General features: G+C 42.8%; 10 protein-coding genes across 75 annotated transcripts in view; 5 read left to right on the top strand and 5 right to left on the bottom strand.

The window, feature by feature from the left end:
* Window positions 1-3615: 3615 nt before the first annotated feature.
* On the bottom strand, window positions 3616-221806 carry dlg2 (discs, large homolog 2 (Drosophila)). 26 transcript variants are annotated; one of them, XM_072713670.1, is made up of 29 exons: window positions 220330-221787; window positions 218863-218994; window positions 192821-193122; window positions 189342-189404; window positions 134082-134168; window positions 133105-133266; window positions 125960-126019; window positions 78314-78367; window positions 68275-68325; window positions 66322-66446; window positions 62762-62931; window positions 61565-61701; window positions 60877-61021; window positions 60566-60731; window positions 57111-57170; window positions 56141-56296; window positions 47607-47636; window positions 45993-46149; window positions 44059-44161; window positions 29428-29542; window positions 16385-16561; window positions 15703-15778; window positions 12445-12490; window positions 10117-10167; window positions 9740-9841; window positions 8364-8536; window positions 7671-7780; window positions 7421-7512; window positions 3616-7049 (listed from the first exon to the last, which is right to left on the bottom strand). In XM_072713670.1, exons 1-29 carry the CDS (start codon window positions 220346-220348, stop codon window positions 6943-6945), a joined length of 3228 nt encoding a protein of 1075 aa, XP_072569771.1. In that variant the 5' UTR covers window positions 220349-221787; the 3' UTR covers window positions 3616-6942. The 26 variants fall into 26 exon arrangements, 25 of the variants coding, with proteins under 25 accessions (XP_072569771.1, XP_072569769.1, XP_072569768.1 ...); XM_072713668.1 differs by lacking the exon at window positions 12445-12490 and adding an exon at window positions 13032-13131 and having other exon boundaries at window positions 60590-60731; window positions 220330-221785; XM_072713667.1 differs by lacking the exon at window positions 12445-12490 and adding an exon at window positions 13032-13131 and having other exon boundaries at window positions 220330-221785.
* A 359-nt stretch (window positions 221807-222165) lies between these two features.
* tmem126a (transmembrane protein 126A) lies at window positions 222166-223647 on the top strand. The gene is made up of 5 exons (XM_023835252.2): window positions 222166-222325; window positions 222646-222787; window positions 222868-223061; window positions 223148-223262; window positions 223429-223647. The coding sequence occupies exons 2-5, from the start codon at window positions 222669-222671 to the stop codon at window positions 223625-223627; spliced, it is 627 nt and encodes a 208-aa protein (XP_023691020.1). The 5' UTR covers window positions 222166-222325; window positions 222646-222668; the 3' UTR covers window positions 223628-223647.
* Window positions 223648-226113: 2466 nt separating this feature from the next.
* crebzf (CREB/ATF bZIP transcription factor) lies at window positions 226114-228948 on the bottom strand. Of its 3 annotated transcripts, none has more exons than XM_023835358.2 (6): window positions 228754-228948; window positions 228548-228587; window positions 227749-228339; window positions 227488-227648; window positions 227177-227234; window positions 226114-226626 (listed from the first exon to the last, which is right to left on the bottom strand). In XM_023835358.2, exons 1-4 carry the CDS (start codon window positions 228797-228799, stop codon window positions 227600-227602), a joined length of 726 nt encoding a protein of 241 aa, XP_023691126.1. In that variant the 5' UTR covers window positions 228800-228948; the 3' UTR covers window positions 226114-226626; window positions 227177-227234; window positions 227488-227599. The 3 variants fall into 3 exon arrangements, with proteins under 3 accessions (XP_023691126.1, XP_072569790.1, XP_072569789.1); XM_072713689.1 differs by having other exon boundaries at window positions 227177-227245; XM_072713688.1 differs by having other exon boundaries at window positions 227177-227648.
* A 190-nt stretch (window positions 228949-229138) lies between these two features.
* Window positions 229139-255742, bottom strand: sytl2a (synaptotagmin-like 2a). 3 transcript variants are annotated; one of them, XM_023835056.2, is made up of 16 exons: window positions 255651-255742; window positions 251067-251415; window positions 247282-247427; window positions 245709-245832; window positions 244217-244286; window positions 243568-243667; window positions 236775-236879; window positions 235542-235633; window positions 234604-234690; window positions 233949-234118; window positions 232515-232617; window positions 232197-232358; window positions 231720-231798; window positions 231386-231485; window positions 230373-230578; window positions 229139-229795 (listed from the first exon to the last, which is right to left on the bottom strand). In XM_023835056.2, exons 2-16 carry the CDS (start codon window positions 251165-251167, stop codon window positions 229647-229649), a joined length of 1794 nt encoding a protein of 597 aa, XP_023690824.2. In that variant the 5' UTR covers window positions 251168-251415; window positions 255651-255742; the 3' UTR covers window positions 229139-229646. The 3 variants fall into 3 exon arrangements, with proteins under 3 accessions (XP_023690824.2, XP_023690825.2, XP_072569799.1); XM_023835057.2 differs by lacking the exon at window positions 236775-236879 and having other exon boundaries at window positions 255651-255737; XM_072713698.1 differs by lacking the exons at window positions 236775-236879; window positions 243568-243667; window positions 244217-244286; ... (2 more) ...; window positions 251067-251415; window positions 255651-255742 and adding an exon at window positions 235918-236728.
* Window positions 255049-264912, top strand: ccdc83 (coiled-coil domain containing 83). 3 transcript variants are annotated; one of them, XM_023834950.2, is made up of 10 exons: window positions 255049-255058; window positions 258615-258699; window positions 259138-259306; window positions 259517-259684; window positions 260013-260104; window positions 260184-260252; window positions 260436-260557; window positions 260641-260738; window positions 263382-263551; window positions 264748-264912. In XM_023834950.2, exons 1-10 carry the CDS (start codon window positions 255054-255056, stop codon window positions 264910-264912), a joined length of 1143 nt encoding a protein of 380 aa, XP_023690718.2. In that variant the 5' UTR covers window positions 255049-255053. The 3 variants fall into 3 exon arrangements, with proteins under 3 accessions (XP_023690718.2, XP_072569800.1, XP_072569801.1); XM_072713699.1 differs by lacking the exons at window positions 255049-255058; window positions 263382-263551; window positions 264748-264912 and adding exons at window positions 257604-257762; window positions 261535-262198 and having other exon boundaries at window positions 260641-260755; XM_072713700.1 differs by lacking the exons at window positions 255049-255058; window positions 263382-263551; window positions 264748-264912 and adding exons at window positions 257604-257762; window positions 261535-262198 and having other exon boundaries at window positions 260644-260755.
* On the bottom strand, window positions 263970-301638 carry picalma (phosphatidylinositol binding clathrin assembly protein a). 29 transcript variants are annotated; one of them, XM_023835030.2, is made up of 24 exons: window positions 300953-301638; window positions 284776-284918; window positions 284138-284213; window positions 282501-282603; window positions 282129-282222; window positions 281908-282019; window positions 281158-281264; window positions 281044-281085; window positions 280460-280471; window positions 280215-280300; window positions 279550-279673; window positions 278546-278667; window positions 278097-278194; window positions 276671-276823; window positions 275128-275208; window positions 273944-274054; window positions 273076-273204; window positions 272908-272938; window positions 272728-272827; window positions 272289-272312; window positions 270106-270165; window positions 268368-268505; window positions 267664-267767; window positions 263970-266642 (listed from the first exon to the last, which is right to left on the bottom strand). In XM_023835030.2, the coding sequence occupies exons 1-23, from the start codon at window positions 301080-301082 to the stop codon at window positions 267675-267677; spliced, it is 2169 nt and encodes a 722-aa protein (XP_023690798.1). In that variant the 5' UTR covers window positions 301083-301638; the 3' UTR covers window positions 263970-266642; window positions 267664-267674. The 29 variants fall into 29 exon arrangements, with proteins under 29 accessions (XP_023690798.1, XP_023690803.1, XP_023690800.1 ...); XM_023835035.2 differs by having other exon boundaries at window positions 273076-273171; window positions 278546-278673; XM_023835032.2 differs by having other exon boundaries at window positions 273076-273192; window positions 278546-278673; window positions 300953-301637.
* Window positions 301639-315006: 13368 nt separating this feature from the next.
* zpld1a (zona pellucida-like domain containing 1a) lies at window positions 315007-320767 on the top strand. Its single transcript, XM_023835214.2, is given in 10 exon segments — window positions 315007-315112; window positions 315399-315619; window positions 316239-316420; window positions 316620-316692; window positions 316974-317071; window positions 317963-318043; window positions 318162-318333; window positions 318617-318719; window positions 319349-319393; window positions 319862-320767. Coding segments are annotated over 10 exon segments (1257 nt in total). The 3' UTR covers window positions 320038-320767.
* A 10283-nt stretch (window positions 320768-331050) lies between these two features.
* LOC111855791 (zona pellucida-like domain-containing protein 1) lies at window positions 331051-337625 on the top strand. 3 transcript variants are annotated; one of them, XM_023835179.2, is made up of 11 exons: window positions 331051-331120; window positions 332289-332406; window positions 332718-332935; window positions 333691-333875; window positions 334272-334344; window positions 334583-334680; window positions 334774-334854; window positions 334959-335127; window positions 336110-336218; window positions 336424-336444; window positions 336742-337625. In XM_023835179.2, the coding sequence occupies exons 2-11, from the start codon at window positions 332289-332291 to the stop codon at window positions 336897-336899; spliced, it is 1230 nt and encodes a 409-aa protein (XP_023690947.2). In that variant the 5' UTR covers window positions 331051-331120; the 3' UTR covers window positions 336900-337625. The 3 variants fall into 3 exon arrangements, with proteins under 3 accessions (XP_023690947.2, XP_072569320.1, XP_072569319.1); XM_072713219.1 differs by lacking the exon at window positions 331051-331120 and adding an exon at window positions 331220-332126; XM_072713218.1 differs by lacking the exon at window positions 331051-331120 and adding an exon at window positions 331220-332113.
* A 6258-nt stretch (window positions 337626-343883) lies between these two features.
* Window positions 343884-351721, bottom strand: LOC111855649 (tyrosine-protein phosphatase non-receptor type substrate 1). The gene is made up of 5 exons (XM_072713701.1): window positions 351608-351721; window positions 346129-346455; window positions 344700-344996; window positions 344406-344483; window positions 343884-344261 (listed from the first exon to the last, which is right to left on the bottom strand). Exons 1-5 carry the CDS (start codon window positions 351666-351668, stop codon window positions 344170-344172), a joined length of 855 nt encoding a protein of 284 aa, XP_072569802.1. The 5' UTR covers window positions 351669-351721; the 3' UTR covers window positions 343884-344169.
* A 91825-nt stretch (window positions 351722-443546) lies between these two features.
* Window positions 443547-464195, top strand: part of alcama (activated leukocyte cell adhesion molecule a) — a 41933-nt gene continuing 21284 nt past the window's right edge. For 2 of the 5 annotated variants that reach the window (XM_072713708.1, XM_072713709.1), the window contains exon 1: window positions 443547-443858. In XM_072713708.1, coding sequence (XP_072569809.1) covers window positions 443801-443858 — 58 coding nt within the window. In that variant the 5' untranslated portion in view covers window positions 443547-443800. Of the gene's footprint in view, window positions 443859-444495; window positions 444521-449095; window positions 449295-464195 lie in introns of those variants that run through there. The other 3 variants (XM_072713705.1, XM_072713706.1, XM_072713707.1) reach the window with 3 other exon arrangements.

Here is a 464195-nt window from a genome sequence, read left to right on the forward strand (position 1 = left end):
CTACTAGCTCTTCTGAGCAACCCTGCACTCCAAGTGTGTACAGACGCTATTCGGGTTACGATGGTCTGTGTTACGATATTTCAACTTTACGATGGGTATTCACTTTAAGTACATTATTCAATAAATTACATGAGATATTCAACACTTTATTATAAAATGGGTTTTGTGTTAAGGATTTTGCCCAACTGTAGGGTAATGTAAGTGTTCTAAGCATGTGTAAGGTAGGCTAGGCTAGGCTATGATGTTTGCTAGGCTAGGTTAACTGTATTAAAATACATTTTACCTTATAATATTTTCGCCTTACGATAGGTGTATCGAAATGTAACCCCATCGTAACTTGGGGAGTGTCTGATCAGAGTTTCATCAGTCTGTTCCAGAGGCCACTTAAAGTCATCCGTACCCAATAACATTTGCAGTAGGTAGGGTTCTGTCTACTCAACATTGACTCAACACCCATTAAGAGTTAACTTACCCAGTCACAAACATACTTATCTGCAGGATGAAAAGTAATCCCTTGGTTTGACTAGGTTTGATAAAGGGCAGTATATGGACAAGAATAATTTTTAATGCTTACCTCACTCCATTCCCACCAGCATATTCTTTTTGGGAATTACATGGTTTGTAAAAGACCAAATGCAAATGTATTATCCTGGTGTCATAATCACTTTACTTTAGAATTAATTCATTACACTACTTTATGTCATTATGGTTTCATTTTGTATAACAACAACATTTTGGGAATAATTGAAGGCCAGACTCTGAAAGACTTCTTGCAATGCATAATATAAACTTCTTTGTGAAAGTTGAATTAAGAGCTGTCACTTGCAAGGCTCTCAGAGGAGTGCGGGTTTCTTTGTTTTTGTTAGAGCTGTTTCTATTGACTGGAAATTAAAACAATACATAATCAGCCCCCTGGCAGACATAATGAGCGGCAGTGTTCTGTGTGCATCGGGGTTCCTTCAAAGGACGTCACACAAAACTGGTAGATTTTTTTTTGGTTAATCGCAGAAAGAACTTGGCATTTGTGATAAATAATGGGGAGCCGATGAAGGACAAGGTAAATTTAGAATATACAATATGAGTGTAATCAGTCAGGAAGACACCTAATCATAAATTAGTGGCAAATTTACTGCATCAGCATATCTATTAATTTCCACCCCTTAATGGTTGGACTCTCCATTCATTTCTATGGGGAAAACTCAACATGACAACCTTAACCCTTACCCAGTCCTAACCTTAACCAAACAAAATATGACATTTTTAGTTTTTTGATTGCAGTCACAGATTTTTATAAAATTAATTTCCCCTTGTGGAGACAGAGAAAATGGTTCCCAAAAGCATCAGAATAACAGGTTTTTATCACATTTTGGGGGACATTTATCTGGCCCACCCATACACACACACACACACACACATTAAGGGTAATTCAATGACATCAGTCCACTTTTGTGTTTGATGTTCCTGCCATTGTTCTGGATGAATCCAGAATGAATCCATGCAGTTATAAGAACATGTAAACAACACACTGGGATTCGATCCTAGAACTATACTCCATTTAATTTGACTTTTTGTGCCATTGCTACTAAAAGACTTTGATTAGCCAAACAATGAGGAAAATATATTTTTGCACTTACATAAACACAGGTTAAAACAATGACCTCTTGGGCTAACTGGTTTTTCATTTATGGTTTTAAAACAAATATTAGAATACTGAAAATTCAGTATTGGGTAATTTTGAGGCACCATCTGAATCATTTCAATGTTTTTGGACTCTGGGAGGAAACCACATACAGCACAGGAAGTGTGAGGCCATGGTGCTGTTCCATGTGCCACTTGCAGAAAAAAAAAAACCATGAGAAACAAATAAATTTAACATAAACAAAGCCTTATTTTTGAAAGACCATCATATTCTTGCCATGTCCTCCTCAAAAAATCAACACTTAGTTCTTATGCAAGAAACCGAGCTCCCTACATTGAGCAGCCAATTTCCGTAACTATACCTGAAGCTACTCCCCCACTCACAGTCGATTATCGCTTTTCTAGAGGTGCTACAGATTACCATTGGACAGGCTGACTGCTCCTCTCGGCTGCCATTGGTCGACCTGTCACTCCCAGTTATGTACATCACAAACATGACACATAGTTATCAGGCAGTCTATTTGAAGAACTCAGATTATTTACAACTGATTTACTTCCCAAATGAATCCATAGATGCAGATCTTGTCCAGATTAAGGTTTATGTAAAATGGATGCCCTAGAAAGCTTTCTGGCACTCAAAGAGACACCAAGTTAGTCTGACCTACTTTCGTACAAATGGGTCCTCTTGGGACAGAGCATTGCTGGATCCTGCTTGGTTTCTGGGTATACAGGTGAAGATGCCCTAAAGCAGAGCGACTGAGCTGTGCCCAGTAAGTTCACTACACTGGTCATTAATTACACGGTCCAATACGCAATTCCAGCTGCACCGAGGCTTTCAAGAGTTACAAATAATTGCATACAAAGTTCAACTAACTGGAATCAATGTTGCAAATTCAACTGGTGCAAGGTTACGAGGCAAAAACCTGAAGCCTGCATTGAATTTTACTTGATCGGTGAAAATACAATTTTTTTTGGAAGAATAATCCTCTGGGTAATTTCGGACATGGCTCTGGCTCCGCCCCCTTACTGACAAACCCAAGATTGCAAACATTTTTCAAGGAACTGACACTTATTATGCTCCCATATCATTTATTATGCATAGCCTTCTAGTTACGAGGGCAAAGTTCAGGCATTTCATATTGATCTGTAATGCTAAAACTGACATAAAAGATCCATTGATGCAACGCAATAACTACTGGCCATGTGTGCAAACCTCATGTAGCTCAATTCACCTGGCTTCTGGTGGCAACGCTGTAAGTGAGAAGAGAAAATCCAAGTATTCAGCTTGCAAACTATAAGTGCATCCTCACATCTACTTGCTTATCTTGACTGCAAGACATGTCGCTGGATAAACACCACTAATTTTCTACAGCACTCATGAAACCAAAGCTCACACAACAAAAAAGCAACACAAAATGTTACTTGCAAATCTTTGTCAAAAAAAATCACTGTATCAACAAATGCCATTGTGGGCAGATTAAATCTCTACGGACCTCAGGGCATAGGGTTGAGAATGAAATATAATTTGGTGTACAGCTGAAATTGTGTTTATGGCATTGGACTCCTAAGTTCTTTTACTGTAATTTAAAGTGTATAATTTTTAGAAAAAAAAACACCTGAAAAATATTAATGTTCATTTTTTTTTCTTCTATGCTTTATTGTAGCGCCCACTACTCCAAATTAGTAATCCATTTTTAACGGGAAATGATAGAATCGCAAAGAGATGCGAGATGTTTATCAAAGACGCCGGACCAAAAACCTCAAAGCAGGTAGCGCCCTCTACTGGAACAATGCTACATTAAATGCCACAATTGAAATCCAACTTAACTGGTCAGATGTCTGATGACCATTTCTTGAGATCAACTAAAAGGACAGAAACCACGACAGACCTGAAATCCAGTCCTGGCCCACCTGTGACTGTAATGGTTGGACCACAGACGAAAGATGGGAAAGAGAAGAGCCACATACTTTTAAAAGTCTCACCAAACCTTTAATGTACATTTTTCCATGGATGCTGAGTATAGTACCTTCATGTTTACCTAAAGCAATGTATTTAAAGTGATTCTTCAAAGCAATCAGGAGTATATACTGTAACATGATGCAAAGGACATGTTCCATATTATTTCTTTTCTTATTTTCTTTTACAAAATAAAGACGCAAAACAAAAATCAAAACAAACAAAAGAATAATACAGTTAAAGACCAGACTTCAGTGTTAATCAGTCAGTTGTTTTGTGTGGTTTTAATCCTTAGAATAATGGCAAAAGGGGATATATCTACAATAAAAAGAAAGACTAAATCCTTTGTGTCATTTCTGTGTTTATCATGAAACCTGTGATTTGAAAGGAACTGAGGGGTGTGGTTAAAGTTATGCAGCTAAGATGGAGTAAACCAACAAGGGTGGTGTCTGCCGGGGACTTTAACCTGTTTCTGGCCTAGACATACAACATCCACAGCTGGAGAAAAAACACAAGAACCAAATCCATTGGCTGCAATTTATCAGTTGAAAGAAAAACTCAGAGAGGGGGTATGGCTTTGGAGTAAAATGAAGATGCAGATGTGCCGTGGGATGTATGTACAACATCTTACACCATCAACAACAATTTTAAAAACCAGAACTAAAGAGGCAACAAAAACCCATTCAATGTAATGTTAGCTACAAAAGGTAAATCACATCAACATAACTCCATGATTAATACACTCCTAAGAACCAATTCATAAGTTTTGGCGTGATTGTACTGTGCCTAGCCACACTACGAACCTATGTTCTTGCAATTTTTGTTTTCCCCTTTTTTAACCGCAATACACAACACATGACAATAATAAAAGGATAGACCAAGAGCTCACATGCTGAAACCCAAACGTAAAGAGGAGGAATGCTTTTGCTTAACCAGTAAGTTCAAATGGCATCGTACAGACTATTTCCTTTACCAGCAGGCTGATAGCATTGTGTACAACGTGTTGAGATGTCATTGTACAAAGTGGTTCCTTAACCAGTAGTTTTTTTAAAATTGATTTTCTTCCTTTGAATAATAATTGAATAATTGCACTAGGTCTCACACCTTAAGGGCAGCATTTCCTCGTGACAAATCGGTCGGATCCACAATCTGGCAACCCCGAGAAAACACATACCCACCGCACGAGGAATTATCACCATCTCTACTGGACATCCCAAATGAAAAACAAAAAGATCGTGTCACATTTTCAAATGGCTTTTACCACACTGGCAAAGGTTATCTGGTTCATTTAATCTTCATTCCTATGCGCCATGCACGCAGAGTCAGTGTAAACACTTTGAAACATTTGTGGGGAAATGGAAGTCACAAAACTAAATTTTAATCACTTGTTTTAGGAATGATATGCTACACAATAAGTGGAGACCTGGCATTGGATACAGGGTTACCACAGCCTTGTGCCCTGTGTTGCTTGGGATAGACTTCAGACTTCACAGCTACCCTGACCTAGAAAATGGATGGATGGAAAGAATAATGAGCAATTGTCCTTGAAATATAGAAAATGACATGGTCCTTAACTCCTCAGTAATAATAATAATAATAATAATAATAGTACTGAATATGATGATGATGATGATGAAGCAGTCATTCTATTGCTTGTCTTTTGCATTTAAAAGATGGCTTTGACTTTCCTCAGGGTTACCCAGAAGGCCATACCTCTAAGCTTCAAGTTGCAGTTGGTTTCATAAACAACAGGGTGTAAACAGCTTACAAAGAGGCCAAGTGTTCAGGAATAGAAAATTGCAAAAATGTTCCCCACCGCGTTGGAAAGCCCTCATTCCTCTCTGAAGTAAGAGTGGTGACCAACACGCGGAAGGACTCTACGCATGCAGAGTAAAGGTCATTAAAAAGAAAAGAGTAAAATACACAGCGCCACAGTTTGGATACACTGGCACACGAGCATCTGCACCAGGTTTGCCTGATTACTTTATTTGAACAAACAGGCTATAGCTATCATATAGCTAGAACCTGCATTCATCATTAACACCAGTTAATCAGTCATTTTAGCCTATAATGCATATTTGTGCACAAAAACACACAAATGCCTCACATTCATAAACTTCATATACATTATAATTCTTTATAATTCATTAGAATTTAGTAACAATGAGTCAAACTTTCTATACAATTTTAATATAACATATGAAGTGCTGTTTTAGCTTTTTGTAAACACTGATGGAGAATTCAAGCATTACATGCTTATATTCCTCATCTGGACGAACTTGCAAGGGACAGAGTTTTGTGCTCATTTGAGGAGGGGGGGGGTTGCACCCCTTTGTTCATGCAAGTTTTCAGCAGGGCAATGAAAACACCCCACTGTGACTAAATCAGGGCAGACGTGTTGGTCACCACCGGGCACCAATAAGCATGTCCCCCGAGACTGCCAATTACAGATCTTCACAGAGTTTTTCACAACGTTCCCATCAAAAACTACGGCTACCATATCACTCTATGTTACAGAAGTAAAACAGGTTTTTCATTTTTTTTCCATTTCGTTTTTTACAAAGTTAAACATCTTCATTATAAATATCGTCTGTGCTGTTGTACCCTCTATCAATATAAATAGCAAAATATAGTGTCTCAAATTTCCCAAACCAAGCTGTATCCCCTTATTGTTCTCTCTAATTAAAGCATCTGTTTATATATATCTTAATACAGAATACACTAAAAACATGAACAATTTGAAACTATAAATGATCCTAGAAAGGTATCAATCGAAACTGATTGATAAAATAATCAAATAATAAAAAAAACACAAAAGGGATCAAATGAGCAATGTCCAAGAGCGGTAAGACTGCATAGATGCCGAAGTCACAACATATTTCAACCACTGATGTGAGATGAGGGTCTGAAGACGCTCTGAGTGCTAGTAGAAGCTGATACTGTTTACTGGGCGCTGGGCACTGTGGGCGATGGGCGGCACCTTCCCGGCCCTGCCCCCCCCCATTCCATGCGGAGTTCCAAGCATGATGACATGGGTCATGTCCCATGTAGGTTTCATTTCCTTTGCCTTTTCAAATTTAAATGAAATCATAATCAATAAATATATAAAGAAACAGCTCATTTTTTTGGAGGCCAAAGTAAGTTGCTAACACTTAGTGTTGTACATTCAGGAACATTCATATTGAAAATGAAAAGAACAATTAAATTAAAAAAATTAACAAATGCAACAATAACAAAAACATAATCATTGTAACTATTAATATTAACCATTGCCATAATAATTTATAATATGTTACAAATTTCCTATGTTTATAGTCCGGGATCCCAAACTGGGCTCATGTACTCCTTTATAATTTCTCTTTAGAGGGGATCCAGATGTAGGGTCCAGATTGTTCCTCTATCACAAGCTTGCAGTGGTTATAAATGTCCTCTAAGGTGTCTCCTTGAACCAGGGCTGGAACGAGAGACAATGGTATTAATAACATCAGAAATTACTTTTGCTTCTAAATACTGAAATCCCTACTTCACTACCAGCCCTACAGATGACCTTGAAGACAGAAACAGAGGCAGATCTCAACAATCCGACATGAATGCATCATTGAATGGAAAAAGATAGTCTGATATGTTGACATATCCAGTTGTCCAAACAATATACGGTAAAATATAGAGTTTGATAATATTTGAAATAACGTTTTTCTTTACCAGGGTGTTGGATCAAAACCACACCACACACCATGGAGGTAAACAAGCCCGTAAAAGGCATGTTCATGGGAATGAAATGCGTTATTTGTTATTTTAGCTTTGGCTAAACCGAGCTCGCCTCACCTGTGAAGTACTCGCCGAACTCCTGCTCCAGCTTCATGGCTCGGTCGTATGTCTTCTTCGCCTGCTCCTCTGTCAGCCTCTTATTCATCTCCCTGGGAAAAGACAGAGCAGCCCACAGTAAGACTCGGATGTATTGGGGAAAAAAAAACAAACCCATCCCCAACCAGCTACATCTCATGGGGGACTGACCACATCCAACAGGAACTCGCACCAATGTGTTACTCTCTGATGAAGCAGAAGGGCTACTTACATCAGAGATTCGATGGATTTGGGCTTAATAAAGATGGCAATAGGGTAGAGTTGTGCTACTTGTAATCGTTTAATGGCATTGCCTGACACGTCCAGTATGCAGTGTTTCCCCTGGAGGAAAGAGAACAGGAGAGTAGAGTCACCCTACCACATTCAATTTCATTTATTAACTGACGGTGCATGGTGAACTGAATACACATGAACATATTTTTGCAAATGTTCTTAATGTTAATCATCATAGTTATAAATAGCACTCTACCCACAGTCCAGACACGCTAACTGGTATCTCTAAATTACCCATAATGCATGACTGTGAGTGAGTTTATGTGTATATGTGCCCTGTGAAGGACAGCCCTCCGGTCCCTGATGTAACCCCCACGGTGTGCTCTAAGCACCCTAGGATAGGCACCCAGGATGCCCTGCAAACTATGGGTAAGCAGTTGAAATATGGATGAAAGAATCAATGGACAAACCATCAAAAATTAACCTTAAACATGATTGTGCTAATCTCCAATCGCATATATGGCTACACTGCAACAAACACGCTATGTCCTTGCGACCTATTCTTGAAGACTTATGGTATACAGAAAAATGCTTATAAAACCAACTGGTTTTCGGAAAATGCTGAAATCGAGATCCCACGGTCCCATTCGCTATGTGGTTTACGGTGTCCAAGTTCAAGCAAAACACTCACTCGTTCCGCCACGTATTTCACCGACTGCACGCTGGTGCCATACAGATTGTCATTGTACTGGCCCGCTTCGATGAACTTGTGCTCTTGAATGTCCTTCTCCATCTGCTCCCTGGAGGTCACAAAGTGGTAGTCCCGCCCATCCACCTCATACTCCCGCTTCGCCCTCGTGGTGTCTTCGGGAAGAGCAAGAGGAAAACGGACAATGCAAGATGGATCTACTACACTTGCATTACAGTGTTTCGCCAAGACAGAGAGAGTTTTGAAGTATTTCTCAAGCAAAACCCAACTCAAGAGTTTAGGAAGAAGTAGATCTAAATCTAAATGACTCTAAACATCTTTCCATTAAAAAATCCAAAGAGTGTGAAATTGATGCTTTTGAAAGCTATAAATGATCATGCCTGTTACTCTAATGGAAAATACCTGGTGTTTCTCTTAGCATAAAAGCCTTCAGACTCAAAGCGCACAGTCGTCTTTTTTGATCAATTAATGTAGAAACAATGGAAATATGGTATTAGAGTCCTATTTTGTTCAAACCGTCAGGGCAATTCCTCACACAGGGAGTAAATATTTACACAGCAACAGCTGCTAATGGCTACTAAGGCTGACCAGCTTTACAGCCACTGACATAACTTCCTTTATACCAGCAACTCGTGTGCTTACTTACCTATGTGCCCTGAACGATAAGCTGCTTTATAAGTTTTAAAAAATGAATAAAAAGACAAACATTAAAACGAAGCAGACAGCAAAACAAAAACGTTCAACAAGACATAAGCAAACATGATATTAAGAAAAAATTAAATGCTACACAACTTACTAATAAATAAACAATGATGATATTAGCGTAAAAGTCAGCCCATTCATTGAAATACTGAAGAAACAAAATGGACATTACTGTCGATACAGTTCTATCAGGCGACATATATCAGCCAAGGTGAGTGTTTTAGGTCTTACATTCAAAAAACAAAAACAGCAAAAAAAAAAAGACTTAAAATGAAGACAGTGACAATTAAAAATGGCTGGAAGGCATTAAATCCATGAGATACATCAGTTTCCACTCAGCAGGTGATTTTTTACTTTGTGCCTGTTTGAATCTTACATTAAACATACACTACATTTAAACCTCCTATCATCTCAAAACATACGCCAGTCTCAACACTACCCCCCTCCAAACCCGTTACTACTGGTTTTCTGGTTTTACATTGGCAGTGAAAACCTAAGAAATGATGAAACAAGAGTCAGCTGTAGAGTGAGCTTAAACCACAAAAAGCCAAAACTGTACCTCACCAGAACACACTGAACCTTTGAGAATGTAGCTCAGCTTTCACCTTCAGCAGTAAAGGGTGGTAAGCTTATGACACAGTTTCCAGCTCACTTACGGGGTACACATGATCCAAACTTATCCGGAAACTCTGATATCAGATCGTCATTAATTCTGTCCTTCATTGGTCCCAGGATTATAACGGGTCTGGCATAATTAACTGTGAGAGAAAAAAAAAACACAAAGCCAACACATAATGAATATGGTAATACAAGAGATAATCTCAAAGATGTAAAAAGACTTAAAGATAAAGAAATTATCCCCAGAGATTTGCTTTATTCATTGCGCTAGTATATATCAATCCCTTAATTTATAGACCAGGCAGCAATCTGTAGCGAAAAAACTGTTAAGTTAAAAAAAGGTAATTTCTTTGAATTTAAATTCTGCTAAGCAACTACAATAAGAAAAAGGGCAGTGACCAGCAGGGGAACGTACTCTCTTGTCGAATGACCGGCTCGTAGGACAGAATCAAATCCTCTTGACTCCCTGGTGATATAAATGAAAGAAAATCATTTTAATGGCAGTTCTAACCGTAAGAGTAGCGCTGCAAGCTGGCTAGTATGGAAAAGAACACTGAGGGACTCTGATTTTTGAGCTAAAACTCAAAGCCTCAGAGAAAGGCTTTCAAACAGGAATGACGTGGCGGAGAGTCAGCATGTGAGACAGGAAGTGAGGCGAGGTGGCAGGAGGAGCTGCGGATCTGCTCGCCTCTACATGAGGATCACGGTGGTTTCTCTCCGCTAAGCAGGGGGTCAAAAGTGAGGCTAGAACTAAGCAAGCTGGTGAAGAAAATTGGAAGATTGTTATGCTGGATCTCATTCTTCCTGCGATCAGGCAGGTGTTGTTAACATACTGTCTGGCTGAAAAGAGTGTATCTGGGCTCGTTGTCATTGATCTAAGTACAACCCAGCAAGTGTTTCTGCTGATCAGCTCCTCCATTCTCCCTGGTGGTTGGTGAGGGCTGGGCAGGTAGTGGCAGGAATGGGGCAGCGCAGTGCGGTGCTTCTTGAGAAGGGCAGGTTCCCGGGCTCTGTGCCGTGTGGCATGTGCTGGGTCAGCTGAACCCATCTAAACAAACAGGCTCCCTTAACCCTGTTCATCAGGATCCAATTAATCACTGCGCGATTCCCCAGAGAAAAGGAAGCTTTCTAGTGCTCAGGACCGCTGGCCGCAAGCATATTTTTGTAAGTAGAAAAAAAAAACAATTGTACAGCTTCTGCACTAACTTGCTTCTTCCACAAAACCGCATGTAAAGAAAGAAAAAAAGACGTGAGAGTGTCATGAATGAGGTCTTAAGGATTTTATTCTTCAAATCATGGTCATTTGGAGAGAAACTGGTGATGAAAAAGTTCCATAAAAGCTCAGGATCTCATAGAGAAAAAAGGAGCATTCTACCAAACCATCACATTGAGTGATTCTGATTTGTAAATAGAACAAGTGCTATTACAGTTATTTAATGTGGCACAGTAAAAATCCCCAAAATCCCCACTGTGTCTTCAGCAAAGCTGAACTGCACCAAAAATACAGTTCAGTGGTATATTTAAGGACTGAACGCTGGCACAAAGACATTCTCATTCATGGTTAAAACTGATTTTTAATTGCTTCCCAGTCTGCAGCCAAAATGATGTACTGTGACACAATATGACAATAACACCCTTCTTGTCTTATGTCTTATCATAAGGTCTGCAGCATTGTGATTCAAAAAAGAAAAAGAAGAACGTTCTGGAAACCACTGTTACCTGGCAACTTGAAGGCAAAATAGACATACTGGCTGTGTGGAGTCTTGATATAACCCTCCCCTCTCCCCCCCATCCTTTATGCCTCAAAAAAGCTCTTCCTCACTGCCTGGCGTTTGTGCTTCTGCCAGACTTGGCCGCCTGTGCGGAGACGGTCACATCGCCATGGTGACAGCCCAGGGCATCTCGGACTGCCACACTCGTTGTGTGGATCTCGCCCAGACACACTGATCAAAAATGTGGCCCCTACAGACAGACAATCGGCAACCTGTGAAAGTGCAGCTTTCAGGCAGCAAATCCTTTGCATCAGTCAACACATGCAGTCAAAACAAAAAGAATTTTTTTTTTAAAAACCAGCCGCGACGTGCTCTGTGCCGACGAAGCTCCCGCCACTTGGGTATGGGATCCGGCGAAGGAGACGGCAGAACCTGGCGTGTTTGGCATCTTATAAAAGGAAAGCGGCACCGCGATGGCACACTGTGAGACTGAGAGCCCCGTCAGCGCCCTCTGCAGGCGTTAATGAGCCGACCGCCGTCCTATTACTTCTTGCGCCAGAACTGCATGGAATCGGGTGACTATCTCTAGGCCGTCTCATGCGAGCTTTCCTTTCATTGCGATGTCGCAACACAGAACATTCCCTTTTCTGCGTGAGGGGACAAAGAATTTAGGGTAGGAGAGCATTCAGAGGGGACATTTTTTTAAAAAACGTCTGCAAAGCAGCATCCTGGTAAAGGTGCTCTTGCGGTTTTTTTTCCCGCGTCATGCATCATTTTTTTAAAGAAAGGAAAATAAAGGGAAGAAACGAAATAGGTGTAAACCAGTGAGACGAATAAGAGAAGACAGACCTGGGGACAACCAAGAGAGGGAAGCAGACAGACAGGTCATCTACCCGAGCATGCCGACAGACCCTTCGAGAACGGGTGGTTGTTAAGACGGAACGAGGGGGGGGACCGTGAATCAGACAGTGTGAGCAAATCAAATGTGGGAGGGAGGTTACAGGTGGGACCATCATTCCTGACAAACTTACTCAGTGCCTTTGTCTCATACCCGTCGTCACCTATTCCCGGGATGTCCTACGTGGCCGTCCCCAGAGAGCGGAGAGAGGGAGAGAGAGAGGGTGGGAATAACCGCGGGAGAGGAAGGAAGAGGTCAGTGAGGTTAGAGGGGAGCGCGGACCGGGCCACGGGGGGGGGGGAGGGGTGGAGGAGGTCATCCGAGGAGCCGGCGGCGGTCCGGGAGCGGCCTGCCACATGTGCCGAAACCTGAAGCCAGGCCAGCGTGAGGACCCTCTGTGAGCCCACCTGCCCTCCCGACTGTCTGTCGCATAGCTAGGAAACCAGACTGGGGCAGCCCTGCCCTCGGCTAATGTTTACCGGCTCCTGCGAGGAGGAGGAGAGGAGGACGAGAGGAGGCCACCAGGAGGCTGTGGCGTCGGCGGCCGACACGTGTGGCAAGCGAATCCCCAACCTTCATTCCTTGAACCTGGATCTGACAGAGCACAGCGGCTCCCAGAAGCACCTGCGACCGTGCTGGTGTGTGTCGGGGTCGGCCTGCGTCTCTACACTGTGTGTGTGCGTGTGCGTGTTTGTGTGTGACCTGCGGAGGTCTACTTACTTTCAGAGTCACTGGCATCCTGCTCACCCATCTCCTTGTTCTTGTAGAATGGGAATTTTCGTGAAAAGATGAAGTTCTTTTTACGCTTGTCATTGAATGACTGCGAAGGAGAAAAGGCATGGGGCAAACAGGGATGTCTAATTGTTGCCACACTCATGCTGACAAAACAGCTAGTTGCAGAGGTGGAAGGAACAGCAGTGATCATCCGTAAGAGTGACAGAATCCTCCCATTCCCAATGGATGGTGGAAAGGCATCGACTTAGAAATTGCACAAAAAGTACTATCAAATTCATTTGGGTACTGAGTCATATGCACTTTGCTGACGGACGGATGGTCACTGCTGCTCGTACCACAATCGCACAGGACGTGGTGTAGAACAGTGGTTAAAATGATAATAATGATGAGGTTGGATGTGGATTAAAATTAAGCAAAACAACACAAGTCGGCCTCATTCCACATAGAAAGGGAAACTGGAGCAGCATGCAGTGGAAACAGAAGTGAAAAACAAGCAAAGAGAATAAAAATTCAACAAATGTCAAGCATGCAGGTTACAGGGGACCATTCAATGGGATTCGATGAATGACCAGTGGGATCTGTGAAACTGGAAACTGTGGCTGCGATTTGGTCTGTTAGGTGAGTGAAGTGTGGTGACGTCTGTCAAATGTTTCAATAAATAGGTCAGTTAAAATCAAGTATGTTTAGGAATGTAACACACCAGCTTGGATCCTGCCTTTTCTGTTTGGTAACAGGAAAAATGCAGTTGTGTGAACCCTAAAAACCAGCCTCTCCAGCAGGAAGTTCTGAATGAAACACACCATGGATATGGCTATTAAACATAGGGTTTGTGTGTAATGTATGTAAACTGGAGTTTCTAACATCACTTCCTGGGCCCTTGTAATTTGTTTAGCTATACTTTCCATATCAGTCCCTTGACCTTTAGCTGCAAATTGTGAGAAGAGGTCATTTAATTCTCATAGTAACTACAATACTCTCCTAAATAAGAGGGTACTGAACTTTGGGGCACCTTACATCCAGATCAATAAGTAATAGTTATTTTCTTGTAAGCAAAACTGTAAACAAAAGTATATTCCTGCACTTAGTTTTAGATACATTTTTGCAGTTTCCTGTCAAACGGTTAATGTCAAAGTATATTAGAGGATTGCAGTTATTGTCATATACTCTCCAATATGAACTAATATAACTATATTTTAGGCAAATGCAAAAATGTACAAATACAATTACAGGAACATTAATGTGATCAGTACATGAAAAAATTCCTGGTCAATGATCACTAACTGAAAACCTTATCAGGTACTTTAATGCCTCCACTCTGGGTTGACTGCAAACACGCTGACCTTTGGGAACTTGCACTGTCAGAGATCAGTGTTACTGTGATGTTACTATGGTAGTCAAAGCTGTCTGAGCAGAAGCTTATGTACATTCATGCTCAAATACTGTCCAAGAAATATAAAATTATGTCAAAATCTGAAATAAATCATGTCACCAACATTCCCAAACAGATTGCCAATTATATATTTACATTTAAATAAAAAAAAAAACCCTGATTTTGCAGATACCTTCAAAATACCCAGAGATACACCTTAGGGTTGCAAGAGCAGAAGTGACTGGGTTTATACTATGCTTACTTTGATATTTCAGTATTTATTCTTTATGACATTTTTGCTTAATATGGGTAACTTTCATAAAAAATCCCTGGATGACAACACAGCAGAAATTGTACAGGACTACTGGAGTCAGCACCTGTGAAGGTTTTCATTAATTAAAGCATGTTCATCATTAGAGTCATTAATGCAGCCCTTTGTCTGGCGGCATAGATGCCATTCCGAAGCAAACCAGACGCCCGCTCTCAGCGGACTGGGCCATCCTTTAACGCAAAGGAATTATAACCAACTTGTGACAATAAAAAGTTGGATGCCTCTTATCTTTTGATGCTCTTTAGGTAAATTAAGTAAAAGCATTAACACTAAACTACAGAAAACTCCACCAGCTCAAACTGATGCATTTTGCTTCCCATTACATGCATGCGGGTAAAGAGCTGTTGCTCCAAAAGGCCAGCGTAGAGGTAGCCAAAGAGACACATAATTATTATTATTTTTTTTATAAAATAAAGACAAACAGTTTTTTTTTGTTTTTTTTGGGGGGGGAGGGGGAGGGGGTTAGTTAATACATAATGGCCTAGATTGATAATCTGGTCTTCTGTCAAAGTTTTAAACAGCAATTGTTGTCGCAGGAAGCTGGACTTGGATTCAAAGGCATTAGGAATAGGTCGGGTTTCGTGCCGCCTGGACAGGAAATCCGACTAGCGAGGAGGGCCGATCACAGACAGCAAACCTCCTTTGCTTGAAAGCTTGAAAGTACTGTGCTCTGTTACGTGCAAGATGTTAGCATGTTAGCATAAAGCTACCACAGTCTGGCCGCCACAGGAGTGTGTTCAGAATGCTTCTGTGAGGAAATAAAACTACATTTAATAGGCACTTTCAAGCCCAAAGCAATTATTTTACACCAGCTTTGGCTGAGTCACTCCTCTGGATCACTAAGAACCAGTTTTCAAGGTGCAATCCTTCAGTACTTGTATAGTTGGGCAAGTTAAGTAACCAGAAGCCTCCTTTATCCCACCAACGGCCTCCGAATGTCTGAGTTTGACACTTACCGGTTTGGAATCCAGCGTTCCCAGTTTGGAGTTGAACTTCACCGTCTTAAGGCGTGCTCGTTCTTTTCTTTCCACCCTGCAGAGCGGCAGCAAAGACCACCACCCCACATGAGACTCATCAGCCGGCAAGGAAACCACCGTCTATTCCTGTTCATATCCCTTACATATTTTGAGATCTTTACAACCATGCATCCCTCTTCTATATCGGCAGGCAGCCAGTCTATTCCAGGAAGCATTTACATTTATGTAGCAGGCGTTTTTATTCAGAGTGAGATACAACTGAGAAAGCAAGGTCAGGTCAGGCAGTCTCTGGAGCTGTTGGGTGTAGGTGCATCTCTCAGGGACTCAACTGTGAAATTACTCTGGCGAGTCTGGGATCTGAACTGGTGACCTTTCGATCACAGCCACAGCATTCCTAACCCCACTGAGCAATCCCCCAAAAGTGGAAGGATGGTAAATACATACTTTGTTTATATACTGCTTAATAACTTGTTTATTAAGACATTAATGCTTATTGCATTTTCTTTAAAGTGTATAAATATTCATGAATATGATCGCGACCCATCTGAAAGGTATTTAAAGGTACGGTGTGATGTTCTGCGATAAGCACCGACAGCCAGGCCGCCCTGCCCCATGTCCAAGGTGAGCAAACATCTGCCAAGAGATTCAGATGGCTGCGTACCTTCTCTTGCTGGGAATGACGCCCATCTCCTCGCTGTCCCCATCTGGTGTCACCCTCCTGGCCTGCCACCACTCGTCATCGGAGGCATTGATGACGTGGAGGATATCTCCATAGCGAAAGCTGAGGCCTTGGCTGGGCAGCCCGCTGTCCTTAGCCTTCTCATAGTCAAACAGTGCCCTGCCACATGGAACACAAGCAGAGGGAATTACCAAGACGGCTCGTTGTCATGGCAGCCGATGGACTGCTGGGCCACAGGACAGCAGCTCCCGGTCACTATAACAACACTGGGACGATGTGCACATACAAGAGGATGGGAGCAAGGTGTCACAAGTAGCCTCCTTAACCACGCACCCGTGGAAGAACAGAGCACCTTCCCCATGGCAACAGCAGCGGTGTTTCCTATAAAGCAGCGGATGTCGGGTCCCACCGACAGACTGTCAGCAGAGGGCATGATCGCCTTGTCATCTTGCATCATTTTGCATTCACTAAAGCATCCAGGGCTGCTCTCTAGGGGAACAGGCTTATGTAATTCAGTTATAAGCTAAGGCTGAAGCAGGAAAGCCCAACAGGCACTCTGCTCAAGCAGAAAAGCGACAATTAACCCCAATAATGCAGGATCACAATCAAAGAATACAAAATCTGATCACATTGAAGAGAATTACCCTTTCTGGCAATGGCACTGGTAAAAATATGAAATTTGGGAAATGTCAAACCTGTACCTGAGAACATTTTGTGGAAACACATTACTTGATGGGACACAAATACTTAGTAATTCAGTTATTACTGAAGTACAAATCATGAACAAATATAATCAGATAAAAGATACATCACGATTCATTACTGATGAACAAACATGAGATCAGTATTTCACTTGTGTTGTTCATTATTTGTTCCTTCAGTAGTTCACAAAGGTTTACAGAATTAACAGATATAGGAAGAAATATAGTAACTCCTTGAGATAAAACATGCGTCACGATTCATTAATCATGAATTAACATGAGATGACAATGCAACTAAGACTTAGTTCGTGGTTAATTAATACATAAGTAACAGCGTAATACTGTATTTGAGCCCTGCCAAGTAACTTTGTATGGTACGGTGCTAATTATTATTATATTTGGGCAAAATCTGTTATAAATATAACACTTAGTGGTGAACCACTGCATGTACAGAAAACAAACTAAAAACGAAATATCAGTGTAGCCGAAGGGGCACGGATATTACTGGTCAGGCATGCAAAGAACGCCAATTTAGAGGCTGAAGTTCAATCTCAACCAGCTCAGCTGCACGGGGTGTGCTGTAAACACAGCAGAGTAATCAGGAAACATTTTAAACCTCTGCTGTAACCTGTGAGCGGCACGCATGTAACACAAGAGCAGGAGCGAAAATCTGTAGGAGCGCAGCAGGGGGGATAGAAACCGAAATAACGCAACGCTAAGTGTCTTGAAGACGAATTCACAAGTTAGCAAACGGCAGTGTGATGTACACGTTTATTTAATCGGTAGCCCGCCTTACCACGGCGTATCTCTCAATAAACTTGTCGACGACGTGATCCCGCAGTCATCTAGACCATCCGCTGCCGCATATGTTATTTTTAAATCAGTGAAAGTGAACCGTGATGTAATGGACCCTGTGTGCACCGATATCGGGAGGCCACCCGCCCAGTCCCAGGAGATCCGGAATGCAGGATCTGTTCAAGGCGCCGCTATGAATGTACATTCCAAAAAAGAGCTATTTAACTTGCTACATATTATGTGCTTGGACAAACATGAATTAATTTTAAGTTTTGTTTTGAAAGCAGTCCAGTTGCGCAGTAATGCTTGTGGCTTATCATTTAACTTGCAGCCATTATGCACAAAGTATAACTAGGAAGGAAATTACAACTAATTATTGTTTTATTTCATACTTAAACCAAACCCTAAAAACGAGGGATGTAATAAATACAGAGAACTGTAACTGAACACACGCTGGCTTTTTTCAGTAGTAAGGCATAATGACAATCAAACGCATATTGTTAACTCATACATACGGTCAGTATAATGTCTCCAGTCTACTCTTTTGTTAACTCTGATAACATCAGAGTAGCATGCTTTAGCTTTTCAAACATTTTATGCACTTTTTAAAAATGTAGTATGTATGAATAAAAGGTTGGAATTGTCATTAATGTTACATTTTAAATGAAGATTGGTAAATCTAGGCCTATCCCACAACTGTGATAGGAAAGAAAATATTTAAAAGATACATTTAGAAATGAACAAAGGCATGGATAATGACTGACAAAATTTAATCCCGAATGTCAAGTTCAGTATTTTCTGCAGATATTTAAAGCTGAAAACCGCAACAGAGACATAAACAAAGTGGAGTCCTAATCGGTTGAGGACAAATCATTTATCTCAGCTAAATTTTGTCGATATTGAGTCTAGGAATAACATGTCTGAGTATGATCAACACCGAGACAGTAACTCACACATTTAAAGCAGCACCTTTGTAATGGTGTGCCTTAGACACCTTTTAAAGAAATGTACATTCCTATTTAATTTCTGTAGTTTTTTCCCCTCAGACAACCAGGCTTTCAGTAAAGCACAGAGGATCTTCATGGAAAAATGATAAACAAACTCCGCAAACAGCTCTGCTTTAGGGTCTCCAAGGTAATCAAATGTGTGCTGGCATCATTCTTGCAGGCAGGATGGAAAGGCACTGTAACGAACGGCAGACCCCAACAGTGAGACGCACTTAATGTATAGAATCATCACTGCACATCTCACACACTTTCCCCAAAAATGTAGTTGTGAAACAGAAAGCACAGGAAGACGTCTGCCATAACAACAAAGGCAAAAATCTGTGGAGAGTGAAAAAAAGTAGGCAAGAGGAGGAAAAGATAAAGGAACCCGTGTTGCATTTGAATAATTACAATAATTCAATTGCCAGAGGGATAATTCTGTCTAAATAGACTTTCATACTTTATTAGCAATTATTAACAGACTGAATTTTAAGGGAAAACAACATTCTGGTGCTTGGTTCAAATCAACACAGCTGGGCTGCAGTGAGAAAACTGGGTACTAAATCAGTGGCCGATTGGAGTATAAAAAAACAGCATTGCCCTAGATACACACACACACACACACCCACACACACCACCCAGGATACTGCCAAATAAAGGGAACCAGAAGCCATTTTAATCCTGAGAAGGGAGACACTGTTTTCTTGATGTTTACCTTACCAGTTAGTAGCTGATGTTAAAAATGGCTGGCATGACCTGCCTGAGGTACTGAATGACTGCTGACAGCTTTCTTGATGGGGCCAGGCCAGAGCCCCCCCATGCCTGCCTGCATCATTATGATGTGCATGTAAATGTACGTAGGATTACAAAAAAACACAAACACAAGACGTCACCCAAGGTGCGAACAGAAAGAAGGAAACGCAATATACTCTCCAAAAATAATGGCGCTTTCCTGAGTAAAAAGTAATTAAAATAATTGGTAACGCTTTACATCATAATGCTTTTATATTGCATTCGTAAAACGTTCAGTGCACCTTCATAATGTATTCATTAAGTATTCATAAAACATTCATAAACATCATGTATATAATATATAATAATAACAAACATTATAATTGCATAATCATGTAATGTTTGTTATTAATGTAGATTAAAGCTGTAAAGGGATGTTAGGATGTTAAGGTGTACTTTCATGCTGCTTATGAATGTTCTATGAATGCATTATGAAGGTGCACTGAATGTTCTATGAATGCATTATGAAGGTGCACTTAATGTAAAGCTGTAAACCAAACAATTAAACTACGCTTTTACAAGCATCTATATCAAGCTCTGTAACAAAAAAAATGTATTTAAAATGACTCAGTAAATGCGTATGCTACTTCCCCAGAGTGGGTTTAGTCCATTCTCACATCCGCCTTGACTTCATCTCCTGTTTTCCTCTCCCGTTTCTGTAATTGAAGCAAACTGGGCCGCAATTATCCCAAGACTGCTCAGATCAAGTTTAGTTTAGAAAGATGAACGGCATATAAAAGAGGTGTAGGAATGGGGGGGGGGGGGGCTCTCTCTCTCTCTGCTACTCCCTTCCCTGCCCACTGGTGCCGTTTAGCCCACAGAATCTCAGCCACAATTGCGTTAAGGGAAATTATACCTCGTCAGGCGGAGCAGGGAGCCCGAGAGATCCAGGCCTCTGGGAAGACAATAACACTGCAGCTGAGTCACACAAAGCATCCGGAAAGAAAATAAAGGCATTACGGGTTTCATTGCTTTTTGGTTTCTATCATATTCCGCTCAATGCTTTCCTATTTACTCCAAGTGAATTACAAAGAGATTCTTTTTTTGTTAGCTATTCAGAGTTAGATATGAAGACTAGCCAGGGCAAGTCAAAATTCCTAAAGGTTTTCAGCCACTTTCGAAAATGTCCCCATGCATTGGCCCTCCTACACAACAATAAACACGGCAAGAGGCTCCTAATCTGGGTCCTTACTCCACTGCTGGCATTTCCCTGATGCGCTTTAGCCAGATTTCTAGCTTTGGGGGATGGAATGCTTGCGTGATGAAGCCCTGTGCTGCATATATTGTATGGGAGCCCTTGTGAAAGGCAGAGCTGTGTAGGTGGAAGACAGTTGGTGTGGGCAGGTAAGAAGCTGACATCTCGGTAAGAAGCTCAAGGAACGACTTCTCTCCCTCACCCTCCTCCTCCTGAGGCGGCTTTAAAAACCTCCACGCTGCACATCCGGTATGCTCTCCGATTGGCTGTAGTCTAGGGCTGGCCCATTAACAGCATCCTTGCATTGACTTTTTACCGGAAATTTCTATGAGACCTCGAGGTGGTCTCTAGTAGTGATGGCAGAAAATAGAGTTTGAAACCTGCAGTGGGTTTGACTATGGTGCAATGTGAATCAGTCTGGGTTAACCAAACAGCAACTAACAAAGTAACTAAGAACATGTGGGTTGAACCATTCGGCGACTTACAGTGGGATGTTAATTCCACCCACGTGTCATCAATCATCTTTGACAGTAGACACAAAGTGGACTGGTGAGGGAACATAGGAAAGACTCGGGAATGCAGAGATATAACCTCGCAATGTACGAGATGGCCATTCTGTCTAAATTTCACATCTTCCCTTCCACCATCTGTCAAAGACACATTCACAAAATGGCAGGAGGCATAGCTCTCCTTGTGAATGACTATGAGAGAGACCGTATTAGTCAACCCGGGTGAATGATGTCCATTTCTGCACTGGTGTGTGGAATCGCCTGCCATCACCATGACAACGTAATGTTTTTGGAAAGATGCCCTTTTGATGCAGACGGTGAGGTGCGTCAGTCGGACTTACAGAGAGGCACATGGCCTCTTTCTTTCTGGGGGGTGCATGTCCAAAGAAAGGAAACTCTAAGCTAAATATACCAACGGAGAAATTCTCTACTTACCAGCAAGCAAGCAAATAACAAGCTTTCTGATTGATAAGCCAAACGTCCATCTTTTGCTCACGTGTATCTATTTCATACGTCCACTATCTCTGCTTATTATCAATTCACTGACACAGTGATAGATTCATTATTGCAGGTTTAATTATTTATAAGATCATATTGGATTTCCAAGGCAGATATGTAACTACACTAATGAGTCATTCTGTATTTTCTCCCATTCAATATTTTGTTAAAAAATAATAAAAGTCTGTTAATAGTTGCTTTACATACGTTGGTGTGTACCAAACAGACTTCAATAAGGTTTGAAAATGGCAAATCATTAAACAGTCTGAAAGGTATAAATCAATTTTCATTCCCATTACTAGCTAGATTGCCGCTGCCCGTGGAGAACGTAAACATTATTAATGTAGATCAATATTTTGGACAAAATCTTGTTTTTTCTATTACTCAGAAAGTCATGCTAATTCCTTCTTGCAACAGGATGACTCATGCATCAGGTGGTTGAAGCAATTTCTGGTTTCTTTGTGATAAGGTGGACCCAGAGATACTCAGAGGCCGATATCAGAGCAACAAGATGACAGGCACACTGGAGAAAGAGAGACATTCTGGCAGAATTAGTCCAACTATCTCCCCTTCTGTTAAAAGGACGTACAGTCACACAGCTTCTCCTACGCCTGTTAGACTGTGTGTCGCCTTTACAGTAATCCCCATTACAAGGTCTATCACGCCAATGCAATCATTACAAAAACTACTAGTTTACTCTACAAGAAACTTCTGCATGCAGAAGAGGAAAAAGGGCACAGTGTTATTATTTTGCTACCAGGATGAAAACACTACGCTCGTTTACAAGAAACAATCCAAAAAAAGCATATCTAGGCAATTTTCATGGGCAATCAGCTCAGAATTCTACAGTCAAATTTTGGGGTAAATGAGCTGTATCAAATGTCACTGGCAAACTCATTAGCTGTTATTTTCAGTGACACACTCATGTGGGAACAGTACTGTACAGTTCCTGATATCCTTTCTTCTAGGGCTCTCATCATCCATATCGCACCAACCCTTCTCCTCAAATAATTCAACCCCATTGGCCAGACAATGACTGTATCAATGTTTAGTGGGAAGCCCAGAAATAATAGAGGCAACATAAAGTAATTCGTCAGTTGTTCAAAAAGTTGAATGTGGGTCAGAATGATCCCGATTTGGAAATCCCAAGTTTTGCTATCCAGGATCAGGTAATCCATCCTACTTCTATGCCAGTTTCTCAAAGCAAAATTGGATTGAATCACCCTCATCCAGATGCAAACTTTTCAAGAGAACCAAATCCGGATTACCAGTGTTCCAAATGGGACGACATATCACAATGTAAGCTGCTAGCTATGTAAAAAACTACAGGCAGAATAGCCAATGTGGGGTCAAAGTGCTGTTATTTAAAGAGACAGACAACACCAAAACAAAATAATACAAACGTCCCCTTATGTTTTCAATTTATTTTAACCAGCCAGACCCCTCATCTGATCAACAACAAATAAATAAAAACAAATATACATTATTCACAAATACATTGGGAACATTTTGAACACATTTTAAATCATAAAAAGGCTAAATGTCCAATAGTTAACAATTAATTTATTTTTTGACCAGTTTTAAAGTTTTATTACATTTTGTTCCTGAAATCCACCTTGAATCCACCCTTATGCTGTAATCAGGGTATTCCAATCCTACAAAAAAAATTTTGAACACCACATGCTCGAGGTTTGATCCAGATCAAAATCAATTATGGGATCTAATCCAATTACAAAATCCCCTTTTTCCTTTCAAACAACCTGTTTTCAAGATTTGATCCAATCCGACAGCCAAAATCCGATCAGATTACTTCTGAACAGCTGAGCCCAGGACCTGACGTAACATCTCCGGCATGGACCCAGACAGACTCTCTGGCCATAACGCTCACATCCTCTTACCCATTGTACCCAAAGATGTCAAGTCGCCATGGCACAGAAAGCGAGTGCCCGCCGCTCACCGCCCTATCTGCCGCGGGAACCGCGAAAGACACAGTGGTTGGCATGGCAACCATTTGCAGTGTAGAACATTCACTGAGCCCAGAATGCTTGCACCATTCTGAACTCAGAACACTATGACAGGCAAATACTACAGCCATTCTGAAAATCCCAGTAATGCTTCACAACTTCACAGCTCTAATGCAGTGTATGCAGAATTTCACAAACAAGAAGTCAATGAGGGAGGGAATGAACTTGCAAAACAGTAAGGACCAATTTCCAAAAATGTTTAATTGATCACTAGTATATTGCTGACAGAACAAGCAGACACTGTGAGTTCAATTAAAAACAAAAGATTAATGATTAGCCTTCAAATACTGGATATATCTTTATATTCATAATGAAATACATTCTACAAAATGATTTTTTTCTACACATAAATGCTGATTGAATTGAGACAGGCAGTACCCTGTAATGGTTAGCATCTGCTGACATGACCAATTCATTAGCCTGCTTATTGTAAGACCAGCTTCCAACCCACATGATAGCAAAGCAAGTGGTTAGAATGGAAGGTTGTGGTGTTCTGAACAGAGATCCATGACAGGAAACACACTTGCAGTGCTTCAGTGTCGCTTGACATCTGTAACATTATTCCTGAAGATAATTTGAGTCCAGGAAGTGACTGCTAACTGCAGTGGATTTCACTGTAAACTATAACCAGCTGTGGCACTTGAGAAATACAATCACAGTGCTGATTTTTTAATGCCAGTTATTCTGAAGACTATCTGTTGCAGTACGTGTCAAACTCTGAAAAACCAGTCTATGATCTGAACAGTTAAAGATGCGTATTGTTCTTTTCATAACAATTATGGAATCAGATAATTCGATGTAAGACCTTTGTCAGCCCTCTCCAAAGAGCTTGCTTTTAGAGACTCAGGCTGACACAATATTGGTCTGGCAAAAGCATGCTCCTGCACCCTGTGTGTGTTTGGCTCTTGAGTTGAGCCATGGAGTCAGTATAAATCTCGGAGACATCTGGCAGCCTGGAAGCACATAGATCTGGGTACGATTACTGATCTGCTGTTAACACTTCTCTGGTAAATCATAATGTAAACATGGAGAGATACCCATTCATGCAAAAAAAGAGCGTTAGACGGGATCACAGGATCTGAGCAGCTGGTTCCTGATGTCGGGACTTGCTTTCTACATCAATCTGTACCTCTACACCAAAGCATTGGAGCTTATCTGGTGTGACCAACTGCATCTGGATCTTGGGTTACCAGTTAATCTCATCCCGCTGGACCAACAACCTCCGGCGGACAAACAACAGGCAGATATAATCATGATATGCATGTCCAGCTGAGGTTCCTCAAACCTGATGAGATGCTTCTAGCGGATAGATATTGTTAATGTAGGACCTGCCCTTCGATTTCAGTTTAACTTGCCTGCGAATGGAGATGACTGGTGGCTAATTCAGGCCAATCTTCGGGAAACGAACATGATAATTGGGTTTGTTCCAGGCCATCGCTGGCGCCGGCCCAAGGTGTGCAACACGGGTCCGGACTGATGTAACGAAAGACCGCGTTGGCTAATGGTGGGGGCTGACAGCTGGGGACGGACTCTCTGGCATGACTGATGCTATCCAAATGATACCTGACAGCTCGCCGGACTGAGGCGGTGATACAAGCACATTCTCCACCGCGAGGCTGCGCCTAAAAATAGCAGCGGGAACAGACAACAGGAAGATGTCCATAAGGACTGAATAATCATCCAGGCCTCATATCAGCCTTCAAACACACAAATTTACATCTGCTGTTGTTTATGTTAATGCAATTTTTAAGTAAGAATCAGCTGTGATAAATATTGCAATAATTACCATCACAATTTTCCCACAAATGATATTAATTAATTCGACTTCTGATCCTTAAAATCGACGTTTTTTTCAGCATTTTTTAGACCTGAGCATGTGCAGACTGGGAAAATAAACTTCCAAGAACTGGAACCAAACAGTGTATGATTTAAATGTCAAAAAGAACCTCATCAGATTTTCCTTATATCTTTGGCTTGACGTCTGAATGCTCCAATCAAAAGTGATTTCTTAAAACTATCCACAGTTGCTGACAGTGAAAAGGTATGCTCTCACACCCAAGGCAACCGTGGACTTGAAACACTGAAAATATGTTTCAACGGGAAGCATTTCAATAGTTTTTTAGGTGCTACTAATAATGTCTGGTGTCAGATCGCCGGCTTTCAGATGGAGAGAGCTTGGACGGCGGCTGAAATCACAGAGGAGCATGGGGAAAAAAAAGTGTCACCCGAGTTCACGAGTCAGTCTAATTGAGCTCCACCCATGGTCATACATTCGGTGAAATAACGGCAGCATCTACCACAGTACTGTCAAAAAAAAAATTTAAATGCCGAACAACGCCTGCGTTTGTCAGGGTTACCCAGTATCGGCAAAACCGGCGGAACCATTAGGACGCTTGAGAACGGAGAGGCAGGAAGTGTGCCGGCAGAGACAGGGCATCGTGGGAGAGGAGGTTCCAGGCACATCTATCTGTGCACATCTGAGGTGTTGAGTCACCTTCCTCAGGTTCAGATCCCACCTTCCTCTGCTGGCCTGCACTGTAATTCCATTCTGTGCAATACAATCATGCAATCTTAATAAAAAATTACATGTCAAACCTCATGACAAGTTATAATCTTTGGGACTGTATTTAAAAGACAACACAAAAGATCGGCGAGATATTTTTGAATCTGTGCACCTGGACTCGTCTCTAAAGACTCAAAAACTAGAATATGGTGATTCATGTTTCGAACTTGGTTTATGCTTGAGTGCTTCCCCCCCACCCATGTTCACAAAAGTAAGTGTGCTGGTTCACAGAAAAGGGTTAGCATCAGTAAGTGCAGCAAATCCTCCTCTGACCTCACTCTGCATCTGTGAAGATCGCCATGGAAAGCTGGGCGAGGCATGATGTGGTGGCTCACTTTGAAAGAATTCATGTTCTACACGCAAGAATTAAATTCATGGATTACCGGTGATGTGCTTTGTTTGAAAGGTACAAGACCGTTAATATTACTTTACAGTGCATTCAGCAAGCAAAGATGTTGTCATTTTTGGTGCCAGGATTATTGTTAATCAGGATTAGTTCAGCATAGATTTGTAGGTGTATTAGCTGCCAAAAAAATTAAGAAAATATATAGCCGTGCTACTACAATGACTGCATATTTTGCCTTTTGAGCATTTTTCTCCCTATTATATCTGAACCAAGAACCACAGCTCTCTGTGCTACTGGCACCCATGTGTCAATCTCAAGCACCGCAGCTTAGGTAAACAGAGATCTGGAACAACTAGTGCAGAGCAGAGCACTAGCTGATCTGTGAACAGTGTGCAACTATAAGCCAAATGCTGAACGAATCAGCATAATTTGTGCTTGGGAAAACATCTGCTTCTGGTTTCCATTGCAGAGATCTTAGCTTCACCACCGTGGACTCTTACTGAAAGGCATGTTTGCCAAATTGTCAGCTTCTCCTAGTGTAAAGAAGTAGAAAATATGCCACGGACCATTTGTGTTTTTCTCAAACTAATGGGCCATTAATGACGGCCCTCCAATTTCACGAGGCACCTGAACTGGAGTATATTGAAAGTCGCCGACGGGATTAATTTGCCACAAAGGCATGGGAGGCAACATTCCATGTGTCACTGCGCTTGTTGCAAGTGACCCAGAAAATATTAGCATTTGCAAAATAACTGCTGCAGATGGCCTACAATATGGCTGCTGTAGCATTCTGCTTTTATGGGGACAATTATCACAGCAGTGTTGTCGTTTAGGCTGGCTCTGTATATGAACGCATCGATGCTAGACATGGCTAGCTCCAGAGTATCACAGAAGGTATACTTAGCATAACAACTTCTGCAAATACTGTAAAAGAGGTGCTGGGAAAACCACTGTGTTCTGTTCTCAGAGATCTACACTTGCGTCAATGAGCGTTTGCTGTCCGTGGTGCTGAAACACATCCATGCCCTGCACTTCTGCGGAAATACAAGCAATAATAGATGCATCAAATGTAAACTCACTAACCTAGACCATTGATAGCTGTCAGACCCCTTGGGGCTCTTCATAATTCAAGTTGTAGAAGATGACTAAGAGATGGCTAGATTATATTATTTTTATTCAACGATGCGTGTGGACCAGTGCACTCATCTTTAGGACACCGAAAGACATTAAAAACAATTCAATATTATATACATTTCCCTCCAAAAAGCTGACGGTATTATATAAAACATTATGTAGTGTTACATAACGCAAAGGTATTAAATGCTGTTCACTACACATCTGGACGAATGTCAGTATCTCAAATAAACAACCCCAGGTTTTATGGATGCAGGATTAGCAAGATTTCCAATAAAAACTGCAAAATGAGATATTATTTATGCATGGCATGGTCAGTGGCTGACCTATAAAATATTATGGGATTTAACATCCAAACACAGTGAATAAACATACATAGGACATTCTATATAAATAGTATCATACCTTAAATAAATATGGGAACAATTAATAAACTACTTTTAATAAATTAAAATAGGGTGACGATTCACATTAAGCACTCTTTCAAAATGCATTTATCATGAATTCATAAAACATTAAGTAGCAACATGTATATTAACATATTAAACATATTAAAGCTGTCATGTCTTCATTGAAAGTGTTATAATGCAATGCTTTAAAGAATGTTAAGGAAAACACTTAAATGCTGTTTAGTAATGTCAAGGCGATGTACATACATGACGAAGGGGCACACGTAAAGCATCACCAAAAATCAACAGCTAACCATGACAAACTATTTATAGAAATGAAGTACAATATTTACTTTGCAAATGAGGCACAGTTGTTTTTCTATAAGAAAGCCTTCCTCATAACGCAATACTGCGAAGGTATTTCGTATTAATTAGCCTGTGGCTGTTCCCCATATACCACAATGGCTTATGCACTGATGAAGTTCTCCTTGTGTACAAACATATTGTCTGCTGCTGCCTCCGGAAGCAGTTTAATTGAGAAGACATTTGGAATCTTCAGGACAGCAGGTCAAAGCATGTGCTTTTGTGTCTTTTTGGAGGAAGAGGAACCAGGCACAAATATACTGGTGGCATCACACATTCGCGGGACAATTTTTGAGGGCTTTTAGCCAGGCGTTTATTATGGAGAGCTCTTGGTAGAACATGCTGTTCCGGCCCATCCGGAAAACCGAGAGGGTCGAGATTAACAAAGGCATGGAAGGACACACTGGTGACAGATGAGTGAAGAGAACCAGAGGCTCAGCTGGGGTGGGAAGTGTGTGTATGTGTGCCTGCTTGCACACCCCCCCCAAGAACTTCCACATATTGAACAGATCCTTGCTGACAACGAAGATCCTGAGCTACCCAACTCTGAGAAAAGTTAGCCTGCCTCAGCAGACACTTGAGCCCCATCAAACCCAAATGTTGACCACCAACAGCTTGAACTAAAGAGAAGCAAAGTCGTGATCATGTCAGAAACACAAGAGTCAGGCCTTGAATTGTTTCTGTGCTGGCAGCCCTGTGGAGATACTGAACATGTCGAGCAGCACCTTACCTGACATAAAGCGAGCGCTTCTGGTTGGTTCGCAGAGAACCCGACCCGGAGCTCATGCTGTGGTTCATCATCTGCTCCCGTAGGTCATGGATCTTGGCTTCAAAGCGTCCGTACTCTGCAGGAGAGATTAAAAAGAGAGACCACAGGTCAACGGCAGTCACAATGACCTTCAGAAAGACACCCCAGGGCAGGGGCGGATGCGGAACTGGGCAATAATAAGGGAAAAAAACCAGACCAGAGTGGATTGATACCATGCTGGGGGGGGGGGGGTTGTGGTCTTTCTTGATCATAGTTTTTGTGGCGAAGGTCAAACTATTCAACTATTCACTTAAAGGAAACAGGTAGCATTCTGAGCACTTGAGAAGATTCCTGAGATAAATCATGTGCCACTCAACTCCAGAATAAATCACTGCGGTGGATATTTCATGTCTGTACATGATGTTTTGGGCCGAAAAAACCCTCAGCTTGATCGCTAAATGGAAAGGGGCCGTGTTCAGTGTTACCCAGGCACCACAAGTCAGGCTCTCACCACAACTAAGGCTACTAAGGATTTTCAGGATAAGAACAACACCGTAAACAGCAGGGACAACAGCACCCAACCCAATAACAAAAGCTTGGCAAAGGCACCAGTATATTTTTAGTTGGAGAACAGAAAGTACATACTGCACGCAAGATATAATCTAAGGGATATTACAGTAGAACAAAAGACAGCTGAAGATAAAGTCTAATACCATTCAACGGTTCATCCATTCATCATCCAATCTCATATCCCGAGTAGGTTCACAGGGGACCCTAGAGACTACTGGAGCAGAATAAGGCAAAAGGGACGGGTATCAAAGGCTATGCTTCACATCAGTTTAGATGCGTACTTATAAGACAATCAGAACAAGCCACAACGTGCAAATGCATTTCAATTATTATTATTCTATTATTATTATTCATAATCTAAATTAATTCTATAAGAGAAAAATACTGAACATTCTAGAAATATCATTAATTCATATAAGATTTTCATATGAAAATATTTTACTTGATTTTAATAATAAATTTCCCCGTTCACAGTTTCTGGATGGTGTACGACTAACTAAGGCAGGGCAGTAAGTGCCTACCACTTTTTACAGTAGGAGTACTTAATATTTGTTCCTTTTCTGTTTTATCTTTTTGCTTTTGTTGTCCTATTGGGTACAGAAATATACACAAACAGAAAAATAAGAGCCCACATCTTGGTACACCCACTGGTTCCCCGAATCATTGGCACTATTTTGTACTCTGCATGGTTTGTTTAAACATAGCATTCAAAACACAACCAAGCACCAGAGGCGATAGTATATGTTGGCTGCAATGAAACGTGTGAGGTTCCCACGTGCCGGTAGATTGGCTGGGCCATCCACACAGCAAAGCGCACGGTTATGGGCCGCTCTCAAGGAAACTCCTCCCTGGGCAGCTTCCACAGCCTGAATGGGCAGCTAATGGAGTGGGAACACTCGCTCTGTCATCCCAGGAAGCCCTCCCATCCCTTCTGGTTAACCATTAAACGGACCAAGCTTCACAGCCATTCCTGGAAACATGGGCTGAATTATGGCAGGTCTTACAAACAGGTTACCAGCACTGATGCTGACAGGTTGTTAATTAAACGTCCTTTAGACCTGTCCTTAATAAAATGCAAAATGTACCAGTACAAGAAATCCATCAAGTCCCATTTCCTAAAATTAATGCACAAATATTGTCCCTAGTAGGAGGTATCTGAGGTGGGGTCAATAGGTATTCTGGAACACCCCCAACTTCTCTCCGAGGAGCACGCACACTCAGAAAACACGAAGATGGTGTTGAGGTGAAGAGGATTATGAGCAGCGAGCCATTTCTAAAAGGTGAGGATGAATCACATGGTCCCTTCGAGGTTATGCAAGAGCTTTTGATCATAGCGTCTGTCTCTGTGGCTGTTTTGATGGAGGTGCCACAGAGCTGGAAGTGACTGTCTCGCACTCACATGTGCACACGCATGCACACTTTCACGCTCCCTGGCACGTTCTGGAAAGCGTACATCACCACCGACGCTACCACTATGAAAGAGACCCTCTGAGATCCGTGCGGCTCCTGCTGTCAGTCATCGTGGGCTCTCTGGCTTGAGTCCAAGCTCAAAAAACAGCGAATGGTGGCCAACTGGAGCCCAGACCCATCCCAGGAAAACAGAAGGGGCGACATCTCCGCTGAGCGCATAGCCGGGACAACTGAAGACTAGCAGTGACTGTCGCACAGTGAACAAAGCTCACAAACCCACACACCACGGAAGCAAGTATAGCGGATTAAGGCTGCTGTGACATCCTAGATTTAAGAGAAAAGTATTTACCAGTAATGCCAATGGATCCTTACATTACAATTAAGAAAAATTACAAAGCATTTGGCAAGTGAGTTTATTGGCTAGAATGAGCAGCAAAATTTGTTTTTCTGTCATTAGACCTCATCAGTACCTTTAAATCAATAAACATCCAAATGAAAATCAGGAAGGGTAAAATAAAACCTGAATGAACTGAAATCAAAGACATACACTGCAGAAGAAATAAGCAATGAACTTAGACTACATATAAGTAATAACAGAATTATTCTTTACATTTAGCTGCAAAACACCACTTACATGAGAAGCAAAAACAAGTATGTTTAAATTGGAAGGATCATTGACAGCACATGCAGAAACGACGGAAACCCAAGCATTAATTCAAAGTCAGGCAAACGGACCACGGCACTCGTACGGCACAAAGACAAGCCGCCTCTTCTGCTCACCGGCGTGTTCAGCTGTGGAAACGCGAGCGGCGCCAAGCCCCAGTCAGCGAGTCGTTCCAGCAGCTGCTGCCGCTGCAAACCTTCCTGAGCGGCTCTGCCGTCTCCAGCCTCCAGCACGGTGCCATGTGTGTGAGTGTGCGCGTGAACGCACACACAAAAATCCCGCCCAGCAACATGAGGCACGAGAGCAAAGCTCCAGGCTGCCTGTGTGCTGAATGACAGTGGGGGACCGGCGTAGTTAAGGGGGGGGAGGGAGTGGCAGGGGCTAAAAAGAAGCACTGGGGCAATGTGAGGACAGGGACAGACCCAGCGACTGGCACAATAAAGTCCTCCGTGGCACATCATCAGTAATGTGATGTGCATAAACAAGAAAGTGGACACTGTCCTTCATCAGTAACATAATCTAAACAAGTGAGGAAGAGGACACTGTCCTTCATCAGTAACATAATCTAAACAAGTGAGGAAGAGGACACTGTCCTTTATCTGTAACATAATCTAAACAGGTGAGGAAGAGGACGCTGTCCTTTATCTGTAACATAATCTAAACAGGTGAGGAAGAGGACGCTGTCCTTTATCTGTAACATAATCTAAACAGGTGAGGAAGAGGACACTGTCCTTCATCAGTAACATAATCTAAACAAGTGAGGAAGAGGACACTGTCCTTTATCTGTAACATAATCTAAACAAGTGAGGAAGAGGACACTGTCCTTCATCAGTAACGTAATCTAAACAAGTGAGGAAGAGGACACTGTCCTTTATCTGTAACATAATCTAAACAAGTGAGGAAGAGGACACTGTCCTTTATCTGTAACATAATCTAAACAAGTGAGGAAGAGGACACTGTCCTTCAGCAGTAACATAATCTAAACAAGTGAGGAAGAGGACACTGTCCTTTATCTGTAACATAATCTAAATTAATGAGGAATAGGACACTGTCCTTCATCAGTAACGTAATCTAAACAAGTGAGGAAGAGGACACTGTCCTTTATCTGTAACATAATCTAAATTAATGAGGAATAGGACGCTGTCCTTTATCAGTAACCTAATCTAAAAAGTTTGGAAGAGGACACTGTCCTTCATCAGTAACATAATCTAAATTAACGAGGAATAGGACGCTGTCTTTTATCAGTAACCTAATCTAAACTAGTTTGGAAGAGGAAACTGTCCTTCATCAGTAACATAATCTAAATTAATGAGGAAGAGGACACTGTCCTTCATCGGTAACATAATCTAAATTACTGAGGAAGAGGACACTGTCCTTTATCAGTAATGTTATCTAAATTAATGAGGAAAATTACCCTTCTTAAGTAAAAATCATAATTAATGACGAGAGGATATGGTCCTTCATCATTGTCATTATTAATCATTGTCATTATTAAGTACAAAGAGCAATGTTACTTAAATTAACGACAAAGAGGACACAGTCCTTCATCAGTAATATAATCCAAATTAACGAGGAGGAGGACACAGTCCTTCATCGGTAACATAATCTAAATTAATGAGTAAAAATCATAATGAGGAAGAGGACACAGTCCTTCATCTGTAAGTATTCGAAATTACGCAGGGAGTGAACCTAGCCCTTCATTAGGAATGTAATAGAGAGGACATGGTCTTTCATCAGTAATATCATCTACATGAACAAAATAGCAGACAAGGTCCTCCCGCGGTAATGCAACTGGACACGCCCCATTCAAAATCCATATGGATGCTGTCCTAGTCCATCACAAGCTGAACTGAACTGATCCTGAGCTTGGGAAAGTGTCCACTTTGTAGATGTGATGAGAACAAGTTTAAACAGGGAACAGGAAAAAAGAATTGAATTTGTCCTTTCTTCATTTCTTATATCTAAATGAGATGCTTTGTAAAAGTATGAGTACTGGTACACTGGAATGCTGCTGTTCGCATATCCCGTCTTGCTCTCCTTTGAGACATACAGACACAGACAGGGGAGAGCGCAGCTTGGAGTTTGACTGCAGGCTCAGCCATTTATCCAGTGTCCCTGGAGCATTTGTTTTTTGATAGTTAAGGGACTTGCTCAAGTCACAGGTTTCTCAGCGGCAGCCTTCCAATCAGCTGCTGAGCCCAGCCACCCCCCAAAACTTCTGCCTTTGCAGCCCTTCCAATCAGCTGCTGAGCCCAGCAACCCCCCAAAACCTCTGCCTTTGCAGCCCTTCCAATCAGCTGCTGAGCCCAGCCACCCCCCAAAACCTCTGCCTTTGCAGCCCTTCCAATCAGCTGCTGAGCCCAGCCACCCCCCAAAACCTCTGCCTTTGCAGCTTAAAGCTTGCAATGTAAATGTTTCAAATTCCATCCAGGAACTTTGATCTCTCTTTTGGCTTTAACCCAGTTTTTTTTCCCAGCCTTCAAATCTCAAGTTCCAGGTAGGATCTTTGTTACACTACTTAAAGGTCCCTGAAATTCAGGTATAGGATACGAGTAAAATGTTAGAGATCCAGTGCACCCATTGGATTGAAGAACACAGGTACCACAATCTGGAGTTTTGATGAACTATTAACCAAAGAATGTACTTAGTGTTCCTCTTCCTGTCATTATACAACAGTGATTGCAGAACCAACAGAAGCAACTTGGAAACCTGCATATAAGCAGGACTGAAGAGAACAGCAAAGTAGAGCGTTAAGTGCTGGTGGACCTTCAGCTGCTCACATCTGTCACTGGACACTCAGATAGTCTCTGACAGCTGTCTTGGCACGTTGCTTCCCCAACTCCCCCCAAAAATAGCAGCAGGCATCTCCCTAAACTAAAGCAGGAACCGAAGCTTTAATAGCTGCTACTGCTACAGCTGCATGGAGTGATCCAGCGGAGAAGCAGCTTTTTTCTGGAAGCACTCGTCAAATTGCCTTGCCTGGGGATTATGGGAAAGGTGGTTTGACCCCCTACCCCCCCCCCCCCCCCCTCCGTGACTGCTTTGAAGCGAGGGTCAACTGACAGCTGTTTGTTGATTGTTGAGCACAGTGTCTGGGAAACAGTGTGGCGATTTACCAGCTGTGAGGATCAGTCCCCAAATACACGAGTCCAACACAAACAGAACCTCTCGAAACTTTACCATGATTACAGAAGGTTACCTTCACCAAACTCAGAGGCAACCCACTAGATACCAGTTATAAGAGGGATAACATACTGGTTATACACCTTATATCATGTGACTAATGAAGAGTTAAGTAAAGGGTCCCGGTAAACCAGGTGAACCCAAAGTGAAGAAGATACCACTTCTTAAGAAGATTGTAGGCAGAGGTTGATGTGAGGGCCTGTAACATCCATCTAATGCAGGGTGGATTTTGCCATCCGGTCTACAGACTAAATTCTGGCATTGCCAGTCTAATCAGCTCCTGGCGGAATATGTAATGCTCTGTACATGCCAGGAGAGACACGGCTAGGAAACACGGCTGGGAAACACGGCTGGGAAACACGGAGAGCGCATCATAAATATGGTTCCCCAACAATACAGTCAGCCGTGTTGTTGCTAACCCTAACCCCATAAAAGCATAACATGTAGAGTCCCAAAAGCTGAGAGCATTAGCCCTGGGTAAAAGGATTCAAGGCCCACACAGACACGCTGCACGCACACGCACAAGCACACAGACAAGCTGCATGCACACAGACATTCTGCACACACACACACAGACACGCTGCACACACATGCACACAGACACGCTGCACACACATGCACACAGACACGCTGCATGCACACAGACATGCTACACACACACACAGACACGCTGCACACACACAGATATGCTACACACACACATAGACACGCTGCATGCACACAGACATGCTACACACACACACAGACACGCTGCACGCACACGCACACAGACATGCTGCACACACATGCACACAGACACGCTGCACATACACACACACAGACACACTGCATGCACACGCACACTGACACGCTGCACGCACACGCACACAGACACGCTGCACGCACACAGACACGCTGTGCGCACACGCACACAGACAGCTGCACGCACACGCACACAGACACGCTGTGCGCACACGCACACACACACAGACACACTGCATGCACACGCACACTGACACGCTGCACGCACACACACACAGACACGCTGCACGCACACAGACACGCTGCGCGCACACGCACACAGACACGCTGCACGCACACGCACACAGACACGCTGCGCGCACACGCACACAGACACGCTGCACGCACACGCACACAGACACGCTGCACGCACACGCACATGCTGCATCCATTGTCTGGCAGCCCTTTTCATTGTTAACTTTTTTCAATGCCACTAAAAAGGAAAGAGAATCTAAAGAGGAAAAGACTGACACAAAAAAGACTTTGTCTTGTCATTAGAGTCCTTTCTCAGCTGAAAAATAAAGAGCTGCTACACTCTCATCTTGCACTGAAGCACGAGTGGCGAACGCAGTTAAAACGACGCCGACGTGTCGCTCTGCTGCCTGCCATGACGTCACTGGCGGGAAACAAAGGTGACAAGGATGGAAACTCTATGTAACCGGGGGGGCATTACACCGTCATGGTGGGTGGAATGAGGATCCAAGTCACTGGCCAGTCCTTGAAACAAAAGGGCAACTCATTAACAGGGAAAATGACCACAAGCAGGCCATGCATCGTACCCAACCTACAGAAATATTTACTGGAACACCTCAATGAAGAGTCACCATCCAAAAAATCCAGAAACGCCCAGCTTAAAAAGTCTGTGAAACACCAAAACTACTCACACAAGGCAGCACGTCGGCTGGAGATGGGATAGGAAGTAACCAATCAACATGAGGGTTTCAATCAAAACGAAACCTCTTCTTCATGCAACTTTCCAAGCTTTTTTTGTCTGAAGGCTTAATGAAAATCGATATGAAAATCAATCAACATGCGACTGGAGCAAGCCAAATACAGGAGAGTGATAAGGAATTAGCCTGGCTGTCTCTAGCAAGCAAAGTCTTAATTCTGTAATTATGAATTTGAAATGAACAATAAAAAATTATAGTTGCCAGTAAGTGCCAGTACTAACTGTGCCCATGAACGTTTTGCAAGGCAAAAATAGCCAAGCTGAGTACTGAATGAACACCAACTGACAAACTCTGCTTTTAGAAATCAGATCGTTACCTGGCTATAATTAAAGCCTACGTACGTGTTTCTGCGGATACAAGGATGGCCTGCGGAGAATCCCGGAAGGCGTCCGGTCGACATCGTGCGAACGTGAATCCATAAAGTGCGAGAAAGGCACGGGGATCCATCACTAAGGAGCCAGGATCCATCTGTGTCTCTCTGATTGTCTGCATCATCACCCGCTTGAGGGGGATTCTGTTAGACTCTCTTCCCTGGGGACTCACCACTCCACTGCAACACTAACGCCAGCTGGCTGCCGGACTGGGGGCCTCTCAGGGTGGGAGGGGGGTAAACTGGCACTTGACACTGTAAAGTCAACCACTACTTCTCAGGGATGGAGATGGCACTCCAAACACCAAGCGGAAAATTCCATTTGGGGGTACCGAGAGTATCATCAGCACGAGGCCGGAGTGGCGTGACGTCCTATGCAAGCCTCACATCCTGTACTCCTGCTTTTCATGGGGTCTAAGCTTCTACTGCATTTTCTTGCTTGGCCCTTTTGCTCCAAGCAAATGCTACAGTTAACCTATTTTTTACATTAAGCCAATCAGGATACAGAAGAGCACAGCTCAAATGTAAGAAAAGGCAGGAAAGGACAGTCTCCTGTAGGCCCAAGGCTGACCACCCTGTTTTCCTGGGCAATACTTGTCCTTACACTGGCAAACCTAAGAGTATAATTCACCAACACCAAACCACAGAACACAGGAACACCTTGAGACCTTGATACTTGCATGACTGTCCTTTGATCGAGTTTTTCACATTTGTTACAACCAAACAGGATTAATACTGGCGGGTCGGTACACCTGCTGATACCTGGACACGAACGATTGTGGAACGTGGTGGGAAACACATGTCAGCCTGCTGGGTTGGGGGGGTTGGGTCCTGGCCAGGCATTTGTCTTCAGGAAGACAAATGTGGTGAAAAGGTCAGAGAGAGGCCTCTGCACTGGGGGGGGGGGGGGGCTTGGTCGCCTCAGGAATCTGGTCTTGGCGTGGCGGGAGACATGGAGGCCCACCATTTCTAAGCCTGGTGGATTGTTAAAGCATCACAGTGGATCAGATCTAATGGAACCAAATGGGCTTGTCAAGCCACCAGAAGCAACCACTTATACAAAAGAAATTTAACGGCTCTTACTCTATTTGGGGCTTCTGACTAGTTATACACTATAACCTTAAGAACCCATTTCTTCATTAAAAACGGGTTATAAACACTCACACTGGGCTGTTCTGCAGCCAAAGTCTTAAAAACCCAGGATGTGCTCCTCCTTGATCCCCTGTTTTAGCACCAGACAACCCTGTTTTTCCATGGTGTCTCAGCTGAGCCAATCAGTCCATTTCAGAGATCTGCCGAAGTGAAGGTGAGACAGACCTCATGATTATTGTTCCAAATTAGAGAGGATGCTCAGACTTCGTGCATCATGTTATGTCTGAAGCTTTATATGATTTATACATGCTGCTGTTTATGGCTACGTCAGGATACTGTTTCTGGATTTCACATCAGCATTCAACGCTGTCTTCCCATCAAGACCGGTCTCCAAACTCACTGACCTTGGCATCAGCACCTCAATCTGTAACTGGACTCTGGATATTCTGACCAACAGACCCCCATCTGTTAGGTTAGACAGCTGCACCCCGTCCACCCTGTCACTGAGCGCTAGGGTCCCACAGCCCTCTCTTCTACTCCCTGTTCACCCATGACTGTTTCCCTATGTGCAAATCTATCCTCACCATCAAGTTCACAGATGATATCACAATATTTGGGTGCAAGGTGTGCTGACAACAACTTGGCCCTCAACAGCAGGAAGACTAAGGAGCTCGCTGTGGACATCAGGAAAGCTAGAGGCTGCAGACACACCCTCAATCACATCAATGAAACCGAGGTGGAGCACATCACCAACCACAACGTACTGACGGCACACATGAGGACTTCTCCTGCTCCATGACCTCCTCCACCCTGATCAGGAAGAAGAAGCATCGTCCTTTCTTACTGAGAGGAAAGCCTATCTGTCACCTCAGATCCTGACCAAATTTTCCAAGCGTGTACCAAAAAGATCATCCTTACCAGCTGTATCACGATGCGGTATAGCAGCTGCTCTGTCTCTGACGCGAAGGCTCACCAATGAGCTGTGAAAACCATTCAGCATTTCATTGGTGCCATTTTCCCCAAACTCCAGCCTAAGTGATGCTTGAAATGGACATATCCCAGACCTCCAGCGGGAAGAACACAGATGTGAATACACACACACACACACACACACATACATTTGAATTTTGGAGGAGCCTTGGTATTTGGTACAACATTCAATGTGCACAGAACTCTCATTCTACTCTATGGGAATCACATATGGTTATATACTCAATATGTGGTAAACTTTACATTAACTGCCCTTAATAATGCATTTATAAAGCATTCACAAGACATTCATAAGCAGCATATAAGAATATCTTAACATTCTAGCATACTGTAACATTTATAACAAACATTGTATAATAAAAACAATCATTATAATTGTATAACCATTTGATGTTTGTTATTAATGTATATTAAAGCTGTTAAGGTATGTTAGGATGTTATGGTAAACATGCTGCTTATGAATGTCTTATCAACGCATTATAAAGGCATCACAAAGGTGCAGTTAATGTATAGCGTTACCAAATTATGAGTATATACTGTACAGCGTCTGTGACTGCAATGTAAACCGTTATTTATACCATACCATACATTATATAGATGTATATTTTCTATTTAATTATCACACATGTATATATTGTACAGCTGTTTCAAGCACTTGCACTACCCTGCACTTCTTGATTAGATGCCAAATTTCATTTCATTGTCTGAGTCCTTGTACTTCGTGCAATGACAATGAAGTCAAATGTAATGTAATGTAATGCAATGTAATATTATGTAATCTAATCTAACAATCAGCTCTTGTGCAGTTCATGTCACGCTGATCTGCCTGTTTTAGGAAGGCACAAGCCGCAGACAGAGCGTGCCAGCGGGAGGCCAGCTCCTGGCAGGACCCTAGCGGAGGCATGTGGGCAAACAGGCCTTCTACAGATGCTAAATGTCAACAGTAAGGTCAAAAATTGGCCATTTCCTTTTTAGAGACCAGCTTTAATGCCCTTTACAGGGACTGACTGCTGCTGCGGGAACACGGCAGTGAAAAGGCCTCCGGGACTGAGGTAACAGGAGAAAGGCCGAGGCCCACACCCTCCAACCCCCCCCCCCCCCTTGGCCTTTTACGGCATTTAAGAAAGGTTTGCAAAGAACAGCAATGTGCTCTGTGCACTTTACAGTCTCCAGTCTCCACCTCCCGCCAATGCCTGACATACACGCACACGCACACACATACGCACACGCATACGCACACACATACGCACACGCATACGCACACACACACGCACACACACCAATCCAGTACCAAGGCTCCTCCAAAATCCTCGTCACTCCACGTGCTCCTGGCTGCCTCCACGGCTCGGCTGAGGTCCTTGACACAAGCCAGAATGGGAACCAGATCTCTATGCATTTCCGGCGCACCTTCACACTGGCCGTGTTTATACATTCGCAAGGTGACACAGGATCCTTTTCGCAGGCCAGCATGGCATCGAGCCATGAACGAAAACTTCCTGACAACATTCAGGGTTGTTATTAACCTGAAGCATATTATTCATCAGTAGCAACTCATAAATGAATGTATTAGATCTACCTTTATCCAAAAATGCTTTAAAAAGTTACCAAAATAACTGGTTCGAATCCAGAACCAGCAAGGTATTTATTACTCCCCATGTGCTGAATTAGCTGCCTCCTACTATGTCACATATGGGTTAAATGCAGAGGACACATTGTGTGCTGTGGTGTGTCAACACTGATCACCTATCAGATTCAATAAATGGTGAATGTTAAATGGACTGCATTTATATAGTGCTTTTCTACTCCTATGAGTACTGAAAGTGCTTTACAACTCATTGCTCAAGGACACTTTCATGGGGCCAGGAGGAACCAGGGCTCGATAGCACTACCTCCTGTGCCACCATCTTCCCCCAACAACCTAGGACTGACAAGCGTGTACGTATCTACCGCCACTTTTAACCAACCAGATTAAACTGAATGATCAGCGGTGAGTGAGCGAGTTATGTGGTATCCCTTACACATGCTCGAGCTGCTGGATGCAAAACCACTCAACATAACTGCAACTAGGGCCAGCAGGTTGTATGTTCAGATCCTGGGAGGACATTGTTGAGCAGAAAGGCATTCCTTTCAAATTACAGTCAATGAGTAAAGGGCTGCCAGTAATGATGCACGGGGAAGAAAAATTGTGTTACAAGAGAAAATTGAAAAAAAAAAGAAATTAAAAGCAATACTGATGTGATTACAGCTAGATTATGAACCAAGGACACATTCAGTAGCTGGAGGCAACAGTTACAATACACAACTTCTAATATTGTGCGAATATATAAATCTCCTGTGCTTTGGCATTGATATAATCACAGCAGAGGATGAGACGTCTTTCCAGAATATCTGGAAATATGCGAGAAGATGCACAGAGAACTAGCTGAGGAACATCATTCACTGTGATACAGTGAGAGTGCCCAGGATGGGGGGGGGTTGGGGGGGTGGCAGTGGGGAACATTGCAGGGGTGAGGAAACAGAGCCAGAGAGCTGGGGAGGCAGGCCAGCGCCGGACAAAAAGTAAATGGTAGAGATATTTCTTGTTCTTGGCAGTGGAGAGAAACGAGATACTGAGCACAGAGGGTGTGGGGGGGGGGGGGGGCTTTATATACTGCCACGAGATCTTACGTCTCAGGAAGAAGGAGGGCATTTCTGGGAAGCAGCTGTGGAGGAGGATTCACTGGAAGAGAGCGATACAGGATACAGGAGAATGTTCTAGAAGGGTGGGGATCGAGTTTGCATACAAGCGGAATATAAGAATATTTATGAGTGAACTACAGTATAGAGAAAGGTAGGGGTTCTAGAATATTCTAGAAGAGAGGGGATGGCGTTGGCGTATAGGGGAATATTCGTATGCTTAAGAAAGTGCTGCCAAGAAAGGCAGGAGTTGGGAGGATCTTCTAGACGAGTGAGGATGGCGTTTGCATACTGTGAGAATATATATACTTCAGAGGGATGTATAGTGAGAAGGCAGGGGTGAAGAGCATCTTCTAGAAGAGTGGAGACAGAACATGTGGGAGGCAGTGAGAAGTGCGCCCCCTGTGGAGATCAGTGGGAGTTTATGAGCAGCCCGCTGCTCTCTGTCCTTTAGCCCGCACACACACACCCCCACTGTATACTGCAGCACTGCCAACAGCATGCGATCACTGCAATGCAGAGGCCTTTTTCTTGTTCAAGCATGGCGGAGCAAACCTCTGAAGGAGCGGTAGCCGCGATGGGAGACCCACAGGCAAGCAGAGCGGTGCAGCGACTCGACCCACAGGCCTTTCAGTGACAAACACACTGAGCACCTGCCTGATATTTGTCTGCTCATTTCTTAGGGGCAATCAGCATGTTTCTCCGAAATACTTCTCTCTTGCTTACAAGCTTTTGGTGAGTGTGCCACCTGTCTCCCCCTTGTGGTAACAAACGGGTAGTGCTATGTATCTATGTAATATATGTATAAGGGCACATCTATTGTATGTTTGGGAGGGGGTGGCAGGGGGTAGTAGGTGGTTCAATCAACCACAACGAGAACGTGATCATACTGCAGGCTGTGGGCAAATATAAATGCAGGTACATGCTCTCTTCTGCAGTGCAGCACCCCCCCCGCCCCCCCCCCCCCCGACCACAGTACTCAGAGTGGCGTAACATACAATCCTGGGCAAACCCCCATGCCGAATGCCGAGCCAAATCGACCAGCAGCTGTGATCCCGGTGCTGATCACATGCTACAAACCTGGAGTGGAAGACAGGGCCCGTCTTGGGGAGCACAAGGCCAAGTCTGACAGGCGAGAGGAGAGAGAGACAGTCAGCACAGGGCTGGGTCTCTGCCCACCAACGACACCGAATCCAGCCTCGGTGCCGGACAGGGACCCCTGACTACTTCATGCCAGAATTAGAAGCTTCTGTGCCAGTATAACCTCAGCTGGAGGGTGAAACGGCCAAGGTGGAGGAAAAGCTAAAGGTGACGAACTCGACGATGTGTGAGGATAGGGGAGGGAGCAGATCCCGAGCTTTCGACTAACATGACCCTGGCCTGAATTACAGAGTTACAGGGTCACCGCGGTTCCCTGTGAATTTGGCTCTGATAGTCAGAACCTGCCTCCCCCTGGTGTTTTATCAGCCCCAGATAACATGCCAGACTATACAGACACATTAAAAATTCTCTGGCTGCACAGATTGACTCGGAGCTCCACATGCAGACCGCCATCTCTCTGCCGACACCGCGGAGGACGTCCGACCCGCAGGTCAGTCACTTTCTTCAGCATCACGCCGTCCAGTATCGCAAGCATTGTGCTATCTTCTTCTCTTTGTATGGATTTAACAATCAGCACTAAAATATTACCCCCTCTATTCCATTCCTTGTCCTGGATGTCACATAAAGTTTTGCTACCAAAAGGCACCAAGTCCACCAACTTCTACATTTCACTCTCTGATAAAGACCCACATTCTCACTTCTTTCACGAAGGCAAGCTCCCCTCATAGCACAACTGGGGCGTCATCTTCTGAGCACAAGCAGAGAGGTCCAGACAGTTCCCAGACAATCCCCCTGCGGCCAGCTTCAAGGGCTGAGCCGGAACTCACCTTCAGGCCGGTACTGGGCGACGATGGTGACCGTCTGGCCCGCTCCTTTGAGCGCGGCTGCCGCCTGCTCATGGGTGGCACCACGGAGATCGATGCCATTCACCTGCATGGGGCAGATGGAAAACAACACCATCACTGCACAGCACTAGAATGGGACATGTTCAAATCCCACTATGGGGTGCACTGCAGATATCCAAACTGAGTTCCCTAATAAAGCCCTACTTTGACATTAGTAAATATTTTAAAATGTAGACCATGTGCTTGAACCCTAATCTAAACAAATACTTATGTTACTTTGGAGGTCTGTCAGACAGGGTTAGCTGAAGCCTGCCTGGGGCCCTTTAAATGTGAAATTCCAGTGTTAAAGATGGTTTGGAGATCAAACAGCAAAACAAGAACAAAAACCTTTTTTTATGGTCTCAGGATAGAAGAATAAAAATTTGGCCAGACGTGTTCGCTAACAGGCACAGTCTAAAATCACCTTCTACAAAGAACAACATAATCCAACATTATTAACAAACACGGAAAGAATGTTTCACGCTAGCATAACAAAATCTATGGGAATCACGGTGAACAGGGGCGGGCAGACTGTCCTAAGGAGACCCAACAGTGCCATCCTACTCAGACTGACTACAAATCACTGCAGTGAATTCCGTCACTATTGCAGTCAAGGGGAGCTCAGTGGCTGTGAAGAACCCTGAGAAAGCATTACTACAAATCACCCACTTCACCCTGCAGTCACTGGTAAGCCACTGGCAATCTGGTGGGCTGCAAGCTCACAGCCTGAAGATAAATGACTATCTTAAAGCAGGAGGAAAAAGTGACTGCAGGCTGCGATCAGCACAGGTATCATGAGGCAATAAAGTAATTTAATGTCTCACGACATATATGCCTCTTTCCATCCAGCCGGCTTATCCTGTTGTAGCAGGGACAGTAAATGTAAGGTATTTCACATTCTCTAACCCACTTTAGGATTTTTCTTCATACCACGCTTCCATACTTTCTTGTGGCGCCATTAATTTGCACAGATTATGACCTCGTTGGAGATGAGAATACGCTCGTCAAGGAGAATCCTCCAAATTAATTATAGAACTAAGACAGTTTGTCTTTCTAAGAGCTTCCATGCTGTGGAACGGGACTGTAATGCAGAACAGTATAACAGCGCCCTCAACTGGCAACTGGAAAGAAAAACAACAGCAGCATCCAACTTAATCTTATGGCTCAATTTTATTGCTATACTGAGCAATATTTTGCTTTTCCAGTTTGATGGCGCATGTCATTACATCTTGTCGGTGAAAAGCATATTTTAAATCTAAAGTTTTTAAAATTGTCATTAGCAACAAAAACAAATTAAAGGATGATACAATCTTAATTTTTATCTATACCTTTCCTTGTGTGCTGCTTTGCTTACCAATTGATTGCTTACCAAATTTATTCATTTAAGGTTAAATAATACAAACACACACTTTAAAGACTGCTTCAAATTAGCACTCCATACCTCAGCATCGCTACCTTAATAATGCCACCATTATTTTTTTAATAAGTTTCATTGATGCATTAAATCACCTAATATTCAAACCCGTAAAATGGCAAGTATATATCCGAGCACAATATTTTGACTTCAACAAGCAGATTCAGGCTAAGAGAGGATGAACAAGAAAGACTGGCACAGTCTGAAAACTGGACACAGTGAATCCAGAAAAATGGAGCAACGTATTAATAGTTTATCAAAAATTTTGAGATTTTCCAAAGCAAATAAAATATGACTGTACTTGGCAAGCTCACCATGAAAATAATAAACACTAAATAATACTAAAAACGTAGTAATAAAGAGCAAACAGCTGGAAGTACACCAAAGGTGCCCGGACGCATGTCCCGGGCAGCAGTCCTACACGCCAGAGCTTAGGCTGTCGCAGCCGCAGGGCCGTACTCACCGACAGGATCTGGTCTCCTCGACGCAGCTCCCCGCTCAGGTCAGCCGGCCCACCCGCTAGGATGAAGGAGACAAAGATGCCTTCGCCGTCCTCGCCGCCCACGATGTTGAAGCCCAAGCCCGTGGAGCCCTTGTGCAGGACGATCTTGCGGGGCTCCCTGTACAGGCATGTCAGGTAGAACAGGTAGTCAGAGTCCGTGGGGCTCAGCATCTTCGGGAGCCAGGAGAGACGTACACGCACGGCACACACGCCCAGCTCTCGTGCCCGCCCGCCCGCCTGCGTGCCCACTCCCGTGTCTGCTCTACCGATGGTACCAGCCCTACAGGGGATTGCTCTACTTAAACACCACTTGTCCCATTTCTGAGTCGTCTCCTAGAGACGCAGAGCCAGGTCCCTGTGCTGAGAATAACGGGTGTCTGCAGACAAGGACAGCAACGCCACTCCCTGCATGGCAATCCAAACAGAAATCTTACAGCACTTGGTAGTAGTTCCCCAAGACTGAAGCAATACACAAACCTCGTCACCACGTCTGTTGACTATCAGCTGACAATAATTCAAGAATGGTATGTAACATATTTTAGGTGCTTTATTCACAAAGGTACTTAAAACAAAGCCACATTCATTGATATTTTCATCTGTTTTGGGTGTAGAAACGGAAATTAATAGCTATAGTTTTCAACTGCAATACCACAGTTCTCCACTAGTGTCCACCTGCTTGTTCCCAGGTGCCCTTGTGCTCAGTGCTTTGCATTGTGACAAACATGTCATTCAGTATCATCTGCTACTATTCAGTTAGCGCCCAGTCATCAGTGTGTGACAACTCCTATATGGATAGAATGCCTTTTAAATTTGTTTTCAGTATCTGTATGAAAAATATCTGAAATATTTTCTCAGGATACTAAAAAAAAAACTTAACAAAAAAGAGAAATAAAGTACTAGCACGTACTTCTATTTTACACCATTAAGATCATGCACTCTTCCTAGCGAAAGGATCTCTCTCCACCCTGTGGTCAGCCTCATAAGGCAAAACCATCGCAGGAGGGGGGTGCGGAAGCTAACAGCCTGTGGTGAAGATGAGACATTTTGGATTGTTCCTTTTCTATAAAGAGGCCAAAGAGGCTTTTGGTTTTGATATGCACACCTCTCTTCCTCACACCGAGTATCTCCTGTCACCTAAGCTGAGCTGCCTTTACTCGGGGCAGGCAGGCAGCCCCTGACTCTTTACCTTCCGGTACTTCTCTTAGCCCACTGTCTTTCGGGGTGTTTTTTGACAGCGGTTTCTGGCGAAAGCTCCTTCTCGCCCAGCTACAGCAGCGAGGCTTGCAGCCGGTGCTGCCACACAGTGACATTTCCCTCGACCTAGTTGTGGAAGTGTAGCTCCCCCTGCAGGGCCTCTCTAACTGGGCCACCGCTTCTTCTCGTCCTTCCGCCCCGGCCCACCGAGTACCCGATCTAGCCGGAAACCAAAGAATTCCCCTCACATGGCTCCTCTTTCTACAGGCAGGGACGCCCACGTGCATACATGTGCAGAGGAATGCGGAGAACCTTCTAGGCATTATAAGTACTGACACGCTGTCTTAAAGACAATACTGAATGTTACTAGGGTGAGTATACCTTATTAATAGCTCATCCACCATCCGCAATCTGTAGAAATATTGAAGTGAATTTGCATTAATAGAGGATACATCCAGATACTGTACAAACAGAAGTAATGAATTAGATCTTACGTTGGTAGGAAACTTGTTATTGTGTGTAGGGTACTTTAGTAATCTGGTTACACCTGTGCTCCACCACTTTAAGATGCATATTCCAAATACGGCCACCAGATGGAGGCACAGTGCAACTAATAGATTGCCTGGCAAGGCAGACCTTAACAAGAAGGATTATTTTCAATAGATACATACATACAGTAGCAAACTCAGTTGTCAGGACAATATATATATATACACTATATATATATATATATATATATATATATTTATATATATATATATATATATATACATACACAATATATATATATATACACAATATATATATACACTATATATATATATATATACACAATATATATATATATATATATATATATATACACAATATGACTGTATATACACACAAGACACAATATATATATACACACACACACAGTTTTTAGACTAGAGAACAAAAGCACATTCATCCTTAGCAATGGAAAGCCTTTCCTCACTCCAATAAGGATTCAAGCATGTATTTTCGAATAAGTTTTGACCAGTTTGTTCAGTTCATCACTTTGTTTGACCACTTTGTTTAAAGTACAGCTGACGTATTTCCAGGTTATAACACTCAACATAACAATTAGTGAACTTGCAAGAATACAAATTAATTCAACTCCACCCACAAATTTCATTGCGCAGTTTTTTGGTGTGGTCCTGTCCTGCTTTCTAATGTGAGTTTTAAGGCCAATAAATCGACCCATCTGCCATGTGAGTCCTTAGGTTCAGCTCTGAGCATAAAAAGTGAATTAGCCTCTGTTTTTACCTCTGAATTTTAATACTTCAAATATGGTCTCCGCACAGCCGGCTGTTACAGAGAATAAAGACATTAAATGCATCTCTGAAGTGAATCCTTAAGGATTTGTACATTCGCTATTCACGTTGTAAGTAAGATGTGATGATTTAATGCAAATGTACAGTTCCCATGCTGACGCATGTCCTTGTATGCACCACTGCTTATTCTGTCTGGAACTGGCCTGACCCCTTTTATGCAGTTTGATTTATTCCATTTGGAAGCCAACCAAAGTTCCACATACTGCTTCGTCCCCTTTTAATGGGTATGGCAATGAGGCACTTACCAAAGACCGTCTGGAAATGTAAGCCATCAATTGTGACTACTTAAAATATTATCTAACAACGTCACACATTCACTAAACGTTTTCAGCCCATTGCTGTGTTCATACGTTGCTGGCCAATCTTTCCGATTATTTTTTGTGGCTAATGTAGCCCTGTACTTTACTGTTGTGCTGTAAATCTTTGACACGTTTTTTTCTCTCGATAATGTCAACCAAAGGTATTTCAAAAAGTGTTTAACATCTAGAGCAATTTACTTCGTAAGAAGATTTCATTGTTCTCCAAGCTCAGAAATACAAATTTTAGAGTAGGTCCATTTATTACTGAGCTGTCAGCCAGTTTTATGAATATTGCATAGTTCATGCCTGGAGATCTTTTATTCATCTTGTCTTATTTTCAGCATGTTGGCATCTGAGGCCCTGACTCTGACTGAAATAACAGATGGCCTCTTATCCACAGTTATTCTATCGAAGAATCCATGGTGTCTGGGTCTTAAAAGTGGAGTTTGGCTTTCATACCAGTGGCAATTCTGCAAATCCCGCACACCCCCATCCAAAAAAATCTAGGAATATTCCAAAAATGTAATATATAGTCAACATTAAGAAGGAAAACGAATACTATCATTTACAAAATCCGGCAATATCAATGTCTAACCCCAACTCTAAATATTTCACCTGTATATGACAGTCTGATCGACATTTGCTTCATTTCAATGGTGATTCCATCCATGCAGTTTGCTATTAATCTAACTCTACAACCCTCTTTCTAAAATGTACCGAATGTAGAAAGAGGATTTTTTTCACTCTGTAAACATACTAATAGCAATACATTAACAACACACACAAAAATATATGACCAAACTTTAGATCCCACCGACAATGTATCATGTTCCATGCTAATCAAATCCTGTTCCTTCCCAATCTAATCTGATCAAAAAACAAATTAATATTCTCCTTTCCATCAGAAGTTACAATCTGCCATTTTATATCTGTGGTTTGACCTTTAAAAATCACTCCTGTCAAAGTCCTTCAGTTCCCATGACCTTTTTAGAGAGTAGAGAACTCCTTAACATTACCAGATGTGTAACTCGTTAATGTCCATTACAGCACCTCCCCGTGTATCACGTCTAATTCAGCAGAGATGTTACCCTCCTGCTCCTGTCTCATTACTGAATCTCAGATGGTTTCAGCACTGAATGATAAACACCTTGGTCCATTTTCAGCTTCAGTTACACTTTGCTATTCTATGCTAATATTGCTATTTTCTAAGTCTATCATCTAAGTGTATGATCAATAGGCTGTCCCCTGGACACAAGGACATAATTGTTAGAGGAAGAAGAAGAAGAAGAATGAGGGGTTTTCAGAACTTTGTCCTGAATACTTCCAGAAGACATACCTAGTTTGGCAGAAGGGGTCTACATTAACTGAGATGCCACCCCACTACAGACGAGATGGCCCAGGTTGCCAGCCGCCACCTGGAGCAGCACTTGGGCCAGAGTCAGGAACAGCTCCCGCACTGACCAGCCTATCACACACTTTCCAAGGTCATGAAAGCGTTGCAAGCCCAAGGACCGCATACAGGAGGCGTCACATGTGCTGCACATCCAAGGTCAGCCACCGCGTCACCACCGGTCTGGCCCATTCATCACACGGCCGTGTCTGTGCAGCAGCCCACTCACGTTCCCCTGGCACAGCCAGGCACTTTGACAAAGGAGCTGCTGTAGAGGATCACCATTCGATCACCAGTGATGGCTATGGCAACTGGGGCCTAACAGGACAGCGAGCAGCCAGACCACTAAGGATGCCCATCTTGAACTTGGAATCTAAAATTTGAAAAATGCCACAAGGTGTGGATAAAATACTGAAACAGCAAATATGGGTTTTTAGACTAGATAGAGCAAAACAAATGACTGCACTCTGACTTCAGCAATCACAGAAGATGGGTGAGTTTTAAAGGGTCCCCTAAGACATTAAATCCTTGCTGAGAAGGGTCTGCTATGTCCAAATACCTGCTGGCAGAGCATGGATTTGGCTATTCGAACACAGTTCACCAGGCTGTGGGGAGGTGCTACTGGAGTCTACACTGGATCTCACATTACATCCTTAAATGTGATTGGGTGACATGGCTATAACACGAGCGGAAGGTGACGGACTGCACAGTCTCATTCACTATGTGGGTTGCCTCTCAGCCAGTGCCGGATCATGGTCCTTCGAGGTCCCTGGGCACATATAAATTGGAGGCCCCCCTACCGGATGAATGAAGGGGAGGGAGTGCTCTATATACGTTAGAGGTGGGATGATAAAGCGATATTATGACATATCGTGTTTTTTTCTCACGCAGTGTGATACCGACATGCTGACGGTTTACATTCCCAATGCAGTTTCACCACCAGCATAAATCGCGAAGCCAGACAACACAGCAGGTATCCTGAGTTGCTTTCATGCACGTTGCTTTAACTTGTGTCACAAATAGCTTGTATATTGTGCTGTTATACAGAGATACAAATTGGCATAGTTGGATATAAATCTACTAATTTAGCAGATATGTCCCAAAACACATCTTCGTTTCTGACGTACCCTTCCAAATCACGTAGTATTTTGATGTTTTAGAAGACCAGAGCTTTTTCCCCCCAGAATATTTATTGATAGTTATTAAATTGGAGCTACAAGTAGTTAGGCTCCAATGTTCATTAGACTAGTTAAAAGTTACAGCAGAGTACATTTCTATGTTGTAACGTTAGCCAGCTAGCTATGATTAGATTAGTTTCAACTTTGTCATTGCACAAGAGTACTCATACAATAAAATGCAGTTTGTCATCTAATCTGAAAAGTGTGAAGTAGTGCAAGGTGCATTAAACACTATATAAATACAGTATATATATTACACTCACACACACACACACACACACACACAGAGCACACATATATATGGACAAAAGTATTGGGACACACCTCTTAATCAATGAATTCAGGTGTTTCATTCAGATCTATTGCCATAGGCATATAAAATGAAGCACCTAGCCATGCATTTAGGTTTATAAACATTTGTGATAGAATTGGTCACTCTGAAGAGCTCAGTGAATTCAACCATGATACTGTTATAGGATGCCAACTATGCAAATGCTCTTCACAAAATTCCTTCCCTGCTAGATATTACACAGTCAACTGTAAGTGGTGTTATTGCATAGTGGAAGGGTTTGGGAACAACAGAAACTCAGCCATGAAGTAGCAGTCCATGTAAAGTAGCAGAGTTGGGTCACCAAGTGCTGAGTGCATAGTGCATAAAAGTTGACAACACTCTGTTGACTCAGTAACTGCAGAGTTCCAAAGTTCCTCTGGCATTAAACCCAGTACAAAAAACTGTGCGCCGGGAGATTCATGGAATGGGCTTCCATGGCCAAGCAGCTGCATGCAAGCGTCACATCACCAAGCACAATGCTGAGCGTCAGATGGAGTGGTGTAAAGCACACTGCCACTGGACTCTGGAGCAGTGGACAGGTGTTCTGCGGAGTGATGAATCACGCTTCTCTGTCTGGCAGTCTGATGGACGAGTCTGAGTTTGAAGATTGCCAGGAGAACATTACCTGCCTGACTGCATTGTGCCAATTGTAAAGTTTAGTGGAGATGGCTTGTTTTTCGGAATTGGGCTTGGCCCCTTAGTTCCAGTGAAGGGGACTCTTAATGCTTTAGCATACCAAGACATTTTGTTCAATTCTATGTTTCCAACTTTGTGGGAACAATTTGGGGAAGGCCCTTTTCTGTTCCAGCATGACTGTGCCCCAGTGCACAAGGCAAGGTCCATAAAGACATGGCTGGGTGAGTTTGGTGTGGGAGAACTTGACTGGCCCACACAGAGCCCTGACCTCATCCATGTCAAACAACTTTGGGATGAACTAGAAGGGAGATTGAGAGCCAGGCCTTCATATCCCTCATCAATGCTTGACCTCACAGATGCTCTTCTGGATGAATGGGCAAAAATTCCCACAGACACACTCAAAAATCTTGTGGAAAGTCTTCCCAGAGTAATGGCAGCTGTTAAAGCTGCAAAGGGGGACCAACTTTGTATTGAAGCCTATGGATTTAGAATGCGATCTCATAAAAGTTCCTGTAGGTGAAATGGCCAGGTGTCTAGATACTTTTGTCCATATAGTGTACATGAAATACATAAAGTGATGTCCACAAAGAAGCCACAGCTGCCTTGCAGGCAACTGGATGGAAAGGGGATGGTTCACACATCTACAGTCCACAAAGGCTCATTCCCATTCATCGGTCTGGTACGCATCAATCAGGGATAACTGATCCAAGACTCTGCTAGAGAACCACAGGGAAGAAAGGGACCTGATTCTATTTTAAGTGATACAGACTAGATATGCTTGCCGAATGCCACTCCAGCACAGTAAAGAATAAACTTTTTTAGTATAGAAATGCTGCAAATCAACAATATGAGTTGGTAACTGATGAGGTCTACAGGGATTCTGAAGGTCTTTCATAAGGTTGCCGCAAGTCAATTGGCCAACGAGATGGATCAATAACCTGATGACTTGTAGGTTTTCATTAAGCGTATTGACTCACACGATGGCCACCATTAGAGGGTGACCCCCTCCCCCCTCCCACCATGTGCTACCCTAAAGATGGAACCCTTCAGAGACCAAGTGGTTGACCTTTTCACAGCGTCCATGTCAATACTGTCATCCGTCTGTCAAATCTTCTGGGCTGACAGGAATCTTTAATATGGGCTGACAGGTGTCTTTAATATACTTTTTATACTCTCCCCCTCAGGGAAGATTAAAGGCCAGCTCTCTCATTGGTGTAATGGCACTGTGATAAGCCCACAGATACGGCTGAGCCAACGACAGCCATCAAGACTCAGTCTTCAACTTCACACCAGTATGAGTCACTGAGAAAAGAATGCAGGTAGCATGGCTGTGAAGGACCTAGACAAGTGATCTAAAGGTTGTCAAGTTTAGGTCCCAGATGAAATGAGCAATCAATCCACATAGGACAGTCACCCACACGCATGGCACTCAGACATAGGCAAACAATGCCTTTAGTGTTCCAAATGTGCTTGGCAAGGGGGATAACAACATCTCCAATCGATGTACAAGTTATAGGCCCAAAAGATTTATGCTGCCATTAGGTATGCCATGCACACATGAATGTGCTGGACCGATTGGGAGAGGTTTAGAAACCCACATGATCATTTTAGGTCTCATCAGTAGCCTCCTGTTGAACCTACTGTATGAGTAGGTACTTAATCCAGGTATCTTGAGTGAAAACATACAATTGGTTTCATGGGTAACATTTTAACTTAGTCTCAATAAGTGTGTCGGCTATGGAGCGAAACAACAATAAAATACTACAGCTATTAGGTGTCCTGAATTGTTAACAGTACAGTTTTCCCCCCTACATGCGGTTTTGTTTGGGGTTAAGGGGGTGGGGGCAGTTTTATAATATCACAACATGTCCCAACACAACTGAACTTTCTCAATATGACGAAAGAGGCTGGAGAGGTTGTCTGATTATTTCCCGGTTCAGTGGAGCAAACTGCTCACCAAAAGTAAACTCCTCGGAGCAGTAATTGGATTATAAAAACAGGGGCAGATTCCCACTGCTTAGTCCACACCACCATGGGGTAGAATTCGCCGGCAGATATAGCTGTCATTCTACTTGAGGCGGGGTGTTTGGGAGTTTGTACAACCGTGACCGTCTTCTCAGGAGTAGTAGGCTATTTGCTAACACCTTAAACAAAAACAATAAAAAATGAATGTGCTTGGTTTGTTTGGTCGCTCTAGGGGACTTTGCTCTGTCTGGACTGATTGCAGGGACTGAGAGAGAACCAGAGCTGGAAAGTTCAAGTCCAAAAGTACACATACACTATATATATGGTCTGATATCAGCTGTGAAATATACCCCCAGTTTGATTCTCAATATGTAAACATTGGCAACAAAAGAAAAGCTCAAAAGAATGACGCTGCATTAGTTCAAAACTGAACCAGAGAAACTTGTACAGTAGGCAGATTTCAGCAGTGCAATTTGTATACAATCGATATCAAGAGGACTTGCTATACAGTCCTTCATTTTAAGTAACTGGAAACACCAATCAAATGTAGAGGCTTTGAGCCACTCAAAGGAGTGATGGAGTGATAAATATTTAACAGACAGCCGATACAGAGACTGGAGATCAAAGGGGTGTGTCGCTCTGCAGGGCTGGGCAGATTTCTGGCATGGCATCCCAGGGCCAAGGGGCCAATCATAGACGACCATGAGGCTCCATTGACGATGGCTGTCAGGAAATCAAGCACAACGCCCAGAACTCACCCACTCCAATAAACCAAACCCCCCTGAATGGACAAACCCTCATCTGTTGCCAGTGCAGGTTCTTAGTCACAAATAACAATTCCCAGGCAAACATTTTATGAATTATTCAGATTGCTTATATATAATACAATTTAAAGCAATCCTCACACAAAAAAAATCAAATAATTTCCCCAAATATTTCAAATTGCTATTAATATAAAAACAAAGAGAATAAATTCAAAGTGTAAATCCAGCATTAAAAACCCCTAATTAAAATATATAGCACAAAGTCTCTCGCCGAGTCTGAGTGCACGGGCGCTGTTCTCAAATGCTAATTATTCACTATCCCTAGGCAGGCAATTAACAAAGGCGATAAGTTACAAGAACGACTAACACCCAACACAGCCTGCAAACAGAAAACAGCAGAAGAGGCAGGCGATATCCTGGCACTTATCGAGAGAAAAATATCAGCCGTGCGGCAGAGCTGGAGAAGCGAGCATCCTTCGCTCGCCTGCTGAGCAAATCCTTCACTGCATTAAGGAAACCAGGGTCCTTCCATCAAGGCCACTCAACCCACATGCTGGGACAACGAGGACAACCAAGGAAGCGGTCTGGATGATACTGACACAGGCATTCAAAATCTAATTTGCGTGGTATGGTAACCATGATAATAAAACAAAAATGAGAGAAGAGGTGAATGCTCACACAACACAGATCTAAATGGAAAAAAGCACGGAAACAAAACTAAAATCGAATGAATAAATTCACGTGGGACTGACACCCACACATCGTACAGTCAAGCACAGGCTTGCAATCCTTGTTTGTGGTGATAGATCGCCAATCAATATGCCAATTTAGCGACAAGAGTTATAAGCCATGAATGTGTCATTGTACATGTGGACAGCTCAAGTAAGATGGAAAAGGGGGGGGGGGGAGGGGTAGATGGAGAGGGAATGTGGCAGCCAGAACAAGGCATGCTAGCATGCACTGGGTGATAGGTGGGGTAGGGGGGGGGGATCAGTACCTGGTGATCTCAGAGTCAGGGAGCAGGCCTACGTGAAAGTGGGGGAAGGGGATGGAGTGCAGGATGCTTTTGTCGCACTCCAGGGGGGAGTAGTGGCGAGGGGAAGCTGCTCGGTCACACAGTTTGTTCACAGTGCTGTAAACGGGCTCTGGAGGCCTGGCGGCAGGGACAAGCGCAGAGAGAGAGGGAGAGAGAGGGGGAGAGAGAGCAGTTAGTGTGGCAGAGGCCAGGGGGTGGGGGGCGGGCAGGTCAGGGGGAATCTGTAAGACCTGGGGCGTCTCCCATCCTGCCATGATAGCCAGGCAAGAGGTCTCACGACCGAATGAAGCAGATCGCGGCGCTCATGCGACAAGTATTTCTTTGGCACAAAAGAATCAAGTCAGAGTCTCTGTGATAATCATCCAAAAAAAAACATTATTTCATGCATCAACGTTACCACCGGCTTAAAGGTGGAGGTAATAAACATTTTCAGAACATGAAAGAGGAAACACATGACCCCGAGCGAGAGTGACTCTTATTCTGTCGCTTAAAATCCTGCTTTCCCTTTATACTGCAGTACCTGAGACATTCCAACGATGTTTCAAAATAAGAGTCCCAAAATGCTCCTGAGCAAGCAGGCCACAGACATGCTGGCACTGTCAGCATGCATCACGCCTCCCTAACCCCCCCACACCCTTATTCCATGCTAGGGCTTTCTGCCGTTCCGTCTCTAAAGAGGCTCTGAAAACCACGGCATCATTCTCATGCACTACCCTGCAAAATGAAAACAAAGTGATGGCTTTGTTCCAGAAAGCCGTAGGCGTGAAGCGGACACAGGGAAAAATGACATGCGCAATAACATGCGAGACTCAGAGATGGTTCTGTTTTAATAGTCCCACAAATCCATCCTCCCCCTCATAGACAAGGGGGCCTCCGGTTGGTCAAAGGAAATCAACATAACCATTCACCATACAGTCGCCCAATGTCTCACCTCAACTGGAAGTGCTGAGAATCAAACCTGTGACTTTCCCCTTCATCTAATGAGGAATTTCTGATCAGAAGGGAGGGGAAAATAATCAGTTACTGCCATTATATTTAGTCATTAGACAGATGTGATCATCCAGAGTGGCTTATCAGGCTTTTAAATAAATTACTTCATTCGTTAATGTAGACTGGACTGAAGATGACTTACCTCACAAGCTTCATGCATAGACCAACTTAAAACACCAACGCAATTCATACCACTCAACAAGAAGCAGGCACAGAGATGCATGCAGGTTTCCCTGAGGGTCTAACCTCAGACAAGGGACACAGACCAGGACGATCCACAGGAGACGCTACTGAATGACCGTCAAACAGAACAGACACGAGACACACCTTGGAGACACATACTCACAGAGAGAGCAACACTGCCCTGAACATGAGAGAAACTATGACGAAAGCTCTTTGTTCCCTAAACCACATACTACACTATATATATCAGGACCAGTTTGCATCAGTCAGCCCTAGCACAAATACCCCGTGGAGTTTACTTAGCTCCATTCAATGAGCACTAGGTTAAAATTCCATCCACCTTCCGGTCAGGGTCATTGTGAGGCCAGTAGCCTATTCCAGGCTGCACAGGGCACAGGGCTGGGGTACACGCTGGATGGGCACCAGTCAAGGGGTGCTTCCCAATACCAAGAACGCAAAGGTCATACTTGGGGTCTTGACAAGACCGGTCTTGCTAACCTGCCTCCCAAGAACGAACATGTGGCGCATTGATTGGGATTGGACTCGTTCGGCAGGGATGCAACCGATGTATCCTTGATATTTTGGAGTGAAGCAAGACCAACATCCAGGGATTTTTACCGTCCTCTGTTCTTCTGTTCCTGAATATTGGAACTGGTCGGCAATGGAAGATGACATAAAATGGGTACATGAGAACCCAAGTACGGTCAAGGGCGCAGATTAAGAAACCCCCTACATTCTCAGAAAAATAGGGGAAAAATTTGTACCTTTGCTTGTCACTGGGGCTGTACCCTCAAGGGTCTGCCAACTGGAGGTAATTGTACCTTTTAAGGTAGAGAAATGGACTCTGAGTAACATCTCATAGGTACAAACAGCATTAACATATTATCAATGGTACAGAAATGTTCCTTAGAATCCATTTCTGTACTTTAAAAGGTACAATTACTCAGCCTTGAAGGTACAGCCCCAGTGACAAGCAAAGGTACAAATTTTTACGCTTTTTTCTGAGAGTGTAGGTAAAAAACTTAGAACGTTGCCATGATTCATTTCGAAATATGTCCTCGTCTTCTCAGCTCCTCCTTTGCACGCATCACAGAATGCTGCCATGATTTTGGAGGAGGAGCCACGCCCACCGTCATTCATGCCACTGCTGATTGGACACTTGGGCGGGCTGAGGGATAATGGGAGCAGAGGTGAACAACACGACTGGCTAATTCAGTGCACATCTGCTCAAGTCGCTCTGGTGGCACAACATCATCCCACCTCAAGTCATGTTCATGCATCTGACCAGGTCATTATTTCACATGAGCTTAGTTATGCAACTGAACACAAATTCACATTATACGCTCATTATTAACTCTCCAGGTCCACAGCTGAAGTCAAGCCAACCTGACATTGTTTTCTGATTACACAGTGGATTTGTAATTAACTTTCTGGCAGAGTGGGTGCTCTCTAAGATTCATTCAAGTCAGCTAAAATTTTGTCAATACACCAGAGTCGCAGAGCTGGAAATCAATACTGAGAGGATAACGAATCATCGACTGACCTTGAATTTAACTAAACAGAAAATTTTGAGAGCAAAAGCGAAGGTATCAATGTAATACTTTCATATTCTTCACAAAGAACAACAGCAATTCAAGAAGAGCAGTGCTCAGAATATCAAGCTGTTTCTTTGGACACGTATTTTACTTTAAAAACCTGATCAAAGATTCCATATTAATTATGGACAGAGCTGACCAGGACACTTGGAAGTGAGATTTCCCAAGTTTTGCCAGTTCAGTTGGTTAAAGACTGGCTCTGTAAATGCCCGATAGTGCCACAACCTCTTCACAATGCCTCCATTAGTTGCTTTTTGTTTCACCAGGAGATAACAGAACAGAAAATGAGCCCTCACTGTTTCTAAGATAGTTCGAACATCAAATTGCGTTTTGACACTTAAAATGACCAAGCTGCATGTCACTCTTTTTATTATAAAATGACACGATAAAAAAATAACAGAAGTCACCAAGTGAGTATTTTGGAAGAGTTTGTCTCCCCCCCCCCCCCCCAAGCTTTAACCTTGGAACATTAAAAGGCACAGGAGCCCGCCCTCTTGCAAATGTTTGCTGTTTATCATTTTTACATCTCCATTTTTATGGGAATGCAAAAAAGGTCGCCCCAAGCGAATTTCGGTCCCTCTGCTGGGATCGATCCAAAGCTGGCATACTGAGGGGTGCTTTAAAATAGAGGCCTATTTCTACAGGCAAGTCGATCTCAGACACAGTTTTAGGTATAAAAAAATCCCCCCGCTGCAGAGGTAATATCCTGGTTGTCCTCGGTCCATCTTATCCCGCTGAACCCTTCGGTCATGTCGCTGCGAGGGAAGGGACTGTGTTTTGACAGCGTTGTGTACACAGCTGGGACCAAAACCAATCTGCTCGCCTACTTTTCATGCAGATCACGTATAAAATAAACAAATGTGTTCATTTTGCCGCTGGAACACACAGGCGAACACATTACGCCTGTGCCGCTAGGGTGATCCCCTCAGAAACGGAACAAGGGCCAAAACAACACAAAGCTCTTGTCAAATCCGGCATGATTGTTTACTTCGCAGTCTTTTATTTAATTTCCTATTTAGTTGTTACCTATTTGTGGACAAGGTTAGGAAACAACAGGCTTGGTGTTTTTCATTTCTAATTTTTGGCTAAATGAAGCTTGGAGGTAAAAAAAACGTCAGTAATGGATGGCTGGCCCCAGTGGGAACAGCTGGTGACCACATTTCAAAATTTCGCTCCACACAACTAAACTGCCTGGTGGACAATGCCTGTCGTAGGCAACATTTTACATGGCATGCTTCTAGAAGGACCGGGCTCTAAGTAAAACAGGGAGGAAATCAAATGCAATGCATTTCAGCTGTCTTGTTTAATCTAAATGAGCTTTGATCTATCATCCTGAGTCAAAGGTACCAAGGTGATCTTGCTTCAGGTCCCACAGTCCTAATGATGTCACTGTCCTCACAGGCAGCTGGGAATTCAAATGAATATCGTAACAGATGGAAACAAAACACAAAGAACAAATTGCCGGGGCGGGGGGGGGGGGGGGGGTGTCTATTCCAAATCACTCTTGTGAAAGAGTTTGGAATGCCCCTGGATTTTCACAGACAGAAACGTGGGGGGGGGACGCGGGGGACTCAGAAGCTACCTGGGTCTGTCGTTTAGTAGAAGGGGAGGTAATTACCGTAAGAAGGAAAAACCATCCAACCTGTTAATATCCTCTTCCCCAAGTAAGTGCTTGGGAATTGGGGAATACCTTCCTGGTGAGATTGGGGGAAGACTGGACTTGTATTCCAGCGTGCCATTGTTGCCGGGGGAAGAAATATGATTTTCCATGGCTGGAGAAAAAGCTGTGAGAACAGAACAAGGGAACAAAGCGTGAAGCTGATACACAGAGAGCGGCCACTCACATACTGTACGGTCCAGTAAACCACAGCTGACGTAGCTCCGTGCACAATACAGAAAGACCTTCCAGAATGGCTAGAATGAACTTACGGTGGGTGATGTCTGGAGGTCCATAGGGGTCAGTCAGGTACACACTGGTGGGCTTGCCCACCTTCAGGTAAACCACATCAGACGTGTTCTTCAATATGGCCACAGCTTCCTCGTGAGTCACCTCTTCCAAGGTGTAGTTGTTGACCTATGAGGGTTCGTGTTACAGCTCAGCCCCGAGTTCTCCCAGCCAATCAGAAACCAGGCCCCCTCACCCTGTCCACTGAGGCAGGGAAACCCGCTTGTACCATAATGCATGACGGAAACCGGTGTGACCTGGCTGGGTCTAATCAGGAACATTACACATGGTCAGGGCCTGACTTACAGGCTGGGATGAAGAAGCTAAAACCGACCTCCTGTGGGAACGTCATCGACTATCTGTGACTGCAGACTGACTTTGTACCAAATAAATAAAAAAAACATAAAAACACCCACAAACATTATTAATATGTTAAAATAAGTTTTATATGTAAATATATTCAGAATACACTAAAGTCAAAACACTGTTTGCTCCAGGTATAAAATACAACTGTATGAGAAAGTCTTAAAAATAAATTCCTCCAGGGAAATGGCTCAGTGATACAGATTTAATTAAAAGGAAGAAACATACACACAGAGCACCTTAACTCCCACTTATAGGGTCGTACCATTACAGGCAGGAGGTGTGGGGGGGGTATGGGCGCACACTCACCATGAGCAGCCGGTCCCCAACCTGCAAACGGCCATCTTTTTGTGCTGCCCCTCCGTCAATGATCTTGGTGACGTAGATGCTGTTGTCTCCGGGGATGTGCTGGTTCCCCACCCCTCCAGCAATGCTGAACCCCAGCCCTGAAGACAAGCATTGGGTGGAGGGGGTTACTTACACATTGTCCTCAAGTCATGGAAAGCATCTAAATTAAATTATTCTGAGCAGGTAAAGGATTGTACGTATAAAAGGCTATAGAAAGATTTCATAAAACCTAAGGATAATAAGTCAAAATTTGGAACAATCATTAAAGAACTAAAGCCAGATAATTGCTTGATAGATGGTGGAAACAGGGCATTTCGGTCTCTACAGATTCGGCAAATTGCTATAAAGCAGGGACTCCTTGCAAACAAGAAAGACAGAAGCACTTCTTTCATTTTAAAAACACTTCCTTAAACACAAGGCAAAAAGGCAGGCAGCAAGTGAGACCCTCCTAACTGAGTGTGAAAATTAAGGGCTGCTCACATTATATTCTGCTTTAAATGGATCCAGGAGCACTTTTGGAGTCTTTATATAACGCAGTTTCATGTGGGGGGAGGGGGAAGAAGCACATTGCTGATGCCATAGTACCCTGGCTAGAAATAAATAGGTGAGATGCTTTTTATTCCACCCAGGGCCAGGACGTCAGACACACTCCTGATGATCTCCAAGGCCCTGTTCTTCTATTCTCTGTTAGTTAACTGTCCGTCTTAGAGTGCTACCTCTATGGATGCAACATTTAAACTGGGATTATATTACTTAGTATCATTTGTTACACACAAAATACAAAACACAAAGAGGTTGTAAAGGGCCCCCACCTTCCCAAAAGCATTATCAACATCTCTGTTCACCTGCATTTGTGAATTAAACTTTGCCTAAAGATGACAAAAGGAACATGATCATGTGACCATTACTACCCAACCTAATGGAATATTTTTTTTTAGATTTCTAACTTAGCATCCCAGCTAAAAATAAGCTCATCCTGCAAAGTGGGCCGCAGGTGGGGGGGCAGGTAAGGTGGCCTACCCTGAATCCGCTTTAAAAATATCCCGTGCCAACAGGGGCACATGCAACATGACGGCGCACTGACGCTCCTGCTTAGCTGTGCGACACAATCGAATGCAGACGAAGAGGGAAGTGAGAGGGAAGTGAGAGGGAAGTGACCTTTTGGTCCTTTGATGAGTTTGATCTCGATGACGGTCTCCAGCATCGGTCTCCGCCGGCGCACATACAGTCGCACGATGGAGCCAGCCACCTTAAGGGCCTCCACAGCCTTGCTGTGCGACACCTCGGACACGTCGGCGTCGTTCACCCTCAGGATGCAGTCGTTCACTCTGGGGGGGGGGGGGCAGGAGGAGGGAGGGGTGACTGGGTGGAGCAGTCAGGAGGGTGGGTAGGCCATTTGGCAGAAAATCCCCAGCATGATGGCATGAGCCTGGGCCCCAGCTGCGATCCCCCCCCCCCCCCCCCGCCAGTCCCCCTCAGCCACCAGTAGAGACAGACCCCTCCGGAGGTGAGTGTTAGGGACTCAGCTGGGAACGGAGCCCACACACAGTCAACCTCGCATTGCTCGCATCCGGAGGGGGGAGGCAGCAGGCTGACATGCCACTGGCCTCCAGCTGCATACGATCAGAAGGGCGGCGTTACGGCTGCAGGATGTTTCTCAGAAGGTCACCATGGCGATATTAAAGTGGGTCGCGCTCTATAGCACATCAACCTCCTGTACTTGGTCACAGAGCATCATCACCCTGGCGTTCCAGGGAGTGGCAGCTGTTTCTAACCCCAGGATGTCACTGCCTCTCAGGGCGGCTACGACAACAACAGCACTGGTCCTGCGGTACCAGAGCTGAGCGCTTCCTTTAAGTGTGTTAACTAAACAGATTACTAAACCATGCGAGAAGCTGCTGCTTTAAAACAAATGCTGCACATTAAACAACATATGATCACAAATAACAGTAAAAAAATAACGTAAAATTTTAGCATAATTAAAAAATTTGTGTCGCTACTTTTGCACTTACATTAACAGAATTTTAAGCATAGATCTTCATGGCACAAATAACACTTTTAATATTTTGGCAGAATCCATTCAATGTCATTTAAAAACAGGTCCTTTTCCCTTGATGCAGTAGTTTCTTCTCGCGCATGAGACAACAAACTGTTAATTGCGAGGATGCTTTATTTTCAGTCCATCGCATGCAAACCTCTGCAATGTCAGGCAAAGGTAAACAGAGAAAACATATAATGTAATGGGTGTGATGTGTTTTCTAAATTATGTCCACTCTTGAGGAATGATAAGTTTAAGGCAGCTAGCATTTTATTGGATTAGTGTCTTGGTCAGACCATTTTGCAGGTCCTTGCATTAACAATAAGCCGAAAGTATGTGTGTTGCACAAAACAGGACATAAAGTGGCGCAGTGGCTCTCACTGCCATTCTCTTACGATGGTGACCGGTGCCGCTGGGGATCAATGTGAGCAGAGGACGGAAAAAGTTTACTGAAAAGTCCCCTTGAGATACCACACCGCCAGGTCAACATACTATGCGATGACCCACAACTGCACAGGACTACACGTCACTGAGCCAAGGGAGCCATCTGTGCTGTCTCCGTGGCAGAATCCAAGCTAGGCTAGAAATTCTCTCATATGCGAGAGCAGATGGGTGAGGTAGCTGTGGCATAGAGGAGAGCGTCAGGGTCCACTACTCTACAACTGGAGTTTCTATGACTTGCTGTTTCCAGACTAAGGCCCTTTCACTTGGCAAATCTCACCACAAACGAACACACCTGCAATACACAGTTTAGTATATGAATCCTTTTTACGTGCCCTTTTTCCAACAAGTCATCAGATAAGGAATAAAACAAGAGCACAGTCTCCAGTAAATTGCGATTCTACGTCTTTGTGTGGCATCCAGAATATAAACTTAGCAGAAGAATGCTGCCCCACCCTCCAGGTCATCCAATGGGCTTTGACCGGATGGGGGGGCGGAGGGGCTCTTGGATAGCTGCTGTGCTAGGAGCCACATGAGTGTGGTTTCAAGGCTTAGGACTCACTGGCTGTAGGGCACTGGTTCAAATTCCAAGGCTGGAAGACTGATCATATCACTGTTGGTTACATAAGAACATAAGAAATTTATAAATGAGAGGAGGCCATTCGGCCCATCAAGCTCGTTTGGGGAGAACTTAACTAATAGCTCAGAGTTGTTAAAATCTTATCTAGCTCTGATTTAAAGGAACCCAGAGTTTTAGCTTGCGCTATACTAATAGGAAGACTATTCCATACTCTTACAGAAGAGTGTAAAGAGTGTAAAGTGTAAAGAAGTGCTTTCTCAAACTCATTTAAAAATGTTCTCCTGCTAATTTCCACTTATGGCCTCAAGTTCTAGTATTTAAACTAATATTGAAATAGCCATTTGGCTGAACAGCATCCAGACCTGTTAGAATCTTATATACCTGGATCATGTCCCCCCATAATCTCCTTTGCTAAAGGCTGAACATATTCAGCTCAGCTAACCTCTCCTCATAAGACATTCCTCTAAGACCAGGAATCATTCTTGTAGCCCTACGTCGCAACCTTTCCAAGGCAGCAATGTCCTTTTTAAGGTATGGTGACCAAACCTGCACACAATATTCTAGGTGGGGTCTTACCAAGTAATTATATAATCGTAGCATCATCTCCCTTGACTCCATAGAGATGTAACCCAACATCCTATTGGTTCTTTGAATTAGATTGTTAACCCCAAACTGCACTAGCGGTGCTGTTGACTGCAAGCTTTGTGCTCACCTGTATCTCTGCATTTCATAGGTACTGTAGATGATATGGGAAAATGAAAGAACTCTTATATAGCTGTATCAAATAGAGTATCATCATGTTGACAGGACTGGGGCTGTGTTTTAGGGAGTGTACTGAGACTGACAAACATCCCCACAGGCTTAGAGCCCCCGAATCCCTGTGTTTTATAAGAACTGACAGAAATGGTGGAGATTTCACATGGAGTATTGATGTTGCTTGGATGCTGTCGTAATATAATGATTCACTTATAATGAGAACTAAATTCACAAAAAACAAACAAACAAGCAAAAAGAAAATCCGAGCAAACGACTACAGTTGCAATTAACTGCAAGAAGGCTAGAACAGAACTGAAAGAGCCAGTCAAAAACTATGACACATTAAAAATTGTCTGTGCAGAAGATATGTGTAGATATGTTAAGCATTGATTGTCAATTGACTTTTATTATTAAACCAATAATTTTTGCAGAATTAAGCAAGTGTCTCAAGTGTCAGCATGAAGGTCACAGTCTGACTGTCGCAATCAACTAGGAATGTCTAGAAAATAGGTCTATTAGCAAAACAATCCTTACTGATGCCGCTTTCAAAATAATCATGTGCAGAGAAATAAATTGGGGACATATTAAAGGACAGAACATGAAAAGGCCTCTCAGGGGCAGGAAACTACAATTAATATCTTTAAAAGCAAGCAAAAAAACTGAATCATAAAGGAGTGCATTAACAGTGATCATCAAAAGGCATTAAAAAGGCAATGTGATGTACTGGTCCTAAAAAAGTGTCTAAGAAAATGGGGAGGTAACTGAAGCGAGCATTAAGTCAGACCTTCGAGACTCGGATAGAGGGAAATTATTTCTTTCAATACAAAGCTACCTGGAGGAGCAGCTAAAACCACAATGTACCTGGCAGATAGGCGACAGGATGAAGACCAAGGAGTTACAGACCTGAGCCGACCATCCTCAGCAGCTGCACCACCTGGGATGATCTTGGTGATGAAGATCCCTGGATCATCCCCAATGTGGGGGTTGTCTGTCCCTCCGGCAATACTGAACCCCAGACCTGAGTTACCCTGAAACAATCAAGCCAGATATTGCAAATATCACCTTTAAAAAAAACATTATTTTGTAAACCTGAAATGCACACAAACATCATCGCAATTATCAGAATTATAAGCAAAGCAGAATATCACAAAATAATGATGTTTTCCTCCACATAAGCACAGAAAAATTAATTTCAATACAGTCATTACTGACGGCAGTAAATCCAAGCCCTTTCAGTGAATTATAGAGTCTGTTTAGGATTTGGTTTGTCTGCCCGTGTTTGTTTTCAGGATCAGTGATGACTCAGGACTGTTTCCTGACAATAACCAGCCAGCACTAAGCTAAGTAAATCATCAATGTTTTATTTACACAAAACGTAGCCCTGCCACAAGCCCAGCAAGTGTCCTCTTCAGACTGACAGAACTGGTATGACAAAATGAAAGCTTTGGAAATATAAACACATCCAACATTTGCACAGATGATGTGATTATGACTCCAACTACATTATTCATGCAATATGCTTTGTTTGCGATTTTAAGCTATGCACACAAACAAAATGTTACTGCAGTTGTAGCACTTAGAAACAACACAATCTGTTTGAGATCTGGCAGCAGGATTTTTTGCCATGAAATGTCACCAATTCAATGGGTGAAGAAACATACTTTCAGTCACAGCCTTATGGCCTAGAGGTCAATTCTATCACTGGCATCTCACAGATGTCTTCTCAGACAGTCAACCTTTACAATGAGACTCCATATCATACCTCATAGATCAGAGTTGTGTATGCAGGTACTGACCTTTCCCAGTGCTGTGGCTTTGTTTTCAACCATATGTGTCTCATTAGGGGTATGAAAAGGTCAGGTGAAAGCTGTTTATCAGGAGAAAGGGTGAGCTGTGTGAAGTGCTACACCAAACCCCTCTCTATCACCCCTGAGAAAGCAGTAGCACCCTCCTGTGCTGGAAGTCATCTGAAAGTCTCCAAGATGCCCGATGAAACATGACTTACATCTGCTATATGGCCAAGGTCAATAGGAGTTTGACCAATGAAAAACAGCACAGGTATACCAGCAAATAAAAGTGCCCATTTGGCGGTTTGTAACAGGGTCTCAGACATACTGGAAATCAGAGGTGGAAAGTTCAGGTCCAGAAAGTAGAAATCCAGGACAAGGTTTTGTTTCAGCCAGCCAGTTGAGTACCCTGCGACTGTGCCTCTTTATACTCAACTGGTTGGTTGAAACAAAACCTTGGTTTAAATTTGTATTTTCTGCATCTGGACATTCCACCTCTGCTGGGAATGGGCCAGGTTGACCGGACACGTTTGATGTTGCTGTCATCATGGTACTCCAGACTCACAGGACTCTGCAAGCTGCCTGCCAAGCCGAGAATAAAAGCATGGAACTCCCAAGAGGCCCAAGAGTGGTACCATAACACACAGCCGTGGTGACACCCATTGATCTTCTCCCCTCATGTTTTGTCCCCATATTTAACAGGGGGTCCTTTAAATCCTACACTCACCCCATGACAAATCCAGATGCCACTTGGCAACAAAGAGACAAATAAAATAAGTAACAGGCAAAGTGGAGGTTCCCAAGATGACCTTCTGGATTTTACCATGATTGTTTTTTAACAATGTTCAAGAAAACAAAAGTATTAGCACTGATTCGGTGCTGCCTTGACAACCCATCAGTTATCAGTCAGGTAATTATGATAATGGGATTGGTTTGTCTTAATAAACATCTGCCTGCATGACTGAAAACATACACTGATGAAGACATCATACCAAAATGTGTGTGTTATACCATTGGTGAGTACTGTATATGATAAAAAGAACCCTTTTTTAAAAAAAGAAATACTCACCCGTTCTAGTGTGATTTCTTCAAATTCATATTCAATTTCGGTTCCGTTGACCTAAAAGAAATAGGAAAAAAGTTGAAGATTGACATGAGAGTTTTGTTTCTTGGATGAAATCCTGTGTAACAAAGCAATAAAACCAGAAAAGAACTGAATGAGCCCGTAGGAGCCGTGTTGGACAGGTACAGCTGCCTTTTTGACAGCTGCTACCAACACACCCAAATCAAGTCGGCAATTTCTCTGTAAACATTAGAAAATTTATAAAAAATAAACATGCAGCACATACTGCAGAGAGACCTGGAAGAAGACCAGAATGTTAAGCCATCTCTGGTTTCTAAAGCTTAAAAGTACATAATAAAATTTCCCAGATTGTAAGAGCATCTGTAGTTGGTGTTTTATTAAATAATACAATGGAAATTATATATTCTGCGGTGGTGAGTCAGCTTGGATATAGGCATGTAAACTTTGCTTGATCTATGCAACCAGTTTATTTTCAGAAAAATACCGTACTCTGTGTACCTGTGTACATGTTAGTAACCTACGTTGTACTCCATAGACTTTCTGAGACAAGCCTTACGCTCAGTTTAATTAAGATCTTAATAAGGACAGATTTTTCCCTGACAGGGTTCGCATACAACGACCTTGAGCAGCAGCTGCTGAATTACAATGAGGAGGCTGCAATCTCAGTTGGAAGACAAACAGCAAGCTAAGAAGCAGCCGGAGAGGCCCTTTGCACTCTGTTACACTCTCAATCGGTGTCCGGTGCACTGTGAGGTGTGAAAATCCATATCAGACTGCCTGAAATTGCTAAAAGCCCCAACGGTTGCAAAAGTTGTCCTTTCCATCTCTACTCAGCGCAAACTATTCAGAAGCACAGATACAGCAAAAGGCATCTCTGAAGTAAAATTTTGGCTTGATACCCAAGAGAAGTCCTTGGGGGGGGGGGGGAAGAAAATTAGAATAAGTAAGATAATGGGACGTGAAACTGTGAATGAGTGTGAGTTATTTAATTAAAATTCTCATTCCACAGCATTGTTAAATAACTGCAGCTAAAGTAAAGGCTGCTCAGTTCTCTAATTAACAGACAGGATATCTCCCCTTTGTTCTGCCACAAGTTTGACAGTGCAATTAATGCATCTTAGCCCCCATTAGTGACAAATGTCAGTTACGTTAATACAAGCCTGCCACTAACTCCTGGGCACATAAACATTGGTAGTCATCTGACATGTAATTGTGTTCAGCTGGAATAAGGGGTATTTATTTAACTGCAAAAAAATAAGCTCAATCAATTTACAGGCATTATAAAATATGGGTATAATTACACCAGTGGTTTAAATAAAACAGCCTCAATGTGGAACTGAAAGAGCAAGTAGGTCTCTATTTGGATAAGAATCGGACAGAAATTAGGGTCAAGGTTAGTCTAAAAATCATTCCAGATGTGATGGAAAGTTGTTTCGGTTAGCTAGAAGAGCATGCACGCTTCTGTTTTAATACAATCGCCATCAAACACACGGGGGGAGTTTTTAGAGTTATTTTTGTGCACAGTGGCTCTTTCATGTTAAAGGTGGGAGGGCAGCCAAAATATAATTCCAACTAGGGCAGAACGGAACCGTAAAATTGACACCAAGCTCATCATAACGCAACAGAGAACGATGGCAGTTAAGCTGCACCCTGCGCAGCCCATTACTACGGCTGGACATGGTAACATAGCTTGGCACCAAAAATGTTGCAGCCTGCTAATGGGTTCCTGCATTTCTGGCTGTATAACCAGGCGATCCCTACTGTGCTCTGAGGAGATCCTGTGCCAATCTGACCTTAAGAGTAGCACTACGGAGAGGACTACACACAGACTACACCAACACACAACGTGATGTTTTGCCGGTTATTGACGGTAAAGCATCTAAAAATAATGCAGCAGGAAAATAAATGCATTTAAGATTTGAAGCTGTGCTCATTATCCATGTCAGCCATCATTAACCGAGAGGGGATCTGTTCAAGAGGGCCGCCTAAACCCACAGGGGAGATTGCTGCACTGGCGTTCATTAGGCTGAAAAGAATCCTGGTGTCATGAATTATTTTTGTTAGCGGTCCATAGAAATATATCCTTCCGCATGTCTAACCCCGAAGGTGTGACCCAATTATCTGGAGCTGACTGGCGCTTACGTTCCCGGATGATTCGGCACTTTAAACCTAAAGCAATGGGATTTATCCTGTCACTGCACCATAACTGGTAATTCGTCGGATCACCTGGAGCTCACGGACACCACACTAAGACGCAAGGAATTGCATCAACCTGGAGAGGCATCGATTTGAGGTGTACACAGGTAAAACACACATACGCATACACACAGATCAACAAAGGATTACCTTCTGGGACTTGAGGCAATAAATGAGCTTACAGGATAAAAGGAGACAGTACTAAAGAGTGAGAGAGAGCTCTCATGGATTAAATGAATGTCTCATGGATGTCTTCTGTGAGTTGTGAATCGAGGAAGAGTGCTACATAATTGCAGTGATAGAAATCCCAGGTCCAGAAAGTAAAAATCCAGACTAGGATTTTGTTTAAACCAACCAGTTGAATATACAGAGTCACAGAGTACTTAACTGGTTGGTTGAAACAAAGTCCTGGTCTGGATTTTTACTTTCTGGACCTCTTGGCTATAACCCTGACTAGTACATAACAGCTATACACCTGATGTGCACATTCAAAAAACAGTTTGGAGAATGCACCAGACATATGAAATGACAATCTTTAGGGAGTAAAAAGCATGAGATGATACAGAAGGTGATGAGAAATGAGATGATAAGCCCATTAGTTAAAATATTTACGATTTTATGGGCATCAAAATATACATCATGTGCTGAAGAAATAGTTTATATTCCTACAACCGGTTCAAAATTTTAGTTAATATCAAACCAAATTAGTTTTATTCCATGAATGGGTTCATCATGTGATGCAAATAAGCAGTGCCCACACTTTGTAACACTCTGACAGCTGGGGCACCAGAAAAATATTGTGACATAACAGTACAATACTGTACTGTGAATGAACCATATTTTCCATGATTAAATTAGAATTTGTATCCATAATTTAACTTTTTTTTCATTAAACTAAAGGAATAATTATATATATATGCAGATACATTACTTTATAATTATTACAATCTACTGTAAGTTCTAAAAAAATAATTTTACAAATGATCTCCGCTATTTTGCACATAATTACGTTTCATCTACCCATAAAACCTCAGATTCTGTGTAGAAAAACAACAAAATTACTAAAACATCTGCTAATCAGACAGAAAATGTTCACTTGGGTATCAGCATAGGGGACACCCTAGGTAGGGGACACCCTAGGCAGGGGACACCCCAGGCATGGGACACCCTAGGCAGGGGACACCCCAGAAAAGGGACACCCTAGGAAAGGGACACCCCAGGCAGGGGACACCCTAGGCAGGGGACACCCTAGGAAAGGGACACCCCAGGCAGGGGACACCCTAGGCAGGGGACACCCTAGGAAAGGGACACCCCAGGCAGGGGACACCCTAGGCAGGGGACACCCTAGGAAAGGGACACCCCAGGCAGGGGACACCCTAGGCAGGGGACACCCTAGGAAAGGGACACCCCAGGCAGGGGACACCCTAGGAAAGGGACACCCCAGGCAGGGGACACCCCAGGCAGGATACCAGTCCATCGCAGGGCATACACAGTATGGGCAATTTTGACATCGATTCACTTAAGTGCATATCTTTGGACTGCGGACGGTGAGAATGAAAACTTCAGACAAACAGTTGGTGTGAGGCCACTATGTAACCACTGCGGCATCATAAATCACAATATACAGGACAAATCACCATAATATGTACGTGTTAAGTAAATTATAGGTTGCATCTGTGGCAATACTGTCAAGCAGAAACCACTCGTCACTGCTGGAAAGTGCATTTCTCCAGGCACATGGCACTCCTGTGTCATTAGACTCTTGTTGTGTCATGACATGTCCTTTGATTATGTTTACAGTGAACAGACCAAACATTGCTTCCATTAATGGAAACTTTTCAAAATAAACCCGAGACTTATTTTAAAAACACAAGAGTGGGTGCGATGGAATGAACAGACCCTGGCTTTTCTCAGTCTTTTCTCAGTTTTCACATTCCTGTCTTTCAAATATTATGTGATCTAAGAAGAGGTGTAGCTACTGTACTGTTTATGAATCTCAGAAATAAACAAATAAACAAAACTGTACAGAACATAAGACTTCCCATCCAGGACGTTTCAAATCTCCCAAAATTAATGTGGGATGGGTTTTAGTCCCTAGGTGAAGGCTTGATGTATACAGCTCTGGAAAAAACTGAGCAGCAGGTTGCTTCCAGACTCAAAATTTCTAAGACAGCATCCACAAGAACGATATGAAGCAGGAGACACTGGTAATAACTGAAAACCAGCCAGGTAGAGGGCAGAAGCAACTTTCTAATGCAAGAGGTGACCATCAATTTATCCAACAGTGCCTCATGAACTGGAGGATGACATCAAATGACCTTCAAGATGAATGGGAAACATTAAGTGGTGTGAAGTGCACTGTTAGGACAAGGGCGTAACAGGCTCTTAGAGGCAGGACTGATGTTCCTTAAAGCAAGGAAGAAGCACTTCATCATAGAGAAACAGAGAAGAAAATGATAGTTTACACAGAAGCAAACCCATAAATTGAGAAATGTGTCAAAATAAAAATTGTGCTGTGGTCTCACATTTTTTTCCAGAGCTGTATAACTTGTAAGGAAAAACTGACCCCATCGGCACAGAACATAAAGCACGTCATGAGCAGTAAACTGGGAACAGCTCAAAACATCCCTGAAAACACTGGAGGGGCTTATTATTACATTTTGAAGCAGAACATTATGGGGCAGCATGGTGGCCCCCAGGCTTCCCGGCCCCCTCTGTGTGGAGGCTGCTCCTGCCACGTCTGTGTGCCTTTCCTCCAGCCCAAAAACATAAGATTCGGTAAACTGACATCTCTTTATTGCGTACGGTAAGTGAGTGTGTGCCCTGCAATGGACTGGCTTCCCATGCATGGTGCTCATGGTTATGCACACACCGCTACCATGCTTATTTGTTAATTGTAGCTCATATTTAGCAGCTTAAGCCGTGACCACATGACCAACGTAAACGCACCTTCCCACCATCATGTACAATGTCCTTTCTACATCAGGGCCAGGCTGCTAATAGCTCCACCAAACGGCATTCATCCAAGTTACACTACACTGGGCAACTCGGCCTGCTCCTTAATCTACTGTTAAAGCCAGCTGGCACTTCAGCAGCAGAACGGCCTTGAAAGATCGGACAGGAGGAGTACAAGAACTCACGGGAACCTCTTTAGTGTCCTTCAACGATGTTGAGCCACATGCTTCAGGCGGGCTTAATGCACTGAAATGGCCTCAAACCGAAATTCACTACATTTAAACTGGTCAATACATGTGTATCTTTTTCTACTCTTCACTGCGGTATGAAGCAACCACTAACATCACTTGTTTTCTTTTGAAAGTAGACTTGCAGCCCCTTTCTCGACGGTGAATAGCTAATAAGTGCATTTTCATGAGTGCTAAGGAATAGCTTGGTGCTTCACCACTGAATCATCCAGATTTTGAGCTATGGACCTGGTCTGATTAACTCGTCATAGTTATATTGTTCTCAATGTAAACAACTAGAACGTTCCAGATTTGCGTCCAAGTGTTTTATACCTAAGAAGCAGCTGAGAGAGTATAACGGTCTGAGATGCTGTTACGAGAGGAGCTGCAGAAATTACAACACGAGAGATGCAAATGACAACTGAGTGTTTTGGTATGAAGGCTCCCTTCATTCAAATTAACGTTATTTTGATATTTTGACATTTCTCAGAAATGTCAGACGACATGCATTACTCAGTGTTTCAGGCAGTAAAATATTACAGAATTGTTATGGAAACGAAAGCAACTGTTCTAACTGAAATATTGAAAATGTCAGTTATGCTTTAAAGAGCTTGTGTTACTTTCTTTACACTGCTTTGACTGAGAATTTCAATGCAACAGAACACGGTTATTTTCAAGTCAAAAAACCAATGACACAGTTTATCAGCTTGAATCGATAAAATGTCACCTGTCATTAGACAAAAGTACATTTTCTGTCAGTAAAGAACTGTGGCTTGGAGATATCTCCAAGCACAATAACACAGATGTAATGTTACATGACATATTACGATGAGATGTCATTCAGCCTATCTTTCTTGTTGATTAAAATATAAAATGCAAATATAATATTTATAAATATTATATAGATGCACATTTATGAGCGCATTCATAAAATACTAACAAATGTTTATTTCCAAACTAGATTTTGCAATCTAAACATGAACTTTGACAAGGTGTTCAGCTTGCACTTTTTATGATTTGTTCCACATTCCTTGGCTTAGTAGGGCGGGAACACACATATAAATAAGGACAGTTAGCCCACTGTGTGATTAGCACTAACATCCATGGAAAAAAATCTATTTAAAACTGGTTTATAGAGCAGCAATTCTATCATTGAGCTTTCTATCATGAGGTTCCAAGCATCAAATATCTATGAAATACTAGAGTGGGCTATCCCGAATTACAACCGGCACTTACAACCAGAGGACCAATGGCATTCTTTGATAATAAAACTACAAGATAATATCAGACAAATCTATAAAGTTTATTTTTCTATATCAGAAAATTCATTTACAGAACCAAGCATGGTATTCAGAAAATTCACAAAGTATTTCCAATAACGATGTTTGTTCTTCCTTACACAAACCCAAGCATCACATATTGCTTGCTTACCACCCATAAGTCGTCGCACCTGTGATCATAGAAAGGGCCGAGACCCGTCACACATTCTGTCCCGTACCTGAGTGAGCGCAAAACCCACTTCTAAAGGGAGCCTCCAAATGGCACTTACAGAGAGCAGGTCCCAGGGCACCCGGACCTGTTCCATCTCCAGGAAGCTGATCATTTTCCATGCTCAATTACACACCGCAGGTGCCACTCTGCTCCGTTACCTTGCCAGTGGCAGGTGGGTCCTTGGTGCACAGTGACACGTAAATTTTTACACCTTTTTGCACAATTCACCTCCATGCACCAATTGCGGCCCAGACATGGCCGCAGTCTCTCCCCCCCAGATTTATGGCAGCTTCCAGACTCTGTTCTCGATTGAGGTTAGTACAGCACGTCCCCTTCCAGACTCTGTTCTCGATTGAGGTTAGTACAGCACGTCCCCTTCCTGACTCTGTTCTCGATTGAGGTTAGTACAGCACGTCCCCTTCCAGACTCTGTTCTCCATTGAGGTTAGTACAGCACGTGCCCTTCCAAACTCTGTTCTCGATTGAGGTTAGTACAGCACGTCCCCTTCCAGACTCTGTTCTCGATTGAGGTTAGTACAGCACGTTCCCTTCCTGACTCTGTTCTCGATTGAGGTTAGTACAGCAGGTTCCCTTCCAAACTCTGTTCTCGATTGAGGTTAGTACAGCACGTCCCCTTCCTGACTCTGTTCTCGATTGAGGTTAGTACAGCACGTCCCCTTCCAGACTCTGTTCTCCATTGAGATTAGTACAGCACGTTCCCTTCCAGACTCTGTTCTCGATTGAGGTTAGTACAGCACGTCCCCTTCCAGACTCTGTTCTCGATTGAGGTTAGTACAGCACGTTCCCTTCCAGATTCTGTTCTTGATTGAGGTTAGTACAGCACATCCCCTTCCAAACTCTGTTCTCGATTGGGGTTAGTACAGCACGTTCCCTTCCAGACTCTGTTCTTGATTGAGGTTAGTACAGCACGTCCCCTTCCAAACTCTGTTCTCGATTGGGGTTAGTACAGCACGTTCCCTTCCAGACTCTGTTCTTGATTGAGGTTAGTACAGCAGGTTCCCTTCCAAACTCTGTTCTCGATTGGGGTTAGTACAGCACGTTCCCTTCCAGACTCTGTTCTTGATTGAGGTTAGTACAGCACGTCCCCTTCCAAACTCTGTTCTCGATTGGGGTTAGTACAGCACGTTCCCTTCCAGACTCTGTTCTCGATTGAGGTTAGTACAGCACGTCCCCTTCCAGACTCTGTTCTCGATTGAGGTTAGTACAGCACGTTCCCTTCCAGACTCTGTTCTTGATTGAGGTTAGTACAGCACGTCCCCTTCCAAACTCTGTTCTCGATTGGGGTTAGTACAGCACGTTCCCTTCCAGACTCTGTTCTCGATTGAGGTTAGTACAGCAGGTTCCCTTCCAAACTCTGTTCTCGATTGAGGTTAGTACTGCACGTCCCCTTCCAGACTCTGTTCTCGATTAAGATTAGTACAGCACGTCCCAAGCTCTGCTCATCCTTAGCCCTCAGCCCGTTAAAGTGTTTTTACCCTGAAAGTATTAATAAAAATTACTGTGATGCATATATTTTTGTTAATGCTTACATTTGCAGCACGAAACAAAAGGCCATTCCAAATCTGAGTCACCATACTTGAGGTAACCCCTTAACCAGAAACACAACCTTTGCTGCAATCACAAGGAACTAGTTAGTCATGTGAAAACATCACAACCAATGTTAAATAAAATGACCATGTCATTTTTCTAAAGCAGTGCCAGGTTGTCCATGACTTTGTGTTATCCACTGACTGCAGTTACGGGAGGACTTGATGGCATGTTTAAGTTGCTGGATGGTATCATCCTGGAAGATGTGACAGTCATCCAGAAAACAGCGTCTGGCCCCAAGATGATTAATGCATAGCGGGTATAAGTCGAATATGTAGTCTGTATCAAATTGTGTTTCGTACAAAGATTAACATTCACAAGAGATGGCCACCATATTTGTTATATTCACAATCCTGAGGAGTGAAGTTAAAAATCTGCTCTGAAGCTGAACTCTACACAGACTGATAACTCTGTTGTTTACTGAAATAACTCATACAGAAGTCACAGAGTCTTTCAAGCTTGCTGGTAAATTAACATTTTATAAATCACTGAAAAAAAAAAGAAATATGCAGTTTTGCTCTAGATGGGTTTTTCAGACACATAAGGAGGTAATTCAAGCAAAGCTTTTGAAAATCTTTAGTGTAAGAAATTTTTATAAAATTATAAAAATTATTTTATTTCTTAATTTATAGATGTTACATTTGGAGGTGGCCATAGCCAGCAAAGTGATTTTACCTCTTTTTATCTTGTTACAGTGATTAACTGAATTCAGAAAAAGCAAACAGGACCTTTGGCAGATCTCACAAATAGAAAATGACATTTACGATTGTTGACATTTTTTAGAAAGAAATTTTGAATTTGAACTAAAAATCAAGGAGGAAAAAACACTCTGAACTTCCTTGGACAGCCTTGTACGTTTTGTGTAACATTTACATAAGTGTTGTTTCTTTTGAAAACACGGCTCCGATAATTTAACAGTTCTTTCCAAATACAAATGACCTAAATTTAATGTCAAAGTAATAAAAAGTATCACTTGTTTGAAGTATTAACCAGTATTGTCTTCCTCATCTGTACCTGTGCTTCTCTTACATCCTCTGCAGGGGGGGGGGGGGGGTGATATTTAACAGCTGATTTATGAACTCGGTCTGTTATCATGTTTCCCGTTCACTAACATCTTGCTATTCTCCTTTTCAGTCTGTGTTTAGCAGATAATAATCATGTAGAAAAGACAAGAATAATCAAAAAACTAAAAGAATGCAGACTCAAACCACAAACCCAAGGAATAAACCCAAGTTATTTATTCCTCCCTGTCAGTGGAAATCAATATTTTATTACTGATTCACCAGAGCTCCGGTCCTTCTAAATAATGTTATGCAGTGAGGCCCCATGTTCCTTTTGACCTGTGATCCTGCTCCAGCACCGTTTCCTTCCCCGCCAACAGCACCTCAGTCCCCCCACCTTTCATCCTCTGTTGCAGATTTGTGACAAAGGTACTCTGCCCTGAAGTCAAGGATACTTCACCAGGAAACAAAATGGCCTTTACAATAATTACAAGAGTATATAATTTTTTAGTGTAATGACTGTGTTAAAGGAACCCCTTGTACTTACATAAGGTACCGTCTCCAACGTCTCAGTGTTGACTATAATCGGGGCAGGACTCGCCTGAAAAAGAGAAGAAATGAGGATTAAACGAAAAGAAAAGGTACCATTATCTACTCATTCCTTAAAACAATCCAAACTGACTGTCTTGCCCCTCAGAACTGGGAGTTCAAATCCTGCCTCGGCTCTGTCTCTTGCCTATAGTGATTTTACTTGTGGACTGGCATCCCATGGACTGGCATCTCGTCCAGCGGGTACTCTTACCCTCGTGCCCTTGTAGCCCCCCCCCCCCTCACGAGGACATGTGCTAAGAAAATGGATGACTTGAGATTGAACATAGACAACATCCGTCGACTTACCCAAAGATGATCAGACTGTACCATGGATAAATGTGTTTGCAGCACAGTTTGAACAGAAAATGGATATAGTATCAAGTAAAAACAAAAGAATCAAAAAACATATCAACAGTGACATCTACAATAGGCAGCAATCGTTGTCCTGTTAGGAAATACACTGTATAACTGTGGAGTAGAGGGGTGAGATTCACTGTGGAGAGCCCATTCAGTAAGATTCATGGCCAGAGATACGGTAGGCTCATTAAACTGAAACAAGCGTCTTCTAACGATCATGCAGCCAAAGCCATTTTAAACTCACTCTTGTTAATTGGAATTGAGCAACATTTCAAGCAAATCAATGACTGTTCCAGCATTTGATAAGGGGCAGTGCGTGGCTCAGCAGGCTAAGCCTGTGATTGGGAGGTTGCTGGCTCAAGCCTAGGCAGAACCATCACATGTCTGTTGGCCCTCGAGCAAGGCCCTTAACCCCCTTGTTCATTGAGTATGAAACAGGGTAGATGAAAAGAGAATTTCCCTACAGGGATTAATAAAGTATCACTATCCCATTTTATTAACCCTCTGGAAAGTGACCCTCGAGAAGCACCTACAGTAGGTCAATGCTGGAATGCTCATCGGGGCTCAGTTGTTCAGGAGTAATCTGAGCGGATTTCAGATATCGGATTGGATGAAATCTTGAAAATGGGCTGTTCAAAAGAAAAAAAGAATCCTGAATTCTGATAAAATCATATAATCCAGTCTTGGTTTTGATCAGGAACAAACCTTGAGTATGTGTTGTTCAATTTTTTTTTATTTAAAACGTGTGTTCAAAATATTCTGAAATTATTTGTGTATTTGCTTTTACTTATTTTTTGTTAGTCAGATGAGGTGAGTGACTGTTTAGAATAAACTGGAAATAGAAGGGGATGTTTGTATTATTCAATGGTACTGTTTACTATCTCTTCAAATAACAGCACTTAAAGTGACCCCACACTGGCTATTCGGCCTGTAGTTCTTTACACAGCTCGTAACCTACATTGTGATATGTCGTCCCATTTAGAACACTGGTAATCCAGATTTGGTTATCTTTAAAAGTTTGCATCTGAATCAGGGTGTAATTCTGCTTTGAGAAACCGGCGTAAAGGTAGGATGGATTACCTGGTCCTGGATAATAAAACATGGGATTTCTGAATCGGGATGATTATGAACCACATTCAACTTTTTGAACAACTGGGCCCTAAAGATCACTAAAGTCAGTTAAGGGTCAGTGACTCCATGGAACGTGAAACCTGGTGGGGGGGTCTAAGGCAGATTGCTATTGAGCTGATCAGTGCTAAACACCGGGACACTTTCTGCTAACTCTGCACCCCTGATAATTGCATTAATGAATTCTGAGCCTTAGGAGCTATGGCTTAAATAAAGAAAAAAAAAATATGGTCAGAAGGGAGAGGAGGGAAACTTTCAAAGTGAGGAAATTGATCAACAGTCCCATTATATTGTAATTCACAAAACATCCAGCAGAGCACACATGAATAATTTCTGTCAGGCAACCTAAGCAATGAAAAGCTGTCAGTTACGAAGCACCCTTAGGTCCTGAACACCCTTAGGTCCTGAGGAGCCAACTAGAAGTCAAGCCTGGGCAGGCAACTAATGTAAGTCAGCTAATAATGTTCCCTGTATCAGGGTATCCAACTCTGGTCTTCAAGTACTTGCAGGTTTCACATTAAATATTAACTAGAGCAGAATTTACACCCAAAAGCACTAGCTGACAAGGCCTGTAGTCCAGATAACTGCTCTGACAAAGTGCTTAAGTTGCCATTGACTGCAAACCAAAACACTACTACGGTGTCTCCTGCCAGGTGATTCACACTTGGCAATACCTGAATCCAAACCAGCATGATTGGTCTGCCAGGTGTTTGCTTTAAACATGCAGTATAAATCAGGTGACACTCTACACTCTACAAAAACAGACATGTTAAATACACCATTTATGTTCTAAACGGGCAGAGGCAAGGATGCAAATAATCATAATCATCCAGGTTACAAGGATTCTGAACAGTGTTCATTTTGAAGGATATACACAAATAGCTAAAATAATCTCCAGAACTGGCATGTCAACGGGGCACAGCATTAAATATGCTTTAAACACTAATAACCTGCCCTTTACTTTGATTTGATGATAGCTCATTTGAATCAGATAAGAACTTTAACCTCCATGGCTTTGCCCTGAAATGGAAATTTGTGTTGACCAAGTCAACTCTTCTCGGCACACATGTAAGAGCTGGCGGCAGATGCCTGGGTCATGTGACCTGCACAGCGCTTAGCCATAATAAGATAAGCTGAAGCAAAGGCCCTTTGGAACCTTAGAACAGGACCCCTGCACTGCTATGCCACTGAAATATTGGGAAGTCATTACAATGAAAATCAAGGGGCTTTTAAATTTTATATTTCTATGGGACTAGAATAACTATCAATACCAAAACAGCATTTATTCCATTAACCTGTGCAATGCATATTATTTGCAAACACACACATACACACACAAACACACACAAACACAAACTATTTACTTATATATAAATTTGTAAATTTCAGTTGCATTTTGTGACTGAAATTAAGTGGAATTTGGCTATGAAATCTAGCCTATCTTTGACATCACATTCAGTACCATTAGCATAAAATCACAAACTTCAAAGTGACCAAAAAAACAAATCAGAACAAGCATAGGCAAAAACTTGATCACCAGTAATCAGAAGTAAGCACACTGCTAATTAAATAATAAAATAAAATAAATTACCTCCATGTTTCAGCAAAACCACGCTTAGCTGATGAAATAGTCTGGATTAGTGATGGAGCTTTTTATCCATGGGGTTAATTATATCCTGTAGTAATCAGTATACAGTGTTCTAATCATTAATCATACTGGAGGTTAGTAACGGGTCATTTTTTTGCTGTGTGAATTACCATCAGGATCTGAGACGATTCTAGCAAACATATTTAAACTACAGCCCTTAATCTTCAGCTAACTGAACATATTGCCCCATTGCTTCAGAAAAAAAACCCACTACCCAGAGTTTACTTCTGCACTTAAAGATTCAAATAAGAGGCAGGGAGTTTGCCCTCTGTGTGCTCTGAAGCCGGATCGTTCCCACTGAAGCTGGTCATGGACCGTGCGCCCATCTGGCTGAAAAATCAGCAGCGTCAAGGGGGCACCGACTTGGCTGCACTGTCTGTGGCCCCCTGTCTCGATCTCTGGTCTCTGAGCATGAGCTGCAAGTGTCCGCTTTGCTTTGGAGAACAGAGAAGTGGGTCAGTCCAGTCCAGATAAAGCATAAGGAGCCTAGAGATAGCTAGTATATCATAGTATGGCATATTGCCTTGATGTGATCGACTGTGGTCATTTGTCCATAATCTCCAATGGGTGGCCAAAATCAGAGTGGGAGAAATAAACAGGACAGCCCAGGACATCTGGGGGGGACAATCCTCCCCGAGCATACCAGCACCCCAACTCCCCAGGAGACAAAATGGGAGCTATACCACTCTCTACCACCGGACAAGGACAGACATTTACAGACAGCACACGAGTCAGTCCAAAGAGTCAATTGTCCAGTCCATATTTAAAAAATAAAAAATAAAAAGTTAAGTCAAACTGGACAAGAGAGGAAGAAGCAGAAACAATGCAGTCTTCTCCCCGTATTGTGTCACTTCAGTCACCCTCAGCAGAAGGAACAGAATAGCAGACCATTCTTCCAAGGGTTTATTATTCTGGTGGTGAAAAGGCCCTCGTTCACTTTGCTGTATCTTGCAGGTCTGGTCTATGGCAGGAGGCAGTGAACATGTCATATGAAACCTTCAATGTAAGCCTACAGACATCTCGTCCCAGAATACGAGCTTAAAAAAACTGCAATTCCAAAAAACACAACCAAAAACTGCAGGATTAATAGAAAGATATATAAATAAATTGAAACCATGAACATTATCAGCAATGGCTACATGAACAACTTTAATTCAGCTATGTAATATGAAAAATGTCATAAAACCTAATTTCAGGGAGAGGAAAAATAGCAGCGTTTGCCAAATACGCATAAGTATAGAGAAGTACCTGTAAATTAAATCTCTCTCTTAGTTCCAGCGAAACACAAAAAAAGGGGGTGTTCAGTCAGAAGCCATTTCAAACGGGGCCATTTCGTTTGGTGGGCAGCCGTCTCAAAGGTGCGGTAATCAGTCATTAGGCTGAGAAGCACTTTAACTGCAGCACGTGTCTTTCAGGCTGATGGGGGTGTATTTGTGCCTTTATGACCATACAACGTCAGCTTCACTTAAAAACGTGTGGTTGTTGAAAATGGGTGAATTATGCATCATGATTAAATGAGCAAAAGAACCCATCTATCCACTCAGTAATTACATGGCGTATTAATCACTATACTGCATTTTACTGTACTAGTTATGACATTTGAAATATGACAATAAACTCTGAATTAGGAGAAGATGTCCACTAAACTGATGAAAAATGAAATGCAACCTTGAGCTCTGATTTATGTATTTATGTATACCCTTGGTATGAATTACAAATGCAGCAATACACAACAGGAAAATTCATTGAAAGCATAGATAATCAGACAGAAATGTGGTTGTTTTGTTTCTGAGAAAATCCCTCCCAGACCTTTGGTGGTTTAATGATGGATTAACAGCAAGGTGACCACATTGAGCTGCCTCTGAAATTTCCTACATTTTTCACAATGACACAAATGCGTAGTGATCAGTTTTTAAACAGCAAAATGTGTTTCCAAAAGCGTTAAATCGGTTCACTTCTTTCATCAGCTTCATGATTTGTGTGGGTTACCTGAAAGTCTCCATATATTTAGCGCATGGTTTTCAACATTTAAATGAGTCAGATTGCAACATTGTTACACATCACTCATTTTGATCCTCACCACGGATTTAATGCCGGATTTGTGATCATTTCAGATGAAAATCCCCATGGTTTGCGTCGTCTCTGATGCCTTCAGCGAAAAGTAGCTTTTCAGGAGTGCCTTTAGCGCTCCAGTTTATTCCGATTAATAATTCAGGCCAGAATCTATGTATAGCACATCAAGTCCTTATCAATATTTTACAGGTGGTCATGACTGGTCGGAAAAAAGTCAACAGCTAGGGAAGAGACACTGGCATGCTCATTGGGGGAGAAATACAGTGGTCTTCTTCTAGAGGGGACTTTGGGGATCAGTGCAAGACTAAAAGTACGATGTATCATTTATGTGAAAGAGAAATCCAGGAAACTGTGGCAGAACGATCTCTGCTGGACCCAGACATTCCAGAGCATCCAGTCTCTTCCTCCACCGTGTCCCCCATTTGTCACACATGCCCCAGGAAGCATGGGATGTAGCTGGGCTATACTGGTCTCCGTCGTTAACGCAGTGATGGATGCTGCTGGACATCGCAAGCAGGGCCCCTTCATTCCTCTGCAGTACATTTTGACTTTGTACTATATCACAGTCACTTCTCACACTGATTGCTTTGTATAATGGACTCACATGTCAGCAGTGACTAGATTTCAAAACAAAAAAATTGACGAACTGTAACATTATGAAAACTTATCTGAAGTGACTGATATGTACTACATTAGCTTGTACTACATTAGCTTGTACTACATTAGCTGGCCATTAAATGGGGCAGATAACAGGAGCGCAGATTCTTAGTACATTTCTCATTAAATGTAGCCATGGAGTTTCTTTGTGTGTATTTGTTATTATGGTTCAGAAAGCCAGAAGGGCAGAACAGTGTGAGGCTCAGCTGGGGAGAAGCTCTGCTTGCCTTCAACCAGACTCAACTTCTGACCCCATCCGAAAAAATGCCAGTTGCTCCCGCAATCAGCTGAGCCCCAATCTCCGGTCATAAAAGTGTCACAGCGGGACTACGAGTGTTATGGGGCACTTTGGGCTCTCTCTGTTAAGGTCGATGAGAGAGGGGTACTGTTCTTTACTGCTTCTCAGCCAAGGGGTTTTTCAATAAGATGACCGTGAAGGCTACATCGATGACAGGACAGAGTCCACTCTGCCTTGGCTCTAGGACACTGGGACACAGCAGTGCTATTTTAGCGACATAAGGCGACCTGCTTTCCTGTTACCCGAGCAAAGTCCCGAAGCCTCTCCCATCAACATCCAAACTCACTTTCAAAGCACAACCTAGTTGCGAACCCAGTTCAGTGGGAGCCAGGGTTTTCCCTGCAGTTTTGGTTGTGTCTCCCAGCTTAAACATTCTTCCCAGCATCCCGTCCCTGCAGCCACACAGCTCACATCTCCGAATGGCGTATCACGGAGTCATGCCGGTATCGCACCTCAGTCAAACACTGGTGAACTCTGGCTGCACGAATCCCGTCAGGATATGAACACTTGCATTTAAAATTCAGAGGGTACGCTGTTTGTTCACCGAGAAAGGCTGTCTGAGAGATGGAACCCCCTCCCAGTAATCCTACCGCTTCTCTTGTCAGAAGCCATAAATGCACACTGCACTCCCTACTCACCGAAGTCCGGAGTTCACACACATCAAGATTCAGCACCTCTGCACTAAGTCGGCAGCAGCCGTCTGCTGTAGAGGGGAGTGCAGATAGCGGAGTACACTCATATTTCTCTTTCATTTTCTATTTTAATACCAACACACTCTTTTCCACCTTTCCATATGTGTCCTCATTAATTCCACACTCCTACTTCACGGCCATACAAGCAAACCCCCCCCCATCCACCCCTGTGGGACGGGCTGCCCCGGTTGCCACGGTGATGCATTTACCTGGTAGGGGTCGCGCCAGTCATGCTGGCAGTCGCAGTCAGCCCAGAGGTCGCAGTCGACACCCCTCCCCCCGGTGCCGCTTCGGCCCGGGCTCCTCCACAGGCTGTCCGAGTGGACGGCGCTCAGCTTGCCGCGCTGCCGGGGCAGAGTGCTGCTGGCCGACGACAGCGCGGGCGAGCCGTAGCACTGGCCCTGGGGATCGTTCCAGGAGCAGGGACAGGGACCCTCAAGCGCCTCCGCATCCCGGGAGGAGCAGCTCTGTTGCTTGTTCAGGTAAGCAGTCATCCTGCCTGGACAGCGGGACCGGCTAGGTAGTCCCCTTCGATCCGTGTGGGCCCCCCAAACCAAGACTCCCCACACCGGTCAGAGCTACGGGGCGAATGCGAGGAAGGTCCCGTCTACAGGCACTCAGTAGGAGTGACTTGCCCCGACCCCCAGCAAGTCCCTGGGGCTGCGTTCACAGTCTCAGCATGGTGGTACAGAGCAGGCAGTGGCGAGAGCGAGAGCGGCAGTGAGAGTGAGAGCAGAGCAGCAGCGTGGCGCTGTTTGCTCGCCGCTCGCTCTTTGTCAATAGATGATTCAACTTGCAGCGCGACTTGACAGCATCCCCGGCTCCAGGCAGAAGCAATCTATGCTCCGCACAGCTGGGGGTTGGACACTGAAGCCTGCATTACAAGTCTGTCTATATGAAAACGGCAGGATGAGCACAGCAGGCAACAGCAGCCTTGGTATTCCACGATCAGCTATGTTTCCTACTCCTAGAAGCTGCAGCAGGATCTGTACAGTGTAGCCCTTACAATAGTCTGCACATACTGTAGCAGTATCTAGTTTTTAAAATTTTAGGGTCACATCCTTACCTTTATGACCTACTGAAAAATGTAGTCTATATTCAAAATGTCACATTCAGCACAGATATTTGTAATGAAATTATATATTTAGCATGGATGGATACAAAACCAGTAAATTATCCTGTCAGAATTAACTATCCAGGACTATCTTTTCTACTCAGTTTTAAACTCAACAGACAATCTTCCCTGAACATAATGTCTCAACCCAAGATATTATGGGTATTTAGAATTTATTAACTGAGTAGAGAAAGAATAATTACTGTTTGATCTCTGATTCCCCAATACTCCTGTTCTGTACCAAATAAAGTACACTAACTTACAGTCATTTGATCTCTAGTCTTTAAAGACAAAACTCAAGCCACACTCAAGAGATAGAGGGTGAATCAGGAAGGGTTAAGACCGGCTCACCACACTGTCTTTAGCAGTGGAGTGGAGAAAGGCAGGCTGAGAACCTACGACTAAGCTCTAGGCTTTGGTGAACAACGGTGTATTAGATGCTGGGACTGTGCCAGATCCTCAACTGACCCCCAGGATAATCCAGTCCTACCCAGCTCTCAAGATTTACATGTCATTCAAGGCTATCCAGAGGGCACCACCAGCAACAAATCTGGAAAAAGACATAGTCTGCCCCTGTATTGGGTGATAATTACCATCACAAGCAAGACAAAGAAAAGAGAATTGGAACTGGTCAAACCTGGGATCATATAAATGCAGAGTGTTTCTGATGTTTCTGCGTGTTAGTCTGCAACTACTAGTGTTGTAGTACTCGAGACGGCCTTGTTCTGATCTTGGTCTAATCTCGGAGTCAACTTTATTTTGACTTGGTCTTGTCTCGGTCTCGGGCATAGAGGATTCGAGATTTTATTCCAAGAATGATCAAGATCACTCATCAAAATGCCTCAATATTTATCACAACAGCTTAATATTCATCTGTTTAACTCTGAGAACCGGACAACTGATTGATTTTGATTTTTGCATCCATTAATCTCGTAACTTTGGATAGGCATAACGCACAGATGTGAATCGCATATCTTTGTAATCGAGAGAACTTGCTCGACCCGTTATTGTGAGCTAAAATATTTCAGAATATTCTTGTGCATAATGAGGCATATATTTTAAACATTTTTAACAAATGTAACAATTTAATACATTTTTAATACCAATTTTAACCCTTAATAATCCATAAAAGACCAATATTATTCACATTAGACGGAAAATAAAGCACATATTCACTTCCGCAATAATCTACGCACCCTTCTGGGAAAAATATTGGTAACACTTTACTTAAAGCAGTCATTATACTGCATTATACATAGCTTCATAATGCAATATAATACATTCATAAAGTATCATAAACACAGCTATAACTATTCGTAAAAAGGCATAACACATTATAGTGTATGTGTATTAAACATTAGGAATACTCTATGAAGCTCTTGTCTATAATGCACTATAAATACCTTCATAATGTAGCACAAAGCATCCTTGATTGTTATACTACCATTATTATGTATTATTAAGGTATTTATAATGCATTATAGATGAGACCTTCATAGAGCTTCATAGCCATGGATGAGAATCACGGCTATAATGTGTTATCCCTTTTTATATAAATATTTATACCCATGTCTATAATACTTTATGAAGGTTACAATGAATTACAAGAACGGTTATTAAGCTTTATGAATATGGGCTTCATGGGAAGTGCTAACAAAATATTTATTTTATAATTCAATTATCGTAAGATTATAAATAGAAAGATAGAAAACACTCAAAAATGGGCTGGAGTTCTACTAGAAATAACAACAAAACGCAGTATTCTACATATTACGAAGACAATTTCTTGCTATTTATTCACAAAAGTTTGTATATGTATGTTTGTTATCGCGCTCCGTCAAAACAGTTGGGGAAAACGCTCCCATCGTGTAATTGGAACACCTACGTTTAAACACAGTGATGTGGTACAGCGTTGGTTTGTTGTTTGAGGCTAAAATGCCAACTAAAAGTTTCATTCTCAAATTTCACTTTGCCAATCATAGCATATATACAGTAGGTGTAAAAGTAATAACGATAAAAAAAATATAAAATCAGCATAAAACCGTCTGTTATGTCTGTTTATTCAGTTGATCATAAACTAAACAATGCTTTTCTATGTCAATTTCTTTCATGTTATAAAGTAATAAATAACAAATATATCTAAAATTATAAAACCATGAATTGCGGTCTATCAGATTATTCATTTCCACCTGGTACTAACCATGTCTTCCTTCAAGCTTCTAAGCCATAGAAAGGTCCCCAATGAAACCCCTGCATTCCCATATCATGGAGACTCTAATCTCCACATTTATAAGATTATATTTGTAAGACCTGCAAATTTTTATATTAGATGAGACTAAAATTGAGAAATTTCAATACGTGCAAGTAGTTTTTCCTCATGAGGAGGATGATATCAAGACTGTGTCAGCGTTTATATATATCAAATTATGACATATCTGAGTAGCCCAGAATGTCCTGAAAACAAAACCACAAAGCATATGTGGCTTAACTTGTACATACAATGTAATAAGCCTTAAAATCAAAGGGATAGAAAAACACTCAAAAATGGATAGGGCTCAAAGGGTTAACATTGTACTGTAATCGGGTGTAAGACATTCTGCTTCAAAGTTCAAATGCAACCAATAAGGTGTATCTTATTTGAAAAAAATGTTACATTTCTACAGAAGCATTTATATTGAAATTTTAAGAGAAGATAGCCATGGTTCAAATTATACTGTGACTCAAATTTTAGGTCATACTGCCTACCCCCAAGATGGTGCCTCTGCTCCACATTTTATAGTGTGTTGTGTTATGTGGTCTACTTCTAATCTTGACTTGTTCTCACCCTGAATTGGTCTTGGTCTTGTCTCAGTGTCATCCTGCCTTGGTCTTGGTCTTGTCTTGATATCGCCCTGCCTTGGTCTTGGTCTTATCTCAGTGTCGCCCTGTCTTGAACTTGTCTGGGTCTCGATACACTCTGGTCTAGGTAATGACTTGGTCATGGTTTAGGTGGCTGACTACTGGAGCCCAGTTGTTCATTAAAGACTGGTTACCTGCGTCACTGTGCAGATCTCAAACACTTTTATGTATGACTGATTTATGCAACAGTATATAACTCAACTGAATACTGGGTCAACGCTCACAGAAATACGAATAATGGCACTTGAATAGCGGCTGCAAGAGGAGTATCCATGGCAACATTTGAGATTAAACTGAATATGATCCTAATGAGAGGTAAAGTGTTGCTTTTTTCCTCCATCACTAAATATTGAGGGTCATTGCTTGACCAAATCAAACAGTATTTTCAGGATCAGCCTGCTATGGAAATCCGAACGGATCTGAATTTCTATGGATTCACACATGGTGATTAGCAACAGTAGCATGCAAAATGGCTGGTGAAATATGGGCTATTACAAATATGGCAATTCCAATAAAACAAACTATAAAGCACCCCTAGAAATTTACAATCTCTGCCTTCCATATAATCTGGTTTATAAATGTAGCAAAATGATAATGTAACACTGGTGCAAACCATAACAAAGCATGAAGACGAAAGAATAAAATTCTGCTTGTGTTAGATGATTGTCACACCATCAGTCATGTCCAGATGCGACAGGGAAAGGTTAAACAAAGTCTGAATATCCATGTGACCACATGTGGCGATCAGCCGGTGCTGCCAAGACCCACCTAACACCACACTTCAAGACTGACTTTTTTGGTCACACAGCCGAAAAGTGGGTCCACAGGGCAAAAAGTGTCCCCAGCATGTCACCCAGTATGATGTCGCTGAAAAACCAGCAAAACAGGAAGCGAGGCTGCACCCGCTGGATATGAGATCAGGCCCAGGGGCGGCAGAGGAGCAAAGCAGCCTGGGAAAAATCCATCTCTTTGTGATAAAACAACACACTGTCACTCACATTTTCTGAGAGCAGCATTTAATGCTTTGTGAATAGCCAAAAATAACAAACACAAAGATCGCTTTGCCCTCCTAAACCCTAAGTCTCACCTCAAAATATAATAATTCAGTTTCTAAAACAGGCAAAATCAGTATTCTTTTCTTTGTCTCCCACACAGATTAAAGGGCTTATACGCATATCTCTTTATCGGTAAATGCTGAGTCTGCTGTCAGAATTAAAATCAGACTCATAAAAGCCACTCAGAGCAGAAAAAAAAACTTTAAAGGAAGCTGTATAATTCATTGCGCCTAAGTGGATCTGTCGAGAGAGGAACATTCCTCTGGGCTATTTAAACGGAACTAGGCAGAATCTCCATTCTCTTTGGATCCAGATCTCAGAGCACAGGTATTATGACCATGGTTTTCAGGCCCAGGCCCACATTCTGGGTCTTAAATGTTAATCATGGCCTAATATCATTCAAAGGAGTAATTAGCACCTTTCCTTCCTCTCTTGGTCTCGATGTTTATAACCTCCAGGGTACATCCTCATTTAGATGTGCCTGTACCGCGAGGTCGACTCTGAAGTTTCCGTTCTCTGAACCTACCTGTCCATCGTGTGTCAAAGAGCTGAAGCGCGTGTGAGTGCTCCAGACTAGGCTGGCACAAGACCATAACAAACTGCACAGTCTCCCCATTGTTTTCGTACCCTAGTCTGTGTTTGCTCTGCTGACAGGGAATAGAGCAAAGCCCCGTGATTGGTGCACGGCTGCCACCGCGTGGGCGTAAAGGGGGGGGAAAAAAAGAACAGGGGAAAAGAACTCATCCTGACTGCTAATCCTGTTTTCTCCTGTAAAATGCGGACAGGAGCCCGTTTTCCCACTAGACCAGCTAAGAGTAACTGAGGGCTTATAAGGTGACCTTTATGGAGAATTTCCTGAAATCGGAATGAACTGGGACGGGTACACATAAAAGGGATGGGGGGTGCATGGAAAGCTGTCATGCCAAAGATGGCCCTTGGTATAAATCCAGAAGGGGGCAGGATATTATATATCACAGTTATGAAATTGAACATAGATTTGACCAGCTTTACCATCTTCTCAGTGGTTCTACTCAGTGGTTCTGACCAAGTCAACATAGACACCACTAGCAGAAAAGCCCCGTCAACAAGGGATGTCTCACTTAATCCCGCAATGGAGGCTCACTGGGCAGAGCTGGATCCCTTGAAGGCGATGTCAGTTCCTGCAAGGAGTTTGAAGGAGACAACCAAGTTTGTCTCAAGCAAAACTGACAAACAGAAGCACAGAATTCACCACAGGCCATTACACTGGGGAAAGCTATAAATAACATCCATTTTTTATGGCTGCTTAACCAGTACAAGCTTACTGTGAACCTGAAGCCTATCCCCAGAAAGCTCTCGGCATGAGCAAGGAGATACCCTGGATGGTATGCCAATCCATGACAGAGCACAAAAACTCATATAAGCCAGCAAACCACCAAAACCAATTATATCCATCCATGCTCCCTAACCACTTACCCAGTGCAGAGTCGCAGTAAGCCTACAGTCTATCCTAGGAGGCACACACACAATACAGAGAATCACATGCTAAAGGTAATTCGGAGATATGAACCAGCCTAATTGCTGCTACATTTTTGGGGGATATACGTTTGCAATTCATTCATCAGCCACAAGATGGCATCTTCACCTTACAGCAGGGGTGGCCAATCTTACCCGCAAAGGGCCGGTGTGTATGCAGGTATTTGGGGCAACCTGTAGGTCAGCTGTTCAAACCCAGGTGGGAGGACTCTTCAGCCAATCAGCCCTTTAATTAGTAATCTAATTAGGGAGTTGCAGTGAAAACCCGCATACACACCGGATAAGATTGGCCACCCCTGCCTTACAGGTTTGACTTCAAGTTTTGATTGACACTGTTCTAGGGATAGAAGCATTGTCACTTGACTTACAATCAAAGAGAAGCCAGGAATTCATGTCTGCAGTAAGAAGTGTCACATGGTCAGAGGAGCAGAAATGCATTTAAGGCGGAAAATCCAACTGATAAACAATATGCTGGATGGAAACATTTTAGCGATCGCAGTCCTTTGGCCGTAATAAAAAGGCTTACTGGGAAGGCTTTCATTTTTCATTTCTCAGAAGATGACATGAATATGATCCTAATGAGCGCCAAAGGTCAGGAGAACCACTCAGACTGCCCAGTCATGAGGCTGTGTGAGCCAGAGCTGGTTAGGCAGATGGCAGAAATGCATGAAATTTCTAACAACGTAAACGGAAAGGAGACAGAAAGAATGAGATTAAAAAAAAAACTCAAACAATCCCAGAAGCGTCTAAATAACAAAATTACCGTTTTTAGGGACAATTCTAACAAAGAGCTGGTCAGATGATGGAAATATGGCAAAAACGTCTATGGAGACGATGGGTTCAAGACTCCACAACCCAAAGGACCTACAGAGTGGGGAGTCCTACAAATTAATTATCGCAGTGTACAACCGTGCCTAACAAAATGAGCATGAGTGGATTAGCAGCTGACCTGGGGTGTTTCCTGTCGGGGACAGTGTCACTAATTCATCTGCAGTTTAAATAACACAGCTAGAGCTTGCTCTGCCGCCTTCTTTTATAAAAAATGTCATGATGCAGTAATGGTCCAGAAACCGCAGGATCAGAAAGATGAAGCTGATATTTCAGATTGATTACTATTTCATGAGAGAATAAGGCCAAGGTGAGGCTTTGATATCACGGCAATTTTAGAAATGCGGAGTAGGAGGGGTGGAGGAGGCAGCAAGTCACTGACCCAATCTTGGGTACACAAGACCATGAGGTCATCAGTACTGCTTCCCAGACCTCATCTCAGCAACTCAAAGCCAGCAGATGGAAGTGAAGGGGGAAGCGGTGACTCTCTCCAGCCGACCCCTTGCCCCTGGCACACGCCAAACTGGCAAAATTCATCTCCTGCACTTTCTTTCGTAACTCAGCTGCATTTTCTCCCCCACAAGAACAGTAGTGTGCATCGCACTAATCAAAACCAACATACCAGGGATATCAGGGTCATATGTATACACTTACATGAGATCGCTGCAACTAAGTGATTTGTTATGCACTGTGTATCTACCAAATCATGGTAATCTACCACCCTGTGTGGTACTTGAGACTAGAGCTGTTCTAATTCAGTAAGAAAAACACATCAAGAAATTCAAGTCAAAGATATTACTATAAAAGTTACACAAAATGTATGGCTTTAGTTTGTATTATTGTCGTAATCACAAAACAATTTCTGTCTTGCGCGTATATTCTGTCAAATTCTTCTGGTAAAAACTTCTAACTTGAAAAACTTCTAAGAAACACAGTTCAACAGTTAAAAACAGCCGGGGGGGGGGGGGGGGGGGGGGAAGATGAAAAATACAACTTATCATGCCAGCTGGTGAAGTTACCTTAGAATGGTACTTAGAACGAGCTGAGCTTGGAAAGGTTTGTTTACTTCAGGCCTAAGAAAAGGCAAATAATGGCTTTTTTTTAAACGTTTTTGAAAATGCTGTGAGCTGCACCGAGCTCCAGCCTTGAAAGGTGCCATTTCTTTGAAATGCAAAGAAAGGCAGCGAGGATCGCAGCAACGATGTGTTTCGGAGCAAAAAGAGAGCTGGGCTCCCCCCCCCCCCCACTCCGACCTCCTGCAAACCTGGATGCAGTCAAGGCAGCCTCGCCACTTCTTCAGTATGTGCTCCGTCAAGTTCTGTTTCAACCTTCAGACGTGAGAAGCGAGGCCCAGCGAACCGGCCGGGTGTCCCTCCAGTGCACAGTGCACCCTGGCCAGGTCCCTTTGCACAGGTGAAGTGATCGGTGTGAAGTGGGGATACCGGGTCAGGCTCATCAGCAATCTGCCGCTGGTGTGCCGCTTCCCATTATGTAACTCATTGTGATGTGATGCCCCCTCCACCACTGTCAGCCAAGGCTGATCTGAGGGCCACATGGGCAGTTTCAGAAAGTTCTCCTTGAGAAGATCCCAGTGTGCATACAGGGTGGGAAATTAGTAGATGAATTAACAACCTTAGTAGATGGGAAATTCCACTCACTCACCGCCCTCTCACTTCTCGCTGAGCACCCTGGGTAAGTGACTGCTTCTTCTGCTCAGAAAATATCATTTTTGCCAAGGCTTTGAGGGTCCATCGTCTTCTCATGCTGTGTGTTTCTGGCACCGATCTAACCAGGAGCTTGCAGGAGAGAAAAAAAAATCCCCCACCGACATAACCGTCGATAATATATGACGGGATGAGGCGGCTGCACTCGTATGCAGCCAAATCACATTTGATTAAGTGGGGATGCGAGTGGCTGAAAACCTCAGCAAGCCATAATTAATGCCAGAGGGATGAAAACCAGGATGGACTGAACAGGAAGAGCGGTCAATCAATTCTGTGATGAAGCAGTAATGACAGGAACCAGCACCAGGGGTGTTGGGAGCAATGACTCAAAAATGCCAGCCATCCACAAGGTAAACATACAAGAGTGAAAAGAAGAGTTTATATTCAGGAGCACCAGGTATATTAAGTTTGGTTTTTTAAGATGGATTAGCTGACCACTCCTTCATTACATGAGAAAGAACTGTAATACCATGTTGTGGTAGCAGAGATAATGGTCTACCTGCTCAAAACAGGACACCACACGGCGCATAGATCACGGGCGCGGTAGTCAGCCATACGCCAGGGAACACTCATTATGGAGGGATGGCTGCAGAAGCTGAGGAGCCTTTCAGAGAAGAGGCCTCAGCCAAAGACATCCGATATGCCTTCAGCTCCCACAAAGTTAGCCAGGGCGCTCCGGCCATGTGTGACATCCTCTCTTTATTATTCAAGCTCCTCACCTACTCAGAGTGAACAGGCCATTCATTATGAATGGAGTTTGTTCCCATTTGGCTGACAGGACGCCTCGCAGGTCATGCATGCTGCAATGATAGTGGAGCACACAACGAATAAAATCGCCCTCCGGTCTAGCAGAGACATCGGATTGCTGAGCGGGTCTTAGAGCATACAGTATGGGGACAAATTCATGGACCATATGGACATTTCGACAGAGACACAGGATTTTCTAAACGATAAAGTATTGGCTTTGATGTAATTAATATGTAATGAGCAGGTGGCAGCAACAGCAGCTGCAAAATTTAACGACAGTCACAATCGATTTCCCATCAGCCAAAGATGGCACCCCTTTTCAAGAAGAATTAAAGAATCTCACTTCTGAGCTAAGGACCTGGCTTGAGAGTAACAGAAAAAGCAGTACGGTCATGTCCAAGGATGTTTACGCTGACATGAAGCAAAGTCTCTTTCTGTGTGCTCCCCTGTTTTCTGAACACAAATTGCAACAAGTCACCCTATCTGAGTGCCTGATGTATCGAACGTGCACCAGTATGACGTACCATAATGTCCATGCCATGTTTTATTGAATTTTGCGAGCTGATAAGGGGAAACACAAGCCTTTTGATGTGAGATTTATAGAATTTATGTTCCTGGACTCAAGAATGGCGAGTTGGTGTGGAAGAGGAGGCGCTGAGCCCAGAGCAACAGCAGCAGCAGGAGGAGGAGACAAACCATGTGACAGAACACAATCCCAGACACAACCGTAAAAAACACAAATGGTAGATTTATTGGACCAATAAGAAAATGCAATAAGGCTGGCAGACAGGCAGATAAAAGACAACCCAGTGAAAACAGGGCAACTCAGCTGGAAAACAGGTAAGTCCAAAGCAACTTATCTTATTAGGGCAATCCAGCAAAGACCAAAACAAAGGTCAACAGTAAAATTCAGTCCAACCTTGGGGTGAACGATTTATCGATTTCAATTCGAAATCGCGATTTGAGGCAACGTGATTATCGAACTGCAAAGACTGCAATTTGGGGTATGCATTATAGTGAGAATAGTTTTACAAATTCCTTGTGTCACAGTCATTCTCACCAAACAGAAATGGCCCAAGGCGACTGCGTATACGCTCACAAAGAACAACAAACACATGAAACCCAAGAAAAACCTTACATTCCTGGTGCGAAAAAATATTGATTCCGCTGCTCAAGCTATGAATGAATTACCATTCATATGGTAATGGATTATTTCATGGTCAGAGATTTGTTTATAGAAAGGTTCTTTTATTAAGGGTCCAAGCAGCGTTAGCTGCATATCCTTATTTTTTCTTAGTGGAACTGTTCTTTTTGTATTAGTTTATTTAATATAACACAGCTTTTTTGATATTTGTGATATTTTGTGGTATATGCTCAGGGATGCACATAACTGATACACAAGTACGCATTCACATTTAAAAGCATTACGTACGACAGTCACATGTTGTAACAGTGCAAATGCTGACTTCTTTCATGTGCATTTGCGCTGATATGACACGAAATTATCATGAATTTTAACCTTTATATGCTGATTCGTGCTTCTTTGCAATATAAAGGTTAAAATGCACGGTAATTTCTTGTCATAGCAGAGCAAATGCGCATAAAATACAAATGCATTTGTGCTGTTACAACGAAGGTGAATGCATACTTGCGTACCAGTTATGTGCATCTCCGTTTATGTTCAATTGTTCTCTGCTAATTTAAAAAAAGTATTAAATACATGTTGGAAGCAATTCATGTCTTTAAGTTCTCCTCCTAGCATTACAGTATAGACCAGTTAATATTTTGATGGTATCTCATGTGGTAATGTGGCGTGATGTTTTAAATCTGTTACAGACTATATATTGAACTGAATCTTGACTTGAAAATGATATAGCAAATCAAATCGCGATATCTGCCAGAAGAATCGTAATTAGATATTTTTCCCCCAAATTGTTCAGCCCTAGTCCAAACAGTAATAATCCACAGAGAATTCAGAAACACTAGGACGAATGAGAGCAGCAGCATTATGTTGGCGCTGACTAAAACAACCTGTTCAGCTTCTAGATCTACCTCAGATTTGTGACATGCTGTTTGGCAAATGGTTGTCATATTCTGGTGATAAAATATAGTTAAACCACAATTAACTATGTGGTTTCTTCAACATTCAACTGGAGCAAAAATCAGCCTTTAAAATGAAAAAAAAATATATTAAAAACTACATTTATCGCACTAATTATCTATATCGACTAATATAAACATTTATTGTGATAACATTTTTTGGCATATCACCCAGCCCAAATTCTAATCTATTGTTCTTACAAAAACAATGTATTTCTTTTTATTACTCAAGACAGGTTTCACTGTAGCATTGATAGTTACAGTACAGCACAAGAAGGAAACCTGAAGCGCATACATATTTTTTTCTCATTCATTAAAATCAGTGAAACTTGCCAAGTGCATATTAGCAAATTGACATTTTTTTAATCACCAAGCCAATGATAGATAGTCATGCGCCGTATAATGTTTCGGTCAATGACTGACTGAATATACAACACTCGTCACATAAGTTTAAGATGGAGCTCAAAAATTCCTATCGCCTAGTGATTTCTTAACACATTACTCACATGTTTGTGGTGATGCTGGTGTAAACAAACCATTGCGCTGTCAGTTGTATAAATGTATAGCACATAGCCTACAATTACATACAGTACGCCTACATAATGCTTGATAATGACAATAAGCAACCATGTTATTGGTGTATGAATTTACTATACTGTACTTTGTATCGTTATTTAGGCTATACCATATAGCCTAGGCATGTAGTAGGCCATAGGTTTGAGTATGTATACTCCATTTCACAATGGTGAAATCGCCTAATAATGCATTTCTCAGAATGTATCCCTGTCCTTAAACGATGCGTGACTGTATTGATTCTGGTAAGTGAAACTACACTGTACATAGATTATTTCTACTTTATACAGAATGTGTATTTCTCATATCAATCCTGCTTTTTGGTATGATGTGGTAGCATGGGTGCTGTTCGGTTATAAGCTTTATAACTGAATATATTAAGCCGAGCCGTGAGTATTTTAGCCCCGATGCCAATCTTCCTTCAAAAACAAAAAAAGTCGAGTCTCAGGTTAACTTGACGTAGCCCCCGATCTTTTCAACAGCTAGAATCACCCCTGTGTAGTAGATTATTTTTTCTGTCTGGGAACAAGTGTTGAAGTCAAGACCGCCTAAACCGAGACCAAGACATTGCCGAAATTGGAGGGCATCAAGACCAAGACACTGCCGAGACTTGAGGGTACCAAGACCAAGACACACTAAAGCGAGACCAAGACCAAGGCTGGTCGAGACCAAGATCAAGACCGACACCGAAAACAGAGTAGGGCTAGAATCGACATCACATTACTCAGATCAACTGTAGAGAAAAAAAGGCATTGCTGTAAAGTGTCATTACTTGTTAAATCAAATTCATGTTATCTTTTCAATTATATTGTCCATATGTCTCTCATTTTAAATCTCCCAGATTTGTCATAGTTACGAGGCCTGATGGAAAATAATATTCTGAGCAATCCTCTCCTATAACCATTTTATCAGACCTCGTCAAGGGAAAGAGAAGGGATGTACCAGAAAGATGTTCATATTAAGTCTCTTATACCAGGGAGAGAGGCCTCGGGTAAGCTTTGAATACGGCTATGTAATGATCCTTTGCTTTGGATTGAAGAGAATGAGCCTCCAGATTGACTTGCACCTCCAAGACCGTGCTTTCTAATGAATGTAAAATAACTGTAAAAGTTAATTACATTTTCGGACATTTCTTTGCCGACTTCGCTATGATGTGATGTGTATGATGTGTGTGGACTGTGAAGCGCTGGCAGTGTCTGTTGAGAAAATGTATACAATGTAATGTTTTTAAAATAGATGCATCTGACTGGTTGCATTTGAATTGAGGCGCGTAATAAATAATGATACTGTTCTGTGAGGATGCGCTGTTTTCTCTTTTTTTCCTCATCCCATCGAGACCGCTATGTCCGAGACCAAGACAAGACCAAGACCAGTGTCGAGAACTACAACACTACTGGGAACGCGCAATTTTTTTCCCATAAAAATTAATGGTATGTGCTATTTTGCTTTATGCCGTTTCAGCTTACAAAAGATTTCATATGAAGGCTCTAGTTTCATAAAGTGGGGGATACCTGTATCATTATTTCTGTAGTAGCAATAGTGCTGCTAACTTTGGATATCGATAAAGTTTAAACATCAAACAGCAAATCCGGTATGTTAAATGATATATTATGTTTCTTTACATATTGTTTGTTCCATCTTCATGAAGACAATATGTAATGGAAAATATTAAGAATATGTGGCAATCAACCTCTGCTGTCCTATCATTGTTAAAGGCAACTAGATGTGCAATATTAATTTATGGCTGCCAGTTCATTTCAGAATTACAGGTGCAGTAAAGATTGTGCTAATGTAAAATGTGCTTTTATTGGATGTGCTTGATTTCAAGTGTAATACAAACCTGAAACCCTTTGTGTGAGGGGGGGGTCGTTTCTAAAATGTCTTGCATGCATGCATGTATCCAAACTAAAGAGATAAGAAAACACTTGTTACAAAGCGTACAATCTTTCTGTTTACAGGGCCTGAAATAAGGCTGTAGGGTTTGTTCTGAAGCCAAAGGGGATGTTTTAATTTTCCACTGTCATAGTCAAATGGCCCCAAGCTGCGCCCTGCTGAAATATTGACCGGCACCTTGTAAAACGGCATACCTCTTAACTCTCTTAATTGTAAAACTGGATCCCTACCTTGCTGGAATATTTCCAGGCAGCTAAAAACCTATTGGTTTTCCCCACTTGTCTCACTATGCCATTACCTGTCAAGTCGTAATACTGCAGGGTCGAGATAATCGAATTTCTACCAAAGCCACAGATTCTGGCATGCTGACAAGGACACGTCCTAAACAGACGACACAGAAATTGAAGGCTGCTAACCTGTGGGAATTCTTTTTTTTCCCCTCCCAGCATGTTAGTAAAAAGCGCAGCAGCATTAACAACCTCATTTTAAGGCTGGAGGTGGTGGGATTTTGCCGTTGAGATGTGTCAACTATGGAGCCACAATTCCATTATTCTGTTCATACGCATCTCAGAATTCAATTTTCAAAGCCCTTCTGTATTTAAACGAGACAGCAGTAACTTCAGAGAGCGGCACAGCACATAAACGTATTGACAAGAAGTTAAATGGTGGATAATATAGCAAACACTGGCATACTGGTGTCTGGCCAGTAAGCACACACATGTAGATAAGCAGGATGAAAATGGAGTCTTGTGAGATCACTGCACCCAGCTGATGGAACAGGCAACTGTAATTCCAGTCGTTTTTGTGGCACTGTAACACTGAAAAACATGGACAAATAAGCTGGTAATGTGCTACACAGAAGGTGTGAAAAAAGACATATATATACATACATACATACACACACACATACACACACACACACACACAGAGTTCTGAGAAACTCCCCCCCCCTCCTCCTTGACTTTAATTTCCGCAAAATCCATGTCCAGTACCACATGAAACATCAAAGCATCACCATTCAGATGTCATGATGAAGAACCAGAACGTGTGTGTGTGTGTGTGTGTGCTCATGTGTATATTACGTCATGGGGACCAAATGTCCCCACAATCTAATAAAAAAGCTGTTACTTTGACATTGTGGGGACCATTTTTCGGAAGGGGAAAATCAATTTTAGAAAAATTAGTGACGGCAAACAATAAAATTAAAAATGCCAAAAGTTTAGTATCTTGTTTGGTTACTTACGGTTAAGGGTCGGGCTGGGTAGGGGTTCTCACTGCTGGGATAAGGGTTTCGCACATAGAAATTTATGGATGGTCCCCACCAACACATGAATACAAACATCTGTTTGTGCGTGTGTGCAGGGACGCTGCTAAGGATTTTGGGCCCCATGAAAAGAATCTTGACAGGGCCCCCAACACAGCTGAGACTTTTTTTATTGGGGGCTTCTCTGGGCCCCCTCTCAGTCATGGGCCCCGAGAATCGTCATCGTTTACCCCCCCTTTACAGCGCCCCTGCGTGTGTGTGTGTGTGTGTGTGTGTGTGTGTGTGTATGCGTGCGTGTGAATGAGCGGTCCCCATAAGGATATGTTTACCCTACATGCGCGTGCTCGTGTGTGTGTGTGTGTGTGTGTGTGTGTACAGGGGCTCATTTATCATTTGAAACTAAAGACAAAAAAAAAGGTAACGACAGGGAACCCAGCAATTTACAGTACAGTCTGGGCTGCATGCAAACAAAATCAAAAAAACATTACAGGCTTGCATCTCCAGGGCTTCAACCACGCAATTTCCCCTCTCGGAAACCTCCTTAGTATTTGATTCAATTTCAGTTCTGTTCAATCACATTTTATTTACATAGCACGTTTAACAAGATGCTTAATCACAAAGCACTTTGCAGACTCCTGGGCCCCAGGTCCCAAAAGAGTAAAGCCCAAGGCGACAATGACAGAGAAACTGCCTCAAAAAGAAGACGAAGAAACCTCAGAGGGCACTAGACTCAAACGAGAAGCCCACCCTCCTCTGGCCACATGCCTATTATTCAGTTAGATACTTAAATATTTATTTAGCGTTACGACTCCGAGGTCTCGGCCTGCTGGAGTTTGGTGTTAAATTCACTAAAGTAAGTTGTACCGCTGTATCACACCAGTGTAGATTGCAGTACGGCCCACTACTGTCTCAAGTTGTCAGTCAAAAAGTTGGTCTGAGATGGAAGAAGATCTTTCACAAGGGAAAGGGAATCCAGGGGATGAACATTACAATTCACGTTTCATTGGAAGAAACAGGTGAACTGCTGCCGTCCCCAATGTTAAAAAGACAGACAGCGAATGCAAGGTAGTCATCACCAGCTGCTACATCTTTTTAAATTATACCTGTACTGGACAAAAACTCTATTATTTAAGAATAAAAAACAAAAAGTGTCATCCATGTGGAATTTACAGTGTGAGATAAAATTTAATTTAGCATAAACCAGGTAATGACAAGGTTTCCTTCCATGGCGCATGTCCGTTACAAACTTCTCTCATCTGGACGTCAGAATGGACCAAAGCTTTACTCACGGATCCCATTTTCAGGATTAGCATGGAAGTGGAACCACAGATAGTCTTTGGAGGACACAAATTAAAATGTACCATTCTAGCACCTTACAGGAAAAAAAAATTATAATTTGCAATATTCATTTTATTTTGTTAAAGAGTAAGGTAACACTCTACTAAAGGCCATGATTTTAGTCATTTATAAACACAATCATAGCAAATAATAATACAGTCACGAAGCATTATAAACATGGCTATAAATATTTGTCAAAAGGCATAACACATTATAGGCATGTCTATTACACTCTAAAAAAACCCTTGAGGGGATAGAACAGGGATATCCAGTCTTATCCGCAAAGGGCCGGTGTGTGTGCAGGTTTTTGGGATAACCTGTAGGTCAGCTGTTCAAACCCAGGTGTGAGGACCCTTCAGCCAATCAGTCCTCTAATTAGTGACCTAATTAGGGAGTTGCAGCGAAAACCTGCATACACACCGGCCCTTTCCGGATAAGATTGGCCACCCCTGGGATAGAAAATAACACTTAAAATAAAGATGTTTCTCATCATAAAACTTTTAACTTAGTTAACATATTATTTTTAAAAGCTGGTCGAAATAAAAAAAACACTCTCTCAACTTAGTTATATATGTATTTTGAACAAATATTTCCCCATAACATCTGAAAAATGCTACGTTACTGGAACTTCTGGAAGTCAGTTTCATCTGCACATAAGGTTTGGCCGCTTTTCTATCGCAACATGTACATTTGATACGGTACTTTCAGTTCTTTCCTTTTTCCATTGACTTATAATTTCCATAGAGAATTTAAAGTAAGAAAACGCCTGATCTTAATCTAACTGACTGGCGTGCAGCCTGATAATACTATAGCGCCGGCGAGATGCGCTGAGCATGCTGGGACATTGTATACTGTATAGCCCCTTGTTTGATAATGTTAATATTTTTTGTATTTCCCAATTGCCGTGTGTGTATGTGTGTGTTTGCCCATGTCTTACGTGAACCCTGTCCGATCCTTTCATGTCTTTAGCGTTGTATAAATTTCCCACCGTGTGTATTTTACTGTCCAGCATCCCCCGTGTTTCTATGTTGTATGTAGTTTGGGGTTTATTGAGTTCCTATGTTAGTCCTCTTAGTAATTCAATAGAAAGATTTTGCTCTTTTCTGCAAGCTTCGTTTCTAATTATTCAGCTCCAGTGTCCTTTTTATGATCATGAAAAACCAACACTTAGCAGTACCTGAAGTACGGTACCTGATTTGGTGAAAAACGGCTGAAAGATGGAAGTAAAATAAAGATGGAAAAACAGCTAAATTAGAGGAAGGAAGACATAATATCGTGATATAAGTTGTTTTAACTTAATTAAAGCGGAATAACTTTTAAAAAGCATGGAAATTAACATTTTTTTTAGGTTGAGTCTGCAATTTTTTATTTTTTTTTTTAGAGTGTTTGCATTATGAATGCTTTATGAAGCTCTCATCTACAATGCACTACAGATACCTTTATAATGCTATATAACGGTGAGTATAAGCACGATGCTTTGTACTGCATTATAAAGGTATCTATAGTGCTTTGTAGATATTTGTATCTATAATGCGGGAGATCGACATGCAGATCGGTGCAGCATCAGCAGCAATGTGGATGTTGTACTGTTCTGTCGGGTGATGAGAGAGCTGAGCTGGAAGGCAAAGCTTTCGATTTACTAGTCGATCTAGGTCCCTACCCCCACCTATGGTCACGAGCTTTGGGCAGTGACCGAAAGAATGCAATCACAGATACAAGCAGCAGAAATGAGTCTCCTCCGCAGGGTGGATGGACTCAGCCTTAGAGATCGGGTGAGCTGGGACATTCGGGAGGGACTCAAAGGAGAGCCGCTGCTCCTCCACATCGAAAGGATCCAGTTGAGGTGGTTTGGGCATCTACTGAGGATGCCTTCTGGGCGCCTCTCTGGGCAGGTGTTTCGCAAAAGTTGAACTGGGAGGAGGCCCCGGGGGCCACACCCAAGACACGACACAGTGGAGATATTACATCTCCCGGCTGGCCTGGGAACTCCTTGGTACCCCCCCGGAGGAACTGGAGGAGGTGGCTGGTGAGAGGGAGGTCTGGGCATCCCTGCTTAGACTGCAGCCCCCGAGACCCAACCCCAGAAAAACAGAAGAAGAAGGATGATGGACAGAGGGATGGATGGATGAAGTACTATGTACTTAAGCTTATACTGAATAGCACTGATGTAACCCTTTCATGGAGAGAAGATGGTACAGTCTGTATAGTTGCTTAAAAAAATACAAAAATAATAAAAACAACATCTTACAAAGAGACAACGGCCTGTACATTCATTTCAGTGTCAAGATACAACAACAGGTATTTTCAGATATACCCAAATATATCTGACTTTAACCATTACAACATTCCAGCCCCAAGCATCTGACACACAGATAATAAAAACTTCTGCTGTCAGTAAAAATTACAAGAAATAAAACAAAAAAATAAAAAATACATATGTGAAAACCACCCGCTGAATTATTTGTATAATCATTCAGGTTGAATTACTACTGTACAACGAATGGTGGAACTATGAAAGAATTCATTTTTGATGCATCTCTACAATTCCAGTGATGTAGAGTAAATGCAACACACCTTGATACGTGGATCAAACTGAATATATTTTACAAGTCATCACAGTCTGCACGCTCCTTTGAACCCACAGTGTACCGGACAAGTTGGCAGACACGTGGATAGATGGATACCTCTGGCAAAATAAATTCAGAGCCATGAGACTTCCGATGCCTGTGGCTACATTTACAGGCCAGTTTTTTACTGGGCTTTGGGTGTAGAAATGTATTTGCTGTTAACATTCCTAAGGGAAACATGCTGTGTGCACCCTCTGAGAAGCGCATTCAGGTACAACAATAAATTAGCCAGTTAGCCTTGAAACATTTATTTTATTTATTTATTTTTTTTAAATGCCATTATTTTCCTTGCGCTACATTTTACAGCTTCATTTCTGACACCCACCTATGACCCTCGGCTGAATCTCGTCGTCTCCTGTGTGTCTCCCCCCCACTTGGAGCTGAACAGGAACCAGGTCTATTCTAAGGCAGTAATGTTACAGTATTCCGTGTTTCACCTAATGATGGTTTAAATTCAGACTGCTAACAAGTAATAATGGGAAACAAGCTAAGCTAGATCACCTACTATCAGAGCTCACATTCTAGGTATCCAACACATTTATAAAGCAGGAGAATAACTCTGCCCCCTGAATTTCACTCAATAGCTAGGTATTCTTGAAGCGCTTGATAACTGATTTAATTCAAAAGCAGCTTCCGCTCGAATTTAAGCCAAGAGATTAGCATCATGCTGGTAAACAGCTGAATATCAGTAGGCATAGTAAATCCAATTCATTGACTGCGCCACCATCCCTTCCAAAAACACACCCTCCGCTACGCTTAGACCACGCAGCCAACCTGTCCCACTACACCTAGTGACTAATCCAAACATGTTATTACTGACTACAGACAGGCATGCAGTGGCCTAGATGTTCAAAACATCTATGAAATGAGGCCATAATTTTTGAAACGGGGTAAGTGGACAAAAAATTGCTTTAGAGATCTTACAAATACCATAAACAAAATGATTTTTCAAATGGCCCGGTAGTTTCTACACTTTTCCAGATGAATTACTGTGTGTGTGTCTTTGTGTGTGTGTGTGTGATGGGGGGGTAGTTGGTCGGTCTGTTGCTGCATGTGAATATTGCAGCATCAGCCTTCCCCCGATTCTGATTAATGGGGAGAGGCTGGGCTGTATTTTTGCAGTGAAAACGACACTTAGCCTTCGGGTAGAAAGAGCCCTGGAGGTGGCTTTAGATTTCTTGGCCTGGCGACATCACAGCGATACATTTAGGGGACTTTGTCTGTAAATGTGAATCCCCCACTGACTGTATTTGGACTGTGTTGTCCTGTCCAGTGTCTTACCGCCATCCCACAGCTTGTCCTCATAAGGAATGCAGGAAAGGGCGCACGATTCCATGTGACACATATTGAGGAAGCTGATTAAGCTGGAGGAGTGTGATGCTTAATTAGAATAAGGTTTAAAGAGCACCCAGCTGTGCAGAACTGCAAGCAATGACAGTTTTTTTCAGCTCTACAGTATCCCATTTTAACCATTTACTACATAGTTTTACCACATCAGACAACTGGCAGCCATGTTGCTCTTAATATAAACAGTGCAATATAACATCATATGTTAATATGTTAAATATTCAGGGACAAGGCCTGCAGTGGTTGGTGCAAATCTTTACATTAGGTAGACAGAGTAGGCTGTCAGTCACTCACACATTAAACCACAACCTGAAACTGAAGTTTGAGCTTATTATGCAAAGGCCAGCTAACACCGTTGGACATGAGAGGGTCCCAGGCAAGATGACTCAACGTGATTGGGCCATGCAGCTGCTGCTCTTCAAGCAGGACTGATGAGGTCTCCACCTTTGGCTTGGCCCGCCCAGACAACCAGCTGGACTTCTGGACACCTTATTCCATCCGGTGGATCCCTTTGTCAGGCCGCTGACTTGGAGAAACTTTGAGGTCTTGTAAGTGTATGACAGGGTTGAGGGGGGTGATAAATTATAAATCACTGAATCCTCCAGCAATAAAATTGCTCTGGACCATGTGAAGTAGGGGCAAGAGTCCTTGATGAGGTAGGGACTAGAGTCCCCTATGAGGTAGGGACTAGAGTCCAATATGAGGTAGTGGCTAGAGTCCCTGGCATGGTAGGAGCTAGGTAGAGTCCCCAGCTAGGTAATGACTAGAGTCCCTGGTAAGGTAGGGATTAGAGTCACCAGTACAGTAGGGGTTAGAGTCACCAGTGCGGTAGGGGTTAGAGTCACCAGTACGGTAGGGGCTGGAGTCCCCAGCTAGGTAATGACTAGAGTGCCCGGTATGGTAGGGGTTAGAGTTCCTGGAGATGTAGGGATTAAAATCCCCTACTGAGAATGTGGGTGGTTAAAGTTCCGTGCTTTTGGTGGTATTTTATTATTATTATTATTGTTATTATTTATTTTTTAAAACTGATTCTATTTTTAATGTTTACTGTGCTTATTGTTATTTCTTGTACGCATGTTTTGATTCCTTTCTTTTAAATGTCTGTAAAGTACTTTGTAAACCCTGTGGTTAAAGCAGTGCCATATAAATAAAGACGGAAGTGAACTGAAGTTCCCCCTCCAGAGAAAACAAAATGAACACTCTGTTGCTGGCTATCTAGGCTCATGGCATCATTGATTCCTTCAAAGCAAGACGGCAAACTTTGGAGTATCTGCTTCAGGAGGTCTACACGACATGCCCCCCCAACCCACTCCGCTGCTCCCGTGTCCTGAGCTGCTCCAGTGCTGTTGCACCACGGCAGCTCCTGGGGGCACATGATATATGTCTTGCTTGGCGACAGTCCCGCCCCCAGCCCTCCTAGACTCCCACATCCAAGCGCAGGGCGTGACTCCTCTCCACTCATGCAACTGGGCCTCCAGCGTTGCTAGGCAGCCGGCAGGAGCAGGGCTGTGAAAGGTGTGTGTGGAGGTGCTGCGGCGGCGACATGACCAGGTGCTGGATGAGCGGAGAACACGGCGGCAGCAAGTGGGAGCTCCGACAAAGCGAAGCACTCGCGCATTTCTAACTTCCCGCGCTATAGCACCTGTTGCTGCTGCATGCCTGAACCAGTTGAACACAGCAACAAAGATCAAAAAACTAAATTAAATAAATGTAGCAACATATCAATAGCAGCACTGTCACGTAATTTCTGTATGAGCAGAACTTTGATAGACATAAATGAAAAGGATGACAGGACAGGAAACTAAAGCGCCTCGAAAGCTTAAATGTCCACATCAAGTGTACCAGCTCCACCACAATCAGAAGACCAAGGTCACTGTGGATCTGCGTCACATCAACATGGCAACCTGGGGAGTCCATGATACTCAAAGTCTTAACCTTACCAACACAAAGACACCAGCTGAGACTCACCTCTGAGCCCCATACACTTGTGGAATGGCAGCCACATGAATGAGTAATGTTACAGAAGAATTCGCTCATAAGGCAATACAGAGAAATACTGGGAGACAAAGGACACTTTAAAGACTAGTATAAAGTACCAGGATATTCCACAACACCAAAAATTACTCTCTCGAATGTAGCACACTATGGTAACTTGACAAGGATTCTTAAGATTTTTAAGTTAAACAAATATTATCGAAGTGTTTAAAACAGATCAGTAATCACAAATATCAAAAAGGGCTCCTACAATAAATACTCTGTAAACACCATCTATTAAATACACCCCCCCCCCCCCCCCCCACCCAACAATGCCAACACAGCTGAGTTTCATGTCCACCACAGTCCCCTAAGATGATACAGAGCAAAAAGCTATTCATCCTGTGAAGTGTCTTAGGAGCACTTCTGAGACCTACCTGCATTTTAGCCTTCCTGACATTGTGCACCAGCCTTCTTCCAAGCTTTCTAGCATAGCAGATAGAGGCCAGCATACTGCCAGTGAAGCGTATCCCTCGGTCGACCTGCCAAGTCTCAAAAAACTCTTAAGATCACATCAGCATCGTCTCAGAAAGCATTCCCCTGGATGCGCCAGAAATGCCGGGAAAATTACACAAGACTGCACTGGGACTTGAGAAAGGAGTCTCCCTGTGTCTCAGCAGCCTGGAGTCAGGTCTCTCTCTCTCTCTCGCTCTCTCTCTCTCCCTTTCCTTCCCTCTCGCTCCCTCTCTCAGCGACGCTCTGTGATCCTGGCTGCAGCTCTATTTACATAATGCCAGCAGGAGGATCCGGGAGCGTGTCTTTGCATCCAGCCCGCATCCAGCCCGCTAAGTGTCCACGGCTACTGTCGCCCCTGATGACAAGGGAGTTTTGCCCACCCAGCAAACCTGTGTCCCACTCTGTAGTATTTCTGGGCCACGCCTGACTGTTTAAAATCAGGGAAAAACACACCGGGAAAAAGTCCAAACCCATTCTCCAAGACCAGGTTTCCACATTTATGAAAGACATATTTTCCCTTCTTCACATGGGATACTGTGCCCTCAATTTCTGAGTAAACCTTGGGACCAAGGTGAAAAACAAATGCCACTCTCATACTTCGTGCCTTCTCCATTCCTTCAGGAGATTAACAAAGGCTCGGTATCTGTTTTCCTTGAGACGCGGAGACCTGTGATATTAGCAGATGAAATCAAAACCACAAGCACTCCAGCATCTATCCGCACAATCAGAAAAATGGCCCCAAAATACACGGTGGTAAACGCCCCACCAGGCCATTCATCTTCTAGTCTGTGTGACTGTTTTATAGCCACTGCATTGTAAGTCAGAATAATAGTCTCCATTAAATCAGCGCGTCTCTCATTTTCTAAGAACGACCAGGAACAACAGTCAGACAGACCAACATATTGACACTAAATGGTAAAAACAACAATAACAATAATAATAAATGAGCATCAATACAGCCAAAGATACACACTGTCATCTGACAGGTTAAAAAACTACATTCTTCCAGTGATCACATTGGTTTGCTTAGGGATCCCCCACAATAATAAGCTCTTAGGCCAGGGCTCTTCAAATCTGGACCTCGATTCCAAATCCAGGCCCTGTTTTCAGTTCTCCCAGGTAGTTAGTTTGATGATTACTGATTCTGATTGGTCAGAGGCTTCACACCTGGCTCACAGGTAAAGGAAGCCTAGAAAACCAGCAGGGCTCGGACCTCGAGGACTGTGATTTAAATAACCCTGTCTTAGGCCATAAAAGTGTCCACAACTCTTCACCGTGCACTGGACTGCCTTTCCAACAGGTCTCAGTGACCGGCTTGGATAATAATCTATTGCCAAATTGATATACAGCAATATTTCGAAGGGGTAATATACAGTAATTTGTACATTAAGAAATGTTCATGAACATCGTGATTGACATACTTTCAAAATGAGGAGCTCCTGGTTGTACTGCCACATCAGCAGGCACAAATAATAATATCTGAGCGATGATGTTAATTAGGCCAGTGTCGACTCTGGTGGCACCTCCGTGAGCTTCATTATCACCCCAATCGATAGGTTAGCACGTGTCATTAGCAGGAACAATCCCAACAGCAACATAAATAGCACAGGCTTCTCTGTACCTGAGAAAGAAGAGAGGAGCTGCATGGAGTGTGCTGGAGCACATTCAGGGCTGCAGGCACAGCTTAAGGCCAGAATCAAAACTTCAGCACTTAATAGAAAATTAGAAGACTTCTTTTCCCACAGAAGATGAAAACATAAAACAAGACCCCAAACGATTTTCTTCTCAGATGAATGTGAAGTTAGAGAAGTTGTAGTGTGAAATTTGTACCTCTGACACATCACAGCAGGAAGGTCAAACTGAGCCAGATCAGAGACAGGCCACAGAGCCCAGAGCAGACCTCTGCTTTCTGTAGGAGTCTGCTGTCGTCCAAGTCTCTGAGGGGAATTACCCTTGCTTTGTCAATGAAGGGGCACTCAGTCCCTCGGTCTATTAATGTTGCAAAGCCTGACTAATACCTAGCCGCTACTCCGGAGGACAGTAAGAAACTGTTAGACAGGCCGATGACCAGGCTTTTTTCAAAGTATAGAAGGAACAAAAAACACCAGAGACCCGACAGGGCTTACAGTCTGACAGACAGCTCATGCTAAGTACCAGCTTCTTCATTCCTGGAATGAGAATGCAACACAAATCTCCATTTGTTAAAAAAAAACTAGGCTATCCATCTATCGATGCCAGAAAAAGACGACGCACCACGTACACTGGACACAACGTGCCTGTGTCAGCTCCATAATACAGATTTTTGCAGCATAATAATTTTGTTTTACATAATTAGTAATCATTCGTCATCCTCCATGACTGAAGAACCAATGTGTAGAATCCAAACAGAAAATCTAAACTTATTTTGTTTATTAAACTTTATTAAACTATATTTTATGTTTAATATTTATTTACAGAACAATATTTTATTTATTTTGCTAAACATTGCTATGTAGAAACAATGCTGCTAATTGCAACAAATGTATTCAAGTAATCAGACAGAAATTAAACCGCAGACCTGGGGATACCTGGCTGTCATCACTACAGACAATCCGTATGTAGACCAGTCAGCTCAGCCATTGGTCCGAACCTATAAGTGAGTATGATATTGGTCTGGAAGACAACACACCAACCCCAGTTTCCTGTGGTGTTTCACGTGAAAGGCCTGCAACCCACAAGTTCCCCGTCTGTTCCACGCAGATAAGAGTGCATCTTTGACAATGCGTATTTGTAGACTCAGCAAATAGAGATTAAGCTTCTCAGCTCATAAATATTCAAAGCATTTCAAATTACAACATTCATAAATATTCGTAGGCATATAAACAATGTGTGTGGTACTTGAGCTGCTGACAGAAACACAAACCCTATTTTCTCGCAATAATATAATTCTCCATTGACTCTCAGGGTCCATCTATTTCTATGGCAAACCTGCACCTGAATATCATTTTAGGAACATTAATGCTTAGTCAGTCCTGCTACGACAGAGCGACGTGTTCCAGAAGAACCTCGCCTGCGCTAAAATCACATACTACATGGGAAAAAAATGGTTAGGGGAATGAGATCTCAAGCTTAGTAACTTATGCCAGACAAACTGAATTTAACAATAAAACAATGATAGCGGTGCCCAATAATGTAATTATATGCTTTTAAAATAAAAATAATAATATTACATTAATAAATTATATGGTAAACATCTCCTATGGATCTTACGAGTCCCACAAGAATTTATTGTGGGTGCCTTCAGTTCCTGACCTGCCACCCCTCCATATCGGCTGCTTGGTGGCAGTCCAAACGTTTCACTAATCTGCAAAAGAACTTGTATACTTTCACGTACACTATAAAATCAAATAATGTTCCATACCTACTTATCCAGCACAAGGTCACACTGAGTGCAATACATACTGTGGACAGTTTACAGACAGCAGCCCACCTAACTGTGCGCTTTTGGTTATGAAGAAGCCCACATGGATAAGGTATTATAACAAAGTCTCGTTTCCCTCCCCCGGACTAGGGTCACCGAGGCCCCACCCTGGAGCCAGGCCTGGGGGAGGGGCCCATTGGCGAGCGCCTGGTGGCCGGGTCTTGGCCCGATGGGCCCGGCCGGGCTTAGCTCGAAAGAGGCATGCGGGACTGTCCCCAGGTGGGCCCACCACCCGCAAGGGGAATGTCAGGGGTTCGGTGCTTTGTGGATCGGGTGGCGGCCAAGGGAGGCCCTGGCGGTCCGATCCCCGGCTGACAAAACTGGCTTTCGGGACATGGAATGTCACCTCTCTGGTGGGGAAGGAGCCTGAGCTTGTGCGTGAGGTTGAGAGATATCGACTAGATATAGTCGGGCTCACCTCAATACATAGCGTGGGTTCTGGAACCAATCTCCTGGAGAGGGGCTGGACGCTCTTTTCTTCTGGTGTTGTGGCGGGTGAGCGACGCTGGGCTGGGGTGGGAATACTGGTGGCCCCACAGCTCGGTGCATTAACAGCAGAGTTTACCCCGGTGAACGAGAGGGCTGTTTCCCTGTGCCTTCGGGTCGGGGATAGGTGTCTGACTGTCATCCGCGCTTATGCGCCAAATGATGATTCAGAGTACCCGGCCTTCTTGGATTCCCTTAGTGGTATGCTGGTTAGCGCGCCACGAGGGGATTCCATCGTTTTGCTGGGGGACTTCAACGCTCACGTGGGCAATGACAGTGTGACCTGGAGGGGTGTGATTGGGAGGAACGGCCTCCCTAATCTGAACCCGAGTGGTGTTCTGTTATTGGACTTCTGTGCAATGCATGGTTTGTCCATAACAAACACCATGTTCGAGCATAAGGGTGTCCATAAGTGGACATGGTACGAACACGCCCAGGGTTACAGGTCGATGATCGATTTTATAATTGTATCATCTGATCTGCGGCCTTCTGTCTTGGACACTCGGGTAAAGAGAGGGGCAGAGCTGTCAACTGATCACCACCTGGTGGTGAGTTGGCTCAGGTGGAAGGGGAGGAAGCCGGTAAGACCTGGTAGGTCCAAGCGTATAGTGAGGGTCTGCTGGGAATGTCTGGCAGAGGCTCCTGTTCGCCAGAGCTTTAACTCGCACCTCCGGCAGAATTCCAACTGCATACCGAGGGAGGTTGGGGACATTGAGTCTGAATGGACACTGTTCCGGACCTCCATTGTGGAAGCGGCCGTACGGAGCTGTGGCTGCAGGGTGGTCGGTGCCAGTCGTGGCGGTAACCCCCGTACCCGATGGTGGACACCAGAGGCGAGGGGGGCTGTCAAGCTGAAGAAGGAGGCTTATATTATTAGCCCGGGGGTCTCCAGAGGCAGCTGACGGGTACCGGCAGGCCAGGCGAAATGCGGCTCGGGCGGTCGCAGAAGCAAAAACCCGGGCGTGGGAGGAGTTCGGTGAGGCCATGGAAAGTGACTTTCGGTTGGCCTCAAAAAGGTTCTGACAAACCATCCGGAATATCAGGAGGGGGAAGTAGCTCCTGGTTCCTACTATTTATAGTGGGGAGGGGGTGCTGTTGACCTCATCTGGGGACATCACCCGGAGGTGGAAGGAATACTTTGAGGACCTCCTCAACCCTGCCTCAGATACATCTACGCACACTGCATTTGAGACATCTGAGGGCACAGAGCCCGAGGGTGCTGGGGGGGGCTTGCACATCACTGGGGCTGAGGTGGCCCGGGAGGTTAAAGAGCTATGTGGTGGCTGGGCACCGGGGGTGGACGAGATCCACCCAGAGTACCTGAAGGCTCTGGATGTTGTGGGGCTGTCATGGCTGACACGCCTTCTCAACAACACGTGGAGGTCAGGGAAGGTGCCGTTGGTTTGGCAGACTGGGGTGGTGGTCCCCTTATTTAAGAAAGGGGACCAGAGGGTGTGTTCCAATTACAGGGGGATCACACTTCTCAGCCTGGGAAAGTCTATTCCGGGGTACTGGAGAGGAGGGTGAGATCGATAGTTGAATCTCGGATTCAGGAGGAACAACGCGGTTTTCGTCCTGGCCGTGGAACACTGGACCTGCTTTATACCCTTGCAAGGGTACTGGAGGGGGCCTGGGAGTTTGCTTATCCAGTCTACATGTGTTTTGTGGATTTGGAGAAGGCTTACGACCGGGTTCCCCGAGGTGCTCTGTGGGGGGGGTCCTTTGGGAGTATGGGGTCCGGGATCCACTGTTGTGGGCGATTCTGTCCCTGTATGAACGGAGCAGAAGCTTGGTCCGCATTGGACGTGTTCCCAGTGCGGGTTGGGCTCTGCCAGGGCTGCCCTTTGTCATCGGTCTTGTTTATAATATTTATCGACAGGATTTCTAGGCGCAGCCAGGGTGTTCAGGGTGTCCAGTTTGGTGGCCTCAGGATTGCCTCACTGCTTTTTGCGGACGATGTCGTCCTGTTGGCTTCATCTGCTGGGGATCGCCAATGTGCTCTGGGGCGGTTCGCGGCTGAGTGCGAAGCAGCGAGGATGAGGATTAGCACCTCCAAGTCCGAGACCATGGTTCTCAGCCAGAAATGGGTGGATTTCCCTCTTCAGGTCAGGGAAGAGGTACTGCCTCAAGTGGAGGAGTTCAAGTATCTCAGGGTCTTGTTCACTAGTGAGGGTAGGCGAGATCGGGAGCTGGACAGACGAATCAGAGCGGCGTCTACAGTTTTGCAAGCACTTAACCGGTTCATCGTGGCTAAGAAAGAACTGAGCCAGAAAGCAAAGCTTTCGATCTATTGGTCCATCTTTGTCCCTACCCTCACCTATGGTCATGAGCTATGGGTAATGACCAAAAGAATGAGATCGCGAATACAGGCGGCTGAAATGAAGTTTCTCCGCAGGGTGTCTGGGCTCTCCCTTAGAGATAGGGTGAGAAGTTTGGATATCCGGGAGGGTCTCAGAGTAGAACCGCTGCTTCTTCACGTCGAAAGGAGCCAGTTGAGGTGGTTTGGACATCTGGTGCGGATGCCTCCTGGGCGGCTACCCGGAGAGGTTTTCCGTGCCTGTCCTACAGGGAGGAGGCCCCGGGGCAGACCCAGGACTCGCTGGAGGGATTAAATCTCTCAGCTGGCCTGGGAACGCCTCTGCGTCCTCCCCGAGGAACTGGTAGAGGTAGCTGGGGAGAGGGAGCTCTGGGTATCTCTCCTGAAGCTGGGGGTAGCAGCTCCTGAAGCTGCTATTATTCTTCAAATAGGGGGTGCAGGCTAAGTGGTGTGGACACTTCTTCTACTACATAAACAGCAAACATTGAAACACCACTGGTTTTTAAATTATATATGTAAAAACAGGAATTACAGTGTGAATCAATTGAGAAAAACTGATTTTTAATCATTTAGACCAAATTTTTATCAACTTTAATTCAATTTAAAAACGTAATTTTAAGATCAATGAAGTTGAATCTACAGGATTGCTGCTCGATGCCTTGAGTAAATGAATGAATCGTTACACCACTAAGGCATACATTTTAAAAATTATAAATTATGCAGACATAAACAATTACATTTATTTTAACTACTAATTAACTACTACACATTCAGATACACCCATAAAAGGTCATGCAATATGTCTTCTCACACACAGAAACTGAAATACATCTGACAGCCATAGCAATTGGGCAAGCATCCATTAAGAGGAAAAAAAATAACAGTATTTAACAAGCTTTCTATTTTTCTGATTGTCACCTAGCAAAATGGCCTACATTATGGCTAATGGAAAACAACAAACCCATTCTCCCAACTGTGGCAAATGAGATAAAGAGTCAAGATTCTCGAGTAGAAATTAGAAATCACTCATCAATCAATATTAGTACCTGTGTCCTATCTCTCATTACTGCCACATGGACATGCGGCATGTCAGTGGGTACTACAGAGAGATACACCGACACGAACCTGTAATGAACTCAGAGGGCCTGGTAATGATGTGGGGAAGCTGGCACAAATGATCAGTCACAAGAATCACCACACCCAAGTGCACTCCGAATGGAGCCTTCTCCATTCTTCTCCATTCAACAGAAGCAGCTAAGAAGTAGTCAAGGAATCCCAGCGGCCCAGGAGGATCCAGTTATTTCAGCCTGATACAGGTGGCTCCCGTGTACTAACCGTGCTGTCATGGAAGACATGAATACAGAAAGTAAATCCAACAGAGCACCGTATCGACTACCCAATTAACAGAATTACACTGATGAACCTTTTCAAACCTTTCCGGACAACACTTAAGAACAAAACAATAAAAAGCACAATTTCGGACAGCACTAAATAGCAGACCATACCAAACAGCGGGTTGTGCAGGAACAGGAGGGAGCAATATTACTGTCTAAAATTATTTTCGCAACCTGAAACAGAGCATTTCTCTTATTAGACAACACAGCTGGTGCACTAATACTGTTATCGAGCAAGCAAAAAATGGAATAAAGACTGTAACTGTAAGTGTATGGAGTAGGGCTGGGTGATATCTTAAAAAAAAAATACAATCTTCTAATTTTAAAATATTGAGATAATATTGTCGTACAACCCACCCAAATATTTGCTGTATATCAACAGTCATACCTCATTTATTAGTTTCTATTCTCTATTTATTTATAATTTTTTTTAGATTCCACCAGAACATGCAAACATGATTGGATCCCTGACATTAAAACTCGTGAAGCGAGGGGTGGTGGTTCCCCCATAATAAAATATGAAGCAATGCAAATTCAACCTGATTGAGACTTAGGGCAAGAAACCAAAATTACTATGCTTAGACTAATAAAAAGTAGATGGTTGCACAGCACAATGGATAGGCTTTTAAAACTAATTAATAGCCTAGCCTAATTCATCTAAAACTGTCGATGCTCCTTGATTTTTTTATCTAAGGTTTTGGCTGTAGCCTGTGAAGACGGCTCCCTCCCATAAATGTAAGGAGCTGCTCATAACTAGCCTCTCAGCAATTTCTTCATCTTGAAAGGGAATTAACAATAAACACTTGTCTTTTTCCATCTACATAAGTTGGGAAGCTTGACATTCCCAACAAGAAGCTGCTCTTGAACGTATGACATTCTATTTGCTTACTAGGGCTGGGCGATATGGCCAAAAGTGTCATTGCAATAAAATTGTTCATATCTTTAATGATAATAATGATAATTATCACGATAAATGTCAAATCATTATTTCTTTCCAGTTAAATGGCTTTTTGCTCCTGAGTGAAAGTTGAAGATACCAGATGGTTAATTGTGGTTTTAAACTATTCTACATCATCAGAATGCGACAGACACTTGCCAAACAGCATTTCACAGGTAGAAGTTGAACAGGGTATTTCAGTCAGTGCTGAAAAAATGCCATTGCTCGATTTCTTCCTAGTGTTTCTTTATATCTCTGTGGATTACTACTGTGTGGATTTCTCATGCACTGAATTTTATGGTGGACTTTCATTTTGGATTTTGCTGGATTATCCCTTATTTGACAGGTTGCTTTGGACTTAGCTGCTCTCCCAGTGAGTTGCCCTATTGTTTTGACTGTGTTATCTTTCCTCTGCCTGCCCCTTTGCATTCTTATTTGTTCAATAAATCCCCGTTTTGTGTTTCTGCGGCTGTGTCGGTGCTCGAGCTTCATTGCCGGTCATGGCAAGCAGTCACAGAGAAAGTGATGTCATTTGACTTTGATGCAAAACGTGTCGCTGGCAACATGCTGGGTGTAATTATATCGAACTTTTATTGACCATTTGTCATATCGACAGACGAAAATTATATTGAGATAATTATTATCGTTTTATCACCCAGCCCTATTGCTGAGTGGAAGTTGTGACAATATTGAACTGCCCAACTTACAAGAATGATGAACACACTATTACTGCACTATGATAAGTGATGCACTATAGTTTGTTCACCTGGGCAACACTGCACTATAATGGCCATGTTTAAAACGTAGGAAATGAAGACATGAAGGTTGCACTGAAAGCCAAAAAAGTCCTTGTTATTTTGCTTTCTGTACAGTCTAAGCCTACTTCCCCAACAAAGCTAATAATTGCCCATTAGTTACTGTCAATAACTGTCTGATATTGTCAATTACCAATAATATTGTCATATCGCTCAGTTCTAGTATGGAAATAACACAATTATTTCGCCTTAAAACTGTCAGTTCCTTCTCATTCTACATGGAAAGTAGAACTTTTAGAGATTCGGGAAAATCTATTTCTTGAAAGTATGGTTTATTGTATGTACTGTACAATCTTTTGTCTGCAGCTTTCAAGACGTGTCCTAAATTCTACCTCCCCCATTGGTGAGATGTGCCTCCTTGCAACAGTTCTCAAAAGTGATGTTACATGCTGCGTAGCTGCTTGCTAAGCTAGCCCCATCTAACAAGCTAAAGTATTTATAGATCTGTGTATGACCGCGGCTTAACGACAGAATGCATTTGCCTCAGCCTTATAACAAGGTCACAGGGTGTACCTCCAATTCGATTATTAAAATCATTCGGCCCGGGTATGACAGTTACTAGGCAACTGCTGTCTGCTTCCAAGAGTGCCCTTTATTTCTTTGGTCCATCTTCGCCTTTTCAGGTGAAGTCACTTTGCATTTCAAAACAGTGGCAGCCCTAGACAGTCAGATGACAGCTTCAGATTTAATAGAATATTGCTCCAGAATGACCAGTGACAGCAAATGACAGTAGTTTTAACAATATATAAACAGTTATGTTTTTCTTCACAGTGACTAAATATTTAAGGCCAATTACAGTATAAAAAGTCCACTTGACGTTGCATAGAATTCAAAGAAATAATAAATGGTGATATGAACATAGTACAGAATAATGATAATTATATATGTAATCTGATTTTGGGTATGTGGTCACTGAGACCAACTCAATAATATAGGTATTTATCACATTTTTTTGCTACATCTAATAAACTAGTTTTTTTGTTAAAAGACTTGGTGGTGAGACACAGCCTCATTATCAGAGATGACAAAGAACATCCAAAGCCTTGGGTTGTATTGCTAAAACTGGCATGACTTTAATAATATGTATAAACCTCAGAGAACACAAGACGAGAAAAACAAACATTTAAAGTTTGACAGGTGACTGAGAAATTCAGACATTTTCTTTCACAACTAAATGCAAAAACAAATAAAAACAAACAACAAAAAAAGAATAGCACTCCAAAACATCCGGAGATATTTTTCTTTCATAATACATGCAAAAAACTATGGTCTGTTTTAGTATTCATACCCCCCCCCCTACTAGTAGTGGAGGTGACCTTGCATGCATCTGTTGTTTTGAATAAAGCAAATGTTCCGGCGGAATAAAAATGTACAAAAGCTCACTTTAATCTCCAATTCTTAGTTAAACCAAAAAGTAAGAAGCAGCTCCTCGAAACTGGTTGGATTAACCATGGCCAAAAATGTTATTGCTATCAATTCATAAGGCCTGACTGTCACACCCTTAAGGCGACCTGATATCAATATGCACCATTCTGTTCTGCTAAATACAATATTAAAAAATAAAATGCATTTCTATGATTGGCTGGCATGAAAGGAAAAAGGGGTTTAACCGAAGTATATTTTCAGCTATAACTAACAAGGATGCAGCTTTCTAACACTCAGTAAGTGCATATTGCATAAAAATAAGCAAACTAAATAAATTAGCATTTTCTCAATGAGTAATTATGATCCCATAAAGTCACTATCGTCTGTACACCATAATTTGTATTGCAAATTCAGAAGGAAAGTTTCAAACAGGAAATGGCACATGTTCACTGTCAAAAAAAGTCCTTCCAATTGTAATATAAGAGTTTGTCATTTTTAGAATAAGTAATGAGATGGTTGCGCTATTCATTTGAGCTTTAAGTGCTCTGCTCTAATTATATTTTTATGATTATTATTTCCAAGACTTGCAGTCTAGCATTTCATACCTCACTAAAACAATTTCAGTTCAAGAGAAGCATAAAACTATCCCAGCACACAGTCTATTGTCTGTAGCCTTTGGGCAGGTAAGGTCATGTTGGGGAGCATACACTGGTACAGGGCGTTGCTGCACCCACCACAAAACGAAACACCTTGGGATCCCAGTTGGCGACCCCCCCAGACCGACATGCGGTCCAGTCCCACCCTCCGGAAATGGCCGTCTACTGCAGCCACGTGTTACGTGGGCGTCCCCTAAGCCCGCTCCAGCTGCCTGGGTCCTCAGCAATGAGGATCCTGTGAGCCGGATCACCCTCAGGGAATTACGCTACATGGCTGTCGTGCCAGGTTTTTAGCAGGTTTTTATTAAATCCATACAAGAATAAAAGCTTACTAAATATGCCCACTTTTTAAATGATACATATGCATGTTGCAAAAGTGTACTACAATTACAATCCACTATTTTTGGAGGGGTGAAAAGTAATGGAAGACAAACATGGAGAAGAGTAATGGGGCCTACATTCCTATTAGTCAAAGATTCCTTAATGAGATCCGAAGATGTCTACAGTATGACTACTTTCAATACCATAAACACTGATTTAAACACCTACTAACAAACATAAGAATCTGACGAAGCAGGGAGTGCTTCTGCCACATTACGCAATTAGGCAGCAGCATGCGGTGTCTTACATTTGACTTGACACATTATACCGCATGTGTTGATAAGAATTAAATTCATCCCAGGCAGGGGAACACAGTGGAAAAATTTGGTCAAACTGTCAGGAAAATAAGCAACCGGACCGAGGTGCAAATTTATAAATGTGCTGCTTGAATGATTCTGTATATAATAAACTCAATATGAGATTACTAGTTTACAGACAGATTTCTCATACAAATGGCAGCATACGAATGTCTGTCCAATGTAGGCGCGCAGTTAGCACCAGGGACGGATGGGACGGGCCCCCTTCAGAATCAGAGTGACCTCGATCCGTCCCCCCCACTTACAGGACAAAAAAACAGCATCTGCTGTCTTCGCATAAGGAAAAAATATCCTTGGTCCCCCCCAATTCAAAAATCCTATCTGTACCACTGGTCCAATGGTGAAGCAAGTACAAAGGACACACTATAAGGTCTGAATTGAAATTTATGCAATGATGCATTGCTGGATCACGCCAGAACAGTTCCAGTCCACAATCCATAGAGTATTCAGGACCTTTGATGTACACGCGACTAATGCGTTCCTGAAAAACCTCACTTTCACTAAAATCGTATGTTAAAATACACATATTCAATGGGAATAATAGGATTAGGGGAATGCGACTCCATAACTTAGTTACTTACACCAAATGAAATGAATTAAATGATAAAAACAGTGATACCATTTGGTTATATCATAAACTATTCCTCTCATGAATTGCCAGCTTCAATTGAACAAGCCGAACTTGTTAACTTTTCAATTGCCAAGAGTTGGGAGGAGTGATGGCCAAAGCAACGCTTCATGAACCATTGGCTGCATTTTCTGACCCCACTAGATGGCGCTCTTGGTTTACTTTCAGCATGCTTTGAGCCCTTTGTTGAACAGAGAGCACCATCAAGTGGGGTCAGAAAATACATGAAGCGTCATTTTAGCTATCATTAGTGGGGAGTATTGAGCCCCAGCCGCCACGTAACTCGGCATGTAACCAGCACATATACAACGGATTGCGGTATGCAGAGGGGCACTGAAGGTAACAGGGCTACAGACAGTCTGTGAAAAGCAAATGTACAGTAGCTGAATTAAAAAACGTTGTTGTGTTTTTATATGATAATGCCAAATATTTAAAGATTTTTAGAACCTAAGACTTTGACTTGTGCAATGCATGAATGTATAAGTTTGATTCTTTTAAATTTGAAAACCAGTTTGATTGATTAACTGAAAAGAACCAGTTCAAAAGAACATCAATATCCTTCGCTTGGATATTTGTTTTTGTGTGCAAGTAATGTTTCCCACTAACACCATGTCGCGTTGCGTAGTGCTTTTCTCCTCAACTGAAAATTGTGCAAATAAAAATGTGATCCCGCGCTGTACATCACTCGTTGTAGCAGGACTGAGTATACTGTCAAACTAGCATCCCATGGAATCCCATCCATCCATCTATCAACTTATCTTGAACAGAGGCACAGTGGAGCTTGGAGGCTATCCCAAGTAGAACAGAGCACAAGAAAAGCAATAATCCTTTCCACTCCTCTGACAATATTTGTCATCGTTCACAAATTTACCACATACACTTTATGTCTTTATTGATTCCTTCTGAATCAGGCCAAGGTAGCAAGTGATGTCTGATTACTGTCCCCTGTTCTTAAGGATAGTCCCTGAAAGCATATGACCAAACGAAACTGAACAGCAGCATGCAGTGAGATGGCCCTAAGCAGCCTATCATTAACAGGGAAATTTCTCAAATTCATCAGCCAGTGCAGCAAAAAGGCCACACAGCTCCATAATTTGTTACTAATGTGTGGGTACCGCAGTATGGCATTTTCAAATTACTGCCAAAAACCTAAATTACCAGCTTATTGATGGTCTACATTAAACAGACACTTATGTTTACAGTTATTTCCTGAGCATCTCAAAATAATTAAAATGTGCCCAATTTATAAAAGATGACAAAAAAAGAAATCAGTGCTGTCTCTTCCTGAAGATGAGTTCAGCATTCTCCAACAGATCTATTTGGTCAGAAAGTTGCCCAAACTTGGGTACATGGAGACACACAGTCTCCCAACTTAGACTCGAGTCAGAACACTTGTGAAGAACAGCCAAGTGTGATAAAGTGTGTTTGGCATGAGATCTGAAACCTTTCAAAAATCCAAAGCATTTTTAATACAGTAATGACTTCATTTCTTTGAAAGCCCTTTGAGCTAATTTCATTAAGCATTTACAGAAGAAAACAATTAGTATGGTAATTACGAAAACTGACATTCTTGCAGATTACTAATGTTATTATTACCATTATGATTCTCTTGTATTTTACTTTTCTTTTATAATTTTGATTCTAACACATCACAATGCAAAGTGCTACATGCCCAACAAATTCCACTGAGCTTCTTAAACCTGTGACATCGACATCACGCTCAAGCCAGGGGTTTGATTCGATTCCTGACCTGGGATCCATTTTCTCGTGAATGCAGAATGCAGCTCTCACAAATGCTTGTTCTGACCCACCTTGCAATCTTAGCCATTTCCTGTTATATTCTTTAACAGTCCCCAGCAGCCAAGATAATGTGGAACTCCCCCTTTGTTTACCTGGGCTTCCTCCAGCTTTCACAGTCTGTTCAGGTGACTTCAAATGCCCTTGCTGTGGGACTGTGTGAGTGTCCTACAATGGTCTGTTGCTCCATTCCCTGCCTCACTCCCTGTTTTCTGCAGATTATGGATTCCTGGTACCCTAATTGGCTAAGAACAGCTAGCTATATGTATGCATGCATGAATGAATTATACTGTATATTCTTTGGAATTCACACAACTGCATGTGTGGTTCCTAAGCATTCTGAAACAGCCAAGTGGGAGCAGCCGGGCTAAGAACCAATACCTGAGCCCACAACTTGTACACCATCACCCCCACTGCACCCCCACAAATACAGACACCTTCATTATGGCAACACCGAAAGTGTATTCAGGGAGCTGCTGCCCCAACAACTCCTGGTTTCTGTTTCTGGGGGCTGCCAACTAGGAGTGAAAACTACTTTTAAGTAACAGTATTGAGCTCGAGAGGGTGGATACAAAAAGGGTCTACAGCTGAGAAACAATCAAGGTAAAGTGCAGTGGCTTCCACAACTTCGACCCCCCCCCAGAAGACTACCTTAATAAGAATAACCCCATACACCCATTCCTAGAATAAACAATATATCCTCTGTTCACATCCCAAGCTCTGCCAGGGTTCATAATGCAAGACATAGTGTGTTACGGCAATAGTTAAAAGCACTGGACTGATCAAGGGATAACCGTCTACAAGAAATGACACGCTCTTCTGTGGGCTCAATACCGAGCGCAGGAAGTGGATCGATATTGCAGCACATTAGGCCCATAATGCACCATCTGAGCCTCGCGCTCCTATTCTGTAAAACACAAAACAAGTCCTGCTGCCTGACACAGTTGTCTCACGGGGAGGGGGGGGGGGGGGGGGGGGGAGGGTTGGGGGGCGTGACTGTGGCATCGGAGCTGAGTAATTTGGAGTCTGTATTAAAGCAATCCTTCAAAGAGTATGCCAAGGCTAAGGGATGTATGGGAAATGCCAATTTGCAGGCATTGACCAACATATGATTCATGTGTGAGAGAATCAAACCCCCCCCCCCCCCACACACACACACACACACACACACACACACACACTTGTAATTCGCTCCATTCAGCCTCTGCATAAAACACTTTTGACTCATTTTACATAACGTGTAGTGATGGCACAGTGAAAGCTGGAAATTGCATTAGAAGAAAGTCGATAGTTATTTAATTAAATGACACTGAGAGAACAACACAGGAAGGGGGGAAAATTGCCGTGTGCTGAAAGGAAGGGTGGAGGGAGATCTGCACAGGTGGGACGCTGGTGCTGGGATGTTGCTTTTCTGAAAGATGTGAGGTATGAACCCAGCTAGCAAATCACAGCTTCTGTGCATCCAGACCACGCCTCCATCTAGAAGCTGAGCATTATGTGCCAAACACAGTTCTCTGACTTGTATTGCAGAGACAGCACCCTGTGAAAAAAGCTCTCCTTTTTACAGTTTTTCGTCTGATGAAGAAGTGTTCAAATAAACTCACAGATCATTTAAAGAAGCACACAGTCTGAAAGTTAAAATCCTATATATAGGGGAATAGAGGTGTTCAGACTTGGCTACAAAAGAACCACAATCCAGGTTAGTTCATACATCACCCTGAATTAACCCTGTTTCCAGAGTGATGGACACCTGTGTGAACGTGAATGCTAGAGATATACATTAATTAATTGATTAGCCCAGTTTTGATTTTAATTCCCTTTTTCACAACAATACCACTATCTGGACCATATCACAAAGATGTGACACATTCTAGACACATGACGCCAGAATAGCCCCAGAACATTTGATTCATATAAATATTGTATGTTACAACCTGTTTTAATTATCACAAATGATCAATGTATTCCAGGCTCCTAGAAAGGCAAGTCTGACTGATTTGTAAGACAACCTGCTTTGGGGTCCTCCAGGAGTTCTGCCCATAAATTATACACAGACTTACCCGATTCTGCCTCATTGATCTATTGCACTGTAGCCAACCACCTGCCTACTTTAACATATTGCCAAAACACCATAGTAATCACAATTTTTATTCAAATAAAAAAATATCTCGTCAATATTTTGAAATCATATATGCCACCTACCAGGAATATTAAAAGGTTTACTTGGCAGTAATATATGAATAAGGCTTTTAATTTGCTACCAAAAAAGATCAGATTTAGGAGGCAGACTATGAAGCTACTGTATTTGAGTTTCTCAGAAAGGTTACACTAAATACTCCTCTTGGGGAGCCGGGAATCCAATCTATCCAGATCATACTTCAGTTATTTACTATCAAAACAATGCAATAACATATTATAATATGACATAATATAGGTGTCATTAAGACACCATCTAAGGATGCATCAGAAGTAGTTCAGCATTCTTCAGGGCCAACTCCTACCATTGTCCTCAATGGTGCTAAGACATTAAATCATCTTTTATCAATCGTTAGCAAGCTAGCATTAAGGAACCTGGTAACGTCACACATTACGACTACATCGCTGCTTCATCCACACTGGGCAAGCACGAACCGCTCCCAAAACAAAATAGCTGAAAACATTTTCAAAGAAAAATCCAACTTGCCAGGTAGTTTGCCGCAGTCAGACCCGGGTATGTAAGATCAAAACGGGTGACCAGTGAGGGCTGCGGGTAAGAAACAAGAAACACCGTCACCAGCAAGTACTGTATACTTGGATATGAAGGAGAGATGGTATAAGGGAGAATGATGAAATTCCAGTCATACTGCATGCGCCACAGTGGCGGGTTTAGAGGAAGAGAGGGGGGGTTGAGGGCAGGGCTGGATGGGGATGTAAAGGAAAAGTCTTACTTCCTGCATTGCACAGATGAGGAAGAGCCTCTGTGAACAGCCTTAAGGACAAAAGCAATTCTGAGATCACCACAGGGACAGAACTAACATTGCTGTGGAGTCTAGTTCTCCTGCACAACTACCGATGCTGGAAACGGTGTGAGCCCTTTACCCCAAGTGTAGTGAGGAAATGAATGCTGTGGCCATCGTGCTTTTTTTCTGCTAACGGCTTCACTGGGTTCCAGACTGTTGACAGTGTTAGTAAATTCACACACAGCGCAGTTTCTTTTTTTTTGTTTTTAATTTTTTATTTTTAAATGAGCAGGTGGCATAGCTGGTGCAGTCAAAAATTGTAGATGCCAAAAATTCATGAGGAATAAAGTAACAGGGGTCCGTTGCACAAAACACCTTAACTTTAAGATTTTCCTTAAAGTCGAAGTTAAGGTTCCCTTAAAATATAGTTGGTTGCACAAAACACCCAAGGTTAAGTCTTCTCCTTAAAGGTTTGCTTAAAATGTTCACTTAAGTATTTAGGTTTTTCCTTGGTGTTAAACTTAAGGAATCCCTTAAAGTTGCCCTAATGATTGCACAAAAGACCATAACAACCAAAGTAAGGGGGAAAAAACACAAGGTACTTCTTACTGTATCTTAACCGCAACACGGCCGAGTTCATGGCAATAAATGAAAATGAACGCATCCCGAGAACTGTGCTCTGCGGCTGAGAACACCCAGTGAATACGATTAATGATGAGCAATTGATTTTACCTGAATGACAGTCAATTTATGATTTTATTTATATGGCCCGCAACATATGTTCATAATTCATCATTAAATCTAGCCAGCAGATCAATATTTCAGTTTCACAGAATAAAAAACGTCACGTTATCCTGCTAAATAACACTGGCAAATTTCACCGCCAGCACCAGCAGCATTAGATAGTATATCCGTTAGAGATAAATTTTTTTTCATTGTGGTAATATGGAAACATGCAAAAATGCATTTAATGTGACTGAGACACAACAATAATCCTATCAGTTCAATTTTATCTGCAGTACTTCTCGTTTCTCAGTACTTCCGCATGTCTTCCAATTGAGCACCGGTACTTGTTGTCAACCATTCAGCAAAGTTCATTGTCATATGCCCCACTCAGTAGATCTTAGTTGAGCAAAAAGTACCTACTCATTGTGAACACCCATAAATAAATCCCTCACGTAAGGAGAAATTAAACCTTAAGACATACTTAAGAGGACAACATAAGCTGTTTTGTGCAACCGGCCCCAGGCTCCACACCACACAGACCAAACACATGGTTAAAAAGTTTTCTTGAGCAAAGACACTTGTGAAATTACACATCTTGGGTTTAATGGTGCCATAATTTTATATTCATCTCTAAGATAAAGTCTACATGGTATCACCTTACTTGACGAGGCACAAATACTTAGTAATAACTCAGTTACTACTGAAGTACACATCATGAACAGATCATGAACAAATGTAGTTGCCACTTGACGTAAAAGATTCGTCAGTTCATTAATGGAGAACAAACAAGAGATTAGTATTTCATTTGTGTTATTCCTTCAGTAGTTCATAGAAGTTTACAGAATTAATTAGATGTGGTAACAAATATAGTAATTGCTTGAGATAAAACATGTGTCACGGTTCATTAATGATGAATAAACCTGAGATTAGTATGTAACTAAGACTTAGTTTGTGGTGAATTAATACATAAGTAATAACATACTATATTATTTGTGCCCCGTCCAGTTTAGTCTTACCGAAGACATTACAGACGAAATGATTCAGCAACTGCTATAATGCTCATTTTGCGTGCATTTTCAGTTGCGTTTTTTCATGTGCTGCTACCTAGAGAGACACAAATGAAGCTACCATTAGCATTAATTTTAGCCAAATCATCGTATTTTCGCGTAGCGTGTAGCTGAGTGCGTGAGGCAGATGGCTGTTCTGCTGGCGAGAGCATACGCGCGCGTGCTTTTTATGTGCGCAAGTTTTGATACTAACTAAACGCCGTGCACTATAATTCGGCTTCTTTCGGTTTCATTTGGCGGCTAAAAATTGGCTTTGGTGGGTAGTGAAAGTTTGGGCTACTTTCGGGTATATCGAGCGGGTTTTAATTTTTATAGAAATCAATGGGGGTGAGTTTTTCACTGGAATTCGCAGATATTCTCATTAATCTCGTGGACCTCGTAAAAGGAAATTGTTAAAACAGTGAGAAATAGACTATTATAAATCATGTCAATATGGGGGAAAGTACAAGAAGCAGCACCGAAAGGAATGGGAAACAGACCCAGAACTAAAAATATGGATCGTCCCTGTCGCCAATTATGTGTGTGTGAATATTGTAGTAGGTATATCGAAGTTCAGCTCAATGACTTAAAAGCGCGTGCCACAAATAACACGTGTCTCGCTACATCAGGGTAGCCAACTATCACACATCTGGCGTGACACTTTAAAACACTCACGCTCACGCAAGAAATCTTACACACATCTATTTTGTTGCATTATAGACCTAACATCAGCTACGTCAAAAGCGTTGGATAGTTTTCAAACCAGCAGAGGGTTTACAAAGTATTATATACATGTATAAATCGGTGTGCAGACTGGTTTCGAATTTAAAATCTCACGCCGGCCAGCTAACTAAAGCTGGAAACCCCGCTACATGCCTAGTGTAAAGTCGTTTACAGCACCGCCATCTAGACGGAGATCATACATCAATTAATGTAGTACGCATCCCCCATTTTTATAAACTGCGCTCATCTGATATACAGTGGTACCTCTGAACTAGAACTTAATCCGTTCAGAACGGATCGAATCCTAAAAAGTTCGAGTTCTGATCGAATTTTCCCCATAAGAAATAATGGAAAACCAATTAATTGGTTTCCGCCCGCAAAAAATTACACCGAAATATGTTTTTTTTTTTTTTTTAACATTTAAACACAAAATGAACCGGACAAAACACGGAAAGCATATACTGTACTAAACACATCTAAGCACATTTATCAAAACAGTAATTTTTAAAGTAAGAAAATAGATGTATCCAAACAATGTGTCCTGCCCCGATCGTCCGCGGCTTCCGTGTGCCACGCCCCCTCGTTAAGCCCGTGTGGAATCCCAGTGTGATCAGATGTTTCTGGTTGTTGTCATTAGTCCTCTGTATTTCTTCCGCGTTTCAGTTTGTTTTCCCAGTCCGGTCATTGTATTGTCCGTCTGCATTTTGCCTGTCTTACCTGTAATTAAACCGGGTACCCTGACGTCTGCGCCTTTGTCTCTGCTCTGTCCTGCTGGGCATGACAATATTATTATAATTAAATGTATTAATGGTTTATTATTAATACTAAAATAATTAATAAGAAATCTTCATTTTTAAATGTATTTTATTATATAATAATTATTACTGTTACGGTCTATCATTGTCTAAATGTATTTTTACTGTCTAAATACATGTATTCAGCTAGTGTAAACATGCACGATGCTATCACAGCGAATGCCAGGCTGAGACTGAAGCGTTACCCTTTGTTTCCGCTGACAGATGTGCTGCGTGACTCATTTCCCCGCGCGTACAAGTTATCTTAGGTCGGCGTTCACGGTTTGACTTCTGAGATTCAGATCGAGTTCTAGGTAAAAAAAAAATATAATTCCGAACTGGTTGGTTCGACTTTTAAGAAATTCGAGTTCTAATGAGTTCGAGAACTGAGGTACCACTGTATTACAAAATGGGGTAGGTGAACAGGACGCACAGCTGTGATCAAATCTGTTTTAGTTGGTTGGGCAGATTTTTGTCGGAGTGCGCGGGTTTTAGACGTCATTGGGCTGTAAATTCTCATCTCAGTCTGGCAACACTGGTTGCGTACTGACAGGTTCACAATGCAGACAGCAGCTGTAGCTCTGGCCGGAGCGCAGACGTCACCGCCATGACCCGGTGCAGAAAAGTAGTTGGCTTAATACATAGAGAAATCATTTGTGGGCCATATAGTTCTTAGAAAGGATGTATGTGGAATTATGCATCTTATGTGCAGTATATCAAATACAATACATGACGAGACCTTCAAGGGCGTAGATTTAGGTATGGACGATAGGGAGATGTCCCCGTCTGTATTGTGGGAGTACCGTGTGTTTTTATCGGGGCGGGGGGTTCAGAGATGATTTGTTCCCTACCATTGCGGAAGCCAAACCCTAACTCTTGTATTAATATATTTGTATGCACCATTGAGTTTATAATCTTAAGATTAGTCTACCACAGAAATTAGTCAATGAAAATACAACTTTTAGGGTTTTAAGGTTTTTTTAGCCCATCTCACTAAAATTACATAAATTCTAATATAGCCAGCAATTACTCTTATTATTAAATACCTCCAGTTAACTAAATGGAAATAAGGAAGTGCCTGTCTTTATGTGTAGGTGCAGGTATGCATATGCATAGCAGAACATAAAAAGCAATCTTAATGAAACAGTTTATTATCATTAAAGAGCAAACAGATGGACTGGGTTTTGAACTTATAGAAATATGCAGAGAAACAGAATCTGAACTGACTGATCAACCCGAAACGTTACATTAAACATTAAAGTAGCAAAAAAATCTAATCATAATGAATATATAAACACCAGACCAGCTGTTTCAATGATATAAAATATCACTGGTTGATGGATATGAAAAACAAGTGTACAATTTTAAAGCCAAAAACGTAATATTATAATTCCAGAAAACGCTTTCCCTTTTGGTAAAGGGCAGAGAAATATTAATGCCACTTTAGCAAAGCAATAAAATCTTGGCTGTCTGTCAAAGCATTCTACTGAATGAATTTGTCCTGAATAAATTACAGGCATTATACTGGCTTATAAATTCATATATATTTATATATTTTTAATATAAAAATTCAGTATATAGAAAAACATCTTAATTTTTTCCAAAATACAGTAAACATTGTTGTTGCTCTTTTTCAGATATGGAATAATTAATGTTTAATTTATGTGAAAATCTGACTTTTTTTACTGAATAAACTATTTTTCACTTTAAACCTATAATCCCACTTCCAGCTTTTTCAATGCTTCATCTCTGGCGTCCATCTTTGACCACTAGTCTTTGCCAACAGGTGTCTCCCAAGCAGCAGTACTTGGTTTGTAGCTGATCATTATCTCTTGTCACCCTGGAATAGTTTAGGTATGGAATACCCCCACCCTCAATGGAAAAACCTAAATATAATAATGATCCATATAACTGGCATTTGTCAGAAGGGGACATCATACCTTTTTCTCAGCAGCTGCTCTCGAGATATATTTTCCCATGAGCCCTTGCCTGGCAGCTCGCTAACAGCAGTGACCCATCCGAACCACCCCATGCCCTGTGGCTCAGTGGGCCTTCCTGCTAACTCTTCCTGCTAACTCTTCCTGCTAACTCTTCCTCTCCATTCGTTGGCTACCAGCCTACCAAGGTTCTCACCTTACCCGGCAGCATATCGATATCGCTGGCCACCTGTCTGCCGGCGCCCCCTGCAACCCCTTGGCAAAGTCGCAATCCTTGTCATCTGTGATCTCTTAGTAGGTTGACTGAGTCATAGCCAAGCAGGGCAAACATTTACCAGAAAATGTGTATCTGTATCCAAATGTATACATGTAATGTAATTGCAATGTATAAATATGATTTAAAATGATAGAAGACTGCTTTGTAACTCATCTTTTAAAACATTGTTGCTTCTTATAATAATGACCCACAAATCTTATACTGATGACCAGAAAATGCCTACACTTATTTAGGATTTTAACCTTAATAAAATGTCTTAATATAATTTCCTTTGAACTCTTCAATGCAAAAGCAAAACATGTAACAATACAGATCATTGTTTCATTTTCATTATAATTCATTATGTTATGTGGAGGTTTTGTGCGGGCAATTTAGTCAATGTGTGAAAAGACCGCCACCTAGTGCTGGTTTGTTTCATTACAACTGGGAATATCAAGTCATGAGCTGATGGAAACCTTTAGTTATTTCATTACATGAATTTACTAAAATTCTTTCTTGTGTCTGGTGGTTTCAATAAAAGAATAAGGAGAGAACTGTTTAAACAACAAAAAGAGAAAACATGCATATTTGTATGGAAAGAAACTTTTTAATAGCCATGTACCGGCGTGTCTCAATCAGTTTTAATCCTAAATTATGCTTAATAAATATTTATTCAAATATTAAATACCACAGACAAAAAAAATCATGTTGTTTCAAGCTTTCAGACTATCGACACACGGCCCCCTTGAAACTCAGACAAAACACCCTTGTGATCTTGGCTTTGACTAGACGGTCAAATCACAATCACCACAGGGCTGTGTTTCATCATGTGTGTTCAGCTCCAACTAACTAGTTCCAAACATTTTTTCCGCTTTTCCTGCAGTTCTTAAGTTTGTCTTGGGTATAAATTGACCAAACTACCTGTCTCAAGTCAACAGTGGAAGGAAAACAAGCTGAACATAAGGGCACACAACCAAAAACTGTGAACACTTAGGAGTTATTTTCTGTGTGGGGGTGTATATATATATATATATACTGTATATATGTAGAATATCTCAAATGCTGGCTTAGAGGATGTCTGAGAGATACCAACCTCTCTCAAGGACGTACGTCCTGAACACCGTGTACATTTTTATATTTTACTGCCTGGTGCTATTTTCATCTGATATGTTTCTTTAACGAATCTGGTATTTATTTTTTGTTCTTTAAATTTTACTTAGGCTGCTGTGTCTACCTGCAAACTAGTTAAGAGAGGCTTGCTGGAGACTCAAGAGTGGAAGTACAATGGCATTGTGAGAATGAAAGAGATACGAATGGGCAATCCAGTAACATCCTGCACGAGTAGAGGGAGGGGCGCCATGCGACAGTCACACCCCAGGCCACATGCCGCAGGATGACCCCACTGACCTTGAGGGGGGAGATGTGCGAGTGGGACACGTAGCCGTGAACGTTCTCGATCTCCGACAAGTTCTTCTCCGACACATGCACGAGCTCTGGGGCTCGCGCCTCATTGGTCAGCCGGGGGAAGCCATGGTCTTGGGGGGGTGAGTCTTCATCCTGATACCGGTACTGCCCAGGGGATAAAGGGATGTGGGGGGGGGGGGGGGTGGAAGTGGATGGAGGAATACAAAGACAAAGATAGGACTGTGTAAAGGGTCTGCCCCTATAATACAGACAATGTGACAAGTAATGCAGATGGACAATACATACAAAATATAGAAAGTGGTACATTCCATTACATCAGACATGTTTTTTAGTTCGCTGGCACACCATGTGACACCCTGAGTAGGGGACTTGGAGAGGCTTGGATACCCTGGGAGATTCAAGGGGTACAACCCTTTATAGGGGCCTCAAATTCAACCATGGCCCCCCTCTCCACTTGGCACAATACAGAGATTTTTTAGATCAAAAGTATCTAGAGTAGAGGGGGCCCCAAGGTGACATTTTGTCAGGGGGCCCAGAATTTTGAGCTGTGCCCAAGGCCCAGAGGCGGCATCATCAGTAACATCACCCTTAGAACTCTCAACTGCAGCTGCAGCCTCTCCTTCCAGACTCGCCACAATGGAGATCCAAAGAGCGGAGAGAGAGTGAATCCACACACTCCGGATGGAAATGAAGCCAGAAGATGAGCCTTGAAAGCCTGATGGGTGGCACCCCCCTCCCCCCCCCCACCCCATTCAAACCCCTCTTTACACTTCAGCTCTCAGGATGAATGTACATCGCCGCCTGTGACGTGTCCCGGGTTGGAAAAACAGCAGCAAGGGGAAGAAGTGGCAGGAACAAGCTTCTGGCTGTGGGATTTATGGAAGATGAGCGGTGTGGGAGTGGCATGGATGAGGCGGGGATGGCATGGTGGGGGGAAAGCCCCCCCCAGGCTGTCTCACCCAGGGAGCGCTCATCAGGGCCGGATTCATACATGCTGGCGGGGGCTGGGCAGTGTGCGGAGACGCCTGAACCGCAGCCGGCCTGTTCTGTGGACAAGAGAGAGCATCCAGCACAGTGACTATGCGGCGTGGCACCGACACTCCGGTCAGAACCTACACCCCCCTCCCCGAGAGTGAGCCATGACACCCAGTGCAACACAAAGACAGACAGACTAAAACAGGTGCTGCTGCAGAGAAACGGGCACAGACATCCAAAAAAACAAGCATTTAGATGCCACAAGATAGATACAAAAATGACAGACTCAGGATGACAACACAAAAATCACTCACTGTACAATAACAGCAGATTACAGATCAGCAGAACAGTCACACATGACATGGGTCTCCAGGGTCACTGCAGTAAACTGGACCAAACTCTGTTAAAATTAGCAACAACTTACATATATCGATCCATCCGTCCATCCATCCATCCATTCATCCATCCATCCGTCCAATTGCTTATGTATTACACGGACTAGGCAGGGCCTCGACTGCATAAGGCACAAGACAGGGGACACCTTGCATGGGATACTAATCCACTACTGAGCACACAAACCCATGCACGCACACACACACACACACACACACACACACACACCTTTCATAACAGATTATCCAACTCAGGGTGCCTCTAAGCCTGGAGCCTATCCCAGGAAACCCTGGGCACAAGGCAGAGGATCACCCTGGAAGGGATGCCACCGCACCATAGGGCACATACTCACGAACACAATTACACCCTATGGGCCATTTCAGAGACACCAATCTGCGCATTTTTGGACTGCAGGAGGAAACCGGTGTGAACCTGGGGAGAACATGCAAACTCCACAGCAGAGAGTCGCCCACTGTCGTGTGTTAAATCTGAACTGCGGGAGAGGCTTACGGAGCTACATCACTGAACTGCACTAAGGAGTGTTTCATAATCATTGCTGAAGACGGCAATTACCTAAAATGTACATTTAAAAGAATAAATGTAGGGGAATTAACAAACGTGTGAATCACAAAGAACAACTTCAGGCTCAAAATGGCCTTTTGTCACCAAGTAAGACTTGTACTGACTCAAACACTTGATTTAAAAAAGAAATAAATAAAAAAATCAAAAGACCATCGGCTGCCTACTTTATTGGCTGGTTAAGTCCAAGGTGCCACCTCCCACACAGAAAACGCTGTCCCCCTTCTAAATGTCACACCAGCTCTGGAGCTCTAAGCACAATTCCGTTGCCGTATGTCTGTTCTGGTACCTCCAAAGAGGCGTCCGTGCTTCGAGAAACAGGCAGAAATCGCACCTCCTCATCGCAGACATCCGGCCCCATATGTACCGTTTAATTATATGCACGAAAGGTCTGTTCCAATGCACCCGTGACGATGCTCCCTGATTACTCACTGTGTTAATTACAGATGCACAAAAAGGACGCCGCGCTATTTTGGATAATCCCTCACGACGCTCTGCAAAGGCACGAAGGGCTTTGTGGGGGGGGGGGGGTCTATAACATTTTTGATTAGCCCTCCGATGGAAACGTGAAGGTGCAGGGTCACGAGAATCAATATCTTTCTTCCGCCCCCAATGCAAAGTCCAAGAAAAGTACAGAGTTCAGGCTACTTCCAATATTGGAAAGGAAGTTCCCCCAGTGTACCTTGATTTGATGTCATGGGGGATCCCTAAAGGCGCAGGAAATGGCTGATAAATAGCAGCCAACAGAGTCCCACAGCTGAGAACCGATTTCGGCGGTCATGTGACCGCCGGTGTAGTTTACGGAGAATCTGGAGGTTTGAGAAACACTCCAGGTAGAGAGTGAGGAAGCTGCATACCCCACCACAGCCCGAAACAGCCCTGGCAGGTTCCAGAACCTCAATTACATTTACAGTATAATATATTCCAGTAATACATATCCATCTCCTTTCAGATGGCAGCTGTGCAGTATCTGCACATGCTTCCTCACAGAGCAGCCTCTTTCTATATTACATGCTCCAGCAGAATTTTATCCTAGCTGTAGGAATGAAACATCAGCATGTCTTGCGGCTGACAGTTAAGCAGTGTCTAGGCCGGCGGTGAAATGGAGACCTCTTCTTCCCCAGAGCCCTTTGGAACTCGTCAGCAAGCGTTTGCAAACCCACGGCACAAAGCCGAACCCGGGACCTTGACCTGCTGCATCGGTCAGCGAGCACATATATGCAGATGCCAGTCAACCCTAAAAGGGCATCGACTTAGAAACCATGCGAGGAGCAAGATCGAGACAAAGTGAAACTGGGCTTCGACCAGCTTCGGCAGCTATACAGCAGCCCTGTGAATACTGAATGGTCACCTCTGAGGACAAGCAGGGACAATGGGATGAAGCCAATGACCCCCCTCTGGTGACCCCATAAAGTAAAATTCCCTTGATGGCCAATAACCTACAGTAGGTCAGTGTGTGTCTTATGGGATTCAGGATACATTCTCCTATTACCAAGTTTGAACTGATCTTGCAAAATAATTTGTCAAAAACTAAACTGAAACAGGAGTGTGGCTTCTTTTCAGAGTGGAGCAAGCAGTAGGCATGGGATCTGCGGCCCTCCATGCCAGCCCCCCCTACCCTGCACAGGAGGGGCAGCGCACTCCACACCCAGGCTTCAATTGCAAATGGGGGTTATTTAAAGGCCCCCATTATCTGCCGCATTTGCACAAGCTCACGGGGGGGGTGGGGGGGGCGGGATGGGTCCCCGTGATTTTATATAATTACCATGCCGAGGCAATCAGCAGGCACTTAGATTGGGTGGCAGAAAACCAATGATGCTGCCTGGCACATCGCTGCAGGCCAAGCAGCCACAGGGGGGCGCTGCAATGCGCCACGCACCCAGGCTTGCCAGCCCACCTCCACGGCACAGGTAATCTCGCTATGTCAGGCAAATCCAGCGATGACGATATCTACAGCATAATCAAGGCTTAATTAGCAGAAATTGCGCTGAGGCTCCAATTCTACAGTGCCGGGGAAAGCTCGCTTTCATCCGACGTTATCCAAGTCATTCTGGGAATGACCGTATTTTGAACTCTAAAGAATTTGAAAGCACTAGAATTTACATTAGCTCTGTTTTCCATTCTTTATGCATACTGTAATACATAGCTTCAATTATTCTGTTCAGCAACATGTTCCTGGCAGAATAGGACATTAAACCATGTGACATCGTGGTGAGAGAACGGAATAGGGCCTTAATTTGCATACAGGGGTGTCAAATGTATGCAAATTAAGTGAAAAGGCAGGAAAATTAAACGGGCCTAAGATCAGGCTGGAGGAGGGAGCGTGTAGCTCGGCCATCAGCCTGACGTCTTGCTTCTTTTGGACCTCAGAAACTCATTCTTGTTAAAATGCTTTATTCAAAGAGTCCTCAGGGAGTACTTGTTATCTCCATGGTGGTAAGCAGTTGGTAACTTGTCAAGCTTTTATGTAATCTGTGCTCTAATCCAACAAAAGGTCATGAGCATACATCTCCATTCCGTCATGCTGCCATTTTTTTTCCCCCCTGTCATGACTTGACGATCCACCGGGAATCCACTGCCACAAGGCACACTGCCGCTGGGGAGGAACACAAATGAGATGCGGCTGCCAGGCGTTAATTGCCTTGTCCGGAGGACAGGATCACCACACAGACCATGCTGAGGACAGCAAGAATGTCCACCGTAAGCAAATTACAACCCAGAGAACATCATCCCAGGGGGACACCTCCCTATCAACGCACCGATGCTGGCCCACTCGGTCTCATCCACCCTCCCTATCAACGCACCGATGCCGGGTGACCCAGTCCCATCCACTCTTCCTAATAACGCCCCAATGCAGGGCGACCCGGTCCTATCCGCCCTCCCTATCAACGTGCCGATTCCAGGTGACCCAGTCAGATCCACTCTTCCTAATAACGCCCCAATGCAGGGCGACCCAGTTCCATCCACTCTTCCTAATAACGCCCCAATGCCAGGCGACCCGGTTCCATCCACTCTTCCTAATAACGCACCAATGCAGGGCGACCCGGTTCCATCCACTCTTCCTAATAACGCACCAATGCAGGGCGACCCGGTTCCATCCACTCTTCCTAATAACGCACCAATGCAGGGCGACCCGGTTCCATCCTCCCTCCCTATCAACGTGCCGATTCCAGGTGACCCAGTCCGATCCACTCTTCCTAATAACGCCCCAATGCAGAGCGACCCGGTTCCATCCTCCCTATCAACGTGCCGATTCCAGGCGACCCAGTCCGATCCACTATTCCTAATAACGCACCAATGCAGGGCGACCCGGTTCCATCCTCCCTCCCTATCAACGTGCCGATTCCAGGCGACCCAGTCCGATCCACTCTTCCTAATAATGCCCCAATGCAGGGCGACCCGGTTCCATCCTCCCTCCCTATCAACGTGCCGATTCCAGGCGACCCAGTCCGATCCACTATTCCTAATAACGCACCAATGCAGGGCGACCCGGTTCCATCCTCCCTCCCTATCGACGTGCCGATTCCAGGTGACCCAGTCCGATCCACTATTCCTAATAACGCACCAATGCAGGGCGACCCGGTCCCATCCGCCCTCCCTATCAACGTGCCGATTCCAGGTGACCCAGTCCGATCCACTATTCCTAATAACGCACCAATGCAGGGCGACCCGGTCCCATCCGCCCTCCCTATCAACGTGCCGATTCCAGGCGACCCAGTCCGATACACTCTTCCTAATAACGCACCAATGCAGGGCGACCCGGTTCCATCCGCCCTCCCTATCAACACGCCAATGCCAAGCGACCCAGTCCCATCTACTCTGAACATATATGCAAAGGTGTCTGGGATGGCATCGTTAACCGGAGAGGAGATTCCTCTCTTACTGTGTTCCCTCTCATTCCACATGACCCTTTATTATGAACAGGTGTCGACAAGTCAGTGCTGCCTCCTGGCCATATAAACAGTACTCTTCCAGAATGTTCTGTCCTCTGTCTGGGTCTTTCGTCTTCACAATGGCATGTTTATTGTTGCAATAATTAAGTCCATCCATCTTGTTGCTGGTTGTCCTCTTCCTTTTTGACCTTCAACTTTTCCCACACATTACTGCTCTTTACCAAAGCACAGGGTCTTCTCAAAAAATGCCCAGAATAAGATACGTGTTTCAAGTGTCAGTTATGGCTTCATTTATGAACTTCATCAACAGTCCACTTGTTTGTTTCCCAAAGAATTTCCAGGTTTTCTCCAACACCAACGTTCGAAAGCATCAACATCATTCATATCTCGTCTCTTCATTGGCCAGCTTTCACATCCACATAGACAACGGAATCACCATCTGCTTGAAATTTGTTTTACGGTGATCCCCTCATGATCCCGGTGCATTCATCCCTAGCTGTACTATTACAGAACACTTTGAATGCTCTTTTATTTTGTTTTAGGACAAGCAGAGCTCATAAAACATTCACTCCTATGCGTGAATCATTCCGAAACATCACATTTGATGGTTCAGTAGTATGAGGCCCTCGATGTGAGACACTTTCATCTCCACCAGAAAAATTTATTCATGGCAGGTCTCAAACAGACTTCTTCTAATTTGAACTGAGGCGTTTAATTGCATCCATAGTTTAAGCGATCCCTACTTCCTGCCTCCCACTGTTTGCACTGCGGAAATGAGTGTGATCCTTCTACAACAACTCCAATCAGCGGCAAAGAGAGATGTTGCCATCAGAGCGCGGACAGTGGAGAATGGCAAAGTGATACTAATTCGACATGATATCCCGAGTAATGTCCACATTGTGTCTGGGGAGGGAAGGAATTACACCTGGGGGTGGCTCTAAATCCCAAACCACTGGTCATGAAATGACTGACTAAACGAAATATGAGTGATATACATTTCATCACCAGCAAGACACACTACTTGTGGGTTTGTGCCTGGCTCAGTGGGTTAGGACATTGTGTCTACGATCAGGTCACTGGTTCAAATCCCCTGATCACCAGCATGATTTCACCATCGGGTCCCTTAACCAAAGTTGCTCCCAGGATTGGCTGACCCTGCTATCTGGAATAAAAAAAAATGTACATCACAGTGGATGGAAGCATCTACCAAATAAATAACAATGTAATGCCTTTTGCAATACAGGTGCTGCAGGTTCAGATCCTTGGAGGGTAACTCTAGCTCCTTTATCTTCAGTAATCACTCAGTTTCACAGTCCTGTCTGTAAACCTTAAGTACACTGTGCCTGAAACATGTCAGGCATTAACACCAATGATAGCCACATATATTTATATATATAAAGTCTAAATTCTTTGTAATAGCTTCACCGCCCATTTGATCATAAGAAGCCCCAAGAACTGATGCTCTGACAAATATTAGCTACCTCCTGTCAGAATAGTTTTACTAGTTATTAGTTTCTAGTTAATGTCAGACAAACAGACCTAGAACTTAATTCCACTGATGGATGGAAGGAGGATTCACTGCTATTTATAAATCCACATTCATACTCCCCTCTTCCAACAGATGGCATTCAAAAACAGAGGCGATGTCACCGATTACCAAACTGCGTTGAGTATTTAAAGGCTAGAGATGTTAACATCTGTGATGAGGTGAGGCTGACATTTTTGAGAAAGTGAGTCTCTCCTCTTATTGAATGATTCATCACTAAGCTCTCTAATTCCATCTCCATTCAATTACAATGGGGAAAAAGAAGCACTATCTCCCGGAATGTCTGTTCAAACAACCTCGCTGTACATGCTGCACTGGGCGAAAGGGTCCGGTTCCCAGGCACCTACCACAAGTATTGAGTCTGATAGAGATAGAAACTTTGGACCCCGGATGGGTTAGACTAACTGCCTGAGGAGCAGGTGAGCCAAAACACAGAGCTGTCACACAGCTGAAGGAGAAAACAAAGATGACTGCATAAATCCAGATTGCCAAGGGTGCCAGTATTATTCGGTGGACTAGGAACTTCTCCCCAGGACGAGTCTCCTAAGCCAAGGAAAGGCCAAGTTCCATACAATCGCCACCATGGATAACAGGAAACGTATTGCAGCTGGAGCCTCAACGGTGTAGTTAAACAATGCCATACTGATGTCTACTTGAGGACACAAAACATAAATGAATTTTGAACATCAGTCTCGCATGAACGATTCACATTCAATGAAGACTAGAGGGTAAATAAAGCTAATATACGTGCAGAATTGAAGTCACAGCACACGTCAATTTCGCACAATTGCCACAGGACAGAAATATCGATTCTTATTTTATGCAATATAAGAAGACAGTACCCTAGAGATTATTATCCGGGGCCTGCAATTATTTTCAAGAAAAGTCAGACACAAAAGGAACAATCAGGGTAATCTTAAGGCACTAACAGGAGATACCTTCAGCTAAGATTTTCTGTTCCTCCGCAGCCCATCTATCAGTAAATCAGATAATGTTCTCACGGGTGGAAAATTGCAGAGAAAGGATAAAAAGACTCTCTTCTTGATGATGTCTCGCCATAGAAACGCTTAGCACATCTGCCAGGAACATTAGTTGTGGTTCCTCCGAGCGCCGCATGCCAGCAGAGAGAGTGGTGCTGGCTTCTTGGGAGCCAACTATGAAACAATGGCGGACTGACACTGGCCATCGTGCTGCAGAAGTGGGCAGGAGGGAGACACTTTCGGGCTTCCCTGGAGACTCTCTCCAGAACAGGATGTGCTCACGCAGCTTCCTGAACCGCAACTACAGTGCCAGTGGCAACAGTACCTGAAGGGCGCTGATTGGCCAAATGGCCACAGATGGCCAATCAGAAGGGTTCTGAACAGTGAGAACATTTCAGTATATCTCAGTTTGGGAAAGTGTTATTTCGTGCCAGAAAACAAACTGTTCATTTGTCGTACAGTTAAATATGAAGGTACGAGTTCAGCTCCCACACGATTAATTCCTTTGCAATTATGACTTGACAGTAGTTGTGCCGTTGGGCTATTGAGCATCGCCCTGAACCTCCCTGACAGCCAACCCTGTGTTCAGACCACAAACTCCACTCTCACTTATACTGTATGTGTGTGTGTGCGTGTCTCAGAGAAGACTAAGATGGGATATATGAAAAGAAGCATTCCAATGCACCTGAACTCACACTTAATATTATTAAGTCAGGCACCAAACAAACTATGAGCATATCTGCAGTATGCAGTAGCGAGGTAGACTGCCAAATTTTTGCACTGTGCTGGAGTGGACAGGGGACGATGCTACCCTTGTCAGTGGGCTGCAACTTGACCTTCGCTTGGCCAAGCTCCGCTTGGGAAGATGGGACGAGCGGGAGCTGGACGCAAAGCAGCACACGCCACAGGCCCACCCAGAACCCTCTGCACAGGCCACAGGCTCACCCAGAACCCTCTGCACAGGCCACAGGCTCACCCAGAACCCTCTGCACAGGCCACAGGCTCACCCAGAACGCCATAGGCTCACCCAGAACCCTCTGCACAGGCCACAGGCTCACCCAGAACCCTCTGCACACGCCACAGGCTCACCCAGAACCATCTGCACAGGCCACAGGCTCACCCAGAACCCTCTGCACAGGCCACAGGCCCACCCAGAACCCTCTGCACATGCCACAGGCCCACCCAGAACCCTCTGCGCAGGCCACAGGCTCACCCAGAACCCTCTGCGCACGCCACAGGCTCACCCAGAACCCTCTGCACAGGCCACAGGCTCACCCAGAACCCTCTGCGTACGCCATAGGCTCACCCAGAACCCTCTGCGCACGCCACAGGCTCACCCAGAACCCTCTGCGCACGCCACAGGCTCACCCAGAACCCTCTGCGCATGCCACAGGCTCACCCAGAACCCTCTGCGTACGTCACAGGCTCACCCAGAACCCTCTGCACAGGCCACAGGCTCACCCAGAACCCTCTGCGCAAGCCACAGGCTCACCCAGAACCCTCTGCGCACGCCACAGGCTCACCCAGAACCCTCTGCGTACGTCACAGGCTCACCCAGAACCCTCTGCACACGCCGCGCACCAAACCCTTTCCGGAACCTCTGCTGACTGTGCTTTCTTGCCCCACCCCTTGACACAGCCTGTATGTGATGCCCCGAACGTTTGCCTGCCCCATCTTACATGCACAGGACAGGTGACAGTGCAACATAATCACCAGATCACCAGTTGGAAGGCTGTGGCCAGGCAAATGAATGCCTGTCCTTTAATGCCGAAGTCTTCCAACTGGGGGCGCCCCAAACTTGGCCCCTATGGTCACCATGGGAGCAGCAGAAGGAAGGGCAGGGGTCGGGGTCTCTGCTGGGCTGGTAAAGGCAGAGAGATGAGCAGATTCTGAGTGCAGACATCCAGTATGTGGCCGATACAAGCGGACTTCCTTGTAATCCTTGGCGATTGTGTTATTTCATTCACTGCATCACTGCCCCTTCCTCCTCCCTGGTCCAGACACCATAAGACAACTGAAGCAGGACCTCACTGTAGCTTCTTAGTAGAGCATCTCACAATCTGATGAATTAGCTTTAATGTGAGTTTATCCCAAGTCGCCTAAAGGAAATTGTACAGTGAGCGGGAAATGAAAGCGTCACTACAGCAGTATCCATCTTTTAATACATAATACAGCCTTTAATACACTTAACTGAAAAGGCTACATAGGTCAATCACAACATGCTTAGAAAGAATTTGACTGGAGCATTAAAGTCAATGCAGTTATACAGTATGCAGGTTTCCTCTGTGAAGTAAATGCCTTGGCAATATCTCTGACAGTAACAAGACTTTTTCGATTAGCAACATAAGCACTGCATGACAGAGACAATATGAAGCAGAAGAGAAAATCTGTGTTTCCTTCTTTGATTCATCGACTGTAACGTTTGAAGTCTCCTGCAGTTATCTATGTCACAGCATGTTCTCCGATACATACTCCTTCTGAGTGCCTCAAAATGAGAGAAATGACCGAATTAAAGTATCAAATAAGCAATAAGAGGGACAGTAGAGCTAAGTGCCCTTTAAAAGTCGAGCCACAAAAACCAGTTAAAATCTCATTTAGGACGGACCAATCCCCCAAGGAGGCAGCTTAAGGATTCTTTCAGAGTAAAAATCAGAAGTTAAGACACGAAGTGCTACTGTACCTCTCGTCTGAGATGCCCCAGAGCCACACAGCCGTCCTGATTCCACCTCCCTGAAAAGGCATCCACAGGCCCGGCGACGGAAACCACACATCATGCAGCCAACGCAGGACACGGATGCAAGCGCTCGCCTACCTTGCATCCGAACATCAGTGACAGTGCGCTGCCGGCGCATGCGACTCTGCAGTGGCAGAGCACTGGAGGGAAGCAGTGGGGCTTTCTGATAACCGGAGACATGTCTTCTCTGGCGGAGTGAGTAGGATGGAGCAGGGCGGGGTGTGGGGGGAACGAGGGATGGAGTCTGGCTGCCTGTTAGAGGGACATGGATGCACTCGGGGTTTGGGGGGGTGGTAGAGGAGGGGGGGCTCAGGGTGGCTGTGGAACTGCTTGCCCCTCCTGGATGTGCGGAGACTGGCGGGTGCTCACTGCCGCAGCCATGATGCTGCTCTCTCTCCCGCTTTTTCTTTCTCTATCTATCCCACCGCCTACCTCCCTCGCTTCTCTCCTTCCTCTCTCTCCCTCAGTTTCCCACTTCTCCGTTTGAACTCCTCTCAACTGAAATCAAAGCCACTCCCCACCCCTTCTGTAATTCATACATGATCCAATGACATGTTTTAAATCAGTGAGTGACAGGGGAGGGGGCCAATCAGCTTTCAGGTGGGGACAATGTCTCAGTATACACCCCTGCCCCCCACCAAAACACACACACACACACACACTTCGCTATTCCGGGACCATGCCCAAACAGATGGGTGAGGGGGATTGCCAGAGAGAACTCAGAAAGATGGCTGGTGACCGATCATCAAAATGTAAAATAGAACAAAGCCAATGAAGTGATGACTTCCAGTTAGAGGCTTGACAGGATCCAAAACGCCCACCAAACTTCACTTCCTGAATCCCGCAATCCCGTAGGCTGTGGCTTCCTAGCCAGCACCGGCCCTCTAGGCGACTTAATGAACTGAACAGGAAAAGGTGTTTCTGTGTCAAAGATAAAGAGCTGCTTCATCCACAAGTTAAATGTCCAAGTGTAATGCATGTTTACAACATGTCTGAAACGATGGGGGAAAATCAACACCCATAAAAAGAAATTTTTCATAGTGTCTGGAGTCTGTGCTATGAAAGTCAATGACTCACATCAGTGAAAAATGTCACGTACAAATGAGCTTTGAGGTAGTATATGCTGTTTTTAATGAGGATGGTTCCAGATATTCATCATTATGGTGTAAAAAAAAAAAAAAAAAAGCTGAATTGCAAAATATGCATAGGGGTCTGATAATCAAGATTGTCATTCTGGAGGGAATATTATGTGCCCAGCTGAAGGGACAACGTTTGCCTTGCTAGCCACATTTACCAGCAGAAGTTTAAGAAAAGGCAGAACCTCTAGCAGAGAATGACAAATTGCAAGGCTCCCTGAGCTCTATGGCTGATCAGGCAGAGCCACCAACGGAGTGACAAACCCAGGGGCCTGAACACGGTCCAAACTCCCACGGTAAAGTATCCAGGAGAGTCGTGCAACCAAACAGAAGCAAAGCCAGCGGCCAGAAGGGGAGGTCCTGGGAGGCGAGAATTACAGATACCATTTGCACAGGAGGTGGGTTTTAGCAGTAAACAAGGAGGAATCTCCGTTAACCCTAGCAATGCAGTTCCAGAGGAGATCTCTTGCTTCCCCAAGAAGCCTAAAGACACCAAAGACAAACCCTTCTGCTCAATTAGCCAGCACGCTATCAAACCCACAACAAGGGCAGGGTGTTTAATCTACGCCAAGTCCAAATATGGACATGCATCAGAACCCTGTGCCGCACAAGAGCACAACACGAGACCACAGATCACCAAAGACTGATTCTTAGTTATACAGGTCAGACATAATGATCCAACCCATGCATCACAACACAAAAAACTGAATGCAATAAAATTATTTATTTCCCTTTGCAGGTAAACAAATATAGACTCACCAAAACAAGGCTCTCGCCACAAGATGCTTTTACTACCTCAATATTAATACAATATTCATGAAAATTGTATTGAAATTTTCTTTCCAGTGGTCACAGTAATGAGATTTGCTTTTATACCATTTTAAGTTTTCCCCCAAATGAATACAGAGCTTTCAAAAACTGCTAGAAGTCTTGAACTCCTACTTTGGGGTAATGCGTGACTAAGTTTGTAGGGCACATGAAAGCAACAAAAATACATTATTAGACTTATGGTATTTCGTTTTTTGCCATCTTTCAGCCATAACCCTCAAAGTGAAAGAACAAACATACAGACATATATACATGCATGCGCAGAGCACAACAGGCAGGGACACGGGACACGGCCACACTGAACAGGGGCTTGACAGATTTGTACTGTAAATTGTTCATAGCTGGGATCGGGGTAGACATCAAGCAATCACAGTATGCCAACATTGGAGAGGTACACCCGACTGATGTTGCCAGGTCAACAGAGGAAGAACAGACCAAATCAAGTATTTTGTTCCAACTGTAACTCCGGGGGTGAACTAAATTAAATGAGACAACCATTTTGGGGTCCATCTTCTGAGGATCCCTCTGGCTTCATGCACACACACGTGGGCACATGGACACACGCACGTCCAGGAAAGAAAATAAATGCACCAGTGGTTCTCATCCTCGTAAAAATATGCACATTGTCATGAACTAGAACAAAATGGCAGAGATAGTTGGAGATTTTCAGATGTGTATATTATACATAAATAAATACATTTATTTAAAAATATATAATACTTATTCTGGGCTCCCGATTTATTCCTGGGTGACATCATATTTATAGTTACGATTACGTAACACCAGTAGATGGCGCAATAGCACTGATGTCACTACTCTGCTTGAAAAGTTGAGTATACGTTCGAGAATACACAGTTTTGTACTGCTAATATTGGCCAACAGCATATTACTTGGTCATTGTCAGTATATATCTAACTGTGTATCTATAAGATAGAAGAGAGAGAACAAGAGAGAACAAAAACTGTTTTTTTAAAAAAAAAACAAGGAAACAATGGCAGTATTATATTTTTAGACATTTTTCAACATCAGCTCTCAGTCAAATGCGATACTCATCTTCAACCTGCCTGTCTAACCTGTAGCAATATTATGTGATAAAAATACTTTAAACCAAGTAAATCCTGAGTAAATCCTAACTATTACCAACCAAAGTTACAGAACACAAAACTCAAGCAAAAGTTTGGAAACATATTTTTTCCCTCTCTTACACATTACATATGTAAAAAAATAACAGCTGACAATTTAAAAAAAATGTATACACGTACACACACACATATATTTTTGGATCCATGCATATAAATGCATAGTGGTGAGTGGCTCAGTAGGTTGGGCCTATAGTTTCTGTGATTAGAAGGTTGCTGGTTTGAATCCCATGCTTGGCAGAGTAATCACATCCCTGGTGGGCCCTTGAGCAAGGTCTATAAGCCCCCCTCCCCCCGAAAAATGCCCCAGGAGTATTGGATGGACAGCTGACCTCTACCTTCAAGTGTGTGTCTCCCAATTCCAGTGTATCTGTATTCACAAATATGACAAATAAAGCTTCCTTTCATTATCATGTGTATATAATTTAGCGGAGAAGGTGGTCAGCTCACGTCACACACTACATGCTGGGGATCAGCGCAAATGACGGCCCCTTTGCCTTTCCGTACTCTTACCCAGAAATAACAATCATCCAAGAAAATGAATTAAATTAATAAATGTAGAACAGCAACAGCCCACAAATGCATTACATCGCCATTATGCATTTCATACCATAGATTCCATTCCCCCAAAATGGAACGTTAATCTGTGATTTCATGTAATTAAGGTACAGTGTGCGGGTCACTTCCCATTTACCCTCACCAGGGGAGTTTCTAGCTATTGAAAAGATTAAGAGCTAAGTCAGGTATATTTGGGGCTTGACCTCTTTGTTTTTCAAGGAAAATTAGCATTAGGGCTAAAATACTGAGGGCTAGACTTAAAATATTCACCCCTCCAATGAGGATGAATGAGAACCATATAATATTCAGGCCAGTCAAGCCTCCAATGAATAACTGCTTCTCCATCCACCGTTAATTGTTCTTTATATAAAACAGCACATACTGTAGTTCTGCCTAAGAAATGGTAGTGAAGAAAGAAAGAAAGAAAGAAAGAAAGAAAGAAAGAAAGAAAAAGAAAGAAAAAAAGAAAAATTCATAGAACAATGTCAGCGGTCTTCGTTTGAGGGCTTTGCGAAACAGCTTGCAGACAGACAGTCATGCAGCAATCGCACCCGAGCTGTAGTACCGCACGACCGGGGAAAGCCAGGCGAGGAGGCCGTGTTGCCAGCCGGAATACAGCAGTTTACCCAAAAATCTTCCCGGGCTTCGCGTAAATCGACCGCAATCCCAGTCCGACGGGGCTCCGACTCCCTTCACGTGCTGGTAAATGACACCCAGACTTAAAGGCTTTAAAGGACTCCAGTTCTATTCCCAGGAGAGAGCCTGCCGCTGTACCGCGGAGCAGGCCACAACCTGGGAGCCGCTTCAGTAATTACCCATTATAGATGCCTTTTATGGGCAGGTAAAAGCCATATAGGTCACTTACACGAATGTGCCTGCTGAGATAACAAATAAAGCATATCATTGGGCACCTGCTAGGTAACGCAAACCTTTATTGTAACCTAGCAGTGCGGAAAACGTTATGACAGGAAACCCTTCATTTTTGACATCATATGGAATTGCTTTTCTCTGCGATGTCACAAAATAAATATGATGTCAAGCTGCTCTTTATTTTGAATTCACTTTGCTATGATTGACTTTTAATAAGTCCTGCTTATCTGCGGTTGACTTTGTGGCGACAGACTTATCAACTGTAAAACTTTAGCCATGTCCGTTTTTTTGTTTCGGAAGAAAATCCACGCGTTTTTCCGTGCAAATTTTAACTACACGAGCCGAAAGACAGCCGGTACCATAGGTAAGTAACACGCCTGAATTTGTATTTTAATATGTTTGAAATGCGACTATAAATAGCAATTATATGTTGAAAAGAAACTTCTTAAATGTTATAATGTTAACACAACCGGAAAAACCAGCTTCAGCTACTGTATCAACTCAATCAATATCAGTCCACTCTGCAGCAGAGAATTTAAGCAATGTTTCATTTCAGCTTTCAGTGGGATTTGTTACGCTACACATTATATGAAGTATAATAATGTATGGTAAGCAACTTTGGCATTCTTTTCCAGACAGTGGGCACACTCATTGAAAAGCCTACTCCTTGTGAGCTCAAACTGTTGACTCAGAGTTCTTGCTGGGTTGACACGTTTCTCTCAATGATGCTCATTTACACACGAGGCGACGCGGGTTCTGCGCCCTGCTCGTGAATATGACAGCTGGTCCCTCATGGGCCCAGCAGCCTTCAGATCCTGATGCCCGCATTCTTAACCACCATGCTACCAGTAAGTGAATCCCTGAAGCATGTTAGATAAATCACCTTGCCTTTACAAGTAAACAGCCTTTTGTTCTAGGTTATTAGCCCTGCTCTCCCCGTCGGAAGAGCACATATGATAGGCACACCCAAGTGGGTAATTCTTCTGGTTAATCTTCATCATGATACTGCCTTTAAAACCATCATACACCTGCTGGATTAGACTCAAGGGTGTTCTATTCTTAAATTTAAAAGACGATTAACTTTAAAAGTTCTTCATTATTTGCAAAATAATCCTTACAATTTGATACTTAGTGTGAGTGCCTAAATGAAAGTCTTCTAATACTGCCTTAAATTAAAGGAATGGAAAAAAATCACATTTCATAAAAAAAATATTGTGGTACACACCCCCTGTTTATGAAAAGGTTATTACTGTCCCCAGGAGGAGCTCCTAAAACCCCCGACCCAACCTTGGCCCATGCAGTGAGGAAAATCCTGCCAAAATGCCAGGGACAAACTTGTAGTAGCAGCACAGCTACAGCTAAGACTGTGTGAGAGCACAGCCAACGGTCGCCGTCCAAATCCACAACAAGAACAAGAGGGCAGGAGTCAAACAGCAGGGAAAGGATGGTGAGAGATAGTCAGGAGAATCAGAATCTCTCACTTCTGTCAGACTTACTGGGGGTAAAAACATACACACACGCAGACCCTGAGTGTTGGAGTAGAATCTCTTTTTTTAATGAGCTGATGAATAAATTAAGTAATGAGGAAGTCTGTAGATAAACTGGCACTCAACATACCTCCATGCTGACAGAAGTGGCTCTAGGCTGCAAACAATGGGGGGGGCGGGGGGGGGGGGCATTTTCACATAAATTTAAGGTGGCCATGATTAGCTGCTGTTGGCCACTAGAGATGAGTAATGACATATGCAAGGTAGAGAACTCCTCATCTTCTTGAAAAACAAACCATTGCTGTTTCCCGTACCTAGAGTTTGTCTCCTTGAATAAAGGCTTTGTCAGTCTTTTGCCCCTCTGCTTCAACCCAGCTGGCTCTCCCCCCCCCCCCTTTAAACAATCTGATAAGGGCAACCTGGGCATCACAAAATGGAGCGCTCTCATTGGGTCCCCATTGGCTGTAAATCCAGCCTCACACTGAGGTTTCTCTCCAGTGCTTGGAGCACTTAAGCTCTAAAATTTGGCAAAGAAGCAGCAATTGTCTTCTCAATCCGATAGGACCATCTATCACCCACCCTACTACTTAACAACTGTGATGGTTATTTCAGCACGTGTTAAATATTGGTACTTTAACAGTGGAACTCAGAGAACAAGAGATCTGCTTGAAATCCAGAGTATAACATATCATTTTGCATCAAGTTGTTCACAAATATTAATATGTAGAATAATATTTAAGTAGAAACATGATTAATGAAGAATGTTACACATTTGAAGTATGTTCATAATACTATTTGACACTGACATTTAAGGTGGATTTTTATTTGGCATTGGGACTGTTTGCAGTAAGTGGCGACATGGATAGTCAGATTTAGGGGGCCGAGGACATCAGAGAGTTTTTTTTTTTGAAAGGGACAGGGCCATTTTCTTAAAAAAAAAAAAAAAAAACTATGTTCTATCAATTTCATGCAATTAATTTGTTGTGTATTTCTAATTCATATTCCATATCCTACAGTTTTCTCCTCATTCAGATTCCAGCACTGCTCACCTTGCCTTCCGTAGCTCATTCCCAGAGCTCTTTTCCTCAGACCGATTTTGAGAATGCCAGAGCCAATTAGGTGTCCCTGAGTGCAATGCTACATTACAAACAAAACTGTGCTGACAGGATGCCTCCGGTATTTAAAAAAAAAATAAAAATGAAAAAGATGAACAGCAGCATCCAGCACTCTGCTGGATCTTTATCAGCCACCGCTCCCACGCTTCCCTATGCACTGGGTCACCGGTGCATTTTGCGGACATACGGACAGGAACAAGGCGGAAATTAATTTGGGCCTTGATTACTTTAAGCAGTATTTAATTACAGCCGAGAGGCAATTAATTTGCGCCTCACCGTTGGGGTTTAATGGCACCTCAGAGGTTTGGGGTTGAACGTGGTGAAGCACGTCCGCTCCACTTCAATCCCCCTGCAAGCGTGCATTTGGCATTCCAGCAAGCTTATCATCTGCCACATAACAGCGGGGGACTAATCGTCTCCAGCCACTTCTATATACTTTTGCAAACAGGCCTGTAGCACAGCCTCTTCTGTCAGCGGCTAACTAAAGATGTTAATCCACAAAAATCCAACCGGGAAGGACCTGCAAACAAATGCTCTGCTATCACTGTGTGGAACTGGTGTGTTAGTGGTGTCCTCTGTTGCTTTAAAGGTCTGCCAAAGAATTTGAAATTAATCTGTTCCGTAACAGAGTGATATCCATATACAGGAATATAATGCTGAAAGAGTCTCAATAATATAACCTTAAGTTAAAATCTCATACTTGAGGCAAATATGATATTCTGTATACTCCCATAAAAGGTCCACAAAGAAAATATTTTACTATTCAGAATTACAGAAGAAAACATACCTCTATTGATAAAGTCCAATATTTCCATTTCCCAATACACAATATTAATGTTGTGTCAGTTTAGTTATTTCCAGAAGAAAAATTTGCCAAAACTATTTGGTAATGCAACTGAAAATTCTAAGTATTTAATGAAGGATCGCGCGACCTCCACATATAAGCCGGGGTGCAGTGTAGATAGAATTCCACAGCGATCCCTGCTAATAGCTTTTAGCCCCTGTAAGATCTGGACATGGTTGAACCAGCTCAAACGCAGAGAGAGGTGAGCATGACGCCATTCCACTCAGCACCATGAGATGTAAGCACGTGTTATTGCTGACTGTATCCTCACCTACAGGGCACGCCAGGTAAGGCTCTAAAAGAGTAACTAGGCCAGGCCGGCTTCAGAACACACTGGCTGTGAGCAGAAGGGCACGCAGTGTGTACTGAGCAAGGTTAAACAACGACAAAAAAAGTGTGATATTAACTTTCTAAATACAAACATGCCTCTGTGCAAAAATTCATTAGGAAACCGCGGATCGTTGTCTTTGGCTGATCATCAAGAAACGCACTCAGAGGACACCAGACACTGCTTTTGTATTTGTGTGGAAGAGCACTTTTATTTCTTTGGGGAGGGGGGGGGGTCTTCACATAGTCCACAGGAACTGAAAGTGGTTCAGGCCCACCTTGACAAGCAAGAGAATTAGTTTGTCCATGGAGACATTTCAGTTTTGCTTTGATGTTGTACAAGATAGATGTCGGTAGATGTTGTGTAGCTCTTACTCCAATACCGCTTACACTTGTAACTGGACATTCACTGCAAGCTCAGCCTAGCTGCACTTACGCCTAGTTAATTCCTGACAGCATGCATGTTTATAATGTGCAATTTGCCGCACTTTGAAAAAAAGTGTCTGCTGAAGAAATGTAAAATAAGATGCAAATTACGAAGACCTACCTGTACCATGTATTATTGGCCTAACTACAAACTGAAATTATGTTATTGAGATAAGAGGTGTTGATGTGTGGGTCTGCGGGTTAGGATGTTGTCACCGGCAGAATGATTTCGCTGTTCGGACCATGAGCCCTTAACCTCCAAGGACAGTCTGATCCTGCTTTAAAAAATGTATTTCACTTTGGATAAAAGTGTTTGCTAAATAAGAATAAAATAAAAAAATGTTATTGACTATACTGATAAGTTACCTATTTCATTAAACACTTAGGGTATCTTATTGATAGAAGTTCTCCTTATCATTTATGGAACAGCAGTACAGTCGTGGCCAAAAGTTTTGAGAATGACAAGTATTGGTTTTCAGAGTGTTTGCTGCCTCAGTGTTTGCAGATCTTTTCAGATGTTTCTATGGTATACTGAAGTATAGCTGCAAGCATTTCATAAGTGTCAAAGGCTTTTATGGACAATAACATTAAATTTATGCAAAGAGTCAATATCTGCATTGTTGGCCTTTCTTTTTCAAGACCTCTGCAATTCGCCCTGGCATGCTGTAAATCGACTTCTGGGCCAAATCCTGACTGATGGCAGCCCATTTTTTCATAATCAACCTTGGAATTTGTCAGAATTTGTGGGTTTTTGTATGTCCACCCACCTCTTGAGGATTGACAAGAAGTTCTCATTGGGATTAAGGTCTGGAGAGTTTCCTGGCCATGGACCCAAAATGTTGATGTTTTGTTCCCCGAGCTACTTAGTTATCACTTTTGCCGTATGCCACAGTGCTCCATCAAGCTGGAAAAGGCATTGTTTGTCACCAGACTGTTCTTGGATGGTTGGGAGAAGTTGTTCTCAGAGGATGTTTTGGTATCATTCTTTATTCATGGTTGTGTTCTTAGGAAAAATTGTGAGTGAGCCCAGTCCCTTGGGTGAGAAGCAACCCCACACATGAATGGTCTCAGGATGCTTTATTGTCGGCATGATACTGATGGTAGTGCTCACCTTTTCTTCTCCAGACAAACTTTTTTTCCGGATGCCCCAAACAATCGGAAAGGGGATTCATCAGAGAAAATGACTTTACCCCAGTCCTCAGAAGTCCAATCCCTGTACCTTTCGCAGAATATTAGTCTGTCCATGATGTTTTTCTTAGAGAGAAGTGGCTACTGTGCTGCCCTTCTTGACACCAGGTCATCCTCCAAAAGTCTTCACCTCACTGTGCATGCAGATGCACTCACACCTGCCTGCTGCCATTCCTGAGCAAGCTCTGCACTGGTCCCCGATCCCACAGCTGAATCAACTTTAAGAGATGGTCCTGGCGCTTGCTGGACTTTATTGGTTCGCCCTGAAGCCTTCTTCACAACAATTCAACCTACCTCCTTGAAGTTCTTGATGAACCGATAAATGGTTCATTTAGGTGCAATCTTACAAGCAGCAATATCCTTGCCTGTGAAGCCCTTCTTGTGCAGCACAATGATGACTGCATGCGTTTCCTTGCAGGTAACCATGGTTAACAGAGGAAGAACAATGATTTCAAGCACTACCCTACTTTTAAAGCATCCAGTCTATTCTAACTCAATCAGCATGACAGAATGATCTCCAGCCTTCTCCTCATCAACACTGTCACCTGTGTTAATGAAAGAATTACTGAAATGATGTCAGCACGTCCTTTTGTGGCTGGGCTGAAATGCAGTGGAAATTGATTTTTTTAGGATTAAGTTCATTTTCATGGCAAAGAGGGACAATTACAATTCATCTGATCACTCTTCGTAGCATTCTGGAGGAATATGGAAATTGGCATCAGAAATATCGAGGCAGTAGACTTTGTGAAAATAATATTTGTGTCATTCTTAAAACTTTTGACCACGACTGTACTTTGCCATGTAATTGCATCTGAAACACGTGTCTATCATTAAAGCAATCTGTTGGGAGCAAAAGGTATTCAAAGCAACCTGTTAAGTGAAAAATTCACGAAGAACGAGAAGGTGTTTTTTGAACTTTGGGGAGTTTGAAAAGGTTGTCTAAGTTGAACATCTCCAGCAAGTGCCATTGTACATTTACCCCCCCCCCCCACGTTGTCAAGTAAACAGAGTTAATGCTGCCACGGTAAAAGCAGAGCATTGTGTAAATCTTCCAGACAGCCAATTACAATGGAGTCCACACTCCCACACAATGGCGAATGAATTACTGCACAGGCTTCAGCTGCCTGTGCCTTAAACACTGGATATTGCAACGCTATGTGGATTTATAACACAAGAGATTCCCAGCACAGAATGTTTCCTCCATTATGGTAATGGTATATACAAGTTCTCAGGGAAGTGACCATACGTCATGTTTTTTCTTCCCCCCTCTTCTCATCATTAGAACAATCAACTGCTTGTTGTTGAGGTGTACTTGACTTACGATCTGCATAGATATGCATACCGAACAACACAGATGTTTCGGTATTCAGTAAAGTCATTCATTCATTATGCACTTTTGCCCTCAAGGGGCTGAAAACCTTTTTCGCTTTCAGTATCCATCCAAATTAGCCTTTGTGAAGAAATATCGATAATCAAGAGCGGGCCAGAGGAATTGAATCACCCTTGTTCATGAGTGACACACAGATAGTTACAGAGCTGCAGAGGCAGTGGTGTGGTCTGTGCCGCCCACTTTTCGCTAGGAAAACCCTCTCCTTTGCCTTGAGTGTGCACTCAGTATTCATTAATATGTTATGCTGTACCTGTCCGCTCTGCAGGCTAACATTAACATTACCTCTAATCCCTGTAGAGTCCATACAGAAACTGACTTAGGAGTTTTCTGAACATTAGACATAATGTGCTGAAGGTACTATACATACATGCTTATACATGGGACATGCTTTTATGTATCAGAAATGCCTTAGGTAAACCCCACCGCCACACACACACACACACACAGCCTCCAAAAGATACTGCACACCTTCTTATAGATGAATAGTGTCCCTTGCAAGTTCAAAAAGACAACATTTACTGAACTGGTCTCCTGCCAACACTACTAAAGTGAAGGCTTAGCAGCAGCATGCCGTGTCACAGTGAGGGTAAATAAAAGGACATAAAGAAGGAATGCCCTGTCCAGAGAGAGCACTGTGGACCTCACCATCAGATAGGGGTTTTCAACCTGGGAGTCCATACAGCTACTGGCGGGAGGTCTACAGAAATGTTTCATAAAATGACGAAACACCGGCATTAGCATCCTATACAAAAAGTATCACGGGCACCCCCCATAAAAGTATTAACTAAATACCTTTGTAGTGTTGCATAATACAGTCGGCATGGTGGAAGTCAGGGCCAGATTTAAAGAACAAAAATTTCATATTGGCCTCATAGTTCCAGGCTGTGCATTAGATTTTACTCCACCTCTCTGCATATGTGGGTGATGTCAGATTTGCTGAGGCTGTCTCACTGCATGCAGAGATGGGTTCTTGGCCAGGATTACACTGAACTCGTCCCCCAGTGCAGATGTCCCCATCAACTGAGCTCTCTGACTCATTTGGAAGGGGGGGGGGGGGGGGGTGAGAAAAGCGAGAAGTAAGTCACAGGGAGGAACAAGACCTGTGTCTGTTAGAAAGTCATGTTTGCTTATCTCCTCGGCCAAAGAGGATGTAAGACGAGCCTTCGCTCCCTGCGTCTTACCACGAAGACCATCAGGAAAGGCGGATATATGAGAGGGCCCCGCTTGACAATGGCTGTATTCTGTAATCTGCCAGGACAGGGAGCCCGATTTCTGCGGACAATAGGGCAGACCAGGCAGCGCATGATGTGTGAACATCTAAGCCACTCCTATCCACCGCACCACCACTTTTCTCTGAAACTTGGCACTGGTAAATGTAGATTGAAGAGGTGGTCAAACTGGGCCTAACAGGTTTCTGTATGTAACCCCCCTCCCACCCCCCGCCGACATTTGAATAAAAGAGACGACCGTAACCAGGAGAAGACTCCTTCAAGAAGTTTTGACCCCAGCTCAAACCCGACCCGGCACTGCCCTGCTCCACATGAATCGGCCCCAGGCATACAGCTCCCTCACTGGCGCGTCTGTGCAGTGCTCTACTGCCCCCGTGAACAGTCTGTGCTCCACTGCAGGAGACTTTCTTCTGAAACATATGAGGGTGTATACGACAGTGGAGTGGCAGAAAGCAGAGGAAAGACATAGAGAGAAAGTGCCTGAGAGGCTGAGAGAGAGAAAGAGATAGAGAGAGAAACTGGGTGAAGCACTTTCCTGCAGTTTTTTTTTCTTAAGAGTTTAGCGGGATGTTATGGAAGAAGGTCCCTCAGAGAAAGGGACAGACCTGACGTCTTAAACAGCGGGTGGTGCGCACCGAACAGAACACTGTAAATCAAGGTTTAATCACTGCCTTTCCAAAGAACTTTCCAGAACTCCGCTTCACCCTGAAGTCAGAGGAGCTCCTGTAATGTACTGAGTGCTTCCTTACCTCCACGTTCTTCCCCTCCTCGCACTGCATTTCCATGCCACCGTCTCCCTTTATTTTTATCTCATACGGCCTAAAGAGACGTCAGCGTGGCCAAGTTACTCCTGTCCTCCTGCCGGTCCTCAGAGCTCGTGCTCATCATTCCCGGGTCCGACGTGTGCCAGAGTGCAGCCTGGATGTGGGACAGCTACGAATGGCTTCCCCATCGCTGCACCCTCCACTCTGCGGCAGAGAGATTCTCCCCTCCTCACACTCTTCCCCCCCCCCCCCCACCCCCACTGCAGGGAGTGCAGCCAAGCTGGAACTAAGATGCGTAAGATGCTGCGGCAACCCGGTCGGCTTTTGCCGCTGCAACTGACTCCCTTTTTTGCGGGGGAGGGGCGACGAGGAACACTGTGGCTTGGACGACGGAGCACTGATCCTTTCCACCCGAAAGACCCCGCCACCCCGAACAGGCTCCAGAGCGGTAAGCAGGCCAACCCTGACGGCACCACGACGAGGAGGGATGAGAACAGAGAGCTGACAGGAACTGCTGCAATGGCACCTAGGGGCTGCAGTTCATCAGCAGGGAGCTTCCCACTTGGCGGTAGCACAGACCAGCCCCGTGGGTGTGGGCGGGGCCTGGGAGACAGACATCTGATCATAAAACAACAAGCGGGGAGAAGGGGATAGGGCGCAGAAACAACTCAGTCCGATATTCAGTATTGATCCATTTAATTCAGTCGCTGGTAAGAGGAGGAAAGCAGCTTGAGATCTGGTCTATGGGGAGTGGGGCTCCACTTTCTCCATTGCTTACCAGCAGAATTAATCTTATGACCCTGTAAAGTGACTGAGGGGCACCCTCCCATTCCTCCCATCCCTCCCATCCCTCCCATTCCTCCCATTCCTCCCATCCCTCCCATCCCTCCCATCCCTCCTGCTCTGCTGTAGGTTTTTATTATGATGAAGTCAGCAAGTGGCCCCAAAGTACCAGCCCCTTGCACTGGATGGTAGACAGGGAGGGGGGTGACAGATTAACAGCTTGCGGATGAATGCAGTGGCTCAAAGCGGACACCCCCCATACTCCATGAGGCTGGGGTTGTCTACTACATTACAGGACTTCCACCCCATGCAGATGCCCGGAAACGATTTGACAGCTCCATTAGAAAGCCCCAAAGCTGAATCATTAAAAACCGGCTTGCGTTTGGAGTCAGACACCGACGCTCAAGGCAGCCCCTGCTATTATCGTTGCGGTACAGCCAGCCAAAGAACATTTTCTCCCTGCTGCACTCGCTGGAACACTTACGCGGCCGTCTCATACTGGGCTGGAACAGCGAGCACGATGACATTGGTGGCGGCGTATCATTAGTGTTTTGCTTCCCCCCACTTCGAGGCTCAGCTCTACCCACAGTCGATCGGGAGATCATGGTACGATTTTAAAAGCTGCATGGCTCGGCTAGTTCTCGTTTGAAAATCCACATACTGTGATTTCTAAAGGGGAAGAGGGACAACTGAGAAAGGCCATTAAAGATCAACGCTACACACACACACACACACACACACACACAGCTCTGGAAAGAATAAAGAAACCACTCCATATGTTTGAATGCTGGTTTAATCCTGGCTCTGCTGGCAGAAGGCTACACTGAGCTGCAGGTTGCTTCTAAGACAGCAGTACAAAAGAACAAGATGAAGCAGGAGACACTGGGAACAACCAAAAACCAGTCAGGTAGAGGATGGAAGTGACCTTCTAATGCCAGAGATGACCATAAATTTATCCGACAATGTCTCATGAATCAGAGGATGACATCAAGTGACCTTCAAAAGGAATGGCGAACATTAAGTGGTGCAAAGTGCACTGCTAGGACAGTTTGTAACAGGCTCCAAAGCAAGTCAATGACAACCTTAACCCCTAACTTTAACCATAAGTAACCAAACCAAATACAAAACAGTCACAGATTTGTAGAAAAAATGTATCATATTGAGGGGACAATTGATCCCCACAATGGAATATTTGCATAACACACATTGTGCAGTAACCAGATAGAGGGATCAGTTATACTGCAGTATCATATTACTAGCCTAAGTATAAAATTACATGTTAGATACCCTGACACCAGTCTGCTTATAATCAAAGCAAAGAGTCAAGGTAAGTAAAAGGACATTAGAGACTAGGGGTCATTTAAAAAGCATATGGCCGTGTCCCATTAAATTAGCCTCCACTTTCAAATATTTAAGAACAATTATGAAGAGCTGATTATGTGAATGCATGTACAGATAGAACTATTCCACAAGAACCACATGACCTCTTATTACAAACACTCCTGACCTAGAACCTCCATAACTCTGTACAGCACACGAGCTGGTCTCTGAGCTGTTCTCTTCCCTACCATGGGTGGATGCTATTCACCTGGTATGCAATCGCCCACAGCTGCATGACTCTGCTCACTACAACAGAGCTCCTCCAGGCTAATACAAACCATCAAGTCAAGCTTATGTAAATAAAAGCATGCAAAATAAACATATGTATCGTATGTTAAAATACATACAAGATGGCCATAAAATTATGTCTTGCACATAAAATGTGAATTGACAATAAAATATCTTTGATCTTGAAATTATGATGGACGATTTCAACTGTAGCAAAACTGGAAACTCAGGCTTTCACCTGTAAATCTGGACACGTAACTGGAGTATAATGCAGTTTTGCTGTCTAGAAGGAGTAAATATGAGAGACATTCTGTATGCTATCTAAAGAAGTCTGAGACATGGCTTTTCATGCCGTATGGACAGGCAGTGATGCTGAATTCCAGTCTGCCAGATGGAATTCCTTGTGGAGCTGTGGAAGGCAGAATGCAAAATGTGCTAAATCTTGCCTGCTCCACTCTCATTACCATGTAGTGCCTTCCGCCACTGCCTCCAGTGTCCTCACTGTAACAGGAAGGAGGAATTTCAGTCTGATCCTGTTAGTCTATAAATGCACCACAATGCCAAACCTAACATTTAGTACCAGACACTTTAGGTTGCCTGATGGTTAGGGGTGTCATTGGTGCATGGAGGTTCGTTCACTAACACCAACTCTTTTTTTCCCCATCACTGTCACTCCCACTGGGTGTGAGGGCGATGTGTGACTCTGCGGGTTAGGAGTCTGTGGTGGTGTCTAGAAGGTTGTTGTTTTGAATCCAGGGGACAGCAAAGTAACCACTACTGGACCATCAGAGCAAGGCTCTTTACCTCAAAACTGCTCCTGGGACACTGGAAAATGGACACTGACCTTGCACTCTAACCCCACACTTTGCAAGAATGGGTATGGGAAAACTAAAGAATTCCAGTATAGTTGTGCAAATAGAAAATATAAGTAACATTTTCACCCATTAACCACAAGAAAGGCTATGGCCTGTCAAGTGTGACACAGTTCAGAGCCAAGGGGCCACTTCCAGACATAACTCTTAGTCAGACCCAAACTCAACTGTCTAACTTGTCCAACTGAGGTAGGTAGTGTCTCTGCAGGAGGATCAAGTGCACGATTACAAGACTCAAGCTAACATGAACTGAGGGTTCATTGGCAATCACGAGCCAAGCCCCTTGACACAATGGACTAATCAGTTCATACCCCCATCTCTGCCTGAAGCTTCCCTTACCCCAAAACTTGCAGCCCGGTCACCACCTCCCTGCCACCCCCCCGAATCCTCTTACCCTGCATGAGCTTCCTTCCGAGGCAGGCCCACGGCACCACAGGCTGCTTAGCCTTGATCACCACCCACACCAAAGCTTCACCCACCCTCGGGGGTGGGTGGGTGTGTGTGTGTGTGTGTGTGTGTGTGTGTGTGTGGAGAGAAACGCAGCTCCCTATGATTCTTCACACAGACATGATCAGAGTCATCATTCACAGCCTACATTATTTGAGTTTTTTTATCAATTTATAGAGAAACATAAGGATCCTGCAACACTACCAGTAATAAATCTTTATTGTCCTTCACACTTGCAAACATCAGTGGAAACATCAAAAAGTATTACACAGCAGGTCACATATCAATATCTCCAGACAAACTGTGCTCTGGGCAGATTTTCCTGAACACCGCAGAAACGTGCAGGACAGGGCAAAGCCACATGCCCGTGGGAGAAGGAACCGCTCTATCAGTTTACATCCATGCCGGTGTGTATTTGGGTTGATGGAAATGTCTACCGCGAGTTTTCGCTCTTCACATTGCAGCATACAGAAGCACCAATACTGAGCAGAATTTTCTCATAGTTTGTCTTGTACAGTAGAATCCGACCCATCATTAACATCCGGTGATGCCAGAAATTATTAAACCTTGTAGCCCACATTGAGCCCGTCTCTGGCACAGCACCCCCCACCCAACTCCTTGGGGTTACACAGGGGGAAGATTCACAGTGGCAGGGAAATCTCCAGGACCTTCTCAAGATGCTCCAAAGCACCCTGAATGCCCACACTTTGGACAGAAAGACGTGCCAGACACACACACCCAAGCCCAGAGCTGATGCTACGCTTGGAGGGTTCACTGCAGGACATGAACTGCGTTGTGCAAGCTGCATGCACATTTGTTTCCCAACTTCAAAGCACAGGTATGCGGCTGTGCATGCTGACACCCTCCAGTGAGTTTCAGTGCCGTCCTCTGGCTGGAAACGGCCAGCAAAGCCTCAGCACAAAATGACCAGGCACTGAAATTGAGTTTATTCACAACATTGCTGACACAAAGAGCTATGAACAAGGTTAACAGGAATGGAATGCTTCGAGCTTGTTAGGAGTATGTAAATGTACAAGCTAACAAAGTTTACTTTGACTTGCCTATTAGTAGATATTGTATCTTGAAACATATCATTCTTAAAAAATATGTTCTAACTTGCTTGATCTTTTTGCAAAACCTCCACTCCAAAAAACTGTCTATCACTCTCCTGGGTCATCCTGGTCAGGGTCGTAGGGTGGCCTGGAGCCTTTCCCAGGCAGCACAAGTTTAGGGGACACCCTAGGTGGGATGCCAGTCCATCGCTGGGCACACACACGCACTCTCATACACTATGAGAAGACAATTAGCCAGACTGCATGTCTTTGGACTGCAGGAGGAATCCAAAGTACCCAGAGGAAAGCCCACACAACACAGGGATAACATGTAAACTCTACAGACTCAGAGCGGAGGCAGAATTAGAAGCCCCCCCCCCCGAGGGTTTGAGGCAACAGTGCTACCAATTGAGCCACTATGGCAACCCCTTATAAACTGTGCTATAATTAAATGCTTATCAAATGCTTTGTCCTGTATCCCATCGCAAAGAAAGTAAATCAACAAAGGCAGTATTAACTGTGGCCAAATGAGTGACCCCTGCTGGACGAGGCAGTGAGCAGTGGAATTGAAATTCGTACGGCAGCTGTCCCTCACCGCCCCCCCCCCCTCCTCATTTCGCATACACATACTACACATCACACCCCATAACCACAAAATTACCAATCAAGCAGCATGTTCTGCTCCCTTTGCTTTGGACAAGCAGCATGTTCTGCTCCCTTTGCTTTGGACAAGCAGCATGTTCTGCTCCCTTTGCTTTGGACAAGCAGCATGTTCTGCTCCCTTTGCTTTGGACAAGCAGCATGTTCTGCTCCCTTTGCTTTGGACAAGCAGCATGTTCTGCTCCCTTTGCTTTGGACACACCTACACCTTCCCGCCCCCCACACCCCATTGGCCCCAGACGACCAGGCAAGCTCTCATGTACTGTTGTCTATGAGCCCCTCTGGGACAAAACAGAGGGTCAACTGGCAATGTAAGCAGCCGAGGGGGCCGGGCACCAGGGCGAGCAAGTCACCACTAGCACGCTGCTTCATTTGTGCAGCACGACGGCATGGGTCTCGGTGATTTCCCATCACCAGGGGAAAAGGGGCCGGAATTCACACACACACCATGCAAAAGCCTTTTGTTACCGAGGCTGGATGGACCGGTACTCTGTTGCATACATTATCTTGGTCGCCCTGTCAAAGGTAAAAACACATTTATCACTAATCTTTTTTTAACGGCTACAAACAAAAAATTCAAAGCTTTAAGATGCCATTTATGTGAAACATCATTGTTGGTTATGATCATTTTAAGGATTATTCTCCAGCAGCCGGCAGCAGCTCTAAGCAAACAGACGGGGGGAGTCATGAGATTCCCCGTCACGGGGCGCCGGGCACCGGGCACCGTCGCCAAGATGCAAACCACCTGTGCACCCTGCACACCCTGCAAGTCAGGAATTACGGCACACAAAAGCCCGACTTCCTCCCTGTCCTCGCTCACTCCCAAAAAAAAAAAAAAACCACGCACAGACAGACACGCACGCGTGCTCACCGCTATCGATGCTGCTGTCCTCTTACCTTAACGTTTGTCCTCAGTGCACAGTAACATGCAAAAAACATCGCAAGGGATAAGAAAGCATAAGGAGCACCGTAACGGCAGATCTTCTGGGAGGGGGGTAGGGGGTGGGGGGTGGAGATAAAAAAAAAAAGGATCACAATCACATTACATCCCTGGGCATGTCCTTCCAGCAGCGAGGCTGAGGTTCACCGTGCTATTGATGCCTGGCTCTGTGACTTTCAGAGAGCAGCATGGTGAGAAGGCATCGGCAGAGTGCTACGCTGGGCTTTATTGCTATGAGGAGCATTTCCACAAACAGTCAGAGAGTTCAGCTGCGGAGAGGGAAGAAATCCACGCCTGGGTCCTTATACTCGTGCGGGAGGAAGGAGGGGAAGGCTGAGCATGTGTGAGAGAGTGTGTGCGCGCATGTGTGTGTGTGTGGGGGGGGGACTGGAATTAAAATGTAACTTGGTTCTCAGCATGATTGCAAAGAATGGAGCTTCTAAAATTCAGTTAGACGGCACGTGGGGGGGGGGGGGCGGGCAACTTGCAGTTCGTTAACCGTGATCTCATGTGCGGCATGCTGTTGAAAATGGAACAGCCTCTTTTCAGAAAGCTCAGAAGGCTGAAAGGTTATGTAATATTGCTGTCCATTGCTTTAATTGGGGTTGCAAGTGTGTTTCTACTGTGCTGGATTATCTAGTGTGTGAATAATCTACCTCATGGGTCTTATTTTTAAATACTGATGACCAATTACCAGCCTAAATTGGCATTACTAATGCAATTCGAAGCACTGGCGACTCGTATTTGTAACTGCATATAACAAGTGTTGATGAAATTACAAGGCTCCTGTCTATCAGAGGATGTTTCAGAGGTTCCAGTGTGTCGTGCTTATACACCAAAAGGTAAAAATTGCCAGGCTTGCATGTTGCAGCATCGACTCACAGTCAGAAAACGAAAAATGACTGGCGGGTCACAGAGACAGAGACTTCTCCAGGAGACCAAATCAGCCTTGACAGGCCACCTTACACATGCCACTTTTTAGCGTTAGCTACTGCAGCACAGAAGAAAATATACATTTCTACCGTCATCAACAAATACAATGAAGCACATTTGTCACGACTCAAACAGCAGCGGGGTGTGGGATCTGCCACACGACGAGTCAGCGAGGAATTCAGTACAGAGATCAAAAAGACTCAAGAAGAAGATGCAGTGGGAGTTTGGGATTGCTAGTTTCTAGGGAGTGGAGACTCATAAAAAATTACCACCAGGGGGCATCGTGTGTGCGTGTCAATCCAAACACTCCTCCCACCAATAAAAAAAAGATATAATTGAGCTGCAAATTAAGTCCCAATTCAACTGATTTTAACCTTTAATACTAGCTGATATAACTAGACAGTTGAAGCAAAAAACAACTTACTAATGAGCTTCCCCTCTCATATGAACATTATCAATGGTCAGTGAGACTTTGACCATCTCAATGAGATCGTTACATGGATAAAATTCTGAAGAAAAGTTTGTCTCATGCAATGGAAGGGTTGCATAAGTAAGGTGTATTAATAGTGCTTACATTACTTATTTGGATGTCTATCCATCCATCAATCCATCCATCTTCCATACCTGCTTGTCCTGTTTAGGATAGTGGGGGTCCTGAGCCTATCCTGGAAGCTACAGTACATGCAGAAGCCAGGGAGTAACCCAGGACGGGCCACCAATCCATCACAGGGCACACACATCAATCTCACGTAAGAGCAATTTGGTAACTCCAATGCACCTTAGCATGTTTTTGAACTGTGGGGGGAAACCAAAGTACCCAGAGGAAACTCTTAGATGACACGGGGAGAGCTACACCTAGAGACTCGAACCCCCGCCGCCCCGCTGTGCTGCCCCAGCTATTTGGATGTATGTAATATATTTGTTTTGAGTTACATAGAAATACAAAGTGTAAAACCATCAAGAGAATCCTTCTGAGAAGCATAATGAGTCCTTCGAAATGTATATGAATTTAACGGTTTCATAATTAGTCAGGATCCTGACCTTAAAACACGTACAGAATGTATGCATTCTCCCTTTTTTAATTTTCACAAATCAGTGGGAGACAAAAATAAGAGAAGGTTCTGCATGGGTAGAAATTGCTGCAACCTAACAGTCTACAGTAACATGAAGGAAATGTAAATTCACCAAAGTAAGAAAAAAAACCAACATGATCCTTTGGATCATAAAGGGTGTGTATTATCTGCCTGCACCACCCGCCATTCCTGGGAAAGATGTGCACATCAGCCCCCTTACACGTTTTTACAAATTCAGATGCGTGCAGTTTAAGGCAGAATGCGGTGGGAGGTATAAAAAGATGCTTTACAGAATATATTTTTGGTGAGAGCCTCCCTGTTACCGTGGTAACGAGTGGTTCGGCTGCTCTGCTGTACAGATGAGAAAGATCCTCTTTGGTTTCGCAGCGAAGGAGAGCAAACTGAAACGAGTGGGAAGGGACAGTGTGGGAAGAAAACGATGGGAGGGAGAATGGCAGAAGTGAGAAAGCACTGCGAGGAGGAAGAGGTGGAGGAGGTGGAGGAGGTGGTGGAGGAGTATGAGCCAAGCCAGGGGAAGAAAAAAAACAACTAAACAAAAAAGTCAAGCACGGAAAATGGAGCATGATGAGCTCAACGCTGAGTGCAGCTGGAAAATGCAAGAGTATCCTGGAAGCAACACCCTGTTCTCATATTTCAACACTGGACTCTTCTCTGCAAGATCAATTCCCCCCCGAATTACCAGTCAGGTACAGCAATCCCATTGGCAAGGTGGATTCTCATCCCAACATTAAAGTCCTTACGAAATCTACTGCAGCAGGCACCACACAAGGCAAGCAAAGCTCCATATTTAGTAAGGCAGCACTGGCTGGGGGTGGGGGGGAGGGTGTTAGGAAGTGGAGATCAGTCTTTGGCAAGTCGAACGACCACTCTGCTTGGCTGTTTAATTCCAGATACAACGAATAAGTAAATATAAGGATCGTAGGACAGTAAGCTGATCCTAAATCAGTTATTAAGGGCGTAATATGGCCAGATCTACATAAAGCTTAGCCCGGGAGGGAGGCCAAGTCCACACGCTCAGCAGCAATCTGGTCGAGGTGACCTACATGCTCCAGTCATAGCAGCAAAGGGATCAGGGACAGATGTCGGGATGCTGCCTCGTCCTCCTGAGATTCACACAAAGGCGTCACTGGATGGCCCAATACTGATTGGGGGAAATCACTGGATGTGGCATCAGCCACGGAGATCTAACGTTCAGCACCATCGCCATCTTCCAGTAAAACCAAAATACAATTGAACCCAGCACCGCATAATGTACCCCAACCAACATTAATGGTACATGGATTGTAAGAAAATGAAATGCAGACTCAGAATGATGTCAAAACAGCAACCTGACATTGATGTACTTTCTGCAGACCCTGCTGTAACCAGTATATAACAGGTACAAATATAATCTTCTCCCTGCAGCATCTCATGCCGTGTGGATGTGTCACACTCACAGACAGACACACAAATGCAGGAATATAGATCCACAGAAGAGAACACATGGGTCAGAAAATGGTTCCAGCAAACACCAGACACGAGAGCTCAATTTGGCCATCATGACCATCAAGCTTTGCAGCTAGCCACCTATCTCCCCATTATCTACAGAGCTCCAGCCTCTGCATCCTTACCAGCTTGCTCTGCACAGCTACAGTTGGGAGTTAAAATCCTCGCCATCCATAACCTGTCCTCCAGAGCTCACTCATTCTGTCACCACAAACAGGAGGAACAAGCTCCAAACATCTGCTAGAACAGATGAGCAACCTCACCATTCCAGTGCAAATGAAACATTTAACTTCAGTCTCTATTTCAACCCCTAAAATTAGGATGCATTACTCGACTAACATACAGTAATACACCTGCTTAATGCTAATTGTTCATACGCTGATTATGCAGCAGTTTTTCTACTTTAGCTACGATTGATGCTAAACACATTAATTGTACAGGCTTTACCAGGTATGGAGTCTTACCTATGTAATCAAATTTTAGGCATGTGGCTGTTTACCAACAGTCCTTTAAAGTACACAGAGTTGGAAAGCTGTGCATTACATGCCTCATGACAGGTATGTGGAGGAGCAATGTAGAATGTTCCAGTAAGGTTTTGATTGGTTTGCACTCAGGGTAGTGCAAGTGTCCCAACGCATAAGTTAATAAGTTCATAAGTTAATGTCAGCTCAGGTAATTACAAGCTCTTCACCCCAGAAGTAGGAGATATTTTGGCCACTTAATAATAAAAAAAAAAAATAACTGTAAGATCATGTAGTATTTTACAGTGACCGCAATTACAAACTGGCAACAACAATATAAATGTGTTCAAAAAGCCATGCAATTTTAAGAAAAGGTAGTTTTCAGGATGTTCATGTACTGTTTTCTGGTTTAATTGTTTAAATTGTTCCTCACATGATACATTCCTTACATGTTTACAGACTAACAGTTCCTTCACGATTGACAATAGTACATTAATCAACATTCATTCTCTTTGACCGAAATTTACCAATGTACTTGAAGGAAAATTATGGACCAGGTTCTATATATTCCAAAAATACTGAGTGCATTCCACATTTAAGCCAGTGGTTGGCAGCAACACACTGGGCTGATGTTCAGCATTGCACTCTAAGAATCAGTATTAGCTTGCAATAGAAGAAAACATCTTTTTTTATGAGAAATAAATGAGGAAAATCCATCCTTGATACAAATGATCACTCCAGAATTACCCAATAAAGCAGCATGCAATAGCAACACTGCATCACACCTATCTGAGCTCATTCATTTATAAAACATCAAACATTTTTATGAAGAGCCTTTTACAGGACCATTTAATGGGCGTTTTAAGTCATTACCTATCCAGCAGATTATTACAAGAGCTTGTCTGAACTTCTTCAAAGAAAGCTTGTTTCGGAACCAAGGCGAGATGAAAAATTATGTTCAATTAGTTTCAGCATCTGAAAGGAGGATGTGGGTATGTTGTCTGACCTCTGAGCAAACAGCTGAATCCTGGGGCCATATCAAATTAAACTTATTAACTTATTAAATTAAAATACAAAACTCCACATATTTTACCAGTCAAAGCTCAGTTTTTTTTCCCCCTTTCACCAAACTCCCTTGATGACTCCATATTAAATAAGGCTCATTAAATAGACACAAATCTTTCTGCAGGTTTAGAAGTATTAATGGGTCAAGAGAAATGGGCAGATGTGGTCATCATTCACAGGGGCAACGGCTAAGTAAATGCAGAGTTAGTGATGGAAGGTTGTTATCAGTCAGGTGAAACCTTTAATAGGCAGAGAACTTGACATTGCCCAATGACCCTTAAAGTGTTATTCTGAGTCAGAATGCTTCCAGGCAATGTGCCCAGGTTACCTGGCCTAACAGACTTACAAACTCTCACCCGGAATAGGACATCAAACAGGGATGGGTGATAATCCTTTGGCAAGGAGCCATTACAGGAGGACACTGAGTTTCTGTATAGTACAAAAACAGAGGTGCTCTTGCCAAAAAAAAAAAACAAAAAAACGATGCTCTCCTATTAACCAGACAGCAGCTGATCCACATCAATCAGTCTAACAAAGCAAATCTGTGTCTACAACTGCAGCCCTAAGAAAGTGCCCTGAAGAAGTGAAATAAAATTACACCAACACCGGAAATTTGAAAGAGGGAAGGAATTCCCCTTACAGCGAAATTCTCACCTCCCCATTTTTCTAACATTTTATTTATTTAGCAGGCACTTTTGTCCAAAGCGACACACACGTGAGGCAGACAGTACATCAAAGGCATGCAGCTGTCAAAGATCCAGCTCATATAAGTGCAGCTAGGTTGAGCTTCTGATGAATGACCAGTAACAAGAGCAAGTTGGCATTGCAGCAGGAGCTACACAACACATTGCAGAACACTGCAAGAACCTAAAAGGAGAGCTGTTCAGATCAAAGACACCATGAGGACTAGGCTCTTTCAAGACAAGTGCAAAATACAATAGCATCGAGGACAGGCAAGAGATCGTATCCATGCAGGAGAGTAAAAATGAGAGTGGTCATCAGGCATGGTTATGAAAGAAGCTAGAGCTGGCTGACGGTGAGCTTTGGTAAGGCAGCTCTGGGGAGGGGGCTGACATTCTGTTACAGGTTGCACATAGCATCCTTAAGGATTCCTTCTCTCACCAACCACAGTATGACAGCATTAATCCTCTTACTTTAATTTAGACAGAATTCCTGGGAGCACCAAAACCGTTCTGAAGGCTAATTTCAGAAAGTGCTGATGGCTTGTCAGGAGGTAGGGCAGAGGAGTAACAAAGGGATTCTGCTAAACTGGTGTGCTGATGCGCTACTGTCAGGCCTGCTTCCTAAAGTATATTCTTCAAAAATGAAAGAAATGGCTTCCAAGAAATAGAACATATTTTTTTTTAAATTAAAGTAGTACATTTCTAGATATTACAATAAGGCCCAATCCCAATTCTATTTTCTACCCCTTTGCCTACCCCTCACCCCTTCCCCTTGCCCCTTGAAATGAAGTGGAAAGGGGTAGGGTTAAAAAATTTCCCCTAAGAAATGGGACACCACTACTACACTGTTATACGTCATCATCCATTGTCACTACCTCCTAACGTTACGTCAGAGGACATGCTCCGATGTTTATCACAAATTCCAAGATGTCGCCGTCAGCATCGTAGCATGTAAAGATTACTCACTCCCAAAGTTTTTTTGCGCCGTATTTGGACTTTAAAAACAGATGTTCATTTTCACCTTGAAAATGTATGAGCCTTCGGGTTTCCTCAGCTGTCCCTATACAGAATATAATTTACAAAAATGTTGTCATGTTGCAATAAGTACGAATAGTGTAAGCACCGTTCATTTACATGTACACATATGGCCGTAAGCAAAACAAAACAACGCGTTACAACATGCAGTCAGTTACCGGGTAACGTTATATGACATAAAAATATATTTCCTAATATTGTGCAATCAGTGCTATCCGCAAGCAAACTTTAGCGATTTTTTTCAAACGTTTCTTTACAGAACATCACCGTAAACACAAACACAAGATTGATGGTAATATACATGTAATGAAAAAATGTCATAAAAATCCTTATTAATGGCAAAAATTACTTAACATTTATGGGTCTGCTTGCTCGAGTGGGCAGCCATGTTGTAAATTTCTCTTAGCCCTTCGTTTGAAGTGAGGTCCCGAAAAATCTTCGTTTCGAGGGCTATCTAGCCCTTCCCCTTACCCCTACCCCTCCAATCAAAAGAGAATTGAGACACCCCTACCCCTACACGTGAACGCGCCAAACGGAGGGGTAGGGGTAAGTGTAGGGGTAAGGGGTAGAATTGGGATTGGGCCTAAGACTGTTACTTTTGTTATTATGCTTTTCATGCATATGAATAAAATTTGGGAAATATGGAGAAACGGCCAGCGAAGACTAACATGAGAGGATCTTCAAGTCAAGAGAGAGATGAAAACATGTGTAACAGGAACCGTGACCTTAAGAATGGGGTTAATTACACCAGTCCTCCCAGTCATAGCCAATGAACCACTGAGCTTCCACACCATTCACAGTTTATATTTACATTCTCTGGTGTGAAGTCCAGAGAAACAGGCAGGAAATGGGATATTTGCAGAGGCAAACACAATGTCACTTGCAGATGGCTCTCTCTGTACTCTGCTTCATACGAGTATGGAATTGGCAATCAAAGTCAAATCAAAGTGCCAAGTCCCCACGTGGCTGTGAAAACAGGCTACTAAACTTCATGTGCCTTCATCTTGATATGGCAACCCACCTGCCTCACACTAGCTGAACAGGGTCTGAAAGAGGTGTTCTGTAGTGGCGTCATCAACTTCAAGATATCCTACAAATGACTAAAAAGCAGTACGCAGTACAAAAATCACAAATTACATTCAGTCTCTCCATAACTGATTCCAACTGCATATTCAGAATGTCTTTGTGTTAAATGTTTGACTACTGACAATAGCTGACTTGCTAAGATCCAAATGTTTACTAAAATTATACAGCCATGGTATTGTATTTCAGTCTTTATCGCAAAAAACCACATGTGTAATGTTTTAATTTTACTCTTGATTCTGCCAATAAATAACTATCATTGTTAACTATTAGCCTAGTGTTACAGTTTACCATGCATTTTGTCCCCAAATACCTCAAAATGCTCAATTATCTGCTAACTAGATTTAGTAGTACTGTCACAGTATCTTTAAATATAACCTAAAAGCACCAATACAAGCCTTCAGTAATCTTTAACGCAAATTTGTGCAAAATATCTCAACCTCCCGCTTTGTTCCGATCAAGCAAGCAGGAAAAAAAACAACCAAAGATGTTACTTGAGCTGAATTACTGCCAAATGAGTCTTTCCACAGGCTGTGGGAACATTACAGCCATAGCATTTAAGAAAACACACTAAGTGGCTTTTCTTTCCCACCAACTGGAACCAGTTATGCTCCAAAACAAGGCCCAGAGCAATTCCCAAACAGTACTTTTACACACCTTCAACGTTATTAGCAGTAAACTGCTCATGCCATGGGCTCCACACAGCTCTGATTACACCCTCTCATCGCACTTGGAGAATCAGAGAGAGAGGCCGAGTTCCATGACACATCGGTGCTGGAGGCAAAGGAAAATGACACATGTGCATTACAGCGTGGCAGAAGCATCTTCATGCAGAGATCTGAGCCACTTTTGGCCAACGAACCACAAGAAGGTACTTTGGGGTTTGTAACTTTGGAGTGAGTCCCAAGGATCCTGCAGCCCTGGGGAGTTTTTCTGAAGGCAGATCATAACACTGCCTAGCAATTCTTCCTCTTGTAATCAAGAACACCATTGTGATATGCCTCGTGGAAGTGGCAGAGCCTCAGAAATCAGATTACATTCTATGTGCAAATACTACCATTTTTTTTCTCCCAGACACAATTGGTCACAAATTCTGTTTTCTAACCATTTCAACTCAAACAATAATCTAAGATGAATAAAAACAGATTTGCATTAATCTGTAACCGTAATAAATCTGTTTAGTTTGGTTGCTTGAAGTGTAAAAATCCCTGATAGCAATTATTTGCAGCAATAAAAATATCAGTGAGCCTTGGAGCTTCAGTGGTCATCAGCCAGGTTTATTTGTACCCTGGAAGATGCATTCTGATCCCCTGCTGCTTCTGCAAAAGACGGGTGTATTGTAGCACGAACAGAAAGCCTTCAGAGCTACCTCACCTGACCAGACAGCCAGCTGCTTGGAGAACAACTATAATACAGACGCTCCTCTACTTACGAACGAGATACGTTCCAAACAGCCGTTCGTAACTTGAAATGTTTGTAAGTCGTTATTCAACATCATTTTAAGGGTATACGTAAGTACAAAGAACTAGGGTGCTGGGAGTACGCACGCTAAGCTGCTGCGTGGCGGGAGTAGCGGCCAGAAGTCGTGCTAGGCGAAACGGGAGCCTAACGAACACAATTTGGACTTACAGTCCTCTTCGTTTGTATGTCTGAAAGTTCGTAAGTTGAAAGTTCGTCTAAGTTGAAAGTTTGTCTGTATATTTCCACAGAGGATCACAACTCTCAGACTATTACTGTCTGTTACTCCAGGCCTCTGGTGCTCTTTATTTCTCAGGACAGAGGAAAGAAACTCACAAAGAACTCTGCTGTTCCCAGGTACAAGATAGAGAGAACACAAGGATCTTCTGCTGTTCAGTGGACCTACCATCTCCCTAAAAGACGGCAAAAGTTTTAATGAAATCGTTTCCACCTGCTTAAAATTCAAATTTATGGAAGGTCCTTTAATGACTGGAGTACTTGGTGTAAAGGTTCTATGGCAGATTTCTGCAGGTGGACCCCTAATATGTGATGGGTACATTACGTTCAGCAGTGTTTGAGAAGTTACTCACAAAAGTAATCCATTACAGACAGAGGTGGAATGTTCAGGTTCAAAAAGTACAAAGACAGACCGAGGTTTTATTTGAACCAACCGGCTGAGTACTCTGTGACTGTGACTCTTCATACTCTGGTTGGTTAAAACAAAACTTTGGTCTGGATCTGTACTTTCTGGACTTTCCACCTCTGTTTGTAATATTACTTTTGTGATTAACTTTCCCGACACTGACATTCAATACATCCGCTGGCCCACATGGGTGTAACCAAAGGTAACAAGCAAGGTATACCATTGGATATCAGTGTATCACTCAGCATCTTATCAAAGAACGCAATTCAGCAAGCCAGCATCTTATAATTTTGTTTTCATGCAGTAGGTGACACTGTGGTCCCGACTCAAATTTATTGTTGTAGTAATGCTGCTAATTTGTTTTTTCTCCAAACACACACTACTAACAATTGTGCAGGGCTGTCAAAGACAAGGCCACAATCATCGAAGCAAACACTCATTCCAGACAACAATGAAAACTGAGACTGCATCTCACAACTCTACACACAAAAAGGTAGTTGATATAAAATCCTCATTTCAGGGGGAAAGAAAAATAGATAATATACAGGCAAAAGGCAATATTCAGAAACCTTTTGCCGCTTACCTACCACATGAGAGATCACAGGGGATCATTGTTGATTTATATGGCTCATCCCTGATGAGGATTGTGACTTTAGCCTCCATGTCTATATAGTGCTGTTACAACAGGCGTTTATGCAATTATGTCACAGCAGCTCAGTGGGCAGCATTATTGCCTCATGCCTTTATAGTTGAGGGTTCAAATCTCTGTTCTTCATCTGTAGAGCCTGCATGTTCTTCCTATGTCACACTGGTTTCCTCCCACAGTCCAAAGACATACAGTTAGGCTAACTAGTGTATATAGTGTGTACTTATAGTGATCCGTGGAAGACTGAGTTCACTGTTGATTCCTTGAGTAAAGCCACTAACTCCCAAATACTCCAGGGAGTATTACTGTCTTAATTTAATTAATTTAACCTTTATTGTCCCTCATGGGGAAATTCTTTTTACACCTCCAGCAACTTTGAAAAACAAGCTGTCTGCGAAGGAGCTGGGGGTTAAGGGCCTTGCTCAAGGACACGCAGACATGCTGAGGCTGGGTTTGAACCAACAACCTTGTGATTACACACACACAGGCTTAGCCCACTGAGCCACACGCTGTCTTACGGTGCTTTCTGCTTTGGATAAAAGTGACTGCAAAAAAAGCAAAATGTAAATATGTATGCTCTGCCATGGAGTGGCCTCCCATCCAGGGTAAATATATTAATGCTACCAAATCTGCATCCTGCCTGAAATAAACAAGTTTTCAAGGATGCGTATACATAATGGTGAACACTTATGTTAGTGTGTATTACAAGTGAAGCAAACGTGTATGAAGATTTATCTTTCTGAAGCACTCGGAAAATGTAATGGAGAGAATAAATATGTGGTCAAAATAAGTTCTTGGAAGGGCTTTTGGGTGGGAGTTGAAGTATCTGGTCTCCTTTCTTTCTGGGGCACCAGCCACCATGGAATGACAGAGTTGCTCGGGGGGAAAAGCAACATCCCTTCTCATTCCCAACCGGTTCCCAGAACCGGCGTTGATTTCATTGCGAGTCTGAGAAGGCAGCTGTGTTTCACCACAGATATTAGTACGTTAATACTACAGAGCAAATGATCTTTCCATATGCAGAGCAGCCTTTAATATCATTACGGTATTGCTATTGACAAAACATAGTTCACAGAGTTTAGAAAGAAAGAAAAACCATTGATGAGGTTAAACGAAAGAAATACTGTCATGGCCGCAGGAAAACTGATATTACACTGCAAACACCTTTAACTTCAATAAAGCACTCCTGTGCTCAGGCTCTTAAAGGCTACTTCAAGCATTAGTGTGTGTGTGGTTGTGTGTGCGTGTATGAATCAAGTATATATTACATTGTGGGGATCAAATGTCCCCACAATGTGATTAAAACTTATTTTGACGTCGTGGGGACCATCTTTTCGGTCCCCACAAGGGAAAACTCAGTTTCATAAAAAATAAAAAATAAAAAAAAAATCTATGACTACAATCAAAAAACTAAACTAAAAATGCATAAAGTCTTGTATTTTGTTTGGTTACTTATGGTTAACGTTAGGGCTGGGTAGGGGTTACGGTTATCAGTGTTTGGAGGGAATTTTCCCATAGAAATGAATGGAGAGTCCCCACAAAGTTATGAATACTAACAGATGTGTGTGTGCGTGTATGTATCTATATTATACACACACACGCATTTTTTATGTATAACTTGTCTGTCACTTTCCCATCTACTCTGAGGGTTCTCAGCATTGCATAACCAACTGTCTGGCCAGAACAGCCATGGTCATCAGTGACAAAAACAGGTTATACAATATTGATATGTTCAGATTTATTGTTAGAAATGTTCTCAAATCTGATACTAAAAAAATCACCTACAGTCCAATGTACCTGAAATCCAGATACAAGCTAGATTCACCTACAGTCTGGTCACAAGTTAAAATCTACAAACAGGAAACAAGAATTTACTTGCAATCCAGAAACAGGCCAATTTAACCTAAATCCTGATGAAAGTGTAAAGAACAATCAAAATAAGCAACTGTTACAGCCCTGTCTGTGGTTTCACAAAGGGCTAGTGTCCTTTTTTTTGGCAGGATTGGAGCCAAACCCTTCATCACCGTGACAAAAAGACACGTTTGGTGGTGTCGCCTCCGCCCCCATCCGAAACGGGGAACGGAAAATCAACGGACCCCCTCCACACACTGGAGCCCAGGAGCCCACGGCAGGAGCTGCCAGCGAGGTGACTCTGGTAACCCAGGCAGGGAGTGCATTTCTGCATTGCATCACCAGCGAGAGCCTATCTAAAAACAGCAACAGCGCAGAGATACTGGCATGGTGCACCGCGACGTGCGGTGAATTCCTTCCATGTGTAGGAGGTCGGCCTCTTGGCCTCGTGGGCTTCGCTAACGTTATGTAACCAGCCCGTGGCTTCATTAATGTTACATCTATTACATTCAAAACATTCAAAGACTCGTATGGGCAGACAGTCCTGAGTATCTCAGCATATATATAGCTCTGGGAAAAATTAAGAGACCACAGCGCAATTTTTTGTTTAACTCATATCTCAATTTAGGGGTAAGAGTCTGTGAATTATACACACACACACACACACACATTAGCAAACTGCAGCCTGGCTCTTCCCCATTTCTCATTAATGAAGGGCTGCTTCCTTGCTTTCTGGCACCTCAGTCCTGCTTCTAGGAGCCTGATACACACTGTCCTAGCCGTGCACTTCACACCTGCACTTAATGTCTCCCATTCCTTTCGAAGGTCACTTGATGTCATCCTCCGATTCATGAGCAACTCTTGGATAAGTTTATGGTCATCTCTGGCATTAGAAAGTCACTTCCATCCTCTACCCGACTGGTTTTTGGTTGTTCCCAGTGTCTCCTGCCTCATCTTGTTCTTTTGTACTGCTGTCTTAGAAGCAACCTGCTGCTCAGTGTAGCCTTCTGCCAGCAGAGCCAGGATTAGAAATGCAGATTTAAAAGAAATATATATAGAGTGGTCTCTGAATTTATTCCAGATTTATTTTAATTTATCTACAGTTCAGGGCTAATTTGTTCTGTTTTTCAGCCCTTCACACTGACAGCATTGTGTGACACTCTAACGACGACAACCATCTCCCTCCTGCATGGAGATCAGCGCTGTGCTGTCCGCCAGACCGCTCCTACTTCCTGTCACGTGATGGCGTAATACCGACTTATGGGAACCAAAGACACAGTGCTTCTTTAAAATGTTCTCTATGTGCATGGACCCAAAGCTGCATCAATTATACCTTAAAGGTTTTTCTTAACGAACTTCATGTGAAGAACCAACGTCTGCCGCACCTTATAATTCCAGTCCGCAACAAAAAAAGGCAGGACAGGAAAGACACAAGGCCTAATTATTTCCATTAATCCACAGTAGATACTATCAAGATGAGGCAACTGTTCTGTAAAGTCCATTCCTAAGCAGTCATAATGTACAAAAATGAGAGTGGAGTGCACTGCAGAGCCAAAAGCAACAGGCCACGGGGCTGTAGAAACATGAAACTCCTCTGGCCCAGACAGGATGGACGAGGAGATCGCAGTGGAGCGCCTGCTCTTTCGATTTCAGTCTTAGCACTCCCTCTGACTCCTGTCCCAACCCCCCCCCAACCCCCCAACCCCCCCAAGACAAATACCCAGCTATTCCACACAGGATTTTAGACACAGGGGCACCACCGCTGACCACGTGGTGCATGCAGCGCAAATCACAAATCATGGCCGATGCTGTCATCGCGGCCATTAAGCTAATGCCCTGGGAACGGGAAATCGCGTTTTCCACTCTGAGCCGGGGCTGTGCCACAAACCCTTTTCTGCATTTAACCATTTATGGCATCTGGCACTTGCTGTTTGCCATAAAACCAAAGGGAAACTAAATCAAAGTTGGAAAGCATATAGAAAACAACAGTTTCGGCACTGATTACATTTATCAACAAATCAAGAACCATAAATGAAATACAGAGCAACACTAAAACAAATATTTGCATAAACATATTATTGAACATGCCATTAAAAATGTGCTAAAATGATAATAGGAATATTAATGACACTAATAATAATGTTTCTCTTCCAGGTATACTGTGATCTGGCAATTAGCCAAAAACAGTGTAAGGAAATCCTAATTCTTATCACATATTGCAGCATATTTGAGATATGTATTTAAGCAAAGTGATCCCATGGAAAGAAAAAAAAACATGGTTCTCTTATCCAGAAAATGGACTCATCAACCTGTCATCTCCATAAAGCAGTTTTCTTTCAGGCAAAGACACAAAAATAAAATCTGCTGTTTCATCCACACCAAAAACATTTTTATTTTTTCCAGGAAGAGTGAATAATTTCAATTGCATGAACTGAAATAGAATCATACCATCAGCCTGCAAAACTGAAGAGAATACTGAAAGAACTTCAAAAACGGGTGAGGACAATGACTTGATCCACATTCTAGAATAAACCCCAGACAGGCCTTATAAGAATGCTGTCAGATTCTGGAACACAAAGTAATTATTAGCTTTTATTTTACATGTCAATCAAAAGTCATCAAAATTTTTAAAAGCATATTCCGGGGTAAAGAAAGAATCTACCCTACATTTTACAGAGGCGCAGGCTTTGTGAGAAACACCTTCTCTGATGATGTCGGACACTCCAAGCAAAAATATATGTCAAAAGGCAGCAGGTTGTCGATGAGCTGCATTCTCTACAAGCTTTTACAGTTAAGCCTTTCGACATTGTTAGACGCTAAGACGCTGAACCCCAAAGCTACCAAAAGATCAAAGTAAAATGCATTCACACTAAATGAGTTCAATGCAATGCACTGGGTTACAACTGGACATCGTTTGGGCTTAACAACAGAGCAGCTTGCTGAAAAATCAAGTCCAACACAGCCATTACTGAGGCTTAAGCTACAGCACAAATTAGCCATGGATGAAAATGTCAAGGCATATCGATGAAAGTACATTTCGCTAAAAGAGAACGGGAGACAAAAAAGTAGTGAGAGAAAAGTACATAAAATTTCTTTAAAGTGTGTTTGATGACAGCAGTGATGTGTCATATTAAGTCATAAATTGTCTTTTACAATGCAGACCGAGTTTTGCTCCGACTGCTGTTATTAGCTGACATTGAATTCATTTGTGACAGCCCCAAAAAAACACTATAATTAGAGACAGATATAATAATGAACACAAAAAGAGTATAATCATCAAAACACCTAGCCAGAGTATGATGCTGGAAATGGAATTCTTGCTTATTAATCGAAAGGTCGACTAGAAATGTGGAGACATTCAAAAACATAAAGCAGGAGACCGCAAAGATTTTGGATATGTGTGTAAATTAACAGCATACAGAATGGATGGCAAAATGCCACGATCTTAACACAACAGCACTCCAAGACCTATAAACAAGAAATTTGCCACTTACTAATTTTGTGCTGGCTTTGCTCAGAGAAATTTTGAAGCTAGTTAAGGCTAACCATTATGTAGTAAATATTTGGTGGGGGAACTAGAAAATCTATACATCTCAAAATTTAAAAGACCCATAAAGCTGCAAGCTGGTTTGAAATGATGCAACTCTCATCATTGCTATAGCAACCATCAAGAGGTTCTAAGGAAAGAAGCTACTATATCTACAGCAATGTATGCAATGATCCTTACCCAGGTGTGAGGTTCGAGGCACAGGAGCTGACCTAATGTTGAACAAAGAACACGTAAAAACAGATACTTCAATAATCCAGCAGTGTTCTCAGGAGATGGACGAAGGAACTACAGACACCATGACCTACAATAAACACTCACCTAACAGAGCAAGATACCAGAGATATGATCTTTTATAGTCTGTATCGAGGAAAATCACAGATGCCACCAACAGTCCAGTTTTCTAATATCAGTGCTCAAAGAGGAGGCAGCAAAGAACACTGAATGTGGAAGGTCACACTGATCTAAGGAGCATGTACAGTTACATATATATTTTTAAATTATATTTAAACATGAAGAATAAGATTTTATTTGGTATTTGTACATTGGAAGTCTTTGGTTTTTGCATACCCAGTCTTACTCTGCATGAGAGACACAGTTTTGGTGTCAGAGTGCAGGTTCAGCCAGAATCCAGCACCTCTGGTGCAGCCGGGGTTTAGGGCCCCAACAGTGATGCGATTACTCTGCCGACCAAAGGGATTCAAGCCCACAAACCTCCAGACGTGGGAAAGAAATCCATCACCCGCTGAGCTATACACCTGCCTATAAATATGGTCTTAATTAATTCTTTCAGTAGGAAGAAAGGAAAATCACAGATATGATGAATTTAGAGCCAGGACCCTCAGGATACAAGGCAGGGAATCACACATGCAGTCTTGTGAAGTTAGTAGAGTCAGCAGAATGAACAGACGTCCCACGGTCTTTGATAGCCAGGACTTCCAGCTAAAGCAGGAGGCCACTGATGTGGTCCTTCACAGTCAGTGCTTTACAGAAACCTTATTCGGTGTTTCTTCACATCCGAGTCTGCCCAGAATTCTTCAATGTTCACATCCCTCCACTCTCCATTGTTGTTTTATCCAGTGCAGTATCTTCATGGCAAACCTCCAAAGCTTACACTCTTCCAATGGTCTAGTGCTGGAGATGACCTCTTAGTATGTGTTTAAAAAAAAAAAAAAACTATTGGAGATTTGCAACTTTAGCTTGCAAACTTTACTTGAACCGAGACCCTCGCAAAACTGACAGCGAAACCAAGAAAATCTCAAGTGACTTTGGCAGAACAGACACACCACTTGCACCATGAGTCAATACATTTGCACCTATGGTGATGCAAGTGATTGACTTTGGCAAATTTATCATACCCTGGATGACATCTCTAGTGTTGCACCATCGAAACTGGAGCCCTACAGACTACACAAGAAAAGCTCTGCAGAAACATACATGGCAGAATAAAACTACGTGCAGACCAAGTTTGCCAGACAAAAGCTGACACATTTCTGCTAGCTAATTAAAAAATGGCAAGGGGGTGTTCAAGAGTGAGTGAACAGGTTCCTGGTAGATGGTACCTCTTTATAGACTGCACCTCTATCTCCCCAATGTGGTATTTCAGAAATGCTACCACAACTACTCCATTAGAATCCCAGCGCTGATGTCACAGGGACCAGGCCCACCCCTCTCCTTCTAGAAGCAGGATAGGAGCCCTAAGAGAATATTTTGTTGGGGGCTTTCCTACTATTGTAGGCGTGCTTCACGCATCTGTTCATCAGGCTCATCAAACGAAGGCCAAAACAAATTCATGCGCAAGGTAGACTCATCACAACAGTGCAAAACTGGGTTTAATGACATTTCCAGAATTAAAGGTAGCATTTTTCTCCTTACATAGCAGATTTAAAGCAAATTAAAAAAAATGTTCAACCTCAGACGTTGCAATCGGTGATTTAATTCAGCAATACAGTAGAATGGTTTCAGAAAGACAACTGCCCATCAAATCAACAGCACAAAAAAAAATAACAAAATACGACACTATCCTGTTTAAACAAAGCCTTAGCAGTAAATCCAATTCAGCAGCAGTATTAATACACATGAATCACGGTAATGCAGTTACCAAAAACGGTGACTTCTCATTTCCTGGTGAGTGTAGTAACAATCTTTCCACTGGAGACTACATAGGGTACAATGTGAATTTGTGTAGGAAGTATGGTGGCTGAAGTGAATCTTGCATCTAATTTAATTGTCGTACAAGACACAAGACATACATCAAACCTAGGCAAAAAATAAAGCAGCAGCATTCAGAATAGCTATAGAGTAACAACAATTGTAACACTGTAATAGCAAAAAAGCTGTTGGGTATTGTGAAGCACCTTCACGCAAAAATCCACATGCTGAGATCGGTTCCACTGACAATTGTTTCGCTACGGCATAATTAGCGCAGTCCAGAGCGACCGGTTCTCAAAGACAGGCATTGTTTTTCCACCCCGGCAACAGGGGCTGCCTGAAGTTTCCGACAAGTTGCGACATGACACTTCAACGGAGGTGGTCCCAGCGGGGCTAATCCTTTTCGCAATTCAAAAGATCACCAGCGAAGCTAACTGGTGTCAAAAGGGGGAAGCACGGAACTTGGAGGAGGAGGGGAAGAAAAAACAGACAAGTAGGATAAATAAGATAGCATGGAGATGATGCAGGAGATGACCACTCCGGATGAAGCGGCATCCCTGCTCAGCGTGCTAAAACGGGAAGCCAAATACGAGCGCTAAATGAGAACAGCCGGCGACTGACCGGCACATGCCGCTAGCCAAGGGAGCACATTACGCGGGGGTAACGCGGTGGCTTCGTTCTCCTCCTCCTCCCCCCCCTCATCTCACACCCGCAACACACTCTCATTCTCGTGCAGCAAACTGCACACTCTCGACCGCTCGGGGTTACTTACCTTTGTCGTGACGATACAGAGACAGTCCATCCTGGAGAGCGAGGGCTTTAACCTCTGCCCGCATTCATTCCCACCAAATTACCACGATAAAAAGGGGGGTCGGGGTAGGGGGTGGCGGCCGTGGGGTTGGAGGGTGTGTGAGAGAGGGGAAGGGGGGGTGGGTGGTGAGAATGAGCCACCACCGCAGAAAAAGGCACAGACAGCTACTGGGAACGAGCCCCCTCAGAACAGGAGTCCCCCTCCACGACGATCATGCTCCAGGCGCGATCTCAAAGCCCACCAGACATCCTCCGGCTTCAGACTCTCTCTGGTTTCTCTGGGCTGAGAGCCACTGACTTGGACGCGTCCAGCCCCCTCGCAGGCATTCCTCCCCGTCAGGCTGACGGCCGCTCGGAGCAGCTGCCGGCACCAGCGGCGCAATGCTTGGCTGAACGGGGGAGACTCCGCTTTCCACCACACCAGCCTCACTACCGACAGCCTGGTTCGCAGCCTCGGAAATATCCTCCGTCTCTCTTTGCCAACTTTCTTTCTCTCTCTCCCCGCGACCTCCCCCCCCCCTCCTCCTCCCCGTTTCCCACCGTTGCCGGGCGTGCAAGCGTGTCCGTCTGCGCTCGGTCAGAAACGGTCAGAGCGGCGGTGGCGAGTCAGTGCCATCTCAGCTGGGCAGGAATCACTTCTGAGGAGCCGCTTATCATATGAATGAGTCCTGCGGATTTCACGGCGGGGGGGAGGAGGTGCAAGACGGACGAACGAGATACGGAAACCCGCCGCACATCTGTGCTGAGTTGTCAGCGTTATAAATGCACTGTCTCCTTAAATAAAAAAAATGCTACGTAAAGCGCCCGTCTTCTGTCAGCTGGCAGAAATGCGAGGGAGCCCACATTACCATAATAACAGCAAAGGGTATTCAGAGCCGTAGCTTATCGCCAATTAGGAGTCGTACTCAGGTGGCGTATCCGTGAGCAAGATCAGAAATTACTATGCATTCAATAACCATCCAAGCTATAGATGACTAAGTTTGTGACCGAATGCAAATGCAATGGTCATTGTACCAACACCTCCTGCCTGACTAAATTAGTAAAAAGGCAACAAAAATGCTTTTCTTGAATAGGAGCCTACAATTTTACCAAGTTAAATTCCACAAATTATATTGCATATATACACTTAAGTAATAAACGCTCATTGTAGCTCTGACAGAAAGACAGCACGACTCGTTGATATTGAAAATGTGGCGTTATCGTCCTCACCTTAAATTATTACTAGCATATGCTCAGTTTTCGCATTGAGATGGAGAGCTGATAGTACCTACAGGGATTAAAGTATGAAAATCATTTCCGATAGGGGCCAGTGGTCCCCCGCACCGGCCGGTTATATGTGCGGTGAGTAAGGATGGACACTGTCGGTCTAAATCATGAATCACACAAAGGTGAGAAAACCAGCTCCTTACTCCCACCCGCAGCAAACACTCACCCCAAGCAGCGGAACACGGGTACATACAGAGAAAGGGGGCTGGGTCGCTAGCGGCAACGAGCACAAAAAAAAGTGTTAAAATAAATGGAGAGGGACGAAGAGAATGTGGTTTGTGGGGAACAGGGAAAAAAAATCAATGGCGGCTATTCACCGTAGCACAGCAGCCAGGCAGCTGTAGCTCTGACAGGAGCACTGGGAATCGCAGTCAAACAACGGCCATACATATCCTCTTCGCAATATGCCAGGCAACTGGGACCGGTACAAACCGGGCTGGGCCAGAGCCGAAGCCCCCCGCCTTCTCGCTCAGGCCCCCAATCCCCTTTTCAGAGCCACCAGAAAGGCGCTTTCTTCGAAGCTACAAAAGGGATTGATGGGGGTTAAAAAAAAAAAGTCAAGTCATGTGACTCTGCTCATGAATAATTAATCAATTCTTTCCTCCCACTGCCACCCCCCCCACCCATCCACCGTGATCCAACGATTGGAAGAGAGATCCGGCTTGTTAACTGGCTTCCTGACGAGGATGAATAATTGCATTTCCGAAAAGCCACTACAGCACAAACATGAGAAGGTCACCAACTTCCATTAGAAACGGAATCAAGTCAAAAGCTTGACTGATCAACGACATTTTGCAAAGAATACACGGCGGGGCCTTCACCCGTGCGGCCGTCTGCGTTAACGGACATCTCCCCCTCACATCAAACGCACATCCGAGGCAGCCGGTGACAGACGGCTTTCTGCTTATATAACGCTCCATCTAATACATATGTACCCTCATGATCAAATATGCGAATCCAGGAAACCTGAAAGCTGTACATCACTTACATGATATCCTTTTATTTTTCTAGCCATCAATACAGCTGTGGAAGGATAATAAACGGGTCTTGCACAACACATCATGCTTAAAAATGCAGTAAATCTGGTAAAGGGGAAAAAAAAAAAAGGAAAAATTTTTTTGTGAGATATTTCAGTATGAACCACACCGCAGACAATTTTAACAACAGATGCAAATTACCACAAACTCATAAAAGGGAAAAAACAATCTTTTAAATGGTACATCTAAGGAGTAGGAAAATTAAAGGGACAGCACACACTATCCAAAAGTCACTATAATATGTAAATGTGTAATGTACTGGTGCTGTTTTCTTTGTGAAATACTAAACTGTGGACCGTGAGGTCACTGACACCATCCCATCCCAACAGATGCCTCTAGTAGGCAGTGAAGGTTTACCTGCCCCGTCTAGATCGGTTGGCCTATAACTGAACCCCCCTACTCCACAACAGCACTCTCGCGACATGTTACGATTTCATCCGGGAGACACGTCACCGCCCCCCCTCCCCCGGTCCGAGGTTTTTCTCGTCAGCAATACAAACAGAGTTTCTGTAGCGGCATCGACTGCTCTCAATATCATAGATGTCCGAGGATGATTAAGGATTCTGGTGAGCGGACAGAGAGTGCAGACGTAGCCATGAAGAGAGGCACGGAGAACCCGGACAGCCCAATCAGCACAGGCGCTTCGCCCTTCATGTAACCTTCGGCACTGAGACGGCTTCCCCTCAATCAGATGTCACAGGAAGACATTAAAGTGTCATTTAAAATGTTATAGAGTCCCCAGCCAATCCCAGGAAGCACGGGGCACAACCAAGCACAGGAGAGGCAATCAAATGGCAGAGATCCATATAACCGTAAGTTTCAGGACTGCACAAAGGAATTAGAATACAAAGGAAAGCTGTACACATACGGAGAGCACACAAGGTTCAAACACAGATTTAAGGGTGGGATTAGAACCCACAACCACGGACAAATGAAGACACATGTTACCCATCAAGCCTCTGTGCCAAAGGTGGGTTAGGATTCTCTGCGACCCTTAGGCCTGCTGCCCAGACTGCCTGACCCTGCTCTTTGCTCCCCACTTGTATGTCGCTTTGGACAAAAGCATCTGTTAGATTAATATGTGTAAACGTGAACCAATCTGACAAAATGCCAGTCCAATTTCCAAATTCTCTCCAGCTTAATTTTTTGGTTAATTTCCAAAAAATAACATGCATACATCTTATTTATTTGCAGTCAAAATCAGTACAGAAAAAGCTTCGACCTGTTAAAACACCTACGCGCCTGTCCACCGTATAGCTGTGATATCAACAGGGCTGGTTTAATTAAAAGAGTAAGGCGAGACACATGCAAGAATGTGCTATGGGAACAATAAGCAGCGTGTATTAATAGGGATCATCTGGTTCATTTAATTCTGAAAATTACTCCTGCAATCAAATTCTCCAGCAGGGTTATACCCCAGCAAGGTTGCTAAGGGAAAGATGATACATTAGTCTTACTGTGCGTCCTCTGGAAGAGCCTAAATCTCGATTTGTGCTCTCCACTGACCATCATCTATGGTAACCCCCTCCACACACACACACATAGAATATCAGCTACCAAACACCAAAGACATCAGGTTAATGATAAAAAAAAAAACAGCTCTGCCCGCCGCTGGTATTGCTTAAACGCCCACTTCTTCTGATAAGCCCCGGGATCCCTGCCAGGGCTCCGCAGCGGCTGGGATACAGCTAAGTCACGGCAGCCAGCTACCAGCGTAGCTATCGGAAAGGATGTGACATCCGGGCATCGCGGAGGCGTTTCATATAAAGCGGCTTCCCAGAGGGTAGGGGTCCACGGGGACCGTTCACCCATCGAGGCCCTTAAAAAGACCTTTAGCGATAGCACTGCATTCTGTTCAAAACATTACGTAATAAAATGCAGGGGGGGGGGGGGGGGGTTTGTTTATTAAATATACTGTCCCCCAAACTCGTTGGCAAAATGGGTCTTTAGAAGGTGGATGTTTTTCTAAATAATTAAATAAATAAACAAATAAAAACATTGAATAAAAACTGTGATGTACTGTGAGGGGTGCAAAAATTAAAAAGGAATAAAAAAAATTTATAAAACAATGAGTGACCTGTTGAGAGAGAGTAACTGGCAAGGGAGAGTGAGAGAGAAGGGCTGCGTGGGCTTGATGCGGCGGTAAGCGTGTGCATGTGTATCTGCTTTCTAAGACTCTGCCTTGCATACAGGTAGATTCCTGGCCAAAGATACAGAGACGCGCATCCTCAGCCTACGCCATCAGTCTGGCATATTGACGTCCTTGTGACCGATTCGCTGCTTCAACTGCGTCAGTCGTGACACACCTGCCCCCCCCCCCTACCCACCAACCCCCACCGGGTCTTCTGGCCTTATGTTATATCCTCTCCTGGTTTTCAGTTCTCTTTTTTTCCTTTTGGTCCAATTACCTTAAAATTTGTTCTTGAGGAATAATGTGTAATTCTGTGGGTTTGGACGTTTGGACAAAGGTTGTTGGTTCAAATCTTGTGGTTGGTGGAAAAAATTCTATCGTTGGGCCCTGGAGCAAAACCCCAAATTGCTCGAGTGACTGGCTGACCTGCTTCTGCATGTTGCTTCGGAATAAAAAGCATCTGCTAAATAAATGCAAACACACCCTCACCAGACTGGACTATTACATCATTGACCTCCATCAACCTACTCATGATCATCCATCAACCTACTCATGATCATCGAAATGACACTTTGCATTTGCCACAAACAGCAACAGGGTCCCCATGACCACATCAGCCATTCCTGGAGTCCCTGATGTACGTTAGCATTTAGCATCATTGGGGATTGGCTGACGCCAAGACCTTTAGCACTGCTTCAGAACATCTAATGCTATTAGATCTTGCTTGCAGGCTCAGATCCACACTGACAGCAAGAGCCCTAATAAAACTTTAACTGTCAACTGCCCCCAGTTTTATTTTTTTATTAAGCAGGAAAAAAAAACAAGCTCCATGGACAACAAAATGATTAAGAAGGAAATTACACTCTAATCAGCAGCATCTATTACATAGTAAACAGCACAGCTTGGTAAAGAGGTACAACACAACAACACAACAGAAGACTCAATTACGCAAATGCAGGACAACTGTTCAATTCAGCATGATGACATCTCCAGTAGGTCCCATTTCTCTCTGAGCCCCAAAGGTCTGGTGCAGGCTCAAATAACGTCATTCTGATGATGAGGTCATGGTTCACAAGTACATGCTAGTAACGCGCAGATGGTTTCCATCCCACTGAGCATTTTGTGACACCTTTGCTCTGAGCATGCAGCACTTCTAACTTCATGAAACATGAAAATGCCGCACACTCAATGAGTCACGTCTATACAAGAAGCATCCGCACATGCTTAATATGTCGTAAATACAAAGTAAAGGCAGAAATTACATAATACATTGAGATTACAAAGGGAGTGATGCAAAAAAGATGACATAAGTAAATTTAGACTTTTCATTCGTCTAATATGTGTTCTTTGGTACATAGTACTTTATATTTTTGGCTTGTGTGTTTTTTAAGGTGGTACGGGAAGGTAAATCTAATTTAAGTCAAATCTGACTTGCGTATGGGTTTGTGGAGCAGATTACTAACTGCCTGTACATACTTTTAATAACATAATTAATGCAAAAAAAATAACACCAAATAAACTAAACAAAATTTCCAAAAGCCACCATCTGCAAATACATTGTTCTGGGAAACTTGGGCAGGCCTTTGCTGATTTAAATATTAGTTGTTAATAATTAACACCCAACTGGAAGTCAGCTGACACTGCAGATGCAGTTCCGGGCTTGTTTAGGAAGCAGTAGAGTGTCCAACCCACTAAGCTACCGCAGCACCTCCTCCTCGCCGCCCCCCGAGTGGGCCTGTAACAGCGGGATTCTTTCCAGAGCCAGCTCGGCCTGACGTGTCCGTGACACAAACCGCTCCTTTGACGAAAACCCAAGGGCTGCCAGACGACGACGGGACCACCTGTAGCCTGTTATTAAATCATTAAACGACCGGCAGATTACATCATACGCTATCAAAGAAATCTAAACAAAAGGTCTCAAAAAGGCAACAGCTGCAAATTTCACGGGTCAAACATTTGGGGCGTGGCCGACCGCTCTGCTCCATTCTCAACAAGGCAGATAAAAGAAGTCCCGCCCACATAGCTCAAGCTCCACCCCCAAGCCCCTTAAATTAGTAGGGCGTCAGGGGCCACTCACCTCAGGGACGGTGCTCCCCCCTGGCACTTTCCCATTCTGCTCACTGCTGCTGGGCTCCTTGGGCTATGGAGGCAGGAAAGATCAGTCAGGGGTCACCAAAAACATCAGACATGTACTCTCCACCCCCTGTGCCGTTTTTCAGGAATCAAATGATCTATTCCACCCTTCCCCCAACAAATGATTTTCCTGAGATGAAAATAAGACAAGACAGACCCTTACTGATCCCCCCCAAGAGGGGAAATTTTTTGTAGCACGGGCTTAAAAACATAAATAAATCCCAGCACGATATTCTCGCTGCCGCAAAGAAATACATTCTTTTGTTATTTATAGTACAGTGCAAGTGGTACAAGTGCCATGGAAACATTAACAGATATTCCTGAAAAACAAAAGCATGGACCTTTAGGTCAAACAGATAACACAAATGGATTTTAGCAGGTTTCATTTAATTCTGTTTCAGATATAACCATGAATTCGTCCAGGACCTGAAATTCAGATCCTCGAACTGACAACATATCATCCTTCCCTAAAACGACTTGAGCGTTTCTCATATCATTCGCTCCAGTTAATTTTTCAAAGCAATTTATATGCTGCTGAGTCAAACAAGTAATTATTCATGCACAATGTATAACACAAGGGCACAAACAAGCTGTCAGGGTGCAGGGGGAATGGGAGAAGCAGAAAAGCTTCCACAGATATGGAAACAGAGACTGTGCCAAATTAAAAAAAGAATCTGGAGCGGGCAGCCACACACAAAAAAAAAAACACAGTCACCTAACAGGTAACTCGATCATTACACAACATGACAAGACGACCAGGCACAGAGGACAGACACTGAGCTTGGATTAACAGGTCCTTATGGAACGTTTTCATCTGGGGTGTAGATTAGCCAAAAGTCTGCGGAGCTAAATGGGAGAACACTTTTACCCTGTTTCAGGCCTTGCATCCCAATGAACTCACCTGATCTCTACTGATCCCCTGTGAGTCCTACACTTTTGTCACATAGCTGGCTCCCCCTACTATTTTTAGTGCTCTGAATGAGCACCGGCACCCCAAAGGTATAGAGTGAAACTCCTCATATTCGAGTAGTCATTTAATACTTGTTTTTGTTTTTTTTTTTACTTCTCTTCTTGCTTTTTAACCTTGAAACTGAAATGAGAGCTGAGTGTAGCCGCTGGAGCCCTGACTGACAAACACACGCCCAGACTACAGATCACCAGCTTCTGGTGGCACTTGGAATTCTGCCCGAAATAATCGTACATTATGACGTCATGATAGGGGGCTATTCATGATGTTACAACAGACAGATTCAGGGAGAACGAGTTTGACTACAAGATGCAAATCCAAAAATACAGCTGCCTATAAACTGATGTGCCCAACCAGTCCCTTCACTGGGCTTGGTCAGTGTAAGCCAAAGCCAAAGCCAAACACCCCCCCACAAACCTCTGCAAAGAATAGGTTTTCTAAAAGAACTCGTTTCCCCCTAGTGGAAGAAACATTTCGGGAACAGCAACATTTTGATATGTCGTCTGTCGCTCATTTTCCTTTCAGGAATCATTTTCTTCGAAGTCTTGAAAAATTATTTACCAGTACAGCCCTCAAGCCAGATACACCAACAGATAATTTTCTGGCACCAGCCTGAAAACAAGAATTCATCCAGACAACGGAGTTGAACAAATATTACAAAGAGTTTTATCAAAGTTTCCAAATTTCAAACACTGTCAGTAGAACACATGGCATTGCTTTGCTGAAGGCATTTTTCATCAGGCTCCTAGGATGACGACACAGGCAGCTTTGGAGCACAAACGACAGACAGCTCTAAGAAACACTTTATGTCTTGTCTCAGAATCCAGACCTTTGAATTCATGTCCACGCCTCAGCCGCAGCATCCAGTGTTACTAAACAGTATATCCCCTTTGCTCTGCTTTACCTGTAGCCCTGTCACAACTGAGGTATTACTGTTGGTCCCGTGAAGACCAATCAATCAGTGGATATTCCCTGGTAGAATGAGCCTATTGCAAATTTACCAGAAGCTAGATACTCAATCGGCCAGTAAAAACCTATCTATGGTATCATTATTGTGTTGCTTTGCTGTTTTTACCCCTGCTTGCTGAAATTTTTGATGGAAAAGCTGATAACTGGACTCATGTCATCCTAGGCCCCTGTCGAGCTACTGAATTTCAATGCTCAACAGCCGTTCTGGAACACAGATCTTACACGTCAATAACCACCATGGGTGCTGTGCGGCTCAGTGAGGTAGAAGGCCATGCCTGTCATCAGAAGGTCGCCAGCTCAAATCTGAGAGTTGACAGAGTGATGTCATTGCTAAATACTTGAGCAAAAGCCGGAAGCCTCTCGTTTTGGATAAAACAGTCTGCTAGATAAACATGATGTAATTATTTCCTTAGTGCCTCTTAACACAATCCATGCACTATACAATTAGCATGCTTCTGGTTTGTCAAAGCATTATCTTAGTACATCACAGTATTTCACACATTTAAAATACTATGTGATTAAACAAAAAAATTACTAAAACTTTAGTAGAAGAAAAACTAACAAACAAGATGCCAAACAAGTCCAAAAATCATGACTAAGTAGTGTGATGTAAAGCTTGAGGCCCCGTAGGCCTGAAAGTTGTAGGATCACATCCCAGTTTGCGGCTGTGCCTTCTGGCAGGCCTCCTCCACATACTCCAGCTGCACAAGCTGCTTACCAGCCACCATTAATTATTCAATGGGCACAAGCTTCATTTTGCTGGTCGCAACACAAAAAAAGAAAGAAAAAACACACAAAAACTTGAAGCTAAATTCACTTGCCAGACACTTTGATCTATAACACAAAGCTTTACATTTCAGGGATTTGCGATTACTATACAGCTAAAATTTGCTCCCAAAGTGATTCCTGCACAAATACCTATGGAGACCAGCAGGTAAAAATAGAAAATTGGCCCAGGTTAAATTTGATAGGCCAGAATGTTATATGCTGATACCAAATAAAGACAAAAAAAAATTAAAGTCACAGTCAATTTTCAGATGTGGTTATAGCACCCCCCACCCCCCCCACGCGAATAACCTCACTCATTTCCAATGCAGGTTTCTGTCTTTCACTGAGGGATTTCACCACAAATCTCCTGAAAAACGTTTTTCCTCAAGTTTTGTTTTGGTTCTGAAAAATCATTGCATTCCAAGGGATATTTTCAGCGTGGATATTGAAAGAAATTAAATTACAACAAGGCATAGATTGGCAAAAAGAGTAAGAAATATCCTTTATTTTTGTGAAAAAAATATTTAAATGTGACATTTCTGGACAGAGCCGTGATAATGTGAATCTGGGCCGGTGTTTACACTTTCCCTGCAGTCGGTGCGCATACCTGCCAATGCCTAATAACAGAAAACCCCACCTGCGAATTAAAGCACCAACCCCCCAAACTGATCCTTATGTACTACTGAGCCACTGCCCACCTCCCAGCCCGGGACACTCACCTCCTCTTCGGCGCGAGCGTCCTGTTGGACCGTGGTAGGGGACGCGGCCCGTTCCCACTTATCCGCCATGTAGTTCACCTCCTCTTCGGCGCGAGCGTCCTGTTGGACCGTGGTAGGGGACGCGGCCCGTTCCCACTTATCCGCCATGTAGTTCACCTCCTCTTCGGCGCGAGCGTCCTGTTGGACCGTGGTAGGGGACGCGGCCCGCTCCCACTTATCCGCCATGTAGTTGACCTCCTCCAGCTTCTCTTCACAGGTTTTGTGCGTGTTAAGCAGGGTTACCTCATAGAACTCCTGGATATCTGCATGACAGAAACAGAGAAGCATGGGCCTGAACATTAGTCTGCGACAGTGAAAACAAACTCATTGTCTCACACGACAGACGTGATTTGGACATTGACGCGTTTCACCTTCTCGGGAATTAAAATGACGTAACCTTTTACGATGGCCATATACGAGAATATTCACATTTACATTTTTTACATGCACAAGCAACATACAATTGATAAGGCTGGGTCAGACCGTCTCTGGAGCAATTGGGGGTTAAGGGCCTTGCTCAGGGGCACAACAGTGAAATCTGCCAACCACAGGATTCAATCCAACAACCTTCCAATCACAGGCACAGCAATTCTAACCTCCCGAACCACACATAGGATCAAAACATGCTTACACCAGGCATCCCTGAGAGTGACAATATTTACAGTTATCAGGCTTAATTAATACATTAGGCGCATCGGTGAGCTAATAAGGTGGGAGGGAGTGGAAAACACAGGAATGATGTGCACAGGTGCAGCACTGATACCTCCAGCCGTTATATCTGTACAAAACACACACACAAAGTGCCGAGCTGCACCTAGGCTCTGGGAGGATAAAGGGGGAGCTCTAAGTACACGTGCTGGAACACTAGCCTTGGCACCATATTTGTATATTGTTCGGCTCTAGACCACATTGTGTGGAGAGATTAAGGGCCGTGATGTCTTACCTGGAATGGACTTCTATGCTTTCACTCATGCCACAACCTGATAAAATGCAGCCTCAGCTTGGCACAGAGGGCACTGAAGGAGAGAGTCCTTCAGTCAGGCAGCACATGCCCCGACAGAGTGGCTTGTGGGGGGGGGCAAACATGCATTGTTTTTCCTCAATTAAATCATGCCCTTAGGAAAAAGGCCTCCCTCTGTCACTTTTGCTCACCGCTTCATGTTGATCAAAGTATCGTAAAACCAGCGGCGATGGAGTAAAGTTCATATTTACAGCGGCGTTCCTGACCCATTGTTATCGACAATGTGCCATTGCTCAGTTCTCAGCCTCACGAGAGCCAGCAGAAGAAACACAGGCTGCTAAGACAGATACCCTGGGGTGGTGCCTATTCAAGTCGTTCTTGTCCAGTATTAAAAGCTACTTCTACCATGATTTTCAAAGAGGTGCATCAAAGGGCTTATAGGAGGGGTAAATTTCTGGGCTCCTCTCCAACAAAAGAACCGCTTTAAAAGATTAATGAAAACATTTTAGTTACCATCTAAAGACCAATTTTAGCTAAATAACGAGTACAGTTAGTATTTTTCATATTTTTTTAAAGCAGAGTTTTATATTCTTATCTCTTAATGCACTGCGCCTAGCAATGAATGGAGCATGACAGCAGTGATGCAGTATGCCAGGCCCATTGCACCAGGGAGACTCTTTAGCACAGTATCCTAAGAGCACTCTGGAGCCCCAAACTCCCCTCCCGAGACAGCAGAATAGCATTCTGCAAAACTGCTGGAACCAGCGTTCAAAGGAACCTGCAAAATAACTCAGCACCATCTCATAATGAAAGAGAACCTTGCATTATCCCCCAGAAGTAATACTCCCATAGTGATGGATAGCCAGTTTCATAATCATACAGCTGAGCACTGCATCTCTAAGGACCTATATTTGTACTTAACGATAGTTCCTTGATGATGCAATAATGGGATAATGCCTTTTTAAAATTGACATTTGGATTCCACTGCCGGTAATGCAGTGCTGGTACTCACTATGTCTTTATACCTGAGAGATGTAAGCAACCACAGATAAGAAAAGAAATTAAACCATATTTATGATAATCTATTTTTTTTTAAATATACAATTTTAGGCACTCCTTTATATAACTATCCTGCACCAAGTAGCACATCTCCTAATAGAACAACCTTTTTTCTCAGTTAGATTGCCTGGAATTTTATATTGAATTTTAAAAAGAAATGCTGAAGCAATATTTTTAAACACTGATTAAAAAAAAAAGTATTTTTCCTCACTTTCCCCAAGAACTGGAACATGGTTAACAATATGTAAAGGACTTTTATAAAACAAGCCATAACACAGATATCTGTTTCTATTTTATTTCTATTATATTGCAGCTGCTGGAATTTACAGAATGCTCAAATACAACCAGGCCTGGATAAACAAATTCTCCCAGTAAAAGCATGAGCGAAGGGCATAACTTTGGGGTGAACTTTGGGGTGAGCTTTGGGGGGGGGGGCTTTTGGGGTCTCCACACATTTAAGGGGATCCAGGGGATTGTATCGGCTAGTTTTGATTATTGGGAGGGGGGGTTACAAGCTCCCCAATCCCCCATAATTTACACCTATGGCATGAGTCCTACTTGAGTTTAACCGGTACCTATCCATGCATTTCTCAGTACCAGAGCAGTGAGTGAGTAATGTGTGGTATTTAATGGAACATTAATGTTCCTCACAAGGCAATATATTAGGCGGATTAGGAAAGTACAAAGCAGCCTTAATATGTATGACTGTCGCGTAGCGGTTTGAAGCAAAATTGGTGTTGGATCAGGTCACAGATAAGTGACGACTTCATGAACAAATTGGGTTCACTTCCTGGAAAGGCTGTGCAGGTGTCTACAAAATTATTAGAATTTCAATTGCTAGGGGGCAATGCCCATCATCGAGAATTAAATACAGAATCAAAAAAAAAAAAAAAAAAAAGACGACGAAAATGAATTGCACTCTAAATGGCACAAACTGATCCAGAGGCATTTTTATAATTATACACGTAAAAAGAGGATAATAAAACAAGAACATTTGTTGCTACATAGCAAAAGTGACAGTTTGCACTGTGCATGAGCTTCCCGGATTCCCAGCGTCCCTGTGATTCAGACTGATAGCCGCCCAAGAAACTTGAGATCCGGGCTGTCACTCCAGTGTACCGTCAATGGACGTGAAACACCCTGCAAAGTAATAAGCATTGACAAATATATACCTGATACATAGAACATCTTACCGGCTTATCGCCCTTTAGACAAACGGGTGTAATGTAACAGTTTAATGGGAGACTCAGTGGTCCGAGGGGAGAGGGGGCCAGACGCGGCGCTTTACTGAAACGGTCGAAATGCCAGGAGTGGCGTAATCATCACGTATCTCACAAAACGAGGTGAAACTTTATTCATCTTCCATGGTGGAGATTTTTGTGATTCATCAACATTGCAGAAAGTACAACACCCCCTTCCCCCTTTAAAGAAATTATTATTTAATAGGAAAAGATTTACCGCTTAATGGAACATCATGACATTTTAAAAAGGCATTAGTTGGACCGAGCACTCATGAAGATTACGGCGATGTCAACAGGTGACATTGATAACAACACAGCAATACTGTAAAACTGAATCAAAAGCAAGTTTTCCGTACATGAAATATACATAAATAGTAGTATAAGAACAAAAATAATTCAACAGATATATGAGGCAACACTACATTGTCTTCTGAGCTAAGGTGTTTTTATAAAAATTATTTTCACTTAGCTTTGTGCTGTTAATCAATAGTATGATGCAATGTACGTGACTGAATGTACATTTGATGCTGTGCAACGATTGTGCATCCAGTTCATTTTGCGTGCAGATACAAATGCCAAATATGAGTTGTGTACTGGACTTCATATGATCATGTTGAAGCAACAAAACATAAAATATCATTATGCTGAAAGTTCAAATGATAGCTAGCAAGCCATTTTTTTTTCTCTCATTCCAACACATAACGTTAGAATAGCCAAAGTGTATCAAATGAGCTATTCAATGTCCAACAATAGGGACAAACCGAACACACGATCTTGAACAACAAAAAAAAAAAAAAACGCTTTTACTGCAATCCAAAGGCCTATTTTTCCAGAGGAGAGCGATATTTCCATCTAAATGAGGTATAATGCAGCCCTGTCCATAACCATAATAAGCTTAGACTGTGTATATCAGATTTAATTTACACCTTTCTACCACCACTGGCATGAAAAAGAAGAAGAAAAAACACACAGGAAATTCCACACTGAACAGGGGATTTCCCACTTGAAAAGAAATGTCAAAAATCAACTCCAAAACTCATAAATGCAATCAACTCCATTTTAATTAACTTCCAAGGAAAGAAAAGAGCTTGCAGACCTTGAAATATGCAAATCCAGCAAAATGCACAATCAGGGGAGAGTAACAAAACTTTGGAAACAGCGGGCAAACCTGCATTGGTCAGAATGCGCTTGGCACCCACATGTCCCCCTACACCTCTCCACCAGCCCCTACAGCAGCCGGGGGCATCATCCTGCGAGAAACTTTCCTGCACTTAGCTCGCACTTCAAAAGGCGAGGGCTCTGGCAGACTTACGATGGAGCAGAACTTCCTCGGTCTCCATGGAAATGCGTGGAACAGCCGGCCTCTTGAAAGCAGCGTGAAATGGAAAAGCCAGATGCCTGTTCATCCCAGCATCTGAGCAGTTAGCCTAATACGCAGGGAGGCCTCCTGTTCAGACAATGACCCTACACCCTAAAACCCCACCACACACACACACACACACACACACACACACACACACACACACAACAGCTGATTTCTAATTCAGTGACATACATAATACTGCTAGCCCAACCCTGAGCCATTAGAAAGGATTTGAGGATGACTATGAGGACGTAAACTATTGTCTCCAATACGTAAACCGTTCAAACTACAACAAATTTATTTTTGTATAGTGTGTTAACACAACATTACATTGTCTCAAAGCGCTTTACAGCATCCCCACCCAAAGCCCCCAGTGAATAAGCCATAGGCGACACTGGCAAGGAAAAACTCCCTAGAAGGAAGAAACCTTGGGAGGGACCAGACTCAAAGGGGGAGCCCATCCTCCAGGGGCCGGCAGGGAGAGTCTAATAGGAGTGATGGCTAAGTGCCAAGTCATACTGTCTAAGTCATAAGATCTGAGTCACAACCGGGGAGCAGGGAGGTGATGACAAGCCGGTGCCGACGCTCCTTCAAATCGCCAGGCAACCAGTAATAAGGCAGCCAGGCATACATGGAGGACGACAACTACAAGAAGAACTAGGGCCACTGTGTGAGCGCTTGCCAGGATGGTACTGCAGGACTTCCCAAGTTATTGCAAATAAACACCCCCCCCCAACCACATTTTAGATGCCTGAGGGTGGGGCTAAAAATGAGTGGGTGTACTATAAAGATCTCCCACGTGTGAAAAGCTTTTCAGGACAGAGTCATCGTTGACACTAGAGGCAGTGTCACTGCGCTGTCCCCTCTGATCACTTTATCAATTGCGCTTCAAAGACTCCACCACGATGCCAGTTGTCATCATCACTCCCCATTTTTCTCCCCCTGAGCAAAAATCAGGTGCTGCCTGAAGAGTCTCACAAAGATCTGAACTATGAATCCTACTTCACACAAATATTCAATTAAAATTATTCAAAGGGAAGCTACAATCTAAACGCGAAGTCACCAGGCTTGACTATTACTTCATTTGATGATGGTTATTTAATAGCGGCATCCAGGTCCAAGTCAATATATTGGGAAAACAAAACGAAAAATGAACAGCACAGTATCCTCGCTTCTTGCTTTCTCTATGCACGTTAGGTCAGGTGCGCCTCCTTCAGGACTGGCACTGCTCTCTCCACTCGGCTGTCGAAAGATCTGAGGAGCATTTTAATCTGAAGAGGTACTTCACTCACAATGGGGGGGAGAGGGGGAACTAAAGTGTCCCTGGACAAGTGATAGTGGCTTTTCCCATTGTGCTTAGCAGCACACCCACCTGGCACGGTGTCCTCTGCCCCTGGTAATGCTTGCAAGCAGTTCCCACCACACCCTGCTGTAACACATGCCATTGTCCTGTGGACACACGAGATCGATGAGCAGGAACCAGGCGCTGAATTTCACCACTGGAGAGATAAGTGTTAAGCATCCTTGTTTTAATGGATTAACGTACGTTTCATGCCAATTTGAATCATCTGCGTGAATAAGAACTCATGGGCAATTACCGGCAAGTTATTTAAAGATCTTAAGCCATAATTTCACCCTTTCAAATTCATATCAGTGGTACAATGATTTGCTTTTTATAGCTTTAACCACACTTCCTTTAGTTCCCCAACAAACGTAAAAAAAAAAAAAAAAACATATTAATGGTGTTGGCAGTTGAGGCAGTAAGACCAAGAGCAATTTGGGGGTGCAGGGTTTGGATGGAGAGCCAGGTGTAGCTGAGGTGAAATGGGGATCGATTGCACCACGCTAGGGGTGGCGCCGGGCCTTTGGAACTCTGCCAAACACTGCCTCAAGGGAGTGAGGGGATAGGAACAGGATACACATTGAAGAGTGTACAGTACAGACAATCGGTCCCTGATGGGGAGTCATTCACTCAGACGAGTCTCATCAAGCTGGCCGCAGTCGCAATAGTGCAAAGGGATATATCCACTCGGTTAATTGGACCGCACTGACTTCCTGTGAGTGACAGGCTGGGAGGTGTCGTGAAGCCGAGATTACCTTGATGTTACAGGCTCTGTTATTTAATGCAGACACACGTTTCCATGTACAGCAGGCAACCGGAGTGTCCGGAGCCCCGTAGAAACAGGCAGCCCTCGTGTCCATTTACACACATTCAGGAAGGCTTTTCTGGGACTTACCTGGCCTTCCCTACAACAATCGAGGTAGCAATGTGGCACCGGGATTTGTAAAGTAGTCAAGTGGGTAGCAGGCAGGTGTCAGGGATGGGTGGCACACATACTGAAAATATGCCATAATACAGGTCAACTGCTTGCATGTAAATCACTGGGGCCATTATGCATATATGGTCACGTATCACCAATTAGGCAAACTGTCAAAGTATCATTTTGTACCTTTGATGGTACAATGACTTGTCACTGTGGCTGTACCCTCAAGGGTCTGCCAACTGTATCCTAGCTGTTGGTAAACGTACCTTTTAAGGTACAGAAATGGACGAACATTTTTGTACTATTGTGGGTACATTAATGTTTATACCTCAGGGTACTAAACTATACCAGGGTTGTACCCTTTTTTCCCCCCTGACAGTGTAGAGTATCAACAAAAATACTTTTTTGGGGTGGTGACCCTCACAAAGCCAGTGCTGATTAGCTTTGAGTTACCTTCCGCTCATTACAATCGACTTTATACTGTGCTAAACTTTGCACTCAAACAAAAGAAAAGTTTCAGAGCAAAAAAGCCTGTAAAGACCCCCGACAGAAGCCGAAGCCTTTTGAAGCCTATGTTCTTTCGAGTCACACCGACAAATCTATTTTGTTCATCACCCGGCAGTACACGTCCATTAGAAAGCATGTAGTACATGAATCATGATTAGAGAAACTGTTTTTTTCTTCTTTTTTTTTAAATTTAAATTTCAAATTTCACCATCTTACATCACTGAGAACAGGAGATATTTGTATACATTTGTATGTACATGAGTGTTGATGAAATATTACAGAATTCATAAATCATCAATATATTTAATACTGGCACTTGCTCAGTGCAATCCTGATTTTCTCATGCATCCAAATGCATACCATTTTTTCTAAAAACTTCCCTTCATCATAGTACTGAAAAGACAGCTTCCCTGCACTCATCTGCCAAAACCCTCAGTTTCCCATAAATCCCAGGTGCTAAGAAATGGCAGGAAGAAATGCTTGGGAATTGTGCAGCAGAATATACACAACATCATGTATTATAAGGATTTACTTCCTGTCGGGAACAGAATCCCATAAGAGTAAACAAAGTTTTCAAGCTCAGCTGCGCCTACATTGCACAAATTATTAAAAGGTGCCTTTAGCCTTACGAATACTCTGGTAAAAATCAAGGGTTGGCTTAGTCCTGAGAGTTGACCGTATTCACAAAATTTATAGAAGTGGGATGCCTGCAGAACCCATGGGATACTGAATGTGAAACAAAAACTGCCTGATTAATTAAACAAAACATAAAAAAGCTTCAAAACAGCCTGTGGCCTACTATCCCTTCATAAAACAGTAAAAATGGGTTTTGACAAAGCATACTATACTATACTGGGCTACTGACCTATTATACCTGAGAAGAGGCCAAATTAAATTGTGACAAACTGATCCTTTGGGAAACGGGGAATAAAAAAAATACACTTAATATTTTCCCACAACAATAGTAAAAAGATAAAATTATAGGTATCCTTCTTTCTGCACAGCACCAAATGAAAAATCTAACTATTTTTCTTTGCCAACACCAATCAAAGCCCTTGTGGCGCCCTAGGCCTCACCCTAAGTGACCCCACACCCCCCCATCTGAGATAAAGTGAAACTGGCCTGCTGACAACCCGATTGGTCGATGCCTTCAAAAGATGGCGCCATAGGTGGCTGCCTTCGTCACCTAATGTAATTCAGTGTTCTTGATTGAGCAAAAATGTGGACTATCTGGGGGGCCCCAAGTACTGGAGTGAGAAACACTGGCCTAATGGATTAACTGGCAAAACCCGATGTCATTAACAAATCATTATGTCAGAATTAACAGAACTGATACAAATGATGTCATGAGCAGATCCTGGTAATCCTCTGGCCACAGACACAACATGTGCTAACTCGCTAAGTCTCAAGCCGAATGCTTATGTCCCAGTACGACTTGCACCTGCCATCTGTTTGGCCAAATGCTTTACTTTTCAACAATCTGCACCATGGACTTCCAAATGAAACAGCCCACCCGTGTTACAAAGGATTTGCCTTTGTTTCCCAAACCTGTCGGAATGACTTAATCCACTATCAACTTAATCCACTTGAAAATTTTGTTTATCCGTGCACCCAGGTCAAACGGAATGATGGAAAATTCCTCTCCAAGATGGACGGAACCTCCGAACTGTCCACCATCTGCTTTTTCCGACAGCTCTTAAATCGGTCATGGCCAGCTTCTAGCTCTCACTCAGTCGCATCTCGCAAGACGGGAACTCGTCATTTCATTAAGCAAAAATGAGACAGTTATATAAGTAACCCCTAGCACTGGAGGAAGCACAAAATTAGAAATTTTCATTTTCTTTTGAGACAAGCAGACATATACTCTCTCATCACAATTCCATCAGATGCACAAAACGGACACATTAAGCACCACATCTTGTAAACGTCACTCAAAGAAAATCCCCCTAGTAGACGAACAGATTGTTGACTATTTGTGTCTAGTTCTTTCCTTGAAACCCACCCTTTACCGTCAAACTCGGCTCTGCCCCTCTGTACTGAGCCTTCATTAGTGAAGCAAAATGGCTTTCTGTGACAGTCACTTCCATAGCCACCATCCGTCAGCTACTACAGTAGGTAGGGGACAGCACTCTGCCGCCCCGCTGTGGCCGGACGATTAACGTCTGACAATGCACCATAACACAAGAGCACTGCAAAACCTCCAGGCCTGCGAGGTTCACTAGCTGTGGAACCATGGCCATGGTGAGTAAGCCTCGTCACGGATTTAGTACCCTGGAATAAAACGGGAAGTCTACACATCTAAGAGATGCAAAAAGCGCATGGTTGGACAACATCGAAGCTGGAGGAGGCTGACAGGTTAACAGATTGCTGCAGAATGCCGGCAGAAGTCAACGTTTGTTTGGCACATCCAGAACCCAAATGGGAATTCAGATAATTCGGGGGCTGTGAATGAGGATATCAGAGAGACTCAGCTGAGGGTTCATGGATTTGATTGCTAGCGCTCGTAAAGACTGGTATTACAGCAGGAGGCGAGACGCAACCCAGCTAACAGATGCTTCTTCCTCCTTCTCTAGAACATTCTTCTCGTGTTTCAAATAATTGACACATTCCCCCCCACACCCCAACTCCCAATATTTCCATTTGCTTCCAGGTATACAACAGCAGATGTTTGTGCGAGGATTCGCCAAGTGTGTTTCCAAGGCAACCGAGCAGTGGATCCGGGAAGATTTGTATCCAGGCGGACACACAAACCCGCCGGCACATATGCGCACACACTCTAGCGTGCATATAAATGTAGATGAAGATTCGCCCTGGTTTATGTAACCGGTGGGTGGGACAGGCCCCGTCCCTGCAATCTCTCTGCTCCTCTGGCAGATGATTCCCTCAGTTTCCTCTCCCTCTTGCTCCCACCCTCTGTCCCATGGCCACGCCCCCCTACTCCACATGCCAGCTAATTGGTAGATTTCCAAATCCACTATGATGCCGTCGTCCTGGCGACGCTTATTTCGGTCGAGGTGTTACAACCGCACGCCGTGCCGCTCCCTTGCATCGCTCCGGATCCACAGGAGGCATGCGGCAAGCGCGGAAAGGAGGTGCAATGTGCACAGAATTCCTGAACTTTATGTGGTCAGTCTGGGTGTGACTGTATAGCACACTGCTGTAGTTAAGGATATTAATCATGAGGATGAGATGTTCACGATGCATCACTTTGAAGATTCTTCCCAACGTGGACTTTGGTAATTAAATTTTAGCTTCAAAGAGGGCTACTGCAGTCTATAATCATATAAGAGTGTGGTGCTTAATAATTAATGCCAACCTTAAGAGAGGGGCTACCAGCAAGGCAAAGGGTGCCACCCCAAATCAATCCAAGCATCTTCCTCTCATGACCCAAAAAGCTCAAATCAGGAGTGGGGGGGGGAAGGTTTTTTTGAAGGATCTTCCATCCACCTGAAGTGCTGCGAATCTGCTCTGAAAAGATGGAAAGCTAGATGCCGAGGGATCGATTTTTCAAGTATAGACAAAGCGGCTCCCTGCCCTTTATTACCTGTTCCTCAGCCTGCTACTGGCTAAGCCGCAGAGCATTCTGGGATGTGGTGCAAAAATGTCGAGGAAGAGCAAGTGTGAAAACAATGCAGACCGAAATAATCAACCTCTCACTCACGCAACTCAAAGTGATGAACGTTAAGATCTAACAGGATCTTCTTAAGGACGTTGCAGTCCACTCGCAGTGTAAAGGCAAAAGCGCTCAGCAGTTGGAAGCCTTCGCCACATTAAACAAACTTCACAAAAGCCATTTCAGTTTCTTTGTATGTCTACAAGCTTCGTAAGAGCAGCTTCAGGTGTTTGGTTGGTGTTTTTGACCTTCAGCTAAGGTCAAGTGGAAGGGAAGCTGAACTGGCTCACGGAAGAAAAAGGAAATTCAGAGCTACATGCAAAGTGGCACAAGTTCCTGCATCCTTAAAGCAACTGACCCGCTCATTAGTATCACTGATCCATGGTGCATTTTGATCAAGGTCTCTTGACAGTGCTGCAGCTGACATATCGTGGGCTTTCTTTCCCAGCTTGGTTTTTCTGCTCTTTTTTCAGAAGACAGAGGCAGTTGAATCTGAAGGCATACAATCCAGAATTAAACAAACACCAAGTGGGAGAAGGGGCTCAGATCGATCTGTGGACCAGATTTGATAAGTCTGACTCTGCGATTTTTCCTGAGGCAGGGCAGGTGGACTTAAGACCAGGTGAGCCAAGCTTATGACTGGAACCAGGCCTGGTCCTCAGAGAGGAAGCTGGAAGGTGATGTGAAAGCAGTATGTTCCTGAGATACCCCTCAGGTGCCCCAAGGCTTTTCCTAAGTGACAGGGCGCCTCTTTGCACCTCATGTCCCCGTTCCCATGGAAACTAGTTAGGCTGCACTTCTTCCATCCGTTTCCAAGGACCGGGCTGGATCTTTTCTCTCCTGCTCAAGACTGCATACTACTAAAAACTGATCACAAAAATGTCTTTCTTGTAGACATACACAGAATTACACATTAATACATTTACTATAGAATCTCAGCACTGCTCTAAGGTTAAGCTACTAAATTTTCAGTAAATTATGAAAATAATGTACTTAAAAAAAATTACTCTTCCTTTTATCCATCTTCCAACAGTATTCCTTCAGGTTAATGTAGAATTTTTCAAGGTTAACCTTAAGTAACATCCTGAGCATCAGTCATGGATTTTTTTTAATTATTAAGGTCAGGTAATGATGACTCTGGGGATGGGGAAGCTTGCACCAGCTATCAAGGGTACCCAGGACACTATTATTGGACCAGCGTGACAAGCCCTGAGGTTATACCTGTGGCAAGGCACTGGGGAAAAGCCCCATACGCTCTGGGTAAAACGGGTGCATGATGTCCTTAAATAACAAGGATGTGTCTGGGAAAAAACGACAGGGCTATCAGAGCAATGCTTTAATTCCTGTTGTCTCCTGAAAGGCCAAATACACTTTCTGTAATCATCCAAATGTTATGAGGTCAACCGTGTGGCGTCTTCAAATTAATTCCGCGGGTTTTATTTAGGTTCTTTGGTAACGGCATTTATAGCCACATTATAATCTGCACTCAACGCTACTTTGGCAAATGAAAGCAGGCATTAGAGAGACCGCACTTTCCCGTCAAAACAACAAATGCGAGCCCTTCGCGCTAAATCGGTTTTTAGGACTATCAAGTTAGAGGGGGGAAATGCATCATTTTAATCAAGTTCTGTGCTATTAAATGTCAAAAAGGTAAGGCTAAATTCTAAATACAGGCCCATAACATCAGAGTGTGCATAAGCAATGTGATATAAATACAACAAGATTGTCAGAATTAACGCCATAGCGAACAAGAAAATGTTTACTATTGCGTACATATCATCCCGGAAAACATACGTTATGAAGACTGCCATAATCTTATATTGCCCGGCCAGCACTACGACATAACACGAAAAACAATAGCCACAAGATGGCGCCGTTACCCTTAGAAATTTAAATTATTGCCGCATTAAAGCTCAACACGGGAACAAGTGATAGGATTCCTCTTATTCCATCATCACAGAGCAGCTTCGATGCAATCACAGAGAAGTGAATGGTATCGGTTGTTTTTTACCATTATTCAGTTGGTGATCATTTTCTTATTTTGCTGCTGGACTTGCTTTTTTATGTATCATGTTTTATAAGACAACTGTGCAACAAATACAGAATGCAAAATAAGACTTTAGATGCGCTAGGCCCATTAAGTAGAAGTCGTTTTATTACACTCTCTGTATATTACACTGCTGTCTGTCACATTCTTCAAAATGTACATAAAAACTCTCTGCAGACAAAGAGTTTACTGAAGGATCACTGGAGAAACAGACTTTAGTTCAGAGCCTCAGAAGCTGAGATCCACCAAACTCCGGCCGGCTCATTTCTTGCTACAGTCCGGGTAAGTCAGCTCCCCAGACATCACGTCCATACCGCCGCTGCATCGAGAGCCAAAAAAAAACATGGAGGGAAAGTGCAAACAAAGAAACTAGCGCCCGGCTGCCAGGGTCGGCTTCAGAAAGCAAGCGCAGACCTGGCAATTCAGTGGGATTTATGAAATAAATAAATGCAATGAAGGACATAAGGGATGCAAAAGGCTGAGTCATGCCCAGCCGGAGATCGCGATGTCTGCTGAGTTAGACCATGCCAGGTGTGCGGCGCAAACAAACCTGCAGGAAAACCGACCAAGCTGACCGCTGCACACCTTCTGCACTGCAAACACCTCAGAATACAACAAATTCTCTTAATACAGTGACTCCTAATGATCCACTGGCCGCCACCCCCTGCCCAGTGCACCACCCAAAAGCCCCGCGAGAGCGTTAATTACTGTAGAAATAACACGTAGGATGGGATCTCCATGAAGCAGGAGAGCATCAAAACACCTTCCATATCGTGGCAGAGATACGGCTGTCATTGCCAAGTCAACTCTACATCAAGAGGAGGATTCACACCCACAGGTTAATTCTGTAGGAAACATCCATACATCACATCTATCCATGACATGTTCAGTCAAGTTCCAACAATAAAAAAAAAAAAAAAAAAACTATTAACCTCATGTAAACCTATAGGATAAAATCGTACAAATGACCAATATTTTTTTGTTCTATCTAATATTTAGTAGTGTTTACCTCCTTTTAAACATACTCCAACATACAACAAATTAATTGCATTGTAATTGGGTCAACCATATTAATTGAATGAGTTAAACTGATTTTGCATCCATTAGATTTGTACTGAAACTGTGCAAAGTTTGTCACTCATATTGCACTGTAGTCAAACAAATCACTGACGCCAACCTGTTTCTTAATTCTTTATTACTTCTATAAATTAATCACATTTGTTTTTTTTCCTTTGTCAAGGTTGGGGGGAACTAACCATTATATGTCTTGCTAAAATCCAAAGCCAAATTTTGTCAAAGAAAAAGCAGAAAAGAAAAGGAGAAAAAAAAACATCCACCTAATCCAGCCATGCCCCCCCCCATCCATTAACCACCTATCCTGTTCTGCAACAAGGTCGCCCCCCCTATCCCAGGCAGCACATGGCACAAGCTGAGGTATACCCTGGATGGGATGCCAGCAACCAATAAAACCCTAGAGACCAATAAAATCCTTGTACCTGCTCCTTGCTTTTGTTCTTGAATATTTTAGCTGCAAATTCGGCACAGGAATTTCCCTAATTTACTACACAGTAATAATATTAGATTTTCAGCATTCATGCATGGCTAGACTCCATGTAGCCTTAGCATTCCTTCCATCAGCCTTAATAATGGATATGAAAACAGCGAGCCACTCGCTCCACACAGGGCTTTGTGCCACAGGCTACGAGATCACTAGTGCCAAGACCTGCATAGTTTCCAAGCTGCTTCACAAGCCACTGCATCAACCCGTGCACTTGGACTCATATCTGCCCCATGCTCTCAGAAAACCCGGCCTCTACTGCTGAAAGGGTTAAGTAGCAGAAATATGGGTCTATCCCCATACATGGATTTTATCAGTGAGCACTGATCTCGCCAGATTAGATTGCTCCTAATGCTTGATAAGATGATTACATCTATTTCTGGAGGCATTAGTTCCACGGTACAGTTAAAAATGGCGTTTTATTTACAATTCTTAAACAAACACATTAGGAGTGGGAAAAATGGGCAGACAATGCAATTCATCAAATTCTAAAGAAGCCTAGCACTTCCTTTGATGAACTCACAGCCGAAGAGCGAAGCAACCTCATCAGTGTACCGCGCACCTGCGGACAAGCACAGCGGCACAGAACACATTAATAAAAATCAGGCAGCCATGTGTGATAATACAGCTGACACTGAGTATTGCATTCTAGGTTCCCGTGAGTAACATTACCTTAGTTTGAAGCTGAATCTCTGGGAAGAGTCCAGTGAATTTTAAAGCAAGGTTATTATAATATCAGCACAACTCATAAAAGTCATCATTACCCAAAAGAGTAGGTTACACTGCTTGGCCAGTTCAATTACTGCTACTGCTGAGTATAGTTCAGAACAATGTTTCTCAACCCAGTCCTCAGGGACCCCCAGAGAGTCCAGGTTTTACTGGGACTTGGGAGGGAGCAAAAACGTGGACTGTCTGGGGGTCCCTACGGACTGAGTGGAGAAACACTGGTCAAGAACATATGAGGGAAGTGCTACGAATGTATGTGGCTCAAGTCTGAGCACTGTGTTTACATAATATGTCGAAGTGGCTTCCAGATGACTAATGCTATGATTTCGTCCAGGTAAATCATCAAGGCTGCCTAGCTGCATTTCAGCAGCTGTGCCCTAAGGCCTATCTGTAGACACCCCGCACCTAGCAACCATTTGTACCAGTATGACAGACTAACTGAAGCATATGCTTACATCGCTCGCCTGTTATACACAGCAGAGGATGTGGCCAAGCTATAATATAACAGGAACACATAAGTATTCTCTGCCCAAATCCCACAAACATCAATAGGGAAACGTGATAGCTGCACACATGGTGGCTTGTGAATCCACAGATCAAAATATACTAAACCCCAGCAACTCATGTACTGTATGAATATCAAGCACTGGCAAGGCATCTACACTGACAAAACAGAAAATCTTTGAAAAGAAACAGTATTTGTAGACAGAAGAGTCTAGCTCACCACTTATTTGAATCCTGAAATGTACAAAGTGAATTGGACACAAGCCTTTAAAAGTCTTTACGATTATTCACCGCAACCAAATCTGCAGTCTTGATACAGACTTTCGAGTCTGTTCCAAGTTTTGATGACTACTGTCAGCTCAAACAGTACACCAAGAAAATCACCATAATTCCTTCGGATCAGTCATGGGACACACTGATAAATACATTTCCATGTTTAGAACGAAAGGGCTAACACTACTTGTCACTTGTTACAAATCCTGTGAATGCTAAGAAAGCGTGTGCATCTTCACAGCTCACAATCCATGAATGAAGAGACCGTCAGTTCACGTACATATAATTTATATTTAATGACAAAACTGAGAGGCCTATCTAATGATGTTTCTACATTCAGTTTTTCCATCCGTCATCCCCTTCCTCACATCACAGAATCCCGTGCTGATGAAACCCACATGACCACAGAGAGAGCAGGCAAACTCCACGCTGCAAGGAGAAGTGGGATAGGAATGGATCACATGACCCTGGAGGTGTGAGCACACTGAACCTCTAGCCCTGGAGCTGTGATACAACAGTGCTACCCAAGAATCAATGAAACCAGAAACTGAACTTCACATTATTGGAGGTGTGCCTCACTATTCCATATCACTAGTGGCAGTTACTGCCACTCATACAGCGCAGTTGTGTGGGGCTCTTGAGGTTTGTTGGTCACAAACACTACACTACTCCAAACATGTTCCTTATTTAGGAGATGGTGGAGCAGCATGTTGTGCTAACCAGCTTCTGATTCTACTCGCAACCTTTTTTTTTAGTTTTGGAAACATTGTTAGTTTGGGCGGGTGCAAGTTGTATTTTACAGTGAAAAATCAATCAAAAAAGCTTGCAAAAAATATCTAAATATTGCTTCAGCCTGTGTTAAGCTTTTAATGTCAAATTGTCCCAGAAACAACAAACATACCCCTGCAAATTACCTATTATTGACAGAAATTTTTTTACAGTGTACACTTACATGCACAATGAACTGCCATATCGGATGACGACTGGCCAGAAAAATAGAAAATGCAGTGTCACAGTTTTTCTAGCGTTACTAAAATTAATAGCTGATGCATCCCCCTTCGTCGACAGCTTTGCCAGGCTATAAATTTAACATTTGAACGTAACCGTCTCTACAGAGTTTTTAACTGTTATTGGATAGAGAAATTATGAAAGAAATTGCAATAGGTATGGAACCAATTTTAACATTTCTGTTGATGTCAAGGAAGGAATGCATATTATTTTATGTCAAAGGGTAATGGGTCAAAGTGATTTCAGTCACGTTGGTCTGTCGTTCCTTCATCAACATGCACAAAACCACAGAAGAACTTTTGGTTTGTTATTTGGAGTTTCTCATGTTTCTCTTAATAAAACTGATGCTGCTTGTGAGGGTGGAAAAGGGTGAAGTTCTGGCTGACATGGAGACTATGCGTGTGAGCAAAGGCTGCAGCCTCCGGAAGACAATTTTAATGCAATGTGACGTTAGTTTAATTTTAGGTGGGAATTCATTCACAAACTCTACATGGCCACCACCCCTAATGTTATGGACATGGACACCAGTTATAGATGCAGTTCATTTTAAGGTTTAACGGCTCTAATTAGACGACCTTTAGTTATACATTCGTACCCTCCCACCACGAGGTGATTAAAAGGAACAGGCCAGGCTATCAGATGAGCCCAAATCGCCCCCCCCCCTCCCCCTCTGTCATATATACACTTGGGCTATTCTTAGACGCCGCGTACTCACACAACCCCCGCCATATGCAGTTACTCACATAATTCTGACATTTGCACCTGCGAGGGAGACAAATTCAGGTGCAGCGGACGGTGACGTAGCCGCTTACAGGCTAGCAAATGGGGCTGTTTTTTGGTTTTTTGTTTCTTTGCCAAACTCCTTACTCCTCAGGAGGCCGGGTGTGCCGCCACAGACAGAGTGTAAGGTACCATGGCATCCTGCATCACCTTAACAACGGGCATAAAAACAAGCTGGGTGACCGACTCAAGCCGCGCGACTACAAAATTCAAAGTAGGATTAATTTTTCCAAGTGAAACGAGGCCCTGATACATGCTACCCGGCATTCCCTAACTGGCCCGAGCGCCGTCTTCGCCCAATCATCGGAAACATGTAGTAAAATGAAATAAAGCTTTTATTTGCCATTTCTACAAGTAGAGACACATCTGGAAGGTGTTTCTTTCTGCATATCCCATCTTGCTCTTCTTTTTAAAGCATACACACACATCTAAAGTGCAGAATGTAGTTTCGGGTCTAAACTCAGCCTTACATTTGGCACCCCAGGAGCATTTGCTGAAGGGCCCAACGGAGGTGTGGCCAAGAGACTGAGCTTTCCGCTACCCTGGAAGCAGGGGCCAGCCTTCTGTAAGTGTCCTACAGCTCTGTTACATGATATTCTATAAACTCCAAGCCAAAGTCAGATGTTGGGGAGGAAAAGGGGGCAATACAGTTTGTTTCAGACCCCTTACCTGTCTTCAGAAGACACAAATTTGGAGTGATGTGTGGCTCATGAAGTTACGAGTGTCTATGATCAAATGGTCATTGGTTCAAATCCCAGACTCACAGCAGGGTGTCTACAGATACCAGAGGGCGCAACTGCTGAAATGCGGCTAGGCAGCCTTAATGATGTCACCGTCGGGCCCTTGAGCAAGGCCCTTAACCCCCAATTACTCCAGGCAGGGTCTGACCCTGATTTCTCTCAAAAATTTTGGAAGGAAGAAGTGTGATATATTTCGGAAAGCCTTTACACATTGAGGTGTCAGATCTTACTACGGCTGATGACATCCAGGCAGTGGAATGAGATAGGAGCATGAGCCAGATCTTGGCAACTGAAGTCTCAATGAGCCTCCGGGCGTGGCAAGCAAAAAAACTGGGGCAGACATTTCTAAACCACAGGCATAAGACTTTCATATTGCCAGTATACAAGGCCTGAAGAGCACCAGTTAAAAGTGAGTTCCTATACACAAATTCCAAGATCTTTGACTTTTCAAATGCTCCTCGTACTTGATCATGGACCACAATTCATAAATATGGCTTTGTACTCAAAGTCATCCAGCCATTTGACTGCTGGGTGCCATGTTCAGATTGCCTGTGCTGAACCACGTTGTCTTCTGATGCCGCCCCCCCCCCCCATCAGGAAAAACTCAATCCTCCATCATACTTTTTTTCCCCAGATTATTCGACATAAGCAAATCAAAACAACTGCACTTCCTCCAACAGCTGAAACCAATAAAGCAGGAATATCAAGAGCTTATTGTGAGGTCAGCAACCCAGAAGATACCTGAACAAGAAATGGACCTTTGGGCATCCTTATCACCTCATGTGAGGACATTTCAACACGCACGGCGGAGGCTGATGACCACGTCACGAGCTGAAGCGTAATCGGCAGCTACCTTCTCAATAGGGCTTCAGCTGTTGGTTGGCCATTGGGAAACTATGACCTTCAAATCTCCCCCCCCTTAATTGACAGGAACATCTCATATGGCCAGCAGCTCATTTATTACTAATACTGTTCCACTCAGGAGAACATATCCTGTAAAAACTATTGAGGTAGACAATTCCACATTAAAGGTTTTACACAGATAGAAGCAATGTTGAGGTATTCTTTGCAAGCACAGAAACAAACATTTTCATTGATTGTTTACTGTGAACATCTCATTTTAATGAAATTAGACATGAGTTTGAGATCATACTTATTTCATAAGAGGGGAGAATAGGAAACAACCCCCCCCCAGACATATTGTTTCTAACAGGCTGGAGACTGTCGCTCTACGTGGGTTTATTTTGGTGTGTCAGTGTGGGGATCAGTGGATCAGACAGCTGTCAGAAGGTCATGGTTTTATTTCTATGTCCGGCAGAGTTTATAACCAGGGACTGGTTGACCCGGATCTCTGATTTGCCCTTGTATATCGCTTTGGACAAAATGTCCACTAAATGAATGTAAAATGTAAATTTTTAAGTTGTGCTTCTATTTTGCGATATACCCTCAGGATGATTTCAGCTATCAGGTCCTGATAATCCTTTATGGTCAAGATAAATATGAAGACAATGTAATAACAAAAAAAAACGCCAACAGGCCCAGGGACACCACGCAGCTGCGACAGACAGACACGCCAACAGGCCCAGGGACACCACGCAGCTGCGACAGACAGAGACACGCCAACAGGCCCAGGGACACCACGCAGCTGCGACAGACAGACACGCCAACAGGCCCAGGGACACCACGCAGCTGCGACAGACAGACACGCCAACAGGCCCAGGGACACCACGCAGCTGCGACAGACAGACACGCCAACAGGCCCAGGGACACCACGCAGCTGCGACAGACAGAGACACGCCAACAGGCCCAGGGACACCACGCAGCTGCGACAGACAGAGACACGCCAACAGGCCCAGGGACACCACGCAGCTGCGACAGACAGAGACACGCCAACAGGCCCAGGGACACCACGCAGCTGCGACAGACAGAGACACGCCAACAGGCCCAGGGACACCACGCAGCTGCGACAGACAGAGACACGCCAACAGGCCCAGGGACACCACGCAGCTGCGACAGACAGAGACACGCCAACAGGCCCAGGGACACCACGCAGCTGCGACAGACAGAGACACGCCAACAGGCCCAGGGACACCACGCAGCTGCGACAGACAGAGACACGCCAACAGGCCCAGGGACACCACGCAGCTGCGACAGACAGAGACACGCCAACAGGCCCAGGGACACCACGCAGCTGCGACAGACAGACACGCCAACAGGCCCAGGGACACCACGCAGCTGCGACAGACAGACACGCCAACAGGCCCAGGGACACCACGCAGCTGCGACAGACAGAGACACGCCAACAGGCCCAGGGACACCACGCAGCTGCGACAGACAGACACGCCAACAGGCCCAGGGACACCACGCAGCTGCGACAGACAGACACGCCAACAGGCCCAGGGACACCACGCAGCTGCGACAGACAGAGACGCCAACAGAGCACAAAGTGAAACACCTCCCATGACAGCAGATAAATAATCCATGCCACGGGCCTTCAGCATTAAAAGGAATATTAAAAATTAGAAGAACAAACCACGTTAGCAGAGGAAGGACTTTCCACGGTCACCTGCTCCAACGGAGATCCTGTCCTATCAGTGACATCAGTGCTGTTCAAGTTCATCTGACCTAAATCTGTTCAGGAAAGCCTCAAATGAATCTGGCAAGCACTGAAATAATGGTCAAGTCTGAGAATGGTAATAATCTCATTACAGGAAGTCATTCATCACTTCAACAACATAATTTATGGACTTAATATGAGGAAGAAAAAAATGGATTTAAAAAGTATGTCTTTATGGCTGTACATTATTCAATGTTGAGGGTACTATTGGGTAATATTCCATCCGTGTCCTTAATTTTTAAAAATCTATTCACATACACCATTATATAACTGCAGACTTAGTCACAACGGTCTAATTTTGCAAAGACTTCATCAAACAAATCCATACATGCAAATTGTAAACAACTGTGATAGGGTTACCAATATTTATATGGTAGATGAAAGCGGAAAGGAGACTCAGCTAAAGCACTAATGCCGCTGTTTTACTCTTCCTGTCCATCCAAAAAGAGCATTTTTCATGTGAGATTTCCAGATGCCACATGGGAATGAACAGAGTTCACGGGTTAACTCATCCAAATTCACCCAAGCATTAATCTAAGTAACATTTTACATTTATTTAGCAGATTCTATCATCAAAAGCTACGTACACCTGAGAAAGTGGGGTTAGCCAGTGTCTCTGGGGCCGTTGGGGAGAGTTTAAGGGCCTCGCTCAAGGGGCCAATAGTAACATCACCCCCGACCCTGATTGCGCGCACAGAGGCCCAACCTGCAGAGCCACCCAAAGTAAAGCACTAATTTCAGGGATGTTCTTTGACAAAAAATACATTGCGTATGAATATATAGGATTTATAAAGGTTTGCATAAGAAAAAAATTAAAGTGTAGCATGCAAGATAAGCAGTATTTTCCATATGTACTATGAGGGCATGTTTCCACAAAGAGCTTCACTGTACTGTTTCCTCAGCACACACAGAAAATCAGCAATACCCTGATTTATTATATGTCTTAGTAACGCTGCATTTGGACTAAGCAGGAAAAACTTAATTAACTAAATCTCTTACAATACAGCACAAAAAAGTAGTTCAAATCCAATTAAACAAGCCATCTGCCACTTAACTCAAAGACGGTCTGCTGTCTGTTGATGTTGTGCATAGATTATACTTATTTTACTGCTACGCTATATGCTATAGCTTTTACATGTGTGGGTTCGTGACTCAATAGCATGTTGAGAAGTCTCTGCTGAAAACATGCCGAAAATCTGTTGCATTACGAAACTGACCCTACTTGCTTCCCGACCTGAACTTGGCACTGTTCTCTGTAATCTACATATCAGTTACATTTTGCATTATGAGTATAATTACATGCCCTTAAAAAAACGGAACCTCAGTTACTCAAATTATTAAATGGTCAAGCTGAGTAATTGCTGAGCAACAACTTAACCTACCATCCCTATATACTAGATGACTACAGCCGATAACTGGCTCAATTTTAAAAGATGAATCCCATCCCTTAAACACTCAGTTCCAGCTTCTTCCCTCAGGACAAAGGTTCATAGTTCCAAAGTGCAGAACTAAGAGGTACAAAAATTGCTTTCTTCCAGCACCAGTCATTCAGTTGAACAAGACATTATAACTGGGCATGGGATAGTGTTAACTTCCTCTTATATGTTTTATTTTATCAAATATTATTTGATACATGTGATCAAAGAGTTATACTTCTTATGTTTTGTGCGGTTATATTTATTTATTCGTTTGTGTGTATGTGCATGTTTGTTTGTGTGTATGTGCATGTTTGTTTGTGTGTATGTGCATGTTTGTTTGTGTGTATGTGCATGTTTGTGTGTATGTGCATGTTTGTTTGCTGGCTATGTGGACGCTGACTCTTCTTGTAAAGAAAATTATTTGAAAAAGTGTACAAATAAAGTAACCTGAACCTGAACCTTACTGGTACATTGAATATGAATCTACTTCTTTATACTTGTCTTTGCATCTGGAAGAAGAACATAACATTAAAACAAATATAACATATCTGGCTTCTGTCACGATAAACTATTTACCTAACATTGTTTCCAATATTACAGAGTGGTGTTTAAGCCTCTCACACAGGAAGCCAGCACAAGACTTCCAGGACAAGCTGATTATGCTTCTGTTTTCATGCTCTTTGTTTGCTTAATGCACTAATTATTTGCATCAACTTGTAAATGGCTTGAGACAGCAGCAGCCACCAAATTAACGGCAGATATAAAGTGAACCATGTGCCAAAAGGAGGCATCCAGAAACAAAACACTCAGAGGTTATTGTTCAGAGAGACATGCACTGAGGTTTAGAGAGCAGGGTTGGCAGGCCATGGCTAAAGGCCCGACACTGACGTCACTCTGTCAGCCACAGGATTTGAACCAGCGACCTTCTGTTGATGAGCACAGAGCCATACCCATACAGTCCACATACGTAGATGCGGGTGGTGCAGCATGCTCATTGCTATGGTTGTTAAGGGGGAGTTCAATGAGGGCCTTCAGAGAGGCTTGGGAGCAAGATGATGCAACTGCAGGGCTAAATCTGAGGAAGAATGGGACTGTCTCCCTGCAGAATTGCAATGAAGAATTAAATTCCCAGTGATGTTTTTATCCATGGGCAGACATGCTGCATCAGAGGATACATGCTTAATTCCTTTTAACCTTATTAATACAATGTATAATGAGATTCCATCCATCCACCCAACCATCCATCTTCCAACCACTTATCCATCTTATTCTGTACAAGGTCAGAGAATCATGAGACTGCAATAAGTTAAAATGGTTTTAAAAGCATTTTCATATTTCTAATGGGAGACTATACCTTATCGCTATTGTGTTACTTATTCTAAAGCTTCCTCTTTCGTTCTACAGTAGAAAAAAATGAAAAGTAACCAACATGGCATTACCAGACTCTCTCACGGTCAGTAGAAAAACAGTGAAATATGCTAGTAAGACCAGAACAAGGAGGTTAAGAACAAGAAGAACATTTTCTATAAATGAAATGAGGGATCCTTCCTCGACTCATGACCCAATTTTCCATTTGAAATTCCTAAATAGGAGGAATATGGTCTGTTTCCACTTTTAAAACTGCTTATTATGGCCTACTTTTATGCTGGTTGTGTATTTATTGTAAAATAAATACAGATTCCTTAAAATGAATGGCCACACCTTAGAGGGGTCTGTGTCCAAGATAGAATGTGTCCAAAAGACACTACTTGCTAACTTAGTAGATTAAACCTCAATTCTTAAAATCTAAAAAACATAAACTGACAATGTTTGTCACATTTCCATTTTTAAAATTACCCAAAAGACACAATCCTGCAAAGCACATTCACAGACATCATTAACAAAAGAAAGCTTTTTACGCCTATCAGAACTGGTTTCTTTTCCTCCAAAGGTTGTTATAAGTCAATGTTTTAAGTTATATACTAATTATACAGCCATCACAAAATATACCCAAAATTTCAAACCACATCCATAGCAAATCAGGACCTGGGGTGCGATTCCCAAAAGCACAGCTACTAACTGCTAACTACTAACTACATTAGCAACATACAGTTGAACACATTCAGTTGCATGGTTCCAACTACATAATTTGCTAATGAGAGCTTTTGGGAAATGCACCCCTGAGTGTTTTTATACTCAACATAACTGCTGGTCCCAAAGCACCTTTTGCTAGAACATCAAGGTCTACAGTACATAAATGTCAGAGAATAAGGATTTAAAGGAAGATAATGGACTATACTATCGTACATAAAAATGCAAATACAGGTGTGACTATAGCCATACTGTCCATACTCTAAAATAATTATCAGTAAATATTAGGTTAGAAGCATGCACACAGGTACCCAAAACATTCTATTTGTTACTATTTATAACAACTCTGTGTTGTTCCTTTGCATAACAAATAAACTGATAATACAAGCTACCTAGATAAAGGATTGATACAAATACAAACCTTAAACAGAAACAGAGACACTTTCATGTAACTCATTATAAAAATGACTCCACAGAAAGACCTGACAGACAACACACATTATGACAGTAGAACCACACAGGGAACAACCCTCACTGGCAAGTTGAAAGTAGCTCAATCAGATAGTTATCCACATATAGATGCCACACAAAGAGAGCAATTCACAGGTAGAGTCACCATCAGAACAAATGATGCTACAAGCATCCATGTTGACATAAGTCCGCTAAAGGCAGCTCAGTGGTTCAAATCTTGAGATGAACCTGAACATCTCTGGCCTTCAGGCATGTGTCACATGACCTGCTTTGTCATGTCCACAGCAATTGTGATTATGAGTTCATGAAACCAATGTCTCTCAAACCAGCCCCTGGGGACCCCCAGACAATTGCGTGTTTTTGGGAGAGAGCAAAAACGTGGACCGGCTGAGGGTCCCTGAGCACTAGTTTGAGAAACACTGCATTAAACTAGACTTCGACGTCCTCCTCTCCCCACCACTCACCCACCCCCCAAATTGGTCTTACTTACAAAAATAGGTACAACAGAGATGACCCCGTAAACTGAAGACTTATCATGTGAACTCACCTTGAATTTTTTCCACCCAACCTTCTACCTATATGCATCAAGGTCAGAATAGCATCTCACAAAAAAAAGCCAGCTGTGGTCATTAATATCTCATGCCTGGGTTATGGGGACTGGACGCCTATACTGACACACTTTGGCCATTTCTACACTCCTGGGTGCAAGAGAGTAAATATTTTTCTCAGAAAGGCCCAGGCACTTCATCTTTGGTGTGACATCAGCCTCCCACTGTGACCTACCTAGCAGTGCTTGAAAAAGGCTGCTTCTGAAGATCCCCATAACTCTTAGAATGGCAGTTTTTAGCTGTTGTTCCTCTGGTGTCTTCAGTTTGGAGCAGTAGTCTTCCAACAGCCCTAAGGCCAGAGCTGTATCTACATAAAGGTCAGGGAAACGCACACATTAATGGACCATCACACATCACGACCACAAGCACTAACAGGACATACTGACCACAGAACACTGGGGAAATTAAGTGGAAAGTACCTCTAAATAAAATAACTTCAAAAAGGTGTTTGATATTTAATGTACATTTTTATTTAATATTTGGTATTTTAGCATCATCAGCGATAAATAAATGCATGTCATTCTCCTGGCATCGATTGGAAGAGCATTTATCGTGAAGGGCCACAGACACAGAGACGTTTATGTTCAGTGGAGGAATAAAATCAGCAGTTATTCCCACTGATTGTCAGAGAGACACTGTGCCACTGCTGTGAAGCAAAGATTTATGCCTGGATCAAGTATCTGCTCTGCGCAGAAGCCAGGCAGGGGATGTCACTCTGTCACACGAGCCAGTAAATGGGAGACAGGGCTGCGCTTGGCCAGTCACCAGTGAAGTGTCAAGACACTGGGCAGCCTTGTTCTAAAGGGCCAGTGCAATTAAAACAAACGGAGGAACAAACAAGAGGCACTTGTTGAAATCCCCTTCAATAACCCCATATAAATGAACATTACTTTTCAAATCTGTCAAAATTAATACAAAACACTATTTAAAAAAGATTTTACATAATAAAGGATTTCATCTAGTGAAGTTCTGGACTATCCTCAAAACAGATCTGATTTACTTAAAGTTAAAGATGATATATTTGATTCAGAATTCTTTTTAAACATATATTTATTGTAGTTTAAAAAAATTATTCACCTAACTACCAAACAATCAGCCTAATATAAGCTTATAAGAAACTTTTTATATATTTATAAATAGGCCTACAAATCACAGCGTTTCAAAGCACAAGCCAGTTGTCAATCGTCACAATGACACCAGTTTTAAATCTGTGCGGTTTAACACAGACACAAAACATTTCAATAACACTACTTAAACCCAAACAGTTAAAACACAGATTAGACACATTACGCGACACATACGAACACCAACCTAAACGCCGGAGAAACAACAAAACTATTTCCCTTTTATCGCAGGGGTTATGAAATTCTAATTGTTTGTGTTATGGGTCCTAAGCTGCACCTGTCAGTAAATGAACCAGCAGGGAAAAGTTAAGCCTGTGATCACGAATTAATACTCGTCCCTTCATTGCTTTATAAAAAACACATTTCTTACGTACTTTCCCTTGCATCTCTCCTGGAACTCTACCTAACACCTACGGAAACTGCCACACTAAAACACAGATAACGGTGCTATGCCTATTTGTATAAGGTGTATACAGATAAAACCAGAGGATCGACTGGCGCCTGACTCATCCACTCACCTTTTTTTCTTACAGGCATCCTTGCTTCTTGGCAATCCTCAGTTTATTCTAGTGCTAAACAACATAAAAGTTCCCTCTCGTCCTCTGCTGCAAACTAGGAAACTTAGAGATGTATAAAATTCTCAGGCAATTATGTAAACCGTTCTTAAAACGTTATTTTTACTGGCGAGTTTGTCGTATTAAAAACGTGCAGGCACAAAGAGAGGCAACCGGAACTTCATATATCTTCTCGACATGTACATGTATAGCTAGCTATATTCTCAAGACTTCAGTCAGACAGGATGAATGACAGGTTCCAGGTCCTCGGTTGTTGGCAATGAGACACAAAATGCGACATTTACAAAAACAAAGATTGCCGGAATACAACGTTTGGCTTTGCATGTTTATTTTGTTTGAAGTACACGGACATACGGAGGATCCCCTCGACACAAAGTCTCATATGACTCCGCTCTGTTGTCTTTCATATTTTTTTTCATTCCCGAGTGAAGCCACGTGGAGGAAAAAAACAGTTAGGTGTTGAAACGGTCACACAGGTAATACGATGTTCCCATCTGGTCCAGCTGAAAAGTAAAGTATTACTGCAGAGGAGCAGCTGTGCTGCATGTATTTCCCAAATCAGACTGGCAGACACAGGTGGCACCGGGCAGACGCGAAAAAGCGAAATTCCTCCGTTGGCAAAAAGTGAAGGGGACGCAGTTTCAGGAAAACTTCCCCATCTTTATCGGACTTCCCGGCCTCAGCGATATATTCCCCCCTGGGGATTCTTAGGCGTTGCTTCTTCACGGTCTCAAGCTGCTTGCTGGCAAAGTGTCCGTGACCCTCCCCGTGTGATGAGCCAGGGATTTAAAAAAGGAAAACCCGATCCGCAATCCCAACCAACATTAAAGGCACAGTGATGCACAGTAACAATTCTGGCAACGTGAACGATACATGCCAGGAAACACTGAATTATTGTAATAATTCAGGCTGCTGTTCATTGGCGGTAGAGAACCTTACTTCTCTGTCATTAAGGTGTTAACCTGCTACGCTTTTACATTTATAGAACCGGCTGACAAATATTCACTTTTAATATCGGTATATATGTGCGGAAAGCCTATCCATTTCAGAATATGCAAGACACGGAAACTACAGATGTAGCTACCCTGCGATACAACATAAACACATTTTAAAATGTGAAATTACCTGAAAAGAAATAATCTTCAGCACGCAATGAAGCTACAGACCTGCATGTTTCCGATTAATAGTGTTTTGCTGCTAGTTCGCTGATCCTGGCAGCATATTCATTTTTCTTTGCTAGATAACGGACTACTGAATAATCTGCTCCTGACACTGTCAGTTATCAAAATAGAGACTGACTACTAAATACAGTTAATTAGCCGGTGTAGGCAGAGTCAAGTAGGACGCTACCTGATTAAACATTGCTTAAAATTATCAGCTCGCTAAGTAGCTATTCTATTTCCCAGCATGAGCATTTAATCCGGTCGGTGCGCCACCTACCGGTCAAGCCGCGCAAGTTTCTTCCGAAAAGCGTGGCTCTACATTTACCCACAGCATTTTAAACAATTCAAGTAATTTCCTTGTAGGATATTTTCTGCGAGGCTTCCGTTGGAAAAAAGGCGTTTACTTTGTTCTCGTCCCATCGTCACAGCACTTCATGTTATTTCTTGCGCCTTGCCAACGAAACGGGAGGAGCAGCAACAGCAGCAGCCCATTCACCTTAGCAACGAAGAGGCGGCGCTTACCACCCGTTGAGATTGACGTAACAACGCCCAATCGCATTGCGCGATTTTACTCCGCCGCTGCTTTGCATGTATCGACCAATAGCAAGCCTCAAAACACTTCCTTGGTTTTGGGTTGAGAGTTGAAACGCGTGTCCCACATGACACTTGTAAGATGGCTCTGATCGTCAGCTTTTGAGTTATAGCAGCAGAAAAGGCTGCATAATCCTTTCCTTTTCAGGGATGGACATTATGCAGCGGATATAACATAAGTAAAGGTAAATTACAGTGGAGCTTCGGTTTGTTTGTTGGCTGCCTCGATTGTTTTTCCCACAAGGTCATTGCATGTTTTTGTCGTCAGCCTAGCAGAGATTCCTCAAGTTTGTGTCTTTCTTCTTCGCGTTTTCATTATTTGAAATATTAGCACATCGTGACATATAACAGGTGTATGTCGAACAAATCACCGGTTTATTTCTTATCGTTAAATTGTAGTTCCGTTACTAAGGTTTATACGTTGAAGTATTTCGAGTTTGTCTCAGTGTATTACAAATTTTAATTCAAATTAGAATATTTATTTTTTCTTTCTGTCGTTCGTCAGATGCGGTCAATTTGAATATTTCTATGCATAACAAGATGTCACACGATGCCATATCCGTAAGAGAGTCGGGAGAGAAACTCCCCAGATCTTTGATCATCGAATTACTATTGAAAAAGTACGAACGGCTTCCAGACACAGACAAGTACGTAACTATACCCTGCGCCGTTCATTAATCACGTACATAAATTTACGATTAGTCTAATGTGTTTAATCTTTATACAGGAAGCTGTTTGCCTTTGGCCCCGTCTACCTTGGAGCGAACGGAGCGTTTGCTGGACTGATTGCCAATAGTTTATTTCGGCGGGTCCTGAATGTCACTCAGGGCCGAATCACGTCATGCTTGCCCATGGCCGTGCTGCCCTTCCTCACAACGGTGGCGTTGTACAACGGTGTTGTGTCTAATTCATTGATGTCCGGTAAGTATTTCCAGTTCGATTTTTGAAACATAAGTCCGTAATAATGAGTTTGCCCAGCTAACTGTTGGTTACTATGTGGTACCCAGGGGAGCTGAATTGTCCAACCTGCGCACTGATCAGAGGCGGTGTCGTAGGAGCCGTGAGCGGTGGCCTGTATCCAATCTTGTTGGCCTTACCTGTCAACGCAGGTCTTGCAACCAGGTAGGTAGAGAACACGCCCAAATTCTCCAGTAACATTTATATACCCATCATACTACAGGTACTGGAATAAATTTAAGCAAAATGCAACCCAGACCTAAACTGTCAACTTAATTGTAGAATTTCAGCAAAAGTTAAGGTACCATCTAACATGCACGTAATTTAACAGGTATAATACAGCACCTATGCCTGAAAAAGGAAACATACTCCGCTTTTGGATGGCCGTAACCCAGCCCATTGTGAGGAAGATGTCCTTCGTGGTGATCCTGCAGGCTCTTTTTGGGGTTTTCTTGAGTTCTAAGCACTACGACATCTATGTTAAAATGCTGAAGCTACCTGAAACAGACAGTGAAGAGCTGAAGGAATAAATGCAAAGCTTTACTCATCGGATTGTCTCATGTCTGTACTGAGGTTAATTCTACCCTTCCATAGAATTGAGGTAAGAAAAAAAAGAAGATTGTTGATCCCAGACGGAAAAATGCAACTTACTCTAGTTTCATTGTAAAACTAGAAATTGACAGAATACATAATGGCTGGCAGTTCTGCATAGAAATTTTAAAAAGGGATACTATACCTAAGGGAGAGACCAAGAAATTTAACCTCATTCTGTTCATTATTATTGTTATAAACTGCATATACAGCAATGCTTTTACCAAATGATTCCATACATTTTCTGTGAACCGCTGGCCCTTTATACTTAATCTTGTTAAACCCACACAAAGCATAAAAATTAGCCATGTACAAGACTTGCAGTACATTAAATGGGAAGTTCAGCATCCTCCTTCACATTTAACAGTACATTAAATATTTGGAGTTGATATTTAAATATTGCCGTTTCTTGGTCAAAATAACTGGTTCAGCAATGTTGACTTGATAAAGATACAGCAGCACTAGCTGCTATGCTTTCTTTGTTTGTTCAGGTCTTCAAGGAATAAACATTTTGGGCCAAGGGAATGATTAATCTCCATTGTCAAACTATGAAATTTGAGTTTCATACAAAAAAAGTCAATCAAGATTTACATTTTAATGCAGAAAAGTGATTTTCTCAATAGGGTTGGGCGATGTCGACCAATTTGGCATCGTACGATGTCTAATGTGAAACATCGCGATGGACGATGGCATCGTCGTCGTAGGCGGCGGGTTGGGGAGGGGGGAGGGATGGTTGTTGTTAATTCATAGCGAATTAATTAATTGTAGCCTACCGTTTCCACTACCTGACCCGCATGGTCTTTGTTTTACCCATAACTAAACCATAAATAAATCTAAGTTACACACAAATTACCACCCGTCAATCACTTTTTCCGCGGGACTCTGGCATGAATAGGCACAGTGATCTGCCGTTGACAAACTTGGTCGGTAATAAAGGTGCAAATTTACCTATCTGGCAATACTTTGGCTTTAGACAGAATGAAAGAGGACAGCCACGAGATACGTCTGAAGTGGAGTGTAGGATTTGCGGTCAAGTTATCCGCGCAAAAGATGCGCAGGCGACAAATTTGCGTGTTCACCATCCCGTGGAATACAGCTCATTGCCAGTGTCATCACGCACAACTGAACCTCGCAGGATCCAACAAACAGTATCTGAGGTTTTCGCTAAAATTACTAAGTACAAGCGTGAAAGCGAAAGATGGAAGCTGTGACCCGCTACCTAGCAAAAGAAATGGTTTGTTTTAATACGGTAGAGAAGAGTGCATTTAAGGCTATATAGTGTGATTAAGTGTGTGTTTTTCACGAGTTGGTTGCTGCTGCGGCGGGGGCGGAGGATCGCGATGCCGGCTGAGCATCGTGATGTCTATCGGCCATCGGCGATGGCATCGTCTATCAACCCAACCCTAGTTCTCAAACACTTTGCATAGAAGAGCTAGCAAATTCCATGTTAAAAGGAGCAAGATGGATTTGGCTCTTTGTATCTAGCTAAATGCACCCTATCGCTCATCATATCAGAATTTTATTACTGTTCCAAATTGCAGTATAGACATGTTTTAATCTACCTGTGTACACTCGTCTATAGAAATGACACAAACCATCACATTTAAAGGCTCAGAACCTGCATGCCAGCAGAACCACGGTTCATAATCACTGTCCTGGAACAGAGTTTCCCAGTCCAGGGAGCCCACTCTGAATATTCTGATTAAAATTCTGCCTCATAATTAAACTTGACTGAGCTGATGTTTAAAATTTTCCATCTCATTAAAACAATCAAGCCTTCAGTTATATATTAAATAAAAATACTTTCCCTTACTACTTTCCTATATTGGCAAAAAAAATCCACCTGCCAGCCACCTCCAGAGCAATACACAGCTGTAAACTATGTTTCTAGGATGTCAGGAGTCAAATAGTCCTAAGTGCAGCTTAGTTGAACGTCTCATCAATGGCTAATTAAAAATTGTATTGGAGCAAAGCTATACAACCATCCAAGAAGCAAAAGGAACCAGTTAAGGGATCACAGTGTAGGGCTAGCAGATACGTGATAGCATTCACTTCCACTTTTTGCCATAAGTTATCACAGACCAGCAAATTTCATACAGGAAAAAGATCTTTGCATATATTCAGTTTAGCTTGATCTGAATTCATGGATCCATCCAACCAACAGCTCAGTCAAGGTTAATTATCAAAGTTTAAGAGCCACAGAGATGCAGTGGAGCATCAGGACTGCAAAAATCTGTCCCACAGAAAGCAATACCATTACCATTATCCATTTTGATGAAGAAAAAGATTAGAGGATGCTTTGCAGATATCAAATTTGCTGTTTAAAGAGAGAGAGAGACAAACATTAATTCCAATTTCTCTGAACAAACCGTCCAAATCTGGTGTGAGCAAAATCTAAATAAAATCACTAAAACTCACAAATGAGTGTATGTTAAAATGGGATTTATTGTGAAATCATTCTGTGTTAACTCAAGTAATTGAAACATGGCTTACATTTTAAACATTTGAACAGAAACAAAAGAAACTCAGGACAAAGGCTTTGGCTGCCACAAAATATTGCTCTGTGACAATCTTAGGAACCCCACCTATATATGCAAACCAGCGACATCTTAATGAAGCCTGTATAACATCACCTAAATATTTCCAGAAAATCATGCATTTATGCTTTAAAATGATTTTCTCTGCTTTGTACCATTTCAAAATTACCTGGCCATTTCTGTACAACTGCAAGTGTACATTGAAAAGAAAACTGCCTCAGTATATACCAATGAATCCAAGGCATGATGGGTTAACTCTGATATTTTAAAAGTTGTGGTGCTGTGAGATGCCAGTAAAACCCACAAACTTACACCATCTCTTATACTACCTTTTAACAAATATCAGGCCAAGATGCCAGCAGGTGGTCCCGTTTCTTCAGCATTCCCCAGAGCAGAATCCACTTTAGCATAAAGAAAGATAAGGATGCTAAATGAACACATTCTTCAGAGAAAAAGTGACGTTTCACAAAGAGAGCTCAATCAATTCTGGTTATGTAGGTGAATTTGGGAGAATTGTGAAGTCTCACTTATGTAAATCTAGTAGCCGGGTCATTATTGTGGATAATGCAGGATAAACTCTTTGTGAAACCTCACCATATTTACAATATTTTACAACAGAAGATTCATCATGAGCTCTGTCTGTTTACAGTTTTTTTTTTTTGAGTGCACTTTTCACAATTGCCTTTTATAGGAGGGACTGAAATTAACAATAGTCCAAGATTATGAGAATGAATGGAAAAAATGAAGCCCAAAGCTTCTCATCTCCTCCACCAAACTTTTACCGTTGCAAATTTACATTTCACAATTACATGGAACCTGATAATTTCTGTCCCTGCTTAACATCGTTCATTTTACATAGTCTTAACATGGCTCCAACGTGGGCCTCCAGAAATAAAAATCTATGCAGCACGAGGTGTTTCAAAGCTTTATCTTTCAGTATATGATCCTTACCATGGTGTCATGAAGTCGTGGATGTGCAGTCACCCACCAATCCGCCATGGCAGATCACCTAGAAGAAAACTATCGACAGGTTTAGCAGTAACTTGTACGGAAAGCTGGTGAGCAATATTGTCTCAAAACATGCGCCACCTTGGATACCATCTGTTATCGTTACAACGAACTAAAACAAAAACATTTTGCTCATTCTCGTTTAAAAGTTCATACATCTGTCCCCTGAATGTTCATTTTAAACTTTTTTTGTCCAAGTTCAGTCTCGCGACGGGGGGGGGATAAAGAGAAGAATTAAAGTTACTTGACCCTACATTTTAAGTGAGGAGCTTGCGCTCTCCGCACATTTACTGCAGAATTCCACTGAGACGTGGTTCGTATCGACGTGCAGGCAGATGCCACCCGCCGTCTCCTTCTCGTCCACCTTTACCCTCTTTCTAGGTAGGGCATAGTCGTGGTCATTCTTGTTGGACTCCTGGAAAAGCGAGGTAGACAATTTCATGCCATTCACACCGCTCAGTCTGGATAACAGCTGGGCTAACATGCTTTCGTTGGCCAGCACGGCCCTCAGATACCTTGTCTCGTCTTCCAGTTCCTCCACTCTTTTGTTCAGTTTTGAGTTTTCCTGCCTAAGGCTACAGTTTTCAGTTACCAAAGTGCCAACTTTTTTCTCCAATCCATTCACGTATTCTTTCTTCTTAAGGCGGTTCATTCTCGCAGCAATCGCGTTCTTGTTGATCCGCCCAGGGAAGCTCTCTTCTAGCTTCTGGGTCTTCTGAGCAGGACCTCTGATCTTCAGGGGGGCGGAGAGCTCCTCTATCCGCGAGGGCGAAGCTCCGATTTCCGCATGATCGTCTTCGTCGGCATTCGTGGTGGCGGCCCCTGTAATGTCGAGAAGCGGCGACAGCGCGTCATCGTCCAAGGTCCAGTTCAGGCCGTCCAAGCCCAGGAAATCCTCCAGGTCCAAGCCGGATGCGTCTTCGCTTTCTGACGAAAACTGTTGACAGACAGATGCCTGCTGGCTGTCAGTCGTCTCTGCGGGCTCCCGTAATGCTGCAGTCGCAGGACTCCTTGCTCCATTTCTCCCATTTTCGCCGATGCGTCCCCGTTTCCTGGTGATCATACTTATCTTCGGGGTACTTCCGCCAAACGGTCCCCGACGTCTCCTTTAACCACAATAAAAATACAAATTTAACGTCGTTATATAGTTATACACAGCTGATAATACGTAACTGAATATACACTTACCTAAAATATATAAAATAACCACGGTTCGAGTAAATATTTGTACTACAATATAGTTAAAGTTGAACCAAATGTATTATCAAACTGGGCCCAAAGCAAAATGGCTAACAAGCTAACTCGGCTACGTACCTGGAAAGACTGCCTCGATTCTCACCGTTAGTCGCCACAGCTAAGTGCATAATAAGCAAAATATACAAAAAGAGCAAACGTTAGATACATAGATTTAATACTGGGACTGAAGAAGCGTTTTACTTCGGTACGTAAAATAAGCAACTAGTTTGTTACCGAAGATGACACAGCATTTTTAAAAGCTAGCTAACAGCGCACGAACTTACCAATATATTCTTCACCACGTAACAAGAATTTGCGATCTTTTACCATCTGATTTAATGCAGCTCACATGAGCTTAATGTCTTTCGGTTGAAGAAAAATGGGAAAAAAAAATGAAATATTCTTCACAGTGTCTGGTAACCAACCACACTGGAACAAAGCTGAAACTCATACGAAGAGCTGACGTTGGGAACATGGCGCCAGCCCGAGATGATGATAATCTCGCGATATCTTGAATACATTATCTCGAAGGGCTTAACCGAGGACCGATGTCAATTACAGTTGGCATGTGCGTGCTCGTCGCTTAAATAACTTTAACTATAGACGTTAATCTAAAGCCAGCTCTCTGGTTTTAAATACTTAACATCGGTTGAGGGATTACGCAACACGTTTTTAAAAGTGTGCCTCTTTATTGTACAGTAAAATATTATATAACAACAGTTAAATTCCTCCAAGATGAACATTTGCTGTCTATAAATGAACTCAATAATTAGCATACATTTAGAAAATTCCCAGGACTCTGTACTGGATAAATGGTTTAATGATGATTGGATCATTAAAACTGATGATAAAATTCAAGTGACAACGTCAACACTAAGACAAGAACCACACTTTTTTATATAAAGAAGGAACATGAAAAACATATATTTGACTTGAATAACAACGTGTCAAGGCTTTTAGAAAGCAGTTGAACACATATTTTAGATGTACAATATTCATATTTAAAAACAAAGATAATGTAATACATGACACAATGTTAAAAATATTAAAAATGTCATCATCAAAAATAACAGCTATACCAGTATACCACACTTAATTGAGGTATAAATTAAAATAAAGAAATCTAAAGACTGTCAGTTTTATCTAAGCCACCACATAGAAATTCCTCCTAGTCCTCTTATTTCGACATACTTTTGGCCATCAGGAGCATTCGTAAATGAAGCACATCTTCCACCCATTCATTATGATGATTCATCATCCTTTCCCACAGATTTGCTTCATCTGATTTGGAATCCATCCATTCTACAGCTGTTCCATAACTTGTACCTGCAAGCAAGAGTGACATATGTTTCATTAATAATGTACAAATCTAGATGTACTTTTGTGAACTAAAATAGTTATTTTGCATAAAGTAATACATTACCAGTTGAAATGAATTGTCTACCCTAATTCTTGGTTATGAGCACAGAGATTTCTCATACATAAAAATCGCTTGTGGGAGTTTTACTTACACAAAAAATGTTCTGAGGGCAGAATGAAAAATTATTGGTTCAACCAATCAGATTGGAGAGGAGGTGGGTCCAAGCAACTAGATGAGGTTGGTCCCATCTCCTCTACAGTTTGATTGGTTATCCTTCTGAACCAATCATATTTCATTCTGCCCTCAACATTTCTGAGTAAGTAGAACTTCCATGAGCATAAAAACCACACAAGCTTTGCATTACAAACTTGAATATGCAAGTCTTATGGGGGCATAGGGGGAGGTTCAAGAGGACTAGCTACCAGTCCAAGCCGATGTGGGGCCCTAAGTGACGCCCCCTGAGAAGCTGGTGCCCTAGACGGCCTCCTATGGCGCCTACAGGATTGACCGGCCCTGCTTTCACAGATTAAACATGGCTCTCACCTTTACCAAGGCCAAGCCTCAGCCCTCCTAGGAAGCTGTTTGAGAGGCGTTCATGGTCCCACACTGTAATCTCCACGCACACCTCCCCTAAGTCTTCAGGCCGGAGACTATTGTACACCATGGTGTGGTTAAACTCTGGGTTGGACGTCCCCTTTAAAACCCGCGTCTTCTGACAACTCTTCTTGCTAGTGTCAGGCAGCATCGTGCTGCAGGAGTACAAATGCAGACAGAGTGAAATTTGGGGCACTGGTAATTTTTCACCCCACATTGGTATTAATTATTCATTTCTTTCCCATTATAGTAAAAGAAAAAAGGTGACATGAAAGAGAAAAACGAACAGTGGCCCCTAGTGGACATATCTATATTTCATGTAAGAGAAAAGGTCTGGAGCAGCAGTTTTTAGCCAGAGCCACTTAATAATTTAGTTGTGTGAGCTGTTGAAAAATACTTTTCTGTCACACTTATATTAATGAGGCTGTGTGCCCTTCAAGAAGTGCTGCCTGCATGTCTGTAATGACTGTAAATTTTATGTCGTAAATGGTGAATATGTTCAACTGTTTTGCTTATTAGTTTCTGGGCAAGCAAATAAGTACAATTTCAGGTACTCCCCCCCTCCCCTTGTGCCCTGTGATGGACTGGTATCCTGTCCAGGGTCTTCCCTGCATTGTGCCCTGTGATGGACTGGTATCCTGTCCAGGGTCTTCCCTGCATCATGCCCTATGCTACCTGGGATAGACTCCGGGACCCCTTGTAATCTTGCACATTATAAGTGATTGGAAGATAGATAGTTTTTTATGAATATACAGTACATTTAATAATGTTCATAATTCTTTTCATAAGTTAATTTTAGTTTGGTACACACAGTGGTCTCATAGGATACAGTGCCGCATATTGAAAATCAACTGGTTAAACTTTTCCAGAAAGTGCATATTTCAGTTATTCAGGTACTGGATTAGTGGATCGTGTTGCCTTTCAAAACACAAAACAGAAAGAAAAATAGTTTGTTTACATACCACTTAACAAAAGGGTCAATAGCAGCACCCCTGATCATAGGCAAATCCTTGCAATCCTTCACCCAGATCTGAACGTCGCCCATTTCGGTCGGCTGCTTATCTAAAGGAGGTCATAATTAAATGTTAATAGCAGATCTGTAAGAACCACCAGGAAACACCAAGGCTATGCTGTTTAAAATACCTATATTACCCTACAGCCCTCCATGCTTCCTAAATGTTAATGCTGCACTTCCTGCTGATTTGAACAGTTGCCTTATTAGGTTCTTGCTTTGTTTCAAAGATGTTGTGTTGTGTTGTCTCATGTCAATGTAAATGGACCCAAGCATTAGCTTACTGTGAGAGACATGTGGCAGATAACGAAGGGCCAATCGTATATCTCCTCTGTAGTCTAGGGGCTGCTGGCTTGAGGTACTCTGTGGAGAGACATCAGCAAGTACAATTAACTACCATACTCAGGGTGTCAGATCTTTCACTGCAGGGATGGCCCAAAGCACAAGTGAACTAAGCAGCTGCTTTACGCCCAGCAGCCACCAGGGGGCCCCCTCCATCTGATCAGCCTGTCCGAATGTGAAGGAAGATGACATATGACAACGAAATTAATCACATTTTGTTTAGGGCCCCGAAAAGGGTTGGCATGGCCCATGGGTGAGTCATTCTTCAAAGTAGGACTATTCATAAATATTAATGAAGTACATAAATGTGAAGTGCCCAGTTTAAGTCTTTAACAGACTGTTTGATCATTTGGTACAGAAGGCTAGAAATAGTCAAAGGTTGTTAGTTCAATGGCACTGATGCTTTGTTAAGATATTACCCTCGGTTTCAGGAGAAAGTCGTTCATCTTCATGTTGCTGAAGTCCCACTTGGATAAATCCACATCCACCTCGCCCAGGAAACTATTCCGCCCAAAGGTGTCATTGTGCCACACAGAAACGTTCAGTGTCTGCGTCCTGAGGGTCTCCATATCCACTTTGTACTGTGAAAGACAGTAATTCTACTTTGTTCTCTGGCTGGTCTCACGGGAAATTAAGGGGGTGGGGGGGCTCTGGTCTAATCCGAAACCCAGATCCACGCCCAGCTGTAAATTTACTTAAATGCTTAATTGTTTTTAAGTGCTAAACACATCTCTTACCCTAAGTATTTCATTGTATGTTGGATTAATAGTCTTCTTCTTCACAGATGTTTTCCTTTTTCCCATCCTGGACTTGTCTGGTAACAGGTAACTCTTGACATAACTGGAATTACAAATGTATCATAAGCAATAAAACACTGACATAACTGCCGCCGTTGCTGTAGGTCATTTACAGACATAAAGTGAAAGTTTGCAGCCTACATATTAAGTGATTTGTGTTCCTAATACTGTAATCACTGTGGGAGGAAATGGAATATCCGTGTTTTAGTATGTTTGCATAATCAGCTACTCATCTAATGCTTTAAAAAGAAAAGGTGGTTAGCCTGCTAATATAAATATATACTTTTTTTAAACAACTGTACAGGAAGCATTAGTTCATCATTTAACTCTGCAGGTTAGACCTTTGTGCTTCTGATTGGAAGGTTACTGGATCAAATTGTGTGCAGTGTGATCTCACCATTTGACACTTCAGCACTTGTAAGTGTTTATGTTAAAATATTGCAGACGTGTAAAGTGATAAAGTACAAATACTTTGTTGAGGATTTTAGTCAGCTCATTCACCACTTATAAGAGGTCTACAAGTACCTGCTCATGAAATGTTTATGATTCATTATTAAATCTGCCCAGTATATTGATTTTTCATTTCCCATGGAATAAAAATATCATTTTGTTAATCTGCACCAGCAAACTCAGTGTCACAACAGACAAGACGAAGGACTCGAGGGCAGGCATTGTGTCAAAACAAAAAAGGGGGTTTACTGAAATGAATGAACAAACACTGGAAAAAAACAGGATCATGAGGGTTCAAAACAGGAGGACTGGAACAAGAGAGAGCATAGGCAACAAGAAGGTTCAATATCCATGACTGGATTGAGAATGACAAAACTTAAGGTACTTAAGTACAAAAGACTAGCAAGGGGCTAACAAGAGGCAACTGGGAATGAGTTCAACATGAGGGTTACAAACGAGATGCAAGAGGGGTAAACAAGTAACAGATACGGCCATGACTGGGAGGAGACGGGCAGGGATATGGCATTCGGCAAGTTTCACTGCTTTTTCTGAATAACAAGAAAATATGCAACTTAGTTTTTCTTCTTGTGTTGCACTGTAACTTACAATGCTACGTTCAAACCTGTCCTGAGTGAATTCAAAAGGATAGGTTGGCTTTTGTTTCAATAGATTTGAATATATAGTACTTTTTATCCAAGTACTCTAAAATTATTTACTTTTACTTGAGTAGTACTTTACCAGATTACTTTTATTTTTACCTGAGTAACATTTTGGTGTGGTATTTGTACTTGTACTTAAGTATAAAAACTGAGTACTCTTTCCACCACTGAAAGAATGTACTGTAATTAAAAAAATGAAAAATGCGACATCAGATATTGGCACTGTATGTCTTTATGTTAAATCCTGATACATGTGAACACTTACGGGTCGGACCGGTTCTTCTTGGTGTCACCAACAGCCAGGTCCTGGCACTGGACCACAAAGATGTGGAACTCGCCCAGCTTCGGCACATAGCTGATAGCAAACTTGATGGTCCCCTTCACGTCCACACTGCCAAAGTCCCCACTGTAGATGCTCATCACACTGCCAGTGACCTGCCATTCACAGGGGTCATGCAGAGGTTTTAAAGAGGTCACACTGGGTCACATGAGGCTTGTCTGTGCACAACAGCCCTGATTAAAGTTTTTAATAGTCCACATTACGAATGTATCATCAAATGCTTTATGTCAGCTATCATTGCTCTTTACACATGTCTACTGTTGTTTCCAGAAATACTTTCAGAAAGACATTATGACTGATTTACTTTGTACTAATCTCACATATTTCCCTGATGATTTCGGTTATGATCTCCCAGTACTCCCAGTTTCGCAGAACTAATTCTAGTCTCCCAGTATTAGCTTGCATTTGAACTCGGGAACAGGCAATATCCTTTCCTTACAATTAAGAAGATTATTTTTGAAACATTGTGACATAACATGTTAATTAAAACAGAACTGTCATGATAACCCAACACAAACAAAGCCTCAATACACATTTCTGCATGGTTAGACATGGGCGCCTGTCATCCTTGTCGACATACAGAGGAGACTGATGTCACACCAGAGGTGCCGCTGCGCATAGTGAAGTTGCTGTCCCTCCTGTATGGGCTAGGACTCTGGGCGCCATTCTAGAAGAGAGTGCAGGAACGAACATGGATGAGTGGTAAGATGTGGGTCCCCGTGACAGGCCCGCATGGCCAGGGAACACGCGGCTGCGTTAGCGTCAGAAACACAAACCGTTTCCAAGGTTACCAATCATCAAGAGGCTGACAAGACACCAGCAAAATGCAATGAAAACCACAAGTTCATCATACATTCATAAAAACATACACTGAAGGTAATTAGGAGGAATTAGGAACATAGTCTAACCATAATAATAATAATTATAATAATAATAATACATTTCAGATATTTCTAGATCAAAGTGAATCATTTAATTTATACTGATAATTCACACTGACTGACAAGAGTAATGGCTTCACACTCATTCAGATTCCTATGGTCACAGCTCCTATATAAAATATTTATCTTTACAGTCCATTTACAAAAATGATTCATCTAAATTAATATACTTCAATATTCATTCATTCACACTGAAAGCTGCTCATAGAATAAAGCACACTGTGATTCTACCAAAGTCTCATTATACTGTCAGTCTGACCTACATCTAAGACCGAGTTTCTAATTATCTTCTAATACGGAGTTTATGCTGCACTATTTAAAGAAGATATTATCCGATATCACACATGTACTTTTCATGTGAATATCTTTGTTCCTTGTTACTTATGAGTGCTGTAGTCTTGCACTTTAAAACCCACAAATGTGACTGTAGGTTCATAAAATTACAGCCTGCTGAATTAGACTACTTGACACCCCCTGTAGTCATTTATGGGAGAATACAAGCAAAAACCAGGTTAAATAAAGCAAAGTCCTTGTATGTGACCTTGGGGATAGTTATCGCCTCTTTAGCTCCTCTTACCTCCTCGAGCACAAAAGCAGGCACAGACCTGCACATGTTCTTCAGCTGTTCGGGGTCTGAGAAGGAGGCAGGGAGTGGGGGCACGTTGGAGGCTGAGAAACAGAAGGGAGACCTGAACACAGCCGTTTTACAGGCCCCTGACTCACCCCCTCAATCACCACCCCAACCAGGTTGTGTCATCATTTGCAATGTCAGATAAATGACTTTCATGCTACAGGGAAATAGCCTACATTACTCACTCTAACCAGGTAGCATTTTCCCATCGAAACTCTTGTGTTGACTTTCAAATATTTTAAGTGAATGTAAACCATGGATCCTGCTATGTTTCCATAACTTTCCTTGTGTATTATTTTCCATAAGAAGAAGTAATACTAACCAAATATTGTGGACGATGTTCAATGCGTTGCACAATGCCCATCTGATTTTCACACATATGCAAATATAGCATTTCAAAAGGAAAAAAAAAAACACCTGCCTTCCTCTTCCTTAAATTTAAATGAATGATCGAATTTGTCCTATAATAAGCAGTTATAACCAACCTTTGAGTCAACATGCCAGCCCGATCGATAGATTAGATAAGACAAAATGTTTAACACAATCCAATATATATAGAATTTTTCAGAAAAGATTCATTTAATTCTACAACAATGTTAAAATAAAATACTTCTCTTTTATTACTACAGTTACAGTAAAACATAAAGACCCAGAGCACGTATTTAACATTACAATCGGCCTCATTTTTTAAATGACATGACAAGGTACAAGCAATCCAGTCCTTTCCAGGAGTAAAACCCTGAGATCTGATTGTCAATGAGATCTTCATAAAAGTTGTTTCCATGTTATTTTTCCACTTGCTGAAACCTGTTAGAATACATGTTAATATCTCTATTGGGAGGCAAAAGACATCGACCAAATGTCATCAGGAAGAGAGCCATCAGGCTCTTCCATTCTGTGAATATTGGAAAGCTGGCTTTAAAGTGATATGTTGAATCCAGGAGAAGAGTAACACACAGAACCAAGTCTAACACAAGGTCATGTCTGTATTAATGGCACAAATAGATGTAATGATAATTATTGAGTGCTACATAAGCATCAAACCAATCAATGGATGGTATTCTCCGTTGTTCTTATATTTGCTACTTTAAGAAAGAGAAACGAATTTGGGTCTGTGTTTCCACTCTTAGATTCAATCATCTGGACTCTCCACAAAGGAGGAGGAGGTGTCATGCTCACGTGTCGGCAAAGACGTAATGTCCATAAGACTTTTGGAGATGGACATCGGTCTGGAAGCTGCTTGTCTCACAGCCATGTTTCCTCGTTTAGGGTATTCACCATTTCCTGCGACAAATTGGGAGCAGAAGCCCAGAAGTGGAAACCATCTTCACTAATAACACCAAAACAACCAGGAACATCAGAAGGACCACCTCCCACACAGAACCTCTCCTACCAGTCACACCCTTATGAAAAAATCATTGTCTCTCTTTTTAGAGCTGTAACACGTATTTTATACATAAGAAACTAAATATGCTATATACAATGATGTGTTTTTCATACAGGGTTTTAAAGCCCAATTTAAGCATGCTAGTAATAATCAAAATCAGGAGAATTGATGTTTTTTTCAGTAGGATTAAAATGTAGAAGCAGGGTCAATTTCCTTGCAATACAAATAAACAACATTAATATAAAAATGACTGTATTTAGTAAATATGATTAACCTAGAAATATGAGGATTGCACCATTGTATTTATATTATACCCTATTACTCTGCTTCCATCAAAAATCAGACCCAGCATTATCATCAGAGCAGGTCATTTGAAATGAGGCCTAAGTCAGCGGAGCTCAAACTCACAGCTCCCAGGCTGGACTTGGCATAGAATGCGATCAGGTGTCGGGTACAACACACCACTACTGCAGGGATCCATATTATCTGCAGCACAATAAATATCTTCAAAGCTCTTTTCCTCACTCTTCTAATTTTATTGGCGCTCTCCTGAGATAACTGGTATGCCTGACTAGAACAGATCCAGGCACTAAACTCAAATATCACTCCTTTCTTTTCTTCTTGTCGGAAGCCATTATGTCATTGGGAATCCCTATGTATTGTTGATGTGCAGCTGGGAGGAAACGTCTTGCCCTGGGACCTTCCCTCATCTGAAGACCTTGATGATTTTTTTCCCAGTCACATTTCTATGGGCCATAATTTCTTCACTTTGGCTCCAGTCCTACTGTTTCCTGAAAGCCTCTTGAGGAGTTTTCATCATTCAAGCTGTCTGGATTTGTACAGGTGCTCTGTCTATGTCTGTTTAAGCCCTGTAGGCTTACTTGTCTCTTGGTGAGAATGATATTTTTGTATCCCATTGATATTGTGGGAAACAGATGAACTACCCTGTCCATGGTGGAACTACCCTGAGTCAACTACCAGATCGTCCATACATATTCCCCATAGGGTCAGTAGTTTCTAAGGTGTTTATGCATTATATGCAGGCACTTCTCAAAGTTGGTTCGCTTTTTGCTGTTCTTTCAGCATGGAGATGTCTTTATATCACTGTATCTGTATGGTTAGCGACTTGGGTGAACATACTGAACACTTTCATGCTACCATGAAAGTCTGCCGTATCATTAACAGCAAAAGAAACAGCAAACTTTTCCAAGGAGGTTGAGACCAACTTGATGGGTTTCTGGGCAGCTACCTGTATGTCTCTCTGTCCTTCATTACTTGGGAAAGAGTGGCAGTTGTGTCGTCAACATTTAACATCTGTTTTGAAATCAGCTTTGCTTCAGTTAGTCCCTCTTGTGCTCCAGCAGCATGAATAAACATCTTAAGCTCATAGATCTTCTCTGTGTAGTGACACACTAAGGGGTGAACAAGAGTCATAAAGGTTGCATTCAAGAGAAAAAAGAAGTTCTTGGTAACACTTTGTAAGCATATCCTGCTTCCGTACATTTGTCTTTGAAAACTTTTCTTCAGCTGTAGTTTGTTCCTGACTGATCACTCGACTCCTTAAGTGATGTCATTAGGTGGTGATGTCATTTTTTTCTGAAGGCTTAAAATGTGTGTCATCAACATTCTTGATAGTTTCTTAGCTTGCAGTGTGTCTTGATTTTGTCTGTAGCAATTATTAGAGCTAATGTTTGAAGGCAATGGAATGTATGACTTGGCTTACCTGAAGCAACCAGACAGGAGTAGACATAATAACCAGGATTACCTGCAAGAGAAACAACAAAAAAAAAACATATTTTGTTTGTTGCATTCCAGAGGGCATTAAAATTATACTTAATCAAACCAGTTTTAACCCAATGCTTCCTTAACATTCAAAACCCCTGTTACAAGAGTAGCATACTCCTTGCAGTTCAATTCACTGACCACTATCAGTGAATGATGTATATGCATATATGTAAAATATTCATATACTGTACAGTCTGTATGGGGCATGGACAGAATAATGGAAACACTTCATGCAGTACAAAGCATCCTTAATTCTTATACTGACAATTATAATGCATTACGAAGGTACCTATACTGCATTACATAAAGCATAATAAACATGGCTATAATGTGTTGTGAGATTTTTATAAACATTTGGAGTCATATTTATAATACTTTATGAATCCATTGTAATGTGTTAAGAATGAGTACATAGATTCTTATGGACATGGCATTCACAATAAGTGTTACCAAAAATGACCATTTTGTGCATTTTTAAATTTCAAAAATTCAATAATTTCAAATAGTTTCAAATAATCCAAGTACTTTTTAACCACATGATATGTACAATACCCATATCAGATAAAAACTTTTGATCACTTTTTTGTTTATTTTGTAACACAACATGCCAACAAATGAACATATATCTTTAAGACTGTGATCATAAAGACATGATAACTAATAAACGAATGTGCAGAGTGGCTTATTCAGCCCCCCACCCCCCAATTAGGTCACATGGTTGTCCTGGATGTTCACATAATGGGTAAGGAATTCGAGGCCATTTCTCTACCAGGTGTACCCTATGGTGCGAACATTGTTCCCTCATGATGTTCCCATAGTCCAAGATGGTATTACCCCCAGCACAAGGAACCTAAGTCAAACTCTCTCTGTGGCCTCCTCAGTCATCAGATCTAACCATCCCTGAACCTTTATGGTAGCTTTTGGTGCACAAAGCGAAAAGTAAATTTCCACCTCCTTAAAGACCTTTAGGATTTACTTCTTGCAGAATTTTACAACACAGAGGGCCGGATTTCCATGACATTATTCCTAGAAGGACTGAAGCTGTTCTGAAGACAAAGTATGGCCCTACTCCTCATTAGAGTCTTGACATAAATACACTGTTATACATTCCATTATTTTGCCCAGCCCCAATATATATCATGCACAACAAACATTAATTAGTAATAGCAAAACAGAGAAAAATTAGAATACTGACTCAGGTGTTCTTTTCAGGATGTAATGAGTTGCAGCATTTTTTGCTAAATAAAATCAGTAGTTGGACCCTGGTCTTCAAATTCACTGTTTTCCGTAGTTTACAGATTAACAAAGTTGCACTCAACTGATATTTTGATTTGAACTGATTCATCGGTTGACATTTTTTTAACTCATTTTAAAGAGGCAATTATTTCACAATGTTCTTATGGAACCTCAAATACTGTACATGATCAGGTGTGGTGCTTCCTCTGGGGGCTCCCGCTGGTGCCCAGATTGATAGGGATGGAGGATGCCTGCTAAGAGCTGAAGCAGCACTGGTACGTTCACCCTCTGTCAGTCCCGAAAGCAGCATTCTGCTGAGGATTACGTTATTGCTTCCATTGGTCTGTGAGCTATTTTTGTTGAATGTGCTCAATCCTTCATGGTCACATGGCGCTAAAACTTTCAAGAACCTGTAATTGGTGCTCCCAGGGGTTACAACTGTCATTTGTCTCTAACTCTCCGGCGCTGTCGCCCACGGCCAAACATGTCTAGTGAATCAGTGGACCTTCTCTCTGCGGTGGGCAGAGTCCCTGTACCTGGACTGCATGCTGCGAGGCTCAGCAGTCAGAGAGCTTAGCCACAGGCCAGACGACCTGGAGCTGCAGCTGGAACTCTGCCAGATGTTACCCCTGAGAATTCCAGAGTTGCTAGGCAACCTTATCCCTTCCTTGTTTTGTGGGAGAGGGCCCGTGATCTGTGTAAAATGACGGTTCGCTATCTGGAAACAGCCAGCGGAGCATCATAACCTTGTGAATTTAAAGCAGGCTATGTCACTTTCAGGTGTTCCTAACAATTCTGTGCAAAAAATAATAGGCAACAATATGGAACTGATAACGGATTTATAAAATGCTTTCCCCAAGTTATACATACAAATGTAAAAATGAGAAGGGCAGTCGAACCCCCCCCCTTAAATGCATTACGTAATCTAGCATAATAAAAACATACTTTAATAATGTTTTTCAAATTTAACTGAACACTCATTATCTTTCATTAAATTAAGAGCCCAAAGCCATTGTTTGTTAAGTAACTGCAGGAATGTCAGACTTTTTATGTAAGATCTTCATTGAAGTATGTTGTGTGCAAACCAGTCATATCTGACAATTTACAGCTTTAGCAGGCGGCTACATACAGAAAATCCGGCAACTATTTGATCCAAATAACTGAAGATACACAATAGATATGCTATCGTTGGAAGTGAATACTGAACAATTACATTTCTGCATGACTCCAGTTAGTGGCCATTGCAATACAAACTGAAGACAAACATCAACACACGAAACGTACAAAGGGGATTCAAGAAGAGACATGTGTTCAGTGAGCACGCCTTTCCAGCCTAATCCAATTCAGCCTGTTAAACAGGCTGACAGGGTCATGTTGCAGTGACAAAACATGCAAAAACACATAGTCGTGCATGTAAAGAATACTCATGCAAGATGAAGTGAGCCACAGCAAAACCAAAAGGCCAGATGCACAGCTTTCAAATGGGACCAGTTCACCAGACTTACTTGTGCTCCCAAGGAAAGGTTTTGATAGCATCTCGTCAGGGCTGGCCATTCATTTACAAAGACTATACATTCTGCTACCTAAATGGGACCCTGAAGACTGAATCATTAGTGACATTAATCACTTTCATGCATTGCTTTCACACATCAACAAATAAAAATCATACTACATGCATAATACAATAGGAAAAAATAAAGCCAGCTTCCAAATATTTCACTTTACCCTTGACTTTACTTAACTGTTGCATTAATGAATACGATTCAACCCCAATTTCAGAAGTAATCTGCACTAATTCAGGCACATCAAATTATGACAGGTGATCTCTTTAATGCTTTGCATTAGTACCAAGTCATGTGAGACAGAGCACTGTATAGATGCAACGAATACAGCACTGAACATAATGATCACCCCCACATGATTATTCTCGTGTTACTCACATGGTTACTCTCTTGTAAAAACGGCATACAGAGATGTCAAGGTCTGGGATATATTAGACAGTAAGGTAAGATTCGGTACTCATAGTCAATCAGATGAAGATGAAATGGGCAGGGATAAAGATCTCAGTGACTCTGACAAGGGGTAAATCATTATGATCATGACTGGGTCAGGGCATCTCCAAAATAAGTAAAAGTGTAAGCACACACACATACATACACATATATTGGGTGGCTAAGACTTGTGGATCTGAGATGTGAATGAAGGGTAACCATCTTAATGATGCTTACAGGATTAATATGTCATGGGTCCCTGCTGCGTATGGGGCTACATAGCTGCGGATCGAACTTGTCGATCCAACCCATCATACAGATACTTGACACGTACCCAGCCGTCCACAAGATGAGACCGAAAACAGGACTCTTCGGCCCAGGGGACCTTCTTCTATTGCACCGAGGTGCAGGATGGCAGACGGGGGTCAGCATGGACACTCTGACTGGCCTATGACTAAGCAGCCCCATATGCAGTAGGGCTTGAAGCTCTGTGTCGTGACATGCTACTCCCATGACCATCATCAAAATGACCTGCCATTGGTGTCCTTCAGTTGGTTCCAGAGTTGGGTAATTCAGGTCCAGAGAGTAAAAGTCCAGACCTACGGTAGGTTTTTTTCCCAACCAACCAGTTGAGCATAAAGAGTCACAGTCACAGAGTATTCAAATGGTTGGTGGAAGCAAAATCCCGGTCTGGACTTTCACTCTGTGGATCTGAATTACCCAGCTCTGGTTGGTTCATACCACATGGGATAGCCCTAATTCACATCCCTCATTTGTGAGTCCTGGTCACCTAACACCCTGGTGGCAGATCATGGTTTTTCCCTCTTCTGACCACGTTCAGTGTGTCCTCACCCCGTAAGCCTTGCCGTGTCAGAGATGCCCTCACCCAATCGTCTGGCCTCTATCAAAGTCATTCACATCTCTATCCCCGCCCATATATTCTGCATTCAATTATCACATTCAGATTGACTCTGGCTACCAAATGCTGACTTACCATCTAATATATCCCACAACTTGACATGTGCTGTTTTTACAAGATAGTCAACGTTATTCACATGCGGGTTATCATAATGTTTTGGCACATCGGTGTATAATGCCATACATTGTATTCCTGAAATGCAACTTTATCCTTTGTTTTCAGCCATAAAGGAGCAAACAATGGCATGTCACTGGAACACTGATACACACACCGAGGACAAGATGACTACAGATGACTAATATGGATTGTTTTTTTGCCTTGATGAAAGATGAATCATTGTGGCATGCATGTTCTTGACATAATACACACAGAGTGGTTTTAGCAAATTCAGTGGCAATAAATAAAAGTCATTTAACGGAATTAAGATCAGATTACATGAATACTGAGTATGGCCAGTAAGTAAGGTTGCTGGTTATCTAACAGCAATGTTTGGACCAGAAACCCAGTTATAACCAAGTTTCGTTGTTCTGGAAGAATACTGTCTGCTGTATAGGACTGGACAAGACTAAACATGGAAATTGATAGATAGGTTATTTTCCGTTAAAGTTCTACACCTTTGTGCCTTAAAGCTGGCTGGCAGGCTGCCGTACTGACCCTCGTCAGCTTTATCCACGGCTCCGCTGGTCAGCTGGCCGTCTCTCTCCACCAAAGCCGCTGCTCCCAGCTGCGTCGTGTTCATCGGGTTCTGTTTTTGCTTTAGAAGCAGAAGAATGGAAATTAGTGTCTGTGCCACTGTTTCACTCTGTGGGCCACCATCCTTGATGATAAAAAGCAAGAGATTCATGAAGAATTACATATAAAAACAAGAATAACCACAAAATATATGTTAGCATTAGGGGAAATATGATCCCCACATTGTACTAATTAAACCACCCCCCCCCCCCCCCCCCGAAACACACACACACACATGCATACACACTCTCACAAACACACACACACACACACACTCACAAACACACAGACCTATACCCATATCTTTGCGGGGACCATCCATTCATTTGTGTGGGTAAAACCCTAATCCCAACAATGACAACCGTAACCCCTCCCCAGCCCTAACCTTAACCATAAGCAACCAAACAAAGTTTTTTGGCATTTTTGGTTTTTTGATTGCAGCCACAGATTTTTATAAAATTGAATTTCCGAAAAATGGGCCCCACAATATCAAAATAGCAAGTTTTTAATCACACTGGGGGGACATTTAGTTCCCACAATGTAATATAAACATAATCACACACACACACACCTCTGCAGAAAGAGGAGCCGTGAGCTTCTTTTTGTCAGCTGTCTCTTCTAAAACGAAATGCTTCTTTCCTCTGAAAAAATAAAACCACATGACATATGTAATGATATATTCTCCGTTGAGTTTTTGGTACATTTTTAATAAAGGTTGGAAAAAAAGATTTTTAAATCAGACAAACAAATGTGACAAATAGAACTTTGACTGATTGACTGCACATAGGACCATGTGAGAATAGGTCTCTCAATTGGTGAGCTTGGAAATCTCCACCCCTGATGCCCCCTGCAAAGTGCCCTGCCCCTGTTCAGACCCAAACTGCACTGAGCCAGGATCAGGTTACAGAAAAAGCCCCAAAAGTATTAAATCGCAGACGCCTCAGCTGAATAAAGGCTTTAAACTCAACAAGGATGATGCAACTGTCTTTTATGTTGAGAAATGTGAAATCGGTCGTATGTGTGAAGGGAAATCGCTGACAATCCGAAAGCCCCCATCAATGCAGTCAGGTGACTCATCCACATCAAAAGTAAATTTGGACAAGGTACTTAGATAATGCGACAGAGTCACTCTGTGCATTAGCCATCCTGCCTTGCTGGTTACGAATAAACATGCAATTATGCTCCCAGACTAAAGCAAGTATAAATATGTTGAACTTTCAGAATATATATGTGAGCTAGCTTACATCATCTTAACAGTGCTGGTCTTTGGTTAGTTGCTTTAATGAGCAGATATGGCATTTGTTTGCCTGCAAGAGTGAATCTGCAGAGAAGGTTTGAGAATTTCAGCTCAAACCAGAAACCTTTTTCATGCTGAAGATTATACAGAAATAGTTTTTTTCCAGCCTGAAAACAACAAAGTTCTAACAATGAAAATGTTAAGAGAACAGTGTATCTGAGTAACAAGACTAGACACAAACTACAGTACATAACTTGTAAAACCAAGTAAAACCAGTAAAACCGATACAGAGTGGAAAATGGGAAAAAATGAATTTACATTGAGAGTAGGCACAGCGTAAATAGATACACTGGAAAATACCTTGCTCAAACGCACACGCAGTTTTCGGTGTGCTGGCTGATAGGTGATGCTATGCAAATAAAACCTGTTTGATCCACATGTCAGTGACTTACACTGCCTTTCAATCGCATTTTCTTCTGAATGATGAAACGCACATGTTTACACAGCCTGTGATTCAGAAGAAATAGTCTAAATCATTTATAGTTTTAGTGCCAGGCATAACTAATCATTGGCAATTAAGGGTGCTAATGATTCAATTAAACCATCACTTTTGTAGGGCATCACTGTTTTTTATTACTTAGATCTTGCTTAAGGGGGTAACAATAGCCCACCCCAACAATTCAAGACTCAAAAACCATGAAGTCTCGTCTACATTGGGGCCTCCTGCCTGTAGCGTGTACTGTTTCATCCTTCTGAGATCACAGGCTGGAGCAGAACTTGTAAAATATCCACCATCAAAATCAGCTCGAAGGTATAAAACAGTCACCTCTCCTCGTTGGTCGGAGATGGCAGCTCCTCTATCAGTCCAGACAGCTCTGCTGGAATGAAGACCTCCTTGTTTTTGCTGTTCACAAAGCTGGGGTTTACATCCCACCTCTGGGTGAGCTCCACTGTGACGGAGGAGCACCGGGAAAGAGTTACGTGAGAAGATCAGCGTTAATCTTGGTGGATTACGCATCAGTATTTCATGAGATTAGCATTGTGATTCTGCGGTCCTCAAGTTGTCCTGGTTATGGCAATGCAGGAATCTTCTTCTGCAGACATTAAGTATGCTGAGTATAGAGCACTGCTGTCTCAGCCAATAATCTCATCCTTTAATAAGACAGCCTTGTCAAAGCTATAAGACAGGTGAATCTTTTACCTTTGTCCCAAGTGTCTACTTTGAGAAATACTTCAGTAATCCTGTGCCCAGAGGTATTAAATCTCTAGTCTAATTCATTGCCCTCTTTTCACTTACAGGTTTGCTTTGTACCGGAATATTGAAAGAATGCTGCCGTATTCCACCTTTAATATCACCTCTGGAATGCTCACTTTACCATATGCACAAAGTAAATACCCTTCATTTCAAAATAAGTTTTCAAAGGGTAGTTCACGCTGAGTTCACCCACAAGACGACATAGGTTCAGACGGTATTTTCTCTAATCTTTGACGATACTGCCACTCAAAAACTCTGAAAGTGACTCGATGAACATTGGGAAAAAAATGCAGATCATCTGGGCAGATTTAACTACGCAAGATGAAAGCTTTGGTAGAAGTTCACTACTTCAGAGTACCATGATCCATGTAGGAGATCCAGAAGAAAATGCATGGAAATTGTAAGTTTCTTTTCACCTGATAAGCTCCTTTTTCTCCATCAGACAGTTAGATTTAGATGGTCTAAACATATATTTCTGTTACATATGCAGAAATTGGGTGTCAACATTCTGCTTGAGAAAAAAATGAAAGTATTTTAAACTTCAAAAGAAAAGCTCATGCAATCTCCTGTGCTTGTTGATATACCAATTAATGAATGTTAATGTTTTGCTCATACGGATGCAATGTATAGATAATAAAGGTATATAATATCATTCTAGGGCACTTTTATATATACCCCAAGCACTGTAGGTTTCCCTGGTTACTTGGCTTTGGGTTGAAAGTTGCACCATTCGCTGTTCTGATACTGCATCACATGCTAGTTGAAAGGTAGCAGTTACACAGGGTGATGAGGTAATCCATGTCAGGGAGGACACTGAGCTAGGACAGAATTTGTAAGCTACCATCACTCAGAAGGACCTGCCTTTTAATTAAGCACTGAGGTCTTGCTGTGTGTTGATTGGTCAGTCTCCTATAATGAAGCGTATGTCACTAATGTGAAACAGCTGCATGAGTCTTTCAATCAAGGAAACAAACCAGTATTAATATTCTGAATCAAGGCCCTTTTCAGGGTTATAAAATACGCCACATAGACAAAACCCTGTAAGCTTTACAAATTGGCCTTAGAGTGTATAAGAATACGAAATGTGACAATGAGTCATTTTACCCCAGTGACATTTTGGAAGACAGAGCTCCCAAACACTCACATAACGTTGCAGGTTTCTTCTGCATAATGGACCTCGAGATGATGTCAGATCCGTGGACCTTGCCCTGCTGCCTCCGTGACTCATAAAACCACTCTCCCGTCATGTGCTTCAGCTTGCTCTGGTCTTTCAGTGTCTTTTTCAGCTTCCTGAAGGAAGATGTTATTTAATATACAGCCGTAAAACTCCAAAAGTTAGGATACATGGCCAAGCTGCTAGAGTTTTGGTACCAAAGCTATTTTCTCTTATCCAGCCAAACAGGAAAAATCTCTTGTCATCTTGGCCTTGAACTTAGAAGTTGAACTACTTAAACTGTGGACTCTTTGAACTTCTGTGAGAGACATTCCTGACATTCACTGAGGTACAAGCTGATTTCTACAATTAGCCTAGAAAGACTGAAAATGACTGCAAAGAATATACTTAAGTAGGAAATGATTGTAATGGGCCTGGTGCTTTTTGTAAGAGGCATTTGTAATTGTTTGGACAACAAATAAATGGACGGATGGATGGACACACTATGTTTTTCATGCTTAGCAAGTAACACATATCCCATTTCAAACCTGGGCCAGCTTTTAACTCATATGATATCAAATATCTTCTTTTGCAACACCACTGGCAATCAAACAATGCCAACAAGTAAAACAAGAAACAGACAAATAGAAAATATGTACCATGTAAATAACATTTGACTACACAATAGTCAGTAGTTACATAAATAACATCCGCAAGTTTATTAAAACTGCAGTGCTGGGGCCAGTGGGGTGAGCTGCAGTGGTGTCGGATGTTACAGTATAAATAGGTCGGCGTTGTGTTTGGTGTTTGTGTCTGATCCTTTTAAGGGCTGCAAATAAAGAGTGCTCACATTCGCATGACGCTACTTCGTCTGCTTGGCGATGCCTGGGTCTGCCAGTTATTACACTGGTGTCAGAAATGGGGATCCAAATGGGGGCGCACTGGAGAGCCAACCAAGGTGACACGGAAAGCTTGATGAGACCCCCAAGAGCTCAGCACTATGATGCTAGTGCCCCCCTGCCCGCTGTAGTGGGAGCGGTACCACCCGGGGACACCGAGAAGACCCGTTACGACAGAAAAGGGCCCCTGGAACCCTAACTGGCCCAGTTCTGGTTAGTGGCGCGGTACAACAACTGGTCTGCCAATGAAGCAGTGGACCGCCGGGCCATGCCCCTGAAAGGGGAGGTGCTGAAGGCCCCCCTAAGCCTCTCTCCTGGGGAGCAGGATGATCGTGTGACCCTGACTACCGCGCTGGAGGGTTGGTCTGGCCAGTCTGCCAGTCCACTGGGAAGATGAGGGAGAAACTGGTGAACCATTGGCAGCACACCAGTGAAAGTCTGGGGCCGTTTATGGATGTACTGGAAGATGGCGCCCGGTGAGGCTACCTCACTTCCCCGGGCAGCGCAGGACGACCCGGCCCTCCATGCTCTACTGCAGCCACTTTCCCTAGATCAAGTGCACTAACACGTGTGCCTGATGAAGCCAGATACTCTGGAGACGATCGTAAAGCAGGCAGAAGAGGCTGAGGAAGTCTTCTGCACAGCGCTGCGTCCACCTCGGAGCCGATCCAGCGCTACAGAGGACACTGAGTAAGAGGAGGTGTGGAGAGCAGGAACACATCGCTCACAATTACCCTGCCCCAGCGCCTCGCCCTTGCCCCGCCCCAAACCACAACTGGGACACACTCAGCAGGTGGCACCACCCACAACGCATGTCAGTCCAACCCCTGCAGGTGCCCACAGAGTTGGCCAGTTCAGCAAAGCTAGTGGTCTATACATCAACGCCCTGCCAAGCCCTGGTGGACACAGGGTTCACCGTCACCCCAGTCCGTCTGGGCATGCTGCCAGGCACCGACAGGGCTATGCCAGCCGGCTGGGAGCCCACAGGCATCCAGCTGGCATCGGTGACTGGTGTGCGCAAGGCCATGAGGGTGAAGAGGCAGCTGTGAATCACATTGGCAGGACACACGATGGCACAGGAGGTCTGGTTTCAACCACTGCATCATTGGGTTGGACCTGTTAGTTCACCTGGGGGCCACCATTGATGTACCATGGGTAGCAACAAGCGGAAGAACAACAGATTAGAGAGATGGGGGGTCATCGAGCCGTCCGAGAGCCGGTGGGCGGCTCCAGCGGTCCTCATCACCAAGGAGGAGGGTTGTAGGGCTTCTGCATTGTTTACGATGGCTGAATGCGGTGATGAGGAAGGACTCTGCTTACACGCATCGACCGATTACATCACTTGGTCGACGCGGTTCAGCTCCCTGGACTAGCAGGTCGAACTGGCCCAGAAGCCCATCCCAGGGCTGCTTTCACCATCGGTAATGAGATCTGGAACTTCTGGTTGATACCATTTAGCCTGTGCAACGTCCTGGTCACTTTCAAGAAGCTCATACAGTGTATCCTGGCCCTTGTCCCCCCCCAACCCAGCGCGTTGTCTACCTCGACGATCTGCTGCTACATGACTCTGACCTAGACCTTAGAAACTGTGCTCTCCGAGATCTGGTGAGCAGGTTTGGGGCTGAACCCCAGGAAGTGTTCTCCTCCAGTGCAAGACCCACTTCCTGGTCCACATTGTCAGTGGGTAAGGCGAGGCCACCGACTCAGAGCAGATGGAGGCAGATGGAGGCAGATGGAGGCGGTCAGCATGCCTCAAGTATCAGTCAGGCCTTAGGAAATCTGTAAAGCTGCTCCTGTCCCAAATACTATCTGATGAATCACCAGTCAAGCCTAAAGATGCATGAAGGGGTTACCTCACCCTTTTCGGGTGCTGACATGCGCAGATGCATTTCTGGTAAGCATTCCTATTTTTACCCCTTTACTGTTACTTTATATGACATCTCTAAGTGTAATTAGTTGAGTGAGGTTGGGTTTGCCACTAAAACAAGCAGACCTCTCTCTGCCCACGACTGGACACACCAGCAGAATCCCTTCTGGTTAAACAGAAATATAATTAAATGAAACATGCCTGTACATCCATTTGTCCAGACACAGCATTGAAGAGTCAATACTTCAGGTGAAAAGCCCATGTAGACAAAGAACACAGAACTGGAACCAGATTCAGGTCAAAAACCTACATGAAAAAATTGCTTTTAAATGCTATTTAAAATAAGCACCAGACTGTGCAGAGTTTATATCATGCATATGTTGATGTGGCATTTTTTGGGTCCTCCACCTGATTTCCAAAGTCCAAGTGAATAGATGGATGGATGGATGGATGGAACATTTACAGATATAATATTTTACATACTATCACTACCTTATTGCCCAGTATTTGATGTAGTTGCTTCATCACTGGCCCTGAACTTTACCTGCAAGTTTCATGTGGGTGTTTTAATTAAATTAAACACAGGTGATGTCAGTAGCTTACTAGCTCACTAAGCGTCCTTACTACTGCATTTTACTACCAAACAATGCCAGCTTGTGTTCTACTTCCTGCTTGCGTTCTGCATAGCCTCCTTCCAACAGTCATTTGTTTATTGTCCCCTCAGCTTTGAGTGGATGAAGGAGAGCTAACAGAGGACACACCACATGCACATAACCGGCAGTGCATCTGTGAGGGCCACAGAGGTTTGCGGGTCCCCAGTCAACAACAAACAATCTCCACACTAAATATAACATGTTGCTCTAACCAGCTAGCTGGCTACGATCTTCAAACTCTACCCACTAGCTATTTATTTAGCTTTCGAAACATGTGAGGTTGAGTGGTGCCCCAGTAACAACAATCCTGCCCTGACCATAACACAAGCTCAGCCCGCATGCAGGAGCCGAGCCCACCTGACGCGTTGATCCTCTGCCTGTTTCAGGTCTGTGTCCCTCTTGAGCACAGTCATGATCATCTCCTGCTCCTCCGCTGTCAGATAGCTCAGGTCTAGCATGGCGAATGTGTGCCGTTCCAGCCGGGTCCAGGCGTATTGGGTCGGGCGGTATCAGGTCCTATTGTCTTCTGCTGACGTTGATGTGGCTTGAACTCCGAAGTTCTACCCCCGGAAAGGTTGCATCTCTGAGATCTCTCTGATGGCTACTCATCCGGGTCCCAGGTGTTGACCATTACATCACCTCCATCTCAACTGGACGCCCAGACTTGAAGAGAGACAGGGCAGGTCCACAGCAGACGACGGATAATCTGCAAAAGGTGATAAAATACTGCACCATGAGCAGGTGTGTCTTCCAGTAGAAGTAACATAGTGAATTGTATTCCATAAGGACTAAACAATCATAAGGAATTAAATTAACAACTGTTTTTTTTTATTAATATATCATTCATATAAATACCACAAACAAGTAAATATTACTATTATAAAAAATATATGTGGTTAGCTGGCATGGTGAAATAAAACTAGATCAGATGCTGAAAATAAGAAATAAAGTGAATGAAATTACACTAAACTAACAATTAGAAAAGTACATTCACTGTGAAATATGACGAATAATTTCTGGCTTGGACTGTAAAGGAATTGTGGAATTTTTTACAAATTAAATTGTGTTTAATTTGAATTAAGCAGCATCCACATTCCAGAATCAAGAACAATGGACCAGTTTGACTTAATGCCATAGTAGCAATTTGAACAAAAATAAACAACTAGGAAGAACTGACTCTACTTGTACAGCGTCTTGTTTAATTCATAATATGTGCCGATAGCTGAAGTCTGTATCTGCTGTAAGCAGGAGCGCCATAAATGGGGGGAACGTCAGGATGATTCCAAGGCCCCCGGAGTGATAGGGGCCTTAAAATATTTGGAACATAATTGGAGTGGTCTGGGTTGGGGGGGGGGGGGTGCAATATGATGGGGCCCAAAATCTCTAGTAGTGTCCCTGGTTGTAAGTGAACCTATATGCTTATACTGACAATACTTGTCAGAATGTAAATGGCCATAAACCAGCTTCCTCAAGCATAATAAGACATATTTTTGATTTAAAGTGTATTTAACAAAAAACAATTTGCAAATTTATTGGTTGTTCTGGAGGAAAAATATTAGGTCTTTTTTATAATATTTTTTTTAAACTTGTGCTATAACAAATGGACCATCTCTATAAAGACGAATGTCCCAGGTAAGTCATTTATAAAGATTACGGTGTCTGTCAGATAGGCTACACTATGGTCAGGTACTCATTACTCTAGCCAGTTCAAGAGTCACAGGACTAATCATGAACGCTATAGTTCCCAGATTCTTAAATGTGCACAAACATGCAAACGCTCTCATGCAGAATAATCATTCGGTTCAAAAGGCAAACGGCAAAGCAAGCAGGACTCAGCAGCAGTCATGTGATTTATAAGCGTATGAACTGTCATGCACACGGGGCTGTAAGGCGTGCCTTGGTGAACACTTCAAAGGCACCCACACGATTAGCCCCCCCTCCCACCCCACCAAAAGCAGACCAATAAGGGACATTGCTACAGAGAATTCATTGCACATAGCAAAAATATATATAGACAAGCAAATTTAACATACAGACTAAACACAGAAAATAATCAACGCTACAAACCGCCAGAAAAAGCAAATCTTTCTCAAACAACTCTTAACAAGAATTAACTGCACTCCATGCTATTGCCCTGGCAAATGTTTTTCATAATATATTCTTTTTTATCCAATATTTGTTTTCAGTTTTTATTTATGCTCATCTGCATAGTGCTTGTTATCACTGTGGCGACAGAAATGCTACAAAGACGCCACTCAGTACACAGGCTAAGAATGTCCATTATGGACAAATCTCCAGCCCAGGTTCACTGCAATAACAGCAACAACAAAATAATAATATAACAAGCACAACCCTGCAATACTGAAAAGGATAAGCGGTTAGAACATGGATTTATGGATGGATAGATGGATGATAGAAAAAAAGCACCTATTTGGCATTCAAAAGTAAACTGAATAATATAATAATGCACTACTGTAAGTTTCACTGAGTCACCAAAAGGCACTGTTTTTCTACTAAAAATACACTCGTTAGTAGTGCAGTAGACATGCAGTAAACATACTAAATATTCCAATACAAGATTAGTCATGTTGCGTGGATCATTGTATCTGCCAATCAAAAGAGACTGTGTAATGTAATCAGCACAGGATATCAGCTGTACAATCCTGCGAATCTGAACAATCATTTGCTCATTATCTCTCCAGTCTGCATGACATAAACACAGCAACAGCTCTCTGGTTCCTTTAATGACTTCCCAGCAAGGTTCCAAATAGAGTTACTTTTCAGTGGAAAACACACTCCCACAGAAACTTTGTTGTGAAATGAGGTTTAGTTCCTATAGGCTACCAATCACTGGAAAAATTACAGTCCTTCCTAACAATCCTTCAGAAAGCATGGAAATCCTTCCCTTACCTGATAGGTGCACATCTAACCTAATTTACTTTATCAATACAGCTTTTCTAGGTTAGTGAGTCTCTTCTATACTTCAACACCATTTTTTTGTGGTTTTACAATCTGACTTTTCTGTTCAGTAAAGTTAAGGTAATGCAGGTTAAAAAACCTGAGTAATATCATTCTCTTTCAAAAGGACAGCAGTTTCTTTCTCTTGTGGGTTACAGCTTGTGCACAAATCTGCACGGAAATAAGTCATTTTTGCAGGTCACATGGTCTTATGATACCAAAGAGATTGTGGGGAACTCGGCTAAACAAATGCATTAAAAGACATGCATCTCATTATCAAAAACCAAAACAAAAAATACAAGTCAATTTAACAGGGAATGTTTCTGTATTTATTTACTTTTAAAGGGGCCACATGTCTTTAACATTGCCAATTATCCTAAATGCTAATACTATGATATGATATGTCAGATTTTTACAAGCAATTTTTAGCCTTAACCTGAGCCACCGAAACTGCTACTTTTGCTAAGCATCACATGCCTCTCAAAAAGCTCTGAATGTCTTATCTTTCCTGGGTAGACTGTGCATGTTTCCGCAGGCCTGCATTCCTATGCGTAAGCACCACCACACCTACCAAAGCAGGAAAAGAACGGGGCTTTCATTTTAAAATCTTGAAATATCATATTTGCTCTGCCACTATGGATTTGCTGGTAAGAGATGTTTTCCACCTGTTCTGAAATCACAGTGAATTACAAGCAGACCCTTTGCATTTCTGTTAAAAACAGAACTTATTTGTAAGAAAGAGACATAAATTCTATAACCACAAATATATGAACTGCTTGGTTTAAGTCTGTTTAAGAGTGTTTAAGTGTAGTAATTATACTTCATAAGTTCCTGGCTTGGTTAAGGGAAGACCCAGTAGAGAATACTTTTGAAAACATCTGAGCAAATGACGTCTCAAATTTGCATTCACATTTGCAACTCTGGATCCCCATTGCCTGTATGTCACAAGCATGAAATACTCTGGCTGCTGGCTTTAAGTTATAAGTCGTATATGTTCAGCACAAATAGTTTCAAAAAAACATATCCGGCCCTGACTACCCAGCTCCGCAGCGGCGTCAGCTAGCCCTACAAGGGAAGCAAAACTTCACACAGGGGTACAGTCTTCATTTCTAAAACGACAAGAATAGCTGAAAAGTTTCAATCGATCGCTGAAATCGTTTCCTGAACAAGACATTAAAATCAAACAGAACTGATTGTGGATATCAAACTGCGGCTAACTTGCGCAGATCTAGCAACACAACAATTCTGAATAGGTAACATGTGAGTTTGTTTAGATTATAACGTATCCATCCAAACATGTCACATATATTGAATTACATGTACCAAATCCCTTCCAATAAATGCTTCCTACAGAATTTGCATAAGGCAGAAAAACAGATCACATGCATGAGGTAAGCACTACAATTAAGACTGCACATAATTTTCAAAAGAACAGATATATTCTCTTTACCATGGACAGAAAGAAATACGCAATAACGATCACGCGTTATATCATTCTGAAACAAAATATTACATTTAACTTCGAAGGACCAAGGATCAAAAACAGGAATATCATCATCACGGGAATTCATTTTAAAATGTTTACCCAGCACATCCGATTTCTAGGCAAGACGTAATATTTGGTAACAGTCCGGTTATTCGATAATATTCGAATTGCACAATATTCCTTCTCTAACGCAATGTTAGACTTTCGAAACAAAAACAACAACAACAATAATATAGGGAATATTTTATAACAATGTACAACTGTTACGGTTACGGTTAATTTGTATAGTAACACTGAAATTAAGTCCAGCCAGGGTGTTTGTAGACTGCTAACCAACAATAAATCCTTACTTAATTTGTTCGCGTACTTCAATAGCGGTAAAATACAATAAACTTGTAAAAGTAAAGATTATATTCGTGATTTCATCTGCGCTAGTCGCGCTGGTTCTGCATTATTATACATATGTTATTTTGACATGCAGTCGGTACCGGACCTACCTGTTGCACACCAAGGTACCTTCTGCGCGTTTGCATTTCACGTTTTAGCGTCATATGCCGGACTGCGTGTTAGGGCAAGATGCACGTACAACGTTACCATAACTTCAAACGGAAATAACTCTGTGACATTATAAGCTTATACATAACCTTGTTCAAAAAAATATAGCCTAGTTCTACAGACCAGAAAACAAATTACTACATGCAGGGAATTAAACTGGTTGAAAATTGCAGCAGCAGCAAATCCTTCAACTGGAGAACAGGCTCTCACACACGCAGAAGGTCTTTTTCGACAAATGTAGTAATTGCCGAATCGGAGTGGAACTGCAATGTATGTATGACATGTTCAATCTCAAATGAAGATATTTTATTGTAATCTAATACTTAATGTAAAACATAATATTTCAAGATGTTGTCTCTTGATTTTAGTGAATGGATCACCAAGTGACTGTGGTGACATTTTCTTTGAAACTTTGACGGAGCTCTGAACTTGGCATGGTCAGAAATGCGCAGTTGAAGCCAATATGACTTCATAAGCCCCAGTCTGCGTCTTTCTCTCGTTTTAAACGAACCGTAAATATACTGCCGCAACAGACACTATTACAGTTTCCAAATGGCTCTTTGCAAGCATTATTAGCTAGAAGGGTGGTGGGAGGGAGGAACAGGGGTGGGCCTTTTGGAGAGCAGGGCACAGGGGGAGTCTTCTCTCAGAACATCCCAGATGGAGTGTGTAGTCACCAGAGAGTGTGTGCTTATCACTGGGGTTATGCGGACCTGTTTGCAAGTTCACTTTTCATAATTTTGTCTGAGAAAAACATGTCACAATCAATTCACAAGTCAAGTCACAATCAAAATATCTGTAGGTTCTTGTGTTCCTATTGAAGCTTAGCTTGACGCTCGAAAGATTCTCCCGTCCCAATCCACTCCATAAAACTCCAAGAAACTGCTTCGCAAACTTAACTGTTTACTTAGAGCCTTTAACCAATATTACAAACATAAAAATTTATCCACAAAATAAAATAAATACATTTATATCAAAATTCGAGAGCAATCTTACCAGGAGGTCAAAAAACTATTTCGCTCCAATCTAACCTCTCTCTCTCCAACCACGTGTCCCCCGCCCTCCTTATCATAATAAAAGCACCCCAATAATGTCCATCGGAACTATATTAAAAGTCCTGTTTTTAAACATTACAAGGTAGATCCAATAAATCTTAACATTCTTGAGTCATATTTGTCAAACTAATAAACTTGTACATTGAATCAATATTATTTACTGTTAATTACTCAAATCATATGAAAAGCATTTAGGCTTATTTTATTACAATCGACGTGCTATAATGAATACAAGACTTGGAAATGTCTGAGCGATTACATTTAAGTAACAAAAACAAGAACAAAACGTAGACCGATTTTGAATTAAAAGGGAAGGTAAAGTCTGTAATTTAGGCATATGAACATAATTTTGAATGACCACTGATTCTGTTTTTCTGGTTTACAATTAAAAAATACCAGCTTAAAGGCCTAATTTTGTATATCATGAGACATACATTTTGTCTTAAGAGCAGAAACATTAAAGTACGTATTTAAGTTGTATTTGTAAATTCTGCGGCTATAAATAATTCAAGAAGTCACCAAAAAATTCAGACAAATGAACTGGATATTTTTACCTTTCACTTAAAAGGTGAGCTTAACTGAGACTTTAACAAAAGACATTGAAAATAATTTAGGAATATTACATGATGATTTTGGTAAACGTTCATATTTGCATTTGCCCCTTGCGCCGTTTCAATGCTCACCGCAATACCACAAATAACCTGATAGGTGGCGACCTAGAGTAAGCCGCGGTGGTTGGTTTCCATGGGAGCAAGTAAACGCGAGCCTGATGAAGCTTGCCAGTCGTTAACTTAGCTAGGGTTGAGTTTTTTTTAAAGTTTACCTTTTATTGATGAAACTAAATAGCAATAAAATAACACTGATACAAACCAATGTTTAATGATTTGAAAACTTTCCCTTTTAACTATCTTGTTAGCTGGACTGCTAAATACAAACCATGAGTAATAAATCGACGACAGAAGGTAAAATTACACTAGCGGAGGCCTTCATTAATTTCCAGTAAGCAAACTTTTTAATTACTCTCTTGGAATTATTTCAAACTAAGTGTTCTTGAGGAGCTAGATATGAAAATTAATCGGGGAGATCCGATTAGCGGTAGAAAATGACTGGGCATTTTGCAGTAACACTAATTGACGGGGCACAAATAATATATCATTATGCTATTACTTATGTGTTAATTAACCACAAACTAAGTCTTATTTACATAATGATCTCGTGTTTATTCATCATTAATGAATCGTGACTCATGTTTTATCCCAAGCAGTTACTATATTTGTTACTCCATCTGTTCATTCTGTAAACCTTTGTGAACTACTAAAAGAACTACGGAAGGAAGAAGTTACGAATAACATAAGTGAAATAATGATCTCATGTTTGTTCATCATTAATGAATCGTGACGCATCTTTTATTTTGTTCATGATCTGTTCATAATTTGTACTTCAGTAGTAACTGAGTTATTACTAAGTGTTTGTGCCCCGTCAAGTAACATTTCTCCCATTTCGCCGTATGTAGACCGTTAACCTGCAGCTACGTGTTTCACTGAAGTGAAAATAAACTGCAGACAGTCAGAAATACAACAAGCAAAATCTGGCAAATTTCAATTTTATAATTAAATCCTCATTATTACTAAGCAAACTGACCACACTTGTATCTAGGATGTCATTGTTTTTTAACCTTATCTTTATTATTATTTAAATATACTGTGTTCAATGGTTTGCTCAGACATTCTCAGACCCTGACTCCTGTTTCCAGAAATTGTTCTTTTTCAGAGGGGAAAAAGGTCATTTCCAACACACTGACCACTGCAATTACAGGTGCATTTTTGTGAGTCATGTTTCTAATGGTTTTAGAATGCAAGTGAAAAGGAAGGAAATACAGGACTGCCAGGTGGAAGTGAAACAACTTGAGGAAAAAAAACAAAGATACATTCAAGTGGTAAGATGACTTTTCAAGGTTAAGATACTATGAGATACTAATTTCCCAAAATGCAATTTTCTCTCGCTACATAATATCTAAGACATACAAATATGTGGGACATCCATCCAAAATACAGACAGGGTGAGTATTGTGAAAATGGGACACCTGGAAAAATGGGACAGTTAAACTTTGCTGTTAATATGTGTCTTTAGTAATACTTTATTTTCTCTTCTATATAGTGTTCAAGGGGCATTAATGTATTTAGAATGGTATTAAGTTGGGATTCAAGACACAGAGATGATTTTTCCAGAAAGAATATTTTCCCATTTTAACAATACTCACCTTACTTCAGCAATATTATGCAGTACCTCACTGTAGGAGTATTACCACCTATGCTGCGTGTTTTAAAATGCATTTCATGTTTTTTCACAATGTGACATCAACCTCAACCCCCAGGGAGAACAGCTGAAAGTAGAGCAGATCGGCCAAATCAAAGCGCTGCTGAAACAGGAGCGAGAGCTACTGCTTAAGCTGGAGAACAGTGAGCTGCAGAACAAGGAGCAGGTGGAGGGAACCCTCCGCTGTGACCGGGAGCTGGCCAGCAGCCGGGAGGAGGAGTTAGCAGGTATACAAAGTGCCTCTCAAGGTTCAGAGAGGACCACTACTTTACTCAGTACCTATGAGAAATTAACCGCATGCTGGCACCTGCAGATGTTGTGTGGCACTTACCACAGACAGTAGCTTGTCTTTTGTAGGCTTTAAACTATACTGTACATAGAGGGGAGTTCCAGGAGGTAGCGCCAGGTGGTAACTGTGATGTGTGTGTTGGTGAGAGAGCTCTGCAGCAAGCTCCTCGGTTTGGAAGAGGAGCTGCTGCATTTGCAGGCGGAGAAGGAGGTCTACATCGAGTTCAAGACCGCAAGATTCCAGGAGCAGCAGCAGCAAATCCTTCAACTGGAGAACAGGCTCTCACACACGCAGAAGGTCTTTGCTAAGATGTCAGGTAGGTGTCATTCCCATCGCAGAGCCACAGACTGCCCTCATGTGGGTGCACAAGCTCAGGAGATGTCACACCACTCTTAAAATCTGTGTTGCACGTTCATGCACTCTTTAAGAAACAAAAAGAATGTTTAAAACATCTGATAGGTATGATCTGATATGATCCATATGCTTTATTTAACTATTAGCAGAGAACGACACTAAAAATACAATGCAATGATTTTATTTTTGGGTGTAAAATCACTTGTGCAAATATATATCATGAAAAAAGCATTAGATGGTTCATTTCTGCTGACAGATAATTGGATGAACATGTGCCCTGCTTCCTGTAGATCACATTCAGAATTCCTTGGATGATGCTCACAGTGATGTTGACAAAAGAACAGCTTTGCTTATAGAGGAGGAGAAGCGACTGGCCGTAGAGGTACGAGGTGTCAAAATCAGCTGATCCATGAGAGAGTTATATAGACATTTAAATGAACAATCCCATTGTCATTCCTCAGAGGGCGATGAAAGAGCTTGATGAGCACACCAGACAGGAATTCAGAGCGAATGAATGGCTGAAAAAGGAGGTATTCTACTGTAATTGATTTTTTTCCCACTATTTCGCAGCTTACGCAAGACAATTTGGTTGTTGTAATAAATGAGGGAAGTCTTAAGATTCCCTTGGTCTGACTAGAGCGTTTTATCAGTATGTCAGTTATGTTCAGAATTTGCTGACTAGAAAGATCCCAGGGACAGTTGTTGTGTTCCAGCTTTCCGTGTACAGGAAAGAAGCATCTACTCTGGAGATGGACATTGACAGTCTGGAAAAGGAGAACCTGGAGCACATAAATGAGGTGTTGGAGAATCAGCTCAGTGAGCTGCACATTTCCAGGTATACTATGGTCAGCTTCCAAACTCTTCATGGTTCCTTTGTTTTTTCCACCTGTCATACCATATTTGTCTGGCTGTCTCCAGCAGAAATGTCTTCCTCACCCAGACTTCCTGTCCGCTGGCTTCTGATGTAGGGAATGGGGTTGAGACGATGGAGAGGGTAGACTGTAGATACCAGCCAGGTAACTCCCGTGAAGAGGTAAAACACAGAACAATTTAACAGCACTCTACCAGCTTAAACCAGTACAACTCCACAGCTGTTCTAACAATGGCCACTAGGGGGCACCTGGTGTGCTTTGTTAAGAGACGGTGCAATTAAAACATTCAGGGGTTGGACAATGAAACTGAAACACTGGCTCCTATTGTGTTTGACAATTCATGCCTATATATGTGCGGCCTGGTGGCCAATCTTCACTGATTGCACATACAATCAGTAAGGACAGAGTGAGAAGGTTGAATTAACAGAGCAATAGCAGAGCTGTACGTAAAATATTGCAATCCACACAAAATAATCGGAGACATATCAGAGATCAAAAGACGACACATTGTTGGTGAGTGTCTCGCTGGCACATCTGAGACCAGGACATTAAGTCTTTGTGGTGCATTAAGAGCCATGGTATCCTGGGTAATGTTGGCATAACACCACGAAGGACAGACCACATCTAATAGGAGTAACTGTGAACGCAAGAGGAAGCCGTCTGAAAGGGATGTCTGGGCACTAACCTGGACTGTATCCAAAAAACATAAAACCATAGCTGCCCGACTCACTGCAGAATTAAATGCGCACCTCAGATCTCCTATTTCCACCAAAAGCGTTCATTGGGAGTTCCATAAGGGCCGCTATAGCCAAACCTTTGGTCACTTGTGCCATTGCCAAATGTTGATTTCCATGGTGTCGCACAAATATTGGACTGTGGACAATGAGAAATATGTATTGTTCTCTGATGAGTCCACCTTCACGGTCTTTCCCACATCCAGGAGAGTTACAGTGTGGAGAAGCCCCAAAGAGGCTTATCACCCACACTATTGGGAGAGTGCAGCACAGGGATGGATCAGTGATGGTGTGAGCTGCAATATCATGGAATATCATGGCATTCCCTAGGCCCGCTACTTCTTCTAGATGAGTGGGTCACTGCCAAGGATTACTGAACCATTCTGGAGGACCAATGTTCACCCAGTGGTTCAAACATTGTACCCTGAAGGTGGTGCCATGTATCAGGATGATAATGCACCAATACACACAGCAAGACTTGTGACAGAGTGATCTGATGAACATGAAAGTGAAGCTGAACATCTCCCATTGCCTGCAGTCACCCGATCGGAATGTTATTGAACCACTTTGGGGCGTTTTGGAGGAGCGAGTCAGGAAACATTTTCCTGCATCAGCTTCATGTAGTGACCAGGCCACTGTTCTGCAAGAGGAACATGCAAGGCTTGTATCTGTCATTTCCAAGATGAATTAATACTGTATTGGCTGCAAAAGGAGGCTCGACATCATATTAATAAATGATTGTGGTCTAAGCCCAGGTGTTTGTTTCACTGTCCGACTCCTGAAGTACGAGTACAGCTACATTTACACTTAATTCACGTGAGAGACTGAATAAGCCAGAGCAATATACAAGACCAGAACAGTAAAAGTGTAATAAATTCAGTGCATTAAATATTGACAACATTGATAATATTCATACATTGTTAATAATATTAAAAGTTGATATAGCTCTTATTAAATGTTTGAAAAGTAGAAAATGTTTGAAATTATAAATGATTGCCACTGTACTAAAAGAACAAAAAAGGTAATTTGGTTGTTTGTAAAATTGACTGTTTCTGAGGCTAGCATAACACTTTTTTCCATCTTCAAAATTAGTTATTGAATTTAGTGTTAGCTACTGTACAAGGAAAAGACTTTCTTAATCACCGCGAGAACCTATAGACTGAGGAGAATTACAGCAGTTTTCCCCCCCCATTTTCTACACTGAGCTTCTTCCCTCAACCTATATACTGCAGTGTGGTCTAAAATATATAGATTTCTAGCTTATATTTAGTAACTGCCTATGTGTTTCACATTCCCAGAAGCAGGTTGCTGGTGTTGTTTAGATCGCGATCAGTCTCTAGCATATTTGTATTTATGTTTGTTTTATTCTGGGCGTAACTCGATTAGATGTCAATGTCCTTAAAGGGTGACACGATGCTTCTAGAACAGTGTTTCCTGATCAGGTGCTCGGGGACCCACAGTCTGTCCATGTTTTTGCTCCCTTCGAGCTCCATGCCAGACAGACCACGTTTGGACGTGGACTGTCTGTGGGTCCCCGAGGACTAGATTTGGAAACTCTTCTAGAATGTTCTGTTGCCCAATTACAGCCCTGAACAGATTACTTCAAGCAGAGCAACCTAAGGCCAACACAGCCCCAGTGCAAAGGCACAGTATTCAGGTTCAGAATCTTGCAGCTTCACAACTAGCTTGTATTGCCCCTGCATAAATAGTTGGCCTCTGCTGGCTCACATGCTCACTTGGGGAGGGGTCCCATTCAGCTGGCATCGCGGCAAGCTCTTGCGAGAAATGCAGCCGTGTTCTGTGATCGGTATCAGGTAATGGAGGCCTGAGCAGAGGAAGGCAATGAGTCACATCCTCTAGAGAGCACAGCAGGCTCACCCATTTCCGTGCGAGACGGAGTGGCATCTCTGTGCTAGTGAGCTGAACAGAGATTAAAAAACGCAAATGCTGTGCATTCCGTGCTGGGAATCTGAAGGGACCTCTGATGATAGTCCGCCAATTTTGTCACGTCTGTGGCATTGCCTCGCTCTTTGTTCAAACATTGCCCTTGTAGACAACACAGGCGGACCCTCAACTCCCATGAGCCCAACGGCGGAAGCGGAGATGGTTCTGGGCTGCCTCATGGAGCTGGAGACAGATGAGACGCCCAGTAGCTGCAGCCAGTCAGCCCAGCAGCCCCCTAGCCCAAACCAGATAATGCATGGAAGCCAGACCAACATTCAGGTAAGGAGCAGCTTACCAGTGCATTGTGGATGAGAGGTCAGGACAAAGGAGCTCCGCACTCTGAAAGCCAATACTGTCACTCAATGTCCATTTCAATAATCTGATGCAATGTTTCGCAAACCAGTCCTTGCTCTGGCGGCTCCCAGCCAATCAAGAACACCGAATACCTGGTACAAGGTGTGCTGGGAGCTGGAAGGGAACAAAACATGGACTGCCTGTGGTTTCCTGAGGACTGGGTTGAGAAACACTGATCAAATGAAATACGCAAGTGATGCCTTAGTACAAATGTTGAAATATGTGAGCCATGAGCCTCAGTGCAAAGGCACAGGATTCAGGTCCAGAATTTCTGCATGTTCGAAATCAAGCCATAAGGAAGAAACTGGCATGAATATTCTGCACTAAAAGAACTTCAGTTAGATTCAGAAACTTGAAGGTACATTTATTGTGACATTTACATCTCATCCAAGGAAAACATATACACACTGGTGATATACAGGATTTCCTCTTGAACTCCATTTAAGAAAATTCTCCAAATTCCCCCTCACAAAAACCTTGTCAAACACAAGCCCAAAAGAACCATCACATCCAAAAATTGGACCAGTTGATGTGGACTCAGCAGTGTGCAAATACTTTATGTATCCAGAAACCAATATTTCTGTGCCAAAAAACTAAAATTTTAGACTTTTGCTTGGCACAAATGGATCACCAAGAAACAGAAACCTACACCCATAAATGTTACTGTACCGCCCAGCCAAATATCAGTAGCAGGTGAGTTTACCCTGTTTATCAAAATTGTCAGTTGGGGGGGGGGGGCTAAGACCAACATAAAAATAGCACCCGAGCTGGGTAACAGTGGTCAGCCGAACCAAACATAACTTTGTATTTGGCAAAATGGTCAAAAACGCTTGAGTCAGATTACATGGACATTTAACTGAGCCATTTCCTAAACCACAACATATAAGCTTCAAATCAAGTCTTGCCTAATCTCTCCATTATAGTCATCAAGATAATCACTGTACAAACTTCAGCGTGAGCTCCCCCCCTCTGCCAATCACACTTGGCGATGCTTGGAATACTAGTGGCTGGGTGATATCTTAAAGAAACAATCCCGGTCCTTGTGGTGAATGGGCTGGCTGAACCCCAGCCAAAAAAAAGCACCCGTCCCCAGTGTGAGACTCCCTGCTCCCTCTTCACAGCAGCATCCCACGCACCGGGGACCCCTGGAACTAAAATTGTTGACCGTGGTGGGTCAGGCGGCCCCTCTGCACCCCCTCCCACTCATGCAAGGCAGCCCGGGGATGCAGCAGGACCCTGAGGACTGGCCACTGACCACCCGCACGATCCAAGGCAGGTTTAAGTAGCCTGCTTCAGATGCCCCATTCACACCGACTCCAAAACACTCAGTGCAAATCAAAGGGTGGTGCCCTTTTGAAAACCTTAGCATTTTAAGATCCATTCATTATAATAAATGCAATAAAGATACATATTGTGGTTGGAACTGAAATTTAATCACTGGATTCTTCCCCCCCCCGCGCGCAGAACACATTTCAAAAAGGTCCAGGAACGTCCCATAAAGCTCTCGATTCATCACTCGGCAAATAACTTCAAAGACTCCACACCAAATCGCTCGCTGTAGAACTTGAGGCGACCCGGAGGGAGAACTGATGACTTTGTGGAAGCTGCACTTTATTTGAAAATCAACCAATTTCTGCTTACATACATTTTAATATATAAACAAAAATAGAATCTGCATGAACAATGCAGCAAATATGCTAAATTAATGAACAGAATTGCCTTCATAATTCCGACCATCCTTCACACGCCCTGAATGTTCAGGGTCCATCATATATACACAAAGCACCGATCAACAGTGCTCCCCTTTTCTGTGTTACATGCACCTCTTAACTATTAATTTACAAAGATGCTACCGGTCCCTCCTCCGTGCCCATCTCTCAGCCACACCCACCAAAGGAAGGCCCGCCTCTCGTCTCACCCCTCAGTTCAGGATCCCCCACGTGATGGTCTTTGGAAAAAGACAGTTGGAACATGAAGGCAACTTCACATTCAGTTTGGAAAGGCAGCCATACAGTTGTCAATGTAAAATAATGACATGCCAAGCAAAAAGCAATACAGATCCTTCCCAATGCAATGCTGCAGAATCACAAATGTAGTGCTTTGCTAGTCCGATAAATGTTCCCTTGCAAAAACCCTAGGCACAGAGTTAACTATGTGGATTAATAAAGTGTATACCCCCCATAACCCTTACAAATGTAGGGCTGTGAACCTCTGAGCTACAAAGAATTGGACTTGACAAAACTGCTTCAGAGAATATTTAGTGCTCTCTCAGTCAAATGTGTCCATTTTTATCATTTATTTTTTTTTACTCAGTCACTCATATTCCAATTATACAATCAACCATACCAATGTATAATCCAGAATCACTCTCACAAGCAAGGGCTCAATGTAATTAGTCTTTTTTTTCCTCTCAATGTATTCAACAGATAATCATAAATAAATACAAACAATACACAAGGAATGTCTACTGCAAACGCAAGTTTAAAAAAATGAAAATAAATCATTGTATAAACTGTAGTTAGCATCTCTAATTGGTGACAGTTAAATTAGGTAATGCATAATTGATGATCAAATCTAGAGCTGATGATTCCTCCTCCTCCTACCCACCCCCATCTCCCCCTCCCCCCTCCCAGGAAAAACATCAAGGTGTTTGTATTACAACAAACTATTTTCTGATACATAACAGCAAAAGTCTAAATTGCCCCATTTCGGCACCCATATGCATCATTAACAGACGTCAAACATGATGAGTGATCCCACAGGAGGGTAATAACAGCAGCACAAGCCGTTACCTTGTTAGACAAATTACAAAAGCGCTGTGTCCTCTTTGATGCCATTTCAGCCTGGATCCCCCAATTCATTACCCCTCTGATTCCTTCACAAGTCCTTATTGGGCTGATATTCTCAATGAAGAGTAAAACAGCAAAGTGGATTTTGCTTAAAAGGAGAAGGTCTTGCTGCTTAGTGCTTCATCTTCAGAAAGCGACGACTCCCCTTCAGATTACATGAATTGCATCTGGCAACAAGAAGAGAGATAGGCGTCACCATCAGCTTCTGTCCCAGGACCCTGCACAGCACACCGTGCTTTTAAATTGGGGGGGGGGGGGGGGGGGGGGCACAATGAGAAGAAAATAGAGGCTGTCTCCCCCCATGGCATAGCAACAATCCTATTCCACAACAGAAATTAAAGTGGCGTAATTTCTTTCCATGGCTGTGTGAGTCACAGAGTCAGAGAGACAACGCTTCAAAAGCAGGAAGGGGAGGATAAAATGTGTCTGTGTCTGTGTCTGTGTGTGTGTGTGTGTGTGTGTGTGTGTGTGTGTGTGTGTGTGTGTGTGTGTGTGGGGGGGGGGGAGGGTGTTAAAAATAATGCCATTGAGGCCAAGAGGTAGTGTCAAGGCCTGGGTTTGCATTGCGATGCCTGAAGTACACCCTCTACTGTGCTTCATACTGGTTTTCCCTGAGATCCAGTTTTTAAGACCCCTGCAAACCTTTATGATGCATTAAATGCGACAAAATAATAATGTTCGTATCACCTGCCTCCATGGTTTAGAATGGATGGGTAAGTTAGGTGTTATGTATGTGACTGTGGCAAGTCCATCATGGGTACATCATGAGTCCCTAATCTTCAGAGGTGCCTGAAAGTTACTACTAAATGCAGCACATGAGACAGTAAGAGTACCATAAAACGCTTATAACTACACAGTAAATGGGAGATTAGTGACTGATTAAATCTGCACAAGCCTCCTGCATGTAGTTGGCTGACACACAAAAGGTTAAATCGAAGCATGGAAGCTGGAGAATGTTGCTTAGGCAAGGGGGAAAAGCTGTCCAACGTTTCCCAAGTGCCAAGCTTCAGCCAAAGGTACTGCAGCGTAAAGTGGAGAGCGGGAGGTCCTTCAGGCGTGACTCGATGACTCTACAGGCGGAGGTTAAATGTTCAGGAAGCCGTACGGGGTGCGATTTGCATGCAGAACGGGTCACGCAGGCCATGCATCACGCCCACAATGCACACGGACACACAGGACATGCTGTACCTAAAGATGTTCTACAAGAAATCCTTGAGAGAGAGTTGAGCAAAGGGGTCCTTTCCAGGAGCTCTGAGAGGACTTTGACTGGAGGGACTAGAAGCTGTGGAGGGCTGGTTAAGAGAACGAGAGAGGGAGAGGGTCCAGGAAGAGCGAAGGGGAAAAAATTACAGGGGGGGGGGGGTTCACAGGGAGAGTGATGGCAGACAGTCAGGAGGAAGTTGTGTCGGTCTGGTTTCAGGAAGAGAGATGACACGGAGCACAGTATGTTCAGAGGAAAGCCTTCAGAAAAGAAGCCCTGCTTCGCAATGCAACGCTCACTCACAATCTCACCAGGTCTGTCCACAGGTACCATTATGGAAGCGGCTAGGATACATATTCCATCAGGAGTGAGAGACAGAAGCAGAATGTGTATCCTTTCCCAAGACCCATGTTATCATGCCAGACATACTAATGCCGCTGAAATGGTACATGAGTATGGTTGTGGTCTTATTCAGTGCGCTCTGAAGCCCTACGTCAGAATTCATATTGTGCTCAACAGAATTCAAAGAAACGGATGAAACTTTGCAGACAGAAGTCAGATCTGAGTGTCTTCAAATTCTAAATCTAATGAAAGTCAACGCAGAGCTCACGATGGTCGACTATGTGCGCCAATGAGAGGACGAGTCAGCTGCCAAACATCAGTGTGGGTGTAGCCGTGTCGCGGGTCTCACCGGGTCACCAGTACCGTGGGTGGGGACACACACCTGCGCACCGGGGACCGGGCCAAAGGGGTTGGGCGGCCTCAGGACCGGCTGCGTGTACATCATAGTGGGCTGGGTCATCATGGCCATGGAGCCCATCTGTGGCGGCTACAGAGGGACACAATGTTACCATGAAGTAGACATATAAACAGGAGAGGATAAAGAACCACAATGTTGTTGTCTTCATATGTTCTACAAAAGAACATTCCTAAGGGCTCTCAGATGCCTCTTAAATACGGCACAGTGTCAGAAAATGTCAGAGATTCTGTGGGACTGAAAATATAAATTCAGTCTCTTCCTCCACCCCCCATTGTCTCTGTGTGGAAAAAGGTTAATAAATAACCAGTCATTGGTTACTCAACATTAGTCATTTATGGCATCAGTAAAATGTTCCAGGTCGAGTCAAAGGGACTGAATCCCTCAGCTCAGCCCACCAGGAGCTCAGGCAGATAAGATGACTGCGTATTTTTTTTATTATTTATCTTTAAACCTGGTGGTTGCCTTTCATGGCTACATTTTTGCCTGATAATTTAACAGCGCAGGCCCCTGAATGTCACTTAGCCTCTTACGCTCCATCTGCTACTCTCACCAGCCAATGACCAAAAAACATCCCCATAACATTTGCATATGGCATCAAAGAGAAAGTCAGCTCTTCCTTCACAAAGTCTGTATCCAATATTCCCTTTCCTCGGGAAACAGAACTGCACAAAAGGACGGTAGCGTATTTCAGCCCTACGATATCCCTGCCAAAACCATAAAATCATGACCAAAGTATGGACACAGTCGAGGACATCTTTAGTTTATCCTCAGTATGAAATTCATCCTGCCACTGGGAGTTGCTCTGCTGTGCGCGGTGTGGTGGGGCTGGGACTTGAGACGTGATCTGCAGAGCCAAAGGGCCTCTTTTGGAGGGAGCCTACATGTTTCCATCATGACTCAATAGTTGTGGCAGCAAAGCATGGAAGAGTGAAGAGTAAGATATTCAGGAAGTGTTTCTGGAATGGGTCCATGCACCTCAAAGCCAAGCAAAAAGTGGACAGACATTACGCAAGATACTATGTGGCTGTCGTGGCTGCCGACTCACTGTATCACCAACCAACACCCCCCATATCAGTCAGGATAAGCTCACCCCAGGACAAAATGGGCTTGTAGACCAGCGAGCTGTGTAATCCTTAGGAACTCAACGAGCCCCAAGCCTGTGCCTTAGCTCCCAAGATGAAATGTATTACAGACGCTTAGCAGTACTGGTAGCTTTCAAATTTGTTTTAATTAAGATACAAAAAACAGCTATTAGAGGCAATGCACTGGGGCAGAAAAAATAAAAAGCTCAGGCCGCCCGTGGTTTCAGACCTCTGGATAGCCATCATATCTCCATGAACGTTCCACGGTCCACTTGTCATGGAGGGGATGGAGCGGAGGCTCACACACTATCAGATCATAAACACTCCCCCAATGTTTTGTCTAACAAAGCATTTCTCAGCCCGGTTCTCAGGGCCCCCAGTCAGTCCACATTTCTGCTTCCTCCCAGCTCCTAGCGCACCTAAACCAAACCAGCAATCAAGAACACCGCATACCTGGTATAGGTGTGTTGGGAGTTGGGAGGAAGCATCTTTGGACTGACTGGGGTCCCCGAGGACCGGGCTGAGGAAACACTGGTCTAGCATAGCGAGCGGCACATTTCCATGGACGACGCCTGCTTTGCACTTACCACGCCATATGCCATCATTCCAGTCGGCGTTGTGGCAGGGAAGGCCATGACCGAGGGGGCCTGACAGAAGAGGAGGAGAGGGGTGAGTCCATTGCCTCCTTGCCCGTTTCCCCTACTGACCAAACACCGCCTTGACTCCACCTTTGCTAAAACACAGTCGGCATGATGGCGATGGCACCCAGCACAGCTGCTCCCTTGTTTCACCGCTTTCCAAATGTATTTTACCTGTACAGACCCCTCTTTGTCCATGCCTCTGGCGGGGTACCGCGTTTCCTCAGGCGTCCTACTTTTTACAGTAGGGGCCAGCCAGAAGTCCCCATGTGTTTTTTGCATGCGTGGGTGGGGGCCACCCTCACAGTCAGGGCCATAGTCGGCAGCTGCAGAAAGTCAGTGAAAGGCAGAGCTGAGCTGAGCTGAGCACGCCTCTCCTGTCTGTGACAGACAGAGGTCTGTTTCTCTGTCATTTCGGCCATTCAGTTACGTGAAAGGCCCCCGGGAAGGAAATCTTTGATTACCAATTCAGCTGCTCGAGTGTCACAGTGGAAAAAAAAACTGGATATATACAGAGCAAATGTTTGTTTCTGTACATAGTGCTCATTTGTTTCCAAGCTGAATGAGGGATCCGTTTGAACCCCTCTGCCCCAACACTGAAGGCCTACTTAAAATCCAAGTGTGAAATTCAAAAGAACCTTCCCATTTCTAATGAAGATCTATTACACGCTATCAATTCAGCGACTATTACATGACCAGGCAGGAAAATCCTTCACCAAGATTTGCATATCTGCTGATTAATGGAGCACTTCCTGTACAACTTATGGAAACCAGGTGCAGTCAAATCAACGAGGATCTCAGAGAGAACCCCAAGCCAGCCTACTGCCATTAGCATTTTTACCAAATGTGTCAGATCTTAATAAAATGAAAGTTTTTTCAACGCCCAACCTTCACTACCAAGAACGATAACTTTGCCCTAAGATTCATCCTAAGAAACTCTGAGTATTTCACAGTATTTGACATTTCCTTGGAAACAGAGGCTGTTTGCATTCCTCTCCAGCTCACTACTTCAGGTCTAAATTTGACATCTGTAAGCTAATGGGAGTAACCAGACAGAGCCAAATGCATAAAACTGTGTCACGACTGGTGACCACTGGGAAAGCAACAAACTCTTTGATACAACAGGGTGCCATGCCAGACAGACAGAATAGCTGCTATTTTTAACCAGTGAGCATAACGACAAAAACTACTTATCAAATACGTAAATTCAATATTAAAATTGAGCTTTCAGAGAACCACTAAATTCTTAAAGTCGCATACATTGTTCAAATGTTCCACAACCTCTAGCCTATTCTAGTACGAGTTCAATTCAAGACAACGAAACTCAGAGACATATGTAGGAATTCCAAAGTTTCCAGAGCAGTAAGAACATTATGACCTTCGGTAAGTGATGGATTATGTCAGCTCATGAAATGCCAGTAGGAATAAAAGCAGAACATGTCAAAACACTGAGAAACCATGCAGATACATGAATTACCTGCATTTCTTGCTTCCTTCCTCTCAGAATGTGAGTACAAACAAAAACACAAGGCTAGATGTTTCCATTAAAGTGAAAGTATTCAAATTGAACCGGTACTTAAATACCATGGAAACAGGAAGTATGTGCAAAGTTAATGACCTGGCATTAGCTGGCCTTTTCATCGCCATAAATTCTTCCATGGCATAGGAATCTCCGTACCTCCACCGACCCCTACTCCCCCCCCTCCCAATAAAAAGCCCAAGGCCATACCACCAAAGCAGTTATCAAGCAACACCTGCAGAAAACGAGTTTGGTCAAATGGCTGTGGTTCATGGCACCCAAGGCATAAAGCTATAAACATTCAAATGGAAACCATCAGTTTAAAAAAGAAACAGAGAACCATCCCCAAACATACTCATGGCCATTTGGGGAGCAAGGTGTAATATATATAGTCACAAAGAAAGACAAAAAGGACACTTGTTTGTCATGCCATTGTGCTGCCATCCATAAGATCAGCAGGTGACAGTTAGGCCCGCAGAATGGCCGGAAATCGGATTTTGAGGCAGGCCGTTCAGCAAACAGATTAGAGACAGTGACGAAGATGAAAGGTTGTGGTTAATACAAGGCATGCCAGCTTCTCAAAAGCAGCAAATGGTCCAACCGGTTGACTTACGTATTGTGGGAAATGCATGCCATTCTGTTTTCCCCCCAGGAGAACAATCATACAATGCAATAAACACCAGGTTAGATGTTGTAACAAACAGTCGAAACAAGTTTAGTTCACATGTATTACAAAGCATTTGAAGGACTTACAAAAAGATAAACCATACATAGTTCCGAAAGTGAGTGAGCCCAGACAGCTAATAGAAAACAAATACCTTAAAGTTATGTTAAACAATGTTTAATTTATTCATATGAGTTATTAAAACCTCCCAAAGATTACGTGCAATATCAGATGTTTTGTATAAACATCAACCCTGAGTCCATGTTGCCCATCTTTTCATCATTAATCTGTGACTCGTTATCATAATGGGGGGATGACCAACAGTGGCTGACACTTCACAGACCAACAAGAAGTGTAATATTACTCAACACAGCAGAGTGACACTCACCATGGTAGCGGGGTTCCATGTGGTGGTGGGGGCAGTCTTTGGTTGCCAGTTGGTTCCACCAGTTAACTTTTTCTCCCCAGGCTGACTCCAATGAATGTCACTGGGAATTTGGTTTAAGTTAAAATCACATGCGCACACACAACACTTTGATCATTCATTAAGATAGAGGCACCAACTTACTTTTTTGTTGTGCCATTCCCGATTCCCAGGTCTGCAAACAAACAAAAACAAAAACATTTTTTATAACCAAGTTTACAAAACAGGCCAGAATGATCTAGCGCATGGCCAATGCCGTCCAAACATCTCTCACAAGCTATCAAGAACAACGACCACAACAGCGGCACGTACTGCCCACGAGGTTGGCCAGGGAGGAGTCCAGGTCGTCTGACACCAGCTTCCCCGACTGCTGACTGTTGGGGGGAAGACCCTGATTGGGGGAGGCCACTGTGGGTTTCAGGATGCCACCTAGAACATCATCTTAAAGTAAGAGAAGCAAGGAGGATAGTGGGAGGGGTGGGCAGGGAAGAGGGGACACAGAACATAAAAAGGACATTTAACGGGGCAGAGTGGGTGGGTGGAGGTGAGGTTTATCAAACTGCCACTAGGCAGGAAGGGGAATGCACAAAAAAAGTCAACTCACCCATTCATGCAAGCCATGCAAAGCCAAGGCCCAGAGAGCATTTACCGAAGGATAAAAAGAGGGAACGACACAAAAACAGAACAAGGCAGATCGTGAGCAAAGTATCCAAAATGTCATAGGGGAGAGAAAACTGCCTGTTCATTTAGGAGCATTGAAACTAAGCTGTCATAGTTACTTCTAAACAGTAAGAGGTTAAGCACAGTAAAAATGATAAGGATTGGCATTGGGCAAATGTCGCTCAAGATGACGGGGACTGGATCATCAAAACACAAGCATCGTCCCAAAGTCATTGGCACAAACTCCCAGTGCAGCGGGCCAATCAGCATTGAGGAGTGAGGTCAGGAAGCAAGCGCCAGGAGAGGTGAGGTGGACAGGGCGCGACAACAGCGGGTCCTGATTTGGGATGATACATGCCATAGGCCAGCTGCGGCACGCCATTAATGAGGCAGGCTGCCACACTTCAGAGGAGATCCCATAGCTTTACACCCCCAGCCTCGCACAGGAAGGCAATCACCCCCCCCCCCCCCAGGCAGTTCATAGCACAATCAAGGCCTCAAGCTGCACAACCATTCTTACCAGCAGAGTCCGGGTTGTTAGAAGAGGCCGACTTATTGCCAAACACAGAGTCAAAGTCGACGTTAAGGCCTCTTGAGGTCTGCGACTGGGGTGCTGGAGACGCCGTGAACCCTGGGGAGGAGATGATATGGAGGGGGGTGATATAGCAAAAGCTTAAAGCTTGGTTGCTGAACCCGAACCTGTTCACCTTGCACACCCAGCACACCTGCAGCAAGCACAGGAAAAACATGGAGGAACCAAAAGCAGAAGCTGAGAAACAAACCAGCCCTGCTCCATATCCCCAAATTATAACCAGCACACCAGCACCTGGCAGGTAACTCAAACATGCACAAAGAATTTTCCCTTAAATACCTAAAATTCTGAAGCAATGGAGAAGAAACGCATGACATTAAACCATAGTGTGCCAAAACCTACGTTTCCAAATAGCATTTCCTAACACACTCTTCCAGATCCCCTGTTCTGAAGTTAAGTTAGTTAAGGTACCCTACATGTTAAAGTATTTACCTGGCACAGCTGCGGAGTACGTATTTGGGGAACCATTACCGTTTCCAAAAAGGCCACTGTGAGCTCACTGATGAAAATGACCAGCGTCTGAGGTCACATCATAGCAGTGGATCAATACCCAGGGCATCTGACTGTAGCAGACTGAGCTGGTGCTGGGGCTGCGAGCCCCCCCGATTCGACGTGTTCCTCCAAATGGAACACTGTTACTGTAAAAGCTCTATGATGGACAGTAACTTCACTTACATTCTTGCACTTAGATTCCTCTGTCCTTTTTAAATGGATTTCCGGGTCATGTGATCTGGGTGTTGAACCACAAGGCAAGGAGGACCATTAACAGGGCACTCGTGCAACAGATTCATGGCAAAGTCAGAGGACGCCGTTCCTGCGTCTTACTGACCAGTGCTGTCCTTACTTTTGCTCTTGTGTTTCAGAAAGGGAGAGCGAGGACCAGTGCCCCCTTCTGGCCTTCTAAGTGTATTTGTGTTGCATCCTATAACACTGATATGCGCTGAGCACAAATGCGACACCAAGCCCTTCCATGGCTTTCCTGGCTTCCACCTTCCCCAGATTTACCAGAAATTAGCGACAGACTATAAAGGACAGACACTAAACACAAAGGACGAGAGCAGAGAGGGAGGAAAAAAAACACACACACATGCACACCAGCGTGGAATACCTACCTCCAAATAGGCCAGCTACAGCAGAGGGCTCAGGGTGGAAGAGAGAGGCATTAGGGTAGGGTGCTGGACCACAGAAGGAATCTGAAAGCCAGTGAGGAAGGCACAGAGACGGGGAGCAAGAGAGGGGGGTTTAGAGCACGACGCAGAAGAGACAGCACAACGGCACAAAGTCTACAACAGTGTAATAAATCTAGGGGTTTTCTGTTTAAGAAATTAAGTCAAAACCAAAACAGGTGACATGTTAGTATCAAAAAAAAAAAAAAAAGCAGGGATGGTCAATTCAAGTCTTGAAGCAACTACGGCTGGTGGGTTTTAAAGCAAGACTCTGCAGCCTTCATCCTGGGAAGCTCAAATAGACTCGATCAGATACGATCAATATGAGATGAGCCAGACTGAGGCCAAGCAGAAGCAGAGCTGGAGGCTATTATAAGATTTAACCCTTAACTGTCTGGCAATTCGCCTTCCTTTGCCAATGACCGATTTCCTGAGATGGAAGGAAAGCCAACAGACCCAGTAGCTTTAAGACTAGGACAGTCCATCCCCTTAGAGAAACACCACCTGGGGGGGGAGGGGGGCAACTGGAGAGTGAAGAGGAAACCGACAAGATGATTATGGTTTCCTAGGACCCAGGAAACAGGCATGATGGTTCATCAGCTGTACCTGAGATAAACTGCTCTATCCAAGTTGTGTGTGTTCATAATTAGTTGTTTAATAAGTTAGTTTATTCAGAAACGCTTGAATAAACAATGGGATTGTAATTGTAATGATCTAGAAAGTTAAAATAGATTAACATTCAGAAATAAAATAAAACTATATAAAGGCAAAATAAAGTCTCTCTTTAAACGAGACACAAACACTTAACTACTGCATAACTACCTCAAAAGCATAATGTTTTTCAGCGGATAAGAACTTCCTGGAGTTGGGTGTACACTGGAAATGGTTGTGAATATATTCACAAAAACAAAACCACTGCACCTTGCCTGCCTGCTTGCCATTTCTACCTACTGGTGTGTGGACATGACCTCAAATCCTGAACCAGACAGAATCGGCACCACCCCTTCTGCCAAGAGCTACAGCGGCCACAGATAAGGCAATGGGAGCCAAGGGGGTGGGGGTCATTCTCACAGGTTACTCATCACCCTCAAACCAACGTGCAGAGCCCTAAATCACCCATTCCTTACTCAAAGAGTAACAGAGTACAAGAGCAACTGGTCTCCACATTCTTCTGTGTGTTTACAGCCCCTCCTTACCCCATTTCCCTCAGGGAACACAAATCAACTCATTCCTCTGGCCAAGAATCAAATAATTCATATCGTTCAAAGCATTGTTTAAATGGGAAGGGGGACTATTTGAAAAAGAAAAAAACCTTATAAAACACATACGGACAAAAGAAAAAAAAAAAAAAAAAAAAAAGACAAACATGTCTAATGAATCGGTTAAGTACAACAGAGCATGCAGGGCATGGAAGGTCACTGACTTCCAAACCCAACAAGAAAGAGCAGGAAACTAAACACAGTAAGAGTGAGAAAATAAAGTCGTTTACCACCAAACATTTCATGACTGGGTGTCCTAGAAGAAAAACTAACACCGTCTGAGGACACAACAGGAAGATGGACAGCATCGACAACAGGTTTTGTAAGGAAAGGGTTTAAGTTTGGAATGGAGTCATCGACAGCTTCAGTAGAAGTGAAAGGATCTATATGCAGGCAAAAGGAAAGAAAACAAGAGAACAGGGAGATGTTAGAGGAAGATGTGACAAATACAACAGATCATGCAACAAAAAAATTTGCACATAAAACCACCCTCATTTTCACTTAAAGTTTACAGTCCCTCTTTAAATTTTATGTGTGTCACCTTCAGGCATTTCTACAACATCCACCTTAAAGATCCACCATAACTGCAGAGTTATGAGGACTTGCAGAACAAAAGGGGACACCTGGATGCAGACAGGAACCAAAACAACACACACAGAAGGCTGATATCTCCCAAAGAATGCGGCTACCTCCAAATAACGTGTTTTCCTACATAAACGGATGAAATCAAAGCCGAAAGCATCACCTATCTGTGCGATTTACCGGAGGTGCACATTTAAATTACTGATGGAACGTCCAAACTCAAAAACAAAAACGTACAAACCAGTCTTTCTATGACCACTTCTAGTCACAATCATATGCCAGTAGAGATAAAAACTCAAGATGAGTGAACATCAATAAAACGTTCGATTTTTTAAATTGAAGAGATGCACTGGATTGCAATGCTGTTGTCTGAACACACTAAATTGTTTCCTTCAGACCATGCAGAGATGGCATCATGAGAAAGATCACCAATCACTAGTGTCCTGCTAGATCATAAACTACACCCTGCAGAAACCCATTTTTTAGTACTGAAGTAAAAACCCAATACGACACAACAGTACCTCAAAGTGTCACCTGACCACACTGAAGAACAATGCTTGCAGAAACTATGCAAGGGAAATGAGGGATATGCATTTCTAAATGCATCATTAGAGAATGAGTTTACCCATCACGGTTAAGTAAGCATTTAAGCTAAGGTAATCAGTTTCAGCTTATCATTGTGTAACTTTTTCACAGCTATTGACCTCCACATCAAGCACAGTGATAGGACCTGCATATGATTATACTTGAATATACTGGAACTCAGTCCTGTACAAGAGCATGTCTTTGGAAGTCTGCGACTCCTCCTTAGCATTCAAGCAACCTAATCTCAGAGTATTCCTTCGAAAGACTGTACCATGCCATATCATGATTAAAAATTAGAGTTCCCATAAGATTACAATTAATGAAGTGGCATTTCTACTCGATCATATTTAATGTTTAAATCATAATGTTCTGCCAATCATTATATAAATATTAAAACTACTTATCACCTTTAACTCAACGCCTGATAGAGCAGCACTTGACTTACAGTCAAGTGTAAATAACGTATAGCTAAGCATCGGGGCTGCCTACCTGCCCATGTGTTTGCTACAGGCAGGCCTGTGGAGACTGGCATCTGTGGCTGAAATGTTGGCTGCAGGTCAAGCAAGTCACTCTGCACCTTGGAAGTGCTGGGCGAGAAGGAAAAAGCCAAGAAGCTGCTTCAGTCAACATCAGGAACCATCCACAACCAACTCAGATGGCTGCACAGAGTTACAGAGCATTGCACATGGAGAGTGACTGGGCATGACCTAAAGGACTTGAACCCATGCGTAACCAGTAAGTTCCTGCGGAGTTCGCGTCTGCCCAACACTGTCCATATATTTCATTTGAACAAAACAGAAAAAATGATCACTTCAGCCTGATGTGGAAGATGACAATACAACCATCTGTGATTTAAGTTATACAAAAAGCCTTATAGTAGACATACAAGGTCTAAGGCCTAGGGAACCTAATCACAAGCCAATCAAGAGAATCAATACCTGTTTGTGGAGCTGGGAGTGGAGAAGAGGTCAATCGCCGGGGCAGTACTGATTGTGCCCCCGGTGGTAGAGACTGGTGACGCAGCAGTCGTGGAGGGCTTCTTTGACAGCTCCTTCAGACGCTGCTCCTAGGAAAATGGGCAGTGCTGGCTTAACGGTTAGGGAAGCGCACTTGTAACTGAAAGATTGCTGGTTCGAATCCCCGACCAGCAAGGGACCACTGAGGTATACGAAGTCACATATGGGTTAAATGCAGAGGACACATTTCGTGGTTGTGTGCTGTGGTGTGTCAATAATGACCACTGATCACCAAAATTCAAAGTAGCCAAAGAAACTTAAAACATTTTTATGCCAAGGCCCTATCACACCATACCTAGAACACACACACACATGTTGGCATACTTATCTAAGGGGGGACATTACACTGATTTTTATGGGAAAATCCCAATCATGACACCCTTAACCCAGCCCTAACCTTAACCAACAGTAACCAAACAAGATACAAGACTTGGCATTTTAACCTTTTTGACTGCATTTGCAGATTTTTATGAAACTGAGGCTAAATGAGGACCCTGGAAAATGTCCCGAAAAGTAAGGAAGTTTCAGGTTTTACCGCAAACCGTACTTTGGGAACATGTTGGTTGCCAAATGTGACACACACACACACACACCTACACACGCACACCTACACACACACCTTAGACAAATTCAGAGGTAAAAAAAGGAACGACACTGTATAAAAGTTGCTGCCAAGAAATTCCCAGACACACAGACACACCTCGAACAGAAATCGGAAACCTTCTGGAAACCAACACATCTTGCCGGTTTCCAGCTTAAACTTTACAGTTAAACCCCCAGCAGCCTGCATCACTACCCACTTCAGGTGAAACAAAATCTGCAAAAAAAAAATCAATACCCAGCTGGCATTCGCAGCTTAGAGATTACTGCCTGGCTAAAAAGAATATAGACAGCGAGCCTTTTTCCTTTACTGGGGGGGGGTGTACCTTGAGTGCTTTTAAGCGAGCCTGTTCCTCCTCCAGTGCCGCCTGCTTTTCCCTTTCGTCCACTTTGGTGAAGGAGATACCCGTGTTCGCCAGCGACGACACTGCATTTGAGAGGGTGCTGGCCCTGGACATGTGAGACCGGGGGGGGGGGGGGTTACAGGTCCAGACAGCACTGTAACACTGGCGCCATCGGAAATGCTCCTCTGGCACCGGGCGACATTTGTGGGATGTACGCGTCCTTTCGATGTGCCCTGACACGCGCATTGGTGCGAATTCGTGAGAGTGAGTGGCAAATTAATAATCGCTACTTTGGATGTTCAACTTCTGGAAAATCAAGAGGAGAGAATGTTTATCACTGAAGGCCAAAAAAAAACCATCAGGAAAGTAACAGGAAGCTTAACATCATAATATCCAGTCATATGTTATTTCCAGAAGATCTGATAAGAGTAGCTGAAAGGGGCCAGTATGCATTTCAGAGGGTCCTAACAAAATTTCTCAGTTGGACAGCTTTGAGAAAGAGCAGACAGAGACAAATAACATAGCTACAAGCCACGCTGAGAGCCATGGGGACCTGCCTGAACAAGTGCTCACAGAGATCACACTCTGAAGTCACTTTTCAGGTGAAAGTGGCAAAGAGTGGAAAGGAGCCACAATACAAACAATACCTGCTTGCAGCAGTGGAATCTTTGACCTTCTTTCCTTCAAGGGAAGCCAAGTGCTGCTCCAAAGCATCCAGCAGGCTACTGGGGGCCTATCACAAGACAAACACTCATTCAGGATGGGAGGGGTCGAGCAGAACCCAGAGACGACCAGATACGGCGGGCATGCAGAGAATTTTAACATGTACACCAAGCTGAAATTTCCAACTGAACACACACAGAAAAGGAGAGAGTGAGATGCAGATACTTACACAAACCGTAAACTGAAAACGGAAAGATAAGGAAAGATACAGAATATAAAGGTGGTAATTGTCAGAGACAGGAATAGAAAAAGTACAACTGCCTAATTCACTAGCAGTTAAAACACCACCATGAAAACACCGATTGAAAAACATAAGGTTAACTGCACCGATTCTGATCCCTCTCCCTTCCAAACAGTAATATTCTATCCTTCCTGACAAAAAAAACCACCACTACCAAAAATCCTTGTGCCACTTATTCTTGGAAAATCTGAAACCTGCTCACATACAAATACACACACCCCCCCCCCCCCCCCAAATTCTAATAGCGACAACCAAACAACCAACCAACATCTTAACACCTTTATTTGCTGTATTTAGTGAGAAGTCAGGAAAATTAAGGTTTGCCACATGGGCGACATGCACAGAGGGCCCTCATGCGCTCGTCAGTGCCTCGGAAGTCTGTGCCGGGCGGAGTTACAGGCAGCAAAAGGTCGCAAGTGAGTTCGGCCAGGGAGACGTGGAAGAGGTACTAGCAAGGGGGCAAGCCAGAGGGAGAGTGAGTTCATCGGCCAGGACCAGGGCAGGCGTCTTACCTGAGACAGGTCTGGAATGTCCCCCCGATCGATGCCCACTTGCTGTGGAGAGAGAGCATAGGTCAGGAATATGTCGCCCTCAGGACCCCTTAAAAGCATCCCGGGAAAGCTCACCTCCGCGACTTTGAGGAACTCCGAGATCCTTGTCATCCGGGTGAGGAATTTCTTATAGATGTCAAGGCCTTCTTTACACTGGGTCTTCTTCATGTCGAAGTATTTCTCTGTTTTGAAGGGTCAGGGTTCAAAATTAATTTGAAAAGGAAACAAAGGCTTTCTTCTTCACGGCGTGCCAGCCAGCTTACAGGGAAATTTATATACAGGACTTACTGAAAAATAGCCATACGGAGACACAGCTGCTTTAAGTTAACCCAGAGCCATAAGGGCAAAGCACTTTAAGAGGGAACTAAAAGTGTCATCCCTCAGCTAGGCTGGCGACACGATGTGACCACACACTTAATGAAACTGGACACTATGTGGGGTGGGGGGGGGGGGGGGTCAGGGCACGTCGACAGCATGGACGGATGCCTCTGTGAACCATGACCTCAGCAAGATGACAGCTGTGCATTTATCCCACTGTCTTAATGAGCAGCTGACTGACCTTTGACACAGCAGTGATAAACACATACAAGCTCCTATAATTTAACTCATGATGGCGTGCCCAAAAGAAACGTGCCAAGAAATACCGACACAGCCGTAAATTCAAAGAAAAAAAATGCAGCATGACCGGTAGTTCAACAAGTACAGTGATAACGTTACAAATTCAACAATCTGAGGCCAACCAAAAACTCAAAGGTTTCCCCGTGTTGGCGAAACACCATGAGGGCCAAAGGGTCTATAAAAGCAGGTCCTTGCGGAGCCGCTCACCTAACAGGTTGATGATTCCTTCATTATAGGCCGCAAACAGCCTGATTGCGTCTTTGAACAGGAGCATGAAAGCTGCATTGATTACCCCGTTTGTAAGCTCATTGGCATTGACCTAAGGGAAAAAAAAAACTATTACAAAAGAACTGGCCAGCATAACAATTATCAATAGCGGCAAATAGTTTATTCTCTTGTCTATTCAGGATCACAAAAGAACTACTCACGTTGAAATCAAGAAGAGCATCCATCTGATTCTGAATTATAGGGATGGTCTTTAGGAGCTTTTCTGTGTTCATGGTCCTCATCACTCCATCAGCACTTTGGTATAAAAACATCATTAAGGTGAATTAAGAAAACAGTTTATTTTGTCTGAGGGGCGAGTGTTGTGATCACTCAGAAGACGCAGAGGGGCTCGGAGGTGGAAGATCGGGAGAGCAGCACACATCTTTCACATTGAGATCACTGGCCTTCTACCACAAAAAGTTGCCTGGACAGCTTAACAGAAATCAAACGAGTTCATTTCTAAATACTGAACAGCTGGGGGAAGGAAGGAAGAAAGAAGAAAAAAAAAAAAAAAAAAAGGAAAGCGAACTTACCCTCGTTTTACTTTTGTGAAGTCAAAAGCGACTTGTCTGTAAGAAACTGCTTTCTCATTCAGGTAACGGCTATACCTTCTGATGAAAGTCGACATGTCATAACCTGGGAAGATAAAGTATACATGGATTTTGGCCTGTGACAAAGTGCTGCACATCTGCTAACAGGCTCTGCTCAGCTCCTGTGGCCTGGGCACCGCAATTTCGGTCGGTCTGCACAGGTAGAAATCACTTTACCAACATGGAATGAAACCACACAGACACGCAGTGAGAAACTGTGCCATCCCTGTACGAGAGCCTGATCAAGGGCACTTCATTTAACTAGGTGGCCTTTTATATTTAAAGCCCTCTTTGCCTAAGCACAGACATGCGTGCCCCTCAGAGGCCTAAACACAGAGAAACACTTGCTGTTTTTGGAAAAACGTCTGCCAGATGAATAAATGTAAATGCGATGTTGGAGAGTAACATTCTGTAAAACCAGAAGGGGGACTTAACACAAATACTGTTACAGGTTAAGAGAGAAATCGACTGCAAATGCAAGGCAAAGCATGAGGAGTCAGAGTGGGAGTTATTCATTTTAAACAGTGAGCTGTCTGGTAACAGAGTCTCCAGTAAGTGGACTCAGTGTCTGCCAGCAGTTTGGGAGTCAGAGCTGGCGAGCAGTTACCATCGGGGCTGCCCGGTAGCTCCAGCACTCTGACGGCACTGACGTGGCTGCTGCGTCACGTCATACTGAGCTGTAGGGCTCTAGAGACCCTGCCTTCCCCATGGGCTGCCATGACGGTGCACCCGGGAATTAACATACCGTATTTTCCGCACTATAAGGCGCACTAAAAAGCCTTTGATTTTTTAAAAAAAATAACAGTGCGCCTTATAATCCAGTGCGCTTTAAAACGTGGATTAATTTCTGTTGTGCATACTGAACTCAAAGCGATTTGAATGTTTTAGTATTGAAAAGTGAGTGTATTGTGTAGTGCTTCACGTGTTATAAATTAACAATTTCAAGAGTTATTATGAATACGCTGACTTTTGATTTAGCGGTATAGGACCGTATTATAAGTGTTCAATTGTGAGTTATTGTTAATAGGCTGACTTTTGATTTAGCGGTATAAGACTCTTGTTTTTTTACGTGTTAAAGAGTAGTGAAGACGCTCATAAACGTTTGAACAATGTTGACTGTCATTGTGAACACGTGATGCAAAATAAATTTTGGTTGACTGGCTTATCTGACTGTTTTGTTTTGCTTAAAGCGCCTTAAAGTCCGGTGCGCCTTGTATGTGGAAAAACATGTCTTGCTAACTCTGCCCCAGAAGGCCACATGTAAACAATAAAGCAGATAATCATGTACACCCTGGAAGGAGGGAGGCACTAATATCATCCACAATCCTATGCTGGGCACTGATTAGGCTTTAAAGACCTTCAGCTATCACACTCCACGCGTCACCTACCAGAAGGCTCCGCCCACCCAGACATGACACGCCAGCTGGAGGAGCAGTGAACCAGTCATGTCTGACAGAACCAGAATACGGGCTTCTAAATGTTTGTGATTTGCATATTCATTTCATGTGGTCTAGCACATCTTCTGCTAGCATGTGGGAAATGTCAAATGCGAAACCGACTGTCAAACCAGTATCACTCACCCTGTAACCCACTTTTGTCCAAAAAATTGCTCAGGTTGAATAAAGTGTTCCTTGAAGCCAAGTACTGTATAAATCGCTGCAATTTAAAAAAAAAAGAAAAAAGAAAAATGATTAGAACTGCACAGAACATAGAGCAAAGTTCAACATAATGGGGTTTTATCCCCACAATAAATCTGATTGAGCAGATCGGAACAAGTCAGCCTTCAAGAGTCCTTTACAATGGCCATTACACTGAAAATCTCAGCTGTCACACACTTTGCATAAAAACAGGTAAATCCACCACTATAAACAAGCAAACATTGAGATTATCTAGGCAACTACAGTAGCGTGCAGTGTAAAGCGAGAACATGGTTAGCATTGGTCTTCTATAAAGCATAACCCTGGCTATTCACAAACTAATAATCACTCCCACTCAATACAAGGCAGAAGTTAATGCAAGTGTAAAAAACAAGATCAGCATACATAAAACTCTAAGAAACGCAAGTAACATCTCATTAAGGGCAAAGACAAGTACACAAAGGGAAGTGACGGGGAAACTCATGCTGTTCTATCCCAGAGCCCCTCCAAGACGGGATGTACCCATTAAAGACCATCCCTGAATTCAGACTGGAGCGCGACGGCAGCTGCATGTCGCTCACCTCATTGCCATAGACCATGAGGTGGTGGGTAGTGATGAGGGACTTGAAGACCACGACCCAGCTGGTGTTGGTGGTCCTCTCAAACAAGGTGTCGGCCAGCTGGGGGATGTTCACATTCATCTCATTGGTGCACTGGATCAGGTCTGGGGAGAGACATTGGGGAAAGATTACTGCCAGAACACAGGGGAAAAAAAACACAAGCTAAACACCAGAAAAACTGAAGACCCTGAAAGGTACGGTACATCTGAGCAGTGTGATTCCAAACCAGAGGATGCAGAGTTCGTCGTGTGTATGGTTTCACAAGTTTGTATGCAGGCCATAACTACAGCCGCTATCTGGAGGGTAAAGAACTTCTGAGCCTCGTTTCCCCTTGGCAGGTCTCCACCACCATCTGGACTCCCCCCCACCGTGAGGATGGCCTTGGTCTATGCCACATCCTAAGCCTGATGTCTGCAAACCCCAATATAGGAACTCTATATCTACCCTTGGATAAATCTACTTTTTATTACAACAACTGTGTAGACAGGACTTGAAAAATGTACATCAAAACAAGAACTTTGAACTAATACAGCAGAAGGCTGCATTATAGAAACACTCCACAGGGCCAAGCAGGTAATTATATTGGCAGAGTAACAAAAGGGCTATACTTCACGAACTGCTCCCATCACAAAATCCAACCCACTTATCACCCTCGTCTGCATCAGCATGCATGACACCACACCTTCTGCAAATGACAAGTATAGGGTGATCCCAAAGTCTGACAAATATCAATAGGATGCTCACACAAAGATCATACAGTTAAAATGAACAAAACCTCCCTTTCATAACCAACAATTTCTTTGTGCCCTTTTGTTAACATATTGTAACACGAAAGCTCTAAGCACAATGCTGACTAACAAGCTGTTCCCTGGCTCTTAGAGCACATATACCCAATTCATTTTTAAATTTTAATGCCTCCATGGTCATTACTGGTTTATTTATGCTATCCATTAATGCACTGGGCAGCATCATTTCATCCACAGTTTAACTAAGCATTACACATACACGTGATAGTAAGTGCTAATTCCTAATAAATGCGAGAGTCCTTCGAGAATGGACTGAATATATAGTCTGTGCTTTTTAGCCCTGAAGCTGTAACACAAAGCTTTGCATGTTCTTTCACTTGCTAAATGGCAACAGAACACATCCAAACAATACTACTCTCATGTGTTTTTTTTGCAGCTGCATGGAATTTGTATTTTGTATAAATTGGGGAAACACCCAAAGGAACTTGTGACATTTCTGACAGGTTTGTTTATTTACAGAGCACGGTCTTGTGAACATTATGATGATGAACTGCAGTTAACACACATCTGCCAATAAAAAAAAAACCTTTAAGATAGACAGACTGGGGACTTGTACACTGCTGATGAATGTTGCTCCACCTTTTTTTTTTTTGCTTTAAAAAAAAGTTTGTAAATGAACAAACCATTTGGCAGTGCATAATGGTAGAAGTGAAAATATGAAGTAACCAGAGCATTAAACAAATAGCAAGTTTGACGTGACCATTTCCTGTCACGTAGCACTAAAATGTTTATAAACCAGTGACACGAGCACTGAGAAATATGGATTACCAACCAAATTGAAGGTAATGTTCTTAAACAAAATACAACTACACAGGGAGCATTTAAGGCAAAGCTGAACTAAACACGGTTTAGTACTTATAGAAGTGCACATGTAATTGTTACTAAGGTTCCTTCAGGCTCAACAAAGTGCCAATGAGCACGGTGAATTTCTGTTCCAATCCCTCTCACGTAGTCAGGAGGAACACAAGAAGAAAAGCAGACGTGTAACTGGTGAGTGAGTAACCAAGTCAGAAAGCAGCATTGCATGTATATAGAAGGTGGTCCTCACTCTTTAGAAGATAAAGTTCTATGAGAAGTATTCTAACAGGCCTGAAAGCACGAGCCAGAACCAGTGGTCTGGATCCCCCATACGGGGCATTACATCTGACGTTTCAACAACACGACTGTGGTGCATTCAGAAGTTAAAGTGCCATTTACCAAGCACAAACATACCCCACATGTCTGCTTGCCTCAAGAGTAAAAAGCAAAAGGAAAAGCAACACAAAACAAAATCTGAACAATTCTGAAAACTAGCACAACCTGCAGCCTCGGGCTGATCTGCCAGGAAAAAAAAAAAGGGACACCAAACCTGAAGATCTTGGAAGTCAGACATTCCTCAGCAGCGTGATACGCATGGCTCAGCTGTAGGACAGACATGCAATTTGATATAACTGCAGGCTAATGCTGCCCTGATAGAATATTTAAATCCATTACATGCCAAGCTGGCACTTGGCAGATGCACGACAGAAATATTTCATTAGTTTCATGCACCCCAAAAACAATCATTCACTGATAACAAAATATATTTTATACTGTGTGATAACCCTTACACACAAAACAAAAATACAAATCTGGTGGGAAAAAAAATTCATTTTCATGATTTAGTTGTATTCAGGGATGGCAAGTCCTGACTGCTGATATTTTTAAGCCTGACCTGCCTATACCGTTCCAGGCCGAAATCTGTTTTTTTTTTTTTTTATTATTTAATAATTAGCAGACTAGAACTTTTTAAAGCCCTTCTATAATTCACTAAGCTTTCTCCAAGCAAAATATTTTAAAATAACCTTTTCATGTCAAACAATAAGTGTTTTACCTCACCTATCACACAACATTAGTGGAAGGAGGGAAGGTGAGGCATGGGGGACACATCTATGAATGGAAACCGATTTAGGACAAAAAGTAACGTTACCTGGTAAAACTACTTGATCTGCTCACAAAATTGGCCGTATTTAGACTCATTGGCCTATTGCCAGTCAGCGTGATTAGGGTGAAAATCTGGCTTTTCCAAATCACTAGTCAAATTGATTGGTGCATCCTTAGTTGTGTTTACTCCATTTAACATCAGGATACTTCAAATGGCACAGTACCGTACAAGGCCTTCTCAACGCCACCAGCTACACTGATCGACCCGTCACAGGGGCAGACTTGGCACCATAATGAGAGCATTACATTCTTGTAAGACCCGTTCGGATATATACTTATAAATGAAAGTAGGTTATCAGTGAGGAAACAGAAAAAGTTACAGCAAGGAGCCTCGTGCGAAACAAGCTCCCTAACATACAGGGCGCAGAGAACCTGACAGTTGTTTAAAAATTGCAAAAGATTTTAATCTTCTTGCTGAAGGTTTTGTTTCGTCCAAAGAACACACATGCATTATGATTACAGCTGTCACGATTACTCGATTTTTAAAAGTCATAGATTAAAATTGGAGAAAAAGACGGAAAGCCTCGGTTGTGCGGGAGCACATTAAATGTGAATAACAATGCACTCATCTCAATACTGAAAGGCATGACTGCAATGCAACCACACCTTAAAAGACGACATCCACAAACTCACCCAATAATGTTGTTACTCACAGACAACTATAAGCTATGTGCCCTCTTGGAGTTAATAAATTACTAGGGTTAATTTCCCTACTATAATTCCTGTATCTAGAGATAATCTCTGCTAAAACAAATGCAACCCCCACTGCTTAGCTGCACCATCTTAGCTTATATGGTGCATAATAACCACAGAATGCTAATAACTAGGGATGATATTATATCGCGATTGATCTTGAAGACGTCCACGATCTACTTTTCACATGAATCATAGATATCATGATCTTTTATGTCCTCCTACCGATGTTTCCAAACTTCACGTAAACTTCGATGGGTGGTTATAACATGTCACTACCTGATCTGTAGCACACGTCCTCACCCGCCATGTTGATAGCTCACATTGAGCAGTTTTTCAAAAACAAACATGAATGACTTATTTCATCACGTTTTTGTGATATTGTGATTACAAAATATATTTTTTAAAATTGTACCTAATATAAACTGGAGCTAAATAGAACGAATTATCAGTGTGTCAAATAAGCTGGTGGGGCTGTCACCAACTGACACAAAGCAATGGGACAGTGATGGTGTATGTTACACCACACTATTCTCCTGGGGAGGTGGAGCATCTTACAGCGACAAATCACTTGCTTTTCATCAATATGTTCTCGATAGAATACAAAACATTTGCAGTGAACAGAAGACAAATGTCTTCTGGTGACCACTTTTTCCCTCCGTACTCATTTTAACCCAGCTATTACGATTCTTCTGATGTGACAACAGCATGTGTGCATATCATGCATATAGATACATCCAAGGTCGGTTTGTATATATTATATATAAAAAAATCAGAAGGTTACTCGATTATTAATATAATCGATAGTGACAGCTCTAGTTATGACTCTACCACGGCATCCCTGAGGGTCATCAAAACACAACCATCAGAGATTACCATGTTCCCAGACAGAGCAAAAATAACAATCACACTTTGGCAGAGTGCACACCAATCAACGGCATAGGAAACGATAGCAGACTTCTTTAGAAAATATTCATTAAAAAGTAACAACTGTACTCAGTCTTGCATTTTAGTCATGCCCATTGTTAAGGGAAAATCCAGATGTATGCAATAGCTAGTGACTACAAACGTACACATTCTTACAGGCGAAATGAACTCGACTCTGAAGCAAAGGGAGAGAATTTTTCTGCTCTCTTTGAACTGTGTGTGATTAAGTATAATTGCTTAAGCTGTACAACTTCCATTAAACACTAGCAAACATAAATGTTGTGATAAATGCTGAAACATCAAAGAAACTGTCAAAGCAGCATATCCCACATTGAAAAAAAAATAAACTATTAGACGGGTCACTTGACTATCTGGCAACATTAACTCAACACATTAAAGCTGTGTGTGCAAAGGGTAAAACTGGAACCTTCCCCCCCCCCCCCCACTTGATACCAAGCAGCTAGGAAAAGTTCAACTGTGTATTAAAAAGGAAAAAAAAAGCCCTAAGTATTCTGCCAATTTTTTATGTCCATTGAGCAAAAATCACGAGTTTTAAGAAATGAATGGTTTGTACTTCAGCGATTAAGAGGCAGTGCAACAAGTCTTACCACACAAACCCAGGAAGGAGATATTTCTGCCTATGCAGATGCCATTTTTAACCCACCTCCATCCAAATATTTAAGGCCCAAAAAGGCTGGGGAAATCAACAATTTATTTAAAGAAACCCCCAAATAAGAGAGTGCCCCTCCTCCCTGCGTGGACTCAGCTGGCTGCATGAAATGGCAGGAATACAGTGGTCACATTCTGCTTTTCACATCAGTGGTGAAAACTACACATCGTCTGGCAAGGGCTGCAGCTGCAAATGTAAAGAATTTGGATCCCGCTCCAGAAACCTTAGCGCAAAGGAAGTTAAAGCAAGAGCCGACTGGCTGGATTCCGGTATAGTACAGAGACTTCTGTGGCCTCTGATGATGCAATTGGTTGCCAAGAGGGTGACAATGAGGCAGCTGGGAATTCACGCAGGCTACGGGTTCAGACAAGTTCATATAAAAGGCACAGAAAATGAAATCCATGCTCTTCACTAGTGTCAACCTTCACAAGACGGAGCTCCCTATTGACCACAGTGCCAGTCTTTCAGGCTGAGACGCATTTACACGATTTTAACAACCTAAAAGAACCTTCTGTAAAATGAAGCTCAGATCAAAATAAAAATGGACCTCAAAACACAAAGAACCTTTCCACTTGATTCAGGCCTCTAATTTAAACATACTAAATCCTTGAGAAGTAAAGTTTAAACTAAAGATCACTGACTGTCTGAAATACAATGGGTACAGCCTTGACTGATAGTGTAATGCTTTGTTCATGACCATATATTTTATCAAAGGTAAGCTATACTGTATAATCCAAATTTACATCAACTTAAAAAGTATAAAAGAACCCATGAACACTATTAAACACAATCCAAAAAAGAGCACCACAGCTTAAAAATTCAAACAGGTTAGAAAACATGCATCTACTTTTATAGTGTAAAATATCACCAGCCAAAACCAGCTACAAATCACACTTTCAAAGACAAGCCTGACCAAGCATATCCAAGAGCAATATCACAATACCAAATATGGTAAATTTGTATTCGGTCCAATCATCACTTGCCAAAATACAAGTAAACTGCATCAACCACATTGTTGCAATACAGGTGTTATTCGTTTAACTTTATACATTCATCCCAAAAAGCAGGCACTTAGTACATGTGGAAACATGTCCTGCAATCCAAACATTTTAGTCTCCAAGTGTAAGCACAATTTGGGTTTTCTGACAAAAAACAGGAAATTTAGACCCCAAATAGCACTGTACAGTCTCATTTGATCATCTACATCACCATTGTCAATCTGCACAACATCCTGTTCACTGTTTACATTCAAAACAATCTGAGGACTACAAGAATGTCAGAAATGCTTTTCTTCAAGCCCGCTATTTCACCCTGAACCGAAAACGTAGAGTTCTGAGCCAGGCCTCCCCACTTCTCCAGTTCAGACAGGCAACAAAATCTGAACCATGCTGGCTTTCTTGTCAAGGAAGGTCTTGCTTTATGGCCTATATATTACAGTCATCATGAGGAGGGGGGGGAAAGAAAAACTAGGACAGCATAACCTTACTGAGCTGCAGCATTCAGTCTCATTGGCTGTGTTGTCTAGGGACGGCTCTAAGTCCTCAGAGAAACAGTAGAACCAAGGGTGAAGGCATTGCATTACATATTGCATTATACCACAGGAAGCACAAATCAAAGCTCAATCCCATAATGCACAGCAATGTTAAACACACAATCATTTGGAGACATATTGCTTTGAAAATGCCTGTATTGAGACATTTCAGGTGTATATTGCAAAGTATGTTTATGATAGCAGGCTTTGGGGATGACTGCAGCACAGATGAGGAAGCTAGTGTCTATAAATAGGTCAACGAATTAAAAATACACAGAAAGGGCACTAATATGCCAACTCCAAAACTAGCTTGTTTGTTTTATCACATTGCATAGAGAAGACTTCATCTTAAAAATATGGATTAACAGTGCAACAAGTTAATAGGGAAATGGGGGAACTGGGCTTAATGGGGGGAAAAAAAACCTTTTTAAAATAAAATAAAAAAAGATGAAACTGCAACAAGCTACATCCAAAAAAAATATATAAAAAATATACACTGCTCTTTGGTTTATAATAAACTTTTTTGCTGAATTAAATTACATCTGTACTTTGGCTGTAATACAGACAGTGGACAATACCATGAATAAACAATATTTCACTGAATTTTGACAAAGTGAACCCAAGGAGGTCTTAAAAGGATAACAGTGAAGGAACATACAAACCTTTGTGCTCCAACTTCAGGGTTAAAACGAGAATTAGGGTTTAATGAAGCCCAAGAACACAACATGATGCTTTAAGCCTAACAGGCGCATGCAATTCTGGTTAAATTAAGTCAGTGAGGCTCATTTGCTGATTGTATGGACTAAGATTGTTCCTCAGAAATAGTGGGAGATTATTTGCCCCCGCAAATAGAAGCATTTCAGCAGAATTGCCAATGAGCCGACTTCTGCCTCACCCACAAACCTACAAAAGTTAGCCATGGCAATGAAGAATTGTTCATCCGTGTTGCAGTGCTGGCATACAGCATTTTTCGTGCTATTCTTGCTAATGTTACGATAGCTGGATGTTGTATTTTTTTATCCAGTCAAATTTAACAAATTGTTGCAAGTTCAACATCATAGAGGTTTAATATACCTTCAGCTCGGTTTTCAAATTACACCGACTTTTGCCAGAATCACAAGCGAAACTAAATCTAAATAAGTATTCTAAACATAGCTCTTCAGCGCCATTTGTAGCTATGAGGGATATCATACATATAACTACCATAGAGGTATTTTAATGTTCGTTAAAAGCCAGGGCCAATGCATCAAGCACTGCTAAAACTGACGACAACTAACAATGCCTGAGCATGATGACAAAGAGTGACACTTTCTGGTAGCTACTGTTCAGGGAGTAGAATGTTGTCTGAAAACCTTAACCCTTCTCTCAGCTTCTTAAAGACATTCCCACTGTTCACAAGGATGTTACTTAAAATGTTCATTGACATTTTATATAAAAGGTTTAGATTCCCTCCAAAGGAGACCAGGAGAAAAGTAAACCCTGATCAAGATAAAGATAACTACAGCTCAACACCTTAAATTTACAACCTGAATAGAGCCCATGAGGATGATGACCCTGGGTTCACAGTTGCCGGTTCAATTCAGTTTGTCTAAGGAGCTTAAAAAATACACTGTGCCCTGTCAGCCAGTAACGAGCTGGGACCTTGGCTGAATGACGGTCATCTGATGCCACTGTGGTCACGTTTCTAGTCTGATGCCAGGCCTACGTGGGCCCAAAGTGAAGTGACAGACACACCTCAGAGGACAGAGACATCACAGCACACTTAGGCTACAACCGGCTACACACCACAGCAAGTGATCACATTCCACAGATCAAAACAGCATCCTTGTTTAAAGACTGATAATTTGACCATTTACTAATGGCAAGGCAACAATAAAACTTAAATCTCCACAAAAATCTTCCAAAGCACATTTTACATTAACTAAAATAAAAAATATTTATGGATTTACATAAAGTTTTAGCGATTTCTCAAAAGCATGTCTAAACAGTATATAGCCATACTTAACTGTTGGCAGAAGACTTTGAATTATGAACTATTACATAGTACAGAAAATAAAGTACACTAACAGTAAAAACTACAAAACATTCCTTAAAGTGATAATGACAGCAGGCTTTTAGACTTTGAATGAACTTGTTTTCAAAAGTACTTCACTTCATAAGAATCATCTTAAAAATCACATTGTAGTGTTTTAACTGTTTCTTAACAGGAACAAAAACTATTAACTACTTTAACCCACCAAGTACTGATTTTTGATACAGCTGATGAGCATTTTCTGTTTGGTCATTATTATACAATTAACAATGCTATGTGTAGAAAGGTTGCGATGGGCTGGCCTCCTGTCCTGGGTTGTAACCTGCCTTGTGCCCATAGCTTCCGGGATAGGCTCCGGACCCCCCGCGACCCAAAAGGATAAGCGGGGTTTGGACAATGGATGGATGGATCTTATGGAAAGGTGGAAACTTGAAGGACAAGAGACACCTTGTTCTTACGTAAGGCCATTTTACCAACCCAAGTGAAATGAGCCATAGGCTTTTAACCTTGTATATTTAATACGCCACTGCCTGTTTAAAGCAACCTAGACAAAAATGCATTTAAAACCCAGAGATGTTTATCAAGTTCAATAAAATGAGCCACACCTGCTGCTGAAGACTGATGCAAATCAGCCCCCTTTAGCAAACAAGGAAATCTTATTCTAAAATAAGGTTAGTAATTACAAGTCACTAATGAACTATACAGTGGCATATCAAAGAATGACTTGGAACAAAAAAAACCTACTCGAAGAAAACTATAGCAAGAAAGTGGGTGATACCTCCCCAGCATATGGGTTCGTTAAAATTCAGAGCACTCAGCTGCATTTTCTAGGGAAGAGAGAGCCTTTATGCAACAGTAAATTATTTATACAAAATCTACAAACTGCTACATCTCCACTACACCCTAAAGCAGGTACAGGGGTAATCATATTTGGCACCCTTGATTACATTACGCACCTGGATGTTTCAGCAGCAATTTTATGAACAGCTTCAAAATGAAATGCCATGTCACTCTTTACAGCTAAAAGGTGCTCAACAAAACCAACTGTCAGATAAGAAGAGCAGGTAGCACTGTGCTTTATGAATAGTACTTGTGATTAAAGAATTAAAAGGAACAAGTCTAGACACTAGGGGTGTACGCTATTGGCGCCAAGGCGGGTCAATTTGATTATGAATACTGAGGGAACAACTCGATGCACCAGAAATCTGTCATTTCTATCATGATTCAATTAATCAATTATTTTGATGACCAAAATTCAAACCTTTTTAACTCCAAATATTATCATGGGAACTTAAGTACACGCTATCCATGGAACACAGAGGGAGCAGAATCTCAGAACATAAATTTTTATTATCGTTAAATAGGGATAACAAGCCAGTGTAATCGAAAGGCCAACAACAACTGAACTGTACAGAAAAAAAGCCATTAAAAGAAGCACTACCTGACTGGGGTTGCTGGCAGTAGAGCTTGCCGGCGCAGATTAGTGGGATTAAATATATTTTTTTAAATTCTGTGGAAAACAAAAGATCGATCTGCGAGCCAAATTTAATAATAAATTGTTGCAGGCTGGTACTTTAAGACCACAACTAAGTGGTGAATGAGCTGATGAAATTCCTCATCCTCTGCTCCTGAAAATAGCCCTTCGTCCAATGCAATCATCTACAGTATTTTAGTAGTTGTGTCTTTAACTCTGGTGCTACTAACTTTGATACTGATAAAGCTCAAACATCAGCCAAGACTGACGCATCAGACCATTAATCTTAATTTTTAAATGATTAACAGCCGATATTGACATATTAACAATATACCATGTATCTAACCCTAACATTACTTTTTACTCAGAGTCATAACAATTGCTACCATACCTGGCAAATAAAATGCGTTTTTTGCACTACAAAAAGAGGGGCGGTTCCAAAATATCTTAACCATTGTGCTGCAGAAAAAGGCGAGTTTCTCTAAAGTAATGACCAGAGCGCTTGCTTTATTAACATTACTGAAATTTGCCCCAGCCATCCTATGTTTCAGAAATGTGCATGCCGGCACTGCCACCTTGTGCATTTACCTGAAGCATGTGAGAGTTGTGTGAGAGCCCACAACCCAGAAGTAGGAGTGTCTTTCAGGAGGATTCTGCACCCTAAAAGTAAATTCCGACAAACAGATACATACATTGCATCACCACCTTGATCGATTCATCACGGTGCCTCAATGCATCTTTACACCCCTACTAGGCAATGTTAAGAAAAGGCAATAAAATCATTTTATATACAGCTGAAGCAGTTCCAAGTTAGTATGAAACTAAGCTATGCAAGTAGCTGAAGACTCTTACCTAAATAACCAAAAAAGTAAAATAAGTAACCCTGCAAACAGTAGAAATCTCCCTGGTCTGTGACAGTTACACCAATCTGCAAGTGCAAGAGGCTCCTTCTCAGCGGACGCCTGCAAGTGTGTGACCATGTCGGAGAACTGACTCATGAATTTGGTGCCAGGAATAAGCTTTGATCCCATTCAACATGAGTACACTGCCATGCTAGGAAAGGGAAGCCCGGCCAACGCTCAACATTAACGCCCCCACAGGCACGGCAATGTCGTCCAAGACCACCAGGCTAGCTAATCATACTCTCTAATGGCCTGCTTGAGCCAGGGGTTTCAAAAGGACTCCCCTGTCCACCCTTCCCCACACTCATTTTGGCATAATTGTCATCAATGAGCCAGACGGCTATGGGGATGCTCTATTGTGCGGTTCAGTGTTGTTTCCAGCATCTGTTACCCATGTGGGTAGGGAGCCATTCAATACACTGGAATGGTAAAGTGGGAAAATTGGTAGCAAGTCTCAAATCCCCGTGCCACTCACACATGGACCTACAGCAACCTACTTTTACAAGGTAAGGTGATACTGAGGCCTACCACTCACACACCAACCCAAGCTCTGGAAGGAAATTTAAAAAAAAAAAAAAAAAGAGGGACACTCCGTTGCTACCTCCTCCTGAAAGGATGGCATCGCAAACATTGCAGGTAGCTGTTGGGCTACTTTCAGTATGCAATTTAAAGAATTTCCACATGGCTGACATCTTGAGTTTGTAGTTTCAAGCAACATGCCTCAGGCTTACTGCAGCCTGTGACAGAACCTTACAATCTGTACAACTGACGTAAATTAGGTGGATGCAGGAAACTAAATGGATCAGGGTTTGGATCGAGCTGTGGTAGCCAATACCAATCAATTAAAAAATACCTGAATCAGACCCAACACCAATCAATTAAAAAATACCTGAATCAGACCCAACACCAATCAATTAAAAAATACCTGAATCAGACCCAACACCAATCAATTAAAAAATACCTGAATCAGACCCAATACCAATCTTTGATATCGCCTTGGGACATCACTGGTAATAGTTTTGAGATATCAAAAAAAACACTTATACCTACATAAAACTGATCACAGCATGTTAAATGCATGCCAGGTGAAATCGCAATCGAACAGAATGTACACAGAATTCCCCACCTGTGAACAGCTGTGTAGCTAAAACAGCATTAACACCCTAAGGCAGGATTTTGCACATCTGAATTTATAGCTACAGGCAATAAACACCCATAAGTAAGCTATGCATATGATGCAGAAGCACAAATCCCCCCTCTTCTTAATGTGTTAGTAATTTTACAAAATGTCAAGTTTAAAGTGTGCTAGATCAGAATTTAAAATCCATACAGACTTAATTAATATATGTGGGCTCAACATCCTAAAACTGAACAAAACTTCATTACATTTCAAGAACTATACAATAGTATGCTCAGCTTTCCATTCTTAGTCAGTACACGTAAACAGCATTGTTTCACATGGCTTAATTAAAGCATGTTGTTGTTGTTCATTTAATCAAGTAACCTTTCCTACTGTTGAACTAAGAAAAAAAGAAAAACTTCCACATAGTTGAGGCAACCCCACCCAGGAGAGTTCAAAGGGAATTTCTGTCTCACATTGTATTGCAGAGACCAAAGAAAAGCCAACAGAATCAACTAATTGTACACCTATACAGAAAGGCTGGCTTTGGGGAGCAGCTTACTGTTGCTTTACATCAGGACTGAATCCCTCTCTCTTTCTCTCATAGACAGACAGGGAGGGACTTGACTAACACTTCACAAATATACAAGGCAACATCATATTCTAACGCAAGATGTACCATATGCTGCTTAGTTGTTGCTTGTTGTTGTTGTTGCTCAGTTGTTAGATGTTTTATCCTAAAAAGAACCACGCCAATAAGGAGGGTTAAGATCAGAAGGTTAAGCACGGTTGGGACACACAAGTATGAGCAGAAATCTTTAAACTGCAAGCATTCTCCATTACGTGTTGTATGACGTGATTAAGTTTCAGTTCGAATTGACAAGTTCTGTATTTTCATATCTGGTAATTACAAGTCTTTACCAAATATAATTTGGAAGGCTGGGTGTGCCATAAAACCTACATTTAAAGCAATGGGTAGAGAAAGACTATCAATTTCAAAATCACAGTGGGGGTGGGGTTGACTTGACTATTTCGGACACAAAGGAAACTCCAATACAACACTCCGTAACACCTAGGACACCTTCCTTGTTCCTAGCTAAAAAAGCAGCTGTCAGTAAGCTAGTGCAAAAACTATGTTGGGATAAGAGCGTGGGGGGGGGGGGGGGTTTGGGGGGGCTACTGATGCACACCAACTAACAGCACTGTTACATTTGAATTTCAGGCTTGCCCTTAAACTAGACAGTCTATGGTTTCCTTATAGAGCAAAACCTAAAAATAGCTTTTCACAGGAAATTAGCTGTATGGGTCTCTCACCACAAAACCAAGAGTCTGTATGCTAATAAGCACTGGGGGCTGAACAGCTCTTGATGTGGCAAGGTCTAGTCTCCCTCCTCCAACATTGATACTAGAGCAGAGAAGATGGCCCAGAAAAAAAAATAGACTGCACGAGAGTAACCTCGTGTTAGTGTGCACACACCACCACTGGTCTAAATACCAGGAAAAAATCCCAAGATAAAAACTATCCAAGACAACAAAATGGGACTCATTTACACCCACTATATCCCACTATATAACTACCAGGGTTTGGCCTTAATAGGCAAAGGGCAAGGTTCATATTTGCACAGCCTACACAAACCTGTCTGCTAAAACGGTTTTCCATTGTAGCTGTTAAATCCCTTCATCATGCACTGCTTTTGTGAAAAATCCAGTGGTACACAATTACGAAAAGGACCCCACTACCTAAATTATAGTTCAGCTGGGTACACTGCAACTTGGGAATACCCACCATAGTCAAGATGAAAATAGATGTCAAAATGAAAAAGAAACACCCGCTTTCACGACAAATTACAGGTTGATATATTCAGTAATTAAATATTCTCTTCCTGTACAGCTAGAATATGAAGGAAAAGAAATGTAATGATTAACCTGGAAGAGGAATAAAGTAAACATGAAAAAAAAATTAAGAAAACATAAGGATAGAAAGCAGAATATTCTGATTACTTCAACGAAAGCCATTTCAATGTGGGGAGGTCTTATACAAGAAACATATAGCAAAAAAGACCATCTGAAATCCAGAGACATTCATTTCATATTGCGTATCCACAGGTTACCCACATCGAGTAGCCTCAACCTTCTGGGCAAGCAGAAGCAAATTCGCAGTACAAGTACCGTTCATATGATACTAGAGGGCAAGTCATTTCACAGTATTTGCAGTTTACTACCCAACCTGAACATCTCAGGAAGCAGCCCATGATCACAACTGCTAGCCAAGTCAGGAAGAATTAGCACAGAAAAACTCTGGCACTGGCTTTTTATACTGCAGTTAAGTCACGATGTCATCGCTAAAGTATGTCATAGACAAACAAAAACAGCTGCTTAATTTAAAACAACAAAAAGTTCAGTTCCCAGGTGTTAAAGGAGGAGCCTTTGCTATGACACGCAACATCTTCACAGGGCTCATAACCACGAAAGAGCTAGCCCAAGTACTAGAATAACTTGTTTCAGAAGAGGTCAGCATGATCCAGTTAGTAATTCAATTTGGTTTTAAGAAATCATCATTCAAATTTCAGCAACTTGGGAGGGGGTGCCAAGACCTTACAGTGACTGGTATGACAGGACAAGATAAGTTTATCAGTAGTCTAAACATCCGTCCTTCCCTTTTAACACACTGAAATTTCTTTGAGATAGTATGGGGCAATTAAACATTTGAGATGTCACACATTCTGAAAAGGGCCAACAAAAATCATACCGATTCCAGAAGATGCGTAGAAGGTACATAATAGATGGAAGAAAACCATTAGACATTTTACAAATTTCTGTAAAATCATGTGAACAGTTCTGTCACACTTAAGTGATACTACCACTGGTTCATTCAAACTTGCATAGCACAGCACCATGTCACAGAGTCATGAACCTTTACAATGACAGTACTGTTATAAGCAGCCTAAACCCCTTTGTGGAAGAACTATTTTAAGATGAATGAAGCCCATGGCTATAGTGGGAGGAAAAGGTCCTTTTTTTGTCTGTGTGAATGTTTAATGACTGACAAGTTAGTGTGTAACAGGTACAGCAATGGTGCGAAAGTACAATTAACCTTTGGTACTTCCAGCTCGATCAGTACTTCGTATTGTTAGGGCAACAAGGTTCCTCAGTATAAAATGTCCGAAGGTCAATACATTTCAGCTATTTGGCCTTATTCAGGTGTGATGGAGGCAAACTCAAGAGCTTCATAAATAGATGCGAGTAAAGGGGACATGCCCTTTGGATATTTCTGTGCGGTGACGTGTTAAATCGCATCACAAACTCGCCCATCTTTGCCAAAAACAGGAACTTTAATTAGCCCACCACGTTAGGTGGGCTATCGAAACAAATATGCTCCGCTAGCCCCACCGAGTTATAAATACCACGTCAAGTACCCGAAGAGGCCCTCGATGCACTTCACAATAAATAGCTCAGAAATGTAGCAAGTCGTTATAAAAAAAATTATCTGGAAACATTTATCTATCTATGCCTCACGAAAAACCTCCAATACAGCTCCTTCCAATACAGCTTACACAATTCAATTCAACCCAATAGTACACATCGTCCAATAAGCCCAATGCAACCTTTCACTGGTGTCTCATAGGTCGCTTCAATGCTAAAATGAGATATGTGATATTATATTACAGAAGCCAGGAGGACAAAACGTCAAGGCACTACAGCACAGGCATTTCACTTTGGCCACGGTAATACTTAAATCATTTAAATGGCCGGTACTTCTGCCATAATCTGGTTAATAGAGTTGTTTACGTGTCTGTAAATTACGGACGGGCAACGGGTCACCGTTAATTTCCAAGCTACCCATCTGACGCACAAAAACAACACTGCGGAGTTTCTTCCTTTCTTTTGTATTTTCATTTTATTTTTATTGTAACAGAGCACGATTTCATATCGCGGCCGTCTTAGGCCGCAGCCCTCGTCCCATCATCGCCCAGGCTAACGGGAAAACATTACCGACGACGGCCCCCCTCCCGTTACTTACAGTCCAAGTGTTTCTTTTTCGGACCCATGATTTCGTGCGTGGTCGCCTTGCACACGGTCTTGGACACGGCCGAGCCGGTGACGCTGTGCTGGGCCGCCGTTATCCTGTCCGTTATGCTCTGTCCGGACATCTTCTCGCCGTTTTCGTGGAGGGGGGGGGGGGGCAACAAAAGAGGCAAGAGCGGCTCTCCCCAGACGGAGCGGCGGTCGTTAGGGGCGTCCAACACCTGGCAGCAAACAAGACGGAGGACGGGGAAGTGGACGGGAAAATAAAACCCCACACGCACACCACACCGGCCGCCAGCAGGATAAGGGGGGAAAAACACACAATTTAGCTAGTTTGTATCCACGGCTTGGTCCATAGAGCACCAATGTGGATAACGTGCTTGAGCGTCGGGCTGAGAAACAAGATAGAAATCCACCGCCTTTTTTGTTTTATTTTGTGACAATAGAGATCCTCTCTTTCTCACTCCCTCACCCTATACCACACACTCTCTCACTCTTTCCCCCCTCACTCGCTCTTTCCTTCTGTCGCTCCGCTCTTTTTCTCTCTCTCTCTTTCGCCTCCCCCTACTGGGTTTAAATGGACTGGAGGCTTGCAGGAAAATGGCGGGTCTGCTTCCTTTCCCGACCGGAGCCTCCCAAGGTTCGTGGGGATGTGGTGGCGTTCACTACGCGCCCCGCACAGTCGGCGCTTCGGGAAAGTGACGCCATTGTGGCTCTAGCATAATTTCGGATCGACGTCCTTTCGGCTCAGCTGTTGGAGCCAAGATGGCGGCCACAGCACCACAGTGACCTAGCTGCCACCGCGCTATCGTTTCGTCTCACGTGACTTTTTGTATCTGAGGAAATAAAGCGAATGCATTCCCAATTACAGAGAAAACGACATTAATCCCGCTGCCGTCAGTTGTACAATATCCACTGTGTGCTCGTTACAGGCAAAGCCAACAGTGTAAAAAAATAAAGGACCTAACAGTGTGTTAGATTATGGTGAGAAACTGTTATTCTACGGAATACCATACATAAACTATTTTAAAGTGCTCAGGCACAACCTCAGAGATGTGTGAATATTTTAAACGTAATAAATGAGTTTTAATGCATTTTCCAATTTTTAGTGGGTATTTATTTCTGAGCGTCATTGGTATCCAGTACGTATTATATATAATAACAGATTCGTTTTCATGTACCGAATTAATTATAACAATATAACAAAGAAGCAACGTACAAAAAATAATAAAACAAATAAATAAGCAGCGTGCGAAATGCATTTTCGCAGGACACCTTTAACATACAAACTAAATCCCAGGTGGTTTCTTCACACACAGTGTGAGCATAAATAAATTAAATACAGCTGTCAGTCTGCATCATATAATCCACGTTGTAATTTGGGGGAAGAATGGAAATCCCCTTCTTTAAATACCCTTCCATTGAACAGACATGGCAGTTTGGAAGTTAAGCAGCAAACTCAATTCACAAGATGGTGTTTCGTTTCAGTTCCTAAATACTGTTTTTATAATAGAACTCTGTTACATTTGTAGGTTCTAGTCAACATTTTTTTCCCAGTCTGGCTGCATTTGAAGTATTGTGGGGCTGTTTGCTAGCTGAATGCACACTTTGGTGCCTCTTGGTAACACAAAGGCGACACCATCCTTCCTTTACTGTAAGTTCTGTGAACTGGTGGCCTCTGAATGGTTTGTACGCCACCAAGGGAAATACAGATTATATGCAAAAAATGAGTAGGATTTTATCTAGATCTGCAACCTTTAGTATGCTAAAATGCTCACTGACATATAATTGATTGGGTTCCTTTTTAAACATCATGTCCTTTTAACAAGGGTATCCAGGGGGTGGGCTGATTGCGAGAGCCGTCTGGTTTGGCTGCCAGACTTTATGTGTATTATTTCACACAACCAAACATGCAATAATAGGTGGAAACTGATGTAATACTAGATTCTAAATAAATCCATAAATGTAAGCTTTATAGTGATCATGGTATGTGCAGGTTGTCGTTACACTTTGCTTGCATGTGTAGCCAGGACTGCTGGAACTACAGTGGTACCTCAGTTCTCGAACTTATTATAACTCGAATTTCTTAAAAGTCGAACCAACCTAGAACTCGATCTGAATCTCGATCAGAAGACAAACCGTGAACGCCGACCTAAGATAACTTGTACACGCAGGGAAATGAGTCACGCGGCACGTCTCTCGGCGGAAACAAAGGGTAAGGCTTCAGTCTCAGCCTGGCATTTGCTGTGATAGCACCATGCATCTTTACACTAACTGAATACATATATGTAGACAGTAAAAATACATTTAGACAATGATAGACAGTAAGAGTAATTATTATATAATAAAATACATTTAAAAATAAAGATTTCTTATTAATTATTTTAATATTAATAATAAACCATTAATACATTTAATTATAATAATAGTGTGGTACCCAGCGGGGACAGAAAGGAGACAAAGGCGCAGACGTCAGGGTATCGGGGAATACGGGGCTTAATTACAGGTAAAGGCAGGCAAAACACAGACGGACAATACAATGACTGGACTGGGGAAACAAACTGAAACGCGGACTAAATACAGAGGACTAATGACAACAACCAGAAACAGCTGATCACACGGGGATTCCACACGGGGTTAATGAGGGGGCGTGGCACACGGAAGGAGCGGATGATCGGGGCAGGACACATTGTTTGGATACATTTATTTTCTTACTTTAAAAAGTACTGTTTTGATAAATGTGCTTAGATGTGTTTAGTACAGTATATGCTCTTCTTGTTTTATCCGGTTCATTTTGTGTTTAAATGCTAAAAAATTTAAAAAAAAAAACATATTTCGGTGTAATTTCTTGGGGCCAGGAACCAATTAATTGGTTTTCCATTATTTCTTATGGGGAAAATTCGATCAGAACTCGAACTTTTTAGGATTCGATCCGGAGTTCTGAACAGATTAAGTTCGAGTTCTGAGGTACCACTGTATATGATTTTATAACATAATTTGTAATGTTACTCAGTTTAGTTGTCACCTGTCCACAAGACCGATCTGTTCTGTGCTATGTTCATAGTTTTCTCATATGCTGCAAAAATCCACATTATTAGGTACTGAAAACTGTGGTGTCCGTTTGTGGAATTGTAGTTTCAATTATTTTTTTAACTATATTATCACACTGTAATAGGTAGATTATGTACCAGTCTTCATACATTAATTGGAGGAAATTTTAAAATATTTAAACTATTTAACATGATAAATTACTCCTTTTATTTGTGTCGCATTTGTCTTGATTTACTATAGAAATTGCAGCTGCTACAGAGTTTAGGAATAAATTGGTCAATAAAGAATCTTAAATAGTCTCACTTTTCAAATGTCTTAAGGTAAATTCACAGGTCAAATTTTTGTGCAATGTTTATTCTTTTGCATAAGGAATGCACCACAGGTAATCTAAATGTCACTTTGATACTAACGTCAGCATTATAACCATTATATTTTTACCTTGACAGTTAATTGGTGATGAAAAATGAAAGCACGGCTTATTTTAGCTACATTAAGCTCTACATTATGCTATAGAAAGTTATGCAGTAATTGATAGTATTCTGAAAAAGAAATGTTGTATTACACAACCCAATATTTCCTCTTAAATTCTTGTTCAAAGTCCCACCGTTATATTTTGAAACACCACGCTGTTTACTAGGAGGCCATCTAGTGACAAATAGCTGTAATTACAGCATGATTTATGCAACAGTCCAGATGATTACAAGCAGGCGGGTCTATCGCTCATATGTATTTCTAACATAACTGAAATATTTTCACAGAATCATATATTTACAGAGAACATTCTTTGTATAATCAAGCTTTTCTGTTATATTTATTTGTCAAACGTATTAGCCTGTAAAAGACCTTGCTGAAACACTGCAGTGTACTTCATGCTGTGAAATATGGGCTAGGCAATATGACCCAGTTGGGATAAAAAAAATATAAAGAGGCGATGTAATTTCAATATCCTTAATTGCATTTACCTTCATCTCTACCTTAACGCATACTGTGTGATCAATCACAAAAACAAAGCATTGTTATTTTACTTGGGTGGTTAAGTGATTACTTGGGAAATTCACAGACTGACCTTTCAGGGAAATCTTAACTCGTGTATTTCTTTGAATGGAGTGAACACTTTAAGTCATATAATGCAATGCTGCAGAACTGGAACCCATAATCACAAGATGTTGATTCAAGTGGCCAGGCGGCTATACTATTTGAGAGTGAAACTTAAATATCAAAGATTTCAGAATGACTCAAGCATAAAATATTGAAGGTGCTTTTTGATTAAGGGCATGTGCTAAGCAGCGATGCAGACTGACCTATTATTTCATTATGCAGTTGTAAGCATGGTCACCGTAAAGGAGGAGAATTTCAAATTTAGTATTTAATGTATCGCAATGTTGCACTGCCCTCTTAATTGTCTGTGGTCTGTGGACAAGGCATTCAAGCAAGAATTTCATTGCACTTTGTACAGACACTGTCAGAAAAAAAGGGTAAAAATTTGTACCTTTGCTTGTCACTGGGGCTGTACCCTCAATGGTCTGCCAGTTGTACCCTTATATGTAGGTAATTGTACATTTTAAGGCACAGAAATGGACTCTGAGGAACCATTGATGGTACATTAATACTGTTTGTACCTTTGAGATGTTCCTCAGAGTCCATTTCTGTGCCTTAAAACGTGCAATTACAAGGGTATAGCTCCAGGAACAAGCAAAAGTACACATTTTTACCCATTTTTTCTGAGAATGTATAACAATGAAAGTTTTCATTGTTTTCAAGGGCTCCTGTCTGACGTAATTGTGTTGGTCTGAGTGGGGGACCCAAAATCTCAGGCAGTGCACCTGGTTGCAAGCATATAACCTGATTGCTACATGAGAATAATAAGCATCTTTTTTTTATCTTTTATACAAAAAGTGTAGACATTCCAACGTGGGGTTATACGTGTGACAAGCATGACAATTCCATCCATCCTGCTTATCTTCATTTGGGATACGGGGGGTGGGGGGTGGTCTATCCCAGGCTGATTGAAGGTGTCAGTAGAGGTCTTACTGTTGACTAAGTCATAATTTTGACCATGTGTTAGTCTTGTCTCTGAGCACTTAGCTAAACATCCGGAGTGCAAAACAAAAAAGTTAATTATCCTGTATGTCTCCAGAGATCTGTCACTGACTGAGGGACCATCCTCTACAGTTCATACAAAGATCTAATGTGAGACTCTGTATGTTATTGGCAAAAACAAGAGTTTAGAGATTATTCTTTACAAGTTATACCCCTATCTCTTAAAAATGCATTTAAATGTTTGAAGCTGTGATGGATGAATTGCTATTGCATACAGGTTTCTATTCCTGAGTCCTTGTACTTCCCAGGTAGGTTAGATGAGATCCACAGCCATGTTCTGGATAAGTAGCTGAAATAAGCATGGGTAGATTTCCTGAATCATACAACATACCATTCTGACTCAGATGGAAATGATATGTTGTATTGTTTAAGTTTTTTTCTTAAATAGACGTACTGGCAAATTATTCATATTAATAAATTTTTTTTTTCCAGTTTCAATTTTTTAAATATATTCCAAATGGGCTTCATTTTAGCTTGCTTCAGAACAAACAAAATTCTTCTCATTTCCATTAGAGGGCAATATAGTCCCTTCGTCGATTTTGTTAACTTCTTAATAAGACTTAAAAAAAATTCCACTGAAGACGAAAGGCGTGAACGAAAAGGTTATGTTGACTTCTACTGGAATTTCAGAAATATTTTGGCTTATTTGTTCCATTGTGATGGATACGTGACAACCTTTGGCGAAATGTATTACCAACAGAATTCCGGTGTTTTATTGTGACATTTAGGTTAACACATTTTGTTCAAGGGGGTACCTCTGCCTCGCGTACTCTGGTGCCTAGGATAGACTGTAGACCCCCTGCGACCCAGATCCGGAAAGGGGGTTTGAAAATGAATGGATGGGTGGACATTTATTTTAACATTTGATGTCTAGAACTCTAGATCTGGATGGCAGGATCTAAGAAAGGTTATCTAATGGTGCACTTGGAATGACGCCGCGTGGCCTCCCAAGCTGGACACGGCGCAGTGGTGAATGCAGAAGATTCATGGCAATTTACGGGGCAAGTCGGAAACAACAGACTCCAGCAGACAAAGATTATAACAGACAGGAGGCAGAGGGGGACATTTCTCCGTGTTTGTGTTTATGCTCAGTGTTAGCTTAAGCGATACATATTTAAGTATTTATTACAGGGCTCCGGCTCCTCTTCCATAGTCAGCCACAGTGAAAATTTTTGACATACCATTCAGTTTACGACTGATTTTCATCAAGAAGTACAATTCTAATAAGGCAATTAAACAGAACTATTATTAATGCAACTAAGAGCTGCACACGTAGATGAACCATAATTTATGACGTACCTACATCAGATCTAGTTCGCCGTATCTGGCATTAAAGAACCCCCCTCCGCGCACATTTCACTCCCCGCCCTTAACGCATTTCCATCGATCACGAACAACTAGCAAGCCTTCCTGAGATCAGAGGAGCGTCTGCATGCAGTATTGGATTCACAGCCAAAAAATGCTTAGGGTGAATTTTGATTTATATAAATGAATGCAACCCGTTTTTGATGCCTTGATTTTTTGGTTCATGGCAACGAGACTCTGGCTTTATTGTCAGCGTTAAGCAAGTCTCTCTAATCATCCAGGAAGAGCACCGACTATCACGGGCATACATAATGCATCAAAGATTCCGGAGAAACAGTGATGGTAAATGTTGCATACCGCAGTGTAAACTTCGTATTCACTATATAAAACTAACATCCTTTATATGGGAAAAAACCTTTCACAAGTTGTGTTAGTTAGACTTAAGAATTTGGCATACACATACTGCATGACCTACACTTGAATGTATGAGAAATTACATGAAGTTTTACACCTCATTACAGGTACAATAATTCGTCCTCCCTGATAGGTTAAAATAAGACAGGGTTGCCAATTCTCACGCATCTGGCGTAACATTTACAATGTCAGACTCTCACGCTCCCGCAAGAAATATTAAGGCAAATATGTATTATTCCGTTATAAACCTAAAATTAGCTACATCAAAATCGTTGGGGGTAGTTTGCAAACCCCACAAACTATTTACAAGGTAATAAAACTGGTGAATACATGTAAATGCATGTGCATGTGTGTGCAGACTTGTCCGGAATTGAAACTCACTCCAGCCAGCTGACTAAAGTTTGCAACCCTGATAAGGTATCGAATGCTTCATCTTTAGTCGGTAGGATATTTGTCGTCTAAATAATTCACCGCAACTTGAAATGTTATTATTTATAAATGGCATGACTTGTTTATTTGCTTGTTTATTATTTATTATGAAGCGTAGTCTTTTGTACACCGATGTTTATGAAAACATCAGCGAACTTGTTTCGGGAAGGATACACCGGTAGTTACAGTTTGGCTTGGTCGCTGCCGTTCGTTCGCTCAAAGGCGTGTTTCTCGGCTCTGAATGCCTCATTTTCTATGTAGGAGGCTTGTGTTTCGAACGTAAACAATGAGGCATCCTGTTAATTTCTGCCACCTGGGACTTCTACCATGGTGTTCCTGTCTGAGCTGCTGAAAAAGGCCCCTCTCTCTCATGCACAAAAGGCTCGGCGCTGATAATGCGCCTCCATTCGCATACGAGGCTGCAGAAACGGGTCCCACCCCGCGCTTAGAAAACCACCGACTGCATCTCAAAAGTGGCACAAAAGAGCCCATAGTTATATTGGTCACGTCATACCGCACTGTGGGAGTAAAATCAGACTGTTTGCATTGCTGGATTTTTTGTTACATACTGTCAGATACATAGTGAACACATTACTGATTACGTTAGAGGTTAAATGTTTATTTACTCAATGTTTACCTGCTCTCAAGGGATGGGAGACAATATTGCTCTGAAGACAAATTTTAGGCACTAGCAGCACAGTAAATATGGTTTTAGTACTAAAATCTTGAGGAGGACGCCTCACGTGAAGTTCAGATGATAGTTAGTTGTAACTGATTTTGTAAAATTATCTAAATGGTACTGAGTTTTGTGTGTGTGTAATATTATATATCCTCCTGAGACCCCACCCATTCATTTATGTCCATTGTAGTGGACATTTTGTTTTTGCATCTATCTTTTCACTAATGTAAGGAAACGTATTTATTCCTGTTGTATACTAATGAGGACATGCTGTGAAATTAAAAATAAAAATTAATTTGAAAAAATCTAAATTGTAAGATGTCTTATTTCCCCCAAAGACAAAAAAACCTAAAATTGAAGGACACGTTTGTATTTATATCTTTGTGAGAACCATCCATTCATTTGTATGGGAAAAACCCTACTCCACACAATGACAACCTTAACCATAAGTAACCAAACAAAATAAGGCTTTTGACATTTTTAGTTTTTTTGATTGCAGTCTTTTTTTTTTTAATATATATTAAGTTTCACTAAAACGTCAAAATAACTGGTTTTTGTTATTTATAGCCTGGTGCCGGTGGGGAAAAGAAGACGACTCCACTGGCTGCTCCAAGGCATAATGGGCAAAGGGGTTTATTAAAGAAACTGAACACACTGGGGAAGACTCCAAAACAAAAGGACCACGTGGGGCCAGAAATAAACATGAGAAAAAAAAACCAAAACCAAAACCAAAGAGCAAACATACAAGGGAAACCAGGCACCATCAGGACCAGAGCTAGGAGACCCAGAGCACCACACAGCAACAAAGCACAATGACTGACTGAATAGCAGGGCAAAGGCAGGCAGTAAAATACACTGAACGCAACGACTAACAAGGGGTAGCTATACAGGACTAGGGGCAGCGGGGAGCAGGTGAGGACAATCCAATCAGTTAAGGCACAAGACGACAAGTGACATAAATTACAAACACAGGAACTAAGGAACACTGACAAACACTGAGGGCTAGTACCAGGAAAGACCAGGGACACAAACACAAGCAAAACAATTAAACTAGACACAAGTAGGATAAAGCAAAACGGCAGCAAAGGACTAGTAAACAATAGGAAAAACAGAAATCCAATAAACAAACAAAACAGGTGAGACTGGCCTCAAACCCATGACCACAGGGTTACAGTCTCTCTGCCACACAATCAGCTCATTGCAGAGGCAACAGGTTGGTCAGCAACACCTGCTGGCCAAAGGGGGACTGAACACGTAGGACAGAGATGCAATGGCACTGACCCAGGCAATATATTCACACACACACACACACACACACGCACACACACACACACATTTAGCCTTAGCAGGGACTGATTGCTCAGTGATGTCATACAGGCCCATATCCTCTGAAACCGGTGCTGAATTCTGCACTTGAGTGTAACAGGATCCTTTTACAGTGATGAACAATCTGTTGAAAAATCTACTGGAGGGCTCTCATTCACATACATGAGTGCACTCTGCAAAGAACCAGGGCGAAAACAAATTAAGGGTGCCTTGTGAATTGTCTCTGCCCCTATATCTGTCATCCTGCTCCCTCTCCCTCAGATGCACTCCCTACCATCTGTCTTCTGAATTAAGACAGAGTATTTTAGTATCTTTGAGAGTTTTTATGATTGTATTCCCTTACCAAAGCATTGGTTATAACGTAATATTAATCATAGCACCAAAGTTTTCAGCAGTAATGGTCTATGAGTTTATTTAAGTTTTATGTGATGTTATGATGGCTTGAAATTTCTTTATCTGTTGTTGATGTGGGTTTCCTACAGGAATTCTGGTTTCTGTGTCACTGTCCAATGACATACATATGTGTGAATGTCTATTTATGTCAATGTATTCTGGTTAATTGGGACACTCAGCTTTCTTTGCTTAAACACTTATTAAAAATTGATGCACAGATGGATGAAGCGGCAGGCAATAGTGCTTCTTCACTCATAGCACCTCAGTAGGAACAGAAAGCAGCTGAGAAGTGCAAGTATCACACAAATCCCATTGCACGCTTGCATTTTGTCTCCAGGAACTGGCTGCCGGGTCACGATGAACTGGTACTGGATAAGTGGCTATGTGAAAATGTAGGGATGATTGGATGCTTAGACAAAAATCAAGAGATAAAATTTCACACAATAGTACAGAAGCAAAGTGCCATTTCACTCAGCAAGTGATTGGGTTTCGCTATTTAATTAGAGATATTTTTCTGGAAGGTTTAATAGACTTTTATTAGTCTCAGAGAAAGCATGATCATATCATATCTATTTTAATTGATGGATTATCCTATTTACTAACTGAAATGAGGTAATTGTCACTGTCCCTATCTGGGTCATTTGTTTATACGATGACATCGTAAACAGGACACCGTTCTCTCGTTTTGACCCACGTACTATTTTAGTCGCTGGTGACAAAAAAAGCATTAATGTCATGCACAAAAAAAGTGAACCAAAACTAATTGCACCATCTTTCCATTCAGACAAAAGATGTGGAGGAGGTGCAGTTTTATTTCCTGCAGTTCTACACCATGCTTGTCCAGGTTATAATACAGTTTCATGACTCACATTTAGGAGTTACGCAAGACTTCCTACAGGTATATCTTGATTCACTCTTGAGGCACTTGGTGAAGTTAAACCCTAACCTTTCCTTTTCCTTTATATGATTTACCTCCTGATGTTCGTAGATGTTATGAAGAAATGGTGTACACAGCCCAAAAAGCTAATTTCCTTCAACCCCTTCATGCATCAGTTTAAGATCTTGGATTATATGAGTGTCATCTATTGATTTTTTTTTGTCTGACATCAAACACACTTTTGTGTGATCGGCGCTGGAGATCTTTGGGTTAATCTTTTAGTCATAAGTTAAAAGTATGTGCACTGCTCTCTCTTCTTTGCAAAATTCTTCTGGCTCTCCTGAAAGCAGAACGAAGTCAAGGCAGACAGTCTTGGGTTATCGAGATGATGAAAACCACCCAGGGGCCTTTGGCTTGAATGACAGTCCTTGTTTGTTCCCGCTCCATAACTTGAGATTGTTTCCAGCTGATAAGGATTTGAACTGACTGGTATATGGAGAAATACAGTCATGAAATAGGAAAGAACCACGTGAGCTGGACCCATTCACATGGAGATAGCTATCAGGCTTGCTGAACTGCCACACAATATGTTCTCCTCAGCTTTAACCAGTAGCTTCTCAGGGCTCGTTTGTTTGAGGCCATCTAAGCTCTGGTTTACAATCGTGACACTTTTAAGCAGTCTGTACAAATGGACCCAGGAGTTCTGTAGGGGTCTGGAAAGGAACAGGGGCATTTTTCTGAGCTCTGACCTTCATAACAATCTCTCCGTACTTTACAACTTAGATAATATGGCACAATTGCCTTTGCTGAAGAGATTAACTTGAAGAACTTGAGTATACAGTAGGGCAAATATGTCAATATGGCCTTTAAAAAGTACACTACAAATTTTTAAACAACGTTCTTCTTTTTTGCTGTCCAACGTCATGGTGTCTCCATCCCAGATCGGGAGGGCAGAGGGACTCGTGTAACCCAAAGGAGACGGATACATGCCTCGGCTTGTGCTGAGCCAGCGAAGATTTGACAAATGAAGGGGCAGGAGACAGAGGAGCCAGGAGACAGAGGAGGCCATCGCTGGTCTGCTGGCACGTTGACTGCGTGAGTACGTTCTAGAGCCAAATGATGGTGGCCATTGTGGCTCACTGGCTTTGGATTTGAGAAAAAATGCCTTCTTTAAACATCATCTTCATCATGTGTCTATATAAATAATATATTTTGTTGATAATCATTCACATACAAAATTTGGAGTTAATATATGATAGCTGGGGGTAAAGTTATACGTCTTTGTTTGTAAAGAATTTAATATTAAAGGTATTAGTTATATCTTAAGATGGTGCATTTTAGGATAATAATCATCCATCCATCCTTTCATCCATCCACCCATCCATCCATCCATCCACCCACCCCCCATGCATATCCAGTAGATATATCCATTGGTGTCTTTCAGTTTCATTTTATAATATTTTTATTGATTTATGTGGTTCTATGTTGTGAATATGATTTTAGAAGGTTTTTTTGATAATAAAACAGCCCTTTATTAGTCCCATGAAAACTGATGCATCCAAACATCAATACAATGAATTGACCAGAAAGGCTAACCAGTTTTACCTCTGATCATATTATGCATAAAGATCTTAAATGTTCCTTGTATTTCCAGGAACCTCATACTTGTCCCTCTTGCTGTGACACACCGTAGGGGCTGTCAGCTGACAGGGAGGTTATGGCGGGTCCCGGCGTGTATGATACGCGCTGTGGAGTGAAGATGCTTCTCCGCAACACGTCCCAGTAAAAGGGGGGGTTGGGGAGGTTCTGATGAAGCCATCGGACACAAAGCACCAAAAGGGCGCCCAGATGGCCCCACCACCCACGAGAGGAGAAAGGGCACCTCAGTCAACGGCTTGGACCGCTCCAGACGCTGATGAAAAGATAGCCCCCCCCCCCCCGGGCCAGAATGGACCTCATGGAGAGCCCCAACGTTTGTGCTGACAGAGGAAGATCAAGCAGCCGGGATCTGAGTGGGAACCTTGAAAACACGCTCAGGTTTCGGGGCCCGTGAAAAGATTAGTACAATACATTCAGGTTTGATGGACTTTCCCATGTCTGCCCCCCCCAGCAACACAGCCCTTTTTGTTGATGCGTTCAAATAATGAATCTCTATGTGGCCCCCCCCCTCGCCAAAGTGGGGGGAGGGGGGGGCACGTTCCTAGTGCTTTCTCTGGGACGCGGTGCTGACCATTTGATGGCTTGCGACGCTCCGGAGCACATGGAGTACCGCTGACTCGTCGTCTCTCGAAGGGACCAGGGTAAGTGGAACAGCTGCCCAGTGTCTGGGGGCAACACAGCAGCCTGGCGGCAATTTAATGGTGGGCGAGGCCTGTCCTCCTCGTCCCGGCACCTTATATGCTTATCTGATGGTGAGGAGGGCATCTGCAAATAATGTGGCTATTGGGTGTCTGACCGTGGGCCATCTGATGACCAGTTTACTTTTAAATAAATACCAGCTGTTACTGGTGATGTTGGTGATTTTCATAGGGGAGGGAGAAGGATGTTGGATTTTGCTGGGAATTTCCATCTCCAGAGATGGTTGAGTTCTATGGTGATTAACTTGATCATGTAATAGGTGAAACAGGAGAAGTATGAAACAAAAGAAAATGGGAATATCTGTGAGAAGTTGATGTGTTCGTCTCAGTGTCTGAACCTCCACAAAGATAAGATCTTTGTGATAAGCCAAGGACACATCCCAATGTTTTTTTTTTCCAGAAAACTCTGTCTTTGTTTAGACCTAGCAAACCTTATGGGGTCATATGGAAAAACAATCAGTCCATGTTGAAGGTCATAAAGTGTGGAGACAACTGGACACGTGTGAGGGAGAAAAGCAGCATGCAAAATATGTAAAAGGAGTGTAACAATGTATTGGTAAGAATAAATGATGAAAACTACATGATTTCCCACAAGGATTAAAAAAACAAAAGGGCAAACAGACAAATGCCAGGCTGTCTGCAAAAAGAGGCTCGTTTTTGTGGTTATGAAGCAGGAAGTTGAGGATGGAATTAATATTTCAGCCAAACAAATCTCGTCCATGTGTTGTTCCTGTTCTCAAACAGACTTGCAGAGCAGAGACGTATGGGCACGGATCTGCAAATTAATTATACATATGTTCCCTCAGATTCCCTCAGAGGAGAATGTAGAAAAGCACTCCTAACAAATTCAGAGGGATGCCTGAATTTTTGTGCACGTTCTGGCTCTGTAGAGCAGATGTAAATATCAGTCTGAAATAAAAATGAGATCTAACTTTTCAATAGATTCCGGGTAATGTTGCTCATAATTCAGAGTAGCTGGAAGTATGTTAGTTATCTACTCACCTCATATTTACATAGACATTTTGAAGTTTGCTGTGCACAGCTTGTCCAGACAGTGAATCTGTTTTTTTTTTTGACGGGTGAGATGATTAACGATTTAATTTGTTCCAGGTGCTGAAATGGAACGAACATGTTTGGTTCTTGTGCTTATGAGTAAGGCTCTCTCAGTCACGGCACAGTTCAATGGGTACAACTGTGATGCGAACTACCACAGCAGATTTCCTGGTGAGAAAGACAACACACTGACTTTATTTGCACCTCTGTACATTTATTCGTTTATCAACATGGAGAAATGCTCAATTTGACATGTGAAATATCACCATTTTCATGCTTGGGAGGCCACACGGAAAAGTCAACAGGAAAAGTGACAGTATTAATTTAACTCTAAGAATGTTAAGTGATGCCCTGTGCGTTTTTGCTAATTTCCTGCTAATTGATGTGTAACATGTTCAAGTGGTGCCACTATATCTGTCGGTGAGAATTTAACAAGAGTGCTGTCCACACAACGCAGCGGAGCGGGACATCAGTGTGTACTGCGGGGTGCAAACCATCACCCTTAAGATCAACTTCTGCCCTGTGCTGTTCTCTGGCTACACGGACATCGACCTGGCCCTCAACGGTCGCCACGGCGATGCCCACTGCCGAGGCTTCATCAACAACAACACCTTCCCCACAGTGGTGCTCTTTAGCATCAGCCTGAGCACGCTGGAGTCCTGCGGAAACTCCCTGGTGGTGAGGTTTCATGCACACACACACACACACACACACACAAACACACACAAAGACCTGTACTCATATCTTTATGGGGCCCTTCCGTAATCATTTCTATGTCCCCACAATGTATTGTATATCTGACCCCCCTCCCTCCCACCCACACACACACACACACACACACACACCAGCCTCATGTTCAGAAGAACCCACACACCAGCACACTTCAGCTACATTTACAACAAAAGTGCGGTTCAGTGCATGCATTGCTGGAAACTCCAAAATGAACAAGCCCTATTGGTTTGAATCTAAAGTAAATGCAACAGATTGTTTAGTGTTTTGATGTTGTCTGGAACTTTCTGCAAGGGCAAAATAGAGGAAAATCTTTAGCACTATTAGCTCGGGGCTCCTTTCAAGAGTGATGAATGATGAGGCGGCTCTAAGCTGGGTTTGGGTAAATTGGGCTGCGTATAATTAGCGGATTGGGGCGAGGGATTAGCGTGACGCCGGTGCATTAGTGTAATGGCGCGTGAGATGCTATCGGGAGCAGGTCTGCGCTATGGCGGGATTTCAGGTTAATCGGGGAGTGTGTCACAGGATGGAGGAGCCACGGTTCATCCATGATGTATCCCTGCTGCAGGTAACCACAGCGCATGGGGCCAACGCCTACGGGAACCTCTCCCTGGTGCAGATCGGGAACATATCGGGCTACATCGACACCCCAGACCCACCCACCATTATTAGCTACCTGCCTGGGCTGTTGTACAAATTCAGCTGTAGCTATCCTCTCGAGTACCTGGTCAACAATACTCAGCTCGCGTCGTGAGTTTTTCACCGTATCTGGCCACAATGTCTTCACGTACTCCTCACAGAAAGGATCTGCTCTTTTTCTAAGACTCTAAAAACTGCATCATTTCATAATCAATACCCTCCCAAATGAAGATAATTTTTCAGTCCTGTTGCGGATTTCTACCCAATAAAATGTATTAAGAGGTCTGTAACTCCTGTTTTTCTTGTTAAGGTCAGCTGCAGCAATATCTGTTAAGGACAGCAACGGCACGTTTATAAGCACCTTGAGTTTATTACTTTACAACGTAAGTAAACAAATCAGTTCGTCTGCATGAAAATAAATCACACAACCACATGCTTCTAACATCTGTTGATTCATTTCTTTTTACACAAAATACATGCCAATTCAAAGCATTTTTATTGCTAATTAAAGTAAAACTTGTTTGAATTGCATAGACAGCACAATAGTCTAATGTAGACAAGTTATATGGTTAGATTTGCTTCTAAAAATGTCATTTAAATTGAGAAAATTATGTCAATAGAAAAATGAGGATGTATTTGCTGAATATGTGTCTGTTTTTTGAAGGACTCCACCTACACGCAGCATCTGGCCATCCCTATGGCCGGGCTGACGTTAAAGACACGAGTATTCGCAGCCGTGAAGGCCACCAATCTGGATAGAAGGTAAAGGACCGTTCCCATTTGGGATTCACTTATTAATGCTTCACACAGAGTGCTTTGTAAGAAGGCAAAGCCAAGTTAAATGAGCGAAGTGTTTGTAATTGCGATGCTGCGGCGTCATTAGGACATTGGCGCACCGCAGACAGGACCGTCCCCATAATATAAATCTCTGTCACCACGCTGCGGCTTTGTCACCGCTAATTAATCGCATTAGCTAATGATGCGTGATGCTCATCCGTGCCTTGGGTTGTTTTTCTTTTCTTTTTTTTTTTTTCTTTTCCTTCACTTACTGATGACTGGGCACTTCTAGTGATGTGGAGGCTGAGCAGTGGCAGCACACATACTGCAAAATAACCCACCATAAAGCAATTCATTTAAAGTAAATAGATAACTAGCCGAAGCCTGATCTGATCGATGCCTTTCAGTCGCACGAGTTAATTACCCCCGGTGCAGGGGGGTTCAAGTTTGCTCCAACAGACTTCACTATAACAGTAGGCAGTACGGCATAATGAGGCTCACAGGACATATATCACAGCACTGCGTTCTTAAAGCAGAGCGCTGTGCTGCTGTGTAAAAGAAGCAGGGCTACCAACTCCCACACATCATACTTACGCTTTCAGACTCCACCGCTCACGCCAGAAATCTCTCTGTATTATTCCATTATAAACCTAAAATTAGCTACATCAAAACCGTTGGGGTTGTTTGCAAGCCTCATAGATTATTTGTAGGGTAATTAAACTGTTACATACAGGTAACTTGAAAATTGAATTGAAAATCTCATGCCAGTCAGCTGACCAAAGTTGGCAACCCTGAGAAATGTTCCCTAATTCTCTGTATTACATACATATTCTGCTATATGCTGACAGTCCCAGGTCCGTCATTGTTTCTCCATAGGTGGAATGTACTGATGGATTACTGTTACACAACTCCGTCTGGGAACCCCAACGACGAGCTGCGCTACGACCTTTTCTTTAGGTAAACCTCTCGGAGCAACTGAAGAATCAGTCTTTATTATCAATAGAATAATTTCCCAGCAGTGTGCATGCGGGCGTGCCCCCCCGAGTCACAACCGTGTCCTTCGTCCCGGCCGCAGCTGTGACAAGGACCCCCAGACGACCGTCTTTGAGAACGGAAAGAGCCAGATGGGCCGCTTCTCCTTTGAGGTGTTCCGCTTCGTCAAGCACAAGAACCAGAAGATGTCCACAGTGTTCCTGCACTGTGTCACCAAGCTGTGCCGCGTCGATGACTGTGCGCTTCTCATGCCGGTGAGGTGACTGATCGCACAATGTGTGTGTAATACACCTCTATGCACACTCAGTCTCCTTAAATGTATGTGTATTTCATATATAATATATAATTTCCTGCTTGGAATGCATGAAATATCTATCTATAAATGGGTGTTGAGTTTTATAGCAATATTACAAGCCTATTTTCTTTGTATTATTTATATGACAGCTATATAACACAGTGCCCTTTGATAATATTCAGATCTTTCATCATTCAAAGACACATAAAAGAAATCCATAACTTTATGCCTTTCCCTCCCAGATCTGTGGAAGCAGAAAGAAAAGGGACGTGTCAGATAAAAAGGAATCGAGCTCCGCCTCTGAGAAGGCGGTCATAACGGCCGGGCCCATCATCACTCGCAGTGGTAGGGCCTCACTGCCCGCCCCTTGTCGCCACGCTGCCTCTGTTCCCATCCGTCTCATCTGCTCTTAAAGACTAGCCCTCTGAATCCCATGGGGCATTTTATTTTCTCATGGTCTTGCAGTAGTCACTCACATTGCCCTCGATGTAACAGACCATTGTAATAATCAAATGCAACTGATAAGCTTTGCAGTGGCACTAAAGGATAAGCGCAACCGATAAGCTTTGCAGTGGCACTAAAGGATAAGCGCAACCGATAAGCTTTGCAGTGGCACTAAAGGATAAGCGCAACCGATAAGCTTTGCAGTGGCACTAAAGTATAAGCGCAACCGATAAGCTTTGCAGTGGCACTAAAGGATAAGCGCAACCGATAAGCTTTGCAGTGGCACTAAAGGATAAGCGCAACCGATAAGCTTTGCAGTGGCACTAAAGGATAAGCTTAACTCTGACTTAAACACAGGTGTCACGTTTTGAAGTTTGTCTCATCCTAGAGATGAAGCTCAGCCTGGCATAAGTAGGCATGCCACTGGGTGAATTTCCTCACCGTTAAGCTGTATTGTGTTACACCAGGGACACTATGAAATCTTTGTACTAAAATATTTTCTGTAATGACCTGTTTTTTACACTTTGCAGATGAAACTCCAATGAATAATTCTCAGATGGGTAAGCCTTGACATTGTTTCAACATTTTGAAACTGCTATACCAATCTTTGGGGTACAGTAACCTCCTTATAAGTGATTTTGTTGGGGAAAAAAGTGAGATGAGGCCAGTGGTTCTTATCTGATGCTGGGTCTAATAGTCAAGGTTTAGTATAATTAAAGGAAATACAATTTCCAGTGAGAAATAATGTCTTATGCATTCCACAAACCCAATCATTATTACCTAATTACTGGCAGAACAGGCTTGAGAGCTGTAATCTGCCTCAAATGGACAAAGTACCAAACAGCTAAATGTAAAAACAAAATACAATTAAACATTAAATAGTCAACACAGTAGAATTGTCAATGAGGAATAATGCCACATGCCTCATACAGAAGCCATATTAAGTCAGAATGGTTATGATGTGGTCTGAGATGGTCCTGAGCACATGCATGTCATGGGCTGAGCCTTCACCTTTGACCTCGCCTTCTGACTGTGCATTTCAGTGCAACTGAATGGCCCGGACCTCCAGATGAACTCGCTGACCAGTGCCCTGATCTCTGGGGTCATTGTCTTGGGTGCTGTGAGCCTGTGCTTCTTCATATTCTCGCTCGTGATGTTCAGGAGCAAGAGGGCCAGCTCTGCCGGGCTGTCTGGTGTCCGGAACCCCACCTTCAACTGATGCTGCCCCGTTTTGCTCCAAGGAGAAGTGTTTTGGAGGGATTCGATAATACACACGGGAAGCTGTTACAGTAGACCTCAGATGCACAACTCTAATCATCGAAGGGAATTCTCATAAGTAATAATAATTCATCCTCATAATCATTTCAAAGTGCTTTTGTCATATTCAAAGTGATTTAAAATGTTTTTGGGGATGGTAACTAACCTCAACCATTAGTAGTACTCTACTGGACTCCCATTTTGTGCTCCAGTGCTCACTACAGTTCAGAGTATGAAATGTAACAGCCAGGAGTACATTTGGGGAGCAATTAGAACCATTTTTATAAGGCCAGATTGAGAATTTGTGAACTGGGGTTAACATTTCCACTCTTTCATTGACTGGCGCAGGATATTTAATGATGACAAGGAACCAACATCTCATCTGAAGCACACAGAAAGCTTCGAAATATAGGGTGACCTTTGCCTCCATTGCAACATCTGTTTTATCTGGTTCTTAGTGAAGAAATCCTGCTTCTGGTCCACGAGAACCAGCAGTAGTCACGTAAAAAGGAAACCAGACATGGGTACCTGGCAGATTGGAGTTCATGCCTAGCGATTAGTTCCCATTTTAAATGTAAAAATATCCAGTGAGGTTAGTTGCTGTCTCACTAAATGGAAGAATCAGGTGCCAGTCGAGGGAAAGTCAGGACGCCCTTGGGCCTTTTGGCGATAGAGTTGTGGATCCCTGAAATAGACAAGATTGTGCGCTTGTGCCACAGGCAGATCTAATGTTGAATGTTGTTAGGTGTTTACTGTATGTCTGTTTTGGTTTTGTTTATGTCCAAGGGCTATTGCTTTGTACTGGTGTTTTTTTTGTTTTTTTTTTAACGCTGATATCCTAAACTGACCCAGATCAGCACGTAGGATGTACCTTCGATTCAATACCTCAGTTTTTTCTACTTAACGTTGCAGGGAGCAGGATCACTTGCATCACCGTACCCGTTCGATGTATGTCTGGCATCATTTTCATGGTAACGTATCGGTACTTCGTAACATGATCAGAGATGAGCACTGTATTAAGGAAATACTGTGAGAGACTCAAAGAAATAATACAGTTACACATACATGCAGTTATTGGAACTAAATGAAAAACGCCAAAACAGCAGCCCACTGTCAAAATAGACAAGTGTTTTACAGTCATAGAAAGGATGGGAGACCAAAAATAGCTAAACTATTATAGGTAATATTTAATACTCATTATTATTGTTTATATGATTAGCTTTTAAACCTCTAAAATCCTAATCACTGTAACCTAAGTACATAATTTAAAAAAATTGACAATGCATTATGACACATTTATTTTGAATTACACAAATCAATGCATATCCAGTCTATTGTAATAATATTGTTGTATTTTGTAAAGCAGCTGTAATTATTTTACTAACTACTAACTGTTGGGGGATAAATGTAATTTGAATTTAATGTATTCTATGAGCCCAGTGTGTTTAAGCAATAAGTCATTCATGCTATAATAATTTGACTAGTATACTTTGTGAACATTCTGTAATTACAGACTTCTGTATATTTAGTTATTGCACATATACACAAGAATTGCACTAGAGAGTAATGTGCATCTTTTGCAGTATTTCGAAATAGAAAGTTTAATAACATTTATTTTTTCTTTGAAGAATCCTTTTCTGACACTAGCTGAATATTGCGTTTCTGCTTGATCAGGCTCAGATATTCACTTATGAATCGTTTATGATACGGCCAACAAACCTAATATTAAATAATTGGATTGCAAGCAGGGTAACATTCACTTGTGTGTTTTTGCCGTTTTTTTTTTAATTATGTGTCCTTGACTTCTCAGTTAAAGAGTGAAGATTCTTTGTTTGCCTTTTGTATATCTGTACATAGGAATTCTTATTTGCACCATCCAGTCAGTGACATATAACATTCAGCAGGATTCGACAGCACAAAACAAAACAAAGGCACTCAAACATCAGAGAAGACATATAGCTACAGTAGGTGCTGTAGATGTATGTGTTTATGGAATAAATAGACAATAGAAGGAATGACTGAAACAAGGTATAGCTTAATAATAAATAAATAAATATCAGTATAATATAGTAAACAGTATGGTAAACACTGGTTGACCCAGCAATGCTATGAGTTATTTTAATATAGGTTAAATGAAATGGTAAAGTGCAATGTGGAAAGTGTCACTCTGTCCAGTAAAGTGAATTGTGCATCTTTAGTGTATTGTTAATTACCTTGTCAAGGATTGGCATCCCATCCAGGGTGACCTCAGCCTTGTGGCCTGTGTTGCCTGGAATAGGCTCCAGGCCACTATCACTGCATGGCCACCCATACAGCAGTTAATCTATGCAATTCTGAGCCTTAATAGCAAAGTAATAGCCTGAGTCTTGGTCTGCTATGTGGGATGTTGTTTAATAGCAATACTAAATTAAATCATTAGATACGTGATGAGATCATGCCAATAGGTTCTGGAAGCTTTAGATTCTGCAAATCTTTGTTTATGTTTGAAACAAATTGAAATGAAGGCTTTTGGAGAGGTTTGTTACTGGTGGAGGAAAAAGAAAAGCTTCTTTAGAATGTGATGGGCAGGGTGGACCTCCAGAACAAAAAAGGCAGAATTCTACGTCATTTCTATTGAAGTTCTACAGTAAGGACATGACACATGATGCGACCATCGTGATACACCCAAGATAATTTCTGCTCATCCAGCTGTAACATATACTTTATCCTAGAGTCAATTCCTTTGTATCCTCTACGTCAGGCTCCCGATAGCTCTTTTAAGTCGTATCAGGCACCATAACAGGATATGATTGATGGACATGTTGAATAGCACCTCTGATAATAACGTGTTTTAGCCATCGCATGACAATTAGCTATTTCCTTTATGATCTTACACGCATGTATATTTGAGAATTGTGGCTTTGGTGAATTTCATTCAGAATGACCTTGAATTTAAGGCGGCACTAACATAACTACATGAAAATGGCAGAGAATTTTCCGGACGTAAAATATGTGAGTGTTGTTATCCTGGTACATAGCACTCTTCCTTTTTCTGTATTTTCATCTGCCCCCCCATGGAAATTTGAAAACGTTGAGTGAAAATTGCAGTAGTTCCCCCAGAAAACAAAACACATGCACTCACTGCCCACTTTATTAAAAACACCTGCACACCTCTTTGTTCATGCAATTACCTAATCAGCCAATCATGTGGCAGCAGCACGATACAAAAAAATCATGCAGATATGGGCAAGAGCTTCAATTAATGTTAGACCAAACATCAGAATGTGACCTGAGTGACTTTAACCATAGCATGGTTGTTGATGCCGGATGGGGTGGTTTAAGTACTTCAGAAACTGCTGATCTCCCGGGATTTTTACACACAACAGTCTATTTTATAAATAAAATTGTGTGAAATACATACAGTGACCAGCAATTCTGTGAATGGAAACACCTTGATGAGAGAGGAGGATGGTCAGACTGGTAAGAGCTGGCAGGAAGGCTACAGTAACTCAACTCTTTACAACAGTTATGAGCAGAAAAACAAAAATGAACATGTTGAACATTGAGATGACAACCTCAGAAGATCGAATTGGGTTCCTTTCCTGTGAGCTAAGACCAGGAATCTGATGCTGCAATAGGCACAAGCTCAACAAAACTGGACAGTTGGAAATTTGAAAAACAATCGCCTGGTCTGATGTCTCGATTTCTGCTGCAACACGCAGATGGTGGGGGTCAGAATTTGGCACAAACACCATGAATCCATGGACTTGACCTACCTTGCGTTAGCAGTTCAGACTGATGGTGTTGATGTAATTATGTGAGGAATGTTTTCTTGGTGCACACTGGGCCCCTTAGTACCAATCGTGCATCACATAAATACCACAACCTATCAGAGTATTATTCCTGATCATGTAAACCCTTTCCAGTGGGTTAATGCTCCACATCATGAAGCATAAGTCATCTCAGATGATGATTCCATGAACATGACAATGAGTTTAGTGTATTATAGGGATTCACAGCACGAATATACAACAATTACATGATGTAATCTTGTCTACGTGGACTGAAATAAACAAAAATAATACTAGATGCCTATTTAATATGGTGTCCAAGCTGACTAATAACCAGACTACTACTCAAAATGTGCCCGTGTTATTTTCCAGTGACGACTTTATGCAATTTTTTTACTAAAAATATGTTCAATTAGACATAACATTTTGAATATTCCAATAACTACATTCTCTGGCCTTGACACGGCATGTGCTAATGCTGCAACCATCCTATTTGAAGCATTTAGCATGGTTAACCAATCAGAACTGACGTCCTTAATTTTATCTTCAAATTCATCTACTTGTATGCTACACCCTGTTCCAACAAAATTATTTAAAGAGATGACTGACCGCTACTAGCAATAGTTAACTCCTCAATCAGCATTGGCCATCTACCAAAATCTCTTAAACTAGCAGTAATTAAACCTCTATTGAAGAAGCCAAACTCGGATCCCTTGGAAATAATAAACTATAGACCAATCTCCAATCTACCATTTATCTCTAAAATAATAGAGATAGTTATAGCTAGTCAACTAACATCATTTCTGCAGGAGAATCAGATTTATGAAAGATTTGTCTGGGTTTAGAGCTCATCATAGCACAGAGACTGCTCAACTGAAGGTAGTAAATGATCTTCGCCTATCTGCTGACCAAGGCTGTGCCTCGCTCCTAGTGCTGCTTGATCTTAGTGCTGCTTTTGATACTATAGACCATGCCATTCCCATATGTGAATTTAAATAGTGATTCCTCAGAACATGTCAAGGTCAGATACGGAGTGCCACAAGGTTCAGTTTTAGGTCCCCTACTATTTTCACTATACATGTTACCTTTAGGCTTAGTTATTCGTAAGCATGGCGTTAGCTTTCATTACTTTGCAGATGATACACAATTATATATATCGGCCAAACCAGAAGATAGACAGCAACTTCAGAGAATGGAAGAATGTTTAATTCACATCAAAAAGTGGATGTCAGACAACTTCCTCCAGTTAAATCTAGATAAGACTGAGGTTCTTTTTACTGGCACTAAAGGCACCAGAAGTAAACTATCTGACATCATAGTCAATCTGGATGGACTATCTATTGTACTGTTGTTAAAAACCTTGGTGTTATTCTAGATTCTGATCTTTTGTTTGATGTACATACTTCTAACATTAGCCGTACTGCCTACTTTCACCTGAGTAATATTGCCATGTTAAGAAACACGCTATCCTTTCAAGATGCTGAGAAATTGGTTCATGCATTCATTACCTCCAGGCTCGATTACTGTAATGTCTTATTCTCCAGCTGTCCAAATAGGTCATTAAATAAATTCCAGCTAATCCAGAATGCAGCAGCCAGAGTCCTCACCAAAACTGATCATATTATCCCAATTTTATCTTTGCTACACTGGCTGCCAGTTAGATTTTGTGTTGAATACAAAATACTACTCTTAACTTATAAAGCTGTAAATGGTCTTGCACCGCAGTATGTGAATGACCTCATTTGCAACTACATTTCGAATCATACACTTCGATCGCAAGATGCAGGTCTTCTATCCATACCCAGAATAAATAATGTTACTTTTGGGGGAAGAGCAATTGCTCATAAAACACCACAGTTATGGAATAAACTTTCTATTAGTGTTCGGAACTCAGACACAATCTCTGCTTTTAAGTCAAGGCTTAAGACTCACCTCTTTAGACAGTCTTTTGGATAGTAAAATCCCCTTTTCTAAGGTGAATGGGAAATCAGGAGGTTCATGGTCATTTGAGATTAAAGGTGAAAGGGGGGATTGGTGCTGTTGTCCTGCCACTTTCACTGATCACTTAAGCTGTTGACGGTAGTTTGGCTTGACGCCAAAACCCCTGGAAACCCTCATGTCTGTGCTTCCTTCCAGGTCTCTCTTTCAGCCACTTTGCCAAAATTACTTTAGTTACTTTAGTACTGCCGGAGTTTAGGTTAGATGTAGAGAAATAACTCTTCTCCATCTTCTCTTTTCCATGCTGATCCCGAGCCGACACTGGGACTTTAAAACTATATGGACTGAAATTAATGTCAACGTAAATGCAGTTTCATGCTCCCCGGTCGCCCAGAGGAGGATGGGGTCCCCTTCCCAGTCTAGGTTCTTCTCAAGGTTTCTTCCTGCTAGGGGGAGTTTTTCCTTGCCATTGTCGCCGCAGGCTTGCTTTGTGGGGGTTCTGGCCGGTTAAATGTATAGTGCTTTGTGACAATGACTGTTCTTAAAAGTGCTATATAAATAAACTGAATTGAATTGAATCTGGAAGGTAGGTTTCAAAGCACCTTGTTGAGTCCATGCCATGAAGAATTCAGGCTCTTCTGGATGCATCAGAATTGCGTTCCTTGTAGAGAGACCGGTGATTGTGGTTTCTCTTTTTATATTGATTCACAGACATACGGTTTTTTAGTAAACACTTAACCCTACAGTTCATGGCTATACAGATGGATATATCCAGCAAAGGCCGAGTTGTTACGCCGGGGCATGGCGCAAGTGGGGAAAAGACGATGATCCACAGAATGGCTCCAAGACAGAAAAGTTTTATTAAAGAAAAATGGGATACAAAGGGCCAAACCACAAAATAAAGAGACCACGAGGGGTCAAACACAACACTGATAAAACTTAACGTGAGGCAAAGAGCAAACACAGGGAATCACTGTCATGAGTACAACTAGCAACACAGGTAAACTGGCACAATGAACCAACAAGGAACATTTTGTTTAAGCCACATGGAAGGAATGGTAACAGTAGCCAACCATAGCAAGCACTGGACAGGACAAGATGGCACCAACCCTGAGACACTGACTCCCCTCACAGCCATATGGAAACTTTGTATTGGTAAAAGAAGCCCTGTGTGAGGCATAGTTTTCTTCCTCGTGTGCACCAAAGGGCTTCCACCAGGAACCTCTGAGCCCTTGTCCCTGTATTAAAAAAATATGATTTTTGAAATGTACAAGATACTTAGTGACAGTGGTTCGATTTTGCAAGCAAATCCAAAATCTGCAGTCTACTGCTTGCAGTCTCATGACCCACTCCCCCTGTCCTTCTGTGTAAAATGTTTCGTTCCTTTTTATTTGATTTTTTGAGCCAAGAAAGGGAACACCATCAGCTCATAGCCATCGGCGTGAACAGGCTGCGCTAATCGGGCAGTGTGCTTGGCATAACGTGGCAGCTCAATCCCAGAGATCGTCTCACATTCACCAAGCTGTCTGGTCGCGTCTTCGGTTACCGTGCGATCGGCTCTGTTCGCGGCAGCCTGGGCTCTTGACGGGATGGACTGCACCCAGGGCGTGGAGGGTTCTTTATTGCCTGCCGCCCTTCAAAATGCCAAGCTGTCTTAATCTGGGCTTTCTTTTTTACTAAAAAGTGATACAGGGAAAATTCCATTTCTACAGCCGACTCGCGGCAGCAGTCACCTTAGGCTCTGCATTAATCAATCCCTAGGTGAGAACACTTGACAATGTAAAGTGTTACAAAAGAGGTCAGTTTTTCTATCTTCCCCTAGAACGAAAAATTGACCTCGTCTATCCCATCGCTACACATGAGAACATATCTCTGTTACACTGGCATTTTGAAGTAGACCTCTCCGGTCATAACGCCACCCCGATTCATGGTGCCTGATATGAACAAAATAGGGCTATCTGTCATTAGTAAAGGTCACAAATGTTGTAGAGTGCTTTTCTTAAAAGCCACACTTCAAAAGAACAACAGGATAATTCCTTGTGGGATTTCGATGTCTTCTGACATCGAAGTTGCAAAACTTATGCCTACCGCATCATTAATAAATGATTAATGCTGGACAGGGGTGTTGCATGTCATTTTTTACTTAAAGTTTATTATGGCACATTAGTCTATAGAAGATATAATTTGTCTTCCACAATAAAACAACCTACAGCATGTATTAAATTGACAAAGGTAATTTTCATTTCATTTTGGTCTTTTAATTAAATTCTTTCCTGAATAACACCAGAACCCGTATAGCATAAAAAATACCGTCCTGATTGTGATGCAGAAAAAATATGACTTAACGAATGCAGGTTAATTTTTTCATCGAATGACGACAGCAGCAGTAAACAACTGGATAGACAGGGAACAAAGCAGGGAATGGGCTGTATCTCAGGGCAAGTACTCAGCACATGCTCTGGGCCATGACCTTACCTACCACTGAGGACACCGAGGTCAAATCCTCAGTGTTTTTTCTGCAACTCCAATAACCACAATCCGTTAGGGGGCACACCTAGGATGGACTAACATTGTGACTTCGGTATTTTTAAAATCCTAGCTACGGCCATGCTCTGGGCAATCGATTCCGCTGAGCTGACACGTCGGGATGGTGGCAGGAAGCAGAAGTACCCAGAGAAAACCCAGGTAAACTTGGGAAAAGCATGCAGACTCCAGATGCGCAGAGCCCGGCTTGGAAATGAACCCTAACCCTGGCGGTTATAAGTCACCTCACCACCTCATATTTACACTGGAAAATGCTACTTTAATTTTTGTAAATAATGAAATGCCCATTTTGTGCAACACTTGGCAGTGAATAGTGTAGGGTTACTGCCAGTCTGTACAAGGAATTACAGGGCCTAAGGCAGAGAAGATTGCTGGACTGGCTGCCAATTTTTATCAAAGGGCTCAGATAGAGTTTAGAGGTGCTCATTACTTACCTAAATCTCTGGACTGTGGAAGGATGCCATAGTTCCCAGTGATAACCAGTATAAACATGGGTAGAATATACATGAACCAGTGGGACCTTATGATGCAATATTTATCAATCAGTGCAGGTTGGTGGGGCTCATTCCAGACAGCACAGGGCTGAAAGCAGGGGACAACCGGCAATTTAGAACTATCCGTTCACATAACTACCAATTTACTGAACTACTTAACTGGAGTGCTTGGAGGAATCCTATGGGCTGATGTTTGTGCTACTAGAAACTGAATATGAATTTTGTATATTTGAATCTGCAGTTATCCGCATTACAAAACTGAATCTGAATTTAAATTCCAGTAATTTGAAATAGCATTTATCCTACCTCAAAAAATTAAGTTCACAAATTTAATTTCAATCTAGTGTGACACACATCCGGGTCCTTGAGGAAAAGTAATCGACCGCAGATTCACAACGCAACTCATTTCCACGTTTACGACAGTTCTGCAGGTCGGGGTAAAGAGGAGGCGTGTGCCCGGGTGTCGCAAGCGCAAATGCGGGATCATATACGTAATAAAAATTAAGCAGTACCGGCACTGCTATATTTTAATCTTTATCGTACCACCACTTCTCACAAGTTGCCAGTACTCTGCTACTCAGAGGAAATCGTCACGCGAGAGTGGCGGGGCACCGCGCGCATTACCGACAGTGCTGTTGAGGCGCTTCTGTTGTTCCCAACACCCCCGCCGCCGTTCCTCACGGTCAATTCAGTAGCGACACTCATTTCTCCACTTCGAACCCTGCTTATACAGATCAAAATATTAAACGCCAGTCCAACTGATGCTTCCGGTTATTAGCACAGTATATAGAGAGCGCTATAGACATGAAGCAGACCAGACGCACCTCAAATCCGCTTTATAACTTTACATTTAGATCGATACAGGGGGGTATGTGTGTCGATGCACTCGTGTTGTGTTTTTTTCTCCCCCGCCAATCAGGAGTCAGGAGCCGCTAATTGTGTAGATCTTCAGATTCAGCCTTTATTGCCACAGTGAGGTTACAGCCAAGGCTGGACACCCTGCAGGAGTGTGGCCAATACTGTTTTACACTAATTTTTATACATTTTCTTATCGCGTAACAATATCTCGTCACTTAAGCATCATCATTTCTTCAACCATTCACCATCGTTGTTTTCTCCCTTGATCACACCCCTAGATGATGTTTGTCAATCATCTCTTTTACTATTTGGTCCCTCGGCTGAACATAATGGTGGCATGACCATGTCTAGTTGTGTTTTTTAAATACCCAGCCGTGAAATTTTGCGAATCGCTTCCTTCAGTAGCAAACCTTGCATCGGTCTTTGTCAGTCAAGTGTCTGCACTGTCTAACACGCCCCCATTCGCCATTTTGAGTGTATCGCGAATGTAAACACATTTGCTTAATATTTCATGTTCAGTGCTTTTTTCTCCACAAAAATGTAATGTTTTATGTAATCAGTTATAGGCAATTTTCATTACCAAAGCACACTAGTAATGTAGGTGTTTAAGAAAGGAAAAGAACACCACAAATATGTCATTGCATGGACATGACTCTAGTCTATTGGTCATATTTACATTCTCTATGCATTATGAAGTGGTAAATAATATTCCATACTCACATAAAATTAATACTGATTTCCGCCTCATATCGGCGAGATGAATATTTAAAAAAATATTTAGCATAAACACAGCTAGAAAGCCACATGAGATGAACAGGCGAGCCATAACTGAAACTAAATTAGAAGTAAAATTTATATCCCTAGCTAGTTTTGCGTTAATCTACCATATTAACATAAACTCGCAGTGCCGGAAATCATTAATTTAACCACATATACTACCATATAGTATACTAACCAGACGTATGATTAATGTTTATGCTATTGCTTTTGTATATAAAGCATATTCTCAGATGTATCATAAGGTAATGATAAACCTGCGAATCCAGCATCTGTTTTTCTGACATCCCGGTGTTCAGTCATAAAATACTACCTATCGAGACGTGCTATCGAGCCTTTCTGCGCATGTGCAGTTCCACCGTTTTGGGATTAGGGTTAGGTGTTAGGGTTAAAGTAAGGGCTTTAGGGGTTTTGGGGGGTTAGGGTTAGGGTAAGAGTTAGGGTTAGGGCTATCGATTAGCACTACGGTAGCATTTTTCGACAAGGCAGTGCTCATATATCGACAGAACACCAGCACTCGCCTCCTCTTTACCCCGACCTGCAGAACTGCCGTAAACGTGGAAATGAGTTGCGTTGTGAATCTGCGGTCGATTACTTGTCCTCAAGGACCCGGATGTGTATCACATTAGATTGAAATTGGAATTTGCGAACTGAATTTTTCGAGGTAGGATAAATGCTATTTCAAGTTACTGGAATTCAGATTCAAACTATTAAATTCAGATTCAGTTTTGTAATGCGCTTAATTGCAGATTCAAATATACAAAATTCATATTCAGTTTATAGTGGCACAAATATCAGCCCATAGAATCCACGCGCCATGGGGAGAACGTACAAATTCTATGCACCATGGGGAGAACGTGTGAATTCCACGCAGACAGAGCGGGAGGCAGGATTCACAGCGGGAGGCGGAAAGCAAGAGGGCTATCTATCAAGCCTCTGTGCCTCTCACATAACAACCACTTAGAAATACTGCTGAATTATTTGCTGAGCGTGTACTTTTTTCTGCTCTTAGACGTCAAATCAGAATGGAAGCGCCTCATATTGATTGCAGCCAGTGACATGCTCGAGAATGCAATATGGCAGTTTTCTGTTCAGAGTGTTAATGTAAAATTACTCTCTTCAAATTCAGTGAAGAGGAAAAAAACGTCAATACTGTGTTTAAGTGGAATCCTCTATAATTTAAGTCTCTTTATTATTGGACTAATCATTTCGTTTCTCAGGATCAACACCGTGCGAAATAAAGGCTGCATATCTATTGTTACCAGCCATAATAAGCTCCAAAATAAGTCACAGGTGCATTGTGTGGACTCCCCAAGGACATCAAACTTACTTCATCATGTCTCTTATTAGTATGCCACTGGAATCTATATTCTGCAGTACGACGGGTAAAAAAAATTCCACATAGTCATTGTTCTTCAAGTAACTCGAAGGCAATGTGTAGAATTTCTTTTTTTTGCCTTTGGCGGTAAGCTCTGTGGTATCTTATCCACAAAAGTGAATTGTTCCCCTACTGTCTGCTCAGGCAATCTCTTCAGGCTGCATTGTCCTTGTTTCTGTCCAATCCTGGAGAACTTCCCCCTCTATAAAAACGGTATATGTCACTGACTTGATACAGCGCTGAGTTACACAGAAAAAGTGTCCGTGAGGAAGGCTTCAGGTGTGTATGCAAGGTGTGCACTGCTGCTTATGTATTATCATTCAAGACATCAATTGCTACAGCTCCGCAGCTTCCTTGCCAGCTTTCTGCTTTTGTGTTGGACCGGCAAGCTAATATTGAGAACCATATGCTGGTAAAGAACACCTGATTTTATTTATGTTTTGTTTCTGAACAGATGCATGCAGGGGAGACCAACGTGATGCATTTATTTGGCGTGGTTTTTGCTTTGATGCTTGTCGATAGTGGCCAGTCTTTGACTGTGGCGGACTGTGGCGTTTACTACAGACGCCCAGGTAATGTATTACACCTGTAACTGGTGACACCTCTTTGTTTGTTTATTTGACCATTTTATGCATTTTAAATGATATATTTTAATGTTGGATAGACTTACCAGGTGGCTTTGCAAAAAGGCCGGTAAAATGGTCAGTGTTGAGGTTTGCGTGCAGTTATTAACTGTAATTGATCATGCATTTGTTTCAGTTGGTGTGCAGTAAAATATTAGCAGTAAAACCGAGTGTTTGAAAACACTGTTGTTTTAGAAATAGAAGCTTATGATGCTGGAGAGAACCGGACCGCGTGCCAGAAGCTGTTCTTTGATTTTTAGAGTACACTGATATCTCTGTGGACTGTGGGACCACCGCGATACAGTTGGCAGTGCAGGCCTGCCCCGTCGTTTACACCGGCTACAACGAGTCCCTGCTGTTACTGAACGGCAGGACGGATCCGGGCTGCGGGGGGACTCTGGATACCAGTGTGATGCCGCCAGTGGTGCGGTTCCAGTTTCCGCTGAACCAGACAAACTCCTGTGGAAGTGAATTCACCGTGAGTGGTTAACTGGTGACAAGTTATAACGCGAAACTTATGGCTGAATTTTCCATCCTAGATGGAGAGCTCAGAAATACCTGCACATATGTGTCCGCTGTGTTTCTAACTGTCCTTAATGAGGATGTAAATAATCAAACACATTGAATGTCTTATATAGGCAGCTCTGGACTTACATCAAACTAACTTAAGTAAATCCAGACTTATATCAAGTTTACAGAAGGGTGTTTTTTTTTAAGTGGGGCATAAGAAGGACCATAATTCATACTGAAGGGTCAGACTTATCATCAGCCAATGATATGTTTATAACCGGTGAGTGACTAGGGAGGGAGCTCTCTGGGGGCCAGTCAGCTTTCAGTTGGGGCCAAGGACTTTGTGACCCCACCCCTTTACACACCCCTGGGAAGCACTAATGCAAAAAGGTGACATATATACTGCAAGCAAATTTACATTTTGTCTTTTTGATTATTTAGTATGTCGCTTACTATGTATTACCAGTGTATTTTGGGATTACATATGTTTTTTTTTTTTGGTGTAAAGTGTCCTGAATGGCATGGGAAGGTAAATACAACTGATGTAAAATTTGACTTACATAAAGGTTTGCAGAGGGGATTATTCGACAATCAATTGACCCAACTGCCTCTATTGGACTTCACGTTATATTACATTGTGTTTTCATTATATTTCTATTCCAATATGATTGTTTACCGCGTCACCTAGTAGGAAATCTGACTAAATCTGTCATGTTCTGCCAGACTACAGGTGCAGTAGGCACTGGAGTCTTTTCAGACTTCTCCAACATCCAGACAGTCAACATTAGCGGTTTGATTCGATCATTTGACCCGACAGTGGGCCAAGTGACCTACAACGCAGAGCTGAAGTATTTATACTCCTGCTCCTACGCACTGGAGTACCTGATCAACAACACAAAGATTGAGGTGTAAGTTGTCTACCAATGAACAGAAAATAGAGCTCATATTTTATCAGTCACATGACACAGGGTGCCATTCTCGTCCAATTATGCACTCTTGTCATCCTGTATACATAACACAGCCCAGATGACAGAACAGACGTCAAACTGAGTATAAAGAGCAAAAACCAGGGTCAATTGCCATGTCTTTTACCTTTATATATATATTTATCCAAATAAAATGGATAAATGTACGGCTAGGAATAAAGAGGCATACTGGCATGTATTTAATTTTAAGATTTTATTTCTCTGTTTTATTGAGTGTCAACCAGGCATTGAATCTGGTTGGATTTAATAATATTATAAATGAAAGATAGACAAAGGGATGAAATTTCATAATATTTCCTGGCCCTTTTCTCCCCACAGGTCATCAGCCTCCATTGCAGTAAAGGACAACAATGGCAGCTTCATCAGCACGTTGAGCATGCAGCTGTATGAGGTAAGGCCTCACCGGCCTGACAGGAGGCCATTCTCCTGTGTCCGTTGGAGCACTTTTCCCCGGAGAGGCTGCTGACCCGTTCAGAGGATTAGGTTAGATATCCATGAAGCTATTCAAAACGAAATTCTGGGGCGGCTTAGAGCCACTGTAATGTGCTGGGAGTTCTATGAGTCCTCAGTTATTACATTTATGTGTTACTGTAGTTACACATGATATACTTATTATGTTTTGCGCCCAGGATAGAAACTACACTACCCTCATGGTCATGTCGCCACTGGGCATCGAGCTGAAGACTAACATATATGTGCTTGTGAAGGCCACCAACTTGACATCCCAGTAAGACACCATGTCATCCACATAGGCCTCTGCATTAAGACGCTCCACACTTACACTGGCATGGTGCTGAGTGATCTTTTCCTCTCCCTACAGGTACAATGTGCTCCTGGATCGATGCTATGCCTCCATGACTCCCCATCCCCACAACTCCACCTTCTTCAATCTCTTTGTTGCGTAAGTAAGAGTAACTATGGTGAGATCTGAGGCTTGAATCCACCTTGAAGTCAGTGACCACTTGCTCTCACTTCCCGCCCCCCCCCCCTTGGCTTCAACCGCAGGTGTAACAGGGACAAGCTGACAACCATGCTGGAGAATGGTCAAAGCCAAAACGCCAGGTTCACCTTCCCAGCTTTCCGCTTTGTGGAGCAGCAGAACCAAACCGTTGCTACCTACTTTCTGCACTGCATCACCCGGCTCTGTGAGAAGACCACCTGCGCACAGTTCCAGGTACGACCCACATCTACCTTCTTCAGCATGCCACTCTGGGGACTGATGTGTGGCTCAGTGGATTAGACCTCAGTGCATGTGATCAGATAGTTGTCGATCTCAGGGCCAGCAAACTGATGCTGCCCTTGGGCCCTTGAGCAAGGCCCTTAACCCCCCTAAATGCCTCAGGGGCACCTGATAAATGCCTGACCCTGTGCTCAGTCCCTAAGCTTTGCTCTTACCTCCATGTGTGCATGTACGTGTCAAAAAGGAGAGCATGATGGGTTTGCAAGAAAAAGCATTCCAATGACCTTGTTCTTGTGCAAATGGCAAGTTAAGCATCATTTCATATTTCCATTATTTATAAAGATTACTATGTGGGAATGCTGTATACCGTTGAGTTCAGTACATATACAGCAGTAGACCACAAATAGGGTTCATCCAGGTTACTCAGCACAACTTATAGTTTTTGTGTATTATTATTTCAAATCTGTTCAAGTGAGACAGCTGGTTGAATTCCGGGACTGGACCATGACATTACAAGTCAGAAGTGCTCATTCTTAGCTCAGTATATTTAATGCCGTCCAAATCCTCATGATTTTCATAGAGACCCTGAGAGTTGCTCGGTCTATTAAAAACAGGTCAAGTAGGCTTTCATGAACTAGGGCACGAGGGTATCTTGGGACAGTGTAGGAAGTGGAGCAACTCGACACGGCCAGTTTGCAAGGGAACAACAGGTTTATTAGGGAAAAAGTTACCTTCTTCGTGGGTGAAGAGAATATGGGAGGGAGCAAGAAAACATGAAAAATCATGTGGCAAAAGGCAGAGGAATTCAACACGTACGCTTTGCCAAAACAGGGCTTTGTTGCGGTTGGTCTTAGGACTGGCTTACTTCTATATTAGAGACGGAGACAGATGAAGATGATTCATTATGATAATTGTGGCTTTGGTGTGCACGTCACCCCACCCCCCACCTTCTGGTCCTGTACCTCTCTACTCCCAGAACTGCCGGAGGAGAAAAAGGGACGTGGAGAGCACTTCCCCCCCCACGACAGGCATCTCTGACTCCACCACCATCACCTCCCCACCTATCGTCACCAGGGCAGAGAGCGGTATGTTCAGCACACCCGTCATCTCCAACAGCACCAATAGGAGAGCCTCTTTGCGAACCAATCCAAGCATCTCCACATGACAACGCTCATCTGACTGGCCTGCTTATATGCAGGAACTCATATGAATTAAATGTGGTTTAGAGTATAGTCGATGTTTGATATGAGCCAGAATAACATTTTTTTTCCAATCCCTATTGTGTTTCAGTGCTGTCATCGAAGGAACAGGGTAAGTTTGGTTTTAATCTCCATGAAATTCTCAGCAACGTAAATGTCATTCTACTACAAACTCATATGAGTCATTGATGACTCAATTGTCTGTTTTCATCAATCCTTAATTGTGGAGATTAGATCTGAGCCCGAATATGTTCTGTCAGGACCATGATTAGAACTGTTGCAGGCTATGGGAATATTATATACTGTTCAGTAGGCAGAACATGGCAGCCGACCTCAAAGAACTTAAAAATTGCAGTAGTATGAAAAAACTTGAAGTCTAACTGGCTTCTCCTTCCCCACTGATGAATAGCATCATACAGCAAGGGAGATGATTCCAAGACCTCCACGGGCCTGGGAATAGCAGTGGGTATTCTGGTTCTGGCTTGTATTGGTGTGGCTGCCACAGCCACCGTCCTCTACAAGCACTACAGGGTGCATTCCGGAGTCTCCAAGCCGTTCCACAGCTAGATGTCAACCAGGTCGTCCCCCGAGGAGCTCCTTGCACACTCTGTTGGCATGCCTGTCTTAAAATGACTGAGCTAACAACTCATACCTTCTTATCCTCAACATCAATGTCTTTACTTTTTAGAGCTACTTCATTGAGTCCTATAGTCCTGTTACGTTTAGCACCGTGTGTCTCCATATTAAAAAGTTTACCTGGAAAGCATTAATGCATCTTACTCGAAAGATGTTGTTGCATCTTACTTGAAGGACACTGCACTCGTTATCTCAGTTCTGTAACGTTTCAATGAACAAATGAATCGGGTGTAGCTAATTTTTAAAGTTTTTACTTAACAATGTCTATAGCTTATTGGGGAACATGTCATAAATGTTAAATTCATATCCTGTTTTATCTTGCGGAAAACGTTGCAAAGAATCTTTTTGACAAAAGAAAATGGGGGGGAGGGGAGGTTATGGTTAGATCTGTTTAGAAGCGCATGTTTTATTCATTAAACGGAACTATTATGTATAAAATCATTTTAAATATATCAAACTGAGCTTTAGTAGGACAATTAACCAAACATTTTATAGTAATATTAAATTATATGACTTTTCTGCACTGGCCTCTGTGTATGGCAAAGGCATTTTGATTTTATTTACATTTTAAAACTGTTTCCTTATACAAATTGTGTACATTTCCATAATATCCAAATAGGAGCACCAGCATCATTAAAGGTTACGGGAACAAAAACATTGATTGCCTTTAATTGACTTCTGAAATGAGTAGCTTGGTCCCCTCAGTTGGGCTGCGGCGAAATGCTACCCAGCGTAATTCACACGTCAGCTGAACAAACGTCGGCGGCATGCGGCACTGCTAGCTTTCTGCAGCACCTGTTCCGTGGCTCTATTTCACAGTTGTTTGTTTATACCTCATTCACCCTCCCAGGGATTGCATTTCACCGAAAGCCGATCCCCTATTATGCTTGGGGACCATTAAAAAAAAATCTGATCCTAATTTCGCGCGAGCCCACACTAATCCGTTGACACTGAATCTAATCTTTTTTGTGTCCCATAAATGAGAACGGCGTGCCATACAATAAAATGAGACTAGATAGAGTCTGTGTTACATTCGGAAACAGGATGCAGTCAATAATCAAGATAGGAAGAGCTTAAGTACAAACCACTCAGTGTTTGCAGATGGAACTAATTTTGCTTAAATAAGGCTTTTTTTGGTGAAGAGGGCCTCTTTAACGCCTTCTCTTTAAAGGCCTTTTTTGAACTTCTACTCCTGTGTATTGTAAAATACCTGCTGAAGCTTTACTCATCCTTACTGAACGATTGTGAGTTTAAATACTCCTGGCTTGATGGACACAGTGTATTTACCCTCCCTTCCTGCTTCACTTCCCACCTCAGCTCCAGGGCACGTTTCCTGTGGCTTAGCAGCAGCTTAAAGGAGCTTCCTCAAACTACAGGAATTAAAATCAAGTTTCCCACAAAAGTTTGCACATTGATCCATTTCCTGCCACAATGTTGCACTCAGTAACAAGCCTAAAACACCCTTCCCCTGGTGGCACAGATTGGGGACAGCGCTGTCACCTAATCTCCGCTGGGTCTTTCTGAAAATCCCGGGTCCTATTTCATCCGCTGCCTTGACTCATCCTGGACGGCACCCATCCGCTGTGCCGTGTCCAATCAGAGAAGGGATCAATCCAGGGGCGGTTCTAGGATTTGAAAATTAGGGGGGATCAGCCCTCGACCCAATACAAGCTAAATACAGGAGACATATCTGGCAGTGGGTTAATTTAGATAAATATTAATGGAAAATGTATATTTTTTTTCTAATGACAAAGGAATGCAGTTCAGTCAGATTCAATCTTACAATGAATAGGCACACACAAACTACAGTCCATGAGTCGCGCTTTAAAATTCAGTGAAAATGGCGAGAGGTGGTCTGAGGTAAAATTCACCGTGGAAACTGTGTGATCGGGTTTTAAAATTTCACATACATGTTTTTAAAATGTATATATTTATTAAATTGTTTGTGGGTTTAGGATAGGATTGTTGTTCCTTTTGAATGACAAAATAATTATAGCGGTATAAAACATTCTACTCAGCTGCTGAAATTAAATACATTCTTTCATAAGAACATAAGAAATTTACAAACGAGACGGGTCCATTCGGCCCATCAAGTTCGTTTGGGGAGAACTTAACTAATAGCTGTTAAAATCTTATCTAGCTTTGATTTAAAGGAACCCAGGGTTTTAGCTTCATCTACACTAGCAGGAAGACTATTCCATACTACACGCTGTGTAAAGAAGTGCTTCCTCAAATTTGTTTTAAAATGTTCTCCCACTAATTTCCACTTATGGCCACGAGTTCTAGTATTTAAACTAATATTGAAGTAGCCATTTGGCTGAACAGCATCCAGACCCGTTAGAATGTTATAGACCTGGATCATGTCCCCCCATAATCTCCTTTGCGCGAGGCTAAACAGATTCAGCTCAGCTAACCTCTCCTCATAAGACATTCCTCTAAGACCAGGAATCATTCTCGTAGATTAAGATTAAGAACTTTTGAGGTTTGTAATGTTATGGCCCGTAGATTTCTTATTTGTAGGATAAGAAACAATGCCGATTATTCTATATGGATAAGATGACCAAAACAGAAGGAAATAGATTGAAGACCTTTACAGAAACAAGAGCATAACACTCCTATAGCTTTAACCTCATATTCAACAGATGTACAGATAGCATGATTGTTATTGTGATTATAATGATTTGGGTTATTAGAGTCATTTTTTAAAAGATATTTTTAGACATCCTGAGGTAACATGAGAAGCTCATATTATTGGTCTGTTTCACCAAATTTGTTCAGTATAGCATTACTGTATTTGCTACTTAAAACTTTAGTTTTATTTTCCCCATTATCAAGTTTTGTAAATATTTCCTGCTTTGGCAAAAAAGTTGTCTCAAAAAAAAAAATACAGACAGGCCTAACGATGCCCTTGGATCAATCATGAGACAAAAGTGGAGTGTTGAGGAACGCCAGGGAAGAAGGCGAAAGCTAACAGAAGCCCAAAGTTCGTTAAACAGCTGCATCCTCCTCTGAACAACCAACAACAAGAGGTGATGCATTCAAGTCACGTCAAGTCACTTTGTTGTCATTTGACACACATGAAATTGTGAGTCTTCATAGCATCAATCAGTTATAACAAAGAATAATTAAACAATAAACACTGAAGAACAAATACTAGGTGGGGATAAAAAAAAAAACTAAAGTAAAAAGCTAGCACTTTACTTGATGGGGCACAAATAAAGTAGTAGCACACTCTTACTTAATGCATTAACCAGAAACTATGCACTGATCCCATGTTGGCTTATCATCAATAAGTCATAACAGGTCATGAATTTCATGCAGTTACTAAATTTGATCATGATTTGTACTTGAGTAGTAACTGACTTGTGCCCCTTCAAGTACAGTGTTACCAATAAAATATAATGCACCCCAGTAGACAACAATAAACAACAATGAGCCAGTGTAAATAGTACTGTCACAATACAAAGGAGGGAGGGCCCAGATACAGCCATAGGAAAAACCGTGGGAGGTTTACTGGCAGTCCGGAACAAAACAGAAACCAAGGAAATGAAAGAAAAGAACCTTGAGGGGTCAAACAGAAGGGAGACCGAGGGTAGCGAGGAGCAGGATCAGGAACATGGCAACAAAGGGGGGAGTCACTGGTCACGGTGCAGAGGATGACAGTGACTGGACTGGGGAGCACAAGACAAGCAGGTACTTTATACATGACGAGTAACAGGCGTGGCTTGAATGGAGATGGTAGGACCAGACACACACATGATGGGCAGGACATGACAAGTACAGGTAAACAGTGGTGAAATGCAGTGCATATAGACCTCACTCTGCTGCTTGGTGTCTTTTGGCAGTCTGTGGTTGCAGTTCCTTAGCTCTCTGAGGTGCTGAATATTTCAGACAAATGTTAAGCACGCCGATAAACATCCGTGCCTCGTCACCCCTGTACTGTAAGATGTAATCTTTGTCTCTATGGGTTCACGCTGACATTGCCACTGATTGATTTATTACCCAGCATTCTGTGTTAAATTCTGTCTTGTAATGTGCGGTGACATTTTGAGCTGCGAGTATTGAATCATAGTTGATGAAAAAACATTATTTCATGCACTCAGTCATTATTTCATGCGGCTGTCAGGGGTGATGACCTCACGGTCATGGCACAGACCCTATCCTCCCTGAATTTCACAGGAAATGAAGAGCCTTTTCTTGCCCTTTGACCTTTTGAATAAAACTCTGTCCCTTCATCTTGATCTAAAGCACGATGACCCTTATTTGAATCTAAGCAAATCTCATTAGAATTTTGAGTTTCTCTCATAGGCATGCTATAATTATTCAAAAAGTCAGTTTTTAAACTGATATTAAATAAATAGACATTTAATTGAATAAACTATTTTAGTACTGGAACAGTAACAATCCTTTCTAGCTACAGAATAATATGTGAAATGTAGTGCCAGACAGAAAATCCTGACATTTATCCCTGTGGAGAGATGTTGACAAAATCCTTTCTTGCCATTTTTTGTGTTGGCACCTATCTGTGATGTCTTTTGTGAATTATAACAAAAGAACAAGCAATATTTGTTGTATAACATACGATGTTACTGATACAAATGGCTTTTTGGGTGGTTCTGTAGTCTATGTAACAAATATTTATTATTGGTTACTAATAAGTAGTCACACGTAGCCTGGAAATAGTTTTTCTTCTGCTGGTGTATTTGATTTGTCAGTTATATATACTATGGGTTTAACAAAAGTAAAAGGTTTCTTACTCATTATGCATAGAAATCAGTGTCCCACTTGAGTAAACTGATCTGAACGCATGCATATAATTAAAAAAATCTCAAAAAAGAAAACATCCAAGGTAACCCTACCCAGGTGAGTATTTCACAGCTTACAATGGCCACTTACTTTCATCTCCAGCTAACAAACTTTGTTTCAAAAACACCAGGATGGAATTTCCTGTTCAGATAACTCAAAGAGTTGGGGCAGAGCCCCTGCGCCACCCAGGTGTTAATGTCAGAGCCAGGTCATGTGAGGGGCATGTGCTGGGGGGGGGATTATAGAGCGCCAGAGGAGCCCTCAAACCCTCAGCCCACAAAAATTAATTCTGCATGCAGTATTTTGGGGGCTGTACCATAAAACTGATACTGTACAGAAGAAGGCCAGAACAAACATCAATATTCTTGCAGAAAAAACAATCTGTCTGAAGGCTGGACGTGATGCTTCCAATTCTAAGCTGAAGCTGTAGCTCTAATGGAACCGGCGAGGGAATTCTATTCAAATCTAAAAGAAAAAAATATAACACATCGGAAGTTCAGCTGAAGCTGGGAAGGTCAGCTATTACGTTGATTGTTACGTTGTATTTAGGTGTTCTGGTACAGATGTCAAGAAATAAGTCATAGCAGAGATATATAATAAATAAATAAAGTTCAGGCATCATCACATACTACAAATTTAGAAGATGTTCTTGCAATCATCAGCTACTCATGGAGTCATTTGCAATAATCTCATTTGTAATCATCTGGTACTCATGTTGATGTTAGTCTTGAGATACAAGGTGCAGACATTTTTTGTAGCAGGGCAAGGATATTGCAAACTATTTTTTGGTATATTTGGTTATTTTTAAATCTTTATAGTATGGTATACACTGCCTGGCCAAAAAAAAAAAGTCATCATTTGAATTTCTCGTTGGACCTCCATTAGCTTTGATTATGGCGCACATTTGTCATGGCATTGTTTCCACAAGCTTATGCAACATCTCACCCTTTATTTTCATCCAGATTTGCATTAATTTCTCATCCTGTATTGACAAGTGAGTTGAACCACTCCATAAAGCCTTCTTTAACACATCCCAAAGACCTTCAATCGGGTTAGGGTCACAACTCTGTGGTGACCAAGTCATATGTGAAAATGATTCCTCATGCTCCCTGAACCACTCTTTGACAATTCAAACCCAATGAATCTTGGCATCCTTGTCCTGGAATATGCCCATGCCAACAGGGAAGAGAAAACTCCATTGATGATGGATGGAGGTGTAACCTGGCCATTCAGTAGATTCAGGTACTCAGCTGACTTCACTTTATTGCTGCATAACGTAGCTGAGCTGTAATAATGATAAAGTCATTGGTTCTTAAGTATTTGCTGATATAAATTCAAATGACAACTTTTTTTTGGTCAGGCAGTGTATGTCACAACACTTATCTCAATAAGCAGAATAATAGCTGGATATAACAGAGTTAACATTATGGTTAGTGTATGCTGTATGTGAATATTTTGGAACGCTTTGATGACCAATTATGTAAACAAATTTGGACACTTGCACGTTTTATATGCTACTTTGGCTTAGAGGCATCACTGAGTTAACTCAATGAATACTTGTATGAAGATTAATGAAGGCGGTTTTTAACTTATTTCTCATGTGGCTTCCCCAATGGAGGGATGACTACCCACCCATATCCGAATAAGACCCATCTGTTCTGGGAAAACCTCAATGATCCTTCCATTCACTGACCTCCTCAATCTTCATCGGTGACTCCTTGGTCTCTTGCATGTCTTGAATGCTCTTCTTTGAACTTTGATCTCCCTGACCAGTTTTCATCTAGTCTTTTTGTCCATTTTGGAGGGACGTCCAGTTCTTGGTAACATCACTGTTGTTCCATATTTTCTCCACTTCTTGATGACTGTCTTCATTGTGTTCCATGGTATATCTAATGCCATGGCATTTTTGCCCTTCTCCTGACTGATATATTTCAGCAATAAGATCCTTTTGATGTTATAGGTCAACAATGGGCTCAACAATGGCAGAATCAAAATCCAAACATTAGAGTCAAGAAAACTATCATTGCTGATAGAATCAAAAACTATAAGAAAACATTGAAAGAAGCTAAAGAATATTAGTCATAGGTAAAAAAAAAAAAAATTAACCAATTACTCAATATTGTTTAATTCTACAGAAAATAGCATTGTTTTAAATTAACATTTTTCATATGTATGCAAGCATAAACCACATTGAAAGGCATAATATGGATTTACAAGCATCATCAGCAGTACATTCAACAAAAATATATAATTATGCACTGAAAATGTTTTCTTTCCACTTTTATGTTTTTAAATGATTTCCTATACAGCCTCAACTTTTTTGTCATCATATCTTAAGTGCAAGGCAGAATAAGACATGAAGAAAATCAAATGATATGTGTTGTATTCAATGGTCTCAGACTTTGGAATAAGTTGTATGTATTGGTGAGTCCTGGGTTTCAGTGGCAGGGGTGTGGATGGATTCAAACGAGCGACAGTGGACGTTTTCTGAAAAAAAGAAAATGGAAAAAAAGTTACATCACTCAGGAAGAACAATATTGACCACTTCTTTGCTTCCTATCCTAGGAAGCACCATATTAGGCATATTATAGGTATAATTCATTATACATACAAGAAAGTATAAAAACTTACGGAATATCTTAAACAGTGCAAAAACAAGGAAAATGATCGTCACACAAAATATTCCAGAGATTGGAACTGCCACTCCAACTGCAACGAAATAACATATAAAATATTAAATAACATCATTCTGTGGAATAAAAAACTGAAATGGTAAACAAATACGTCATAATATTACATTTTGGAAACATTTTCATGAGATAGCAGATATGTACAAAAGATCAAATTTAAAACCAACCACTGCTTATGTTTATTGCATAGCTTTATATATGTGTCTTGGTGATAGGACAGTAATCCAATGAGCACCTGTTTTGTGTTCTTTACACTGAAATGTGTAGTTGAGGGGCAGGTCCAGAGAGGAGTGATTGACCCAGCAGGAACAGAGCACATCCTCAGCATGCGCTGCTGTCAGAGACAAGGAGTTGAGGGTGTAGGAGCCGTCTGGGTTGACTGAGCTGCGTCTGTCAGGGGTCACGTTCAGTGGGAGTCCGTCCCGGAGCCAGTCCTGCTCTATGCTCTCTGGGTAAAAGTCCTGAACGGAGCAGAGCAGTACTGAGTCCCCGCTGGGCCCCTCCACCCAGGACACGGACACCGTGGGACGAGCTGCACCCACAGAACAGAGGGACAGTGTGACGGCGTGAGAGGGAGTCTGTGGATTTTATAACCAATATGTCACTCACAGTATATCTCAGTATTAATATGAGAGATACCCACAGAACAGAGGGACAGTGTAACGGGCATGAGAGGGAGTCTATGGATTTTATAACCAATATGTCACTCACAGTATATCTCAGTATTAATATGAGAGATACCCACAGAACAGAGGGACAGTGTGATGGGCGTGAGAGGGAGTCTATGGATTTTATAACCAATATGTCACTCACAGTATATCTCAGTATTAATATGAGAGATACCTACAGAACAGAGGGACAGTGTGATGGGCGTGAGAGGGAGTCTGTGGATTTTATAACCAATATGTCACTCACAGTATATCTCAGTATTAATATGAGAGATACCCACAGAACAGAGGGACAGTGTGATGGGCGTGAGAGGGAGTCTATGGATTTTATAACCAATATGTCACTCACAGTATATCTCAGTATTAATATGAGAGATACCCACAGAACAGAGCGACAGTGTGATGGGCGTGAGAGGGAGTCTATGGATTTTATAACCAATATGTCACTCACAGTATATCTCAGTATTAATATGAGAGATACCCACAGAACAGAGGGACAGTGTGACAGCGTGAGAGGGAGTCTATGGATTTTATAACCAATATGTCACTCACAGTATATCTCAGTATTAATATGAGAGATACCCACAGAACAGAGGGACAGTGTGATGGGCGTGAGAGGGAGTCTATGGATTTTATAACCAATATAATTACTTTAGCAGTCAGCTGGGTGTATGAGGACAGAACAGTGACATTTTCTTGAAGAGGGTCATGCAAACACAGCTGAAGCTTTCTTCACACGTGTGTCTCTCACTTCACACGCTAATCACACATGTGCATTTCTCCATTAAGTGCCCAGTTGTAAGGTGACCTTGGGTTTTAGAAAGGCGCCCACAAATAAAATGCATTATTATTGTTATTATTATTATTATTATTATAGTTCAGCACATTTTGGTTGAATGTAACATAACAGATTATTGCTTATTATTGTGTGTGACCTTAATCATTTACTATTGTTAACAAAGACTGGTAATCCAGCGTCTGAAAAGACATAATTACCTTCAACTAGAAGATCCACCAAACAGAATTTCTCCTCGGTTGGTGGGGGAGCGAGTTTTGTCACAGAGCAGTTGTAGACACCAGAGTCACTGAAGTTGACATTCGTTAAGTAAAGTTGCAGAGGTCGTCCTTCGATCACATAACGGGATCCACAGTTGCTGTCAATCATGGTATTGTTTGACACACGGTAATAACAGATGACTGTAGAGGTTCCATTCTTCCTCCAGTTGAAAGTATATGTTTTATTAAGACTGTCCTCAGATACATAGCAGTGGAGAGGGATCTTCTGCCCTTTGTTTGCTTTGATGGTGATGATGCCCTCAGCATCTGTGTGAATAAAGAGAATCACAGCTGTTTGAAATACGATCATGTCAGGTTGAGGGACTATCCGCTGATGTAGCGCATCGCCACACCCACCACATAGCGAAACTAATCAACTAATATTTATGTCTATTGCGTAGCTTTATATATGTATCTTGGTGATAGGACAGTAATCCAATGAGCACCTGTTTTTTGTTCTTTACACTGAAATGTGTATTTGAGGGCAGGTCCAGAGAGGAGTGATTGACCCAGCAGGAACAGAGCACATCCTCAGCATGCGCTGCTGTCAGAGACAAGGAGTTGAGGGTGTAGGAGCCGTCTGGGTTTACTGAGCTGCGTCTGTCAGGGGTCACGTTCAGTGGGAGTCCATCCCGGAGCCAAACCTGCTCTATGCTCTCTGGGTAAAAGTCCTGAACGGAGCAGAGCAGCGCCGAGTCCCCGCTGGGCCCCTCCACCCAGGACACGGACACCGTGGGACGAGCTGCACCCACAGAACAGAGGGACAGTGTGACGGGCGTGAGAGGGAGTCTGTGGATTTTATAACCAATATGTCACTCACAGTATATCTCAGTATTAATATGAGAGATACCCACAGAACAGAGGGACAGTGTGACGGCGTGAGAGGGAGTCTATGGATTTTATAACCAATATGTCACTCACAGTATATCTCAGTATTAATATGAGAGATACCTACAGAACAGAGGGACAGTGTGACGGCGTGAGAGGGAGTCTATGGATTTTATAACCAATATGTCACTCACAGTATATCTCAGTATTAATATGAGAGATACCCACAGAACAGAGGGACAGTGTGACGGCGTGAGAGGGAGTCTATGGATTTTATAACCAATATGTCACTCACAGTATATCTCAGTATTAATATGAGAGATACCCACAGAACAGAGGGAGAGTGTGATGCAAACACAGCTGAAGCTTTCTTCACATGTGTGTCTCTCACTTCACACGCTAATCACAACACATATTTTGATTGTACATGACATAATACACAATCATTGACTATTGTTGACAAATACTGATCTTGCAGCACCTGAAAAGACATAATTACCTACAACTAGAAGATCCACCAAACAGAATTTCTCCTCGGCTGGTGGGGGAATGACTATTGTCACAGGGCAGTTTTAGACACCAGAGTCACTGAAGCTGACATTCGTTAAGTAAAGTCATGGAGGTCGTCCTTCGATCACATAACGGGATCCACAGTTCCTTTCACTTATGGTATTGTTTGACACACGGTGATAACAGAGGACCGGAGACGTTCCATTCTTCCTCAAGTTGACAGTATGTTTTATTAAGACTGTTGTTAAGAATAGAATAGAATAGAATAGAATAGAATAGCCACTTTTATTGTCATTCAGAAAATACACCGGTTAGTGCACAAGAGAACAAAATTTCGTTGCATTTTTTTTATGCTCACCATCGGCCTGGCAGAGTGTGTAAAAAAAAAAATATATATATATATATATAAATAGAAATGGAATATGAATGGAACTAACATAGATATATTAACTGCAGTACAGCAGTAAAAGAAAAAAACAGTGTACCTCACCATATCAGTTTAGTGCAAGACATATAGTGCATAAAGTTCTTGAAAAAGTGACATGTGCATGGATGGAGAGAGGGGGAGTGTGGGGAGGGGATTGGGGAGGGGCTGTCATGAGTTAAGAGTTCAGGAGTCTAATGGCGTTTGAGTGCAATGTCCTGGATGGATGGAAGAGAAGTCCTGATGATCCTCTCTGCAGTCCTCACCACTCTCTGCAGCGATTTTCTGTCTGAGGATTTTGAGCTGCTAAACCAGATGGAGATACAGCTGGTCAGCACGCTCTCTATGGTGCCTCGGTAGAAAGTCCTGAGGATGGTGAGAGGAAAGGTGTGCTCTCTTCATCCTGAGCAGGAAATGCAACCTCTGCTGTGCCCGTTTTACCAGTGAAGTTGTGTTTGGTGACCAGTCCAGGTTTCCAGTTATCTGCACCCCCAGGAATCTGATGCTGCTGACCACCTCTACGGCATTGTTGTCGATGACGAGTGGTGAATGACTGGGCTGTTTTCTCCTGAAGTCGATGATCATCTCCTTGGTCTTCTCCACATTCAGGATCGGGTTGTTATCCCTGCACCATCCCACCAGTCGCTTCACCTCCTCTCTACAGGGCAGGTCGTTGTCGTTCCTAATGAGACCCACCACTGTTGTGTCATCCGCATATTTTATGATGTGATTCAAGGCAGATGCAGCACAGCAGTTGTGAGTCAGCAACATGAACAGCAAAGGACTGAGGACACAGCCTGGAGGGGAACCGATGGAGAGAGAGATGGAGCTGGAGATGTTGTTACCCGCTCTCACTGACTGTGGCCTGGCAGTGAGGAAGTCCAGCAGCCAGTTACACATGGGTGTGCTGATACCCAGGGGCCCCAGTTTGCTCACCAGCTGCTGGGGGATGATCGTATTGAACGCTGAACTAAAATCAACAAACAGCATTCGTACATGTGTGTTCTTGTCCTCCAAATGTCCTAGGCTTAGGTGAAGAGCAGAGGAAATGGCACCTTCTCTGGAGCGGTTTGGCCGGTAAGCAAACTGAAATGGGTCAAATATAGGGGGCAGCGTAGAGATGATGTGTCTTTTACCAGCCTCTCGAAGCACTTCATCATTATGGGAGTAAGTGCAACAGGATGGTAGTCATTAAGACACGTGATGGTGGAATGATAGTAGCAGACTTGAAGCATGATGGAACAACAGCCTGCACCAGTGAGGTATTGAAGATGTCCGTAAGGACGTGTGCCAGCTGGTCAGCACACTCCCTGAGTACTCGTCCTGCAATATTGTCGGGGCCTGCTGCCTTCCATGTGTTCACCTTCTTCAAGGTTTTCCGGACATCAGCCATGTTGAGACTCAGTGCTTTTTCATCCGGGTGAGGATTTGCTTACATACGTTGCAGTGGAGAGGGATCTTCTGCCTTTGTTTGCTTTGATGGTGATGATGAAAGTTCAAAACAATCAAAACTAATAAAAAATAAAAGGTCAATAGCAGCAGACATGATGTATGCCCAAGTCAAAGAGGCATCCAGTTCCACTGTCCATCCACTCCTCAGAAGATCAGACCTCAACCTAGTGTACCTCCAACCACAATGCAAGTCAGTGCTGCAGAGGCAACCAATTAGTATAAAGACACTGTCTCTGCAGTGCAACTCTGCAAGATTGCTTTGAAACAACATTTCTAGGAAGCTCTCTGTGAGCCCCATGGCAAGGACATCAATGGGCTCACGGACTGTGTCACAGACTATATCAAGTTCTCCGTTAACGATATCATTCCTGTACAGCCTGTATGATACTTCCCCAACAATAAGCTCTGAGTCACCAAAGACATCAAGGCCCTCTAGAATGAGAAGAAGAAAGCAATCAGATCAGGAAGCAAGGAAGGGGCGAAGAGGGTTCAGAAAAAGTGGTGAGTCAAGATCAGTGCGGGGATGCCTACAGCAGGAAGTTGGAGAAGAAGCTCCAACAGAAGACCAGCAAGGTGTGGAGGGGCATGAAGACCATCACCAGCTACAAGTCCAGTAGCCAGGAGACAGAGGCAGAGTGCCCCATCAGTCCTCTCATCCCCCCACCCAGACCGGGAGTCCTCTTTCCCCCACCATACTACTTTACCTGGCTCCTTCCCATCCTATACCTGCTTCTGTCACTTGCTGTCCCATCAAAGACCAAGAGAGATCTGTGCAGACTCCACCCAGCAGCGTGTCCTGATGGCATCAGTCCCAGTGTGCCCAGGACCTGCGCCTTGGTTGTATAAGTGATGGAGACATGATGCAGTAGAGAATGGTGGTGGACAACTTTGTCTACTGGTGTGACTGGAACCACCCACAACTTAACACTAGTAAAACGAAGGAGCTGGTAGTGGACAGGAGAACATGTCGGTCTCCAGTTACCCCCAGTCGGGGGGGTGATGTGGTGGAGATTGTACTGCACAATAAACACTGGGTCGGTCCTTGAGGAGGAAGCGGACGCTAACGACACTGTGGCAGAGAGGAAGACGCTGTCCAGAATTTGGTTGATAGTGGAAAATATTGCTCACCTACTTCACAGTGTTGTGGTTAGACAGAAGAGCACATTTAGCAGTAGACTCAACATGCTCCACCAAGTGCCTCAGGAAGTCATTCTTTCCAACAGCCATCATAGCGTATAATCAGTAAATCAACCAGGACATGTGCAATAATACACACAATAATGCCTATTTTTAAATCAACATCTATTAATTACCTTTTGAGTGCAACATTTACTATCTCTAATTGTCACGTTATATCCACGCATGCTGTTTCTGTACCTTTTTCTTCTGTTTAGGGTCATGCGGCTCCTGAGCCTCTCCTCATAGCTGTGGGAGCAGAGCAAGGAATATGCCAGGATGGAGTGGGAACCCACTGAAGAGCACACACCTGCCAGTGGATATTCAAGTAACTCCAGTTCTTTATGTGTTTTTGGACTGTGGAGGGAAACTGGAGTACCCAGATGAAACCGTACAACAATACAGGAAGAAGATGCCAACTCCATACACAGAGGGTGGAGACTCGAAACCTAGTCCTAGACCGCTAACCACCCTCTAGTGTCAAATTTTCCTACCTATTTATTTATCATCTGTATGTGTCATGCTTATTTATTTTTATACAAAGATTGTTGTATGTGATACTGTGTTCTGTCTGTTTTCATCTGGTGTGGTTGTGGACTGGACAGTCTCACAAACAATTTTTGGATAAAAAAAAAGTTTTCTGATTCTGATTTTGACAGCACTAACTCTATTGTTATAGCTAGCTATTGCTGCAAAAACCATAAAATGAAATTAGGATCTTTTTTCTCAGTTAAGTTTCCTCTTTTAATGTCAGCATTTATATAGTTGTCTGTGATGTGCAGAAATATGAAATATGAATTTCATGCGTCCGTATTCTGTACATCAAAAATAGCGTACTATAAAATAATTATAGGAAAACAACAATAAACAAGTCCTACCTAGAATACATTCCTATGATACATTTCTAGAATTTATAGGGAAGGATGCATATGAAAAGCTACATCACTGCATGATTAAGTGGATAAATCAGCAAAGTAATTGGCAGACAATAAATCACTCCTCCTAGACAGAATAAATCAGAAAAATTACCTGTTAGCATGATGAGGAGCGAGAGGAAGATGTGGATGAAGCAGGTCTGTGTAAATCCCATTCTAAAATCACACCCTGAAGCAGGAAGAGTGAGGAGCTGTAGTGTTAAGAAGATGCAACTTCCTATGAATCAAACAAAACACCCACGGGGCAGACAGCCATTGGGCAAACATCTCTCAGATAGAGGAAGGAAATAAAATAAAACACAAGTTCATGGATTTGTTTTTCATTCGTTTTTTTTTTCAATACAGGAAGGTATGAGTGGATCTCACTCTGAGGTTCTGTAATATTTCTGCATGAGTGTATTGAGTGAACTGAGGCTTTGGGGGGTACAACTACAGAGGGCTTGAAGGGCTTCACCAGCGTGTCACTTTCAGCTGCTGTTTCTCACGGGTTTCCGCTCTTTTAAAAGCATGAAAACCACAAAAGTATCTTATTGGTCCAGACAGAAGAGCGAGCATTGTGGGTTCACTTCCTAGGACTTTGCATGTTCTCACTGTGTCCTTGTGGGTTTTCTCCTCTAGTCCAGAGACATGCAGTTTATTAGATTGGTGCCTCTAAATCACTGCTACTATGGATGCACATGAACCTTTTTGGATACAATAGATAATAGAGATGGTTGGCAAAACAGAGCTGCTGAAAAAACAAGCTTATGACCAATTCTTAACACTGCAATTTCTTTAAGTAAAAAGAGATTCGCTACAGACCTCAGACTGCTTTCAGCTGCTCTCCAAACGCACCAATCAGAAAGCAGTTATTTTGTCTCCCATCCATGTTTTAAACCCCCTCAGATTCTAACGCCCTGAAGTCCCATAACAAGTATGTCAGTAACTAGCTCTAGTTAAAAGATGGAACATAACACCATATTGGAGGACTACAGGATCTCACAAAGTAACACCAGCGTGGAGGTTTGGAGGATCTCAGTGTAACACCAGCCTGGAGGTTTGGAGGATCTCAGTGTAACACCAGCCTGGAGGTTTGGAGGATCTCAGTGTAACACCAGCCTGGAGGTTTGGAGGATCTCAGTGTAACACCAGGCTGGAGGTTTGGAGGATCTCAGTGTAACACCAGCCTGGAGGTTTGGAGGATCTCAGTGTAACACCAGGCTGGTGGTTTGGAGGATCTCAGTGTAACACCAGCCTGGAGGTTTGGAGGATCTCAGTATAACACCAGCCTGGAAGTTTGGAGGATCTCAGTGTAACACCAGGCTGGTGGTTTGGAGGATCTCAGTGTAACACCAGGCTGGTGGTTTGGAGGATCTCAGTGTAACACCAGGGTGGTGGTTTGGAGGATCTCAGTGTAACACCAGCCTGGAGGTTTGGAGGATCTCAGTGTAACACCAGCCTGGAGGTTTGGAGGATCTCAGTGTAACACCAGGCTGGTGGTTTGGAGGATCTCAGTGTAACACCAGGCTGGTGGTTTGGAGGGTCTCAGTGTAACACCAGGCTGGTGGTTTGGAGGATCTCAGTGTAACACCAGCCTGGAGGTTTGGAGGATCTCAGTGTAACACCAGGCTGGTGGTTTGGAGGATCTCAGTGTAACACCAGGCTGGAGGTTTGGAGGATCTCAGTGTAACACCAGGCTGGTGGAGCCACCTGCTCAGCTGCAGCCACTCACCCTCTGCTGGGGAGACGCGCCCATCAGCAGTGCGCACCAGGTGGGTTATCTTACTCTTCCTGGCCTTTCTCTTCTGGCTGCCCACCAGCATCTCTGCGGCCCCCATGGTATCCAGGGACGACACGCCCCCGGGGACAGACAGCTTGGCTTTCTGAGCTGTGTCGAGCGGGTGAGTGTCCTGCGTCACTATGGCTACAGAGCAAGAGGAAGTCGCTTGTTATTTTTGCATATATAGCGATACAATCCTTACAAAGTGCAAACAGATACACCAACCACAGCTTTCTGTACATTTGCCGGCTGTGTGCCAAGAGCTCTGACACTTGTAATGAAATGTTGCATCTTCACTGACCTTATTTTAACATATTAGAATGAATAACTTAAATTGCCACTGTTACCTCTCCACCTTTATTTGTGCAAGAAAACCTCATTTTAACCCAAATTCTTAGCTCTTCCTGTCACACATCAGTGGTCTGTACTGGAGCAGGCTGTTCTTCTGAAACTCTTCGTCCAGTTTCCCTAACCTGCAATGGACCTTGTCTCATACCCAGACCTGCTGTAGTGATTTCATGTGGCAAACTCACCCAGGATGAGACTTATCTTTTCATCTGTGTGAACGTCTGGCTCTTGTCCATCCAGTTGCCCTCCAGTTTGGGCTCCACCACCAGTATAGGTGATCTAACAGCAGACATTTCTCAAAGCAGTGCATCACTCAGGCTCTTTCCTCTTTCATAATATAGTGCGGCCAATATGGATTTTATGTTTGTTATCCTTAGCCTGACTAGAAACAATAACAAAATCAATTCATACATCAGTCAGATTATTCACTACAGAGCTCTATGGATCACAGGCAAGAGAGCACAAAGCATGCTGTGCCACCTAATTAAGATTCCATCCGTTTGTTAAACCGATAAGCTTAAATTGTCTAAAACTTCCAAAGTAACTGAGAAAGGAGCAGCGATAAGAAACGCATGATGTCATCTTCTTGCAGCCCCATTGGCTAGAGTTCTTAGTCTGTTTTCCATTGGAGTACCAAGTCAGAATCAGGCCAACAATTCATGAAAAACAACAGGTACTTGGTGTTTTCCCATTATGATCTTATTAATGCCAACCTGGAAAGAACCAGGGAGTTTTGGCTCTGATCTACAGTATACCTGGAGCAATATCAAGAGCAACAAAGTTGTATTAAACCTACTTTTGGCAGCTAAATCTTAAAGCTATTATGTATCTTTGTGCTATAACAAAATGTAAACACCATGCATACGCAAGATTAAAAATACTTAGCACCAAATTCATCATCTTCAGTGATAAAACTAGACATATGAGGATGCTTGAGGAATTTGGCTGGTTTACAAACCAAAGTCCAAAATTCCTGGTTGATAAATTGAGGACTTGGAACAAAACGGGCGTCGAACTGATTCAATGACTGGTGCCCACATTTAAAAAGAAACAAATAGGAAACTGTTGCATCACAAGATACGTGGCAATTGTATATCTTAGTTACAACTTGGTTACAACTGCAACAAACGTGTAGTGTACAGAAACAACTGACATACATTATCTTGCATAGCATTTATTTGAACCCTAAGTCCCCTCGAAGCCTGGTTGGTAAAGTGATGAATGATGCTTTATTTGCTATTTACATACGTACAACCACATTGGAAAGCTTGTTTTCTCATATCCCATGTGGTGCTCTTTTGAGACATACATATACGATATGATCTATTACACTATATGGACAAAAGTATTGTGACACCTGGCCATTACACTTAGAGGAATTTGTATGACATCCTATTCTAAATCCAAAGGCATCACTATAGAGCTGCCCCCCCCCCTTTGCAGCTATAACAACCGCTTCTGGGAAGGCTTTCCGCGAGACTTTGGAGCATGTCTGCGGGAATTTTTGTCCATTCATCTAGAATCCAGATGTCAGGCGCTGATGTTGGACGTGAAGGCCTGGTTCGCAATCTTCATCCTAGTTCATCCCAAAGGTGTTTGACTGGGCTGAGGTCAGGGTTCTGTGCGGGCCAGCTCTTCCAAAGCAGTCTCACTCAACCATGCCTTTATGGACCTTGCTTTGTGCACTGTGGTACATTCATGCTGGAACAGAGAAGGGCCTTCCCCAAACTATTCCCATAAAGCTGGAAGCATAGAATTGTCTAAAATGTTTTGGCATGCTGAAGTATTAAGATTTCCCTTCACTGGAGATAAGGGGCCCAGCCCAACCCTAGAAAAACAACCCCATACCATTATCCCTCCTCCACCAAACTTTACAGTTGGCACTTTGCAGTCAGGCAGGCAGGTAATGTTCTCCTGGCATCTGCCAAACCCAGACTCATCCACCAGACTGCCAGACAGAGAAGTGTTATTTATCAGTCCAGTGCCGGTGTGCTTTACAGCACTCCATCAGATGCTTGGCGATGTCAGGCTTGCATGTAGTCACTGTAGTCACTCAGCCATGGAAGCCCATTTCATGAAGCTCCCAGTGCACAATTGTTTGTGCTGCAGTAAAGGCCAGATGATGTTTGGATCTCTGCAGTTACTGAGTCAGAGCATTGATGACATACACACTATGTGCCTCAGCATTCTGTGACCCGGCTCTGTTTCTGGCTCTCTTGACCATGGAATATCTAGCAGGGAAGAAGTCTCACAAACTGACTTATCACAAAGGTGGCATCCTCTGATGGTATCACGCTATTCAGGGTCATGGGGGGTGCAGAGCCTATCCCAGAGGCTACAGGCACAAGGCAGGGAACAACTCAGGATGGGGCATTAGCATGCTTTTGGACTGTGGAGGGAAAACCAAATACAGTGGTACCTCGGTTCTCGAACTTAATCCGTTCCGGACTCCGGATCGAATCCTAAAAAGTTCGAGTTCTGATCAAATTTTTCCCATAAGAAATAATGGAAAACCAATTAATCAAAATTACACCTAAATAATTACACCTGTTTTTTAATTTATTTTTCTTAGCATTTAAACACAAAATGAACAGGATAAAACAAGAGCATTTTTTTCTTAATGGTTTCCAAAACGATAAAGATGTCATCCCAACATTACCCCAGTCCTGCCCCGATCGTCCGCTCCTTCCGTGTGCCACGCCCCCTCGTTAAACCTCGTGTGGGATCCCCATGTGATCAGCTGTCTCTGGTTGTTGACTTTAGTCCTCTATATTAAGTCCGCGTTTCAGTTTGTTTCCCCAGTCCGGTCATTGGGTGTGTTCGACTTGCTTACAGCGCTGGCTTAAAGCAACGCATTCTGATCCTGACGCAATGCATTACGGTTAGATGCATTGCCACCTCTCACCCAGCTGCACAAACTGGAACCGCCTCCGTGACGACACACCTTTGCCCTTATTTGCAGAAGAGTTACACGCATGACGTTTGTATCCCAGGCAGTTCCGATGCGTAATCTGCTATTTCTCCCGACTATCACGTAAAGCAGTGAGAACTGATTTTCAGTTAATTTACCTGGTAAAATAAAGTTTAAATAAATTACATAAATGCTCTAATAGTACACGTGAGTTAGTGGTTTATTCATTGTTAGTTACTTTAATATTGTGCTGCTTTATTTGGTTAATCATCCAGTCTGTGAAGAAGGCATTCAAGTAAGAATTGCATTGTAGTATGACTCATTTCCTGGTGCGTACAATTTATATTAGGTCAGCATTCAGTTCGACTTCTGATATTCAAAATGGTTTGTTCGACTTTCAAGAAATTCGAGTTCTAGTGAGTTCGATAACCGAGGTACCACTGTACCTGGAGGAATCCCCATGATAACACAGGAAGAACCGAGGTTCCACTGTACCTGGAGGAATCCCCATGATAACACAGGAAGAACCGAGGTTCCACTGTACCTGGAGGAATCCCCATGATAACACAGGAAGAACATGCAAACTTCACACACATGGAACCCTGACGGAGACCCTAGTCCCAAAGGCATCAGGCAACAGTGCTAACCACTGCACCACCCCCAGAACAACCCATTCTTTCATAAATGTTTGTAAAACTGACTGGTGCTTAATTTTATACACCTGTGGCAATGGGTCTGAATGACACCTGAATTCAGTGATTGAGATGTGTGTCCCAATACTTTTGCCCAAAGGGTGTATATTAACAGTGAAACCTGGGGTCTGAGTGCTGGGTCAAACATTTAGGCAGCACCCCCAGACCATTAAGGGCCTTGCTCAAGGGCCCAATAGACATGTCACTATTCTGCTGAAGATGGGACTTGAACCAGTGACCACCCCATCACAGACATGGAGGCCTAACTCACTGAGCTGGACACCATCTCCAAAATTGCGGTTCAATTTGAAGCTATGGATATGGGGGGAGCGGTCGACTTCTCAAAGCCATTTGACGTTCCAACCACAAATAAAAACGGCACTTGGACATTGTACTCTTTCTGTGGCTGAAGGGGAAAAACATAGAGACCTGTCAGAGATTCAGTACAAGCTTTTACCCTCCAAGGACCACTCTAGATTGTTACTCCTCCCCCTCTTCACTCTGAAATTTCACCAGACATCTGGGACATAAGCTATAATAAACTATCCAGTCTAGTGGTTGTTAAATCTCTTCTGGGAACTCTGCCCTATTTGGCATATTTGCTTTGTTCCATCATCAGGAAACCTGGTTGAAATACCACAGGGGTTAATATCACTGAAGTACTTAAACAAGGTGTGCCTATGGTGAAGATAACAATATGTAAAACAGCCAGCGTTCCCAAACGCTATTTTGAGGTCCAGTACGTATTATTATCTCTAGCCTCAAGCAAGGGTGTATGCAGACCTGGCGTCTGCAGAGGCCCAGGAGAGACAGTGATCCTCATGTGGGGCCCCCAATGAAATTGTTTTGTCCATATGGGAGGCAGGGAGCTTGGGGTGGGGGGGGGCAGGACAAATTGCATACTTTTAGCATTTTGTGATACAGGGCGATTGCGTACTACACGAATCTCCCACCCTCTCAATTTTACGTATACGTTTGCATATACAAGAGCCCCTGAGAAGTGTTGGCTGCCCTTAATTTACCAGGCTGGACATGCCCTGACTGTGCCTCCGCACTCAAGCACTATGACGACAATGTGGAGAATGACGGCACTGTAGGGAGATTTAGGTCTGTTAAAGGTGCACCTATGGGATTTGCCAAGTGTCGAGCACCAGAGCGTATACAAATCACTGCCTCATCGGCTCTGATACAGAAATACAGGTTTAGGGGCCATGGAGATTATGTCTGGATCCTCATTACCGTGTTACTGGAGGCTGAAATTTTTCGGTGAGGCAGTATAATGGCGTGCCATTTTTGCACACCGCACAATATGCTCATTTATTTTTATTTAATTCAAGCATGATTTATGAATATCACTCCATCTATCTTCCATAACCACTTATCCAATACAGGACTGTGGTGACAATTTTCCATAAATATAAATAGCATATCCGGAAGGTTGACTCCAGTTCAGAAAGAGCTACAGTAGCTTATTCATAGATATTTGGTGAATATACTAAGCTGCCGGTGTTAGTGAGCTCCACTGCACATGGGAGTTTGTTACCTACTGATAATTAAGAAATGTCGGCATTATGGGGGCAGTTCGACTTTTATAAAGAATAGGAAATGCTGCAGTTTTCCCTGTTCGAGTGGGCCTAAAAATCACTTTACAGTATTTCATAAATGTATGGTCATGTATTACACTACATGAAAACCAAAACAAATGAGACCATACCCTTAAAGTTTTCGGAAACACCGTAACCATTTAATAATTATGATAAATCGCCTTGACCGCGATATATCGTGAATGTAATCACAGCTAAACCTTGAGATTAGCAGTATCCTAACGCTGCGTTTTGTTTCACCCTGGGTGTCTCTGTCTTTAATGTTCACCGCAGCTGTATACCCAGTCGTTAACATCATTCCGTGCGTCTGTACGCACAGCTGTTAGCATTACAATTTTAATGTGCCTTTGACACCTGTGACAGTTTTTGGGGCAGTGTTTCTGAAGTCACCAGCCGTGCGTCACTGCAAATGTGCATCTCATGGGGAGTTCACGACCCTGTCACTCAGCGCCTCTTATCTGTCTGTTTGTAAGTGCTAACTCCATAACAAATCATGGCCCTGCCACCGCGGCACTTCGCTGACCTTAGCGAGACACTCGCCTGTTATAGCTGCCTCTCCCTATGGTGAAAAGCTGCCTGTCTTCACATAATAACAATGACTAACCTGTCATTGAATTGAATTGGGGCAACAGACATTCCCATCCATTTTCAGTAAATGACCGCACTGTTTTTTTTTTTCCGAGGCTGCCTGAAAGCCTTCTTCACATGCGCTAATGGTAAGTAGATAAAACAAATGCCATGGTTTATGCATTACTAATTGATTGTTACCTTATGTGTCACACAGAGACTTGCCGTTTTCCCCCCTAATTTTATGACACATTAATCTGCACAATATTTTGGCAAAAGCAATCTGCCAGCACCAAAGCAAAAGAGCACATAGGTCTATACTGAACCACTTATTCCAGCTTACTGTTCACTACCCTCAAGCATCCCTTAGACAACGGAAGGTACAAGGCAATTAACCTGTGGTTATTTAGGAAATTTCCAGGCTCAATCACAGGCTCTTTAAATGTATTAAAATACTAGACACCAGATACATTAAAATTCAGACATTAAAATGCACTGCAACAGGAAAATATTGGGAGGGGGTGTTTTTTTGTTGCTTGTTATAAAAGCCAACTCACCGTACAGGACAGAGAGACAGGCATCTTGGATGAATAACTGCACTGAAATGCATAGCAAGGAATACTAATTTAAAATGTGATGAAGTAGGCGTTTACGTGAGTATAATGAATTATTTATTCAATAAATCTGATGCCATCTTAAAGAAAATCTAATAAAAACAACCGCTAAACACGGGAAAACCTGAAACAAGTAAAATGGGTTTAAATATGTATTTTTGCATTTTAGATGAGGTATGGAGTGATTTATTTTGCTATCAAAAACAAACAGTTACGTTCCTATTTTAATGCACCAAATAACAACAAATAGTAAATCGATGTTACATTATGTCAATAGCTTAACATTTAGTGTAATTTGTAGTAGCCACCACCAGAGGGTACACGTGTTATTTTCCAGTCTCACGCAGCTTCCAGTTGCTTATCCTGACCAGGGTCACAAGGGGCCTGGAACCTTTCCCAGGCAGCATAGGTCACAAGGCAGCAGTATACCTTAGACATGCTGCCGGTGCACAGAGCAGCACAAAATACAGGCAATTTAGAGACGCCATTTAGCCTAACTGCAGGCTTTGAACTGTGGGGGGAAATCCGCATGACACTGGGAGAACATGTGAACTCCACACACACAGTGCAGAAGCAAGATTTAAACCTAGACCCACTGAAGCATTATCACCCTATTGCTCACCTAATATTTCAATGGTAAAATAATTAATGATGTTGGTGACATAGTTACACATGATTGTGCACAAATAATAGGATACCCCGCCTCCATTTTCTGCTTGAATTAACATGATACGGCACAATCAAAAAGGACTGTAGAAAAGAGACAACCAAGAGAACTGGTAAACCTACACACACACTAGCGTTTCACATTATGATGCATCTATTGATTTAATTCTAGGTGAACAGCTAGAAGTAAAGTTTATAAATATGTACATACTGAAACAGGTAAACTTTCTCAGATGAACTGTCACAGTGTTGCAGATGTACTGTTAGGCATAATTTAAATGGACTCAAACTTTCACCAGTAAAATGTCATTCATTTGACAGGTGACTGGAAATACATTCCGATATATTGCCGTAATAAACATTCCCCCAAAACTATCAGGTCATTTAGCGTATCAATATTCGGCATATTCTATTGCAGGCTTACTGTTTACCTTTTGTTTTTCACCTTCATCGTTATAATGACATTCCAAACGATTGAAAATGTCACTGACAGATTTCTCACTCATCAAATCTAATAATATCCTAATTTAAAAACTCTCGGAATTCAATTTTGGAATAAATAACTGCTTGCACAATTACTCGTACTTAAAATGCTCCTGTGTTTTTTCCTTAACATTTCCTGCTCAGGTGATGACAATCACCCATCTCTGACATTGATGCTTAGGTAATGGAGTGTAAATAAGCCGGTAAGTTGGGCTTCACAAACACGCGAGCTGGAAGCTGAGGCTGTTTCTGGAGAGCACTCGACCCCTTCATTTAGGTGTGATTCAAAGAAAAGGGCAGCCGCTTCTCTCACTCCAATAATCAGCATTAATCAGCATATGAAATCATTCCCCGCCCCCCCATCCCAACAAGCGGTGTTGTTTATCTGGATGTGCATCATCGCTTTCTGTTGGTAACACTGCCACTTGCCAGGTAACTGGGCCAGTCAGGCATGCTAAGCTTAAAGACACTTTCTGCTGGGGATTGGCTGATTGACTTCCTTCTAGACATAACTATGATTAGTCTCAACAACGTCCGGCAATAATGCACCACTTTTGTAGTAACATTCCAGCACTGCAGCTCAGGAATTGTAGGGTGCAATGTGGCTCTGTAGCTTAGGATCAAGGTTGCCAACTGTTTGCAAATTTACGGACAGTAAATATTAAATTCACCCTGTCTGTAAATTGGTAAATAAATTCCACTGTCCGTCACACCTAAGAAAAGGTAAAAATGGCACGTGGGTAAAAAGAGTCTTAAAATCACAAATTTGAGGTTGGCAGCCCTGGTTAGGCTGCAATACCTGAACTCAGAAGGTCTTTGGTTCAAATCTCAGTATGGGCAGAGTGCTGTCAGTGTTAGGCCCTTGAAGACGGCCCCTAACCCTCAAATGCTGCACAGTGGCAGTCTAACTGGCATACTGTGAATCTTCTAAACGGTGTGGTCTGGCAGCATCTCTCCTGATGTGCTTCATGGAGTAGGTTCACCGTGAGCTGGTATTGGATATGCAACTGGGTGGATGATACAGCTTCATGCGTAGTTAGCAGCTTAGTGTTATTCTCCTTACATCTACCTATTCTGCTTATCCATTATAATGCAATTCTGTGCCAGTTTGATATGAATTTCAATATAGTCATTCTACATTTTTTTACAGATAGCAATCTAATCTTAACTGTCTTACAAATAAATTTGCGCGTTTAGTACGGTAATTACCAGCTCAAAAAATTAGCTGTCGGCCGTTGGTCACAAGTCACATGATATTTTTAAATCGATCGACAAGTCGTCATACTTAAATGCTATAAAGCAACATACACAGCGATAAATCTAGCATAGGAAAAATCAATCTGTTGCTGCAGATCACATGTATTTACACGCATTCTTCGTGTTGTTGGGAAGTATAGGCTGTGGCGGCGAAGTTCGCGCGACTTGTACTCCGCGTGTGTGAGCGCAGACAACCCGGTGTCACATGCAACCCTGTCTTCCGCAGGCGCTCCCCTGCACCGCCTCGCCCCCGCGGCACTGCAGGCGGCTACGTGCAGATGCTTGCGCCTGTTGAAACTGGATCGCCACACGATTCACATTGCTGCATTTCCCACTGCGGTGATGAAGTGTATTGCACACATTTCACAACAGTTGATATGGGACCACGGTGTCATATCCAATTTGAAATGTCTTTAAAGTTGGTTGGACTGTCTTATTAACGTACACAGGGGGAGCTCTTAATTTGCCAGATACTTATAATTGTGCTACTGATTCTTCACCGCCAACACGCTTCTTCTGTGACCCACACAAAGCGACCTCATCCTCAGACGAGCCGCCCCTACAGTAGATAGAGCCTTCAGCACATCCATGGAGCCATGTTATTTTGAGCGCTCCTGTCCGAATCAGAGAACTTTCGCCACATCGCGTGACGTCGCGCGCTCTTAATAGATCTCTCATCTTGCCTCGTGCACTGTGGGTTGTAAGACAATTAACCTGTGATTATTGGAACATTTCTGCGCTCAGCCTAAGGTCTTTGGAGTCATTGGAATACTAGACTTGAGATGCATTAAAATTCAGACATTAAAAACGCATTACAGCGGAACTAGTTAGCCGGGTTTTTTTTTAAGCATGCCATATCACCACACTGGAAAGTGATGCCAGCATCCTGAATGAAACAGTGTCACAATAATACATAGAACAGAGGAAACGGGTAATGCATTAACATTATCTGATGGATAAGAGGTTAATTATTCACCCTTGTCTCAGTAAATAAAGCACAGTATTCCTTCAGAAGCATAACAGCTAGCACATAAGGAGCTGTGGCACGCGTTACCTGCTTTCTCATTTTTTGTCAATCGGATATTGATGTTTCAGAATACAGAGAAATTTCCGTGTCGCTGCGTTTTAGACAAATGAATGACAGTAGGTAGGTCTTCGAATATCACGTAATTTAAAGGTAGATGTAATTGAAAATTACCCCACTAGAGGGCAGACATGCAATTTTTCAGTTAAAAAAAAAAACATTACACAAAAGGCCAGGCGCAAATATTGGCTCTCCGTGAAGGTTTTAAAGATGTCGTTAAACAAAAATTCACATGAACTAATAATATTAGATAAAAAACCAGCCATACGTAATACCGCAGCACAACATTTTCACTGTGCTTTATGCACACTGCTGCATAGTGGCCTCTGGACCGACCCTAATTCACCAGGGGGCAGATCTGGGCGATGGAACTATGTCCTGCTCAGCAGACGAAGCTACCATTCCATAAAAAATAACAATGGACTGCTTCTGGAAACACTTTTGGCTCATCTGCTCAGGGTCACGTGAAAAGGACGAGCTCTCGCCTGTCAACCACACTTACAGGTGCGCAGCCCACGTCAGAATGAATTTGAAATGCAAAACAGAAGATGGGCAGAATACATAAACTATTAGGCTGTCTGCAGTGGCCTCCCAGTAGTACAATCAGATATCCTGTGGAAAACAACAAAGAAAGCTCCCCTTGATTATCTCATAGCCAAGTATTGTCAGAGAGGGCCTTGGAATAAATCAGCCAAGACCACAAACTTGTCAGCCTCCATAAGAAAATTACCCACCATAAATCAGCTTTTTATATGTGACCTTAATTCTATTAATGAAATTAAAAACGGAATAGGGGGCACACTCCCCCTCCAACCCCCCCCACCCTCACACCTACACCACATTCGCAAGCTTTCTCAGTGTGGCACAGATGTCTGTCTCCACCAGACGCCTGACTCTGAAGTGGGGGGGGGGGGGGGGGGGGGAATTAGTTTGCTGCCAAAGACTGTGTATGAGAATTCTGCTTTGATTGTCCAGCACCAGGTAGGATCACATGTTGCGTTCCAAAGGCTGGTTGCAGCAGTTCACCAGACTGCCCCACCCCAACGGCTACGAATCCCTGCACAGCACAAAAGGCACCATTTTTCATTCCCGCTCGGGAATTCACACTGCTCCTATCTTACGACTGATCTTAAGAAAAAAAAATCAATCACGTGAATTGGTAGTTACAAGTTAATCTATTACACAGCGCTACATTTACATTTTTAGCAGATGCTTTTATCTAAAGTGACATGCAGTTGAGAAAGCAGAGTAAGACAGAAGCAATTGGGAATTATGGGCCTTGCTCAAGAGCCCAATGGGGGGGGGAAATTACTCTACTGTCCCAGGGATTTGAACCAGCAGCCTTCCAATCACAGGCAGTGTCCTAACCCACTTAGCCACACACCACCCCTACATGATACAATCCCTAGCAAAATTAAAATCATACCAAAATAAAGGCAAACATGGCAAAAGGGTGAATGTGTGTCTCCACTACCACTTCTGAAGGTAAATGCTGTATTTACTTGATGGCATTGTCTGGCAAGGTGCCATGCTGTGTGACCACCTTCTGTGATTCTGAGGATTCCTGCTGACTCTGAATCCTTATCTTGGGCCTGGGCACAAGCCGCGGCTGAGCGCTTTTGGAAATGCACATGGTGCTGCAGAACAAGAAATCAGTCGCTCGTTCAGTTTTTTCTAAAAACACATTGAGACAATCCCGAGGGGGGTTTGGTTTCTGTAGCGTAAATTCTTGCAAAAACCTCACAGTTTTACAGTTACGTTCCAGTTGCTTTATCTGAGGTCAAAATACATGTGGACCCATGCCAAAGAGAGGTTTCTTCATGGGTTGAGCTCACATTTACTCGTATAATTGGTGTATGGAGATGCTTTTCTCAGTTCCAGCTCAGTCCCCTAAGAAATTTGAACCTCTAGCTTTGGGTTGCTGGGCTGTATCCTTAAATGCTGGGCTGTATCCTTAAATGCTGGGCTGTATCCTTAAATGCTATACTATTTATGCCCCATTGTATCCCTTCTAGTTCCGGCATGCTGTCCAGACATTGATCATTTTGACAGCTTACCACCACTAGATACCATGTTCTGCAGTATGTCGCCATCAAACCATAATCTTGGGAACATCAACCCTGACTTCTTGTAGCACTGGCCACTGGGGGGCGCACCTTCAGCTACTGTCATTCACAGGGAGCCTCTGAAATGTCTCCCATAAGTTCCTTGTTGCCCTTTTCATCAAAAGCAGCTTAGATTCTTGCCCATTTATGTGGCATTACTGGAGATTTCATGGTTGGGAATCTTGCTCAAGGGTATAAATCCCTCTTTGGATTTGAATCGGCAACTGGCAGGTCACAATTTCATGGTCTGAATGTATTACACACTGCACTGACATACGTAAAATATTACATTATAACCATGCTTTTTTCTCCCACAAGATAACAAAATATGTACGGTACTCATTGAGGCAGATGTGTTTTAATTATGATTTATTTGGTTGCTTTAGTTCACCACTGTGGGATCCTGAAACTAATAGACATGATTAATATGTCTTCTTCATTTTAGTGGAAAAGCGTTATATGGCAAAAATGAAAGTGAGATGAACAGAAATGAGATCTGTGTTAATTGGAGTCTGTCTAATTAAGTTCATAGGGTATATAAAATCTTTTTTCCTCTTCTGACAACATGCTATCCCTTTTGAAAAATGTTCTAATGCATATTCAAAACATAATTGAAGAAACTGATTGATGCATTGCACCGTGTCCCCCTGTGGAAAATTCCCATGCATAGTCCCTGCACTCAAAAAGGGATGCTCCAGTGTAATGACTACAGACCAGTGACAGTGACATCCCATATAATAATACCAAAAAGGCTGGTATTTCCAGCATATCAGGACACGACAGTTTGCATACCTAAACACACATAGATGTAAATAAAATCCTATACCTGCTTCCCAGAGCCTGCTGACAACTGGATAAGCAGCATCATGGGGATTCTCTTCTTTGACTTTGCCACTGTGTTTAACACCATCCAGTCTTCCCTGCTGGGATAGTACCTCAGGATAGCAGGCTGAGGATGCCATAGTCGCATAGATCACAGATTACCTCACCAGCTGGTCAACGTTCCTGTTTATTCTTTACACCACAGACCTCAGCTACCATTCTGGTTCATGCTATCTTCTCTGATGATTCTGCACTTGTGGGATGTATCAGTGACGGAAGAGGAGTACAGAAGTCTTGTTGAGTGTTGAGTTTTGTTGAGGGGTATAAGAAGAACTACCTGCAGCTCAGTGTCAGAAAGACAAAGGACTTGGTGGTGGACTTCAGGCAGAATGAAGGAGCTGCAAATCTCTGTCACCATCCAAGAGGGCAGTGAGTAAATGGTAGAGTGCTATAGGTGCATTGAAGTATATGTACTTCAGCGATAAGCTGGACTGGCATGACAACATGGTGGGATTTTGACAAGAATGTGCAGAGTAGGCTGTTTTTCTTGAGGAGACTAAAGTCCTTTATCAGTCTGTCATGTTCTTCATTGCTATTTGCTGGGGGGGGGGGGGGGGGGCGGTAATGTGAAGGTGAGGAAAGCTGGGAGGCTGATATTTTTTTTGAAGAAAACGAACTCTGTCACAAGACTGAGTCTGGACTCTCAATGGTGAAAGGATCATAGGACGGAGTCAGGACTCTTTGGAAACAATGGTGAAAGGATCATAGGACGGAGTCAGGACTCTTTGGAAACAATGGTGAAAGGATCATAGGACGGAGTCAGGACTCTCAATGGTGAAAGGATCATAGGACGGAGTCAGGACTCTCAATGGTGAAAGGATCATAGGACGGAGTCAGGACTCTCAATGGTGAAAGGATCATAGGACGGAGTCAGGACTCTCAATGGTGAAAGGAAGAATGGTCTCCAAACTGTACTCCACTCTGACTGATGACGCCCATCATCTCACCAGAAAGCCTGAATAGTTGAGAAGGACCTTCATATACAGGCTTATCTCCCTGAGGTGCAGAAACCTTTCAACCAAAAAAACATTCATTTGTGGTATAATATTCAAGTCAAATCAAGTCAAGTGGGACTTTACTGTCGTGCCAGCAATGCAGAAGTATACAGTGGTACAAGATGCAAATATAAGACACGGGTGGGGGCTGTATTGGACTCCATGTCCCTAAACCAACCTAGCACTGATGACACCAACCCAACTCTCTCTAACTCATCACAGTACTGTGTCACCTGCAATGAATTACATCCCTTCCAAGTTTACATGCACTTTTCTTCTTCTTGTAATACTAGCACTGCACTATACACGTGATGTGTGTGTATGTTTTATTTATTTGAGGTGGAACTTTTGTGCTGAGAGTTATTTTTGTAATGTTGCTGGGTGACAACATTATCCCCAGTGGTGAATAATAAAGTTCGTATCAAACCATTGATTGGCTGGTTTGAAATGCAACAGGTGACAGAAATTAATTTTTTTTGTCCTGGTGTATTTCCACGAGGGGAACAAAGAAAGCACAATGAAGATGAATCCATTTACATTTTAATAAAGGCCTGATATGAAACGCCTGGTTGTTTGATGAAGTCAGTGTCTTTGTGAGTCTCTGGTATTGTCTCAACTCCTGGCTTAATGTATAAAGAATACTGATAATGAGGGAGTAGAGATGCCCTGCCTTTCATTCCTTGCCATGGAGTGGCAGGGAGTGTAATACCAAACCCAGTATCGCACGCTAAATCAGAGCGCAAATACAGAGAAAATTCCAACTTAAGAACACCTGTGTCTAGATAGCGCCGGGAAAGCCGACACGCAAGGGAGTGGCCCCGTGGGGCCACGTAGATACGCCAGTAATCGGAATATTTACGGGAAACGCTGAATCAAGTCTCATCCGTCGGCTGAACCCTGTAACACAATTTATGTAAAGGAGAAATGCAGGAGCCCTCAGGGAAGATCTGGAAGGCTGACATAATGGAGGCAAAGCGCTAACTCATCATGGGAGAAGGCTGTTAAAAAGTTTCTGTTACACAACCCCGGATTTTTTTCAATAAGTTGAATGTACAGACCTGCAATGATACGTCCCGCCTCTCTTGTACATCACCCCTAAGCTGCCCGTTACCCGAAGGTCTCTTGCCAATCCTTTCCCTGGGAAACTAATTTTGCGCCAACTTTAATGTGGCTGTAATAAATTGCCTCTCCTGCAACGTTTATTCAGTAATTTATATTTAAAGAGCATGTTCTCCTTTGGGGAGCACTGGTGCACTTTGGTGGTCGGGGGTCGCAGGGTTCGAAAAAGCAGAGCTAAAATTAGTGGAGCCAGGCACGGCTCGATTGAAAAGTCAGCGAAGCAAGGCGAGCCCACACATCCTTGAGATCTAGACCTCTGATGTCATCACCCTGCACCAGGCCAGACAGGTTAATCACTCTCCCCAGGGTTCCTGGGGACACATACATCTTATTCTGGCTTTCACTGGATCCCTTATTAGAACTGTGCCCGTTGCAAGTCATGATTATTATTCATTAGCTGAGCAAAATGGCAAGGCCTTTCACTGTGACAGAATACCGCCTGATTGCCATGTCGATCTAAAAAGAGATACTTGGGACGTAATAAGAAACAGCATGAGGCGTTAATTTAATTAATCAATGGCATTCCCTTGTTGCCGTTTTTTTTTTGTAACGCTATGTGAATAAGAAGAAGGTGCTGTGGCACGTTTATTGATGATATGTTTATTCCAACACCCACTGAAAAGGACTCTCTTGTTCCTCTCAATCAAATCCCCATCAGATCAAGTCGTCATCTACTTAGGGGTGAGCGATCTACACGTCAGAAATAAGTGGCTCAGCAGATGGATGACTTTTGCCGTGTCAAACGGAAGCAGGGAATTAAAGGTGCAAATGCATCTCTTTTCAATAATTTTGCTGGCACCTGTCGGACTGTTTAACGAGCCGGTTCAAATCCATTATTGGTGACCTGTGATCAGCAGAAACATGGCGAGTCAGACAACAACAAGTACGAAGCACATCTACACGTTCGTTTGCCAGCAACACTCCTTGGCGAAAAGTATGTTCACCTAAAACTGTGAAGGAAACGTTTAAATTCAGGTCTGAAAATTTCATGGCTGTTTGTTACGGGAATTGACTACAGGGTCTCTGAGTGATGCAAACAATAGATTTAGTGGCCATATGGACCCTCTTAAGGGACCAAGGGAACGGCACAGTATCCATATCGGGTTAATAGATGCTGAGATCTGCAGAGACAGACAGTGGGACCATTTGTGGCGATCATTACAACAATTGTAGCTCCCACCAATCTCTTCCCCCCCACCTCACTCACTCACTCACAGACTGCCCAAGCTGTCATAGTATCAAATAGCACTTAACCGAGGCATTTTCTCCCCTCTGTGAAATGACTGTCCATTCCACACTCGTCACTGGATAGCAAGGGCCAGCCAGGAATATGGATATATATATATATATATATAGTCAATGGATGGATATCACATTAAGTCTCCGCCCACACTTGCCTCAAGAATGATATTGATTCTTTGAATGAGCAAAAAATCATATTCTTCTAACTTCACAAGAGGCAAATAAGTATAAATATAATATATAATAATATCTTGGCATTTTCTTCTTAACCCGTCTCGGAACTGACGTTATTTGATTATTGGAGAAAAAAGTTACTAGTGTTATGTTTGCTGCCATAACTGAAGCTCGGTCATTTGTAGGCAGCAATTATAAATCTAGACTATCATGTGTCCACTGCTCCCTGCAGAGCAGATTAGGCCGACGTGCTGGTGACAGACCGGACCACAGCCTTGCACTCCCGGGGTCAAGTAGAATCAATACTTGCAATCATTTAAACTAAGCAAAACGTCATCATCAGCATCGCCTGGTCCACTGCATGCAGCAATTAAAGCATCAGAGGAAATTTATATGGAACACTGACTACCAGTATATTTCTGGGCCATACTCATTAGCCTAGAACGTAGGGTTTAATTAACTGGCAAGTTGACGGAGGAAAAATGTCATCATTTGGTGTTAATGGCATGCAGGACATGACTTATGCGGAACTTCGCTGCACAAGAAGTCAAGGCAGTTCAGGGCAGCGTTAGAGCATTAAAGGGGCACCAGAAAAACTCACAGCAGTAAGACTTTTAATGAGATTCTAAAGCATATTTAGTCAGTAGTATCCTGGAACTTCTAAAAAATCTAAAAGCTGAAATCCATTACCTTCTTGGCATTTCAAACGAAGGCACAAATATGGTACCGGATCTCTAAAATCCAGTATCAGAAGCATAAGATGGAACTAAACACTTTGTTGTGTGCATTTTACTCAATTCAGGAGACTCTTCTACACAGTCCTTATTGTAATGGAAAACGAGAGTGCTGATAAAGGGCCTCTGCTCTAAAGAGCTCACTGCCTGATCAAAGTTGTGCCCAGTGTAACATACAGCTGTGGTTTACTTTTAAGTGCTCTTATAGAGCCTCGTAGAGTTCTTAAACATAGCAAATCTGTTTTGAAAAAAATAAAGTGCAGGAGCCAGTTAAACAGGCATGTAAACTCAGTCTGTTACCAGTGCCACCACTCGAATGAGTTTGCACACGCATTGGAGGGGTGTGGATTCACACTGATCAGCGCACGGCAGGTATCATTCTCAGGCTCACAGAACTTGTACAACGGTGGGGAACCATTTAGAAAAAACAGGGATGTGTTTTGCTTGTGCCTAAAACGGCAGAACCTTATGTTGCTACCCAGTGTGAGTGACGGTTAACTTGTAGATGTCACGCCTGGCTCGTCCGATCCTCGTGTGTGCCACGCCCCCTCATTACCCACGTGTACTATCCTGATTGTTCCCAGCTGTTTGATGTTAGTTTTGGCCTGTTTAGTGTATATCAGTCCACGTCTACCTCTGTTTCCCAGATCGGTCATTAACATTCGTCCTGTGCTGCTCTCCGTGCGTCCAAATAAAACCCCATTTACCCATATTCACGGCTCCCTTCGTCTGCTTTCCCGCTTCCTGCTCATTCGCTCGCGCATCGGACGCGACAGTAGGGCTAGGTGAAAGTCCCTTGAGGAGGTTCTGAGATTAATTTAGAGGAAAGAAACTCTCCAAATTAGAAAGAAAAGAGCTGAATAATAGACAAATGGGGGGGAGAAGCCTTCACATTCAACAAATTGCATGAAAAAATTACCCCAGGCTAATTTGCACCAGACCTTACTTGTATTGACTATTTATTATTTGTCTTACTCTGCTATCATGAACAGACCTTTCCAGCAACACTAATGTATAGGTTACTGTAGACAACTGCACTGTGATTTAGATTTCTGCATTTAATTACCCCTCCACAGACTCGGGGACCTGGGAGGAGGTCTAACCTTCGGCATAGCGATGAGCAGCGTGACAAGACTTCAGGTTTAAAAACAAGGATGTGCAGCTGGATTGCAAATTTTAATACTGCATCTACATAAGTATAATATATGGACATTTAGGATGTGTGTTTAAACATTTAAAGGTGCAGTGATGGGGCTGCCAGATAAGCTCATGATTAATGATACTGAATAAAATGATGACAGTTCTAATGATGGTCACGTATCAGACTAGGCAGGGACCCATCTGATCACTGTGCAGGCAGGAATCAGACGACGGCTTGCCTTCATTTGCCGCAGAGCACCGGAGAGGCAAAGGTCATGCTGCATGTTACTCTCTGAGTCTGACACCCAAGTGCCAGGTAATTCCCACCCTTCAGCCTCCACAGCAGGTCCCTTCCACCAATCCCCACCCCCCGCACAACCCACAAGGTGGCCATGGGTAATGAGGCTGGTGTCCCCCTCTGCTGAGGTATGGTTGAGGAAGAGTGCCCCACACAGGCGCCTGCCTCCATTATGAAAGGCTTCTTCTGCTAAATAAATCATCGGCCGCAAGGCCGCTCATGGAGGCACTGGTTCCAGAATGAGAGGCGCGTTATTGCATTCCAAAGATCCTCGAAGTCCCAGCCCTCCCATTCTTGCCTGACGTAATCCGAGACTGGCTGCAGCCCGCCCCCCACCGAAATGAGCACCCGAACGAAAAGGGAATTCAGTCAAAATCTCTTTTACTGATAATGCTGTGGCTGTGCAGATCAAAAGAGGGTGGAAAAAGGAATGAGTCCCTCTGATTCACAGCCTGGGTCTCTTTCCAGCATTCCTTGTTATTCTAGCCGCTTTAGAGCGGCTTCGAAACTGGGCTGGCATGGTGGTGCAGTGGTGCAGTGATCAGCGCTACTGCCTCACACCTCTGGGGCCAGCGATCATGGCTCCATGTGTGTGGAGTTTGCATGTTCTCCCTATGTTGTTGGGGGGTTCCCTCTGGATACTCGTTTCCCCCCACAGTCCAAAAAAATTCTGAGGTTAATCCAAATTACCTGTAGGTGTGTGAGTGGACCCTGTGATGGGTTGACCCCATCCTGCCTTGCTGCTGTAGCCTCTGGGATAGGCTTTGGATCCTTATGACCCTTAACAGCACAAATGGGTACAGAAAATGGATGGATGGAGAGTTTGTGCACGCACAGGAGTAAATTATACATCTATTGTAGTGCCTTTTGAAACACACTGCAAGTTTCTGCTCCATCCACTGCCTTGGCTGCAACGTGATGCCTTGACTGAGCAAATCGATGTTCGCATGGCTGTGACCTCTTCCAGTGCTGGAGGGGCCACACGCAGCTCACAGCGTGGCCACTCTCTGTGGACATCACACTTGCCTGTGGTTGCGATTTCAGTGTGACCCGTTCCATTAATATTCAGACTGACGGGAGTATGAGTACAGTTGCTGTAGCAACAACTGGACAAGCCATCAAAGCGCATTCTTGACTGTATCCATAAAACTCCCGCGGTGGCATTATCCACTTTTGATCAATTCACCTTTAAATGTCACTTTTAATGTGAGAAGGCGGAGCTGTTATTAACGTACATTTTCATTGCCAGCATGAAAATTTCCAACGCAAGATTTCAAATTGGTTGCAGTTTTCGTCACAGGGAAGCGGTGGCGGAAACTAGCAAAACGGCAGCGATTCCAGACTCTTCGGATTTACGTCTTTTCTATTCCCTAAAGCGAAAAGGTGCCTTGTGAAGACGTTGAGGCAGCTAAATTTAGAATCGTTTTAATTCTGGTACCGCCGTACCTAATTTAAGTCTTATTGCAAATTAATTACCCTGTGCAGTTATCTGACTCTCTGGTCCAAGTACAACATCCCGTTGCCATTTTTACACGGTTGTAAACGTTAAAAAGCTTGACATTTTGGTGTAGAGGGGGGAACCTACCCCAGCAGAAGATTTCACAGCCTGCCCGCCTGCCACGAGAGAGCAAGACCGCTCAGCTCGAGACACTGCGCGTGCGGCTGGCTCACGTGCCGCATTAAACGGTACTCGTAATTACACACGCGAATAACATTACATTAGTATTGAACAAGTTTTAAAAATGCGCTGTAAAAGTTTTCATTATCGGATTCAAGTCCGTTATTACAGTGTCATTGTGGGGTTATCTGTCCTTATACAAATACGTTTGTAAAAGGCCGAAATCGGTCTCTTGTAGTTTTTTTTCTACTTTTTATTGCCGGGAATTAGAAACGCAGTGCTTTTCAGTAACAGAAACTGCACATCTAATTAATTAGTTGGAAATGGAACTTCCCTTTGTCCGCACTGGGGGAAACAGACCTATTTCACGACTGTGTGTATAACAGCTGAATCAAAGAGTTTACATCAACCACTGAATAAGAGATCAATAGGGAATGTGAACGAGAAGACCCCATCTATTCCAGCAATAAGAATAATGATACCAAGGGACAAAAATTACATTTCAGAATAGGCCAGCTTTTACAGTAATAAACCATTTTTTCCCAGCTGTGTGAAATCACCTTTTTTATGTATGAGTCACTGTGCGGAATCACTCTGGCATACCACTTCTAATATATGGACTGGATTATTTCTGTGCTTTTTTCTGATTAATTCGTGGACTCATGTTGAGGCACACTATTACTATAGCAGTGGGTTCTGATTTCTCTACGATTTCCCACTCAGCCACTCAGGACCCAGTCAGCTCATCCCAGTCTTAACATGTGACAGCCAACAAAAAAATAAAAACCGCTTTCCCAAAGTTTTTTTCTTTTCTAAAAAAAACAAAAAAAACCAGAAAAGGTCCTGGTAACACACCTCCTGGTGTAAGCCATCGGTTCCTGTTTACAGGGTTACGCCTTCAGTCTCGTTTACCCTGTTGCCTTCTGTCGCTGATTACCATGTGATTTGCCAGCTATGTCCTTATGAAAAAGTACATTATGCTTTGAAATGTAATTTTCTTAATCTGCTCAGCTCAAATAGTCATTTAGGAGGTGGTGCTTTGCGCAGCCCTTTATCGGGAGCGAGGTCTGGGTGATTGGGTGTCACCTATGGGCCTGTGGTCACTAACGGGGCCCTCTTATGGTGTCCCAGTGCATCAGATAGCATCAGGAAGTCAGCTGGCTTCATCACAGCTGCTGCAGAGGGTACAGTGTCAGGGACAATCCTGTAAATAACATAGAGAAGAGACCAGAATACTTGTGTTGGAGGGGGGTGCTGGTTGGGGGGGCTGGGCTTTCAGGAATGTGAAAAATATACAGGTGGTTCAGGTCTGTCATGTTTTGACATGACAACAAAAAAAAAAAAACTCAGAAACAACGTTTTTTTTTAAATTCCTTGATGCAATGAGGGAGACGGTTCACAGGTTCACGCAAGACCGACCAGTAAGGTAGCCTGCTAATTTTTTTTTTTTTTTTAGACATTTTAAAACCGGATCCTGCCTTTCTGAATTCTGCTCATGAATAGTCGTAGCCTTCAATGCAGATATCTATGATCAGATGCTGTTCACAAATATGTTCCATGTATTTCTTTCTCTCCACACAACTCTTTAATATATTTATAGCCATATGTATGTGCATGCATGTGTATTATGTAGGTGCATAATAAACGCACATTAAAAATTGATAACCTTCAACAATGTCATCATTAAAAAAATCCATCTCTAAGCTACACCCGTCTCTAAACAGCAGAAAACTATGACTTCCTGTCTGCTCTCACAAAGGAAAAAAAAAATTGCTAAACGCTAATGGACATGTTTAAGAGCCTGACCAAACCCATTTGCCTTTTTGCCCCGACCCATGGTGTCAAATATTGGATGTCCAGATGGCCACGTCTTCACAGCAGGATAGAGGAGTCTGCTGCAAGTGGTTGTCTTTGGCCTCATGCCATGTGTTAATTGCACGGTCTGGTTTGTATCGCAGAACAAAGGCCTCAGGCCAGGCCTGCTTAACCCCTCCCCTCCTCCTGGGGGCGGCCATGAGCATCCATTCTCCTATAGTGAGTTGTGATCTGCTGCAGGCATTGAGGGGGGGGGCGGGGCTTTCCTCCTCCTGCAGTGAGCTGCTTGTTAATGATTAATGTATTGGCCCTAATATGATGGATTAATGTGCGGGCTTGCCGCAAAGCCAAACCTGATTCTGCAGGACCCACGCTGGCCCAACCCACCATATAGAAGCAGACCGGTGGGATGAGTCCCCTTCAATTTACTATCTATAAATAATGCATGGTCTGTCTCTCCAATATTCGTGATGTCATTTGTTATACACTCACTCCAAATATGGGTGTCAGAGCGTCAGACTCGGTTTGGCGACCGTTTCATCGTGACCGAAAGCGCAGCGTGGGGAAGTGGAGATGAAGTCATACAATGCAGGCATTGTGGCTTTCTCGGAGAGCACATGTGTAAGGGCCAAGTGTCACCTCAAGGGTCACAGGATCACTTGGTCCAGTGCAGAATTTTTTTTGAATGCTTCTCAGGCAGTGAGTCAACAAGTATGATCGCAAGTGCATAGATTAATCATGAGTGTGGCGCCTGTCGCAGGTTTGGAAAGGCAGGGAGAACCCAACAGTAAAGCATTTACTGATACCTCGAGCTTAAAAAATGGAACTTGAAACTGTTTAACCAGTGCCGGATGGTGTCGCAATATTTCATGATTAGGGAAGGAAAAAATATTAACAGTCACCGAGGTAGCGAATTGCTGTAGAATTTTAATTCCTGCGCTATTTTATTCAGGCTTGTTCAAATTATTTTCTGGAGGACGATATTGCTAATGGCTATCCAGAGCTGTATTATGAGTGTAAATGTGTACTTTTACATGGAGGAATACCATGCGTGAATTAATTTGCTCAATAGGGTACTCTGCTTTCTGGGGGGTGAAGGGAGCAGGAATTGGGGAAGGGGTGAAATGGGTGGGGGGGGGGGGTATTGAGAAGAAACGAGAAAGAGAAAGAGAGCGGGACAGGAGTGCATTAGCGGCTAGCACGCTAATGGGAGTGGTGAGCGGGCCCTCGTTCACACCGGTGCTTTCAATGGCTCTCAGTATTACTCAGAAGCCCTTTGTGGGGCTTCAGCTCTGTGTGGAAGCACCTTATTTGAGGCCGTTTTCCTCCCTCCCTTTCTGGGACAGGACACCATTTTGTAATATCCCACCTCTCCGGGGGCTTTTTACAGCCCATTATCGGCAGGAAGGCTGGCCTTCACTGTCCAGCTAAGCTGCATGACCCAGGAACTGCCAAGAAATGTTAAATGCTTCCCTGCTGTGTTCTTCTTTTTGACAGTTGTACTCATGTATCACTCAGCATTGTGCAGGAAAAGGTAACGGAGGGCGATTATCTCCCTGCACTGTCACTGCAAATCCGCAAAGCTTCCGAAACTATGTTAATGCAATTTAACTTAAATTAGCAGAGGACCGAGAGCGAGAGTATATGTAAAGCTGGAATCGCTGAATGCTTTAATGCGTGTCCTCCACACATTAGTGCGGCAATTTTTTCCTGAGGCCAGGAAGAGATGCGCGGAAAATGCTGCTGGCCGCTTAGCCGCCGCCTCAGTCTGCAAATAACCTGGCAGCCCTCTGTCAGCGTTTATATAAGCAGTGGACTTTACAGGGAGAGGAGATATTTAAAAAAAAAAACAGGAATGAAACCTGGATGCGCGTGTGCGCATGCACGAGTGAGTATATGCGCGGTGGCTGCCTAGCTAGCAGGGAGGCAGCCTGTGGTGCGGATGGGGAGATGTAGCTAGCATGCGGCGTGCTAGCAAGGAAAGCCTTCTGACTTGTGGTTAATTAACACCGGCGCGCTGCCACCCCTTCCCACTGTGCGCCTGGTACTCCCAGCTGGCCTGGCAGCTGTGCCGGGCGGCCTTTAATGCTGATCATAAAGCGAAGACCTCAGCCAATACTGCTGCAGAAACAGCTCAGAAACCAGCCCCCTCCCCCATCCAGCCTGACAGCTGCCGTGAGCCAAATCCCTCAACAACGGAACCTGCCCAGGGACCAGTCCTGCCTCTGCTAACTCCGCGGGGGACGCCGCCGCTGAGACATGGCCCACGGAGAAGCACGGCATATTATGCATGCCCTGGGCAAAGTTCTCCAGGGCGAAAGCTTGTCCTCTTACTGACCGCTTCCGATACAGACGAACCCTCGGAATAACACGTCTTAATTCACCACAGGACTAAACTACATCTCGTCCTTCAGAGAGAATCTGGCTAAACAGGACAGAGGGAACTAAAGTTCTGTTTCCACGGTGATATTAAAGTATTTTGTTAAAAAAAAAAAAAGAAGTAATTGAAAAATCCTACACATACTGCTTGTCCCATACCCTTTTGGGCAAGTTATAGCTTCCCAGGAAACTTGCTCATTTTTTTCCGCACGTTGAGAGACCTCTCAGGGCCCGTGTTAATTTCACCAGCTCATTAGCAGAGGCGCAAGGCCACTCACAGCTACCGGATTCTTCCAAACATTCCCTTAGATTGATTTATGTCACCGTTAACAGTCCATTAAAATACAATTAAAAGTGTTTTGGGGGCAACAGAATATGTGCATCTGGTTGTAAATCCCCTTGCGGGCAGAAGGGACAGTGAGAGAGAGCTGGCATGGCACTGAGCAGTGTTTATGCAATTCCTCAGGAGGCGGCTACTTGTCACCCTACAGCCCAGCCAGACAGTATAGAGCCCAGCCTTCAGAATGTGACAGTCAGACAACTCCAAGCCTGTCCCAACCGTGCCCTAAGATCCAAAAACTCCCCAGCAGCAAAAGCAGCAACCAAAGAAAAGGGCAAATTAAATAAATCTTTGCTTTGTGAACCATTGTTTCTCAGTAAAACGGTATTGATCCCTGGGTCTAGGGCCACATACATAGCAAATCTGGGGTTTAAAGACGCAAAAAATGTTTTTATTTCCGGCCTTTGCTGAGGTTTGAGCCGCAGGCAGGTGCCCGAAAGGCAGCTCGGGCGGGAAACCGCCGATATTTACGATCTGTAACGAGAGACGGAGAGATGTGAATAAGCTTGACTCTGTTGGCTCTAATTATGAACCGAGCTGAGTTCAAGAGATAATACAATCTCATCTTTACCGCACGCTGCCGCTCTCAGGAGCCCCTGTTTGCTCGACGGGCTCCATTGCCGCCTCTTCACTCGATATAATATGCAGTACTCCTTGATTAGTGCACTGTCTGCCTGATAAATATTTAAAGACATCTGCCAAATGTCAGGAAGGGAGATTCCATCTGTGGGGGGAAAAAAAGAAGTAATAAAAATTAACTTCAAAAATGGAATTTATTGATCACCACTTTTCTTTATTACTTTAATCTACTGCTGGAGATTAGCCGCCGCAATCAACGTAAATCACAGCGTGACGTACAGCTTGCGTCCATGAGGCTAGCACATTCTCTCCGGCTCGCGAACATCTGCCCAGGGAAGGACGGGCCGGAGGTGGCGATAGGCCTGCCTCATCAGTCCGAGTCCTTCGATAGACCAATATATATATATGTACTAAGAGGATTTGTGGAGTAACGAAGGCTGCACGGTCAATTAAGGATTGCTGTGAAGCCTCGAGCGTTGTGTGCAGGAAGCACATCAGTGCAGTACCTGATGTGATTAAAAAACAAGATGCTGATAACTGAGCTTTAGTCGGGATGCTGGACATTGGCTCTTTATCTCATACACTAACGCCCTCCACCTTAGAGTCAGAGGAGCAAGATCAGCACACCGGTAGGAAATTCAAATGACTCTGCTCCAGGCTGTTGGAGATTTAGCTGATATGTTCCCATTGAGATGCAGTTTTTTGTATCTGTGATCCTTGGGTAACCCTGGGCAATGTTCAGGGCCCCCAGGCAGTCCATAACAGTGCCAGTCAGCCAAGCGACGCCGAGTCAACTGGATACGGTCGCCGAGGAGCGGAGGCCAAGTTTGGGAAGGAAGGGCGCCACCAACGCCATACTTGCAGCAGTCGGCGGGTTTGGAGGGAGGGACCCCTCTTGGCCGTGTGCCTCTTCCTTGAGAGCCGCGATGTCAAATTGGAGTCGGGAGAAGTGGCTGTTGTTACCAGGGATCTTACCGGAACAGAGCACATTATTTCACCTGAGCGCAGTGCAAGGTGGCACTTTGCCTCACTGCGTTTTTTTTTTTTTTTTTTTTTAAGGTCGTCATTTATAACAATGTTTTTTTGCGAAGAACGTAGCAGGTTTGCAACTTGTCTTTGGCTAAAGGTCATGTCAAGAACAACGTGAAGCCATTAACTTAAAAAGCAGCAATGGTTTGCAAGCTTTAGGTTTAGTGCAAATAAACCCCCCCACAGACTCCAAAGGCACATACTGTCTGTGGATCCCAGCTTAAATGCCAACTGGACCTGAAATTAAAGCAACTGAAACAAACCATGACAGTGATTATACAGCTGCAATTATTACTGTACATACTGTAGAAACTGTATCCTATACTAACCTGGATTAAGAACTCGTTATTTGGGAGTGTCTTACTGAGCTTTTATGACTAAAATTCATAAAAAGCTTCTTTGGTCCTTCAGAATTTTCCTGATAATGCAAATTTTCTGTACTCCAAGATGTTTCTCTGAGTGGTTTGTTTTAAACTTAAAAAAAATAAAAAATCAGAAGAATTTCACTCCAAATAATACCACACAAGCTACATTTGAGATTAACTGGATTTAAATACTTTAAATATTCCAAGGCAATCAAGCTCACCAAAAATCCAAAAGCAATTCACAAAATGACACCTTGAAGGACAGAAATAGGATTTTGAGCATTAATTGAGAATTACTCCCTAAATAGTTTCATGCAAATTTAAACATATGAACGACAAATTTTGAATAAAATAATTCATGTATCTTCTGAGTAAAATTTAGAATATAATACCTATTCTGAATCACATGAATGAAGGACCTGGTTTTATTGCTGTCATATCATCATAAGTCCAATAAAAAGCTTAGCAATTCAATATGTTCATTTTTCATGGCAGATGTTGGTTGGATTTCTTATGAAGGAGAAGGTGAAGCTAGCTGATGTATTCTGGAAGAAGTGTGTGTGTGTGTGTGTGTAGATATATATATATATATATATGGAATTGGCTTTTGGGTGATCACAAAAGGTATGATTTTATACAGTGGTGACAGAGGATGTACAAGCCCGCCTCAGCGGTTTGGCATGACTGATATTATTCCTGGATGCTGCTTCAGGAGCCCAATACACAGACACTCAGAGTCTCCAAAATGAAAAAAAAAAAAAAAAACGGAAGAATCGGAGTGAATGAGAGATACTGAACGGCTGGTCGCAGATTAGCATTAAAGTCAATATAATTAAAACATGGCCATGTGAAATTAGCATAATGGCACAGTTGGTTACAGCTTCTAAAGTAAGCAGTAAAAGCCATGTAATTAGGACAGTCAAGTCTTCAAAAGTAAGAAAATCTTTAGATGTTTCAGATTTAGTCACAAGACGGCAATTTGACGTAGGCCATTCATCGGACAAAATCAGATTTATTTAACAATTTGCGGCGAATTATCGTGGCGAATTTCCGACCACTTAAATTTGGTCACTGTCGAAAAAGATGTGTAATTGAATCATTTACTTAGAGCCGAATTGGCACAGCGGAGGGGTCTACTTCCTGGCTGAAACACTTGGCAGATTTCTTTGGGGTTATGGATGAGAATAGCTGCTGAGCTCGAGTTCTCCAGATTTCAGAAGTTTGCATTTTTAAAATCTCGTTCTGGGTTTGAAACTTGCCGTGAGATGCTGCAATGTGAATGCCAGCACCTTTTCATATAGTTCATTAATACCTGTTCCAGCAAAGGGAGGGGCTACCGAACAAAATTTGAATGTAATATATTAATTGTAAGAACCTCTTAAAGGGCAGAGTATCAAAGAGGCAAAGTGTGAAGAAAGATGTAGCCAATCAGGAATCAGGAGTGTGGGTGTAAATGCAAGAGTGAGAAATGATAAGGGCAGGTGATCAGAGGGAGTCAAAAATTATATTTCTAAAGAACGTTATCATCAAAAAAATCCATACTGAAGTCAGTATACATGGCATGGATGATCAAGGATTCATTTTAAAATTAAATGTGGGATTTATTTCCTTTAATTAAGTTGGAGAATTACAATTATTGTGGGAGTGAAAAAGGCACATTTTTAATTTTCTCGGCTTACCATCTACGGCCCAAAGAACACCTGTAGGTTATGAGTTTCCATTATAATTTAAGAGAGATTTGTTTGGGAGCGATCGAGCGCGGTGTGCCAGGGTTCACATTTTATCTTTTAATAGCTGTGGTAATATCAGCTGCATGGCACAATGAGATAAACACACCTTGCAAGTGATGGACTGTGGAGGAATAGTTTGTAGTTGTGTTTCATTTCCAAGCCTCACATGCATTTTTTTCAGCCTGGGAAGTATTTACAATAATTCTGTGTCACAGGCTTGGTTTTTAAGAAAACAACAAATTGCTGCACACAACCACTGTTTAATCACATGCTTTGTTTCTTTCTAACAAAATAAGAATGAAGCGCGACTTTACCATTCATATTACAAACAGACATCGTGTTTATGGTGGACGTACAAAGCATGACAGGAGTCTCAATGTGATCGTGCTTTTCACATAATACCAGTATGATTTTTTTTTTCCTGCACCTTTTATTTTTTTATGTAGCAGCTGAGACTGGGAGTGTCAAATAAGCGAAGGACACTGATGCCACAGAGCGCTTGCGCTATGAATTATACAGAAAGCACAGTCTGTTCTGAACCGTATGAGTAATGTCTGAGTGTAAACTGCACCTTCTGCAAAGGTGAAAAGATACAATTTTATCACTTTTCCGTGAATGCCCTGGAAGGCATACAAAAAGACACCTTCTGGCCATCTGAATAGTCACCCTGTGTTTGATATTGTTAAAAGAACAATTGCAGCCTTTTTAAGCTGAAAAGCAGTTGATGGAAAAACAACACAGATCATTCAGAAGAATTCAGATACAGAAAACACGGGTCCTTCAGAGATACTGGTGTTAAAAGGTCTGTCTAAGCGGAGCAGAGGCCAGTCAGAAGCCAGGAAAAGGTTTTTGTTGTACTGACAAAAGTTCCATTATTGCTAATTTCCTCTTCTGATTAATCTTCAAACAGTCAAGCAAAAAGCATGAATCTATTGAGTGAGGGATTATAAGAGGGGTGACACACTTCCTTCCGCCCTGATCCTGTGATAGAAATGCAAAGGTCCAACATATGCTGTTTACACTTACTGTAGGACAGGACTGACTCCGCTCACAGCATTTGGGAATTCTGCAGTAAACACTTTCGGCTGGCTTGCAGCAGTAGTACGTAACTGTAGTACGTGATTATTAGCAATTGATTTATTTATAAACTTACTTAAAGCTTCATTGTGTGGAAAAGTGGTAATGCACAGTTTCAAACTGCTGCAGAACCATGAATAATTTACTTATACTTTATTTATTTTTCCTTGACACTAATTAGCGGTTAGTTGTAGAAACTCCAGCACCTTTCTGGAAAGACTCTGGAATGGATATCCGCCTCTGTCAAGATTTGTGACTGTCCAGACAAACTTGCTGTTTACAGAACATCTTGACAGGTTCAGGGGGAGAAAGTCATGCATCTGCATTTTTAGATAATTGTCTGGGTTTAGCCCATGGTTGTCTGAGGGCAGGAGGATCAGGATGTGCACAGAGTGTTGATGTCAGTATAACCGTTTCTGGGATGCACAAATTGTGGGCACCACGCCTCACCGTAGACCAGGGCAACAGGACCTCGGTTTGTTCGGTTGCTAATGCAGCACCTGGAGTCGTCCCTCTCCTCTCCTTTCAGTGCCAGTACTATTAATGAGTCCTGGAGAAAACTATTGACGGTGCATGAAATAACTTTAGCATGAAGAGGCAACTGACAGACTAGTGAGTAATTTTTTTTCATGGAATTGGTGAAGTGAGGTTGCAAGGGAATGAGTGAAAAGCATAATTGCTTCTAAAGTGTCTCCTTAAGTGTGTTCAGTGGAGACGTAAAACCTTCGTGGACAGCTAAGCGGCTAACATCTAGTGGGTCACCCCGACCGGCCACAAGGCGGTCTGCAAAGGCGGTCTGCAAAGGTGGTCTGCAAAGGCGGTCTGCAAAGGCGGTAGCATCGCAGGCACTGGGGGTGTTTACCACCACTCAAACCACGCATTTGCGTGGGACCCCCAAAGCTTCAAGGCACCCAGTTGGCTACAGTCACTACACTGGGTGGGTGAGGGGACTCAAGGTGACTTTTGGACTGGGGCAATGTTCCTTCAGATGAATGGGGCAGTTGGGAATGCTGGTGACAACTCACGGTGTTCTGCTAAGATCTATCTTCTATCACGATAGGGTCAGCCCAGAGGTAAAGGGCACTACTGGGAACCAGTCTCAGTGCGACGACACAGTGGACGGTGGTAGAAGTGTATGTTCAGACTGCGGGGGGGGGACTCTTCCAGTGTTACCAAACTACTGAAAATGCAGGGAGTAGGAGATCAGATGTTTACCGCCCATATGCTCTGGCATGGGGTATACAATGCCTGTTGCATTATGGGTAATTGGGATACTGTCCATAATTCCGCCAGAACATCCCTGGCACCAGCACTCAGGCAAATGTGTTTCATAAACACCCGGCTAAGTGGTGTACCTTACATTTAATTAAAGCAAAGCTGTTCATTTCATAGCTGGATGTATATGAATCAAGTTTATTATTTCACTGTGAGGTAATGACATGAATGCATACTTATTATGCCATCTCTAGCCTTAAAATTTAAGTTAGAAATGGAGAATAATGATTTTCACTGTGCTCTGGCATCCCCTCACTGGAGCCATGTGCTTTCTGGGATGGATTCCAAGTTCATGATGTCCCGCATCGGATAAATCACTGTGAAAGATGGAGTGATGTTATTTGCACTCTGCCCAGACTGGAGATCGACTTTCATTTGTAGGTGCATTAAAAACCCTTTTCTTGTGGTGTAGCTGTTGCATATAGTTGCAGCCTTTTCTTAAAGTTGCACGTAAACATGCACATTTTTTTGACCGGGGTTGTATGAGTGATATATAAACTGTGTGTATTTTTTGAAGTGTTTCCTTGGTCTGAGTTCAAAATGAGGCATCAAGGGCCCTAATTTGTTGGGTCTCATTTTTCACTTTTAATTTGAAGTGAAAATAAGAAATGAAGGTGCTAAAATCGTTTCTTTCTGCAATCATTCAAGCGCCTTTAGCAGGTAGGAAAGTGCGCCACTGTGGGAGCCTAAACCAAGTTTAATGATTTCACCTGCAAAGGCAGCACAATATATTCAAAGCTCTGTATCTGTTAAGGCTACACTCTTTTAGTTTTGACAAAGCCGTTTCATAACAAACAACTCTGAAACAAGGAAGGGACTGGAAAATAGAGGCAACATCACTGCAGCATCTTATGATCTTTAAAATACCTTACAGAGAATTTTCCAGCGAACGTTTTATATTAAGAAACAGTGTTTGACAAATGAGCGTAATTACATTTTGCTGCACGTGCACCGCGTTGAAAAAGAAGTCTCCAAGGCTGCTCTTTCCTGTTTGACTGCCCCCAAGTGTTATTTGAAAGGCCTTTAAAACATAAAACGTAGCATCTACATTTGCCTTCTACTTTGAATTAAGTGTTAAATTTCCTCCTGATTTATTATCCACAGATTTATGGGACATCTATACTTAAAACTGTACAACAAGCCATCTTGAATGTCAAATGCATAACTATTACTATTCAATGCTTCTAACCCGGTTATTGATGAAATGTCCCAGAAAACTTCAATGTCTTCAATTCCCAATGTTTGGACTCTGCGGGGAACCGTTATTAGTTTGCTGCATTTGTGGGACTAAAATTCATTTCCTGGAATGTAGAACAGACAGAGCTCCCTGGTAGAAGAAGCCTGTGGCCGGTCTCCACTCTCCAATACATCGTGTTGTCCTCTGTAGTGATTCCAAAATTACTAGGAAACAGCAGGTCCCTTGACAGGAACAGAATATACAGACACATATAGCAGAGTCATTCTGGTTATTGAATGCAGAAGTGCGAAGTGTAGATGTCTCTGCCGTCGTCCGCGTGATATTGGCGCTTGAGCCTCGTCGGTGCCTCTCCACAGTGGAATTGCTACTTTTTGGTGTCAGAGCAGAAAAGAACATCTGTTTGGCAACTCTACAACTCAGATATAAGGCCAGTAGGCGTTGTTATGACAACTGTAGAAGGTCCAATATAAGGCTAATGTAGCGGTAAATATTAAACTTTGTACAGAAGGGGGCAGTGTAGGGATCCCAGCAGCATTAGCTTGTGGGTTTGTGGTAGATGCCTTTAGGGTGGGAGACTGAGGTATATGCTACGCTATTGTTGAATCTAAAGGGCAAGTCTGAAATATTTCATCCGGATGAAATACAGACTAGATTATATTTCCGATAACAATCTAACGTAAAGACCTTAATAGAAGCTCACTTATTTTATCAATGAGTTGGTCATCGACGGCCTACATTTATAGTGCAGCACCGGTATCTGCCAAACTCTTTTGCATTAAAATTACCTTGCAAGTAAGTTTCTGTGTACAAGCTTCCTGGCATCAGGCCTGCGATAGATTTCTTAATGATTAGAAACTGAATTGGTATCTATAGCTATATCTGTCTCCACAGACAGAAATGCCTCATGAAAGCCAAGTTCCACAACTCTACTGTTTGCGTTAATCCTTTTATCGAAAATATATCTTCAGAAGGGCTGCAGGGTGGCTCCGGGGGGAGCAGTACTGCCTCACACCTCCAGCATTCAGGGTTTGGACCCCCTTCCACTCTGCGTTGAATTCGTATGTCTTCTCTATGGCATGTGGGTTACTTCCAGCTTCCCTGTGCAGTTCAAAGACATGTCATTAGGCTAATTGGCATTTCTAAATTACCACCAGTCTATGTGCCCCAGCCCCACTCTTCCTTGGACTGGCTCCTGACCTCTATGTGACTCCATGGCCATTGAGAGATGGATGTACTTTATGAGTGAGGTGTAAGAGCCAATAAAATGCATTTACAGGAAAATAAAAACCAACCAAAGCAGCTTCTTTGAAATAGCTTGCCTCTGAGGCCTGGGTTGTGGTGCTAGAAAAGACCCGTTTAATAACAATATATATTCTTTCAAAAAGCGTATGGCAATTGTTCATTTTTGGGTGATAATGGGAACAGTCTCTGGCCTTTCTGGGGCATAAGGATCTGTCACCAACATTAATAGTTTCCACAGCCTTTACTTTGCCTTCTTGTGCTTTTGGGGGATGCAAATTCCATGCATAAATCGCTGCTGATTTGCTGCATGTTCTGCCTGTGATGCACAGGTTTCCTTCATGTCCTCTGGTTCCCTCCCACGGTCTAAGGATGTGCAGACAGGCTAATTGGTGTCGGCAACTTGCCCATAGAGTATGAATGTGTGTGTGCGTGTGTGTGCCCGGCGATGAACTGACATCCCATCCAGGGTGTACCTCATGTGGCCCCATCCTGCACAACCCTGACAGGATAAGCGTTTAGAAGATGGATGGATGGATGGATGGATGCTGCTGATTCAGAGTTATGATTTGTCTCATAACTAGCCATGTCTTTTTGTCCATGCAGGTTATATAACATGGAAAATATCAAAAGAATCAGTTCAATCATTTCACTGTGCCCTTTTTCTGCTTCATTCCCTGCAGCCAGAACTTACGGAACCTTCCATTCACACCAGCTCTTACCCCAAGGCTAGAAATTATATGCCTCGTCATTCTTTTTGTCAGTTTTGCTCGGAAGCCGCCGCACAATCCGTACATTTATAAGCCCCAGAAAACAACAGGAGAACTCGCCGCTGGCACTGCAGCCAGAGCAACAAAAGCGCTCGTGGCTGCAATCCTTTTCACTGAAAGATGTAACTAATTCAGAGAGACCAGCTGATCACTGACCACTAAGTAATAGCTTCTTGAAGGCACCTTTCAATGTTAAAAAATTATGTTATAATAAATTATTATATTTGTAAATTTTATATATACAGGGCTGAAAATTAAGCTTGCCCAATGTCTGGGATGAGTAATTTAGGTGAAAGGTGAGGACAAAAAAGTGAACACTAGCCCTCTGGCTCATAATAAAATTCTTAAGTCCCGCCCTACATATATAAATTACAGAAGGGTGAGTATTCCTTGATAATCAGTCCTATCAGTGATTTGTACTCATCGTCTTTTGAAGAGAAATGTGATATGTTAAGCCATTCGGCTGATGATATGCGATACGAGTAACTCTGCAGCCCCAACGGACATCAGTAATGGAGTGTACTGACTCGGGCATTCAATGCCGAGCTTGCGGGGATGGGGGGGGGGGGACACCCGTTTTGAATTAAGGTGAGTAGAGCTCTGCAGAGGAGCAGCACCCCCATAAAAGCCTCGCTTTTGATCCACGGGGTAGACGCAGCTGCAGCCTTCCTTGTGAATCGAGATGATCCGGAGCCTAGGGGGGTGGGGGGGGAGATTCCCTCCGAGCTGGGATTCTGACCTCTGGAAAGGAATGCGACCACGGCTGATGCAGTTAGAGTCCTGTTTTGTTTGAATAATAGCCAGAGGGCCCAGTAGCACCATAAAATGGACAAGACAGGGTCTCAATCAGACCCCCCTAGAACACAATGTGGCCCCTGTTGCCCCAGAGCCTCTGTGACCTGGGGGCCAGTGGTCAGGGTGAAATGTACCCCGAATGGTGGCCAGGAACATATGTGTGTATGTGAGCTTTATTTCTGGCTTTCCCCCTCAGGAGAGCGGGGATAACATAAAGGCCTTTTTGAAAAGGCGACAGCAAATCAGCATTCCTCATTAACCATAATATTTCGGCTGCCTTGCAATGAAATGCTTAATAATTCTCAGTAACATTTTTGAGAAGTTATGTCTTCTGGAGGGTGTCACCGGCAGTCTGAACATAATATAAATAATGGATATTAAATTGAAATATAGATCGCTCAGATCCATTGCTGAGATTTTGATTGACTTTGCCATTTTAAGAAGAGAACACTGAGTCCTATTAAAAAGATATTACAAACTGGCCATTTTATAGATGAAAAAACTATCTTACTGTTAATCTGAGGGACATTGTAACCATGGCTTCTTTAGTTGTCTGTATCAGGATATTGTGCACTAAAAAGTCACTGATTGCCAGTTTGAATAGATTTCTTTATCGGTCTTCATCTGTATGTAAAATAAATATTGCTGTTCCCCCACGATAAAAATGTGAAACTGTTAGCATCTTCTTGCCGCACCCCATACTCCAAGGGGTGAACTGGATTATGGGTAAAATGTCATTCTGCATTTCTTGCATCCTTCTGTAGAAGGACGGAAATAGACAAAGTTTATCTGGAATTAAAGGGGGGTATTGTTGAGGATTTTGTGATGATCCTCACATTGGCTATGTCGTAATTTAAAGCACGTGAGACAGGGGGAGGGATTGCATTTTGAAATCCCATAAAAGAGGATGATCCGTACCACACAGACAGATGGGGGGGCGGGGGAGCCTTCATTTGTGTGGGAGGTGGAGGGCGTACTCATTTTCAGTCTCACTCAGCAAACAACCAGAGGAAGGGAGGTGAATTGACTTCACACTTGTTCCGTAACGCTAAGCTTCTCCGCCAGGCAGGCTGCATTCAGTGTACGCAGCCCCCCCCCCCTGAATCACCTGTCTCTGATCGCTCCTGGCCTCGGGGTGTGCTGCTAAGTCCCAGGTGGCTGGGTGGGTGCGCGCTGGAGGAATGTGCTGTATGGCAGAGCCTGACACTCCACGCCCGAGCCTCCCCCAGCCGTTATGGGATGGGAGGGGGGGGCACCGCGCTCCGCTGGTGCCTCCCGACGCCAGGCACATGGCACTCCCGGACATAGCCCCGTCAGGCAGCCCAGTCCTCGCCCCGAAGCCTGTCAATACTGGATAAATGAACAAGTCGGCCAAACGGAAGATTTTGTGACTCTCTGGGGGGATTAATTTTGTTGCCGGCCTTAGGCTGACATGGGTACCCCCCCCCAACATTTTTTGGAACCAAAAGAGAGGTGGGGTGAGCCCCCTGTTTTTTCACAGGGATTTTACTTTACTTCCGATATATGCTAATGTACTCCAGGAATGCCCAAAACCTAATTCACCATGCAGAAAACAACAGTTAAGATTTCATTGAGATTATGAGAGGTTATGAAAAAGTCTTCCTGCGGATTTTACTCAAGTTAAGCAAGCATAAAAGGACTCGCTATTATTACATGAAGTTCATCATGGTAGCAGCTTTCGTATTTAATTAACACAAACCAGCTCAGCAGAGGCCGTCGCCAGACAACAGGCGCTTGTTTCACTTCATGACGAATGTTGCAAGATAAACTAGTCACCAAAAATGTATGCAGCCAACAGAACGGGAACGGAAAGCATGAAAAGGGAACAGGGCGTCACTCTGAATCACACAAGGCCTACTCTGACCTTCCTGCTGCCATCCGTTGATAAGGGTCACTTATTGCGAAAGATTAGACCAGGGGTGGCCAATCTAATCCGCAAAGGGCCGGTGTGTATGCAGGTTTTCGCTGCAACTCCCTAATTAGGTCACGAATTACAGGACTGATTGGCTGAAGGGTCCTCACACCTGGGTTTGAACAGCTGACCTACAGGTTATCCCAAAAACCTGCATACACACCGGCCCTTTGCGGATAAGACCACAGAAATGAAAAAAAAAAACCCGCTGGTACTTCCAAGCGTCGCTATCATACAGTCTGAACACATAGCTTGCCCTCTATTAGACCTGTCTGTTGGCGTGTTCGTCAGCTACCAGCTGACCCACAGGTAAAATCATAGGCCGACTATCTCCCTGGCAGAGCCTTTGAATGTCCCCGTAGCCTGATGGAGCCATATTTTACGGTGGGATATCAGGACCTAGTACACTTCAATATTGCACAGTGGGGCATATATTTTTATTGAGTTGTGTTCTGTTAGCCATTCACCCTTGGCTGTGTGATTCTAGAGCAGAGAACATTCCAGCAGGCACAAACAGAAACGTCTGTACCTTCAACCATGTGTAAAGCTGAGATTTTTTTTTGTAAGAGAAAGAGGTTGCAATTAGGGTGGTGTTCAAGGAAATTCTTCGAGTTACTCCCACTTAGTCAATAGTGATGAGAAACCTCTGCCTTGGTTATTAATTACTAATCTTATACATATGGAAAGCAGAGGTGATTAATTTACTGAGGGCTGATATTTCAAGGGAATTAATACCACAGCATGCATTACACGATTAAATGACACAATGTAAATGCAGGCAAACCACACAGCAAGATTAGGGTCCCATATTTAATATGCACAAAATAAATTGGCCGCTGCTCCCGGACGCATCGAATAATGTTCTTGTAATTGATTGGGAAATGTTTTAATTGCCACAGTTTTCAACGAGGCACGATCAGCTGGATCCACCGAAGTCGATCTCGTCTTTGTGTCTCTAAGCAGCGTCTGGGACGTCGCCCTCCTCCTGTCAATCAGTGTAATGAAATGGCTCTTTCCGCCTATGAGAAGTGTGGGCCTCAAAATACTACGAAAGGGGATTTTATTTTTGCTTCTTCGAAAATATCCAGTCAAAAAAACATAACGGAAATAACACAAAAAAATTCTATTAATGGGAAATATAAGGTATATTTTAAAGTCTAATTACAGGATAAATATTTATATAGGTCTACATATTACATGCTGTATAGTAGTAGTGACCGTAATTTGGTCACTAATGACTCACAAGAACGAGTCATCAGTTAAATATTTCAGAGTACAGAGGGGGAGAAAAAGGTTAAAAATCAATTTTTGTCACTTTGGCGTCCAGCATAACCTACCTGATATGCCACAGGACATGATGCAGATATTGACTTCAAACTGGCTCCTAAAATGAGTTTACTTCTTTAAAACTAATTACATAAAGGTCCTACTGTTTAAATAATTAAAAACACGACTTTATTTCCCATAGCGTGTTTGTGAGTTTATATAAACTAAATTTACTTAACGCCTGCCGCATTAAAGTAATTAAGCAGGGACTCGGATGGATTTAAGGAAATATTCAGCACCAACCGGCACGGGTTACCCGCCCCCCCCAATACACAAAATGCATAAGATTGCTAATGTAATTATTTGTGAAGCAGGGCATATCGCACCCCCCCAGAAGCATCCTTGGGAAGAAGAGGAGGAAATAATGTTTAAAAAGGGGTCCTGTTGCAGTTCGCTTCTTGTGATAAGGAGAGCACATATTGAATTGGGGGGGGGGGGTTTCAAGCCATCGCTGTCACCACGTCGCTGAATGATGAGACCAATGTATTTGCATAAATGAAAACGGGGACAATGCCTCTGCCAGGGCAGGGTCTGCATCAATCAGCAGACGAGCTTTTCTGCCGTCTTATTGTCACTGCGCTGTCAGGATGGCGTGAGCGGACCCCAGTGTGATGGGCCAGCCCTCCTCGCTCATTTGCATACCGGCTATTACCATTCTGTCTCCGAAAGCAGATTATAAATAATTCCGCCCAGGCAGAGGGCACGGGGATCATGAGATGTGTCGGCAGGAAGGGGTCTCGCGGCCTTATTCATTATGGAAATTAAAGGCTGAGGTTGCTTCCGAAAGGGCTAATGAAGGAACTCTGACACCCCCAGACTGGCCATAACCTGCATCGTAGGGAGGCAGCAAAAAAAAGGTAAAACACAGAGAGTGAGGAAATTCAGACGCTGTCAGATGCACAAACACAAACACGCAGCTGCTGACACTCTGACGGCTTATCGCCTATGGGCAGTCGCACTGTGGAGGATGCAGGGCTAAGGCTCAGTTAGCAGGAGACTGCAGGAGTTTTTTCGTGAACCCGAACCCAGCCTCCCCCGCATCCCCCGAAACAAACACGGAGTGGAAACTCGGGTCGGCACACTCGGCTAAATCGGAGCTGCTTCATTTGCCCGGCCCGGCTAGCGAAGCACGGGGAGGCTTTGTGCTGAATGAAATTCGACAGGGAAATGATCACGGTGCACTGTCACCATTAGCGATGGGCAGATAATAACCGCAGCGGGAAGCGGGCGCCCAACTCGCTTTCGGGGGAGGAAACGGATTTGCCAATCACGGCCACGGTGCTGCCCGGCTATCTTGACACAGAGGTTGCCAGCAGGAAGAAGCGAATGAAGTCCTTGCGGTGAGATAACGGCCATCAGCTACGCCGCACTGCATCCATCCATCTGAACTGGGTCTTTGAGGAACTTCCCCGACGCCGGGACACCTCCGGCACGGCCGATCCATTCCTGACGTTCTGCATGGCAGCTGGCTGGCGGCGGATTCACCCTGGCGTGACCCGGGGCCTGGATGGAAGGGGCCTGTTTACGTGACGATCCGTCTCAAGCGAAGCTTGAGTCTTTCATCGCCATAAGGATGCGTCTTCTAGAAAGATCTCTGTGGAAGCCTCCACGCCATTTTGGCCCTCTCTGCCAGACCCCTGACAGAATCTTGTTTTCTGTTTATTTTAGGAATCTGTCTGATCCCACATCTTCTGTTGTCTTCGGCTGGCAGTGTTTTGCTACGCATTGATTAAATACATGTAGCTCCTTCTATGAGCTCCCTGTACGTGTCTCTGACGCAATCTGTCCGATTTCCGCAATTTTTGTGAACTAGTATATGCCATCAATAGGGACAAGCTCACAAAATGTTTACAAACTGTAAACTGCATTCACATTATATTTAAATATGTATTATTGCATACTGCTACATAATGCATGCACCCATCCATCCATCTTACAGCTGTTAATCCTGATCAGGGTCACTGTGGGGTCTGGAGCCCCCCTGGGCTGCATGGGATCAGTGCTGGGGTACACTCTGGATGGAATTCTAGTTCATAACATGATATATAATACATTTTGTTATAAATACATAATTATCCGTTCAATATGATAGAATCATGCATGGTAAATATATACCTCTGTACTGTTCTGCCTGTCAGAAGTAACCATACTTAATAAAACAAGGGGAAAAAAAATACAGTGCAGGCTTACAGGGCCTTAAGAGCCTTTTTTGGGTCCTAGATATGCATTACATCATTTATTCCCCGGGCACCGTCTACATGGGGTGGAGACACCGAAAACTCACATTTATGAATACCTTCTTGGTTTGACCTCTGAAAGATGAGCTCGTTGCATCTTCTGGAGTCTTAATTAAAGCCCCCGGGAGTTGGGCATTGGCAATCCAATCTAATTTGGGGATTGGTCCATATTCCCCTGACAGGCCACACCGAAATGCCCGTTGGGGTGGGGGTGGCAGGAGGGGGGCATGGGCAGAAGAGGAAGTTTAAATTGAGCATGGGGGGGCCTGGATTTCTGAGCCTGCCACTTCTAGCCACACAGGGCCCCAGCAGGCAGATGAGAAGGGGCTGCAGGGCAGCGTGGGGGGACAGGGGTCTGGTGTCTCTGCCGACTGGCCTCCCATGGGGCAGGTGACGTGTGTTGATGTGCTTTGGTGGGCCGGAGTGGCAGGATGGAGCACTTGGGGAGGGGGGTTTAGGGGTGGGGGGGCATGCATGTGACAGATGTACAGGACGGCCTCGGGAGGGTGATGTTTTCAGTTGTCTGCCTGCCGTCAAACCACATAAAGGCCTGCCTTTAAACAGAAGTGGGACGCCAGGCCTGTCAGCGCTGCGTAACGGCCTGCTTTTAACCAGAAGCGGAACGCCAGGCCTGTCAGCGCTGCAGCCTAAACCAGGGATTCGCTTTCAGCAACAAAAAGAAACCAAAACAAGCAGATGATCGACACAGATACACACGTTAATATCTTCAGTGCTTGGTCCAAAGCATGTATCACGGTGCTTCATGAAGGTTCGGTACAGAAAAATGTATATTGAGATATACAGAAATACATACAAGGGATGATTTTAAACCAGGCAGAGAATCAGGAGATACAGGAACGATCCTGTGCAATATTGTATCCAAATATACAGGTATCACAGATACACAATATTATAAGTAATGTTCATTGTTAAAATAACACGGACAGATATAACTGAGATAAACTGCCACACACATATATGTGCACATATACGTCCTGTCCTCAGAAGAGCAAATTTTGGAAAGATCTGACAGGCTTGTAGGAGGCCGGTATACAGCAGCTGGCCTTCCTGACACATATCTTTGCCCACACAGTGGAAGGGTGCCAATTACCATATACGTGTGTGTGTGTGTGTGTGTGTGTGTGTCCACAGGTTATGGAAGCTCTGATTACAACTAGTGCAAACAGAGTCTAAGCCTTGAGACTCAGGAAGGGCTGTTTTTTGTTTTAATGGCGGAGATGGGGAGTATGGCTTGGCCTGGTTTGATATCTCCATTAAACATATATCTGAAGGCAGAGACAGAGAAGAGTCTGGCCTTTTTCAGATAATGTTCCACAGCAATGAAGGCTGTCAGCATTTATCTTACAGCAGAGAAAGTGCAGCAGAATTATACAACAAGATAGATTTACAATATAAAACAACTGCTCCCTTTCTTGTGAATACAGTATTACCATGAAATATTGCTTCCAAGGAAATTGCTTGCAAAAATGTGTAATATTGTCTCAATACCGTAAAATGTGTAACATTTCACAAAATAACACTGTAGCAGAAGATTTACATTAGCAATATCTGGAAAACAAGTCTTATTTACATTTGCCACTTTCTGTTCATTCAGACTGAGAATAGGCTTCCTATCGTATGCTGATACAAGGTACTGTAAATAGAATTTTAGAAAAACAGTTAAATGCCAAAATTTCATGGTCTGGTAAAAGTTTGTCCACTGGTAGTAGGGGGCGTCTGGTGGATTTATCGGAGGAACAAATTTAATTTTAGCTATTAAATTTTTTTTTCAGAAGTATTTTTAAGAATGGTTTAGTAGCAGACATGGCTACAACGCGTCCATCCATTTTTCATAACCACTAATCCAGTATAGGGTTGCAGTGAGCAGTGAAGTGCATCTATATTTATCGCATTCTTGTAAATATCAGTTTTCCCCGAAAACTTGCAGTGTCATCTGTTGTATTTGGTTCTCCTTACTTATGAGCCGATGTGTAGTTGACAGTTTTATAATCTTTATGTTTTTTCCCCACTTATATCTATTTTTTTGGAAGAATTTTAATTTAATAAAATACTCAAGGGAGCAAGAGTAGAGACCCTTGTGGGACTCAAACCAGCAACCCTGAGGCTGTCTACAGAGTCTTAGGTCTTACCATGACAGAATGCTGTCAGCCCATTGGCTGCTGTTGCACCATTGTCACACGTAAGTTTTATATATGATACAGTTTACCACGCATGCAATTAACCTAAAAACCTAAACCATTTAAAATTTCACAAGATTGCTATTAAACAGAACAATTAAGCGTGGCAGGTTGATCCATCTATTTTCTATACTTTTCCTATGCAGGCTTGCAGGGGTCTGGAAGCAAGTCAGGGAATAACCTAGGATGGGTCACCAACTCTCAGTAGACACACACTTTCACACCTATGGGCAATTCTTGTCTGCATATTTTTGGGCTGTAGGGAGAAGCCCTATGACAACATGGGGAGAACATGCAAACTCCAGACACGGGGAGCCAGGGCAGAAATTCAAACCCTGGCTCCAGAGGTGTGAGGCAACAGTGCTAATCACCCCACCCCACCTCACGTGCAATACAGTCTTTCGCTAAACATGAGGAGAAATAAATAAACTATTGCTGGTAGTCTGAGACCAATTTCAGCAATGTTTGAGTTACTAATCTAAAAATAGACCATACAGAGCAGAACAGGAACACCTTATCTAAGTTATCCCAAATAAAAGTCAGTGAGTTATGATAAATGTCCAGTAACATATTACATTCTGAGCATCTGGCATTTTACCATGTTATCAATTGTATCAGGAAGTATCAAACACCAGTGTGTACCAGCTTATAAATTCTGGGACTGGATAAGATAAGTATTGTTCTATTATAATAGGAATACAAAATTTCTTAAGAAAAACTTTAGAAGAAGAAAAAGCGTGTTTTATTCTTACCAGCGGGAATTTACCACAGTTTCGTTTTTTTATGCAAAATTTTGTTGGCTAGGAGCATTGGACCTCTCTGCCTACTACCAGGATCTCGATGTGCTGGGTAGATGAAGTATTTCTTTCAAGCAGAGAAAGGAAAAAAGGATTTATTCATGCCATGCATTCTCCTTTTGCATGTGCAAATTGGATATTCTACAGGGAGGGCAAAAAATTGAGGAGGGGGGGGGGTGGTTGCAGAACCCTTTCCTTTTATTGCCAATAGTGAAGTACGAGTTTTACATTGTATGCTGAGCCAGTGACTATAACTCAATGAAAAGGAAGTCATGCTGTCATCCCCTTCGCCCAAGTCCCACAGTAAGGCACGGTAAGACTATAAAAGCAATTAACGTCTGCAATTGCCAGTATAATAAATTTTGTTCGCTGAGTACGTCGCAACCCAAGTCCAGCGCCCTCATGAGACATAATGCATGTTAGAAATGCACGGAATCCAACACATAAAAATAAACGATAAACAGTCGCATTCCACCTACCTCCCTTTCTGGCCATTTACTTATTACATAATCATTATAATAAAAATGTATTCATTTTCTATACTGCTTATCCTGTACAGGGTCCAGGGGTCTGGAGCCAACCCATAACAGGACACACTCTCCATTCACACTTAGGGACAATTTGCCAACTCCAATTCACCTCAGCATGTTTTTGGATTGTGAGCAGAAACCAGAGGACCCAGAGGAAACCCCGTGACGACACGGGGAGAACATGCAAACTCCATATACTTAGATATTCAAACCCTGGTCTCCAGAGGTGTGACTGTACCACCGTGTCACTCTTATAATAATTGTTATAATGATACTTATTATTTCTTGCCTGACGATATGCACCATGTTTTGTTACATATTTTCTCTAGATGTTCTCTCTGAAGCCTGTTTGTCTCTATAAATAAGAACAGCCTATTCCAACGTTAAACCTTTGTCTCACGCCACATACACCAGTTTGTGAAAACAGTCCCTGATGGCATGGCTTTGCCGTTGTTGTTATCCCTTCTAAAAAGCATCCCCCTTTTCATGAGGTAGGCGTCATTCATGCTGTCTGCTCCAGATGCTAATGCATTATTTACATCCCGGACAAGCTGACCTCAAGGGTATTTTAAAAGCTGCACATCCAGTTAGATGCGTCACGATGGAGAGTGACTGAACCACAGAAAATAATGTGACTTCTTTTCAAAAATACCGAATAGAAATAAGTCACGATAACCTGTTTCTGAGCCCAGACATGCAGTCGTCTGTCTTACATATTTAATGGCGTTTTTTTTTTATTTTTGCAAGAAGGCCTCCCTGGTTATTTCAGAATGAAAATGAATTACATCTTTAAACAATTAAAGAGGACCCAAGTGGCCCAATTGCTGTGCTTTAGCTAAACCACTTTGCTAATTAAATTTAATCTCCAACCCAGTGCAACACGTATCAATAAAAAAAAAAAAAAACACTGCATGCTAACTTAAGTGTTGCCCTTGGTGAGGACAGTGCCCCTACCCCCCCCCCCCCCCCCCCCCCCATTTTCCCACCTCCACTGACTGTCTCTCCTTCCTAAGCGAGGCACCGGGAACATCTGCCTTCGCTTCTCTGAGGGTTCTGCTAAAAACGTCGATGTCTGGTCGGCGTAGCCCATGAAAATCAAGCAGGCTTCGGCGTGTTTTTCTGAAGAGGCTTTTCCTGGACAAAAGGCCTTGATACCGTCTGCCATTAACAGACCACGCAGAAAGTCCTTTATTCCCATACAAATAGAGTCTGAGCTCGAGATTACTGCAAAATTAGTGGCAAAATCGCTTTGCCTCTTTCAGTCCCGTTGTTCTGAAATTATAGCTCAGTTATTAAGCAAAACAAGGCCCTGCTTTTAGGCATCAATGAGGCAGTTGCCCAGATGAAAAGAACTTCCAAGCACGCTGTACCAGAAGGCCTACTTTGAATTGAACTTGCTATAAATTCTGTTTTTAGCCGCATGTCTTACTACTAGTTGTTTATTTGCTTCATTGTACCCTGATTCATCTCTTTATATTTGCCTCACAACAGGAATAACTGATCTTCACAGCTGCAAAAATATGGATTTTTTCCCCCTGTAAGGCCTCTCTCACAGTGGCTTGGTGGATGTCGGTCCGTATCTCTGTGTTTCTGGAGTCTCCATGTTCTTTCCATGCCCACATGACTTTCCTTCAACTGCTCGGGTTTGAACTTTGAGCTAAGAAGCCTGCTGTTTGGCTGAGCTGGTGCCCCATAATTGCTGTTAGAACACGAGTGTGACGGACTGACATTTATTCCAGGATCCTTCTGCCTGGCAACCAGTGCCAAACTGCAGGTTCACTGGCCAAACTGCAGGTTCACTGGTTAAATCATTCTGCGAAATCTGTGGCCTGGGGCATTGCTAGAGATTTTGGGCCCCATGAAAGCATATCATATTAGGCCCCCCAGTCCAAACCAATCCAGTTATTTTCCTAATTTTTTAGGGCCCCTGTCACTCAGGGGCCCTTTGAATCGTCCTAGCTTTCCTCCCCCTTACGGCGCCCCTGTCTGTGGCTGATATTTCATTACTGCTTTACACTTTTATAGCCCATAAAATTTGATCATTGCTTACTCCTAAGCCAATATGTTATTGTACTTATTTTCAGTATGTGTCCAAAGTCAAAAATCAAAGTATCTTTGTTGTCATCTTCAGCTATATAATGCATGGATCATACATGGAGACAGAATTTCAATCTTGTTGGTTGTACTGCAATGAAACATAAACGGATGGAACAGACTTTAACAACATAAGGCATTTAAAAATGGCTAAGCAGGTCACCATGCCATGCTTGTGATCAGAAGGCTGATGTCACCGTTGGGTCCCTGAGCGAGGCCCTTCACCCCCAGTTGCTCCAGGGACTGGCTGACTCGGCTTTCAATCAAACAAAAAAAATTACTTGGGATTAAACTGTCTGCAAAATAAATAAAATGTATAATGAGATATTGAGATACAATGATAAATACAGGTTAAAAAATTCAGTGGTACCAATGGGCAATACTAATGTCATATTTTTGGATTTAAAAGTTGGGGTTTCCTCCGGGTACTCCGGTTTCCCCCCACAGTCCAAAGACATGCTGAGGCTAATTGGTGTTACTAAATTGCCCTTAGGTGTGCATGTGTGAGTGAATGGTGTGTGAGTGTGCCCTGCGATGGGCTGGCCCCCTGTCCAGGGTTGTTCCCTGCCTCGTGCCCATTGCTTCCGGGATAGGCTCCGGACCCCCCGCGACCCAGTAGGATAAAGCGGGTTGGAAAATGAACGAATGAATGAATGAATGTACAAAGTACAGTGTACAGAGTACAATTAAATTCTTACTTGCTTCTGCAGAGACTTTACATTACAATAACTAGCATTAAATAAACAACAGACAATAAACAGATAACAAATAACAGACACTACTGGCAGAGTGCCCAGGAGTGACCTTAAGAGTGCAGGTGTGATGTGTTTTTAAACAGTCTGCATGTTGTGTGTTAGCAATATCACACATAAGTTTGTTGAACATAATATTTGATGCACATAGTGTACATTATTACTATTGCAGATGATAAAAACCTTTATATATCGCAGCAGTTTATGTTGAACAGTCTGACAGCACTATCCCCGAATCCTGTGGTGTGTGTGCGGATTGTCCATTTTTAAATGTCTTACATAGTTATATATGTTCTGTTCTACATCGTACTGTTTCATTGCACTACAACCAAGATCTTTACATGTAGTAGATAGGTCCGACCATTGAATCATATGGTGATTAATCTCCCCCACACTCTTCTAAGCTCTTATAATGTAATCGGATGTACTGCTGTATTTCTGAACTGTGGAGGAAGGCAAAAATTGCATTAAATATCAAAGGTTTTTCTTACGCAACAGGTGGGTAAAAACATGCAAAAAAAAATCCCAGAATGAATTCATTTTGAATTCTAATGCACCTAAATCTTTAACAATAACTTTAATATTATACTCTATGATAAATTTTAGCTATAAAGTCCATGTGTAGATTTTAGATAATTAATTTTCTGGTATTTCATTATTAAAGACGTTTACAAAAGACCAGTAAAATGACTTTGCCTTAGATACAGGATACATATAATATTTATTTAAAGAGTACATTTTTTCTGTCACATATACAGTAGCAACTATTTTCCTTATCATATTGTTCTGGATTAAACTGTTCTCTCCAAAAAATGTTTTTTGTTTTTTTTTTTTTTAATCAAAATGCTGTCTTGACCAGCACAGACCAGCAAGTTGCCTTTGGCAGAATATTGAGAGATTCTTTTTTTTGCCAAAATGAGTTACTCCCAAGTGCCTTGAGTGTTTCTGTTTTGGCTGCTAAGTTGTCTTCGGGTGGACTTCTGATCATTAAAACGCACCTGTTTCACTCTAGTGGCACAATTTTCTGCTTGGTGTACGCAGCATGTGGCAAAATCTCGGCCTTTTCATAATCCTGGGACATATAGCTTTTATTGTCCGACACTTGCTGTACTACAGATTTATACCTCAAACTATGGCAGGAAGTTAGAATAATCAAACTCTGTAAGACACTGGATTTTACACATTTCTGACGATGTTCTGCTTGGAATAAAAACTCCAACGCAAATGTCATGCTCATTTATTACATCACAGTAATTATAGAGTACTGCAAGTCAAGGGTGCTCGATATGTCAATCTCGAGACATTTTCGTTGTATATTTGTGTACTTTTCATTTCTTTCTTTCCGTCACGTAGCTTAGATCAAATAATCTTTATTAAAAATTCTATTTTGGATCTTCTAGCGGAGCAAGTGGGATAAAATCTTTACATTTAGTAGATAGGGTTAACCAGTCCCAGGAGCTGAAAAGTAATCATTTCGGTCTTCCGTCAAAAGAAATGAGGATAAATCCCTGTGGGTTGGCGCCTGTGGAGCTTGCATGCCATACAGAAGCAATTAGCTAAGAAAACGTCTACTAGTGCTGCCTGAGAGCATTAGAGCTTGTCGAGAATACAAGGGATCGCTTTGCAACTTTTGGGCTTCTTTTCGTATTGCAGCGTTATCGGGTTACTTGGATAAGGGAATTCTGGGCGCCCATTAGTCAATGGCACCCAGTGAGGGAAAGTGAACACCCTTGAAAGCTTCTTCCATCTTATTTTTGTGAGATCTTCCTTCGATCTTCCTTCGATACTCTTTCGCGTTGGCAGCCCCAGAAAACAATGATTAATGGCGGTAAACCAAACGCTGCCATTCGCTTAAGGTGTATTGATATGCAGCTCTGGCGTTGGTGCGGCTTTGCATCCTGAAATAAGTTTTGGTTGGAGGCCCGTCAAAAGTCTTTGGTTTTTTTGCCGGAGCTTTGCCGAATTCTGAGGGCCTTCAGACATTTCTACTTCCGGACATGCGTTAAGATATTAACAGTGTGATTGTGGATCAGTAAAGCCGGCTCCCCCCAGGAGACACAGCCTTCAGGCAGGCTGACACCCTCCACCCAAAAATTTGAAAAGACACTAAACATTAAAGCATGAAAAGGCCTGTAACCTAGCCGGGATTATGCATTCCTCAACACATTTCAAACTGCTAATTTAAGATGCCGTCTACTTGCGAGGAAGAAGGAGAAGGAATCGTTTCCTTGTTTCCATTCTGTTACCACTGAAACAGCCACCAATATAAAACAAGCCCAAAACTGACTAAGTTTTAACAACAAAATGACATTTTCATGAACCGTCAGAAAGCTGCAAACCTTGTTAAACAAATACTGCATTGTTTATGTTTCTTCTTTAAGCCAGATATTTACAAGCAGTCAGAGTTTGGATTTCTTTGTGGGCAATGGTACATACAATAAATTTTGTTTTGGTTATCTAAAAAATAAAAAATAAAAAGGAGCTACGCTAATGTCATATTATTGATCTGATGCCCCCTAGGAAGTTGATCTTATCCAGGCTGAAATATCAGTAGATTTTTTGGTAACACTTTACTTGAGGAGCACATATACTTAGTAATGACTCAGTTACCACTGAAGTACGAATCATGAACAGATCCTGAACAAATATAGTTATAGCTAACCGAGATAAAAGATGTGTCATGATTCATTAATGATGAACAAACATGAGATCAGTATTTCACGTGTTATTCCTTCAGTAGTTCACAAAGGTTTACAGAATTGATAAATAGTAACAAATATAGTAACTGCTTGGGATGAAAGATGCATCATGATTTATTATTGATGAATAAATATGAGATCAGTATTTAATTTGTGTTGTTCATGATTTGTTCTTTCAGTAGTTTCTTCATTAGTTGAGAAAGCTTTACAGAATTAACAGATATAATAGAAAATATATAGTAAATGCTTGATAAAACGTCATAATTCATTAATTATGAATTAACATGAGATCAGTATGTAACTAAGACTGAGTTTGTGGTTAATTAACAGATAAGTAATAGCATAGAACTGTATTATTTGTGCCCTGTCAAGTAATGTGTTACCGAATTTTTTACTTGTTTTGTTTTGTGGTTATCAGGCCCATCATTCGAATGAAACATCATGTGACGTTTCACCCAAAGGCTTTGGTCACCGATGCTTTGGGAAAGTAAAGAGATATATCTATGTTCTGGGATAAATGAGCCCCAGATTTTTGGGTTGTTCCCCGCAGAGTCCTGGGTGGGCCTGGCCTCTGCCAGCAGTGTCCCTGCTGAGTGTGAACACGCCTCGTACCTTTAATTGCCCCACATATCAAAGCCTTTCCTGTCAAACACAATTACACAGTCTGGTGCAAGTCATTAACAAAGATCTTTCTCACGTTAAACCTTTTAGGCCTCCACTTTAATGAATGAAAATAAGACAACGATTTAAGATGTTGAATCACACTTAATACCCTGCTAATTCGTAAGATAGTATTCAAACAAATGAATAATGTTGTTATTTGTCCTAATTGGAGGCAAAATCCCAGCACCGTCTTGTTTGACAAATGATGAAGGCCTTTCTGTTAAAGGTTACGGTCTTGACATGCTTCTATTTGTACCCATTGTGTTATGATCTCATGCACTTGTTAAAGGTAGAAGTTATAGAGTCTCATCATCACGTGACTGGCATTTATATTATAGATGAGTAGCTATAAAATCATAACTGATAATTGTTGGGGACTGAGAGGGTGGCAGAGGGGCGGAGAACAGAAGCATGTGGCACAGGGTCTGGGCCGTGATCCCAAGGTTTTCCGCGGATTTTTCCCTTTTCGAGGACAGATGGGTTGGGATCATAACAAGGATGGGATAATCGCACTACGAAAGGCAGGGGGCTGATATTATTAGTTTACTAATATTGGTTCAGCTCACAAGATATCAAGAATAGGTATGGAGGGGCCAAAGCAAACACTCAACAGTCCAATTCTGCTTCTAGTTGCAGAAAAACATACCAACTTATGCACAAAACTTATGCACGAGGAACATATTAACTGTGGTTAACCATTAACCAATGAGGTCACCTGATACTCCCATGTGAGATAGATGGTCACTTCATCCAGATGATTCTTCATTGAATTCTTACAATGGCAATGTTTATATAACTATTGTAAATTCCCATGAGTCATATAGGATGCAGAAAGCATAAAATATTAACATGTGAATTCAAAAGTTAACTGGGTTGCATTGTTCTGTTCATTGTTATTTTATCTGTGCTGTTATGAAGCACCAATTGAGTGTATTATGGAGATTCAAGGCTCTCTTGCTGATATCATCCACACTTGATTTGTCAGCTCAGGATGAGGTCACCTCTGTTTCCTAACTTGGACCATTTCAAGATCCAAACTATTCTCATCTGAGAGCTACTGCCAGATGCTCCTTCATTTTGTCCCTGTGAACTTCGGGCCCTAGTCTTTTGGGGCATGCAAACCGTTCAGGCTCCTGTGCAGAAACGGCTCCTTCCGGCTCCTTCCGAGCCACATGTGGAGATGAAAAGCCAGACTCAGTCCACCCACCTGGCACCCCTACTCTCATCACATCTTTGTTCGTTGGAAAAACCTCCACACCTTTCCCAAGAATGTAGGTGTCCTGAGGTATATCAGCAGAATAGGTTTAGAGGGAAAAAAACAGTTCATTCGACAACTGGGTTTATTAACAGATTTTTCTTTCGATCAGTGTTTATGAAAGTAAAGGTTTCCCGGCCAACATTTGAGAAGTTGCTGGAAGATTTTCTCATTTCAAGCAATAACAAAAAAAAAGCTTGATATAACTAAAATATTTCTGAGTTGTTTTACTGCTTGTGTCTTTCCGGTAGTCTGTAATTGTGTTAGCCTGAGCTGGAAAGGCAATAACAGATTATAATGAGGCTCTGAAGAACACATGCGTCTGAGAAGTTCAGAGATGGTTGAGATGATTGCATTGTTTTCCTGTGGAGAAAGCTGACTACGATAGCTCATTAAAGTAGTACTACATACTAAATCACCATCATTCAGAGAGTATGCATATTGCTTTAATTGTGGAATCTAATAATACTGCCTACAATAAAACAGTAATATTTTAATTAGAAGTATATATACAAACCATTCATCTGCAACTGGAGCAGCGCCAAGTGCGAGCAATCAAAAAATTATTATTAAGCAATACTTTAGCTATATATAGCTTTTTTGTTGCTGTTCAAATGAGAATCTCCTACAATGTTTTTGTGATGTTGCCAGGAGACCTCTCATAAAAAACGGATCAAGAGGAAGATCTCATTTAATAAAAAGACGTGTCGAATGAACTGCTTTGCCTAGCATGTATAACTCGGTCCTGTTAAAATCCCAGAGCAAGTTATTCTCTAATGCTGTATTTTTACTTTACTGAAAATACAGAAATTTCAAAAGTATCCCCTTCCACGCTGAGGCTTGTGATTTGGCAGCTCGTGAGTTGCGTACCCCCGGCAAATGGGGCTATCAAGCTTTAGAAAATGAATTTAAGGCAATTTCACTTGTCTTTGATCACGGTTACTTGGACAAGGGAAGATTACTTTTATCAATTCACGCATTTCCTGTTTGCCTGTTTTTCTTGAGGGCTTATTCCTACTAAGTCTCACGGCTAAATCTCCGACACGCGTCAAATATGCAACGTGAAGCTCTCCCGCAAGCCGTGTGGAATCAGCATGCACCTTTGGGGGGGGATGTGGGACCTATAGTCAGGCCTAGGTAAGGAATGGAGACTCCACAACATAATAAATAAGACCTGAGGGAATGAAATGTTTGATTATGAGATAATGACTCTCTAATTACTACCCATTCAGACTGAGGCCTGTTGTTGTTTTTGTTCACTTAGTAGTCTTAGGCAGGCTAGTTTTTCTGTCCACACTGATAAAAGAAAAAAAGAAAAAAAACACTGTTGAAACCCAAAGAATCCGAGCCCTTTGAAAATGTCCAAAAATCTGACCCCCAGCACATTCCGGATTCTCTGCTACTGCTGTCGTTGCTCCCTTTTTAAAAGATGCGGCATTCCAGCTTTAAGCAATTCATTATTTTTTTTTATTTTTTTTGCCCGTGAGGGCTGTAAAAACGTGCAAATGAAGCACAGGCCACATTCCAAGCCTCTGGCCACGAGCGGGATGGAATGTGTTAAATGCATCCGAAACTGGAGACTCCCCAGGACGTGCAGGTCCCTAGGAAAAGGTGGGGCGGCTTTTTCGGGGCGAGAGCGAGGACGCGACGCGAGGCGACAGGGCGCGTGGGCAGAGTGAGCCGGGCATCTCCACACGTGGCATGCTGCGAGCGAATTTCAGGGAAATTATAATGCTGCAATATTCATAGGGCTCTGACAAAGATGAACCTGGTACTACGAGGAAGAAGAGGTCTCCAGATCGAGGAAGGGTCCCAGAAACAGAGCCGACCTGATCTCGGGGTTGAAGGCAGCCGGAGGAAGTTTAAAGTCTTTCTCCTGAATACAATGCAGATGCATAAACAGCAAACAAATCATTCACTTCCGAATAAAGGTGTCCAGATAAATGTTTCTTGGTGGTGCAGCTTTTCTGCTTGTAGAGTTCAGACCAAAGGGCCCCCCGCCTTTCCCTGGCTGAGTCACTGGCTTTTCCCCTTTGTCAGGAAGTCCCCGGAACTGCCACCCACGCCCCTCACGCTTGAATCCTATTCGACTCCCAGCGTCGCATTTCTCGCAGCATCACTGCGGGCGGAATGCTCCGGCGGCCGCTCACACAAGGACGCCCGTGTGGATGATGCGTCAGGAGCTTGCACCGTCTCACATTCCTTTTGAGCTCCCTCATTCTAGAACCTTCTATGGATTCTCCGGAGCTCCCCTCCCCCCCCCCCCACTCACAAAACGAAGTTTCAAATATAAAAGACGTCACCGAGATATTTTCAAATCAGACATTAGGAGAGTTGAATAAAGGAACCAACATGACACAGAGATGCTCAGATGTTGAAGTTTGAGCAGCTCATCTGCGTGTCTCCACTTCTCTCTCATTCCCGTTTGATGCTGTTGCAGCTCAGCTTCTGCCCTGTTTCACATAAGAAGCCCTGCAGTAAAAGGTGCTTTTTGCATCTGATTTCTGATAAACAATCATGTAGAGATGTGATGAATGCTGACTGCATTTTTTTGTATTTGATTTGCATGTTACCCTGTGTCTCCAGACTCCTGCGGGTCACGCCCTGCATACACAATCTACCATGTTTTACACACGCACACACATATACAAGTTTGCAATTATATCTTTGTGGGCACTCTCCACTCATTTCTATGGGGAAAACTTTAATCCCAACTTGACCCTATCCAGCTCTAACTTTGAGCATAAGTAACTAAACAAAATATGAGACTTTTGGCATTTTTAGTTTTTTTAGTTCTTTGTGGGGACCAGAAAAATGGTCCCCACATTGTCAAAATAACAGGTTTTTATTACATTGTGTGGGACATTTGCTCCCCACAATGTAATGTAATCATTATCCACACACACACACACACACATATTGCATTTTTAATTTTCCATGTCACATTTTCTATTTCTATCTTGTTCAGGCTTATGACAAAGGCATCCTCGCTGGGATGGGTCTACAGCCACCCCCTCACAACTACGGCCAGAACAAACAGATGGAAAATGGATAGATGGATGGATATTCGGTCAGCCTGGCATCCTATCCTGGGTGTACCTCTGCCTTTTGCCCTTTGCTGCCCAGGATGGGCTCCAGGCCCAGTTGTGGCCTTCACGAGGGTAAGCTTTTGGAAGAGTGGATGGATGGATCCTATAGTGTATTTAACCCAGATTTGAGAAAGAGGCATCTGAGCAGAAATTCAGGACACGTGTTGCGATGGTGTGCTAATCCACTCGTTCCGGCAGCAGCACTCCAGATCGAAGAAGAAGCAGGATACTACAGCATAAATCAGTCATTCATGGGAGCCATTAGTGCAACACAGAGGCCCCAAGGATGGGGAATGGGAATGACAAAATAGCTTCTGCCGGCTCGTCTTGGGCAGCGTTGGTGCGAAGCTGAACGGATTTTCTGTCACTCTTCCGTGTTTGAGCGCTCTCGCTCTCGCGGTCTGCCCGGTCAACTCAAGCAGCCGTATTTGAAGTCTACTTAGACACAAAACTGTTTTCTGTGTCAACGCTGGCCGTCATCGCGGTGGCAGGAGCATGCTAACGAGGGGGGGTTGGGGGGAGGGCATTTTCTCACTCTCTAGCCTACAAGCGGCTCTCAAGATTCGAAGCTGCAGTGATGCATTTGTGAAAAATGAGCCGCCGTCCCCACAACCCGTAAGGTTTGATGCGGTGATGTACAAGGCATTTGGACATGGACCTCGTACTTCCTGCAGCCAGGTGTAGAGGGGCTACAGCTTTAATGGACGTGCTCTGAGACTGAACACTGGGCACCGAGACAGCTGTTGGCATCGATAAGTTAGCGACGACTCGAGGCTGTCCTTCATCCCTCGCCCCAGGCAGGTTATTATCTGACACGCATTCATGTTTATACAAATTCCACAAGCAGTACCGGTCAACCGGCTTGGCAGACATGGGCAGTCGACGAGGGCGCCATCTATTGAGGGGGCACCGACATTGCAAGTCAGATTCACTTTGTCTCTAATGGTGCAGCCCTAGGTATGCTTCACCATCAGGGGTGCCAGCGGTGAGGGTTGTGAGGTGGGTAGGGGGTAGCGGTGGCAAAGATTGCCGTGGCGGGGGGGAGGGTGTCATCGGTGAAGCTTGTTGAGGCTTCCACAGGCACTTCCACCGACACTGACTGCAAGGAGCCACACTTCAAATGATCAAACACCAAGACTACCTTGTATCAAATGACACTACTGACGGTGACAAATAATGAGGCAAGCGCCCACCTCTCAGCATCACCAGGCAACTTATTATATTCGGTGTCCATGATGGCATCCAAAACAGACCTGCGTTTTCATCTAATGCAACGTGTTGCATTTAAATGTAAAGTGAATGAAAAATTCAGGATCTGAGTATAACGAGGCGGCATGAAAAGCCTGAACGCCTTTATATCTTCAGAGGTTCCTTCTGTATATAATGTTTCTTTAAAGCCAATGGAGATGTTCATTCCTGCCGATGAACATTGCAAGCTGTCTTCTTTGGATGTTGTTTTAGCAACAGGCATCATTTGCAATTGGGATGAGGGCGACCCTTTTAATGATGTGGCCACGCTTGATAAAATCAGAAGCGTGAAAAAGCCACTAACAGTAAAGTAAGGCTCCCTTGGTGGGTGGGTGGGGGGGGGGGTGGAATCTGCCCCCGAGGTGACCAGCTACATGCAGGGAGAAAAATTGACCTGGGCTGTCCATGAAGAAACTGTTGAAGACCAGCCGGGCTAATGAAGGCCATGGGAGAGTGACTCAGAGAGGTGAGAAGATGAGTTTCGCTAATGGACAGGCTAAGCTGTCCCACTAGCTCAACCTGACCCCGACTGACATCCCAGTGTCACTGAGGCAACGGGTGGCACATGCCGGGAACGATAAAATGGGAGATAAGATAGCTGAAGTGAAATAAGTACTCCTCTGAAAGCTGGGGCTCCTGATGCATGAAATTCAGAGGGGGAGAGAGCGAGTTTCACAGATGAGCTTCTGTGCTTTAGTCTTTGAGTTTGTTTAGCGTCCTTTGGCAGAGACACAGGCCCCTTATCTGCTGGGATTTGGTCCAGGTGATGAGTCACAGAGGCGTCAGCACCTGGTTTCCGAATGCACCACGGGACACTCAATCGCTTTCCACGTGTGTCACATGTGCGCTTGCTAGGTCACCTTGCGAAGTATCAAAAGGGCTGCAGAGGCGTCACATTCATTTCCCCTGACTGACTTTATAGCACATCCCCGGCAAAATCTCAGCTTCAGAATCGCACTTACAAGAAAGATGTGAGAAGTAGCAGGTAACCAATCAATGGATCTTCAGCCTTTGACATTTCTTAGTGGTTATGCTACATTTTAGCTTGTTTAATATGTTGTTCAATATGAGGGCAGTGGTGGCTTGATGGTTAGGGAAGCGTACTTGTAAGGTTCGAATCCCCAACCAGTAAGGCACCACTGTGGTACCCTGAGCAAGGTACTGTCCCCAAGCACTGCTCCCCGGGTGCTGAATTAGCTGTCCCCTGCTATGTCACGAAAGTCACATATGAGTTAAATGCAGAGGACACATTTCATTGTTGCGCACTGTGTGTTGACAATGACCACTGATCACCTCATTCTACTTTCTATATTTCAACACCACAAAAACAAGTTTCTGATCCAATCCACTTAAAGCCTCCTTTTAGATATGCAATAAAAGAAATTGTGCTGAAATATAATTGGGCTATAAAACTGAGTCATGAATATATTCAAAGCAAAAGTTAATGCTTGGTTCCAGGGAATCTACTATTCGCTGGCTTTCCATCTTGATAGCAAGACGGTGTTGCTAAGTTTGTGCATTCCGAATCACTTGGAAACCTCAACAGACCTTGAAGAAATCTTGATAACAATGCTGTTCGACACAATTTGTCTTATGCCTACTGTGATGCTGACACCAAGGCCTGACATACAATTCACCCGGCTGACGGTTCTGTCTTTCAGCGGAAATAGGACACGGCGCACCCACGTGGAATGGAAGGCAAGCCTCGGATGTCAGTTTAGCTGTAGCTATATAACTCGTCTCTGACAAACAAACCTGTTAAGTCATGTATCCGGCGAATTAAGCAGATCTCAGAAGACGGAGCTCTGAGAATAATTGAATCCTCAAGATTGCTTTTATCTCAACTCACCTCTCCGCACTGCTGCTTAAAGAGCTGCGTGCCTCAATCTGATTGTCTCCAAAAAAAAAAAAAACAAAATAAAACTGTGTGAGGACAGGATGTCATGCTAGCAGACACATCCTGAAATAAGCATAAGATAATGCAGTATGGGGGGGGGGAAAAAGAAAAGAAACAGTCCCACGTGAATATTGACCTTGTCGCTGCCGAATGACTAAGCGCTTCTGTCTTCATGTGATACGATGTAACCGGATATCAGGTTTCCAAATAAAGAAAGGCAGTCAACACCGAATCAGCCTTTGCACTTGGTACCTACAGCAGCCACGAAGGGAGAAAAGAAGCCTGGGAGAGATGAATGTGCACTGCGTCAAAAGGGGAAGGTGTTACAGTGATGTCAGTAGAATCGCACGACGATCAAACGGACGCAGATGAAAGCGCTTCGGCTGCGTGTCACGAAGCCGCACTGGGGATCACATCTTCTATGCCGCATTTTCAGATTCTAAATATTAAGGTTTGCAGGGAAAAGCTTTTCGGCCTTGGAATACCAAAACTCCGGGGCTCCTTGGTCACCCTACACCAGTGTTTCTCAATCCAATTCCCTCAGATAGTCCATGGTACTGGGAGCTGGGAGGGAGCAAAAATGTGGACCGTCTGGCATGGAGCTCGGAGGGAGCAAAAACATGGACTGACTGTGGGTCCCCGAGGACCACATTGGGAAACTACACCAAACCCTGAAGTCTACCATTCGCACGAACAAGCACTACTGACCCAACCGGTCTTCAATAAGGAGCTACTTTAATGTCATGTCATTTGATGTCAATTTTGAACTCTGTCGTGTTTTATTTAGCGTGAAATCCCTGATATTTGCTTTGTAAAAGAATTAAAGGACAAATTAGTATCCTTTGCCTAAACATAAATGACATAAACGTCTGCATATATTGAATGAGCTCAAACCTGCGTGACATCACCCTCTTGGATGCATCATTTGCTTGTAACCTTGGTAGCTCTTCAGTGTCTGAATCAATAACGTTCTTGTAAGTAAAGCTGACACCCTCCTATCAGCAGGAGCCTGAACACTGATATTTCAGAGGACATATTTGCTGAGCAGCATCCCGGTTGCCCTTAGCCTCTCTCTCTTTCCCTCCCTTTTGGTGAACAGTGAACCCTATTGGCTGCTGGACTGACGAGGTATCAGAGGAGCCAATCGTTTCCATGGCTGACCACGCTTGAGCTCCCAGTCTTGAGTGATAAGATGTGTTTACAGATTTCTCCAGGGCCATGGCGCTGCGCCAACACATTCAGGTCCCTGGGTGGCCATTTTTTTCCTTGCTTTTCACTAGGGCCCCAGCTCAGAGTGCGATTGAATACAACAGTCCTCTGTTGGTGTCGAGTACATGGTTTGTATTCAGCACATCATGCTTAGTTGAGCGACTGAGCCTTGTTCGGAGAAAAAGAGGGGACTATAATCCAAAACATTGCATTATTGGATGATTATGGATGCTACGCAGGTATACTTGGCTGAGGGACTAAGTTAATAATGTGCTTTCTCTCCACATAAAATTATAGCATATTATTGTCTTTTCCAAAGGATTCCATCTGCTTTGAATCACCAGGGGAAAAACAAAACAAAGGTACAAAGAATAAACAATAATTGCATCATGCTGCAAAAAAAGACATAAAATAAACAATCACGAGAATCGCTATAGGAAAAAGCATAGCAGTGAAAAGTAAAAACCTTTTCCTGGCAAATTCTGCATGTTAGGTTGATGGACCGTACAGCAAATAATAACTACTTCTAAAACGGTGGAGTATATAACCCATTTCTCAGATAGTGCCCACCAGAGACGCTCGTTTTTTTCACAACTATAAAGCGCATGTTAAAGTAGTGAATTTGTAAGTAATCACTGGTAAGACAAAGAAGATTATTAGAGGCGATAGGAGTTACGACACGTAGTGCAACGAAATCGCAGAAATGGAGGATGGGTGTATTAACACTAATCTCATTTGCCTCATCGCAGCAGTGTTTCGATCAGCCTACGTGCGGTCTCCGGCGCTTCATGTGAACCCCATACTAATTTCTGTCGGTAATATCGGCCCTTCATCAATAACACGGTTCTCCATAAATCTGCACCAAAAAGCGATCGGAGACTGCAGCGCTGAAACGAATAGATTGATCACCTTGATGGTTTAGAGTAGACTAAACGGGTTTTATCGTACGTTTGAAACAAGAAAAAGAGAAACGGATGAAGCGCCGATTGAAATCAGCGTGCTTTGGTCGGGGGAAAAGAAGTAGCGTGAATTAATATATCCAAGAGTGAGGCTTTAGCAGTATTAATTGGTGCGCAATTAGTGAGTCACGGTTGCCAGATTGGCAGCGAAACGCTACATAATTTTGTCCTTGATAAAAATGTACAAAATTGTCCTCTGATATATAAGTACAAATATTGCTTTGTAGTGAGTTTAATGCATTGCACAAAAACCTATGTAATATGATACACCATATAATGTCCCGAAACAGTTTAAACTGCAAATGTCCTGTAGAATTACCTGCCTCACTTGTGCCTGGCTTTGGACTTACATATCTGCTAAATAAATATATGTAAATGTAGTAGAAATGTACTTAATTAGTGAAGCTAGCTTAATAATTAATTACAAAAATCTTAATTAATGGTTTAATGGAGCGTCTTGGGGCGTCTTGTTATAGCCTATAAGCACCGATGCGTTGTGCGGCATTAGTGTAAAGTAGTAGTGCTAAAAAGTCAGCTTTAAGTTGGCTTTGATGTTACTCTATTAGTATGTAATTATTATGAGTTGCACTCCAATTATGGAAAGTGGTAACCTTTATTTCAGGTATGAATAAACATCGGCAGTCGGCTGGGCGATAAGAAGGCTGCGGTTTGAATAAAAACAAATCACTTTCTTAACAGATAAGAAAAAAATGCCAAACTTTTCAGCCATTTCTATGAAACTTCGCCGGCATATACTAAAATCATTTTACCTGTCATCGACCACGACCATTGTGTACCCAATCAGATTATATAATGAAACAATTATTGATCTGCGTTTTTTTATATATTGATTGACACGAAGAAGGCCATTAAGGGGATTCACACCTCCCAGACTGCAATCCAACTTTCTAGAGATTTTTCAGATATGGAGGGCCGATCGTATAGGGCGAAAAATAATAATCGCCGGGATGTTTTTCAGAGGACGCGGATAAGTCACCTATCCATTAATGTGATTGCTATGTAACAAGACTGGGAGAGGACGGTATGCCAATTGCCACATGGGTTTCTTATGCGTATTAAGTTTCCAAGCAGGATTAGTGTAATGGGAAGCCTTAAGGACAACCCTCATAGCTTTCCAGGGATGAAACTTGGATTTAATTGCTTTTTCTTCCACAGCAAGTTGAAACCCCAGTGCGTGCGGGGAAAAAAGTATCCTGCTCATTGAAATGTTTTACAATTTAAACGCTGCATTATCCATTGATAGTTTTCCTACAATACCACTGAGGTCATATTTTTCATATTTTAATGTATTTTTTCGTAGGCCAGTCTGACGTACATGGGAAATAAAGGTGTACTTACGAAATTGCATAAACCGGATTTTTTTTAAAAAACTGTCCCATAAGTATAGGAGCATTTTAAAATACGTGTATGGGGACAGATATGTCTATTAAATAATGCAAATCGATAACACTAAGGCGTAGAAAGAGGCCGATTTATGGTTTATCTAAAGGCGTCGCCTAAGGCGTTTGTTCAAATACAACAAATGATGAGGCTGGGCCGCTGTTCTGTTGTAACCATACAAGCATTAGTCTAATTAAAATTATGTAAGCATACGAAAACAATGCGCTGACTTTCGTTTCCACCTGTGTGTAATCTAAAGAAATTATTCCCGATTTAGCACGCAGTCTTTCAGCTTCTGCTCCTGGTTAAGCGCAATATTGTCGTTGCCTGTATTTATGCTATTTATATCGTACCTGAGATCAGTTAGTGTGCGGTACTCTCAGCCACCTTTCAACGGGATGCCTGGATAGATATTGGTCATAAAGCCTCTGAAAGCCGTCATCCAGAATGGAGCAGATACAGATAACAGAACGTGATAGAAATCCTGCAAAACCAGCATTCCATTATCATCTACTATGTGAAAAAACAAATGGAAAATGCTGGAACACTGCTGATTATTACTTTGAAAAAAAGCTTCACCTGCTTTTTTCCTGCATGAATCAACTGTGTAATTTATGCTAATCGTATTCAAATGTATGTTTCTGAGAAGGCTACTTGTCAGGGGGGAGTTTATTAGCAGAATGTTTCAGAAGACAAGACTATATATTATATCCATATAATACATGTAGATATTGCAGACTTAGTTACATGGAACCACCAAAACTATCTGGCACTCTTTAGAGGTAAAACGAATGAAGGTGATCTGATCTGCACATTAAATGTCAGGCGAATGAGTTGAGCTGCTATACTGCTGGCCGAGTTGTGTCTGTTTCTGTGTGTGTGGCGGGCGATGAAAGATGATACAGCTTCCAGATGATTATTTTCGGGGTGCCATGACGACTTTTACCTCCCCGCCTCATCTCATTATGTTCGGTCCACAAGCACTGCGTCGTGCTACAGGTTTGCCAGTTCAGAATCAGGAGGACCGCCGCCAGTGTCTCTCACGTAATCGCCGTGGAAGACTATGCAAATAACAACAAAGAAAACATAATTGCGCCACTCTGCACTGTGCGTATGTATCTGCAGGCTACCGAAACAACCAACACAAAATTAAAGGCTTAGTGAGGCCAATGGTAATAACGCGGTTAAAGACGCGTAGCATTTCCCCATCGGAAAAAAAGTGGCTGACTTTATTATTGCAAATTTATTGATTACCATCATAGTCTTATAGATTTAATTCGAGGCCGGTTTCTTGGGGGAAACGCGAGATAACATATGTGAGCTATGCCTTCTTTGAGGGATTGTGGTCCTACTCCTATACAGGGGTGGAGACTTCAGGTCCAGAGAGTACAAATCCAGACCGGTATTTTGTTTCAACCAACCAGTTGAGTATGCTGTGACTGTGATTCTTTATACTCAACTGGTTGGTTGAAACAAAATCTTGGTCTGGATTTGTACTCTCTGGACCTGAAATCTCCAGCTCTGCTCCTATATACTCCCCCCAGAAAGGCCAGGGATATTGATGGCTTCAGAGGAATAAAAAAAAAAAATGTGCCTGCAGCTCTTTTTGGCTGCCAGTACACTACGGAAAAAGGAGTTCCTCCAACTTTTATTTTCACTACCTTTCCATGGACCCCACCACTTTAATTAAGTATTGATTCAACAGTTTAAGGAGTTTCCAGAAAGTGTGTGTGTGTGTGTGTGTGTGTAAATATTGCAGTTTCCAGGAAGTGTGTGTGTGTGTGTGTGTGTGTGTGTGCGTGTGTGTAAATATTGCAGTTTCCAGGAAGTGTGTGTGTGTATATATGTAAACAGGTGGGGAAGGGGGGTTGTTTGGGTGTTCCTACAGCTGGCTGGTGGGGGTGTTGCAGGGTTAATCAACTGTGGCAGAGCTAAAGAGATGTAAGTTGCTAACATCTTTGTCCCAGTGACTTTTCTTTTTAAAAAAAACCAGTTTATTCCCTTTAATGAGGTCATTAAAAGATTGAGGACCATTTGACTAGTTAAAGAGTCCCGCATTGTCAGTGGGAAATGAATTTACCTTGGACTGTGAAGGATGTGATTTGAAAACTGTTTTAGCTTCAAGCGCATGAGTTTTCTGGTTCAAGGTGAATTCACTACACGTATAAGACACAAAAAATGAGTTAGCAGTTATTCAGTTTTAGATCGTGTGTATCCCTTGGAGGGAGAAGGGTGTCACACTAATTTCCGAAGTTTTTTTTCCTGATGTAATTTGATGCCTGACGCCTCTTTACATTCCCCAAATGTTCTAACGTTGCACTTCTGGTCCTTGAATGGATTTCTCAGGGTCTTGCGTTCTTAGAAGTAGTTCCTGCTCCAATTCTACTTGCCCTTGCACTTGAGCGTTCTTCAGAAGCTCAGCCTAACTGTACTTATGCCTAAATGACCCCTTGACAGCATGTATGATTGCAATTCGCTATTTACCTGCCTTGTACGTCACATTGGACAAAAGCTAGATATGCAAAAAATTGCAAAATGTAATTTAAAAGATGGCAAAATCTATTATGATCTTCATCAGTTACCATTTCATCATTCTGTAGATATTCATGCCTTATGTCTTTTGTCTCCTATGTCTTTTGATTATTTCTGAGGGTTTGCCAATTTGGATTTTTATTCGGAAGTGGTTAATCGAAATTCTTCGAGAATTTCATAAATATCCACCAGGTCCCCCGAAAAGCAGCTATAGCTTTGTAAAATAATAACTATGTAAAGAAAGTGACGTTTGGGAAGTCGTGTGCGTTGCAGTTGTGAATTTTCGTAATAGTTGTCTGCTGACTGATTTCGATAAAATTCGTGGTAATCGTGCATGAAACATGTTGTCACCATACTGGCTGCCATCTCCATTTCCGTAAACAGAACATGACTATTCCAGCAACTTGTTCTCAAGAACAATGCCTGGATCTGCAAACATGGTTTCCCCTTTAACAAATACCTGAAATCTCATGAATTGTTCTTGGAATGTTGCCTTTGTGATAAATTACTGTGATTCCCTATTAATTGGTGTAATTCTAGAATGAAAACAGAATAGGATGGAACATTGATTCCTTTAATCATTCTTTGGATTCTCTAAACTGTTTTGCAAGACTGAGCAAGCAGAGAAGCAGGAAAAAACAAAATCAGAAATCTTTATGGAATAACTAGAATTAATTGTATCCTTACCTATAACACGTTGGAAGAGGAAAATCATATGTAATTCAAATACATGTATATAAGCCAAATTAGTCTTCTTGTTTTTGATACACACTACCAGTGAAAAGATTTTGCACACCACAGGTTTTTACCACATTTCCATTTATTTCATAAACTACAGATATTTTGTTCTTGTTAAGCACTGGAAGGTTGAGTGAACAACTATAAATGAAAATATAAGTAAAATAAAAGAAGTTTCCATTATAACATGGAAAGGTTATGTAACAGTGCATGTATGAGATTAGATCAACTGGTTGTGTGGTGATGACGTAGTCAAGTTCTAGGCTGTCCTTTAAATTGAAACACACTAGTTTACTGTTTCATCCTATGAAACAACTGTTACGCCCGGCTCGTACGATCCTCGTGTGTGCCACGCCCCCCCTCGTTACCTCGTGTCAATTCCCGATTGTCATCACCTGTTTCCTGTTTCTCTTGGCTTGTCCTGTGTATTTAGTCCGCGTCTGAGTTAGTCTTCCGGGATCTGTCATTGTAATGTTAGTGGATGTTTGTTCGGTGTCTGCCCGATCTGTCCCAATAAACCCCGTTTGTCTGCACTTACGACTGGACTTGCCTGCTTACCCGCTCGCCGGATCACCAAGCATAACAACAACAGTATTTAATATCGATTGTAGAAAAAAAAATCTCTGCTGTTATAACTGCTAGAGGAAGTTAGAGGCAAACATACTGTAAATTTATTTGTTTAGCAAAGAATATAGAGTGTATTTTGAGTAACATGCAAATGTTGAAAATCTTAGTGTGCAAAAACTTTTGACTGGTAGTGTATCTTATGAGATCATATAGTATATGGTGCAGACAATGAGATCTGTTATACCTAGAAAGCTTCGTTACCATACAGAAGGGCATCATAATCCTGAAATAATGTTCTGGGCTCGGATTCCTGATAATAGTGACTCTTAGTGTCTTGCGAAGACTCTAAAGATATATCCTACGAAAGGTATTTGGTTTCCTACATGTTTTCCAAACAATCTCTTAAGAGACTGCTTTTGAGAGAGGTTCTTAAGCGTGACCTTAACTTACGAACGCCGTAGCGTTAAGAAGATTTTGGTAAATCAGCCCCTGATGGGTCAGATTTACCCTATTTGTGAAACTGTTCCTTTTCTTGTTTTTTTGCGGCTCTCATCTGTAGAGCATGTTTATGGAATCAGATTTGTGCCAATATTAATCAAGCAAAACCTTTCTAACATCAACCAAAAAAAAAAAAGAATTTAAGAGAAAATAAATCTCGACTGATTTTTTTGCTTGCAGTTCTAGCACAAAACTCTTGTGTGGGCAGTTTTTCAGGAGTGTTATTCCCATTGGCTAATGAGTTTTTGAAAGACAGCTCAGTCCCTTGGACATGGCTTAGTGCAGCAAGCGAATCAGTGGAGGTGGAGTGAGGGGTTGCAATATATTGTACAATCACCTCGCTCCACTTCTATTGCCATCTTGGTGCATTTGTTAGTCATAGAATTCTGCATATATGAATCAGCTAGATGCAAGCAATACATATAAAGAGAAAACTGATATTATTGGATGAGACTCATACACATTGAAAATGAAAGACTTAAGTTATGAGGATATCGTGAATTATCTGGTTCTTCAAATGCCGTGGGTGACTGAAGCAAATGATGGTGAATTCTGGCTGGGCAGTTCTATCAATGGTCTTTGCACTTTGCATGACCTGCACAAACGTATGCGTGCTGAATATATTTATTACATATTTATTGTTCCACTCCCCAAATTGCATTGTCTTTGTCTTGCACCGTCTCATCGTCCCCTTGTGTGTGCACCCGTCCCCTCCCCTGCAACTGTGGCACAAGAATTTTACCATTTCACCAGGTTCTGTGATGCATGTGAATAATCTTTTTATTCACCTATTTATTTCCCATTTTTAAAGACGCAGCCTAAAACAAACCTCCAAATGGCGCCAAAAACGAAACAGTCATTATTTGCTTTGTCAGCATTTGCGGCTTTATTTTTCAAATTCAAGAACATTCTCACTCAAACAGAACAATAGACTCTGACAGATTTGTCAAGGCACAGCATATTCTTGCTGTTTTGTCCACCTGATCCTCTGTGTCACTTCTGACAGGCTGTGCTGCATGAGCCTACCCTTGAGACTGCCTAATTCACACGTCATAGACCCGAGGCAGGATTCCATGACTAACACATCATACAGAGTCATTTCAGACTGGTATCCAACCACTATTTCAGGATTATCAGGAGTGGAGATGACATCCTAAGATACTGAAATATCAAAGACATTTAAGCAGTTATATGCAAGTCGGGGAGTACATCACATGACTGATATTTTGCCGCAAAAGAGCATCAACCCTTGATCCAGTACAGCACCAGTCTGAGGACCATGATGCCACTCAGCTGCAATTGCCCTGGATTCAACACGCAGGGACGATGTTGGATGGGGAGATGCTAGAGTGGGAAAATAGAAAATGAAATCAATGCAGTGTAAGACAAAATGAAACCCTACCACTTAGACTAACAACTTCAGGGTGGGACATTTGACACACTTGTTATCGGACCCGTTTCATTTGTCAGTGGGATCTCCATGGTGACAGTACAAGCATCCTTGGATGTGTGGCTTTCATTTGCCTGAAGGCACCACCTGAGTACCTGTTGCTGACATTCACCAGCTAACGAAGAAAAGTATTGTCATTTACAAAAACAGACACATTGATCTCTTCACACTCTGGGAGTGTTTGATTCTTCTTAGTGAGATCCGTTCTTGAGATGTTCTGCGACCACTGTTGTTCAGCGCTCACTAGATAAAACTTCATCTCTCATCTCTGGATTGCAGCTTTTTTTTTTCTTACCGTTTTTGGAATCCTTTTTCAAACACTGTTATTGTCGCAGCCGAGAACCGCACACCCAACCTTGAGGAATACAGTAAAAGGACAGTGATAGAACTATCTTGACCAGAAATGCACCAACATGGCGCATGGTGGTCTTTGCTTACTGTGGGCAGAACGGTGTGACATAAATTGCAACACTACTAACTTAACAAAACATCTAGTTCAGCACTTAATCTTATAGGAATCCAATGAATGCCAAGTCCCACTGTTTAGGATGCCCATGTCCGCCAAAACTACACTAAACAACAACTGGGGCACTGAGCTGTCACTCAAAAACTCATTACCCAATGCAGAGGCACCGCTGAAAAAAACAGCTTAGGCAAGAGATTTGTTTTAGAACTGCAAGCGAAAAATCAGTCTGCACAAACGAGAGAGCTGGAATTGTAAACGAAAGAACATATTATCAAAAAAGTAAAAGACCAATAATTTGTTTGCAAGTTTTTGTTTGATGTTAAAAAAAATGGCTTGATAATACTGGCACAAGTCTGATCGTCATGAGATTACATCAGATTCAAACCTGTCCGAGCAATCATAGGATATGAGAGAGTGATGTCAGATTTACAAATGCACCTTTGCTGAACTAGCTAATTCACGTTCTCGTTAAGGGCGATGCTATGCTAATTTAAGATACAGTACCTATAGGCTGTGTCAGCTGCATGTCATGGTTCAAAACCCTATTAAGCTAATTTACACTGGAGATTTTGCTGTTATCTATACCGGTGTTTCCCAGCCCAGTCCTTGGGGATCCCCAACTGGTCCATGTTTTTACTCCCTTCCAGCTCCTGGTTTTGGTTTTTCCAAAAACATGGACTGTCTGGAGGACCGGATTGGGAAACACTGAAACAGTATAATTCACACATATAATTCCTATCATGGTTTTAAAAGGTCTTTGTAAAATGATCCTACCATTGAGAAGGACTGGGGGTCTCCGAAGCACTATTACTGCATTTCGGATCCTCTGCTAAAACTGAACATACCCTCAACACTTATGCTTGTGTGCTGTTCTTGTCTATATTTAAACGGGAAAAAAAAATCTGAATTCATTGCCATTTATGTTCAAGCTTTATTTTGTTTTTTGAAACAGTGGGTGGTGTGTGGCTGGCAGGTTAGGACCCTTTTTCCATAAGCTGAATGTCATAGGTTCAAATCCTTGAACTGGGCTCTTAACCCTGGAAACACTATATATATATATATATATATATATATAGTTTGTTTTCCTTCTATATACATATATATATATGTGTGAGTGTGTGCATGTGTGTGTCATAGGAGGGGTTATGTGAAAACTAATGAATAATCTATATACTTGTGCAAATGTGATATTAGGGGTACTCCATTCTTTGTAAAGCTGAGCTCAAAGATTCACAAAAGCTTTGCATTAATTGAACTACTTTCTTTCATAATAACAGTCCCGTTGATTGGAAGTCAGTCACAACTATAATTAGCTAGAGCAAAGCCCATCAAAACAGAATTTAATCAAGTCCAGACCCACTTCTTCCACATCACTATCCAAACAACGCACTGCCAAATTTTCAGAAATGAGGACAGCTATTCAGACAGGTTGGTATTTGGGTTTAAATTGAAGTCAGTTATACACATGCTTACGCATAAATATCCGTGGAGACAATCTTTGAAAATATAGAAAACGTGATTCATAATTAATGTGTTTGACCTGGAGGTGCGATTATAGGTACCACTCATAGGACCACCAAGACTCCAATAACGTCAATGAAAGCTGCATGAAAATGGCTATAAGTCATCAAGCACTCCTCACAAAGAGGTCTTGCATGCAAATACACATGTACCTCTACAAATCATTTCCTGCAAATGACTGCACTCTATGATGGAGAGGCAGATTCTACCTAATTAGTGCATGTGCTTCCTGAAACCTTCTGCTTTTTCCCTCCATATAATGAATGTGACACTTAGAAGAGCACATGCGGTTTGTACAGTGCAACCTGCTTCAGTAGTTTTAAAATAAGAAATACGCCACAAAGGCAGGTATGCTGAGCAAAGATGTCTGTCCCCTTCTGATGAGCTTATGAAGTCAAAAAAAATCAAGGCATTGCAGGGAGGTTTCAGTACATTGTTCAGTACATTGTGCTTGACCCCTTGCACTTGCAGGATAACATTGTGTATTACACAGTATCAGGGGGCAAGGAGATTTAGAAGACACTGTATGCAGCCAAAGACTCTAGATGGGGCATGGTTTATTATGAAACATGAGAGAACACAAATGGACGGTCATCCTCCAGTACCCCAACAAAAATCGTTTTCCAGCCATGTCCCCTTAACCAAGGTCTGCACTGGCCCATGTGTTGCCGTGTGGACCACATGTGGACCCTTTGCTGGTGAGTGGCGGCCTTGTAACGCAGCTGTCACATCACAGTAGGAAAGAGTCTTTAAAACCCTCAGCAAGCAGACTCGCCATGCCGTGGGTAGTACTACCTTGTTTGCCCAGGTTTAACCAGTGAGCTTCCCACCCAGCAAAAAGAGCTGTTGGGCCTAGAGGTAGATGTTCAGACTGCTTAGCTGAGAGTACAGTGAGGAACACTGACAATATTTATAAATGAAGGCCAATGACATTTGATCAATATAACCTTGCTACTACATCTAATTCAGACACATGCTTCTTTGTTGGCCAGATGTCTGCTGTTTTTTTGTCAGATCCTAATTTTGCTGAGACCATATCCGTTCCTCAAATATCTACTTGACTTCTTGTATTTGTTCTGCAAATCTAAAGCAGCTCACATGTGCTGCAATTTCTATGTCTTGCCAAAGCTGGCAGACTTTATTTGAACCTGACAGTGGTTTTCCTGTGGGGATAAAAAAAAAATCTGCAACAGTTTTGTTACAGGTCAGATTTCCTTTAAAACCACCCTATTGGCTAGTCAGGGTGACATATATTATCCAAAGGTTAACCGCGTGTGTCAAGTCGACTTCTATTTTTTGGCTGTTGTGCAAGAGACCCTGTTTACATCCGGAAAAATGTCTCAGCTTTGCTTGATTTAGGGCTGAAATCTCCGGAAAAGGATGTTTCACCATGTCAGTCAAGGTTGGATCCCAAGTGATTCTTTATATGAATCAAGCAACTATAGTATAGCAGGAACTAAATGTCATGCCCCGCTCGTCCGATCCTCCCGTGTGCCACTCCCCCTCATCTACCCCGTGTGGATTCCCCATGTTTACCAGCTGTTTTTTGTTGCTGTCAATAGTTCAATGTATTTAAGTGTGCGTTATGTTTGTTTTCCCCAGTCCGGTCATTGAAGTCTTATGTCTGTCTTGTGCTTTGTCTCGCATGTTCCTATAATAAATCCCTCGTTACCCACTTCCTCATCTCCCTGCTCCTGCTTCCCCAGTCGGCGTTTGTGACACTAAGACAGAGCTTATAACACTTATAACACTGCTAAAAGAACTTATAAATATGCTAAAAATATAACACAGAGAAATACATTCTTGACATAATATACACCATAATTATAATGTTAATTTTCTGGGAAATTAGGAACTTAAGCAGAGAGCTGGCTCAATGAATTAAATGCAGTCGACGACCAACTAGTGCGGTAGCTGACACCCTGTAATTTCTGTTGAAGTGGAAATGCCTGCAGAGTCTCTGATGTAATCAAGCAATACTCCTCATTTCCTCTTGCAGAGTCTCCGATATAAACAGGGAATTCTCCTCCTTATGTTCTCTGGCAGACTCTGATATAAACAAGCAGTTCTCCTCCTGATTTCCTTTGGCAGACTCTGATTTAACCTCCTGAGACCCAAGGAAAAAAGTGTCCTTCAATTTTAGATTATTTGTCTTTGGAGGAAATAAGACATCTTACAATTTAGATTTTTTCAAATTTATTTTTATTTTTAATTTCACAGCATGTCCTCTTTAGTACACAACAGGAATAAATACGTTTCCCAACATCAGTGAAAGGATAGATGCAAAAATAAAATGTCCACTACAATGGACATAAATGAATGGGTGGGGCCTCAGGAGGATAAACATGGCAGTTCTCCTCCTGATTTCCTCTTGCAGAGTCTCTGATATAAGCAGGCAGTTCTCCTCCTGATTTCCTCTTGCAGAGTCCCTGATATAAACAAGCAGTTCTCCTTCTCATTTCCCCTTAGATCTTACCAGTTTGTCCAGGGACTTCCTTGCAGAAGCTACATGGCATTGGGAAATGACCTAACACTGGGCAGGTACCATTTACTAGCCATCATCTCAAGCATCAGATTGCTACAAATCCATCATGCTGATTGAATAATAGCCCCATTGCCAGATACTGCGAATGATCAATATTTGCTCAGTGTTGCCGTTATCAAATAATTCGCTAAAGTGAATTGCATTTTCAACAAATCATGAACAGGTAATAGAGCAGTATGAGTCTTCCTCTGGGAAGATAAATCGAATACATTAATCTGGTAGTCTTGTCATTGTATTTTGCTACCAGAAATGTGTTTTTTAAATACACTTTACTCTCAGTTTTCAAATTTAAATGGGAGTTCCCTTGCCTTGTGCCTTATACTGCCTGGGATAGTCACCAGGCCCTCAGGCAACCCTAAACAGGTAAGTGGTTGGACATTGGATGGATGGATGGAAATACATTTCTTAAGTTAATTTTCATAACCTTCAGACCTTTGAAAAGACCAGGACGTTGCTTGCATAGAATGTCAAGAATGGTTTCCAGACAATGAATCCTAAACATAAATTTTCTAATAATCTTTTCAATTACATCAGTCCCCCTCCCCCAAAATGTTTATCTGTGACACCAGAACAAGTAACACAACATTAAAACGCTTAAGCAACAATCCATTCTAATTCATATGTAATCAAATGATCAGCAAAAGAGGAAATATATCAGATTAGTCAATGATGAAAAATTGTTGCCTAGTGATACTGAAAAATTGGAGGCTTACCACAGAGGCAACATTTTTGAGTTAACTGTGTAATGTCCCATCCTTGTGCCGTATATTGCCTAGGATAGGCTCTGGGCCTCACAGCAACCCTGGCCAGAATATGCAGATGGAAGGTGGGTGGATGGTTGAATGGATGGATGGATGGATGGATGGATATGTGTTTCTTCCTTGTCCTTTTACCCATGGCATGCTTAGGTTGCCTTATCGGTTTTGTTGCTAATAAACCTAGATAAGCTTTAAGTCATGTTCCAGTAAAGCATTTTGTGTTTTCTTAGCACAACGTTTTTTTTCTTGGGTACAAAGTTTTGTTTTGGATTTTGTACTTTTTTAGATGAAACATTCAAGCACAACAAACTTCTGAGGTTTGGAAATCCTTTGAAAATGCTTGAGCAATGTGTTTAAGCTATTAAGATCCTGCATGTGCATTTATCTGACATTGCTGCTGACTGATTGTTAACAGACACTTGCTGCGACTAGATATCAGGCAGATGCCTTATTATTCTTAATCCAGTTCATTAATAAAATGAAAACGAGCCATTGAGTTTTCTTTGTGATGTTTTCCCTCGTGTCTTGCATCTACCCTGTACACCCTGAAAGCATAATAATAAATGCAGGATTCTTACACTTGCACAAACAACTTGCATCTACCCAACTAGAATTCTGAAATTCCATTTTCGCAAATAACGTGGCTGAAATGCACACAAATTACAGCGGCAGCATTTTATCTGTGAGGTGCGAGAGCGCCAAAGACGCGCGAAGACCTTTGCGAACAGAATTGAGAGTAAATGTTATTTAGTTCCGCTTGGTTATTTTTCACCCTGTTTGTTGCCTGTTGCCAAGGAAGAGTTGCAGCCCCTAGAGGTGAGAAATAACCCTCATTATTGACAGTTTTTCACCTCTCTGTGCTTCAAAAGGTGTCAGGACGTGTCCTGTCTGTCTCTCTTCACGTACAAAGGTAGCCATCGAAGAAGAAAAAACAAAGAAAGCGGAACGTTAAAGATGTTCATTATACTACGCGTTGTGCTAGAAACGAAAAAGGTGTCACCACAATATCAACAGATGCACCGGCTGATTAAAGTTACATTGACAAAGGTGGCCGAGCTAATTACGGCTACAGCTGTTGAATGATGTTTTCATTTCATATGACATCACCCTGGGTTGTCCACAGCTAATATATTTTTAATCTTGCACAGTCGAGTGCACGCCTGGATGATTAATTCGCCGCCAGCATAACTGCCTGATGCCTAATCGGTAAGGATGCATCGGAACATTTCGAGCCCCCAGGTAACATCAGGACTTATGCCTTCTAGCTTGTGTACCATATGTGAGGAGTTCCCGCTTAATCCGTAATGTCTTATTACTTCTCGTGGTGAGACTCAAACTCTGCCGCCACAGGCGCAACACTGTCTCACAATTAGACCTTTGACTTTACTTCTAAAAAGCAGAATTTTTATCACCTATTGTAGTTACTGGAAAGTAAAATCTGACGGGTTACGACGTCTGTGTGCTATCTTGTGAGGAATTGCCTTAGCGGCTATATTCTTTACAAAATAATCAAGGAGTTGTTAATTGTCAGGATTTCTAAGGTGAATTTGGATTTTGCTCAGCGGCAGAGTACTGTTAAAAATAACCTGAAATACGTGTAGTTGGTAGAAAATCAGGCGGTTTTTAAAGTAGCCTTATAAACACTATAGACTAAGTCCGTGATTTGCATTTCTGTCTCATAAATTCATTTAAAATCAAATAGCCACTTGTGATGTGAAGTTCTGAACATGGAATTATTACATTTTAAGAAGAATGAACAGAGGGAAGTTGTTATTAGTAAAGATTCTGATTAAACTTATCAGAAATTAAGGTTGTATTTAATATGACTGGAGCCGCTGCTAGTTAGTCAGATTAGTCTGCGTTACTCTGACAAACTGAGCTTGTACGGCAGTCAAAGAGTCGATTCAGCCTTGTGCAAGAAATATGAATTTACACACCAGTTTGAGGATGGAAGACACTGAACCAGTGTACGAGTAGGCTTATATATTCCCTTAACATCCGCCTAAACTCGGTGACAACATTGATTCTCCTTGCTTGGTAGCCTACATTTTGTATTAAAACAATAATTTTATGGAACAATACTATGCAAAATCTACTGAAGCATGAGATAAACGATTCAACAGCAGTAATGCATCTAAAGTAACTTCTCTGAGAAAAAAACTTTCAAATGAATGCTGATTCCCGATTATTAATTCATAGTCAGCACAGCAAGGCCTCCCAATTTCCTGAACTGAAATGCAGTGCAGGCATTTGTTTATTTGCTTGTTGTTTGTTTGTTTCTTTTGTTTTTCAGCCAGTTCCACTGGTGTGGTTATGCTTTAATCTGGAATTTGAAGTACCGCCATCTCTCTCCTGGCTTCTTACCTTTGTTTTTCCTGCAAAAGTGGCATTTACTAAATGGCAGCATTTTTAAAGCTTAATATCTGTAATTGTTGTTATCTATTAATTAAATTAGTTGCTTAAACTCGGGAGCATGGCTACAGCTTGTCGGGCCTGTCGAAAGGTTAGTGTGCGTGTCAAATGGTTAGTGGGAGGGACGAAAGCTTAACGGGCATGTCAATAGCTTAGTGGGTGTGTCACAAGGTTCGTGGGCATGTTGAAAGGTTAGTGTGCGTGTCGAATGGTGGGCATGTTGAGTGTGCAAAGTAGCTGGAACCACATTCGTAATTTCCTTTGCACTTTCTAGAAATATATGTCTGGTAAATATGTTTCTGGTCTGTTTGTGAAATAACGTTTATTGACAGCATTTTCAGCCAATTGAAATAACCTTTTGTCACGCCTGCTCTATTGCACCGGTCGCCTTTCGATACACCTGCTGCTCCGTCTTGCAGAGACTCATATCTCATCCAGGATGGCATCCTGGAACCATCCCACTGTTAAATGGAAACAAATACGCAATTAACCTTGCTTAAATACTGTATATCCCAGAATATTTCATAAATGGAAACAGCAAATGGTAGGGTTAGATAATGGAATATCGCAGAATATACTGTCTCTCATCCTTTTGTATTACAGGAAGTTATAGTACCTCTGTTTATATGGTCATTTATTGACCATAACCACATGCAGAGTGACTTCTCTCAGTCTAGTCTCAGCCCTGTGCTCTGTTATTTTTTCATGTCCATTATGTCATTAATGAGACATGGTCAATTTGCCCTCTAATGCATTTTCAGTGTGGGTGTTGAGCCTGGCCTTCCCTTTTAGAGCTAGTGGGAGCTGTTATTCCACATAACGGATGCTCTGTCAAATTCATGGATCCTTTAAAATCACTCACGGGGTCATTACCGATTTATTGCCTGGTGTTCATCCACTAGTTGATTGTTTTTTCTTTCACACAAAACATTATCGGCAACATCAATTTTGTGCACTTTCGCAGCTGATCAATAAGTTTTTGTGTTATAGTCTGAAATTCAAGCACGGGTGCAGATTTTGGACTTGAATGGTCAGGAATAAATGATCTCAGATCCAGTGCTAGTCAAAGCCAATGTGGCACCCGGAACAGGATTCAACTCCAGCGCCCCCTGTCTGTGACAGTAAAATTGTGAAATTGGCTCTCCAAGTTGACAGTGCCTTAGGCGGTCGCCTATGTTGGATAGTGGGTTGACTGGCACTGCTTGGATCAGAACAGTTGAGACCCTCTCACACACATTGATTACAACCATCTCGAACCAAGCGCTGAGTGAACTAAAGGAAAACCAACATTTAAGCAAAATCTCTTTTAATTATTCACTTATACTGAATCTAAGTACATGCATTTGTAAGCTACTGCAAGTTATGACCGTTTCTCTTCATTTGTTTAAATCATGCTGCCTCTTAGCATCTTTTCCTGTGCCGTCCTTCTCACCTCCACTGGTAACTGCAGCCGGCATCCGTTCGCAGTGTGTGGAGGTGAAGATAGCCTTGAACGCAGCACATCTCAGCCCAGCACAGTCTCGCCTGCGCCACATTCCTCATCTGTGCTTTCCTCTTTCTGCCTTCCCACAGCACGGAGCTTTTCATTTTCATTAGTGGCCCCACTGAGCAGGAATGAGTCTCTCGAGGGCGACGCGGCTCTGGCTTCCCTCTCACACACGGACCTCCTGTGTGTCTGTGTGTGTGTGGGACTCTGCGACTTCCTGGGGTCTTTCATCCAGGATCTCTCCTAGAATCATATAACTGGAAGTGGGAGGCGTAGCAATAAATTCAGCCCCCCCCCCTGACAAAATGCCACCTTGGGCCCCCTGATTAGGTTGGTGACCAAACCCCACCCCCCCCCAGTAGATTTTGCTGAATCCCTGCTGCTAAATTAGTCATTTCGCTGGTTCAGATCCTGTGCTCAACAGAGTAGCCACATCTTGGGCCCTTGAGCAAAGTCCGTAATCCCCAGAAAAATTTATGTATTTAGAAAGGAGAGCAAAATGGGATATGTGAAAAATTACATTCCAATGCACTTATAGAAATGGCAAATAAAGCTTCATTTCATTGTCTAGACCAGTGTTTTCCACTCCAGTTCCCACAGACCCACAGAACAGACAGGGAGCAAAAACATGGGCCGACTGTGGGTAATCAAGGACCGGATTGGGAAAGAGTGATCTAGACTCTGGCATAGTAATGTTGAACATTTACTACTCATTATTTAACAAGCTAGCCTGGTAATTTCTTGTGATTATTGCTTGTCTTAATGCTTCTTATATTTCTCTGATTTTATTGAAGAAAAAGGCCAGTATCACACCAAAAATGATCAGGTCACCCTTCTTGTTTTGATGTGATGCTTATAAAACTCAACACTTCAATTAGCATATTAAAATGCTCCAAAATGTCTTCAGTCGTAACAAAGCGGATTTATGATATTGTCTCACCACTATTTCTGAGAGCATAGAATTTATTCTTGTTGTTATGACCACATCTGGGGAAGCAGGAGCAGGGAGACAGAGAATCGAGAAACGGGGTACATTGAGGGAAAACAGCAAGGAACACAAGGCGACACAGGTAACGACATACTAACTTCAATGACAGGACTGGGGAAACATACTCGAACGTGGACTGAAATACACAGGGCTTAATGGATATAAGAGGAGACAGCTGGTAACAATCAGGATTTCACATGGGGTAGATGAGGGGGTGTGGCACACAGGAGGATTGGATGAGCAGGGCGTGACACTTGTTTACCTGTTTTTAATATGTGCATAAAAATGCAAAAAGGAACTGGACTAAAAGAATGAACTGGACTGATGACCGTGAATCTGATCCTGGACCGAACGAACTGGGCTGACAACCAAAGTGAATCTGGTCCTGGACTGAATTAATTGGACTGATGACCAAAGTGAATCTGGTCCAGAACTGGATGAACTGGACAGAACAGATCAAGCTGCTTTATGCTTGAATTTAATTAATCTAGAAAGAAAGAATCCATCTGTATAAATGGGAAAGAGATTAGTATACACACAAATTAGTGTTCATGAATAGCAAAATGAATCATTTTCCAACTGAATCATTGTTAGACCTTTGCTTTGCATGCTGTACTGTAGTATGTTATTTCCGCTTTTTCCGCATGCTTAACAGTATTATTTGTGTTTATTTGTACTTGAATATGAGAAACATCAGCAAATAGTTATTTTTAAAAAAAGTCAGCTGCATAAGAATAAAATCTAATCTTACAAAACACTAAACTCGTGATAACACAATAACACGCCGGCAAGCGGGTAGTAACACAATCTTCCGGAATAACCCCTATCACAGCAGCGTTTTGGGCACAGAAAAGTGGTAGTTAAAAAGTGTTTTACCAAGTGACATGGTCACTCACGGTCTTACTTTTAGCACCAGCTGTTTTCCCCTTTTCTTTGGTCTTCTATAGTCGGCTCTGGGGGTGGTGTGGGGCTCAGTAGGATGCTGTACCGGTCATTAGAGAGTCATCAGTTCAAATCCCAGGGTCTGCAGAGTATGGCCTATGATTGAGACCCTAGTTGCTCCAGGGCCGGTCAATAATTTACATCACTTTGGATAAAAGCATGTGTCAAATAAATAAAATGCACATAAGGCACAATACCCCTCCCCCAACGTGTTTACCTGCTGTTAAAGAACTGAACTCTCCCCCATGTATGTCTCTCACAGGTTGAGCAATTTCAGCCAGCTCATGTCCTGAAGAAGCCACCTCCTTCATTAGCCTGCTGTGGTGTCCCAATTAACATTCTTCATTAACTAAGTGTAAGGATTCACCTCCCCTGCTTAAACTGGTAGGCCATAATAAATCACAAAAGAATGAAATTAATTACATAGCAATATAGACACTTTCATTAATTAAGTGAAAGCAAATAACAGTATTACAGGCAGCACAGGAAATCCTCATTTTATGAAGCTGGTGTGTAAACTGGATATTAAGTGTATTAAGGGTGATGTGTCTCTGGGGGTTAGGGCACAGTGCCCGTGATCGGAAGATTACCAGGTGAAATCCCATGCTTGGCAGAGCGATTTCATCGTTGGTCCCTTAAGCAAGGCCCTTAACCCCCATTTGCTTGAGTGATCGACTGACCCTGACTTCTGAATTATACGTTACTTTCGATAAAAGTGCCCGCTAAATAAAATAAATGTAATGTAAATTGAGTTTTTTTAGCTTGTTATGAAAAGCATGGAAAGGAATATCCAGGCAGATAAACAGCAATTTAAGCCATTTGTGTTCCAAGTGAATGCCGGAACAGGTGGACAGGAAACCCTGGGTGGAGATGATAGCATAATACAAAAAGAAAAGCTACGGCGAGCCAGTAATAACCGGGGAAGTTAATTAATGTTTTATTGATAATGCTACAGAAGCATTATCATTAATGACTGCGATGCATTCATATGTGTAACCATTGACAATCCGAGGAAAGCATTGTTGATCTTGTCAATATCTTCACCAGCACCAAGCTGTGGGTTGGGGGAGTTAAAACCTAAACCAAAAATGCTATGAATAAAAGACATGAGGTGTGGTGCTGGGGGGGGGCTGCCTAGTGGCCCATATGCTATGCTAAGCACAAATTCAGCCTTCCCTCCTCTAGCCACATCTGGTCCTCACACTGTCACAGACTTTGTTAAGCAGGCAGGAGCCAGCAGTGAGTTACTGGGGAGGGACGTCCAATCGGCAGCTGGTGGGCGTGGCCTACACACCCAGCAATCTGCCTCAGCAGGAAATAAGACTACCGCCATCAGGACATCGTACCATGTGCCTTCCATAACCAGCATCTGCTCAGGCAGCGCCGGTGTGCTTCCCACAAGCAGAAAACATCCTTTCTGATGCTTGCTGAGTCACAGAGCGGCCGAAAGACCCCGCAGATCCTCCTATACCGTTACGTGCTTTGCACTATATGCAGATTGGCGATATGAAAGCGTCTTCCTGTAGAGACGTCTGATGAAGTGCCAAACGAGAAGCAGTAACATAACCGATCAAAATCCATTTGAAACGTGGCGTCACGCAAAACGACATTTCCGACTCGACGTGCCAGGTTAGTGGCAGCACTGAGTCTCCCACGCATCCTGTGACGATAACATCCTCTGTTATGACAGGTCCGCATTGTGAGAACCGCAGGCTCCTTTTCCAGGTCCGCACGAAAGACATCTCGTGACTTTTAGACCTAGATTAAAAGGGAAGCAGGTAACATGGCAGCTGCGAGAGCACGTTTTCTCACGAGTCACGACTGTGAACTTGAGTCACAGGGAGGCCGTGCTTAAAAGATGCCGTGTGTGTCTAATTAGTCAGTTTTGACCATTGACATGAGACCAGAAGAGAATTTTCAGAACTGGCACAATACTTAGGGGAGCTTCAGAATAATAGATAAACCTGGGATTGTAACAGACAGCACAACACTGTTTTTTCAAAGGATTTTCTTTCTTGCCATGACCTTCTACTGAATAAGCAGTAGGAGGATGAATGGATGGATTTTTTTTTTTTGCTTTTTTACACTTCTTTATGTATATGATGTGAATCCTAAAAATAATGGGTTTTAAGTATGTGTAGAGCAGGGGTCTCCAACTCCGGTCCTGGAGAGCTACTATCCAGTAGGTTTTCTGTCCCAATTCGCTTCTGATGAGCCACCCCTGTTTCTGGTATTTACCTTATCCAAGTAGGATAGGTAGGATAGAAAACTTACTGGACGGTAGCTCTCCAGGACCGGAGTTGGAAACCCCTGGTGTAGAGACTTTTATTTAGCTAAATACTAGATACTACATTATGCTAGCTGAGACTGCCTCAAAAAGAGTTCAAACTTTCTAATTAAAATAAACAATTTTCTCTATTTAAAAAAATCATATGACAAATCACAAAGTCATTTCAAGGTGGCCTGGAGGCGCAGTGGGTTTCCTGCGTCCGCTTTGTGTTGGTCGAGTTCACATGCATTCCCTATATTATGCAGGTTTCCTCCTGCAACAAAAAAACATGCATTTATGTTAATTTGTGTCTCTGAATTGCCCCAAGTATGTGACGGACTGGATTCCCATCCAAAGTGTAGCTCTGCCCGATGCTGCCTGGGACTGGCTCCAAAGCTCCATGGTACCCTGACCAGGATAAGTGGCTGGAAGATGGATGGTAGCATGTCGTACAGCTTTATGCCTTATTAATAATTGTTGCCCTTTACGATTAGGCAGCATTGCTTCTGGATGACATATATTTTGCAAAGGCAACCCAGCGCTTCCAAAGCTCCAATACTACATGCGTGTATGCCTGCTACACATAGTGTGGAAGAGAAAAAAATCACTAACACTATTACTACTTAACCAACCCTTGTCCCTTCCTGAAATACTTGTTGAAATTCTTGAAAATAATTCCCATTGAGACTTTGTAAGGTAACGTTTCTGTAATAAACAGAAAATAAGCAAAAAGCGACGGTGTCCCCGTCCCGAGGTGGTGAAACACCGAACAAACAATAATTGCAGTTTATATCCCTAAAAGGCACACGGTATTATGACTGGCTACTTCTCCACAAAACAAATCACCTATCAAAAATCTCATCAATTATGATTGGTTATTACTTCAAGAGGTAACTCAATTATGATTGGTTGCTACATCGAGAGGCACATCACGTATGACTAGTTGCCTTGGTTACCCCTTAATTACCCCATCCTGCAATCATCACATGACTTAAACCCCCCCTCAATGTACCTTTCTTATCACAGCACATTCTGCGCTGCTTGAAGTCTGTCACAGAACCCATCCCCTATTGAATCTGCACCCCCATAGTTCAATACCCTTGTTACTATTATCTTAAGCTTATATATCCATTATGCATACAAAGTTTTCCACATTAACACAACCTATCACGTTGCAATACATTATCAATAGCACAACTTCCTGCTTCTGCAACAGACCCCCCTTCACGTCACTCGCTCTCCACTCTCGATCTCACCAAGCTATTCTTCTGTCAATACGCTCGAGACACAACCGCAAGAACTCTATTTATTCACTTGCCTATGACCCGAATCGTGTGTTGAAGAACAGAGACCCACGCAACTTACATTATCAACAAAACAGCGCATACGGACAACTTCTTCATGCCTAAGGCCTAAAATATTGACAGCAATCCCATAATGCCTCCCTCCTGTCCTAATCCATCAGTTCGCCATCCACAGTAGACAGGGATATTGTGCTTGTAAATGAACATGTGATATTTCAGTGCATTTAATTTCAAATGTCCCATGTGTCTGAATTTCTGGCCTTCGAGCTGTAGAAGGCCTGAGGCTGAAGCTAAATGGCACTTGTCTAAAGAAAAAAAAGAGACCGAAAAGCTGTGATGCATCTGCAGGTTTAATGTACTATTTCAGTTACATATTACATTTTTTTTAACAATCTCTTATTTTCATATTTAATAATTGCAGGAGAACTAGGAATGAAAGCATGAATGCTCACAATATTCCATTTGGTGTTTACAGGCCAACATAGCTGTTTAAATCAGAATGAATATATTGAGTATCTAAAGGTAATGAAATCATTTTCCAGACATCAAGCAAAAATCAAGACTTTGTTTTTCCACTACAAAACACAAGGGGAAATATCAGTGACTGTTCAGTAATACCATAATATGTCAATTATTAATTCATTACAAGATACAATGTGCAAGTGAATGTTAATTATATACATAAATTGATTTTTATGTTTTATGTTTTTCATCTATTGGCATTGAAAAAGGCTTTGCCTTGGATTTGAATGTGAGATTTTTGTCTTTTTTTCTTTTCCAAAAAAAATTTAAATGGGCCAAACTTAATTTAGTGAAGTTTACCAATCCTGTAAGAGTGTGTGAAAAAAATAAAAATCCCCTGAACTTTAACTAAATCAATTTTGTTATTTAGGACAGCTATATATATATGTGTGTGTGTGTGTGTGTGTGTGTGTGTGTGCGAGCAGTTATATCTTACCTTATATCTTACCTTATAGGGACACAATGTCCCCACAACGTGATGAATACCCATTTTTTTCCCTTATGGGGACCAGTTTCCAGTTGAGAAAACTCAATTTAATAAAAATCTGTGACTGCAATTAAAAAAGCTAAAACTGCAAAAACTGTTGTATTTTGCTTGGTTAGTTATGGTTATGGTTAGGACTGGGTCGGGGTTAAGGTTGTCATAGTTAGCGTTACCATTTTCCCCATAGAAATGAATGAGTGGCCCCCCATAAAGATTTGTTTACCCGACTGTGTGTGTGTGTGTGCGCGTGTGGGTGTGGGTGTGTGTGTGTGTGTGTGTATTCAATTCAATTTATTTTCGTGTAGCACCTTTAAGAACAGAGTCACCCCAAGGTGCATGGGTCTGTTGTGATACATCATTAAGACAGAATAATGCAAAAACAGGGAAAAGGAAAGACAAATACACCAAAGAAAGAAAGTCAGATGACAACGGAGCAGAAGAACCAGAAATGTAAAGTTTTTCCTCCCTACAAAAGGGAGGAAAAAAAACCTCTGGGGGTCAAAGGTCAACTGGCTGCCAAACCCCCCCTGGACATGCTAACATTATAGAAAAACAAAGCATGAGCTTGCTTGCTAAAACAAAGGTGTAAACTATGGTCAAGGTCAAAGCCAAAGTCCATCAATGAGTCTGTTCTCCATACCGGCCTGTGTAGGGTCGCAGATTAAAGGCTGCACCCATGGCGTTACCTTTCCATGGGACTGAACCAGGAGTCCAGCTCAGATGGTGCCCACCCCGGGAACCACCTGGACACGTGGGAAGGAAGGCAGAGAGCATGAGTGGTCAGCATAGTAGATAAAAATGCACCAACAGCCACAATTACAGTGTGTTATGAGTTAAGTTGCGGGTAAGCTAAAGTAATAGGTCTTCAATTGAGATTTAAATACTGAGATCGATTCAGCATCCTGAACATGAGCTGGCAAACCATTCCACATTATAGGGGGCCTGTAGCAGAATGCTTTACTTCCCACTGTCACTTTATTTATAAGTGGAACAACAAGGAAACCTGCATTCTGTGATCTGAGTGGACAATGTGGCTTGTAAATTTTAATTAATTCTGTCAGGTAGGCAAGAGCTAGACTTTTAAGTGCCTTACATATAAGTAGGAGAACTTTGAGGTCGGTCCTGAACCTAACAGGAAGCCAGTGTAGGGAACTAAGAGCAGGGGTTATGCGTATACACAAACACACACACACACACACACACACACACATACAAATATATACACACACCCAAATTTTAGATATAAAAATATGCCTTGAAATCATTTTGTAGAAGGCATGTATGAGGATTTAACCTTCATCTTTTTTTTTGGACAGCAATGTCATTTTTTTATTCCAAGTTCCTTTTTCAAGCTTTCTTTACATAAGGCGTACCTGAGGGGAGATGCAACCTTAATAAGTTATGGGTTACGCTTTAAAAGAAAGTTCTTTTTTATGTAATTTTTAAAATATATTTATATATTGTTTTTTTTTTTTTTAAAGTATATAAAGGGATGTTGAATACATTCATTCTCACTTCTCACACGTATCTTCCTATATCCCGAATGATTACATAGCGACACGATACCCTCCCATTCTGTGGATGGTTGTCCTGGGTACAGTGTGCTAACAATCGACACATTCCGACACATTCCATGTCAGTGTCACTGGAAAGCATGTAGGGTGATACTAGAAACAAGGTTGTTTTTTCCCATTCCCCTACTGTGAACGGGCAATGTCCTTTACTACATGAGGCAGTTTTGGGTGGGGGGTCTCAGTTGGAGAGTTAAAAAATCAGAGGGAAGTTGCAGGCAAAAACAGTCATTATGGGTTAGGTTTCTTTGCATGGGAGTCGCTATCACAGGTAGCAGGTCTATCAGATGTTTGCCCATTGGGGTAGCTGTGTGGTCCATTGTGAGTCAGTGTCACCTGCTGGTCCACTCTGGAGAGAAGGATTTTTGAATAACGAGGACTTCTTCATGTGCCAGTTTCTAGAAAGTTTCAAGGTATTTTATTGGCCATGTGCAACAAGGGCATTAGAACATTTGCTCTCTCAGCCACAAGTAATACAATATCATTGAAGTAAATTATATATTTAGATTTATTTTTAGCAGATGCTTTTGACCAACTCAGCATAGAAGAAAGGAATAGGCTACAGCACATCAGAGCCAACCAATCAGATGTAAGTGCAGCTAGGCCGAGCTTCCAATGAATGACCAGTAAAAAATGCAAGGTAGTACTTGAGTAAAAGCTATACAGTACATTAAGAAATAATTGCAAACACAGAATAGTTATTTAAATAAAACACCATGAGGACTAAGTTTGTATGAACTACAAGAGTATCCAGTGTGTAAATAAGGCATGCACATGTAGTAATGGGATGAATTACATTTACAAATGCAAAAGGTGAATAATATTTCTATTTGAGTTCCACAGCTTACAATACTAGACTATCTATTCCAGTTGGCCGGATCAATCCATCTCTAGTGTTTGATTGCGATACGCTAACAATTAGTTAACGTGAGATGTTCTCACATCGGCTTATTTAAGGAAATCAATTATTTGGTGTGAGGGCATTAATCAATGCAAGTGTCGTACAACTCAATTACATGCAGTCACTGTGGTCGCTTTATCTTCAGGTGACACTGCGGATCATTGTGCGGGCTCCTTCCCACAGAGTAAATCAGTCTCACAAGCTGCGCACTGCACCATTCATGCAGTATTTGCTTCTGTTTGTCAAGATGGCATTTAAGTCATGTGGATATCTGGAGACGTTTCGCCTGTAGATACTTATTTTTTCTGGTCAGTCCTAACTGTTATGAAAAACGTAACACCGATTCATGTCTACTTTTGAATGAAGTAGGCTGCTGTTGAGATCCAGCATGAAACTGAATGGTAAAAAGAATTAAAGCACCACACATCTGCTGTTTTCTCTCGACCTGAATGGTCCTGATCACATTTTTTCGTGGGCCATTCTTATTCTGCTACAAACTGGCTTCTCACTCTGTTAAGAAGCAGGCAGATATGATCTCATAGAGAACAAACGCAACAATTCAGCAGTACCAATATGGTCTTGTGGTTCCGCATTATTTGTAGAGTTTCAGTGATTGGTGCTTGGTGCTTACCGATAAAATCAAAAAGGACAAAAAAATATTAACTCGATTATCGGAAAACCCTACACAGATACTGACTTTGTCCCATTGTTCACACTTGGGTTAAGCTTGCTGAAGTATCACACACTGTGGTGTTGTGTAACAACAAGACACAAAGTGCACAAGTGTATATATAAAGAGCCCAAGTGCACAGGGATTTCTTGAACAGTGGAACACACTTGGTGTAGAGAACACACCAGTCAGGGGAGATACCTGCAAGGCTGAGCTTTAACTTTGAGAGTGAGGCAAACAAGCACAGTGGGAGGGGCAGGCAGAGTCATCGTCAGAAGAACAGGGTCCGAATGTCCAGGCGCCGGGGAGATCCGTCTGAGAACACAGACAGGAAACACTGGGAGGTCACGATCGGGACGATGGAGGAGAGGGAGGACAAGAAGGGGCTTGGACTGGAGAAGCAAGAAGGCCTGGCGGGGCGGGCAGGGCGGAGCAGAGCTAGACAAAGGACAGGGGTTAGTATGCTCAGTATGTTCCTGAACTGAACTGGGGTTTGGACAAGGCTTAAGTTAAGTTAACTACCTATGATTATACTTAAAATGCAATATGATTAGTGCTAATTGGAGGCAGCCATTTTGGTCCGAGCGCCGAAGGGCATGACACTTTTTATCTGAAGAGGAAAATAAGAGGTAATACTGTAAAATTATGGTCTATCCAGTTATTAAAAGCACTTTCAATGGTTGTTGTGTTTCTGTTTTTAAGAGCCATTTGCTAAATAGTTTGTAGATTTAGTTTTTTTTAAGAGCAGTGTCATAAACTGAGAAAAAGGAGTCTGTTGATAGACATGAATGGAGAGAAACACATTAATGTCATAACTGCTTTATTGGACCTATGAAACACAGATATTGACAATTTATTTTTGTCTTTGGGATGTCTGTTTGCAATAATGGAAATGTCTGTATTGAATAGTTATCGTTGTATATTTGTAAACAGGGAAGGAGAGCCTGCATTTGCATTTCGTTTTGACCATACAGTTTTAATAAAATTGTTCATGACATCACACATGTGGCTTTGACTTAAAAGTGAACATCTAGTTGTTGCGATGTATGTCGAGTTTCACTATTCTGCCTAAAAATATCAAGCTGTGATTTTTGGTCCATATCGCCTAGCCTATGCTGCCATTTGTGTTGGCTGTGTTCGGGGTTGTCCTTCACTGTAACCCAGGCTACGTAAACATCTGTTATACAACTTTGCACGCATACATTTAAACTTATGCTCCCTTCATGTGCTATTAGAATGATTGTAAATATGACTTGGAAGTTGCTCATAAACGCCCCCTCAACTCATAATTCCAAGTGGGAAATTTGGTAATAATTTTGATACCCAAGTTCCCGAGCTGGGATGACCTTCGACCTTGCAACATGGAGGAGGCTCTCGGTTGTGGGTGGTACATAACTGTTTATTTCTAGCAATACAACATTCATTAGCTGTTGCATGTTTATACTTTAGTTGATACAGAACAATTGTATTTATCATTCTACCCTCAGCATATTGACCACTAGCACGCTGCAAAGGTATCAGTTGTTACCAAGTGAATCATTATGGTGTATATACTGTGTATATATATATATATATACACACACACACACACACACAAAACTAACTACAACTGACATTGCTGTGTCCTGAAATGCTGAAATGTTGGCATCAGTGTAGTCAGTAGTTAAAGACGTACAGGTAGATCATGATTTCGTAATGCAGGTCGTTCAGGAGCCGGGCCAATTCATCACACAATTAATTCCATTAGAATCGCTCTTAGCAGTCTAAAACGGTTGATAAGCCAAAAAACATCATTGGAAAAGTAATTACTGTAATCTCCAAATACTTCGATGATGCTGTATGTGGCACACTTAGACACTCTTTATGCCTATTACACCTGGGTGTGTGTGTGTGTGTATGTGTATATGTATGTGTATATATATATATATATATATATATATATATATATATATATATTTCTGTATTAACTAGCACTTCACCTATCACTAAAACAAACTGTAGATGCAACTTAGGTGCACATTTATGAACTATTTAAGGCCACGTTTTTCTTTATAAATGCCAAAATCTTCGTATAAATGTGCGCAACAATGTTTCTCATCTTTTTCGTTCGTACAAAGCCTTTATAAATGAGCCCCCGGGTGAGAAAAAATGTTGTGTCCGTTGCTGCCGAATGAAGTCGAAATTACGAGTGTGTGTATTCAAGTTCTTTGTTGTCGGAGCTAACAGGGGGGAAAAATGGGGGACGCACAATTATATTGTATCAAGTAAAGTGCACACAGATTACAGATGGACACGGCGAACAGCTAATGATAACGAAATTTCCCACTCGAAAGTACGAGTTGAAGGGGCGCTCATGTGCAACGTCCCAGTCGACGACTCATATTTACCATAATTCCGATTACAAGTGAATGCAACATAAATCTCGACTTGGGAAGTACGACCTTCCGAGTCGCACGTGAAGGCAGCATTACTTCTACGCATGTTTGGCTCTGTGATAAGCCTACAGATCTCCTTGTGTTCGATGTAAATATCGTGTTAGTCGTCACTGATACGGTGCATTGTGGTGTGTTTACTCACCCAGAGACCGCATCTATGTGGTATATTATAAAGTGCATTGCACTTGGCTTTTTTAAGGAACGGGACACGCTTGCGCATGGTAAGTGTGGTAGTGTGGACCAAGTGCGTCCGAACAGGACAAAGCCACTGGTTGAGTACTTCTGAGATGAACATGATAAAGAGAATTGCAAACTCTAAATGTTTTGTTAATCCAGTTGCAGGAGGTGTGATTTGGTAAATGCAAATTGGGATCTTACCATCAGAGGTCATAAAAAGAGCACAACTGGAGCTGGGTGAAAGGAGATGGTAATGACTGATCACCTCCCAGCGTCAGGACCCCCCCGCGCGACCACCCTATCTTTTCTAACAGGTCAGAGCGGACGGATGGGCGCGTTTGAAATCACTACAACGAAATAATAGGCTTGCCGACACTTTAACAGTATTACAGGAGCATTTATGTATTCACTGATGGACGTTATCGTAATCCTAGGAGTAAAAACGAAGACGCAAATTGACTATCAAATGTAACAGGATATTACATTTCTCTGATATGTATAATAACATTTACTAAGATAGAGCGAGTAACCCAGTATCCACGAGTAACACAAACACGTCACAGATTAAAATTGTCAGCCAAATGGGCCCGTCAAAGTGACGTATATTCCTATCTCTAATAGTTAAGTAATAGATAATATAGTTTAGTTGCTTGTGATCAACTGTATATTCTACTGGAGTAATTAAGATTAAGTACCTCATGGGTACAAATGCACTACCTACCTGGATTTTAACATACAACATTATAGTTGCATCTTTGTGCCTTTAAACACCATAGTACTCATTAATTTAATACACTCTGATAATTTAAATGAAACTGGGAAGGAATATCCACGTCTATAAATTGTTTCAGTTCTAGAAAACAAGGTATCATTTATAAGATGAGCTTGACACAGTATATTAACAACCTCCTCCTTGCCTTTAATGATAATAGTTCATCTGTCCCATTGTTGAAATATGGCTAAAACGTGTTTGAGCTAATTATACAACTATCATCTATTACAGGATCGAGAATCACCGAACGCGAAAGCTATGAAGTGATTTCTTACTCTCTAAGTCAATCCCATGCATATATAATTCAGAAAATAATTTAAAACGAATTGATCTGAATGCACCTCCACGAACTGCGAAATTATTGGTAGCACAGAACACAATGTTAGCTTTCATTTAAGTCTCATTCCAGTGTAAATAACTGGACAATGGCAAGTGGCAATTGCAAATATTGAACTGAATTCCTGTCAGGACAGTAAACATTGAATCCATCGGACTATTAATTCTAGAACTTAAATAGTCTGGAAGGATATTGATGGACCTTCTGATCTCATTACTCTAAGGGTTTAATTTTAATGTATTACAAAAGGAGAGTAAGTAAAATATAAGTGTATTACATCGAATATGAACTTAAATTTACTGTCACAAATATATTCGTGCATGTCACCATTAATAAACAACAGTCGAAAAAATGTGTCATATTGCATTTTAAGTAGCACGGCAAAAAAGAGGAAAAAAAACACAATACAGACCGAAACAGAGACAAACGACAAAAGCATATTCCGCAGGAATTCCCCGGAAGGTGTCTCTGAGATTCCCCGCAAGCGTAGTTGCCGTGATGCAGAGGGAGGGTTGGGGGAGAGGGCGGAGCCGGCAAACAGACCTTCTGGCTAGGCGTTCCGCTCATTCACCTGCTCGGTACTAGCGGCCGCCAGGAATCGGGAGCTTTCTCCGCACTTCGAATAGGCTTGCGAGTACCGTGGAAAATAACTCAAACGCTTCGTCAACCATTCAGCACGTCCAGAGAAAGAGAGCTAGAAGAGGAAAAAGTCGTATCGCAGTGAAGGATATTCGGAGGAAACAATATCCAAAGTAACTGCGAATTGTGAAGGATGTCTTCTCCCATCTGCTTTCTTTGTGCCTTGTTTACACTCACTCTGTTGCTTCAAGGTAATTTATATTTGTTTTTATAACCGGTTGTTTTGAAGCGTGTATTTACTCTGTCGTTTTGGGTAGCGGACACGTGTGACGGGGTTGTGTTTTACAACGGAAAGCGTAACGTTGTTACGTCGATGTTAATGTAACATAAATATGATGTGTAATTATTCCAACACGTGTTTTTAGAGCAAAGTAATAATATATATTGTTTTCAAACACCGAGTGGTTTCTTTAGACTGAAATCAGCTGCTGGTAGCAAAATACGTGTCCCAAGTTAGAAGTTAAGTATTCGGAAATGCAGTAAATTCCGATCGTTGAAGTTGCGTTTGATTAGTTATGAAAGTATTAAATCATTATCGTTTGAATGAGATGTGATTAGAATTCAGTGCTGCCGTTTCCCGTAACTAAAAATACAGTATTTCGGTGAAACGTGACTCATTATTGATGCCGCATCTTTTTAGCAGGCACTAGCGCTTCTTGGTAGTAACCGCTGCAGGCTACAGATTACGGCGAAGTAGCATGACCGTCAACCATGCAGTTGGAAAAATGTTAGGAACATTTAAAGGATTATAGAAGAAAGGATGCGACTGAATGACAGAGCGTTTTGAAAAATGAAAGGAAAAAGTCCGCGCCGATGACGTCACAACACCATTATTCAGCGACAATGCAGAACTGTGCGGAACTTATTTTTCTTACATTAATTGGTATTTATTTATGGAAATAATTGTTTTTTGAAAACCAATACCCAGCTGGAATATGGAAAACACAAATGATGTGATCACAAGGGAGAAGGAACTGTTTTTTCCGCCAACTGAAGCGCTTTATGATTCTTTTTAAATATCTACTGTCAGGCGTTTACCTTTTGATTAAGCAGGTTAGAGGCGTAATTTTAATTAAGTCATCCGGATAATAGCGTGATGTTTTCCTTAAATAATGCTACTTTAGAGACCAATGTTGCCCAAGTGAATCGCCGTCACAGCCAAGTCAGATTCCTGGCTTTTACTATAATAATAATAATAGTAGTAATAAATAATAATGATAATAATAATATCATACACTTAGTATAACTGCTGTTCGCGTTACTGGATAAAGTATGCGGTGTAGTTAAATTATCCAACAAAACCAGGGACCGGTTAGCGCGCGTTCCAGGTTCGCGTGTTGGTTTCAGTTTTCCTAAGTAGGCAATGTCTTAGTCGCATAGTTGTCTTATGTAACCCTGTGTTGTTAAGTTAGTCTTATCACATGTTAATTAAATTGCTTACGTATGATTGTTCATTGGACGTTGCCTGGTGATATCACACCTGTGACTTCTATTAACATGACATAGGAAATCTTACAGTAGCCTTGTTTCGGATATTGAATTAGTTCATGCGTATATGGATGTGATACCTTTTGTGTGAGGCGACATAAATTAAAATCATATCTGTTACACCGGGTGTTTTTGGGAATATAACAAATATGGGTGGAAGGAGAGTTTAAAAAGAAACTGAGACGAACGATGTTTTCTGATGCTGGTCTCCTGATCGGGGCTATTGTGTGACTAGATGGGGGGGGGGGGGGTGTGCTGTGAATAGGGAGTGGCATGTCAGATTTTAGGATGATGTGTGTTTTTTTTTTTTTTTTTTTTTTAAAGACAGGGGTACCCTGATTATGCGGATTATGTAGAGTAACAGATCGTACGATACCTGGGGAAAGTGTACATTTAGTAAGACGCAACTTGGAAGCGAAACATTTTGTTCTGGTGCTGTGATTAGCCTAGAATCCCTACATAGATAAAGCTGACCAGCGGTATTTTTATGGCTTAAAAAAAACACACACATAGTTTAGTTTGGCTCAGCTGTCGTCAGTGTCTTTTTTTGGCGCGGGACAGATCATTCTCACGTTTAAGGACATTTCTGTCATTCTTCTGTGGTATAATTTGTGTTTTGCTTGGTTCTTTATTAATTTAGTTGGTCGTTTGTTTTTTGGAGGAAAAGTAGTTCCCTTGATGGTAGCATTAAAAAAAAAGCAAAGACCAAAACTGGGTGTGGTGTTTTGATAGGTATCAGTTTCAGTTGCCCCTGGCCACGGCCCTTATGAATTAGGTAAATACCTAAGCCTGGAACTCCGACCGATCCTGATTGTTATTGTTGTTGTTGTTCCATTTTTAATGAACATGCAAATTGACAGATAAATGATTATCTGATCTGCCTTGTGGGCTTGGGGGGGGGGGGGGTGCATTATTCATTTGACTGGAACATGCCGGCTTAGTAGGGGGGAGGAACAGCGCTGTTGTCGTTTATCTGGCATCCTCAGCCTCCTCTTACTTTTGGAAAGGTTGGGCTCCCCCCCCCCTTAAAGACTCTTCCCTGGCCTGTCTCAAGCAAAGATTGATTTCCCTTGTATGCTAAAAGGCCTCATTCCTGCTACAAGCAAAGCAGGATTAACTGTTCTGTTTGCCACAGTGGAAGACTATGGTTATGTGCTCAATTAATTTTAGCTTCCTAGTATGAAACACTGCTCTTTTACATCCATTTCGTTCAAAAAAAGAAAAAAACAAAAAACAGAACTGATTTGACTTTGAACAAATCCTCTCTGGGGTTTTTAATATGTAAAATCATGACTTTGGTAAACCCCCCTGAGAACTCGCACTACTGGTTTTCCCGTTTGTTCATCTTGATTTCTAAATTAAACCCAAACATATATTATGGCTTCTTGGCTGGATAACAGTTTATATCAAAATCTGTTTACTATTACATGCTATTATAGTGGATTTTTTGCAGAACCAGTTTCAGTTCCCTAGCTGATGACGTAGCTGGACCCCGTGAGCAGAAATACCTCAGCAGTTGCAGCTCCTCAGAGTGACGCATTTGTGAATCATGTGTAAATTGCCTGTCTCCGCTGTGTATCTCGCAGTCCCATTTCTGATAGGTAGGGAAGTATCGTTTCGGTGATGTCACTGTAAATACAGATCCACTGCAGCAAGTGTCCTGACACATAAAATGAGGTGGATGTGGGGTGAGCTCAGAGTTTCTGTGGTGAAGTCCCTGGAGAGTGTGCATGGAGATTTACATTTTCTTAAGATTCCTCTGCCAGGAATAAATTCAAAATGTTGACGATGCTAATTGAAGGAAGTCATGGAAATGTTTTGACAGATGCAGCTTTATTTTTATTTTTGTAGACTATCCTCATGAAAGCGTTGGATATTACATTTTGTGTTTTACATACATTCCTCAGTAACTGTGAACAGGTTTAACAGCTCGCGTGCTTGCTTTGATCTGCACTAGACTTCTGGACACCTACCAAGTATCTGTAGATCAAGCATTCCTAGATAACCTTTGGTTGTGATTCACAAAGGAAGTGATTATGAGTGTGACTACACTTAACGAACGGATTAAAATTGAAATATGTTTTCTCCAAAGTCGGCTTTCAAGATGGCTACCCATGGGGGGTGGGGCGGGGGGTGGGTGACTAGCCCTCCCAGGGAGGCAAACCTGTTGGTCAGTTTCACATAGCCAGTTGTTTGAGACATAAATGCATTGGCCTACGCTCTAATCATTCCGTTCAGGTGGCACCAAAAGGTCATGGGGATATCTGGACTTTAGTGAACTGTCTGGCCCTAGAAAAGCACGTCTTGACTTGCTCACCTTCCTTTATCAGTTGTTTTTTTATCTGTGCTAGAGATCCCTGAAACTCGAACTTTGATGACCGTTCATACAGTCCCACCCTGTCGACTGCACAGTCTCAGACAGAGGCCGACTCGAGATAAGAAAACGGTCATCAAAGGCTTTTAAAGCTAACTAGCTGGAGTCATGTGACCAGCAGACATCTGGTTTTACTGCTGCACATCATTCCCTCCCCCATGCCCTGCCCCCACATTGGGTGTATTCCACCTCTCGCCCTGTCTCTCTGCTAAAGGACGAGTCCCTCCCCTGCCCAGGTGGGTCCTCTGTCAGAGTTTTGCTAATGGCCTATTCTTTCAAAAAAAGCAGATTCCCATTGTTCTGTTCCCATTTCCCTCCACACCGAAAATTTAGAAAAAGAATGTTTTCATCAGGGAAATAAAACTGTAATGCAGTACAGGGGACCGATGCCCACAGAGAGCTCAAATTAGGTTTTGGGGGGTTTTCTGATGAAAGAGATTATTTATTCTACTTTCAATCCGTCAGCAGGAACGTCGGCATTCCACTAGCCAGAGTAACTGCAGGCTGCATGCTGTGAGATGTGCTTGTCTAGATGAGGCTGAGATCAGTCTACCTCTTTTAAGTGTAATGTCACTTTGGGCTTTATGTAGCATTAGCTAAAGTCTTAGTATGACAGTTTTAGCTGTGTTTGTCACCAAGTTCAGGTCTGTCGTCGATGATGATGTTGAGATGATATAACTTATATCCCTGGACATATTTTTATATTTCAGAAAGCTTTTAATTTTGAAGATTCCCCATTGTTAGCTCAAATGTGAAGTTTAATAGTCTCTTTTCTGGTCTAATCTTTTCATTACTACAGGTCTGGTAATGTATGTGTATTGATATAAATGGTGTATGTTAGTGGCAGGGAGATTAGTATTGATTGGTAAATTACCCAATTACTCACCTGAATGTGTTCTTTAACTTGTAAGACGCATCCTTTTGGTGACCCGCTTAGATCTCAAAGCCTTGCGAGACAATTAAGGATAAATGGTTTGATCTGGCATTTCTGTTTGCTTGTAGAAAAAGGTCACACAAGTTGCCTTCAGTATTTTATTTTTTTAAATCAAATTCATTCGTCTGATTCTTTGTGCGCATCAATGCAACCTTAACATTCAAAGCCCTGCACTTTTTAATGCACATATTCATGGCTGCTGGGACTGCTACACTCTTTCTCTTTTATTCTTTCTCTGATGTGTGGAGACACACACCTCCGGTCTGAGAATTGGGTCCATCCGCGCCGTGCCGCCTCCTCATGTTTTGAACTTATATGGGCTCAGGATTAAAAAGGTATAAAGTTTTGCACCCCCACAAGATGAATTTCAGTCAAACAAGGCTGTGGAGTTGGGTTGGGGGAGATTCCTAGAGGATTTAATGGGATCACTCTAAAAGCATTATGGGTAAATCTGTTAGGGGTGAAGTGGAGCATGACTCTGCGTTTTTATGACAGCGACTGTGTTCAAAGAGAATAGCTGGCCAGCGATGGGGCAGATGAGAATTCCAGAAGCAGGTCATTTGGAGGGGGAATTCTTGGTGCCTGTGTTCATCGGATTTCTATTTGCATGTTTATCCTTGCAAGGGTGACAGCTCCCAGGAGAGTGAGAGGAGTAAATCGTTGAGGTAGAGGAAGCCAGGCTTGTTGGTTTGGCTCCCCTGTTTCTTTTGATATTCAGGTTTTGGCGAATATTCTCTAAATATTTAATCCCGCAGTTGTGCTACCTGTATCCGTATCCATGGCGGCAGAGTGTCGTGGGAATGAAATTGGCCAAAAGAAGTCACTTGAAAGGTTTGCAGTCATCTTCTGTATTTGAAACATCAACCACAGAATCAAGGAGCCTGGAGCGGAGGAGTACAGTTGAGGCTGGAATCCTAGGAGTTTGTGGTTGAAACTTGGAAGTCGGGACTTACTCTTAAGGTGAAAGGGTGAGAAGATTGGGATCTCATTCCTTCCTTTTGTCCCTTCGTTCTCCTCAGTTCGTAACACTGACGAAGATCACTAGCCTCCACAGTCCTGCTGTCTTTCAGCACTTAACCGCCGGTGTTTAAACTGCAGTTGGAAATGCCTGAATAGTTGTCTTGGCGAGCCAACAATGAGCATGTTCCGGCTTGATTTAATGGTTGGGGGTGCCGTAGGGTTAAAAAGGGGGGCTGAATTCAGTCGTTGAGACAACTGCCGGTTTCTCACATATATCACTGAGATCGGGGTCTTACAGATAATAGTTTTTACAGGCAGGGTGATGAACGGCTGGCTTTCTGGGAGGCTATCTGAGGCCATCTGACTCCTGTGCTCCTTGTCCCTTTTGTCTTGACTCACAATCAAAAGGTTTTATTTACCGCCGGAGTAAATCCCGCGAACACAAACAAACACCCTAACAGCCAGGTGCCGCGACGGAACGCTGGCGCCCCGGCTCGCTTCTCCTTAGTGACGCATTAGCGGCTGCCGGTCATCCGCGTGCTCCCATCATGGGTCTGAACTGCTCCGTTGGTCCCGCTGCTTCAGAGACGGGCCTGGATAATGAAATGGCAGATCCTTGGAAGGGGCCGGTCGCCTCCCCGTAGTCCGAGCGCAGGAACCTCGCTATTGGGGCTGACCGCCATAGCCTTGGGGCTCTCTCTTCACAGGCTGAATGAGGACACATGGTCTCACAAATACGTGGCAGGGGCCCCTGGCCCTTTTGGTCAAGGTCCCTGGTCATGACTTGGAATTACTTCCCAGACGCCAGTTCATGATAACAGCCTGGCAGATTTGTGAGTTGTCTTAGCCTTGAGTTGTATATCTCCCCTCTTTCTAAGGCCCTTCTTTTTTCTTCCCCCTGTCTTTGTGAGATGGTGGTGGTGAATTTAACATAAGAGACAACTATTCCCCCTCAATATGATTCATTTGACGTTCATGCGGGTCAAGTACAATTGTTCCCCTGCTGAAAGAGCCGTATATGCGTGAGCTGAGTACAAGGGTGGGGGGAGGGATTGCATTATAGGGCAACTGAGAAGAAACGACCGTGTCCTGTAAGGGGACTATAGAGAGCTAACCCCCCCCCCATGCAAAGGTGCCCCATTGAAATGCATGAGGGAGCTGCGAGGCGCAAGGGAGGGGGGACGTCATGCAGAATGCACCGAGGGGGCTTTCTCCGAAGGCCTCCCACCACCTGCGCTGGCTGGGTTTTGTTTGAACAGGAAGTCAGGTTGTTTTCTTTACATGCCAACCCTTTGTTATTCAGACAGGCTTCCTCCAGTGGAGGTCCCTGCACTCTGTTGCATCGTCAAGGCAGGCTCGCGCTACGGTTTAATCTTTACTCCCTCTCTTTCTGTTAATATCCTGGGGGGGGGGGTTGGGTACAGGCATAATAGGGGCTTCCTCTATACTCTATGCCTCACCTGCGGTGCTTTTGAAGGGTAATTTCTGAATGTTTGGGGCTTTCCTCCAATCCTCCTCTGCTATGCTGCAATGCTAAAAGCTGCAGTGATAAGAAGCTACGTACTGCTGGCCTGAAATGGGGACTGATGAGGGGGTTTGCATCTTAGATGGACGCTCAAAAAACCGATGGAGTTTCGTAATCGCAAAATACACACGAAACTGGTTGAGGTCCTTTTTATTTAAATTCATGCCCACATTTCAAAGTCTGGGAGAGACTTTGGCGCCCAAAAAGCAGCCCCTGTCCTGCTGGCAATGATAATACCCACTCGTTAGTCTAATTTTACCCAGTGGGCGGAGTCTTGGTGCTGCTTCTTATATCCTTATAGGGCGAATCATTGCGATATCGGTGGTAGCGCTGGCAGATAGTAGCACCAGCAGATAGCGAACTGGAGCAGGTTCTATCTGAGAATAGCCTCATGGCTAAACTATTTGTCTGGGAACGTTCTACCTCAAGTGGCTTAACAGCATTGGACATGTCAGTGCCCCTCCTCTCAGCTTGGCGATCAACTCCTCTCTTGGCCGGGATGATTGTTTACTTCCTGTGTGCCCTTTTATCCTTGGAATGGCTCCAAGAATTGTACCAAGCATGTGTTCTTAAAGCCCTTTGGTATAAAATCTTTGCTTGTTATAGACGAAGATGAGGTACTTGCTTGAGGCTTAAATTCAGTGGAAGAACAATGTGCTTATTACTGAGGTTGTGCTGTTGCATAACAAAAGGCTGTTGATCACCTGATGAATAAAACTATAAAACTGACAATCGCAAATAAAGGCCAGTCTCGATGTCACGCTCGCGGACCTCTGCAAATACTGGCGTTCTCTGGAGCAGGCCTGGCATGATGACATGTCATTTAATGAGAAACGTAGCTATCTGGGGGGTCGCGTGAGATGTCACGGGTCTCGGGTGTTGGCTCGGAGTTGAAAGTAGGCTTCTATTAGTTTAATTTCCGTAAATTTGTTTGTGGCAGTAAATTATTTTGGCGTTTATGTCTCTTAAGCCCTTGACTGCATGGCCCTTAGCTTCACGCCAGTATTACAGTTCTGGCTGTGGTCACTCAGTGGCTTTTGTGCTTCTCAGACATGCCATTTTATTAAGTTATGCCTCGGAAATCAAGAATCGCTCCCAAGGAACCTGCCGCTCTGGCATGGATGCAAAGGGGCACGTTGTGTTTCGCCGGGCAGCTGTCCTGGACTGGGAGGCTGCTATTATCCATTGAGTTTTTCTCCAGCTCGACAGCTGAGGGGAGCAGAACTGATTTTTTTTTTTGCCCCCACTACCCAAACACAGATGCCTTTCTCTTCACGGATGTCCACTAAAAAAATAGAGGGGAGTAGGGATTTCCGAGCAAACGTGGTCACCCGACGTGCCATTTAGCTCACCGTCATCTGTTAATCCCATTTTCCATCAAAAGATGTTGACAGCTGTTGCTTAAGGGAGAGAAGAAAACAGATAGTGTAAGTTCCCTGTCTGGGCTGCCTTAACTGGCAGCCTCCTTCAGCCCTGGTCAGGGCCTGTGTGTGTGTGTGTGTGTGTGTGCGTGTGTTTGTGTATATATACACACACTGCAAAAATCAGTAAAACTTTTGTTGAGGAACTTGCGGCACATGGGCTTGGTATGTCAACTGCCATGATTAGGCTCTGTGGGTGCTTTTGGGCAGCCGTTCCCAGGCATCCCTCCAGGCCTGGGGGGCCTGTACCACCCCAGGAAGATCAGCCCGTTCGGTACAGCTAATTACTTCCCTGCAAAGACATCAGGCTCCCGAAACCACCTGTAATACCTGCTTTTCATATCGCTCAGTCCCGGCGGCTGGCTTGTGGTCCTGAAAGTGATTAAAACAACAGTTAGGGGATGTACTATATCCTTTCATTCGGTCCTCGGAATATCAGGCTTTGCCATCTGCTCTCTTTTAAAATGAAATTTCAAACGCAAAAAAAAAAAACAGGAGCAAAGGAGTGCTTGCTCTCCCCCAGCACCATCTGAAGTGTACCTCATGCCATCTAGGACGTGGAGTTTGTTTCTCTTCGTGCTTCAGGAAAGCCTTTCAGATGAAGCTTGGGAGTTAAAAGCTTTGGTGTGTAAAATGTCTTCATATAGGTGGGGATAACGGCAGGTTTGGAGGGCCCCCTATTTATTCCAGGTGTGTCTGCGCCCGTTCCTGTTTGAACGCGCTGTCCTGAGGCTGAACCACACTCAGTCTAACTTCTGTTGCGTTCTCCACCGACCCAAAAACTCATGACCTCAAGCTTTCTTTTGGTTTCCAGTGGAAATCTGGTGCATGCTGGAAACGACCGGGACTCGTTTGCCTTGAAACTCAAGACAGAAGGTCGACACGAACATCGGGGGAATGAGGCCGTTTGAAAAAGCTCTTACTCATTTTTGACGGCTCAGTAACAGTCATTGTTATTGAAGGTAGCTATGAGTTCCAACGGTCCTTGTGGTCCCTTTGTTTCCCAACAGACAGCTTCAAGTTTAGTCTTGTGTGAGGAAAGAGCTGCAACTTCAAAGGACATTATCGCAGACAGCTCTGGGGTGAAATTCCATCCCCCTTTATGTTTGCCTTTATCTAACCAAATAGCGCCAGGACGGATACAAAGTGAGTCTTATTATTATATTTTTTATGGCAAATTGTTAAACTCTAATCAGGGAGCAAGGCGGTCAATTCAGCTTTGAATCGTTGCGTTATCTGTTTTTCAAAACGGATGGTTTTCAAAATGTCTGGCGGTACAAAGCAGCAAAGATCACAGGTGTTTATTTCCTCGGCAGAAACTAAAGCTACATGCTGAGTCAGACGCTGGAAATGAAAGGAGTAGCAGTAGAGAACCGATGACTAAGGGCTGAGTCGTCTTCCAGCTATTTTGTAGCCAACTCCCAACAACATTTTTTTAATTGTTTAAATACGCTGCACCATTAATAGTAGCAGTTAGCTAATATGGATTGCCCTCAAATGCACAATGAAGTATATTTATTGTGTATTGGAAAGTCGTTTTCCCTTGAGCCGGCAGCCATGTCACTGCCTATAAAATGTCTCCAGGCATCATATCCTTTTAAAAATGAAGCAGATTTTTCTTGGGGCCAGAGGGCCTGTCTTGTAAGTGAAGGGGAACCGTCAGAGAACCAGCTAATCGCGTCACTGTTAAACTTCCATCCATCACTGTCACATGTAAGTCTGAGCTACTTGCGAGGTGAGGTGACTCGGACAGTTATGCTATTTAACAATACCCTGACAGGTAATTTATTTTTTTCTCTCTATATTAAAATCAGGGATTATTTTTAAATCTTTGGTGTAAGCTAACACTTGTTAGCTGCCCTTGGTAGTAACTTACAAAGGAATGGAAGGAATGGTATAAGTAGGTATGAGTAACTGGCACATTAGCTAGCAATTGCCCAATCAGGTTGATCCGCAGTCTCAAAGGTTAGGGTAATTACTTATAAAACCCACGTGGATTCCCAAAGCTGCCGCTGGGTTTTTTTTGTGTTTTTTTTTTTTAAATATTTTTTTTTCTGCTGAAATCCCTGGTAGCGCCAGAACAAGATAAAATCCCTCTCAGTTGTCTGTGAGGACCATCAGTGATTCTTTGAGGGGGGGTGGCTCTGTGCTAGCTTTTGCTGGAAAGTGATGGATGACCATAATCTCTGTAGCAGTGGCAGAACAACAGAGTTCTTGAGGAACATGTCTGCCACCCTCCAAGAGCGCTGCCCCCCCCCCACGCACTGTTGCCAGTGTCATCTGATGACTCAGCTGGTGATTTTTCCAGATGACTGACTTAAAATCCGGAACAAGTTTTCTAAGAAGATCTGAGATGGCTCATATACTTTGTTTTCATTTTATTTTTACATTTTGTTTTCTCAATTTCATCATGTTTTTTGCTTTCCGTTTGCCTTCCCCTTTTTCTCTGTCTTCAGGAGGGAAGTCTGTGATCCGATAGCCACACTACATGTAATAGTAGTATTGTTTTATTTTAAACTGCTTTTCCTTTTTAAGCTTTTTTCGAAATGGCCACATGAATATTAAAATAGAACTCTGGTGCTATAGATATTTTTAATCCTTTAAAAAAAAAAAAACGTCTAACCTGACCATTAATAATTCTGCAATGTGTTACCAGGTTTTGCTGATGTAAATACACAGGAATGTTAATTATAGTGAAGCGTTACTTGCTCCCGTTAAAACTTTACTACCTTATTTTTTTTGCTTCAACACATTCTGACATGAATAATGCATAACGTCTCCTCTACCGACACTTAAAATTTATTACAGGTTCTTTTTTCTTCTTTTTTTTCCCTTTAAAGTAACTGCAGTATGAGACCAAAAAAACCTGCCCCATTGCCACCCTCAGTGTCAACCTGACCTTCTAATAAGGGGTCTTTGTGTGGCCTGTACCGTGATGAGTAAATGCGTTTCAAACTTCTCGCCGTACTGGAAATACTCGAACTTCAGCATTCACTACAGGTCCAGGATGTGACATAGACCATGAGCTCAGTTGGTAGCTGATATGTTTCCCTGCCCTGCCTCTGCCTGCCCCTTCCAGGTGCTGTGCGGTACGAGTAACGGGACCTTTGGCCTTTCATTCTGCCAAATGGGTCATTTCACAAATATGCATATTGAATTCTGAACATTCAAGACTTTTTTTTTTTTTTTATTGTCATTGTACAGTTGCCTGGACAACGAAATTAGCTAGCAAGACCACAAAGATGCAAGAAAGTGTCCCTTGATCTGTGTATCACTCCACAGACACCTCATTCCCCCTTGGTAGTGTGCCCGTTTAGTCTCCACCGTTATTTCAGTTTGACTGGTCTTACACACGTATCACACTGTCTCATGACTGTGGTGACCTGGGAGTCAATTATTGTGCAATGACGACTGTCATTGGTCACGATTAGATTATTATTAGCGAGTCTGGGAAATTTCAGCCCTGTGGAACATGCTCTGTATAAAAGACCAGTACTGGTTTTCATATGAAGGGGGATGTTGGCCGTTCCCACCAGTATCGAGAAGTGTTTACGCTCAGCCTGTGGCGGTCACGTTTCCGATGGTTGATAAATCGCATGTGTTACAAAATCTGCCCTTTAGCCCCAAGCTCAAACAATGCAGCGGCATCTGTAACAACAGGCGAGTGCGGGATGTGGTCTATGAGCATCGCCGCAGACAGAGTAAGCTAAAACCTGGCACGGTGTACATGGGACAGCAGCCACATGTCGTTGTGGAGTCAGTCGTAGGATGGTGAGACGCAGGAAATTGGGCCCTTGCACCTTCAGCTTCAGCATTAGCTTTCACATTAGCTTTACTTTTTAGCATTAGCATTAGCCTCAGCTTTACTTTTAGCGTTAGCTTTCGCTTCAGTGTTTAGCTTTACCTCTGCCTGGTCCTTTAGCTTTAGCTTTAGCTGCCTTTTGGTGAGCAGGAAAATCGGCCTCCTGATTCCTTCAGATGCTCCCTGACTTGTTCTCAGTGATTTAATTTAAGTTTCCCTCACTTTCCTCCTCTTTGGGGAAAAAAAACATCTGCAGACTAATAAAATAAGTCATTCAGCAGAAGTTTGTCACCTTCAGAAAGGGAGGGAGGGCCGAGTTGTTTTCCCCCTAAAGGATAAGATTTTTTAATGCACAATTGATTTCCTCCAAATCACTTGTTACAGGTTCAAAACTGTGATTCTAACGGATCACTCCATCATCTGGTGTCATGTTTCCGGTGCTTTTGTGAAAGGATTTCTGCCATCCGTGATGCCTCCTGAAAAGCAGGAAGGCAAAAATAATTTTGAGATGAAAATGTTAGCCCCTGTAGGGATTCCTCCTCATTTGCCCCCTCCCCCCCAGTATTGATCCCAAATCTGCAGAAAAATACTTCGCATCATGCCTATTTTATCTGGCTATTCTCTGCAAATCTGCCTTTCCAAATGTGCATCTGTAGGATATGTGCTCTATATTCAAGGCCGCCTGAATGCATCCGGTAATACAGATGGATGATGCCAGTGTATTTAACTTTTATTAGCAACATATCTGTAATGCATAAAAGCCACAATTGCTTCATTTATTGGGCTGGGAAGGCAACCTAAGACATTAAACTACTCCAGAACACTGCGTAGTGTGTGTCTGGTGCTGAAGTTAATTATATGTAATTTTAATTGCTCTGTGTCACAGATGGACTCAATTTGAAACATATTACTAATAAATATGTTTGCCCGGTTTACAGCTTGGTGGTAAACATTAATCAACTACCTTCAAACTGACTGTTTTTGTAGGAAATTCACTTTTGGCTGGTGTTTATGTAAACGAATGATGCAGTACTCTACCCTTTAAAATGTACCTTTTGGCTTCTTGATACAGTGTGTTTTTTTATATCACTGTGGTCAGCTGCTAGGGAATACATTACTTACTTTCTTTAAATTGACTTGGGCTTGTTTAACATAACTCGCATAACAAATTGCATTACCATATTTTAATTACTCTGTGCGGGCAGCCTGTTGGAGCGGGAGAGTAATTCCGGAAACGCAGAGATAAGGCCTGTCCCCGTCCAGCACCACTCCGCCGGCCCGAATCCGGGCCCAACTCGTGCAGACGTGGTGCTACCAGGCACAAGGGGGAGGGGGGGCTTTTTTGGGAGAGGCCAGACTGATGTGCCTGGCACGCTTCCCAGCGCAACCCCCCAACGCCATGGCTCAGATTCCTGGGACTGTGAATGTGTGTTTGTGGGGGGGTGGGCTGTTTATCTCTTCCAGTAAGTGCAGATGGGCTCTCCCAGCCCACCTTGGCCTGATAAGGTAACAGACTTTATCTGTGTCCCTGAGAGTGAAGCGGCGAGGGGCCGAGGAGGGGGGAGCTGAAGAGTGGCCTTGTCCTGATTTGAAAAAGGCCAGGAGTCCAGCCCTGTGGTACCAGGAGAAAGTGCTCCCCCCTCGCCTCCTCCTCTGTGTGCAACAGCTTCAGTATCGGTGCTGTTAACAACACCCCACCCCCCACCCCCCACGGGCCCCTTCCCGGGACGGAGGACCGCTAGCGGGCCGGTCATAACTCTGGCATGTTCGGACCTCTGTACCAAAGAACTGCGATACGGAGATTTAAGGGAGGTGGCTGAAAAATGCTACTTGAGGACGGTGATGAATGAGCAGTCGGTTGACTTCTCGCCATTAATTCCCGGCCCCCCCCCCCGGCCCCCCTGTCCATTGTGTTTCCTCTCCCACCGAGTGTCTGGTGCAGTTATTCATCTGTCATTTCCTTATGTCATGAAATGCCATTTGCGTGAATTGGCTCTCAGGCAAAAAACTTTTTACTTCCCCGGCCCCCCCCCCCCCCCACACAAACGGTTAACCACAAGGAACAGAACGATCCCTTTGCCCTCGCGCATATTCTGCTGGGAAAGCGGTGTGGATTTTCGAGCGTTAATCTTCACTAGAGGACTGGGGTATAATTGCCGTCTCGTCATAGGCAGCCGCTGCCGCTATTCATGTATCCTTTGGATAATTCCTTGGATAATTATTCATAGAGCAGCTTAAATATAAGAATTAATATTTCAAGCAAACCTGTGTTAGGAGGGACCTGCTAGGGGCAGAGGGGCAATCAGATCCATCCGCTTGATGTGAGTCCGTCACTCCTGTCCCCATTAATCTTTAATTGGCTATATTCTAATTTCCTGGCCCTGGGTTGAAGTTCCTGTGTGGGTTTGTGGCTGTCTGGTCGCCGTGGAGACCGAGCAAAGGTCGCTCAAAACTGAGCTTCCGGTTTCCCACTCAGGTAGATGAAGCAATGCGGTGGGGGGGCGGCTTTAGGGCGGTGGCACAGTGAATTTGGCTATGAAAGAGAGAGAGAGAGAGAGAGAGAGAAGGTTGCAAGACAGGGTGGAGGAGCCATAATGACGCGGCAACCATGTAGACTCCTTCCCCGGGAGTGGACACAGTGGGACCATATGGGGTGTGGTAGTGGGGGTCAGATTGCGGCCAGAGGGGTGCAGAGCCTGGGGTTTATATAAAGAATGGAATTCAGTTGGTGTGGGTAATTACGAGTCCCCATTGCGACTCTGCCCCCCCCACCCCCACCCCCACCCCATCAGAGGCAGCCACAGGGGACGATTGCCACTGTGTGCTTTGGCCTAAAGCTGAGCTGCTGCTCCTGATTAGGGTGTGGTTCTCATATCCCGGTACCCGCGGCCCCCGGGAACAATGGCCCCTTTCACCTCAAAGCACCCGTGTGGGTTTTGCTCCGAAGGCTCGAAGCTCCTCAAATCGCCAGTTGTTTTTTCTTTCACCCTTTTCCACCCCTCAGGTAACATTAAACCCCATTTAAAAAAAAAAAAAAAAAAAAAAACGAAAGGCCTTCAGCTCATGTAAAATTAGAAAGCCTTCCAGAGTACTTTACAGCCCGCCTGCTGGGATTCGGACATCACTACAGCAACGAGGCGAGGGGGTGGGCGCTGGGGGAGGGGGGGGTCTTCTCTGATGCAGTCTCGGGAAGGCATCAAACTCACGGTGCCTGTTATGAGCTCTGCGCCACCCAAGCATGTGCCTTTTTATTATTATTATTATTTTTGAAAACACGGCACTCAATTCTTCCATATCAGTTTAGGGGGGGGGTTGGAGTTGTTTGTAGCTGAGCTGTCAGAGGACTTAAAAAAAAGCCTGTGACTGATCCCCGTGAAATATATCAACACGTCAGACATCATTATATCTCAGAAAAGTGCACCGGGCTTTCCCACGTGTCATGGTCACAGTTTCACATGCAGAGTTAAAAAAAATAAAAGAACCTTCTGGTAATTTCCCTAAAAGTCCTAGATTAGAAACAAAAGGTCGTCACCATGAATGCTAGACCCCGCCCCCCGCGGTGACCCTGACGCTTCCAGACGGAAGCGAAAGTATCCAAACAGCCGAGCCATGAGGCCCCTCCCCCGAGAGCAAAGCAGCTGCGGTGTGGTGTGTCAGAACCAACCCCCCCCCCCCCCCCCCTTGCTGCCAGACTCGATGAGGTTCACACCTCTTGTCAGCTTGGATGAACCTGATAGGTGATGGCGCCCTGCCCCCCCCCCCTGGTCGGGCCTGTTTATTTGCCCTTCAGTGACCCTTCCCTTCCCACGGGCCCTTGCAACACGTCCAGTAGTGATTCTTTGCGGGGGGGGCCAGAGTGCGGGAGGGGCGATGGGCTCCCACCGCCTGTTTTGGTTTGCAGTGTTTCCTAGTTGAAGGTGGTGACGTGTTGGCTGCCATTGCCTGCATGGTCACTTGTCTACATCCTGTCCACCCCCTTGTGCTATAGGTGTGGCCCCCGTTGGAAGTGTTCCCCTAGTTTCCACAGGCTGCAGGTAACGCGGGTAAGGGGGGGGGGAGTTATCTCCGACCGTACCACTGATAAGGACTGGAAATGTTGTTCACGGCGTGAGTTGAGGCACTTTTTTCCGGAAGACGGTGTTACCTGTTTAAACTGTGTTTACGGTGATGGCTCCTCGAAGGGCTGCCGTGTGCTGGAACAGAGGAGCCCTAATCTTAAAGTGAATTGATGGGAAATAGATAGTGAAACCCAATCGGAGTGAGCAGAGCTGCTTTTCCGATGAGATTCCAGATAGGCAAGTCCCCACAAAATATCTCATTATTTTATTTATTCAACACTTATTCCCATACTTTTGTTCAGAGTGACCTATCATTATTATTATTATTATTATTATTATTATTATTAATAATAATAATTCCTTTAGACATATGGATATTTTGCGGGCAGGCTTTGTACACATTGCTGAATATTTTTGCAGAGAGATTCCTCCTGGGACTCAAAGCAAGCAAGCAAGCTTTAAACGCCCATGTCCTTGAATTCCGGCCGCTACTTTTGGTTTGAGGTCAGGGACGCTACTGGATGCCGTTCTCAGATCCAAGCGGCAGCCGTGGCCCCTGCTTTGTAAACAAGAGCCTGGTGCCAGGGGGGGGGGCGTTAGTTAGAAATGGTTTGTTGATTTCTTTGGGAGGGATTTTATGGTCGTATCAAAGCCAAGAGGCTCGGGCAGCCAAGAAGGAAACCAGGCCCTGGAACATGAATCATGTCATCTTCCAGAGTTACGGTCAAGAAGAATGCCAGGCCCTGGAACATGAATCACAGCATTCTGCCCAGTTATGGCAGGGTACGAAAATGCCTCCTCCCACCCCTCTGATCTGCCAGCACCCACTGTAAGCGTGTTTAACTTCCAGCATACTGCTCCCGCCGAGAGGAACGCGGGCCCGCCAAAGCTGGCAGAGCAGGGCGGCTGGTGGTGCGGTTTCGCTGGCGGAGGGGCTCCTCGCCGTCCACCAGGATCGCCCGCGCCACCCGACGGGATGCGAGTCCATCTGTGGTGGATTAGAAAGCACTGGATCGATAATTATTTAGCACGGCAGATTGGCGGCCAGCAGGAGGCTTGGATTTCCACCAGGTCGGGGTCCCGCCTTATCAGATGCTGCTGGGAAGAGCCGGGCCGGCAAACCTGTGCCGGTTAGCGCTCGGAAAGTCACTGACCCGGCTAGACTGGGAGGGGGAGGGAATGGCGAATGCGCCGCTTTCTGCTTTCTGACTGCTGTCGGTGTCTAAGGCCACGGCGGCGGCAAAAATCCCCACGTTTCCTCGTATGTTTTAACAGGGAAGAAATAACAGGGCTTCAGCATCTAATTACAAGCTGATAGTACAAGGCTGCCTTTTCCCATGAATCTAATTTGGGGACGTGCTCGCCAGCGTGTGGCAGAGCGCGGCTTTGCCCCCGGAGTCATCTGCACGGCTAATTATTGTGCTCACCCGGCGGCCTGAAAGGTCTTTTGTTGTTCCTCCAATGAGATCACTTCCCCATTTGCATATCTGTGAGGGGAGGGGCCGTGGGGCTTGTCCAATGGCCCACAGGGTTGTCGGATAACCATCTTTCATTAGGTTGGAGCCCAGGTGTCCCACTCCGCAGGGGCAGCAAGCAGCACGTGTATGGAAGCCGCGTGCCGGTTCAGGGCCATGATCTCGGGCCTCAGTCCGTGGGCCGTGGCTCCAGCACCCGTATCTGCAGGAGACTCTACCAAACCTCGCCTCTTATCCAAACATAGAGGAAAAGGTCACTTCGCTGGCACGGCTCGATGGATACGAAGGAAAAACGACGGAAACGGCCTGTTCAAATATTCATAGAAATACTGACCGTAGAGCACGTGCACCCTTACGGTTTTATGTCTGTTACCCTTCTAAGTCCATGTGGGTCAGTGACCTTATGCATTTACTGAAGAAATCGTAATGCAAATGACTTGCAAGGCTTCCTATTGCCTAGGACTTGGCTTGACTTTTTTCCGTTATGATTTATGGTGGATTGAAAGAGTTTGTATCCCCTCGTCCATATCGGAGTGGCTCGCTGGTGGGGATGCAGTGATACGATCTCAGCTTTACTGGTCTGGGAACAGTGCCTAGAAAGCCCACCTCATCGCAGGCTCTGTTGTTTAGCTCGGCAACATTGCCGGCCTTTATCCAAGGTACACGCGTGTGGGGGCTGTTTAGAGGGGGGGGGGGGGTAAGAGGAGAGAAATTGTTTCTGTTGTAAAGACCTTGACATGCCAGAAAAAGTGAGCAGATGCGTCTTGTGCGGCGGAGCTGCATCCCAGCTCACTCCTGCGAGGACGTGAGGTTGTGTGGCACGACGGCGAGTCCCACAGCCGTGAGAGACCGACACCCCCTGGATGCCGGAATGGGGCCGCTCTGCGATCACTGTCGCCCTTGTCATCTTATCAGGGAGCCGCTTTTCTCTTTAAAGAGAGAGTAATTATCTAAGCCAGCGGCACTGTGCAGCATGGGTCTGTGTGCGTTGTGGGGGGTCCCTGTTGCCCCCTCCCACCCCGGTTCCCAATTATTGCCTGCATTTCATTTGTGCCTCCAGAGTTGGATGTCTGCATCCTCCTTGCCCCCCCCAGTCCTGCAGCTTAATATTCCTAATGCAGTCACCTCATAAAGTCCCCCCTCCCAGGTCGCCCGTATATTTGTCTGAACCCCCCCCCCTCATATGATTTATTTCCTGAAAATTAATAGCTATTTGTGCTACTTGGCTCGTTGTTATTTAGCGATCACGATTGCCAGGCAATCCCCCCCCACCCCCCCCACCGTTTCAGGCCCTGCAGACGCTGAACCCTTTACCGTGAGCTGGGTCGCCGTGACATCACAGACCGCCCGCTGGCATGTTTACGTTCTGCACCGCATTTGCAGTGTGACTCTAATCTTTCACGCCGGCGGGGAGATGAAGCCATCGCTCTACCTGCCGGCGGTGAATTAGGCTTGGAGGAGGGGGGGGGGGGGGGCTGTTCCCTCAAAGTGCCGTTTCTCTCGCTTTTCTCACTAAATGCTGTTCCGCAGATGCGTATCAACAGCAGGTTCAGTAGAGAAGCGAATGGATGAGCTAGAATCTTGTAGGCCTAGAAGGTTCCTCAGAGCCGTTTAAAGAATGAAGACACCCCCATCGGAGTCCCCCACCTCCACGGGTACGTTCATAATTCACGGCATAATGAGTGCTGCTGTCGGGTGCCCTCACCTACCCGGCTGACTGAGATGGCCAGTCTTTCTGACACAGTCTGCTTCAGCCGGCGCCGTTAATCTGACTCTTTTTGAGCCTTTGACAAGCAAAAGGCTCGAGTTTTCCAGGACTCCTAAGCTTTATTGCCATTTGTACAAGTGCACTGAAATATTCACTGTAGACTTAAACAACACATAACGATAAATAAAAAAAGTAGCAAATCACAAATCGCCCAAATGTAGCCAAAATTGGAACCGGGAGAGGCGGAAGCAGCAGTCACAGGCTCACACGGCTGCACTCGCCATCCACTTGTGTTTTTTTTTTTATTTTATTTTATAAATTTGACTTTTGACCCTGTTCAGCTCCTCTGTCTCATACCCCTGGGCCAGTAGTACTTCAGAAAGCTTTCAGTCCTTTGGAGTAAAGAATCTCTGCGGGTCTTTCCCCCCCCCCCCCCCCCCCCACCAAATGTTCATTGCAACTCTGACTCCATCTCTGTTTTCACAGTTACAGAAATATTTCACGAATGGCTAATTTCACCCAGAGAGGAACTATTACAACCTCTCTGCTAGCTTTGTTTAATGAAACTACTATGTTTGTGATGAAGTATTGTCCTTTTAGATCTTAATTAACCAATTTAAAAACTGCTTGGATAGATGACAGATTGCGTGGGGAAAATGAAGGCGAGGATTGAACAGGCATTGAAGGCGAATACCGATGAAATCAATCAATCCAGCATGTCCCATACAGTACTAGACGTCTTCATATCTCCTTTACCTCCTATTTATATTCAATGATAATTGG

Source organism: Paramormyrops kingsleyae, chromosome 6, assembly GCF_048594095.1.
Source record: "Paramormyrops kingsleyae isolate MSU_618 chromosome 6, PKINGS_0.4, whole genome shotgun sequence".
NCBI classification, from domain to species: domain Eukaryota; kingdom Metazoa; phylum Chordata; class Actinopteri; order Osteoglossiformes; family Mormyridae; genus Paramormyrops; species Paramormyrops kingsleyae.

Bases quoted from the DNA above. Each gene is read 5' to 3' on its own strand.
- dlg2 (XM_072713667.1), bottom strand. The intron at 193,123-218,862 runs GTAGGTCACAGT...TCTGTCATGCAG, and splicing joins CCTTTTTCAAGCACTGCTAG to ATATCCAGGAGTTCTATGAG. The intron at 189,405-192,820 runs GTGAGTGTCCCG...CTGCCTCCATAG, and splicing joins ACGCTCGCGCCGAAGAGGAG to CCCAAGGAGCCCAGCAGCAG.
- tmem126a (XM_023835252.2), top strand. From the start codon at position 222,669: ATGCATAACAAGATGTCACACGATGCCATATCCGTAAGAGAGTCGGGA. The intron at 222,788-222,867 runs GTACGTAACTAT...ATCTTTATACAG, and splicing joins CGGCTTCCAGACACAGACAA to GAAGCTGTTTGCCTTTGGCC. The intron at 223,062-223,147 runs GTAAGTATTTCC...TGTGGTACCCAG, and splicing joins GTCTAATTCATTGATGTCCG to GGGAGCTGAATTGTCCAACC.
- crebzf (XM_023835358.2), bottom strand. From the start codon at position 228,799: ATGGTAAAAGATCGCAAATTCTTGTTACGTGGTGAAGAATATATTG. The intron at 228,340-228,547 runs GTACGTAGCCGA...TTGTGGTTAAAG, and splicing joins AATCGAGGCAGTCTTTCCAG to GAGACGTCGGGGACCGTTTG. The intron at 227,649-227,748 runs GTATCTGAGGGC...TCGCTTTTCCAG, and splicing joins GAACTGGAAGACGAGACAAG to GAGTCCAACAAGAATGACCA.
- sytl2a (XM_023835056.2), bottom strand. From the start codon at position 251,167: ATGCTAGACCTGAGCTATCTGACAGCGGAGGAGCAGGAGATGATCATG. The intron at 236,880-243,567 runs GTCAGTACGGCA...AATTTGTCGCAG, and splicing joins CGTGGATAAAGCTGACGAGG to GAAATGGTGAATACCCTAAA. The intron at 232,359-232,514 runs GTAAGAGATGTG...TGTCTTTCACAG, and splicing joins CATACAATGAAATACTTAGG to TACAAAGTGGATATGGAGAC.
- ccdc83 (XM_023834950.2), top strand. The intron at 258,700-259,137 runs GTAAGATGACTT...CTCAACCCCCAG, and splicing joins AACAAAGATACATTCAAGTG to GGAGAACAGCTGAAAGTAGA. The intron at 259,307-259,516 runs GTATACAAAGTG...TGTTGGTGAGAG, and splicing joins CCGGGAGGAGGAGTTAGCAG to AGCTCTGCAGCAAGCTCCTC.
- picalma (XM_023835029.2), bottom strand. From the start codon at position 301,082: ATGTCCGGACAGAGCATAACGGACAGGATAACGGCGGCCCAGCACAGC. The intron at 284,214-284,775 runs GTGAGCGACATG...TTTAAATTGCAG, and splicing joins TCATGGTCTATGGCAATGAG to CGATTTATACAGTACTTGGC. The intron at 270,166-272,288 runs GTAAGTCAACCG...CTCTTCTGTCAG, and splicing joins GCATGCATTTCCCACAATAC to GCCCCCTCGGTCATGGCCTT.
- LOC111855791 (XM_023835179.2), top strand. From the start codon at position 332,289: ATGCATGCAGGGGAGACCAACGTGATGCATTTATTTGGCGTGGTTTTT. The intron at 332,936-333,690 runs GTGAGTGGTTAA...ATGTTCTGCCAG, and splicing joins CCTGTGGAAGTGAATTCACC to ACTACAGGTGCAGTAGGCAC. The intron at 336,219-336,423 runs GTATGTTCAGCA...ATTGTGTTTCAG, and splicing joins CGTCACCAGGGCAGAGAGCG to TGCTGTCATCGAAGGAACAG.
- LOC111855649 (XM_072713701.1), bottom strand. From the start codon at position 351,668: ATGGGATTTACACAGACCTGCTTCATCCACATCTTCCTCTCGCTCCTC. The intron at 346,456-351,607 runs GTAATTTTTCTG...TTATTCACACAG, and splicing joins GCTCCTCATCATGCTAACAG to ATGCTGAGGGCATCATCACC. The intron at 344,484-344,699 runs GTGCTCATTGGA...ATTTCGTTGCAG, and splicing joins GTGTAAAGAACACAAAACAG to TTGGAGTGGCAGTTCCAATC.